This window comes from Phyllostomus hastatus, unplaced genomic scaffold, assembly GCF_019186645.2.
Source record: "Phyllostomus hastatus isolate PE091 unplaced genomic scaffold, TTU_PhHast_1.1 phas_contig_113, whole genome shotgun sequence".
Lineage (NCBI taxonomy): Eukaryota > Metazoa > Chordata > Mammalia > Chiroptera > Phyllostomidae > Phyllostomus > Phyllostomus hastatus.
The window spans coordinates 8,765,241-9,256,820 of NW_025333530.1; the positions used below are offsets into that span (position 1 = coordinate 8,765,241).

The following is a 491,580-nucleotide window of genomic DNA, read 5'->3' on the forward strand; positions in this document are numbered from 1 at the left end:
AGGGGACCAAGCAAGGGGGTGGTGCTGGGGGAGGGATATCCAGGCATAATTTATGATATCAAAGTCAGCATTTTCAATTACTTTCAACTCATCCCCCACCCCCAATTTTCTACTTGTAACTATGGAAACTCGTAATAAGTATTTATTTTGATACCCATGGGGACAGTCTGAGAAACAGAAGATAACGTATTTTTATCAGTCCCATGCTCTGCTTCCTCTTATACATGTCCCTTACCATTGGCTTACAGGGTGGTATTCATGTCTCAGAAGAGAAGTGGCCACATCATCATATCTACTGTACAACCAGAGCCCTCTCAGTGTGCATAATCCTGTCTGTATAAACTGGAGGAGGGATGTCCCTACCTGGGGGTAAAGCATCAGATGCTATGCCTCTGGAAGACCCAAGGGGATAGCGTTCCAGAATTCAGGGAGGTTTAAGATGTAGGAGAACAGCTACTCCTTTCTTATGCCCATTGAGAGAATGACCCAAGCATGATGCAATTATGCTGCAGTAGTGACCTTCATAAAGCTTAGAATCCAGGGGTCTATGCATCTGAATACCATCATACTTCTCAGAATAATATACCCCAGCTGGTATGGCATGGAGTCTCCAAGCTAAAGAATCAGCATGATGCATTTCCTTTCCTATCAACTTTACTGGATGATAACTGAATCACGACATTAATTTTATATTAAAACAGGTATACATTATGGGTGAAAATGCAAAATTCTCAAGAATTTTTATAATACCCTAAGAGATTAAAAGGAATTTTGTGTCTGTAAAAGTCAGCTTCAGACTAAAAATACCCTTTCATCTTTCACTGGGACTATTTCCCTAAAAAGTTGAGAGATTGTACCCAGTCATACTCACCTCTTTGGGGTCCAATAATGGTTATCTTTTTCCAAGCATCTGTTGAATCTATTCTTTATCATCTTGGCAAAACTAATTTTGTTCCAGTTCTGAGACAGCTTGGGTTAAAAGCCTGCCCTGAATGCAGAAGGCCAGTTCGACACCTCTGAGACCTCAAGTTCCTTTCTCCTCGCCCACAACAACCCCAGGATACTCTTACACTCACCTCACTCACACTCACCTCACCAAGGTTTCAATTCAAAGGCTGAGTTCTGAAAAGATGCTATTGCCCTTACATGTCTGAATGTCACCCACTAAATTAGAAATACCCAGTTATACTCATTTAAAGGGTCCCAGCATGGAGCCAAGAACAGAATCAATATTCATTTTCTGTCCTCTGAAAAGAAATGACAAAGGAAGTTATCCAATGGGGCAGCCTTTCAACTTGAGCAACACTGATTTATGGAATGCTTGGCTGGTGGCCCTGAATTCCCATGCCTGATTTTCTCCCCTGTGCCCTCCCTGTCTTTCTTATTTCTCACATTTCTTGCAAAGGAGACTGAGCTCTTCCTGAATATATTTCCTATAGCACTTGGACTTTTGTGGAGGCTGAGTTGAGGTTTTTAACTCTCAGGACAGAGTAAGACTACCACGTCCAAACTCTGGCTCAGGATCGAATATTGCTGAGGTAAGGTTTCATGTCTGTCCCTTGCCCACTATAGTACAGCAAGAATAAGAAAAGCCAGAAGAACCACCTTACCCTCAGTAGAAATCTTAGGCAGGGAATGGATAGGTCAAGTCTAACCTGGCTCTGGCCACACTTACTTGTGATGTAAATCCTGGATCTTCAAAGCAAAGTCCTTTTTCACTGGTTTTTGACATGGTCCCTTTTCCTTTCACTTCTTTTGTACAGAAACAGAACACTCTCCTTTTTGTCCCCAGATGAGGTACATGAAGGTATTCAGAACATGCCAACCCTAATATATGCCATTTTGGCATATTGATTATTTTAAGCTAAAGGCCCTTGAGAAACAGCAGATACAGGAAGGGCTCTGTATCTGACTTTGTCCTTTGTACCTAAAAGCACAGCATACAATTCCCATGAGAAAAGCGCCCTCCGTGTGCCAGGTCAAGAAAGACATTTTTTAAAAAGATGTTATTTATTTATTTTTAGAGAAGGGGAGGGAGGGAGAAAGAGAGGAAGAGAAACATCAATGTGTGAGAGAAACATTGATTAGTTGCCCCTTGCATGCCCCCAACTTGGGACCTGGCCTGAAACCCAGGGATATGCCCTGATTAGGAACTGAGTGACTTCCCTTCCTTGCAGTGACCTGCAAGCTAGTGCTCAATCCACTGAACCACACCAGCCAGGGAGAGAAGGACATTCTTATCACCAGAGAGTGGGAATCAACACCAAAATGGATTTGATCCAACAAGCCTACTAAAATAAACTATTTTCCGTTAGTCTCCTCCATATATTTCCTAGTCACCTTCCCACAATTTACCACCCCTATAAGCTTAGTCCACCTTTTTTTTTTTTTTTGGCCTGGTCACAACTCTATACAAATTTTTTGTCCTTTGTAAAAAGGTACATAACTCTTAAGTCCTAACCACTTCTGTGATTCTACATTTTTCCCATGATGGCTTCAGATGCTTGTAGTTATATTTAAAAAAAACGTATTTTTTTCCTGTTAATCTGTCTACATCAGCTTAATTTTCAGGCCCAGCCACAAAACCTAAAAGGGTAGAGGAAAAAGTTTTTTCTCTTCTACACATACTTGGATCCTTCTAGAACCAGGCTTAACCACTCTGATTCTCCCTGACCCTTTTTGCACCTGGGATGCTGGGAGAAGCCAACAAATACCCCTCCCTGCCTGTGGCTGGTCAGATTGATACAGGGTGCAGCCAAAAAGGAGGGGGGGGGTGCAAATAGGGATTTGGAATGGGGTCCAGAACTCAAAATGTCCAGGAAATATCAGGATGTCCTCACCCCTTCCCCCCACAAGTGTGAGTTGGGGGAAGGGACACATGGAGCAGGAACTGCAGGGCTGTTTTGTACAGCAACAGCTTTATAGCTAACCTCTGGCATGGTCATTTAACATATCTATAACCTTTAACTGGTTGCATAGATATGTTAAAGAGCTGTGGCCATGGTTTGAGCCAGAGGGATGGAAGTGACTTCTACCCAAGATGTAACTGGGGAGCAGCTCTCCCTGGTTACAGCACCTGAGTGAGAGCTTGGAGAAGATTGGCTCCATGACGTGGGGCCACACCTGCTCAGACTCACCATGGCAGCCCAGTAAACTTGGAATAATACAGGAATGCTGGCAGGTGTAACTGATTGTAGGAGGAGTCAGAAATGGGGGCACAGAGGAAGGTTGGATTGGGAATTTAAACCCATACTTGGCAGCCATGCAAGGAGAGAACCATGTGGCTTTGGCGAGAGTGGGGACCCTGCAGCTTTGGGGTGCTCCCTTTGGCCACATGGCTTAAGAAGTAGGAGAGACTTTGCCTGGAAGAAAAAGGGTGAAAAGACTTTTACTGGTAAGCCATGAGAAGGTGCCACATGACTGGATTAACTGGAGATCCTGACGGCAACACAAATGATGGTGCTGGGAGCCTGAATCACAGACCTCTACTTCTTTCCTGAGATACGGTATCCCAGCTTAGGGCAGAGGGAGAAGGAAGGATTGTGTAGGTCTGTAGGCATCCTAAAGTGTTGCGCATGGGTCACCGGCCAGCAGTGACCACGGAACGCTGTGGATGGCTCGACGATAAACACGCGAGAAAAAACAACACATGCACAGAGACAAACTAGTTTCTGTGGGGAAGTAGGGACGAGATGGCCATCCCCCCTAGTGGGGAGCGCGCTGATTTACCGCCCATACCTGCTTTTATTAGGCTCATTTTGCATAATAATTCAGGTAAAGTACAGTACTCATTAGGGGAAGTAAGGAACTATAGAAAACAAAGAACTCTGCCGGTCTATCGAGTTGGGGGTCAAAGAGCTGTAAGACTGAGGAACAAACTAACTTCCTCCTAAGACCCTTCTCATTCAACTGAGAGCATTCTAAACAAAGGAGGTTTCACAGTAATTTACATGTTCTTTCTTAGGCCTGATCACCCTGGGGAATGCGCACTTCTCAGTACCGAGCTGCACCACCCTGTCATTGTTTCAGGCTTAGGTGGAGCAAGGGAACTAGGTAACCAAGAGATAAGGAGATTTTCTTCCAGACGCTGAGAACTCAGGCTTTGTCAAAGCCGAGGAGCGAGGGTCCATCACCCCCTTTTGCTGCAGCCCCCCAAGTCCTTCTTTCGGGGGCCTCCCAAAGTGATCGTGCCTGGCTTAGGTCGTTCCCCCCGTGGGGAATCTTACCCGCCTTTGGCTAACCGACCAAGCTTTTGGGGGTTCAGTCATGAATAAAGCAGCAGAAGCAGCATTCCTGCCAGGGAGATAAGCTTTTGTCTCCTTGCTGGCTTACAGTTCCAAGGGCGTTCCCTTAGCCTTAGCTTGGCAGGGGTTTCACCCTCTGATACCAGTCAGGGCGGTTCCCAACATATCCCCCTTTTTTAGTTTTTTAAAATCAATTGTGGTTGTTAAGCCTGTGAAACCTACTTTTGCTGTTTTCGAATGCAAATCAGAAGAAAAGCAACATCTACATACATCATAAGGCAATAATAGAAATATAAAGCAGAAACTAAATTCTATGGGTTGTGAATACCTAAATTTCTAAATTCAGTGCAAGAAAACATTAAGGGAAAAACAAAAGTAATAAGTCTGATTACATTTCAATCTTTGAGAGAAATTACATAGATATCAGGAAAGGCAAATCACATGGCAGTTTGAGCATAATGCAAGCCTGACTTCTTACGAGAGGATTTCTTAACAGGTGCAGTTCTGCACACCGACTCATCACCTACTTTCTTACATGGGTGTTGAGTTTTAATTTTACCCCTGCCAGAATGGTTTCTCATACCTTCTCCCTTGTTTTCAGTTAGGACTGCTAAGGGTTCCATAAAGGTGGCTACTTGCTGGTCTCTGATACGACCCTGGGAAAACAATTTGCAAATACACCGAAGTACACAAATCAATATCACAATCAGTAAACAACCAGCAGCTCCAAAAACCCAAATTCTCAAATTAATTCCATCAAACCATGTTTTAGGATTCAGCCAATTAATATTTTCATTAAGGGCTCGAAAAATGTCCTGTTTGGTTAAACGTTGAATGTCCTGCAGCTGCTGATGTAACTCCAACTGCAATTTATCAATTTGTCCTTTTAAGTTAGTGGAGAAAGCTCCTCTCAAGCAATGTTGTATATCAGTCCAAGTATGTTGTCTGGAATTCCACTGCAGCGGTGTGACACACAGTCTGGAGAAACTAGGGTCACAGGTTAGGTGCTGATGAGTCACGAGAGTGTCCTGGCATTCGCCAATCCAGTCCAGTGCTGATTCAACTGCAGAAAGGTGGGTCAGGATCTCCTGATCTATTTGAGCCTGTTGGACTAATTCTAAAGTAGCACTGATTAAACAATAGGTGCAACCAGGTGTTAACAAACTGTCGGACTCATAAGGAGAGCAGTGCATTGTTAAATGCTATAATGCCATTTAGATTCATTCATTTTCTGGTCATATTCTGGAGATAACAGATTTGGAAAGAGTTGGAAGACACAATTAAATCATAACCACTATTAACGACTGGTCTTGTTAGATTTATGCAAAGAAACCTTGTGTCATTACTTACTCCTTTAGAATGCCAAATTCTGGAGGGATCAGGTAGGGAGAAAAATATAAAGTGTGAAGGAAAATCCTTTTCCTTCTGATATCTACCAGGCTTCTGAAAACTTTTACTTCCACAGACCTTCTGCAACATTCACAAACTCTCTATTCTTTTTCATACACTTTCTGATATACACCAAGATTGCATCTCCATGTCTTATACCTTCAATTATTAACTAACATCACATAACTTCTTTCCTAAAACTTTTACTTTTCCATTTATTTTTACAGTTTCCCATTTACATTCCTAGAGTGTGAAGTTTCAACCTTCCCTGGAATCCTCAATTTCCTTTTCAGAGCAGATACAGAGCAAAATCCATCCTTCTCTGTGGGGGTGAAGGTGGGGCCTCTGTGATCTGCTCATTCAATTTGCACACCGTTTCACTGTCAGAATCAGATTTCTCATCAACAGTCTAGCTCTGTTTTCTTTGTCCAAATGAACTCAAGAGAATCCCTGACAAGCCTCCAGATTACAAAGGTGTGTACACCAATAGATATACCACTGTTTTGCAAAGATTTCAACCTTTCACCCACTTTTTCCCAAACATCAATGTCTAACGTCCCTCTATCAGGAAATGAAGGACAATATTTTCTTATAGATTGCAAAAGCTGAACCAGATGCTTTTCTTTCACCTTATACTTTGCTTCTTTAAGAACTTGTTGTAATATACGCAGAAAAGATTTCTGCCCTTTAGATAAGTTACAACCTGTGTTTACCTTCCTTCCCCCCTTTTTTTTTAAAGAAAAAGCTTACTTTTATTTACTTTTAATTGGCCAAAATAAATCACCTGATTACTTTTTTCAAGGCAAATCATTTGTTCCCCCAAACTTGAGAATTAAATTACTATTTACTCAATTATAGGCAGTCGCGAAGAGAGAAACGACCTAGAAAAGAAAGACCTACTTCCCTGAAAATTCAACGCATCCTACGACATGCCGGAGAAAGAGTTCGGGGTCGTCGGCCCTTACCTGGGCTGTTAGCGCGCAAATCCACCCGAAGTTGATGCGTTGTCCACAGCGACGGCTCGTAGCCGCTGGTTCCAAGTGGTCTCGAACGGGGTCCCACCTCTGGTCCCGAATCGCTGCCCCACGTTGGGCGCCAGCTGTTGCGCGTGGGTCACCGGCCAGCAGTGACCACGGAACGCTGTGGATGGCTCGACGATAAACACGCGAGAAAAAACAACACATGCACAGAGACAAACTAGTTTCTGTGGGGAAGTAGGGACGAGATGGCCACCCCCCCTAGTGGGGAGCGTGCTGATTTACCGCCCATACCTGCTTTTATTAGGCTCATTTTGCATAATAATTCAGGTAAAGTACAGTACTCATTAGGGGAAGTAAGGAACTATAGAAAACAAAGAACTCTGCCGGTCTATCGAGTTGGGGTCAAAGAGCTGTAAGACTGAGGAACAAACTAACTTCCTCCTAAGACCCTTCTCATTCAACTGAGAGCATTCTAAACAAAGGAGGTTTCACAGTAATTTACATGTTCTTTCTTAGGCCTGATCACCCTGGGGAATGCGCACTTCTCAGTACCGAGCTGCACCACCCTGTCATTGTTTCAGGCTTAGGTGGAGCAAGAGAACTAGGTAACCAAGAGATAAGGAGATTTTCTTCCAGACGCTGAGAACTCAGGCTTTGTCAAAGCCGAGGAGCGAGGGTCCATCACCCCCTTTTGCTGCAGCCCCCCAAGTCCTTCTTTCGGGGGGCCTCCCAAAGTGATCGTGCCTGGCTTAGGTCGTTTCCCCCGTGGGGAATCTTACCCGCCTTTGGCTAACCGACCAAGCTTTTTGGGGGTTCAGTCATGAATAAAGCAGCAGAAGCAGCATTCCTGCCAGGGAGATAAGCTTTTGTCTCCTTGCTGGCTTACAGTTCCAAGGGCGTTCCCTTAGCCTTAGCTTGGCGGGGGTTTCAGCCTCTGATACCAGTCAGGGCGGTTCCCAACACTAAAGGACTTTGATATTTTAATGAAGATATCAGGTCACTACTTTAAGTCTATACAGCTTTAAATAAACATTTCCTTTCCTTTTCACAAATCTCTGGCATTGAGAGACGTCTTTCCTCTGGCGGCAGACAAGACAACCTAGTGGAGGGTCCTTTCAGTAATAGTATATCGTATCCCCCTTGGCCCTGTTCTGTAACAAGATGAATGCACATGAGGCCAGGCTAGTGTTCCTCCTTTCTTCTCTCCCTGTGGGCCATGGTAAGTATGATTTGTGCCCTAAAATTCAGTTCCGAGATTTGTCCTGAGCCACAGTCTCCAATCAGTTTTTGCCAGAGTTTGGCACTCTTATGCTGTTTAATAAAGTGGTACTTCTTATTGTTCTTTGTGCACACATCCCGTCTGTCAGATTCCTAGAGGAGAAAAGGTGAGTCAGACCCTGGACCCTCTCAATGATCATCCCTAACATGGAAATGTTACCACAAAGGCTACACAAAACCTCCACTCACTCCACTTTGTGTGTGCTTCACAGCAACTGTGGTGACGTCTATTTCGCTATTATTCCTACTTGTCAAATGAGGAATCTTCATTCAAAGTTACCTGATGATGATGATGATGATGAAGAAAACAGGTAACAGCTAAGCAGTGATAGAGTCAAGCATGGGCTCTGGGCCTGGGAGGAAGGATGTAGAGTGGAAAGGATATGGGTCTTGGAGCCAGGCAGACCTCTGAGTACCAGCTCCCTACCTCTCTTGACATATGTCTGATTGAGGGAGGGGATGCCCGGGAAATAGCTTGCCCTGACCTTGTCCCTCCTCTCCCACATGGCTTTTCATCCCCTCTGCTGCTGCTACTCATAGTCCCTTGCCTCCCCACAGTGCCAGCCTCATTACTCCCAAGAACCTTGCTCTCTGATTCAGAGAATAAATTTAGGATCAGCCCAAGGGAGAGGAGGTTTAAAACAAGAATACCCATCTGGTTTCCATAAAGGGATGGAACAGGGTGGGGGAGGGGAACTGCAGTGGGGACCCTTCCCTATTCCCAGTCTCCATTGTTAGGCAGACAAAGTCCTGGGTACTAGGGTGGATTGGATGTAAATTGAATTAAGTCCCCATCTGTTAGTTTATTCATTGCTGAGTTTTGTTGTTTTTTTTTTCTTGTTTCCTTTTCGGACTATGTTTCATACTTGCTAATGAGCAGATCAAATAGCATTAGGCACTGCGGGCGGGAGGCAGTTCTGCTCGAGAGGGTGGGGTTCCAATGTGCTCTCTGATACCTCTAAGAGATACCCTTCCCCCCTCACTCTCCCTTTGGATTTTTGCTGCCTCAGCCTTCCTAAAATATGCCCAAGCTGTTGATTCAAAATAGATGTTCATTTGCATGGAATTAGCATGTTGCTCATTTATTATTCAGTTCTACCCCAGTCTTACCATCCCAGGTCCCTAGTCCAGGTTATGGTAAGCAGGTATGGGCGACTGGCTGAGTGAAGAAGGGGCAGGAGGCATATACTTCAGGTTGTCTCTCAGGAAGGTGGGCTTTAGAGAGCAAATTCAGCAGCAGGTTCTGAGCTGCATGCTCAGCTGCGCTGAGGTCAGCACTGGGACAGCAGAAGTGGATAGTGAGTTACCTGTGAGGCAGGAGCGTCAGGGTTCCTCACCCAGTTTCTGTTGCCCCAGCCAACCTTTAGTCTCTCTGGGAAGTTCGGTTGAGGAGAGGAAAAGGGGAAATAAGGGCCCTGGAGCACCTATGAAAATACCACCAACAATAAGAATTATGAAAATAAGTCCACTGTTTATTGGGCTTTTGTTAGATCCAGACATTGTTTAAATTATAATTCTAACCCTAATCAAATTCCTTAAAGATAAATGATGTATTTCTAAGGACTTCCAAGTGCAAGTATCTGAAAATTGTAACTCTTAACAGGGTAAAAATAGGTGCACATGTTGGGGAAAATTATGTGGATTTATATAACTGAAAAAGAAAATCCAAATCCTAGGGTTTTAGGGGTCAGGCCCTTTGGGTGGAACAGCTCCATCGCTGCAGTCAGGATGCGATCTCTCTCCCCTTAGCTCTGCTTTTGCCTTCTTGGGTTGGGACACAACCCTCCTCATTTTCCTCAATATGTTAGCTTCCAGCAGCTCCAGACTTAAGTTTTGGAGGAAATTTAAAAACAAAAAACAACTTCTTTTTATAAAGAGCAAACTGACAGTAACCAGAGAGGAGGAGCAAGAGGGATAATGGGGGAACATAGGGGAAGGTCCATCAAGCAACATGTATAAAGGACACATGGACAAAGGGGGTGGGTTTGAGGGTGGAAGGTGGGGATGGGTGGGGCGGGGGGCTGTGGTGGGGTGAAAATGCAGACAACTGTACTTGAACAATAAAAAGAAATTTCTCTTTACAAATGATTGTAGTTCAGGCCCTAGGCCTGATTTTTGTTGGCATACATCAGGTCACAGATCACCTTGAATCAATCATTATAGTGGGAGAGATAATGCTCATTACTACCAGGTTGAGCTGGAGTCACATGCACAGCTCAGAGAGAAAGGGTGTGGCATCAATGCATGCTACTCTTGAAAATCACCAAGCCTCTGCACCAGAAGTGGGATGCTCAGGAGAAAACTGGGTTCTCGTTACAGAAGAAAAAGGAATAGATGGTACGAGGCAAAAACCAAAAGATATCCACTGTAAATATACTGCCCTTTGCAGATTAGGAAAAACATACTCAGATGGGTAATTCATTTTCCTAGCGTTATATAACTAATAAACTGCAAATTGGTATTCAAATCTAGAGTTTATCATCTCCAAAGCCACAAACTGCATGTCACCCTTCCTCTTACACTGAGTATCAGGGGAAAGGGAGATAGAAAGAGAATGGTGTTAGAGGCAAAAAAAAATGTGTACAAAAGAAAAAACTTCACTGGCATTATATATTGAGTTTCTAAAATGCTCTGATAACATGCAAATTGGTCATGGGAGAAGGAGAAACTCATTAATGCATTGGAATGGACTATCTCATGATGAAAATAATTTTATATTCTAGAATAAAAAGGGATATTAGGAAATTTGAGATCATCTGGACTGACATGAATCACCTGGCACAGTTGCTTTTCATCCCTTGCCTTACCCTTCCCTTCAACATGTACAGAAGGCCATGTGTTAGCTGGCAGTGGCAGGGTCCCTCCTCTTCGGCCTTGAAGAGGTGTGTATGTGTGTATGCATGTGATGAAAGGGCAGATATAGAGCTTCCCAGAGGAAAAAAAAAGCTAAAGGAGTTTATCAACACCAAAACATAACATTAAAGGGACTTATTTTTTAAAAAGACGATCAAAATTATGAACAATAAAATGGCAATAAATACATACCTGTCAACAGTTGAATCTAAAAAACAAACTGAGCAAACAAGGAGAAGAAAGTCAGAATCAAGGATATGGAGAGCATTTTGATGGTTGCCAGATGGGAGGGGTGTTTGGGGGATGGGTGAAGAGGTGAGGGGATTAAGAAGTACAAATAGGTAGTTACAGAATAACCATGGGGATATAAAGTACAGTATAGGAAATGGAGAAGCCAAAGAACTTATGTGCATGACCCATGGACTTGAACAAAGGTATGGGAATTGCCTGAGGGAGTGGGGATGCTGGACAGAGGGGAGCAAAGGGGGAACAACTGGGACAACTCTAATAGCACACTCAATGAAATATAATTTTAAAAAAGAAAATAGAGAATTAACTTTTATAATCTTCTGTGCCTCTGTTATTGTTTTGGCCACTGATGTCCCACAAATGCTCCTAACGCTGCTATTAACCACTGATGCCTCAGCTGAGTAATTCACGATGATGGCTGTGTTCCATCAACCCTGTCTCTTTCATATTTTCCCCATGCAGCCCACAGTGTTCTTTGATGGCAAGCAACAGAAACCTCCTCTGGCTAACTTAAGTTGAAGGGTGTGGGTAGTTATAAGTAGGCTTCAGGAAGGACAGAAAGCAGAACCACTCCAGGGATATGAGAAGTTAAAAGTAATTGGGGCACCCAGATAAGCAGCAAATTAGAATGGATTTAACCTGTTCTCCGCTCGGCAGGTCTTATTTCTCTGTATAGTTTTGTTTGCTTGGAGAAAGGGTGCTTTTTGTTTGTTCAAAGATACCTCAGTTCTCTTAGCTGTGTACCTTTTCTTAGTATCACAAAGGGCTAGCAGTGGCACTGGAAATAATAAACAATATTCACAGGTTGCTACCATCCAATGATTTCTGGCCCTGTGTAATTCTACTCATAGTTCTGATTCTAAAGAGAAATCGGCTAGATTGAGCTCCTGGCACACAGTCTCATGAAGACTTCATGGAATCAGGAGTCAGAGCAGTAGAGTGGGAAGAGGGAGAGACCCTAAAAGAAAACCAACATTCTTTACCAAAAGAAAAGGAAATCTTGCCAGGCAGGCAAAACCAATGGGTGTCCACCTCACCCGACAAGCTGATCAGGAAGCAAGTGTTCCTTACTCAATGCTGCCATGTTACCAAACCCTACAAAGAACCATGTGGACAGTGCCATCTGGAGTTGTGCAATGCAGAAGATTTCTCTGTTCCCTACATTCTTCCTGCCTTGTCAGTCTTTTAAGAAACAACTGGGCTACAGTAGATATATTCTTAATTCTTTAGCTAGAGGATCATGTAAATCTCTCAGGCCAGCATGATGAAGAAGGACCCCAACTTATGACTCTTCCTATCCTTCTTGTTACTTTTTATTACCCAAGGAAAGGAGGTTGAGGTCTTCACAAAAAGTCTGTCCCACTTGTATTCCCTCTTTCAAGCTTTCCAATCTGTATTGCATCCTTTTCTCTACCTGAAAACTGCCTCTGTCCTGAGATTCTGCTCCTTCTTTTCTTCTTGTGTCTGGCAAACTCTATTAGTTTAATAAAATGATAATTGAGATTTTTTATAGTTGTACAAATGGAAATGGTGAGTGCTCTAAATTCAGTTCCCTATTTTGAACTAGTTTCCTTACTAGTCATCTTAGAAGCAAAAGCATTAAAGTCAGTGCTATTTTCCCTCAGTCTTACCCCACGTAAGAAAAGCAGTCTTCCCTTTAATGTGTCTTTGACTTTGCTCCTAGCAGAAAAATTACCCTTGAATTATTGTACTAAGCAGCTTTTGACCTCTTGCTGAGCCTGGCTAACATTATAAGAGCCATCACATTAGCTGTGAGTGGCTGTGCCTGAGCCATCTGAGAAGGCAGATACCAGCTCCTATTAGATTTCTTTCGATTCTCAAATCTTTCTCCTGATAGAAGCAAGCAGGATAGGTCTCAGTTCATCACCACACATTTCTATTTAATTGTGGTCTACCATGCTGTTGATTCTCCCAGCTATTAACTTTGCTATTTATTCCTCTGTTTCTGCCCTTAGCTTGACCTTTAGACTTAATTCATGGCACTGCTTTTGTACCTACTTCCTTGGTACCTCTCAACAACTCATTTGCTTTCTCCTCTTCCCTCCTGATCTCCTGCTGCTGAAATTGTATTTCATCAAAATATAAAAGTCTTGTTTAGGGTGAGTCAAAATTGGGGGCCCTGGTCACTCTTGAAAAAAATGATGGTATTAGGTGGAGTGGGAGAAAAGAGCTAGTGCTAGAAGCAGAAAAGAATCATGAAAGTCAGTTTCAGTGCATTGGGCAGGCAGTACCTAACCCTTTCTAGCTAGCAGGACTCCCTGTGCAATAGAAGCCAACCCAGGACTCAATCCCACTGCAACATGGATCCAACAAGTATAGAACTGGGCAGAATAAAAAAAAAGCTGAAATACTAGGGGAAGGTGGAGACAGATAGGACAGTAAGAAGCCCCAGTATCACTGCCAGATCCAGCAATTCCTTGTCATTTCAAAGCCAGCAGATACAGAGAAGGAATTCTAGAGGTATGTTAGTGCCAGGGGATCTTTTCAGTACAACTAAGGGGTCTAGACTTGTGGTGTGAAAGAACTAGAAAAATATGAGTCAGAATAAATCAGAATGATGGGCCCAGTTATAGGACCCAGGGACTTGATTCCATCCTGAAGACAGAGGTGGACAAGGATGGTGAGAAGATGAGGGTGGGTGTGATAGCAGTGGTGGTCATGTTCTGTACACCAGCTCTTATCTCACCAAGATCTGTTTTTGGTGACTCTAAGCATACTGAATATCTCAGTTGTTCTCAAGCTAAGGATGTCCCAAGTGGTTTTCCTAGACTCTAGGCTTCACATCCAGCTGTCTCTTAGATATCTCTGCCTGGGTATTCCACACTCACATCACACTCATCGTGGTCCAAACTGAACCATGCCCCACCATCCAACCTTCTGTGTTCCCTGTTTCAGAGAATGGTATGTCATTATCCACGCAGAGTTTTCCAAGGCAGAAACTTCAGTGTTATCCCTGACTCCTCCCACTTCCTCAAGCCCCTTGCATTTAGTCAACCAATGAGACTTGTCAATTCTTCTTACTAGAAAACTATTGAGTTCATACTTATATCCATCCCTTATACTATAGCTCACTTTCAACCCACCACCACCAGTCTTGCCTAGGTCACTGCAACAGTCCCTAGCTACCATTGATCTGTCAGCTACCACTCTTGGCCTTGTTGGTCCCATCTTTCATACTATTCCTATGTTAAAAATCCCACAGTGGCCTCCACTTGCTTAGGATAAAGTCCAAGCTCAATTGTCTTGCCAATCTGACCCTCTGGGATCTACCTTTAACCAGTCTTTCAGCTTCATTTCCTACTAAGACCTGCTCCAAATTTCGTGGTCTACAAATACAAACATACTTGCAGTTTTCCCCTCATACACTTTGTTGTACCTCAACATGGAGATGTCTTTGTTCTGAGTGACCCCTTGACCTGCAATGCCCCTCCCCGACTATTTTTATGTAACATAGGCTCCTATTTTGAAGCTTGGCTCTAGTACCTCTTCCAGGAAGCCTTCCCTATCCACTACAGTTTATCCACAGATTAAAAATTAAAAAAAAGGATTTAAAAAAGAATTAAATGAAGCAACTAAAGCAAAAAATTTTCAAAAGGGATAGGTAGCTCAGTTGATTGGAGGGAGCATTGTCTCAATACACCAAGGTTTCAGGTTCATTCCCTAGCTAGGGAACACACAAGAGGCAAAGAAACAACCAACGAATGCATAAATAAGTTGAACAACAAATTTATGTCTCTCTCTCTCTCAAATAAAAATTATAAAAGAAACTATATCAAACTAAAAACTCTTTTGCACAGCAAAGGCAACAATTACCAAAATTAAAAGGTAGCCGATAGAATGGAAAAAATATTTGCAAATCTGTTAAGGGATTAATATAAAATATATAAAAACTCTATCAACTCATTAGCAAAAAAACCTGACCCAATTTAAAAATGAACAAAGGATTTGAATTGACATTTTTCCAAAGAAAACATACAATGTCCAATGAAAATGTACCCAAGGTGTTTGCCATCCCTAATTATCAAGGAATTGCAAATCAAAACCACAGTGAGATACCACCTCACACATGATGGAATGATTATCATCAAAGAGATAAGAGATAAGTGCTGGTGAGGATGTGGAGAAAAGGGAACCCTTGTGCACTATTGGTAAGAATGTAAAATTGCACAGTAACTGTGGAAAGCAGTATGGAGGGTTCTCAAGAAATTAAAAATAGAACTACCATATAATACAGCAATGCTACTTCTGGGTATATACAAAGGAAATAAAAATAGGATCTCAAAAAGATATATGTACCCCCATGCTCATTGCAGCATTTATTATTTACAATAACCAAGAAATGAAAGCTACCTAGGAGTCCATCAATGGATTATTGGATAAAGAGAGTGTAATATATATTTGTTCTGGTATTATTCAGCCATGAGAAGGACAGAAATCCTGCCATTTTTGACAACTTGGATGAATTTATGAATCTTGAGGGTATTTTACTAAATTAAATGTCAGACAGAAAAAGACAAATACTATGTGACAGCACTTATATGTAGAACCTTTATAAAGCTGAACTTGTAGAAACAGGGTAGATTGGTAGTAACTAGGATCTGGAGTTGAGGAAAATGGGGAAATATTGGTCAAAGGCCACAAACTTTCAGTTGTAAGATTAATAAGTTCTGAGGATATAATATATAGCCTGATATATAATAATACTATATTATATAGTTAAAAGTTGCAAAGATAGATCTTAAATGTTCTCACAACAAAAAATTGTAATTACATGATGAGAAGGAGGTGTTAGTTAATGCAATGGTGGTAATTATTTTGCAATATATACAGGTATCAAATCAGCATGTTGTATACCTTAAACTTACACAATGTTGGGTACCAATTATATCTCAATAAAACTGGAAAAAAGATTAAAAGATGACTCCATTTTTTCCTTGCCCCCACACATACATTTTGGTGCTCCTATTTGTGCTCTTGTAATGCACAAGATTCATTATGCTACCTTTTATTACAGTCATCTGTTTCTATTGTCTTACCACTTACTGACAATCTCCATGGGAACAAGGGTGATGCATTATACCCTTAAAACCAGACTATAGTAGACATTAAATAAAATGCAAATAAATAACTGTATAACAAATGATGACCACCTCTTTGGTTGATTTAATTTTCCTCCCAGACTTTTGAAGAGGCAGGGCTGTTCAGTGAAGACCCTCCCTTTCAAGGGAGTTTAGTGTCTGGTCAAGATCATGGGTTCTGGATTCAGGCATAGCTCAGTCATTCTGCAGCTTCCTTTTATTTACTATGGGAACTTGGGCAAGTTACTTAACCCCTTTGAGCCTCACTCTCCCTTATGTGTAAAATGAGAATCATAGAATTAATCTATCTTATGTGGTTATTGTGAGGTTCAAACAAGGTAATGTATGGTTCTGTGTCTCGTACACAGTAAGTACTCAAACAAACAAACAAACAAAAAACAAAAAACCCTTGGTTATAATCATTGCTCCTCCCTACTCCTTTCTTCTCTTCTAGCCTATGTATTCCAAAGTTGGAAGGAGGGGATATGATTAAGGTTGGTAATGAGAAACAAATTAAATCTTTTTAGTATATCTTTAAGCTGAAGTTTTTGCTTTTGTTTCAAGGAAATGTGGAAAAAGAATAAGCTTCCTTGAAGTTCTAGCTTTCTTTTTTTTCCTCCAAGAAGAGAACATCACAAAGACTGGTAGCAGCAGCTCGAGCACTGAGCCAGTAAGCTTGGACCAGAGAAATGGTGCTGCCTGCTCACTGCAGACAGAATGGCCACAGAGACAGATCTCATTAATGCTAATGGCCTTTGTGCAGCTAATTAGCAGCATATCACACTCAATATTTACCCATGTGTGCCTACAAAGTTCCAGTTTCTCCTTGGGAAGCAAGCTGTTTCTCTACCTGACTCATGGCAAGGAAAACCTCTGATGGCAGGCAACAGCTTTATCTCGCCTAGATGAGCTGGCTGGAGTAAAGCGAAGGGGGCTGTTAGCCTTGGGCCTGAGAGGGAGGCAGAGAAGGAGCTTGAGCTCATGATTCTCATTCCAATTCTGGGTGGGGTATTGGGCAGCTAGAGTCCTCACCCAAAAAGGGTGCCATTTTCATGACTCAACCAAGCAGCTGTCAGTCCCAAATGCCCTCTCCAGAATTATGAAGTCTTCTTCTTCCTTTGGAAGGAGCAGTTGGTTCTCTGAGCTCAGTGCAAGCCCCTTCCTTACCACAGAGCCTAGGGGAAGCAGTGAACCACTGAGAAAGGTCCTTCTTAGAGGACCGTCTAGTCAGAGAGCTCTTGGTGACCTGCCTACCATCCACTCAGCAATCTTTAATAGAGCTCCTAAGCTGAGCCATGCTCTGTGCCAAGGCTGGGGGACACAGAATGAATGAGACAGGGTTGGTGCCCTAGGAAGCTCACAGGAAGACTGGCCTGTAGCCCTCATAGTAGACTATAATAATAAAGGGGCACAGAGCTGAGGGTGAGGGAAGGAACACTCAGGCCAGGCCAGTGGTGTCAAAAAGGACTTTGGAGAGGAGGAATCACTAAACTGTTCCAGCACTAGGAACCCTAAACAGCAGACTCACCTCCTTTGGAGAAGTCTGGCCCCCTTGGTCCCTGTCCCCTTCCTCTGAAACAACAGATGAGAAATCTGGACAGGCATCACAGCTCTGAATCCAAACTGAACTGTCCTGGGACCATACAGAACACCAGGAGAGAGGGAACCTGAATCCACTGGCTGCCCTCATGGAGCTCAGGAGCTTTGGCTGGTCCATGCTCTAGGGCAGAACCTAAGATGAGAGGATAATCTCTTGCTGCAAAGGTGACCACAGTACCGGTGGCCTCTCATCAAATTCCAGGAGCTGCCCATCTACCCCTGACACACACAAATTCACACACCACAACCTCTTCTTACAGCTTCTTCTCACCAGAGCACCACTGAGAGGTGTGTGGGCAGAGTTTCCCAGAAGGCCCCATGGATGGGCTCCCTGCCAGCCATTGTCTTTTGAGCTAAAAGATTGCAGAGCCAGCTACAGCATCAAATAAGGACCCCAATGTTAGTCAGTCTCTTAGGTGCCAACACAGAGCTGAATCTACACAAGAGCAAAGCAGGATAAGTGAGGGGCTAGCTTGCCCTAGGGGAACATTCTCATGGAATCCTCAATAGCTAGGCTTGTGTGTGGACTTGAGTTAGACTACAAAAGAATGACTGGCCCCATGGAACTGGCCTGTAAGCAGGCAAAGAGACTGTGCGATCAGCCACAAGCTGGTATTTACTTCTGGGCTCCTGTTTCCCAGAAGCAGTTTCCACACTGTCCAACAGCCTTCCCAGATTCCTCTTCTGCCCAGGTGAGCCCCAGGGCATTGTTTCAGGACAAAACTGAACAAACACCCAAGAAGAAAACAGCCCTGGTGGCAGTACAAATTCTTCCCATATAAGCTCCAGCCCATCCCCCTGACATGTCCTGGGATGTACCCAGTTTCATGGCAACCAAACACTAACTCCCAGCCAGTCTCAGGCTGAGGATGGTTCCTTGCATATAACTGCCCCTACACATACAAGAACATACACACAGCCTCCCAGGAAACTGCTCCAGCTGCTTAGAGAGGGAAATGCACATATTTTTTTCAAATGTCAGAGCCAGGAAGAAAGTTAGAAGTCATCCTGCTTATTATCCTTTTGACAGATGGCTGGAACCATGGCCTTAGGAGAATTGCCTAAAGTTGCCTGGTGTGTTAACACCCTGGTCTCCTGACTCCCAGGGCAGTGCTATATTCCTTGATTGTCAAGCCCTGGTCTGTACCCTCAGTGAACCAGGCACCAGGTCAGAAGCTCACCCTCACGACTGATAGGAGGGCTTTCGGATCTTAGTCTCCATGTGAAGCAGCAGCAGCTGCCAACCAAGTACAAATCCCAATTCGATCACTTAGAAATTGTATGACCATGGCAGGTTATTGAACCTCTCTGGGCCTCAGTTTCATCATCTGCTAGATGGAAAACAATACAATCTCTTTCACAAACTGTTGCGCAGATTTAATGTGTTAATGTGGATTAAAGAACCTGATACAGACTAAGTGCTATATGAACCTAGGTTATTATGATGATGATGATCATGGTGTTCACTATAAACACACATTCCAGGCCCCACCCATGGAGAATCTGACTCAATGCTCCCATATTGGGAACCAGTAATCCGTATTTCAGCAAACACTCTAGTGATCTTAGTGGTATTCAGAGAATTGTCCAAGGACCATATTTGGAGAAACCCTGCTTTCAAGGTTGGGGAAGTGTGCGTTGATGCCACTCTGGTCTGTAAAAGGCCTTCAGTGACCCTGTTACCCTCCTTGTCTAAATCCCTAGATCCATATTTCTCAATGTTTGATCTTTTCCTTCCTGAGTCTTGTTACAAGACTCAGCCTTGGGTGCCCCCCACCCCAGCTGGCTGCTCCCAACCCTTAGGCTTCAGAAACAGCCTTCCAACACTGCTCCCTCCGAAGCCAACTCAAAGCAGAAGGTTGATCAGAAGTTTGAGTCAACAAAGAGCAGGTTTCAAGGACCAGGCCCAGCACAGAATGTTAGGAGGCTGAAAGGGTGTAAGGTCACCCTTTGCTCCCCTCTACCTTGCCCACTCAGGGCTGCCACTCCACAGATCTTGATTCCAGCCTGGGTGGCATTTCCATGCTGTCCCTTCATTGCCTGCCAAGAACAGAGCTGACCTCCTGATCCACTGGCTTTCTGCCCGTCTGGGCCATAGGTGGCATCCTTCTTCAGCCTCTCTCCCCTAGGACTGAGAGGCTGTGCTCAGGAGCCTAGGGAGGGAACTAAGGCATCATTCAGGAGGCTGCTAAGGCCAAGCTTGGGGAGCAGCCAGGAAGACAGGCCCCAGCCCAGACAGCCCCTCCCACCCTGTCCAGACCTCAGTGTATTCATGCAAAGATAATTCAGTTACCGGGAATGCAGGCTGAAGAGATAACCTGATTTAGAAGCTGAAACTGGCTGAGCTGGGGAGAAAGGGTAGGGTGCAGGAATCATTCTTATTAACCCAGGAAGGCAAGAAGCAGTAAACAAGAGTAAGGGGTGTTGGGTGGAGAGGTGTCAGATGGCTGTCTAGAAAGGGTAATGGCTAAGGTATTAGGTGCTGGGACATAAATCCCCCCTCACCCTCAGTCCATTCAAAAGCTCACTCACCCCTTTAATCCTCTATGAGTTCACCTTTTTTCTGGAGTATTAAGGTAGACATCATCTAGCTTATATGGTTACCTAGGGAGGAGATAAACTTAGACACCTATAAAGTGTTAGGAAAATAATCTTTTCTGAGGTTTAATTTGAGCCATTGATTACCAGCTACCCTTGGAACAAGTTATTTCAGTGTAAACTGCTATCTGTGAAAGTTAGGGGCTTGGCTGCTGTGGAATCACTGGAAATATGGGCTAAGGGGTGCTCGGGGTCAGAGTCAAAGGCTTGAGGACCATTCCCTCAACTCCCCAGTTCTTCTTCACACCTGAGAGCCAGCACCCTCTGGGCAAAGTCCAGGGAGGCCTCGTTCTCCCTCAGTCCAACTAGGGCTGGGCACCTACTTCTATATCTTTCCCACACCCTTCTTTGCCTATAGATTCCCCCTGCAGTCTCATTTTCATCCACCTACAACTCAGAAGGAAGATGCTCTGGTGGAAAGAGGACTGGATGGCCTACTGGAAAGGAAAGGGTTACTAAGGATCATGGAAAGCAGCTCCCTGAATTTATCTGTCTGTTTCTTCTGGCATAGGGAAATTTTTCTCTGCAAATAATTTCTCTTTTTTTATAACCTGTCTATTCTTTGTCAGATGATTGTAAAACATGGAAGAAACTGAGGCCTGTCCAAGAGCCACTTGTACCTTTTAGTTTGGAGGACAGAGCAGAGGCCCACCCATAGCCTAGATTGCCCATTAGAGGTCCCAGGCACAGAACGCCACTGGAAATGCTAAATCCTCTGTGGGGCCACTGTCATCCTCTCTAGGAAACAGCAGTCTCAGAGCAGACCTGGAAACTCCTACATTAACCAGGCAGATGACAGGCCAGCAATTAAGGAGTTAATGAACAGCCAGACATTCCCCCTCCCCTCTCTTCTCCCACTGGACCCAGATGAATAACCAGTCAGTAAGATGACCCCAATGGAAGAAGCCCAGAATGACCCATTCTGATCCAATGGTATTTGTACTCTTCTCAGCACAAATTAAATCACTTGGAGGGAGGGTGAGGTTGGCAAGGAAGCCTGGAGAAAAGGCTTCCACCCCTTCAGAGGCCTGGCAGATCCTTCTACCCCTGAGGCCTGAACACTACGATTGTTCTAGAAGAGTGAGTGCTCTCACCCACCTGGCCCCAGTTGGTCTAGAATCTCTGCACTTCCCCCACCCCCAAGCATTTGTTGACTTTGCAGCAAAGGTGTGACATGGCTTTCCCTAACCTGGCAAGGGGATGAGGACCACCATCACAAGTGTCTCAATCATCCTGGCAGAAATGAATTAACTAGAAGGAAGGGAAGGAAATCAGATTTGAGAGAGCAGCAGAAAAAGCAGAACCTCCCAGAGTCTGACAGGAATCAGAGACCTCCCAGCTCTCTGCTCCACTGAAGGATCCACTTAGCTGGTCTTGACTGTCTCCTCTCCCTACTATTCCCTGTCCCTGGCTCCTGCCAGGTCAGGGAGCAGTGCCTCAGGCCTCCCCAGCACTCCACAGGCTCAGCTGCTGAGGCTTTGTGCTCTTTAAAGGCCTGCAGATTTATAGCCTCAGCTGCAGCTGTCACCCTCCACCTCTGCCCTGCCCTTCCTTCCCCTCCAGCCCCTGAATCACCCTGCTGAGTCCTCTCTCCCAGGCATGCCCAGGGGTGTCTGAGGGAGGGTGGGGGCAGGCAGTGGGCAGGGAAGGGAAATCCAGCCTAATGGGATCACTCCTTCAAGCAGGAGCACCACTCTTCAAGGGTCCTGCTCATGACTTGTTGGTAGCTCAGAGGGTCCTGTCCATGAGAGAAATAGAGGGTGTCCATTTCATTACACACCGCAGTTGAGGAGGGGTCCCTGTCTTTCTAGAATGTTATGTCCTATAATAATCCTTAAGCTAAGCTTTCATTCAGGAAGCCCCACATCCCCAGATCAATTCAGCAAGTGTCCCTGATGCAGGGACAATGGGAGCAAAGTCTAATAATAAAGTCATAGAAATATCAACAGCTTGTTTGTGTGGAAAGAGGTCATAGTGGAGGTAGAAATGTGGTGTCATGAGAAAAGCTTCAGCCTTGTACTCAGAAGCCCTGGGCCCTGGCCCTTGGACCATTAACTAGGCATGGACCCCCTAGGACTGGGGCTGTGTTTCTCTTGAGCTCAGTGAAGGCTGGGATTCGCTGCTGGCTGCTGAAGTCTCTCCAAGGATGAGACAGAGAGCTTCCTTGGAAGCTGGAAGCATTGTTAAAGTAATTAGTAAAGAATAATGGGTTTAGGAAGCAGCTGAGCATGGACTAAGCAGTAAGGGAGCAGAGATGCAATTTGGGACCTGGGAGCTAGAACCAAGTCTGGGAAACACTCTATTGTTTCCCAGGCTTGGGAGCCCCAAGAGGCTCCAGGGGTTCCCCCAGCAGGCCTCATCCTGAAGCCTGCAGGACAGCAGGTCCTGGAAGAGAGCTTAGTGTGTGATGGGCCAGAGCAAATGCAGGGAGCAGGGAGCCCATCAGGAGCTTTCGTTCCTTCCCAGGAAACTTGGTCCTTGTCCCCTCAGCATCCAGTGAAGTCCTCCTGCCTGAGCTGTCCTACCCAAGTGTGTGATTCAGCTCTAACCTCCACTGGGCGTGGGGGGGGGGGCAGAGTAGAGGGGTGTCATCGAAAGAGCATGGTGGTCCCTAGATAACTGGGTGCTCCTGTGCAGGCTGTTGAAGCTCCATGAGCCCCCCAGTTGCCTCATCTGCAAAATGTCTCTAATGGTACATTGCAGGGTTGTTCTGAGTCCCTCAAATTGTCCTTATCACCAAAGAGTAGTCTTTTTGAATTATCACAATAATGTAACATTTTTTAAAAAGATTTTATTTATTTATTTCTAGAGATGGAAAGGAGGGAGAAAGAGATTGAGAGAGAGAGAGAGAGAGAGAGAGAGAGAGAGAGAGAGAGAGAAACATCAATGTGCAGTTGCTGGGGGCCATGGCCTGCAACCCAGGCATGTGCCCTGACTGGGAATCGAACCTGTGATGCTTTGGTTCGCAGCCCACACTCAATCCACTGAGCTACACCAGCCAGGGCCACAATAATGTAACATTTTATATAAATAATACAATAAGAAGAATGCACACTTCTCAGGGAAACCATCCTTCAGATGTAGAGGAAGCTCAGAGCAATGCTAAATCCCAACCCCAAATGCCCCATCCCCAAGCCCTTGCAGCTCTCTGAGTAGGGACCTCAGCCCTTCCTCTCTCAGTCAAGACCCAGGAAGCCTGAGCCTGCAGGTGAGCCCAGAAGTGGATGCAGCTGTGACAATCTGGGAAAGGCAGAGAGAGGTGGGAGCCCTAAGGGCTCTTAGGACCCATCCTATGGAAATCTGCTTAGAGTGAGGGCAAAAAGATGAATGTAAAAACCCCATCCAGAGAACTGGTATATCAGCAACACCTTAAAGGTTGGATACTCATTGTAGGTTTGAGGGAAAGGAAGTAATGTGCTAATTCAGGAGTCACAGCTATCAGCAAAATAGATGAGACTATCTTTCTCCTCATCATACAGTCAAGCCCAATTATGGCTTACATTTCTGGCTAGAGCTCCGTGAGAGAAGTCGGGCCCAGGAGGTGCAGACAGAGGTAACAGCCTCCCTGGAAGAAAAAGGGAGAGGGAGACTGACCCACGCATCTGTGCATCCAAGAAGAGGCTGCTGTGAGGGCAGCCAGTGGGCACTGGCAGAGGGAGACCTTCCCTGGGCAGCCAAGGTAGCTTAAAGTACTTCAATTGAAAGACAAATGTCCTTAACCACGTAACTGTTCTTCAGGACCAAGCAGAGAAATTGACAGTGTTGATTCATTTAGCTCAGCAGTATTCAGGTCAAAATCAATCTTGTCAAAAATCCGTCACCCACACTCAATAAGTAAGAAAAGGGAACAGGCTCCTGGGAATCAATCGCAGCCTGGCAGGGAACAGCTGAAAACAGATCTATCCTGGCCTCTGATGCAGGCTTCCATTAGTCAACGAGATGTTTCCTGAATGTACCCTGGGGACCCCTCTCAAGGTCATGGGCACCAGCCTAGCCTTTAGCAGCAGCCAGAACTGAGACAGCCTGAGGGTAGGTGCTCAGTCTACTGGTCATCTCTCCACAGCCAGGCTGGAGAAGTTGCTTAGAGCCTCAGTGAAGATTTATAGATGTGTACTTTTCACAGGATCAACACTTAGCTGACTGGCATGGCCTGGCAGAAGTCATTTCACTCATTCGTCCACTTTAGAAATCACTGTCACTTAACTCTCCTACTGTCCTCAAATCTGTGTGGCTGCCTCACAGGAATAATAGCAGCTTAGCAGTTCTCTGCTGTACAAAGGTCAGGAAAAGCAGAGTAGCCTCTGCAGTTTCCCCAACCTCAGGACCTCCCACAACACATACAGAAGGCAAGCATCACCATCTTCATTGTTCCTAGGTCAGACGTCAGCATCCTCCAAGCTGGCATCATGGCAACCCTGACTCCCCCAGGCTCAAAGACAGCATATGAGTGGGGCTGGACAACATTCCTCAAGAGACAGATGATAGAGAGTGTGGGGTCCCACATATGCCATTCACTAGCTCTGTGAGCTTGAGCCAGCTCTTAGACTTCTGTACATAAGTGGAAACCATATAGCATCTACCTCTTAGGATTGTAGAAGATTCAGAGAGCCTTTATATGTGGAGAACTGGCATACAGACAGGATGTTCTTGATAGACAAGGTCCCTTTGGTCACTGAACCTTTTCTTCCATTCTCATCTTCCTACCACAAACAACCTCTAAAAAGTGTTCAATTGATTCAGTCCTTCATTCATTTATTCACTCAACAAATATTTATTGACTATTGATTGTTTTAAAGGCTAGAGAGGGGACTCAAACTCTAATAAAATAAAATAATCATAGATAATAATAAGTTGTCCAAAGATAACAGGGGAATGAACTAAAGAGTGGCTGAATTGGCATGGGGGCTATTTAAATTTGATTCAAGGAAGGTCTCTAGGAATAGGGAATATTTGAGTTGGATCCCAAATGGCATAAAGAAGTCAGCCATGTGACGATCTGGGAGGAGGAGCTTTCAGGCAGTGAGAATGTTGAAGACGGGGGAAGCGCACAGGGAAGTGGCAAGGTGGAGAAGTCCACACCAAGACATTGCTCTTTAGAGCAAGTGACATTGTCTAATAGCGCATTTTAGCTCTTTTAAAATGCAATTTGGAGAATAAATTGCAGCAGGGCAAGAATGGAAGGAAGATAAGCAAGAAGGCCCTTATTACAAAGTTCAGGAGAGGATGATGGAGTTTTTGTCTAGGGAGGGGGCAGTAGGCATAAAAAATAGGTACTAGGATACAGAAGATATTTTTGAGGTAACAAGTGTAATTACTGCTGAATTAGATATGAAGGATGAGAGAAAGAGAGGATCCAAAGATTTCTCCAAAGTTTCTCTCTTGGGGAAATGAGATACTAATTATTGCTGTGTGGGAGACCTGGAGGAACAGTTAGAAGTGTGATTAAGAGCTCTGTGGAGCTGAATCGAGATTTGTATTAGACATTCAAGTGAAGATGTCAAGTGTATGTGGTTGGATTTGAGAGTCATTGGTGAAGGGACGTTATTTAGCATCGTGCGACTAAATAAGAGCAGCTAGGGTCAAAGCCCTCTGGCCGGAGGAGGGACAGAGGTTGGGGGTGATAAAATCCTGGAAGAGTCATCTGGAGGAATCCTCTTCCAAAAGCTCCAGTCCTTTGGGGTTATATGGCTGCCAGACAGTCACTCGAGTAAGGGTTGGGGATTTGAGGCAGAGGGGACTTGAGGAAACACCCCTGGGGGAGATGGGAGACAGTTGCCTTCTGAACCCATGTGAGGGTGCAAATTATGCTGGTGCAGCCACATCCTAGAGAAAGTCAGTGTTCTATTGTATTCAGACTTCTCTTTTCAGGAAAGGAGGAGAGGGAAAAATGGAAGGGGGAAGGTGAATCTCTTCTCTGAGTGAAATGTGACTCTGTTCCTGAGCAAACCATAGTTTCCCAAGAGTTATAGACTGAAGGTTTGCTTCCCCTCAAAACTCATATGTTGGAGTCCTAACTCCCAAAGTGACATGCTTAGTGATGTAACTCTTTTTGTGATATACTTAGGTTTAAATGAGGTTATGAGGCTGGGGCCCTCAGGATGGGATTAGCGTCCTTATAAAATGATGAAAAGAGACTGGAGCATTTGCATACTCTATTCTCTCTGCCCCACCCTGCTGCCCACCCCTCTCTTGGGCACACTGAGAAGGTGCCCATCTTCAAGCCAGAGAAAAAGTCCTCGCTAAGGACTGAATTCGCTGGTGCATTGATCATGGACCTCCCAGGCTCCAGAACTGTGAGAAATAAATGCCATTGGTCAAGTCATCAAATCTGTGGTATTTTGTTATAGCAGCTGCAGCAACCTAAAACATCCAGGCTTCTGTAGCCCACAGTGCAAGGGAGGACATGTTACCATGGATACCTGAAGGCATATTGATTTCTGGGGCTGCAAGATCACAGCCCCTTTCACCCACAGCAAGACCTTCCCTAGTTAATTTGGGAAGACCCTAGGGGACCACAAATGTGCTCATAGTCTCTTCACATTGTGCCTCTCATAACCCCTGAACCACACAAGGGGGCAACACCTTCCTTCCAGGCTCTCCTGTGCCTTTTTACCAGGACCCCATGCTCCCAAAATTGAAGCACCAGGAGACCACCTCACATCCCCACACCAGGCTGGGTCCACAGGAATTGAGAGGGTTTCCCTTTTCCCTTCTCCATTGCTGCTGCCACCAGGGGAGGGCTAACTGCTGGCCTAGCAGCTCATTAGATCCTGCCATACACTGAACCCCTTTCAGGGTCTGTCAGGTGACTGAAAATTCAAGGAGCCACATCTTGTTTACTATTGTGTCCCCAGCAGAGAGCATGGTACCTGCCCCATCCCAGACACATGACTCATAATAGAGAATTGAGAATGGACATGGATGAACAGTGAGCAGTGTGTGCATAGAAGGGGACCATTGGAGGTAAGTTGAGGGGGTGTGTGGAAATCTTTTCCTAGAGAAGAAAAACCACAGGGAAGAGAGCAGACTAAAGTATATAGCTCATTGCAAGAGACAGAGGGCAGCTTAGAGGGGCTCCAGGAAGGACTTAGGGCTCAAGGGCAGACCTTAGCCCACCCCTCCAACCCCCACACATGCACCTGCTTCTAGTATGATGAGAGAGCCAGTAAAGGGAGCTGTGAGGAAGCAGGTAATGATCTCAATTTTACAGCTGAGTGGGCTGGGACCACATCAAGGGAGTTAGTTTCTGGGACACCAAAGAAGCTTCAACTTCTCTGTCTCTCTAGTTCATCCAGTCAGGTGGTCAGGATGAGTCCATCCTGGAATCCAGGCTCCAGTGCCCACATCCCAGACACCCTCACTGCACAGCACCTGCAGCTCCTCAGGTGCACTCTGATTCCCAGCATACACCTCCAGTCCCAGCATACAGGCTCACCAACACGGCTACTTTCAAAGATACATATAATATTAATAATTACAGCTGTCTTTTGGGGGTGCTTCCTGGGGGCTAGACACAGGCTCTCTCATTTAGTCTTAATACCAATCTTGGGAGGTAGGTAATATTATTCCCATTTCACAGATGAAGAAACTGGGGGTCAGAAAGATTAATTAGTCCAATGCTTCAGAGCTTATGAGCAATAGAGCCAGGATTCCAACCAGCTGTGTCTGACTGAAAATTTCATACTCTAAACTACTTTGCTGTATTGATCCCAAGGATAAACAAATCATGTGCGACATGAAGTAGTTGGGAAGGGGTAGGGGAACCTGACCCACAATCCATTAGGCAGAGGGCAAATGGATGGTATAATCTACATGACTAAATGTGCCCCAGGTCCCACAAAGTGACAATGTCATAAAGACAATATCAGATACTGTCTCCATGCCCTTAGGAGCTTGACTAATTCTCCTTCTCCCAAGGCAGAGTCAGCTGTGCATGAGCAAGTAAATGGACATTCTTCTACTGAGACTCACAGACAGGCAAAATTATTAGAGTGTAGAACAGAACTGAAAATACAGATCCCCAAAAGTTGGAAAGGCTACCAGGTTCTAAAACTGGATTTGCAACCCCCTCTAAAAGGGAAAGCAGGCCTCCTCATTGGGCCAGGCCAGGCAAGGCCAGCCAGCCCTCGGGGTGAGAGAGTAGGGCCCCATTCCTCCAAAGTCCCTCCTTTCAACCCTGGCTTCTCCCCTCAACCCCTGGATCCCTGTGAGGTAAGTACACTCCATCATATTCCCCACAGACCTCCCAGACCAATTTTCACTGCCCTTTGTGTAGCCCACTCTGTTCAGCAAAAGGGAAGTCATTACCTCCTAACCCCACATTCTGACTGATCCTACCCAGAACTTTTCTTTTAGGCCTGGGTGTTGCCTTTCAGCTGTGGTTACTCTCCCTTCTCTGGGACACCCCTGCCTTATCTCTAGGTCATTGCTAAGGGTTGTAATGGTCTTTCTCACATGCCCATCCTAGAGCTCAGACCTCACATGAAGACATGAGGATAGGCATGTGTCCTCTAGAATCTGAGAATCAGATGAATGCTCTTAGAGCCCTAAGAAAACCTGAGCCTGGGGTGTGCTATTGGTCAGCATAGTTTGGACTACAAGTTTCAGAAAAATCTGACAAACTTACACTGGCTCAAACTAGTTCTTTTCAAACTTTAATATGCATGCAAGTCACACAGGACCTTTTTGGAATGCAATTTCTGATTTAGTAGGTCTGGAGCAAAACCTGAGATTCTGCACTTCTAGCAAGCTCTCAGGTGAGGCTGATGCTCCTGGTCCAGAACTCACATTTTGAGTAACAAGGATTTAAAGATCTAAACCTCAAGGGCATATGTTACTTATTTATAAGAAGTCAAGAGATAGTGGCTCCAGGGTTGGCTCTGCTCACTGATATCTTCACCAGGCTTTGTCTTTTCTTGACTTTGCCACCCTCATGACCACAGGATGGCTGCCAAAGCTCTCAGCATCACATCCTCACAAATCAGTGTCACCCCTAGTCCTGTGGAAACAGAAAGAATGTTCTCTGTTTCTGGCCTCCAGGAAGCATCCCCAAAATGGCAGCTGTCATTAATAATTACAAATTTTCCTTTAGCTCTCCTATTATCAGGCAATAAAATCTTTATCAGAATCCCCCCAGATGTTTACTTATATCTCATTGGCCAGAACTGGGTCCCATGCTCATCCCTGGACCAATTACTATTAACAGGGTTAAGATTTCCATGATTGGCCTAAAGTAGTTATGATTCATCCCCGGGGGCTTGGGGACATTTCTACTTAAACAAAAAACAGAACTTTTAGAAAGTAAGAAGGGAGTGGAATGACAACAAAGCAGGCAGCCAACAGCAGTGTCACAAGTAGTACAAACTATCCCATCACCCACTATCAGGCTTCTAACCCCCTTTGCCCTTCTTTGGGGGAGGGAATGAAGAAGAAACTGGCAAAACTTGCAGGAGTAAAAATAAAGATGGTTTTAGGGGGCAGAAGCAGAAAGAAGGGAAGATACAGCATCAATAACTATTAATGTGCTCATCAGAAGGGAGGGATCAGGCTTGTATGTCTTACTCACAGAGTGTTAGCAAGACTGTGTATGCATGTAAAAGCATTTGTAAATGGTGACCTGTCACAGGAATGCAAGCAGCTGTGGTGGTGGCAACAGCAATGAATACTACTCCTAGTCCTGTGGAATGTGGGGAGAAATGGAAGGAGAGAGAATGCTCTCCCTGTACCCTGTCTCCTTGCCAGGTGACCTCTGTGGCTTCGGTGGGAACTTTCCCTGTTCCTAATTCTTTCCCTCTTTGTTGATTGTAACTGTCCAACAATCAGCTGACACTGACAGCAGGGCTGGGTGGGCTTCTGCTGGAGTAGAAAGAGGCATTTGTGTAACTGAGAAACTCCTGCTCCTCAGTGGTGAGAAGTCAGGGCCAAGGATACACCATGATTTCTGCAGAAGGGCCAGGCCCCACTTTGGGTATCACCTCTGCAGCCCAGCATCTTCACAGCATGTTGTTCTTTTCCCTGGAGCTGCTCTTCCCCACATTGCTCACATTTGACTCCCTCTCAGTTTCAATGGCACCTCAGCAGAGAGGTCTCTCTTGGTCCCCAAATCTAAAGCAGCCCTTTCCTCTGTCTCCTCCCCCTCCCTTACTTGTTGCTCTCTTTAACAAAAGTTAATTTTTCTTCCTCATCATATTTGCTATAGTTCGTAATCATTTTCTGGTTTATCCCCAATTAATCTGAAACTCTGTGAGGGTAGGAACCATGTGCATTGTATTGCCACCACTTATTCAGCACAGGACCTGGCACATAGTATTCCCACAGTAAACACATGCTGAATGAATGAATGGAGGCAGTTGAAGCAACTGTTCTCTGTCCCCAGAATGAAGAATTAGAGTCAACATTTAAATAAAGCAAAGAAACTTTAGTTTAGCTACAAGGGGTAAGCTTACTCAGGAGGAAATGAATAAACAATGTGACAACATACACATTTGTCATCAGGGTGGAGAAAGAGAAGGTCTACCTCACACCAGGAAGATGGTTAGACAGCCCCTGGCAGATTCCAGTGCCCAAAGGAGACAGGACTCTGGTGTCACCCCACCCTGTCATCCATCTTGCACAGCAGTCAATACATTGCCTCTTCATTTAGGCCCTTGGATCCCTCATATTCTAGCTTCCGCTTTCATCACATTAGTTGTGGGGGATGGGAGGACAAGGGTCAGGAACTGGGATCCTGGGCTCTGAGTCCTGGCTCGCTAGGTCATATGTAGAGTTGGAAATTGACTGGAATGCTGAAACCATGACCCAGAACAGCAAACTCACCCCTTGGAAAGTCTGGAGCTTTACGGTAGGTTGTAGCTGAGGGAAACACCAGGGAAACAACTGGTTTGAAGTTCACTGAAACTGTGCTAGTGGCCACTTGAAAAACTTCTCTGTGCATCCTGCCTGATTCAAAGTGACAGGAAGAACCACCCAGGTCAGTGGGTGCAAAGGCAATTAATCAAGCAGAAAGTCTAGAGAAACACACTCAGAGTGCCCTACCTCCATCCCTGCTCATCCTGACGGGTGTGCAGGGAGGCCCTGGCAATTTCCTGTGATCCCACCTATAGCATTGTGATATTGGCCCATGCCAATAAACACTCCAGAAAATAAGGGCTGAAGGACGCGGAGAGGAGGAAGAGAGCACAATGACATAGCTTTCAGCTAGGCCAGTGTGCATGTGTTTAAGAGGAGTGGGTATACCACACTCAGGTAAGTTAAAGGAATAGTCAGAAACAAGGGTGTGAGTCAGACAGTTGCAGGTGTGACTGTAGGCTACTTTTGAAGAGGCTTGGATTCATTCATTCAATGTAAATATAAGCACCTACTCTTTGCACTGTGCTAACCATCAGATCTGAATAGTGAACAAAAGCCACACAGTCCTGCCCTCAGGGAGCTTGTAGTTTACAGTGGGAATCAGATATGAATCAAGTATTTACAAACTGAAACTATGTTAAGTGCTATAATAAGAATAGGATAATGATATGGGAATTTTTGACAGATGCCAATCAGAATAAGCTTTCTTGAAGACTTGAAAATTGAGGAGGAGCTAGGTTAAAAAAAGAAGCACATGCATTCTATGCAGCAGGAATAATATGTGCAAAGACTGAGGTGGGAAGGAACAAGAAATATGTGAGATGAATGAAGGCCAGTGTGACGACACAGAAAGAGGAAGATGATCATGAGGCTGGTCTCATTCTTGGCTAAGGAGAGTCTATGTAAGACAAAAGCAAGCAGAGCCCTCCCAGGGCCATCTGCCTATTGTATGGCAAGTTGAGGCTAGTGCAGCCGGGACAATGATTGACCGGGAACAGGGAAATCCTTGCTAGCTTACTGGGTTCCTCAGATGCACAGAGAGTCCTAGACAAACATCTTCAGGAGTTTTGGAGGGTCCCATCAAAATGTGCTGTGCTGGTCTTGTTTCCCCATACGCTCCTGGGGGTTGCAGAAAGATAAATGAGGCCACGCCACTGGCTGGCTCATAATGTAGAGGGCCAAGCTAGCTTGTTAATTCCACCTTCCATGTCTACCACTCACCTCCTTGCTCAGGAAGGGCCCAAGGAAGTCTTTCTGATGGTCTCCTGGCCCAAGTCTTTCTGATGGTCTCCTGGCCCAAGAACCAGGACACCAAAATGGCCTTGTTGAGACAAGATGGCCAGGGTGCTTGTTCAAGGTCAGACTTCATAGGGCTCTGTAGGCCATCCTATACATTTTTTTTATCTTTTTACTCTTATTCTCTCCTCTTCCCCCTACCTCTCACTTTTTTGCAGTAAAGTGTTTCATTGAAGCAAAACTTACAGGGAAGGACACAAATACTAAGTGTTCAATTGTTTTTCATAAAGTTAGCATACCTTAGCATATCAACACCTAAAGACTGCAACAATGTTCCTGGCAACATTATTTGTAATAGCCCCAAACTGGGAGAAAAACTATTCATCAACAATAGAATGAATAAATAAAGTGTAGTATATTTGCATGATGGAGTACTATCAGGAATTAAAAATGAATGAACCACAGCTCCATGTAACAACGGGAATGAGCTTTGTAAACATCCTTCTAAGTGAAGTATGCCAGACAGAAAAGGACAAATATTGCATAATTCTTATAAGAGATATCTAAGCCAGTTAGAGAAAGACAAATACCATATGATTTCACTTATACATGGAATCTAATGAAAAAAACTGACAATTGAAATAGAAACAGACTCATAGATACAGAGAACAGACTGACAGCTGTCAAAATGGGAGGAGGGTTGGGGGCTGGGTGAAAAGGGTGAAGGGATTAAGTAAGTAAATAAGTAAGCAAGTAAGTAAATATATAAATAAATAAATCTTGTAGTCACGAACAACAGTGTGGTGACTACCAGAGGGAAAGGAGGGTGGGGATAGTAGAAGGAGGTAAAGGGGAGATAAATGGTGATGCAAGGAGACTTGACTTTGAGTGGTGAACACACAATACAATATATAGATGATGTATTATAGAATTGTATACTTGAAACCTATATAATTTTATTAACCAATGTCACCCCAGTAAATTCACTGAAATTTTTAAACAAGAAATGCCTAGAGCAGGCAAATTTATAGATACAGAAAGAACTCCCTGATCTTGGCATAAACCAAATTAGAGAGGCTAGCAGAAGAGGGAAGAGATGTTATTGCTTACTTGGTACAGAGTTTCTGTTTGGGATAATAAAAAAAAATGTTGGATTTTGGAAAGAGGTGCTAGGAACAATCTTGTAGTCATTCCTTTTATTTTATTTATTTTATTTTCTGGTTATACATCTAAAATTGAAGTTCCTAAGTCATAGGTAGGCATCTATTTATCTACAGTAAATACTGCCCAAAAGTTTTCCAAAGTGGCTGTACCAATTTATACTCTCACCAACAGTACATGAGCTTACTGCACATCTATGCCAAGACACCACAATATTATTTATGTTTTATTTTAATCTTGTATGTAGAGTGATACTTTATTGTGGTTTTAATTAGTCTATTCCTGATGACCAATTGATTGGACACATTTTCATATTGGCCATTTGGATATTCTTTTGTGAGGCATAGATTCAAGCTTTTGCCCATTGGGTAAGAAGGGTGTTCCTTCCTTCCCTTTCTCTCTTTCTTTCTTTTTTCTCTTTCGTTTCCTCTCTCTTTCTTTCTTTATTCTTTCTTTCTCCCTCTGTTTCTTCTTTTACCCTTTTTTCTTTCTTGACATGCTTTAAATATTCTGTAAAATATAGCCCTGGTTGGTGTAGCTCAGTGGATTGAGCACCGGCCTGCAAACTAAAGGGTTGCTGGTTCGATTCCCAATCAGGGCACATACCTGCATTCCATGTCCCCAGTAGGGGATGCATGAGGGGCAACCACACATTGATGTTTCTCTCCCTCTTTCTCCTCCTCTTCCCCTCTTCTTTCTCAAGAAATAAATATTTTAAAAAATAAAAAGAAAACCAAAAAAATATTCTGTAAAATAATTTGTCATATGTATTCATATATGTAAAGAAGTACTTAATGTTAATAATATACTATGAATCTCTTTCTTTATGATTAGTTCTTTTTGTGAGTCTTAAGAAATTTTTTCCTACATAAGGATCATGAAGATAGTTTGCTATGTTATCTTCTAAAAGCTTTATTGGTATATATTTTTGCATTTTGGTCTATTGTCCCTTTTGTATTGTTTTCTGCCTTTAGTGTGAGATAGAAGTCAAGATTCATGTTCCCAAATACATACCCAATTGATTTAACACTGTTTATTGAACAGAACATCTTTTATGCTCTTCACAGCTAAGCACTTTGGCTATGAATCAAGGAACAATATCTGTGTAGGTTTGTTTCTAGGGTCTACATTCTATCTCATTGCTCTATTTGGTTGTCCTTGCATCAACAACATAGACCCTTAATACTTTAATTAAAGTCTTGATATCCAACCTTATTCTCCTTTAACTGTGATCTTCTTCAAGATTGTCTTAGCTATTCTTGTCTTTGCATTTCCATGTAAATTTAAAAATCAATCTGTTAATTTTCACATAAAAATATTACTGGTATTTTTATTTCAATAGCATTTATCTTGTAGGTCAATTTAAGAAAAAATTGACAGAACTATAACATTGAGTCTTTCAATACAAGAACATTTCTCCACTTAGTTTTCTTTTTCTATCAATAATGTTTTGTAGCTTTTAAAAGATTTATTGGATTTGATTTATTGTAGTTATTTGATAAATGTAATATTATTGTAATATCATGTTTCTTTAATTTTATTTCCTAATTGCTTTCTCTTAGTATGTAGAAAGGCCAAAATTTTGCTGAAATTACTTATCAATTCTAATAATTTATTTCCACATACTTTTGGATATTCTATGTAGCAATCATGTTTTGTTTTGTTTTTTTGCAAATAATGACTGTTTCCTTGCTTTCCAATCTGTACACTTTTTATTTCTTTAATAGTATTATTGCACTAGATAGTATATTCAATATAATGCTAAATAGAAACAATGATAGTGGATATTCTTGTGTTGTTACTTATCTCAGGGAGGAAGCTTTCAGTGTTTCACCATTGAGTAGTATTTTAGAAGATAACTTTTATCAGGAAAGGAAGTTTTCTTATATTACTAATTAAATTTCTGAGAGTATCTTTATCATAAACAGTTATGAAATTTGTCAAATAGTACTTTATCTGCACTTACTGAGATGATTACATGATTTTTTTCTTTATTAAATAAATACGATGAATTACATCAATCGATTTTCTAATGTTAAACTAGTCTTCAATTCCTGGAAAAAATCCCACATGGCTATGATATTATTTTTTTAATATGTTGCTGTATTAAATTGATTCATATTTTCTTTATTACAGTTGCCTCTATTTTCATGAGGGACAATAGTCTGTAATATTCCTTTCTTATAATGTCCTTGTCAAGATCTGATATAAAAGGTATGCTGGCCTCATAAAAATGTGTTGAGAAGTACCTCTTTTTATTCTATTTTCTAAAAGAGCTTAAGATTGTCATTTCCTCCCCCACCCCCCACAATTTTTTTTAAGTTACCGGTAAAGTTATTTGGGTCTAGCGTTTTCTTTGTGAAAGTTTTAAAATAAGGATTAATTTCTTTAATAGTTGAAACTATTTAGATTTTCTATTTCTTTTTATGCAAGTTTTGGTAAATTTGTTTTTTACTCTAGGAATTTGTCTTTTTTGTATAAATTTTTAAATTTATTGGCTAAAAGTAACTCATCATATTATCTTTGCAATATCTGTAGGGTTTATAGTAATGACTCCTTTTTCATTCCTGATATACTAGGTTGTCTTCCCCCTCCCCCCCATTTTCCTGATCAGTCTTGCTAAAACTTTATTAATTTTATTAGAATTTTCAAAGAAACAAAGTTTGGCTTCATTAATTTTATTTTTGTACATTTATTTTCTATTTATTGATTTATACTGTTTAGTTTTTTTCTTTAACTTTTTTGAGGATTAATTATGTTTCTTCTTTGAGCTTTATGGAAGGGATACTTAAATAATTGATGTTAAGCCTTTCTTTTCTAATAAATGCATTTAAAGTTATAAATTTATCCCTTTATAGGTTTTTTTTTTTCATTCTCACTCATGACCATGTTTACTGATTTTAGAGAGAGGGGAAGTGAGAGGGAGAGGGAGAGAAACATCAACTGGTTGCCTCTCATATGCACCCTGACAGGGGACCAAACCTGCCACCAGGTAAGTGCCTTGACCAGGAATGGAACCCACAACCCTTTGGTCTATGGGAACAATGCCCCAACCAACTGAGTCATACAGGCCAGGGCTCTCTTTAGAGTTTTAATCCTTCATGTGCTATCTACCTTGGGTGCTCTCTTATATTTCTAAGTAACCATTTTGTAATCTTGCCTAGCTTTTATACTTCTTACTGGGAGTGTTAATCTAATACATAATACTCCACCATAAACAGAAGCATTAGAATGCTATGGATGTTAAAATTCATCATCATAATGTGAAGACACTGAAATGTTTTAGGCCATCAGTGCTAGTACACAATTTTAACTTTATTAGACTCTTTTTAATGAAATATGACCACTGGAGACTTTTTAGAAGGAGAACCAAAGCTGCATTTTAGAACATTGACATTTACTGAGTAACTACTATTTTAGGAGGCAGAGTACCAGAGTGGTTATGTGGAATCAAACTGCCTACGTTTGAACATGAGCTTTGATACTTATTATCTGTGTGATCTTGGACAAATTATGTAACTTTTATGAGCTTCCTCATGTGTATAAATGGATAATAATAATATTTACTTTATAAGGTTATTGTGGGAGATTAAATGAGATAATGTCTATCACATGTGCAACAATGCCTGGAACATAGTAATAATAGCTAACTCTTATACATTTCTTAATTATTATTCATTGTATTTTAGAGATAAGAACATTGGAATTCAAAGAGGTAAAGTAACTTTCCTGACATCATATAGCTTATAAATAATATCATAAGATCTGAATACAGTTCTATGTATCATCAAACCCACTGACTTAATATGAATGAATATAAGATGAGTAGGTAGAAGGGAAAGCATAACAAAGTGGCAATACTCCAAGAACAAAGCCACAGGGACATAAATTTAAGTGGTGACTATGCAAAAGGAAAAGAAAGGAAGAGATCGGAGAAGCAGGATGAAGAAAGTAAAGAACCTGATGACTAATTGAAGATGGGATGGTAGTATAGGGAGGGACAATAAGAAGTCAGCCTGAGGGACTAGAAATTATATAATAGATAGAAGAAAGACAGACAGATCTAAGAGAGCCAAGAGGGTGAAGGAGTTTTGGAGGGCAGGTTTTACTCAGTTTCAAACATATAGAGAAGGAACCATTCAGTTGCGGATGCAGAACTGAAGCTTGGAAAGAAGGTAGAGTTGTCGAGATCATCCCCAGGGAGGAGGGAGTTAAAACTTTAACAGTGGATGTGATCCCTAAGTGAGAGAATAAAGAGATAGAAACAGAGCCCCCAGGATTGGACCTTGGGTCAAAGCCAATGTTTATTTATAGATGTTCTAGAAGTGAATAAGTAGACATGTAGATAAGGGGACTGGTGGATATAATCTACTCAGACTTTCAATAAGCCTTTGGCAAGATTCCATTTCAAAAACTATAAGAAATCAGGGCATGAAGAATATACAAGAAAGGGATTTTGTTAGAAGCAAGGAATGGGGTCAGAAACAGAAATAAAGGATTAGGATAAACGAATGGTCACTTCTCCAGGGAGATAAGCATAAAGGATCAGTGTCATATATTTGCCAGTGATCTCGATAAGGACATTTCCAGTAAAATCTCCCTGTTTGCAATGGACATTAAATTACTTCCAGAAGTAAAGAACCAAGCTGAAGAGGTTAGACTAGAGAGACCTTAGGAACCTGTGTAGCTGAGCAAAACACAACTCTTCTGGCTACTCAGTCCCTTCAGTCTTCCTCTCCTGTACCCGAGGCCTGAACTGCAAGCTCCACCCTACTTTTGGGGTCAATGCATCTGTCATCAGAGGGTCTTTAAAAAGTGTAGCCCAACCTCCTGGGTCTCAGCACCAGCTCTGCCATCTTCCTGGGACACAATGGCCACCCTGCACCCCAGCTCTGAGAATTGAGTCAACATAATCTAACAATTATTTATTAAGTTCCTGCTGTGCATTAGGTGCCATATGAATGCCAGCATGTCTTAATCCCCCTGGAGCTCTCAGTTAAGAGTCCCTGCCCTTAGTACATTACAGAACACCATTCCTAATGTGGCTGGGAACCCACCTTGTTCTTTCTAGTTGTGGAGCTAGTTAGTGCTAACCAAATATACATATGAATCTCTACTTTCCAAGAGACTCTTAAAGATGACTTGGAGCCAAGTGATTAGCTCTAGCTAATAGACTGAGCAGAAGTAAAGTTTTTTTACTTCTCAGTCAAGATGGTTAGGCATATCTTCCATCTCTCAATTCCCTTGCAAACTTGGAAAAGGATTGTCCAATCTTCACTGGACTTCATAACAAAGAAATAAAATTCAATGTGTTACTGAGCTTTGGTGGTTTTTCTGTTCTACAACCAAGTTTAGTCTATACCAACTAACACACCATTCCTTCCCAGGAGCTGGTGTCCTATCTCTAAAGATCAGCTGGTTGTTAGAACCACTGCTACCTATGGACATTGTCTGCAAATATCACCTGCTCCAAGAGCTACTGTCTTGCTTCTTTCCCACTCAGGACTCATTTTCTACATCTGTTGGACTTGTCCCCTACTGCAGGCTCCCTTGAACTGAATGCTAGATCACCCTGGGTGGCATTATTAATAGAACTTTCTGCAATAATGGAGAAAACTTATTCTGTGCTATCCAATATAGCAGCTACTAGATACATGTGGTTATTGAGGACTTGAAAAGCAGCTAGTAAAAATGAAAAACTGAATGTTCAATTTAATTTATTTAAATTTGAATAGCCACATGTGGCTGCTATTTGGATAGGACAGAAAAAGCACCCCCACAGCACTGCCCATCCCAGCGCAGTATATTCTTTTCTTGTATGTGCTCTGCCTGGCTATTGCTGATGCTCCCAAATTGAACCAACTCATGAGAGAGTGTTTTAAAAAAGTGTGTTAATATGGGCAATGTTTAGTGATAAAAATTCTAGAACACTTAAACAAATTGAAGGATTTGGAGCCAAATCTGTGGAAAGAAACTTGGATTCATCAAACATTATTTCTGAGCTCAATGTCTGTTCATTACAGCTCAGAAGATCGACAAAAATTGGATATCTGAAATCATACCAAGCATTAGTCTTCCTTCAAACTTAAACTTCTTTTAAATTTAATTTTTTCTTAAACTTTCCTTTAAAAGTAAAATTCTGTGGAAATTCAAGTATTTTTCTCCTTCGCCTAAAAATATTTGGAGGGGAGGTCTACTGAAAGGAGGCCCAGAAGGAGGAGGAAGAAGCTTTCATTTGAGGAAAAACTTAAACAATTCAAGATTCTTCATTTTATGGGTAAGGAGAGGACCTGATCAAAATTCATATAAGGAACAACCTAAACAAAGTTGACATGATGTTCTTTTACCAAATCCTGAGATAGAAGACTAAAAGGAAAGTACTAAACCGTAGCGTGTGGTTTCTGAGTTGGAAAGCAACCATATAGGTTAAGAATCATTTAATTGCTGGAGACAAAGACCCATTCAAGCTAGTTTAAGGAATGAGACTTCATATGTTAATTTCTCTGACATAAAAAAAGTAAGAAACAAGGCTTTGCCAGAACAAAAGAGACCCTAAACTGGAATCTCAGGTGTTAAAATTTATCTATCCTTTTGGGCAGAATGACCTTTGTCCCATCTTGTCTCCTCCCTGTTCTGTTCTCCGCTTTTACACATACTCTATTATGAATAGCTACTCCTTGAACAATGCGGGCATTAAGGGCACTGACCAGTGACCTTTCCATGCAGTTGAAAATTCATGTATAACTTCTGATTTCCTCAAAACTTAGTATCAGTCATTCTTCAGTGTCTTAAAGGATTGGTTCCAGGACCTGCAGATAATCCAATGAGCAGATGCTCAAGTTTCTTATATAAAATAGTGAAGAACACAGCAAGCTGTACTGCATGGTTTTCCTATAGCCCAGACTATATTCATGGTGTCAGCTTTCAGACTCCCATCCTAACTACATGCCTTCCTCCTCATCTTCCCTCATCATCTGAGTCAGTTTCTCAGTATACATATCTCAGATTCCTGGCAAAAGAATCTGATTTGCACTGCTGGAGTCAAGTGTCCACTTCTGTTTTCATCAGCTGTGGTCAGGGTAAGTAGAAGCATATCACAAATGTCTGCTCCAGGTTTGGGAGTGGGCTGTTATCTGAGAAAATGATGATTGCCTCCTTACTTTACAAAAACCAGGGGAGTTTCAGTGATTTGCCTATGATTTTAATTGCTGTGATTTTTCTTATTCCACATCCTTTGTTATTTGGGCAACAATAACAATAGTTACCATGGCCTATCATGTGCCAAGCACTGAGCTAAGCGGTTTTTTTTAAACAAGTATTTATCACATGTAATACTCTCATATATTTTAGGAGTTAGATATTCTTATTTTCTCCTCTTATAAGGAAACTGACGCTCAGTGAAGTTAATTAGATCAAGGTCAAGCTTGTAGCATGTGGAACAGCCAAGTTGGAAGTCTAATATTTCCCAGTCTAAAGCTTTTAACTTCCATGCTAGTCTGCCCTTTATGTCACATAATGGGTAATAATTGTGGAATTTTTTATTTCAAAAGATGATATACAGAAAATATGTGTACTAGGATGACTTTTTAATTACAGAATAGCCAATAGCTTAGGATTGCTAAGGGGACCCACATATCCACAAACATGAAAAGATCAAAGACCCAGTTCATCATTCCATCATTGCCTTTTATTTTTCAGCAAAGCACATAATAAGCATATGATAAATTTTTTTGAGAGGGAAAAAAAGAAAGACAGGTATTAGGGAGGAAAAGTATGCCTTCTAACAATATATCCCTTAAGGTATCTCTTTCCAGTAAATAAGATTTCTGGGCTGGGTAAAATCAATCTGGGAATCAAGTTTCCATTTAAAGGGAAACTCAAAGTAGAGTTGGGAAACAAAAACATAACGGACAACCATCAAAGTCATTAAACACTGTGGAAGTATAATAATTGAGGTTCTTAACCCAGTAGGACCCATCTAACCAATGGCAGTGATGTTATATGCTTCATGTTATAGAAAGAAGGGATAGCATGAGCAAAGACATAGACATAAGTAACAGCAGAGTCTGAGTGTAAGCTGAGGGAAGGGTGGACACAAGCAGTGCAATGTTACTGAGGATGAAATTGAGAAGAGGTCATGATGGGAGGTGAGTGTGGAGGAATTGGCAGGGGCAGATCATGAAGAACGTTTTATGCCATCTTAAGCAGCTTGGACTTTATCCAAGTGATTAAAGCAGGAGAGTAACAGGGTCAGGTTCATGTTTCAAAAATAGATCTCACTGCTCTGAGGAGGACTGATTTGAGAAGGAAGAGCCTAGGGGCACAGAAAGCTACTGGGAATCCAGACAAGAAATGATGAAGACCTGAACTGGGCCAGAAGTTCTGGGGAGAATGAAGGGAACTGTTTGAGAAATATTTAGTAGGTTAAATTGATAGGACTGGTAATTAATGGTAAATAGAGGCAAAGGAAAGGAGGTGACAACAGGATTCTGAACAATCTGACTTGGAGAGGAGAGACAGTCACTAACAAAGGTGAGGAGAGGCTTGTTTAGGGGAGGAAATGCTATGTCTACATTTTATGTATTGAGAGGCTTATGAGACTAGTGGGAGAAAATGTTTAGAAGGAAGTTCAAGGCAGAGGGTGGGCTTGAAGATATGGATTTGGGAGTTACCTGCTAGAACTTGAGCAGGAGAGATCACCACGGGGGGGTGGGGGGTGGCGGGGGGCATGGTGCATATAAATTGAGAAAGGAAAAGGATCAAGAGCTGAACTCCAGAGAAGACCAGTTTCTCAAGAAGAGGTTAAAGGAAAGGAACAAAGGAAAACAAAGGCAGAACAACCTAAGAATAAGTTACTAACAAGCAAAGGGTATGGAGTTGAGAGTTTTTCAAAGGCAGGAGAGACAAAGAGTCAAATGCAGTAGAAAGGTCCAGTGAGGTCAGGAGTAAAGTTTATTCTTTGAATCTGGCAGTTGGGAAGTCATTGGTATCATATGGAGACGCATATCCATGGATCAGTGAAGGAGTAGCAAGTTTCAATAGATTAAGAAGGTAGTGGAGGACTTTAGAGTGAAGGGAAGAGAAGACCATGATCACCCATATTAACATTCTTGGTCATGACATCTAAGTATCAAAGGGGAAGCCAAGTGGAAAGTGGATAGTTAGAAATGGTAGACATAACAGCACTAGTGGCTTTGCAGAGACACTTTCTCTAGAAGCGTGGAAATAGAAATTAGATTGCAAGGGGGAAAAGTTTGCTGGCAGTGAGTGTAGAGTTGGCTGGTAATTTGAGACAGAAAAGCATAAGAAAAATAGAATAAAAGATAAAAGGAAGTAGAAAGTAGGGTTAAGCAGAAGTATTTTCTTTGCTTATTTAAGTTTTGCTTTGCTTTCCAGTGGGCATAACCTGAACATCCTTGGCAGACATTTAGGAAGGGGAAAGTGGGAAGAAGAAATATTGTGGGGAGGGTGGTGACTGATGAAATAAGAGCTCAAAGGAGATAGGAAGAAAATGAATTATAAGCATTGCTGAGGAGACTTAGCCTGAAAAGTTGGAAGAATGGATTTTTTTAGACAATGTTTAGAAATTGAAAAAAAGAACCTGAAAGTGGTAGCTTCAGTTGTCTTAGTAAAGGAGGTGAAATCACCTCTCCCTTAGGGTAGGTGTGTGAGCTTGGAGAAATGTGAAGTTAGCAGTAATGCCAAGGGGGATACCTTAGGGAGCCATGAAGAAATGAGTAAAAGTATCTACAAAGCCAGAAGAAAACTCGCTTAAAATTAGACTGATGTTAGAAATGGAATCAAAGGCCACAGACAAGTCAACTGAAACAAGAAAGTAAGACTTAATGATTAAGAGAGATGTATCGAAATTTCTAACCAAGATTAGAAGCACAGAAAAAAATGAAAAGTGTCAAAGATGCCTTTAGAGTAACATGAAAAATTTAAAATTTCCAGAGGCAATTGACCCTCCCTTCTCATCCCAAAATGAGCTCTACTGATTGCAATTTTAGGCCATTTGGAGGAAGGGTTATGGGAATAAACAGAGTCAAGGCTTTTGCCCATCAAACGACAGTTGGTCTTAGCAGCCCCTTCTAGCCCCAAGCTGAAAGTGGTGAGTCAGCAGCTTTAATTCCCACTGCCCCCAACCTGCCAGTTGAATTCATCAGACATTATTGAGTGCCTTCAAGGTGTCAGCACTGGGCTAAATGCCCTTAGGAATGGTGTGGAGAATGAAACCAAGAGACATTCTCCTTAGCTTCACAGTATGGCTCAAGGACTACTGCTCAGCCTCTTCCCAGAGGAATCTCCAAGGTCCATTTTTAGTTATGCCCACAGCCATTCAATAAACATTAAACCTTCCCAGGACAGAATCTGTAACCTGGGAGGGGCTTTTTGTCCCCTGAGATCTGCCTTATAAGGCTAGCCTGTATAATAGTTGGCTGTCATCATTACTGGCTGCTTAAAATACCAGAAGACATATTCTATGAAGTGGATGAATCAGCTAATAATAAAGAAATGCCCATGGCAGGTGGAGAGTCTGCCAAAAATAAATCAGTGAGTGTAACCCACAGGGCAGTTATACTGAAGGCTGAGCCCCATGCCAGTCCTCTCTGGAAGCTCTCTGTGCCTGGCTTACAAGTGCTCTCACCACACAAACTACCTCTGTTATTGGCTTTTCTTGTTACCCAGAAGTTAACACAATTACTTCACATAAGAACCAATCAGATATAACAGCACATGCAAAAATACATGCAGATTTGTCAGAACTGAAATTTAATTACCATGAGAGTTTAGAATCAAAATGCCTATTGAGGATTGAGTGTTTCCATGCTAATTCTGGAGGGTTGCCTGCATCTGAGCCCCAGCTCTACCATCTCTGGCATCTCCAAATAATAGCTACAAGCTATTCCTTCCATCTTCTCTGTCCAAAACCTGCCTTTCTAAGTCCTCACCTTCTCCATGAAGCCAGTTCCTGAAGTCTAGCTCATATCAACTCTATCTGCCAACCTGCTATAAAATGTCTATACTTAGTATCTAAATCTCTAAATCAATTTAAACTTATGAAAGGCAAAAAAATTCCTTTTTATTCTCCTCCAAAGATTATGACTTAATGCTTCTCTGTGTTACTTATTCATTCAATGTTTTTTGAGCACTAACTATTCCAGGTATTGGGAATGCAACAGTCAACCAGAAAGTCCTGCCCTTAGGGAATGTAATGTGAGGGACAGGCAAATAAACACAATTTAAAAAATAAACTGCATTAGGTACCAAGACAGGGAAGTACCAGGTACTCTGGCCCATTGAGAGTAGCATCCAAGCCAGGCCTAGTCTGGGCTGAGTAGCAGATAGTGAGATAGGTTGGGGGCACTTCATATGGGTGTCCAGGCTGAGTCCTTGAAGTGAAATGGGAATTGTGTAAGTCAATATTTGTGATGGTAGTGGTGGTGGTGGTGGTAGGGGTCCTATGGGAAGAAATCTCCTTATGTTGGTCCATTCTGGGAAGCACATGTGGTTCTGTACAAGTGAAAGGCAAGGAGGAAAGTGATTAGACAAAACATAAAGGAGCTCACAGTCTGGTCTGAGAAATGAGACAGACCAGAACACAGGCAGCATGGTACAGGCAGCCTGGCCAGGCACCTAACTTAGTTTGGGGTGGGTGAGCAGTGAAGGGTTAGGGAAGGTTTCCCAGGAGGTAACATCTCAGCTAAAATGTTGGGTTGAATAGAGTTCAACCATGAAAAAGACAAGGAAGCACATTGCAGGCAAAAGGAACTGCACATTCAACACCCTAGAGACTATGTGAGCAGCAGGGGATATAATAATTATCAATATTTTTCTTTTTCTTCTGATCTCTCCAGATACATTCAGATCCTCGGCCTTTTCCTAGCTCTGCTTCATAGCCAAGCCATGGCCAGTATCTTGCTACTGGAGAGAGGAACAGAATCCAGGAAGGAGAATAAAAAGAGATTCTCTCTGGCAGGACTGTTGGACACTGGGGGTGGGGAGGAGGAGGGATACTGTGAGGCCAGACAATGTCCAGCAGCTACTGAATTTCATTTTTTGGAGAAAGGCCCCCTATATTAGTAAGACCCTTTCTTGCTAGGTAAACTATATCCTGGGTAATTAATACCAATTAACTCCCTGAAGCCCTGACCTCTATATGATGAACTTCTATGGGGAGGGACAATGATTTGTACTTAACACGATAAGTGTCTAATATTATGTTATATAGACACCTAATAAATAAGTATTGAATGACCATCTGAACTGCTGGTTCCTATAGGATGCTAGTCAAAAAAAAAAAAAAAAAGAACCGACTCCAGGATGTCTCTTCACCTGTTAATGCTTGCTTCTATCAGTCTAGCCAGGCCCCCTGGCAAGTTACAGGTGGGTGCTAAATGGTAAATCTTTGTAACTTTGCCCACTCAGACTGTAACAGGGTGCAGCCAAGAGGGGAGCCCCAAATAAAGATTTCTAATAGGATCCAGAAGAGCTTGGAGATAATTGGCTCCACACCACAGGGCCACACCTGCCCAGAATGCTGGCAGCTGTAGCCAATTGTGGGAGGAGCCGGAAACAGGGCTGCAGAAGAAGATTGGCACTGGGATTTAAACCCAGCGAGGGAGCCATTGGCATCTTTCTTTGGGACCAGAAGTCTCTTTTGGGGACCGGGCATCTCTCTTTGGGACCGCATCTCTCTTTTTGGGACCACATGGCTTTGGTGTCTTGGTTGGGACCATTCAGCTTGGGTGAGAGTCAGGACCATGAGGCTTTGGAAGTGTTTCCTTTTGCCACGTGGAGGGTGCTGGAAGGACTGTGTGCATTTGTGGGAAACTTTAGTTTGTGTTATTTCGAATGAATAATAAATTCCTTTCCTTTTCACTGAATCTCTGGCATTGAGAGATATCTTTCCTTTGGCAGTGGACATAACAAACCTGGGGGTTTCCTTTCGGGTAATAAATAGTATATTGCCCTTTGAGGCCCCCCTTGTTGCTCTGTAACAAGATCACAGAAGTCAGCTCACACAAAAATAGAGATCATTTATATGGCCTCATATTATTTTTACTTTCACCAGTATTTACTTTATTTATATTCACTTTTTCTGGTAACTTAGGATCCTTAGGATCTATTTGGAACTGTATACTTGTTTTCTTTTTTAAAATCCTCACGGGCAGACATGTTTATTGATTTTAGAAAGAAAGGAAGGGCGGGGGAGAGAAAGATAGAGAAACAGTGTGAGAGAAAAACATCAATCAGTTTTCTTCTGCACACACCCCAACCAGGGATCCAACCTGCAACCTAGTTGTGTGCCCTGACTGAGGATGGAACCTGCAATCTTTTGGTTTATGGGGAGACGCTCATCCAACTTAGCCACCTGGCCAGCATTGGAGCAATATACTTCTAATTTTTTACACAGGTATGTTTAACTGTACATGATATTTAAATATATCTAAGTTATTAAATATATATATTTTTTCATTCTCTTCATAAACATGTCAAGGACAGTAAAATGTGTAACTGCTTGCTTGACAGTGCCCTTCTCTGCATCGTGCTAATTGTTATCTAGAACAGGGGCAGGCAAAATACCCTTCCCAGGCCAAATCTGGCTGACAACCTGTTTTCATAAATAAAGGTTTTTTTTGGAACACAGCAACATCCATTCGTTTCTGTATCATCTATGGGTGCTTTCACTCTATGAAGGCAGAGGTGAGCAGTTGTGATAGAAGCTGTATAACCTGTAAAGCCCAACATGTTTACCATCTGGCCCTTCACAGAAAATGTTTGCAGACCTCTGGTATAGAGATTTAATTATGCCCCTTTTCGATCCAAAATAAAATGACCAGTTTAAAAGAATTAATAGTTAATTAAACATATTACTGTTTTACTAGTTTCTGTGCTCACCATCATTTCTAGTGTTATAGGTCTTCTCCCTGGATTCTTCTACTTCTTTAATAATTTCTGTATATGGTTGGTACATTCTTTTACTGTTTGCTTAGAAAATGATAGTTTAGCTGGCTATTAAATTTAAGATTGATGGTTCATTTTCTTTGTACTTGAAATATATTATTCCATTGTTTTCCTTCCTCTTTTACTGCTAATAGATTAACTGCTGTCAGTTTAATCATTGTTCTTGTAGAACAGGATGTTATCACTCTGATAGCCTTGAAAGTTCTCTTTATCTTCATGTTCTGTAGCTTCACTACAAATCTCAGTGTGTATTTATCTTTATTCTGCTGAGTACTCCAGATCCAGTTCCAACTAGAGGATTCATGTCTTTCTTCAATTATAGCAAAAGTCTCAGCTATTTAATTCTTCAAATACAGCTTCTCTGCCATTATCTTCATTTTTCATTTGTGAGATTTCTAACTAGTTCCCTTTCACAGCCTTCTATTCTTTTCATTTCTTCCTGTTTTGTTTTATTTTTTGTTCACTTTTAATAGAGATTATTTGCTTTTGTCTAAGATTTCTAAGCCTAGTTTTTAAAACTTTGCTAGACAGATTTACATAATTAATTTCATTTGGAGTAAATTCATGTTCTGATGGCTTATTTTGTTGGCTATTTGTATTACTACCAGATTTGTTCATATGCTTTAGAATTTTGGCTTACAGAAATATTATAATAGGATTTGTTTTGTTTTTACTATATGTTTCTTCTCTCCTTTTCTATCTAGTAATTTAGTGGTTGTCTCCACTTGATTCTATGGGGCCCAAGTGCAGAACCAGAGTTGCATAATAGTATTGCTGGTTTGGTAGTGATACTAAGGATATTGCAGATCCAGGTATAAAGTCAGTGGGTGGATGGACACAGTATCTGCTTACAAGGCCCTGTCCATTTTCCTCCCAGTCCCTGAGCCAACAGCTCCCTATTAAACAGTGTTTCTCAAGGTGTGTTCAGCATCTGTGGAAACTAGTGAAAAATGCAAATTATGCAAATTCTTACCTCAGAGCTACTGAATCAGACACTCCAGGGATGGGAAACAGTATGCTGTGTTTGAACAAGTCCTCCTGGTGGTTCTGATGCACACTCACTTCAATCAGCCCCCAGGTAATTAGCTATTGATTACTTTTTTTAGCCTCCTTATAAAGAGGGATGTTCATCCAAGTCAGGTCCATACTTCACACAGTGATCCTGATACTGTTTCTCATCTCATCTCTGTTTTCTGCCCTGAATTCAGTAGCATTCTTGTGTTTCTTCTGGTTCTGGTTCATAGAAATGTTCTTTTTGAGCCAACTGATTTCTTGTTAGCTTCCTCTTTTCAATCTCCTCCCTCTTTGAATCTAGAACCCGTGTTAAGTTTAATTTAAACATTGTTATGAGACTACCTGGTTCCCAGTTCACTTACCAATTTGTTTCTTATCCAAACTCCTTTTGTTGCGATCCCAAATCACCAGAACATAATATTCCAAGAAATATTAGGAGGTTCCTCCTCAGGTGTAAAGAACGGGCTCCTGTCCTTCTCACTCTAGTGACTGGAGGAATGTGATAATTGGCAAGAGAACATTTTACAGAGTCTCAGAAGTGATGAATACATGCAGTCCTGCTCCACATGAAATCCCCTGACTGGGAGAAGGATAGTGATAAGAAAAGGAGAGGATAAGGATAGTGGTGACAATAATAGCAGTGATAACACTGATGATAATAAGAAAGCTAACATGTGCCAGTCACTGTTCCAGGCATTTGACATGTGATATCTCATTTAAATTTTCACAAGAGCCCATGAAGCCTTTACCGTTATTATCCTTGTTTTACAGATGAGGAAATCAGCACAGAAAACTTAAGTAACTTGTCCACATTCACCTAGCTAATAAGTTGCAGGACAGGAATTTTAATGAGGCAATGTGACCGGGCAGTCAACCTATAGGGAATGGAAGAAGGAGGAATAATTTCCCCAGTCAGGGTGATCTGGGTCTAATCCTCTTCACTTTGCAGCTCTGATAATTCATAGCCATTGGATCACATTTTCATTGTTTCAGCAATTGAATTCTATCCAGGCTCTGTTTCCATCAAACAATTGCAGTGTTTCTCTGGAAAACAGGGAAGAGCATCCCCTCAGGCAAAATCAGCAGATCCTTAGGACATTTTAGGGGTGGAAATGTGCTCTGTCTTGATGAATGTCCCACAGCCACTGACTCCCTGTCCCTGAGTATTTTCAGCCTCTTTTTTCCCTTTTCTCTGTTGTGGGTCTGTTTCTGCCTAACCTTCTCTTTGACCAACTCTGTCTGTTTCGTCTCTCCTTTTTCTCTTCACCAAATTTAATTCACAATGCAATGACAACTTCCCACCTGCAGTGGATCTGTCTATTTTGAAAGGAATGTGAGTTTACAGATTTTTAAAAATTCCTTACTTTCACCAATTCTTGATTTCCTTCCCGTCAGCCAGTTCTTCCCCAGGGGAATTTTTGTCCACGTTCATGGTAAGTGTGGTGATCCAGCCACTCCCACCTAAGGGGCAGCTGTCCTGCTTACAGGGGCAGAATTTGGGGTAGGAGAACACAAAGGCCTGCATTGGGTATTGTGGTCACTAGCATCTCTGGTCTCAAAGCAGAAATTAGCTTTTTCAGCTGGGATGATTCTATCTTACATTGCCTCAAAAATTACTGTGATTTTGGTCTATAAACATCTAGGAGAATGGATTAGTTTATAAAAAGCAAAGGCCTTTGATTCCAGCATTTAGAAAAATTTCAGGCACCCATACCTGTGAGGAAGAAGGAAAGTGAAGGAAGAAGATGGCTCTCTACTTGGGCATAAGTAAATGCAGCTGATATTCACTCCCTAGATGTAACATCATCCCCTTCTTTTCCAAAGTCTAATTCATTAAAACTAATGAGGCCCCTATGCTGCCTAAGCTGAATGCTGATCAGATTCCCAACATGCACCTGCCACACAAGCTCTCAGTCTCTGTGATGGCAGTGAGGAAGGGCCCTTGTCAGCTGGAGACAGAGGCTCTGGGGCTTCTGTGGATCTGACCATGGGTTGACATGAATTGATGCTTAATTTGCACACAATTGCATGCTGTCAGATGCATGCTGAAATGAACAGACTTCCCTCACACTCATTCTGTAATGCACCTACTTCCTGCCAGGCCACATTGTCCTGTCTGCTGAGAAGCCCCTGCAAACACCTTTTCTCTAAGGAATATTTGGATGTCCAAAAGTCACCTGCACTTCCTGTCCAATCAGCAGGCACAGGGAAGTGATATTGCTAGGGGATGGTAATTCATATCTTCTCATCCTTAGAAGAGTATATATTCTCATTGTTTGGAAAGAGGACATGAAAACAGGTGCAAGGTGAGAAAATGGGGGCAGGGGCACATATTGGGCACTGCCTCATGTGACAGCTTGCCTTCATCCAGTAAATATTTATTGAGCTCCTACAATGGGCCAGGTATGTCCTAGTCACTGCAGAAATGTTGCAAATAAGACACCAGTGCCCCACTCTCTTAGAGTTTATTTTCCTGAGTGAGACAGACAACTTAAGAAGTAAATTCATGTCAAATTCAATAAATTAAGGAACTATATTCAAAGTATGTGAGGGTTGAGGGGTACATGAAGAGCAGTATTAGTTTAGGTGGTGGGGAAGGCCTCTTTGAGAGATGGTATTAGAACCAAGACCTGCAGAACAGAGGAAGAGTGTCTTAGAGCAGCAGTAAGTCCTTGGAACGGATATTCTTTTTGAAACTGAGAATAGAAAAGAGGCCACAGTGGTAACTGGGGTATAATGGCAAGTAGAAGTGTGGGCAGTAATGTAGGAGAACAGGTAGGGGTCAGAAGTCATGCAAAGGAATTGTTTACTTCTCATCTGTTCCACCTGCTAGGATGGAGATTTTATAGCCTATCTGGGCATATGCTTTCTAAATCCCTTTAGAATGTTCTTCAGGGTCTAATCTAATACCTCCCACTATAGACAAAACCTTATCTTCCTGTTCTGTGCACTTTCCATGCTGTTAGTTAGCCCAGCTTCAATCTAGTGCTTTTGAATAAATCCTAAAAATACCAGGAAAAGACTGATTCCTCGGATCCTGGGAGTGACCTCCTCAGCCCCTGGTTCCAGCTTGGAAAAAAGGAAGTAACACTTGGCAGCAGTTCTCCCACCAACTGCTCTGTTATAAAGTCTTGAGCAGTTGTTCATTTCACCAGAATTTTGATACATGTCTTGTAGAGAGAGGACCACTCAAAAGTTAAACGAGGGACCTGGATCCTCTAAAAATGGTGTCTTCCCAAATTTGTCCCCCATCAGGTCAGCTGACATCACACACCAAAACCATGAGATCCTGCCTCTTTGGCTTTGCCAGCGCCTGTCCCTTTTTCCCTCTCCTGCCCACTTCTAATGGTCTGGCCTCATCTGTGTCCATTCCAAATTCCATTACATTAGAGGTTGGGGCTTCAACACATACATTTTAAAAGACAGAGACATTGAGTCCCTAACAGTAGAAAAGCCCATATGACTGAATTCTTGCCAATGGTAACGTAAGAGAGAGTTCTAGTGGTAGACTCCCGGGAAAGTTCCCTATAAGAGGAGAGGTAGACACAGCTGTTGCATCTTTTGCCCTTTGCCTTTCTCCTTTTTCCTGCCTGGGTACAGATGAAATGTTGGAAGTCCATCATGTGTCCACTAGGCTTCTGCTATCCTGAATGAAAACAGAGAGAGTGCTGGTTACTGAAGGCATTCTGGAGGCAACATACCAGGTCTGTGCTCATTCTTAGTTCAGGAGAAAAACAAAACTCCTAGATTGTCACTGAAGGCATTTCCAAATACAAAGTTATTTGTGTACTAATTGGTTTCTGTCACTTAACTAGGACCACCTGTAGAGCAGGTCATACTGTGTTGTAGTTGTTTTTGTAGCCTTCACCTTGCCTACCATGATGCTTTGCCCACAGTATATATTTAAGAAGTGCTTGCTGAATTTTTAACAACAGGTGCTTAAGCTCAACTTTTTCATAAAAATCTCAAAAAGTATGGACTTTTTAGTGTTGCAGTTTCGATTCCCAGTCAGGGCACATGCCTGGGTTGCAGGCCACGGCCCCCAGCAACCGCACATTGATGTTTCTCTCTCTTTCTCCCTCTCTTCCCTCTCTAAAAATAAATAAATAAAATCTTTAAAAAATTTTTAAAAATGTATGGACTTTTTTATTCCAACATCTTTCACTCACAAGACTGTTGCCTATTCTTTTAACCACAGGTCTTTAGGGGTTACCATATTCTTTCTAGCTGAAAACCTGAGTTACATGTAGATACCCCTATCTTCATGAGAACCTGAACCTCAAGTTTACTATTTGTTCTCTTGTGGCATAACCTGAATGTCCTGACCTCTGCTGTTTTTAGATCCCCTGATGGTGATGAGATCTAAATAACCTCCTCTCCTCAAACTCCATTCCCTGACTTAGCCATACAGTATGCACTTCAACTCCATGGATACCAAAGTAGTACAGACAGACACTTGTCCACTTTGGCATGAGAAGGCATGGATTCCATTCTTGGCTCTGTCCCTTACTAATTTTGTGACCTTGAGCAAGTTCACTTTACCTTTGTGCCTGAATGTTCCAGGTTCTCAAACAAAGATTATGATTCATATTTATGTCAATTTGTTGTGCAGATTAAATAACTTTATCTCATTTTGAGAACCTAAGGTGTATAATAAATCCTTAATAGTGTTATTAATGTTTAATATAATTTCTATTGGTTTTAAAATACTATTTTCTCTTCCCAAATGTCTCAGCTTCTTTTCTGTAGCATTCTTGTTACAGCATCAGCCTAACAAATTTTGTTTGTCTCTTATTGTCCTCATTCTCATCTTACTTATGAAAGACTTGTTTCTTATATTGGCAAGACTATATTCAGTTTCAAGTAACAAAAGCCCTAACTACTGTAGGCTTTTTTAAAAAAAATCAGCATTTACAGTGAGATAACATGTCATACTTGACAGAATGGCTATTATTGACAAATCATCAAACAAAAAGTGTTGGTGAGGATGTGGAGAAAATGGAACCACCATGTATTGTTGGTGGTATTGTAAACTGGTGCAGCCTTTATGAAAACAGTATGGAGACCCCCCCAAAAATTAAAAATGAAACTACCATATGACCCACAAATTCCAATTTTGGGTATATAGACAAAGAAACACTAATCACTAATTGGAAAAGACATAGGCACCCTTATGTTTATTGAAGCATTATTTATGATAGTCAAGACATGGAAGCAATCTAAGTGTCTATCAACAAATGGATAAGGAAGATATGGTACATATATGCAATGGAATGTTGCCCAGCCATAAAACAGAATGAAATCTTGACATTTTAGAAAACATGGATGGACCTAAAAGGTATTACGTTATGTGAAATAAGTTAGACAAAGAAAGACAACTATCATATGATCTCACTTTAACTAGAATATAATCAACAAAAGAAAAATGCAAACAAAATATAACCAGAGACACTGAAATTAAGAACAACCCAGCAATAGCCAGAGCAAAGGAGAGAGGGGACAGTGGAGAGAAGGGTTTTCAGGAACTACTGTAAAGGACACATGGACAAAACCAAGGGTTTTTGTGGAAGCAAAGGAGGGAGGTGGTTTTGGCTGGGGTGGGGGGCGGAGTGGTGGGGAGAAAATACAGACAACTGTAATTGAACAACAATAAAGCAATTTATTTTAAAAAAGAAACTACAAAAAAAGAAAGATAACTATCATACTATTTCACTTATTTATGATTCTAAGAACAAAATAAACAAGCCAAATAGAAACAGACTCGTAGACACAGAGAACATTTTGATGGTTACCAGAGGGAAGGGGGGTATGAAGGATGGGCAAAAAAGGGGAATGGGTTAAGATGTAAAAATTGCCAGTTATAAAAACAGTCACAGGGATAAAAATTACAGTGTAGGAAATAAAGGCAACAATACTTTAATAATTATATGTGGTGTCAGATGGGTACTAGACTTATGGGGGTGATAACTTCATAAGTTATATAAATGTCTAATTACTATGTTGTACACCTGAAAGTAATATAATATTGTATGCCAATTATAATTGAAAAATAATAAATATTTTATAAATAAGTATTTGATTCACCTAATAAGATGTCTGGGGCTGATGCAGCCACTCACCAATGCCACTAGGGCCTCCAGTTATCTCAGTCTTCCTGCTCTGGCACCCATAACGTGCAGAGTCTCAGCTTCATGACAATTGCTTCAGTCACAGCATGGCTGTTGCATATCCACACCACATGTCTCAACTAACTACAGGAAGGAAGATGGAGAAGGACATTTTGGCATAGGACTTTCTGCTCAAAAAGAGGTTCTCATTTTATTCAAGAAGATGAGCTCTTTCCCAGATATCTCTCCTACATCTCATTGACTAGAACTGTGTCAAAGGGTACCATGTACAGCAAGAGAATGAGAAAAAAATGAGTATTTTTAGCTAGACATTGCCTCCTAAACCAAAAAAAAGTGTTCTGTCCATAAAAAAGACAAAAATAGAAATTAGGCAGGCGATTAGCAGTGTCTATCACAATCCTTTACTCAAATACAGTTTTAAAATTGTGAAATCACTTTACTCAGGCAATGAACCTGTCAAATGATTAGAAACACAGATTTGGGAAGGTTGTTTTTTTTTAAATAAACTTTATTTTTTAAAATACCATATTTACATAAAAATTGTAAAGATAACACCAAAGAGTTTTTTATTTCTAGCACCTAGTTTAACCTATTAGTATGATAGGTTAAACTAATCTAACCTGGGACTGTGAGTCTGGGGTGGGGAAACAACCACAGATGTAAAGTGGAATTCTTACCACATCATATCAAGAATATGAGGGTACCCCCCAAAAAACAATTATATTCTGGAGGGCAGGCCCCTTGTAGTATAGGATTCCCCTATTAGATGAGTTCTAGGAACTCATCTGTATCAGTGGACCCATTAGCATTGTTGTGAGAGGCTGAAGTAGGCTTCAGTGAATATTTTTTGAAGACTCTTTCAGAACATTTGCCCGTTCCATGAAGGATGATTTATGAGTGCATCTGCCTGCACTGTGCTGAGTGTTCAGCAGTTTTTGACAAAAAGTGTCATGATCCCTGTGCCTCACCCTCCCTAGTCACCCAATCTCACCCCAAGCAATTTTTTTTATGTTTCCCTGGATTAAAAAAGTTCTAAAAGGAAAATGTTTTGCCAATGTGGAAGGGAAGAAACAAAAGAACAGCAGAAGCACTAAAAGGCATCAAAATCAATGAGTTCAAAAACTGTTCTGAGCAGTGGGAAAAATGTCTTAATACATATATTGCATCAAATGGAGAGTACTTTGAAGATGATGAATTTAAAATGTAAGAATATGCAATTTTTTATAAATAAGTTCTGTTTTGGGGGTCCCCACCCCTGCCTCATAAATACTATCTACTTGATTTATCATTGCTGATCTTGACCTTGATCACCTGGCTAAGATAGTATCTCTCAGGATTCCCCACTCTAAAGTTTATTTTCCCCCATCCCATACTGTACTCTTTGGAAGAAAGTCACTTAGTTCAGCCCACAATTAAAGAGTGGAGAGTTATGCTCTACATCCTTGAAAGTAGAATATCTACTTAAATGATTTGCCTCTTCTTATTTGTTTGTTTGTTTAATCTATTCATTTAACCATCTATGTCCATCAGTATGGATTCATGAATGTTTATTTTATACCTTGGGAATTCTTTTTGTTGGCTTATGTGTCTTCTTAACATATCTCCATCAGTGTGTGTGTGTGTGTCACTTCTGTGCTTTTTGGTATTAGGAGGTTCTCCAGGCTCATCTTGTTTGTTTTCTGCTCTAGTCCCAGAATTGGTCCTTTCTCCAAGGAATCCTGGTTCCTTCTATTGGAAAATGGTATTAAAAACTCAGACCTGGGCACTAGACACACTCATTGTGGGCAATTTTCTTTGATTATGGACTTAAGACTTCCTCCCCTATCTCTCACATGAATAATTATTTTGCTTCCCTGCCCTCCTCCACTTTCTTCCTCATTATCTCTGCCTGTATAGAACTGAAACCAACAGAAATGCTAAATTCACAAAAATTAGGGTGGGGAAAATATAAAAATTAAAAGACATGCCTCTATAAATAATTCAGAAATGATTTGACTAAAAGATTGCTGAACTGATAGAATTCCTGAATGTGAGAGATACTGTATAGCCCAAACTCTCATCTTTCTGAGGCCCCAGGAAGTGAAGAGGTTAATCCACAGTCATGCAGCCTTGATTAGACTCTGCCTCTCCAGAATTTTCCCTGTTGCCCTCTTCCTTAAAACACTATTCTGGTAAAGTGCATGAATTCCTTCATTCCCTCAGGTAAGCTCAGGATTGGACACTGCCTTGAGGTGACTCTTTCTGGGGAGAAAGTCCGCTTAGTAAGGACAGAGCTGGATGCTGACATTCTGTAATAAATTTTCAGGGCTATGGGACAGGAAAGAGCAGAGATGTTAGACACCAACTATCAGGTGTAGAAAGCAGCTCAATTCTCGCTAGAGCAGGGAGGTGGCATCCGTGGTGCCTACAATGAGGCTCCAACACAGGTGTTTTACCTCAGGGGTTCCCCCGGGTCTCGCTACCTCTGCCACTCCTACTGGAGAAAGAACACTGATTCCGGATGTGCTGCAGTTGGGATGATGTTGTTTTTCTGATGTAACCCCTGTCAGTTTCCCTACCTCCCTTTCTCTGCCTCTTTCCCTTCCTCTTGGGAGCAATTTATGTGTCTCTGGCTCCTTGTAGATGAGGAGAGAGTGCTAATTAGCTGTCTGATTCATCCCAGGCCACCTGTCCCAGGGCACTTGGCAGTGAGACCAGACTGGGTGTGGCCCCAAACTCCCCAGCCACTGGGATCATGCAGCGTGGTGGGTGGGAAGAAATATTCTGCTCTGGGAAGGCTTGGCCGTTCCACAGCCCCCTTACCTTTACGCCAGCTGCACAGGCAATTGGAGAAAAAGTGGTCCTACAGCCTCTGGGACCTTTAATTTATTTCTTCCCTCCAAATGAAATCCATTTTCTGTGAAGACAGCATGACAGTGACAAGCTTCCCAAAGGTGCCCTACCAGTTGATGGGTTTGAGGAGTGACCCACCCTTCTTCCTTCTCACCATGCCATTTACCAACAGAACTCACACCTAACCCAAGCCTCAGGGAGAAATATCAGCAAACATCTTCAAAGAGTTGTCTGTGATGATTACATTTCCCTCACCTCCGTTTCTCCCCTCCAGCCTCCTAATGGGGCTTCAGTGCTTGCTTCTCCCATAAAACTGCCCCTGTCAAGATTCTACAACCTCACATTGCTATGCTCAGTGTCCCTCTCTGGCTCCCACAGCATCCACTCAGCAGCCCTCTCCTTTCCTGAATTGTTTTCTCCTCAGTCTCCTTTCCTGGCTTCCATTCCTTGCTGGACCTGCTTGTCTCCATCTCCAATCTCTGAAATGATTTATTTGTCCCAATGCTTTAATGCTACCTGGATGCTGGGACTCCTTGACTGCTCCTCTGTGTTCCAAATTCAAATGCCCAGCAACAGCAACATGGTGTCTCTGGAGAGCACACCCCTGGCCTGAGGTTTCTTAATACAATCCAGACCACTGTACTAATCATCATTAAACTAATTTAAACAGTATGACCAGGCTCAAAGTAGCTTTCTTCTGTTCTTTATATTGCCTTTGCTTATTTCTCACTCCTTTGATTTCCTGCCTGATTATGTAATGATTAATGATGATAATAACAGCAACTAAGAGTTTCTTATTTCTTACTCTGTGCCAGGCACTGTGCCAAACACCTTGTATGCATCATTCCATTTGACATTCATAGCAACCTGGTGAGAAAGATATTTTTATCCCCATTTTACAGCTCAAAACATTCAGGCTTAGAGAGATTGAAGTGTTTGTATAGGTCACATGATTGGAAACAGCAGAGGCAAAATTAAAATCCTGTTTTGCTTTACTCCAGAGCCCAAATTCTCAAACTCTCTCCTAATTGCCCCTTCTTATTAATACACACTACTGCACCCACAACCAGTTATGTGCCAAAGCTGCTGTTGAGGTCACTGGTGTCCCCATCAGGCCTGCCATGTCCTGAGTCTTGGTGGGTGAGTTCCAGTACATGTCTGTACATCATAGATATTAGACAGCCTAATAAAATAAATTTTGTTTCCTGACCAATTAAGTGTAATTGATACTGAAGACAAGGGGTAGAGGGCAATTACTAGAAGGATTTAGAAGGAGAAAGCCCAGGTCCCAAGGGGGTTGAGCCTTATTCATCAGAAACAGTTTATCCAGGTCTGCGGCATCAGAGCAACCAAATGTAATCAGATGTCTTTTAAGCTGAGTGAGGTGACAACCCTGAGAAGGCAGAGGACTTGGGCTAAGATGGAAATCTCATCTTCAGATCTCTTCCTTTTCTTGGGCATAATTATCTCTAATTATATATCTTAGGCATAATATATCTCTAATTGCATTTAGGCCATATTTGAAAACTCCCAATCCATAAGATATAATCATGGCACATCTCTGGGCATAGTTACCATGATTTTCAATCTGGGTTCTATGAAGCCCTGAGGTTCCATGGGCCCTTGGGGCCTAGAAAGCCCAGGCCTTCAATGGAAGCATCCCTGGTTATCTCTTATATTGGGGTTTCATATAAGATCTCATAATTAAAAATTAAGAAGATTAAAAACAAAGAAATTAAAGAATTAAAAAGAATTTTACTAATTACCATCTTTAAGACTTTCTCCTCAATAAAACAGGGATGATAGTATCTAGAGCTCTAGACTGTAGTGAAATCGTGTGTGAATGCTCCTTCATAGAAATAAGAGTGCCTATCATGAAATAAATACTAAACTCATTTCTTTGTCTCCTCCTCTATGACAATCTGCCACCCAAACAACAAAAGTGACTGAGAGTTTTAATGTATGGTGACTTCCTTTAAATAAACTATGTTCCCATGGTATCTCTCACTATCAGTCCAATTAGGTAGAAACATCTAATTTAATAATCAAAAAAACCTTTGACTGCCCCAAACAGTCATTACCAAGCTCTGCCTCTGCTCATCTCAGAGTCTGACTCTTTGAAGCATTGTTGAGGGCCTTACTAACTCTTCTCCAATGTTCTTCCAGGTGAGGAAGCAGGTCTGGAAGCTCCCCAAAGCCAGCAGCAGCACATATAGAAATAGCCCAGCAGAAGAAAAACAGTGAGGCTATTAGAGATGAATACCCTGACTGCAAGAGGACTGAAAGCTGATCTTTGTCACTGAAAGAAGAGTCAGAGCAACCAGAAAGCAGGTACAGACATAGATTACCGCTCCACGAAATTATGATCAGTAGCCTCTGTTTAAGGAGGAAGGAGAGTGTGTAATGTGTTTTTGAAAAATGTCTACTAAGAATGGTTAATATTTTTAAGAAATGAGTTTGGCTCTTGAAAGGATAGATTTCAGTTATCTGGCTAGTTTGGGTAAATCCTGGCACTGCTCAAATAAATGAGGCATTACTGTACTTAAACTCAGTTTCTAAACTTGTGGGTCTGTTTTAAGGAGTGGGATGAGTGGGAACAAGACTATTGATGGGCTTCAGTCTACAAGGAAGCTCCCTAGCAAAGCCTAGGAATTGGGGCCACCCTCTGGAACCAAGCAAGGGGAAAAGAGGGGAACAGAGACATCCAAGCTTGAAATAACAGATGGTTAGATACAGAGCAAAATGAGAATCATTAGATTTTATGTATCTTCAGTGAACAGAGATGGAGAAAAGGAACAAATGTCAAGTTACCCATTCAATGATTTTAAAAACTCTCTTCACATGGCTGCAGCTGAACAGATAATTTATCCACAGGTGTGAAATTCCCACTGAGCAAGAACTTCAGGACAATGACTCATTTATGAGAAATGCTGAGGGTGTTTGGGTCAAAATGTGTTCTCAGACATCCCAAGGAGCTGGAGGAGAAGAGTTGAACACAACACTGCCATGGAGCCTCCCACCTCAAGGTGTGGAAATCCAACAGCTTTCTCCTGGACTTCAGAGGGAGTAGTTCTGGCCTCCAAGGGTTCCAGGAAAGCTGTCACATCACATAGACAGAACACTTGTCCTTTGCTGGAGACAGTTTGGGACAGTGATTCTTCTTTGTTTAGGATCCCACCCCAGTGAAAATCCAATGAGGGCTTCTGGGATGGGAGACCCAAAGGTATGAACATATAAGATTTACATTCAGTTTTAGGAGAGTACCACTCTTCTTGAAGCTCTGGTCAAGAAAACCAGCGTCAAAGTCTTTCCAAGTGTTCTTGGCTTTTATTCTTACCCAGATCTCTTATTCCTTGCCTGCCCATGTTAAACATCCCTCCAGCCCAGCCTCCTTCCTGGGAGGCCCTGGCCACCATCCTGTGTTCCTGGACTCTCAACTGCTCGGTGGGAATCTTCCACAGTGACATCCCAAGGGACATTTCCTCACACTTCCTTGATTGGCTTCTGCAGACGCTTGTTTCCCTTATGACAAGAAATAAGCCATCCTTGAGGCACTGGTCTAAGCCCCACACACTCAGGGTCCCCAGAATCCCTAACTCACAGCAAGCTCTTCCATTTCTTCCTGCAGATAGATGATCCTCTCTCCAGCTTCAGCTCTTCCTGCCACTCCCAAACAAATCCAGGTGACTGAATCCGTGTCGAACCTCTGGCATTCAGCCCTGATCTTTTCCTCCTGTACCAGCAGGCCTCAACCTCACTAATGAGGGACATCGCAAGTAATCTATTATCAGAAGTAAATACCAACATTTGCAACTTGCTTACTTTCTCATAAGTTTAGGGACGCAGAATGGCAAAGTTTATTGCCAGCAGGCTCTTTGGAGTCGAACAGATTGTGAATTCTGGCTCCACCACTGATTGTTTTTGTGACTTCAGGCAATTTGCTTAATCATTTTAATCTCAATATACCTGTGTGTGAAATGGAATAATAATAATACCTACGTCCTAAAGGTTGTTGTCAGGATTCAGTGAAACAAGACATGCCAAATGCTTAGCTTAATGTCCAGCATACAAAAAACTAATAATAAATGTTGGCTAAAATTATTTGTATATATATGTGAAATTGTACTCAGAAATAAATTCAAGAGGTTGCTTGTAATGACTGTACCCTCTCTTCCTTTCACTCTGACACATGTTCCTGCAGTGAGGAGAGGAGAAGGTGAGATTGTTGGCTGTACAGAAAAAAATCATATATAACAGCAGCTTATTTTATATTTTTGTCACATCTACAAGTGAGTTGTCATCACTGATGTGCTAATGATATTTGTGGTGGTTACAACTTATTATAATGCCTTGTTTCCCCACAAAATAAATATAAATGTGTGTGTCTACCTGTCTTTCCCCCATGTTTTGGCGATGGTACAGTGTGTATCTCAGGCACAAGCCTCATCTGTCAAGGATGTCAGGGCAGATGGAAGCTGACACCAGTATCACCCATGTGGTCTGGGGGTCCCTGTGTAACACCTGAGCCGTAAGGTCTTAGAGATACTCAGGAGACTCAGGACTGTACAGGCAGCTCTGCCCGTCTCCTGGCAGAGTCCAACTGTCTTGTCGCTTCCCCCCTGATGAATATGGAAGAGCCTCACTCAGCCTGATTGCAGTGGGGCTTTGTTTCTCTTCACCACTCTCCTGCTCTCTGATCATATGTCACTCTTTTCATTATTATTATTCCCTCTGTGTTGACAAGTATTTAAACACTTCATAGGAGAAAAGGAAAAAGGCGTGGGGGTTGGAGGGGAATCTTTTCTTTGAATCCAGGGTGTTCATTTTTTTCAGGTTAGCAAATAAATGACTATGAGTATATAATTAAAACTAATAATTTAATTAGAGAACATTTAAATCTTTCTGGAAAAAAAATAAAAGGCAATGACGATCTCCTTCTGAGACAAACTGGGAGTACAATAAAGAACCCTGGGTGGAGGAATGGCACCCTTATAGTTCACTCTGTCCCTTCTTTCACTCCAGAGTTACTGCCAGTAGCTGGGGAACAGAGCCAGACATGGCCCCAAAGACAGCGACAGGGAGGAGAGCTCTGGGGAGCAAAGCTCTTACTCTCCGACCCCCACACTGTCTCTCAGAGCTCAGGCTTGCGCTCTCTCTCTCTCTCTTTGCTCTCTCTCTCTCTTTGCTCTCTCTCTCTCTCTTTCTCTCTCTCTTTCTCCTCTTTTCTACTCAGCTGTAACTGTCACTCAGCCTGTGCCAATCTCTCTGTCCTCTATACAATGGGATTTCAGAGAGTGTCTGTGTCATGGCAACATTTTCTGTTGGTGGTCAGGGGACAGAAGGTGCGGAGTGGCCGAAGGAGGCAAAGGGCATCAGATAAGTCATGTCCACTTCAGCAGGCTGGCCCTCTCAGGCAGGAAGTTCTCCAGCTGACCTGAAGGAGTGCCCCCCCACCCCAGAACTCTCAACTCATCCCTCATTCTGTTCACTGAACCAAGTATGTGTAGGATGCAGCGGATGCAGCAGGATGAGGATATGTGTGTTGTGCTTAATCAGGCTGGGCTGGGGCAGGGCCCAAAGCTAGGCAAGGTAGAGAGAAACCCAGTCAATCCTCTGTTCTTTCTGGAGCAATGGAAGCAAAGCTCAGGACATGCTGGTCTCTGGGGATGGACAATGGAAGTCTGGGGTGGAATGATGTCCCCCCAAAAGATACATTGGAGTCCTAATTCTCAGAACCTTGGAATGTGACCTTATTGGGAAATAAGGATGTTGCAGATAAGATAGAATTAGTTAAGATGATGTCATACTGCAGTAGGGTAGGCCCTAAATCCAACATGATTGGTGTCCTCAGAAGAAAAGAAGAAGAGACAAAGAGAAGATGACCATATAAAGATGAAGGCAGAGACTGGAGTGATTGCTGTCATAAGCCAAGGAATGCCTGGGACTAGCAGACACTGGAAGATGCAAGGAAGGAGCTTCTCCTAGAGAATTCCAAAGGAACATGATCTTTCCAACTCATTAATTTTAAAATTTAGCCTCCAAACTGTGAGAGAGTACATTTCTGCTGTTTTAAGTCACTCAGCTTGTGGTGCTTTGTATGGCATCTCTAGGAAACTAACACGTGGCTCTCAGTAGCCATCTTGACTCTTTCACTGGTAAAAGCTTAGGTTCAGTCTGGGAATGAAATCTCAAGCCAAATTCCTGGAATAAAATAAGCAAGTCTCAGAGTGATGACACAAGCTATGGTACCACAAAAAGTTCAAAAGCCAGACCCCTGCCCCACCCCCACCTTAGGGTCTCCCACTGCCCACTTTGACAGTCAGTAGAGATTCCTTATCTCTTGAGACAACCTATAAACAAGAGAGTCTACATCAGGGGATTGAAGAATAGGAGAAATTAAATCTTTCTTTCACTGTCTCCTTTTTGTTAATAATAATAGCAATACCTATCATTTATTGAAGATTATTACATACCAGGCATTCTGTCAAATACTTTATATGAAATTTTTCATGTGTGGCCAAGCTTAAATAAGCCCTGCAGCTTCTGGGGGTGTCCACATAAGAAGATGCCTTCCTTTTGCACTCACCCAGCATGTCAAGATTGAGGAAAATGAGTGAGGGGTGGTTACTTTCAAAAGCCTGACATAGGACCCTGGAATTACAACTTATATCACCACTATTTCCCTTCATATCTGTCCATTTACTCACCTTAGCTCTCCTTTTCTACAAAATAGTTTTTTTTTAAATTTTTTAGTTGGTGGTACTTTTACAAGATCATGGTAAACACACAAAAAAGCTACTTTACATGAAAAAAGGTGCAGAAAGGACTAGAAAAGTATCTAGGACCTGAAGTTATGCCAGATCAGCTTTTCAAATCCTATTTAAAAAATGATCTAAGATAAGAACTCCTCCCCAAGGACCCAAACTCAAATAAAGAGGGGAATGGGTCAGGAAGCACAGGAAAATTCCCTGTGATAAATGGCAAACCAATGTCCCCACCTTCTTCTGTTCCTACAAGAGCAGTGAGAGAAGGGGAAGAAAGGTGGAAGGAAGACAGAGAACTTTCGCACCAGTCATTGCCCTTGCTTACTACACATTGAGGTTGTCACCTGCCAAAGCCTGTCCAGTGCAAGGACAATTCAGGGAGTGAACAGAGCTAACATTTCATGGAAACTGGGCTATAAAAGTAGGCTAGCTGTTGATTTTCCAGTGCACGGAATTAAACCTCATGGAATGGCTTAGCATCCTGACAAAGCATCCACCTCCACAGTGGTGACACTTCCTCCTCCTCCTCTCAAGGGTCTGTAAGCCCAGTGCTTCCCTAGGGCTGTGATCTGGGCCAAGTCACTAAACCTTCCAGCCAAGTCTTTCCTTATCTTCAAAATGTAAAATATGAAGCAAGAAAAATGTAAATTTTATTTGGATTTTGAGGACAAATGAAATAATCCTATTCATGTAAGATCAAAACTGTATAAAGAATTATTCTGAAGTGCAAATTGTTAGCATCTACAATATGTAAACAATAATTATTATTATCACTGTAAACTCCCAAATATTTCTGGGGCTCCTGGAACAGTAAGGAACATATCTAAGCTGTGAAGGGTGGGAGAACCACTCTCTAATGGCCAGACCTTGTTGATTTGTCAGCCCAGCCAGTAACCTACATTTTCAACTTGCAGGAAAAGGAAAAGATAGGTCGAACCCCAGGAGGGAAACGAAAGGAAAATAGAAGCAAGGGAAATGGCTAGACTCTCAGCTAGGTTGTTTGATTTTATGCATTCAGTTAAAGCTGTCAAGTCCAGAGAGCAGATATATCAATAGTTGTTTTGTTTGCCCAACAGAAAGAAATTGTGTTAGACCCTTACTGACCCATAGCTAATCCCTTTCCTGGCAGGTCTAGAAAAGGTCTGTTTGCTCAGTCTGTGAGCAGTTTCTGCACCCTAAGGGACTAGACCAGAGCAAGGTCAAGGCAGCCAGCCCCCTCTCCCAATCAGAAAGTAGGCAGGAAACGCCAAAAGATAAGGAATTCATTTGGCAGGCTTGCTGCTTGGGGAGCCAATCACAGTAGCCCATTTAGATAGACAGCCAATTACACCTCTGGGCAAGACAGGGACCAGTCATCTTGCTTCCTAATCTAGGCTATTTCGTTCCTAACCTCGTGTGTCTGGGAGCTTGTTTACTACCGCTGGAGAGGAGGGTTGCTGAGAACCCCAAGCCAGCTCAACTTAAGAGAATGGCAGAAGGCTGCGGCAGAAATACTGATGCAAAACACCCAGGACAGAGCCCGACTCCAATCCATCAATACCACAAACATTTGTTTTCTGGGAACCACTCCATGCCAGGCACTAGGAATAACAGGAACATAATCCCTACAGTCCAAGACCTCAGAGTCTAATGGAGAAGACAGACATAAACAAATACAGTCCTTGCATTCGCATGGTGAGAGCTAAGCCAAAAGCAAAAGGTGCTGTGAGAGCAGGCAGCACCATTGTGTAGAGCATCAGGAAGCCCTCCAAGAGGCCTCTCAGCCCAGAAAGGACATGCACATAGGTAGCCTGAGGCCCTTCCCACACCGTATTCATATATATTTTCTTGCAAGAGCTGCCATAACAAAGTACCACAGACTGGGTGGCTTAAACAACAGAAATTTATTTTCTCATACTTCTGGATGCTAGCAGTCTGAGATCACCATGTCAGCAGGGTTAGCCTGTCTCCTTAGCTTTTGGATGCCCATCTTCTCCCTGTGTCTTCACATGGTCTTTCCTCTGTATTCATATTTTTGTTCAGTGAAAGATATGGTGTCTTCCTATAAAGACACCAATCCTATCAGATTAGGGCTCATCTTAAAACCTCATTTTACCTCTTTAAAGACTCCATCTCCAAATACAGTCACATTCTAACTGGGGGGTTAGAACTACCACACATGAATTTTGGGAGGGGCAATTCAGTTCATAACACCATCATTTTCCACTATTGTGAAGCCCCTATGTAGCCACTTTCTCCCTCAAAGTATACAGTGACCAGGGGTTTTTGCCCTCTAAATCTCCTGTATTAAATGCCTGGTTAACTCAGATTTGGACCCACTTCTGTCAAATGAAAGGGATGAGAAAGCCCACATCTGGTTCTTGAAGCAAATGCCTTATCACTTCATCTTTTCCTCAAGAAGCTGCATGTCCATTAGAATCTTGGAACAATCTCTTTCCACAGCCCCGTTCACTGGCCTCATGCCCACAATATTTGGTTTAGTCACTTTATCTGCACTAAGGGCTGGAGTTTCCTTTAAGTCTGGCAGGGAGAAAGCAGAGAAGTGTCATCCATCAAACAGGCCAGCCTGAATCTCCCGGGGCAGGGGGGCAGGTATCCTGAATCTACTGCCATGGAACCAGAGGGAGTATTCTGTGATCACTGAGACCATAAGGCAACACAGCAGGATTTGGCAAAGTCTGCTTAAAGGTGTGGGAAGCATCTGGTCTTCATTCCACTGCTCAATGTGGCAAAGCTTTATTAAGCATTCACTACATATCAGGCACTGACATTGTGCTAGGAGCCAAAGAGAGAGATGAGTGGGTCACCCTCTGGTCCTCAAGGGGCTTACAATCTCCTGGGGAAGACCGTACAGATAATCCAACACAGGACTATGTTCTAGTTATAGCCATGGGGCTCAGGGAACAGAAAATCCAGACACCTGGCCCTGCTTGGGAATTCAGAGGGATTTCCAGTTGGAGCTGATGCTTGAACAGAGTCTGGAGGGATCTGTGGGGTTGGGCAGCAGATAGAGTAGCCAGTGAGGAGGGCAGGATGGTCCAATCAGAGGGTCTAGAGGGCAAGGGGTGTGGGGGAAACATCAGGTATGCGGGATGAATCTATTGCAGGCCAGTGTTGCTGGAGACTAAAATGTGAGGAAGAGTGTCAGGAATAGGGATCAAAGAGATGGCCAGGGACCAGATTATATAGGAATATGTAAACTAGGCTAAGTGGCTATGACATTTCCTGTGAGTTTTCAAACTGTGCCTGTGGGAGCACTGGGGCTCTTTTGTGGTGTCTTGGGATAAGGAGCAAGACTGAGAGAGCAAGACTGAGCCAGCAAGACACTCATCAGAGCATTTGGCTCATACTTCTTTTATATATTGATTATTTGAAAAAATTCTAAAGCTTAAACAATCAGCAACTACTATTGTTTTAGCTAATAGGGAGCCCTTCTACAGTGTTAAGCGAGGAATGGTGTGGTAGTAGTGTGGTGTCTAAAACTGAGGGGCACCGGCCTGGAGGCCAGAGGACAGGCTAGGAGATTAATGCAACAATCTAAGAAAGGGAAACAGGAAGGAGTTATGAGATTAGAGAAGGGATTAGGAAGTGAAACTGATGGGAGTTGCTAGTTGATTTAACACATAGAGGGTGAGGGAGAGAGAAGTGTCTAGAATGAATTCTGGGTTTATGGCTTAGGTCACTGGGAAAGGGAATGAAGGAGAAGGAGCTCATTTGAGCAGGTGAGCCCATCAGCATGTCGGCCATGTGAACTCCAGTGTGCCAGTGGGACATCCAGGTGATGCAATCCAGGCAGCTATTACACTGAGTCAATATTTCTACATCCTAGTCTGAATATAGTGCCTTGCATATGGTAGATAGGTGCCAGTATATGCATATTTTTTATTTTCAGATTCACAGATAAATTCTTTAAGGTTCTCCATAGTCTCTTTTATATCTACTTCTCAATCTGATCTCCTTGTTCTTCTCAAAAGTAATGGGGTTGTACTTTAAAAATATTTGTAATTTTTTATGTTCCAGGTTGTTACATTAAAGATGTGCTGCATTTGTAATGGGGAGGGGATGCGGAATCAATATTGTTTTGAACAAGGTACCTTTGAACAGGTAAAAAAAAAAGTGTATGGACTTGGAATAGGCTGATCTGTTCTGTCCATGAAGGCTCTGCTCAGCCAGATTGGTTTCTTCATTGTCCCCCAAAACACATCTTTTTAAAGTTTCTGGAGTAGATAGGGAAATGATGGTGATATGGAATTGCTGTTTTCCACGTGGGATTCATACGAAATGCAATGAAAGGTATGATACATGACACTGTCCCTCCATCTGCTAATGCTCTTCTCCCACTCCTCCCATCTATTCGATGTGACTTAACGGTACCAGATCCCAGTTCTCATTCCACCTTTCCACTCTACTCCCTCTAGGAGGGCAAATTACAAGCTAGTTTGTTTGGAGAAAGTGTCTATGAGTTTTGTGGTGAACAAAATCATTCTTTAGAGCATCCGCTTCTTCAGGTTCCATTTCTCCAGGCTCACCATCTGGGCAGCCCAGTCCATGTGGCACGGGGCACATTTGCCCTCGTCTAGACAGAAAAGGAATGTTGACCCATGAAGTCCCACACCCCCATCACAGTGCTACATATTCTCAGGGTGCCAGGACACCTTGTTCTGGGTCAGAGGCACCTAGTTCATCAAAAAGTCCTGGACCAAGATAGCCCATCTGTCTGTCTCTGACCTGTTTGGTGTTTCTTTGTCACATCTCAGTATTACTGGGTTTTCATTGCACGCATGTGCTCAGCTTGCTTTCCTCATGCCTTATTTTTAGTCTGTCCCTTCTCCCAGATGGATTCTAATTCTCCAGCCCTGGGCAAATGCTTAGCAACAGAGCCCAGGAGCCCAGGGCCTCTTTCCAACTCTCCTAGCAGCACACTTTCTTTCATGGAGTACTATATCTTCGGTGAGTAGTAATGGCTCTGTTCCCTGAAGATAAACATGGAGGGTTACTCTCAGTTCCACAACAGTGGCTGCTGGCTCTCCCCTACTCCCACTCTCCCCTGTTAGTTTCTTCACTTTTCAGGATGTTCAGGGAACCCCAAATGACTTCAGCATAGATGGCTGCCTCTTCAGGGTCAATCAAGATTGTCAGCTCATTTTTTCCATGTGCTGTCTTACATGAGATCAATAGAGATTTTTCTCCACCCCTCTCAAATATAAAAAGATTTATATAGCCTACATGGTATACTTGTAAAATACTCATGAGGTCTGATAAATTATACATTATTTATTCTAGTACTAAAATGATATCATTTGCTTAATTAAATAGCCATATGCTGCAGTGCAAATCATTCTTGTTCATTAAAATCCAAAAACATATATGTGTATGTAGATATATATGTGTGTGTTTATGTATATAAACAACCAGCATCAGTTAGGATTAATATAATCAGATCAGTTTTTTAAAAGTGATTTTTGGAGATAGAGAAAAAAAAAAACATCAGTTCATTGCCTCCCATATGTGCCCTGACCAGGAACAGAACCCACAACCTTTTTGGTGTTCAGAAGGACACTACAACCAAATGAACCACCAAACCAGGGCTTGAGGACATAACTTTACTAAAAATGGGCTTCATGTCTCACCCTGAAGAACACCAAACATATATATCCTTCCAGACGTTCATTTGTTTAACAAATAAGAGTCAAGTTCCGATGCCATCAGACACCTTCCAGGTGCTGGGGACAATACCTGGTCCCTGTCCTCCAGGAGCACCCAGGCCAGAGTGAGAGACAGACGAGTAAACAAGAAGACAGTGTAATTCAGTGGCTGTGGTAAACCTCATTAGAGCTGCTCTAACCTAGACTCACTGGTGAAGAAGTCTATCTGGGTTGCAACCTAAAGGATCAGTAGGTCTGGGAAGTATTGCAGGTTATTCCCATTCCCATTATCTTGCATAATTTCTCCTTAGTGATTAACAGATCAAAAGTCTAGGATTATGATTTTCACTCCTTTTTTACATGAATATTTTCTGTCTCCCCTTTACCCCTGCAACTGGAAGGTAAGCTCCAATGTTTTTACCCCAATATATACATAGTGATGAGTATATAAGAAAACTTAAAAATGTATTTACTGAATGAATAAATGAATACTGACAAAACAAAGTTGAGAAAGCACAGGATATATTGTGTGAAGGTTAAGGCCACTGTGTACAAATACCTGACGTTTCACAGCTCCATCCTCCTACCCTTTACACACTTGCCCCCCTTTCCCACAGGAATTGGCATCTCCCACTGGCTAGAATAAATAAGCACATTTGCATTCTGGAACAACAGCAGCTGTGTTTCTCTATGACCTAGGGGTTAATGGCCATTGGCCTCCTGGTACTATCTGCAGTGGACTGTGAAACATGAGCAAACTCGGCCATGACTACCTGAGAGCCTCACTGTCACCCAGAGTGGCCACAGAGGCCTCCACACACACTTGCTGTTGGAGATCCCTGTCCAAGGAGGCCAGATTGTGAAAAACCTGGGTTTAAGCCCAACCCATCCCATCTTGGGCAATGTACTTAATCTCTCTAAGCCCCTTTTCCATCTTTATGACAGAAATAAAAACTTTTAAAGGTAAAGTTAGTCAATGGATGTAAATGCCTAGCATGTGTAATTATTATTATTGGATGATACCAAAGACTCTTACATTCCATCAGTCTCCCTCCCCTTGCCACAAACACATATGAGCAATTTTATCTCCATTATTTCACTTAATCCCCACAACTACCCTATGAAACAGATACTCCTACCATTATCTGCACTTACCTGATGACGCACCTGAGTGTTTTGTTTGTTTGTTTGTTTGTTTGTTCTAATCCTCATCCAAGGATATTTTTCATTGATTTTAGAGAGAGAGGAAGGGAGAGAGAGACAGAGAGAAACATTAATGTGAGAGAGAACATCGATTGGTTGCCTCCTGCATGCACCCTGACCAGGTATTGAACTTAGGTATGTGCCCTGATTGGGGATCAAACCTGCAAACTTCTGGTGCCTGGGACAATGCTCCAACCAACTGAGCCAACACCCACACTACCCCAGCCAGAATGACACACCTGAGTTTTAAAGAACTGAAGAATTTTTCCAGAGCCACAGCGTTGGCAGAGCTGGGATTCAAACCCAAGTCCATTGGACTCCAGTATCCTCACCCTCAATCACCATGTTGCACTAACTCCCCAGAGACCTGTGAGGGCTGTCCCCTGCCCTCAGTTTCTGTGTGTTCCCCATAGAGGTAGAGGCATGGACAAAAAGACAGATGTGCATGGCCAGGGGAATTTACTCCAGGGTCCAAAGGGTAACGCCAAGGGGAAGCAGAATGATGTGCAGGGGACGTAGCTAGTACCCCTGCTTTCTCCAACATCTGCTGTGTTGGTCTCTAGCACTTTCCACAGGTGGGAAGGGACATGTCAAAGCCCTGTTCACACTGGCCCAAGTGGCCAGCTAGATCTTGGCCTTTCCATCAAGCTGGACAATTCCAAGGTCCTTGTCATGATGGAGGAGACAGAAAGGAGAGTATTTTTTACCTGTTTATCTCAAGCCTAATTTACATATGCAGAAGAAACTCTTTAATGTCTATGAATTTTATTGAATGGATTGTGGCAGATTATATTTCCCCCAAATGGCCATGACAATATTATCCATCTGTAATGTTCTTTCAGAACATTGGCACTCACACCCCCAATCCAGAAGTGGAGTATATGCCTCCTCCTCTTAAACTTGGATGGGCCATTGGCTTTATCCAGGTAGGATAATTCCAGAACCCATGTTTTTATGAGACTCCTATATATGGAACTACTTATAAGCCTTTTTGACAAAGCAGAGAGCCCCTACTGTGAGGAGGAAAACCTAAGGCTGGAAGGACAGGTCAGGGCCAGATTAGGAGGGCCTTCAATGCCTTCCTTTAGTCATTTACCTGTCGCTTAGTGACACACACACACGCCAAGTATCACCTATGCTACTATTTACATAGTTATTTTAAATCAAATTTAAAGCTACTCTCCTTTTAAAACACTTAGCTTTGTTTTAAAAAATAATACCACAATAATCACAGTGTTTATGTCCTATTTATATTTACCTAATATACACAGAACAAGTACATAACTACTTCTTAAAAAATTTTGTTCACGACCCCTTATGTAATCGCCTGTGCCACCTGGGCAGCAGCATGCCCTCATAGAATCAGTGTACCTGAAAATGGAGGGCCGCCATACATTCTGAACAAAGAAAAGATCAAAGCAACATCTTTAGAAAAACTGCCCTCTTTCCTCGGTAGATATCAACAAACATATCCCCCAAATTTGGTGACAAGCTCTGCAGGAGGCGGGGTCCCAGGTGCATGTAGCCCGGAGAGCAGCATCATGTGCTTTCCTACAAGGCACAGGGAAAATAGGTTGCACCTTCCTGCAGCGGAAATTTAATTCAGTGATAAGTAATTTAAAATATTACAGTTACATCACGGCTATATTACATTCTTTAGCAAAAATTGCAGGAATGTTTAATAAAAAGACATACAAAGTCTAAGAAATTCCATCCTGGGCATGAGCAGCTCTGGTGCAGGCCCCGGCAGCAGGGCTCGTGGTGCTCGCACGTGGGAGGACCATCTGAGGAACTTTAAAAAATCGCCAAGATCCAGGCTCCACCCTAGACATTTAAATCCAAACCTCTGACAGAGCCTAGAAATTAGTACATTTAAAGGCTTCGTACGTGATTCTAACGGGAAGTCAGGATTGAAAACCATGATAGGGGTACTTCGGTGGGGAAGTACAAGGAACCTGAAAGAGAACACCAAGGGACTGGACATAGGGAGACTGATCAGGAGGTTGTTCTATAGTCTTAGGAAGAGTTCACACATTTTCAGTGTATATGGAAAATCTCTACAAAGTTATGCCTAGTGCACCTACGACAGACACATGCACAAACAATAGCAAATGCCCATGAACTGTTGAATGCACCCACTCAAACAACACCCAAGCCAGGACTTATGTGTCAAGCACATGGAACCTGCGTAAAAAATTGAGTCAATTCACAATACCTCTAGAAGATCAAGCCATGAGACCAAGAACTGGAGTCTAATTTGATTTAGGCTTGTATAGGTTAGGTCAATTTCTGACAAACCAGACCTACCAGACTTGGGGTTCTAATACTTTTCATCCATAATCAAGTCACAAAGAGAGGAAATAAAACACATTTATGACATCATCTACATTCATATTCACAGGCATGCATATTCACACTCATGCACCATTAGTCAGGTTAGATCAAATAATCCTCAGAGTCAGACACCCCAAACCACCCTAGCAGACCTGCGAGGCTTTCTGACTCCTAACTCTGGTCCCATCTCCCCAGAGCCTGAAGGCCAGGGCCCCTTCTGACTCCAAGCTGGGAGCAGGCCCTCTGTCCAGGATTGGAGGGGCATTTGGCAGGGAACAAAAAGAAATTGCAGCCCAGCTCCCAGGGCAGTTCTTGCCCTGCTTCACAGCTTTTTCTTCTTGCTCCCTAAGCCCCCAAACAAGAGGCCACTCAGAAATCACAGCTCTGGAACAAGGCAGCATTGTCCCCTGGGCCAGGCTTTCCTGAGGCTCGGGTGAGAAAAAGAGAGATGAGAGAGCTCCCTGGGTCACAAAGGTCTGCAGAGAAGCTGGCACCTGAGCAAGAACTATTTGCCAAGCAGCTGGCCAAGCTGGAGTCTTCCAACTGATGTGGAAGAGAGATTTGTCCTGCTGCCCTCCATGCTCTGAGTGCCTTTTCTGGAGCCCTAGCTTCACAGAACCAGCTTTCCATGTGACACTAACCCTAACCTACTCTGACCTTCATGGTACCTGCAGCTAGTTGGACACTAATAACTGATGAAGCAGAGAAGGGGCAGGGGTAAGAGCTACTGGGCCTCTGCCCTGAGTACCAGCTTCGTGATCCCAGAGATCACTGTCCAGAAGGAAAGAGCCCAGCCTTCCTGGTCCTGGAGACCAAGAATTGGCCTGAAGTGTAGACAAGGACTTCTCACCCTCAGATCCAGCCACCCACTCTCAGAATCTGTAGCAGTGGGTAGTGAGGAATTTCTGTGAGGATGAGTAATTAAGAGGGGGCTTCACCCTGCTCTCTTGCTTACATGTTCTGCTAAACATCAACAAAAATCCGAGGCTTTTCCCCTCAAACTTAAGCCTGGCCATAAATATCCCCCTTGAAACACACTCATTATTCTCATTTTAGTGAAAAATTTTTGGCAGTTCAACATTCTTTATTTTTTTCTAGAAGCACTCCATACTTACTCACCCCATAGCAGTTAGGAGGCTTTTGGCTGCAAGTTACAAAAAATAATGGAACTGGCTTAAAGAATGAGGAAAGCTGTTGACTCAAAGGCCCTAGAAGAGCAAGCTTCAGGGTTGGATGGTCCAGAGGCTCCAGTTCTGTGTCTCTGCCATGCCCTTGGATGTGTCCTTCTTTGTGGTGGGCTGACTTCCCTAGTGGCTGCAAAATGGCTTGGGCTGCTTCATACATCACAAGCATATGTCCAATACCCAGAAGAGAGAGTTCTTTCATATGGCAACTTTGTTCAGAACAAGAATATTTCTCTTCCAGCAAACCACATTTAGGTCCTGATGGGACCATACCTCTTTGACTAGCGATGAACTGAGGAGTGGCTTTCTGACCCCAAATGAACTAATCATAAAACTCTATCACACTGGTCACAATGATTGGTCTGTACATGAGTATACCACCTAAACCAGGCTGATTACAACCCTTCCTCAGGGATTTTCTAACTAAAGATTAAGTCAAAAGCCATCTCTCTGCCTGGTTATCATATTGTGTAGATCTTAATTTGGGCCTGCCAACCACCAGACTCTTCCTCAAGGAGAAAAGCCATCTGAAAGAATAATGTCAACAATTACAGAGATGAATCAAAAGGTAGAGAGACAGGGTCCTGCTGCCGCGCAGTTCCTGGTTCCAGTGGTGCCTAAGGCTACTTTCTCCTCCTCTCTTGCAGTATTTTGCTTGTGTCAGCAGCAGATAATCCATGCTGAAGACTTCCTCTTACCTCTCATTGCCCATTGGTTGTTAGATGAGCAATGTGGTATCCATTCTAGCAGTCAGATAATTCCCAGGATTAGCACTTAATCTGTTTGCAGATATTTCTCTCTGAGCAATGAAAGGGAGGTTTCCAAGTTAACCCCTCTGGTTGACTGATCCACTAATTTCAAAACACAGTAAAGCCGGTCATGTCCTTGCAAAGTACAAACTTGGGGTGAGGGGTGTCACATATTACCCAGAAGCCCTTTGGGGTCCAGCACATCTGAATCAGTGACATGCCAGCAATCATGAAAAGGAAAGAACTGAGGCTATACAGGAGGTTCAAGTGGCAGCCACACTGCCCAGAATACCCCTCTTCCCACCATCTTGAAGGGTGGAATTTGTCCCACAACTTGGGGCCAACTCTGGAATGCAAACAAGGCATCTGACAGCAGAGAGTCACATAGGAGGAAGTGTTTGCAACAGCCCATGTTTTTTCCTGCTTTGTTTCTACTCATTTAATCGATAAACATTTAGGACTATCTGTGTACCTTTAATATTTTACTTTCATTTTTGTATTTTTCTGTGCCATTCTTTCTCCCTCCTTCTTGTTTTTTCCACTTTTTCCTAAATCATGGTTAATCTATGGCTCTCTTTTTGTCTCTCTCTCAGTTCCTTGCTTGTTCTTCTCTTGATAAATTTCCCCGTGTACTTAATGTTGTAGTCCAACTTACTTTATAAAATACTCTGACCAAGAGCCCTAAAACTTACACTTGAACATGGAAGAAAACAAACAAAACAGAAAAGATGAAGAAACATGATATTATTATCGGAAGCAGACTTCCTGTGAGCTGGAAAACCATATAATCAGACCTGTGGATAGAAAGTTGCCTCTGATGACTGGAGTCATCCCATTTACCCTCTCTCTCACCCACTGCATCTGACCAGGCATCAGACTCTGTCATGTCTAAACTCTAAACATGGCTCACATGTATGGTCTCTTCTCCAATTCCATATAATCACCTTTATTTAGGTCCAAATGATTGCCTCCCGTCTGTTAATTACAGCAATAGCTACTTCACTGATTTTCTTCTTCAGGTCTTCTTGTCTCCACCCAGATTGTCCTTTAAATAGGACAGGGTTATGTTGCTGAAACACAGATCTGATTATATCATTATTAAGATTGTTCAATTGCTTCCCTCCTCTTCAGAATAAAGTTCAGACTCTTCAGCATTGAATTCTCATTCCCTTACATGCCGTGTCCTGCCTATCACTCTTCTCTATGCACTTAGACTTCAGCACTTTCTTAAATGAACCTTCTCTCATCTATACATGCTTCTGTTGATGGTCTTCCACCTTCCTGGCATTTTTCCTTCCACCAACCATCACTTTCTTGTCCTACAGCTCAGTCCACACACTTGCTGAAGTCCTTATCTGCCTAGCCCTTGGAAAAATGAATATTTGCTGAGTGAGTGAATGAATAAATGATTTAAAATACTTCTCTAAGATTTGGTTCTATCATTACTGTCCCTAGAAAGACATCCCATCTTACCTTGGTAGAGTTAGTATCATTCCCCACTTTGCTTCCATAGTAACCTCTGTGTCCTTTGTTGTAGATGGTTTCAAACTCTTTTTAATTTACTTTATTTACACCTCTTTCTCTGCCATAGACTGTGAGATCCTTGAAGACTGGGATAGTGACTTGGTTTTCCGTGGAGCCCAAAGGCAGACAAAGAATAGGCCCTAAATAAATCTTTGTTGAAATAAAATGAGATGAACCAAGCTAGTGCGTGAAGACATCCTACAATGGAACTTTCCACAGACTATTTCATTCAGCTCAAATGCATGGCTTTGGAGTGGAAGTATGTGTGAAATGGCAGGAAGTCAAGTATACATGCTTCTGTTGATGGTCTTCCACCTTCCTGGCATTTTTCCTTCCACCAACCATCACTTTCTTGTCCTACAGCTCAGTCCACACACTTGCTGAAGTCCTTATCTGCCTAGCCCTTGGAAAAATGAATATTTGTTGAGTGAGGGCTGAGCTGGCCGTTCTTTCAGAGAGAGGAAAGGATAAAAAGGCTCCCACTTTGTTATTCTTAATAATGTATCAGCAGCAATCAGGGCTTAACAGCAATAGTTATAGCAGGTCCTCTTGTGTTCTGTGTGCAAACTGGAGACAGTGAGCAAATACAACAGTGGACACCAATGTAGTTCTTCTGTTTCCTATTGAACAGAGCCAGCAAGCAGTCCACTGATGTTAATTGCATGGGAGCAGGAGGAAGGTGTCTTCCTAGTATCCAGACAAAGGTGAAATAGTGCCATAAGAACAGTCTGAACTAAAAGCTTGAGTGTCAATATTTATACCCTTTCCAGGAAAAGCAACAGGCACATGAAGAGACAGCAAAAGCAGTTCTGTGTCAACCAAGGAAGATAACCCAGGTAAGCCAAGAAGCACACAACCTTTTAGCAGCAAAATTCTGTGCTCTGCTGATGCTCAAAAATATCTGACTTGCAAATGCTTATTTAAATAATATTAAAGGACTTAAATTTTACAGAAGAGGCTGGCGATGGGAGACCCAACTCCTACTCAGAGAAAGGGACAAATGCTGGTTGTCTTGTTTGCTCTTAAACCTCTCTTGGTTGAAGTTACCAAGAAGGTATACGCCAGCTCTGCTTAGAACCAACAAATCCATCATCACTTACTTGTCACCTCTCAGCAAGTAATGTCAAGTAGATGAGCCAAATCCTGGAACCAGTGACACCTCCAGAGGAACTGGTGACATCAGTGGGGTGGGAGGAGATTGGAATGGGACACTTTACAGAATCTGGTGGCCTCAAGAAAATGGCAGTTGTGAAAAGGTTGAGTTCTGAATGTGGCACATGAAACATTCTCATATTTTCTAGAATCATTTTGGAGTCATGTACCAGAGATATTTTCATCTAGGAGTATGTCTTTGAAGTCAGAGCATTTTAAACCTTAACTAAGCAGTTCTCATTTCTTGCATACACTTCCTTTGGACCCACTATCCACTGAATGGGTAATATAGTAGTTATCCATGGGGACAATTATTAGTTTGTTTTCTTCTTTAAAGCTTGGCCATAATGTTCTCAGTCATTTTTAGAGTCCACCCATACAATGAACAGATGGGCCATGTGAGGAATGAGAGAGAGATCATGAGACTGCATGGAGCTGCAAGTGAGGCTTGGTACAGGGAAAGTGGAGGAAAGTTAAAGGGTCCACAGCAGAGGCCTCTGCTGCACTTTGCTAGACCAAAGTTTTTTTTTTTACCAGTAGACCAATCAGTCCATATGTCAACAAACTGGGAATCTCAAATAACCATTTTAATACAGAGTTTACTAAAAGGGTATAAATCAACAAGTTAGAAGGCTTATATTGGGGATCACTAAGAAAAGCACATTTCAGAATATAATTAGTAATTCATCTTTATTTGCACATTTAATGTATACAATTTGATGAGTGTGGATATGTGCCTACTTGTAAAATCATCACCACAATCAAGGTAATAAATACATCTATCACCTTCCTGAGTTTCCCTGTGCCCCTTTAGTATTTGATTTAATTTTGGTTTGTGGTATGCTTAAAATGAGATCTACCTTCTTAACACATCTTCTTTTTATTTTCCTTTTTAATTGAATTTATTGGGGTAACACTGGTTAACAAGCTTATATAGGTTTCAAGAGCACAATTCCACAGCACAGCATCTGTACATTGTATTGTGTGTTTCCCATACCCAAGTCAAATTTCAGTCCATGACCATGTATCTCTCCTCTACCTTTCTCCACCTCAGCTCCCACCTTGGTGATCACCATACTATTGCCATGCCTATGAATTCTTCCCCTTTTCTTTTATTTTTTGCTCAAAGACACCCAGCCCCTCCCCACAGCTGTCAGCCTGCTCTCTATTTATGAGTATGTCTCTTTTTTGCTTGTTAGTTCAGTTTGTTCATTAGATTCTACATATGAGTGAAATCATATGGTATTTGTCTTTCTCTGGCTGGCTCAGTCACTTAGCTTAATGTTCTCCAGGTCCATGCAGACTGCCACAAATGGTAATATTTCCTTCTTTTTTACATTTGAGTAGTTAACAAATTTTTTAAGCTCACTACACAGTATTGTTATCTATAGGCACTATGTTGTGTGGTAGAGCTCTAGAACTTAGTTTGCATGATTGAAATTTATACCCAATGAACAAGTCCCCACTGCCCCCTCCCCCAGCTCCTGGCAAACAACATTCTGACCTCTGCTTCTGTGAGTATGACTGTTTTAGATTCTGCATATAAGTGGAATATGGCAGTATTTTTCCTTCTCTGACTGGCTTATTTCATTGTCTTCCAGGTCCATCCATGTTGTCATATATGACAGGATTTCATTCATTTTAAACACTGAATAGTATTCCATGTATGCATACACTACACTTTCTTTATCCATTCATCTGCTGATGGATATTTAACTTGTTTCCATATCTTGGCTATACTATTGTGAATAATCAGACAAGTGGATAATATCCAAAATATATTTAAAAATTCCTACAACACAATAGCAAAAATAATAATAATAACTTGATTTAAAAATGGCTCTTGAATTGACATTTCTCAAAAAATACATACAAAGGAACTACAGGTACACGAAAAGATGCTCAGCATTAGAGAAATTCAAACCAAAACCACAGTGAGATATCACCTCACATCCAATAGAACGACTATTATTTTTTTAAAAAGTAAGTATTGGCAATGATGTGAAGAAATTGAAATATGTGTACACTTTTGGTGGAAATTTAAAATGGCACAGGTGCTAAAGTAAAACTTTTCCCAAATAAATTAATATGGAATTACTACATACAGCAACCCTACCTCAAGAGAACTGAAATCAGGATCACTGCAGCATTATTCATAGTAGCCTTTCTTGGATTTCTATAACTACAATTGAGGAAGATCTTTTTCCTAGTGTACAGTCAAGAAAATGTGAATTGCCAAGGGGGGTAGATTTGAAAATACGAAAGATTGAATCAGAAGATACAAAGACTCCTTTCTTAACCTGAGAAAAGCTGGTTTTCATTTTTTGAGGTGAAAGTGGGACACACAAAGTATTCCAATAGCTGGTGGCACATTTGTGCTAAATATTTTAGATCTTTGGGTCCAGGCTTTTAAAAGTGGTGACCCCAAGCTCCTCTCAGCACCCAGTACTGTATTGAATGTTTTTTAAAGAAACATCAGCACATGCAGCACTCCCACTGGAAGTGGCAACCTGCTAATCACTGCTGCAATGAGGCTGTCTCTTGACCAGGGCAGACCTATCAATATCAGTGATCAATATGATGATTATGGTCAATAAAACCGATGAGTATTGTTTAATAGTCATTTGCCCTTATGACTCTTGGTTGGGCTGACTTCCACTTTATGTGAGTGGGGAGACAGGACTCCCTACAAAGAACGCTGAAGGAAGTCTTAGGCCTGACCTCTGGGCCCTTTTTACAGCAGTGGGTATGCACATTCCTGATGAGGCCCACAGTGTATGGTCTAGACAAAAGAGATGTGAGTCATGACAAAATGCACTAAGGAAACACTGGGTTTTCTAGCATGGTTAGAGTTGCTATCTGTGGTAGATTAACTGCAAAAATGGATCCAATTATTCCCTTTCCAGAGTTTATGCCCTTGGCAACATGACTTTGTAGCTCTTCCCATGAAGAAGTGAAGTCTATTTCCCACCCTTGAATCTGACTTGTTTTGGCCCATTAAGTGTGGCAGAAGTGACATTGTCAGTTCTGAGCCTTGGTATCAAGAAGCCTATCATGCTTTCATTTGCTTTCTTGAAACTTTGACACCCTTGTGAATAAATCTAGATTAGCCTGCTGGAGGATGAGAGAGCTTGTAAAGAAAAGCCCACTAGTCTCAGCCAACGCCATTCTGAATCAAGCAAGAGTCAGCCAACTCTCAAGCCTGGGAGAGAGAGCAGCCAAGATCACCAAAGCTGTCAATCTGACCCATAGATGACTCCCAGCACACTAATGAGCCCAGCTGAGACCCAAAGAACCCCCAGCTGATACATACACTCATGAGCTACATAATACTCACTCATTTAAGCAATTGAGTTTTGGGGTTGTTTGTTATATACAGCAGTGGCTAACTGAGACATGCTTTTTAAAAATGCCAAAACCAGATAAAGGACTCCATGAAGGTACCTGCTGCACTTTCCTTAAATCTCAGCAAAGCACACTGTTAAAGGGAAGTACCTTGGATTCTACATCACATTAATCCAGTTAGATATTGTAACTGCTCTCATAAGAAAAGAAAAGCTGTGCATTCATTGCCTATGGTCTCTATGTTTGCCTGTCCCTTGACATATGTATTTCTTTTGGAAATTGGAGATGTCAGTTCTGCAGTGTCTCACAAATGTGCTCACCTCAAACCTCTTTAAATGAACCTAGTTGGTTCTCACTAATGCACTAGGAATGTCTGCAAAGCTGTAACAGGCATCTATCTACATTACTTTCTCTAAGATGTCCTCCCTGAGTTGTGTCATTTTGTGTATCCCAAGTTTCATCCACTACCACAGTACTTGTCCACCCTGTTAGCACAATGTGTTCACTTCTCACACTTTCCCAGTGGACTGGAGGCAACAGGAGGACAGAGATCATGCGTGCTCTGGTTATGATTGAATCTTCAATCTGTTGTGCTCAGCAAACATCTGTTGAGTGAATGAATGAACAGATGACTTTTGTTCTCATTTTGCCTCCAATTGTGGCTTTCATTCTGCTCTTCTTTTCATAATTCTTTCTGTCACTTCGTATCTTGAGTCCTGTTTTATATATAGACCCTTAGATGTAAGAACCTAAGTAATATTCTGTCTTCTCTTTGTAGAAAGACAAAAAAATACATTATATTATAAAATAATTTCTGTCAAAATTGGCCAGCTTAAAATACTAAAATTTTGTTCCATAAAAGAGTAAGCTCCAGTCACTGGATATATGAGGTGACATTGGACATCCCTATACTGTGACTTGCACATGGCATGTTCTCAACTCACACTAGGTAGCAGAAATCTACAGTAGAGCAACTGAGCTCTAACCTATCTACTACTCAGTGCTCAGTGCTGCACTAGGTGCTGCTGAGAAGATACAAGATGTAACACAAAGAGGCAAAGTCAACATCAAGCCAGGAACCAGTGTGAAATCCCTGCCACATTCACTGTTAGTTAGTAGTTAGTGATTGGGCAAGCTATGGTGTGAAACAATTTCTATCCTAAACACAGTCTGTTGACTTCAAAATCCATCCCAACTGCATTGTGGAATATCTAGACAAATTCTCACAACATTATCTGATTTCATTAGCTTTCATCTCTGTAAAATAGGGATGAAGTTTCTAGCTGCCTTAGGTATCTGAGAAGGCAAAATTCAAATTCCCTGACATAACAAGAAACGGACTTTGTTTTATGCAACAACACAAAGCCTGCTCCTGCACAGTCATGGTGTGGTATCCCCGAGAGGGTTCTCTAGGTGTGTTTATTCAACTTTATTTGCTTATCTGTGGCTCAGTTTTCATGGGTTTTACTTGCTTTTTGTCTGAGATACACCTAAATGAAAAGTAGCAAACCACTTGGAAGGTTTACAAGATGCTCAAGTAATGGGAATTAGAAGCCATTATCTCTTGTGGAGGCAGCAACTACTTGTCTGAATTGAATTGATTTTGGTGATACATATTATAATGGAATACATTACTAATGAAGTGCTGAATTACTGGAAACATCCCATTTACTTATTAAACACTTGGTTAATTAGACTGGGGACAATAAAGGGTTGAAGCATATTTTAATACCTCTTCTGAGGCCAGGTCAGAAAAGAAGAGTCGTGTGAATCCAACAGGATCCTCTCAGAAACAGGCTTCAAACTACCTGTGAGAAACACTCCAGGGAGGAGCTTCCGACCTTCCAGGTTCAACACAGAACTTGGATGCATTTTAGACAGATACCCTTCTCTGTCTAAAATAGGTGGTTACTGGCCAATAATACAAAGTCAGGGCCTGTTTGTTTTTAATGAAAATGAAAAGTACAGCTGGTAATAAAAGAAAATGAAGTTGGGATAAAATATGGGCTCTAGGAAGATGTTTAACAATGTTTATTTTGAAAACTCCTGCTTTTTAGAGTATGACACAGCTGACAGTCAAGGATGTTTTAGACTTCTCTATTCTCCCCATTTTCTCCACTTTGTAACTTGATTTTGATAGCTGGCTTCCTGTCCTGTTACTGTGTCCTGGCCCATCTCTTGGTAATCAGCCTTTGCTTTTGGTTTCTTAGACATGGACTGTGACTTCATCTGGCTAGGCTACTATCTTTTCTTCAGGGGTCAACTTTCTACCTCTTAAATTCCAGCTTATAATAGGAGTCTGCAATGAATAATTTTATAGGCCACAGGATGCCCAAATATCTGGTTCAATGTTATTTCTGGGTGTGTCTGTGAAGGTGTTTCTGGAAGAGATTAGCATTTGAATTGGTGAACTGAGTAAAGCAAATGGCTCTCCCTAGTGTGGGTGGGCATCATCCAGTCCACCGAGGACCTACACAGAACCGAAGGACAGAGGAAGGTTGAATTCCCTCTCTGACTGTTTGATCTGTACAACAACCTTCTCCTGCCCTTGGTGCTCCTGGTTCTCATGCTTACAGACTGGGACTGGAATCTATACCATTTGGCTCTCCAAATCTCAGGCCTTCTGAATATACCACTTGCTTTTCTGGAACTCCAACTTTCAAATGGCACACATAGTAGGACTTCTCAGCTTCCATAATTGAGTGAGCCAATACCTGATAATAAAACTTTTATTGATATGGATATAGACATGGATACAGATATAGATGTGCTATTGGTTCAATTTTCCTGGAGAACTCACTAATACAGAGCTCTATGTCTCCTGATAAGTATATCCAAAGCCACCACAGACACTGACAACCCAGAGTGCACATTACACTGGTCAGTGCAGATTCCCTCCAGGTGCCAGGTTTTGTCTGGCAGATTATATCCTCTTTAATAACAGTGTTTGGGTCTGTCTACTGCCCTATATCCACCCAAACCCCTGACCTACCCCACCAGAGAGTTAAATTTCAGGCCTCACCCATTGTGTGGCAAAGTAACAATGGTCCAGAGTCAGACAATCAGAGTTCCAGCCCCAAACCTGTCACTGACTCTGTAACTAGGGAAATCCACTTCCCCTTCCTGAACCTCAGTTTTCTCACTCATTTTCTAATTGTATTTATCTACTGTGCATCAGAAATTCAAAATATCAAAAAGCAAAGTCCTTGAACTCTTAGCTGGAGAGTTTTGTAAGTAAACAATTATAAAATTGTAGGATAAGTGCAAAGACATGGTCAAACTATTATGAAAATACTGAGAATGAGCAATTAAAGTGTCTGAGGGAGACGTAGGAAAAGTCTGCAGAGGAGGAGATGTTTGAACAATCTTCAGGGATATGTTGGTACTTAATAGAGAGTCAAGAGCCTTCAAGGTAGAAGTGATAATATATGCAAAGGTGAGGGGGTGAGAATTGCATGAAAGATACCAGAAACTGAAAATGACTTGGAATGACTATGAGAAGGTACAAGTGGCTGGCAATGAGTTCAGAATATAGAGAAGTGATAAATAATGTTGGGTCTTTCAGTTGAGGCTGAGGAGGTTGCATGTTATTCAAGAGAGGGGAAAGTTGTCAGATCAGATCAGTGTATATAGCATAGCTCTGACCCACATATGAAGAATGGGTGAGAGGAGTAGGAAGTAGAAGCAGGGAGGTCAATGAGCAGGCTGTTGCAATAGGGCAGGTATAAGGTCTAAGGGCAGATCTAAGATATAGAAGGAAGCAGCAGTGCAGGAGGCAGAGTCAAAGATTCATAGAATAAAGAAGTGGAAGAACTTGGTGATTAATTAGATATGGGGTGGTTGGGAGAAGCAGAAGTCAGGTCACCACAAAGGATTCTGATTTGGATACACAGATAGAGGTACAAGGATTATGAGGGAAAGATTGACTTTTGTTTTGGACCAGTCATGTTTGAGGTGTCTAAGAGGCAGCCAGGTGAAGATGCCATGGCAATAAAACACCACGCTGAAGCTAGGAAGTCTGAGTTAGTGACATACCCTTGAGAGGCATCTGTAGAGATGATGGTGATATCGCAGGACTGATGAGATCAGAATGCACAGAAAAGGAAAGGTCCAGGCAAAAGCTGCATTTAAAGACCTAGTGAACAAACCAGCTAGACACTGAACAGGAGCTGTCCAGAAAGTGGGAGAAGCAGAAAAATGGGGCACCAGAGCCAGCAGGACAGAATTTACCAAAGGAGCTACAAGCAGCATCCAAGGGGGAAAATGTGAGTACTACATGGGAGAGCATTCATTGTTTTTAGCAACTGGGGGGTTATTGGTGACTTTGTGATGCGTGGTTTCCAGATGTGATATATACAAGATGGATCACAGAAAGATGAGGGAGAAGGAGAGGGAATGTAAGATGCTTTTTGACATATTTGGCAATGAAGGGAAAGTAAAAGCTGAGGAGGAGACTGCAGAACAAAGTGGTAGGAGACTTTTTACTTCAAGTGGAAGAGATTAAGCCTGTGTACAATAAGGAAATTGGACAAAAGTATCTTCAAGGTTCCTTCTAACTCTGTCCTTTGATTCTAAGGACTCCACTTAAGAACAGAGCGAAACAGTCTCCTGCTGCTGGAGGACTTCCAGTACAATGTGAAATATGAACTGGAAAAGTTACTTGACATGGATCCTACCTACCTTCTTCTCTGTCCCTTCCCCAACCTAGGGCATTCTGATGAGCTCTGAGCACAAGTGGCACTTTGGGAGCACTCATCAGGCTCTGAAGTCATATATATAGGCCACCCAGAATTTGCAAGTTACATTTCCATCCCATCAGCCCCCCTTCCAGCATTTTACAAACCGAGGTTTCCCGGATCTCAGAGTCATCCAGAGGATTGCTTGGTCCTGAAAGCAAGAGAAATCATGTCCAGAGCCAAATGAGAAGCAAGCAGGGAAAGAGTATGGGTGAGAGAGGGAACAAGAGACAGTTCATGCAGAGCTCATTTCCCTCTCTCAGGAGTTTCCACCAGATCTTACATTAGTCATCTCTGTGGCTTTTTTCTCCCTGCTTGATTTAATATTCTCAAGGGAAAACAGAATTGAACATGAGCAACACAAGACTTAAGCACTCAATCTATTCTAATCCTTGAGCAACATATTTCTGAAATAATTTTTCGAAAGCATTTAGACTTTCAGGAGGAAGAATGTTATCATCAGTGAATTACTATTTATTGAGGCTTTAATAAATGTTTGTTTTTTTGCTGGCAGGCTGCTTTTTGTAGTCCATTAATGTGAAGATTATCTTTGGAAGAAGAAACGCACCAGGTCTGGTTTTCAGCCGGGGAAGAAACACAAGGAAAAACTTCCACATGATGGATTTTAATCTCACCTGCCGAGCTGGTTTTTGCTACTTAATGATATATTTTGGAAATGGATGTGACACCAAAGGTCATCTGTAAATAAAGCTCAGAGCCACAGGAATGAAAATCACAAATTAGATTCACTTGCTACACTGGGTCGCAGGAAATTTCCAATGTTCATTCAATTTGTGATACAAAGAAGCAAGCAGTGATTCTAGAACCTGCCATCTGGGGAGGAGAGCTGGAGGAGGGCTCAGTCCCTTTTGTGTTTTCCCTGGGTGGTCATGTGAAGAAAGTTGGCTGAGAGTTTTTTCTTTATTATTGTTGCTGATGACACAATCGCTACATTATACTGGAGTCTTTTGAAAAGCCTGTGTACAGCTCAGTTGCCTGATTCCCATTGTGCTTGATGGAACGCCGTGGAGCCGTGGAGAACATGGGACTCTCTCCAGTGGCATGGGTGGGAGAGGGGTGGCTGTCTTCCGAATTTTCAGAGAAGATGCCAACATCTGCACAGGCAACACAGAATTCCCAGGAGCCTTATTGTTTTAATGCAAACAATCAACCTCTTGAAAACTCAGCTTCTGAAATCATATGATGATCATGAGCTGGGAAATAGTGACCTGGGAATTTTGTCTTCCTATATGTTTCTGGTGCCGTAAAAAGGAAGGTGAGGATGTTAGGCCCACGATAGAGCTCCCATTAGTCTAAAACTTGATGTTATGGACAGAGAACCTAGGCTTCCAACTCAAAAAGTTCTAAATTTAAATCTTGCCCAAGACACTGACTAGCTGTGTTATAATCTCCCTGGCCCAGTTTGCCTACTATGAAATGGGGTATAGTAAGGCATATCTCACAGGGAAGCAAAAAAGATGACATAAAACAATTCAAATGAATTTTCATTAAAAGGTATTTGCTGAGCACCTAGATGTGCACCAGGCCCAGCTCCTGATACATAGGCTACAGCAGGGAGCCACACTGGCACACAGAGACAACACATGCCAAGTGCCCAGTACAGTGCCCATCACCTCCAATCAGATTAACATCTTGCTTCTAGAAAGTAACAAATAAATTCGTTATACCCCCAAATTAGATTCAACCATCAAAATTTATCAAAAGCACTACAGCTATAAAAATGTACCAAGCTTGCAACACCTTACAGGGGTCTCTAATATTTTCTCCTCATTTGGGACTGACAGTCACCAGGATGCACTGCCCTGGGCTGAAGGATGGGCTGCACTGTTAGAGCCTGTGGCTTGCAGGCAGTGCCACCCCTAGGGCTTAATGAGTCCACGTGTTTAGGACTTCACTGTTAAGGTAGCTAAGCATTGTTAACAACGATGGAGTAATTCACAATGGAAGTTATCCTCCAAAGGGAAAAGGTAGCCTCAGCATCTGCTCATACCAATATAGCAGTCAGGCTGCAACTTATCTTTTTCCTCAGTACCGCTGAGTCACAAACCTGGGATTGGTCCCTCATGTTACACACACACACACACACACACACACACACACACACACACACACACACACACGAGACTCATTGTATTTATGTCCCAAGCATTGTGCTGGATCCCAGGGATACAACAATGCCACAAACACCGTTCCTCACCCTTGATGACTTTTTGACCCAGAATGGGAGTTGGCCAACTTTGTAAAGGTCCAGGTAGGAAATGTTTTAGGCTTGTGAGTCCCAGTCTCTGTTTCAGTTACCCAACTGCACCACACAGTGAGAAAAGCAAAACAAAACAAAACAAAACAAACACAGCCATAGATAATGTGTACATAGTTGCACATGGCTGTCTTCCAATAAAACTTTCTTCACAAAACCAGGCAGCAGGACAGATCTGGCCCTAGTTTGTTGATCCCTGATCTAGAGGTATTCACTGACAGACAACTAGGTGATGCCAACTAGAAAAATGCTATGATAAGCAGGAGACAAGCACTTAACCTCACCTGGGGAATTCATATTTAAGAGCTTATATCTGCAACCAAGGGTAGACATTTCTAATTTCTTTGCTCTTTTGAAAGAGCAGACCCTCTAAGACCACTACTTCCCAGCTCAGGAGGCTACTGCAAAAGTCCAGGGAGGAGATAAAAACCTGAACTTGAGCAATGATTTTAGAGATGGAACAGAGGTAGTGAGTAAAATAGACATGACATGGTGAGAGAATATGGGGAAAGAGGGCAATAAAGGGTATTAAGGATGAATAAGATGTATTTGACTTGGATAGTTGGGCAATTATTCACCTAGATAGGGAATTCAGGAGGAGCAGGATTTTGAAGTCAGAAGATAGGGGTTTTTTTTTTTTTTGCTTGTGGGAAGCTGAAGTAGTACACCCAACAGGTATGTCCAACAGGTGGTTAAATATACCTGAGCCCTGAGGCTCTTCCCCGAACTATCCATAGAAATAAATACCTGACTAATCTCCCTGTGCCCTGTCTTGTCCCTCTGAAGTTCGTCCCTTATTCAGATGTCACAATATTCTACCTCAAATGCCAATCTGACCGTGTAATTCCCCAGCTAAATACTCTTCAATGGTTTTCCATCTTCTATAAGATAAAGTTTCAATTCCTTAGCTTGACCTGGGAAGCTGACCAAACCTGGCCCCTGCCAACATCTCCAGCCTTATCTGAGAACACTCCCTGCCTCCCCAAGTTCCTCGAGGAACAGTCAGGACCGTGCCTAGGCTAGGGAGTTGATGATCCAATGCACATAAGGAATGTTAAGGGGGGTTGGGACTTGTGATGTGGGCACAAGAATTAGAGATGTTTATCCTTCCTGGTGGCAGGAACAGGGTCTTAGGTTCAGCCCAGGAGTCATCAGCAAGATTCCAAACCTCAGCCTGGCAGTTCTTTAAACTGGTTTTCACAGTCAGGGCCCCTCATCAACATGCTCTGAATCTTCATCTTTTCCAGAATTTGCCACAGAAAGGAGAGCACCTCCCAGACTGAGGTTTCAGACCTGGTGTATTCCTGGCCCCATGGAAATAAAACCAGTTCCCCCTCCCACAAACTCTAGGGATCCCAGTAAACCAAATGGCCTAGTATTCACATCACTACTCCTGAAAGGAAAGAGATAGATTTTGCTTGACTGGGGAACAGAAGCTGGCAGTTTAGTGCTGAAGTTAAGATCCATCAGACCGCCTTTCAGAATAAGATTGGCTGTGTGGCTCCTAGAATTCAGAACTGATTTTTAGGTTGTCAAAGCTAAGTAGGGGAGAAGCACCACCTCCAAAATTATGGGCCAAAACACCAAAACAAAAGTTTTGGGAGAAGCTTTAATAAAAAGGATATTCTCTGACAACAGACTTGTTTCTAGTTGACTAGACACAGAGTTTGGGGGAAAAAGCTTCCAGTAGCCAGTGGGATATTTCAGACTTTATTGTGCAAACCAGGAGAATTTGCCTTCTTACCTGGTGGGTTGAGTTACCAACAGTATGTGAGAAAGTGTGATTTGAGACCATCTTTTACAGTTCAACAAACTGCAAATCTTTCCCTTCAGGTGTAATGATTTTGAAAAACCTTGGCTCTTCCCATTTGATCAACTTAAGTGACTTTTAGTAATGAGAGAGGTGACCTCCTCTGAAGAAAAGCAGCCAGCTTTTCCTCAGTCGGCTTTGAAAGGTGCCATTTGCCCCAGGGGAAACATGTCTGAACCAAAACATCCAGTCTGCCTGCACTCCCAGGCCCAGTTTTGTCCATCTGTGACAGATGTGACCCGCTGCCCCCAAACACTGCTGTCTCAAGCAAGGCATGGCATTTGTTGAGCCTGATTTCTCTGCAGACATGAAGATTTTAGAGTTCATGTTCCAGCATTCCTTAAGGCAGTTAATAAACACTTTTAAATGTCTCTAGCTTGCCAGAACAGACACATATCAAGGGGTGATAATAGCCTTTAATGCACAATGGTAGCTAACAGCCTTAAAGCTGGTGAGCAAACAGTGGAATTGAACACATAGGCAATGGCCTTCACACCTGATCTAAATGGAGTTCTGCTCCCTGACCATATATATCCCTTTATTTCTTCAGCTGTCTTTTCCTGTGCTCTTGTGAATGTGTAGGAAATTTCAGGCAGCAGCAGCACTTTTGCTGCGGTGTATTACTAGTGCCTTTGCCTGGATCGTTAATTATCGTTGATAGTGAAAACATGGGCTTGGACAATTGGTAAAAAGTAATTATTTACCATCTGTTTTAGACTCTCATGTGTAATTACTTAACAGTGGAAGTAATTACAAAGTAAAGGTAATGAAAGCAGACAAGTGAATGGCAGACATTATTAGAAAGATTTCATCCTTAAAACAATTAGTGATTCTCTTTCTTTCTTTCTTCCTTCCTTCCTTCCTTCCTTCCTTCCTTCCTTCCTTCCTTCCTTCCTCTCTCGCTCTATCTCTCTTCCTCCCTCCCTCCATCCCTCCCTCCCTTCTTTCCTTCTTCTTTCCTTTTAAAAAATATAGCTAAAGTGCACTAATCATCCATTTTTTCTGTGGACTTCCTCTTCTAGGCTGATGTAGCAACTCATCATGTTCACCTCTGTTCAGGCATGTATCATATTACATCATAATAATTACTTTACATGACGCAACTAGTTCTCCTGCACATTCCGTTTACAGATATATTTCCCAATTGAGTTGTAAAGCAAAGCAAAGGGTGCCCACCATGCAACAGACACATAATAATTTTTTAAAATATTTTATTTATTTTTAGAAAGAGGGGAAGGGATGAAGACAGGGAGGGAAACATTGATGTGTGAGAGAAACATCAATGTATGGTTGCCTCTTACACATCCCCCAGTGGAGACCTGGCCTGCAACCCAGGCATGTGCCCTGACTGGGAATCAAACCAGCGACCTCTTCGTTGACAGGCCAGAACTCAATACACTGAGCCACACCAGCCAGGGCAATACTTTTCTTGAATGAGTCATGTACAGCTGTCCTTCTCCAAATCAACCTATCTAAACTCCAAATTATTCATCAATATAAAATATACTTTTGTATTTACCATAAGTTTTGATGGGAAATTATATATGTATTTCCAGAAGGAAAGACCCTTGTCCTTGGCTCCTCGTGAGCCAGAGCACCTGCATGCATTTCCTGCCAGTATTTAGACAACTTCACTGTAAACAGAAGGCCAAGATTCAAGGTTCCAGGCACCAGACTAGTTCTGAGGCTACTGTAAATAGGTTTCCTTACAAACCTCATTTCCCCTCATTTGTGTTATAAGGGGATGGATATATGTATATGTATTACATATATGCATATATACATATATATATGTATTACATATATATATATTACATATATACAGACACACACACACACACATATATATATATAGAGAGAGAGAGCCCTTCTCTAAAACATAACCATTCATTTATACATTCAGTGATTATTTATTATCTATTATATGCCAAGTACTGTGAGAAGTGCTGATAAACACATACTCCATTTTCAGTGATTCAGTCTACTAAGGGAAACATCTTTCTAAAATATTTGTAAGTTATGATATAAAAGTTTGGATTCTAATGCATACATAAGGTACTAGGAGTATACAGAGAAGGAGGCTGGTTCGGACTAACTGTATACTAAGCAAACGGAGCTACAAAGTGTATTGTTGGTGGCCAGAGCTGGACTTGGGGGCCAAGGCTGTAATCGGTGGATTATCTGTTTGTAAAATGAACATGTCAGAGTTGTTGGAAATCACCATACATGAGACCAAATTGTAGAGACACAATTTCTTTTTTTTTCTTTTTCTATTTTTTTTATTTTAATCATTGTTCAAGTACAGTCTTCTCCCTTTTATTCCCAATCCAGCCCACCCACCCAACCCTCCCCACTTCCCTCCCATTACCACCCTCCCTCTAGTTTTTCTCCATGTGTCCTTTAAATTTGTTCCTGTAAACCCTTCCCAATGTCCCCTGAAATTCCCTCTTCTCTCCCCTGTGGTCACTGTCAGCCTGTCCTCTATTTCAGTGTCTTTGGTTATATTTTGCTTGTTTCTTTGTTTTGTTGTTTAGGTTCCTGTTAAAGGTGAGATCATACGGTATTTGTCTTTCACTGCCTGGCTTGTTTCGCTTAGCATAATGCTTTCCAACTCCATCCATGCTGTCACAAAGGGTAGGAGCTCCTTCTTTCTTTCTGCTGCATAGAATTCCATTGTGTAAATGTGCCATAGTTTTTGGATCCATTCATTTACTGATGGGCATCTTGGTTGCTTCCAGCACCTAGCTATTGTAAATTGTGCTGCTATGAACATCGCGGTGCAAAGGTTCTTTTGTATTGGTGTTTTAGTGTTCTTAGGATAGAGTCCCAGCAGTGGAATTGCAGGGTCAAAAGGCAGATCCATTTTTTGTTTTCTGAGGAAGTTCCATACTGCTTTCCATAGTGGTTGTACCATTCTTCAGGCCCACCAACAGTGCACTAGGGTCCCCTTTTCTCCACAACCTCTCCAACACTTGTTGTTTGTTGCTTTGTTTATGATGGCCATTCTGACTGGTGTAAAGTAGTATCTCATTGTGATTTTAATTTGCATCTCTCTGATAGCTAGCGATATTGAACATCGTTTCATGTGAGACACAGTTTCAGGGCAAGTTCTATGACGAGAAGTCCAGGTTACGATAGCATAGATGAGTTGGGAGTACTTCTGGAAAATGTGTCCATACCTCTTTCAGAATGTCCAGTAATAATAAGAGTAGCCTCTAAGCACTACTGAGAGAAGGTGCCAGAAAAGTATGGTTTGCAGAACATCTTGAGCCACTGCAGCTTTCTTTCTCACTTCTCCTCTACCTTCCCCTCCTTAAAGAGGTACTCATGATTGGAGTCCAAGAACATACCTTAACCTGTGTACCCAGTTTCTCTAATTTTCCTAACAATCCAAGTCAAGAAAAGCATTGCAACTTACAACCCCTCTTTTGTGGTCCTGGCAAGCCTTTCTTTAGAAGGTGTGTTTTATTCCCTCTTAAGTTTAGCATGCCATGTTTTCCTTTGCCTATTAAAGGATGAGAATAGAGATGATGTACACTTTCCCTCCCCAGAGTCAGCTGCCAAGTTTCTCTGGCTGACTTGACCTCCCCATAGAACACTTCATTGCCAGTCTGGTCTTCATGGGGAGAATGTAAGAGAGTATGTATTTGTTTTCATTCTCTCGTCTTCTAGTGAAGTACCTGGGAAGTGACCAGGAAAAAAGAAAGTGAAATGCACATACAAGCAGGTCCAAAGTAGTGTTGATTTTATAAAATTTTAATGCTATGCTCAACTGAGAGGACAAATTGTGTTTTGTATTTAAATGTTCTCTGTTTAACTGAACCTCCAATCCAACTAGGTCTTTTGTAGTGGTGGTCTACAACAAGAAATGTAAACAAACTGCTCCTTGCATGTTTGTCACTACAGAAAACAACACAGACTCTTTCACCAAATTCAAGACTGCCTCCTTTTAAAGAACGTTTCTTTATTACACCTTTCTCTGTGTTTCTCTGTGTTATACAGGGGTGGGAAAAAGTAGGTTCACATTTGCAATACAAATAAATAATACAATACTTAATAAGTAATACAAGAATAAACTGGTTTTTGTATTCAAAATTGTAAACTTACTTCTGCCCATGCCTGTATTTAAGACTTTATGCTTAACAGTTTGAGCTAGTATTGTCAAGAGAAAAACTATGCTTTGTCCCCACCTTACATTTGGGACATGATTTCTGCAGATAAATAATTTGCAATGCAGCTTCTATTACTAAGACAGTTTTTTACACATCTGTTTTAAGTTTCATTAATGCTACAACAAATGAAACCATCAACCATACTGCTCATCTATATTAACTTAACCTATAAGAAAAATGTATAATGACTCTAGACAGTTAGGCTGATTACTGTGTCAGGGAGTCTGCTGTTTTACTTATGGATCTGTAAAGGCTGCCAAAGCACAAATCACTGTGCTGGCAAATGGTGATCCAATTTACTATTTAAGTCAAGAGCAAGTACCATCACCTAATCCACAGCATAGCAGTTCAGAAACCATTAAGTACTAATTTAACTTAATCTTAAGTACCCAACTGATGGCAAATAAGTGAATTGAATGGGAAGCACCAGTGAGAGAAAGGCAAAGAAAGTGGTCGATGGGACTTTCCAAACTTCTTTAAAAGGAGGCAATCTCAACAGCACAGCCAATGAGATTGTGCTGTTTTCTGTAGTGATGAAAAATAGAGGAACACTTTATTTAGATTTCTCATATGAAACCACTATTACAAAAGACCTAGATGGATGGGAAGTTCAGTTGGGTTATATTGTAAAAAAAAGGTAAAGGGTTGAACAAGCATTGAATTCTCAATTTAGTGCAAGCTTGACCCACTATCCTTCCTATCCCTCACAGCAATGATGCCCCTGAGATGCTATGCAGATCATTTCCTTTGTATGCATGTTCTAATAGTAATAATAATAATATGTTTGTATTAGGAAGGCCCCATTCCTTAATTTGGTTTCCCTTCTAATCAAAGTGTGCACATGTGTAGGAGTTGGCTAAAGTTATGGAGTGATCCAGTGTGGGCTTAAGGTATATATTGGGTTGGCCAAAAAGTTAGATCAGGTTTTTTTTTTTCTATAAGCTGGCTCTAGTAGCACGTGGTTGCCTTTAACTTCATTTGAAACAATTTTGTTAGATTGTATTGTGACAGCTGTCATGTCAGCATGCATTTAAAAAAACTTTTCAAAATTAGTGGGTTTTTTGTAACCATTTTAATATTGAAGATGGAAGAAAATATGCAACATTTCTAGCATATTATCCTTTATTATTTCAAGAAAAGTAAAAATGCAACTGAAGTGCAAAAAAAGATTTGTGCAGTGTAAGGGGAAGGTGCTGTGACTGATCAAAAATATGAAAAGTGAATTGTAAAGTTTCGTGCTAGAGATTTCTTGCTGATGCTTCAAGGTCAGGTAGACCAGTTGAAGTGGACAGCAATCAAATCGAGATATTAACTGAGAACAATTAACGTTATACCACATGGGAGATAGCTGACATACCCAAATATCCAAATCAAATGTTGAAAATCATTGGCACCAGCTTGGTTATGTTAATTGCTTTGATGTTTGGGTTCTACATAAGTTAAGCAAAAAACACTTCCTTGACCATATTTCTTCAGGGGATTTTCTACTTAAATGTAGTATAAATGTTCTGCTTTAAAAACAAATTGTAATGGGCAATGCAAAGTAGATTTTACAATAATGTGAAATTGAAGAGATCATCTGGCATGCAAAATGAACCACCACCAACCACACCAAAGGCCAGTCTTCATCCAAACAAGGTGATGTTGTGTATATGGTGTGACTGAAAGGGAGTTCTCTATTATGAGCTCCTTCTGAAGAACCAAATAACTAATTCCAACAAACACTGCTCCCAATTAGACCAACTGAAAGCAGCACTCCACAAAAAGCATCTGGAAGTAGTCAACAAAAAATACATAAACTTCCATAAGGATAATGCAAGACCACATGTTTCTTTGATGACCAGGCAAAAACTGTTAGAACTTGGCCAAGAAGTTGTGATTCATTCACCATATTCACAAGACATTGCACCTTTGGATTTTTGTTTATTTCAAAATTCTTTTAGTGGGAAAAATTTCAATTTCCTGGAAGACTGTAAAAGGAACCTGGAATGGTTCTTTCCTCAAAAAGATAAAAAATTTTGGGAAGATGGAATTGTGAAGTTGCCTGAAAGATAGGAGAAGGGACTAAAACAAAAATGGTAAATATATTTTCAACAAAACTATTGATGAAAATGAAAAATGCATCTTTTATTTTTACTTTAAAACCAAATGGACTTTTTGCCAATCCAATAGTTCTGCAGCAAATATCTCAAGCCCACCCACTTCATTGGTTCCTTTTCCTTCAGTTCCCTTGAATAGTGCCTTTCATGATTCTTCCTATCTGTAAGATAGGAAGAATCTGTAACATAATCTGTAACATCCTGAATGTCTTTGTCTGTGGCATTTGCCACTCACTGATGTCCTGCACACTCTTTTATCTTAGAGCAACTTATAAGGTCCTTTTGTGATTGGGGTATGGAAAAAAGTCATAATTGGAATTTTTGCCTTTGCTATTCTGGTTATGATGCATAGAATGTTAATGTCGGAGGTTTAGGGGGATGTGGTAGGATATGAGCAGTAACCCTGGCTGTGAGTATCAGGAGAACCTTGCTCTAGATGGGGTTTAAGTATTGGCCTGCCATAGTTATGTGCTATGATATATTGAGAAGGGAATCTACTCTAACCTGGCCTGGAAGGTTGCGGTTGGGAAATGTTTCAGTAGAATTTAAAAAAAGTGATAGTTGGGCAAATAAGAAGCATATAGAGTAGATGAGTATCCAGAGATAAAGGTGATGGCATCGAGAAGTGTGGAAAGAGCATGACAGGCAGGGAGTACTGAAATCTAAAGTTCAGGTAAGAAATGGCAAGCATTGAGCTTGGCAGAGTAGAAGGTTTGTACAGGGCCTTGAGTGTCATGGTGAGGAGACTGTACCTTCTTTATTAGGTGATGGGGAATGCTGAATGGCTTATGTATGGGAGTGACAGGGACAAGACTGGTTTTACTATGTGAAGGACAGACCCAGAGGAATGACAAACGGAAAGACTTATTTGATAGTCTAGCTAGAGGGATAATGAAAGCCCAAACTAAGGCTGCAGGGCTGGGATAGAGAGAAAAGAGAATCATAAATCCTTAAGGAGGGCTGGGATTCACAAGTGGCCAGGAGAAAAGGTACTTGGGACAGGCAGAGGACATGGTCACACCCTTTTATAACAGGTCACTGAAAAGACAGAGCTGAGATTCTAGGGCCAGGTTGGTCAGAAATGAAGAAGACCTGAAACACATGCAGAAGACCCTCTGCACCCAGCCAGCACTGCTTCTGCCCACTGCTGCCCCAAGATTGAGTTGGTTTGGGATTGAGAGGTCCTAATAGTTGGTCAGGCAGTGAGGTCAGTAGGTCTGGTAGTAAAAAATGAGGGAGGTCAGTGGAAGGAGAATCAGATTGGAGCTACAAATCAGGAATGTTGCTATAGATGTCCTGTCACTTCTACAGCCCCATTGCTCTGAGACAGAATCCTGCAAAATAGCCCCCATGCACTGCACCTTGTCAACCTCCTCCTCTAACCAAAGGACACAGGTTAGGGTTCACACACCCTAACATCCCACCAGTATCCTGTGCAAAGGGGGATGGAGAGTTCACATTGTAGCACCAGCAAGTAGTCCAAACCTGATTTTTCCAGAGACAAAAAGGACTTGACTACTGTTTCCCCAATGTACTGGGATTGTTCTTTTGTTCTTTCATTTACTAAACATTCATTGTAGCCTATGATATGACCAACACTGTGCCATCAGCATTAAGGGGTGGGAAGCAGGGGTGCCACAAAGAAGACTGGGCTATGCATCCTATTTTTATGGAAATTACAGTCTAGTGGGAGAGATAAGGTATGCATGGAATTAGCAGAAAACAAGTGTTCGGGTCCACCTGAGAGACAGTATTATAGACTTTCTGAGGTAGAAGCATTGCCTACTGTGGGCATTGATTGCAAAGGTCCAATGGGAAAAGTGACACTGAACTGGGCCTTGATTAGTAGGCAAATGGCCGTCCAGGTGGAATAAAAGGTCTCAAAGTCTCAGATACATGAAAGTTCAGGAAACATTGAACAGATTGGCTTATTTACTATGCAGTGTACAAAAGGAAGCTGTGAAAAACATCCCAAATAGTTGGCCCAGAGGACCACCAATGTCAGGCCAAAGTTTGCACCTGATTCTGTCAGCTGCAGAAAGCCATGGATCATTTTGAGAAAGAGAATTTCAGAAGGTATCCTAAATAAACTTTTTTTCTCATGATGTAGCACCAAATCATAGGAAATGTCCCACTCCTTAATGTCTCCCTGCCATTGTAAATGCCGATGCTCCCTTTAAGCTTGCAGAAATCCAGTTCTGCTCTGAATGCAGTGAGCTCTTGTCTGACTTAAGTTTTTCCTTTTTCCTTTCATATAAATGTCTATTGTGCCTAGTTGATACGTCTAAAAGGACACAGGCCCAGCATGTGCCAAGGCCAAGACATATTTGGGGACATAGAGCAACAAGCAGAATTAAATATTTATCTCATTCATATTCAGAGTAATAAAATAAATGTCTCCCCCGGAGACAAACTGCATACTGGAGAAATGTTAATGATACCTTCCTATCTTAGAACATATTCTGTAGTCTTGAAATAGAGTCCCCTAAAGGTGACAGTGATCCTATGAGAAGGGAAAAGGAAAAGGACATGGGATGAGATTCCTAATACCTGATTTAAAAGCTCCAGCTGTCATTGGGGTAAGAAGCAACCACCAGAATCAGGCCATGGCTCTTGAAACAGATGTGAGGATGATGAGGGAGGCTGAATATCCTGGATCAAGGAAGAAAACAAGAAAATTATGCTTTCCTTCTTAGATTCCTCTTTTACTTTATTGCATGAGAATTGTTCACTCAGCATTTAGATTCTTTTATCTCTGTTGATGTTATTTAAGCCTCTATTTTTGTCCAAATTTCTTTTATTTACTCTATCCTTTCTCTTTAGTTAGTCTTCATACTTGTAAATTAGATGCTGCAGGTCTTAGTGGTTTGTAAGTACAAAAGAAGTCCCATTAACCCTAATAGTTTAAGACTTCCTGTTCACATGAGTAAGAATCCTGAGTTCTTCACATATTTCTAAGCATTGCCATGGGCACATCATGAACCTCTCTGTCAACCTCCTCAGACACCATGTGATGCTCAGCCCACTATTACTACTCTCTGCACAGGCAGTAGTTTAGGGAACATATACCATTGCAAAGGCAAATCAGACTTTTCCTATGAATGAAAAGAGCCAGGCCAAGTAAGCTGCCTTTAAATGATTCCCAAGCCTCTAGTCTGCAAGGTCCCAGAGACCCACAGGGTAGCACGACAAAGCAGAAACCGTAGCCTTCTATGGCTACATGCCTCCCTCTTCACTGGATCTGAAATGGCATTGCTTATGCCCAAGTCACACAATTTTCTTTCAGCTTCTATCTCTCATGCCTTATTCCAAAAGATAAAATAGGGGATAGATGTCCTCCTAGCCCATCGCCTGCATTGTTGCCTGTCTGCCATCTCACCATTTATATCCTAGCTTAGAAATCATTGAACATCAACACATGAAAAGTTACAAATAATACAACCACACACATACACACACACCATCTTCTTCCTCCATATACCAAAATATGAATGCTCTCATACCTATCAGCTCATGCAGATAATCTAGAACCACAAACCTTCTAGCTCCACAAACAGCCAACTTTAAATTTCATGTGGGGCTATTCTAGCCCCCCTCATTTCCCCTGCTACATGTTAAATAAATCCTTTCCCACCTTGTCATCTTGCAAATTTTACATAATCATTTATAGCCTAAAACCAGTTTTCACAATTGGCACTCCTTTGGTATCAACTGTTGAAATGTGTTTGCCAAAATACTGCCTCATACAAGGCTCCAATTTGTTGTTGAATTGCTGCTCTTTGTCGTGAAAGGACAGTTTACCATTTTGAGCCAAAAGTGAATGTATAAGGGTTTATATAGTATAAATAGCAATTCATAAAGTAGCATTTTAAGATGATTTTTATATGTATGCTGTTAGAACAATATTTGCCCCCTGTAGCATGATGTATTTGAAAAGGGATGATCTTTGGTGTCAGAAGACAGGTTTGAATCCCGACTTTGCCATGTACTGTTAGTGAGAATTTAATTTCTCTGAGTCTCAGTTGTAAAATACAGCTAATAAAATATTGTCACTAGGATTCAATTAGGTAACATGCGTAAGGCTCTTAGTTAAAGGAATTCATTAAGTGGCAGCTACCATTATTTATATTATTATTAAAATACATCACATTACCTAAGGCTGTGGAGGAAAAACATTTCTAAACATTCAGGATAAAGCAGGAATGGTATATGCATGACACATATGATACCTCTCTACTTCCACATGCAGAACAGACCTCATTAATCAGTAACCATGCTTTTTCCCAGTGAGGCTGAACTTGGCCTCAGAATCCTCAATACAGTGTTAGAAGCAAATACTACTGCTATTTGTTTAGTAAATAAAAGCACAGGATGGTCAGTTACATGTGAATTCCAGGAAAAAATAAATAATTTTATTATATGTATGTCTCATGTAATATTTGGAACATACACTAACAAATGCTGAAAATTATTAGCAACTTTATGTGGTTTGCATGCTTAAAATTGACTTGCCATCCCTAGCTTCTATATTAATCATGACTTTGGTTTATTAAATGATTAAAACTCAATTATAACTAGTTTCAGAGATAAACATAATTTATTAGCATTCATAGCTAGAAATTGCAGGGTGGGTCTAGCATCAGGCATGGTAGGATTCAAGAGTTCAATCAACATGTGAGGTCTCTGTCCCCCTCCCACTCTCAGGCCTGCTTCTCTGTTGGCTTCTTCCTGTAGCCCAGCCTTCCCCACCTGACAGGAAGACTACTCAGTAGCAGATATATTTATTCCCAGCTTAACAACCAGAGAATTTCTTCCCCCATCTTCTGTTTATCAATCCAGGCAATTCTGGCTGGCCTAACATAGGTCTTGTGCTCACTTCTATAACTGTTGCCATACAGATGGGCATGATCATGGGTCATGGGTCATAGACAGGATCATGGGTCTCTGCTTGCAGGTGGAGGTTAGATTAAGGTGCCTTATTGGATAGACCACCAGATCATCCAGCATGGAAGAAGTACTATTCCCAAAACAAGCAGGGTGCTGGGCAGAAAAAAAAACAACAACTGGTGTTAATTTCCATTCTGAATTGTCTGTTTCAATAGATTTAGAGAAAGACTTCAATATATAAGAATGTCAGAATCTGTGATAGTTAAATATTAGTAAACCCAAGGTATGAGTGCGCCTTGGAAGGTAAAAATAGTGACCTGATACAGCAAATGTTTTATTGCAGAAAGATGGAGGGAGAAAAAGAGAGTGTTTTGGTGAATGACTGATAAGCACAGTAAAAATTTCTGGTAAATACTCCTTAGGGGAGCATTTTTGACTTAGCATTGGTTTTCAAACAGTTTTGAAACATTGAAAAAACCCATGTTTTTCTCCTGCCTTTGAAGCACCTGTCTGTCAGAACTCAAAGGGCTGACTATAAGAGGTGCATAAAGAGTTATTGTCTTCCCAATGTGTGTGGCTATATAGCATGGAGAATAAGAACAAGAGCCATGCAATGAGACTGTCAGGGTTTGAATTCTATCTCCAGTGCCTGATGGATAATGAACTTGGACAAATTACCTAATAAGCCAGGTCTAGAACTCCTGCACTCAGGTGATTGGCCCTTGAGATAGGTCCATCCCCAGGACAGGCTGGGATGCCTTGGGCAAAGAGGTCCATAAGCCAAAGAAAGTCTCTATGGACTGAAGCTTAGGCAGGGCCTTAGGTAATACAGAGTAAAAGACCAGCCACTTATAAAGTAAGCTCACCCTTATCCCCATCTCCACCACTGTGTGGGATCCCAGGATTCTGTGGAACACCTTCTATATTCACTGTCTATAACAAAATATCTCTAGGAAGGATTATCCAAAATGCTATGGGAAACAGAAAAGAAGTGAGGGGAAGGGTAAGTTTTGAGGGGCTTGAAGACATGTTCACCAAAAAAAACATGACTTCTAAGTGTGATTCTGAAGAATAACTATGAGTCCACCAGACAGAATAGAGAGGCAATAGCCCAAGCAGTCACAGAGACATGAATATGCGTGATGATGTCTCCCAACTTCTTTTGACTCTCAGATCTCACAGGCTATATCCCAAAAGCCTCTCCTGTTCTGTTTTGAAAGGAAAAACCATGTAAATAATTTTAGGTGCTGATTTTTTAAAACAATTAAGAATTGAAATAGACACCATTGTCTCTTTCAATGACATAAATCTCCTGGAAACACTTGGGAGCTCCTGGAACCTGGTGTGTTTGGACAGTGTGAGAAAGGTGAGTAGAGAACACTAATGATCAGTGGGAGGTGGCAGAGGGAAACCTAGAAGAACAGAAGGGACCTGGTCTGCAATGCCTCATGTGCTGTGGAAGGCATGTAAACTTTATATCATAAATAAAGGGAAATCAAGGAAGGTTTTCAACTAGCGGTTTGATAAAATGTGATACCGTTAAATGGTAAGTTACTTCAACAATAATAATCACTACAGCTATGGTAGGTAGCTTCTAAATGTCTCCTAAAGATGATTACCTCTTGATGTCTACATTTTTGTATGACCCCTTCCCCTTGAATGTGGCCTAGACTCTAATGGCTTACTTCTAATAAATAGAATATGACACAAATGATGGGATGCCACTTCAGAAATTAGGTGTAAAAAACATTGTGTCCTCTGTGTTGCTGGCTGGCTCTCTGTTGCCCTCTTGCTTGCTCATTTGATGGGAGCCAGCTGCCATGTTTGAGTGCCTCATGAAGAAATTTCCATGTCAAGGAACTAAGGGAGACCTCCAGTCAGCAGCCAGGAATACTCTGAGGCCTTTAGTCCAGCAGGCCACAGGAATCAGACCCTCACCAACAACCACATGAGTGACCTTGGCAGCTTAGAAAGTTTGACTCCTCTCTCAGACAAGACTTCAGATGAGACTGTAGTATGGCCAAGACCTTGAGTACAGCCTTCTCAGAGACCTGAGGTAGAGGTACATAGCTTAGTTGTATCCAGATTAATTTGGGGTAACTTGTCTCATACCATATATAACTAATGCAATAGCTCGCATTTATTTAGCTCATAACTCCTACCAGGCATGTTGTTAGCATTGTGTCTGCATTAACAATCTATCCAATCTTCAGGGGGTACTTTTTGAGGTAGGATCTTGATCCTGTTTTTCAGATAAGCATACTGAGGCTTAGCTAGGTTAAGAAACTCTTCCAAGGTCACAAAGGTACTAAGTGGCTGAGATAGGATTCTAATTTTAATCTTTCTTATCCCAGGATGTTAATTCTGAACCACTACACTACACTATATATTGTCCTGAATACAGCAGAGTGCTGTAGAAGTAGGAGGGGTAGGAGGGAGCAGTGGGGAGAGGGAGACATGGGCTTCTAGAAAGCCTTCATTAAGCCTACAGAAAATTGGAGGAGAGTAATTAGAAGCTGATAATTTTATTTCACCTTTAAAGACTATTAAACACAACATACTGTAATGGAATTAGTGACCTTATTAAAACATTTACTCACACAGTATTACTTGATGAAATTATGAATTAATAAATCTTTTTATACCTCCAAATGATTCAACAAACCATTCATCTGAGAGCGAATCTTCTGGTTACACAGACTCTCTGGTTCATTTCAGGAGGTACTAAGAGTCTTTTAAAAGCCAATCAGACTTGAGGAAGGAAGAGATCTTCTTAAGACCCCTGGTTCCCTGTAATGGAGAAGAACACTGCCAGATGCCCCTCATGCCAGCCCCATCTACCCACTTATTCCCTGGCCCACCCTTCATCTATTCATCTGACAGAGTGTTGGAAATGCCCTCCTTAGCCAAAATACCTGGACAGTTATCTGGGGAGAATGGTAGGTTAGGTAAAAGTTCAGAAATGGAAGTGGACAGGAGCAAAGGAAAATTGTCTACCTCCAGTTTTGCTGGTGCAATGTGAAACCTTTCATGGAAGAACTGAAGGCTTGGAGGTGTCAGAGGGAGATGTCAAATCACATGAGGCAGGTACAGATATTCAGGAGAATAAGGAAGGAACTGGGCATGTCCAAGATGGCACCTTGAGCCCACAGATAGCTTCTTTCTCAGTAAAGATTATACTGGCTTTTCTCAGCTCTCCTGCTCAAATCCATTCAAAATCTTTCTCCCATCATCCATACTTTTTCATCCTTCAGTTTAAGATTTTTCTTTCCCCTTAACCATCTCCAACAAAATGGCTGATAGAAAGTTTCCCACATACATCCTAGAATTAACCTTGCATTGTAAATAGAACGTATAAGGAACTTTTGACTGAGTAGGATAACTAGAGAGAGGGAGGTGTTATTAAAATAAAACTAGTCAAAGTGTGGTACAAAATGTATGAGAATGTACATTTTTAGTTAAAATTATTTCTAACATTTAAAAGCACATTTGTCATCCTACAGAAGTCATCTAAGTGTATAAACATAATATAATACTTTAGGAACACAGAACATGACACAAATTGCTTGAGTAAAAAGTGGCTAAAAGTTTAACATCTGTTACAATAATTACTTGTGGTTACCTTTTGCTTAGCTGAATTCTTCATTTTATGTCCCTAATATAAAACTAAAGCCAGGTTGGACAGAGGTATATGCGCTCTTCATACTCCCCCTCCATCCTCTCTTATTTAAAGCTTACACCATCACACCACTACCTCACACAGGAATCAACAACCTACTGTGAGCTGGCTGCACACCTGCTTCAAGTCAGACAGTGTAATGAGACCATTACATACATATTTTTTTCACTTAGTTTTCACAATCACTCTAAGAAGTTTCCTGCATTTCATAGAGGAGAAAACTGAGGCTGGGTAAGATTAAGTAATTTACCCAACTAGGCAGTAATGAATAAGTAAATTCAGGCAACCAGACTGTCATCACACTCAACCCTAGTGTGACTGCCTGTCCTGGAGATGTACTTACCTTTCCTCTCCAGGGTGCATTTTGTTCTCTGAGTTGTTACCAGAGAGATGGAACTACACACAGTGGGCTACAATGTCAGGGACAGCTCATTCACCATTGTCTGCACAAAACCTAACTCTGTACCTGGTACTAGGTAAACTACAATAAATATCCATTGCATTAAATTTCAAACAATTGGATTTATCTTAATTCTTCATAAATACTCTGGCAAATTTCCACTTTATAAATCATAACCTGTAAATACATTAATCCCACCCTAAACAGCACAAAAGTAAATGGCCAGGTAAAGGCATACTGGTCTTTGGTCCTGTTTTAGCCTGAGTACCCCTACAGCAGGTAGTCCATTCTGATAAGCAATCCAAGGAAACAGGAGTGGGGAATGGAAAGAGAGAAGCATCAGAGGAAGGAAAGCTGAGTCAAGGATGAGTCTTCAAGTTGGATCACCACTGTGGACCATGGGGCTCTATCCCATAAGGATTCTGGGGAACCAGGAGGAATGTGTCTCAGACTTGTCCATGTGAAAGTCAGATGAAAATGTACTGGTTTTCATCACCCATTGCTCAGGAGCTTCCTCTGGGGTATTGATGACTTCCAGCCTGCACAGGTGTCCCAAGTCAGAGAAGCCTGAGTAGGAAGTCATAGGTATGTGTAGAACTCAATGTGAGGCTCAGACAGACCATACCTAGGCTGTCACAGGAAGTGTCCAATATAGGCCCCACCTAGGCATAAAGTCTACAGAAAATACCACAGGTGCTGGGGCTGAAGGGAAAGCAGAGGTACTGGTTAAAATGCCAGGGGACAGAGAGGTCTAGCCTAACCCTATTTCAGAGGCAATTGGAAAGAGCATTTCCTCACTCCCATATCAACAGATTAGAGGTCCATTCAGATTGCAAGCTTCCTTTTAAAAGATAGAAAGCTGTACTTGAACAACAATTAAAATAAAAAATCATAAAAAATTAAAAAATAAAATAAAATAAATCCATCAGCATCTAAATAAATAAATAAATAAATGCAAATAGCTAAGAGGGCCAAGGTTAATTTTACTGGTCATCCAAACCTATTGTGAATGCTTAAATTGCTTAAAACCCCATGAAGATATGACAAGAAGCACTAGTTTAGGTGGAAAATCATGGGAAGGAATAAATAAAGGTAATGGATAACTGCCATACCTGGTAAATGTGAAGTAGGGTAGTTGGTAGGTTGAAACCTTGGCCATACCAGCTGAAGTGTGTGTAAATGCATCAGCATGACCAGAAGCAGTGACACTGAATATACAACTACTAACTAGTACTTAGTACTACATTAGTACTAAGCCTGCTTTTCTTGAGGTCTCTTATAAGAAATATAAAAATACACTCACAAAAGAAGTGGCAGATGACACTCTCCTTATAACTTTAGAAAAGTTTTAGCATTCTCAACCTTGTTTACAATGAGGACTTTTGTTTCCTTAGGAAGCATTGAGCTATGCCCAGTTATCAAAAAAATTACCTCATGTTTTAGCCACTTGGTTGTTCAAAGTGTAGGTGTATTATGGGGTGGAGGTGGTTTTACCAGAAATGTAGGCTCTCAGTTCTTGAGTTCAGCAAAGAAAGAATTCAGAGACAAGAACTCTAGTGCAAGAGCAAGTTTATTTAACATGTAAAGCAAAAGTACACTTAAAGGTAAAGTTCGAGCAGGCTGCTCAGAGAGCTGCCTTGGCCTTTTAGAAAGAAAGTCACAGAGGCAGTAGTGAGCCAACAGGTCTGAGAGGACTCAGGGGAAAACCTACAGGCAAAAGAAGGGCCCTTGGAGACAGGTTCAGGGGGTTAACCTGGGACAAGATGCCACTGTCCATTGCTCCCCAGTTTGCAAGTCTTTGGGGGCCTTAGAGATTAGGAGAAAAAAAATAAAGATATATGCCTGAAGAAAGAAGGCATGGGTGTGCTCTAGAGAGAGCACACACACTGGGTTTCCTGTCTTAAGGGTTTTTATCTGTTTTCTAAAGGTAGGAATTTTAGGGGATGGATCAGGGGAGGATCTTTATAGAATATTCGTCAGCTTTCTAGTTGTGTCCTTTAATATGCTGATTCATCAAAATGAGTCTATAGGATCAGGTTGTAGTCTATACTGATTTATCAGTAAGGGATCAGGGATCATTGCATCTGGTCCTGAGGTGGGCCTTGGCATCACTTTATCTAGGTGTTCTGTTTTTCTCGGCCTTGAGATGAAACACAACTGAGGCTTAGATAGTATCTCTAGTTTGACCAAAACTCTGTCTCTGTGGTTAACAGACCTCAGGCTTTGTTCCTAAGATGCTTTATCTGATGCTGATCAGAACCTCATTGTCTTGAGGGCTTTGATACTTAAGGGAGTGGTCCTGCAAGAGAGAAGAAGGCAGGTGAGTCAGGGTGCTAGATGAAGCCAGTTTGAATCAGCTATCTCCATTTCCCCATTCTACTTGCCAAGACATTTTCCTAGCTTCTTACTATCCTGCCTCAGTGGGACAACAGGGTCCCTGGCTTATGCTTATCAGAAAGGATTCTGCTGGAAGAGCTGTAATCACTAGACGTATTGGTGTGGAAAACAATGAGATCCCTCCACTAATAATAATTGCAATAATAGTGTTAGCTTTTTCAACAGAAGCCCAACAGAAAAGCAAACTCTACTAGAACTTGTGTTCTAAGTACTTTATATATGTTAACTAATTATGAACGACATATTAACCTTATCTTTATTTTACAAATGAGGAAACTGAGACACAGAACTAAAAAGGAACTTGTGCAAGGTAACACAGCTTGTAAATGAATAGCAGAGCCAATAGGCTCCAGAGGCTGGTTCTTAAGTGTCCTCACCGTGGGCATACTCAGTGAGACCTGTGCAACTCCTTTATGGCTAGGAAAAGTCCAGGCCTTGGAGGCAAACACCTGTGAGCACACCTGTGCTATGGGGTGGGACTAGGGTGAAGCCAACAGCATGTTGGGAATTCATGTTTTTCAACAGAAGGCCAACAGAAGAGAAACACTACATCATATTCACTTAGAAAAGTAGGAATGTGAGCCATGTAAAGACTTGACTCTTCTTGTCAGCCTAATATGAGTGGGTTTATGTGCAGGTGTGTTCAAACATTTCCCTCCATGTGTGTAGGTACCCTGATTCAAATCATGGGCATCATCTATTTGATCTACTAAAGTGCCTCTTTAATGGTGTCTCTGGTTTTACTCTTACTCCCTCCTGTCCATATTTTCCACCACAGATAACATGAGCTGTTAAAAAGTGTCAACTAGGGCATATCACCCCTTTGCTCAAAATAGTTTAGTGAAAGCCCTGGCTAGCATAGCTCAGTGGATTGAGCGCAGGCTGTGAACTAAAGTATCGCAGATTCAGTTCCCAGTCAGGGCACATGCCTGGGTAGCTGGCCAGATCCCCAGTGGGGGCCACATGAGAGGCAACCACATTGATGTTTCTCTCTCTCTCTCTCTTTCTCCCTCCCTTCCCGTCTCTAAAAATAAATAAGTAAAATTTAAAAAAATAGTTTAGTGATCTCCCATTGCACTATCAATAAAATCTGAACCTCTTACCATGGCCTACTGAGACCTTGCATAATTAAGTTCCTTATTTTCTCTCCAAGTCCATCCCATGCCCCTTTCCCTATTTCTCCTGATGAGATGATCACACTGGCTGCATTTCAGAACAGCCCTTTGCCTACCTTGAGGCCTTTCTGCCAGCTGCTCCCATGGACTGGGACACTACTCCCAGCACTCAGCCTGGCTAGCTATCTCCCTTGTTGCTTTTTTTTGTTTTGTTTTGTTTTTTGGTTTTTTTCTTAACCTTAGTTGCAGATCTGAGTCAATCACACTCTGAAATTCTTAACACATCATCATAATTAGACAATTCAGGCGCTTTGCTCATTCCATTAAAAATTATTTTCTTCTTCTTCCCTTACCTTTCCTCTCATTTCCCTCACCCATAGAGGGGATTGAGATTGGTTCTAATTTATCTTTGTTAAGTATACTGTCATGTTATAGTATGTTTTCAGTGTGCATATAAGGCATTGTTCTTTGAGTCTAGTTTTATTTTCTGCCTTTTTTACTCAACATTACTTTTAGAGCATTCCATATTTCTGTTCATCCTGTCCATTGATTCCTGTTGTTTGTTCTGTGGTAACCCAGAGTGATCAGTAATCATTCATCCTTGTGATGAAGCCCTCTAATTGCTTCTGTCACAAACATTATCACAATAAACATTCTATAACACATTTTCTCATAGACCTGAGACTATCTCTGGCATTTATATTTAGGAGTGACTGCTGGATCCCAGGTATACCCATAGTCAACTTCAGTAAATTCTGCTGGTTTGCTTCCCAGAGGGTAATGCCATTTTATACTCTTTTCGTGGGCCTCAGAGAATCTTTGGCCAAACTTCAAACATAATCCTGCTTCCTTTTATTCAATGTGTCAACTCCTTGTTTCCTTCATAAAATGTGCCACACTTTTTGTATCTGCTTTATTTGTCTATTTACTGTACTTTGATTATCTCTCCCTTTAGAATGTAAGCTCCTTTGAGGCCAGGAGCTGTGCCAACTTTATTCTCCACCATAATCTCCAAAACTAAGCAGTACCTGGCACATAATAAATACTCAATAAATATTTGATGAATGAATGAATAAACAAATATGTTTTGGCAGGTAAATCATGGTTAAAATATGCGTTGAGAATCTCATTACTAAGAGTACCACAGCACTGGATGATTGTGCTAATAGTTCCTAAAGTCATGAAAGGCTTTCAAGTCAGGGGCAACAACATCTGGGAAAGACAAGAGCTTCCAGCACTCTATACTTAGATAGCAGAGTTGAGGTTAAATGTATTTAAAAGCTATGCAAAGGGCTACAAATGGGGAGTGTGGTCCAAGCTTGTCCATAGGACTAAGAAAGCTTTTTCTCACATTTCTCTCTATGAAGCTGTCCTTTTCTGTTTCCCATGACAGCTGCAATCCTCTCCATTATGATTAATTCTATTCCCCCTTTCCATATTTTAGCTTTGAACTCGCTCTCCATCACTTAGAATCTTCAAGTTCACCTAAAGTGGATATTTTCCCTTTGGTTCCTGTCCATCTGCTGTAGGAGCAGTTTTTCTTATGCAGGGAACTTGGATCTAATAGGGGTTTAGCAGTCATTGTGCAGAAGAAGAGCATCTAATTGGGATATTCATGTCATTTTCTTAAAGGCCACCCTCCTTGTCCAAATCACTGCAGTTTCCTGGACTATTTCTGAAACTCATTTTAATGGCATGATACTACTTGGGTCACAATTCTCCATGCTGTGTTCTCCCCTGGAAAGAAATCGGCATCATCCCCTTCCCTGCTTTCCAGTCCTGTGATTTATTTATCAGTTTGTTTTATTAGTTATTTGGGAGCCATGTCTGCTGCAGCTGTCTTGTGTAAAGTCCCTGAATGGGCCCAAAATGCTGTTACACCCTTGAGTTCATTTCTTTAGCAGAAGAGCAATTAAGCCTACATGAAACAATTAAGCTTTTTCTGATTTTGGGGACAGCTGACTCACTTTGAATTATACTTAAATACCTCAGGTTTTAGGAAGATCAAATAAAGAATGTTTTCTGAATGGGTTCAAAATCAACTTCTGTTTGCTTGAAGATTTACCAGTGGTTCATCAATGGCCAATAAGTTCTGAACTAAATTTAAGTATCCCTTCAATGACTTTGAAAGCCCAAGGCCCTCACTAGATTAGGGAGGAAAGTCAGGAGTCCATTAGTTCTTTATTGCCCCTGCTGCCACAATAGAGCTTGTCGTTAATGAATTTCAAATAGCAGTTACAAAAAGAAACACAAGCTGAGCCCAGGCTTTTCTGTTTCTGTCAATTTTTCCATTTCCCAGGAGAAGCCTAAGTTTATTTTCCAAACCCTAAGGTATCACATAGATTGCCCAAAGAAATGGTGCTCCTAAAAATGATTTCACTTCTGATCTTTTTCACATGTGTCTATAGAGGTGCCTGGGTCTGTGACTGTGATTCCTGAAAACCTAACATCTGGTGCAAGGAACTGTTTTAACAATCTCACCATGGCCATGCTCAGACCTTGCCATTTAAAAAAAATTATGTCACCGCTCTATTCCAGTTTCAGAATGTCAGTAAATAAAAATAAAGGTGGAAATGATGAAATAGCTGAAACAAATTGTGTGCCTGATATGTACCAGGTTCTGTGCTAAGTTCACATTATCTTGTTTAATAGTCTAAACTTCCCTGGGGTGACTTAGCTGAAACTGGGAGACCCTATGTAAGTTGCTCACTGCCATGGCTAGTAAGTGTCAGCCTGCATGGAGATGAAGTCTGATTCCAAAGCCAGCTCTCTTAAGTAAAACAGCCCTTGTCCTAAAGAGCAATTAGAAAGTGGCATCCTTTATAAGCCCTCACAAATTAGAGCAAGTTTTCTTCATATACACTATTGTCCTTGGGTTTTTAAAGGAATTTACCTTGAGACATGGGAATGGCAGCCATAGTTTATGAAAAAAGTCAACAAATAACCAAGTGAGAGTTGTTCTTTGCTTGAAGTGTGTTTTTAAAATTTCTTAAACTCACAGTGGCCAGAAAATGTATAAAGAGTTAAGAATATTGAATCATCTGGAAGTAATAATTTTTATATGATATGGAATTCAGGGATGAATTTAGTACATAAAGTTATCTCCCATTTACAAAGGCAGATTTAAGGAAATAATTGTTTACTGACTGGGAAGCAAAGGAAAAATAAAATGTCTATTCCCATTGCTGCTATGTTCCAACTACATGGCTAATTTGTCCTTGAAAGGAAGAAGTGTAAATTGAGGGATTTAAGGATATAAAAACCTCATTGCATAATAGTTGGGTCATTTTTTTTTCATCTACTCAAAACTGTTGCTTAACCACCTACTATGTATTATACCCTGAATATAATTTAGTGAAAAACACAGAAATGGTTCCTGACTTGAAGATCTTTTGATTATACCTGGTATAATTTCACTATCATAAAACTTAGGTATGCAAACATGACATTTTATTTCTTTATAATTTAGTTCTCAAGTTCTAATATATTTTTGGCGGCAAAAATCAATCTTGCCAATTCAAGATAAAACTCACTCCCAGCTGGATTAAAATAACCTCTCTTTTGGATGAAGAATTGGTTTGCATTTTCCTCCCTCCCCTTGCCCCTTCCCTTAGAAAGTAGTCTAAGCCCAGGGGACTCAGGGTAAAATGGCATCTCATTCACAGTTGTCTGTTGTCCACATTGGCCTTCACTGGGTTGAATTTCACCTTATTTCACCTTCATCCTTGAGTTCTAGACTTCCCTCCTGATGTCCATGTTTTCACAATGGCCTTTGGACCCAGGGCATAACCACTTTGAGTCATCTTCATCTCAATTCCAGATCCCTTTAGTTAGCATGCTTTCTCTCAGCATTCCTCTCCCCCATGGTGAACCTGAGAACTCTTCTGTCTGCTTTTGCCATCTTCCTGAGAGTTACTGTGATTTTCAAGGCTTTTCCTAGGCCTATCTATCTATATTCCTCATTGCTGCCTTTCTATAAGACTCTCTACAAGGCTTTGTTTCCCTGAGTTATGCCTGGGAAAGCAAGAAGTAGGTCTCCTCTGCAATGGGATCCCCACACAATGACTGAAGCATGGATCACTTACCCCAGAGGGGCAGAGAGTAGGCAAAGGACCCCTTCTTGTCTTAATTTCCTCTCCTATTCTCCAAGTTTCTTCTCTTCAGTCCAGAAAAGACTTTTAATTTCCTCTTGAGCAGTAAGAAAAACCAGCTCTTAAATCACCATAAATTCTTTCAAAAATATTGTCTGTGTCATAAATTCTATGTGCTACTTTCCTTAGGAATTAACTTTTTGATTTTCAATAATTGTTTCTTAAATTAATCCATCAAACTTTGTCAAACTAAAAAATCTCTTCTCAAAAGATCGGTTAAAATAAAAAACAAACCACAAAGTGGTAGAAGATAGTCATAATACTTATATCTGATCAAGGACTTGACTTCAGAATATACTTAAAAAACTCCTACAATTCAAAAATAGACAAACAATTCTATCTTTTAACATGACCAAAAGTCTTGAACAGCAACTTCATAAAGGAAGTTCTATGAATGAACAATACACACATGAAAAGTTGCTAAACCCCATTTGTCATGAGGGAAATATAGATTAAAATCATCATGAGATACCACTTCACATTCATTAGAATGGTAAAGCCTCAAGTACTGGCAACACCAAGTGAAGTAGGGATCTGAAGCACCTAGAACTCTCATACACTGATGATAGGGTTGTAAAATGATGCAACTACTTTGGAAAATAATTTGTGAATTAGTTATAAAATTCAACATACATCTGCTCTAAGACCCATCAATTGCTAGATATTCACATAAGATAAATGAAAATAAGTGTCTATAAAATTTTTTATATAAGAATGTTCAAAACTGTTTTATTCATAAGAGCTAAAAACTGGCAGGTCCAGGTATCCATCAACAGAGGAATAGATAAATTGTGAAATATTCATAAATGAAATACTGCTTAACAATAAAAAAAGAACAAACTGCTCATGCATGCAACAACATGGCCAAAACTCAAAGACACTATGTTGAATGAAAGTAGCCAGACAATAAAGTATAATTCCATATATATAAAGTCCTAGAACATATAAACTATACTATTATGATAGATGAAAATTGGAAGAGTGCTCGCCTCTTCTTGTAAGGGATTGAAAGAGTCTTGACTAGAAAGAGTCACAAGGGAGTGAAAGAAATGTTCTCCCTGTTAAACGCAGTGGTGGTTACTCAGGTCTACAAATTTATAAAAGTTATAAATCTATACATTTTGCTGGATGAAAATTCTGTGTCAATTTAAAAAAAGAGAAAAATACACCCCCTTTTTTTTCAATCAGAGCTTAACTCTTGCAAATCAAAACGTCGACTTTCAAAGCTATTGGCTTTTGCTCTGATTTTTAAAATCAAACATTGAGAAAATCAGTTGATTTTTTTGTTCAAGACTGCACATGCCCTCTGTTGAAGGCAGTTGATATGAAAAGCTATTCCTGGAGGGGGAATAATCCTGCTGGAGTTAGGTGTACATGGGAGCATGGAGGTGGCTGGGACTGAAAGTGTCTTAACTATTGTAGCTCTGCAATGAAACTTGACATCAAGTAATGTAAGCCTCCACCCTTTACTTTTAGCCTGTTTCTATCTTCATATTTAAAGTAGACAAAGTATGGTTGCTGCTTTTTCATTCAATTTGATCATTTCTGCCTTCTAACTGTAATATTTTGATCATTCAAAAACAATGTGTTTTTAAAAAATATATTTGGGTTTAAATCTACCATTTTGATATTTATTTTTCAGTTGCCTCCTATGTTTTTTCTCCCTTTTGTCTCTTTCCCTCCCTTTTAAGAAGTTGAATATTTTTATGATTATATTTGATCTCTATTATTGGTTTATTAGTTATAACTTTTTGTGTATTATTGTAGTGGTTGCTTTAAAAGTTAGAGTATACATCTTTAACTTAGTAATATCTACCCCCAAAGTGATATTATACCATTTAATGTGCAATGTAAAACCTTACATCTGTATTCTTCTACTTTTCTCCTTTTTGCTTACATGCTTTTTCTGTCATGCATTTTATATTATATGTTATAATCTTCATAATACATTTTTATTATTTTTGTTTTAAATTGTAAATTGCTTCTTAAGACATGTAAAAATAAGAAAAGTGTGTTTTTTATATACATAAGTTACCATTCCTGGAGTCTACATTCCTTTGTGTAAATGCGGATTTCTTCCAGTACCATTTCCTTCTTCTTGAAGGACATCCTTTAACATGCTTTTGTAGGGCATGACTAGTGGTCATAAGTTCTTTCAGAAAATGGCTTGATTTTGTCTTCATTTTGGAAAGACATTTTCACTAGGTATAGAACTCTGGACTAGTAGATTTCTTTTTCTTTCAGCACTTTAAAGCTTTTGCTTCACTATCTTTTGGCTTGCCTTGTTCTGACTAGAAATCTGTTCTCCTTCTTATCATGGCCCTCTTTATGTAACGCATCTTTTAATTTGTGTACTTGTAACCTATTCTCTTTATCACTGGTTTTGAGAAATTTCATTGTGCTGTGCCTTACTGATATTCCCTTCACAATTTTTGTGCTTAGAGTTCATTGGGATTCTTGGATCTGCGTGGGTTTATAATTTTCACCAAATTTGAAAAGCATTTGCTATTATTTAGAAAGATATTTTTGGGTGGCGGTGGTGGCTCTGGAAGCTCTGGACTGAGTGCAAGTCAAAGAATCACCATGATTCTTCAGAGGCTCTTCAGGTTCTCCTCAGCCATTCAGTCTGCAGTCTCAGTCTATCTGAGGAGGAATATTGGTGTAACAGCAGTGGCATTTAAGGAACTTGACCCTGTACAGAAACTCTTCGTGGACAAGATTAGAGAATACAAAACTAAGCAACAATCATCTGGAGGGCCCATTGACACTGGCCCAGAGTACCAGCAGGACTTGGAGTGGGAGCTGTTTAAGCTTAAGCAGATGTTTGGTAGAGCAGACATGAATGCATTCCCTGACTTCAAATTTGAGGATCCCAAATCTGAAGTCATTGATAAACCCCCGTCCTGAAGAAATGTAAAATTTATCTGGTAATTTTCACTCGATAAGTTGTGCAAGTGATAAGTACTGGAATAAACATACATTTCAACAGCTGTTGGATGTTCTTTAATTCTGATCCCAAATAAATTATTTGATGATGTTGGGTATAAAAAGAAAGATATTTTTGGTGCCTCTATGGTGCCTCAAATTATATGTATGTTTGGCTGTTTGAAGTTGTCCCACACAGCTCACTGCTGCTCTGCTAATTATTTTTAGCATTTTTTCTCTCTTTGTTTAATTTTGGATAGTTTCTATTGCTGTGTCTTTATGTTTTCTGATCTTTTCTTTAGCAATACTTAACTGTTGTTAATCCTTCCACCTCATACCAGTGCCTTTTTCATCTTAGACATTATGATGTCACCACTAGAAAACCAGTTTGGGCCTGTTCATATCTTTCACATCTCTACTTCACTATTTAATTTTTCTTATAGCTTCTTGACTATATGGGATATATATAGTAACTCTTAATGTATTTGTGTATGAATTCTATTATTGTGTTGTTTCTGGGTCAGTTTAACTAGTTGACTTTTCATCTCATTGTGAGCTCATATTTCCTGAATTTTTTGCATGCTTATTAATTTTCAATTGAATGATAGACATTGTGAATTTTGGGGGTAATAATGGTGATGGAAAAAAAACACAATAAAAGATTAAATTAAAAAAACAAAAATCATAAAAAATTTATTTTATTGGATACTGGATATTTTTGTATTCCTACTGCTATTCTTAAGCTTTGTTCTGAGATGCAGCAAATTTACTTGGAAATATTTTGATTCTTTCATTTCTTGTTCTTGAGCTTTGTTAAGTGAGGCCAGAATAGCATTTTGTCCAGGACTAATTTTGCTCTACTTCTGAGGCAAAATGCTGAGTGTACTATCAATGCCTGCTTAATGCCCCATTAATTGTAAGGTTTTCCACTCTGGCTACTGTGGGGGAAATAACATCTATTCCTGGCCCTCTGTGATCTCCAATAATGATTCCCTATACTCTTTCTGTGGTGCTTTTCCCAGCCTCAAACAATTTCCTTACATGCATGAACTCATTAGTATTTGGCTGAAGGCTAGATGGGACCCTCTACAGATCACCAGAGGTGTCTGCCATATGCTTTCTCCCATAATTTGTCCTAGAATTCTCACTCCTTTGGTCTCTTGGACTTCCAGTTCTGTCTCCTCAACTCTGGGAGTCCCTGCACCTTGATACAGAAAGCAGTGAAGTAGTGAGACAGAGCATCACAGGGCCCCTCTCTTTCATTTCCTGCCTCTCAGAGATCACTATCCTTAGTTGCTTGATGCTCAGTGTCTTAAAAGTAACTTTCATATATGTTGTTCAGTTTTAAATTGTTTTAGCCGGGAGGGTAAGTCTAGTCACTGTTATTGCATCTTGGATGAAAGGATCCCAATTTATGTTAAAGACTGTTTTGCTATATGAAGAATAGACTAGAAGGCAAGTTATTTCTCTGAACATCAGGTTTATTTTTTAGTCACTACAATACAGGCAATATAGGTAAAGCCTACAACAGTGTTATAGTGAAAACTGAATGAGATAATAAATGTGGTAAATAAAGAAGATTAATTGCATACTTTTTCCATGGTATAAATAGGATAATTTCAGGAATATCCTTTCCATATCACCAAGTTTAAATACTCAATAAGTGTGTGTTGTTGAAAATTCAATTCCTTGTAAGAGGGCAAAATGATCTATCCAACAATAACATCAAGATGTCAAGTCAAATAAAATTGGTAAAAAAAAAACCAATATGAGTGTGTGTGTGTGTGTGTGTGTGTGTGTGTGTGTATCCTCAGTAAATTATTGCAAGAGAGGCCCACCAGAGATGGGGAGTCACCAGAATTGTGGAAGGACAGGGATAAAACTGAGAGGAATCTTTTACAAAGGTTTACTTGTAAGCTTGAGAGGAATCTGTAGGGCAGTCTAGCCATCGTCGGCCACCTATGGGGAAACATGAGCAGAAATACTGCTGTTTATTATTTCAGAGCACACAGAGGTCTCCAGAACAAAACTTCTCTAAAAGGAGTACATTTAATGACACAGCTTTCTATTGTCACAACAAGGGGAAGTACAAAAAGAGAAATTGTCCGAATTTTAAAGTCAGAATGAATCTTAATTTTTATAGTTCTTATATATATGAACACGCATGAATCCTCTTCTTTTATATATATAAGCATGATTCTCACTGCTCCTGTCCTTCCCCAAAAGTGATGGAAATAAAACCCCCTTCATGTCCAGCTACACTGCCGAAAACATGTGCTCTGGTCTCAGTCTGTATCATTTCCAATGTTTGCCATCTCGAGCCAACTCTAAGATAAGCAGTTATTATTTTAACACTTTATCACATAATTTCCAAGAGGCTTCCCTTTGCTATTTATGTTGGAAAGTTGTTTCTGCCTAAAATTATATTTACTCTAAGCAGCGTTTGTGGTCAGAGACCTTACTGAGCCAACATCACTTACTCTATGCTTTCACATACATGAGAGCTCATTTTGGATACATTTTTGTTTTTTAAACAAAAAAGGATGACTAGCAAATCCCACAATGAGGTAAGTCCCCAGCTCAGTTCCTCATATATTTACTAGCTGCTTTTTGGCTGCTGGAATATTTATCATGATAAGCAAAACCTTAATCAAATCAGCAAAGGTTTTCAATTGCAGTGTTCAAGTTTCATCATTCTGAATTCATGCTGACTGTCTCCAGCAGAGCTGATATTTGGATGCAATGAACAAGAGGAGGGAATAAAATCCTTTTTTCAGTGAAAGAGAAAGTTACAAATAATGACAAGTTTTTGTAGCTTTAGAATTAAACAGCTTAGTAGATTAAAAAAATGAGCATATTGTTGTCTTTCTAACCAAAGTGATCTAATTCCCAGAACCAACCCCACTCCCTGCCATATTTTCTATTTCAATCCTCACTTTGTTCTTGAAACAGCAATAATGATTTAGAGTGACATGTTGTTGCTATGGAAGCTTATTTTTCTCCACTTTAGTCTATTGAAGACTTGTGAGCTCTTAAATGTCTTTGCATGAGTTATTACGCAAACGCACTGATGCACTGATGGCCTGGGCAGCTGTTCAAACCCAAACTCAAACGGAGGATGGTTACAGGGAGAGTCAAAGGTTGGGGTTAGACTGTGCAGCACATAAAGTAAAAACCAGGCAAATGATGCAGTCACAGCCTGTAACTTTATCTTGGAGGATTTTGATGATTTGAGCATTACCCCTGTGATTAAGGATAGGTTTAGCCTCAGCATTTACAGTTGTTCATTGTTTACTCATGTATAGCACTCTGAGTTATTTCTCTTGCCCGATTTTCATAGGGAGGGTGGGGAGTGGTATGCATTGATGCAGATCCATCCTGTTATGACCTGGCAATCCACATCTTTACATCTAAAGGAATGATTCAGCTCAGTTGCCATGATACCTCAGTGTTTGTCACCTGGATTGCAATCTCTATGAGGATAAGGACACAGTTTTACTCATTGCTGACTATCTCGCTCTCTAAATGGGGACTTAATGTATAATAGGTGACCAATAAATATTTGCTTGAATGTCTTAATAGGTTCACAGAAACTTGCTCTTGGAAGGGAGCTAAGCACTGCTAATTCTCCTCCCTACCCACTTCTCATGCCTCTCCTGCAAAATGATACAATTGATCTTATATTTTCTGGAACCACTACAGCCATGAGAGCCACACTGCTTAGAAGGCCATCCATTCCAATTATGGAGGTCTTCCACTGTTCAAAAGTTTCCTCTTACAGAGAATCGCAATCTGTCTCCATGTGTCTTCCCTCCTTAATTCCTGTTCTTCCTTCTAGAGGAACATTCTATTTTTCCTGAAGGTGTTTCAGATAGCAGGAGATGGTCTCACAATTCCCTGTGGAGCACAGATGATGTGGAACAGAGTATGAATGGCTAAATGGGTGTAACCCATAAAACCAGGAAGGAACTCTTCTATTAAAGGACAGCTGATTTTTAGGATGCTGTTCAGACCTACTAGTTTTAAAGACTGCATGATATTAATGAAGTAATTATAATTCATTATATTTTAAAAAGTTACTGGACCTTAGGGGGTAAAAAAAATCTCCATTTAAATCTAGCTTGACACAAATCTTTAAGGAACCCACATTCTCAAGGAACTATAAGTTAATTTTTGATCAGATAAAGACCTTGGAATTAAAATTGTAATTAATTAACTGTATAGCTCATTTTAAATTGAGTACCTACTCTGTGCCATCACTTAACTTTCCTATATTGTATTAAGGTTATATTATTAACCACTAAGATTTATTAAGTGCTAATGCTCTGCAAATGTTATTGCATTGAATTCTCATAAGAAATCCATGAAGAAAGTCCATTATTATCTTCATTTTATATAGAAGGAAAGTTTGCTTCAGTAAGGATGAGTAATTAATCCAAGGTCATCAGCAGTAATGTCACAGGCTTCAAACTCAGGTCTAACACCAAGATGTTCTTAACCTCCAGGTCATATATTTCTAATGATTAAATTCTTGTGTGTGGGGGGGGGTGGGAGATAGGTTTGTCTTTGTATACCTCACAGTGCCTTATACACTGGTGCTCAATACATATGTGTCAAATAAATGAACACATTTGGTGATGGTAGACCATGGGTCAAAGCACAATCCACAGTGTGACATTTTGCACCTCAGATTTCATCTCTGAAAAGTGAGCATTGGGTTGCAGGATCTCTCGACTTCCTCCCAGTCTTAAGCATAAATCCTGCCAGTCCAGGAATGCTGCTGAATTAGAGTTTAATGACACAGACAATTGGGAAGAACATGGCATGAGGAGCAACATAAGCTTAACACAACATTCCTTTAAACAGAATGTTCCCTCTGCCCAAAATACCCTTTCCCCTCTTGCTCACTTGGCAAATGTCCAAAGGTCAGCTCAACCAGCTGATCTTTGCACCTGTGAACCTGAGGCTCCCCTCTGTGAACCTGAGGATCCCCTTGGGCCCTCCCTCAACACCCCACCCTCACACACACACACACACACACACACACACACACACACACTCAATCTCCCCTCTTCATAGCCCCCAAATACACTGTGTGTGATTTGTGATTATTTGATTGTGGGTCTGTTTCTCCATCTTACCCCCTAGACTGTGAGTTCTTTATAAATAGAAAGTGCCTTCTATTCACCCCTAAGCCCCTTCACAGAACCTTCAATAAATATTTTTGAGAGGCTGAATGAATTAGCAGGCCATGTGTAGGGGGAGCGAAAGGGGAACAATCTGACCTTAATAGAGAATTCATGCCAGAAAAAAAAAAAAAACAGTGAGAAATGAAGCTAGTAAGAGATGGGGAAGCTGGAATTCCAGAAAGGGGAGTTGAGGCTTGGTGCCCCAGGCAATGCCCTGGATCGTTCTCAGTAGGAAGTGACAGTGAAAAGAATTCACTGAGTAAAGGTAATGAACTTTCTTTCTTAGTATGCTCTTAATAAATCCACATCTCATTTATTATATCTGACACACATAAAAACAGAATAATCTGATTTAAAGATGTCTTATTTTATTTTAATTGAATAACTTTTTAATAAGTTACTAACACAGTAAATAAATATCTTAGGATAAACTAAGTCTGAATAAGTCTAAACAGTTGTTTGTAGCATATATATAGTGTCTAGCTCAGTGCCTGGCATATATTAAGTGCTCAATTATTATTTGTTGCATGTCAAGTTGACATTGCACCATGTTTGCATTCATTCTGGTTATTTGCACGAATGGAGTATAACAGCCTAACAGCCATTCCCAGATCTAAACACAGTGATTATTTTTTAAAATTAAAAGATTAAAACATTAATTAAGTGTAATTAATTAAAGATTGAAAGACCTTTAGTGTTTGTGTTTGGAATACAGAATAGACATATTTATATCAATGTGTTTGTCTTTTTAATTCTCTGAGATGTAAAATAATATTGAAATAAATTAATATCAGGACACATATCAAATGACTACAGTAGATGGCAGCTCAGAAATGCATTCATCACCAGTCAGACAACCTGTGCTCAGTATAAGCAACTGAATGGGTGACACTTCTTTAAAAGCCAAGTAAGCCCCTTTACTCTGCTGCATCTTAGAGAAGCTGGTACTGGAAAACAGTCAGTTCAACTCCATTGATGGGAATGGCTTGGCCACGTTTACCAGGTGGGCCACATTACCAGGTAATTGCATCATTTTGCAATCTTGGGATTTCAACTCACAAGCAATTTCAGAATGCAAAACTTTCTCCCTAGCTTGAAAGAGCAGAAAGATGTATGTGTGTATGCATGCATTTCAAAATGAGGATGGCCTAGGAGAGCTCTTCTGTGATATTTGGGATCTGATTTTATGTAACTAAGTTCTTCCGTGACTAAGACTGATGCTATTAGACAAATGTTATGTGATGCTGCCTCATATAGTGCATAATGATCTTATTTGGACCACCATGAGTCAACATGTATGCCTAGGAAAGGGTGAGATTTAGCTTGAGTCCTATGTCCTTATATGGATTTCCATAATTGTGCAGCTCTGCTGATGGCTTATGTATATCTGTATGTGTGTGTTGGGGGTGGGCATTATGCAGTACTCCAAAGCTTGGCTTTCTGATGCATATTTATCATTTTAAAATTTACAGCTAATTGTTAGGATATTATTTCAGAAACAAATGCAAATCAACCCCAGTTACTAGAGCTCTCATTTATGGGGAAAGTGCAAAGGAAAGAGCGTAAGAGAGGTGGCAGGCTCTTTCTTTGTACTCAGAAACCTTGTCATGATATAAGTTTGAGCTAGCAATTGGAAATTATATAACAGGACTGTGAGCCAATTCCTAGTATTAAAATCCTAAAAGAGTTCATGATATCAGGGTCTCATTTCTTGTGTGTATTCTATAGGTGCTTCTAAATTTGGTAGGTATGTCTGAATTGTGTCAAAAGGATCCCATTCTTTACTGATGGGTGTGTATATTTCAAGGATAAGTTTTCTTTATTCCTGATTTTGATCTTCCATTGGTAAAGGCTCCTAACTCTCTGGATTTACATTTCCCTGCCCCTAGCCACTTTTAAGGTAGTTAATCTTCTCACTGGTTTTGAGTATAGTGCTGTGAAAAAGAATCTGGGCTTTGGAGCCTGTGGCAGTTATTAGGATGTTCATGAAGTGTTTCTCATTCTCCTTCTAGGATATTTTCACCTCTTTACCCCCTTGAAGGCAGGGATGTCCATATGACTTGTTTTGTCCAAGGAAATGAAAGTGTAAGTGAGGTGGCTACTTCCAGGTGGCCTTCATGTGATTTGCCTCACCATTCTTCCCCTACCCCTTCAGCTCTGGTAATCATGGAGATGGAGCCACCTTCAGATGTAGTTCCTAAGTGAGGACAACATAGAAGAGAATCCTGAACTTACCTAACATAACCTTTGTTGTTTTTAAGCCACTAAGACTTGGTGGTTGGCTGTTATTCTTACAGAACCTAACTTATTCTGACTAATACAGGGCTGGACAGGCCTGGACTCAGGTCCTTGAACAAATTATAGAATTGCTCCCACCACCTCAGAGAGTCATATGAGGATTAAATAAAAGTATGTGAGCTAAGTGGTTGGCCCATAAAATGTACATAACAATGTTTATTCCTTCTTCTTCCTAGAGCTGGTATCTTATTTAGCACCTTTGTGCCTAGAATAAGCCCTGGAATATAGAAGGTGTTTGAATAAATGAAAGAATACATAGAAATATTTAGGTGTACTTAGAAAGTGATTTATTTAAAAAATCCTTTAGCAATCTTTTTTTTCTGCACATTTTCCTATATCAGGTTTTCCAAGGCATAGTGAGCCAAAGAGACAGGCCAGATGAGGAGGAAAGGGCACAGTTCTGAGATTTTAACTCTGGCTGAGCTGGTTGCTAGCCCAAGTTACCCTGAATTGAATGGGACAATTTACAGCATCCTGAGCAGAGGTGGCAATGGCTCTACTGACCTCTGCATCATCCAGACCTCTTTTGAAGTACTGAGCTCTGCTCTGAGAAACATATTTGAGAGGGGCATTGACAAACTGGAATGCATGCAAGTGGCAGGTGACAGGGACAAGAAAAGAAGGCTGGTCAAGATGTTGAGAAGTCAGGAGGCTACTGTTTTTATTGCTGCAAATTCCCTCCTGCTGTTTGCTGTAAGGTTAACTGAACATAGAAACTGTTGGTGTTCTCAGTACTTTAGTGGACAAAGCGAGTAAAAATGTTGCCATTTGATAAACCAGAGTCTGTCATGTGACCCAGAGACATAGCACATGGTGTTTTTAATAACAGCATAACTTTTCCTTTCACTTGCTTAGAAATCACAGGGGGAAAGCAACCTGAAATTATTTAGCAAACAGAAAGATTATAAATCAGAAATATAGAATTTTGTCACGCCATTTCATCATAAGCAGCATTAGCAAAGGCAAGAGGGAGCAGACTTTAAAAAGGCAAAAGAGAAGCCCACCAGGGAAAGACAGGTGGGAGCCAGGGACCAGGACAAACCTAGTCCTGAAGACATCTGGGGCTGCTATTCCAGGGCGCAGAGGAGGAACTGAGATACCAAAGGAAGCCACTGTGGAGGTGGGCTTGGTGCCACAGTGCCTGAGCTTCATAGACAAAAACAGAGTGCAGCTGATGAGAAAACAGAATCTTCTCAATTATTCAAGAATAGAAGGACCAGAACAATGAAAGACTGATTTCAGAGGCTGGCCCAAGCCATTAAGACCAAAGGTGTAAGACATCTTAAGATGAAATTTGACTTTCATCTTAGTTAGACCTGCTATTATCTCCACTGTATACTTTGTTCCCTGAGTAACTGTCACATGGTAGAAAGGTCACGTTTCCCTCATTAAAGATAAGTGATCAAGGAACAAGTTATTCATGACATTTACTCATTAATTCCACCACAAACATTAAGCACTTATTTTGTGCCAAGAAACAAGCTAGGCATCAGTAATATAGGAATGAGAATTAAAGTCTCTGCTCTAAAGGATATCACAGGCTAGTGGGAGAGATGAATTCAGAAATAAGCAATTAGACTGCAATGTGTGTTCAGTGATAGAGGTAGGCCCAGAGGATTCTGGAAGCATCTGGGTGGAACACCTAGCTCAGGGGAAGGGCATGAGGAGAAAGAGGTGGGAAGGTCAAAGATGAGATGACCTCATAAAGTGATTCTAGAGGAAGAGCAAAAGTCAGCCAGGCAAACAGTAGGAGCCCAGGCAGGGTGGTGGTATGTTTGATTACTCAGGCCCACAAGGGGGCATAGAAAGAGGCAAGAAGTGAGATTGGGGAGGGGCCTTGATGGGGCTTGGTCTTCATTCTGAGGGAAATGGGGAGCCATTAAAGGTTTTTCTGTGGGGAAGTGACCCCTTTGGCTTTTAACAAATATTCTTTGTATGCAACTGGCTCTGGAGGTTGGGGAGGTATATTTGAAGGGGGAGAGTAGAAGCAAGAAGATCAGTTGGGAGGCTGTGGCTGCAGTCCATGTGAGATAGGACAAGCCCTGAACTGCAGTCATGGGAGCTGGGTAAGGATCCTGGGCCAATGTCCCAGAATGAAGTCAGCCTAGAGGACTTTCTTGGTTTATTTATTGATCCCATTCTTTCAACAAACATTTAGAGTGACAATTATGTTGGAGCAGGGGCTGAGGGTAGGGGACATGGGGGGGATAAGGTAGAGGGGGCACTGCTCAGACTGGAGGTCTGGTGTTTGTTGTATCTCTCCTCTGCTCAGAGAGTCATTAAATTAATTCTTCCTTTTGATTGTTCCTTTGCTGATGCAAGGATAGAGGTGGTTGGGGGAAGCCTCCTTTCCTGGAACAAGCCTGGCTCACTCCATAGTTCTGCTGATGTAACAGGGAATTTATCTTTCAGAGACAGTGTCTAGAATAAGTGTTGTGTCTCCTCAGAGTTCCCAGGATCTCTGAGGCTCTGTGGAACTCTTGGTGCCCAAGGGGTGGAGGATAGTCTTCAGAAGATGTGCATGGGTGATCATTTAGACCCATACCAACTTCAAATTCAGAGTTCTCTGGGATTCTGTAAACTAGTGTAGAACTGGCACCACCCTATTATTTGGCATGGTGTTTCTTCAGGATTGTCCCAGAGCATTCTCAAGGGAGATATAATGCAGTGGCTGTGTCAAAGGGAAACAATTTAGTTCTTCTTGCAAAGAAGTGGTGGTGGTGGTGAGATGAATGCCTTCACCATAGTGAATGCTTATTTTTTTCTTCATCTTTTTCTTAACTCTCCTCTTACTCCCCAAGGTGCTTTTGCATAGGAGAAAAGGTGCTATAAATGGGCACAGGCTCTGAGGATGGGCCTTTCTCTGGCCCCAATGATATAGATAAGACTGGAGGAACCTAAATTCAGTGTTAGCTCTGCCTACCTGGCTCCATTCCTTGGTGCTGGAGTGGATGCCTCATGGTGTTTTGGTATGTGACCAAGAACAGCAGTACAACCACAAAACACACAGAGGAACCAGGGGTGAGAAAGTTGACCAGGATTAAACTGGAGAAGTAATGATAGTAGGGGGAGAAAGGGAAATAATTTTCTGTCTTACCCTAAGTCATGATACAACCAAATCTTCTGGAGCACTAGTTATCTACAACTACTATGGCAGTTATTCATGGAGGAAATGGTATCCTAGCATATACTTTATAATAAGACCAACTTCTACTTGTGAATAGCTAATCATTGATGCTATACATCTGTGCCCTGATCAGTTCCAAAATGTCATTCTATTATTACAGAAACTCAAGGACGGAATGAGTAGGAGCCTATTATTATTGCTACAGCTAACATTTATTGGGCACTCACTCTGAGCTCAGAGAGTGTGAACTTGTTCTTGTCAAGGTTACTAATGAGCGTCATATTCCCAAATCTGATGGACACTCTTCTCTGTCATATTTTTCTTGGCCTCCAAGCTGCATTCATTGCAAGGACAGATCCTTCCTAGCTACAAGTATCTTTTCTCCTGGTCTGGAGACTCTACTCTCTCCTAGATGGCCCCTCCACCTCTCTAGAACCTCATCTCACTATTTCTGCTTATTCTACTTTTTCTGCTTTGAACTCATAAAGTTCTTGTTTTACAGGATATGGACCTGGGCCTTCCTTCCTCTTTTCTTTCTCCACATTTTTTGCTGAGTGATCTCATCCTTTCCCATGGCTTTAGATATCAATCACACCAATGACTCTGAAATTAATATCTCCTGGTAAGATCTCTCTCTAGTGACTTCCATATTCACATCTGACCACCAACTTGACATCTCCACTTGGATGTCTCACAGGTAGATGTTACTAATCCAGAGTTGAACTCTTAATTTCTCCCCTTCTTCCAATGAATCTTGATGGCATATACTGTATCTTAACTTCTCTCTCCTTTCAACATCTAGCAGCAAGTTTGGTCAATTTTATCTCCACTTCTCTCCATTTACTCTTCCCTGGATTTTTGCAGTGGTTTCAAACTGGCCTCCCTACATCCACTCCTGCCTCCCTATAAGCCACTCTCCACACAGCAGCCCGAGTGGTCATTAAAACATGGAAAACAACTCATGTCACTTTGCTGCTGAAAGTCCCTCAGGGACTCTCTTTGAAGTTTGAATGAAATATAAACTCTTTTTGTGTTTCTTTAAGAGGGGGAGAGAGAGAGAGAGAGAGAGAGAGAGAGAGAGAGAGAGAGAGAGAGAGAGAGAGAGAGAGAGAGAGAGAGATTGATTGGTTGCCTCCCATATGTGTCCTGACCTGGGATCAAACCCACAGCCTATGTATTTGCATATTCTTGGAATGCACCCTCACATGGTTTTGCAAAGTTGGGTATTTCTCCTTCTTAGGTTGCAACTTACCTATCACCTTCTCAGGGAAGCCTTTCTTAATCTAAACTAGATCTCTACTATCATTCTTTATCAAAGAATCCTCTTTGCTTTTTCATGACTCTAATTATAGTTTATAATTATTTTAGTGTCTTTAATTATTTGTCTTCCTGACAAGCCTGTAAACACATGTGTTCATTTACTTTTTTTATTCTTCATGACCAGCATTACTAGGTGTGAAGTAATTTGTCCAAATCCACAGAGTCTACAGATGAAGAGACTAGGATCTGAACTTGGATTGTCAAGGTCCAAGACATGAGCACTGACCCACTTCACTTCATTGTTGCTGGGGTTTGTAGGAGGGTGTGTAAGAGGGAGAAAGGGAGTTATCATGTCTTGAATATTAGCACAGTCTCACTTTGTGATTTATAAGACCTTGACATGAAGATCTTGGCTCCTTTCTCCAGTCTGTTAAATCACTAGTTTCAGAGGGTTTTTTTTTTCCAAAGACAAAACAGAGAGTTAGGCAGGCTGGGGTTTGAGTTCATTTCAGAGCCAAGTAAGCATTTAAACCCATATTTTCTTTGCTAGCTCACTGTAACCTTCCAAAGCTAGTCATACATTTTATGGACTGATTTTTGTGATTTGATACTGCTTTATCTTTCCATATGTACACTGAAAAAATAGATCCCACAAATTGGCAATTTCTGGTGGTTCCCTGTGACTGAGTTTCTCATAGATCTGGAATAGATGTCTAAAACGTATGCATCTCCGAGTTGTCAGCATGCCTCTAGTACTAGCCCAAATAACAACTTTGGGAAGATTAGAAGACAGCACCCCTCAATCTCTACCAAAACCCGATGACTATTTGTTGTTGCTGTTGTTGTTGCAGAAATAGAAAATCCCATCCTAAAATTCATATAAAATGTCAGGGGATCCTAAATAGCCAAAATAATCCAGAAAAAGAAAACAGTTGGGGATCTCACACTTTCAGATTTAAAAATGTACTGCAAAGCTATGATAATCAAAACAATGTGGTATTGGTATAAAGATAGACTAAGACCAATATATTAGAATAGAAAGTCCAGAAATAATCACTTATATATATGGACAAATGATTTTGGACAAGGATGCCAAGTCCATTTAATGGGGAAAAGGCAGTTTTTTCAAGAAATATTCCAGGAAACTAGATAAGAAAGAAAGAAAGAAAGAAAGAAAGAAAGAAAGAAAGAAAGAAAAGAAAAGAAAGAGGGAGAAATTGAACCATTGCCTTATCTTTATACAAAAATTAACTTAGAATAGATAAAAAACCTAAATGTAAAAGTTAAAGCTATACAACTCTAAGAAGAAAACATAGGGGGAAAGCTTCATGACATTGGCTTTGGCAATGATTTCATGGGTATGACACTAAAAGCAGGAGCAACAAAAGGAAAAATAGACAAGTTGGCTTTCATCAAAATTAAAAACTTGTGTATCAAAGGATGCTATCAAGAGAGTGAAAAAGCAACCCATGGAATGGGAGAAAACATTTGTAAATTACATAGCTGATGACAAATTGTTAACCAGAATATATAAAGAATTCCTACAATTTAAGAAAAGCAACAACAAAACAAATAACCTGATTGAAAATAGACAAAGAACTTGAATACACATTTCTGCAAAGAAGATATATAAGTGGACAAAAAGCATATGAAAAGATGCTCAGCATCACTACACATTAGAAAAAATGCAAAGCACAAGAAGATACTGCTTTACACACATTTGAATGGCTATTATCAAAAAGAATAAAATAAGAGAGAGAGAGAGAGAGAGAGAGAGAGAGAGAGAGAGAGAGCAAGCGCAGAAAAGAACTGTTGGCCAGAATGTGGAGAAACTAAAATACATGTGCGACACTGGTGGGAATATGAAATGATGCAGCCACTGTGTAAAATGGTATGGCAATTCCACAAAAAATTAAATGTAAAATTATCATACCATCCAGCAATTCTACTTTGGGGTATATACCCAAAAGAAGTGAAAGCAGAGGCTCAAAGAGATACTGGTGCACCCATATTCATAGCAGCATTATACACAATAGCCAAAAGATGGAAGGAACCCAAATGACCACTGATGAGTGAATGGATAAACAAAATGTGGTATATATGTGCAATGGAAAATTCGACATATGCTACAACTTAGAAGAAACTTGAAAACATTGTGTGAAGTGAAATAAGTACATCACAAAAGGACAAATGTATATTTCTTCTTGTATGATGTAATGAGTATTCAAGTTCATAGAAAAATGCAGAAAACTGTACTTGAACAACAATTAAAATTTAAAAGTTTAAAAAATTTAAAAATTTTTAAAATAAAAAAAGAAAAGGAAAGTAGAACAGTGGTAACCAGGAGCTATGGGAGGAGATGGAGTGGGGAGTTATTGTTTAATGGGTACAGAGATGGGGAAGATGAAAAAGCTCTGGAGATAAATAGTGGTGATAGTTGCATAACTATATGAACATGTTTAATGCCACAGAAGTGCACACTTAAAAATGCTACATTTTGTTATGTATATATATTTAACACAATAAAAAAGAAAAAAATAACTAAGAAACTGTATTTTTATTTACAGCTAAAACTGTGTAATGGATGCTGTGCAAAGCTGCCCAGATGCCACACTCAGAACTGGGGTCATACTCTCCCAGATGCTGTGATGCTCTCAGCTATTAGTTTCTGCAAAGTGCCCTTGGCTATCGAGGTCAGGTTCCATTCCCAGGACTGCTTAAATCCAATGACTCTTCAATGTGAGGACATTGTGACCAGTTTCACAGCTTCCAAGGGGCTAATGGAGGTTTTGTTGTACCTGCATTGCAGCTCAACATCACCTTCTTTCCAAACTTTATTTTTTAAGGGTTTTTTTTTAGTAAGTGCTTTCAACCATTGAAAACCCCCTTAAAACCCACTTCCTTAAAAACCCTCTGAAAAATAAAAGAAAGAATTAAGGAAAGCAAGGAAAGAAGGAAGAGAGGGAGGGATGGAGGGAGGGAGGGAGGAAGGATAAAAAAAAGCATTCCTTTCTCGATTCTTTACTTCCGCCTGCCAGAAAAACTGTCATAACAAATTATATACATATATGATGAAAGGGACTTGAAAGGCACCCCTTCAAGCTGTGTAGTGCACAACCTGCATAAAGAAGCAGTAGTTCTTAGTTGACCCTGTCTCATTCTTCTGCTTTGGAGATCCCCAGCACCATTCAGCAGGGTTGGTTGATGAGTGTCCACCTATCTTTAACCAGTATCTGAGCCAGCCTTGAACAGGAAGAGCAGTATGTCAGTTTCCTCAGCCCCACAATGCAGTAGACCTCAGCAGTCATTTCTGGTGTCAATGAGATCTGGGATGTGAGAGGCTAGGAGGGAGCTCTGAGGACTCCCTAGAGTCTTTCACTCTTTAGCTCTGTGGTCTTGACATTGCCTTCTGGTCCTACCACTTTCATGGATCATGCTCAGCTCTTTGGGCAGATCTCTGCATCCCTGTCTCTCCTAATCCCAGGTCATTGTCTCTTGCTTTAACTTAAGCTTCTGTGTTTTCCTGAATGCATTTTGATTGAGTCAAATGTGAAATAAAGTTCCTGGGATATCTGTGAGTTCTGGGATCAGGCCTTGTGTCTCCTTTTCAACACCAACAGGAAAGAAACCCTAAGTGGGGGGAAATATCAGTGAGCGTACTTTTGACTATGTTCATTTTTCAAGTAGTCTAAATTAGACCATAAGGTTGTAGGGAGTTTACTGATATAATTTACTTTACAGTCTAATAATAAAACCCTCATATTAAAAGAGAAGAGAAAAAGAAAACCTTGCAAGCCTCCTTGCCCTTCAAGCTTGCCTTTCTGTCCTTGTCATTATCACACTACTCTGAACTGACCTCACTGCCTCTCAAAAAAGTGGTGTAACCCTCTTTTTCTCTTCCCTGGCCAAGCTACTCCTTTGTTCCTGTGACTGTGATGTTTTCCTTCCACCAGTCCATGGAAGGCTGCTCTCTCAGAGGCCACTAATGGCTTTTCGACACTCAATTCCAAGAAAGTTGAAAATCATCATTTTATTTGACCATTTCAAAACTTTCTTCTTCTTTAGATTTGGTCATTATAATGTTTCATTTCTCTTTCTATCTCTTTGACTGTATTTTCACTATTGCTCTGGCAATTCCTTTGGCCCAAAGCTTAAATAATGATGTTCTCTGGAGTCCCCTCTACTGACTGTCTGTCCTACGCACATCTTCACTTGGATGTCCCTCAAACATCTCAAAATTAGTATGAAGAGAGAGAGAGAGATGAAATTCAGTTGTGCTGAAGTGAGAGAGGATTTCCACACCTGCCTACATTGAAAAGCCAAAAATAGAGATATTTGTGGAGAAAAATAGTGAGAAATTTTTTAGGTTTGGAGAGGAAAGTGTGTTTCTCACTCTTGGTAAAAATTAGAAATAGGTTAGAAAAACAAAGTTACAAATATTTTGGATATCCCAACCTTCCCTTTTCTCCTTTCCTCAGTCCTGTTGTGTATGTTTTTTCTGGCTATTAACACCTCTTCTTTAGGAAAGAATCTAATACTTATTCACATAAGTTTTAAAGCTTATTATGATAATTTTACACATCAGCAGAAGCTTATATCTGAAGCCAGTAATACTTAAATACATTGAAAAAAATCTGTATAATCCAGTGTACCCAGTACAGGGCTAAACAAAACATAGTAGTATTCAATAAATGTTTATTGAAAGATGTTTAAAAAGCATTAATTGTATTATGAAACTCTGGAAACAATCTTAAATATCCAACAATGGGAGACCATAACCATTGATATAAAAATATTATATATCTATGAAAAGATTTCAAAAACCTTTTTAATGGCCTTGGGGAAATGCTTATAATGAAATGTCAGGGAAATAAATAGGATTCAAATTGCTACTATACTGTCAATTACAAAAAAAATCATACACATATACAAAATACAGAAAATCTATGGGTATCTCTGGAATCTGTGGGATTTGGAATCTTCTTTCTATTTCTCTGTATTTATCATTTATAATTGATAAATGTGATAAGTATTACAAAAGTAAATATTATGAAAGATTGATTTATCAGGAGATATACTCTTCACGGGTTGCGCAGTTGGAAGTCTACAGTGTACTAGTGTGACCTGCTGGACTTGGACAGGCGGTCCCAGCCTCTGCAGTAATGGACAGTAACGGAGGCTGACTGGCAGGACAGCAGAATGTGTGTGTGGTTTTTTTTAAAGATTTTATTTATTTATTTTTAGAGAGGGAAGGGAGGGAGGGAGAGAGAGAGAGAGAGAGAGAGAGAGAGAGAGAGAAACATGCTGGGGGTTATGGCCTGCAACCCAGGAATGTACCCTGGCTGGGAATCGAACCTGGGACACTTTGGTTCCCAACCCGCACTCAATCCACTGAGCTACGCCAGCCAGGAATAGAATGTGTGTTTTTAAAGAGAGGTACAGCAGTGGAGAGCCTGTCCTTTAAAGAAAAAGTGAGTACATGGTAATGTTGATGCAATGGTGCCTGGAAGGTGGGCACCCTTCTCTAGGGAGGCTTCACTCTGCTAGGCTGTTAGGCTCAGCCTGAAGAACAATTTGAGCTGGGGCTTCTCCCTCACCTGTTGTTCTTTAAACACTCAAGCCTTGCTCAAGTGTTCAAACATGTTTATATTTTCACTCTGCTTCTCCACTCATTCTCTTCTGTTCAAAATACAGCTGTAAGATTCACTGAAACCCTTTGTGTTGGTATCTTGGTGATATTCTATGTTAATATTTTTAAGAACTGAGGTTGTGTGCCTTGTAGGAAAATAACATCATGCCTATACCATAAAACCTACACAAAAGGTTTGGTGATCTTCATGAAGAGACCACAGATTTCAACATTTACAAACAAACATTTTCCTTCCTTTATTTCTGGAAATTCCTTCTAAATATCTGTGTTTTCTTCTAATGTAAGTTGCTTCCCACCTCTTTCCCCTGAGCTCTGTTGCCTCTCTGTGGGAGAGCAAACTTCGTAGCTAGTACAAACAAGCAAACAAAACCTAAACAAAACGTTGCAACAGCAATACCTATCCCTCTCCTAATTTCTAATTTTGTGTACTTACAAACAAAATTAAGTCCTTTGCTTGTGTTTCAAGGATCTTTGGATCTGAGAGATTCGACAACTTCGAAAAATCTAACAAAACATACAGGTTTGTTTTTATTAGTTGCTAGTTATTAAAATATCCAACCTTCTGATTAAGGAAGGCTGGATGACAGGAGAGACTGCGGAGGCGTAGGGGAGAACTGTGGAAAAAAATCCCAGTTCTGCTCATAAGACTGCGTATGAAAGAGCCCGCTTCCTTCTGCAGGTTGCTCCAGGCCGCGTTTTGCAGGCGGCCGCATCTGCCTCCCCTGTCTCTTACCTCCTTGATGTTCGGCACTATTTGTGGCCAGCGTGGTGGAAGGACACAGTGAGGTTCTCACCCCCGCCCTCCGCCCCCCGCTCCCATCCCCGGTTCCATCAAAGCGAACCCAGGCCAGCGCAAGGATCTTCGAGTTGCGAGTGTGCTGAGGCTGGGACTGTCACTCATTCTCCGCTCAGCGCGTGAACGCAGCTCGGCAGCGGCTGGCAGGAAACAATTCTGCAAAAATAATCATACTCAGCCTGGCAATTGTCTGCCCCTAGGTCTGTTCCTCTAACGCCGTCCATACTCGCTATAAGGTGGGGCACAGAATTTACCGCGGCAAGAACATCCCTCCCAGCCAGCAGATTACAATGCTGCAAACTAAGGATCTCATCTGGACTTTGTTTTTCCTGGGAACTGCAGGTACATTTAAAAAATTCTTCTTCTCAATTTGATTTGCTAATTGCCTTCTTCTCCCTACTACCCCCCTTAGGAACACTGATATTTCGGTGGTTTTACGGAGAATGCTAAGGGTGATCATTTTTCGTGGAGCTGAGGAAGGAGCGCGTCGCCCTAGCCGTCCGGATCCCGCACCCTCCAGGGCTGCCTCCCGGTGCAACGAGCTTCCAGCGCCCAGCCAGCGCGCCCGCCCTTCCCACTTAGTGTGCCCGGGAACTGTGATCGGAGCCGCCTGCTCTCAGAGACGCTAGTGGCTGTGCAGTGATGGGTAGCGCTACTTCCCCGAAGGCGGGCGGCGCGGATGGCGAGGCTCGGAGGTGCCGCCGCACAGGCTCAGATTCTGCTGGGTAGGGGCTTGTCAGCTCTGGCTCCGGGAAGAGTGAACAATAAAGCCGGAGTAGCCACCCCGGTCGTTATTTCCCCAGGTCTAATAAAGTGGGGCTCGCCGCCGTTGCCGCCCCCTGCCAGGGGTCGAATAACGGTTTGCAAAATGGGGCGACATGGGCAGAATCTCAGGACTGTGTGGCCGTTGTTGCACCCCCGTCGATGTGACGTTAGTTTTTCATTTGCCAAATTGCTGGTTAGTTGCAAAGCCTGCTTTCGGCCTGGATCTCGAAGGGATGGGAGGGTCCTGCGCCGCGTTTTGACAGGAGGAAGTGCGGAGGGGCGGAGGGCGAGGAGGGCGTGATCCAGGCTGTCTAGTGTGTGCGCGCGTGTGCCTTCACACGCACCCAGAGCCCTGGGTTGCACGATGAGAGAGAAGAATGGCAGGTAGACCCCCGAAACGCTTCGCCTCAGTCTCCTTTCTCTGGACGAGGTTCCCGATCTTGCAAAGTGCGAACAATAGGGAGCTGGGAGGAAGACAGTAGTGATGCTGCCATGGGTGGCGGGGGCTGGGCTGCCGCCTAGCGAACCTCCAAGGCCGGCAGAAAGATTCTTTTCGTTTTGGGTGTTTCCATCCCTGCCTCCCGGAAAGATTCTTACGTGCGTGCCCACCCTCCCCTCCAGCTGCTTCTCCTTCCCCACCCCAGGATTTGCGCTTAGGCACTGATGGACGGGAAGAGGGAAGAAAAGGAACCGGGACCGCAGAGAGCTGGGGTGGGGTGGGCGGACGTTCTCAGAGGGGGGCGTGTGCTAGGAAATACCCTAAGAAAGCCGGGCTGAGGGAGCAGTCTGTCGCAGTCGCCGCTGCCAGGTGTCACTGAAACTGCCTTGAGTTGGCTGAGCCTGGCTTGGGGAGCTCGCGGGGCGGGCATGGGAGCACCCAGCACACCCCCTCCCCAGGAGGCAGGGAGCAGCGCTCGGCCACCGCCTCCAGCCTACTCCGTTGCCTCCCATGGCGGCCAATCAGAGCGAGGCTGCCTGGGCGGGAAGCCGAGAGAGGCTTTTATTGCGGCGCGGGTGGTGGCCAGGAGCTACCAGGACAGTCTCCCGGTGTTCCAGCCTAACGGTCTCGCTCATCTCCCGCTCCAGGAACCCCGCCCTGCGGCCGGTCCCCCGCCCACCTCCCTCGCAGTTTCCAAGGAAATAAAATGGAGTCTAGGTGGTCTCCGGGAGGTGCTAGCTCACTCCCGCCTCTTTCACGCCAAATTGGAGCAGCCCTCCCGCCCTCGCCATCACACAAATTTGCGCCCGCGTCGACCTGGCGGGAGCCAGTAGCCTTGGAGCGCAAGGTAGCAGGGCGCACAGACGCGCGTGCGCTGACTGGCTTGCCCCGAGCTGGGGCGATGCTGGGGGCGGGGCGGGGTGGGCGGGAGCGAGAAGGCCCCAGCAGGAGGCCGCCCCCAGCAGGAGGCCAACCTCGGTGTGCTTACCGCAAGGTCCTCAGAGCCACCTGACTGAGGGTTGCTCAAGGAATGCCCTTTCCCTAGTGCCCACAGGTCTCCGCGGCACGACCTGTGGAAAGGGCGGGGGAGGGGTGTTTCTGAGACCTCCTCCCTTATAGGTGGTGACGAGACAGTGGAGCCCTAATCTTTGATAGGCCCTCGGGGGCTCACTTAGCGGTTCTTTCCGTCATGGCGATGGGTGTAACCCTCAGTGTTTGGATCCCCAGTGAGTTGCTGGGGTGCACGCCCAGGGAATCCCAGATGAGGATGTTCTCTGCTGCTGAGGCAAGGGTGACATTTTGACCCATGGTCCCTGAGAGGAAAGTGTCCTCATTCCTGACCTTAGACCCAAGATGATAGGACGAAGGCAGACCAGGAAACACATAAAAGGTTGCTTGAGAAAAGAAAGAAGTTGAGTGGTTTTCCAAATAGAAATACTTATTTCTACCACAGTTAAAACAAAAATGGAAGAATTCCAGTCAAAGGGTCAGTAGGAAAATAAAAACAGTACACACACACACACACACACACAGATTTGGCTTCAAATGTTGTATCATCTTCAGGGACAAGGTGGCTCAGCCTCTCTCCACTTGGTGTATTTGACAATTTAGATATAATGTGTGCTAACTTCATATAGCAAACGAATTAGCTCTGCTGCCCTGCTTGTTTTGGTGTTTTCTGTTCTTCTAGGAATAAAGAGAAAGGCTGTGGAATTAACTGCATTTCTGAATGTTTTGTGGAAAAATTATTTGATTGAATGATCTGGAATGGCTGTTAAGTCATATTTCTTTGATAAATTTACAATCCTCTGCCAATTTAACTTGCAAGAGTCAAGGAGTGGATAGGACAGGTTTTTAAACAAAGAGCACCTGTGCTACTTTTTAAAGATAGCTAGTGCATAAGTGTATAAGAGGGGACCCCCCCAAAACTGGAATTTATTTATACTAAAGTATGTATTTATTCTTACATGTTTAAATTTCAGTCACCTTCACAGTACTCTCCATTTGATATAATACACCTATCAAGATGCTTTTTTCCACCACTCAGAACAGTTTTGAACTTGTCAATTTTGATGGCTTTTAGAGCTTCTGCCGTTTTTTGTTTCACCTCTTCCATGCTGGCAAAACATTTCCCTCTGAGGACTTTTTCATCCAGAGAAACAAAAAAAAGTTGCTCTGGGAGAGATCAGGAGAATAGGGAGGTTAGGGCACAGGGGTCATGCCATTTTTGGTCAAACACTGCTGAACACTCAGCGTGTTGTGGGCAGGTATGCTGGTAAATTACCCATCATGGAATGGACAAATGGATTGAAAGAGTCTTCAAAAAAACTTCACTTAAATTGAATGCAGCCTCTCACAACAACACCAGCTGTTGCACCGATACAGATGGGTTCCTAGAACACTCACTTAGCTGGGGAAGCTTGTACTATTAGGGGCTCACCCTACAGAAGATAATTCTGTTTTGGGGGGTCCCCCTCATATATAGAATATATATAATACCCCTCACTAAACAAATAAAGACATGTTTCAGCAAAGTTTGCAGTGAGCACAATTATGGTGAGCTGTATTTTTTGTTGGTTTTCATTTTAAGATCAGAAATGTGTCTTTCTGAACAAAATTTAACAGAATGTGGTGAAGCCATATTTAAGAATGTGGAAAGCCTTTCACAACTCTATCCAAAAACCAAAAAATTAATTTTCTTTCAGTAAATAGTCAGGATATATTAAAATACTGAAAATAACTTACAGCATATAGAATTCAGAAGAGTTAAACAAAAACAATGATTCAGACATTGTGGAAGTGTGGCCTCTCGTTCATTTGATAGTTTTTGAGTTACTCTTTCCACTACTATTTTCTAAAGATCTACCAAGTGGGCTAAGTTTTCATTAGCCTAAAACTTATATAGTTTTTTTAAGTCAAGTTTTAAAAAAGTTCTCTTCATTTTTTCTCAGTAGATTGAACCTGTTGACTTCTTTCCAGATATCTTTACCCAGGATCTATCTTTTCAAAACAATAATGTTAGAATAGCAGAAAATAGCAGGGCATTTCCTTGTTCAGCAAAGGAGGTTCATCCAAGGTTCTATGTCAATTAATTGAACTAAAAATTTCTTGCCTTAACTGGTGACTGTTTCTTGACCTTGGTATTTCAAGAATTAAAGTAGTAATTGTTTGGAGAAAATGTATGGTGTGGGTGTGCTCTTCACAAGGGCTCTCTTTGGATGCTTACCCAAAGCAACAGCAAGAGGGAGAGATTAGTTACATGGAACTCCCCCAATTCTAAGAGTTTTGCATAATGCTTCTGTTTGGAATACATTAAACCTCAGATAGGTAACATGTAATTTAATGTAAGTAATCTGTATTATATATTTCTGTCACAGGAAACAATGTCTTAATTGCCTTTCAAAATAAATAGCACCATTTTGTCATTCAGAAGGTAGTCGTTAGACACAACAGATGTTTTTGTTCACTGCAGAACTCAGTTTCTTAAATTACAGCATCTTGTAAACTTGACACTGCTTAAAATATGGATTTTGGAATTTTTGATCCAACCACTTAATTTTTAAGGTGACAAAGCCTCTATTTAATATTAGTTTGATGAATTCCCCGTATTTACATCTTCAATGTTAAAGAATTGTGGCTGCTCTCTGGACTGACAGTGACTTCAATGCCACTGGCTGACCTTCAAAGATATTTTACCAACAGTCCTTCCCGTCTTAGTGTAAAGTAAGTGACTGACTACCTGTTTCTAAGAACAGTTAGAACTTTCTCTGCCAATATTGGGTTTGTGGTGATTGAGGGCAGAACCGATTGCCAGGGGAGGGAGAGAAAGGGACCGACCACACCTGCCACCATCAGTCTTATGGGAGCAGCCAGACTGGGAGACAGAGACAAAGGCATTTGAAAAAGGCTCTCCTGTACTATTTACATATTGAGTTTTTAAGTACACAAATATTTACTTGTGTCATAATAAATATTTTAATGTAGATTACATAATTGATAATTTTTTTTAGTTTAGTAATCTAACAAATACATAGGCTAACAGTTGTCTGGAACTTTAAAAGAAATGGCAGCAAATTACAAATGGTATTTTACTAATTTTAAAAATGGGTAACAAATTAGACAGAATTAAAAACAAATCAACTGGCTAAATAATAATAATAATAATAGTAATAATAATAATGGCTATTTGAGCTTTGGATAAAAGAAAGACTAAGGTTAAGTTCCTGTAGTTAAAAAGGAAGATATGAGTAAATTTACAAGAGAATTTTATACATTTCTTAAAGTACTCAGCAAGTTTCTGAGTAATATTGTAAGAGATAGCCTCTTGGGAAGAGAAATGCCCAAGGATCTCTCTGACTGCTAATGGTTGGGCCTCTGTGAAGTCCAGAGTTTTTAATATGAGGAGACAAGGAAGTGAAACTACTACTGATAATACGGGTAGATGTACTTACTACTGTAGGTCAATAAAATTCAGAAGTCAATCTGAAGGTCACAGGTATGTCACCTCCAGCCCTGTTTGTTATTAACTCCTGGTGCCAAACCTCAAAACCATTTGCTGATGTAAAGGGATGTAAATTATTTGGTGTCGCCACTGATGCCATTATGCCCTTTCATTTCACCATGTTGAGTGCTGTCTCTCAGTTGAAGATACTCATTAGGAGACTGCCTTTTGATGTTGGTCTGGCTGCCAAATGGCTGCCTTTCAGGCAGTTTCAGTACATTACTCTTTAAACACTATTAACCATGTCTACATACAGACACTGAGTTAGGAGTTTTTGGTTAGGATGACACTCTTTCCTCTTCCTGCATTATTAGTTTAACTTTCGAGCAATCAGAGACTCAAAGAGGACTACACGAAAATATAAGCCATTTGGTCTATCTTGTGTCTGTGTGTTTTTGGAAATAAGGGTTTACTACACCAACTATAATGCATTCTTTTCCTCCCAAATATATGTAAATATGCTTTCCTTTGAATTCAAAGTTTGTGTCATTCAAGTGACTTGAAAGACTTCTATATAAGTTGTATTCTACTACATAATCTCACTAGCACTTTTTGATTTGTAACTGTAAACACTGGCAACATCTGACCTATTTTCTGTTCTGTGTCACTCCGGAGAAAACATGTTAAAAGGCCTTTGGTATCTGACTACCTCACCATTTAGGAATATGCCTAGTAATGTCACACTGTTTGAGATTGTTACATTAGGTAACATAATCAACTCTTATTAAACAGTTGAGCAAATATGTTTATTGAGTGCCGGCTTTTTATCATCAGCTCTGTGGGGAATTACAAAGGACTGAGATGACATTATTTCTGCTGTAAGGGAACCTAGAAGTAGTATAGCACAGAGACTAAGAGTGGCCAACAACCCTAGGTTGAAAGTTCAGCCACGCATATCCTTTATTAGCTCTCTGAAATTAAGCAGGTCATTTAATCATTTAACTTCTCTAAGTTTCAGTTTCTTCTTCTGTGAAATGGGAACATTAGCAATACCTACTTGTTAGAGTTGTTGTGATTATTTTAGAGAACACAGGACTTTGGTGCGTTCAGGCTGTGTTTATTAACAAAAAAGAGGGATGTATATGGATTTAGAAAAAAGTAATTATTTAGACAGTGCTTTCATTTTAGAAGGATTTAAAATGGATGTTATGGGAACATGACCTCTTCAATGATTAGGACTAAATTTAAAAAAATTGTTGTTAAATATGCCCATAGAGAGAAAAGTGGCCTTAGTATAAGGTTGAAAGCCTTTAATTAGCACAGGGGTAGATCTAGGTTTCATGCAGCCTCAAGGGTATACAATTTTGAAAGCCCTCTTTAAGGAAAATTTTAAAACAACACATTTGTTTTTTTCAAAATTTAGAAAACATGTGAACATAAGAACTCATTGTCGGATCCCATCTCCCCAGAGACTTGAAAGGAGCCTGTGCCATGGAGGGCCCAGCCCACACCTGCCCTGTGTTAGCAACTTTGTGTTGGTCTGCTTGGATCCACTTGCTTGAGAATACAAGGGTCAGGCTTGTTACACATGCACCTCATAAAGGCTATTGTGTAGTGTATTGATGATTAGAATCATGTATCAAAATCAAAGTTTTGAAAATGAGGAGCTATTTGACCTTTATTTTACAGAAAATCTTAAGTGAGATCTGAGGAGGTGATTTAGCATTTCTCACTGCTGATATTCCTGTAAATTGCTAACTGGAATAAAACAAAGTAATTGCTCTTATTATTCAAATGTGTCAGATGTAAGTACCCTATTGACGGGATAGGAAGTATTTTTACCAACTAAAGGTGTATGATATTGGAGAAGAGATGGAAGATTTCATTTTAGCTACCTAAGAGGAGATAAACTGGATGTATAATACCAATAATTATAATAATCACTATATAATTTTCAGAGTTTTTGATATGCATTATATCGTTTAGTCTCCATGTTGTTTATTCATTGAATATTTATTGAGTACTGAGTGCTGGGTGTTGGGAATATGGTGGTAAATTAAACATGCATCACCCCTGCTTTCATGGAGCTTCCAATCAAATAGTGTAGAGGAATATAGACATTAAACAATTAACACACATATATTTATAATTACATATTCTCATCAAAACTGGGGAAAGGAAGAGGGTACTATGAGAGATTACCAGGGAAAATTCACTTGTGCCTGGGTGGCTAAGGAGGTGAGGAGGAAACATTTGAAGAACCCTGTGAAATGTGAAGAGCCATGGTCTTCTCATTGACTACTTAATTTCAACAAACATTGAATCACAGCAAACATTCTGAATTCCTTCATTCAGCAAACCTTCCTGAAATCTGGAGAAGGTCAGATACTTTCAGGAATTCTGCTGGGTTTCACCAGTAAGATGTCCCTCTGTCTCTGAAGTGTACCATCTAGTGTGGAAGGGAGATATACTGTACTTACAAATAGAGACATGAATACATGCCATTGGAGCACAAGGAAGGAAGCTATTTACTCTGCTTGGGACTCCCCCAAGCTGAGTGTCGGGCATGACTTTGCCTTCACTAGATGGAGCAGGAAGAAGGGATGATTCAGGCAGAGGTAACACATTGAGTTATGAATATATATGATCCTTTTGGGGAACAGTGTGAGGGCCAGAGATTAGGAGAAAAAATTCTCCAAGTCCAGATTATGAGAGATCTGGAAATAGAAACTGTGTGTGAGAAAGGTTAAGTGACTTACATAGGTGAAGTTGAGGCTATAACTTATTAATATAAGTTTTATTAATATAACTTGGCTGCAATTCCTCCTTTTCTAGAGGTAGTATGATTTGAATACATAAAGCATCAGAATACATGGTAAGCAAATGTGAGTATGCTTGGCTTTTGAACTGAGTCCAACCAAAGTGAGTGGGGAGTGCGAGGTGCAGGGGCAATATCAAGAGCTATGGAGTCTGACAGGACTGGCTTGAGCACACTAACTGTAACTGATATTCTGCAAGTTACTGCACTTCTGAGCCTGCATCCCAGTCTGCAATATGGAGATAATGACATTCCCTTATGGGTTTTGGCAAGCTTAAATATAATCACATATGTAAAACAGGTAACAGGTAATAGGTTCTCAACATGTCCTTTTTAAAAGTTCATCTTGAATAGAGATTAATTTCTGAAATGTTTATTAAACAGTTGTACTGTGAATATGACATGCACAGTTCTGTGCTGGAGGCTAACGGGGGAAAATGAAGTTAAGACTCCTATACTGGTCTTTCGGAGGCACTCAGAGGGTTGGGGAGAAAACACGTACTTAGTTCAGAAAGTTAGGACATCATGAGAGGTACTATATGAATAAGTACCTAAAAGAAGGAGGCAGGTATTAATTGTGAAAATTGTTTAGAAAGGCAGAAATCATCTTGGTTGGATTTAATGTCTGAGAAAAGGTGTGGAAGAGCTGGTGCTTGATTTGGACCTCAGGGTCATGCAATAGGGAGAGGAAGGACCTATTTCTCTGCAGGAAGAGATGAGTCTAGCTGGGTAACAGATGAGTCAATTGGTATTGACAAGCAGTGAAAGCAGACTGGATATTGAGGCAGGTCTTATTAAAATCTGAAATGCTAGACAAAGGCAAAGGGTGTGGCTGTAAATGTTAGAGAAATCACTTTTTCAAAATATTTACAAGTATGGTGAGTGATAGTAATTGAACATCTGCTATACTAGGCTCTGTGTATGATGCCAGCCATGAATTAGCAGGGAGATAAGCAGGAGCAAGTTAGTAGAGATTACTGCAGTACTTGAAGGGAATTTTGTTTTTTATGTAGCAGCCACAATGCTGGCTGGACAAAGTAGTAGGTGAGTTAAAGGATGTTCATTACATTATCTAAGATGGACTAGATGACAGAGAACCCAGAGACTGGGAGATAAGGGAACAAATTAAAACTAGCTCGGAAGCCAGGGAAGTCCAATGATAGTCTCTTGCTTTATGTGGTAGGAAGACTTGTATGTATGTAGGGCAAGGGTACTGTTGGGCCTAGATTAAAAAGATTTGAGTTCAAGATTTGGCTCTGCTACTAACTAGCCAAGTGAATTTATATAAGGTACTTAATGTCTTTTTGATCTGTAATTTCCTCATTTGAATCTGAGAATCAAATAAAATAATATATGTGAGATGGATTGCAAACCAAAATACTTCACAGCTATACCTTTTATTAGTAGGCACATAGTTAAAAAGACTTATGAAGTCAAATTTTCTGAAGCAGAGGAGCTTGCTAAAGAAATTTAACTGTGATGTTTTATAAAGCAGATAATCTTAGAAAGATACACTTATAATGGCTTTGGATAAGGATATAAAAGGCACAGAGCTGACATGTTAGAGATGACAAATCAGCCAGCAGAATTAGTTGCTTGGTCCAAAGTGGACTGAGAGAGAAAACATTTTAAGTTACCAACTCAAAGGAATGAAATAATCGTGGTACTGTCAGTATGATGGGGGAACTGAGAAAAGGGGTTACCTTGGATGAAAGATGGATAACTTCAGTTTTATACACAGTAGGTTTTACAAAAACTTTGGGTATTCTAGTATCTTAACTTGAAAGTCAATATATTTTAGCTGTGAGTAGTGAAATCTATTTAGTTGGCTTTAGCCAGCATTAAAAAGGAGAAAGGAAAAAAGGAAGAAAAAATGGATAGAATGGAATAGAAAAGAGTATGTCTTATGTAGTAAGGGTGAGTATTGTCTTGTGAAACTTTTCTTGACCAGGTTGTGATGGAAAACATGTACCTTATTATGGCTCCAATCAAAAGAATTTGAAAACTAACGTCCTAGATGGAGGAATATAGGACTAGAGAGAGGGTAAAACAATTTGCAGTGCAGAGAAGGTACAGGATAGAAATTTAATGGGTTTTGTGGGAGAGGGAGAAGCAATGATAGCAAAAACGGTTACTGAACATCTATGCAATTTGTTAGCTGCAGGGTGTGCTGTAAACCAAAAAAACAAACTAAAAAATACAATACCTTGACCTCAGAGATTCACTGTCTACCGGAGAATGAAAAGATAACTGGAACACCTGGTAGCATCTAGAGCCAAATGTGTACCTAAGATTTCAGAGGTAGGATAAGGATTATCTGGGCACCAGGAGCAGCTGGAGAATTCTTCCCAAAGTGAGAGCTGAGGAAGCTTGTAGGAAGGATTGAGCTCTGCACAGAAGGGTGGATGAGGCAGTTTATGTTACATGTTTGGGAGGAGGCAGGAGGGAACTCAGCTAAAGAGGCCAAGACTGAGAGGCAGTAGTAGGCTATATTTTTATCCTCTTTCCATTCAGAGAAAACACCATGAATTACAATCAGTACATCGTGGAGTCTTTATCACACCCAGAAGTATTTATGGTGTAGTATTTATGTAGCAGCTGGAATGGTATCTTGTCCATAATTCAGAAGGTGATAGTGAACAAAAGGAGGAAACCAGAGCCTAGTGACGTGAACACCTAGGTTAAAGAAGGATAATAATGTTAAATTAAAAAAAGTTGGAAACAAATGTTATTTATAAGTATAATCCAAATTTTGTTTTAAAAAATCTTTTTCACTGTTTGAGATGGAAAGAAGATGATTTTTATATTGTCTCACTTTTCTAATGAGCATCTATTGCCTTTGTTCAGATTTTAAAACAAATAGTGCAATCAAAAAAGGGTAGCAATATTTAAGGTGGTTAGGAGTATAAGAAAATGAGACTCAAGTAGAAATTGGATTTATTTCAGAGGAGAGTGGTGATCAGAGGAGAGAGGAGAGTCTTGTCAATTGGTTAGTGGAATTCAAGTTGTTAGAGTCAAAGATTGGGGAAGAGTCAAAGACTGGGGAAGAACTGATATCCAGGAGACTTGACCTGGGAAGGGAAGTGTTAGGCTGAAGGAAGGCTTCAGGGCATATGTAACTATACCATCGGAGAAAGGGGAAAGGTGAGTTGCAAACCTTGCAAAGGACAATGGGATGGATTCATGTGAGGAAATGAACGTTGAAGGTTTTCCCCCAGTGATTTCATTTATCATGTAAGAAGATAATTTTTAGGCACAGTTTTGTCTTCTTGTGTTGTTGCCCATGATATTCATACCTTGATTTCTGTGCCTTTTAAAAATCTTTCTGACTGTGGATGGCAAAATCTGATGTTTGTCCTGCCTGTCACATGTTGGGTGCATTGTTTTTATCAGATTGACAAAGGAGTGGAAATGGTTGTGATTGACTGCTTTTCTAATGATTTGTTTTTATTCATATTTCAACTGTAAGTGTACATTCTGTCTATAGATGCGGCTACCAATCGCCAGTTAAGCTACAGTTACTAGGTGAGAATTGGATTCAGGGTACAATATGGTAACCTTAAAGAACTGCTGTCATGGACATGAGAAGATGTAAATCCAATACAAGCTCTTTGATTTGAGTTTTAATCACAAATTATCTTACTTTCTTGGTTTAGTATCTCCTTTCGAGTTGCCGAGGCCTTGGGTACTACAGGGGGCTCCCCGTAGACTTCATCACATTTGCATTTTGAAAGGTGGCTCTTCTCTTTTCAGTGACCTAAAGCCAGTTAATTAATCTCCCCAACGCTCAGTTTATTTATCTTTGAAACAAAGGGAATAACATCCGCCTAATAGGATTATTAGTTTGGAGGAAATGAGGCAATTTGTACAACTGTCTGGCACATACTAAGGTCAGTAACATTTTGCCATTTTCCTCTTTTTCTTTTAAAGTTCACAATGAAGAGATGTATAATTAGTATTGCTTTTAAGTATTGATTATAATTAGAATAGCATTTTTTCCACTTATTTTTTATTTTCTGAGAGTTCAGGATCACCGTGAATTGTAACTGAGTTAGAAACGCCATGATTGCTTAGCTGTTTTACCTCCTATGAAAGCAAAGTCTAATAGATCTTGATTAGAAGAAAAGTAGAACTTAAAAAAATTGGTTTATATAAATTTTACTTTCTATTATATAGGGTTAATATTAAACCTGTCAATTTGTGGACCTGTCAATTTACAGTCCACAAAGGTGGTACCATAAAATTTAGTATATTTAAATGATGATTGCTGCTGCTGATCATATTGGTGACACTTCATCAATCTGAAAGACATTTATCTGGCAACCTTTATTCTTTGGAACATAAGGAATGAAGCATTAAGGGAAAGAGGCCTCTGGATAGCCAAAATGGATATCCCAAAGTCCAGGCACTGAAATGTATATCCTTGACTCATAGGTAAGCCCTTAACCCTTTATTCAGAAAGAGTCCATATATTCTTAACTTCCTAGCTTCTACCACATTTATCAAGACTCCTAGATTTAGGTTAGAATCAAGGAAACATGACTGCTAGGTATAGGTATACCGATAGTAAGAAGATGTAGTAACTTGAGTGGGTGGGAAACTTATGAAAAGCAGACTCAGGACCATACAAAGCATGTCAGTCTTAGCCATTTAGTATTGCCAAAGGAATGACTGTAACATGCTACAGTATAAATAATGGGTGTTCATAATTAAACCTTATTTGGAGCAACCAACTATGGCCTATTTAAGCAACAGGCAACCATTATGTGGATTCATTTATTGAACATGTATTTTTTATGTTCAGCTCTGTGCTAGGCACTGAAGGAGGTATGACATCAAGGAGTCATTGGAAAAATAAAACAAACATAAACACCCATACCATTAGCTTCACCAATAGCAAGTATGAATGAAAGGTGTAATAGAATTAGTGTCAGTCATCCGGAAAATTCACTCATGGGACATCCTAACACCCAAGGAGTCAGGACAAAGGAGACTTCGTATTTCATTCTTATAGAGTGATTTTGTTGCATATACCTTCTCAGCTTGGTTTGAAGTCCATAGCTATTTAGTTATCATTAAGAGAAGGTAGTCAGCCAATTTCTCTCTTGTCTGATAAGTTATAGTGAGTATATTTTGAGATTAAAGATCCTAACAGTTCAAGCAATTGGAATTAATTGGTTGTCATCCCTCCCTTTTTTCTTGAATTTAATTTTTATTTTTAGTAAAAAAAGCCTGCATTGTTTAAAAACTTAGTTCTATGAATTGTTACAAAACACATTAGTCTCCTGCACCAACCCTTTGGTATTCCATCATACCCCTCTTACCCACCCCACTTTTGATTTTGACCCCCACAAGCAACACCTTCTCTACATTTGAGCTCTTTCTGTTTTTAACAGTACTTTCACTTTATTGTATATATCTCCATTATTTATACTTTCTTAAATTTTTTAGGTTTAAATACTTTTTATTGACTTTTTCCTATAGAGGTTTAGTATTCTTTTTCCTGTGGAGGTTCAGAGTACACACTGCTCATCCTCTCCTACTTTCTTTACCTCAGACTCTTAGTATTTAATGTTTGCAGTTATGACCATACAAATGTTATTCACAGCTGAGCTTTAAACAATTCTGTGATTTTATTCTCTTTCTTTTTGGCTTTCCTAGATTTTACAATGGCCTTTGTTTTCCCGTGTTAGCTTTCTACATTTTTATCACTAATTGTGAACTTCTCAGACTAAAGTATAAAACCACTCATGATATGTTCGAACATGGTTATTTTATTTCTCCCCCTGGGGACATATGTCCTAGATTTTATTCTCCTCCTTCAGTCTAGCTGTTGGATTTCTAAGTTTGTAGCAGTTAATTTATATCAGCTTGGTATATAATTCTCTAAATTGGAGAGCTTTTAACTTAAGAATTTTGGAGATGTTAGTCTTTGTTTTTTAGCTTTTAGTGTCATAGTTGTAAAATCCAGTACATTCTCATTCCTGATATTTTCTGTAAAACTTGTTTATTTTTCCTCCAGAAAACTTTAGAACCGCCCCCCCACCTTGTCTACAGTGTTCCAAAATTTCACAATGATATGCTTTGACATAGGTCAGTTTTAATTTATTGGAGTGGGTTCTCAGTGGACCATTTTAGCTTGAAAATTCATGTCTTTCTATGCTGGGAAATGTTCCTGTAGTATTTATTTGATATTTTCATTTCTCTTGGTTTTTCTTCATGGAGCTCTCATTCAGAAGCTGAATTGATTATCTAATTTTTCTTACCTTCTTTACACTACTATTAATTTTTTTGTGTCTCCCAGTCACCCCCTTTACTCTATGGGAGGTTTTCTCAGCTTTTTACCAGTGTTTCTATTGAATTTTTTGTTTTGCTAATGTAATTTTAGTATCCAAGTGCTGTTTTAAAAAAACATTTTATTCATTTTTTAGAGAGGGGAGGGGAGAGAGAAAGAAAGGGAGAGAAATATCAATGTGTGGTTGTCTCTCACGAGGCCCCCACTGGGGACCTGGCCTGCAACCGAGGCATCTGCCCTGACTGGGAATCGAACCAGCGACCTTTTGATTTGTAGCCCGCACACAATCCACTGAGCTATGCCAGCCAGGCTCTAAAATACTTTTTTGTTGCTTGAATGTGTCTTTGATAACATACTCTTCTTATTTTGTGATGCAACATCTTGTATATTGCTGAGTATTTTAGAAAATTTTCCTTGCTTCCTTTGTCATCTCTTTGCACTCTTAATTTTTCTTTATTGTTACTATTTTCTCTGTGTTTCATAATGCTTCATTTAATTTCTCTAATTTTAATGACCTTTGACTCTATTACTAATTAGGAGCAAGCTGAAAAGCTGTGTGTGGGTGGGCTTCACTGCAGGCTGATTATGTAGAGATCTGGCCTTTGGGTCAGGATGTCCCCTCTATTCATTAGTACCAACATTTTCTCTTGGACTGCTCCATTGAAGAGAACCCAACATTTTTCAGCTTATAGGGTCTAAGTTTGACTGCTTTGTTCTGTAAGTTGAGTTGGAGCAATGATTTGAGTGGTATTTTACTCAGTACCCAAGATTTCATTTAATCCTATTCTCGGTTGGCACTTCTGCCCTCGGTTATGCCTGGTATCCCCAAGAACCAAGTCCCTGTGATTTAACCTCTCCAGTTAGTAAAAGTGAGGGATGGGAGATGAGCTACATGGCCTCCGCCCTCTTGTTGCATACAGTGTGTGCCTGTGGGTGTGTGTGTTGTGTTGAAGGTAGTGGTCTGAGGCGGCGATAGGGGTTGGCATGAGAAGGATTGTTAGTTTTAATTTTGGAGCAAACTGTGAGAACCCGCTGATGACTGGTCTCTTTCAGGGTTCTTAATTGCTACCAGCCAAAGCTGATTTTTGGGATCTTTTATCTCACGTGTTTTAGTATGGAATTTTTGAGATTGCAAGAATCCTGCAGAGTTCTTAAAGGAAAAGTAAATGTTCCAGGGGTTCATCAAAGGCAAAGACCTAAGAAGATGGATGTGAAGGCATCTGCAAGGAAATTGACAATTGAGGCCAGCGTCAGTTTTGAAGAACTGTTTCTGAACAAAGTTGTGCTCGGAAGATTCCAGAGTGGCCACCTTTCCTGAATATGAAGACTTGGGCTTCTCAGTGACACTGGGATTAGGATAAGAGCAGTTTCTTGAGCATATTTGCAAACGGCTGTGTCCGTGCCTTATTGGGTGGCAGGAACATTTACTAGGAGCATTCAATTAACTATTTATGGACTAACTCCTGTGTCCCATGATGTGGGTCTAGGAGCTTGAGATACAAGATAGATATATTAAATAGCTTTCTAAAAAAAATCTATCTAGGCTATTTTCTAAATTGTTTTGATTACATTTGTAATACTACTGTGGAATGATACCAAACATAACCTTGAAATGTCAGAAAAAGATAACTAAATTTATTTATGGCTTTCTCAGATTTTTCCTTTTTGTGTATCTAAGTTAAAGTCCTTCATGCATGTTTAAAATTTTAAATTTTCATTAAAGGAAACCATCTGTCATAATGAAGCAAAAAAGAGACATTGTGTGATATTTCAATAAGAGATTGAAAATGAGTCTGTTAACTGCCCTCAATTACTAGTTGAGGTTATTTTGAGCTAAATTGGCTTTGGAATTAGAATTTGAATTACCGGTCAGACTCAATTAAGAGAACTGGTCATGCAGGCAGTTCATTCTCCTTCCTTCTCATAAAAAGAATATTTTTATTATTTATACTTTTTATAGCCATGTTAGATATAGGCATTATTTTTTAGAAGATAAAAATTTTACACCTTAATTGATTTAAGTATTAAGGGTTGTTTTGTATTTACATAAGAAACTTAAATAATTGTTTATTATTTAGTTTTCTAGAGATATTTACAACAGATCCTTTTGAAGTCACTGGGAGGTAAATCAGTACATTCTTCTGAGTGATATTTTGGCTTCCTGGTGCAATATTAAGAAAATAACTATCATGAACAGCTTTACACAGTTAAATTCTTTTATTTAAATGCCATAACAATGAATGTATAGTGGTGGATTTTTTAAGAAGACATAAATTACAAGTATGTATAATTATTTTAATAATTTATGTGTACATTTCTAAATACTAAACTTTTGTGATAAATGGGTTTAAAATTATATACTTTTAAAACTAAACATGAGAGGTTAAAATGATGAATTCCATTGTTAATTTAGTCTTCATTTTCATTTGTTTATAGATTAGAACAAGTAAATTTATTCCTTTTCTTTTTCAATGAAAATTTTATTAATTTAGAATTTAAAAGTACAAAGGAAGAAAACAATTTAAAACTACACTGAATTTGTTGGTGTTAAATATGAAGTAGGTTATGTATTTGATGCTATTTGGAGAATCCAGGTGTGGAAATGACTTACACTAATTGGATACTAGAATTTCACAAGGAAACAAAATATCTTGACTGATTTACTGATGTCCCTGAAATGATCCTAATGTGTTCAATATCTTAAAGCAAGACTGATAGGCCATGGGTATCATAATCTACTTCTCATTGGCTGATAGTCATATATTCTGGGATTTGGGACTGTTGGTGAAAAGATGAGCTTGATTTAGGCCATAAACAATATTTACCTACAAATATACATATTTTAAATCTTTTGACTGAAATTGAACTTGAAGTCAGAAGTTTCATCCATATCTAACATCTTACAACTACAGAGGTTTTAAAAAAGAATATAAAAATAAAATTCAAATTTTGATTTTTAGTACATTGATTAAACAATCCATATCTGGAGCAAAACATTGGAGTTGTTGATTTTTTTTTTTTGCTTAAGACATTAGGTAGAAATATCAAGTAGTTATATGACTGGAGTCACTTTGTGAAACTTTGTGGGTGAAGGTAGTAAAAAATGATGAGATAAGTGAAATTTTTATTGTGGAAGAGTTAACATCATATATGGCAGGTTGCCATTTTCTTAGCTACTTTGGTAAAAATCACCAAGGAAACATGATTAGAAATGCTTCCTAAATTATTTTATTGAGATTAAATGTGCATATGTATGTAATCTGTTGTGCAAAGGGTCTATTTGCTTTGTAGCATGTGTTTTATTGAACAAATTTGATTTCCTATCAAAATATAGCTTTATGATCTCACCTATAAGTGGGACCTACTCAACAAAACAAACAAGCAAGCAAAATATAACCAGAGACAATAAAAGAAAGAACAAACTGACAGTAACCAGAGGAGAGGTGGGAGGGGATAATGGTGGGGGCAAGAGTTGTCAAGGAACATGTATAAAGCACCCATGGACAAAGCCAAAGGATGTAGGATCTTGGGTGGGAGGTAGGGGACAAGGGGGATGGGTGGAGGGAAAATGAAGACAACTGTACCTGAGCAACAATTAAAGAAAAACATAGCTTTATATTGAATTTAACATTAATTTAGAAAAGTCACAAGTTCTATAAAGATACATATAAATTAGATGGATTACCATTACAATGTAATTTCTTGGTCTTATTTTGAATTTATAATAGATTTTTAAAATTGTAAGTTTTCCAGAGGTATTTGCTGGACAGATCACTTGCTATTTATAAATGAAGTGTAATTTCTTAAAAAGAAAATATAGCTTCAATGTTTTTTCATACAACCAAGTTTCCTAGTTTTTGGGAAAAATTAATATATTGAAATCAATAGTTGGCTTTGCTTTAAATATGACACAAAGGGTTTAAAAGTCTAAATTGTCATTATTTACAAAATACTGGCAAATTAGAGCTAAAGCACTTGGTGTTTTTGTGTAATCTTATGTTTAAAAATAAACAGTGCAAATAATTGTAGAAACCTCTGGGTTTAGAAAAGCTTGTTGGTGGTTCTTCACATCCTACTAAAAAAGCAGGCTGTCTGTGCATATTAATCACTCTGTGAAAGGAAGCTTGCCTTATTTGCATTGTGCATGCACTAAGAAGTCCAATAGTGCGCCTGAGAAAAAAATGGGGGGATTGTAATTGTTGTTCTCAAAAGGGTTTTTATTCCATTCAAGTGGAAAAGCTGAATACTGGAGAATTAGTGCAGTGTTTTGTGGAAGAAGAGTCCCTTTGGCTCCTGCATTCCATGCGGTGTAGTCCCAGTGTGTTAGGGTCCTGAATGTTGGGGTGGAAAGGACAACGCCTCATCTTCCTAGGATGCAGCCTATGTTCCTGCAGATCTCTATAATTTTGTAAGCACCTCTCCTTGGTTTGTGTTGAGGAAGAGTTAAATTGAAATCCTGGCAATATATGCAATATTGAAAATGTTAGGAAAATTAAACATGAATCCCAAAATCTGAATCTTAGTTTATGTTTTGGGTGCCAAGATGGGGACACACAAATAAAATTAAGTGAATTATGTATCAGTATTTATTGAGAAAATATGTGATTTAGTTAATACCTTGCAGATATAATTTGCCTGCTAAATTTATTTTAAATGATATATTGAAGTTATCTTTTATGATGACATCTTTTGTATTATATTTGTCGTATTGATTGAATACAAACATTGAGAATAAAACAGCAGAAAAGTACTTACTGTTAGTGAGGGTTTGTTTTAGTAAGATCTTGTAAGATGAGCTAGTTTTAATACCTTTCTTTCCTACCATGGTAAAACACATCTCCTTCACACAGCCTTTTCCCTATCTGGTTCTTGCTAATTCTAGCTGGCACCAGCCACATGAACCAGTATAGTTTCCAAAACCTCAATATGCACATTAGTTATTTTGAAGGTCTGTTATTTTGGACTGGTCTGATATCCTTTACATGTTTTTAATACCTTTAAAAACTTCTGCACACTATATAACATTACCAATTAGACTTGGAATTTTACAAGGGAGGGAATGTTCCATTTTCTTTGTACACATATTTTGATAAAATTATTATGTGTAATCATGGAGATGCATGTTTTATGTGTACTGTTTGTGTACAGATAGTCAAGTGATTTTGTTAAATGTTAGAAGGTAGTTAACTGATTTAAAAAAAACAACACTTGGCTTTGGTATATTTTAACTATCTGTGTAACTACTTTTCATTGCCCTCTTTACGATTGTATGGATTTGGTTATTTGACAGTTAAACATAGATCCTCTGATAATATCACTTATATTTTATTTGAATTGCTTTCGGCAGTATTCATGTAGTATGTTGTGTTTAACTTGGGCCTATGCAGAGCATTCCATAGACTTTTACTGTATATTCGGGTTGCTGTTTTAAAGAAAAAAGTGGCCAAGATATAGTTTTAAAAGGTAGGGCCACAAAAATTAAACTAGTAGAGGAAAAAAACCACACACCATAGTTTCTACCATTCAAAAAAAAGACCCTAGATCAATTTAATAGTCAATTTTCTTCCAAAATACACATATTACTAATATGCTTCTCTATGATTTTGTTATAGAAGTAATTTTAGAGTTTATAGTTAATAATTTAAATTTGAACCTTTTAATAAAAAATACAAAATGCATTACACATTTTCAGGATTACATAGATTTCATAAGTATGAAAAATTATTTACCAACATAAACAGCTGGTGTCAAAAACCACATGATCATGTCAATAGAGGAAGAAAAAGCATTTGCTAAAATGCAACATCTGTTCATGATAAAACACTCAACAAAATAGGAATATAAAGGACTTCCTCTTCCTCGATCTGACAAAGGTTATGTATGAAAAACCCAGAGCTAACATATACAAATGGCTACTAAGCACAGGAAAAAATGCTCCACATCATTTGCTCCCAGGGAAATGTAAATTAAAACTGTGGTGAGATACCACTTCACACCCACTAGAATGGCTATAACAAAAAAGATAACAAGTGTTAGCAATGATGTGAAGGAATTGAAACCCTCACACACTGCTGGTGGGAATGTAAAATGGTACAGCTCCTTTGGAAAACACTGGCAAATGTTAAATAGAGTTACCTTATGAATCAGCAATTTCACTCCTCCAAGTATGAAAACATATGTCTACCAAAAACATACATCAAGAACTTGTACTTGAATGTTCACTGCAGCATTATTAATAATAGTCAAAAATAGAAACAACCCAAATGTCCATTAACTGATGAATGGATAAACTGTGGTATATCCATACAATGAAATATTATTCAAAAATAAAAAGGATGAAGTACTGATATATACTACATCATGGATAAGCCTTGAAAGCATTATACTAAATGAAAGAAGTCAGTCATAAATGACCATGTGTTGTATGATTCCATTTATATGAAATATCGAGAATCCATAGAAACAGAAGTTACCTTACTGGTTGCCTAGGGCTAGGAGGGTAGAGTGAAATGCGAACTGATGGCTAATAGGTGAGTTTTTTTCAGGGTGATGAAATGTTTTAAAATTAATGGTGGTGATGGTCATTTAAATCAATCAATGATTTAATTATGTGGCATGTGAACTATATTTTAGCAAAGCTGATACACACACACAGCCATAATGAGGAGTTGGGAAAGGGCATGAGGGGCCAGACCATGGATGATCTTGCTAGCTGGGCCAAGGCTTTTGTACGTTTCTTAGAGGTTGGTATACCTGTGGGACATGGGGAAGCAGCATATCAGGGGTTTGATGTAGGCGTGAGATTTTTATATTTATCAAAAGGGGCATAGGTGCCACTGAAAAAGCTAAATGTAGAATTGCTGTATGACCAGCAGTTCCACAACTAAGCATATACACAAAAGAATTGAAAAAAGGAACTCAAACAGATATTTGTACACTGATGTTCATTACATCATTATTCACAATAGCCAAAAGGTGGAGACAACCCAACTGTCCATCAACAGATGAATGGATAAATAAAATATGGTATACATGTACAGTGGAAGATTAGCTATAAAAAAGAATGAAGTTCTGATGTATGCTACAACATGAATGAGCCTTGAAAAACATTATACTAAGTGAAAGAGTCAGACACAAAATGACAAATATTGTATGATTCCATTTTTATGATATTTCTAGAATAGGCAAATTCATAAGGACAGACTAATTCCTGTCCTTGACAGGAAGTAGATTAAAGAGGTTGGGCATGGAAGAAGTTATTGCCTAATAGGTACAGAGTGTCCATTTGGAGTGATGAAAAATTTTGGAACTAGATGGTAGTGATAGTTGCCCAACATTGTGAACATTAAAGCAACAAATTTTATGTTATATATTTGCTGCAATTACAGAAAAGGAAAGGAAAAGCTGCAGGTGCTAACAAAGGCAGCCTTGAGAAGCCCTTGAAGGAGTAAAGCCTGGTGGCTGCATGGAGGTTCGCCCAGAGGCTGGGGGCTGGTGGCTAGTACATGGTACATATGCAGGCAATGAAAGCTGGAAGGAAAGCACTAGCAGAGGGGCTGGAGGGGAGGAGGCAGATTCAGTTTTTCAGAGCATATAGGCATTGGTGGATTGGACTGCACAGTCCTTGTGCTTCATTTGGGTAAGGAGCATAAGGAAGAGAATAATTCATTAGAAATAAACACAAATGCTACAGTAACATCTAAGAAAGGCACCCAACGCATTCACAGGGGCAGGGAAGGCTTTCTGGAGTCATGAAATTATGCTGAGTCCTGAAGCATGAGAATGACATAGGGAGGCACAGGGGAGGTGGGGGGAAGTGCCCAGTAGAGGAAATGGGAGGGCGAGGTGGCGAGGGAAGGCCTGGAACACTGTGGAAGCAGAGCTGCAGCAGGAAGTTTCGTGTGACTGAGAGTGGGTTTGGGGTATTAAGATGGGTGAGCGGCATCATATTTTATTCTCAAGGTAATGAGCTAGGATTAAGTAAAGGAAAGGTAACATGATTTGTTTTAAAAAAAATACTTAGATATTCTTCAAACCTATTTTATGTAAAAAAAATCCCCAAACCCCTCACCCCCATTTCACACACACACACAAAAGGAATAACAGTCACTGATTAATATAACAACCACAGTATCTACACTGGAGAAACTATATAGTCCACTTCTATTTTTACTCAACCTCATTAATTCATTTATTCAGTTACCATTCAACAAATCTGAGTCTTATTTTATTCAAAGCTTTCTCCTATAAGAGAAAAATAATTACAATGGCTACCATTAGTTTTGCACTTCCTTAAGTACCAGACTACACTCTTCGCATATATTTTTCATCAGTCATTCCAGAAAACACATGTGAAAGAAGTATTATTACCTTCTGTCACGCATAAAGAAGTCTGCTCTCTGTCTCAGTGCATGGGCACCTTCTGCACATCTTCTACACAATATCTAGACAAGTTTCCTGTTTCCTATGGGTGATTGGCCAATCAGCCACTCTTGATCATTCTACCTCTATAATATCTCTGTGATCCATATATTCACCTCTGTCCCACAGCTATTGTCTAACTTGTTAGGTCACCATCGTCCCTCGTGGATCAGTGACAGACTCCCCCAGCCCACATCCCAGCTTTCAGCTCTGCCCCCATCTGATGTGGGCCATCTCTAGACACTACTTATGTTCCCACCACCACTCTCTCCACACTGTCAGCAGATGACCTTTCCCCTTATATGACAGAGGAAATAGAAACCTTCAGATGAGAATTCTGTCATTGAACCTACAAATACACCAGTACCCACACCCTTCTTTGCTTCTTCATGTGACAGTGGCTGAAGTGAATCTGGTTCTGTCCAAGGCTAATTTAAGAAGGGATGCACCACATCCTTTCCACCTCCCAAGAGTTTTTTTCTTCCAATTATTCCCTCCACTGGCTCCTTTTCTCTATCATTTAAACATTATCACATGTTTGTCAACTTAAAGCTCTACCTCTTGGCCTCTTCAGTGACCAAAACATTTCTTTTTCTCTCCATACAGTCTGGCTTTAAGCCATACTATCTCTCTAAGGCTGTTCTGGTCAAAGTCATTAATGACCTTCTCATTGCTAAATTCAAGAGAGATGCTTTTCAGTCCTTGTCTTACCTACTTATCAATAGACGTGACCCTGTTAAGGTCTGTCTTTGGCTTCCATAGCTCCATATTCTCCCGACTTTCCTCGTAGCACCTGGATGCACCCTCTTGGTCTCCTTTTTCTTGGGTCTTCTTTCTCTGCCCATCTCTTAAACATTAGTGTCCCCAGGGCTCTCCTCAGCCTTCTTCTCATATCCCTTACACTTTCTCTGGATATTCTCATGTACTCTCTAGTTTCAGTTATCATCTTTACACTGTACATCAGAATCACCTGGAAGGCTGGTTAAAACACAGATTATTGGGATCCACCCCCCAGAGTATCTAATTCTGTAGGTCTGGACTGGGCCCCAGAATTTACATTTCTAACATGTTCGCAGGGGCCCAGAGGCTGCTGACCTGGGCACCATAGTGACTACATTGGAACCATGTTATACATGACTACAGTATAACTTAAATGATCTGATGAAGTGACCTTTCCCACCTAGGCCTCAGAAACAATAGCTGCATACTGCTGTTCACTTTAAAATAAAAAGGGCTTTCAAAGTAAGAGGCAACAAGCATTTATTTGAGATCAAAAGAATAGCTATTCAGGAAGCACTGGTTCAGGCAGAAGCCCAAGTACTGTTCCAGTTAGAAGACAAAGGCAAGGGGTGTTTATGAGAAAGGACAGAACAATGACATCACTAGAAGGAGGCATTTCTGTTGGTGCAGATAACATAACATAGTGATGTTAATGCTGAACAATGTTTTTAATTTTCATTCCAGTAGTCATAATAACTGCTTTCCTGTTATCTTTGCAAACAGTTCTTTGGGGCACAACATTGTTTTAGGCCCAGTCCAAAGGTTATTTTGCCCAGTTTTAACATTCCAAAGGTTTGAGGCTTAAGACCTGCAAGGCAGTTCATCTGGGGAGGCAGATCCAGCTCCATTTTAAAGTGGCTCTATTTAGGAGTAGCCTGAGGAAGTAGCGGGGGTGCTGGGTGAGGGGCAAAGTGGGAAAAATCAGGACAACTGTAATAACATAATCAATAAAATATAATTTAAAAAATAAAGTGAGTCCGTTTGGCATATATTATTATTATTTTTGTCCCTGCTTTCAGGATAAAATCTCAACTCCCTAATGTAGCTTACAAGATCCTTCATAATCAGATTTCTGTTCTTTGTTCCACCCTCAATCCTCACCAGTCCTCACCCCTCACCTTCAACCTCAGCTCTCATAAGCTGTGTGCAGCTTACCCCCATTCCTTGACTCTGGGTTGTCACCTCTGCAGGCAGTCTTCACTTTCTCTTTCCCTAGGAAATTCTTACTTAGTTCTTTGGTTTTCTCAGTCAGTCATTTCTTCTAGCAAAGTGTTCTCTGACCGGTGCACTCTAGACTAGGTGCTGCCTCTTCCATGTGCTTCCACAGCTCCCCTGTGCCTGTGCCCCTGCTATCATAGAAGACTAAGTAGGGTGTTCCTATAAAATCTATGAAGTGAAGAAACAGTTACCTTGGGACACATCTTGTTGATGATGCATAAAATAAACTGAGATAAAGCCAGGTGCTCACAGACATAGTTCAAAGCTAAGGTGTCTTTATGCTGAGTTGCTGAGTGTAGTTTCCAGGGAAGGATCTCTGTGGTGCCACTCTTGCTGCTCAGGGTGTGTGCTGTGCTGCATCTGTAGTGGCTCCCTGTAAAACAATGCCAAATGCTATTTTAGCTTTTTGCCTTTTCTATTAAAAGCAAAGATCATTTTCAGAGTAGGGAAAGCAGGTACTAACATAGGTCTTAGGTAAAAGTGAAGTCACATAAAATGAATTTCGAAAAGCAGGGTACACCTGTACTCCTCCTAGCATATTTATACAGTATTTATCAACTGAACAACAGTTGCATGTTTGCATAATTGTTAGTCTCATTCATAAATCTGTCTTGTGAAGGCAGGTATCACTCATGTCTTTGTCATCATTGCATTGCTCAGAGTAGCATTATATCCTACACATAGTAAGTGTTCAATAAATGTTTGTTGAATGAAGGGATGAAGAAAATTGGTATTCAACTGTCTTAAAAGAGTAAATTGGATCAACTGCTATTCAGCCCAGGACATAAGAGTCAGGTGATAATCATTTAAAAGACATTATCAGTTTTAATAGAAAACAATTATAGTAAACATAATTTACTCATGTTTACTTATTAACAAAGTACTTCTAAAGTTCGTAAAGAAGTTTGAGTAGGTTCATATGAAGTTCTAAATTAGTAATAATAGTAATTAGTTCTAAATTAAATAATACACTATTATTTAATATTAATTAAAATAGCATTTGCAATATTTTAAGTTAGATGATATTTCATAGATTTATTAATATTTTGCTCATTCAAAAGAAAATTAGATTACTCATTTATTCACCATTCTAGGAAATAGGGATCAAATGTGAGCCTCAAAGAACTCATAGTTTGATGGAGAAAGATCATCCATTTTTAATCTCTTTCTTAATTTTAACTGGTAAGGTATCAATCTGAAAATAAAGATGTTCATCGTGGTTATCGACACTGTGGTGTGAGAACTCTGCTTTCTCAGTCATGTAAGACCCTAACTGCACCAGGCGTTTGATCCCTTGTAGCCATGAAGGTTAACCTTAATCCTAGTAAATCCTAGTTCTCGTTAATGTTTATCCTTCATTCTTGTCAGCTTTGAGGTTGTGTGTAATACATCCTCATGAGAATAGTTGAAAGAATATTATTTGGATATGTTTGAAGGAACTATCCAATATGAATGTACTAGGATTACCCTTGGCACAAAGAAAAAACCTTGCATCTGAAAACATGTGTGTCTGTTTTCTAGGAGAGGGGAAATATTCATGTCTTCTATTTATGTCTTCTTGGACTGGGGTATATTTCGCTTTCTTTTTGTGGAACTGTTATTCAGGACAGCTGAAAATAGAGGAGAAACACCCCTCCCCCAGCGAACACACACACACCTAAGAGCTTCAGGGTGGTACTCTAGAACTATCTTATGCTGCATCAATTGTCAATCCCCTACCCCGCCTGCCCCCGCTACTTTGATAAAATTTATCATACATTCTTTGTGTATAGAGAAAAATGGAATGATATGCTTTCCAGGATTTTATAATCTTTCATTCATGAATTGAAGAAGAAAGGTGTTCATTTGTTTTTAGTCCCATTAATCATAAAGCAGCCCAGAGTACATAGTGTGGCATTTTAAAACCAGGCTGAGATGGATTTAAGATGGATTTCCTGGCATGTGATACCTCCTCAATGATCTTGAATAAAATATTAATTAGAGAATGCTGTGGTGATTAATATGAAAATGGTTAAATAATTCTCAGATGACATTTGTTGTGTTTGGCAAATACTGGATTGCTTTTCTAGAACATTGGTAGGGAGCTCTGATAGGATAGCTCTCTAGCTAAAAGAAAAAGAAATCTTTATTAGTGGGCTTGCACTAGCTGGAACTGCTCTAGGTAGCCTGCGGATTCTCTTCTAGGATGCTTTGTGAAGAGCTGCATTTGCCTCTGTCATTCCATATTCTTTTAGAGGACCCATGTGAGATAGTTAACCTTGAGGGAATTAAGGAATGTGAAGGTTCTCAGAAAGTTCATCTAATATAGATTGTTTCTTTCAAGCAAAATATATAAACAGCTCAGATAAGAATTTTGCCTCTAAAAGTAGGATATCTTAGACCTAAAGATGAAGGTTAAAGATTGAAGGTTACTTGAATTGTAATGAAATGAGTTGACTCCCATTAGATAGCTCTCAAGTTTTAAAATGAGTTTAATATTTATTAAAGAAAACAAGTTTTGATGTGCTTTTTCAGATACACTTATTTTATGACATAGACTGCACTCAGCCTATAAAAAGATTCTTTTGTCCAAAAGGTTTGTAACTTATTTTTATTGGAAACCAGAATGCATTTTTCTGTAAGATGTTTGAACACGAGGTAGCTCTTCATATCTTCTGTGGTACCTAGCAAAATGTCTCGCAAATAGGTGCCCAATAAGCTCCTAATAGACTCAGTTTCATTCTAAGTCTGTTTTATGTAGACTCAATGATTTCTGCATTCTGCATGTATTTATGCCTTTGACAAAGGTAAAATTGAAAGGATTTAAAGATTTAAATAGATGTTACTGAACTGAATTATGGAAAGCATTCCAGCTGGGAATGTGTGTTTCAGTGGTTTGGTGGCAGTGAGTAAACAAGAACGGATGGTCTTGAAGGTTAAACTGTAGGTGGCCTTGTCATCAGATGGGGATGTATGATGAGAGTGTGTTTTAGAGAGATGGATGTATTGCCCTTCTCCTGGAAGTTGGGGGAGATTACAGTGGAGAAGGGAGAGGCTGCATGAAATGATCAGAGGTTGAATTTGAGTTTTGATTGTGAGAATTAAAGGAAGAGATTATTCAAGAGATATGACAAAGGGAAGATTAATTAAGTTTGTGCCAGATTTGGATATAGACCAGAGGGTAGAGTGGCCATGATTGAGACTCAGGGTATGGCGACAGGAAGAATGAATGGCACCAATAACAGAAATAAGGATGAAGAAGAGGGGCACTTTTAAATTTTTTCTAAGGTGATAGTTTAGCTTGGGGTAAGTGACCTTGAGGTTGAAATGGGCTGACTAGGAACAAAAGCCAAGTAGACAGCTGGAAATGTTATCCTAGTGTTCTTATGAGAGATCTGGTTAGAGACATAAATGATGTGCCATCATTTCTAGATGGGTCTCAGAGAGCTGAGCACATTTAGAGTGAGAAGCAGAGAGGACCAAGGAAAGAGCTGAGCCAAACACTCATGCTCTGGACATGGGTAGTCTTTTTTTTTTTTTAAACTTTATTTTTAGATCAGAGTTGACATTTTTACATTATTTTTTATTAGTTTCAGGTGTAAGTATAGTGGTTAGACAGTTATATAATCTATGAAGTGATCCTCCTGATCACTCATCTGGCACCACACATAGTTATTACAATGTTATTGACTATATTCTCTATGCTGTGCTTTACATTCCCCATGATTATTTTGTGACTACCAATTTGTACTTCCTAATCCCTTCACCTTTTTCCACCTACCCTCCCCAGCCCTGACCTTTTTGCAACCACCAGTGTGTTTCCCTCCATCTGTGAGCCTATTTCATATTGTTTGTTGATTTATTGATGATAGCCATTCTGGCAGGTATGAGATATCTCATTGTGGTTTTAATTTGCATTTCTCTGATGATTAGTGACATTGAGCATCTTTTCATATGTCTATTTGCCATCTGTGTGTGCTCTTTGGAGAAGTGCCTGTTCAGGTCCTCTGCTGGACATGAACAATTTTTATATGTACTGCTTAGTAAAAATGGTTGCTGAGTCATTTAAGCAAATTGCTATTTTGTATATTTCCAAAAAATTTAATCCACAGAACTGCCATTTTTATATCATGTTCCTTCCTGCCTTGCTTGAATTCTTATTTCTATTTTACCCATTCACTTTGACTCCATTTAATGAAGAAAGTTTGTTTAAGAACTATATCCATTTCTTGTTGGGATTTTTATCTTTTAGTGCTAGTGATGAATAATGTAGCTCAATAAGTGAGAGATTATTTTGCTTTAATTGATTTCAGATCCCCTTGCACTAATGAAATTATCTTCCAGGACACTGGGAGAACTTGTAAATAAGATTCTTGGAGAATTACAAAAATGACTTTTAGAAATCATGAAAATTAGCAAAAAATCTGACTTCCTTTTTCAAATGGGAAGAGGATGTGGATTCTATATACTATCTTAGACTGGTGAATTTAATGTCTACCTAAGACAAGTTTTGAGAATATTTTAAGAACTAAGAATTAAGCAGATCCTCTGTGAGCCCAGAGAGGGTCAGCATCTCTTGTAGGTTTGCTATGAACAAGCAATGTCAAACCTCAGTTCTTTCTTTGTCAGGACTGATAGACTGAAGATGAAATGTGCATTGATTTATACTGACAGTCATGTGGGGAATACAAGCAAGTAACTAGTCAAAGGGCTACGTCCATCATCAGCTTGGAGGGAATTCCCAGATTGGATTGAATTTATAGGACTTTCCTCTATATTCTTATTCAAATTTTTAATCAGTGTTTTAGATGGAAAATGCTGTTTAGGTGGCACAGACCAGGACTGAAAGCTGAATGATGATTACTAGGATAAAGATCAAATATCTCAAGAGTCTGGATCAAAAACCTAAGTCTGACATGATGAAATTTAAGAGGAATTAAAAAAAATCACATATGGATCTTAAATGGTATTTCATAATTCTCTTCTCTCCATCTCTATCCTCTTTTCACAACTTTTAGAGAGTTCATTATCCTATTCTCTGCCCCAGACCACTTGTTAAAATGCACTGTTCTTGTTAACCAGCCACATTGTCCCTCTGCACTGTGAGGTTAACATAGCACATGGTGCTGGAGTAGAAGCTGAGACACCTCACTCTTAATTTTGGCCACAATATGAGTATTTTTAAAGTTTATATTTGTACAAAAATATTTTGCTAATAATTTTAGATATATTTTAAAGTATCAAGTAGCAATTTTTCATCATTGTAATTCACAATACATAGTCTGTACAAGTTGACAAAGTTTCACTTTCTTTTAATTATAAGTAATGTACTGGCTTACATCTGTTTGTTCCATTTATAAAAGTTTTAACAGTTTTAACGGGAGAAGTATTGATTTTAGTTAACTTTTCTTAAGCCTGTAATATAGTAAGTGTGTTTCTGTATTATCTTAATGTTACAGAATCTTTTACTGGAAATTGTTTTGTTATGAAATCCTCTTGGAAGGAGTAGAATGGGAGCCATGGAGAAATTGGAGAAGGGAATTGTAGGAGATGACACATCATTTGTATTCTTATGTTATGACCTCTTCCTCCTAGAAGCATCTTTTCTTAAGCCTTTTTTCTCCATGAGAAGTTTTGTTTGTTCTTATGCATTTCTTTTTTTAATGAAAGTTGATACATACAAACAGTTTAAAGTTTTGTGCAGGTGGATGTGTAATGAAAAGCACTGGTTTCCAGATTACTAACCCCCATCTATAGGAGGAACTACTTTTATATCTTTTTTTTTTTGCTTGTTTTCCTGAAAGACAGGAGGTGAAGATGTGAGAGTCTGTTCTCTCTCTCTCTTTTTAAATTGTTCAAATACAGTTGTCTCCACTTCCCTGACACCACTTTCCACTGCCTCACCCACCCCCACCTCCCACCCTCAATCCTGCCCCACTTTGGCTTTGTCCATGGGCCCTTTATACATGTTCTTTGACGACCCTTCTTCTTTCCCCAGTTATCCTCCCCTCCCCTATGGTTATTGTTGATTTGTTCTTTATTTCAATATCTCTGGTTATATTTTGCTTACTTGTTTGTATTGTTGATTAGGTTCCAATTATAGGTGAGATCATATGGTATTTGTCTTTCACTGCCACATCTTTTAACTCTTTTTTTGATGTGGTTGCCTCTATATGACTAAATAATATATTTTTATGTTTTAAATGTTAACACATTTAATTGAAAAGGTAATTCATTTGACATGGTTTAGAAATGAAAAGTATAAAAATATATATAGTGATAAACCTTCTCACTTTTGGTCCTGTATCTTGGAACAGTGATTTTCAACTGGTGTGCTGCAAGAATTTTTAAAAGTGCAATGCACTGACCTCTTCTCCCTTAGTTTGTCAGATAAAAATGACAACAAAACTTCCAGCCAAGAGGGAGGTATAGATAGATACACTGTGCCCCCTCACACAACCTAAAGAAGGACAACAACAAATTTAAAAATAAAGAACAACCAGAATGGACAGACAATTAAACTGTATGGAAGGCTGACAACCAAGGAGTTAAAGAAACATTCATCCAGACTAGTAGGAGGGGCAGAGATGGGCAGCCAGGGCAGAGCGGACATGTGGCAAGGCAGTGGGTACAAGACTGGGTGGTCCCATATTAGTGTATGGATAAAACAGGAGGAACAACTGAGAAGTGAGACAGATTACACAACCGAGGGCTCTAGCACCAGGAAATAAAGCCTCAATACCTCTGACTGAAAAAACCTGTGGGAGTTGAGGTGGCAGGAGAAACTCCCAGCCTCAAGGAGACTTTGTTGGAGAGACTCACAGTGTCCTAGAAGATACACAAACGCCCCCTACCCGGGAATCAGCACCAGAAGGGCACAATATGCTTGTTGGTAGCAGTAGGAGTGACTGAAAGCCAACAGAGAGCTGAGCAAGCATCAGTGTTCCCTCTGGGACCCCTCCCCCACATACAGTGCCACAAGGCAGTGATGTGGGTTGCCCGGCCCTGATGAATACCTAAGGCTCTGCTCCTTATTACTTAACAGGTGCACCTAGACAAAAAAACTGGCCCAAATGAAAGAACAGGTCAAAGTTTCAGAAAACATACAACTAAGCAATGAAGAGATAGCCAACCTATCAGATGCAGAGTTCAAAACACTGGTAATCAGGATGCTTATAGAACTGATTGAGTATGATTGCAAAATAGAGGGAGAAGAGAAGGCTATGAAAAGTGAAATAAAGAAAAATGTACAGGGAACTAACAGTGATGTGAAGGAAATGAGGACTCAAATCAACAGTTTGGGCCAGAAGGAAGAAGTAAACATTCAACTAGAATAGAATGAAGAAATAAGAATTCAAAAAATGAGGAGAGGCTTAGGAACCTCCAGGACAACCTTAAATGTTCCAACATCCAAATCATAGGGGTGCCAGAAGGAGAAGAAGAGCAAGAAATTGAAAACTTATTTGAAAAAATAATGAAGGAGAACTTCCCCAATTTGGCAAAGGAAATAGACTTCCAGGAAGTCCAAGGAGCTCAGAGAGTCCCAAAGAAGTTGGACCCAAGGAAGCACACACCAAGGCACATCATAATTACATTAGCCAAGAATAAAGATAAGAGGAGAATCCTGAGAGCAGCAAGAAGAAAGGAGGCAGTTACCTACAAAGGAGTGTCCATAAGACTACTGGTGATTTCTCAAAAGAAACCTTTCAGGCAAGAAGGGGCTGGAAAGAAGTATTCAAAGTGATGAAAGGCAAAGACCTATATCTAAGATGGCTCTGCTCCTTACTAAGAAAAAGAAGATCAAAACTATGAACAGTAAAATGACAACAAACTCACAACTATCAACAATTGAACCTAAAAACAAAACAAAACAAAAATGACTAAGCAAACAACTAGAACAGGAACAGAATCACAGAAATGGAGATCACATGGAGGGTTATCAGTGGGAAGGGAAAGGGGAGAGAATGTGGGGAAAGGTACAGGGAACAAGTAGCATAAATGGTAGGTACAGAATAGACAGGGGGAGGTTAAGTATAGTATAGGAAATGTCAAAGCCAAATAACTTGTATGTAGGACCCGTTAACATGAACTAAAGTGAGGGGGGAATGAGGGTGGGAGGCAGTGTGCAGGGTGGAGGGGAATGGAGGGGGTAATATGGGAAAACTGTAATAGCATAATCAATAAAATATATTATAAAAAAATGACAACACCTAGTGTTGCAGGTTTGATTCCCAGTCAGGCCACATGCCTGGGTTGCAGGCCACGGCCCCCAGCAACCGCACATTGATGTTTCTCTCTCTCTCTCTCTCCCCCTCACTTCCCTCTCTAAAAAATAAATAAATAAAATCTTAAAAAAAAATGACAACAGCCAACACAACAGTAGCCATTTGGTGTTAATAAATCAAAATTGTATTTATTTTTTGTCTGATCATTAAAATATATTTTTTTCATTGTGCTGAATAATTTTAGTAATAGTTTATGTGTGTTAAGATGAAAAAAGTTGAAAATAATTGTCTTAGAATCTCCACAGTGAGAAAAATGAGTTAACTCTTGTCTCTTCTAGAAAATTTTGCATATTGGTATATTAGAAAATACAAAATTATACCTCTTCTTTTTATATAAATTTATACTGTCATTACTTGATTAATCAATGTTAGTCATTTATTGACTTCCTGCTATGGTAAAAGAAGTGACGTGCCTGTCATAAGCCCACTTCACCTAACTCCCATCTTCAGATGTAGGTCCATCACTATTTTTAAATCCTCATTGGTTAATTTTTTTTATTTTATTTTAACTGTTGTTCAAGTACAGTTTTCTGTCCTTTACAACCATCCCAGCCTACCCACCCAACCCTCCCCACCTGCCTCCCATTTCTAGCCCCCCTACTTTTTGTCCATGTGTCCTTTATATTTGTTCCTGTAAACTTTTCCCATTTTCCCCTGAAATTCCCTCCCCTCTCCCTTCTGGTCACTGTCAGCCTGTTCTCTATTTCATTGTCTTTGGTTACATTTTGTTTGTTTGTTTGTTTGTTTGTTTCCTTGTTTAGGTTCGTGTTAAAGGTGAGATCATATGGTATTTGTCTTTCACTGCCTGGCTTATTTGGCTTAGCATAATGCTTTCCAGTTCTATCCATGCTGTTGCAAAGGGTAGGAGCTCCTTTTTTCATTCTGCTGCATAGAATTCCATTGTGTAAATGTACCATAGTTTTTTGATCCATTCATTTACTGATGGGCACCTAGGTTGCTTGCAATACTTGGCTATTGTAAATTGTGCTGCTATGAACATTGGGATGCATAGGTTCTTTTGGACTGGTGTTTCAGGGTTCTTAGGATATAATCCTAGCAGTGGAATTGCTGGGTCAAAAGGCAGATCCACTTTTAGTTTTCTGAGAAAAGTCCATACTGTTTTCCATAGTGGTTGTACCAGTCTGCAATCCCACCAACAGTGCGCTAGGGTTCCTTTTTCTCCACAACCTCTCCAACACTTGCTGTTTGCTGATTTGTTTATGATGGCCATTCTGACCTGTGTGAAGTGGTATCTCATTGTGATTTTAATTTGTATCTCTCTGATAGCTAGTGATACTGAGCATCTTTTCATGGGTCTCTGGATCCTCTGTATGTCCTTGGAGAAGTATCTGTTCAAGTTCATTGCCCATTTTTTAATTGGGTTGCTTGTCTTCTTAGCGTGGAATCATGTGAATTCTTTATATATTTTGGAGGTTAAACCCTTGTCTGTGGTATCATTGGGAAATATGTTTTCCCATATGGTTGGTTCTCTTTTTATTTTAATACTGTTTTCTTTAGCTGTGCAGAAGCTTTTTATTTTGATGAGATCCCATTTGTTTATTCTTTCCTTTATGTCCCTTGCTGTAGGGGATATATCAGTAAAAATGTTACTGCGTGAGATATCTGAGATTTTCCTGCCTATGTTCTCCTCTAGGACTTTAATGGTATCATGGCCTATATTTAAATCTTTTATCCACCTTGAATTTATTTTTGTGTATGGTGTAAGTTGGTGCTGGAGTTTCATTTTTTTGCATGTAGCTATCCAGTTCTCCAACCCCATTTATTGAAGAGGCTATTTTTACTCCATTTCATGTTGCTGCCCCCTTTGTCAAATATTAATTGACTGTAGAGACTTGGGTTTATTTCTGGCACTCTGTTGTGTTCCATTGGTCCATGTGCCTGTTTTTATGCCAGTACCAGGCTGTTTTGATTACTGTGGCCTTGTAATACAGTTTGGTATCAGGTATTGTGATCCCTCCTACTTTGCTCACCTTTCTCAAAATTGCAACCAGCTATTCAGGGTCATTTATGGTTCCATATAAGTTTTTGAAGTGTTTGTTCTATGTCTGTGAAATATGCCGTTGGTACTTTAATAGGTATTGCATTGAATGTGTAAATTGCTTTGGGTAGTATGGACATTTTGATGATGTTAATTCTTCCAATCCATGAACATGGTATATGTTTCCATTTGTTGGTGTCTTCCTTGATTTCTTTCTTCAGTGTTATGTAGTTTTCTGAATATAGGTCTTTTACCTCTTTGGTTAGGTTTATTCCTACGTATTTTATTTTTCTTTTTGCTATATCGATTGGGATTTTTTTCTTGATTTCTGCTTCTGCTGTTTCATTGTTGGTGTACAAAAATGCCTTTGATTTCTGAATATTGACTTTGTATCCCACTGTTTTGCCAAATTCATTTATTAGGTCAAGCAGTTTTTTGGCTGAGTCTATAGGATTTTCTATGCACACTATCATGTCATCTGCAAACAGTGACAGTTTTGTTTCCTCCTTTCTGATTTAGATGCTTTCTATTGCCAGTACCGGGCTGGTACTGGCTGATCGCTGTGGCTAAAACTTTCAATACTATATTGAATAGAAGTGGTGAAAATGGACAACCTTTTCTTGTTCCTGATCTTAGTGGAAAAGATTTTAGTTTTTGCCCATTGAGTGTGATGTTGGCTGTAGGTCTCTCGTACATGGCCTTTATTATGTTGAGGAATGCTTCCTCTATTCCCACTTTGCTGAGTGTTTTTATCATAAATGGGTGCTGTACCTTATCAAATGCTTATTCCACATCTATTGCTATGATCATGTGATTTTTGTCTTTGCTTATGTGATGTATTACATTTACTGATTTGTGAATATTGTACCATCTTGCATCCCTGGGATGAATCCCCCTTGGTGATGGTGTATGATATTTTTAATGTATTGTTGGATGTGGTTTGCCAATATTTTGTTGAGGATTTTAGCTATATTCATCAGCAATATTGGCCTGAAGTTTTCTTTCTTTCTTGTGTTTTTATCTCGATCTGGAATTGGGATGATGCTGGCTTCATAAAAAGAGTTTGGGAGTCTTCTATCACTTTGGATTTTTTGGAATAGTCTGTGAAGGATAGGGGTTACCTCTTCCTTAAATACTTTATAGAATTCTCCTGTGAAACCATCTGGTACAGGGCTTTTGTGTTCGGAGTTTTTTTATTACTACTTCAATTTACCCTACTGTTATTGGTCTGTTCATGCTTTCTGCTTCTTCTTCATTGAGTTTTGGAAGATTATATTTTTGTAGAAATTTGTCCATTTCACCTAGGTTTTCAAATTTTTTGGCATAGAGTTCTTCATAGTAATTTCTTACAGCCCTTTGTATTTCTGTGGTATCCATTGTAATCTCTCCTCTTTCATTTCTGATTGTGTTTATTTGGGTCTTCTCTCTTTTTTCTTGATGAGCCTGCTTAAAGGCTTATTGATTTTGTTTATGTTTTCAAAGAACCAGCTCCTGGATTCATTGATCCTTACAATTGTGCTTTTTGTCTCTATATCATTTAATTCTGCTCTGACCTTGGTTATTTCCTTCCTTCTACTTGCTCTGGGCTGTCTTTGTTGTTGTTCCTCAAGTTCTTGTAGGCATAGGGTTAGGTTGTTTGTTTGAAATATTTCTATCTTTTTTAGGTACGGCTGTATTGCTATGAACTTCCCTCTCAGGACTGCCTTCACTGTGTCTCATAGGTTTTGGGTTGTTGTGAGTTCACTTTCATTTGTTTCCAGAAACTTTTTGATGTCCTCCTTAATTTCATTCTTGACCCATTCATTGTTTAATAGCATGCTATTTATTCTCCATGAGTTTGAGTCTTTTGGATTTTTTTCCATGGGGTTGGTTTCTAGTTTCAGTCCCTTGTGGTCCGAGAAAATGCTTGGTATGATTTCAGTTTTCTGGAATTTGTTGAGGCTTTTTTTGTGTCCTATCATGTGGTCTATCTTTGAAAATGTTCCATGTGAATTTGAAAAAGATGTGTATTTAGCTTGTTTGGGATGAAGGGCTCTATATATATCAGTTAAATCCATTTCATGTAGGGCATTGTTCACTGCCACAATATCTTTGTTGATATTTTGTTTGGAAGATCTGTCCATTTTTGACAGAATCAAAAATGGGGTGTTAAAATCCCCTAATATAATTGTGTTGCTGCAATATCTTTCCTGAAGTCCTCTAAGATTTTCTTTATGTATTTGGGTGCTCCTATGTTGGGTGCATATATATTTACAATGTTTATGTCTTCTTGGTGGATTCTTCCTTTGAGTATTATGAAGTGACCTTTTGGGTCTCTCTTTTTGGCCCTTTTTTTGAAGACTATTTTGTCTGATATGAGTATTGCTACCCCAGCTTTTTTTTCCTGTCCGTTTGCTTGGAAAATTTGTTTCCAGTCCTTCACTTTCAGTCTGTATAGGTTTTTTTGTCCTGAGGTGGGTCTCTTGTAGGCAAGATATGTGTGGGTCATGCTTTCTTATCCATTCAGCTATTCTATGTCTTTTGATTGGAGCATTTAATCCATTTACATTTAAGGTTATTACTGATAGGTACTTACTTGTTGCCATTTATGTACCTGTGTTCTTTTTTATCTCTCTTTTCCTTCCTTTCCTTAAAGCAGTCCCTTTAGCATGTCTTGCAGAGCAGGTTTGGTGGAGGTGTATTCTTTTAGACTTCTTTTGTCTGGGAAGCTCCTTATTTGGCCTTTTGTCTTGACTGAGAGCTTTGCTGGGTAAAGTAGCCTTGGTTGTAGGCCTCTGGTTCTCATTACTTGGAATATTTCTTGCCATTCTCTTCTGGCTTGGAGTGTTTCCATTGAGAAGTCAGCTGTTAGCCTTATTGGGGCTCCCTTGTATGTTACTTCCTGTTTTTCCCTTGCTGCCTTTAATATTTTCTCTTTGTCTTGAAATTTTGCCATTTTAATTATGATGTGTCTTGAGGTGGGCCTCTTTGGGTTCCTCTTGATTGGGACTCTCTGTGTTTCCTGGATATGTGTGACTTTTTCTCTCATCAAATTAGGGAAGTTTTCCATCATTACCTTTTCAAATAGGCTTTTTATCCCTTGCTCTTCTTCTTCTCCTTCTGGTATCCCTATTATATGGATACTATTACATTTCATATTGTCTTGCATTTCTCTTAATCCTTCTTCATTCTTTCTGAGCCTCTTTTCCTTTTCTTGCTCTTTCTGAGTGTTTTTTTTCTGACCTTGTCCTCCAATTCACTGATCCGATCTTCTGCTTCATTGATCCTGCTTTTCATTCCTTCTACTGTGTTCTTCAGTTCAGAAATTGTATTCTTCATTTCCTCTTGGCCCTTGTTGATAGTTTCTATTTCCTTTTTCATGTTGCTGTAGTTTGCAGTGAGTTTGTTGTAGTTTCCCTGTAGTTTCTGGTAGTTCATTGTGAGCTCATTGAGCTTCCTGATAATTATTTCTTTGAACTCAATATCTGATAGTTGAGTTGACTCTGTTTCATTTAGCATTCTTTCTGAGGCTTCTTCCTTTCCCTTCATTTGGGGATTGTTTGTCTTCTCATTGTTGGTGAGACTGTTCTTGTTACCCTCAGCTTTTTAAATTGATCTGTTCTGGCTTCCTGGGCTTATGGTGTGAACTTCTGTGGTAGAATATCTGTGAGATTTGGTGGTGCAGTCTCCCTGATTTCCTAATCTTACTGGTCTTGGACTGTTATTTAAATTGGCTCTGTGTTTGTCTTTGCATTTTGATTGTTGTTGGGTCTTTCTCTGGTGGATCCTTACCACCAGCCGGTTAACTGAGGTTCATTCTGTCCACCACCTTTCGTATTTTGTTTTGCTGGTGAGGGCAGGTTGTGTTGAGGCTGGTTCTTCCATGTGTACAAGGTTTTGAGGATTCTCTCTTGCTCTTGTTCAGTTGTTTGTTCTGGGTAATTTCTCCACTGTTTAGTTGTATTTCCAGATAGGTCCTGGATTGAGGTTAGTGTGGCTTCCACTCCCTCCTTCACCTTCTTTTGTTGTTACCTCTTGGGTGGTTCCTTTGTTGTTGGGTTTCCTCTTCCAGCAGGTGTCCTGGTGTTTCACTGCTTCCACCTACTCTTTTCTGTGATCAGTTGGAGGGGTTAGGCAAAATGGTTTAAGACAGCAAGAGAGTATTCTATGATGTTTATAGTAGCAGCCGGTAGAGAAGGGGTAGGAGTTTTTTGGCTATGTATAGTGTTAACTGTGATTTTCTACCCATCTAGCCTCTTTTTAGAAAGGATGGAAAGAAAATAAGACTCTTGTTGGGGAGGGAAGGATTGCGAGTTGGATCTAGAAAGCAGTGAGGTTGTGGGAAGTCAGATTATGAGGTAAGGTGAGAGTATAGGATAGTAAATAAGTGTAGTGTGCAAGAGAATAGAGTTAACCACTGCAGTAATAGAGTTCAGGAAACCGTGAAGTAGTCTAAGATCTGCGAGGGGTGTTGTATAGTATTTACAATTGTATGGAACAGCTGTTATTTACAATAATATTAATGAGCAACAATCATATGACAGAATCTATGTGATCTGGGTAACAAGCATAGGGAGTATAGGACCTTGAGTGGTGTGCTAATGGAACACAAGTGAAGTGAAAGACAGTAAATTAGCAATACACTGTGAATAAGATAACAGGGGAAACCTGTCAAACAATACAATATAACAGCCAAACAAAGAAGACTAAACAGAAAGGAAAGGAATACAAAAATACTATTAAAATAAAAGATGTAGGAATAATGAAAAAAATAATAATACAAATATGCAATAACTTGCATGTTCTCTGTAATAGCAAAGTGAAATTTGTCTCACTGTCTCAGCTGTTGGGATTCCCCCTCTTTGGGTCCTACTCTGGCCTTTTCACAGTTCCAGGTTTTTTTGTCTCACTTGTGTGTATTTAAAAAGAAAAAATAAAGCAGAAGAAGGAAGGAAGAAAAGATAAAATTGGAAAGAAAGGAAGAAGGATAAAACAAGAAAGAAAGAGAAGCAAAAGGAATTGAAAGATAAAAAAACAATAAAAATTAAAAAATAAAAAATTACTTAAAACTAAACAGAACAAAACAAAACAAAACAACCTCTTGCTGGTTTCAAACTGTCCAAACTGGTTTTTCTGGTCTTGCTGGCTGCAGCAGGCTGAGGGGCAATTGGTATAGCTTCTCTCCCTTCCTGTTCAGCACTCAAGAGTACTCTCCCCAGAGCTAGCCTGGTGCTTCTCTGCAGGGCCTTGGTTGTGGGATCTGGGCTTTCCTCAGAGCGCGCACTCTGGGCCTTCCGCAAAGCCCTCTCTCCCCAGGTTGTGGGCCCATATGCTTGGCCAGGCCACCTCTGGTCGCATGTCTTCGGGTACACACTCTTCCCAGGCCTACGCATGGGTGCTCACAGTCCCTGTGTGTTTGCCACTTAGTCGTTATTCCCCTCTCCGTGACTTCAAGCAACCAGGTTTCTCCTGGTGCTGTGCAAACCTTATTTGGCTGGGGAGGGAGCAGTTGACCCAGCTTTATTCCAAGGATGCTGTGGCAGACCTGGCGAGTGCCAGACCTGGGCTAGGCCTGCCCTGGTCCCCGCACTGGTCCCTGGGACCTTATTGCCCTGAACTGCTCTCCTTACCATCTAGTTTCTCAATGTTCGTTACAATTTTTGGTCTCCTATTTTCATATATGCTGGGGTACTGTTGGCTGTCTGCTCTGTTTCTCTGTAGAGCAGTTAGGTTTTTCTCCTGTGTGTAGTGGGATGTGGAATCTGCTCCCTCCTACCTTGCTGCCATCTTCCTCCCTCCGAGCCCTCATTGGTTAAGTTCTTAACTTTAAGCTGTCAGCTGCCTTTGCTTTTTGTGCTGTCAGCTCTAGATGGGGATTAGTAACACCTCTACACTTTCTTCAGCTTTTCCCTTCTACTTTCTTCTCCCAACCTTTAACATATGCCTTTTTTCCATTTGTATTATCAGTGTGGATAACATTTACCTTTTTTCTTTACTCATAACTAAGCCTTCAGTGATTTCTTTATAGCATACATTTTAAAAGTTGAAAATCAGTGAAAAGTTTTTACATTATGATGACAAAGTAAATCTTGTTCACTGAGGAGCTAAGTGGAATATTATGATTACATTTATTTTCCTATAAGGATTTCTTAAAGTTTCTATTCTTTTCGGTTTGCTTTTGCTCTTATTGCCTTGTCAGATTTACCCAGTGGCTCCAGGTTCCAAGTTTGGTCTCATGTGTGTGGAATCTTTGTTGTGAATGGGAGTCTTGATTCCTCCATCTGCCTGCTGCTGCCCTCTAGGTTGATTGACCCTGGACTGGCTACACAGCTGTCATCTCAGGGTGACCCTTTCATTGCTCTTTTTGGCTGAACCCAGTTGTTGGAATTTAATGACTTTTTTCTTTCTTGTTTACCATCTAGTTTTGAGCAAATTTTCAAATAATTTCCTAAGAAAGGATGAATGAAAGGTAAATGTTTTTTTTTGCATGATTAGTTCATGCATGCATTTCTAATGTCTTTACTCTGCCCACACATCTAAGGATGTCTTTATCACTGTCTGATTGATTATAAGGTTGAGTAGACATGACTTGTGGCTGAAAATAACTTCCCCATTGGAACCAGAGGCATTTCTCATTGCCTTTTAGCCATTATGATTCTAATGAGAAGCCTAATACCAATCTGACTTTTCATTTTTTTGTAGGTGATTTCATTTTTCTCTCTGGAAACTATCAGGATGTTCTCTTCCTCCTTGGTATTCTGAACATTATAACACAAATGTATTTAAGCATAGGTCTTCAAGTTTTATTTCCCTTGTGACTTGGTGTGTCATTGAAATGAAAAACTTATATCTTTCTTTTGGGGGAAATTCTCTTCTATTCACTGGAGGGGAGAAGGCAGTCAGTCTGTAACTCTAAATTAGTCCCCATGGTGGTCAGCCCTGTATCTCATTGTCTTTCTCCAGAGTGCCTGCTGTTCTGCCTGGAGTCTGTTTGGGTGTCTGAAGGGCAGGTCAGCTCCTTCCTGAACTGTAGGCTTATCCTGGACCACTTTTGCTCTGCTTCTTTGGGCACCTGCTTTGGTAGGGATCTATTTTAATGCTTGTTTGTTGAGGTTCCCCTTCCTGTGCTCTGATCTTAAGCTTTCATGTGCCTTTATCCTTTTATTATGAGGAATATTTTAATATCCCTTTATTATAGTGGAAACTTGAGTGGGATGAGAAATGAACTTGTGTGTTCTGTCATCCCAAGGTAGATCTCAAGTGTGATAGGGCTGTCCTGTAGCCCAGCCACAGTCCCTGAAGTTATGGACCTTGTCTTATTTGTCTTTTTCTATATCTTAGAGCTGGGCACATGGTCAACAGAGAATAAAGGTCTGTTGAATTATAAAAGGTGTGAAAATTGAACTGTTGTATTTAGGAATGATAAAGTAACCTCTTTATGGTCAATGTTGGTCATACCTTTAATAGAATAAATACTAATGTGTGCCCCTCACCCACCATCACTGGAATCCATAGCATTAAAGAGATGTGTGAAGAATGAGGTTTTACAGTGAATCGGATACCCACCACCTAACTTCGGATTGTTGGCTTTAGTGATTTTACTTTCCATATCATAGCTGTCTGAGAAGTATCTCCTCTAAGTGTGTGTACTGATTTTAATTACCTACTTTTTCTTTGCAATTAGAAAGCTGTTAGAACCTGACACTCCATTTTAATGTAAGCTTAGCTGAATTTTAACTAATGTAAGGATCCTGTGGTGGCATAAACTAATGTTAACAACAGCAATTTATATCCTGTAAAGGGCTATACACATTTGAGTTTTTGTTGGTATTATAGTGTGCAAACTGCCAGAATTGTTTTTTAAACTGTGCTCTTCTGAGCAGGGATTAAGGCACTAATTAGCATGCTACTGTCATCTAATTTTGTACTTTAAATGGATAAGGAATGATTTTGTAACATGTAATTGTGAACCTTAAGTAGCAGTAGTAGAGATGGAGCAAGTCTGCAAAGTGTATGATTATTTTCAGATTTGTTTGACTAGTGTAGACATAGCTTCAGGGAAATACTGAAGTGTAGAAGACTGAAGCCTGCTGTGAAGATCTTTGGGGATATCTCAAATATAAATGTAATATGGTCGTGGTGGTGAAAACCCACTGATCCCTATCTGGTTCTGTTTGGCTAGTTCTGCTGAAGTTATCAGTCAGCCCTGCCTGCCTGGGTGAGAATGTGGAGGAGCCTGACCATCAGGAGGGTCCAGACACTGAGTTGCCATTGAATGTGAGAACCAGGCTTCCTTTGTGCAAGTCAAGGCTCTAGGTGCCATTTGTCCTTGAGAAACCATCTTCTCCTCCTAGTCCATATTTTGATTTTTTAAAAGAGCTATTATTCATAATCAATTTTGTGGAAAAAAAGGAATGTAATTAATTGAAATCTCTCTTTATAACTTTAAATCTACTTCTAATTTGTATCTCTGTACCCTTGTACAAGTTCATAGTTGTAAGCAGTGTGCATATGATGCTCTACTTTTCCAAGTGAACATTACTTTATATATACTTCACATAACTGTGTGCTTACATATGTGCTAGCTTTTTAATGTTACAATAACATTTAACATGAGAGCTACAAGTGTACAATATTGTATTATTGACAACAGACACATTGCTGTACACCAGATCTCTAGAATTTATTCATCTTGCATAACTGAGACTTCATACATACTGTTTTTAACAAAGGTACAACCATAACATTGATGTACCATAATATACTTAATCTTTCATTGTTATGAATTGGTTTCTTTCTAATTGTTCATTATAAACAGTATCGATATAGGCATCTTCATAAAGAAGAGTCTTGCTTTCAGATTATTTTCTTAGACTATTATGCTAAGTGAAATAAGCCAGTCAGCGAAAGACAAATATCACATGATCTCACTTATAAGTGAAATCTAATGTACAAAATAAACTATGGGCAAAATAGAACCGGAGGCACAGAACCATGGAACAGACTGACAGTTGTAAGAGGTGAGGTGGGGACTGGATGAGAGAACATAAAGGGACTAGTCAAAAAACATGTCTGCCATGACCCATGGACTTGAACAACTGTGTGGGGATTGACTATGGGATTGAGGGGCAGGCTGGGTGGCAGGAGCAAAGAGGGAAAGTTAGGACAACTGTAGTAGGATAAACATAAAATATTAAAAATATATATCTTCAAAGTGGGATTATCAGGTTTAATGTTGTATACCTCTTATATATGTGGACATTTTGGTCTCCAGAAAGACAGGACTGTGCAGGTGTGTTATATCACACTTCTTTATTAGGGAGGCTGGCCATTCTCTGCTCTCCTGACTATTTGCTTTTACATACGGAAAGGAGAACCCATAATTCTCTACCTTTTACTGAATCTGTTCATTGTATGGCAGACATTTGAATGTGGGAGATTAGTCTCTTTATCTCTTAAAAATTTGCTTATATTTAGGGTGTACAGTACACCTTGATGATCTGATATGAGTACATTGTGAAATAATTACCACAATCAAACTAATTAACATATCTATCATCTCATCAGTTTACCTTTTTAAACTTTTTTGGTGGTGAAAATACTTAGGGTCTACCTTCTTCGCAATTTTTAATTATACAACAACATTTTAAGCCCTGCTCCTTACACAGTGCTTTCTTAGAGAGTAGATTCCTACAACTAAGTTGCAGACCTTGCTGACTAGAGTAACAGAGGTCAAGTTTTTAACCACAAATCCTATGGTAAGGTATTTTATCAGCATGATTTCCAATCATAACAGCCAGCTGAGAGCCATAGCTCTAGAAAACAAAACACAGGACAGGTTCCTGCAGGGGAGAGGGCCCAGGAGGCTTGGGTCTGATATCAGAGAGGTGTCCTCAGCAAGGCTGAACTAGGCACTTTTCATACTGTTTCCTGAGCTGCCTCCTGTTTATGCAAAGGTTAATCAGAATAAAAGGGAAATTACCATATTGAGCTGTGGGTGTGAACCCTGACTGGGCCATGGAAACTACTATTTTGAGGAAATAACTATTCATATTAAAAGGCTACTTTATTTCCACCAAAGTCAAATATAAATACTGATAATTAAAATGAAGTTATCCTTATTAATTGCATAGTATATTAATTCATCATAAAAATAGATTTATAGATATTTCCATGTCTTAGTTTTTAAGGAGTAGATTTTCAAAAGAGAGGTTAATGAAGCCATGTAAAATTGTTAGATGAAGAAATGTTTTGGCATTCTTAGATAACATTACTGTTGGAACATTGCTCATTATTTTAAATTTCCTTCCATAAAGATCCAGCTGATACAGCCTTCAGTATTCAGGGCTAGGAAAAAGTTATTTTTTCCTGAAAATAAGATTTGTTTTATGAGATACTAAGATATATAAACATATATACGCCCCTTTATCTATACCCTCCCCCCTTCTCACACTCTTCCTTTCTTTGTGGCTGGAAGATAAATGGCAAGTAAATGAGTTAGTCAAAAGGTAGTTGAAACATAAAAGAATTATTTAGAGCTGCTCATTCTCAAAATATCTCTCATAAGAATTATAATTAAATTAAGTAATAAAGAAGCTATTCCATCAAAGATTATTTTCAAGTCTAAAGCAGTATATTTTGGTTGTAGCTAATTGGGGTTTCAATTTTAAATAGCTGTGGATATTTGGTTTTGTTCTTATGAAGACTTAAAAATGATTGTTTTTCTAGAGAAACTTTTTGCTTTTTCTGGATCCTTTCCAGTGTTTAACGAAGAGGTGGTTTGGCCTGCCCTAACCTTAGCTTGCATGTCAGAGAAGAAAGTGGAAGTTTGGGTGCTCAGCAGAGAGTAGAGCTAGGGTTAGATTTCATCAAGTCTTTGAGTCATTAAATGTTAGGGTTGGAAGTGCTCCATGAGGAGCTTGAGGCTTAGAGAGAAGTGTTTCTATCAAAGTACACAGCTTATTAGTGGCACATCTAGAACTTGTTCCATCTGATCAAACATTTAGGCCCTTTTCATAGTGCTATGTGATGCTTTCATCATAAAAGAGGTTGAAATTGCAGGGTAAGTTCTACTGAATAGCCTTGGCTATTTGGCACAGGCCCTCGGGACATGAGGTGGTGTCCTACTAAGAGCTCTGTAGACATTTAGACTCCTTTGAGGATGGATAGGAGAGAAACGGGATTTCTACTCAGTTCATCTGATTTTTCTGTTCTTTTATTATTGACCCTTTGGTTCCCAGGCCAGCACTCAATCCACTGAACCACTTTTTTATTATTGATTTAATAACATAAATATTTAACCTTTATATTATACTCATAAGTTGTGGTGACCCACCCTGGCTGGCATAGCTTAGTGGATTGACTGTGGGCTGCGAACCAAAGTGTCACAGGTTCGATTCCCAGTCAGGGCATATGCCTGGGTTGCAGGCCATGACCCCCAGCAACTGCACATTGATGTTTCTCTCTCTCTCTGTCTTCCTTCCCTCTCTAAAAATAAATAAATAAAATCTTTAAGAAAAAAAAGAAAATGTTTCTCTCACACATCAATGTTTCTCTCTCTGTCACTCTAGCTCCATCCACTTTCTAAAAAACTGAATAAATAAAATATTTTTAAAAAATAAGTTGTGGTGAACCATACTTAGGAGAAAAACCAACCCAGATACAAATGCAGTACTGTAGTTGATCTCTAATCTTCTAAATATTTGCTTTACCTCCCTCCTAACCCCAGCTCTGGCCCACCTGACCCACTTGTCAATCACTGCTCTTTGGAATACAGGTATTTACCACTTTCCAACACCTCTCTACACTTTTATTTTCCTCCCAGCATAACTTACTATGTTTTAGCCAAAAGCTCAAAATGAGTGCCTATTCTTGCAGTCAATTCTGAATGCTTTTTATGCACATATAACATGTACCCAGGTCTCCACTTTCTCATCTAAGACTTCACTTTTTGAGGAATGATCCCACATTAGTTAAAAGATATTTGAATTTTTGGAGTCTGCCAAGGAAAGTAACACATTTGAAAAACTAAGCTAAACAGTTTTCTCCACTTCAACAACATATAACATCATTATTTCATTACTGATGGACAGAATCAGAAATAAAAACAAAAATAAACTCCCTCCATTTCAATTCCAGTTGAACTACAGACTAGATCCTCTACCCTCCAGTGTCTCCTTCAAAGGGTATATTTGGAGTAAACCATCACATTGGTATGAAGCAGTTACTCAAAACTGGGGCAGGGATTAAAACTATATATAATGTGATTAATTGGTCTCTTCCTGATATTTTATGGAATATGTACTGATTATGTTATAATTGTATCAAGAAGGGCCTATTAAAAGGCCTTAAATCCTCTAACTGAAAAATGTACTGCTGCAATTAAAACTTAGGGTTTCCTTAAGAGCCCTGAAACACCAATCCAAAAGAACCTATGCACCCCAATGTTCATAGCAGCACAATTACAATAGCCAAGTGCTGGAAGCAACCTAAGTTCCCATTAGCAAGTGAGTGGATCAAAAAACTATGGTACATTTACCATAAAAACTATGGTACATGAATGGAATTCTATGCAGCAGAGAGAAAGAAGGAGCTCCTACCCTTTGTGACAGCATGGATGGAACTGGAAAGCATTATGCTAAGCAAAATAAGCCAGGCAGTGAGGGACAAATACCATAGGATCTCACCTTTAACTGGAACACAGTCAACAAAAAAAAAGCAAACAAAATATAACCAGAGTCATTGAAATTAAGAACAATCTAACAATAGCCAGAGGGGAGTGGGGAAGGGACAGTGGGGAGAAGGGTTTTCAGAAACTACTATAATGAACACATGGACAAAACCAAAGGGGAGAGTGGAAGCAAGGAAGGGAGGTGGGTTTGGAGGGAGTGAGGGGACAGGTGGGGAGAAAATCTGGACAACTGTAATTGAACAACAATAAAATAATTTAAATTTAAATAATTAATTAAAAATAAAACTTAGGGTTTCTTTATTTTGTAGCTGTGCCAATGGCTCATATTGGTCATTTTTATTGCATATTGTTCAAAAGAAAGAAAATGTCACCAAAAGCACGTGAAGTTAAAAAAATGGATCATGTTTTGTGGAATATTTACAATATATGTTATATACTGCTAGAAAATGTGGGGGGAGACTAAAGTATCATTCTTTCTTATTTCCTTTTTCTCTTTAATTCTCTGAGTATTCACTTTTTAATTGTTTAGACTCTGAGTCTGCCTTTATTTTATGATTTGCAGGAGAGTTTTTTAAACAGAAATATTCAAAGAAAGTAGAGAATTCAGTTAAGCCCAATTAAAAGGAAACCAGGTCCCATATGGCTATTGTCTGATTCATTATAAATTACAGCTTTAGACTTTAGAAAATTGTGTTATAAATCATGATGTCATTTCCAGGTAATCACATTCGGGCCATGTTTCCCTGGAGAGCACGTGCCCAGCATGAGCAGCTGTGTCGCTGTCAGACTGTAGGAGAGGCTCGAATGGGTCAGAATTGTAGTATGAAGTGTATGTTCACCATGCACTTTCTGCCTTTGTCATTATTGTTCACTATAATAAGTAAAGTTCATTTGAATTAAAACACCAGAACCTGAACAAAGAAAGCTTATTTAAATTAAAACACAATTTGTCACTGTGGCAGTGGTTACCTTGGTACACTTTCTATTATAAACTAAATTCAAATTACTGAAGATCCAGCTAAATAAGAAACCTTGTTACAGAGTTTGGACACTGTAGGTTGATTTAGCATGCTAGTCTACCACTAAGTAAATAGCTGTGTGACCTAATTTTTTACTTTACTTTTTAAACTCAGCATCACTATCTGTACATTAATTAATTCATTTATTCATTCAGCAAATACACACTGAATCTCTACTAAATGCCAGGTACTTTGCTAGGTGTTGGGATTAAAGTGGTGAGTAATAAAGAAACAGTCCTTGATCTCCTGGAGCTTATGGTTGACTGGGCAAGCCAGGCATTAAACAGGTAATCACACAAATGATTCAGCTGCTATTGTGGTCAGCCCTGAGAATGGAAAGACATACAGAGCTATGTAGTGAAATGGGAGAATGCTGTGTCCTTTTTCAAATTCTGGCCCATGAGAAGCACAGCAAACAGTGGGAGTGCTTGTTGGAAGTATTGATGTTATGATGATGTCATCCCAAATGAAAACATCATCAAGTGAGGACACACAGTGCAGATAACTTGCTGTGGGTTGTATGAGGAATTATGGTGACTTCACGTTGAGGAGGTTTAAGGCATAACTGGGTGAATTAAAATACAGCCTTCCTAAGGTATAGTTGTCATCTTCTAGGTGTTAAAATGGTGTTCCCTTGATGGATCTTTGAGTGTTGCAGTGTTAACACTGTTCCCTAAAGGTTGATGGGGCAAAATTGCTGCAGGAAGGCTGTGTTCTAGTGGTTACCTTTTAAAACTGCTTTTATTTTAAACTCTTAGGTGTTGGGGGCCAGCCCTACAGAATTCCATATAGATATAGATATAGATATAGATATAGATACACACACAGACATACACATATACACATATATATTTTATATATACATATACATACATGTGTATCCATGTGTACCTAAAGGTCTGCAACATAACGTTGGAAAGAAGGCTGCCCTAGATTCTAAAAAAGAAATTATCTGAAAGGCCACATAGAGGTGAGAGAATTTGTGAGTCCTCAGTTCCCTTTCACAATGGCTGTTGTGTGTGTGTGTGTGTGTGTGTGTGCCTGCATACTTTTGGTCTGGCAGGTTGACAAGGTGAACAGTACCATAGATGTTGTCCTCGGTCTGTAGTGATAACCCTGTTATGGTGGTGTGTACCCTGCACAGACCCCGGACAGCAAGCACGGAGACTCTTGGCTGGTGAATAGCAGTGTTTCCTAGACCATAGACATTACCCTGGGAATGTTTGCCCCAGTGCAAGAAAGAATGGGACTTAAGAGGACTGAATTCTCTGCTCTAATGACATGGAATGGCGAGTGTAGAATTCAGTCATGTTTCTCTTACTAGTAATAGTCATGTTAGTGGGTGCTTTAGTGTGTGCTAGTAACTGAGCTAGGTGATATACATCTAGAATCTCATGTAACTCCTGACACAGGCCTGTGAGGTAGGTCTAGTTAATGTCCATTTAATAGGTGGGAACAATCCAACGTCACATATTCAGCTAATAGTACCGCTAGACCCTGAACTAGGACATGTCTGATTGTGAAGCCTGCTCTCTTTTTTTTTTAAGATTTTATTTATTTACTTTTAGAGAGGGAAGGGATGGAGATAGAAAGAGAGAGAAACATCAATGTGCAGTTGCTGGGGGTCATGGCCTGCAACCTAGGCATGTACCCTTACTGGGAATCAAACCTGCAATACTTTGGTTCGCAGCTCGTGCTCAATCCACTGAGCTACGCCAGCCAGGGCTTGAAGGCTTGAAGCCTGCTCTCTTAACTGGACATTCTGTCCTCCCTATTAATTTTCTAGTTGTAGAAGCTGCACAGATACCCACTCACTTTTCTCATTTGCTGTCAGAACCCCAAGGTTGGCATGGTGCCCAGCTCTGGGCTAGGTGTATTGGTACCTCTTCAGTTGCAAGCGACAGAAACATAACTCAAACTGCTATAAACATGAAACAGACTCTATTGGCTCATGTAACTAAGAATCTGGTGGTGAGGTATAGTTCTTCACGCATGGCTGATGTAGGTGGACAGATGATGTCATCAAGACTCCCTCCCATCCTTCAGCCATGCTTCCCTCTGGGTTGGCTTCATTTCTAGAAGCCTCTGTCTATGGGGAGACAATTAAAGCAGCAGCAGCTCTAGACTACAGTGCCCAGAAATCAGAGGTTGTCTCCTTCTAACTGTCCTAACAATGGCCCCGGGGGTGGCTCTCATTAACTTGGTTTGGGTCTAAGCCCATTTCTGAAACAATTACTAGGCTAGGAAGATGGCATCCTTCACCCTGCAGCTGAGAGTTGGAGGCAGGGAGCCAACCCTGAACCCCATGAACTAATAATGGAGAGCCGTCATTTTCTCAGAGATACTGGGCAGGCAGAAACCTATGTGCATTGAAAAAGGTATTCAATAAATATTTGAATAAATTAATGAATGAAAGAAAGGATTTACCTGTTCTATTCAAGGGAAACTTTAGAGAATACATAATAAGTATCTCAAAATTAGATGTCACACAAATTGGGGCACACATCAAGCCTGCAGTACACTTTTATTTGATAAACATAGGAACAAGTGAATAACTGTGTAAGGGAAGACATAATCTGTATATTATAGAGGGAAATAGTTAAATGCTCTTTTTTTGAGTAATGAGTGTCTGAATGGCTTCCATCAGTCATTTTTGTTTTACTTTCCTCTAAGCCCCACAGATACTGGGGTAAATATTGGGAGAATGGAGGAAGGAAAGGTACGTGACAAGGGAATTGTGTTTTCCAAGCTGCCTTCCGACTGAATCTCCCAGGGCAGAGGGGAGTAAATGCAGATGAGAGCTCCTGAGAGGGGAGAGTCAAATGGAGTTTCTCTGAAGTCTTCTGTTTTGTCTTAAGGGTTTATGTACATTTTGGATTATACTTTATGATATTATATGATTCTTTTAATAATAAATTAATATTTAAAGTTAATCACCATTGAGAAAACAAAACTAAACAAAAGCCATGTTTCCTGCTGGTCCTAGTTAAACAGAAAGATGCTATTTAATTGAATCTCACCAATTTTGAAAATTGGGTTGAACTGAGGAGAGCTGATATTAGTTCAATGGTCCAGGCCTTTCCTTTGGTTTGGTTTCTGATACAAGATCCACATCAATAGAAGTTTCATAATCACTTAAAAGAAAAGCTTAAAATATTGATGAAGAGGGATGGGTAGATGCAGTGTTGAGGACACATCTCTTCTTGTTAAAGAAGTGAGTCATTATTCAAAAAGTCTCTGGTCCACTGATAGTGTTTCTTCCTCCCTCCTTGCCTCCTTTCTTAGGGAAATAGTCAAAGGACTTCCAGTATCAAGAGCTCACCGAGCCCTGGCTGGTGTAGCTCAGTGGATTGAGCATGGACCTGTGATCCAAAGGGTTGCGGGTTCGATTCCCAGTCAGGGCACGTGACTGGGTTGTAGGCCAGGTCACTAGTTGGGGACATGTGAAGGGCAACCACACATTGATGTTTCTCTCCCTCTTTTTCTCCTTCCCTTTCCTTCTCTATAAATAAAAAAATAAAAATAAATAAATAAATAAATAAATAAAATCTTTAAAAAAGAGCTCACTGAAAATTATATTTTAAATTTCATTATTAATGTTTTCATTTTCATCATATGTAAACAAACTAAATATCCCAAATAGTTCTTAGTCCTCATGATGATTGGTTTTCAAACTTTCAAACTTTATTTTTAATGCAGCTATCTTGTCTTGTGTGACAAAAACATTCAGCTTTGTTTGTGTTCTTTTTTTTTGGTTGAATTGTTGCTTCATTGTAAGTCTGTTAAAGTAGCCAAATCTGTGAACCACTGTATCATTAAGGTAAAGAGTGAATTCATCATCTATCCAGATTCTATTTAATGAATATGTTTTTTCCCTATGAGGAAAAATAGGAATTAAACCTTGCATTAAAAAGTTCTGACTAATGTCTCCTTGCTAAGCCAACATAAACGCCATTTACCTGTGTATTACAGATTTACTGTACACAAGAAGTATTCCATTTATAATACACATGCATTCAAAATAATTTTAGCTGTATCTTTGAACATGCTGAGCTAATCGGGTGTCAGACTTATTGAGGAGTATCCCCGGTGAGTGCTGCAGAGACTAGTATTTATGAAAAGTTTTCCTTTTCATAAATTTATCCAGATTTGCTTACATATCGATATGTCAGTGTCAGCCTAGCTAAAAATTCATACATCTTATTTAAGGTTTCATCACCAGATGGTTTTACCTCAAGAATTTTGAGGATAAATGTCTTCAGAGACATCTTCATTGTAAGGACACCAAAGAGGCAGTGAGATAAACAATCACTGTGCGCTTTCTTCCAACTATCAGAAAAACAATGAGATGAATTTTAATATCTAACCAGCTATTTTTAAATTCTGTATTTTTATTTTCTACTGTTTTTGCTTATGTTCTTCCTGTCTTTTCTGTGTGTACTTACACACACACACACACACACACACACACACACACACTTTTTGATGATTGGAGAATTCTAGGTTGAAAAATTTTACCTGCAATTTTGAAAGCGTCATTCTTTGTTCTTAGGCTTCTAGTATTGATGTTAACAAGTCCATTCTGATTCCTTCTCTTCTGTGTGTGCTCAGTTTTCCATTTGAGAGGATTTTAAGATCTTATTTCTATTCCCAGTATTCTGAAATTCTATAATTCCATGGCTTGCTATGGGATCTTTGCATTTATTGTGTTGCAATCTTATTGAGACCCTCTATAGTCTAAAACTCAAGACACTCAATTCTATGAAATTCTGTTATACTAATTCTTGAATATTTTCCTCTCTCTCCTCTCTGTCTCTTTCTGTCTTCTGTATACATCTCCATTCCCCCTTGTATCTTTTTCTCTGCTTAGCATTAGTTTCTCCTGGGTTTAGCCTCACATCTTCTGTGTATTACAGGAGAAGTGGTTGCTTCACTGAAATGTTGGAATGGGAACCTGGAAGCCTAACTGCTTATTCTATAGATTTTTATCTTGAATATAGAAGTTAGGTATGTCTTTCAAAACCATGAAAGCATGACCTTTAACAGTGCCATTCAACAATGAAGCCTTTTTTTAAGTTGTTTTTTTTTTCACCAAAAACAGTTTTGACCATATCTCCAGTCTAGAACTTCAACAGATTTTCTTTTAATATGTGAGATTTTTCTTCTAAAGAGATTCTATAACCAATCTTGAAAGAAGCTGTGAGCAATCTTTTTATTTATTTGCTTGATGGGACTTTATATTAAATTGCTCCTAGTCAATACATGGTTTCAGGAAACTTTGGCAATTTTCCTTCTGACTTTGCATGATTGGTTTATAGTATGTCATTCTAAGATGAATGGCTCCATGTACTTCTTGCATATGTTTTCATATGCAGGAGTTACCAATGTGTAAGCCTCATTTGTATCTTCCAAAATAAAACCTGTATTTTAAATAAACAGTCCATGAACCATTTTACATTCCCACCAGCAATGCACAAGGGTTCCAGCTGCTCCATGTCCTTGACAATACTTGTTATTTTCTGTATTTTTGGTTATAGCGATCCTGGTAGGTGTAATTATATCTTGTGTGGTGTTGATTTGTATTTCCATCATGACTGATGATGTTAAACACCTTTTCTTATGCTTATTGGCCATTTGTATATCTTCTTTGGAGAAATGTTAAGTCCTTTTTTATCATTTAAAAAGAAAAAAAGGAAGGGAATAGGGAAGGGAGGAAGGAAGGAAGGAAAGAAGGAGGGAAGGAAGGAAGGAAGGAAGGCTATTGCTGTATTGCCGTTCATTATGGAGTCATGAATTGTGAATGGAGGAGAATGCTGTCACTATCCAATCATTGTCGTGACCCTTGGGGACAGTGAATTCCATGTCTGTCTCACTCCTCAATACTTCCAGGTGGTTATTAATTTTAACCACATGTCTTGCACATTTACATGGCTTTTAAATCTCTATTTCTCATTTTTTGTTTTGAACACACTGTTGGCATTCTTAATTACAATTATAATTTGTAAATCATTGTATTTAAATAAGTAAATAAGTAATTATGACCAAAGAAGAAACATCACGATTTTTATTACTTTTGTGCTGTGGTGAATTGGATTTGAAAGTAGTTAGTTGTATGCTTGTAAAGAGAATTTTCTATCAACTGCAAATGTGGCAGAAACTTGAACCAGTGGTTTTCTATGCAATCAAAAGTGAAACAAACAAAAGCCGATGAAAAACTTCATAAGGTGATAAGACAAATATAATTTTCAAATTGGCCTTATGGAGCTCCAGAAAGTTCTGCGGTACCACAGATCCTAGCCATGGAGCAGCACTGGCTTTGGTTTCTTACATAATATAACCTCACTAAGTGAAGTGCTGTCTTCACCCTGTGGTGACTCTAGCTGTGATAAAGGGTGCTATGCTTTGCAATTTCTTACAACTTTTATGAAAAACCAAAAAGACCCCAAACAAATTAGCTGCTATGATAGAAGGGATTCTGCTTATCTTGCTGAGCATGACAGATATTTTTAAGAGTACATAAATTCAAAGTCTGATCCTCACTCCTTTAATTATTGAGTAGGAAGCATTGCATTAATCAAGGCAACTTTCCAAATAATTTTAATACTTTAGGATTGGGCCTGGGATTTAGGGAAGAATAAAGCAGAATTTATGGCATTGAGGGAAGCATTTATGGAGCCTAGTGTATGCCAGATGTTGTACCAAGCATGTATTCTTTGAATATAACCTGAGGCTGGAATGATCATTTCCTTTTACACAGCAGGACTTTGAGGGAGTCACAGAGACACTTTACAATTGTCTGAACTCCAGAGCTGGAAAGTGGTAGACTTGTGAGGGGAACCCAGGGCAGTTTGGTTATGAGGCACTTTCCCTCCTAATAAACAGTTCCCCATGGGCATTGATGCCTCCTTCCCCCTCTAGGTGCAGGGCTTTCTTAAAAACCATTTGAGTGGATATCATTAAGTAAAAATCTATGCAGTAAGGCCTAGGTTTGGGTAAAGGTATCTGGAAGTAATCTATAGGTCTTATCAGGTGGTGGCAAATGAAGGGAGCAGGAGAGTATAAGACCTGTCTGTATTCTCAACTTACAATCAAATATTCTAGAGGCATAGTGTAATCGTTAGGAACATATCTGCCTAAATGAAACAGAGCAAATAAAGTCATAGACTCTTAAAGCTTAGAAGCCCTTCCTGCTAATCTGGGATACTTCTTTTAATTAGCCCAGGAAATCCAGGCTAAGGGACTTGCACAAGGTCACAAAACTGCCACATTTTATTGATTAAAAGATGCACAAGTTTTCACTTTAACAATTCTGATGTCATTAACAATTGCTTGAGTAGGTACATTCATGATGAAACAACCAATCACCAGTTGCCCATAGCTGCGGCCTTCTGAATCATCTGAATAGTTTCTGTGGAGGAATGTTTAAGCTTAACTCAAAACTTAAGGCAGATTTGTTGCTGTCATTTTGAATGTGACAACCACACAGCACACATGCTCACTCAATGGTGTCTACCACTGACTAGTACAGTGAAGTCATCATTGTTCACACATGCACATTCCAGTCCACTCTCCCTGGCTACCAGGTTACATCGATGTCATGCAAACTGTTCTTAAAAATGGTTGAACATTTTTGGACAAACCTCATATGATAAAAAAATCTGTATATTAAAGAACTCCTTTAATAGATACAAAATGAAACTTTGAAGTGATAAGGCATTGTGTCATAATTTAATTGACAGTTTTTATCTTAGTTCATAAAATAATGGTGCATCTTATAATACATGGAGATTGAGAGTTAATGAATTATGGTACTTAGGCATTGCTAAAAGTCCCTCTTCTTCATAGTCTGATTTCATTATGCTCTCATCACCTTGGATTTTGAATGTAAAGAATGACATCTTAAAATGGAGAATCAGTACATTTATCATTGAAGTTAGGCTATCATAGCACGATGTTCTGATACTGGCTTTATATGTAATCACAGATATGGAGTAAGTTTTATATATATGGCTATTTCTTCTAGTTCCCCTTAGTATAAACAGAGAGGATTTCTCCAGAGCACACCTCAGGAAAAGCAGTTTTGTAGGCATTGAAGTAATGGCTATGATGGATTTAACCAGGACGGTTTCACAGCAGGATTAATGACTCACTTCAACCATTGAACACTTTTATCAGTTCACATGTCAAACTTTATTTCCTGCAAAACCCTCCCCATAAATTAGTTGCAGAATGTATCCCTAAATGAGTTGCTGGTTGTAAGCTATTTAACATTGGAGAACTACTTTCCAAAATTATGATTTTGATTTTAGAATATTCAGATTGAAGCCATCCTTTCTGAAGTAGTTCCACTGAGACACCAGTTGTCTGTTCAACTAGTGAAGCTAAAAACATATCTGCCCTGACTGGTATGGCTCAGTTGGTTGGGTATCATCCCACAAAGCAAAAAGTTGCCAGTTTAATTCCCAATCAGAGCTCATGCCTGGTTGAGGTTCAGTCCCCAGGTGGGGCGCATGCAAAAGGCAGCCAGCGATGTTTTTCTCTCCCTCTCTTTCTCCCTTTCTTCCTCCCTGTCTAAAAATAAATAAATAAAATCTTTATAAAAAAGGAAAAATAAATGAAAACATTTCAGCTAATGATTACTTATTTCTGTTTTCTATAGTGATTTTGAATCAATTAAGTCAAAAGTTAGGAAGAAAGGGAACCATCTTAGTTTTACACACTGGAATATTCTTTGATCCTTTGGGAGATCATTTTTACTGATTGTCCTTAAACTATGATACTGTTCTACAGACTCTATAAACAGCAATATCTGGAAGTCAGTATGGACCCCCCTGAGCCTGAAGCATGGTGGAGTCCTGTCCACAAGCTGCAGACTCTCATGTTGTCCTGATAGATTACTCCTGGGGTGATTTAGGGGTGTCACAGTGGGAGAGTACAGTAACCTGTTCTAAAAGCTGAGCTGTGGCCTCAGGTTCATGAAGAACCTGAGTTATGGTGACACACCGAGCCTTGAACTTTATAAAACAGGAAATGGGAAACAATGTTTGGCATGTCAGTCAACTCAATGTTTTTTTTTTTCTTTTTAAAATTGGATAGACTCATGCTGGACTACACCCATAGAATTATTAACACATTGGCAAACATTTTACTTTCTCAGTTGGACTAGACCTTGAAAAAAGTGGTGGCAGGAAGTGTTCATTGGGCTTATTTAATTAGAGAATGTAAACAATTGTATGTGAGAGTAAGCATACTTAGACATCTGATGAGGATAGGAGTCTTAACAAATATGTCACTGAATGTGAATTAGTGTTTACTCCACTGTGGGACTCATCACTAGATTTTAGTCAAAAAGAAGTCAAAAAGAAGTTTTTCATAGGCCATGTATTCAGGTTTCAAGCATCCAAGAGCAGAGTCCTAGAAATGCTTTGAAATTGTAGAAGGTGAGAAGATTAATACCAGGTTGGAAGACTCAGTTATCTGTAATCATTTTAGAAGGGCTGGAGTGATGCTTATTTTTGTGTATCTATGAAAAGGGGGCCCACTGAGGTAGGAATAAAGTAAGCAAAAGCAGAAGGGGAACAAGATGACTTATCTTTAAGCACAATAAGCTCTTATTTACTCACAGAGCCTGTATAAGCAGAGGCCTATGTTCAACATAAGCAGAAGCCTATGTTCAGGTTAAGAAGATGTGAAAACTTTCTTTGACTTAAAAAATTAAGCCACATTTGGAGCCAAAATTGAATCATTAATTCAGTTTAGAAAGGAAAAAGAAAACCACCTAATATCTATTTTTATGTTTTCTGAAAATATGGAACTGTAATAAAACTAGGATGTCAAAGCACTCTCAGATTTGATCCTGAGCTAAATTAGTTTTCTATTTGATTCATGTCTCTGGTTGTGATATGCTAATTATGACCCTTCTTATATATTTATTATAGCAGGATCTCATCTGAGGAATTTATTATGAATTGGTTTAAGAAAATAACTCTTTATACTTGAAAGAATTAAACTGCATTTTCTCAGAAATATTCTATAATTCAGACTTGCCCACTTTAGTCAGATGGACTTTCAATAATGTAAATATGAATTAGTGAGGCTTGATTCTAATTGCTTCATTTTCTTTATTGTGATAAATAACAGGATCATATAGCTTTTCAATACAATAGCTGATAAAAAAACCACCTTGAATATTATTTATGAGTCATATTTTATTCTCTGGAGTCTATTTTCCTAATGAGTAAACATCAGCTGTATACCTGCAGAATAATTGTTCTTATGGAAATAATTACTAGTTTGTAATTACTGACTTTTCTGAGATGGAAAGATCCTCTCTTTATTACTTCCTTGCACTATACCCAAGTCAATCAGAAAAAGTCAGCTGGTGAGAGTAATGAGTTTAATTGTAAAATAAATTGCTGAACATATTAATTTACTTGGTATACATATTGAGTGCATAGTACTGCTTTAAGGGGATTTTGGTAGGATCATGACTGATGCAGGCATATGAAAAGTTGAATGACAATAAAGTCAAGCTATTTTTAAGTGTCAAATGAACCCTTGAGCCAGTAACTATTAAACTCAGGATTCCAGAAGAGAAAGAAATAAGTTGATCGAGAGTGGGTAAAGGATTCACAGTGGGAGCAAGCCTTAATTTGGGCTAGGATTTTTTAAGTTAGGGGTAGAATTTTTAAGAGAGTGAGGAGGAGGGTGGGTAAACACAGAGATTGGCAGCAGTGGTGCCATGCCTAGAGGTCTTTCCTTGACTTCTAGCTTCTGGTGCTTCCTGGTAATCCTTGCCACTCTTTAGCTTGCAGCGGTGTCACTGCAGACTCTGCCCTCACATGGCCTTTCCCTGTGTGCCTGTGTCTTCACGGTCATTAGGTTTTGGCCCCACCCTAGTCCAGCATAACCTCATCTGAATTTAACTGACTGCATCTGCAGAGATCCTATTTCCAAATAAGCTCATGTTCTGAGGTTTCAGGTGGATATGAATTTGGAGGGAAACTTCCCCAACAATTCATACTACATATGCAAATTTACCAGTTTTTAAGAGATAGGAGCTGAGGCATTTCACAGTAAAGGATTATGATATCTGACACATATTCTTAAACTTTCACCTCTGGACTTTGTCATGTCTGAAGCGTTGCATGAAACAGTCAAGTCTGTATTGCTGCGAGTCTGAAGGCACAGCCAATATTGAGAATGGCAGAGCTGAGACATGGGTTATGTTAATGTTATGTTATAACCAGTCCTGAAATCTATACTACCTCCATTCTCTTTATGGGATATTTGTTTTAATGGCTTAAGCAGGTTTGAATCAGGATTTTATATTTCTTGCAGGTGAAAACATTCTGCCTCAATTGATCCACTATTGTAAGACTCTGTTATATTTGCCAGGTTAATGTCAATATACTTCATTGATTTGAAACAAAGAAAAAAAACCCCACTTTCATACTTTATCTATATTTATAAATGTAGCTTAAAATTTTATCAGAATTCCAAGGCAATGTTTCAAATTAAATGCATAGCATTTTACCCAAGATTTTGGTGCATAATAGCTGGTCTCATTGTCCCTTTGAATGTCCCAGATTAAACTATACTTCTTAGAGACAAATAAAAGTATAGATTTTTCCTCATGATTTTTTTCTGAAAATAAAACCACTCAGCAAGAAATGTGCAAACTTGTGTATTTATACTATTGCATATAAATATTATACTGTGCAGGCCTGGGAAACATAGTGAAAATGTTTTGTTTTTCAGTTGATAATACTTTTAGACTATACAATACAGTGTACTTGGCATTTCCTGAAAGAAATAAAATAGACCTGTGCAAAGTAGATGATGCAGCCCTTTGGATGAGAGATGTCTAGCTCAGGACAGGCCATTAGATGGAATAGCAAGCTTTCCAAGCAGGTGGCTCTGCTTCATCATGTCCTCCAGAGGTTTAAGGACTTGCTTGTGCGCAGAGCCTTGGTCTAATGGTGAGAGAGCCAGCTTGTAAAGTTATGCCCGTGGGGCTCATTGCTGTCTGCCCAGCCCCACACCTGACATGGAACAAAACAGGCACGCAGCTCCTGCACTTACTGAAGATGAATGAATGCTGTTCTAAAGGAGGGACCTTTATTGAATGGTGTGATGTTGTGCAGAAAGAATGCCGTAATGAAACACAAAATTCAACGTTACAAAAGTAGGGAACAGAAGTTGTTTGGGGTTCATTTCCTAATGTCTCCTTTACTATGAAATGTGTTGAAGAATAAGTTATAGTAGTGAGAGCCTGAGTCTCCATACCATTGAGTAGACCAGCTTGATTCTGAGACTCTTGGTGGCAAGAACAGAAATGCATTCAGGTAAGCACATAATGAGGCATTAAGTGACACATAAACACCTGGAAATCTGAGAGTGGAACTGAGGGCTGAGTCTCCCAAAATTGGGAGCTTGAGGGTTTATTCTCAATCCTGAGCTGCTGGTCTGGGGTCTGGTGTTGCTGGACTTTCACTGGAAGGAAGACGGCAACTGTACATGACCAAGCAACCCTCTGTCTGGGTGCACTGCCAGCTGGCTTCCTGCCTTCTATTCCCACTTTCACCACCTTTGGTCTCCACCACCTCCTAATTTCTCGTTTCTCTTCATGTTCTCCATTCATTTCTGGTTCACTCTGGCCCCTCTGGCCCTGCTCTCTCTCATCCTTACAGTTTTTCTTCTTGTACTCCATCCTCTCACTCTTTCAGTATTTTCTGTTAAGATCTATAAAGAGACAGGCTTATGACCCCATGTCCCAGGCCATGTCATTGCACTGCCCATCTAGGCTCCAAGCAGTGCAGTCGGGTAGAACAGAATGTGGTCACCTAAGGCTACTTCCTCAGGAAGAGCTGTGGCCATGGAAGACACAATGATTGGTGTATCTAGATATTGTAAACTGTTTTTGTTGTGACCCTCTGGCGTCATGGACACTTTAAGACAGATGGCTTAGGTCACTCCTAATTTAATAGCTCTGGACAGGTGATCAGAATCAAGCATTACACTTAAACTCTTAATGTTGGAGTTGGTTCCTCTGTCTTAGGGCATTTGTCTTCAAAGGAGGTTATAGAGAAGAACATTTTTCTTTGAGACAAAGGCTGCAGTATGAGAGAGCTGAAGTTCAACAGCCTGAGGTTATCAGGTGTTGAGCAGACTTCCAGTGAGAACAGCCAGACCAGTGTGATGGTGCTGTACCAAGTTTTAAATATTTGATTTAAATTGATTAGAAACTGATAACAGTTTTAATTAGAGGAACTCAAGGACATGTCTATAAATGGTTCAATTTATTAAGCCTACTGGTGGATCTGTTTAGGAGGTTGAGTTCATGCAAACAGTAACGATAAACATTGGACACTGAGCCAGAAACTTTCACATGTCATCCTATCTACTTATCAGGACAACTTTGGGGGTGGCAATTAGACTCATTACTTCTCATTTACTGGAAGCAATTAGGCCTTAGAGAGGCAAAGCAACTTTCCTGGGGCCGCAAAGGTAGGGGCTCAGTTGCAAATATGAATGGGGATCTCTGGTTTTGGACACTAGGATGTTTTCTTTCAGTGCCACACCCACTGCCACCTTCCCCAACCCAAGCAACTTTCACTGAGTACTGACGATTTGCCCTCTAGCCCTCAGGGTTCTATACAGATGTTTAAAGCAGGAACTCATATCACGGTGCAGAACTTGTTGGAAGAGCACCCAATGGGAGAGGAGACACTTGGGGGAAGACACCAGAGCTTTTTAGAGTGTGCTAATTGCTTGTTGTGTAACTGTCCCCTGAGAGCCTTTGCTGAGGTCCCTCAGGTAACAAACAATACCCAGCTAGAACTGGGAGATGATGAGCGGGATCATTATCTTTGTTCTAACTGTTGTGGAGGGTATGTGCTTGTCCGCCCTGGGAGAAGGGGCCAGGCAACCCTTCAACTTTCTGAATCACTTGGAGGAATACAAAGATGTGAAATAGGTCAGAGAGAAGACAGGAGATATGTGTGAGAGTGAGCACTTCCAAATTATAAATTATTTTGACACATACCAGGCAAATAACCAGTACCCAGATGAATCTGCTTCATTGCTGCTTATTTTCCAGTGATGAGTATTTGTGGGGAGAGGGTGCTTCCAATTAACTATTGTGTTAAAGGGAATCAGTTAGGTCTAAGAACAGACCTAGTGTGGTTATGTCACAGTTTGGAACATTTGTCCTTCTTCGGTTCAAAGCTTATCAGCTGGTTTCAATGATCATGGGTTTGAAGTACCATTTGTGATCTTTCTTCTAGCTTGAGCAGCTTGCATGGAGGTAGAAAAATCACTCCACCTTCTCTCAGAGGACTTGGGAGAGATTCTTCTCTTAACTAAAGCTTGAGAGAGTTTGATGTTAGGTACCTGACAGCTGGGGGGGGAGTAATGATAATAATATGTAATGAACTGGAATAGAAATTTAATTGTGTTTAAATAGATACAGAACTTTTTAAAAGCAGACATAAAGTTATTATGCTTTCCAAATCTCTACAATTTATTTCCCAAGATCCCCATTCTGTTTAACCTTTCAATAAGAACAAGTGGAAATAGTATCTACTACCATAAGCCCTGGAAAAGGCGATGGTTTGTATTCCCTTGGTGTCACAGCAAGGGAGTAATTTTTTTAGCTGGTGAGTCATTCCCAGGGCTTTGGTGACTTCATCAATGGATCTGATGCATAAACAAAAACATCCTTCACTTGTGTCTAAAAAACTAAAAGATGATTATTGGACCTTTTGCTCATAGTAAAATCAGCCATGAGGAGTGTGTGTGTGTGTGTGTGTGTGTGTGTGCACACATGCACAGAATTTGAAGACACCTTCATACATTAATGTGATCTAACCAGAAGCTTTGCACCTGAAAAGGAGAAGGAATATACCCAAAGTATATGCAAGACTTCTTTGTTCTAACTGTTCTGGAGGGTGTGTGCTTGTCCGCCCTGGGAGAAGGAGTCAGGCAACCCTTCAACTTTCTGAATCACTTGGAGGAATACAAAGATTCCACCCCCTTTTATTTTATAACAATGAGGTAGTCTGTGTGTTGTATCTGTATCAGATATTTTATCATATTGTGCCAATATCCCTATTTGTCTCAATAAATTAAAAATTTATCAATATCATAAAATTTGAAAAAACAGCTGTCTTGGCATATCTAATGCAAGGATTCTTTACATCAAGTAGATATAATTTATAGAAGTCAAAAAAGAGAAATCAAGTAAACCAAAACATTCCTTATGTGCCCATGAGCTGCCATCTGTACCAATAATATTTGGAATAAATTTCCACTGGATAAAGTATATAAGTTGAGATATTCCTGAAGTTTAGATATTCTATCACATGCTGTCCCATTGGCCTGTGATTTAGCTGAGCTTATGGATAGGGTAAAAGTCCCTGTCTTTCTCTCCCTCCCCATTTTTTGGGGACTTCATTAAAAACTTTTTAATTGTAGTAAAATGCCATGTAACATAAAATTTACCACCTTAATATGTGTACAGCTCAGTAGTGTTCAATATATTAACATTATTGTGCAGTAACCATGCCATTCTCTTATTTTTACATTAAATTTTTTTCTTGGTTAGAAAAAAGTGAGGAATGAAAGGAGATTTTTTTGGAAGGAACTTGCATGTTCATGAGATCTTATTCCTCAACAGTGGAACCAGTAGGGCTTGTAGATGAGTCTGTTCAGGCAGCTGTTCCCTGGGGACCATGTCATTGGTCATGCCTGTCTGCTGTGCTCAGAGTGGGCAACAGTGATTCTCCTTCCAATGGTTCCCAAGTAGGAGTCTTGGGTGTGGTCACTTAGATTAGCCAGATCGTTCACCTCATTTTAGCCATGTAGACCTCAGGCACGTCCATTTAATATACTAAAGCAGCCACTGCATAATGTACTTGAAATGCTTGGCTCTGTCACTGAGTGATCATATACATGGTGGGCCCAGATTCAATCCGCCATTTAAAATACTGCTTTAGTTGTGCTCAGTTTTTACTCTTTTAAAAAACGTTATTTAAAACAGTCATAGTCTTAAATGCTTTATCCTGAGTGACCTGTCTTAATAGAATCATTATAAAATGATTGCTAAGTGGTCTAGTTATGTTGGGGTATTATTTTTGGTAGGAGATTTTTGCTACAGAAATTACTACTTCTGTAATTTCTGTACTTTTGTGAGGTTGGACTCTTTATAAGGAACAGAGGAAAGTGTTACTACAGATTTATATAATGAACAAAGGTGGGAGAATACATTTATGATTTCCAGCTAGTGTTTCACCCCATTCTGTGTTCTGGCCATAAGATGAGAGAGGAACTCTTCTGTTTGGAATTCCCAGAATGAAGCATGGAATTTTGTCAGGCTTAGGGAAAGGAAACACCTGAAGTGTCATTCACCTGACACTGTCAGTCATCACTCCCTTGGACTGTTTGGTGAGTTGTGTTTCCTCTACCTGTAACCAACCTACCAAGCACAAACCCTAGGCCAGTTGTGTCCATAAATCACATGGTATTTAGGGGATCCACTCCACCTTCAGCGGTCATCTGAGGAGTTCTTAATTCTGATGTTTGCCTGATTTCAATAGCTCAGGATCAATTCTTATACAGATGCTGTCGCTGTTTTGAAGACTTACTTAATTCCACTTTTTTCTTGTTAACTAGACATTGTCTCTTGAATAGTTCCTATTTTTCTGTCCCTTCTTGGTTTTCTCTGCTGGCTCATTTTCTCTATTCATCCCTTAAATGTTGTTCTGTCTTAGCCATTTTGTCTTCTTTTACACTCTCCTTGGGCTAGCTCTGCCATGCTAAAGGTGTTAAATAGCACTAATAACTTCTAAAAATATCTGTCTATCTATCTATCCATCCATCCATCCATCCTTGGACAGATATCCTTTCCTGAGTTCTATGCCCCATGTATTCAGCTACCTCTTGAATGTAACAATTTATAGTCCCATGAATTCTTTTTTTCTTTTGTATTTTTTCTATTACCATTTATCCCTCTTATATCTCCTTCCACCTCCACTCACCACCCTCTCCCCCACAATAGCCACACTGTTGTCCATGCCCATGAGTCCCACTTTTTTGCTCGTTCCCTCCACCCCAACCCCTCACCCAGAGCCATCAGTTTGCTCTCTATCAATGAGTCTGTAAACTTTCATATATCCACATAGAATCCATCCATTTATTTTTCTCTTTCTTTTTCTGAACAAAAGTGAATACACTGAGTTCTTGTCTTCTCTGGTCTCTGTGAAGGAAGAATCCTAGAAACCATCTTTATTATTCTCCTTATATTTGGTTGTTATTATTGACTCAGGTATGTCCCCCCCAAATTCGTATGTTGAGACCCTAATGTAATTGTAATCCATAATGTAACCCTAACCCATAATATAATTGTATTTGGCTATTAGGAGAGTAATTAATGTTAAATTAGGTTATAAGGCCCAACCTCTAATCCAATAGTAGTGGTGTCTTTATAAGAAGAGCACCAGAGCACCATGTGAGGATGCAGAAAGAAGGCCATCTGCAAGCCAGGGGAAACCAAAGCTATACACACCTCGATCCTGGATGTCTGGCCTCCAGAACTGTAAGAAAATAAATTTCTATTGTTTAAGACACCCAGTCTATGGTATTTTGTTATGGCAGCCTGAGCAGACTAAGACAATCATCATTACTGATGTTCCTCCTAATATTTCAGGAATTGCATAATAACATGATATGACATCATTTGCCTCATATTTTACTTTCCACCGCTGCCTGATTATAAAGAGGCTGGTTTCTGCAATAGCCTTCAAGGGCACCATCAATTTCCCAAGGGCCCTCTAAATCCTGTGAGAATGAGATCATTCTCTTTGGAAAGCAACCAGCCTGTCATCATCCTAGTCAATTTTAACCCCTTCAGTTGTTAGCTAGACTCACACTTGTCAACAGTTTTGCTGTGATTTGAGCAGTTTCTTAGCAGTGTTTTCATTGCCTTTATGAAATACTAAATCTTTGTAAGATTTGTGATTATTTTCACTGAATTTGCATTACATCTTTATATCTATCCATTGGACGACCAGGAAAAGACTGATTATGACACTGAGCTGATGGGAGGGAGAGAAAGAAGCATTAGGCAGGGTTGTTCCAGTTGGAGTATTCCTACCAGTACTCAGTTCATCAGTGAATGTGTGCAAATGCAGCTTATGCTTTCCCACCCACCTTTTTAACTGTAGGGACTCGGGTATTCAGATACACAAATAGCAAAGGACATGGAGACCTGTGGAGATAGTTACATAAAGTAGAGCGCAACTTAGTTTGCTCCCAGGGGAAGGTATAGAGATATATTTCTGCTATAAAACAACCCATATATATGTATGTACGTACATATGTATGTATGTATGTATTTTTATTTATTTTCAATTATAGTTGACATACTATTACATTACTTTCAGGTATACGCCATAGCGATCAGACATTTATACACCTTATTAAATGATCATCCCAAAACAGCCTTTAGGATTTTTTAAGTATTTTTATATCCATCATTTTATTGGATTGGTGATTTCATGTCAGGTAGTTGGTGATGAATTGTTGTTTATTATTTTCCTAGTCAATGGCTCCTACGAGTCAGTAACTACTAATTTACAGGATAAGAAATTAGTAGTAGTAATAGCCATAATGGTAATATAATTCCACACTTACCATGGGCCAAATACTATGTTAAGTGCCTTACTCATGTTTGAGTGTATGAATTGACTGTACGAATCAAACCATTACTCCCAAGGATCATGAGTTAGCATGCTGTGTCCATCCAAATGCACAGAGCACTCTGTGGAGTATGCAGTGAATGGCATCAGTTGTTAGGATGGCCTTGTGGAAATGTCTGGTCAGGAATCTAGGAAGTTGACCATGAATAGAGAAGACATTATATAAATCACCTAGGGACATGATTGGAAGGCTTATTCTAATAAGAAACAGAACTAAGCTATGATAACATCCTTTGGCTATACCTTTGGGGTTAAGTCATATAATCATTGGTACAAGAAATTTGTCTTAAGAGATAAATTGGAGTATGTTTTCATCTTGCCTAAACCTCAGAAACAAGCAGCTTTAGGAATTTCTATGAATTTTTTCATGCTTAAGAATGTGAGAGAAATATTTTGTTTATACAGTATATCAGTTAAATCCCTGAAGAATATCCCCTTTATACAAAATGCAACTAATAATGTCATGGTGATTTTATAATTATCATGTCACTAAATAAATTGTCAGCTTATGCAGGTTCACAAATTGCCACTTTGCATGGCTATAGTATTACAAGGAATTTTTGTGCTTTTCAAAACTTACTGTAGACTATTTGGCTCTGCTTGACTAGCCTTCAGGATAATAATACCATTAATGAGACTGCAGTAAACTTCAGAAATAGCAAAGGTAGAGAATTAAACCAAGCTACAGATGTAGCCATGGCTATTGCTGTGCAGTCCTGATAATGTGTTGAAGCACAACTAGCTTATCACTGAAGTGCTAAGAGTGATCTGCAAAAATATTTGGTAATAAGAATGATATAATCAGTCCAATAGAATTAACAGAAACATGTAACAAGTCTGGTATTAGTCTACCAACCTAAAACTTGAGTTTAAAACATGCATTGATCCTAAATATATTGGAAGGAGTTACTCTAAGTCAACAGACCTCTGATTTAGTTACTTCACTTAAGATACTGTGATTTTGGACTATAAGACACACTTGTTTTTCCCCAAATTTGGGAGGAATAATGGTTGTTAATGCTGCTGTTGAGTTCTGTTTACATTTACATTGGTGAAATATTATGTTATTTATGTCATGAAATATTTTACCACATTTTTTCCTTCAAAATTTTTTTCTTATTTTCCTCCTCTAAAACCTAGGTGCATCTTATGATCCAAAAACTATGGTAATGCTCTCAATGCAAACACATTGTCTTGGGACAGTGAGTCTAATTCTTTGGTTCATAGTGTAGAGAGCCAGACATGTGCAGTTCTCAGAGGCAAATACCTTGCTGGCTTATGAGGCTGGTGAAAAGGGTAGAACATTTTGGAACACCATCATAGTCTGTACCTTTCTTGTTCCCATTCTTGGGCAAGATGAATTCTCCTGGGATTGCTAGATGATCTCCAGCATTATTCTGAGATAATGTTATACTTGCCCCTTAGACTTGTGGAATGAAGGAATTTAGCTAATGTCTTCATATAAATCTGCCAGATTGAATTTAGAGACCCTGTTTTTTACAACTGGGAATAAATGGTTTTGAGAATAGAATTTGGTAGAGAGAATCCCAAGAAAGCACAAGTGGAATGTTATATCAGTTAGGGTTAGGTTTGGCTACACATGGCCTAAAGCTTAAAATAACAATAGTTTCAATGAGATAATTAATTTTTTAGATGAAAGAAATCCAGAGGTAGATGGTCCAGGGTTGGTATGATGGCTTCACCATGTTATCCGGACCAGGATACTATTTCAGCCCTGATTACTAGGCTCCCACCTCATGGCCCAACATGGCTTCTAAAGCTTCAGTCATCACAGATCTGTAGTTGGAAAAAGGAAGTGACAAAAAAGACAATCTCCCTCCCCCTTAGGAGGCTTTTTGAAAGTTGCATATCTGTTTGGCTGAAACTTGGTTACCTGACCACATCCAATGCGGGGACTCATAGCTGAATGGCAGTGTACCTCACCAAAAGTTCAGTTCTTATTGCTGTAGAAGAGACAGAAGAACACAGGAAGAAGAGTAGCAGACTCGGGCACAACTGCTAGATTCTTCACTATTCATACAAAAGTCAGAGCTGTAAGAACTTTAATAGAAGGCAGCACCATAAATATGGGCTATCTTTCTCACCCTGGAGGAAAAAAGAAAATTTGTGAATAAACTCTTATTAGAAAACAAATGTTTGGTAATAGATTGAAATTGAACATGAAACATTGATTCCGTTTTAGCAGGCTGACATTTCTTATGTAAGAAGAGAGGAGAGATGTGGCCCAGGAACAGAGAAGCGGAAATGATTAAATGCCAACTCCGTGACTTTTATAGCAGTTCATTCAGCTGCCTACCCACAAAGCACTTCCCAAGGAAGTTACAGCCAAGAATTCACTTGGCCAGGCTTGTCCATTTTTCATTCATTTCAATGACCATCTCCAGAAAAAAACATCCTGAAAGAAGAAAACCCATTGAAGGACTTGGGGCATATGAACAGAAGAATTTTTCTTTAATAGAAAAGGAAAAAGGACTAACTTAAAATCACCTACATTTCATTAGGAATTTTAGGGCTCTGTTTTCCGTGTGTGTGTCTGTGTGTGCATATCTGAAAAATACAAGTATGTACATATGTATTCAAGATCCAGTTAATAATTTTACAGAATTTCAGAGACTTCATCTCCATTCTTGTTTTAATGATTTTGAATAAAAACAGGAAAGAGGAGGAAATTCTTTTAAAATACCCTTGCCAAAAACATGAAAAGGCTTTAAGCATTCACTAAACTGCGTATTTTCCCTGGTTGGGGGTCAGTAAACTCAATTTAATTCATGGGGCAAAATTTTGGTATGATCTTCTTCAAAAAACATGTTGTAAACCTGAAACAGATTTGCTTTTTTTTTTTTTTAACACTTCTTGGAGATACCTTCTAGTCTACAGTACTTTTTTAGGTATTTAGATAGAGTCCACTCCAGTTTCTCCTCACTGCAAGTACCTTTATCACCTCAAGGGGCTGCCTTGGGGCATCCATTTACTCAGCTTCTGATAGGTGAGTGGGACCTCAGAGCATGCCCATTGGGTAGGAATTGCTGTGCCTTGGAGAATCTCCTCCCCAAAGGCCTCTAGTCTCTTGTAGATGTGGGAGGGAGGTGATGGGTGTGGATAATCCAAAGACAAGTTTAGGTACTTCTTAATAGGTTCTGAGGGAATGTGTCTTTAAGGCTAGGCTGATTTTTCACCTGCTGTCTTTAGCTGAAACTTAGAGCCACCAGGCAAATTCCCATTCTCTAACCAGTTTACATGAAACAAGGGCTATATCTTTGATATATTTGACTCTGTGGCTTACAGTTTTACTCATTTTTGTGATCTCGTCCTAATTAACTGTTTGTTTTAGTTTGTGATTGTGGGAGGATTTATTTGTTTACCTCTATTCTAAAAGTCTAGTGTAATCCAGAAAAAGGGGTAAGTATCAGCCAATGTGTTGAGAGCTTTTATATCTAATAAGTATCTAGCAGAAGATTTTCTAGACCCCACTAAGTGCTAACAAATTATTTGCAAAGATGATATAAGAATAAATGTTTACCTCATTATTAAGTTTACATTTTCATTAGTAAAATGGATTATGATATTTTAGATTTAGGATACAGTAAAAAAAAATTGGCCAACTGAAGCCTGGAGTCATTTACCACTTGTGTGTGAGGCCTACCAGAGATCATTTGAAATCACTCCACTCAATTTTTTTGCCTAAAAATGCAGGCCATGATGACAGTTGTCTTAGATATCTTCACCAGCTGCTTTTAAAAACAGTAAATAAACTCCTGTAAGTGGTAGGTGCTTTCAAAAACCGTACATGATTATTTTAAATGCTGAACTTTCCTGCACCTTGTGTCCGTTTGCCAGGTATGGACAGTTAGGGAAAGCTGTCTGAACCAGTGTGGATGGAATTTAGAATCTTAGTGGAAGTCAATGACCAGCATCTTCCAGATTCTCCCCTCAGAGGTTTCAGGAATGCTGCAGTTGGTTAATAATGGTTTTGTCATAAAACATTTGACCATTTAGTATGTGAACCACTGAAACAGAATAATTTGCTTAACTAACAGAGTAATTTAGATATTTCCCTAATCATTTTTGTGAGAGTCTTGGTAAATACCTAAAGCATATATAGAATTGTGAAGACTTTAGGAGACAGAATACATGGAAACACATTCTTATTTGTACCTTGGGTTATAGTTTTGTTAAGTCATGAGATATAACTGGGGAACAACTATAAAAACAGCTATATTTACTCATCCCTTTCATCCTTCATTCACATATTATTTGCTTAAATCCTACTTATGTGCCATGCACCCTTATAGGTGCTGAGGTTCACTGGTAACTTGTGAGTTAAGACCCTGCTATCATAGAACTGTCACTCTGATAGGAGGAGACAAACCATGAAAGCATAAATAAATGTGAGTGAGTGAGTGAATGAGTGAATGATTGAGATGTTTCACATAGTAAGAAGTCCTATGAAGAAAATAAAGTGGAACAATGCTAAAGAGAGTAAGTGGGTAGAAAGGGGGTGGTTGAAGAAAGTTCCCTCTGACATTGGAAATGAGAAATGAATGATACAAAGGAGCTAGCAGTGAGAGAGAGGAGGAGAGTTGCAAACATGTAAGTAACAGTAAAAGAAACAAGCAGAGGTTGGCTGCTTTAGAGAAACTTTTTTGAGCTATTATGTGGCTGTGCCGGCACTATGCATCTTGATATAGTTTGCATGTAATTTTAAAGTAGGTTACTATCACCAGCTAATGCTTATTGAACTGTCAGCAAATATTTATGGAGAGCCTGCTATGCTCAAGAACACTTATTAAGTACAGAGCACTGAATTATGAGTTACAAGGATTTTCAAAAGATAGGATTGTATAGTTTAAGGGAAATATTTCAAAAGAATTACAAATTAATTTGAAAAACTTCAGGGCTTTCTTAGAGAAGCACTGCACATTCCAGATATAGCGTATAAAGGCAAAAGATTAACCCGGATGGGCCATTATTTTCTTTGTCATTACTCAAGCAATAAGAGTTGCAGAGATGGGCAGGGGCTCATGCCTAGGACTTAATGTGAAACTATAGTGGACTTCAAGACAGTAACTTAGTTGTTAAGATTTTTTGATGGCTAATTTACTTCCTCAGGATTGTGTGCTTTTTGAGGAGACAATGTTTCTGTTATACCTAGAGAGTGTCTTTTCTTGAGTGCCTTCTGGAGATGCAGGAGGAGCAGATGCAGAAGGGGACACATTGCCACAGACTTCCTCTTGTGGCCGTGGCACTTTGAGCAGGCAGATGCACAATAATCAATGTTATTTTGGGAAAATTAGGAACAAATAAACATTGCATAAAGTTTAACAGTGACAATAAAGGTGTTGGACACTGAAAAATGTCCCTATATGGTTAAATATTTTGCATGGAGGAAGCACAGGCTCCAGAACCAGCCATACACATGGTGAGATGGATAGCTTACCATCTTGGTGCCTGAATTTATTCATCTTTAAGATCACCATAATAATGATGATAGCTATCATTAAGTGCATGCTAGACAAGACATTTAACATACATTATAGCCATGCTAAGTTGGAAGTGTTCAATCTGTTTTATAGCTGGAAAACCAGGATCAGAGTGAGTATGCACATTTGAGTATGTAGCCAACCTAGGCTCACACCCAGTTCCCTTGGGCTCCAGGGTCTTCTACCCTCACTAAAGTTTTCCTCTCAGTCTTATTCTGAAAATTAGCAACAGTCTATGTAAAATGCTGCTCAGCAGGCTGGCAGAAGGGCTATGCAGTAGCTGCCAGCAATCCTAGTAGTGGCAATGATGGTGAGGTGTAGGGTGAGTTGTCAAGAGTGAAAGTTTTGAGTAGACATCTGTAAAACACCAACAAAACTGTTGCAAAAAGCCAGAGATTTGTTGCCAGCAGACAAACTGGGAATGCTTTGATAAGATCAAAGAGGCAGGTTTACCATGGAGAAATTGTGTTGGCCTAGAGTTTATATGAGATGCCAGAGGAGAGAGGTACAGGGCCATTGTCAATCCTTTTGCCAGGGCAGTGTGTCAACAGATGTTTATTAACTAGTATTTATTAAGTGTCAATGTGTAGCAAGCCATGTGACAGGTGATGGGCACACAGGATACTGTCTGGTCTCAGCATCAAAGTGGTGCTTTCAGTGTGGTGGGGTGGGTCCTGGGGCCGGGAGCACAGGACGGTGGCAGTGGCGGGAAGGGTGCTTTTCCAGTCCCCAGGGGTTATTGACAGCACCCCAGTGGAGACTCATTCCCCAGATCTAGCTTGGATGCTTTTGACAGCTTTCAAACGTTAAAACTACCTTTACGTTAGTAATCTGGGCTATCATTGGAGATATCAAAATAATATACTTCAATTAGATTTTAAGTTATTTGAGAGCACAAGCTATATGTCTCCTAACTGTTGTTAGCAGAAAACTTTTTTTAAAGATTTAAAATTTTGGACTGTATTGTTCTCCCATTTTCCTTTTTGTTGATGGTTCTAAATGAGCTTGCTCCTTTCCAGTTTTATTCTAATATAAAGGACTATTTTAACTAAAAAATATTTTTCTAGAAAGGACTTTCTTAATCTTGCATTTTCCCCACAGTTATTGCCCACGTGGGAAGTGAGACTCCAGTTGGAGATGTGGGAGCAGGCATGTTGGGAGGTGTGTTCCGAGACTGCTTTCTTCTCCTACAGCCAAGGGCCGGGCTCAACTATTTGATATGGCAAAATTTAATTTTCTGAACAATTAATTTTAAAAATTGACATCTTCCACTGTTGCCTCAAGAAATAAAAATCAAATTACAAAATGTGTGTTTGTTTCCAAATGGAGAAATCTGGAATGTTAAAGAGTACATAAAGCTAAAGTACAGCATAGAAAATACAGTCTTTAATATTGTAATAACTATGCCAGGTGCCCGGTGGGCACTGTAAATATCAGAGGAACACTTTGTAAAGTATACGATTGGCTAACCACTATGTTGTACCCTTGAAACTAATTAAAAAATAATATTGAATGTAGTTTGTAATTTAAAATTTAAAAACATTTAAAAGAGTACATATCACTGAGACCACACGTAGGTGGAAAGGACTAAAGGTAACTAAATAGTAGCAGCATTATAGAAATTTGAAATATTAGCCTCTTGCCAGTGGACACCAATATCACACAACTGAGATGCTTTGCAAGTGAAGTTGCATTCCAGTCTGGTGAGTTCCTGTGCACAGATGAAAACTGCACCTCGATGTTAGATTAGTTTTGGTCTTCATCTTGACCTTTAAACACTGTCTCCTGGATTTCAGTTCTCAGAATCATTGTCCTCTTAACCACCAGGAACCTGCTGAATGATAAATTGTTGGTGTAGATAAGTTGTTGGCCCGAAAATTGATTTCAAACAACTTCTTTTAGCATTTAATAACTGTGGTGAATTTTTACCTGAATTTGTAAGAACACTCTTATCTCAAACTGTCAAAACTGGGAAGTCATCACATTAGACACCTCCAAATAACCAAAGACCCGGATCATATGACTTCAGTGAGCTAACTTTTCTAAGAATGATTTGAGTTTCTTTAATAAGATTTTATTTAAATTTAAGGTAAATTAAATCAGAATTTTCATATTGCCAGTGTTGGTGCTAATGTAACTTAATAGACTGCCTGTCAGGTTTTGATTCATACAGATCACAGTAGGAAGCTCCTTCCAGTATTGGATCAGAGGACAAGAATCACACTGGGGTGAAGGCAGTATCTTACAGTGGAGGGTGCACCATTCATTTCTAAATTGACTGGAGATGTGCATTTGATTAAATTCATGAATTTAATGATTCTAGGAAAGTGATTTCTGGGGTAAAGAAAGAATCTATATACTAACTTGAATTCCTTATCAAATCATGTTTACATTTCTCAGTTACTTTGCATTACAGCATTATAAAGTTATCTAATATATAAAATTGTGTATATGCACACCTTGAACAAGTTAGTATCAGAACCTTTGTGCAATATGAGAGTAATTTTTCCTGTTATTTGGGCAATTGCATCAACTGACCATATTGTTTTTTCTGTATAAATGTCAGCATAACAACTACTCAGATTATTTACTTTACATCTTTTATTACATTACCTTTTACTCTCAGCAACATAATTAGTTCTTTTAGCTATAATCTAAAAGTATTGCTAAGAGTTCAGAAAATGAAATATCTTAAATATTTCTTGCAAACACATTTCTTCAATGTTAGGACGTGATCTATTAATCCTAGCAGGCTGTTATGAGCAAAACTGAAAATTAACTTGGCTAACACTGCTCCTTTTGCAAAGAAATTGTGAAAGTAATCTTTTCTGTGAGTAATGTGAATTGCAAAAGTCAGTATTTTTCAGATACTTAGAATCACATTTGCTGGAAGCAACCTAGGTGCCCATCAGTAAATGAGTGGATTAAAAAACTGTGGTACATTTACACAATGGAATACTATGCAGCAGGAAGAAAGAAGGGGCCCCTACCCTTTACAACAGCATGGATGAAGCTGGAGAGCATTGTGCTAAGTGAAATAAGCCATTTTGGTGGCTTATTTATATTTGTATTTGAAATACAAATACCATATGATCTCACCTATAAGTGGAACCTAATTAACAAAACAAACAAGCAGGCAAAATATAACCAGAGACACTGAAATTAAGAATAAACTGACAGTAACCAGAGGGGAGGGGAGAGGGAAATAATGGTGGAAAGAAGGGAAAGGGTCATCAATGAACATGTATAAAGCCCATGGACAAGCCAAGGGGAGATAAGATTGAAGGTGGGAGGTGGGGGTGGGTGGGATGGGGGGAGGGTGGTGGTGGGAAAATGGAGATGACTGTATTCAAACATTAATAAAAATGATTAAAAAGAACAAAAGAAAACAAACTTCAGTGGTAGTGATTGAGGTGATGATACTTTCAGTGGCTGGCAACATCATAGGTGACCATAATAACAAGACAGGTTGGGGGGAGTCAAGATGGCGGCTTTACTCTAGGCAGAGTGTTTCTTGGCTTCTGTGAAGAGGAGGGAAACTCGTGGTTTGGTGGAGAAACAGAGCAAGTGGACTAGGTTACCGAATCACTTTTGAAAGCAGGACATCAAAAATTATTGCGATCATTGAAAAACCAGACGGTAAGGAGACTGCTTCAGGACAAAAGGGACCCAGGGATCAGCGCAGGGCCTAGGGGTGTGCAGTCCCCAGGCCCGGTGCTCCTGGGTCTACCTCAGGGCTCCAGGGAGAGGGGAGTCCCTGCTCCCTCCCCTGAATACAGGGGTTGAGCAACTCCAGGGGAGAACTTGTTGCTTGAAGGCACAGATTGGCCAGTTGGACTGGGAAAAAATCGCCCAGGGACTATGAACACCCACCCAGAGACCTGGGAGAAGTGAGGGCCTCCAGCCGGCATGACCAGGGGCGGCCTGGAAGAGTTCCTGCACCCCTAGCCCGGTGGAAGTGCAGATCGGTGGAAAACCCAGAACCAGGAAGGACTCGGGAGTTCTCAGGTCTCCGGAGTCTGCAGTTCTGATCTGTGGAAGCGCTTGCCCCATTGGGAATCCTGACTCGTGTGCTGTGAACCCAGAAGGTTCGAGGCGCTTAGGGCGTTCCTAGATCCCGAATCTCAAAAGTTTGGTGGAGGGGTGTGCCCTTTTACGATTCCCAGGGAGGGCACAGTGAATCCCAAAACGTCGCAGGTGCCTCCTGAGATCATAGAGCTGGAACCCTGCAGGGACCCCGGAGTCCAGAAGAATGTGGCAGTGGGTTCCGGAGAGGGAGTGTGCTCGGGAGCGACCAGGGTTCCTGAAAGACTTGCTGAGATCTGGCTGGGAAGAGAGAGAAGCATTTCAAAGGTCCCTCAGCCAGCTGAAGCCAGACCAGAAAAACTGCTCTGGCCAGTTAGAAACAACAAGTTTTTTTATTTTGTTTGGTTTGGTTTGGTTTAGATTAGTTTTTGTGGCTGTTGTTGGTTGATTGATTTTATCTTGGGTTTTAAGTGACATTTTATTTTTCAATTCTTATTATTTTTATATCTCGCAATCCCTTATGTTTCTCTTCCATTCAACCTATTATTATTCTTTCCACTCCAAATTTATCTCTCCTGCACTCCATCTTCTGCTTTTCTTTTCTTTTTTTCAATCTTGCAAGTTACTGTAAATTTGTATTATCTTTTTTTCACTTTTCCGACATTTTTTATTTTTATAATATTTTGGTATTCTTTTTCTTTCTGTATAATCTTCTTTGCTTGTCTGGTTATACTGTCATTTGATAGGTTCCCCCTGGTATCTCAGTCACAGTGTGTTGATAATTTACTATCCTTCATCTGTGTTCCATTAATACACCTCTCAAGGTTCTATACTCTTTATTCTTGTTATCTAGATCTCATCAATTCTTCCACAAGACTGTCACTTTACTATTACTGTTAATAAGACCTAACCCATACAATTGTAAATACTACTCAATACCCCTACCTGATCTCAGCCCATTTTGCAATTTTCTGAACTATACTATTGTGGGGGTTGTCTCTATTATTTTACACACTACTCCTATATACTAATCTTTAATCCAACCCTACCTTAGAATCTGACCTACCACAGCCCTACAGCTTTCTAGATCCAACTAGCAATCCTCTCATCCCTAATAAGAGTCTTATCCTCTTTCCATTCTTTCTAAAATGTGGATAGTGGGGTGGAGGATCATGGTTAACACTATAAGGAGCCAAAGGATAACCCATCTCTTCTCTACTGGCTGCTAATGTAAATATCATAGTACACTGTCTTGCTGTCTTAAACCATTTCACCTTACTCCTCCAACTGATCACAAAAAAAGAGTAGGGGAAGCTGTGAACATCAGGATACATAAAGGAGATTGCACCATTGAATCTCACAGGTGTTCTACCACAGAAGTTTACACCATAATTACAGGGAACCAGAACAGATCAATTTAAAAAACAGAGGCTAACAAGAAGAAACCCAAGAACAATAAGAAAACAAAGAAACAATCCCCAAATGAAGGGAAACGAGTAAGCCTCAGGAAAAAATGCTAAATGAAATAGAGGCAACTCAACTATCAGATAGTGAGTTCAAAACAATGATTACCAGGAAGTTCAATGAACTCACAATGAGCTATTAGAAATTAGAGGGAAACTACAACAATCTCACTGCAAACTATATAAACATGAAAAAGGAAATAGAAACTCTCAACAAAGGCCAAGAGGAAATGAAGAATACAATTTCTGAACTGAAGAACACAGTAGAAGGAATGAAAAGCAGGACCAATGAAGCAGAAGATCGGATTAGCAAGCTAGAGGACAAAGTAGAAAACAACATCCAGAAAGAGCAAGAAAAGGAAAAGAGGCTCAGAAAGAATGAAGAGGGATTAAGAGAAATGCAAGACAATATGAAACATAATAATATCCGTATAATAGGAATACCAGAAGTAGAAGAAGAAGAGCAAGGGATAGAAAACCTAGTTGAACAAGTAATGAAGGAAAACTTCCCTAATTTGATGAGAGAAAAAGTCACATAAATCCAGGAAACACAGAGAGTCCCAATCAAGAGGAACCCAAAGAGGCCCACCTCAAGACACATCATAATTAAAATGGCAACATTACAAGACAAAGAGAGAATCTTAAAGGCAGCAAGGGAGAAAAAGGAAGTAACATACAAGGGATCCCCAATAAGGCTAACAGTTGACTTCTCAGTGGAAACACTTCAAGCCAGAAGAGAATGGCAAGAAATACTCCAGGTAATGAGAACCAGAGATCTGCAACCAAGGCTACTTTATCCAGCAAGACTCTCAATCAAGATAGAAGGCCAAATAAGAAGCTTCCCAGACAAAAGAAGTGTAAAAGAATACACCTCGACCAAACCAGCTCTGCAAGAGATTCCAAAGGGGCTGCTTTAAGGAAGAGAAGGAAAAGAGAGACAGAGAGGGGAACACAAGTACATAAAAGACAATGGATAAGTACCTATCAATAATAACCTTAAACATAAATGGATTAAATGCGCCAATCAAAAGACATAGAATAGCTGATTGGATAAGAAAAAATGACCCACATATCTGCTGTCTACAAGAGACCCACCTCAGGATAAAAGACCTGCACAGGCTGAAAGGGAAGGGCTGGAAACAAATCTTCCAAGCAAATGGACAGGAAAAAAAAAGCCGGGGTAGCAATACTCATATCAGACAAAATAGACTTCAAAAAAAGGTCCATAAAGAGAGACCCAGAAGGTCACTTCATAATACTCAAGGGAAGAATCCACCAAGAAGACATAAATATTGTAAATATATATGCACCCAACATAGGAGCACCCAAATACATAAAGAAAATCTTAGAGGACTTCAAGAAAGATATGGACAGCAACACAATTATAGTGGGAGATTTTAACACCCCACTATCAAAAATGGACAGATCTGCCAAACAAAATATCAATAAAGATATTGTGGCATTGAACAATACCCTTGATGAAATGGACTTTACTGATATATACAGAGTCCTCCATCCCAAAGAAGCTAAATATACATTCTTTTCAAATGTACACGGGACATTTTCAAAGATAAACCACATGATAGGACACAAAACAAGCCTCAACAATTTCAAGAAAATTGAAATCATACCAAGCATTTTCTCAGACCACAAGGGACTGAAGCTAGAAACCAACCCCAAGGAAAAAAACCCAAAACACTCAAAATCATGGAGATTAAATAGCATGCTATTAAACAATGAATGGGTCAAGAATGATATTAGGGAAGAAATCAAAAGGTTTCTGGAAACAAATGAAAATGAACTCACAACAACCCAAAACTTATGGGACACAGCCAAGGCAGTCCTGAGAGGGAAGTTCATAGTGATACAGGCCCACCTAAAAAAAGTTAGAAATATTCCAAACAAACAAACAAACAACCTAACCCTACGTCTACAAGAACTCGAGGAACAACAACAAAGACAGGCCAGAGCATGCAGAAGGAAGGAAATAACCAAGATCAGAGCAGAATTAAATGACCTAGAGACTAAAAACACAATTCTAAGGATCAATGAATCCAAGAGCTGGTTCTTTGAAAAGATAAACAAAATCGACAAGTCTTTAAGTAGACTCATCAAGGAAAACAGAGAGAAGACCCAAATAAACACAATCAGAAATGAAAGAGGAGAGATTGCAATAGATACCACAGAAATACAAAAGATTGTAAGAAATAACTACAAAGAACTGTATGCCAAGAAATTTGAAAACCTAGGTGAAATGGACAAATTTCTAGAAAAATATAATCTTCCAAAACTCAATGAAAAAGAAGCAGAAAGCCTGAACAGAACAATAACAGCAAAAGAAATTGAAGCAGTAATCAAAAAATTCCCAACACACAAAAGCCCTGGACCAGATGGTTTCACAGGAGAATTCTACAAAGCATTTAAGGAAGAGCTAACCCCTCTCCTTCACAGAGTATTCCAAAAGATACAAAAAGATGGGAGCCCCCCAAACTCTTTTTATGAGGCCAACATCATCCTAATTCCAAAACCAGATAAAGACACAACAAAGAAAGAAAACTTCAGGCCAATATCACTGATGAACATTGACGCTAAAATCCTCAACAAAATACTGGCAAACCGCATCCAACAATACATTAAAAAGATCATACACCATGACCAAGTGGGATTCATTCCAGGGATACAAGGATGGTTCAATATTCGCAAGTCAGTAAATGTAATACATCACATAAACAAAAGCAAAGACAAAAACCACATGATCATATCAATTGATGCAGAAAAAGCATTCAATAAGGTACAGCACCCATTCATGATAAAAACACTTGGCAAAGTGGGAATAGAGGGAGCATTCCTCAACATAATAAAGGCCATATATGAGAGGCCTACAGCCAACATCATACTCAATGGGCAAAAACTAAAATCTTTTCCACTAAGATCAGGAACAAGGCAAGGGTGTCCATTTTCACCACTTCTATTCAATATAGTACTGGAAGTTTTAGCCACAGCAATCAGATAAGAAAAAGAAATAAAAGGCGTCGAAATCAGAAAGGAGGAAACAAAACTGTCACTGTTTGCAGATGACATGATAGTATACATAGAAAATCCTATAGACTCCACCAAAAAACTGCTTGACCTAATAAATGAATTTGGCAAAACAGTGGGATACAAAGTCAATACCAGAAATCAAAGGCATTTCTGTACACCAACAATGAAACAGCAGAAACAGAGATCAAGGAAAAAAAATCCCATTTGAAATAGCAAAAAAGAAAAAATTAAATATCTAGGAATAAACCTAACCAAAGAGGTAAAAAGACCTGTATTCAGAAAACTACACAACACTGAAGAAAGAAATCAAGGAAGACACAAACAAATGGAAACATATACCGTGTTCATGGATTAGAAGAATTAATATCATCAAAATGTCCATACTACCCAAAGCAATTTACACATTCAATGCAATACCTATTACAGTACCAATGGCATATTTCACAGACATAGAACAAACACTTCAAAAATTTATATGGAATCATAAACGACCCTGAATAGCTGCTGCAATTTTGAGAAAGAAGAGTAGGTAGGAGGGATCACAATGCCCGACCCTAAACTATACTACAAGGCCACTGTAATCAAAACAGCCTGGTACTGGCATAAAAACAGGCACATAGACCAGTGGAACAGAACAGAGAGCCCAGAAATAAACCCAAGTCTCTACGGTCAATTAATATTTGACGAAGGAGGCAGCAACATAAAGTGGAGTAAAAATAGCCTCTTCAACAAGTGGTGTTGGGAGACCTGGACAGCCACGTACAAAAAAATGAAACTTGAACTCCAACTTACACCATATACAAAAATAAATTCAAGGTGGATAAAAGACATAAATCTAAAACGTGACACCATTAAAGTCCTAGAGGAGAACGTAGGTAGGAAAATCTCAGATATTTCACGAAGAAACTTTTTTACTGACTTGTCTCCTAGAGCAAGGGACATAAAGGAAAGAATAAACAAATGGGACCTCATCAAAATTAAAAGCTTCTGCACAGCTAAAGAAAACAGTATCAAAATTAAAAGAGAACCAACTGTATGGGAAAACATATTTGCCAAGGATATCTCAGACAAGGGTTTAATCTCCAAAATATATAAAGAACTTACATGACTGCACTCTAGAAGACAAGGAATCCAAAAAAAAGTGGACAAAGGACTTGAACAGACACTTCTCCAAGGAGGACATACAGATAATCCAAAGACACATGAAACGATGTTCAATATTGCTAGCTATCAGAGAGATGCAAATTAAAACCACAATGAGATACCACTTCACACCAGACAGAATGGCCATCATAAACAAAGCAACAAACAACAAGTGTTGGAGAGGTTGTGGAGAAAAAGGGATCCCTAGTGCACTGCTGGTGGGACTGCAGACTGGTACAACCACTATGGAAAGCAGTATGGAACTTCCTCAGAAAACTAAAAATGGATCTGCCTTTTGACCCTGCAATTCCACTGCTGGGACTCTATCCTAAGAACACTAAAACACCAATACAAAAGAACCTTTGCACCACGATGTTCATAGCAGCACAATTTACAATAGCTAGATGCTGGAAGCAACCAAGATGCCCATCAGTAAATGAATGGATCAAAAAACTATGGTACATTTACACAATGGAATTCTATGCAGCAGAATGAAAAAAGGAGCTCCTACCCTTTGCAACAGCATGGATGGAGTTGGAAAACATTATGCTAAGCAAAACAAGCCAAGCAGTGAAAGACAAATACCATATGATCTAACCTTTAACAGGAACCTAAACAACAAAACAAAGAAACAAGCAAAATATAACCAAAGACACTGAAATAGAGAAAAGGCTGACTGTGCCCACAGGGGAGAGTAGAGGGAATTTCAGGGGACATTGGGAAGGGTTCATGGGAGCAAACCTAAAGGAGACATGGTCAAAAACTAGGGGGAGGGTGGTAATGGGAGGGAAGTGGGTAGGGATGGGAGGGGGGTGACCTGGGAGTAAAAAGGAGAAAACTGTATTTGAACAATGATTAAAATAAAATAAAAAAAAAGACTGGTTGAGAATTAATAACTTCAGGTGTCTTTTGGAAGTCATTTGGGGGATGTACTTCAGCAAAATAAGGATGGGAATCAAGAAAGAAGATGAAGAATTCAGGAAAAATATCTGTCTCCAGTGAGTGATGAAGGGAATCCTCAGGATAACAGCAGAGTTAGAGAGGAGCCAGTTGAGATCAGAACAAGAGGGCGCAGGGATCCTGGCAGGTGGATTCTGGAGAAAGGAGGTCTCCCATTTGTGGAATATTACATATGATTAAAGAGCTTGAAAAAGTGAACTATGATAAAAATAAATAAAACAAGGAAAAAGATAAAACTCAATTAGAGAATTCTAGAAGCTATACAAAAAAGACTACATAATAAAGGACATAAATTTTTTAAAAAATTTTATTTATTTTTAGAGAGGGAAGGGAGGGAGAAAGAGAGAGAGAGAAACATCAATGTGTGGTTGCTGGGGTTCATGGCCTGCAACCAGGCATGTACCTTGACTGGGAATCGAACCTGCAACACTTTGGTTTGCAGCCCGTGCTCAATCCACTGAGCTACATCAGCCAAGGGCATAAAGGACATTAATTTTAACCTAATACTTTGCACTACTCTGAACAATATAATTCTTATTAAGTAATCATACTAATATAAACTTTGTTCATTTTAACTAAGTTTAAACAAAACCAAGAATACAATTAGATTGAGGGGATGAGAGTAGTTTAAGAAAACAAATCTACATCTATCATAGCAGGAAGTTAAAAGATATCTGAAATTGGTAAACAAGAATGACAGGTTCAAACACAGTATTTAGAGATGTGGAAATAATCTCAGAAGAAAGTTCTTTAAAGACTCCGGGTTTGCTTCTATGGCTAGGTAATGAAATTTTGAAAGGATAGGACTGGGCACCACTGCTTTTATTTTGATTTTTTAACATATTTATTGACTTTAGAGAGAGAGGAAGGAAGGGAGAGAAAGAAAAACATAGATATGAGAGAGACATAGAAATTGGTTGCCTATCATATGTGCCCTGGCAGGGGATCGAACCTGCAACCTAGACATGTGCCCTGACTGGGAACTGAACACCCAAGCTTTTGGTGTACAGGATGGTGCTCCAACTGATTGAGCCATACCGGCCAGGGCCACTGCTTTCAAATATATACGATCGTCTGCTGATTTTTAACCACATGGCATGTATTAATTTACTGGAGTATTTTATTAAAAATTATGCTGCAATTCAAAATGTTAGGTAAATTGAGATTGTAAGGCTGGTGGAAAAAAACTTTGCTGGTCTTATTAAGGATGCTTGATTTCTGGTACAGGACCTGTTGTTTTCAGAAGGACTGGAATATGGTGGGGAAAGTGTAGTCTTGGGACCAAAGAGACTGGTGTTGAGTTCTTTCTGTGACCCTTATTGGCTGTGTCTGTGTCTCACGGCAATATTTCCATTATGTACATATCTACTGTGTACCTGAGTGGTTAGTGTTCTCATGTTTACCTGACATGTGGGGGCATGGAGGCTCAGAAGATATGTGGCCTTGAAAAAGTTATTTAAACTTTCTGCACCTCAGTTTTTTACACTGATATGAGTGGAACCTGTCTGTGGGGTTGCTGTGACAATGAGAGATATCCTCTATCGATGTTCCCTAGTATAATGCCTGGATTTACACACCCAACAAGGGTTTGGCTATTGTTAAACTGTGGTTTCACAGTTTTAGCCATGCTACTGACTATGCATTTGACTTAGTTTCTCTCATCTCTAAAAGTAAACAAAAATTCTAAGCTTTTAAATTGTCCAGTATTGGAGTATGCTTTAGGAATGGGTATACACTGGAAGTTCTCTCAAGTCTATGAGGATAGGATTTAGCGCTGTAAGAAGTATGGGAGACCATCATCCATAGATACCATCTCAAATATAGTCCTTCTAGAATTAGGATGCTGTCTTTTGTTGATGGTTGATACTTTGATACTGAATAATTAATGAATAACTATGATAACTATGATATTTTATTCTTTTGTTTAGTTTTGATGAGATTATCAATCTCACTGGAAAGCAAGATGGGACTGTAGATATTTGGTAAGGAAAGTATACATATCAGCTGTACATTAGACATATCACTTGGTTTACAGATCATCGTAAGTTTTCAGAAAATTCCTTTGTCCTTTGGTATACAAAATAGTACTTGATTTCTTGCAGTATATTTTTTAGTCGTTATTGCAAAAGAGAATATTTAGCAAATCCTTTTTTTCTCTGGGAATTTGAAATATGATGGAGAATAAATTAAAAAATTTCACTGGCCCAAAGTGTAAAAGAAATTTTAAAGGAAGTAATTTATACCTCCTTGTGTATGAGGCACTTTAGCATACATTACCTCATATAATCTTCACAACAACTCTTCAGAAAACTACAGGCATAACACGGAGACATTGCAGGTTCAATTCCAGATCACTACAATAAAGCAAGTTGTAACATTTCTGTCTACAGAAGGTCCTGCCTTCAATTTGTAAAACTGCAACATCTGTGACACACAAAAAAGTGAGGTAAGATAAGACAAGTTGTGTCTGTGTTTTAGTCAATTCTCCTGATATGTGGTGGTTATAATCTGTAAAGTCTCTGGGAACACAATAGTGAGCACCAAATCATTGCTCCCAGGAGGAAATACAGGGTTAGGCTCCTCCCAACCTCTGGTCAGAATATTTTTGCCAAATGGTCAACATGTAAGCTTGTTTTATATGTATTTCTGTTTAACAACACCTTATTTAATACGTATTATTGACTTGTCAACATTGAACCTGTGGCCAACAGCACGACTAATTCGTGATGGAAGGAAGGTTCTCTAACACACAAGTTTACTCTGCCAAGCACAGCACAGCGTCCTTGTGCTTAGGAGCACTAGACAGAACTTCAGCACCACCTTAGGAGCCATGTTACACGGCAAAATCAACAAAAACAACAAACACTTGGAAAATATGCCTCTAAATAGACTGAAAAGGACACGTGTTTATAGTAGGAAAACTAGAAAGAGAAGGCTAAGTGTGGCCTTGTTCCCCCCTCAGCTGGGAACATGTGTTTCCTGAACATGTCTTTGACCCCAAAAGTGCCACAAATACTGATTTGGGGTACAACATAAGTTTTGTTGAGTGAGTGAATTGGTAAATATGGAATCTGCAAGTAATAAGGATCAACTCTTATCTTTTTATATTACAAATTGAAGCTTAAACTGAGTGAATTCCCTCATTTCTACATAAGACATAGAAGGTAGAACCAATTCCTATCCTTTTTGCACCTCCTTATTTAGGATATGCCATCTACTGAAACAACCTCTCCTGCACAGGGAGATCACAGGGACTTAACACAGGTACACAGGGAGGTGGAGTGGAGCATACTGCTCTCTCCATTCACTCAGGGATTCAGGCTCCTCTAATCTCTCGTCCTTCCCAGAATGCCCTGCATCCTGTCAACTCACCTGCAGGACCAAGGGAGGGTGGAGAGGACCAGGTGGGAGGTTTTAGGGACAAGGCCTGGATGTAATGGCCTCACTTCTCTCCACATTCTGTGGGCACCACTTCACTGCAGAGGGGGCTGGGAAATACTTTCTTCTTATGTGTCCATGCAGAAAAAGGACTAGGGTTTGCTGAACATTTGGTGTTTTTTTCTGTCATGCAAAATATAGGGGAACATAAATTGTTTTGCCATACTTATATTCTATATGCCATTTTTCTGTGTCTTTTTAAGAAGTGTTGGAGATTTACAGCCTCTGTCTGTTGGAATTCAATTGAAGAGTGAAAATTGAGTTTTGCTTTCTGTTTCCTTGTATGCCAGGGAAAATGAACTATTATTTTCTTACACTTAGCTGTGTATTTCAACAGAGTCTTTTCCAAAAATTAAAAGAGCTCTCTAAGTGAAATGGCTTGATTTAAAATTAAAATAGATACAGAAACTCATTTTTCCCCCTCAGTAAATTTTCTCCACTCAGGTTTTTGCCTCCCATAATTGAAGGCAACCATAATAACGAATTTGATTGCAAGGCTTTTACTATTACTTCTGAGGTAATTGCCAGATTGGCATACACAGTAATTTGTATGTGAGAGGTGATCAGATGTGAAAGTTTCCATTCAATCATCTCCCTGGAATTCAGACACATCACTGCTTCTGGCTTCAGAATTAGGACCAGTAATTGCAGCTCTGAGATGAACTGTGCATCTGAAATAGGCTATGTTTCATGTGTGATCAGTAACATTATCAGACTTGCTTTGGGAGGTGGAGCTGAACAGTTTTCTACCTTTCTCTGTACACTGAAGCAGTGGTAATAGTAGAAGCAGTAGTTGTTTTGAAAGTATAGTAGGAAATGTATAGATTAGGGTGGAATTGGAAGGGCCCAGGCTTCAGGATGTGTGGGTGTGGAGGCAGGATAAAGAGGGTTGAAGAATTAGGATGCAAATCCCAATTTAGAGGTTTCTCCCTTTTGTTTTCAATCCTAAATTTGATACTGAGTTAGTTCAATTTTCCATTCAAGAGAACAGGAAACAGACTTGTTTCTTTGCTCTGCAGAGACTGTGGTAACTCTCAGGAGAACGAAGAAGCTCACGTGAATTAACAGCAAACAGGCACACAGCTGAGAATCTACTCTTCCTTCAGGAACAGGGAGAAAAAATGCTGTGGCTTTTGTATATTAAACCTTGAAATTTATTTTTTAAATTCTTTAAATATTAGCTATATAAGATCCAATACACACCCAGATACGTGTCAGAATGTTAAAGTATCCCTATAGATTTGATATTTGTAGTTCCCTATTTTCCATTGTAAGTATATATATTCTTTAACCTCTCCCCATCTGACCTCGTAGTCCTTCAGTCTCTGAGTGATGGAGTTGGAAAAATGGGACTGTGTTCAATTTGTCCCTAAAATGTAATTAAGGAGACCATGGATTTTTTAAATGAATTTTGGGTTTCACCACTATAACAAGCACTTTCATTCCCCTGCCTGTCCTTAACTAGTTAAAAAGAATTTATTGAATATCCATTGTGTTCACAGCATTATAGCAAGCACTCATGGTGAACACTGAAGAAATGACTCAGACATTTAGATCAGTCCTGTGTATCGTGTAGGAATACTTATAAAGTCTCTTGACCAGCAACATTTTCATGCCTTGGGCTGGTTCTCACCATTGTTTTAGACATATTTGTTTTGATATCACTGAGCACTCATTAGAGGGAAAAAACTGCTGAGAGTTATAATCTGCTTTTGTTCAAGTTCTGAGTTGAAATTTATTCTGGTTTCTTTTATATTTGGCCTAGTTTCTTTGAGGCTTGAGCTTGAAGGCTATTCTAATTTATATGATTGATGAGCTGTCTTTTATTTTGTGCTATTGACAAAAAAGGAAAATTAACCTCAAATCTAGTCGTGTTAATAAGGCTCCAGCTTAACTCACCCACTGTCCTGGGGTCAGTTTCTTTGCTGTCTGTCTGTCCAGCTATACATCAGCTGGTGGCATATTAGCACCTGGGCAGAGAAATTCTTACTTGTCAGTGATATGTCTTGAGACAGAATAAACACTTTTTTTTCACTTTCACCTACCCTTGAGAGGCTGGAATTTGGGACATAGATGTAAAAGAAAGCCCTGAAGGTTTTGTTGTAAACTAGAGTGCTCAAGACATAGAACACACTGACGGATGAGCTGTGGGAGCCTTGGTGCTGACCATGACACTTTCCTTTATCAAGATAGGGAGCTATTTCTTTTTATTATATTACGATGTAAAGATCCAGATACATTCCAAAAACCAGATTATTTATTTGTATGTATGAATTGTTTATGAGGTTTTGTGGTTATTTCTTTTCTTCTTGCTCTTCTTTTTATTGGCTCCAGTTTCTGTAGACCTCGAAGATGTGTGATTGAGTGATGGTTCCAATCTGTTAACATCTCATGGTATAGGACAGGCCAGAAGATGAAGATAAAATATTGTTTCAATATCCCCTTTCCTTAGCTGCCAGGAGCTTTAGGGATTCACAAATAGCTTGTGGTTCATAAATATTAAATACGCCATTCATTGTTGGAAAGCATGAGTATGACTAGCCAAAGCCAGAACCCTAGTGATCATGATACCACTTGTGAAGAGAAGCTGAGGGCTGAAAAACAGTTCCTGTTCTCTCCAGACATTTAAGAATACATGGGAAATACTGTTAATAAAATACTCTTGAGTCTGTGTTAAAGAACACCCTCTTAATAACCTTGAATCAAACTCTCTAGCACTCTTACAATGAAGAAGGCAATATAATAATACATTTACCTAATGGTCAGACTCTTAATACCATATTGTTTGAGTTTGTAGAAACAAGAAAGTGAGACCCAGGGAAATATCTAAGCATGGAGTAAAGTGACTATCATAAAACCACTTTGCTTTGTGGGAAACATATGGAAACACCCTAAACCTTTCAACTAGAGCCCACGTTGTTATAATTCTATGAAAACAGTGGTTTCTACATTAATAAATTTGATTATATGTCTTTTTTTCCTAGAACACTTAGTTCTTTCAAGTTTATGTGGGCAATAGATTATAAGACGTCTCACCCTGAGATAAGACAATTGAGGAGACAGCAGAATCTCTAGAATGACATCAAGGCCTAGGATCTTTATTGAATGGGCAAGTAACTCTGAATGTCTTAATACCCTGAAGGCATTATTATGTTGTAGAGTCCAGGGTAGTGACATTTTATAATGATGACCCAAAAACACCAAGAAGATATTAAATTATGTCAGCCTACTAGGGACATGTATTGTTCTATTTTGAGAACATGCTGTTCGAATCTACTTTTTTTAAAGGCTCAGTGTTCTAGGAAGAAAGCTTAATTATTTGGTAAAGTTATGTACATGACACCCATGTCATCAAGCAGAGCTGGATAAGAGCAGCATTATATATATTTTTTAAAGTATACTTTATTGATTATGCTATTATAGTTGTCCCATTTTTTTCTCCCCTATATCCCTCTGCTCCTTGCATCCCCCTACCTTCCAGCATCCTCCCTGCACCTTCCAGCATTCCCCACCTTAGTTCATGTCCATGAGTCCTACATATAAGTTCCTTAGCTTCTCCATTTCCTATACTGTTCTTAACCTCCCCCTGTCTATTTTGTACTTAGCATTTTTGCTACTTATTCCCTGTACCTTTTCTCCCACTCTCCACCCTCCCCCTCCCCACTGATAACCCTCCATGTGATCTCCATTTCTGTGATTCTGTTCCCGTTCTAATTGTTTGCTTAATTTATTTTTGTTTTTGTTTTTAGTTTCAGTTGTTGATACTTCTGAGTTTATTGCCATTTTACTGTTCATAGTTTTGATCTTCTTTTTCTTAGATAAGTCTCTTTAACATTTCATATAATAAGGGCTTGGTGATGATGAACTCCTTTAACTTAAACTTAGCTGGGAAGCACTTTATCTGCCCTTCCATTCTAAATGATAGCTTTGCTGGATAGAGTCATCTTGGATGTAGGTCCTTGCTTTTCATGACTTTAAATACTTCTATCCAGCCCCTGCTTCTCTGTAAGGGTTCTTTTGAAAAATCAGCTGATAGTCTTATGGGAACTCTGGTAGGTAATGCTCTCCTTTTCTCTTCCAACTTTTAAGATTCTCTCCTAATCTTTAATCTTGGGTAACTTAATTATGATGTGTCTTGGTGTGTGCTTCTTTGGGTCCAACTTCTTTGGGACTCTCTGAGCTTCCTGGACTTCCTGAAAGTCTATTTCCTTCACCAGATTGGGGAAGTTTACATTCATTATTTGTTCAAATAAATTTTCAATCCCTTGCTCTTTCTCTTCTCTTCTGGCACCCCTATGTTGGATGTTGGAGCATTTAAAGTTGTCTTAGTGGTTTTTAAGCCTCTCCTCATTTTTTTGAATTCTTGTTTCTTCATTCTGTTCTAGTTGGATGTTTATTTCTTCCTTCTATTTCAAATTGTTGATGTGAGTCCTGCTTTCCTTCCCTTCATTTTTGGTTCCCTGTATATTTTTCTTCATTTCACTTCTCATAGCCTTCAGTTCTTCCTTTATTTTGCAGCTATACTCAATCATTTTTGTGAGCATCCTGATTACCAGTGTTTGTACTTTGCATTAGATAGGTTGTCTATCGCCTCATTGCTTAGTTCTTTTTCTGGAGTTTTAATCTGTTCTTTCATTTGGGCCATATTTTTTTGTCTCAGTGCACCTGTACTTTGTAAGAGGTGGAGCCTCAGATATTCACCAGGTTGGGGCAATCCTCTTAGCTGTGTTGTGGCGCTGTCTATGTGGGAGGGGTCAGAGAGGGAACGATGCTGCTTGCTCACTAGCTCACTTCTTGCCACACTTTCTGTCACTTCCCTCATTTCCCATGAGCGGATTGTGCCCTTTTAGGTGCTGATTCACAGGAGGGTGGGTTTGTGTACATTCTAGGACCCCGTGGGCCTCACCAATGAACTCTCTGTGAGACTATGAGTTTCTCCCACCTCAAAACCTCCACAGATTTTTATAGCCAAAGGTTTTGAGTCTTTAGTTTCCTGTGCTGAAACCTTGGGTTTTCAGGTCTATCTCGAACCCCAATTGTTCCTCCTGGCTTATCCATGTGCAAATGTGGGACCATCTGGTAAGCCAACTCCCGCCATGCCTGAGCAGCCTGCTTCCTTGCCTTGCTGTGCATCCTCTCTGCCCTCTTCTCTGCCTCTCCTACTGGTCTGGATGAATGTTTCTTTAACTCCTTGGTTGTTGAACTTCTATGCAGCTTGATTTTCTGTGGTTCTGGTTGTTTTTTGTTTTTAAATTGGTTGTTATCCTTCTTTAGGTTGTACGACAAAGCAAGGCATTTATACCTATACCTCCATCCTGGCTGGAACCTCAATAATGCACATGGTATATTTTTTAGAGTAAATTTAACACTGCTTCTTTCCCTTATATTTGCATATATTAGGTATATTGTATCTAAATAATTAGTACCCTGCTGTTATTTTACAATTACTGTGATCTCTTTTTTTAGTTTTTTTTTTCTCTTAACCTTTCCAAGACAGAGAAATAGCAAAAAGGGGTGGAGACTATCTCCCCATCTCCCTGGAACAAGCTTGTACCTAGAAGAGACCAAATACAACATGTAACATATTGCAGCCTAAACAGTATAACTCCATTACCTGAAAAGTCCAGGTCTCTCTGAGAGCCTGCCTGTTGATACCCACTTCTCAGGGTGACCCAGTCACCTCTATTTAGGCAGAGTTTCCAGTTTGAAATAGAGAGTCCTGTAGTCCTGTCTTCTTGGCTCCCTATCTCTGTCCCTACTGGGGCTTTTCCAAACCATTTCTATACTCCCGAAGGTCCCAGCCCTGAGCCACAATCCTGCTACTCTTAGTAAATGACCTCCCTTCTAGATTGGAAGTTTTAATCTATCTGAGATTAACTGCTTCTTGCTTTCTTATTTTCTTACCTTATATTTCTCATGTCCTTAGCACCCTTCCCCTAGTCTCAACAGAAGAATCACTCCCCTCCTTTTTTAAGGATAACTTCTGCCATGTGAGCTTCTCTCCAGCTCCTCAGTATCTGCTCCATCCACTTTCCTTCCTCTCTTGCTTTTCTGGCTCTACCTCTCTTTTTTAAAAACCTCTGTATCACTCCCATTTCATAGGCTGAACCTCTTGTCAATTCCACACCTTCCTCCTGCTGCATTTTACCTCTTTCCTCATAGAACCTCTACTCTCTCCTCCTGTTCTCTGGCCATCTACCTCTGTCCCCTCTACTTTATAGATTATCTTCTCTCCAGAGTCACTGATGACTTCCAAATCTCTCAATCATTTAACTGTTGTAGGGTTCGTCCTTCTTGCCTTTCTATCTCACGTGGTACTTCTGACCACCTTTTCCTTCTAGAGGCCTCTCTTTTTTTAGGGCTTTCCACATTTTATTACAACGCTTACTATTTTAGTTTTCATCTTACCTTGCTAAAATCTCTCTTCCCTACACTTGTCTCAAACTTCATAGAAAACTGACACTATACCAACAGGCTAAGATTTCGGTACTTTTTACATGTCTCTGATGTGCCAGGTGAACCAGCATCTAAATTCAAAATTTATAGGCTTAAATAATTTGACCAAAGCAAAGTAATTAGTAAGTAGGAGAGTATAGACTAGCATGCATGTTCTGTGCTGTTTGCGTTGGCTCACTTCTCCTGTTTGTTGGCTCTTTTCTTCCTCCAGTCCCTGGATGTGGGCATTTGCCAGTGTTTCTCAGCTCTTTTCACCACACTTTTTTGTTTAGCCCTTTCATCTGTTCTCATGATTTTATCTACATCTTAATTAATATGACTTCAAATATTATCTTTAGCTGGATCCCTCTTCCATCAACCTGTGTATCTATATTTTTATTGGGTACCTGGATGTCACACAGTGCTTCAGAATTAGCAACCACACTAAGTCTATAGAGTGCTTTGAGATTCACAACGTGCTCCCGCATATATTAGTTTATGTAATCCTTTTTGTAATTTAGGGAGGTCAGTATTATCAACCACCTTTTATAAATGAGGCAACTGAGGCTCAGAAAGGTTACAGGAGTTGCTTAAAATGGCACATGGAGAAAAGCAAGAGACCTGGGTTTGAGAATTGAGATCCCTTTGCCTTTTTGCTGCTGTAGGCTATTGGTGGCCTAGTTCAAGGCTGAAATTGCCATCGTTTCCCTCTGCTCTCACTACAAACAGTAACAATAGCAAAGAAACAAAAACAAAAACAAAAATGCAAGCCAACCTGTGCTGGCTCACACTTGTACCGCTGTGGGACTTCTTGGCCACAAGAAGGGAACCTGCCTTACTAATCTCTGAGACCGTTGCCCTGAGCAGTGTCTGTTACAATAGAAAGAGTTTATTAATAAGTGTCTGTTGCTTTCAGTTGAATTAAGCATGCAGTTCTTCTGTCACACACGCAGATCCCAAATGTTACAATTATCCTCAACTCCTTCCTGTCTCTTTTAATGTATTGTACTAGTAAGTCCTATAGAATGTTCCTCTTTCAGTGCTTCAGATACTTCTGTGCTGCTCTCTCATTCTGCTTCAAACACATACACTTGGGTTCTCATTTGCACATGTCCCTTGTAGTGTCACTGCATCCTTCTATGTGGTCTTCAGGCACCAGCCTGGGACTGTGCTAATGACAGATTGTCTCCCTAAAACACAGCTCTTATCCTGGATGCAGATATTTTTCTTGAATCATGTGGGAACTTTAGAGATTGTCTGGTCCAGACCATCCCCAAGAAAAAAAATCAGAACATGGTCTCAGACAACCAGAGTCTCCCCTGTGGATGGGAGCTCAAACCCCCACAACTCCAAGCTTCCTGGTGCCTGGTCCAGGGTTCTCCCCAGACTGCCAAATGAAGTTTGGGTCTCTTTGTCTGGCATTGAGACACTCTCCATGACCCAGTTCCAACATGCTGTTCAAATTATCTGTCACTAATCACTAAATCAGTGACCAGCCAAAATGTGCTTTTTACCATTCTTTCAACATGCCCACTGCTCTGTGGCCTCCTTTCCTTTTGGGGGGAATTATCTCTACACAGAATCTTTTTTATCACCCTTCATCTTAAGCCATCTTTTCTACACAAAGCTCCCTAGTTCTTCTCCAGTTGAAAAGGTAGGGATTTTGCAATCCATGAACACTCCTAGCACTTGGCTTTTCTGCTCTGTATTTACCTTGGACATCCTTGCATCATTCTGTGCTCATGTTATCTCCCTACCATTTATAAGCAACTTTAGAATCAGAAAGAACTGTATCTTGTTCACTGCTGCATCCCTCTCCATCCAGTAGAGTGGACAGGCCTGGCATGGGGTTTGCAGCTGTTTGATGACAGAAAGATAGTGCTGGGGAAAGTTCTAATCAGTGTGTTGGGTATATTGGACTTAATTCACCCCACAAAGAACTTTGGATCTAGCATCCATTGGATTGAAGACAATCTAATTTTTTAAAACACATGGAAATGCTTTGCTTCCCACTTTTTCTTGCCATTATTATCCCGCTACTCACTGCTTGAGAAATGAGACTGCTTCCATGAGTGGCAAAAATCAACCTGTTTCTGTCAGTCACACTCTGTGGCTTGCTCTGTGCAGCCTCAGGAGCAGCAGGTATTTGCATCCTGGGAAGTTGTGTTATATTTCACAAATAATGCGTATGTGACATGGTGAGTAGTCATCTCCAGGGCTACGAAATTCTAATTATCTATGTAAATGTTCAGTTTGTCTAATTATAATACAAAGACTTGCAAGGAAATAATATGCTTAACCAAAAAGAAAACTCACTGAATATATATAAATATAAATATAAATATATTTATATATATATTCCATATCTATTGTTGACCTTTGGGTGTTAAGTGAGGTAAATATCAAGGAAAATATGTGTGAAGTTGCAATAATAATTAATGAATTATGTAAGATAAATTGTAGGGTTCAGATTTGCTTTTGCTTTTGGCAGATATGGGCTAACATGACCTTGATTTTTTCTGGCAGTGTTTTTCCTTCTCTTACCTCTCATCTACCCTACTTATTTATATGCTGTAGTGAACTTGCAGGAGGTGAGTGCTTGCATTGTTATCTATGTCATGGGGAAAGATGAAAGGATGTAATTGGCCTTCACCAAAATTTATTGCTCCCAGCCAGTTTGATCCTAGCAACTTGAACTGTTTCTGTATGTAGCCAGTAATTGAAAATTTTCACTCATTTTCTCCAGCTATCTCAAGGACCAAATTATCCAGACAAGTTGTACAATTCAGTTACTAAGCAAACTGAAAAACAGACCAATTATCTACCATTTGCTACTAGGTCCTAGGAGTGTAGCCTAGACACAAATGTAAGCTGAATTGTGTTATTTTAGTGACAGGTCCTGGAAAGGCCTAGTTCTCAGAGCATTATTTGTTTAGGGCCTAGACTCGAGGCCACCACTGTCCAATAGAAACAAACTGTGAGCTTCATATGCATTTAAAGGTTTTCTAGTAGTAACATTAAAAAATCGAAATGGCTGAAACTAATTTTAGTACTATATCTTACTTAACCCAATATATTAAATTATTATCATTTTAAATCATGTAATGAACATTTTAAAAATTATTATGAGATTTTAACTTTTTGTTGTTGTTGCTAAATCTTTGAAATGTGCTATGTATTGTATACCTCTCAATTCTGAGTAGCCATGTTTCAAGTTTATGGCAGTCACATATGGGCTAGTGGTTGTCAGCATCTAGGCTGATTGGGATGGGATTGTCTGAGAAGAAGAAAGGTAAAGGAATAATTTTATCACCACTCTTAAATGGGAGTCAGCACACTTTTTCTATTATGGACCAAATAGTAAATCTTTACGCTTTGAGGGTCACATGGACTTGGTAGCAACTATTCAGTTCTGCCATTGGAGCACAGTAGTAGCCATATATAATACATAAACAATGGGTATGGCTGTATTCCAATAAAACTTTATTTATAAAAACAAGTGGTGAGCAGATTTGACTTGTGGGTTGTATTTTGCTTCTCCAGTTATTAAGTTTAAAACAAATTGTTCTATCATGTAAAAAATGATTTCTGTTCAGAATTGTTTCTATGTCAGATAATTTTATTTGTATTGAGAAACTAATAAATATAGCAAAATAATGGGTTCTATAGTTTATAGAACTTTTTGTTAAAACTATGGTTGATGCCCACTTTGTTATGATTTTTTGTCTATTGGTTTAGAAAATGAACAGCTTTTTATATCAGTATTGACCACAACTTTTTTTTCTTTCCCCCTGCCCTTTTTTTGGCTGGAATGACATGCGTTCCTACATGTACTATTATATTACAACAGGTAAGACCCTTTCTTTTTGAATTCTGATCTGCCTAATGTTATAAAAAGTCAATATGTAAGGTTTGTTATTAATTTAAGTGTTCAAGAAAATAGCATGAAATAGTTTCCATAAATTTGTTTTAAATTAAACTGTTTTCAGCTACAAAGAAATAATCATTGGCACAGAATGTATGGTGAGATAGATTTCAGTCAACTGTGGAGTGTCCCCTTAATTTTATAAAACATGGTTTACACTTACTACACAATTTAAAAAAAATAACTGGGTGCAACATCATTCTGTTTTATCTTACTATTCTCAAATTGAATATAAGACATTATAAATCCATACATGTCTTTATCTGTGTTCTTATATTTATGTTAGAATGTTTTTGTAAAATTTTCCCACATCAGGAATGCTGGCAGGAGATGCCCCTTTGTGCTAGGGCAGGGGGAGAGTGCATTGTAGTCTGGGAGTCAGGCAAGTAGCTGCAATGAACTGGCTGTTTGGTTGTGTAATGGTTGTGTTCAGGTTGGTGACATGCTCATTTGGGCATGACAGGAGAATATAAAGAGAGAAGTTGTAAACATCTTTAAGTCTCTTCTTATGCCATTTTATTGTGTCTTTGAAAAGATGTCTATAAAGATTTCTCCCCCCCCCCCAATTTAAAGCAATATGACTCTGAACCCCTCTGGAGATGGGTCTGCCTGGAGGGGCCTGGTCATCTGGTGATGTGGTGACGGACACTCAGTCAATTAGCTGTGGTGATGCTTGATTCAGACCTTCCCATCTGCTGTAAGCACTGTCCTCCCTCCATTCCCTCTTACAGTCACAAAAAAGGGAAAACCCTCTGAAAAAGAACTCTGTATTCCCTTTCCAGCCCCCAAATGGCCCCTTTATTCTTAATCTTTCTTCCTCCCTCTAATTTCAAGGAAAAAATTTTTTTTTCAGAAGCTGTATTTTTTACTTGTCACTTGTTTCTGCCTCCTCTAATTTCCTCTGGGACATTGTTCCATCAGGTAAGCCTTTCCCTGTGGCATTTTGAATCCATTTTCCTCTAGCAGATTTTTAACTCCTGCCCTCAAATGTCATTAAATCTCCTCAGACCTGAGAGAAGCAGAGAAAACTGTCCTCCATTTTGCTTCTCTTCCTCCCCCTTTTCACCACGTGTCTTGGAAGCAACATTATCACCTCCTTTTCTTGCACAACCATAATTTCACCCTGGAACTCCATGGGCATGTGCTCCCAGGACAGACCTCATTGGCTGCATCCCAGGCTGGACTTGACCACTCAGCACCCTTGGAGAGCCTGTCATGACTGCAAAAGGTCCACCTGGGTGACACTGAGCCAGTCTCCAGCTCTGCTCCCTCACCTGTGCTCCATTCCATGCTGTGAATGCCGCCTGCTACCACTCAAATCAAATACTCCCCAATAGTACCGTCATCATCCTTTAGGTGTCTTCCTCACCAGATCCTTCTGAAGGTCTTGGTTCTGCCATGCCCAGACTTTACCATTTCCTCTGCCTCAGCCATGTGTGTTTTCTGTGGGATCATGACCACCCCTTCCCCCAGCTGGCCTCTTCTACCTGTTGCTATCAGATTAATCTCTAGAACCATAATTCTGATCCCACCACCCTCCTGTTCCAAGATCTCCCTTGACTCCTCATCATTATTGGTAACAGGTAGAAAGTGCTTAGACCAGTGCCCAACACATACTAAGTGCTCGATGGATGCCAGTTATTTTCCTCTTCCTCTTGTTTCTCCTCATCATCTATATTCTCAGTTTCTTATTTTGCCAGTTTAAAGGCTTCTGTGATGTGGGACAACTTTCATTTCTACTTTATTTTCCACTGTTCCCTTATGTGTTTGCTGTTCTTCTCTCACCAGACTTCCACCCTTATGTAATGATTACATACTTAGGTATACAGATGTCCCTCCTTATCGGTGGGCAATATGTTTCAAGACCCCTAGTGGGTGCCTGAAACCTCAGATAGTACTGAACCCTATATATATACTATGTTCTTTTCCTACATATACATATATAAACATATCTTTTCACTTAAAGGAGGCACTTTATTGCTTCTCTTTGGCATATCTGGATTTCCAGAATCACTACTCTTATGCTTTGGGGCCATTATTAGGTAAAATAACATTGACTTGAACACTGCGATACTAACAGAAATCTGATAGCTGAGATGGCTAGTAAAAGATTAATGGGCAGGGAGCATCTACAGCATGGGAAGCTGGACACAGGGACAATTCACGTTCAGGGCAGGACTTGAGATATTACATCACACTACTCTGAATAGTACTTGATTTAAAACCTATGAGTTGTTCATTTCTGGAATTTTTAACTTAATATTTTTGGACCTTGGTTGATCGGGGAAACAATCCATGGAAATAGAAACTGTAGAAAAGGGAGGACTATTGTACCAAGGACCAAGGCTAAGACAATGACCACTACACACAGTTCCTGCCCTCAGGTACCTCTCTGGCCAGTAGAGACCACAGGGGCATGGGTAGGAAGGTGGGGCACTCTGATAGATTCTACAATAGACTGAAGTACTAAGCAAGGGACCTTTAATATTTTCCTAACATTATGACTACACAGCAAAGGTAAGGACAGGACTAAGATTCTAAAGTGAGCTACCAACAGTTTGGGCCAGACCCCCCTCGCATCTTCCCCAGGCTAACCAAGAGGTAGTAGAACTGGCCCTGCTGTAATGGACCAGGAAAGCCCTGGAGAGGGACATGGGATCCTTGATACAGTTGGCCTTGCGGGGGAGTCGGGTTTCTGGTGCTGCTCCCCTTTCCTCCAGGCCACGTGCAGTGTGGTGGAGGCTCTGGGAGAACTGGTCTTCTGCTTGCAAAAGGGGAGAGTGGCATCTGATGCTGGCCTAGATATGTGCTGAGCTTCTGGACACGCAGGCCCTCCCTGGAGTGGCCAGTGGAGCAGAATGCACCAACACAGACTGGAAGACCATGGGAGAGTTTTCAGAGAGTGTGACCTGTTTACTCAAACAGTGGTAATGCTACAGAAAGGACCCGTTTGCACCCAGATATTGTTACCGAAACACTGCTCCCTCCCCCAGGGTCTTTTCTGTTCTAGGTTTGTCCTTTCCTGCTACCAGTATGAACTGTGGCTCTCAATGCCAGAGTTTGATAAAAAGGAAAGGAACTATTTATTCAAAAGTTATACAGATTTAGAGTAATGGCAGAATATCACCATTAAATCTCAAAGTCCCTTTAAAATACCCACAAACACACACATAGACCTGCCTTTCCCCCTTTGCCCAACCAGGACAGTCAGGGCTACCACATCTTAGAAAAAGAAATAGCAGTTTGTATCTGGGCTAGACTCCAGGTTCCTTCCAGTAATCTATGCTCAGCTGGGCAGGTCTCCCGCAGTCCCCAGCACCATCAGCTCTGCTGCCATGATCTCCAGTTCTTAATCCAAAACCACATGGCACCTCCTCATGGTGCCCCAGCGAGGGGCCTTTCACCCCTTTCCTTCCTGCATGGTCTCTCAATGTTGCGCATCCCTTGTGGCCGCCTGCCTTTTAGTTTAAATCCCAGCCAGGAACCTCCTCTGTAATCCCATTCCTGACCCCTCCCACAATTGGCTACACCTGCCATCGCTCTCGAATTTTCTGCCTTTCTTGGCTGCCATTGTTAGTCTGGGCAGGCTTGGCCCTGTGGCATGGAGCGAGCCATCTCCAAGCTGTTGCGCAGGTGCTGTAATGTGGAGTAGGGAGGGGGACACTGCCTCCCAGTTACATCATGGGTCAAAGTCATATCCATCTCCCTAGCTAGCCTGCTGTTAATGTGCAAAATACCATTTTTGCATATAGGTATGAAGCTAGCCCACTGATGATAGGCAAAATAACTCTCAATCCCTGTGCTGCTGCTTTTCTCAGCCCCCATGCTAGGCTTTTTTGGGCCCTGAGGCCTCTTAGCTGACACCCCATTGCAGAAACCCACTGAACAGAGAGACTGGTGCCTGATGCTCTTTTGGAGATTTTGAGTGCAGGGAGCTTGCTAGAGAACCCTGAAGTGTGGGAAGGATCGTACATGGAAAGCAAATGAGGGTGCCCTCTCCTCCTTGACTCCCTGTAGTCCCAGGAGCATGCACAAGACATTTTCCTGGTATAAAACTTGACTTGTAGAACCTAGTAACAAAATGCTTTTTTGAGCTTTTTCCCATTTTTATTTCTAGGGACAAGCAGAACAGAGTGGTAAATTTTTGAGCTAAAATGTTTCTAGTTTTAGTGCATCCTTTAACTATACATAAAATAAAGCTGCATGTGCTTACATGAGACAAGATCACAATATGTTTATATTGTAAGCAGTTTCCTAAGAAAAAGTACTTGGGAAGGCAGTTCCTTTTCTCCTCCCAGGGAGCACACTGACCTTAGACAGCTCCTCCTGCTGCACTAGCTTTCTCTGGCAGAGAGAGAAAATGGCCATGGTTCAGGGAACAGGCGATGACTGGGCCATGAGATCCTCTCCCAAGAACATCACAGTGGGTCACAACCAGGCTTCAGCAACTCTGCAGGTGAGACAGCACCTAGTGGGAAAGTCCTAGTGAAGAGAGGAAGGAAGTGCACTCAGACACCTCGGAGCCCTGGGAGAGGCAATTCCCTTCCCACTTTCCCCTCTAATACAGCTCCCCTCTTGGGAGCCATATTCATAGGCTCCCCAAAGGATCAAGGCGTTGTGACTAGAGTGTAAGGTAATAGAACACACTGGAGCATTCCTCTGAGCTCCTAAAATGCCATCATGCATTATTTATACCTCTTGATACAAAAATATATTGTAAATGAATTTAAATGAGAGATAATATTTCTTCTTTTCCCTTGATGATAGATTCAGATGGGATACATTCCTTTATTTTATTTTATCCTGTCTGCTAAAACAGGCCAGCATGTTATAGAAATAAGCCTTTCTCTTTGAGGCAAGTGAAGTGGCTCAACTCAAGGAAATTTTTCTTTGAATAGAAGTTGCGTTGTTTTTTTTTTTTAAAAAAAACTGGCTTTTAAATTGTGTTACGTTATCTACTGATCAGCTTTGGAGATCTTAGAAGTTCTATTATTATTTAAAGCTCTACAGTAAAATAGAGCTACAAAGCTATAGGTGCATTGTGGCGGGGGGGGAGGGAATTATGGCATGTTTCTGCAGACTTATTCCCTCACTTCTCATGGCACTAGGAGAACATAATGGGACAGAGAGCACAGTTTCATGATTTATCAGAAGAGTGTTCATTGTCTATACTAATTTGATGGCTATTAAAGAACCAGATATAAAATCTTTAGACAGAGTAATCACGTTATTGAGTGCTCAGAAGGTGTCAGGTGCTGTTGAAACATTTTACATATTGGATTTACTTAAATCCAGTCCCAGGGGAGTGATATTACTATCACCCGTTTTGTAGTGGAAGCAAGGGAAGAACATCCAGGTCAAATAGCTTACGTAGGAGCAAAGAGCTGGGAAGAGAGGAGGGCAGGCTTTGAATCCAGGAAGACAGGGCCGGAGTCCACACTAAATTGTTATGCTGTTCACCCCCACCCCACCCCAGCTTGTGCTGCCATGACCAGAACACCGTTGGCCCCAAGGCCCACAGAACCTGTAATCCCACTTCATGTTTACATACAACTCTCAGTCGCCTTAAATTGGAACTTGGCTTTTACAGCTATAAGTTAACAGGAGCTGACTCTTTTCAATAGGAGGGCCTAAGATAACTGGCTGAGAAGTTATGTATTTCCGATCTTCAGTGTTTTATGTTAGCTAGATAGCAGGTGGTAGACAGACAGACAGAGGCAGGTAAATAGATAGACAAACGGACTGAGGATAGTTCACAGGCCTGGACAGATGCTGGTAAAAGTCCTCTTTTAAGCCTTGTGTTTGTTAGGCTGTCATGTGACTAATGCAGATTGCAGCTGCGTACTCATATCCGTGAATTTATACTCCTGCTACTTTTACTGGAACACATGGATTCCTGCAAGGCTCATGGTACAGGAAGTAACTTTTTCACTTGGCCACGTTTTTCTGAATAATAATAGACAAACAAAATGAATCCTATTTTCCCACTAGATTCTGTTATTTACTTAATTGAATATTTATTTTCTTGAGGATATTCTTATCAATATAATAAAATCACTATGAAGAGTAAAATCACATTTAAAATAACACTTAAAATCTTTTTAAGTAACTTAAGATTATAACCCCAGATAAAGCAATACAGAAAAGAAATTTTCAAATATTAATGTGGTGGGTTTCACTGAGGAAACTACAGAGGAACATGATCTCTATGTCCCAGGCTGGAGGTGGAAATTCAGCTGTCAGTACAGTCACAGAACTATCTCTCTGTCTCACTTGCTCAGTGATGGTGAAATTATTCTGCACTGTTCCTGGCAGACATCCCTGTAAGTCAACTCTATGTCCTCTGCCCCATTTCCCATGTGTACCAATGCTCATGGTTGCTGTCCTCAAGGTGGCAGCTTGCTGCAAGGGCAGCTGCTACTGCAGTGAACCTCTCTGGGCTTCAGGTTCCATGTCTGAAAATGGGTGTGATCATGGTGTATACTTCAGAGGATTGCTATCAGACAGCATGACAATTCCGACCTCTGCTTTTCCCAAGAGAAAGAGAAAACATTGTGCTCTAAAGTATGGGGTGGAACAAAAGTAGGTTTACAGTTACTTTTATAGTAAATAATACAGTGACAAATAACTGATGGCTTTGATATTCTTGATAATATAAGAATAAACTATGTGTTTTGCATACTCACAACTGTGAATCTACTTTTGCCCCACCCTGTATTAAGGAGGGAAAAACATTGCTTGTTTGGATTAACATTGTCTTCTGCTTCAAAATATTCTTTTAAACAGAAACATTGAAAACTTTTAAAACAGTGGGTATTTAGGTGGTTAAAAGTGATTTAAAATATTTCACTTTACAACATTACCTAAGCAGTTTTTGTGCATCCCTTTATAGATTAGATTTGCCCTCTAGTAATACCCTTCGGTCTGCCACTTGATCAGTAAACCTTGCAGTGGTCACCAGGAAGTGGACTGTGCCTGTGATTAAATTGCGGAAGAGTGAGGACTCCCTTTTCAAAACTCACCCATCCAGTTAGATACTGATTGAAGTATCATGAGACCTGTGGTTTCTCTGATTCCCTGGTTTACTGCTGCTTTTGCAAAACTGGTGAAGGACTTTGCTCTGAGCCTTAGTATTCTCACCTGTTAAATGACCATGGGCTGGTGTTAAAAGGCAATAGCTTTGGGCTGTTCTGCCCATGCCCCCTCTGTGGCTCTGCCACTTACCAGGTGAATGACCTCAGAAAGTTGTTTTTCTAAGATTCAGGTGTCCCCATGGGTGATTAAATGGGATAATATAAACCTTCTGTCACTAAGAAAGTGCTTGCTAAACCTCATTCTCAAATCTGGTCCTTCTTAACTCTTACTTGCTCCGTGTAGGGCCTTAGAATCCAGAACTGATTACCTGGCCAGGCTCAGTGTCTAGGGGGTAGGCAGAAGAGTAGTTCACTGGCTTTATAGCAACCAACTTGTTGCTGCTCAGTTTGATTCCCAGTCATTCAAGACCCCTTCAGCAGATATTTACTGAGCCTTTCTTGTGATGGATGGGGCAGGCTGGGTCCTGCTCTGGCATTGCACTCAGCTTAGACCTTTTGTGAACAGACCTCGCAGTGTCAGACCTGCTGTTGTGCTCAGGATCAGAGAAGGGCTGCTTAGTGGGTACAGGGTTTTCTTTGGGGGCATCAACCAGTAGTTGTTGGTACTAGTTCAATGCCAAGAGGAATCCCCAATTTGGGGTGCTGTGAAGAAAGAAACTTTATTTAGTGCAAACAGCTCCATTGCGATATAGCACAGCTGTGAGAATAGCATGGCTGTGGAACAGCTCGATAGTATTACAGCATAGTTATGAAATAGTATGGCTATGAAATAGCATGGCTGTGAGGTGGCCCTTGGGCAAGATCCCTCTCCAGCTAGGCAGCTCCGCTTCCCTTTGCTCTGCTCCACTTCCCTTTGCTCTACTCCACTCCACCTGCCCTGCTCCCCTCTGGTCCAGCATTATGTGCATGTTTCTGGTCTTTTGGTGTCTCAGCTCCAGCTGGGGAAATGCAATCTTCAGTCTTTGGTGGAAAGGGAAAGTTGGCTGTTCAAGCCTGAGGGGAGCTAACTTATACTGAGAGAAATCCCCACCTTGATTGGCCCGTTCTCATGACGCCAAATCCTCATTGTTTGATTGGTGCAAAAAGCACTGTCCTGATTGGTTGGAGCGGGTCTCCTCTGATTGGTTGGTTTAAATGCTACTGAGGATATAGCTGCACAGTTCCAATGGGATGGGAAGGATTGAGTCCTACTGGTTGAAATACTATCACAGGAACTCTTTTATAAGGGTGGGCTTGAATGGCAGAAACACAGTGAAGGCATGTGGCTCCTGTGATAGACCCCTCTTTAGCAACAGCTGCTAGGCTCTGTTTATAAATTTGAGCCCAATTAGCCATAAGGAGCCCTTCTCAACAGGTACAATTATTCTTAGGGCCAACAGGGATAATGCAAATGTTTTAGACCTTGATATAGATGGTGACTGTACAATATTGTACTAAATGCCACTGAATCATACACTTTAAATGGTTAATTTTATGTTGTGTGAATTTTGTCTCATTATGAAAAAGAGAGAGAGAGAGATCCTATGGTCAGCTAGCTCCTGGACCTGATTCTTACTGACCTTAGACAATTTCTTCTCTGAAAATCCCTTCCCTTTACTGGGAAGTTTCTTTGAAACTCATGGGTCAGGGCCGGTCAGTAGCCTAAATAATGCTATTTCAGATATCTCATAGAGTGCTTTTTTTATGTGTAACAAGTTAATAATTAACCAAATCTCCTAGTAATGCCTAGAGTTTTAGAAATTCCACTCTTTCATGCAGGGTAATGACCCTTTTTCCAAATGCTCTTTGGAGGGCTCCCAGGGAAGGGAACAGAAGACTAAAAGTGCTGTAGGTGAACTTGGCCTCAGTTTTGGTTTCCCTGGGCTGTCCTGCCACAGATAGTGCAAGCCTGCTGTTAAAGCTCTGAGAGACATAATGGAAAAAAGCAGGAGATCTGATGGAGGGCCACCCATGTGGTGACAGTACTCCTTTCCCTGTACTCCCCTGAGCTGGAACTAAGGCAGTAATGATCACTTTCCATAAAACTGAAGAGCTGTGTCTGTGCTGCTGACAAGGAATGTTTGAGGGCTATTCCAGGGTTCCTGTTGAAGTCAGTGTTAGAGAACACCTGGTTGAATTAGTTATCTTAATGGGAAACAAACTCACCATTCTCATGGAAGATCTGCTGGATTCAGACATTTGGCCTGAATTGGAAACAGTCTGAGACAGACATTTTGTCTCCTTGTGGCTGACATGGATGTCTCAGATTCAGTCAGGTCTGTGGAGTTGTTCCGTTTCTGTTCACTGTTGGGTGAAGAGAGAGTGAGTGAGAGATACAGGAAATGAGTGAGAGAGGAAATGAGTTTACATGAGGCTGACTAGGATTTACTTTCATAGAATTCAAATAGTAAATAGGTGAATGCTTCTATAACTTAATGGTAGTAAATAAATCATAATCTGAAATAATAGCATTTAAGTGCTCATGAAATGTAGACCACAAATAATCCAAAACTACTTAGGTCCTGACCCAAGTTTTTAACTCCTTTTTTTTTCTAAATAGTAATAGATATTTTTTGTAGGAGTTTTAAGAAATTCCACACTTTCCCTTTATCTCCTCCCAAAAGTGTGGTCAGATGGTTAACTCGCCCTGATGCTATTCTTTTGTCCAGAGCAGGGCTTCTTTTAAACCTGAGGTGATGGCTCTAGGACAGCTCCTTTAGCACTGGTTCACCTCTGCCCATGGTGAAAAATTTTATGTCTCAAATACACACAAAATTAGTTATATTATTAAATATTTCTTAGGTATATCCAGATATTAAAAATAATTTTGTGAGACACAGATTTCGCAAAATATTACCTGTCATGTAGGCCTGATATATTTTGTTATCCTATTTTATCTTCTTATGCTGTCATTTTCTGTCCCATGTCACACAATTTCACGTCACAATGTACAGTACAAAACATGCTGGCTTTGAGGAATACAGGAGTCAGGTTTTGGGTCTCTCTGAATTTCTGAACCAATGTGCAAAATTTCTGTTTATTATGTGCATTTTTCTGGGCATTCGTCAAATTTTTTAAAGGTGGTATTAGTGACTCAGAAAAGCTGAAGAACTGCTCTAGAGGGCCTTCAGTTTTGTAATAGATCAAAGGTTAGTTTGATGTTTATAATTAATTTAATCACAACTGTAATTTAGAGGTAGCATTAATGTGAATAACAAGGTAAGGAGTTCGTTTCTGTCACCGTGGCAGTTTCTTCTTCCTCGCCCAGCCCCCTACGCTGCAGAATCACTCGTGTTACATGAAAGGCTGGGCTGCGTTACTTTCAGGTCCCTTCTAATTGTAACTTTAAACAAATACTCTATCTTTTATTATTTAGAAGTACTATATGTTTATTGTCAGAAATGTACAAACTCAAACAAAAGAGGAAAATTAAAATTACCCACTAAACAACCACCTTAAAAAATGAACATTTTGGTGTCTATCCTGTGAGTCTTTTTTCTATGTATGAATGTACCAGGTATGTGTTTTATAAACCATAGTTTTTATGTTACTGTAAAAAAAATTTATAATTTGCTTTACTCACTATAGCATCATTTCTCTATGTTATATATTTTCTACTGTATTTTTCTTATGTTTGGAGATAACCTGTAGAATACTTAATTGGCTAATTTACGTAACCAGTTTTTAGCATTGGACATTAGTGTACTTCCAATTTTTTACCCTGTCACAACATTAAAATGAACATCCTTGCAGCTTTCTACACTCACTTCATATTCTTAATACAAATTCCTACAAATGGAATAGCTAGGTGCGACAATATAAATATTTTTATGCATATTCCATAGCAATACATATTACAGATTGCCGTCTTAAAAGGCCAGTTGCAATGTAGACTCAGGGCCAAGTTTGCCAGCTCCCTTACACATCCCTAGTTTTCCAGGTGCCATGTCCATGTGGCTCAGAGAGCCGCACTGCTATGGAGCATCTCTGTGCACCTTCTGGCCAGAAGGTCTATTTAGTTTCCCTTCACAGAGGAGTGCCAATTCAATAACATGGGAATTTCTTTGGTGATGAGATCGGTATGGGTAGTAAGTTGTTTATCTGGCAGTAATCGAATCAAATCCGTAGCTGAATTGGATCTGCTGGTGACACCTACCTAAGGGGATTGCTGCAAGTCCAGTCAATAAAGCAATCTCAACTATAGGAAAACCCAAACTCCCTGTTTAGAGAATAAATAGACAAAGGATTTTTCCTTTGAAACGTTGTTAATTAAAATGGAGTTCGAAGTACACTTGAGCTGTGGGAAACAGATTTGGTATTTCTCAGAAGTCATCTTTTATGAAATGTGACTTGAATTTCCATCTTATGCCAGACCTGGACAGAAGCCTTGCAGAAGCCCCTCTTTCCTCCCCCAGAGTAGCTGTATTTGCATGTGGTTCTGAGTAAAGGAGGAGGCTTGGAGTAGCTAAGCTGGAAAAAACCATAGTATGTTATTGAAAGGAAATTTAATTAGCATGATTTATCTTGGTCTTATGATAGAAGCAGCCTGTTTCCTCACAATTAAGTGAAGGAATAGTTTTCTACTGGTTTGATTTAGGGAAATTTTTGTGAAATCTGAATTTATGAAAAAAATGTTTCCAAACTTTTCCCAGTGTGAATATTAGTGGTAATGACCCAGACCTTCCTAGCCTGTCCTGCTTGTATGATGACAATGAAGGCCATACCAATAGTGATACTATCAGTGACTCTCATCCCCACCCATATACCATGTGGCCACACACATAGCCAATTCCCCTCAGGTACCTGGTAGGGGAGGGGAGGCCCTTGGGGGATGTCTTCTCTTGTGTGTTTGCTCTGAGCCCCTGCGCATGCCCTTTGAGTCCAACTCTGTACCTCTGCCTTGGCTTCTGGCACCTTCTGCCCTGGGTGTCACCTCTGCACTTCCAACCACAGTAAAGATCAGTGCTCAGATAATACTTGATGACTTGGGTTGATTGCATCCTCAAGGGCACCAAATATTCTGTGTTCCTTGGAGCCTACATTTCAGTAAGGTCACATTGTTATGTGCAAAGGAGAGTTTGCTCCTTTCTTAGGTTCATTGCCATACCTTGCCTCAGGAATATCAGAGTAGAGTGCTTATGCCCTCATGTCACGGAGAAAGCCCCTCACCCAAAAGGTTTGGTGAGCCCCTCACCAAAGGTTCTTTGGTTTTTCCATGTTAGCCTTCTGTTCTCTGGGGATGGATCTGTGCGCCTCTTCCCTGTCCTATTCAGAATCACTCCACCCCTGCAACCCAAGGTCAAGTTGGTGAGCCTTGCTGTCTCCTGCCTTCAGATAAATCCAGTTGCTGGAAATGCCTCAACTTCTCCTGCACAGATATCTGATGGACTCCCCCTCTTGTAATTTCGCCAGATATGCTCAGAGATACCTGAGCCTGGATTCAGGCTACCAGTCTATGAAATAGGCAACTTACAGGTTGGGAAACAGGGGGGAAAGTTGAGGCCCAGAGAATGAAACAGCCCACCCAGCTAGTAAGTGATGATTTGTTCTGATCCTAGAACCCTTGTCCCAGGCTCTTTTAAAAAAATTCTGATACTTAGCTTGAGTCCAGTGTCAGCCAGTTGAGTGCCAGGGCTGGTAGGTCTGTGGGCTTACTATAAAAGTGCCATCCTCAGCATTTCAGTCTCACCTGAGGTGTTAGCCATGCCCTTTACAACTAGGTTCTGTCCTTGAGGAAGGGTTCTTTTCCAGTTGAATCCTTGGGGTACTATTGAATTTCACTGGGTAAACCCTGAAAATCTAATTGTAGATAATGGTTACACCTTACAAATTACATAGAGGCTTAAACGTTTGCTGGAAAATCCCCTCCTTCTTCTGTTAACACACAACTAAAGAGAGACCTGAAAGGTTATTTTCACTGTGGAGAATTTGACCTCTTTTGCTTTTTGGGGACCAGGCTGGCCCCCAAGTCTTTTCAGATGATTGCTAATAGCTTTATGTTGTGGTGGAAAGTCAGAAGCTTTTTTATTCTCTTCCCTCACTCATAATGTTTCTGGAATGGCATCTGGGGCCTTCTCTGTGCTGCTGTGTTAACCTCGTCAGAGGGAGCATGCAACCATTCATGGGGAAACATAACATTTGCAAAAAGGATCAAAGCCCTTTGAAAGGAGAGTATAGGGAGGCCTTCAGATGGAGTGCTGCCTTGCCATGACTGCTGTGTCACTGGCCACAGTGACACAGGAAGGACAGGTCCAGTCATCATGTAGTCGCAGGCTCCTGTGTGTCTTACAGATGTGGCGCAGCCCACAGATACACATGTAAAAGTTGCTGACATACCAGACACATTCTTTATGTTTGGAAATGATTTAATATAATACCCTGACTTGCCTTATTTTCATGAATTTCTGTTTCTCAGAGGAAAATTTGAACATTTCTCACTTTTCTAATTTCAATTTTTATGAGGTTGACATTTTCCCTAGTGTATTGTTGCCTATAAATTATCAAAATATAGTAAGTGATTCTAGCTGATCTGAAGAGCCAGTTACAAAAATAATGATGTAGAAGGGAATGCAGAAGTAGAAAATGGTCAATGTTTTAAATTTGGTATTCGCCCCCAAACCCTGAGCTACACTTTAAAGAAATTTTGTATTAAGTGTAGAATTCTCTAGTAACTTAAAAGCCATTTCTATAAAGAAAAAATATCATTTGAGATTGTGCAGTGAATTTCATACATAAACATACTCCTTTTTAACACCCTTAACATATTCTTGCTGTTCTCAGTTCTGTCCTTGCTGTTTTAGCTACACAATCTTTCTGATGACTTCTCTCAAAACCATATTTTTGAGTGGTGGACAGACTCTAAGATGATCCCTGTAATTCCCACCCCATCATGTTCATTCATACCCTGGTGTAAGCCCCTCATGGATTGTGGGACCTGTGAGGAGTCAATATAATACAGCAGAGGCCTTATCTGATTACATTAGGTAGGTTGTAATATCTGTTCTTCTAAGAGACTCTCTCCCTTTCTGGCTATTTTGGAAAGGTCCATGTAGCATGACCTGAGAATAATTTCCAGCTGTCACCCCAGTAAGACCCTCCAGCTGTCTACAAGAAAGTGAATGCTCCCAACAGCCACATTAACTTGAAAGAGCATCCTTGCCCAGTTCAGCCTCAGGTGAGACCACGGCTCTGATCAACATTTTAATGGCAGCTTTTTGAGACCCAGGGGCAGAAGAGTCAGCCAAACTGTGCTTGGGTTGCTGGCCCACAGAATTTCTAAGACTTTAAGTGTATGTTGCTTTAAGCCACTAAGTTTGTCGTGATATTGTTATACAGCAATGGATAACTAATACATTTTGATACAGATTTATTTTCTGAGTTTTACATTCATATAATCTTGAATCATCTGTTTGAAAGTTTCTTGAGCATCTACTACAATGCCAGGTGTTAGGTGCTAGAGAAACGAAGAATGAATAAATCATAGTCTCTTTAAACTATATTAATAATCAGTATTATATAAGGTGCTAGAGATATAGTGATAGAAGACATCCGAGTCTCTTACAGGAACACAGAAGCAGGGAGACTAACCTACAGTTGGTGAAAGATGATGGGCAATGTCAGGAGTGACTTTCTGGCAGGAGGGACACCTGCACTGTATGTAATGGTGACTGGAGAAAACCAGGTGGATTGTGGGAGAGGATTGAGAGGTGGTGAGCACCCAGCCAGAGAGGAACAACATTAACAAAAGCATGGACGTAAGAAACAGCATGAGCTCTGGCTGGTATAGCTCAGTGGATTGAGCACGTGCGTGTGAACCAAAGGGTCACTGGTTCGTGTTCCCAGTCAGGGCACGTGCCTGGGGTTGTGGGCCAGGTCTCCAGTGAGGGGTATGTGAGAGACAGCCACACACTGTTTCTCTCCCTCTGTTTCTCCTCCCCTTCCCCTCTCTCTAAAAATAAATAAATAAAATCTTTTTAAAAAGAAAGAAAGAAACAGCATGAGTTCTGGGAGCTACAAGCAGTAGAGTGAGAAAGTAAGGAGTGAAATATTATACTAAAGGAGTGGGCAAGGATGGAATGATAAAGGATGTAGTACTCAATGTTAAGGAACTTGGGTTTTATCCTCTAGGCAGAGTGGGCCATTGAAGAAGTGAAATGAGGACGTTTGTGTTTTTGAAGGAGAATCCAATATGTTGAATTTAAGTGCCTATGGGATATCCAAGGTGAAGATAGGCAGTTGATCATATTGTTCATTAAATTGTAAGACTTCCTATCCCACACCTAGTTTTATGGCTCTTGAAGTACAGAGCATGTGGGAGAATGTGTGGATTTACTTGGACAGAGCTGTAGGGGACTGAGGTCCTCAGAGAGGAGCCTGGGTGCCAGTAAGGGCTGGATGTGGAGAGAGTATTCTATAAAGTCCAGCACTGAGGGTGGTAGTTTCCAATGAGAAGGACTTCCAGAAGACATCATACAAAGGGTTGTGGGAGAGGGATGGGTATTAGAAGGGGCCCTGAGAACACCATGGAATGAGGGAGTCTTGACTGAGGTAGAACATCTTCTTTGTGCAGAAGCTACACCACGAAGCACTGGCCTCTGTGTGTGTTTCCATCCTTACAGCATCTTTGAGGAGATTGAGGAAGATCAGTTCAGCTATGGAATTGGGCAATTTGAAACTTGCTACTTTTAGATTCAGACTTTGAGTTGCTTTTCATTCTTGTGTTGTTTTGAGCAGAGGGTGCAGAACTGCTTCCTCTTGGCCTTTAAAGGAATTAGTAAGAGTGGAGTGCAGTCACCAGACCATTTCTGCGCCTTTACACCTCTCATGCTGATCCCAGCTTACCTGCAACTTGTTTTGTAGCCAGCTCAGTCTTGAGGATGCTCCATGGCCCCTGTCTCCAACACTGCTGGGAGCAAAGCAGACTCACCTGACAAAGACGTAGTAATTTGGGAAAAGTCATTCACCTCTAGAGGTTCAGATAAATTAGAAACATGGCTCTTGTGAATTAGAATCTACTACATGTGTTATTGGGCATTTTTTTTCCTGGTCTTGGAGCCTTAGTTTTCCACTTACTTCATTGTTATTGTACATTCATGCTCTGATCACGCAGCATGGAACCGCAGCTAGCAGTGAGTGACCACTTCTAATGTGGCAGCTGGTTTTCCCAAGGCAGAAAGTGGAAACTTCCAGGGCCTCACCTGTAACTGGCACAGTGTCCCTTTAGCCATTTTCTGTTGGCCGAGGTGCCACGTGGCCCCCCTCTTGACAGCCAGGCCACATTGCACAAGAGCAGAGGTGGGGGAGATATTGTTGCTGCTATCTTTGTAGAATATGCTCTGCCACAGCCAGTGCCTCCTTTCCATTAAATGGAGAAAAACCTTGGTTTTAGGGATAATGTATATACAGTGCTTGGCACAACAAGTGCTTAAGGAATGGTACATTGTTGCTAATCTAGTGGAAACAAAGGGTGGACAAATATGATTAGCCAGGACCTTGTCCCCCACCAGAATCCCATAAGGAGTGGTATACTTTACTTAGAACATAGAATAGATGAATAAGAACATATTACAGAAGGTTGAATCATGAATGAGAAATTCTCAAAATAGTTGGATTGAAGTAGAAAACTAATATTTTTAAGATTAAATGTTTCCTGACTTTAAAGTATTTGTCTCTAGGTTTTGTAGATCTTGGTTGCTTCACTTAAAAAGACAAATCAGAAGCCTTTTCAGACAAGATATTTAATGTGATTGTGATGCATGCCCTTTCTGGTCGATGCAGCACGTATTATGATGATGTACTGGCCAATTCCAGGGAATAAGCAAGAAGCAGCATCTCTTTATGGCATTATGAGCTGAATCGGGTATTTATAGTTCTTGCATGAAATGTGCACAAAGACCTAATCCAGGTCCTTAGGAAAGTATGTGTATATTTCTTTTAAATAGTTTATGTCTTTGTGTAGTTCAGCTTATCAAGAATTCTAGTTTACATAAGTTGGTTTAGAAATATTCTCCCTTCCATGAGCCCATAAACATAGTTTAAATTATTCATGGTTGATATAAATGATTGATAAAGACTGTGTGTTTTATATGCAAAAAGAACTACGAGAGACTCCTGTTTCCCATTGCTCCCCAACCAAAAAGTGAATCTCAAGTTTTAAGCTGCAATTTTTTATTTTTTTAATTCCTAAATTTAAATTTAAGTATTTAGGAAGATTGTGTTTATATATGTTTTGCATTTTATTTCCTCAATGTCCCTCAATATTTTCCCTGGACATGCAGTTTTAATTGTCATCACTAGTCACTCTGATTTTTTTCTAGAATTGTAGAAGATTCTAGGTATGGATCAAGATGTTTAAAATAAATGAAAAAATACATAAAAATGGTGGTTAAGCAACTGACCAGTACTAGCAGAAAAGTCATGTAGAACTCCTTGTAAGTTCATGGTCTCACTCTAGGTATATTTTACTTCCAATACTTTGTCCCTCACCCCAACCTGTGTTTTACCTGTAATCTCAAGAGTAAGTGAATATGGAAGTACATACTCCAAATAAAACGGGAGATCTCAGATGATGGAAGCAAGCCTTTCTGGTCGAGACCTGGGCGATGGGACTGACATTCACAGAAGCAGGAGAAGACCTGCCTTGAAAGTCCCCATTCCCCACTGCCCTTCATGGAATGCACATCTTGTCCCTTTGGGTATAAAATAAATGGACTGCAACAAAGGTAATTCTTCTGCTTCTAATTAGTGCAGCTTGTCTTGAACTTAAATTTGGCAATGGTGATTAGTATTGATCATGGCAACGACAGAAATGGCCTGATGGGCTGTGCTGTTGTCTGGTCTGACCGCTGCCACTAGGAAGCTTACACAGGTGCTCGTGTTCGACATTGAGCGTGTACGGTCCAAATGGTTTTCACTGGGTCAATTTACTTGGTAAGAGTAGAGTCCATCTCGATGATTTGGTTTGTGAGTGCCTCACCTATTGCAGTCACAGGCAGCAGGGATGCTGTGAGGCTTCAGCCCGAGGAGGAGCATCCTACCTCCTAGCCCTCATCTACCAAGAGGTCAGGAGACAAGGTGAGCACATGTATGCATTTGTTCACATCGCTGATTTTTTATTGTAATAAAATATAAAGAATATGACATTTACCATTAATGGCATTGACTGCATTGGTGGTGGTGTGCAACTATCACTTCTGTGTAAATCCAGAACATTTTCATCACCCCAAAATGACCCCATACCCATTAAATGGTCACTCCCATTCTTTGCTCCTCCAGCCCCTGGCTGCGATCTGTCTCTGTGGAGTGCCTATTTCTGACATTTCATATGAATGGAGTCATATGATATGTGGCCTTCTGTGTCTGGCTTCTTTCACTTACCATAATGTTTTCAGCACAAGTGGTTTTTACTGAATGACTATGATGTGCTGGGCATTGGATATACAGTAACAGACAAAACCAGCAGGTTCCAGGTCCTCATGATTTTCATGCTAGATTGGTAGAATCATACCAAAAACTAAGTAAATAAACAAAATTACCTTAAGCCATACTAAGTGCCATACAGAAAACAAAGGAGGATCTGGGGAAAAAAATAATGGAAGGGTTTGCTACTCAAAAAAAAAAAGAAAGAAAGAAAAAAAGAAAAATCAAGAAAGACCTCTCCAAGGAGATGACGCCTAAGTAGAAAATTGAAAGTTTAGAAGGAAAAATGGGAGGGAGGACATTTCAGAGAGAGGGACTAGTATACAGAGAGGCCCAGGGGTGGGAGTGAACTTGCAGCATCTGATAGAAGGCAAAGATGACAGAGCAGCCTGAGGTCTAGAGAGGCAGCTGGGCTCTGGATTTACTCTGAAATTAATGGGATGCCAGTGAATCATTTTCCACAGAGAAGGAACTTGAGCTGACTTACCTGGTGCTAAGTGGAGTATAAGGGCAGGACTTTGCAGTCAGGGGCTGTTCCCAGGGGCATGCGAGGGCAAACAGTCCTTGAGATTCATAGCCATGGCTTAGTACACAGATGTGCGCTGCCTGTTGTTAATGCAGAGACAGCTTTCCGAATTTTCTAATTTAGACTTGACTCTCTGCCTGTGACAGCTTTCTGAATTCTCTGGTTTAGATTCGATGCCATGCCCATGGACAATTTTTTTTTCTTAGAAGTCTTCATTTTCAGCATGAAATCTGAACTTGACATTCAACTCACTAGCACAGACCTTCTCTGAGTCTTCCTCTGTCTCCTCTGGAGACCTCTCAGCATTACTAATCTAAGTTATACTAAGCTTTTCAAATAAATTGCATCATTACAAGATGCCCCTTTTACATGGTGCTCTGTAGGTACCCAGTGGACCTGCGTAACTAACGTGACTTAGATGGTGGTTCACACATTCTGCTCAGTTTCCAGATACCACTCACATCTTATGTATCATAATCTTGCTTTGGTACAACTTCAGTCCATTCATATGATCTATGCTAAATAAGCATGATGCTTTAGTCCATTTTGACCCTATTAGGCTCAAAATTATAGCCCTATTAGGCTATAGAAAAAATACAAAATCAGACTTAGTTTAAGTGAACATTTATTAAGCATCATCAGCATTAACTTGCAGTCAGTTCTCAGAAATCATACTGTATGTGTGACTAATATCTTATTTGGCTCTTCATGTAGAAATAATGCCAATATATATAGTATAGTCATAGATCTTCTCATAAAAGGTAGAAGACATTTTGATCATGTTATTCCAGATGTATGTGGACAGGTATTTCAGGTATGCAGAGGTTCTAATCATCTGTAGGAACTGAAATTACTTTCCATGGGATCCCTGACTACCTTCTACTAAATGGCAGGCCTGGCCAACACTCTGCTGGAGTGAGGAGATGTGGAAATTGTGGTCCTTGACTCAGTGTTCTCTCTCCCTTGCTGTGACACTTGTGTTTAACCATTAACACTCCCTGAAATGGGCTGTGACAGAGCACATTAGGAAATCATTTTCTTAGTGTCTTTGGACAGAAATAACATAACTAGTAATGTTGTTTCTGGCTTAATCTTTCAAAATTGTGGTAAAATAATACATCTAAACTGATGCTTATTTTTAAGTCAGAAGGTAAAAATGAATTACGATCAAACATAAAGAAGTCTAAAATTAAAATTACACAATTATATCTTTGCTCTTGAACATGTTCCCATATTTTATTTTATCTTTAATTTGTTAAATGATTACCGTGTGTTAGGTTCTCTCTAAATATTTGCACACATCATCTCATTTAATTCTCCACTAATCCTTTGCAGTTGGTGTTATTACTATCTCCATTTTATAGGTGAGGAGACTGAGGCTTACCTTCTACTGCCAGATGTATCTGAACCCCTTCTTGATCCCATTCAAAGAATTTTAGATCAGCAGACTCTCATTGATCACTCAGTGCTAGGTACCATGGAACATTTAAGGTGTAAATGACAAGTGTCTTCTAAGGTATTTTAAATTAATAAAAAACTTAAAGGTGTTGAATTTTTCTGGAGATCAAAAATACATTATGATTAATTTAATATATATAAAGATAGCTGCATACAGAAATACTTATGTATATGTACATAGTTTGTAAACACACATATATTTCCTTGTTCTGTCAGCTAAGAGGGCTTAAAAGAAATGACATTTCAGTAGCAACAGCATGTTTAGTGCCCAGATCTTAGTTTCTAATATGATCCTTCAGTGAAAGAACCAGGGTTTCTTGGAGAAATGGTTGATTTTAGGACTGAGACAGGAAATATACATCCTATTGTGCTAGAAAGTAAAGGACTCAAAAAGAAAGAAAGACAAAAAGAAGCCACGTTGATGAGGTTAGGACAAAGGAAGGCACACAGGAGACAAATGACAGAGCTCCTAATGACCAGAACTGGAACAACTTGAGCAACCAAATAAAGTAGTATTGGATTATAACCCAGAGTACAAAATAAATATCCATGAAGTCATACTGATGCAAGTAAATGATTGAATAAATTAATATATGTGGAAAAGAGACAGTTTGCTTGAGGAACCCCAAATAAATTATGTAGATGCTCCACTCTAAAGGGCAGAGAGCACACCTCCCTTCTCCTGATGTGTGGGTTGCACGTGATGACTCCTTTCCGACTGTGTGGGATGGGGAGAGAAAAGGGTGACTTGATGGTGGAAAAGCCTGGTAAGCTGTCATCAATCCTGTATGTAGCCTTGAGATGCATCACTGATGAGAACAGCACTTTACCTCTGTGGTCTTCCTCCTAAACCCATAGCTCCAGTCCGACCATGAGAAAAGCATCAGACCAATTCCAAAGAGGGGGCAGTCCGATCAGTACATCTCAAAACTGTCAAGGTCATGCAAAATCAAGAAAGTCTGAGAAATTGCCACAGGTCTGAGGAACATAAGGAGATATGCCACCTAAATGTAATGTGGTTTCCTAGATGGGATCCTGGAACAAAAACAAGGACAAAAAGGACATTAGATAAAAAGAAATCTGAATGGAAGACAGATTTTATTTAATGATACTGTATTACTATTGATTCATTAATTGTAACAATACTAGTACCATACTAAGGTAAGTATGGTACTAAGGTAATTACTATTGATTCATTAATTGTAACAATACTTAGTACCATACTAAGGTAAGATGCTAATAATTAGAAAACTTGGTGCAGGTTGATAGGGTGTATGAGAACTCTGATCATTTTCTCAACCTAAAACTGCTTTTAAAAAATTAAGTCTGTAAATAAGAAAATACATGAGCATGTTAATGTGAGGTATGAGAGAGGTCATTTGGTTGGTCTCATCCCTTTTCATAACACATCTATACCATTTATTCTGTGGGTGTGAAATGTAGGTGTGAACATATTTAACTAGAGATTATCAGACAAGTAATTTTAGTAAAGGGAAGTCATATAAAAACTCCTTTGAACCCATCTAAGTTTAGAAGATGAACAGTTTAGGGGGAAAATATGTAGACAAGAAGTAATTTTGTTACTTAATTTTAATCTTGTAAAAGTCCACATAGAGTTAATGTTATTTCTATACAGAAATATATTTGTTTTCTGTAATAGTTGTTTTTAGTGGATCTTAAAATACTTTTTTGTCTTTTTATTTTGCTTCACTAATTCCATAAGTCTTTCCCTATCACATTATATTAATTTATCCATATTGCATCCATGTGGAAAATAGGAGAAAGAGGCAAAGACCACATGTATTGCTAGTGTAACTCAGGATCAAAGCCAGATTGCAGACTTCTCAATTCTTGACTCCTGTGCTTTGCCCATCATGAACATATTGACGTATTTCAAATTGCATGCTCTTTTTTTATTTTTTTTTATTTTTATAGAGAGGGGAAGGGAGATAGAGAGGAAGAGAAACATCAATATGTGAGAAACATCAATCAGCCACCTTCTATAGGTGCCCCAACCAGGGACCCAACTTGCAACCCAGGCATGTGTCCCTTCTGGGAATGAAACAGGTGACCCTTTGGTTTGGAGGATGATGCCCAACCAACTGGGCCACACCAGCAGGGGGAAAATTACACACTCCTGTAATCAGTCTTTCCCTTACAGCTCTAACCTCCATTTTCCTGGAGCATTTGGGAAGGCCAGTATTTACTTTGAGGATGATGAATGTGAAGCCCTTTTTGATTCTGTTTCCTTCTAGGAAGAGTTAATCTGTGAGAGAACGTGCAGCATCCTGCACGTTTTTTGTGACAGCCCATCATGGAGTCTGTTGCTTTATCTCCATGTGCTGCTTTCCTTCCACCAGGCTGTGAGCTCCTTGAAGGAAAATGTTGTCTTTCCTTTTTAGTGTAAAGTCTGACATAGTAGGTGGTCAATAAATGGAATTTGAATGAATAATAGGAATACAGTGGCACTGACAAGTTAATTGTTCGTAACAAGGATGCTTGCTCTCAGCCCTATTACCATTAGGTCTCCCAAACTAATCTGCTTTATTGTAAGCCCTGGGTTTCTTGTAAGGATGTGAGTGTCCTAGAAAGGAAGGAAGTGTGGCAAGACTGGAAAATAACACAAACAGGCACTTTTGTGACCTCAAACTTTGAAAACCATCGCAGCAATTGAGCAGTCTTTACCACCTCTGCCCCTTTGGCAAATGTCTTCTTGAATTGGTTTTGTGATTTGTGGAATTGAATCAAGGGCATTGGTGTGTAGTTCCATGATTGGGAAATACTTTTGATTTGACTCATGAATATTGTCACTGTCATTGTGTCACCTGGCATTTGAGATTGTGACACAATTGCTTCACTAGTTCTATCACTTGTAATGTGAGAATATGAACATAGTGATTAGCCCCTTTCTCCTTTCTGGCCTCAGTGAGTTCATAATCCCTTTGCTTATCATGTAAAGTCACGTTGTATTCTGCACAACATGTGCCCCTGACATGTTACAGATGGCTCCTGGAATCGAGAAAGCTTGGGAAATGTCACATTAAGAGGCCTTCTTTACTGGGAGAGGTGTGAGAGTCCTTATAATGTTAATGCAGACTGTAATCTCAGAAAAAGGCATTAGTTTACCAAGTTTCCAAAACTTGCATGATCGTGGACTTGAACACAGGGCAACGGCAGTTAATGACTTTGGCTTTAGAGTCCTAGTCCTCTGGACCATGGAACTTGGGAAGGTACTGTATTTAAGCTGTAGTTTCCTTAAAGGTGGATACACTGATAATAGATGCCTACAGGGTTATTATGAAAATTAAATAAAATAATTTTGTATACAATACTTGGCACTATCCTGGGCACATGGGATATCCTTAGTAAATGGTACCTAATGATAATAGCATTAATATTTTGGAGAACCCTAGAGTTCTGAAAAACACTTTTGGAAATGCTGATCTATAATTGTATTGCTCACTTATTTCATCCAGTTTCACAGATGAGTCCCAGAATAAATTCCTGTGATTTATTCCAGTGCCCAGTATTTTAATATGTCACAGTCTTTTATCCCTTGTATAAATGTCAGTTCCTCAGAAGTACAGAAGAAGACCATTCACTTATTGTGAGAGATGCAAACATTCTACCAAAGGGTCTCATTTCTTCACCTGGCTGTTGTGTGGCTGCTTTAGGAACCTGACCACTGAAAGATAAGGGGATTTAACACTTTGAGCCTAAAAGTAGTTTTTTCTCTATTCAGTTGTATTGTTATGGCCATCAGACATTATCTAGTACCCTTTAGATTTTCAGAATACTGTGCATTTCTGTTCTGTCAAGAAAGCATAGTATACAACTTGGCGATGGAGATGTGGAGGTATCCGGCTTCACTCAGTGGTTGCATCAAATTTATATGTGATTAATGTTTGTACTGTATTGGCAGATGCCCTGGCACATGGTACTTCATCTGTATTCATTAATTCATTTATTGATTCTCAAATGTTTAATAATTCCCTCCTGTGTTCTGGGTATGCGGAAGGCAAAGATGAACAAGAAGCGGCCCCTGTCTCTAAAGCCTTGTGGAGGCAGTCCTGAACTCAAATAACCCCAATGCAATGGAAGCAGGTGTCTTGAGGAAGGACAGCGAGGTCTTTAGGGAAAAGATAGCATTCAAAGTCAAGCAGAAAAATCTTCAGGAAAGTAGAAATTTTCTATGCAGCTATTAAAGAAAAAGAAGTTTTGGACCTTAAAGTTGCTCAGTATGATGTGAGTGACAGTGGGCAGAGGAAAAGGGCAAGTTTGGAGTGGGGGATATGCAACTAGAAATGTAAGGCAAGAGCAGACTGTGATGAAGCCTCTATGACAGGTCAAGGAGTTTTGCAGAATTTTCAGCTGTGCCCTGATAATTAGATTTCTCTTAAGGCAGATAACTGGAAGCAGCATGGAAAAGGACCCAGAAAGAACCAAAGTGGATTCAGGGAGACTACTTGAAGGAGATGTGTCATCCAGGACTAGGCTGGGTGCAGGATGAGGTCTATTTCTGTTTACAATAAAGGGACATGCAATGTTTTTTTTTTATAATTTTTTTAAAGATTTTATTTATTTATTTTTAGAGAGGGAAGGGGGGGGAAAGAGAGGAATAGAGAAAGAGAGAGAGAGAGAGACATCAATGTGTTGTTGCTGGGGGTTCTGGCCTGCAGCCCAGGAATGTACCCTGGCTGGGAATCGAACCTGGGACACTTTGGTTCCCAGCCCGCGCTCAATCCACTGAGCTACGCCAGCCAGGGCTGCAATGGTTTTAAAATGTCAAGGAACATTGTTCTAGGCAGATACACAGGGATTTACAAGGCCTTGGAGATGGAGAAATCAGAATTAACATGATGTGGTGACAGTCTGTTAGTGGTATTATTTCGGTGGGAAGGAGAGATAAGGGACATCACAATGACTTCAGGTTTCTGGCTGTGATGACTGGAGGAACAGTGAAGCCACTGACCAAGACAGGGCATGCAGTGGCCAGAGAGGGAAGCAGTGTTTCTGTTGGGAAGGAGGTCTGTTGTATCTGAAGTGCCTGAGGTACTCAGGAGGATTTGTGCAGCTGAAAAAACTGCAGCGTGGATCCAGCATTCCCAACAGCTCTGAGTCAGAGACGTGGGTACAGGGTTCATCGGTCTGTCTGGGGAGAGGGGAAGTCATAAGAGAAGGAGATATGGCTCTGGCTGAATATGAGTGAGCCCAGGAGAGGACCTCAGCCAAGTGAGCAAAGTGCCAGTGGTATTGCCTCTCTCTCAGGAGTGTCCCGATTCACATGATAAAAGGTGTGACTATGCTTGGTGGAATGAAGGGAAGGCAACCTCAGCATTTGCAGGGAGAAACAGAGACTGAGATTAGCCAGGTTAAAGGAAAGAGAAAAAAGAGTGATATCATAGCAAGAGAAGTAAAACTGTCCCCCTTATTCATGGGGGTACATTCCAAGACCCCCAGTGGATGTCAGAAAGCTCAAATAGTACCAAATCCTATGTGTACACTGTTTTTTCCTATACATGCACACCCATGATAAAGTTTAATTTATAAGTTAGGCACATAAGAAATTAACAATAGTAATAATAGAAGATACAATTATAGCATATTCTGTAGTAAAAGTTATGTGAATGTGGTATCAAAATACCATATTGTACATTGCTCACCCTTCCTGTGATGAGGTGATAAAATGCCTAGTCCTGAATCTGTGTGACCATCCCTCCCTTGCAGTTAATGGCTCACTGTCACTCATTCTAGGGGATCTCTTGCTGAAGACTTCATATAGGCTCAGTGCTTTATGGTGCAGTGCATTGCTATCAATCAGAACACATTTTCTGTTCATCTGTTTGCCTTCCACCCACAAACTGAATGCCTTTTCCATCTTGACTAAGCACTTATCATGCACTGTGGACATGACTTTTGCAGTTGGAGGTAAGACAGCAAAATTAGCATTAATTTATCTTCACAATTTCACGAATAGAAAATTCATTCTTACCACAGGTCTTATCAACCTAAGCATAGAATGTTTTTTTCTTCCCTTATTAAGTCAAAAGCATTCACCTTTTTACTGAAAGGAAGTACTCTAGGGCTTCTCTTTGGCATAACTGAATAATCAGTACCAGCATCACTCTTGGACTTTGGAGCCATTATTTAGTAAAATAAGGGTTACATGAACACAAAAACTGTTGTTACTATTGCAACAGTCAATCTGACAACTGAGACGGCTAAGTGCCTTGCAGGTGTGGAACATCTGCAGCTTGGAGATGCTGGACAAAGCAGTGATTCACATCCCGGGTGGGAGGGAGCAGGACTCGAGGTTTCATCATGCCACTCACAGCAGCATGAAATTTAACCTTTATGAACTGTTTATTGAATTATATTTGGAATTTTTCCTTTAATATTTTTGGACTACAATTGACTGAGGGTTAACTGAAACTGCAGAAAGTAGAACTGTGAATAGGATGGACTACTATGGTAAAGAAAGAAGCTATTGTAGATTGCAGCACAATTTGGGATTAAATGAAAGATGAAGAAACTATTCCTTGAAGAAGTTTGCCTGGAAGAAGAAAAATGCACAGGTAGCCAGAAAAGAGCATGGGCTGAAGGAGAGCTGCTATTTCTTACTTCCCCGTCCCCATTTTAAAATCATTTTTATTTATCAATTACAGTTGACACACATTATATTAGTTTCAGGTGTGACACCCCAGTGACTAGACATTACATAACTTACTGAGTGATCATCCTAATAAATTTCACACCCATCTGAAATTATATGTAGTTATCGGAATGTTATTGACTATATTCCCTATGCTGTACTTTACATCCCTGTGGTAGTTGTATTCTGTAACTACTAATTTGTATTTAATCTCTTTACCTTTTTTATCCATCCCCTCAAAGCCCCTCCCATTTGGCAACTGCCAAAATGTTTTCTGTATCTGATTCTGTTTCTGTTCTGTTCTGATCATTTATTTATTTTGATTTTTATATTCCATTGTTCATAGATATGTATTTATTGCCATTTTATTGTTCATATTTTTAATGTTTTTTTTCTTTTTCTTCTTACAGAAGACCCTCTAACATTTCTTACATTACCAGTTTGGTGGTGATGGACTCCTTTAGCTTTTTCTTGTCTTGGAAGCTCTTTATCTGCCCTTCAATTCTAAATGATAGCTTTGCTGAGTAGTCTTGGTTGTAGGACCTTGCTTTTCATCACTTTGAACATTTCTTGCAAATCCCTTCTGACTTGCCAAATTTCTGTTGAGAAATCAGCTGACAATATTATGGGAGCTTCCTTGTAGGTAACTAACGGCTTTTCTCTTGCTGCTTTTAAGATTCTCTGTTTGTCTTTAACCTTTTGCATTTTTATTATGATTTGTCTTGGGGTGGGCCTTTTTGGGTTCATCTTGCTTGTGACTCTGCACTTTCTGGACTTGTATGTCTATTTCATTCACCAAGTTAGGGAAGTTTCTGTCATTATTTTTTCAAATAGGTTTTCAATTTCTTGCTCTTTCTTTTTTCCTTCTGGCACACTCATAGTGTGAACATTGATACACTTGAAGTTGTCCCAGAGGCTCCTTATACTATCCTCATTGTTTTTATTCTTTTTTCTTTTTGTTGTTCTGATTGGGTACTTTTTGCTTCATTATATTCCAAATTACTGACTTGATTGTTGGCTTCATCTACTCTACTGTTGATTTTCTGTAAATTATTCTTCATTCCAGTTTATGTATCCTTGATTTCTGACTGGTCCTTTTTCATACTGTTGAGGTTCTCACTAAGTTCATTAAGCATCCTTATAACCAGTGTTTTGAATTCTACATCTAGTAAGTTGCTTGTCTCCATTTTGTTTAGTTCATTTTCTGGTGTTTTGCTCTGTCTTTTGGGACATGTTTCTTTTCCTGCTCATTTTGGCAGCCTCCCTGTGTTTTTTTCTATGTATTAGGTAGAGCTACTATGACTTTTCAGGCTTGGTAGAGTGGCATAATGTTATAGTAGGTGTTTTATAGCGTCCTGTGGCACAGCCTTTCTGATCACCCAAGCTGGGCACTAGGGTTGAGCCACCACCCTCCTCCATGTAGGCTGTGTATACTCTCCCCCTTGTAGTTGAGCCTTGATTGCTGTTGATATGTCAATAGGAGGGATTTATCCAGGCCAATCTGCTGCAAGGACTGGCTGTAACCACTGACCACTGACAACTGACCCACAACCTCTGACTACTGTGAAGGATTAACTGTGTAGGCGTAAACCCACACAGCAGGACTTACTTCAGTGGGGCTCTGGTGCCCCTCTGAGTCTGCCCCTTGAGTGTTTCGCTTGTGGAGGTGTTTTGGTAGCAGTGCTTTGACATGGTCTGAAGCAGTTCACTGGGTGTGCTGGCGCTGGGGCCTCCCAGGAGGTGCAGGCCAAGATCAGCCAATGCCTATGTTTTGTCCAGGGTCACTAGGCATGAGCTACAAAGTGATCTGCAGGTGGTTGCTACTTGTGCTGGGCTTGAAGGAGCCCAGGAGAGGCCAGGCTGTGAACCAAGGCCAGCTGCTGCTAGTTCCAGGCCTGGGGGCCACTTAGTGGGAGACATTGAGCTCACTGTACCAGGTACTGCTTATTTGAAAGAATTTAGGAAAACTTGAAGCATGCACTAAGGTAGGGTATTCTAATGGAAAAGCCAATGTAAAAGGCTTGTGTTGGCCTGAAAGTTGTGTGTGGTAGGGTCTCGGAGTCACCAGGGTAGGATGAACAGTGTGAGCCATGTTGATGGAGACTCAGATATCTTGCCCCTCTCTCTACTCTGTAGGGGGAGGGCTCATTGAAGAAACAATGGCTTCTGCCAGAACTTGTGTCTGAGAGAAAGCTGCCCTCTCGAGTCTCTCAAGTCTGTCTCTCCCAGACTATTCAGTGCATTCCATATGTGCCTGGTGCCTTTCAAGACACTTCACCAGCACAGGAGTTCAGACTCCTGCACAGGTCCTTTTGAGGAACTGCCTGGGACTCCAGAAGCCCTCTATTTCCTTCCAGAAATTATGGTGACTTTTTTACAGCCAGAAATTATGGTGACTTCTCTTCCTGACACTGAAACTTTGGGCTGGGTGGCCTGGTGTGGGATTGAGATCCTAGCCTCTCAGGGGGGACCTTGCAGTTGAAATATTCCTCCTGATTTTTATCTATCACACGTGGGTGTAGGACCAGTCTGCTCCCCATCTCTACCTCTGCAACCAGTGTCAACGTGACTTTTTTAATTCCTTAGTTGTGGGACTTCCATTCAGCCAGATTTCAGGTGGTTCTGAATGATGGTTGTTCTGAAGTCTAGCTGTAAGTTTGATATGGTTGTGGGAGGAGGCAAGCACAGTGTTACCTTAGTTGCCATGTTGACTGGAAGACCAAGAGCTGTTGTTTCTTTAAGTAAGAAGAGCATTGTAGTGCACTGAGCAAATCAGGCAGTGGACTAGGAAAGGTTAGAGAAGAGGAAAGAGGAATATTGATGGCACAGGATTCCAGAGGGAGATGGAGGAGCACAAGGGTACAAGTAGGAGAAATAAGCCTAAAGTAAAGGTATGGACAGCTTTTCTTTGTAACTGGAGAAATTGTAGGACGGACTGTTAGGAATACAAAGAAACTTGGAGGTAGTTGGGAAGAGGGCCTGAAAGCTGATAAAATTTATACCTCAGTCACCTCTAATTAAAGGAAGAGATGGCGTGATTTGCTGTTGAAGAGGAGAGAAAAGGGAGGAGCTGTGTGCTTGAGAAGGTGGTAAAAGTTTGGAAAAATGTGAGAGCGAGCTACTGGATGCCTCCCTCTTAAGAATATTTTTGAGTGTACTATAACCCAAATTTGTCACGGAAACTACACATTTATAGCCAGTGCTGTCTGAATAGTTTATTTTTCTCCTGTAGCACTTGGCAAGACCTATGCCAGAGGGGCATTTGCAGAGGGCTGGATTGAACCTGTTCTGGGAATGTTCAGGCTGCACATGGTGCAGGATAAGAGGGCTGAGGGCTAAGATTGAGGTGACTGAGCCCTAAGTCGGAGAAAGTGAAGTCAAAGAGGCTGATTGATTAGAGAAAAGGGACTGAGAGAGATGTACTCTCAACACACAGCAGGAATTGGTATGACTGGGACAGGAGAAAGGAAAAGAGAAGGAATGATATGATTGCAGTTGGATATCATAGTATGTGAATTTAAGGTTATGGAAGTGAAACAAGTTCCAGGTGTAACAAAGCCCAGGATGTAGCCATAGGAATGTGTTTGTTTAATGAGTAACATTATATTCCCTGGGATTTTTCACTTGAGCAACCTTTCTAAGTATTACATTGGGATTTGTTACTTCTGATAAGAATTGTACTGACACGTGGATCCTTTTGAGTGGCCTAAATATAATACTTCGCTGGCAATAAGAAAACTACAAGACTCAGCTTGTGTTTGTAACTCTTACTAAGTTAAAAAAATTGACAGTGGCAAGTTTTTCAGTAAATTTATATTGATAATTGGTAATTACCACTAAGAATGATAACTAATAATTGGTAATTAGTAACTTTTTCCAGAAGCTGTCACTAGCTTGGTTGAACTTTTTGTTTTGACCAATGGTTGCATTGATTTTGTTGAAGTGTATTACTTAAGACTAAAATGGAAGAATCAGTCATAGGTCATCATTTTGGGAAGGCAAAGGGCTTGGCCATATATACAAATTTTTAAAAAATCAATGTAATGTTAGTCTCAGATAAATGTATTATAGTTGAATTCAATAAGAGTTTATTTTTCATTGCTTATTCATTCCTGTTGCAAGGTCAACATACAGGACAGTGAAGACAGAGCATCTTACAGAGACTTTGTCATGGTGTTTGGGGTGAATTGACCTTTAAAAAGCCTGATCTGCACCTATTTTGTTAAATTATTATGTTTAATCACATAGATTTTTCATGCAATATCAAACAGGAAGACAACATTTTGGGATCACCTTATTTGGTGCACACTTTTGTGGTACTTTAAATACAATCTGTATCTTGATTTACATGTTTGCTGACTCAACATGCATACTTCAGACAGTTCCCAAATTAGTTCTATGTGCTGGACTCATATTTCTGGATTATCTTACTAAAATAGACTTTCCTCCATGGATTCCAGACCAATAATCATGATTTCTAAGTATTCCCCATTGCTTCTTGCCTTGTTTTTATACTATTTTTTTCCTCCAGCAGAGTATAAATACATCTCTATAGAAAGGAAAAAGGGCTTCTTTTTTTTTTCTCAAAAACAGCTCTCTTACACAGGGTCTAAGTAAAAAGATGCATTCACCAAACTAAAGGGGGTAAGAAAGAGGGAACTGTGTGTAGAGAAGTTATCTTTAAAAATCTAGCTTAGAAAACACTCCCATGTTGCACAAATCCCAGGCGTGCCCCTGTGCAGGTGTACCTCCCTTTCCACCTCTCCGGCAGCCCGCCGCCGTCCTAGTGCTCCCGGTGTTTTTCACATAACATCAGACTTGGTGGATGGTGTTCCTCAAGTTGTTACTTGTAAGGTTATTTTATGTTGATTTTGTTATTTTAAAAGTTTTGCTAACTTTTTAATGCCCTGGGGCCATATGGAAGCACCTTATTCCAATCTAAGCTAATGAGAAAAAGAACCTTTTACAAAACATGTAAATGTGTACTGCGAGTTTTAGAGTGCCCGCGCAGGATGGTAGTGGTGGGAGTTTGTGTGTGTCAGAAGTGAGGAACACACCTGCCATTCTTTTCTGCTGATCAACTAATTTGCAACACCAGTGGAAAGGAAGTTACAAAAGGAAATCTGAAACACTCACCTGTAATTTGCATTTTGAAAATGTTCTTCTAAAGTATCTACATCTGATATTTATGAGACTTCCTGTGGCACTGCCTAGCTGTTTTCTGAGTGGGAGCTGATTTCTGCTGTAAATAGTGGATGTTAGTGTTTGGAATGTAATTTGGAAGGTGAAACATGCCAGTACAGAGGTAGTGAGTATTTTACAAGGGAGTACTTTGACTCAGGTAAATATTTGACAAATGCTTTTTGATGTTGCTGTTGTGTCCTTTTCTCTAGATTCCTTTAGAACTTTGCAGTTTCAGAGTCCTTATCCTTCCTGAATACGGAGGGCATGACATGAAACTCTTGAAGTGCAGGGATCACAAATTTGGAGTAATCAAGGTTGCCACGCCATGCAGGCCCAGCATGGAGGGACTCTAGGAGACAAGACTCACACCCATTGAGATGTGAACAGATCCCTGGATTTGTGTGGCATGCTAGCCCTGGATGTGGTGTCAGGGTGCAGCTGGAAACAAACATGTCTTCAAATTACCCTCCGCAGTGACATATACTTAAAGTAACTGACTTCTTTCTGAATTGTTTCCTACAATAAAAACTGTGGGTGCCACTATGATAAGGAAAACAGTATAGGACAGGCTTGTCCCATAGAACTTTCTGCAGTGAGAGAACTATTTATATGTGTGCTGGCACCCTCCTCCTTAGTCACATGCCTTAGGCCTCTTTGGGACTCAGCTGTTGATTTCCTTGGTGAGGGGAGAAGGGAAGGTTGAGGTAAGTGGTTCTTGAGTCTCTAGTGAGGAGTCTTTAGAGTAAGGCTCTCAGCTTCCCTTGGCTACCTCTACAGATAAGAGATTGAATAGGGCCAAATTGGGAGAACTTTATAAGGTCCTAGGTGGATCTCTGTCAAGTTGACGTGGATTAAAGGAGATGTCATGGGGTACTGATAAGGAAAACTTTACCTGGCATCAAATATGTGCACTGGTCAGATGATCTGGAATAAATCATTTAATTTCTCAGAAACTAAGTTTCTTCTATATATAAGGGGAGGAATAATAACTGTTCTGCCTGCTTGTGTAATTGTTAGGAGTCACAAATGAAATAATATAAATTGCAAAAATGCTATTTAAATGCTTCTCATTATTATTGGACAATGGTCTATACTTATAAGTATTTCCTTATGTCCATTCTCTCTGACTCTTCATCAAGCAAAAAGGAAGACAAAAAAATTTTAAAAAGATTTAACATACTAAAGGAAATGTCTAGAACAAATCAAAGGTTCCCAGTCCTCTTTCCATCTGGCTTGTATCTCATCAGGCTGGGGCTCTGGCAGGCACGGGACTGATGCAGCATCGTCATATTCAGTGTCCCTGCTCAGAAAGCTACTGCAGAGGGACTCCTTGAGGGGGAGGTCCTGGCTGCAGGAGGAGGGGCCGTTCCCTGAATTCACTGACCAGGGAACAGTCAGCAGTCTGCAGTGTCAGCTCTCCTCTTATCCACATGTGAAAACACATGTGCCCATCCTTCCCTGGGTTCTAGTTTGTGCTCCGCAAGTTGTGAAAATTGCTTGTTCATTTTCCCACTCAGTTCCTTCAGAGTACAGCCATGACCCCTGCAGGCCTGTGGTAACCTACCCCTCAGTTGACCTTAGCAGAGAAAATGACAGAGGAAGGAGCAAAGGAAATAGTTTCTCCATTTCTACACAGGCAAATGGGTGTTTACTAGATGTAGACATTAAAAATCAAATCGTTAAGTGAATATTTTTTCTTGGAATCATCAGTCCCAAGCCATGTCTCCTAATACTAGCCTGCTTGGAGTGCTGTCTGATCTAACCTATTTCCTCTGTGTAAATGCAAAGTAAAGTGAAACATATTACATTTTCTCCCCTACAAAAAGATAGCAAATTTGTTTCTAGTATTTCAAAGAATTCTCTTTATCTGGATTAAAATCAATAAGTTTCATTACCTTTTGCTGCATCAGGTTCAGTTAAATGTATTTTTCTTTGGATCAATATCCTGGATTATGTATGAAGGAGACTGAAATGTTGGCATTGAATTACCATTGAGCAGCAAAGAGTAGAAAAGTTTTCTATTCTGCTACAAAAATAGTTCATTCTGACTGTGACTCTGACTACTCTTAAGTATCTGACCTCAAAGTATTTTAACATTTCATTATTATGCACGTTTCAACATAGGATCTTGACTCATGAATGCGTAACTCCTACTCATTCATTCAAAAAACACGTTGAGCATCTCTTATGCCAGGTACTAGGGATCTGTTAGACGAGTCCCTTCTTTCTAGAAGCCTGAGATTTAGTGAAAAAGGGCAGACTTATAAACAAACTATGACAAGGTAGTGTGATTAGCACTGTGGTAAAGGTATGAAAAGACTGATATCATGTGTAGAGGAAGAAATTGCTAGTTTTCCTAGGGAGTCTGCTGGCCAAGGTTTCATCAGGGAGCTGGTATTTGATCTGGATGTAAAAACATGACTGGGCAAAAAAGGGAGGAAGAAGTCTAAGAAGTTCTTCTCTGTGTAGGGCTTAGGTGAGCACTTTGCTTCTCCTAGGCACACTCTAAGTGTTTAACTCAACCACACACTTGTTCTCTGAGTGTGATATGCCTGCCCCCAGACATCTGCCTGTAGCCTCAGCCCACATATTCACACATGCCTGTCACTGAGCCAGTTTTTTCCTGTTTTCTGACCATAACAGTTTTTTCCTGTTATGCTTACATGCAGATGGATGCCATGCTCTCCCACGAGCAAAGTTTGTTTGTTGAATCCACCTTTTTTTCTCTCATCCAGCCAAGCTCAATGCTTTGCACATAGTAGGTGCTCAGGAAGTATTTGAATGGATAAACACAGGTGCTTATTATAGAAGTCTGTAGTGGTTTTCTAGGAGTGTCATAATGAGTACCACAAACTTGAAGACTTAAAACAACTGAAATGTATTCTCTCACTGCTGTTCTGAAAGCCAGCAGTCTAAAATCAAGGTGTCAGCAGGGTTTCAGTCGCTCTCACGACTCCAGCTGAGAATCCCTCCTTGTGTCTTTCTGCTTGTGCTGACTCCAGGAGTTCTTTACCTCGGGGCTGCATCGCTCCAGTCCCTGCCTCTGTCTTCACATGGCTCCCGTTTGTCTGTGTCTCAAGTCTTCCTCTGCTTTTCTTGTAAGGACATCTGTTGTTAGATTTAGAACTGACCCTAAATTTGGATGATCTCATCTAAAGAACATTAATTTCACCAGAAAAGACCCTTTTTCCAGATAAGTTTTTATTCACAGGTTCTGGGGGTCAGAACATGTACATATCTTTGGGGGGGTCACTATTCTGTCCATGCCAGGGTCCTCTCCAGGGTCTAGGACTGAATAGTGCATCACAACTGCAGAAACCTGTGGTCAGATAACTGTTTTCATTGTGACGTTGGGATAGGAGTGGAGGGAAGTGGAGAGCGATTTGTAAACATGTTTCATTGTACTTCATTGTTTCTTATTCATTGCATCTTGAGGAATAGTCTTCTGGAAGAGCATTTCAATGAGTTGTGTAGACCACACAATGTGGTCTGCCTGCAGCTCCTTTGACACATGCAGCCATGCTCTAGACCACAATAGCTCTCTCCTCACCACAGCCAATGAGCGGGGTTGGCAACCTGTCCCAGTAGCAAGCAACTCTTGGCTGCCCAGTGTTGACAAGTTGATGTGGTCCACTGATATTTCTCTTGTAGCAATATGCATGTTGAAACTCAGGAGACTGTTAGTTGGCAGTGCACTCTGCAACTGAAAGGTACTGGAGAGTTCTGCCCAGCTTCTTTGGCTGCTGGGCCATATGCCAGCTGGAGTTGTGAGGATGCCAGTCAGCAGGGAGACTGACGCAGCAACAAGGAGATTGAAGCAGAGGCATCGTGAGAGAGCATGGCCCTGTGGCCTCTGAGAAAGACTAGCCTCTGATCCCAACCACATTCCAGGTGGCATGAGGCTGTGATTTTGAGCTGCTGATTCTTAAACTTCCATGAAAAATATACCTACATAACATTTGTGTGTTAATAACCTCATGTGTTCAGCATTTTACATGTCTTATTTGATCCTTGTATAATAACTGTCGAGACTGAGGCAACAGAGGTTAAATGACTTGCCTAAAGTGAGTCAACTAACTCGTAAGTGGTAGAGAAAGGCATCAGATCCCACGACCAACCCCAGGGAGTTGGTTCTCACTTCTCCACAGCCGGTTCCTTCAGTGCCTGTGTTTCTAGCTTGACTTCCATAAGCTTCCTGATTTTTCCTCCCAAGGAAACTAACTGAGTGTCTTTTTTCGTGTGTCCCACACACAGATGCTGAACTGATTAGACAAATAAATACTAAATTTTAAAGACTCTGCCAAGTTTTTTTATTTACTCTCTATCTGATTAATGGGAAAATTAAGGTAAACCATGGAACTCTATAGTTTTGTGAAATATTTTTCAGAATATGTTTATGTTTTACAGTAAAATCAGTTAAAATTGTTTAAAATTGAACAAGCCTGGGTTGAAGAATGTCAGGCCATAGTACTCTATTGCCTTCAACTAAACCAGCCGGATCACCAGTCTGTTTCACGGTGGTGGCCTTCCCACACAGGGAAGACATGGCCGCTGTATTGTAAAAAAAACTGATTTAAGATTGACATGTTAGAAAGATGAACTCTTGCTTCAGATTACTTTTTCTTCTGCAGGAATAGTCTTCATTCTTTAGGAGACTTTATGCACAAAGGTATCTTTTAAAGGCTTAAAGTCCTGATAAGATTGCATTATATGTATAATTTAGGCACAATGTTTTTAAGGGTAATACCAGAGACTCAGATTCCAAAATTCCACAGAGAATAGTCTCAGATATCTGATTCTGTTTCTGGAATAGATTTGGGGTTGAATAGGCGTGTAGAATTACAGGTTATCATTTTTTTCTATCATCCATTTATGTAATAATGAAAAGGAAGGCTGGCAGAAGATGATATACCCTATTGAGTTAGTAATATACAGTGTGATTTTCAAGTGCCCACTACAGAAATGTGCTTTACCTGATAATTTGAAATAGGTCTTTCAAGTAAGCATATATGCTTTCCTAAAGCCTGAAATGTCCTTGAAGAAAAACTGTTTCCTGATAAAAATTTAGGTTTGCAAAGTAAGAATACAAAATACAAAAATAGTATTCCATATAAATCACATATGGGTTGTCAAATCAGACAGATAGAACCCTGAAAATTACAAATTACTAAGTGGTATGAAAAGACTTCTTTTTTTAACCTAAAAAAAAACCTGTTTTTCTTAACTGAAAAAAAAGACCTGTCAATCAAGTTTGATGTGAGTGGTATTCATATGCAGCATTGCTTTTGTATATAAGAGCAAGCATCTGTCCAATTGAGCATCTAATTGGTAATCATGGATTATTAAGTTAATTGTTTGAATGGAGGCTATAACTGATACCATTTCTAAAGCTTTAGATCATATAACAGTATTTTTATAGGGACGAGTGGAAGAGACATGGCTGGGACTGTAAATTGCCAAAACATTGGATCACATAGATGGAATCCTAAGTAGAGTTGTATTAGTGCTGGCTCTGTTTTCTTAGCTCTTTGAAGGGTCCCTAAGTGCCAAGTCATTGTGTATTTAGTTGCCAAGGTAAACATATGTCATTAAGGGAACCGAGTACAGTGGCTTCTGCTGTGCTGTTTTTTCATTTTGTTTTGGCGTATTACTTGGATCCAGAACAATATGATTAGCATTTGAGTGAATATAAGCATGATACATGTGGTTTTTACCAAAATCAGTTACTCTCTTGCGATTATAATTTCTTATATTTGTTTAGTTTTTACATTTTACAAATTACTTTCATATATGCTATTTCATTTAATTATCTCAACACTAAAAGGTAGTGAGTTCTCTTACAGAAGCCAATCAGGGGTTAGGAATATCCCTGATAAAGACTGGGGGTGCCTGGAAGAGGAGAGGTCACTCTGTTTCCAATTGCGTGACTGTTCACTGGCCTGTCTCTAGTGTTACCAATTCCAGATTTATAGAGAGATGGCGGGATGGGTGGGGGGCTGTCTGTGGGGATAAGAGGTCTAAGATAGCCTCCAACATTGATCACCCAGGTCTCAGTTTCCAGGAAGTATAAAGACTAGAGGCCACCTGTGCTTGCAAGTCCAGGAGTGGGACTTAAACCATAGATGGTCAGAGCTCGTCTTGCTGGGACATCTGCAGCATGGTGGGCAACAAGGCACCACTTTTAAACAATGCTGCTAGGGGTCTTCCAGGAGGTACACCTCCATTTCACAAGGCACCCAAAACCCTTTTTTAACAAAAGAAAATATCATGTAAGGATTTATTTTGCTTGTTTTGAATGAACTAAATATGATAAACTGTAATAGAAGCTTTACTCTGCCTTCTTGCAGTTATACTCAATTTACACATGATTTGTATGTCATATACATGTATATATATTTTTACTCCATGTGCTGATGAATAGAACTCCACTGTATTGTCTTTTAATTTGTATGCTCACTAGCCTTTTTAGATTATAAGCACATCAAAAGTTGCTATTGTCTTCTCTTTCTTTCCATCACCCACCTGGTTATTTCAGTCCTGGATGATAGGCTTGGCCTTCAGCATGAAAAGGGTCAGTTGTAATTGATCGTTGAGAAGTGGTAGTTGAAAGAGAACACAGACTGAAGCCATACCCATATACCCTTAAGGCTATTTAGTATTTAAATTGGAAAAGCCCTGGTTATGCATTTTTTAATATACCCATAGACTTGAATATGTATCTCCTGAGATGCAGATTTAATTTTGAGAAAATATTTTAAACAATAATTTAATATGAAGCCATGGTAGTCTTATTGTGAAACCACAGGCTTAGTGGAAATTTTTGTTGTGTTACCATAGATACCAAAATCTAATTTGATTAATCTTGTGAATAGTTGTTAACTGTAATCTGATATTGACTGTTACTTTTCATCAGCTGGAAGTAGTCTGCTAATTGAGCTGGAGCCAAGCCAAAGAAATCTTTCAAAGGAGTAGTTTTATATACAGCAGTTTTAATAAGCAATTCACTGAAACCTTTTATAAAGCAACAAAGGCAAGAAGGGTCTGGACATGGTGAGCATGCCTGACGCATCATACAAATGAACGCGAGACAATGCTGGATCATGTCGGTCACTCAAAGCTGGTTTGGCAAGGTCAAGTAAGAATAGCTTAATTTATTCAGCAACCATGAGCCTCCTTATTTGCTTAACAACTCTGTCAAAGGCAACACCCTACCTCCCTGGAGCTCAATAAATGAGCAAGGTGCCTTTTGTGCCGTCGAGTTATGCCCATCTGTAGTCATGTAAGGAGGACATTTCCTGCTGCTTGGTTTTTCAGTCCCAATTAATGTTACATCACATATCTTTACTCAGAAGAGAGGTTTCTCAAAGAGACAATGATATCTGCTTGTCATCACCAAGGAGCAGTGTAGATAGATGGATGATCCCAAAACAGTGAGTGTATTTTTTTTCTTGAGAAAATGAAGCGTGGGGCAAATGGTTAGGTCAATGACTTGAACTTGTCCTTAACCATCCTTTGCTACTGGCTAAGTAGTGTAATCTGTTTCATTTGTTGAGATTTTCTTGCATGCCATATACTGCTAAGCACTTTACATCCATTATATAATTTCATTTTTATAACATACTCTATCATAAATGGTTGATGATAAAGAGACTGCATTTCAGAGACTTTCCTAACATGGTCGGTATGAGGCTGTGCAAATTGAAAGTCCTGGATGTTAGTCTTTACAGTTGAAAGGAATGAATGGGAGGTGAATATGACACTTTTTGCAGAAGGAAGTCTACAAAGGTTGCATCATTGGCCTGAAGTCATTGGTTCACCACACTTCCAGAAGAATTTCCAGTGGGTTATTGAATTTAAATGAATCATCATTTACTTGTCTACAGTGTTGCATGTAAAGGAAATACTGTGTGGAAAGCATTTGACACATATTGGGTGCTTAACATGTAGTAGTTATTATCACTGGAGTTGCTTTTCTGGGCATTTGGCTTGATTTTGCCTAGCCCTGTGCTTCTCAAACTTACTGAGCTTATGAGTCTTCCAGCAATCTGTTACAATGCAGATTCCACAAGTCCAGAGTGGGGCATGATGGCCGGTGTTTCTAAGATGCTTCCAGGCAGTGTGGTCAGGGTGGTTGGAGTACCAAGGGCCTCATCTACATCCATTTCTTGAGGTCAATGCAATGGATTTCAGGCATTTTAATAGAAAGTAGGAAAAGCTGGAGATGGGGTAGAGATGCAAAGAAATGTTCCCAGGCAAAGAAATACACCTCTACAAGGACAATGAAAGTAATTGGAAAAAGTTGCCCTTAAGTGTAGACAGGTCATTATGGAAAGATCTTGATTGGAAAACCCAAAAGACAAATTTTGTGACTCCCATATTGCTCTTTTTCCACAGGGCCCCATGAGGGTGGAATAAGCCAGGGTTGCATGGGTGCACGATTTAAGGAGGTGCTCACTTGCAGGTATCCACTCTGGACATGCACCACCCTGAGAGAAAGCACCTCCTTAAATTTTGGGTCCTGGGCACCTCATGCCAGCCCTGCTCTTCATGTATGTGGTACCTAGAGTTGTCAAGTGGGAAAGGACCTTAATGACCATCAGCCTCCTATTTTACAAATGTAGGAAATGAGCCCCAGGTTAAGTAGTTTGTTCATTGAAGTTAATAGTGTAACAGTATCTTATAAATTCTAAAATGTACATTTCCCCCCACATTTCAGCATCTCTGAAATCAGAATTGTCTTATAATGGCTTTTGACCACTGTGTCATAGTTTGATTGCCAAGTTTTTTTTATTTCTTAGTGGCATCATCATCATCATCTCCACAGTGTGTCATAAAATTAATGGGTTCTTAAACGTAATACCATGAAATGCAGTAGTAGAGAACTGGGTCTCCTAACTCCTTTGTGCCTCTTGGTTGGGCTATGTACCTTGTGATGTGGTTCTCTTGATGTCAGTGGGGTTGTCTTAATGCTCTTACAGGCAGCCTGGGCTAGTGGTTAAGAGCTTGGGCTATAGAACCTACCAGCTATGTAACTTCTGTCAACTCACCTTACTGCTCTGTAACATGAGGTGACAAAAGTGTTAACTGCCTGGTAGTGTCCTTGTGAGAGTGCAGTGAATAAATCCATGCAAACCAGTTGGAAGAGTCACAGCACATAGTTATTGCTCAATAAGCATGCTGTTGCTATTGATAGCAGTCTCACTGACTGAGTCAACCTGGAGCTCTGACGGCGTCTGCACCGATGTTTGTACTGAGAGTCCTGTTCAGCCAACAGAATTCAGTGATTAAATATGTAAGTCCAACTACCCAGGGAAACTATAGAATTTCCATCCATAAAGATTATTGAAAGTGTAAATTGACCAAGATTTGTCTTGACTGATGCAGGTGTCTTGAGCTATCTGCAAACAGGTAAAATCTATGACAGCTCAGTGGTTTCCTGTTAGCTGAAACCCATTGTCCAATTAGTAATCATCCCCAAATGCCAGGGAGCTCTGACTGGAATGCATTTGTTACCTTCCTTCACTTTGCCTCCAGTTCTGCAATTATCATGATTACCCGATGCCATCATCTTGAATGTAATGGATGTGGACATTATCGTTCTTCACACTTATTTTTAAGATTTCCCTCCATTTTTCCTTTCTCCTCTTATATAGATCATTGTATATAACTAGATGAATTGGGAATCTGAGTTAAACCTTTTCTAAACCTTCTCTCTTCACCCAGCAGGAAATAGTTTCTCCTACTGAACTCCCAGAGTGTGTTGTAGCTGTCCTGTAACGTTTATCACAGGCTGCATTGCATTAGTTTACATGTTTACTTGCTTGGTCTCCTGCTTGGTCATGAGAACCCTCGGAGAAGGGACCTTGGCTTACTCATTTTTGTTATCCTGCAGTGCTCAGCATAACACTTTATGGTTCTTAGCAGAAATTTATTGAATGGATATCTTTTGGGTTGTTGAATAGAGCTGGGATAGATTTATTTTACCCAGTTCACAAATACCGTATAGATAATAGGTAATTTGAGGTTAGGCCAGTCCCCCCAATTATCTCCCTTCTGAAAGCTGGGAAAGCTATTCTCTCACAGTGTAATAAATTCTATCTAACTTCTATAAGCTGTGTTACATTTTAGTAATAGGAGTAATGGCATGCTTGTTAAATGATAATAGACGGAAATAGAAAAAGCTGTTTCTAACACCAGGTTTCATATATGAAGCCTGTCATTGCACTGACACTCTTATCAGTGAGGAAATCTGTTTTGTCGGTGGTGGGGTTATGGAAGGCTAAAAAAGAGGCTGAGCCCTGGAAGAGAAGTTGCGGAGATGCATGGCTGTTGCGGTAAACGAGAAGTAGCAGGAAGTGCTGGGCTCTTGGCTCTGGCAGTCTGATCTCACCAATATTGGTTGTGTCAAACTAGACATTTTTAATCAATATTTTGTGATGAATTCTCTCAAAGTTCCCTCTGACTTCCTGCTAATCTCAGGTAACACTTATTGTGCTTATAATTGATCCTTATTCTTGAATATACATTTCATTGATCAGGTGACAAACTGGGAAAGACAGAGTAATCCAGTTCTTAAGATTAAACAGTTATTTCTATTTGAAATGAATCACAACTCAGATTCTCAGGAATCTGCCCTGCTTCTGACATCTTCAAGGAAGACAGTGTTACCACTTCATCACTGGGCACTTCTTATCTCATTCCCATCGGAAAATGTGAGCCACGCTTTTGGTTCAGGGTGATACTTTACATCAATTTAAGGTGAAAGGGGCTGTTTATAACTTGGGAAGTTGGGAAGAGGTGTGAATGGAGTAGTAGATTGAGAAAGCTAGACCAATTTCCAGCTTCTTTAGGTAGAGTCTTCATTCGGTAGCTTAAAAAATAAAGTTGGGGGTGTCGAATTCTCAGACTGTAAGTCATAATCCCAATACAATGAAAGAAAAATTATGGTATCTAATTTTTAAATTAGTATCTAACAGCTTCCCTAAATGAATAGCTAAACAGCTTCCCTTCAGTTTTCATGGGTAAATACAAGTAAATTAGTTAAGTCAACTTTACAGTAATATAGGTGTCTAAATAGTTAAAATTTATCAAACTTGCAGATTAGCCCAAGCTTACAGACATATTTTTTGACTGAGACCTTAGAATGTATTTTTCTAAGACTTAGACAAATACAAATTTTAACCAGAAAGAAAGCATATAGTTGTGTTTCAGTCATTCTTTCTTGAGGTGGTTGTTTTTCTCAAGTGGATCAACCACGTGTGTCACCAGTGGTGCATATGAGAAGCAGAGAGAATCATTTTTTGGGATCCTTTTCAACTGCACTGGGCAAGTCACGAGTGTAGCTCCTGCTTCCTGCTCTTTCTCTTTTGACGTCACTGTGTTCTGAGCTAACAACAAAAAGACTAAAAAGCTGAAGAGCCTGAAGTACACTCCACAGGCGATGTGCGCTGACTGTTTTTTTGCTGTTTTAGATTAAACTGAATTTCGGCATCCATAATTCTGTCTCCTTTTATTCATAGTCATTACAGATCTTAGCAGTTTGTTGTTCAGCCTCATTTTTGTCAGTCCCTTTATAAAGTTATCCACATATTAGTGACTGCAGCAATGTCCTGCCTGAGAGGATGAAGCTGATTTGAGGGTGAAAAACTCCCTATTCATAGGAGACGCTGACCTTGACAATCCAGAAGGATGAGTATGAGGCATGAATAACTCTATTTGTTCTTCCTGATCACTCGCAGGGCTTCATGGCATAGTTTGCTTTGTTAACATCATAAAATAGATTTGTCTAAAAAGGTCTGCATACACTCTTTTGGCCTTTTAAAGAAAGCAGATTTACTCCTGATTTAAAAAGCTCAGTCTCTCCACCTGCCATTGACTTGTGGCATTATGGAGGTCAAAGGGCATGGCCTATTCTTAACTGCTGACAGTACAGTGTATCCTCAGCATGACTGTCACCAGCCAGGTGGCACTTCCATCCAGTCTGCTTTCCGATGCCATCACCACCACCATCTACCACGTTTGAAAAGGAAACTTAAATTACATTAACAAGTGGTAACTTTGTTCCCAGGTGGTGACCAATCATTTTAGCAAAACGAATTGTTCTGGAAGGGCACTATATACTGAAGAATCAGAGTCTAGTGTCAGTCTTGGGTGTCTGTTCTTTTGAAGTTGCTTCATCAGAAACGAGCAGATAGACATAAGGAGAGAAGCATACAACAAGCTTTAGACATAAACACTCAGCATATTGAAATTCTGTCTTTAATTTCAAATTGTAGCAAAATTAATAAATCTCAAGGGAATACTATTTATTCCTCAATCAATAGTAGGCAGATTAGAAGACAGAAATTAGAGAAAGAATGAGAGCTAATCAACTGAATTTTATCATCTTTGTAGCAGTTGGAGGACATTATTAATTTTTTTTTTGCTTTGGGCTAACACAGCTATAACTGGGACCAAAATATATTAAAAATGTAAAATTAGCAAAGCACTTGAGAAATCAGAATGTCCCATATCCATGCATTTCGTTAAACCCCACACTTGCCTTAAAAATAGATAAGACTTTAGGTTTTTCCCTTGAAAATTGGAAAAAAATAGAGTTGATTTGGGTTTCTTTTTTAATCAGTGCATAAAAGCTATTAATTAGTATTAAATTTACTAACTAGGCAATTATGGCTCAAAGTAGTGATATGCAGAGAAATACTGAGCCACTTGCCTCTCTGTCCTGACTTTGGAGTGGCATAGAATTCAACAGTCTGCAGAAAAAGCCTGATGGAAAAGTTTAGGGAAAGAAAAAAGAATGTATAAAAAAACAAACAAACAAACAAGCAATGGGGGAGGAGTATCAGAAAGTGGGGCAATAGAGATATATAATAATGATAATCATAAAATGAAGAAAGTGTATTTTTCTAAAGGGAGATTATACTGCTTCCTGTTTTAATTAACTGAACAAAGTAAAAGCATAACCAAAGATTCTGATGCATTTTTCACCACTTGAGAGTTTTTGTCTCTAAGGCTTTATTATAGTACAGGAGAAAGAATTGATTTTTCAGTATATCCAACTTAATAATATTCAGAGTGAAAAACTAGATACATTAGATTAATACAAAGAACATCTTCCAAATTTGTGGGGTTTGTGTGCATTAAATGGAGGTTTTTTAGCTGTCTATAAATTGTGGTATTTCCAATTGTTTGTTTCATAATCTCAGCAAGTAGTTATGAGAAAATAATTTTTAATTGTTCTCTATAACCTCATTAATATTACATTATAGCTGAAAGTTGAAAGGCTCTGATTGGAGAAAACACTGTTGGTGTATGTTTTACTTAACATTCATGATGACTTTGCCTTGCATGGATTATTTCTTAGAATATTACTGACCCATATTAATGAGATCAAGACTAATACATCTTCTATAAAGGAGAAGTTTTGCATCACTAAACAATAAAACAAGATGACATAGTTTGTGAAAAAAGATTTAGAACTCCATATCACATTATTTTACTTTCTGCAGCATAATTTGTAGCAAAATGCAATGAGTGAACTCTTGAAAATTGAAAAAAATAGAGTTGACTTGGGTTTCTTTTTTATATCAGTCGATAAAAGCTATTAATTAGAATTAAACTTGTTACACAAGCAATTATGGTTGAAGATAGTGATATGCTAAGAAATACTGAGCCACTTGACTCCCTGTGTTGACTTTGGACATAAAGACTGAGGAAGTAATGATTGGTGCTGAATGTTGAGTTGTTTCCCCCACTCTTCTTCCTAATACAAATGCAGTGTTCAGTTGCCACAATGTTGAATACCAGGGGGAGTCTGCATGTTTTATTTGTGAATTATATCCACAAAGCCTAAAAATAAACTCTGTAGCTCCAGTACACTAGAAAGAAAGTAGAAAAAGGAAGATTAAAATTGATTTGAATTAAAATGGAAAGAGATAATGAGAATTTTTATAGGAACTTAAATTATACCTAAAATATGACTCCCAAAAAGCTAGCACTTCTAGACATATTTTGGCTCATATTCCTTGACTGTGTTTCATTCATTCAACAAATGCCCATTAAATACCTAGTGTGAATCAGGTATTGTGTTAGGCACTTGGGATGCATCAGTAAACAAACAGTTTATTCTCTCAGACCCACAATCTAGTGGAGATTGCAATGGACAATAGACAATAAACATAATAAATTAAGAAGTTATATAGGAAGTTAGACAAGGATAATAGTTAAGGGAAACAAAAGCATAGAACAGAATAAGAGAGATATGGAGTGTGTGTGGGTAGTTGTCACAGATTTGATTTCCTAGAAGATCCAATCCATATAATGGATCCCACCCCACATACAAACTCTATGTAGAATTAGTCTATTTTAAGATGGAAGCTAACTGCTTATATCTCAGAAAGGTTAAGGAACTGCCCCGGATCAAACAGTTGGTAAAAGAAAGCTGCTTCCCTTGAACATTTTTATCATACTGCATTACTCAGTGGGGCTCACTGCTCCCGTTTCAGTTTTTGTTTGTTTGTTTCTTTTTGCCAGGCATATTTTTGGCCCTGTAGGCTGATTTTGGGATGGTGTGCTGCAGGTGTTTTATTGAATTCATGCTTTTATAGGTCATTCAAGGTTCCAGTGCCAGAACATAGTTCGTTGCTGTAGTTACATCCTCGGGAATAGCAGCATATGATAAACTGGAAATTAGACATGCATGAGAGGATAAGAAGGCTGAGATCAAAATGTGAAGATGAAGAAAGTAGGTTAGAGGGCAGAGCTATATCAGAGGTTATGGGAGATAATCACTTAACAAGAAAATTGCGTCTAAGGTTGGTACTGAGGGCAGTAAATAAATCATGAATCATAATGGAAGTAAAGTAACATGAATAGTTAGTGCTGCTGGTTCTTTAGGACTCACATGCAATATCTTATTCAAACTTTGAATCCCATAAAATAAGTTTTATTCTCCCCATTTAATGGGTAAGCAAACTAAAGTTTTAAAAGTTTAGGTGGCTTGCCTGACTAACAGTTACAAAGATGGGATGAGAATTCTCTGGCTGCAGATCCTTCTTTGTAGTAAAACATGGAGTGTGAAGATTAAAAGGGAAAGAAACAAAGGTGGTACTCTAAAGCAGGCACTTGTATTATTATGATTTTACTTTATGAGTGGGGAAACTAAGATGTGGGGAAGTTAAACTGATTTGCCCAAAGATACACTGCTACCTAGTTGTATAATCAGAATTCATATCCAGGCAGAACTGAGTCAGTCCTCAAATAAAATTGCACGAATATAAAAGTCTGTTTATGGTCTTTAAATTCTAAAGATAATTTATTACCTGTTGGAGGATTTGGAGGGTCAGGAAAGTCTGACCATTTCCTTCCTAACCTGCCTATTTATTAGTTTAGGGCTATGAAATCAAAATAGTATGGTCTTGGTGGAAAAATGCTTTTGTCTTTAATTTCTTCTTAGTTTTAAATTTTTTTATTACCATATAGTTGACATACAGTATTATCTTAGTTTCAGGTGTACAACATAGTGATGTGACATCTGTATTTCTTACAGTGTGATCACTATAGTAGGCCTAGCAACCATCTGTCACCACTCATAGTTATTATGAGACTATTGACTATTTTTCATATGCTGTACATTACATCCTCGAGATTCTTTTTAAATAACTGGAGCTTGGACCTTATTCCCCTTCACCTGTTTCATCCATCTTCCTGTCCCTCCCCTCTAGCAGCATCAGTTTGTTCTCTGTGTCCATGCCTATGTTTCTGTTTTGTTTTATTTGTTCCTTTGTTTTGTTTTTTTAGACTCCACGTGCAAGTGAAGTCATACAGCAGACAAATAGGTGATTCTACTTGCTACTGGAAGAACAGAGTGAGGCTGCGTAACATCTCTGGTGACTTTCACTGGAGAGCACCTCTTTGCTCAGTGGGAGGGGCTGGCAGGGGCCCATGACCACACTTTCCCAGCTGTGGTCCTCGGACGAGGTGCTCACAACATGCCAGCACTGAAATGTTCAATGCTACAATACTAAAACTTTCAATACTAAAACACTAAATGCCAAAACCAAATCACAGCAACCTTCATTTGCAGAAAATGCCTATATGGATAAAATTTTATTGACTAAATATTTTCCCATTTTAAATTTCTGAGCCTGTGGAGCCTAGCTAGTTATTGAGTGACAGCAGAAAGGAAAAGAACATGAAATATTTAGAAAGTACCTGGTTCACTACAGTGCTCTTTTTGTAGACAGCTTTCTCTCCCATCCATAACATAGAACACTGTTATTGGTGTTCCCTGAGAGGGCCCTAACTCCCAGATGGAGCAGGATATTTGAGGGAAAACAGGTCACATGCCTCTCTTTCCAGCATCTAGTTTAGCACAGAGAAGGCCCACTTTGGGGAAGCTTGTTTCAGAGAAAAATGGAAAAATGGTCAAGCGGGCTTCAGAGACCCTTAGCTATTTCATTGTACCAAGTGAAATGGGAGAAAATTTTTCTCATTTTGTTCTTGAATGTAGTTTACGTCCCAGCCTTCCTCCCTCCCCCAGCCCATAACTGTCACACAGCTTTGTACTGAAGGGTCTGCAGATTTATGGTCTTATGGAGAACAGCTGGATAGAGATTCTTTATTCTTAAGCCTTTGGAAGTCTTCCCTTTGAAAGTTTAAAAAGCCCAATCTCTTTTCTCTAGGTAGGAACAATAGGAGCAGCCTTTTATGGAAGTGAGGCAAGCTCACTCAGTATCTACCAACACAATCAGGTACTCAAAAATCATTCCATTCTAACTGAAGAGCTCATTTCACATCCTTTTACTTAAAAGCAAATAAGCAGATAGATTGGAACAAAAAGACGATTGTAAAGGGCCTTCTGCAGACCAGTGGAAGCACTCAGGAGGGTCTCCCCACCCCAATGAGCCATGAAGTCATTACATTCTCCAACGGTCCTCCATCCCTCTACAGCCTCCCTGACTAATGGGAAGCTTCTGTGGGCTGTGCTTCTCTGCAGGAGACCCCAAGTCCCCACCCGATGCACAAACACACCTGCAAGCTGCTGTAGTTGCTGCTGCCTCTGTGAGGTTTAAGAATAGATAAGACAGTCAATAGCAGATAGTTCTCTCATGCTGCTTCAAACACAGGGAGAAAAACAGAGTCCTTTTTGCAGTCAAAACAACAACTACAAAAGCAAAGAGGGATGGTGGGAGAATGTGGAGGAGAGACCAACCCTACAGCTGTGGACCGACCATTTGGTCTATAGTTAGTGGTAGACCAATTGGGTAACTTGAAAATAAATTTAAATAAGAAAAAGGAAAAAAATGGTTACATGGATTTGGATGTGTGGTTAAGAAAAAAATACTTCACCTGGCTAGCGTAGCTCAGTGGATTGAGCGCGGGCTGCGAACCAAAGTGTCGCAGGTTCAATTCCCAATCAGAGTACATGCCTGGGCTGCAGGCCATGACCCCCAGCAACCACACATTGATGTTTCTCTCTCTATCTCTATCTCCCTCCCTTCCCTCTCTAAAAATAAATAAATTAAATCTTAAAAAAAATACTTCTATTGTTTGGCACCATTTTGATCAGAGATAGAAGTCAGACTGTATGTTTGTTAAAGTCATTGTAGATATAATGGCTATTGTGTCATGGTATCTCTTGCTTCTGGGTGCTCTATAATCCTCCACACACCAGGCTATTTAGTCTTAAATGCCTGAACTAAATAGTTCCCCCGATCTTCCTTGTTACAAAGTGGAGAGGTTTTTCACTGGTTGTGTTTTTCAATCTTACTGCACATAGGAGAGACCAGGGCTTTCATACTGCTCTGCCACCCCAATGCCTCCTCTGGAAACAGGTTCTCTGATACTCACATTGGGGTGACATTCCCAAAGTGTTTCACAAACAGGCCCTGGGATTCCCTGGGCGGCTCTTTTTAGTCCTGCTAGCTCCACCATGCCTGTGGCTGATAGGCTAGCAGCAGCTGTGGCCTAGTCTTTTCTAAATCATGTTGACAAGAACATCTCTGGCACACTTTCTAAATAAAGAGAGGTAGTACAAGGAAATCTTTAATATTAAATTATATTTCTTTCACATGCAGAAAGCCATAGGTATCTTTTTATATGAGTATTTTTATATAAAAATCAAAATAATATCTGGTTTAGAATTACTAAATAAGCTTTTTAAAAAATAATTGAAATACATTTTCTCTTTCTGTTCTTTGAGCTGCAAGTTCACTTACAATAAATGGAAACTTCGAGATTTTCCATTAAGATTTCCTAGTAACCTTGAGCACAGAAAGGGACTAAACTTTGATGTTTAGCTGAGGTCTTGTCAAAAGCCCAATAATTTTGTAAGGAGAAGGTGATTGAAGAGGAACAGTATAGCTGATGCATCATACATTCATAGCTGCTAAATGCTCATGATGGGTTTGTGCATGTCGGTGATTCCCAACTCCCCTCCCCAAGCAGAGCTATCACTACATTCCCAGTATTTTTCTCTTTGTACCATTCTATGATTTAGCATTTACCATAATTGCAGTAATACAATTTTGTGTATGTGTGTATATCTTACACACAGACTGACCATCAAGGATCAGGTATCTTATCCAGTTTACCTAGTTCTCAGCCCTGGAGGATACTCAGTCAATGCTGAGCAGTGAATGGTTACACAGTAAAAAGTGACTGTTTGGATGTGGTTCTGTTAATATGGGGAGCCCACCACATCCAGGCCAACTCATTGGAAAGACATGGCTACTTCCCTGAAGCCCTAAAACATATCAGGGAAACTGAATCTCACAATGAAATGAGAATCTCCAAATCCCTACTCAGAAAACTGGAAATAGTACAACTGATAGTAATAGCTAATGTTTTTTGAGTTCTTCATTGAATCCTGACAACAATCTTCTGAAGCAGCCTTTGCTAAATCCTATTTTACAGATGAAAAAACAGTCTTAGTGAGGTTAGCCCTAAGCAGAGGACCATTTTGCTTAGCCTGTGGAAGTATGTGCTTTAGAGCTAAACTGTCTAGGTTTACAATCCATGCCTTGCCATTTACAGAGTATGTGAGTCTGAGCAGTACCGTAATCTGTCTGTGCCTCAGGTTCCTTATCTGTAGAATGGGTAATAATACCTGTTGTTGTTGTTTTTAAATGTTGTAAGGGTTAAATAAAGTAATTTAAATGAAGTATGTAGGGACATGCCTAGGAACAGATTAAATATTCAATATTTTTATTATACTTAATTACTGCTCTGAGATTCATAGGAATTCAAATGCCCACATGTCAGGCTCTGAAGAGGCAGATGGTTTTGGGAGGTCTGTAATTAGCTTTGGCAAGGCCAGGGCTGACTTTAGGAAGTACAGTGGGGCAACAACAGAGTGGAAGGTGGCCTGACCTGGGGATAGCTGTTGAGAGAAGTGGACGCTTATAGGGTCCTGAGCAGAGTCTTGGACAACAGGATACTGTGATGAGTGAATTCGAGATACCTCTCTGAAATAGTCAATAAAATGCATCATCATTTAGAAGTGGTGATAAAGGGGCAGGGTGGAATTGATGACAGCAGGCGATTTCTCTTCTAGGGAAATGGTGGCGGCACCCTTACTTAAGACATGGAATAAGGAGGGGTAACTGCTAGAGATGGGTATTGTCCCTGCTTGGTGAATAGGCACACAGGAGTGTGCATTGTATTCAGGTGAAGGTGTACAGTAGGTAATTAGAAATGCCAACTGTAGCTCAGCTCAGTGGTTGGGGCTAGGGCTAAGGGTGCATTTCCAGATAGTCATTGAAGACATGGGTGCAGATGAGAATAACCCAAGAGATGAAGGAGAGTGAGAAGAGATGAGGGCCTAGGAGGGACCCTGAAGGTTAAGTGCAGTCAGCTGAACCAGAATGTCAGGGAATGGAATGTGAGAGTGGAACAGTTTTGAAGGGGAGAGTATAGTTAAGGGTTTTTGTTTGTTTGTTTGTTTCTTGATGGGTTTTGTTTTGGGGAGAAATAAAACCCATTTTTTATCAAGAAAAGTTAAAACATACTCAAAAGTAGAATAACACCATGAATGCCCATATACCCATTACCTAGATTCAATGGTTACCAAACATTTACCCTGCCCACTGTATCTGCCCTCATTATTGCCTGAAGTCCTTTAAAGCAAATCTCAGAGATCTCATAATTTCACTCCTACATACTTTAGTAGGGATCACAGCTGCCACACCCCTGTCACGCCACACATTAACAGTGTTCCTTGGTCTCATCTAATATCTGGTCCTTATTTGCATTCCTCCGTCCCACAACTGTCTTTTACAGCTCCCTGTTGTTTTTTTTTAAGTCAAGGGCCAAACAAGGATCACATGTGACTTTTGGTTGTTATGTCTCATTCTCTCTTTCACTCTAGAGCAAAACCTCCTTTTTATCTTACATGCCATTGATTTGTTGAGCTGTTCACAACTGTCCAATAGGAAGTATGTCTTTCTGAATTTGTCCCTTTGATTCTTTATAGTATTATCTAACTTTGAAGAATGATTATAAGGTTGATGGGCAATGGGGGTGAGGGTGGGGTTGAGTAAGTCTGAGAATTGAGTAAGGAACCAGAGAAAGGGAGAGATTGTATCAGTTCTGGACAGAGGGAAAGGCTGGGGAAGCTCTCAGGGTTCTGTCCGCTTCAAATTTCTTTCAGAGTGTACCCTATTCCCTGTCATGCTGCTTCTTTCTTGCCATTTGTTAAACCCCTGCCCTGTACTAAGTGCAGTGCTTTACAAATAGTATATTTACTGTTTTAATGGCGGGTCCTTCAAGGTAGAGGACTTTTTGTCTCCATTTTACATGGGATCAAATTGAGCTTGATGAATTAAGAAGTGTGCAGATCACAGTTAGGAAGCATGAGCATCGAATTCTAGGATGGCTCACTGCAAGTCCAAATCCCAGGTTCTTTCTACTCTTCCTATCTGCAAACCACAGAGCACACTGTATATCACTCTAATGTTCTCTTATCTAATGTTGTCTTCTGCTTTAGTGGGTTCAGTATACTTTACTGAACAGCTTCTATACTTGACTGAACATCTACAGTATGCTAGGAACCTGCACGGATATTAACTGATCTGAGGGCAGGTTCTGTCTTTCTTATTGTGTTCTGTCCAGGACTTAACTTAGAGATGAAACAGAAGGTAGAAATTCAGTAAATATTTGTTGAGTTCAACTGAAGTGAATACAGTCAACTGGTTAATATAAAGAGTGATCATCATATTAGGAGTCAGCAAATATGTTCTTCTGTTAGCTGGGTGATCTGGTTACCTGTCAGGTGACTGACAATTTCATTAGAATTATTAGCATATCAATTATTCATTTGTAGAAATTGGCTAAAGAATGAACTGGACTTGTTTTTATTCTTTGTCCTTCGGCTAGCTGCGGTACTTTTTAGAGCACATTTTAGATAGTTATTAGTGAAAACAATCTAGTATTTCCTTAAATGACAGGAGGCATTTATGTTAAAGTAAACTTACTTGTGTACAATGGTAGGGCAAAGGTATATCTTCATATTGGGAGACAAAGGAGGCAACTCCATAGAATATAACAGAATTTATTACAGGGTAATTTACTAGAAGATGGGGTCAGAGTGGAAGAGACAATCAGCAATTCTGTGCAGATTATTCTCTGCAACCAGACCACCATTACAGTACTTATTTTATTTTTATAGTATAACTCAGTTCCTAATGATTGACAAGACAAAGGGACAAAGAAGGCGGTGGTGCTAAGGGCCATACCTCCTGGTGAACTTGTGATAGATAATTGCTTATACCTAAACTGTTACCAGTTTGATATTTATCTTGTGTGTCATGCAGTGCCAGCTGTTGCTAACAAAAATATTCATGGCTACACTTTAAGGAACACAGATAATCAAGAGCTAGAAAATTTTGATATGCTTGTAAGGACAGTAAAGTTGGTCAAAGGTCACAGCATGAAAACTTTAATCCAGGGCCTAGAGATGGAGTTGGTTTGTTCACATCTATATTGATGGACATTTATTTTGGCATAAACACCAAAAAACACTATCATCCAGTTGCAGTTAAGTCAAACTTGTGTAAGCTTCTATATTAAGTGTATAAGTAAACTATGGAGAGAGTTTATTTACCTCCTGTTTCAGAGAGAGTGGGGCTTTCCACGTATCCAAATATTTCAGATAGCTGAACCTTATCCTACCATGTGTCAAGGCTTTTTATTTTATTTATTTTATTTATTTTTTAAACTTTATGTTATTGGTTATGCTATTACAATTGTCCCATTTTTTTCTCCCCTTTATCTTTCTCTTCCCTGACCCCCTTCCCTCCAGCATTCCCCCCACTTAGTTCATGTCCATGGGTCATACATATAAGTTCTCTGGCTTCTCCTATACTCTTCTTAACCTCTCCTTGTCTGTGTGCCTACCATTTATGCTTCTTAATCCCTATACCTTTTCTCCCCATTGTCCCCCTTCCCCTCTCTACTGATAACCCCTCCATGTGATCTCCATTTCTGTGGTTCTGTTCCTGTTCTAGTTGTTTGCTTAGTTTGTTTTTGTTTTAGGTGTGGTTGTTAATAATTGTGAGTTTGCTGTCATTTTAATACACATGTTTTCTATCTTCTTTTTCTTAGATTAAGTCCCTTTAACATTTCATAAAATAAGGTGATGATGAACTCCTTTAACTTGATCTTATCTGAGAAGCACTTTATGAGCCCTTCCATTCTAAATGATAGCTTTGCTGGATAGAGCAATCTTGAATGTAGGTCCTTGCCTTTCATGACTTGGAATACTTCTTTCCAGCCCCTTCTTGCCTGTAAGGTTTCTTTTGAGAAATCAGCTGATAGTCTTATGGGAACTCCTTTGTAGGTAGCTGTCTACTTTTCTCTTGCTGCTTTTAAGATTCTCTCCTTATCTTTAATCTTGACTAATTTAATTATGCTGTGTCTTGGTGTGTTTCTCCTTGGATTCATCTTCTTTGGGAAACTCTGAGCTTCCTGGACTTGTATGTCTATTTCCTTTGCCAGATTGGGGAAGTTTACCTTCATTATTTTTTCAAATAAGTTTTCAATTCTTGCTCTTCCTTTTCTCCTCCTGGCACCTGTATGATTCAGATGTTGGAATGTTTAAAGTTGTCCCAGAGGTTCGTAAGCCTCTCCTCATTTTTTTTAATTCTTATTTCTTCATTTTGTTCTGGTTGGATGATTATTTCTTCCTTCTGTTCCAGATAGTTTATTTGAGCCCTGGTTTCCTTCTTTTCACTGTTGATTCCCTGTATATTTTCCTTTATTTCACTTTTCATAGCTTTCACTTCTTCCTTTATTTTGCAGCTGTACTCAATCATTTCTGTAAGCATCCTGATTACCAGTGTTTTGAACTCTGATTCTGATAGGTTGGCTATCTCCTTGTCATTTAGTTGTTTTTATGGGGTTTTGATCGATTCTTTCATTTGGGCCATATTCCTTTGTCTTGGTGTACCTGTTATGTTGTAAGGGGTGAAGCCTTAGGTGTTTGCCAGGGTGGGGCAACCCATGTTGCTGCATGGTGGTACTGTCTGTTGGGGAGGGGTCAGAGGGAACAATGTCTCTTGCTTGGCTCTTGCCCCACTTTCAGTAACTTCCCTCACTTTCCACAAATGGATTGTGCCCTCTCAGGTGCTGATTCCCAGGTGGGTGGACTTGTGTATGTTCTAGGATCCTGTGGGCCCCTACAGCAGACTCTCCTATGAGACTGGGAGTTTCTCCCTCTGCTGCATCTCCCACAGGTTTTTGTAGTTAGACATTTTGAGGCTTTAGTGTCCTGCACTGGAATCTGGGTCTGTGCAGTCTGTCTCTTTCCCAAGTTGTTCCTTCCAGCTTATCTGCACTTGAATGTTTCATATCCTGGTGTGCCAGCCACTGCCTCACCCACCCCAGTGCGCCAGCTACTACCTTGTCACACATCCTCACTGTCCTGGCCTGTCCCTGCCCCTCCTACCAGTCTGGATGAATGGTTCTTTAACTCTTTGGTTGTCAGACTTCCATACAGCTCAATTTCCTGTCAGTTCTGGTTGTTTTCTGTTTTTAAATTGGTTGTTATCCTTCTTTTAGTTGTGCAAGGAACTGAAGTTTATCTACCTATGCCTCCATCTTGGCTGAAAGTCTAAGGCTTTTGATTTTAAACATAACTGATGAAAATATTTCTTTAAAAAAATGAGTGCAAATTTTCTGAAATCCATACAATGTCATAAAATTCATAACAAAGGATTTACAAAACAAATTTCACTTAATAAACACTGGGCCTGTAAGAAGTGCCAGATATTGTTCTAAGTTCCAAGGATGCAGCAGTGAACGAAACAAGACAGCTGGTTTCATAGAGCTTTATTTTAGTGTAAGGAATATGTAATCAACAAGTAAACAAAGAAATGAAAAAGATCATCTCAGATATAGTGATTAGGGCTGTGAAGAAACTTCAGTAGGACACTGAGATACAGAACAATTTGCAGCAGTGAGAGTAGGGGAGGGAGGCCTGTACAATTAGGGTGGTCAGATGGGGTTTCCTCGAGGATCTCAGACCAGAGTAATGATAGTCATTTGAAGAACTGAATTAGAGCAAAGGGCCTGAGATGAGAGGGAACATAGTGTGTTCCAATTTGAGTTAATTTGTTGGGACTGAAGGGCTCATGGTAATTTCAAGGATATAAATTAGGCAAGCAATTAGACTTGGGAATCCTAAGTATGGGATCATGATGATGACATTGGAGATGAAGATTAGATAGTCAACAGGTTTCTGAAGATAATGAAAATCATTGAACAGGACCATTGTTTAGGAAAACCATTATGCAAGTTTCTTCCCTTCCCCAACATATGGGCCATAACATAAGCAAATCCCTGTGGACATATTTCCAAGCACATTACAAGTATTAATTCATTTAATATTCAAAATAACACTAGAAGGTAGGCATTATTATTTCCTTTCCATTTTTTTCTGATGAGAAAACTGAGGCCCAGAGATATTAATTTTCCCCAAATCACATTTATTTAGTGGAGCTTAGAGGCAAAACTAAGTAATTGATTGTGGAGTTCATGATCGTTTCTTTTCTTTTTTCTTTTTATTCTCACCCAAGGACATTTGTTTCATCACTTTAAGGGGGGAGAAAGAGAGAGAGAGAGAGAGAGAGAGAGAGAGGCATAGGTTGGCCGACTTCTTAACAAACCCCTACCGGGGATCAAACCTGCAACCTGGGTATGAGCCCTGGCTGGGAATCAAACCCACAACCTTTTGGTCCATGGGACAATGCTCCAACCAACTGAGCCACACTGGCCAGGGCTAGAATCCATGGTCTTAACTACTATATTATGCTACCTCAGGTGGTGTCCAATAAGAGAGGGTACACAAGACCTTAGAGAAATCTGAAAGAAGAGTACTAGAAACCATAACAGGAACATGGGAGGTTGTTGAGTAAAGTAATAAATCCATTGTCTGTTATCAATTGGGTGGGCACCCCAATTTAATTTGTTTCTCTTGAGTTCATTACTGCATGGGTGTAGATAACTATTGCCTTGTCACATTCACCATATGCTTTCCTATAACAGAAACTAAATTAATTCTGTTTATAATAACCTCTTCAGCTGACTAACAAAGCAATCTGAATGAACAAACAAACCAGAAAGGCCAAAAGTAGTTAAAAAAGATGAGCAGCAGAAGAAACAAATGGCCACCAAACCCACATCAGCAAAGAGTAAAAGCACTAGGTCCTCTAGCTGGTTATAGGACCTTGCTTCAAGTGATTTTTAAAGTAGTCCTCCCTTATCCACGGGGAATAAGACTCTCAGTGGATGCCTGAAACTTCAAATACTGAACCCTATATATGAGGTGGGCAAAAGTAGGCATACAGTTCTTTGTATGGAAAATAATATAATGATTAATAAATAATAATACAAGAATAGACTGCATTTTGCATACTCACACTGTAAACCTACTTTTGCCCACTCTTTTATACATTTTTTTATATATACATATCATAAATTGGGCACAGTAAAAGATTAACAATAATAAGTAATAATACAGTAAAAACACTTTATGGCTTCTCTTTGGCATATCTGAATTGCCAATATCATTACTCGTGTGCTTTGGAGCCACTGCTAAACAAAATAAGGGCTACCTGAACAGAGGCACTGTGATATCATGACAGTCAGTCTGATAACTGAGATGGCTACTAAGTGGCTGATACTCAGGCAAGTATACAGCGTGGAGATTCTGAATGAAGGGAAGATTTTTATCTAGGCAGGATGGAGTGGGATAGTGCTACTCAAAAATACTGCACAATTTAAAATTTATGAATTGTTTGTTTCTGAAATTTTCCATTTACTGTTTTCAGAACACAGTCGACTATGGGTAACGTTTATGGGAACAAAACCAAGGATAAGGGGGATCCACTATATTTTTGGAGAACTAAGACTTTGAAATGTTGTCCATGCAAACAGCCCACCTTCTCTTCAACCAGAGCCTGCCACTCTCAATTTTGAGATCAGTAGAAGTTACCTAGCAGTGCCCCTCTTCTGTCATTTCAGTCTCTAAACTCATCCTGGGAGGTTGCACTGGTCTTTCACATGGCTTCCAGGTGAAAAAAGGGAATGTGTCAAAAGAGATCATGTCTTATTTTTCTGTCTCATTCTCCTTGTCCCATGAAGGAGCCTGATTGGGAGAATCCAGCTCAGGTTGTCCCTGCAGGAGTAAGACCACACTTTCTTGGGAGATATAAGAAAAAATTTACCACGTTTGCCTTTGACCTGGAAACAGCTCAATGTAATTGCCATCACTCCACCTCGGCACAGTTACCTACTTCCAGAGCATTCTTTGGTGACTCTTCCAGAGTTCTTTTGGTCTCTACTGTCATGGCAGTGCCAGGAAGTTTTAATAGTTATTTTTATAGCTTTAACATGAAATGTGAAAGAGCCTGCAGATCCTTCCACAATGGCTTGAATTCTCACATTAGTTGTTAGCACTGCTAAAGGTATGACCTTGTTTTTAATGGTGTTATTTTCCTTTGTTAGTTTCATACTCTCCTTCTTGCTTCTCTATAATCTGCTCTAAATTATGGTTGCACTGTGTTGTTTCTTAATTATAAATCCTAGTGTCTCACACTTTCTCTTGTTTCCTCTTCACCCCTTTCTTTCTAATTATTTATTTTCTCCACTTTGCCTGCCTGCATTGAATGAACCATTTATTTTCTGTTTATCAAAAACAGTAAAATTCTTTGGAAGAAAATGTGATTAAAACTTTAGGAATAATTAAATAGTAACAGTTTATACCATTGAGTACTTACAATATATCAGTCACTTTAGTACATTAACTTATTTCATTCTCTTAATCTATGCTTTGAGATTACTTTTCTCATTGGAAAACTGAGGCCCAGAGGGTTATATAACGTAATAAATTTTGATTTGCTGTTTTTCAGGATATGCCTCCTAAATAATTTGTATTATTTTATAACAAAAATAAGCTGATTTCCAAACATTGGGGATTCCACATTAGCCTGTTTACATGGTGTTCAGTTAGTCTTTTATACAAATTGATTAAGAACAGTAGTGTGTTTGCTTTTATTTTTATCTAAGTATAGATTAGTACCTCATAAAAATGAAGGGAAATGTGGTTATTTTCTAATTCTGCAAATTCATTATTTGTTCAGAATTTTGTAATAACTTCTGCTCTTGTATAATGTTCGAGATAATAATTGCATTTTTTAGTTATGTGAAAAAGTTTCTTAGTCATATTATTCCTCTGTTTTTAAATTTTCAAGATTTTTTATTGAAATATAGATTAGAAATGTGATAGGGATTGTATGAAAAAAAAGTTGGGAGTTATAATCCAATTTTTGAGGGCACGTCAGGGCACACCTGTTTTTACACACAACACACATGTGGTATAAGAAGCATGGTTGAACTACAACTACAAAGGAAGTGGGCTGTTTCAGTCCTTGTGAACCTTGAAATCAAATTTGCTGCAGACATTGAGATGTGAGATCTGGGTGCCTTTAGTAAGCATCTTTCTAGCCCAAATACCAGTTTGTGAGAACCTCAGCTGACATGGAGAAGATATTAATTCTAGCCACTGTCTGACTGGAAGCCACCAATGGGATTACTGGCTCGTGGGCTTCCCATAGGTTCTCTAGCCATCTGTGCATCTCTGCAACTTGGTATTTACTTATTTACTTTGAATAATTAATAAAATTAAAAAGAATTGAAGAGTTTTTTATTGTTATTCTATTACAGTTGTCCCAATTTCTCCCCCTTTGCTCTCCTCCTCCCAGCCCACCCACCCCACTCCCACAGACAGTCCCCACACTGCTGTCCATTTCCATGTGTCATTCATACATGCTCTTTGACTAGTCCCTTCCCCTTCTTTCCACCCATATCCCCCACACCCCTCCCCTCTGGCTGCTGTCAGTCTGCTCTATGTGAGGAGTTTTGATGCAAACAAATTTCTATTAAAAGTCAGAAGACCATCAATTCTACTACTGAGTATAAATGAGCCACTAAAAACAAACTACAGCCTAGCAACTTCGTGGAGATGGTGAAGAGTACAGCAAACATTTTTGGAGCAAGATTTAAGACAACATCAACTATTAAAAGTTTTTAATTCCCAATCTAGAATTTGAAAGTATTTAAAATCTTATATTTTGGTTATTTCCTTTATTCCTTCATAGGAACCAAAACGTATCTGCTTGCTTATTATACACAAAATAAACTGGGTGATGTGTAGATTATGAAATTTGGTTACAGACATATTTTTACATGTGACTTTTGAATTAGGCAAAAGACACAGTGTCTTGCATTCTTTTTAGAGCACAGGATAGAGTTAAGGAAATGTGAGTACATAGGGAGTGGTTGATTAATACATCCAATTAATGAAACTTTGACATTATAACACTTTGGCTATTGTCAGTGAGCTTGCAGGCTTCCAATTTCTATTCATTAGTTATTCCATTTCCCTAGTTGCTTCTCTCCTCCGCCTGCACACAAAGGCAACATTATTAAAGGGTGGATTAAGAATGGCGTCCACATTGATAAGAAGTAGTTATCTAGTGTTTCTGCATGTGGTTTTTACTTGAAAAAACTTTCAGGCTAAATGGAGTGAAGAAGATTTGAAATGTAAATGGATTCTTTGTCCCTTTTGTAGATAATTGTACTAAATGCTAATCTGTGGGAAACTAATGTGTTCTTGTGTTCACTGATAAGCTGTGTGGCTTGAAACAAATTTATAAGAAGAGACAAGTCATTTGTTGGCAAAAATTCCCATCCCAGTAAACTTGGTATGGCTGATATTTTTTGTGCTCCTGTGGAACAGAAATCCCATGAGTTTCCTCTCTTTGCAAATGCACCTCCTTCCCACCCACCCACCCAGTGACAATGGGTGGTTTACAACCTGCTTCAGCTGCATTAAACAAGGGGTCTGCACACTTTTTTTTTAATATAAAGGACTTGAAAGTAATTCATTTGGGCTTTGCCGACTATCTGATCTCTGCCATGACTACTCACTTCTGCCTTTGTAGCCTGAAAATAACCCTACACAATATGTAAATGAGTGAGTAGGGATGTGTTCTAATAAAACTTTCTCTATAGACACTGAAATTAGATTTTTATGTAGTTTTTATATGTCATGAAATATTTTTTACTTTCTTCCAATAACTTATGTGATTTTTTACAATAATTTAATTTTATTGTAGCTTGAAAGCCTTATAAATGAAGGCCATGAGCAGATGTGGCTCAGGAACCAATTTTTCTGACCCCTGAGTTAGACCCTTCTTGGGTTGTCCTGTGTGCCTCTATTTCCCCTTCTGATCTTTTTCTTTTCAGTTGTCTAAACTCAAGCCCAGTACTTTACCCAGTGTCTTTTGGTGGTGGGTTCTGTGACTGTGTGGAGGCCCCATTAGATTTTTGTTTGCTTGTTTGTTTTGTTTTGTTTTGTTTGTTTCCCAGTGGAGGGTGGGCAGAGAGCTGGGTGAACCTCTTTTGTTTGCAGGAGTGAGGAGAAGACAACAGTGATTTATACTATTTTACTTAAAGAGTTAATAGTTTAGACACATAAAATCCAGTGTTGTTTCTGTGCCTTTTTTTTTAATTACAAGAAGTTCACATGCTGTAATTTTGCTAATGGGAATAACCACAATGATGTGTGTATGTGAACAAGCATATTGCATTAGAAATTGGCTATGTGTGATTTTTGTATTACTTAAACAAAGAAATACGGTTCCAATTGTGAAAAGACACAGGGGTTGACTGTGGTATTATTGGGCCATGGCTGCCTTTCAGCTTGGTTGAAGTCCTTTCTAATGAGAACAAAGCTGGAGTGGGGGGGATTGCTCACTGTCTGCAGGCTCGAGTTAGCAAACCTCTGGTAATTTGAAGGTTGCAAAACACTTCTTTGTGCTACATAGAGTCATAATTACTGATCTTTTCAACTTCTGGTTTTGGAATCAATGAAGTTTTGTGCACTTGAGTCTAATATTATTTTACTTGAGGGTGAAGAAGTTAATGTATAACCTCTTTGGCTAGTACTTGAAATACTTGGAAAATGCTCTTGATTTTTAATTAACATAAAAACAAAAAGTACATTTTAACTGTGGTCCTTTTCTAGGAGTGATATTTTCATAAAATAGGTTGAGTTATTTTATTAACCTATCTGTTTACTTGAATGAGCTCTTTTCATTTAGATGAGTGTCACAGTGGAAGGGAACGGATAATACAAATCTGATTTGCCTATTGACCTGCTTCAGTCATTAGTGAGAATGCATTTTTGAGGTCATTTTAATCCTCATTAGCATCTGTTGCAAAAGAATGTCATCAGGGTTTGGTTTCAAGCATCCCTCTCTACTTCACAATCCAGGAAATGAGGGTGGGTTTTGAGGGTTGTGGGTGGAGTGGGCAAGTGTTGCTCACCCTCTGCCCTGTGCAATTGAGGTTGGAGGGCCTGTGACCTCAGTGGCAGTGTAGGGGATGCCTGGAGAGGTGTCCCTGCTGTTGCTGCCCTGCAGGCAGAGGAGGGGTCAGGGCAGGGGATTCCCAGGCCGGCTTACTCAGGCTGCACCTACCTATCCTGATCTCTCACAGTGCTTACTACTAAAACCCTTCCACTCACTGACATAAAATAACTTACATTTCTTTCTTTGCCAAAGATTGAGATTTTTGTTAAGAATGAGATGCTTGACATATATCCGTGCAAAAAACTTGTATGCAATATTCACAGCAGCATTACTCACAGTAGCCAAAAAGTGAAAACCAAATGTTCATCAACTAATGAATGGATTAAGAGATCTATATTCACACAGAAAAATTGTTTGGCCATTAAAAGGAATAAAGTACTGATATACTATAAAGTACAGATATCCTATGTTGTAACAAGAATAAATCTTGAAAACATTATTCTAAATGAAAGAAGCCAGATACAAAACTACATATTGTATGATTCCATTTATATGAAATATCCATAATAGGCAAATCTATATAGGCAGGAAACCGATTGGAGCTTGTTATGGACTGGGGAGAGAGACTAGGGAGTGACTGCTAGTGGGTAATGTTTTGGAGGTGATTAAAATGTTCTAAAATTTGTTACTCGTGATGGTCACACAATTCTGTGAATATACTAAAAACCACTGAACTTTAAAAGGCTGAATTATTTGGTATGTATTGGATTATATCTCAATAAAATGTATGAAAATCATGCACTTGAAAAATAGAAAATTTGTTAATATAGCTTTACCATCACTAAAAACTAACTAGTTTTTTCAGAGTTATACAGTTAGTATAACTTTAACAAAAATCTGATAGTTTTATTTATTTATTTATATTTATTTGGCTGTTTGGCTCAGTCTTTGTCATTGGGGGAAAGAGATTATCTGAAAAAAACCAGTCTTGTCCTATGGATGACAAATTGAGTATTATTTTTTATATTGTGACTTCATTTGTTTTTAAATATCATCAGTTCCCATTTCATCAGGGGAGCTAAACCATTCAAATGGGAAAGAAAACATTTATTCAGAGATCTAGATTACTCCCACCTTCCCTCATTACAACAAACATCTTAGCTCTGAAAGCTCTGAATACATGGCATCGTGGTCAAAATATGATCAACAAATTCTGTGGTTGGTACATTGGCTTTTCAGGAGCCAAGAGTTTGTGTCACAAAGCAGGCAGTTCCGTGTGACATCCCACACATGAAGGCTCCTGTACTTAATGGATAGGAAGGAAGGAGTTGACTTGTCTCCCAACTTGGTTTTCTCTTCTTTCTTTTTTTTAAAAATGACAGCTGAAGATAAAATATCCTTTAATCCAAATATTGTCATCTGGTATATCTGCCTTCAGAAAGACAAAATAAAGATCAGGTGGTCTGCGTTTCTAAAGCATTACTTAGCCAAAATACAAAAGGACACTGTGGTTTAAAATAAACTGAGCCATGGCTCCTGGAATGGGAAGAATGCTCTGTAGGCCCACTGAGGGGATTATCATCGCAGAAGCAGCAGTTGTTTGTGGCAGGAGAAATTATTCAGAAGACTGCTACTTCTGCAATTCTGGGGCTCTCCAGCTGCATAGATTGGCACTGATAATACTCCAGACACTAGCCCATCTGTTTCTAAAAAAGTCCAAAGAGAAATGTAAAAATGGCAGTCAGAGAAGAGGCAGTTGTGTGCTAAGGACTAAGATATACAATCAACAGTTTTTTGTGCTTTCTCCCAGAGTCTCTTAAGTAATGGCATTAAAATCATAATTCTGTTAGTTTGTTTCTCACAATGATTTGTTTGTTAAAATATTTGCAATATTCAGTTCAGCTTGATGAATTATTTAATGATGAGGATGATTGTATCCTGAAAACAATCTGGATGAACCTGACCTTTTGAGTTCAGTTGTATAGAACACAGAAATGCTTAGGGTCAGGGGAGTGTGGTTATATGATATAGTTGAAAAAACCTGGGTTTTAAAGTTAGACATCTGGTTTTGGTTCCAGCTCCACCTCTTACTAACCTCATAACCAAGAAACTTAACCTCTCTGTATGAACATCAATAATCCTCAAGGGGCTTAAAATACAAGTTTGATCAGGTGGCAAAAATTCAGTGGAATAATATGGGCAAAGCTCCAAGCTTTTTGAGTAAGTACTTAATAAATGCTTTTGAAATTTAACTTTAAGAAGGAAAAGATCACTTGTAGAAACATTATATCCCTCATGTTGACCAAATGGCATACACTTATGGGGTTCCTCTGGAGTAATCCAAGGAACATAACCCAATGGAAGACTGCAAGTGAGCTACAACTTTCGTGTTATGTAACCTGTGTTATCCTTTTCTCAGAGTATTAATTCCTAGGTAAAATTCAGAATTTTCTGGAAATCCTATGATCACTGGGAGATAAGTTCTCCCAAATTCTTTAGCAGTTGGAACATAGGTTGTGTTTAAGGAATTGACCTCTTTTCTTTCTGCTGCATAGTATTCCACTGTGTGAATGTACCACAGTTTTTTGATCCACAGAAACATAGAACAGACTGAGAGAAGCCAGAGGGGAGTGGGGAAGAGATAAGGGTAGAAAGAAGGGGAAGGGACTAGTTAAAGAACATGGGTGAATGACCCACGGACATGGACAACGGTGTGAGGATTGACTGTGGGATTGGGGGGTGGGCTGAGCAGACAAGGGCAAGGGGAGAAAAATTGTCACAACTATAACAGAATAACAATAAAAATAAAAAAATAAACTTAAAAAATAAAGGAAAATGAATTGACCAACAATGTCCATAAATCACCAAATTTTAATATTGGACTAAAGATTAACCTACAGGAAGTAAGCTCTGACTTGAGAAATGTTTTCTGCTTCATGGACTCTAGGATGTGCATAATTTTCAACATAAGCCTCAATATTGTCATCTGGAGAATGGGCCAACTGGGAATTTGCCTTGTTCTGAGGACTGGGTGAGCAAAGGCAGGCAGTCAATGAAGGTCACTGAAATACTTGTCTTGAAGCAGGATGCTGAAGGATGCCACATGTTTGTTCCCCTAACTTCAAAATTTTTGACACTTTCAAAAAGAAGAGAGATGCCAAATTGGAATGAATATTGTTCAAAGCTCTCTGACTTTTGAGGTAATTCTTTATTAGAGATTGGGAGGAAGTTATCCCTCCAGCATGGTACTTGATTTGGGAAAAGGAGGGACATGCCTACTCTCTTTCTTGACTCATCTCTCATGCAGGTCATTTAAATGATTAAAACTAGAAGCTACCTGTGATGAGTGTACTAGTATCTGGAAAAAAATTCTTTGTTAACCTGAAAGCATATGGAAGGCAAATCATTTCTTCATTCTCTCATAAATTTCAACCTAAGTACTCTCCACTATTGGAGTGTAATTTCCTCTTAAACCATCAACACTCAAATTCTTTTTCTTTTACTGGAGTTGGGCCCAGAGGTTATGGACTATCCAATGTGTCCACTAAATTATTAACAATACTTTAAGAAAAACCAGTATTGTCAGGAATTGGAAATTAGAATATTACCAAGGCCATATTCCCAAGTCATTATTTCTGGACTATTCAGCTATTGGTCTCTTGTGAGAATAAAAATTGATGATTGTATTAAAATAGAATAACATATTAATTCATTTCATTCTGAAAAATTATATTGATCCTCTATTTTGTACTAGGCACTGGTACACTAGTGCACTAGTACACTAGTCTGGTGCACTAGTGCACCGTACCAGACACTGGGGGAGGAGGACAAACATTCATTTTCCATGGGCCCTACTCTCAAGGAGCCTTTTGTTTTATCATGGCAAGAAGACGTGTATATGAATAATGAATCCAGCCAAAAGGAGAGGGGTGTTTCTGGTCAAGGGAAACTGGGAAAATCTTCATGGAGAAGTGGCACTTGAGCTGCACCTTAAATGATAGGGAAGATATGGAGATGGTAAGAGTTTCTCATCAAAGGAATTATCTCCTGTTGTTAAGCAAGTATCTGATAGAGTGGGCTTGGATCTTTCTTGGCCTGTGATATTTCTCAGTAATGTATGTTCTGTGAATATTTTATGTATATACATACACACATATGTACACATACTTATATGTAAACATATACACATAGAGACATACACATATGAATGCATGTATATGAACTTAACTATAATGAGGTCATAATTGTTTTTGGCCAAAATGCATAAAGCTAATAGTTCTGCTTTTAGTGTGTGTGTATCATGCATGTATTTGGCCAAAGACAGCAGATACACTTTTAATTCAATTGCCATTTATTATGAAAAGCCTGGGATAGTTCATGAATTATGAATTTATCCTGAGGATGAGAATTAAATGAGGCACTGTACTTCAATCAAAACATTTGGGAGCTTCCCAGTAGAGACAAACTCTCTTACTTCCTGGCATGTCTTACAGTTTTGGGAAGATAAAGGTGAATCATGTTGTTTTTTAAGAAGGTGTTCTCACCCCAGAGTCTGTGACAATCAAAAAACGTGGAGAGATGAACATCTGCAGTTGCTTGGTCTTGTTTTGCACTGATCTGAAACGTCATGTTCTTGTTTAGAATGTTAGCTTTATCATTGGGTACCCTCCTTCCCCCTAAATTTATGCCATGGAGCTGTGTGAAAGAAAGGTTAGAGGGAGTGTGGGCCCTTCATATGGGCAGAGGAAGGATTAGACAAGTGCAAAGGAACATTTTCACTAATGGATCACTGGGTTCTAAATAGTAAGAAAATACGGATTAAAGTTGTATGCGTGGCTGGTGTTAACCATTAACACTACATTTTTCAAGATGCCTTAAATAATGAGCCATCACTTTTGAAATTCTAAGAAGACCACATGTGTTTGAATTTTCTCAGAAAGCATAACAAAGTGATGAGAACTTTGTTTTTGAAGAATCAGAAGTTTTAAATTTTCTAAAGTGAAACATGTAGAATTTAGTTTTAGGATTTAAAGTGTGAGCCTGTGACCCGGCCCCATCCTTCTGCCTCTGCTTGCCATTCCTGCCCTCATGGCTCTTCTCTTGGGCCTACAATGTCCTTTCCCATGAGAACACTATCCAAAGTCTTCATAATGATAGTAATAGTGATAAAGGTGATAAATCAATTATAAACGTAATTTCAGTGCTAAAGTTTTCACAAGCACCAGCAGCCTACGTGCATAATCTCATCTAATCCTTAAAACAACTTTATGAGAATTATTGGGATCCCTATTTTAAAAATGGGGACATTGTAACTAAAAGGTGATAAATAACCTACCCAAAGCCACACAACTAGTAGGTAGCACAACTAGGCTTTTGTCTAGCCCTCACTGATTCTCTGTTGCATCTCAAAGTTAACTCTTTGGTGAAATAATTCCATGATTTAATATCTCACCCAACATTAATTCTCATATGTGCTCTTGTGGCTTTATCCACTTACCACAAGGCGAATCACAATTAATTAGTCTTTACTTTCTTTTTTAAATTGGAAAAGCAATTATGCTTTTAATGAAAAAATAGAAAATATAGGAAGGCAAGATAAGAATAAAGAAATTATCACCTATAATCCCATATTCTAGAAAAATCAATGTTAATCAAAAGACTACTTACTGTATGATATTTGTGTGATATTCTGCAATAGGCAGTATGATAAAGGAAAGAAAGGGGGTCATTGATGTCTGGGGCCTGGGGTGGGGAGAGGGGTGGACACAGTGGACACATGGGGACTCTCTGGAATGATGGATATGTTGTATATCTTGATTGGGGTGGTGGTTATATGATTGCATGCATTTGTCAAAACTCATGGAGCTCTATACAAAAAAAATGAATTTTGCTGTATGTAAATTACTCATCAGTAAATGTGACTGAAAATATAATCCATCACTAACACATTTTATATCCTTCCACCCATTTTCTTATGCATACTCATTATAAAAATTTGTTTTATAAATAGATTATACTCCATGTCTTATAACCTATTTTTATATCATTTCAAAAAATATATCAAAAACATCCTATATAATCAATGTTTTTCTATCATTAAAAATGAACATGATTATTTGAATAGACTTATTACTTGGTTCTGTCTGAGTTTTTTATAGATCTTGTTTTTAAGCCTTACTCTGAATGTATGCTATGCAAAAAAGAAATTCTTTCTCCCAGAACACAGTTGCTCTGACTGAAAAATAGTAAAACTGGTAAATTAGGTAGAAATTCTCTTTGAGGACCTTCTGTCTATTGTTAGACTGCTAGTTATTAGGTAGCTGGAAACTTCAGTACATTTACCTTGACCTTGAATTGGAGGTAGAGCAAAGGCAGGACCCACCTGTGCGAGTGAGCAGAGGTGATAAGCAGTTTTTACCCTATGGGAGTGGGGTACAGGTCAATCTTTCATAGCCTGAATTTTTAAGAACAAACATCTGTTTCTCGTGTTTGCAGTTGCACGTATTTACTCTACTTGAACTTACTTTTGGGGGAGTATAATGGATGTTATTTTTTTTAAAGGTATAATAAATATTTTCCTTCTGACTGCAAAATGTAGATAGCCAAAAATAAAATTGATTCCTTTCCTCATGAATTCAAATAGACATATTACTGCTATTTCAAAAATGACATCAGCTAGATCACTTTGCAGGCTGATGACATTTTTCGTGCCAGAGAGAACACTTGATTTACCATTGTCATGAAGTCACAGTGCCTTCTTCTTTTCCATTCACGCTGCACACTTGAAGTGTTATGGTATTTAACATTTCCCATGGTGAAAAATAAGGAATATTTGATAAGGCTCATTATTTACCATTATGTAAAGAAAAATCTCTCTGCAGACTTTGGGATAACCTCTTTGTGGGTCTTGTGTAGTGTGACCTGCCTTCTCTGCCCACATCCCCCCATACCCCACCAAAGTTAACACACTTTTCCAACTCTTATGGATTTTTTAAAGTACATGTTTGTTTTATGAAAGCCTTTCTGCCTAGAGGAGTAGCAGCCACCTTCTTCATATACAGGATCCCCCAACTTGATTAGCTGCAAGTTATGTATCTTTCTGTATCTAAAATTGCTATCCACTGATCTAGTAGTAACTTATAGAAAGGGTCTAGGATTCTGGTTTTCTTCTTCTTCATTTTTTTCAAATAGATAATTAGTGAGTCCCTGTTGACCACTTGGGATAGACTGTATCAGGTACACTGGGCAATGTAAGGAAATAATCTGTATCTTGACCTGTAGAAACCTATCATTGTTCATTTGAATTTGTTAATTTTTTTCTTGAATTACATATACTTTTCTGTTTGCTCTGATCATTATCTTAAAACAAACCCAAAATAGTATTAGAGTCATTCCCTGCAATGCTCTGTTTTGTGACTGCTTAGAAGTCACATTTCATCAATAGACTCCCAAAAACATCCTAAAATGAATATCTGTGGACTGGCAGGTTCCCCCTAGAGTTTGATAGCTTGGAACTATTTAGGAAGTGGAGAGTGGCTTTTGTTATTACTTGCTCTTTTCAGCGGCCATGGAAGGATGATTTACTTTCTAAAGCTTCCTTAGGTCAATGAAACAAGTCTTAAACTGCTTTGATGAGAGTCTTTTTCTTTTTTGTAATCATGATACATCTTCTCTTGGATTATTTTTCTTTTTAAATGGTATAGGGCTTTGAAACTGACCTCATAATCTCCATGATCTATGGATGGTGACCCATGAGGTGAGCTGGTCACCTGCTGGGTCCTTCGAAGTCCCCCAGCATATCGCTGTCCACTGCAGAGCTTTCTCATCTATGCTGAGAGACTTAGAAAGGATGAACAGTCTGCTTTTAAGCCAGCTCTATACTTTGATGCCCAGTGCTTCAAACTGTTAACATTTTTAGGTTTAAGTTTGTCTGGAGAGGAAAGTAGAGACCTTGAATATTAAACTTTGGTTCCCATTTATGCAATTCAGTGGTGGTTTTGTGAGGAATTATTTGTTCTAGGTGGAATCGTAGCCCAGTGTTTGGAATGAAGTCATCATAGGCACTTGTGCCAGGCCAAAAACAACCCCTATAACTGATCCTTTCCCTGGAGTCAGAGACACAAATAGAACTATTTCAGGGCACTGCAGTAGGGAATTTCAGAGTGGCTTGGCTGTGCTGATTCTCCTTTTTTCTCTTAAGATGAGTTCACTGTGCCAAGGCTAACTCCACATTAGTAACCAGGAGACAGATGCAGCTGGTAGGGTGGTCCCCCTACCTAACAGGCCCCACACATTTAAGCAGCAGGGAAAAGAAGGTCTGTTTTAGCATTATCTAGTCATTGCATGTATTTACGTGGACCCCAAGATTTATTCTTCTTTCCTGGTTTTGATTTTAATTCTTTGTTGATGTGCTTGGGGACTTTCTGAACTTCCTCTTCACTCCTGTGGTTTTGCACTGTATCCCCTGCTCCCTCTGGTGGAAGACCTGACCCCACAGTGCTCCAAGAGTACTTCTCTTCCTTGACCCAGAAGTTTCCAGCTCAGAAGTGCCCTCAGCTTGCTGAACTTTCCATTTTAAATTCATAGTCATTTAGTCAGTCAGGACCAGGTATTCTTGACAATTGAAAGCTGGTGAATCAATAAGGAACTAAACAAAGTCCCTGCCTCATGGAACTTACATTTTAGTGGTGCACTGAAGTTTTCTGTTTATAATGCAGGAATCAAGAAACTTAAATTAAGACAACTTCCCCTATCTTCATTAAGGAAAAAAAAGAAAAGATGAGAAAATCTTACTCAATTTTTGGGAAATTGAACCCAATACACTGTCTCCTTTTTGTATTAGGGAATTCAGAAATTCAGAAAAAATAATGTCTTAGTCTGTTCAGGCTCTTAAAAGAAAATGTGATAGAGTGGGTAGCTATTTAGTTCTCATAGTTCTTGAAGCTCAGAATTCCAAATCATGGTATATGCCTGGGGAGGGCCCACTTCCTCTTTGACAGCTGTCCTCTCACACATGGGAAGGGGTGAGCAAGAGCTCCAGGGTCTCTTGTAGGCACTAATCCTGATCATGAAGGCTTCACAGTCATGACCTAATTGCTGGCCAAAGACCCTGATTCCTAATATCATCACATGGGGGATTAAGATTTCAACATGTGAATTTTTAGGGGACACAAACATTCAAACATTCAGACCATAGCAGATAGCTATAAAGCTTAGATTATTTTCAAAATATATAAAAATACCCTGGCTGGATACCTAGCTCAGTTGGTTAGAGCATTGTCTGATGTGCCAAAGTTGCAGGTTCAATCCCCAGTCAGGGCACATACGAGAATCAACCAATGAGTCCATAAATAAGTATAACAACAAAATCTGTCTGTCTGTCTCTCTCCTCCCTTCCTTCTCCCTCTGAAATCAATAAATTAAAAAATTTAAAAATAAAAGACATAAAAATAAGTGGATGCCTTGAGAGGAGGCCTCTGTGCAGCCAGTGCCCCACGGCCAGTATCAGCCTGGGAAAGAAGTGGTTGGGACAGGGCTGCCAAAGGTCCACTGTGTATGTTTTTCGAGTTTCTGAGTTGCCACTATCAAGGCATTTTGTTTGTGCTCTCACCACCCAAATTAAGTACAAAGGAAGTGTAAAAATGTTATTTTAATCCAGATGTCCAGTACAAAACTTATGAAAGAGCTTGAAAATAAGTACTGTGCAAATAAAACTTTTTTATTATAATATAATTGATGAAAAACCAAAAATTGGGCCAATATATTTTGCCTCAACATTCCTGGTAAGATTCAAAATATGCCATCAAATGCTTACCAAATGTGAGCTGTCTTATTCCCAATTCTGTGTTAACAGAAGGCCTACCACAGACTTTAGTTTTGTAATTTTGGAGTTTATAGTTTCAGAGAATCAAGAGAGAAAATACCCCACCCCACTCCACTGTCAAAATGCCAGGATGTCAGATTCTGTAATGGACACAGTGACCAGAAAGTCAGGACTAGTGGATCCTACCATTAGTTAGCTAAAAAAATTGTTCTAAAAACAAGACCAGAAGAACAGAGAAAATGCAGCAATGAGATTCCTGACTCTTGGGAATCTTCCTTCCACTTTGTGAGTTCTCTAAAGAAGGCTTTATTTGCATATATTAATTGAGAAACAGTTTTTATCTATTTTTAACTTTTTCAGGAACCTCCATACTCTTTTCCAGGGTGGCTCCACCAGCTTGCATTTCCATGAACACTGCATGAAGGTTCCCTTTCTCCAACCCTTGTCAGGACTTGTTTCTTGTCTGTGTGATAGTAGCCATCCCAACAGGTGTTAGGTGATATCTCACTGTGGTTTTGAGTCACATTTTCCTAATACTTAGCTATGGTGAAATCTTTTTGTGTACCTGTGGCCATTTGTGTATCTTCTTTGAAAACATGTCTATTCAGATCCTTGACCCATTTCTTAATTGGGTTATTTGTTTTTGCGCTTTTGTGTTGTATGAGTTCCTTGTATAATTTGGATATTAACTCCTTATTAGATTTGTAGTTTAACAATATATTCTTCTATTCCATAATTTGCCTTTCATTTTACTGATGGTTTCCTTTGCTATAATATAGAAGCATTTTAGTTTCATATAATTATGTGAGATGATAGGTGTATTAATTTGATTGTGGTAATCATTTCACAATGTATACATATATTAAATCACCGTGTTATATATTTCTTAAAAATCATGTTATACAACCTAAATATATGCAGTTTTTATACATCAATAAAGCTGGGGGGGACATTTAAAATTTTTTAAAATAATAATAAAAACAAATAATGATAATAAAAACCTGGCTAAGCTTAGACTCAGAGATTCTGCCCTGATACACAGTGGATGAAGAGCTGAGTGGAGGAAACCAATGAGGAAGAGTATAGCTTAAGGACATGTTACCCAAAGAAGAACCCCTATGGAGATCTCTCTCTAATTCTGGTAAAATACATATATATAATGTAAAAAATACCATCTTAACCATATTTTAGTGTACAGTTCAGTATATAGACCTCTTTTAGAGAGGATATATGCTGTTAAGAGAAAGAAAAATCTTCCCCCTCTCATAAGTTTAAACTGACTTCTCTAATTCTCAGGTAGCCATGGGTCTGGAACAAATACAAAAATCGAGGTTTAAAGTGACAAACTGGAAGGAGACAGCTTGTGAAAACATTCACAGGGATAATATAATAAATATCTTCTTCTGTGTAGTTAGGATCAGATCATCTCCTTTCCCTTCTAGGTGGTGAGTCTTGAAAGTAACTCACATTCTTTGTAGCACACTCAGCAGAATGCCTTAATCGAAGGTATTTAAAAATTATTTATCACTCAAGTGCTACATTTTTTGGTACATAAGCTTTTGTTCGTTCAGTGCTACTGCACTGAAACTTTAGTGCTTTGTGCCTCTTTTATGGACGGGGAGAAAATGGTGACAGACTGACAGCACCAGGGCCTTTCCTCCCAGGAACCTCCACAGCCCTGCAGAGCCACCAACAAGCAGAAGTGACAGCACAGCAGGTGTGGTGGACTTTAAACCAGAGCCAGGCAAGGTCAGCTGGCACATATTTTCAAGTGAGTCCAAAGAAATCCTTCCACCTGCATCAAACGATTGGAATCATGTTAGGCTTGGAGTTAAACTTAACTGACTTAGGGAGAGAAAAGCAGATTTTCAACCTGCTTTGAACTCTGGTTCAACCTGTCAGGCATTCATCTGCTCATTTCAGAGAGCAAGACCAGTCAATAAAGATAGGATTCAAGAGACGCCAGCGAAGCTGAGCCCAGACAAGGCTGGCGAAGAGTGTGGCACTTCATACCACTTCTGCTCTCTATCCTTTTGGCAATGTGTGGTGAAATTCTTCATTCAGGGTCCCATGTGCTTCCCAGCCTTTTGGAAAAGGTACCACTGTGTTTTGGCAAAGGAGCCAAAAAACAAATAAAAAATCTAGTATTATGACTGAAACCTTTTTAACAATGAAAGATTTCATGGAAAAATATTTATAAAACTATGCCTCTTTATGAATATAGAAGATTATATTTTTTGTGTTTAGTGAATTCAAGGGGACACTCCCTATAAAATAAATTCTATATTTTCTGCTTCAAATCATTTTCAGAATGAGTGGAGAGTACATAAATTATATGTTTCTCTTTGCAAATTGGCCTTCAACATTTCATATGCCAAGAAAATGTTACAAAACTAGGGTAGCATTAAGCATTAGTATCTTTTTCCTAATGGTCTCTAAACACAGTTGTCTTTTTAAAAAAAATTTCATGTCATCTGCATAAACCATTTGGGGGCTAGCAAAAACTGAGGGAGTAAGCTAATATGCTAGAGACAAAACCCAAGATGTATTTTCCATTCGCTTCTAAATCATTCTCAATTTGGAGTCCTTTCCACTAGGAGGGATCTTCAGTGTTCTGGAAACCTAATTTAGATGCATTGATGCCCTGCCCTCAAGTAAGTTACACTATTATTAAGAACAAAGCCCTTCACTCCCTGCATCATTCTGCTCAAGGGACACAAGACACCTGTCCTCTCAACTCTTGCCTTCTCTTCTCCCTCAGTTCCCCCAACCCAGACCATCTACTTCTCCTATAAAAAGGTCATATTGGTTTTGCTTTGAAACTGTTACTGAGCAGACCGAAACCCATTCATGAAGCCTTGGTGTATGACCCAACAATTAATGCTGGTAGAAAAAGTCTTTATTTACAATATTCCAACCTTGGGAGAGCTTAGAGCATCTCAGCTTGGAGCTCTTCTTTCCCATGAGACCCAGCACTTCCCATGCTCCCCACCAAGCTACTAGCCAAAAACATCCCCCAAAGTTCCTGTGTCCTTATCTGTGTAGGATCTAGAATACATGCCCATCAGCCTCTGCATAATAGTCCAGAAAAGCACATACCATGTTACTCTGGATCATAGTGAAACTCAGGAAAGGCACAGGTTTAAAAGTCCAGGTAAAATCGAGGTGCAGCAAGAAGCCCTTGCAGCTTCAGAGTCAGCTAGAGCAGGCACGATCACAGCAGCAGCATCTCCTTTCTTATTAGTCCAGACCGCATGGCCTCCTTCCTCACTATAAACTGCACAGCTGCTTGCTTACTTCTCTCTTCTCGCTGCTATCTTTCAAGCCACATGGTCAACTCCCCTTCTCCTTCCCAAGTCAAGGGGTGGGGGGGAGGGAGAGAGAGAGAGAGAGAGAGAGAGAGAGAGGGAGAGAGGATGCACATGGATGGCTGCCACACTTAGTTTAAATCCTGGCCTGGGGCTTCCGGCTCAACCACATTTCCGACTCCTCCCACAATGAGCTACACTTTGCCAATTTCCCATATCTTTTGCCTTTCTCTGGCTACCATTACCAGTGCAGGCAGGCATGGGCAGTGATACAGGGCAAACTGCCTTCAAGCTCTCCTGCAGCACTGCAAGCCCCTGCTATATCACAAGTTAAAGTCACACCCATCTTCCTGGCCCCAGGTGGCAGGCACAGCTATTTAACATAACTGTGAAGCTAGCTAAGTTGCCATAGTAATGCAAAATAACTCTTAATGGCCATCCTCCACTTCTCCATCCCCCAAGCCAGGTTAGTGGGGGTGGTTTTCTAGACTCTCAGACACTCTGAGTTCTGAACCCCATTACAAAATCAACCAAAAAGACTGCAGAAGTTTTGGTGACAATGTCACAGGTGGGCACAGGTAACCAGGTTCTTGGTGATCGGGACAAAGAATTGAACCAAACACCAAGAGTTTATATCAGAGAACATGGGAGCAGGCCAGCTCCAAGCAGAGATCGACCTCATGGGCTGGGGGGACTCTATTCTTATAGGGCAGATCCTTCCTGGCTAGTTTTGGTGGGCTTTACTGCGCATGTACAAGTAGTTGTATTACTTTAAAGCTTCTGTGTATGTGGTCTCCCATGATCCTCCCCGATTGGCCACCAGGGAAGAGGGCCCCACAATGCTACTGAATTGATCCCCGTTTCTCCTGGGGTCCCCTGTACTAGGTTCACCTTCCCCTTCGCCAGAGAATTATAGCTCTCCATGTTAGAGATTGGTGAAAAGGAAAGGAATTATGTATTCAAGTTATACAGACTTAAGAGTAATGACTTAATGTCTTCATCAAAATCCCAAAGTCCCTTAAAACACCCACAAACACACATAGTCCTTCCTTCCCCCCTTTGCCCAGTCTTGGGTACCGTATCTCAGGAAAAGAAATAGAAGTCTGTGGCTCAGGCAGCCCCCGGTTCTTCCCAGTAATCTGTGCTCGGCTGAGAGGCCTCCCTCGGTTCCCAGCACCATCAGCTGTGTCACCGGGATCTCTGCTAAAGCTGCCTGGTGGTTCTCTGCTAAAGCTACATGGTGATTCTTCTCATGGCTTCTTGTGGGGGGAGGGTGGTCGGGGGTCCCCACTCTGCTAAAAGTGCTTGGTTCTCCTCACTGCCACAGCCTCATGGCTCCCTTTCTTCAATGGCTGCCAAGTCTAGGTTTAAATCCCCGCTCCAACCTTCCTCTGCAGCCCCATTTACGACTCCTCCTACAATCGGCTACACTTGCCAGTACTCCCATATCCTTCCAGCTTTACTGGGCTGCCATTTGTGAGTCTGAGCAGGGGTGGCCCCATGTCGTAGAGCCAATCATCTCCAAGCTCTCATGCAGGCACTGTAACTAGGGGAGTTGCCTCCTAGTTACATCTTGGGGGGAAGTTCCTTCCATCCCCCTGGCTCAGAGCATGGCCACAGCTATTTAACATATCTGTGCAACCAGTTAAAGGTTATAGATCTGTTAAATGACCATACCAGAGGTTAGCTGCAAAGGTTAGTTGCTATGCAAAACAGCTCTCAATGGCCCTGCTCCATGTGTCCCTTCCCCAACTCACACCTGTGGTGGAGGGCGAGGACATCCTATATATCCTTCTAATATTTCCTGGACACTTTGAGTTCTGGACCCCATTACAAATCCTTCTTTTGGGGACCCCCTGGCTGCACCCTCCTACAACAATGCAGAAATTTTTCTCTGGGATTATAGACTTCCAGGGATAATGAAACATTAATTTCCTCAGAAATTTTGTCCACCTGTATTGAGGGAAAATCAAATTTGTATAACAATTTAAGTGGGCAAAAGCAACCTAAATCCTGGTAAATTTCACACCAGTTGTAAGTGTGTGAGACTTCTTAGCTTTTATAATTGGAATAGAATGTGAATAAACTGACCTATGAAAGTCAGGTAGTTATGGATCTCCTATTGTCACAGCAAACAACTTGACACTATAAATTTTGGAGGTGGTGGAAGAAGAAGGTTGACAAATTTTTAAATACACAAAATATTATAAACAAGTATCTGAGGTCAGTTTCTTAGATAAATGATTAATTGCAACAATTATAGCTTTTGTTCAGCTGTTGTTTGAGCTCTGATGGATAGATGAAAAACCTAAATGAGCTCATGTAATTAACAAGTATACCTATTGGAGGTCTCAGAAAAGCCCACTCCCTCTGCTGGGAGAGATTTTCTTGGGTGCAGGGAGAAGTTGGAGACCCCCAGTGTCCTGGTCAGTACTGTAAACCATGCCTTGTTTACAGTCCTCACTGTGTTGGGGGGAGAACTGGGCCTGCTCCAGTCTGTGGCTGATCGGAGGGAAGGTTGGGCTCTGAGTCAAGGACTATGGCAAGGGCTGGGCTCGAAAGAGAAAAGACAGACAGACAGATAGGCAGACAGAAGTGGAGCAATAGCATAAGGAAACAGTGGCAGATAATACATGATATTATTGAAATGATTTGGAGAAGGGAGAGTGACATTTCAATATCACATGTAAACTTGTCTCTGAACTTGGAGAATTTAACAGCACAAAAATAATTCAGTAAATTTAGTAAGAGAAAGGAGTTTGGTGAAACACAAATCCATATTACAAGTGACAAGCCATGTTTTATAATGCATATATGACCTTTTTTTCTTTTTCTTTTCTTTTTCAGTATCAGGTAGAAAGTTATATATCCTGTAAGTTTAATGGAGGAAGTAAATTCTGAAGTGTGCTTAAAGACTGGGTCATGAAATCAAGTTAGTGGGTCAACCCAGTTTATTTTTCAAAATGCATTAAAAGAAAAAAAAACAGGAAAACTGTGTATATGAAAGTTAAGTACTATGCTGTGAGACTTGTTTCAGTTATAGCTATGTATATGCTTTGGGGAGGAAAAAGAAAAAGTGGCAGAAAAAGAGGCGGAAGGACTCCATATCAGGGTTACCTGTGAATAGTCAGTTCGGAATAAATGTATGATTGAGTGGATCAGGTAAAAGGCAAGGAGGGAAGGTTTACATTACTGATTGGTTCCCAAAGAAGATTAAATTTATTTCGTCTCTACTTATCACCTAAAATCAAGTAAATACACTGATCTTAGGTATACATTCTTCTCATTCTTCTTATAATGTATTCTTTAATTTGTTTTTTTAAATAAGTACTTTACCATTTTAGTGAAATATTTCAGGAAACTTTTGTTCACATTTTATTATTTTAAATTATTATTAGTGATTTCTAAGGAGTCCACGTAGAGAAAAACCAAACATGTGAAGGCAGGTACCTGTTCTCATGTTTAGAAATTAGATGGATCTGTCATACGTCATGCTGATTGTACAGCTTTGAGCCTCTCTGAGGTAATAAAGGCATGTGTGGACCTGTTTTCTTTCCAGTGGTGTTCATTTTGGGGGTAGGTTCAGCTTGTCAGTGTGTGTTGAGGATGGAATTGTGATGGAAGGTGCTCTGGACTTGGCTGGAGTCAGGAGTTCAAATTCTCCTAGAGTGGGATATAAAGAGAAATATATTAAAAATCAAGTCATGCCATTCCCCTGCTTAAAGCCTTTTAATGACTTCTTAGTACCCTTTAGAACTAAGCCCCAGTCCTTCAGAAGCATCTTTCCAGCCCCAGTCCCTGGACTCTGCAATCTTGCCCTGTGTCACTCTCTTCCCTTTTGCTGGGTCCATCACACACACACTCTTCTCGAGTTCCTAGAAAACCCATGCTCTTTTCTGCCTCAGAACTTCTGTTCTTGATGTTCCCTCCCCTGAAATTCTTTCCAGGCTCTTTGCACAGCTGGCTCCTTTAAAAACCATTTCCTTTGAGACGACTCCTGTGACCACCCTTGTCATGCAGGCCTCCTGCGTATTCTCTCACAGCATACTCTGTGTAACACATCTCTTCATCTCTGATTATTTTATGTATTTGTTCTTTATGTCTTTACTGTCTGTCTCCCCTTCTGGAATGTAAGCGGATTGTCTAGGTAAAGGATGAACCCGAGTGCCTGGCCTCATTCCGGACCTATGTAGGTATGTAGTAAAAGGTTTAGGTAAATGAGAAGTTGAACTCAGGACTGAAGCACTGAACTTGTGAATCTATGGAAGCAAAAGGAATCTATAAAGAAAGAACCCAGAGACTTGACTAGAGTGTTCATTTGAAACATAAAAAACAAAAAGAGCCATTAAAACAGAGAGGAAAAAGAAAAGGAAAAACAGATTTATATTTAAAATAAGTCAAGAATAACAAAAGTTTAAAATATCAAAATCTAATGTTTACAGAATACAGACAATAGAAAATCAATTTAATGTAGCTCTTTAAAAAATTCTTTTTTAATTTATATTACTTTATTGTTGTTCCATTATAATTGTCTGTATTTTCTCCCCACCCCTCCAAACCTACCTCACTCCCTTACTTCCACCCTCCCCCTTGGTTTTGTCTATGTGTCCTTTATAGTAGTTCCTGAAAACCCTTCTCCCCTCTGTTCCCTCCCCCCTCCCCTCTGGCTATTGTTAGATTGTTCTTAATTTCAATGACTCTGGTTATATTTTGTTTGCTTTTTTATTTTGTTGATTATGTTCCAGTTAAAGGTGATCATATGGTATTTGTCCCTCAGCACCTGGCTTATTTCACTTAGCATAATGCTCTCCAGTTCCATCCATGCTGTCACAAAGGGTATCACCTCCTTTCTCTCTGCTGCATAGAATTCCATTGTGTAACTGTACCATAGTTTTTTGATCCACTCATTTCCTGATGGGCACTTAGGTTGCTTCCAATACTTGGCTATTGTAAATTGTGCTGCTATGAACATTGGTGTGTGTAGGTTCTTTTGGATTTGTGTTTCGGCATTCTTAGGGTATAATCCCAGCAGTGGAATTGCTGGGTCAAAAGGCAGTTCCATTTTTAGTTTTCTGAGGAAATTCCATACTGTTTTCTACACTGGCTGCACCAGTCTGCATTCCCACCAACAGCGCACTAGGGTTCCCTTTTTTCTGCATCCTCTCCAACACTTGTATGTTGATTTATGTTGGCCAGTCTGACTGGTGTGAGGTAATATTTCATTGTGGTTTTAATTTGCATCTCTCTGATGGCTAGTGATGCTGAGCATCTTTTCATGTGTCTCTGGGCCCTCTGTATGTCCTCCTTGGAGAAGTGCCTGTTCAAGTCTTTTGCCCATTTTTTAATTGGGCTTTTTGTCTTCCTGGAGTAAAGTCATGTGAGTTCTTTATATATTTTGGAGATCAAACCCTTGTCCAAGGTATCATTGGCAAATATCTTTTCCCAAGTACTTGGTTTCCTTTTCTTTTTGAAGGAAATGTAAAATGTTCAAATCATCTCCTCCAAATTAAAATTAAGAGAAGAACATTAAAACATTGGGAAAAATGCTAAGACATCTCTTAATGGTCAGTTTTAAAAGAAGGAAAATGGGAAGGGAAGGAAGAGTTGGAAGATAAATAGGAAAGGGGGGATGGGGAAGGATAGAAAAGGAGACAGGGTGACAGGCAGAAAGGGAAAGAAGATTCTCTGAAGACTCTGGTCATTTATGGGGCTGGAGAGAATTATTCTTGCCCTGTGAAATCCTAATCAGTTGATTACCCAGAGTTCGGGGCTCTGGACATGCCCCGCAGGAAGGAAACTGCTTTCAAATCTGCAGAGCTTCAGTGCAGAACAAAAGCTACTGCTAGCCATGGACCAGGTGAAATCAAGCCAGCAGTCAGACTTGGCCAAGAGGACAGAGGTTCCAAACAGTGTTTCTAAGCCACGGATGCTTGTGATCCGGAGGCCCTCCCATGGTCATCTGCATAGTGAAATGGAAAATGGCACCACTCACAGTGAGTTGTCTGTTTTTCTTAGAATGGCTGGCAGTTGCTCTAGGAGCCATACCATTATGGTGTTTTCACATGCGGGAAATTTGCTTTGTTAAGACTAATACAGGTTCTAACCTTGGTGGAAGAAGTGATATTTAATGTCACATAAAACCAAAATGAATTATTCTCTAGGGAGTTGTCTGGTTGGCATTTCTTTCCTATTTTTCTTCCTTCCTAGGCTAGTGCAATGCTATTAAAAATTCTGTTAGCTAAATGTCAATGGGTTCAGCATGCCTGCTCTCTGTGCCACACATTGAAATTTTCCTATAAAATACTACTGTAATGTATTGGAGATAAACAATTTTATTAATGTCAACCCCATAGATTTACATACAATCCAGTACCCTGTCTGGAGTTACATTTACCGGGGTCAGTTTATTATTATTATTCTCAATTCATGATGACAATATATTTAGTTGGAACACAGAAAAAGGATAGTAGATTTGCTGCTTAAACTAAATCTCTGGAGGATGAAGATTTGCATGTAGTACACTGGCTGCTGGGCTTAATTAGGCCACACAGTTTCCATAAAAAATTCAATCTAGAGTGTTCTCTTATTGTCTGAAAAGAATTAGCCAGCCTTGACAGTGTCAGGTTGGAAAACTTACCAGTTTATTAAGAAAAGGCATTTTACGGAAACCACACTAAAGAATTTGAGCTCTGTTGGCACTTTTGTTTCTCTGATGAAGAATGTGTAGTGTTCACTCTGGTTTGCTCTGAGGAGCTGTGCTGAGCCATTGCACCCTGAAGGCTGACATTATCCACAGGCAGTGTTAGGAGTGAACTCATTTTGGTCATTTGGAAGATTTCAAGGTAGAAATGTCCTTATCTTTTTTAGCACTCAGCCAATTAAATGTAACTACCATCATCTATACCACTCTCCTTGTAAATAGCCAAGAATTGAGGCCGTGGTGGACAACATTTAGCATTCCTCAGGATAATAATCTGCCATTAAATAATACTGTAAGCCAGGGTCATCAGGAACACCAGAGCCTCTTGTGACATTAGTGTGGGCATGCTTTGTACTGACTCACTAGTTAGGCCAATTTTATTAACCTGAGGAGATAAAGTTTGGCCCAGACACAACTGCACCTTGGGCGGAATCAATGAGGGAAGTAAACACCAATTTCACAAGAAAGAGACACTGCACTCCAGAAAGGGGCCTTTGAGAAAAATGGCAATGATACACTTCAGGAAGGAGAATAGGGGATAGAATTTGCTGTGGAATTCAGAGTCCTGATTCTGAAGACCCCAGAATCTCCTTGTCATTTTCAGGCTTCATGAGTCTGAAGCTCACTAAATCTCTCCAACATGACTTTTTGTAGTCATTGGTGGGGAACAGAATCCTTCCTGGGAAGGAAGAGTCAAATCAGAAACTAGGCAGGGAGAAAAAAAAGGGGAGGGGAAATGGAAAGAGGACGTTTGAGGTGCCTTTTCAAAGATTTTGAGTTGTTTATGAATGTGGACCTATTTACTGTGCAAGTGTGTCTTTCTAAAAGGATCTGTTTAGAAAACAAGGTAGTGCTTGACTTGGTATAATTTAAAGCAGATTTTAAATTTTTATCTTTCTAGTATTTTTGCTGACCCTGAGTGCCCCTTAAGCATCTCTCTAAACTGATAGTTTCCTGCCAGGTGTCACCAGCTTGCCTTCACACCCCATCCCCCAGGAGAGCCTTCCCAGAATTACTGGGCCCAAATACCACCAGCACTACAATCCCGTCTCAGCTTGTGAAATCCCAAGGTGATGTCCCCTAACAGTAATTTCTGATTTCTGTACACACATACATTTCATTATTCATCATTTCTCCCTTCAGCCTTTTTTCCCTCCTCTTAGGTAACTCCTCAGTCTCTGGATACTTTTGCAGAAAGCAGTGCTTTACCTGAAAGCAAAACTTTCAAAAACAAATTATTTACTCTTTGAAAGCTGTTGAAAGTGGTTTATTGGCTGGCCTGAACTCAGTAGAGTTTCAGTGGTTTTACTTTTCTCTGCTCTCTGTTGTTGACTGTGCTGTGCTAAATCTCCTTCCCCACTAGCAGCAGGAAGGCAGGGAACTTCTCTGTTTTGTTCATTGGTGTTATTGTCACTCAAGTGCCCAAAGTAGTATCTGGCACATAGTAGAACCTCAGAAAAAATTGATGAAATTAAAAATCTTTGATGGAATCCCAGTTGTTTTCATTAATTAAAAGTAAATGCAGGATCATCTAGTGTAAAGCACCAGTCCCATGTCCCTTGTAAGTCTCATTTTTTCCCTTCCCATGTACCACTTGCCCTCTTTGGGCTTAAGGGACTGGGGGTGGAGGAAGGGAGGACCCAGTCTTGCCACTTTCCTCTCTCTTTCACACCTTGGAGAAAGGCAGAGGAATGTGCTCTAGCTCTGGGGTACCCTTACCCCTCCCCTTGTCTGATTCTCTATCTCTTGCCTTATGTCAGTGTGGGAAGGAAAGACAAGTGCCTCCCACATCACTGGTCATGGTTGCATTCCTCTCTCTGTAGGTGTGGCTCTGTTCCCTTACCTCTTGATTACATCAAACTTGCAGCAGAGACTTCTGCTTCGGGGTGATGACTGTGGCCCTTTGCCTTGCATTGGGTTTGAGCAAACAGAATTGTTTGTGGGTTCCCCTGGCCCCAGCAGCTTGTAGCACCTTGGTCTAGAAACTGTTTGAGTCAGACAGCCTTAGACAACTTCCTTGGACCCATCTGGACAGATTGCAGGATTCTGGGTCACCAAGCTCTGGGAGCAGTGCTTCAAATGGCCCCAGCCATCCTTCAAAATTAAAATGTACATTGAAATCATTTGTGAAATCTGTGAAGCCAGCTTTTGTCTCCCATTAGAGTCTGAACTTAGATCTTTGAGTTGTTTCTCCCTTAAGCTATTCTTAACAAGTAATAATAACAGTAAATAGTTGCTGCTTATTTAGTGCCTACTATGTGACAGGCCCATACTGTGTGCTTTCCAAATTAGCTCTAATCTTTAGACCACTCTTACAAGAAAAGGCTCCATGAGCTCCGCTCAAGGGCAGACAGCTCATCCAAGTGGTGAGGCTGTGATCTAAACCCAGGTATGTCCTGACTCAAGGGCTCTTTCCACCCAGGGTGGAGCTGTAGATGGGGCGAGCATTGTCTCACGTGGTCATGAAACTAATCCAGGTGTGTCTCTAGCCATATTCTCCTTATGATTATCACTCTACTCATATTGGTTAGTCTTTAGGTAACACAAAAAGATCTAATATATCATTACAGCTCATTTTTCTCATAATTGGGATTGAATGGAGTTGACAAATGACCGAGTTTCTCATGTCTCCCTGACATTCTTATGTAGTTTTGAAATGCGTTTTAGATTAAAATTTCTCTCATAAAAGGCAACACTGTTTCTTTTCACTAAGAATCTCTTCAACTACCCAGCCCCCACTGCAAACACACATGCAAATTTGCCCACAATACAGGTAACAAATAGGCAAAATCCCAGTAGAAAGCTTTATCTGCAATTCTTGCAGGTGACACCTCAGCAGACCTGTCAGAGTTATAAGTATCCTAGGACAGCGACCACATTTCTGGGCTGCTGTGCCGGGCACAGCTTACTCTGGACCAACCAGGCAGATCTGGGCACAAGGAACACTGCCAGGCTGAACCTCTGCTAGAGGAGGAAACCTTCCTCCTGTGTGCTTCTGGGCCTCCCTCCTGCCTCCCACAGTGATGTCCCTGTGCTAAATGCTAGATGCCTGCTACATATTCCTACCAGTCTTAACCTCAAAGCAGGTGGTGATTTTTGCAGGTTGTATGAACTTCATGTTGTATCTATTCCATTACCTCTTGTGTATTAGAACTGCGGTTCCCAAACCTGAGTCCCAGACCTGAGCAAGAGCTGGTTACATGCATGTTCCAGGGCTCCACCCCAGCATCTCCAGGAAAGGGGTTTAGGAATCATTTATACGAAAAGCTCTTTGTCTAGGTAATCCTATTGCTACCTAAGTATAATTCTAACACCTTAGAATAATGAATGGAATTTGAAATAAACCTTGGCCAAGTAGGGCTATAGCAAAACTGCTGTGTCCACCTGTGTGTGCCATAAGTAGCCATAAGGTATATATGTAAAGAATCATTTTATCCCTTTTTCTCCAGGAGCCATTTAAATTGGGGCTTGGATCTACTGGTCTGATTGCTCATGTAAAATGAAGGAACTAAAGATAATAATATAAGTGTATGAATGCTATTTCTTTTTAGTTAAGATCTGTCTTTTAGGGATAGCATTTTCAAATCTCCATTGCTTTAGCAAAATTGGTAACGGTTAATTAGTTATGTGAAGATAGAAAATAAAACATATTAAGAGTTGTAAGACATTGAAATATTGTAATTCAACCTTTACCCAACAGAAAAGTAATTGTAATAATAAAAAGCTAAGTGATTAGTGCCCAGTAAAAAAAAAAAACAAATAAACATGATCATCAGTGTCCCATGAGCAGTGTCATATGAGGAGAGAGAAAGATTTAGCAGTTCCCAATTTAAAGATGGGTTGCATTTCAACAGGTCAGTTGTTTTATTGTTTAACTTTGCCCTTAGCTGCAAAGTAACTCCATCTTTGTGCTGGGTGCCTGTACCACAGAGCACTAGGCAGAGATGACTTCAGTGGGGGAAGTGGTACTTACACACCGGGAGTGGCTGAGTGGTTATTTGGCCCATGTACTCCCTGTGGCATGCCCACCCAAGTGCCTGGCACTGAGGTGTGGTCTCTCTGTCACTGGGATGGTCTTGTGTTTTCCCTCGGCTGTTGTATGTTCTATTACTTAATCCATGCACCACTTGCCCCAGACTGGGTGACCATGCTTTCCTTAAAACAGCATCTAATAGTCATGGCATTGCCCATATATTCAGTAACTCCTCATAGCACAGGTTCTGTGTGCAGCAGCAAAAGGCCTAACAGAAGATTTGGGAACCTGGCAGACTTAACTTCATGTCACAGGTCCATCACTCATTAGCTCTGTGTGTTGGACAAGCAACTTCAGATCTCCACACCTCAATTTGGTCTTCAGGGAAATGGGAATGAAAGCACCCAGGAGTTATCAACCAGAGAATATGGTTTATGAAGGTCTTCCGCATGGGGATTCTCCTGTAGGAGCTTTTGACACAAGAGTCAGTAATAAACAACCCCTTCTGGAAGAGGGCTCACTGTCTAGTGAGGGAGACATTTGTGTGAAAGGAAAAGTCCCAATACCAGGGGATATATCCTATGACGAAAAGTGACAAAGACCTCTACTCTTTCAGTTCCCACAGCAGTGCCCTTTATCTAGTGCCCCCTTCAGAGAACATGCCTTCCTCTTTGGCCTTCTTAATTCTTAGAGGCAATTTGCTCACCTCTCTGCTGCCTAGCCTCACAGGCTAAAAAACTAGCTTTGCGTTCTGTGTTTTATTAAAGCCTCCCTCTTGCAAGGTTAAAATGGCTTCCAGAGAGGAAGGAAGGAGTGGCTGGAAATACAGGTAGGAACAGTGCCACATTTGTGTGGATGTGGGGTTTGGAGATGTGGCATTTGTAGCTGGGAGTAGTCTGCAATTATTGCCACCAAGCGACCAGTGATTGGAGAGTTAATCAAGTCATACATTCTGTGTGTGCGTGTGCATAGTACATCCACGCTCCCAGCATTCTCCAGTACCCACGCATACACAAGTTATTCAGTACTACAGCACGGCGAAGAGTGCATGCAGCAGGAAGTAGGGCAGAATCATCACACCATCCTCTGCCTGGGAGCCCCGAGGTGTGAGGAGGCCCCTTGTTAGTCAGAATCGCAGAGCGGCGCCCTACCGCCCAGTTTCCCCTTTCAGTTCTGCTGGGTGTAGGGGCTCTCACTTCCTGACAAATAACATATTTTTGTCTAAAAAATAAGATATTTTTAATAAAAATCAATGCTTAGCTTGGTATCTTAGGGCCAAGTTTTGCTTTTGAAAAGTAAACTGTTGTTCAGCAGATTGGTTTCTGCATGATTCTCCACGTGAGTGGGACCAGCTCCATCCAGATCCGTTGGCTTCATCTTCACTATAATTAAATTGGTTTTGGTTTGTTTTTTTGGACACACTGTAGACAGGGATCTATGTGTTTTTATGTCAGTGACAGTGACTGGGACACATGAGCATCTGTCATTGGCGCTCAGTCACAGCTGTGTGATGAGCACAGGAAGTCAGCAAAGCCACGTCCTGTTCATTTCATCAAAGTGATGATGTGCAACCTGATTCTGGAGTAACTCCTTAAAACCACTTTTTCCTCCAGGTATGCCTGAGGAACACAAGATGTAAAATAAATACCTGGTGTTCAGATTGCTAAGAGAGAGGAAGGAATTTGAGTTTCAAGATCCCTTGTGAGCCTGCATAATATGGTGGGCACCCTGAGTAAAGAGGATGTGTCCAGTGGCAAGGGCGAGCAGGCTCAGTCATTCCACCACTGTGGTCCTCTTCAGTGCCTTGCTAGCTGAGTAAATAGCCCAGTGAGTCAGCATAACGCTCTTGCAGCTACAGGGTTTGTTATCTTAGTATGTGCATTTTATGCAGAGCATACTTTCTTACCTTTTTTATGTTCTTACCACATTTTTAATGGTACTAATAGTTCTAGTGGTCCTTGGGACATGTGGGTGACTAAGGGCCACCTTCATGGTTACACGATTATTAATTTAAATAATAAAATAACCATGTGAAACACAGGTGCTGCCCACTACATCTTCTAAACCAGCATCTTGTGTCTGACACTGAGATCCTTATCAACATATTGCCTCACTCTGTATTTTCATTGGTGAGCAGGCTTTGTTGGCTGTGGTTATTCTTATCATAGAGTGGAGAAGCTGGCATGTTTTGTGTGAAGCTAACGAGAAATTTTAAGAACATGGTGATTGTTTGTTGTTAATTTCTGTATTTAGAAAGTTAGAGTCATTTTCATTCATTTGACAAATATATATTATGCATTTACTATGCCTAGCACTGTGTGAAGCACTTGGTATAATAGCTAACAAAACGGAGAAAATCCCTGCCTTCATGAGGCATAGTAAACACATTAAAGCCAATGTTTATTAGACAGTATGTTACAAAGTGATATATCTTATCAGAAAATAAATCAAACAGGGGAATTGGAATTGGGAGTTCCAGGGAATAGTGGCACTGGTAAATTAAATGGGTTTAAAAAACACATTGGATACCAGTAGTAGGCTGAATTCTGCCTGATGGCTGGGCTGTAGGTATCTTTGTGACATAATTTATACTGTTGCCTTGTTATTTTATTTGACCTCTCATGCTTTCGTCCTGCTTCTGTTGGTAGTTTGTAAGCACCTTGGAGACAGGAATTGCAAACTCTAAGTAAGTCCTGGTTTACCCTACAGCACCAACTCTGGTGTCATACACATTACAGATGCTTCATCCATATATTTAGAGAACTGATATATGCCCATCAGCAAGACTGAGTGTGACTGTGAGTGTGGCTGTTTCAGCCTGTCTGGAGTATGTTAGGGAGGTGTGTTGTGCATGTATTTTCCTTACAGTGGGATGGTGATATCACTACACTCCTTTGCTGACCAGTTCCTAGCAGTTGTCCCCTTGAAGCACAGAGTGGACTATGAGAAAACTGTCAGAGAGCTGTTTTCTCCCCTCTGGAACTTTGCTTGCTTAATGTAGCAACTCCGAGAGGGATGGTCAGTAAAGGCCTGACCTAAACCAGCTGGGAGTGGTCATCTCTCTCCTCATATTTAGCTCTGAAGAGCTTCACAACTTGTGGTCTGATCCCAGATACTGCAATTGCTGGCAGGAAATTCTTTTTTGTGTGTGTTCTAAGTTAATGTAAGTCTATTTTTCTTTTTTGAGGTAGGCTGTGGTGGAGACAAGTAGCCCAGTTGACGTTGCTGGTAGTGAACCTTGTCAGGGTCTGTCAGGAGCCCTGCTGGGGGTGCTGTTAGCGTTCAGGGGGACACAAAGCCACCTGCCCCATCACCAGAGAAGGTCAGCTGTGCTGCGCTGCTCGTTGGGCTTCAGAGTGTTTTCTTCAAGCTGCCTTTCACTCAGAGATTCATTGATTGTGAGGAAGAACATGTTCAGAATAGCTTCAGGAAAAAAAGAAAGAGGGACATTTGTTGTGAGAAGCATCTAATAGTAGCCAAGATCTGATGTCTAGTCCCTCACAGGGTCCTGGCATTGGTATATTGCTTAAGGTCATGTGGACCTCTGTGACAAGGAAACTGTGGCCCCTGGTGGCTCAGCACAGTGCAAGCTTGTTTCTCATGGACGTACACTTCAGTAGCTGGGTGGGTGGGCTGTGCTCCACCATCATTCAGGGCTCCAGGGTGACGGGGCTCCACCTGGATGTCACTGTGGACAGGGGAAGGGAGAGTGGAGGTTGAGCAGGCAGTGTTGTGGGCCACTCATGGAAGGGGCATATGTCACTTCCACCCATGGTTCACTGGCCAGGACCCAGCCATGTGCCCCAGCTTCCTTCACAGGAGCCCAGAAAATTCAGTTTAGCTGAATGCCCAAGAGGAAAGGGAAGGGGGTGTGAGGACAGGTGGTAATCTCTGCCACCACCAGGGACTCCAAATCTGTCCAAAACCAGGTAAACGTCCTTTGCCTTTACAGAGAACTGTGTGTCCTTCTATGCTAGATTCTGTTTGGATGAGAAAGGGATGGATGATGTGTGTGTGTGTATGTGTGTGTGTGAGGAGACACACATATTCTCCATCCTCCTGTGAGCCCCACAGTCCTGCTGTGTGGACATGGCTTCAGCTCAATGGGACATCTATCGGTCTGGTATTTGGTGAGCCCATCACTGCCCCTTGCCCTTTGCAGTGGTGAAAGTCAGCTGGGTTGTGAGCATATTCTGTGCAGGGCTCACCTCATACAGCTAACAACAGGCACAGATATCATGCCTGTAGGATATGTAAGGAAAGGCAGTGTTCCCAAGAGACTCTGACCTAAATTTTGAGCCACATGTGAGAATTTGCCTTTTAACAAGAAAAAGATGAAGAAAAGGCAGGTTTCCCAATTACATCTGTTCAGTTGTCTCAGCATTAGGTAGTTTGTGTTTCTTAATTTTACCTCAAGGGCAAGGGAGCTTCACTTTCTCTCCTTTTATAGTATCTACAATGTGGTTTCTTCCCAATGCAGCAGTTGGCAAACTCCCTTCCTGAGCTGAGCAACACAGCTTCAAGGAGAATGCAGATGAGTCTGGGATCAGGCATGTTAGGAAGTGCTTGTGTGTGTGTGGCTTTAGGAACTTCTGAGGAGTTACTCCCAGTGTCCACTCTCCCTAATCAGTGTTTGTTGTAGCACAGATGTTCAGGGATGAGAGAGACAGTCGGCCCAACCCACCCCACAGAGGGTGGCCCTACGCCTACTGGAACCAGGGAACAGTGGCCACTTCCCACACTAGAGGCCTCTCATACAGGTCACATCTCAGAAATGTTGGGGAATACAGAAGGGTTGGTGCCAGTGTGTTGAATATAGGTTTGGGGAGCAGAGTTCTTTTCTTGAGCTCAGGAGAAAGTGTAGCAAGGAGAGAAATTGGTGCCCAGGTAGCCCCGTTGCTCTGCATGGGTGAAGGAACAATTATATCTCATGTGTTTTCAGTCACAGAATCATCAGCAAGAAAAGAGAAGCTGAGGGAATAAGTCCTCAGTTGATGCCCAAGAGCCTTCTCTTTGTCCTTTGTGCCAGAAGCAATGGATTTCTAATTATGATGGAAGGAGAAGTTGCTGTTTTGAAGCATGTTTTAAATATTTCTGTGTTGTGTTATTGCTGTGCTATTCATGTGTTTCTTAGCAGCGTACTTTGTCCTTCTTTCCAAGGACATGAACTAACAGTTTTCTCTTTTTTCTTTATTGCCATGCTTCCAACCTGGTGATGCTCTGCTGTTGTGTCCTGTTGCAATGAAAAAAACAAAAAGGTAAGGACTGCAAATGATGTTAATTTGCTGAAGCAGCACCAAGTTATATGATAAACAAAAAGAGTTGAATTTTGATCACTGAGAAATTTTTTTTGCTTTAAAAAGAGAAAAAGTGATTGTGTGCCCTTCAATTCTGCTATCAATGTTTTCCTGATTTATTTCCTGTATCCCTGGGCCTGTTGTTGAACAGGGCACAGGTGTGTGGGTCAGCAGTTGTTGGGGGGCTGGGTCTTTGTGAGTTTTTGTCAGTGGTTCCCAAACATAGGATCAATTCATAAACATTTCGCTGGGTAGCTTTATAAAGACTGAAGTATTATGTAAAAAGGAGGTGAGAGGAGTGTTAAAACTGCTCTATCTTCACACTGTGAAGGAAGATTAATCCAACCAAAAATGAGTCCAGTTTGGGGTTTTATTAAACTTGTGGCATGACAAGGGAGAGACCATCTGGATTCCCTGCCAAACAGAAAAGCTTCGAGTTTTGTAACTGCCAGACATACACCCACCATGTATTTTTTTTTCTTGCATTCTTTATTATGGTAAAAAACACATAACATAACATTTACCATCTTAATCATTTTTTAATCCTCACCCTAGGATATATTTATTGACTTTAGAAAGAGAGAAACATCGATGTGAGAGAGAAACATTGATTGGTTGCCTCCTGTACATGCCCCAACCGGGGACTGAAAATTCCCCATATATGCCCTGACAGGGGATTGAACCTGTAACCTTTTTGGTGAATGGGATGATGCTCCAACTAACTGAGCCAACTGGCCAGGGCCCATATTAATCATTTTTAAGTATCTAGTTCAGTTGTATTCAGTATGTTCACTGTGTTGTGCTGCTAATCTCCAGAACTTTATCATCTTGCAAAAATGAAACTTCTATGCCCATTAAACAACAGCTTTCCTTTCCTCCTTCTCTACCCCCTGATAACCACCAGGGGTTATCTGTTTCTGATTCTCATATCAGTGAAATTATAGTATTTTCACTGGGTATTTAGATACCTCATATCAGTGAAATTACAGTATTTGTCTTTTTGTGATTTGCTGATTTCACTTAAACATAAATTCCTCAAGGTTCATCTATACAGTAGTATCTGACAGGACTTCTTCCTTTTTTAAGGCTGACTAATATTCACTGTATGTATATATCACATTTTGTTTAGCCATTTATTCTTTTGATGGACACATGGATTTTTTTCACCTCTTTGCTATTGTGAATAGCACTGCCATGAACGTGGGTGTCCACATATCCCAACATATCGTTTGATTGGATGAATTCTACTAGTATGTATATTCATTCCCAGAGTGAATTCTTAATTGTGCCCTGTATTATTAAATATCCAACATAGCCAAGGCCTCCAGCATTAGTGGCTCCTCAGGCTGAACATTCATCTTGAGGCTTAGAAGCTGACAGGTATTTATCTCCTGCCCCATAATCCATCACTACCTATTCTCGCTGACTGCCCTTCCCTACGCATAAGGGGCAGAAGGCTAGGGAAGCACATGTCCCTATTACCCTCACACTGGATTGATTGTCCTTTGTCACATACAGTTTTGCAAGTGTTTCCCAGGTAATGTATATCATTTCATGTAAATGATGGGAGCTGAGGATTAGCTGTGAAATCAGACCTTGTTGCCTCGTGATGTGGAAGAAGCTCATCCTAACGCAGTAATCCATACAGAGAGAGAAGAGCTCTGTGTGGATCTGAAGGGGCAGACGGTTTCTGTCTCTTCCTCCCAGTTCCCTCTGTTGGAGCAGACAATGAGGATTTTACCTGAGCTTGTTTTCTGTAGGGCTGTGGGCATGAGACCTTACACATATGGGCCGGAGTTTCTGATGACAAAAAGGGACTGTTTTCTAAGAGTTCTCTTGAGTTGTTCATAAGTGTGTGAACAAAGTGGAAAGGGTGGATGCTAACAAGGTCAGTTGGTAGAGTGATTTTCATGATGTTGTGGGGTTTAACTACAATGCCAGGTGTCCTGCAGGAGCAGCATGTAGAGGTAGAGGTGACTCACCTATGGATGTGCGAGTTGAGAAAAAAGTAACCATTTTCAGATTGTTAAAAAACAGATATTCTCTGTAAGAAAATATCAAGAATATGCTTCAAGCAATATTATGTAATGTGATTTTCATGACTTGTAGCCATTTCATTATTTGAGAAGACACATGAATGGGTATACTTAAATAGCAATATTAGCAGTTTTGAGAGTGTATCCTAGACTTGGTTCTTGAGGCAGAAAACAAGCTTGGGCATGAGACGTCGAGAGTGGGTATGAGAAGTTTGGTGTGTTGAATTCACGTGAGTCTCTAGAACAATCAGAAACTCTGGCTTCATAAATTGCTGATTTGATGCACCAGCTGCTGATACATATCCTGAGCAGGCAGAGAGCCTGCCTGTAGGCCTCCTAATCCAGGTCTGAGTCTTTGAGAACAGTTCAGGAACTATTTTTCTTACTAAAATATTCTGTGTGTGTATTCCTCTGTGCTCTGTGGGGGAAGTTGAGGAACATGTTGGACTATGCCAAGGGCCTTGCAGCAAATCTGCTAGGCCATGGAGGCAAGACTTGAATACTCTCACATCATTTTAATGATCAACATGTTTGATAGGAATCCCAGGGCCAACTATTCCTTGATGATCAGTAATGAGATTATTTGAAAGCAGGTTTTCCTGTATGTTATATTAGTTTGTACAGTACCTCTTTTTTGGTCAAAAATTAATAAAATCAATAGAATAGAGTCAATATCCCTTATGGTTTAATTTACCTATACATTAATTTGGAAGTAAGGTAAAGATTACTAAGAGTTCTCTTGAGTTGCTCATAAGTGCTCATTTAGTGCAGTTTAAATTGAAATTTAAACAGTCATATGTAGTGATGGAAAAGGGACTGATGAGAAAGGACAGTTTTAGACATTAGATTATTTTAGGCATGAAATCACTGCAGATATATGCAGGTAGCAATTCACAGCAGTCTTGCTTGGGAACTGAGTTTAGGTTTCAGCTAGAGACAAGATCTGGACATTATTTGTATTAGGAATCATACATGACCTATGAGAGGGGAAAAGGAATAGGCATGTGGGGTTGGGTAATATCTCTTGGAGAAAATGCACAGGGAGCAGCTAGAGAACAGGAAGCAGAGGAGAAGACTGGAAGGAGGAGTCAGAGCAAGCAAAGGAAAGGCACAGTGATGCTTTTTAGACCACCCCAACGCAATTAAATCTGAATTTCTATAGGTGGGACACAGGCAGGACATTATATTTTTTTAAATCTTCAAAAACAATCCTTATATTCAGCATTGAGAACCACTGATCAAGAGGGAAGGAAAGAGAAATGCTAATGAATTTGTCAAGGAGCAGGTGCTTGGTAAATTTTCAGTGTTATTTTCAACAGAATAGTGAAACTAGAAGGAGGCCAGACTGAGGAGGGTTAAGGGAATGAACACACAGCCTACCTCCAGTGAGGAGCACCCGAGTCCAGGAATTTGGCAGGAAATGGGAGGTGAGAGATTGAGGAATGAGAGGAATAATAGCAGGGTCAAATAAAGGGTTTTGTTTTTATTTTTAAAAATAATAAGTTATCAGAAAAGCTACTCAACAAGGGAGAGAATAAGTGCAGCAGAGAGTGCATTAAGAGTAGGCTGGGCATGACTTGAAGTCTGGGGAAAGGAGCTGAGAGGGGCCTTTTCTGTAGTGAAGAGTGGAGGGGAGATGTGGGGCCAGGGTGACCACACACGGGTGGCCCGGCCTTCTCTGTGGTGCAGGCAGTGAGGCTCTCCAGCAAGACCTGAGCTGGCGACTGAGGAGAAGCGAAGTTTAAGCAGAACAGAAACAGGCTGGACTATTTCCTGTGGGGTCTGGGTCAGGGAGACCGTGAGACATGGAGGAAGTGGTTGATAAGCAGCCTTGACACCTCTCGAGTTGGCTGTGCTTGAATCTGTCATTGGTTGTGTTTGCAAGGATTTGTCTGCTGTCTTGGTCATCTGTCCCAGGCGTTGGACTAGGCAGAATGGGTGGTGGAGATCGTCATGAGCTGACTTGAGTTTAGAAAAGCATCAAGGCTATGTGGGAGCCTGGGCTGCCAGCTAGAGCACTTTATAAATCATTAACCCCAAATCTTGGAATAAATAAGGGAGGCCAAAACAGACCAAAAAAGGAAAACAGAGCCTAGGAAGTTGAGTGACCAAAAGACTCTGTGGAAGTGGTCAGACTGGGCACATGGACTCCAGCACGCAGAGACCTGGAGAGAGGATGCCAGGGGGAAGGAAGGCCGAGCTGATGCTGACCAGGCAGAAGACCCTCCCTGCCAGCTCCGAGAGGATGAGAAAGTGGGGCATGTACTCTGAGTTTCCAGTTTCAATTAAGTCCATGAAGAGGAGGAAAGATTGAAACAGATACTGGATAAAAAGTGGCTTAGTTGTCTTAAAGCAAGGCAACAGAAGGAGGTGGTTGATTCAAATAAACCTCTTCCTTTAAGAAAAAAGGGTGTGTTTGAGGAGGTGGGATGGAGAGATAGCTGTGGTGATGTTTTCTTTCTCCTTTAAGAGCAGGAAATCAAAGAACATTAGTAAAATGTAGAAACAGCTTAAATAACATGAATATTTTATGTTCACTGTGTTATCTAGAAACCCAGCTGTTTGCTGACCATTAAGGAAGACAGTTATAGACTGGTAGTAAGTTATTTAAAATGGAAGCTCTGAGAAATATTTGTTGAAAGATGTTTCTTGGCTTAAATTTTCCATTATGCTTTTGGTCTTTTCAGAAAGAAGAAAATAACATTATGTACAAACGCCATTAATTACTCATTAATCTGACATTTTGATGGCATTAAGCAACAAATTTGAGACTCAACATTGTGATTGTTTCTAAGAAGTATGACATCTCCAAAAATGTGAAACTTACATTTCAAAATTACTCCCTTCAAAGACTTATTGGGGCAAAACTCATTATTAGAGCCTTCTGTACCTTAAAAGCTTTAAATGAAACTGCAATTTACAGAATTCATTACTGTGCACAACTAATTAGAACTTTAAAGGAAATCACAGTAGGGAATTAGACATTTTAAAGAGCATTTCCTTGAGTTGAAATGTTCTTCAGAATAAAGGTTGTTTTGCAGCAAATGAGGCACTTGAATTTTATATACATATATAGACACACTCTGAGTAGCATTTTTGACCAGCCATGTTTGAAAATTATTGTCTCCCCATTTAGACAAAAGGAAAAGAAACAAAGGCAACAAGGGAGAAACAAGGCATAAATGCAAATTAGATGGCCACAGTGTCCTCAACAGCCAAACAAAAACACAGACATATCTAATTAGTTTCAAAAGCCAGCTTTATCCTAGGGGGGAAAAATTCTGGCCTAAGAAAGCAACAGTGAGAGCCGCGTGTGTCCCAGGTGTGTGGGTGATTACAGCAGAGAGCAGAAAAAGCCACTGCTGCTCAGCTCAGCTGCCTCTGTGCTACACAAATGTGTTTACAGAAAGAATATAAAATCGACCATAGATAGCTCCCTCCCTTTCCCCAAATTGATTAATTTCTCGACATGCTGGCAGATTTTTACATGGACTGGGAATGGGTTCGAGGGATGAATGTATAAATCAACAGCAGGTGGGAAGCTGAATCTGGCCCAGCTGCTGTTCCATGTTTCCTATTCTTTCAGTTATCTCAGTCCGGCATCTGTCATCGAGCAGGACACGTAGGCTTCTGTCATCCCCAGCCTGGGGAGGCTGTAGGGCTGCCTGTGTCTCCTGACAGCCCCACACCCCAGAATAGCAAACAGCAGGAATGACGGCCACGTTACTATTAGCAGGAACTGAGAGGGCATTGAACTGGATATTTTTTATACCACATCTGATACTTCTCTTCATATCAAAATAGACACCTGCATTCCATTCCACCTTGATTTGAATACTGCGTTTATCTGGGCTCTTTTACAATACTTCCTTACTTGATCATAAAACTCTTATATTTGAATGTTCTTTTTTTGTATTTTAATATTGATGATGATACATACTGATAAAAAATGACCCACTTTCTTGCCCTTTAGATTAAGTCTTGAAGGAACAATGTATTTTCCATACATTCTAGAAAACGCTGTAGAATTTAATGATCCAGCAGACCCACATTTTCCGCATTTCCTGACATCACAGAGTTTCAGATTTGAGCATAACCTTTAGAGGTAATCTTGACTCTTTCAATGTAGGAATCCTTCCCACCCAGCTGCTGTCGTGAGGTGGATGAGGTTTCTTCTGATATCGAGGCGAATGGCAGATGCCTCTCTCAGAGAGCGTCTCTCCACTTGGGGCATTGTTCCAGTAATGCTTAGCCTATCTTTCTTGGATAATAGTGAGGGTTGATGTTTTTCCAAGGCTTTCTTGAAAGAGCAGCCAGACTGTCATTTTCCTTAGGGGGTTGTGTGGACAGATTTTATCTTCAAAGTCAAATCACAATTTCTTGTGTCACTTAAAAATGTCCTACAGAAAATATTGACTGGTTATTGCTGGTAGACATAAAATTAGATCTTCCTTTGATGTGTATTTTAAAAGAGATGAGCAAAATTATTTTAAGTTTAGCTATAGCATGAGAGAGTATGTTCTCTGAGTGTACTTCAGAGTGTTATCACTGAACTAGTTAGCTCATGTGTGTTTTTTATATTCGTAATCTGGGTAGTGACTTCCTCCACCATCTGCTTTCATTAGAAGGTTTCTTTAACAATCTAATTTCTAATAAGCTGAAATGGTTTAAGGAATTATTCTTTATTGTCCTGTCAAGTTATGGGAAACATCAAATATTGACCCAAAGCTGTCACCAGTTTGATGTGTGGCCAGGATTACTATCTCTTCAGGCACACATATTTTCATGGCCCTTAATTTCCTCAACAAATTAAAATATCACTAGCACAGATCTCTGAGCCTTAATTAGTTTTTCTTCCTTAAACCTTAGTTGAAGTATTTTGTGGTTTATTATATGACATTCATTTTTATATTTATTTGCAGTCTTTGGTAGACAGATAAGACAAAGTATTAGTGTATACAAATTCCTGGCAGAATTGACTTCAGTAATCTCTATACATTTTCAGTAAAAAACAAAAAAAAAAATTAAAAAGAAAATTCCAAATTATTTGGAAAAAAACAAAGTTAATCTGAACAGAGACTCACCCACAGAAATGATGAGTGTTCAGTTAAAAACTTGTAAAGAGGCTCAGGGATCTATGCTAGTGATATTTTCATTTGTCAAGGAAAGGTTATATGCAAATATAAAATTATAGCACCTTACAGTTGGAAATTCCTGGGAAATAAAACCTGTGCAGCCTCTTCATGCATATATGAAGTAAAGAGACTTTCCCTACCATGATAACAGGCATTTCCTGGACACAAATTAGATGCCAGGCAGTGTCTGAGTTGTTGGAATGCCATATTGAAAAGGACAGAGAAAACAAAACAGTTCCTACTGTCACGGTGTCACATTTGAGTGGACTTACTATCTTGTATAGTAAACTAAGCTATTTAAAGTCTGTTCCTCATATTATCCAGATCCCGCCTGTGTGTGTCTTCACAGACTCAGAATTCCAAGTTAGGACCACCTTAGAGGTTTTCTAGTCCAGCTTACTACAAATGCCTGAAGCCTTTCTGTGGAGGTTTATATGTTTCTGGTAAAATTGAACAGTCTTCCACTTAAGGGCCAACAGAATATAGTGAGGCTGTTTATTCTCTGTTTCTAGACACGAGAGTTCCCCGAAGGGAGGCTGCCTGAGATTTGGTTTGGTCTTTTGTTAGCCATGATACACTGTTCCTGGACATACAGTTGATGGTCATCTGCAAACCTTAGCAGGCCTCTTGAACAGTAATAGCTTTGGAGCTAAGTCTCCCACATCCTGTACTTGTATATTGGATTTTTTGACCCAAAATGTAGGACTTTGTTTTTGCATTCATCTCATTTCTATTTCATTCTGGCTAAAATTGGCCCATGTTCTGACTTATTTTAAAATTTAAGAATCTTGATTATTTTCTCTAAACATTTTAATTATTTCTCCTATAAATAACTTTTGAGTATTTATTTTCAACATGTATTTATTATTTCATAAATTATGTACCTGTGTCATTAGCTAATATCTCAAGCCATAATATATACTTAGGACAAAGTTCAAATAGTGAATCAAATTCATATTTCAGATCAATTTGAAGATTTCAGATTTTTTATTGATTCCTAATCTGATCTCATTAGATCATTGTTGTTTTCATCTCAGATGGCTGGGACAGTGCCCATACTGGGAACTGTAAGACTGTTCATGCTGCCATTTTCTTGTTGTTCTCTTGTGCTTTCTTTGTTAGTATTATCTTCAGTCCACATTTCCTTTTTTAAAAGCCAGCTGTCCATTTTGGTAAGATTGGTTTAGTTAAAATGAGATAATGTAATCCATAAATCCACTTAACAGAACTCAGTCAAAGGCCTGTGTGTGGCAATACAGTGAAAGAAAACCAAAAAGCAAGAGAGAACCTTCAACTGCCCGTTACTGTAGAAGCACTCAGACTTCTTGTACACTTTACATGGCATGCCATCCTCTCAGTGATGGGCCAGGTGGCAATATCACCATCAGTCATTTAAAGTAATAGTGAAGTTCAACTTTCATTTTTTAGTTTATAAATAGAGAGAAATAGCTCTAATATTCTCTTCCCACACTTTTTTTAATCCTCACCCAAGGGTATGTTTTTTATTGATTTTTTTTAGAGAGAAATATTGATCGACTGCCTCCTGAATGCACCCCAACCAGGGGTTCAACTCACAACCTAGGTATGTGCCCTGACCAGGGACTGGCCCTGCAGCCTTTTGGTGTATGGGACAGTGCTCTAACCAACTGAGCCACCTGGCTAGGGTATATATTCCTGGGGTACATTAACCCTGCTTTAAGTGATCTTCTCTCTAGTATATCAGTTATCTCTATAAAATTTTTGTCATCCGTAATTTGGATTGTTCATCTGTAGGTATTTATCCCAGTCTTGTATGACAGTGGATTGAAAAAAAGATAAATTATTCTTGGGAGACTGAAAGCCTCTTTCTAGGTTGACATTGTTTCATTCATCAACTCTCTTAAGGTATAGTTTTTAAACTAAATATGAATAAACCTAATTGCATTAACTACCTGCCCCTTATTGTTCTGCATTGACTAAAAAATGATCATAAGACACATAGTCAAGTGCTTCGATTCCAGATACCCCTGTGGTACCAATTACTTGCACTCTACTCAGTGACAGGCTCATCAGTAAGCTCTTTACAAATGTTGTTTCATTTGATTCTAATGTGCATTTTATTCCTAGCTTACAAATTAGGAACCTGAGGCACAGAAGAGGTAACTTGGGGCACCACTAATCATGACATGACCAGGCTTTTTGACATTAGTCTATGTCACTGGAAACATACACTTGAGTGACTACCACCTAAGTCTCTATGGTGAACAACAGATGGCTTCAAAGGGTGCAAAAGCACGGGGCTTAAACTGTTGTGTTCTCTAAGCACATAACACTTTACCTCCTTTTGAAAACTGGGACATTTGCACATCTGCAGTGCTCCTCTTTCTTTTGCTCCAGTGCCTCAGAGCCAGATGTCCACACTTGCGCACCCATGCTCCTTGAGCAACCCAGATGTAAGCTGCCAGGGCTAGGAAGCAAGCTTGTGTAAAGTAGCTGGGTCCCCTCTTACTGTATCTTCACCTGCCTTTGCTTCATCCCCTTTCACTGTGTTTATCTTTGCTGGTTGGGAATCATTCTAAGAAAGTGCTGTTTTCTCTGTCATCTATAATTGGCCCACCACCTGCCCCAAATAGTGGTTCTCTGTGTTTTAGGACACTGTGATATATATAAACTAAGTAACTTTGAGTAATTTGTCTGAAGTGATATTTTAGTGATTTCTAATTTTTATTGTAAATTTCAAAAGAACCAAAACAATTGATAAGTAATAGAATGGTTACCTATATACTACTTAAATTCAAATGAACATTTGGCATATTTGCTTTATCTCTTTTTTCTGGACTATTTATGTAAAGAGTTACAGACACCATGATATTTAGCTCCCAAATACTTCGTTATTGTACCTCTTAGCAATAAGGATGTTATCCCTAAAATGAGGTCATTCTGGGACATAATGGCTGTGCCACTTTCATACATAAGAAAAGTAACATCAATTCTCTAGTATCACTTAATACCCAGGGCAATTATCCCACTGAAATGCACTATGTTTTTTGCCCAAACTAGGATTCAGTAAGTGTCATACATCATATTTGATCTTTATATCTCATTGATAGTTTACAGTTCAGACATTCTGTTGTGAAGAGCAGGGGAATAAAAGATCTGGATAATTTTCAAAAAGTATTTCAGTCCCATTTTACATGAATGATGGCTTTTCAGATTAAGTAGACTATTGATCTAGATTGTTCCAGTGGTTTTTCACTTAGTAGTAAATGGTGCCGGATATATTAAAGTTGTAAAATATAGAAATCTCTAAAGTGTTCATGCAAACCACATCTTAACAGAGGCTGTTTGTCATCTGTAAATGGACATGGAACACTTAGTACTTTGATGCTACATGTGTGAAACCATCTCATAAGCAATTAGTGCATCAAGGGTTTTGGCTCAGCACTGATAATGCATTATAATAGATTGAAATTAAATATGATTTAAGTGAAAGGAAAATGGTGCCAGCTAAGTAAATAATTGATTATGGTAATCACCCTCCACCACCCTAGTTAAGCCTGGCAAGTTAAATTGCAAGGCTGGAATTGAAAGCTTGGTAGAAGCTCCTCTCCACATTTCAATCCTAATAAAAATTTATGAAAGAAGAGAGAAAGTCAGAAACTATTCAGAGGAAGTGCACGTCCCTTTTCATGTCACTTTTGCAGCAGGACGCCGTGTGTGTGAGTTGCGCTGTGGAAGTCATGGGAAGACAGTGGAGGTGCAGGAATAGCTATCACAGAAAACATTAAAAGAGGACATTATGTTGGTTGGAAATCCACAAATTTAGAAAGCAAGTGACAGCACATCTTTTTGTTTGTTTTGTTCTAAATTATGATGAGATAAGTAGGGACAGTATGACTGTAACAAGTCAGCTTAGCATAGCAAAACTGACTACCATGTGTCCTGGTCCCTGAGTGACTGCCACTGGACTCCTGGATGACCATCCAAGCCTTTCATCTACAGATGAGGGAGGAATTGGAGACCTGAACAACTAGTGGGCTTGGATGAAGGAACTCTGAAGTGCCTTCCAGCTCTTCAAGTCTAATATGGTAACAGCTAGAAATCTCTATTGAGTAGTGCTATCCTGCTTCCCTTGTGAAATTATATTGATCAGTTTTGTCATGTTGACCCTACAGCATTATAGCCTCTTCAATGGATGTGCTGCATTTTTATTAAGTGTATGTGATTTAGTTCTACTTTTAAAAATTAGTACTCTCCCACTAACACTTTAAGAGCCAAAATGTTTTATTAATCAGAATAGCCTGTTCTGGGTCCATGTAGAGTAAGACAAATTTTATTACAACTAAAATATTTATGTATTTAAAAAAGGTAGAACCACTAATACACTTAAAAGCCCTTAATTCACAGCAATTTAGCAACCTAGGAGAAAAAGAGCTGACCCCACTCATTACCCAGGGCAATGTTGTGTTGAATTTTAGTTATAAAGATGGGTTCATATTTTATTTTCCAGGTTGGTAGATTATGCCCTGCATAGCCTTTAACAAGTTTCTTAGAATTTTTAAGCTGTGTTTTCTCCATAACATAGGAATTGTATCCCTGTCAAAGAGTGGTGAGGGTGAAAAGAAATCGTGTATGCAAAGTGCTGACTGAGTAATGGGGATTAGGAGAATGATTGTAGATGTTGTAGTGTCATTGTAGCATCACCAAATCCTTGGCAGTTTCCTTCCAACCAATGCAGATGACTAAGAAACAAAACTTGTTACATACTGTCATCACCTTAAATGTCTCACAACTTGGATTGACTTTGTAACACTTCCCTAACACATAACCTAAGAAAGGTAGACACCTTCTCTTAGTTCATTATCAACATATGAATATTCAAAACAAAGCTACATAAACTTTCTGTCTAGAAAAGATTGACACCTATCCATTAACTCTTTCAATTGTACTGGCTACAGGAATACCAACATTAGCTGCCTTATCTTCAACATTAACACAAACAAAGAATCCACAGAACAGACTTTTGTTATGAATGTAATTATTTCTTTATATTTAAATCTAGGCTAGATCAAAGCATATTTCACAAAGTAATGAAAGCCACAAAGAGAAAAAAGCTGATAAAATTCAGGAATTATGCTCAACACTAGCATTACAACACAATCACAGAATTTTATGAAGTTTTAAGTGATTTAGCATTTCTTTCCACAACAGTTGTGAGAAAAAGTCTGAATCTTCAACTCAAGTTTTCACTTAGAAACTTGAAAATATCCTTAACTATCTTACTGAAGACAGCTCCAACAATGATAATAGTGAGAAATGTGAACATTATTATTCTCTCTTGTTGGTTCCTTCCTCTTCTTTTTAAAGACCTATTGTCTTCATAGCTTTACAATTGGAAAAGTTTAGCTGTTAATATTTTCCTGGTCCATGTAAAGAAATGTGTCAATTTTTTGCTTCATGTGTATGTTAATAGAAGTCAGAATGGCATTACCCTGTGTGACAAGGAGCATAGAATCCAAACCCCGTGCCCCTCCCCACCCTCCTCATTTTCACACCCACCTGTAGAATCAGTGGTAAGAGTCTGTGGTAATTTAGGCACACCTAAGGGAAATGAGGAGGCCCACAACTGCCTGGAGGCAGTTTCTCCCACACCAGCTTCTGGATTTGTTAGGACACAAACATTAACAAAGACTATAACTCTGGTGATGTTACTTTTTTATTTGGAAAATGTCAGTGTTCTGCTTTTAATCAAAATTGCTCATAATCAGGCTTAATGATACCATAAAGGCATTAGTTTACTCTGCCCCAGGTGAATGAAAATATTTGCTGTGAAAAATAGGTTATTAGTTTTATAGCCCTACCTATTTCAGTGCCTTTATCAAGAATATGAGAAGAGATATTAAATCTCAATTTTTAATAAAATTATTGACATCATTGGGAAAGCTTTATAACATTTGACATTTGCATTCAGTGTTAGGGGAGAAAGGAGAAAGTAAATTCATTTGGTACTTATTTCTAGGTTGAAGTGTGACAAGTTACTTTAAACATAAAATATGTGTACTGCCTTTGAATGCAATGAGCAGAATGGGTAGTTCGTTCTGAAAATGAACATGAATTTTAGAGCAAAATGGGTAATGTGGTAATGATAATAATGTAATTTGATTGTTAAATGAACCAGATTGCCACATAGACACCCTTAAAATTGATATAAAATGATGTTTGGACCCCAAAACACAGCTTGCTGGTAAAAATACAGATCATGTAATGGAAATTAACTTCTAATCAATAGTGTGCTCTCAGTATCATTTTTGCTGCTAGAAATTAAAACACTCTCAGAAAAACAGCTTTGAAGATAGGCTTCCTTACAGAGAATATCTGTCCATTTTCCACTAAAGTTTGCTTCTAGTTGTTAATGATACTGAGATTTGGAGACAGGGCTGTGATGGAGTTGATGGCAGTTTGGCTGGGCACTGGTGGGTCTGGGACTGGAGAAGGCCCAGTAAGGGTGAGGGCTTGGTGGGACGGAGGACAGACCATCTGCACCTCTGTTACTACCTTACAGCTCAAGGATCAGTTTAATCTTTATACAATCAACACAGAAAAGTTGCTAACACAATGTGAGGTCTGTGTCATTAGGTAAAAACCATGCTTATTATTATCAGCTCTCCAAAATCATTTGTCACTAGCCTTTAAAGAGTACTCCTCTTTCAAAATAGGGGGCCCTTTTTCCTGAAGAATTATCTCAATCAACAAGTTCCCTGGTTGGGCCATCAGATTGCTACCAAATTCTCTTGAAAAATGCCAGTTTCTGTCATAATGCACTTGCATTTTCAGGAAAAGCCCTGCAAAACTTGTACCAAGGCCAGCTGAAATATTAATTTTATCTGTTCTTCTAAATCACGTACAACATAGACTGCCTGAATTATTTTTTCTTGCTTTACTAAAGATGATGTCAGCTTATTTACCCCAGCAGGGTTCTTAATGTAGATGTTAAACTATGTGATAGATTTTTTAATGAATTTTTAATTACTATCTGTTATTCTGAGTTCATTGCAATCAGCAGCCATCTTGCTTGAGGATAAAAAAAAAAACAAACAAACCAACTAGATCATGGAAGGAGAAAAGGCCTGAAAAAAAAAGGATTTTACAGGAATGGGTACAGAAGCCCATTGTCAGCAGCAGCTGCTGAACACCCTCCCCAAGCACAGGCCCAACTGCCAGAGGGTTCCGCAGGCTTTGAGTTTTCCACTGATGGTTCCTCCTCTTTAATGAGGTCACCTCTCAGCACAGTGGGTGGGATGACTCTGCTAATGGGAGACTCAGAAATGCAGGCTGAAATTGCTGTCTTTGTTTCCAGATAGCTTCCATAGTTTCTAAACAGCCCAAGGAGATAGAAATGAGGACAACTCCTCTATAAATATGTAACAGAGCTAGATAGGACAGGAGCAGAGATGGCATGGATGGGAATGACACTGGCCAGGAGTTCTCATGATGATATTTGTGCAACATTTAAAGCTATGTCATTTAGAGTTTCATATAGTCAGGGTAAGTCACGTTATCCACATTATGCCAATGAAAAACTCATGGGTCAGAGGGTTTAAGTTACCTGTTCCGTGGCCACCACTCTAGGCTATGTCATCTAATGCAGCGATTTTCAATGGGAGTGTACTGCAAGAATTTGTAAAGCATGCAATACCGGATTATTTAGTCAGGGGCACTGACCGCTTTTCCATTCGATTGTCAAATTAAAAAAATGACAATAGCCAACACAACAATAGTAGTCCAATCTGAATGAATCAAAATTATACCTATTTTTGGTCATATCAGCAAAAAATATAAGGTATTTTTGGTGTGCCCTAGAATTTTAGTAATTAGTAATTAGTTAATATGTGCCATGAGATGAAAATCACTGATCTAATCTACAAAATGGAAATAATACCATCATCATGCATATGTCACTGTCAAAATTTTGTCCATGAAACTGCTTTGAAATGGATAAATCCTCTACAAATGTAATGCCTAATAATGATTAGTCCTCAAATACATATTTCTGTAAGTACCACATAGACAATGGAAGCAAACAAACATCTTCCCAACCCTCCTTTCAACCTCCTTTCAACCCTCCACTTCTCTTTCGGAATCTGAGAAGAGAGCCTGAGTTAAGAACCACAGAGCCCTGGGTGTGGTTCTGTCTGCAGCCACACTTCTTGCTCTTCACAGCCCTGGATCACTCTGCCCATGTCGCCAGGACAACACACAGCCGCACTGCTCCTGGCTGGCCAGATAAAGAGCCTGAACCAGCACTGCCCTGATTATTTTTTGTTGGTTTGTTTGGCTTTTGTTTGGGGATTGTTTTGTTTTTAATCAGTGCATACTCTGCATCTTATTTGGATTTTCTATTATCTTAATTCATGAATATTTCTCGGATATGAATTGTAAACCAACAATTCCCCTTTCCCCAGATATTTCTTCTTAGAGAGTCAGAATGTAGAATACCAAGCAAGATTCTGCTTGAATTTCAGCCCAAAGTTGAAGTGGGCATTCATTCAAATGAAAACATTTGCCGGAGGTTGGTCAGGAGTCAGAGGCTCTGACCAAAAGCTTTTGTGCATCTTCCCATCTCCAATTTACTTAATGAATAACCTGTCTGTATGTATATATTTATCAGGCACCATTATAGATGCTTTCAATCATGCTCCCTCGATCCTTACAGCAGCTGTGGGTAAAGGGCATCATTGTTCCCTTTGCAGAGGGGACAATGAAAACCTTGCAGAGTCTCAGAAAAGGAGCTTTGCCCCAATGCAAAGGCTCTTTCACTACTGTCTTGTTTCACTAGTTGGTCTGCTTACTCCACTTAGAGGGGTCAGGAGTAAACAGAAGTCAGTGGATGACTGTCTCACCTTCCCCTCCTCACAATTTTGACTAAATTTCAGCATTCTAGCTCCTCTCTAAAAGAATCATGCAATAACCAAATCGGGGCATCACTTTCTGGTCTTCTGGAATGGACTACTGAGGAACTTCTAAAGGGAAAAAGCCTGTGTTCTCTCCTGATTGAGAATTCAGAGTCATTTTGGGTGCCTGGACCACTTTGGATGGGAGCCAGTGTCTTGGCTGGACTCTGTATGTATGGACCATGCCAGTATAAGAGCTCTCCCTCAAGATGGGGGTGCACATCCCCACAGAAAGTTTGGTCAGGTTTATGCCTTTCTGACTTGATGGGGATGGGTACACACCATTGAGCAGAAAAGGGACACAATAAAAGCTACAGGATTACCTCATTTTAGTGCACCACACTTTATTGCACTTTACATGTGTTATGTTTTGTTGTAAATTGAAGGCAAGACCCTCAACCAACAAAAAGATTTTAACTCACTTTATTGCAAAACTCACTTTATTACAGTGGTCTGGAACTAAACCCTCACTGTTTCCAAGGTATGCTTCAAAAAGGATTCAAAAAGGATTAATCTGAATGTCATACACAAAATAGATTTCGAGGAGATTGGACACAGAGAAACCAAGTAGGAAACCATTATAAGAATCTTGGTAAAGGAGGATAATGTCTGGTTGAGAATGGGGGCAGAGGAGATGGAATAGCATGGAGAAATGGAAGAGTTAGATGAGGGGACAATTAGAAGGACTGGCAACTGTGTTGAGGAGGTAGGTCTAAAATCTGCAAGATTCTATAATTGGGTGGCTGTAACTAAAAGTGCTCTAGATATCCATAACCTCTATCTCTCTGTCCTTCTCTAAGTAAAAGTGCTTTTCTTTAAGTATTAACACAGGAGGTAAACTTATTTTTACACTAACTTTTTAGTTAGTGCTTCACTTAATTACCCATATTGTTACCATATTGTTTTCTGCCATGTCTTAAATATATTTTATTGATTATGCTAACACAATGATCACAAATTTGTTCTCCCCTTTATCCCCACTCTGCCCTGTGTCCCCCACCCTCCAGCATTCACCCTCCTTAGTTCATGTCCATGGGTTATACATATAAGTTCTTTGGCTTCCCTGTCTCCTATGCTATTCTTAACCTGCCCCCATCTATGTTATGCCTAACAATTATATTTCTTATTCCCTGTACCCCCCCACCAATTTTTACCCTCCCCTTCCCTACTGAAAACCCTCCATGAGATCTCCATTTCTCTGGTTCTTTCCTGTTCTAGTTGTTTGTTTAGTTTTAGTTCTTGTTTTTTAAGTTCGGTTGTTGATAGTTATGGGTTCCTTGTCAATTTACTTTTCATTGTTTTTGATCTTGTATTTCTTAGATAAGTCCCTTCAACATTTCATATAATAAGGACTTGGTGATAATAAACTCCTTTAACTTGACCTTATCTGGGAAGCACTTTCTCTGTCCTTCCATTCTAAAAGATAGCTTTGCTGGATAGAGTCATCTTGGGTGTAGGTCCTTGCCTTTCATGACTTAGAATACTTCTTTCCAGCACCTTCTTGCCTGTAAGGTTTCTTTTGAGATATTAGCTGATAGTCTAATGGGAACTCCTTTGTACATAACTGTCTCCTTTTCTCTTGCTGCTTTTAAGATTCTCTCCTTATCTTTAATCTTGGGTAACTTAATGATGATGTGCCTTGGTATGTTCCTTCTTGAGCCCAATATCTTTGCAACTCTTTGGGTTTCCTGGACTTCCTAGCAGTCTATTTCCTCCACCAGATTGGGGAAGTTCTCCTTCATTATTTTTTCAAATAAGTTTTCAATTTCTTGCTCTTCTTCTTCTCCTTCTGGCACCTCTATGATTTAGATGTTGGAATGTTTAAAGTTGTCCCAGAGTTTCCTAAGCCTCTCCTCATTTTTTTTTGAATTCTTATTTCTTCCTTCTGTTCTGGATGAATGTTTATTTCTTCCTTTTCTTCCAAATCTTTGATTTGAGTCCTGGTTTCCTTCCCTTCACTGTTGGTTTTCTGTATATTTTGCTTTTTTCACTTTGTATAGCCTTCATTTCTTTCTTCATTTTGTGACCAAACTCAATCAGTTCTGTGAGCATCCTGATTACCAGTGTTGTAACTCTGCATCAGATAGGTTGTCTATCTCCTTGTCACTTAGTTCTTTTTCTGGAGTTTTGATCTCTTCTTCTATTTGGGCCATATTTCTTCATCTCAGTGCACTTGTTATGTTGTAAGGGGGTGGAGCCTTAGGTGTTTTCCAGGGTGGGGCAACCCACATTGCTGCTTTGTGGTGCTGTACGTGGGGGAAGAGTCAGAAAGGGAAAAATTCTGCTTGCTCATTCTGCTCTAGCCCCACATTCCAATGAACTCTCCTGTGAGACTGGGAGTTTCTCCCAACATTGCAATCCCCACAGTATTTTACAGCTAGAAATTTTGAGTCTTTAGTTTCCCATTCAGCCAGCCCCGCCGCTCCTATGCAATCCAACACCTTGCTGTTTGTCATCTCTGCTCAGCTGCCCATCTCCACCCCCTCCTACCACTCTAGATGAATGTTTCTTTAACTCCTTGGTTGCTGGAGTTCCATGCAGTTTGATTTTCTGGCACTTCTAGTTGTTTATTGTTTTTAAATTGGTTGTTATCCTTCTTTTTGTGCAAGGAAGTGAAGCATTTCTACCTACGCCTCCATCTTGGCTGGAACCCTCACTTCTTGTTTTCTGCTACTTTTCATGACAGATGGATTAGCTAAACTTTGTTTTCCAGCCAGAGAACTAACTAAATTACTATTTATAATGAAGTTTCTATGGAAAATAAATTATAAATTTCAAACAGCCTTGCAAATAGAAATCCAAACAGAGTTACATACTTTTTTATTGCTATTTATTTGAAAAACATATTCCGGTAGTAGATGTGGAATTGACTCAGAATAAAGGTAAAGTTGAGAAGCACATGGGAGTCATTTGCATAAAAGTAAGAATTTAAAAGAATGGGAATGAATGAAAGTGGGCATGGGAAAAATTGAGGCCACCACGTGTGAGATTTGTTCAGCTAGTTTACTACTGAAAGGAAAAACAATACAAGATTTGATGCTTCATTTAAAATAAAAAATGTGAAGCTTGAATCAACTTTACTGTGGTATAAATTAATTTTAAAAACATGAAAATAAATCACTATTTTAGAAAGAGACATTTTATTTTTAATTAAATTAAATTTATTGAGGTGACACTGGTGAATATATAATTATTTAGCATGCAATTCTATAATACATCATCTGTACATTGCACGGTATGCTCAACACCTGAAATCTAGTTTGTTTCTGTCACCTGTATTTGGCTCCCTTTATTCTCTTCATCCTCCTCCCCACACCCTTCTCCTCTGGTAACCACCATTCTGTTGTCTGTATCTATGAGTTCGCTTGTTTTATTTGTTCATTTGTCACTTTCTGTTTAACATCTCACATGTGACTAAAATCATATGGTTCTTGTTGTTGTTCATCTGACTTATTTCATTCAACATGATACTCTTAAGATCAATCCACATTGTCTCAAACGGCAGTATATCATCCTTTCATATGGCCGAGTGGTATTCTATCGTGTGTATGTACACATCATCTTTATCCAATCATCTATCAAAGGACATTTAGGTTGTTTCAATGTCCTGGCTACCATGAATAATGCCACAATGAACATAGGGGGACATACATCTTTACAAATAAATGTTTTCAGGTTTTTCAGGTAGATACCCCAAAGATGGATTGCTGGGTTACATGAAGGCTCTATTCTTAATTTCTTGGGCAACCTCCATGCTGTTTTCCATACTGGCTGTACCAGTGTACATTCTTATCAGTAGTGTATGAGATTTTCTTTTTCTCGTCATCTGACTCAATACTTGTTACTTCTTGTCTTAGTTTTTAAAATTTTGTTTTCAGTTATAGTTGACATTCAATATTGTATTAGTTTCCATTGTACAACATAGTTCTTAGACATTTATATAACTTAAAAGTAATCTCTCCATTAGTCTAGTACCTATTTGGTTCTTGTCTTGTTAATAAAAACCATTTGAACAAGTGTGATGATGTATCTCATTGTGGTTTTGATTTGCATTTCCCTTATAGTTGAGCATCTTTTCATATATCTGTTCACCATTTGAATGTCTTCTTGGGAAAAGTGTCTGTTCAGGCCCTCTGCCCATTTTTTGAAAATTGGATTGTTTGGGGGGTTTTTGTTGTTGAATTGTATGATTACTTTATATATGAGTATTTTTTGGATATTAGCTTTTTATTAAAGTTATTGTTTGCAACTATCTTCTCCCATTCAGTTGGTTGCATTTTTGTTGTGTTGAAGTTTCTTTTGCTGTGCAGAAGCAGATTCAATTCCAAGTGAGGGCGCATACCTAAGTTGCCATTTTTACCCCCCTTTGAGGCATGTATGGGGAAGCAATGGATCAATGTTTCTCTCTCTCTCTCACTCTCTCTTTCTTTCTCTCTAAAGAAATCAATAAACATATCCTCGAGTGAGGATTAAACAAGAAAAAGATTAGCAACAGGATCATAAAACATCTAGCCCAGTGTCTGGTTCATAGTGCATAAAATTTTACACATATATCTTATTCCCAGGATGCAATGAGCGCACCACTAGGTTCCATGAGCCCACCAGCCAAGGGCCTTAGTGGGCTCAGCAGCTGCCCTGGGAAGGATAGAAAATGGATGTTAAAAAGCAACTCTGGACCATAAGAATCCTCAGCAGGACTGCAGGGTCAGGGAGTGGGAAGTAAGGAAACAAAGTAGATGCACTGAGTATTTGATCACCCCTAATTTGGGCAAAACACTCCTGCAACATGCTTCCTTCTAGGGAGTGTATACACTAGAACTGGGTCATCCAAGCGTAGATTTGGAGTAGGTTCAAGAGAAGGATAAGATATGGTCAGATGCAGCCAAACATTTAAGATTCTTTTTTCTCAACTCATGATTTATTTTATTATATTTTAATGAGCTATAGCAAAGCACCCCTCTCTTGAATCTGGAGACAGCAAATTTGCTATCTGAGCTTTAGGGTCAGAGTTCAGGTGTTACTCTCTGACATACCCCATGTGGGGGGTGATGACATTAAGGCTCTGCTGTGGCAAAGAAAATCTAGGTGTAAAAGCTGCAGAAATCTCATGCACTGGCTGCATTTCCATCCCACTGCATTCGTACATTTCTGCTTCAGGCATTGTGGTTTCCATTTCTTTTTGAACAAGTGGAAATGACAACTGCCACATATCCCTTTGGCATCTTCTCTTCTCCAAGTTAACATATGAAACAAATTAGTGTAATATGTTGTAAAAATATTCATGTATGCTCAAAAATGCCTATTCCCAACATGGTCTTCAGAGCACTTTGTCTTGGCAGGCAAGCATGACCTTTACCTGCTTTTGCTGTTTATGTACCAGGGCCATCTGTAACCAGTTGGTTTTGCTTTCACTCATGTTCTATGTGACATTGTCTCTTTGTTATAGAAACATGGAGCATTTTTAATTGTCATTTATTCATTCAACCAAAAAATGTATTGAACACCCATTGCTACTAGGTACCAAACCTAAAAAGATAAAAAAAATTTTTGATCCCTCCTTCAAGGAACTTACAATATAGCAAGAAAGCAGGCAAGTGAACAAAGAATTGACACATCATGTGACATAGCCTATATAGAAACCATGATGTTCAAGTAGGAGCTTGAAAAGGGGTTTTAAGGATCTGGGAAGAATTTGTTGTAGAGACTGGATTTTGTAGTATGTCTTGGAATTCACAAGAAGACTTCAATAAAGAAAGGTGTTCCTCCTGGGAAAGAAAGAAAGCATGTGCAGAGGGAGTAGTGATCTGAGCCAGCATGATGGGCTGGAAGAAACTGCAACAACCAGTATGCCTGGGGAGTGACTGGAGACACAGACAAAATAAGCCTGTCAGGGTCTTTATATCCCACACGAGGAACTTCTGCTTTGTTACTTCATTACCTTAGCTAGCCAGCCATTGCAGTGTTAAGAAATAAAGTAATGTTGTAATACATGAACTTTACTGTGATAACTCCGATATAAGTGAGAAGAATGATTTATAGAGGGTCAAGCCAGAAGCAAGGAAACCAGACAGATTTAGATTCAATCACCTGGAGTCTAGGTCAGCTCTATAAGAGCCTAAACTAGAGCAGTGTAGTGACTTAGAGGAAAGGATAGATGGAAGAGGTGTTTAGGGACAAGAAACTTACTAGTAATGTGTGTGTGTGTGTGTGTGTGTGTGTGTGTGTGTGTGTGGTGGGTGTGATGGAGAAGATGTTTCCCAGGACCCTGGCTTGGATATCTGGGTAGATGGTGACACCATGGATATGAGTAAAAGACCTGGTTTGGGAGAGATAATGAGTTGGCTTTGGTTGTAGGTAGACATTCAGGTGAAAATTCAAAGTGGATGGTTGTCTGTATAAACCTGGGGCTAAGAAGAAATGCCTGGGCAAGAGAGGAATACAGTGGGGATGATCTGAGAGAAGAGTGGAAAAAGCATGGCTTTGTCACCAGGTCTGAGTTTGAGTACTGAATATAACACTGTGCTAGTTATGTGACGTTGAGCAAGTTGTTTCACCATGTTGGGTTTTCCTTGTCTCAAATATTGAATGGGGATAAGGCAAAATACCTGAAAGCATTACTTACTTATTTATTTCATCATTGATTCAACAAATATCTATTGAGAGTGTGCTTGGACCTGGGAATATGAATGAGAAGAAAACAGCCATTCATGCTCTTCATTAACTGTCAGTCTTTCTTTAATTATGGGGATAAAGGAGGGAAGTTGAAGTTCGTGCCTAGTGGTCTCACTTTTCTTTGTAGAGGAGATAAGGCATACATTCAGGTATGGGGCACAGTTGTAGCTCATAAGGAAAATCATATTGTTTTAAACTGGCCACTACAGGAATGAAAGAATGAAGAAAGTTGACCCAGAGAAAGATTGCTGAATGATGCTGAGGACCCAATGAAGACTAGAGGTCATATGTTACAGACAACTAGAAGGGATTCCCCCCAGCCATCCCCATTACCTCTGTACTGGATCATATCAGCGCTTGGGGTAGGCTCTGCAGCTGTGGTGTAACAAAAGGCAGATATGAAAGCAAAGGATGCTAGCAGGACAGTGAGGGACTGAACTGCAGGGTTTGACTAAATAGGAAAAAAAGTGGAGCCAAGTAGAAGCCAGAGTGAGTGACACTTGATAGCTCAGTAAGATAAAAAAGCATAGGGGATACTGAGGATATAGAGGGACTGGAGGAACAGAAAATGGCCATGAGAGAGTTGTGTATTGGAATTATGATTTTCTAAAGAAAAGCAATCTTAGAATGTGACCTAGATAAAGAGTTGCTTAAAGAGAATGGAGGTGATGGTCACAGGATGTCAAGAACCTAAAGGCTGTTTTTCGACCCACACTAATAAATGGGAATTTCTGCAAGAGCACTGTGATCTTTAATTGCCAAATTAAATGTCCTTTGCTTCATTCTCAAAATCCTTGACTTCTTTTAGCATTCTTTACTGTTGGCCACCTCCTTCCACATACTCTCTCCTTATGGGATGTCTGGTACGTGCACTCTGGCTTCTCCTCTCAGCCCTCCAGTGGCTCCTCCTCTCAGCTATAAGCTTGCTAATGGAGACTTTCTTTTAAGACTCCCTTGAGCTGTATTTACCATCACCAGCAGAGTCACTTCCTAGCAAAGGTATACATGAACAATTGGTGGAGGGAAAGAAAGGAGGCAAGAAGATCCATTACAAAACTGGTTCTGAAGTTTGGGCAAGTGACACATGGGCCTCAAATTGGAAAGTGGCAGTGGAAAAAGGGAGAAGAGATGATGTGGAAGGTGTTTCAGAGCTATGATAAAGGTCAACAGGACTTGAAAACTGGGAGAAACATGTATACAAGAATAAAAGATGGTTGAATTGTTGAGGCTACTGAGAAATATATATTAACAGAAAGAGGAAATGTGGTAGTTAGGGAGAAGGGAGATAATAAGTTTTGTGTGGAGCATATTTGTTTAAGGTGCTAGCTCTCCATTCAGGTGAGATATATAAAGCATAGATGGAAATGGAAAATGATGCTTTAGAAAGAGAGAGGCATAAGCACTAGAAATACATATTTGACTGATTACTCAGTCAATTGTGCAGATGATTCACTAAAGGTAAGGAAGATCCCACCAATTGAGAGCAAGTAGGAAGAGAGGAAGACCAACTTGAGAACCTTAAGAACACCTGTGTTAAGGGGATGAGGGGGAAAAACTTTTTGAAATAGAAGCTTACCATAATGTGAGCAGGAGAGAGCAAAGACAGTGAAAGCAAAAAAGAAAGCATTATCATGAGGTCTAGGGAACACTTTGGAGAGGAAAGAACAGAGTGTGTGTGCCTCAGTGGAAGGAGAAAATAAGGAAGAGAGAAAGAATACAAGCAAGAGGCTGCTTATTGGATTAAGTGGGGCCAAAGAGTATAGCCTGGAATCCTCAGTCTTCTGAGAATAAGAGAGGATGGAAGAGAATGAGGAACATGGACAAAGAGGCAGATATTGAGGTAAAGAAACATGCAGCCTGGTGTTCTTTAGGGTTCTTGATAAGAGAGAAGCACTCCTCTCCAAGAGAATAGGAGGAGTAAATGCTGGGAGAATGGGAAACAGCATCAGTCAGATATGGAGGAAGTAGGATGACCATATGTCCTTGTTTACCCAGGATAGCTATGATTTGTGCCTGTTGTTCTGGCATGATTATTTGAATTATATTCCCTTTTAGCTTTTAATGGGTTCAGTTGGGAAGATGTATTGTGAGGTTACCCTAGAGAGAAGTAATGAAGACCTAAAGACAAAGGAGGATCCCCTAACCCAAAAAAACAAATGAAACACCACAAAATAAGACCCAGTTGCTTACTTTGCTTAAAAAACCTGAAGCATGTAGCACTTTAATTTGCACTTTGGGGTCCTACAGAGCAATGCTTGGCTCAAAAGACTAAGGCCCCTAAAGCTTTTGAAACTTAGTTAATTAAACTTGATTGCTGAGCAGATGCCCACACCCAAATTGAAAACGTTCCAAGCTTTAGTTTCACATCAAACAAACCAAATAAATGACAGTTTTATGGTCATATTGGTTATATTTGGAGCCATTGCCAGTGCAGTCTTCCACCCCGTTTTCTCCTGCTTTCTTGATACATAATACTCTTACTAGCAAGGCACCCGGTAGCATTGTGTTGTTTGGAAGTCAGCTTTTTTTTTTTTAACCACTGTCTGGATCAGTGATTTTCAACCAGTGTGCTGCAAGAGTTTTAAAACATGCAATACCTGACTATTTAGCTGGGGGCACTGACCTCTTTTCCCTTAGATTGTCAAATAAAAAAAATGACAACAGCCAACACAATAGCTGTCCAGTGTGAATGAATCAAAATAGTACCTATGTTTTGTCAGATTAGAAAAAAATAAAACATTTTTTGGTGTGCTACAGAATTTTGGTAATTAGTGTATGTGTGCCATGAGATGAAAAGCTTGAAAATGAGTAGTCTAGACTTATCATCCCTTAATCTTTGGTCTCAGGCTTCCTTACACTCCTAAAAATTATTATATTCCCTAAAGCTCTTTTATTTATAAAGGCTATATATGACTCCATATTTATGGTAATAAAAATAAAATTGGAAAAAATTAAATATTTACTTAACTCATTTAAAAATGGTTATAAATAATATGTTTTACAAACGATTACAAATTTTTAAGCAAAAAAAATTGAGAACAGAAGCACTGTTTTACATTTTGCAAATCTCTCTGATATCTGTCTTAATAAAAGACAGCTGAACTCTCATATCTGCTTCTGCATTCAATCTATTGCAATAGATTCTTATTGCAATTAATAGATTCAAATTCTTATTGTAGAGTATGAAGAAAATTCAGCCTCACACAGATAAATAGAGAGTGTTTTAGTAGACTTCTAAGATAATGGTGAATATTCTTTAACACTATACCAAAACCTAACAGATGGCATTAGTTGTGATATAGAATTTGAAATCATAAATATTAGATTTCTGCATTGTATTGTATTAAAATCCATTGGTTTGCCAAGTATTTTACTTACTCATGCATGATTTTGTTGTGTCTAATTGGACATTTAGAATATATTGGTCCACTGAGTTATACAGACTCTCCAAATATTGACACATTTCACTATTAAAGTTTAAAAATCGTATGTGTTGATGTCACAAGGATTTCATCAGAAAAATCTTTAAGTATTGTAGAGCTGTTAAACTCATGTTGGTGGATACACCTTTTCTCATTTTAACTGGAAAGCTTGAATTTTATTGTTGGCTACAACTACTGCCAAGTATTTTATTTAAAATGACAGGTTCTGAGAAAATGCCTTTTCAATACCCAAATCTAAATGACCTTAGTTTGCCTGTCAATAGTTATTTCAAGTAAAAATGATGACCCATGAAAAATGGAACTAGTTGAGCCTACAGCTCAGTTGCTCAAATGTTTTTCCTTAAGCTCCCATCCTACTCATTACACACAGGAAGTGCTTTCTACCCTCTTCCCATCTTGTCACACAGAGTATTAAGATGTGGAGTGTTATTCCATTCTTTTCTCTCTTGTCCCTATCTTTATCCCTACTAGGATAAGGCAGTCTGTTCCTAAAGTACATTATCTAGGTTGCTGTTTAAAAGGATCTCTTTAAGTTATGGTTCTACTATCCAAACTATGCAGTCCTCTAGGGGCTACAGTGAGACTTCTTATTCCTTTTCAATACTTAGTGCATACATTGTACATAGCTGTTGAGTGAACGTTGGATGAATGAAGTTGATAGAGCCTCTCCTATTCTTTGGTTTAATTAGGGTCATTTAGGGCATATTTTTGAGAAGTTGCCTTACTAGGTCAAGCAACATCAAAACAATAAACACCCTAATGGCTTTATCCAAGACAACAAGTTTGTATTTGAAGTATGTTTCTTCAAAAACAAATAGGAATATACTATTCCTAATAATAGTTACATGGGAAGACCTACATCACTAATTGAAAACTAAAACTCATCATCTCTTAATGTGAAATGGGATTTTTTTTAGGTAAAGCATAGGCCTCTGTGATATACACAGTGATATACTTAGTCTTTCTAAATTACATATATATGTATACATATATATGCATGTATATATGTGTGTATAATATGTATGTATATATAATATATGTACATATATGCATATATATGTATGTATACATACATATATATGCACCTGTGGGAGCCACATAAAATTAAGTCTTTATTATAATCAATGGTTTATTGCAACTTATTTGTAAAGTGTAACAAGATAACTTTTATTTATTGAGTTTATTGGGGTGGTATTGGTTAATAAAATGATATAGGTTTCCCGTGTACAATTCTATAATACATCATCTGTGTGTTGTATTGTCTGTTCACCACCTCAGGGCAAGTCTTCCATCACCATTTATTTATCCCCCATATACCCTCTTCTACCTTTCCCAACCCCTCTTTTCCTCTGGTCTGTTGTCTGTGTCTATGAGTTTTTTTCTTAATCCTTTTACCTTTTTTGTCAAGGACCCCAAACACCATCCCGTCTAACAGCTGACAGTCTGTTCTCTGTATCTGTGAGTCTGTTTCTCTTTTGTTTGTTAGTTTATTTTATTCATTAGATTTCACATAAGAGTGAATAATATGGGACTTATCTTACTCTCACTACTTTATTTCACTTAGCATAATACTCTCCAGGTCCATTCATGCTGTCACAAAGGGTAAGATTTCCTTCTTTTTTGTGACTGAGCAGTATTCCATTGTGTAATATACCACGATTTTGTCTAATCTACTCATCTAGTGATGGGCACTGAACTGCTTCCAAATCATAACTATTGTGAATTATGTTTCCGTGAACATAAAGGTGCATGTATTCTTTTGAATTAGTGTTTTGGATTTCTTACGATATATTTCCAGAGTGGAACCACTGGGTCATAAGGCAGTTCAATTTTTAATTTTTTGAGTTAACTCCATACTGCTTTCCACAGTGGTTGCACCAGTCTGCATTCCCACCAATAATGTATGAGGGTTCCCTTTTCTCCATATTCTCGCCAACACTTGTTTATTGATTTGTTGATGACAGCTGTACTGACAGGTGCGAGTTGACTCATTTTGCTTTTATTTTGCTCTGCTCTGATGATTAGTGATGTTGAGCATCTTTTCATATGTCTATTGGCCATCTGTATGTCCTCTTTGGAAAATTTTTCTATTCAGGTCCCTTGCCCAGTTTTTAATTGGATTGTTGACTGGGGTTTTGGGTTTTGGGTTTTGTTTTTTTTTTTTTGGTGTTGAGTTTTATAAGTTCTTGATAAATTGTGGATATATCTTATCAGATGTATTATTGGCAAATATGTTCTCCCATTCATTGGGTTGTCTTTTCACTTTGTCAGTGGTTTCCTTTGGTGTGCAAAAACTTCTCAGGTAGTCCCATTTATTTTTTCTTTTGTTTCCCTTGCCTGAGGAGAAATATCAAAAAAATATTGCTAAATGTCTGAGATTTTGCTCCATATGTTTTCTTCTAGGATTTTTATGATTCCAAGTATGACATTTAAGTCCTTAATCCATTTTAAGTTTATTCTTGCATATAGTGTAAGAAGGTGGTCTAGTTTAATTTTTTGCATGTATCTGTCCAATGTAACCGATACCATTTATTGAATAGGCCATCTTTACTCTATTATATGCTCTTGTCTCCTGTGTCAAATATTAATTGAGTATAAAGGCATGGGTTTGTTTTTAGGCTATCTATTCTGTTATTTTGATCCATGTCTGTTTTTATTCCACTACCATGATGTTTTGATTGCTGTGGTCTTGTACTATAGTTTGAGATCAGGTAGCATAATTCCTCTAGCTTTGTTCTTCTTTCTCAAGATTACTGTGGCTTTTCAAGAATATCTGTTCTAGTTCTGTGAAATACCCCTTGGTATCTTGATAGGAATTGCATTGAATATATAGATTGTTTTGGGTAGTATGGACAATTATGTTCATGCTTTCTATCCATGAACACAGTATATGTCTCCACTTACTTGTATCTTCTTCAGTGTCTTATAATTTTCTGAGTACAGGTCTTTTACATACTTGGTTAAATTTATTCCTATGTATCTTATTTCATTGTTGTAGTAGTAAATGGGATCATTTTTAAAATTTCTCTTTCTGGTAGTTTATTACTAATGAATAAAAATGCTGCTGATTTCTGAATATTAATTTTGTATCCTGCTACTTTACTGAGTTTACTTATTATTTATAGTATTTTTTTGACGGAGTCACTAGGGTTCTCTACATACAGTATCATGTCCTCTGTGAATAATAACAGCTTTACTTTCTCCTTTCTGATTTGGATGCCTTTTGTTTCTTCTTTTTGTTTGATTATGGTGGCTAGAACTTCCACTACTGCTATACTTAATACAAGTGGTAAAAGCAGACATTCCTACTTTATTCCTATTCTTAAGGGAAACACTTTTAGGTTTTGCCCATTGAGTATGATGATGGCTGTGGGTTTTTTATATACAGCCTTTATTATTTTGAGGTATGTTCCCTTTATTTCTACTTTGTTGAGAGTTTTTATCATAAATGGGTGCTGGATTTTATCAAATGTTTTTTCTGTATCTATTGATATGGTCATGTGGTTTTTATTCTTTATTTTGTTTAGGTGGTATATCACATCTATTGATTTGTAGATATTGTACCAACTTTGTATCCTTTGAATAAATCCCATTCGATCATGGTGTATGATCATTTTAATGTATTCCTGGATCCAGTTTGCTAATATTTTGTTTAGGATTTTAGCCCCCATGTTCATCAGGGATGTTGGCCTATACTTTTCTTTATTTGTAGTGCCTTTATCTGGTTTTGGAATTAGGATAATGCTGGCCTTGCAAAATGAGCTTGGGAGTCTTCTCTCCTCTTGAATTTTTGGACTAGTTTGAGAAGGAGAGGTGTTAGTTCGTCTTTGAATGTTTGGTAAAATTCACCTGTGAAGTCAGTCATCCAGCCCAGGATATTTGTTGAGAGGTTTTGTTTTGTTTAAATTACTGCCTCAATTTCATTAGTTGTAATTGGTCTATTGTGATTGGCCTATTCTGATTTTCTTATTCTTCCTGGTTCAGTTTTGGAAGATTTGTATGTTCTAGTAATTTATCTATTTCATCCAGATCATCCTATTTGTTGGCATATAGTTGTTTGTAATATCTTCTTACAACCTTTTGTATTTCTTTGCTGTCAGTATTTACTTCTACTTTATTTCTGATTTTATTTATTTAGGTTCTCCCTCTTTTTTCTTGGTTATTTTTGTTACAGGTTTGTCAGTATTGTTTTTCTTTTTAAAGAACCAGCACTTGGTTTCACTGATCTTTTATATTACATTTTGGCCTCAATTTCATTTACTTCTGCCCTGATATTTGTTATTTCCTTCCTTATGCTCACTTTGGGTTTTGCTTGTAGTTATTGTTCTAGTCCCTTTAAGTGTAGAGTTAGACTGTTTCTTTGAGGTTTTTCTCATTTCTTGAGATAGGCCTGTAATGCTATAAATTTCCCTCTTAGGACAGTGTTCTCTGTGTCCCATAGATCTTGGGTTGTTATATTTTTGTTTTCATCTTTCAAGGTATCTTTTTAAAAATATTTTTTATTAAAATGTAGTTAATATATAGTATTATATTAGTTCCAGGTTTACAACATAGTTATTCAACATTTATTTATTTTAAATAGTGATCACCACAAGTCTAGTACCCATCTGACACCATACAAGTTATTATTGACTATGTTCCCAGTACCATACTTTACATTTATGTTGATTTCTTCCTTTACCTCATTGTTAACTCACTAATTGTTTAGTAACATGTTATTTAGTGTTCATGTCTTTGTGAGTTTTTCAGTTTTTTTCTTGTGATTGATTTCTAGTTTCACACCATTATGGTCAGAGAAGATGCTTGATATGATTTCAGTTTTCTTAAATTTATTGAGTCTTGTTTTGTGTCCTATTATGTTGTCTATCCCAGAAAATGTTCCATGTGCACTTGAAAAGAATGTACATTCTGCTGCTTTGGGGAAAAATGCTCTGAAGATATCAATTAAATCCATTTGATCTAGTGTGTCATTTACAGCCTCTGTTTCCTTATTGATTTTCCATCTAGAAGATCTATCCCTTGATGTCAATGGGGTGTTAAAATTCCCTACTATGACTATATTACTGTTAACCTCTCCCTTTATGTCCATCAAGATTTGCTTTATATATTTAGGTGCACCTATGTTGGTTACATAAAAATTTACAGGAGTTGTATTCTCTTGTGGATTGTTCCCTTTATCATGTAGTGTCCTTCCTTGTCTCTTACTATAACCTTTGTTTTATTTTGTCAGATATAAGTATTGCTATCCCAGCTCTTTTAAAATTTTCATTTCCATGAAGTATCTTTCTCCATTCATTTACTTATAGTCTATGTGTGTATTTCATTCTGAAGTGGGTCTTTTATAGACAGCATAAATATGGGTCTTGTTCTCTTATTCATTCAGCTATCCTACATCTTTTGATTGGAGCACATAAGCCATTTAGACTGAGTGATTGTTGATAGGTATGTATTTTTGCCATTTTATTCTTGTAACTATATTCTTTTGTTATTTTTTTCCTTCTTTTTAAAGAAGGCCCTTTAACATTTCTTGTGTAATACTGTCTTGGTGGTAACAAACTCCTTTAGCTTTTTCTTGTATGGGAAGCTCTTTATGTATCCTTTAATTTTAAATGATAGCTTTGCTGGGTAAAGGAGTCTTGATTGTACATCCTTGATTTTCATCATGTTGAATATTTCATGCCAGCCCCTTCTGACCTTATATATTTCTGTTGAAAAATTTGCTGACAGTCTAATGGGAGCTTCCTTGTAGGTAACTAACTGTCTTCCCTGGCTGCTTAAGATTCTCTATTTGTCTGTAAGCTTTGCCACTTTAATTATGATATGTCTTGGTGTTGCCTCTTTGGATTCATCCTATTATAACTCCCTGTGCTTCCTAGAATGCTGCGTTTTTTTCCTTTGCCAGATTAGGGGATTTTTCAGTCATTATTTCTTCAAATAGGTTCTCAATCCCTTCCTCTCTTTTTTTCTCCTTCAGGTACCACTATGATGTTGATATTGTTATGCTTCATGTTGCCACAAAGGTCCCTTAAACTATCGTTATTGTTTAAAAATTCTATTTTTTTTTGCTGCTGATTCAGTTTCTCTTTCTACCTTGTTTTCCAAATAACTGATTTTATCTCCTGCTTCTTCTTACGTACTGTTGATTCCTTCTAATATATTCTTCCTTTCAGATATTCTTCATTTTTGACTGGTTCTTTTTATTTTTCTATATCCTTTTTCATACTGTTGAGTTCTCACTAAATTCCTTGTAGTTCTCACTAATGTCCTGAGCATCTTCATAACCATTTTTCTGAACTCTGTATCAGATAAATTGCTTGCCTCTGTTTAACTCTTTTTCTGGAGATTACTCCAGTTCCTGTATTTTGGGAATGTTTCCCTGTCTCCTCATGTTGGCTGCCTCTTTGTGTTTGTTGCTGTATATTAGGTAGATTTTCTATGACTCCCAGTCTTGGTTGGTGTGGTGGCCTTATCTAGTAGATGTTCCTTGGGCCCCAGTGGTGCAATCTCCTTGATCACCTGAGCTGGACACTCTAGGGATGATCCTTGTGTGGGTTTTGTGAGCCCTTTTATTTAAATTGAGTGTTTACATATTTAGATGCTCCTGTGTTGGGTGAATAAGTGTTACTAGGGTTATATCCTCTTGTTGCATTGTCCCCTTTATCATTATATAGTATCCCTCTGTGTTTCTTACTGCAGCCTTGGTTTTAAAGTCTAGTTTGTTGGATGTAAGTATTGCTACCCTAGCTCTTTTCCCCTTTCCATTTGCATGAAATAACTTTTTCCATTCCTTTAATTTAATCTGTGCTTATCTTTCAATCTGTGGTGGGTGTCTTAGAGATAGCATATATATTTATGAGGCTTGTTTTCTTATCCATTCAGCTACTCTATGTCTTTTGGTTGGAGCATTTAAGCCATTTACATTTAAGGTGATTATTGGTAGATACATATTTATTGCCATTTCATTTTTAAACTATTTCCCCTGTTTTTCTTTTTGTTGTTTTTTCTTCTCCTCCTCCTTCTTTTCTTCCTCCTCCATTATTATTATTATTATTATTATTATTATTATTATTATTATTATTATTCTTTCTCCTTTTCTTCTTCTTCTGGCAAGCCCTTTAACATTTCTGGCAGTACTGGTTTAGTATTAACACACTGCTTTAGATTTTTCTTCTCCGGGAAGCTCTTTAGTTCTCCTTCAATTAAAATATAGCATTGCTGGGTAAAAGGCCTTGGTTGTATGTCCTTGCTTTTCATTACCTTGAATATTTCATGCCATTCCCTTCTGGCCTGAGATGTTTCTTTTGAAAAATCAGATGATAGTCTAATTGGTACTCCCTTGTAGGTAACTCCCTGTTTTATCTCTTACAGCTTTTAAGATTCTCTCCTTGTCTTCAAGCTTTGCCATTTTAATTATGATGTGTCTTGGTGTAGGCCTCTTTGGGTCCCTCTTGTTTGGGACTCTTTGGCTTCCTGGACTTGTGTGTCTTTTTCTTTCACTAGACTAGGGAAGGTTTTGGTCATTATTTCTTCAGATAGGTTCTTGATTCCTTGCTCACTCTCTTCTCCTTCCTGTATTCCCATGATGCAGATGTTGTTATGCTTCATGTTGTCCTAAAGGTTTCTTAAACTCTCCTCATTCTTTTTCATTCTTTTTGCTGCTATTTGGGTGTTTTTTCTACCTTGTCTTCCAAATCACTGATTCAGTTCTCTGCTTTGTCTAACCTACTATTTATTCTTTCCAGGGTATGATTTATTTCAGGTATTGTATTCTTTATTTCTGACTGGTCCTTTCTTATTGTTTTTATGCCCTTTTCATGCTGTTGAGTATCTTTATAATTATTACCCTAACTCTGTATCTGATAAATTCCTTGCCTTCCTTTCATTTAGTTCTTCTTCTGGAGGATTCTCTTATTCTTTCCTTTGGGATCTGTGTCTTTGTTTTCCAAATTTGACTGCCTCTTTGTGTTTGTTTCTATGTATTAGTGCAGACCTATGTGAGATGAGGCCTCTAACTGGCCCTGGGCAACCAGTTCAGAGCTATCAGTGATCCATAGCTTGTGGTTCCCTCTGCCAAGCCTGTTTGTGTGCAGAAAGAACCAGGCTTCACACCAAGGTTGGCTTTTATCAGTTCAGGCCAGGGGCAGCATCTGCTAAAGGCTCAGAGCTCCCAGAGATCTACCTTAGTTGTTAAACTTAGTGGTTATCACTGAGATAACCTCCAGCTGTACTCTTCACAGGGTGGGGCAGAGTAATTCCTAAGGGCATGGCTATTGCTTCCCCTCAGGTTGATACCACTCAGAGAGGAGTGCTCTGATGGAGAAAGATGGGCTCTGCAGTATGGGGAATGACTCAGCACAGGGATTCTGGTGGCAGTTCCTTTAGTTCTCTCCCCAGAACCACCAGCCCCAGACTTTCCTCATGTGTATCTTAGTCCACTCTGTCTTTCCTCCGCCAGAGCCCAGGGTAGTGGCTGCAAACAGAATTTTGTGCATTGGTCCTTTAAGAGGTCTCTGTGTCTCTAGCTATCTCTTCCTGGTGGACAGAAATCCTACTGCTTTTCACAGCTGATGTTATCTAGGTTCCTTTCCAGGCTCTGGTACTATAGAATGGGGAGCCCAGCTTGGGGTTTAGACCCCACGCTTCTCAGGGAGAACTCCCCAGCCTCTGAAATATCCCTCCAGCACTTCAGCTGCCACCCATGGGAGCCCAGCCAGTCCTCTCATGCCTCTGAATTCCTTACCAGTGTCGTTGTGATGATGTGGTTATCCACATCATCCTGTCCGTGGTTATAAGGCTTCTCTCCAGCTAGTGTTCAGTTGGTTAATTCAGGATGATTACTGTAGAATTTAGTTATAATTCCCCTTTGGTCCTGGAAAGAGATTTGTGGCAGCTTCCTCTTACTCCTCTGCCACGTTGGATTTGTTAAATTGAGTCTTGATTGCTATTGGCCCATCCACATGTGAGGATAACTGTCGGTCTAGCTGACTGTGAGGTTCAACCCCAACCACAGTGTGTGAGTTGGTGTGGAGGCGCTGACACACACAGTGGAATTTCCTCAGCAGATTCTGGTGCAGACTGATATCTCCCTTTGTATATGTCATTGTGAAGCTAATTGGATTCTGCTTTGATATTGTCTAAAACTTGCCAGTGGGTATGTTGGTTTCAGGGCCTCATGGGAGGGACTCTAGCGTAGACCATTGTCAGATACTGCCTGTGACTGGCCCTGGGCAACCTATTTAGAACTACAACATGATCCAAAGTTTGTGGCTGCCTCTGCTGGGTCTGGGTGTGTGGGGAAAGGATCAAGTTGCACACCACTGCTGGCCTTTATCAGCACCAGTCCCAGGTGCATGTCTGCAAAAGTCCCATGGCACCCCATGGTTGGCCTCTGCCTGCCTCCACCTAACCTGTTAGTCTCAGCCACTGAAAGAGCCCATGGTGGTACTCAAGTTACATGAGGTATGTTCTCAATCAGTTACCAGGTAGGGGAATATGATGTTCACCAGATTGATACAGGTTCAGTCTCAGTGCCAGTGCTGGGCCAGACCCACTCAGCAAATGTCCCAGAATATATACCAAGCCTAGCTGCCACCTGCTGAGTGCTTGCACACCTTTCTGGTGGCATGAAATGTCAGAGGTCATCAGGGTGAGGCCAGCAGAGTTTATAAGACCCAAAGAGACCAAAATTTGGCAGTGTGAAGGGAGAGCTCTACACTGATCATGTGAGCAAAGGAAAAATGTCCTTATCTTAGAGCCACACCACTCAATCTGTCCTAGATTTTTCTGCCCAGAGCCTGACCTCTGCAGGACAGGCTGTGGGGAGTTGGGAGGGTGGGGCTAGTGAATCTCCCATAAGGAAGATGTGTCAGTTAGGCTTAGAGGACAATGAGGGGAATGGCCCCTACCCCAGGGCACACGACTCAGTTCGTCCGGGATTCTGCCCAGCCTCTGGCAGGGTAGAGCCACCAGAAGTCATAAGGGTGGGACTGCCATGAGCCTGGAAAGTGAAGCTAGCAGATGTCTTGTGGGAGGGAGGCACCAGTCAGGTGCCTCACACCTCAGCCACTGACATCCCCTGAGTCTGCCTGGACCTTTGTACCCCAACCCAGGCAGCTCAGTCCTCAGCAGAGCACAAGCTCCACAAGGTATTGTTGCAGGGAGTCCAGAAGGTAAAACTATTGCTTTATGGAGGAGGGCAGTGCTCTACCCAAGAAAGATGGCATCTCTATAAGAAAAGAACTCAGCTCATAGTTCCTAATGGCTATCCCTTCAGCTTTCTCTCTAGAGCCACAAACTGCAATCTCTCTTCATGCCACTCAAGTCTGCTCTGTCCTTCCTCTGCCAGAGCCCAGGGTGAGTGGCTGTGAACAAGATTTTGTGCATTACCCTTTTAAGAGGGTACCTGTGTCTCTAGCAGACTCCTGTCTCCCTGGATGATGAAAAACCCATTAGTTTCACAGCTAGATGTTAGGTGGGTACCTCTTCCCTGATCTGGTGCTCTGGTCTGGGGACCTGGCTTGGGGTTGAGACTCCCCATTTCTCAGGGGGAAAACCTGCAGCTGAGATGTCCCTGAGGTTGCCACCCATGGGAGTGGGTCTAGACCTTTTTGCATCTCCACCTTTCTACCACTTTCAATGGCTTCTTTTGTGGTTATTCAGGTTGATTGTTGAAAATAACTTTTTAAAGCTTGCATTAGTATGTTCTCTCAAATTTGATGGTCAGGAATATTGCAGTTTATAATTAGAAGTTATAATTTATATTTCATATATTTAAAATTGATATATTTGAATTAAATTTTTATGTAATTTAATAGTTCACTTATCATGTGTAGGCATAAATTAGAAATAAAATAATACTTGATAATTGGAAAATATTCAATGCAGAAATGTTTACAGTAGCACTTGTCTGTTTTCAACTCCCCCACCCACTGCCATTCCCCTGAACATCTACACATACCTGGGTGAAATGTCCTAGATGCTATGAAGGAATGAGAAAAGTCTTCAGTGTGACCTTCACAATTACGAATTTAACTGTCCTTTCAGACTATACATGTAAACACACATTATGGAGAGTTATTTTTAAAAGAAAACTGAGTTCAATCTTTTGGCAACCCGATTTATAAAGTACTTTTCAGTGTCCCCTAACAGTAATAAGTTGTTACTTATCACTGCGTGTGGCTCCCTCCTCCCCACTACACCTGAAATCTGCTCCATTTGGACCTGTTGGTCTCAGACCAAGCCATGAGTTCCCGATGCCTGGAGAGGCCGGCGGGCAAGAAGGCTCTCGTGTGCAGCTGATGTTATTTCTATCAACCCTCGAGGTCACACATGGGGGCAGACCCTGCTGAGTTCCCTCAGGCAGTCTTTGAACAGCAAATTTAGGAATGCAGCCTTGGACAATCTCTCACCACATTGGAGTTGACAGTATGAATGTAGTCATGGAGCTAAATGGCATTTCAGAGAATGAGGTTATACCTCCTTTTTAGTCCTGCTGACTCCAAGTTACCAGTTGCCCCAGTTTCCATGGGACTGTTCCAATTGCAAGACATGAAGTTCAAGGGCCCCCTTAATGTTGCCCGATTTTCTGGCACTGATACAATATCCCAAATCTTGTACAGTGGGAGTAAACTTGCAAACTGTACAGTTTTGCAGAAATTATGAAAGAATCAAATACAACTGGTCTTACTGATCTTCAGTGAAGAGAAACTCCAGAGCATTTCTTCCCCTGAACCGGGTTTATTTTCTGCCAAAAGCAGCCAATGCAAAGCCTCAACTGCACTTGGCATTTGGCATTTTGTTGTTGTTGTTGTTGGAAGCTGCTTGTGAGATTGTGCCAGTGGCTACTTTAGGTGTTCATCACAAGCACTTAAAATGATTGCTTTTGCAGTTGCAGATGGCTGAACCAGCTCCAAACAAAGAGGGTCATGGAGGGTTCTGCTTATATAGTGTGGTTTCTGGAAGGAATTCACTGCAGATCGTACAATGAAGCACACTGGACTCTGCTGACCCAGGGAATTTTTACAAGGTTAAATCAGCTATAAATTCTGTCTGGGCCTTGTCTGTTTTTGTGATAATTGCTCTAAAAGCTTTATTGAGAGTTTAGATTAAACTGTATATTCTTATCCACTGAGACATGCAACTCCCATGTCCTACGTACGCATGTGGGTAAACTCCATTGCTGAATAAATACATAGGAGTCGACATGTGTGTTCTGCCTTCACTTCCATCTCACAGAGAAGAGAGTTGAGGGACAAAATCATTGAATTACACTTGATTTTAGTGTACACAGACAGCCCATGTTAGAAAATGAAAATCTATACTACTATTGAGAAAAGAGACCAGGGAATCAAAACTGCCTTCAATAGACAATTATTTTCATCTTATAAAATGAAAGTTATGTACTACATGGGGTTTCTTTGTAAATTTTTAAAAGATTAATTCAAACTATCTTATTTCTTGCCTTAGAATGTTCATTCCTTCCTCATTATCTTTGCATGGCATTTTTAAGTTGGTAGACGTCATGCTTTGGGGTGAGAATTCCTTGTTTTTGTTGCTGTTATATATAAACCCTGTGCCACCAAAAGAGACCCAATAAGAAGCTACTGAAGTGTGTTCCTCCTGCCAAATGTGTGGTTGTTGAGTACCAAAAATACCTGGGCTTCCTGATCTTGGTTCTGTTATTGTGCCTGTACAGCTCACTTCAGAGACTGATCAATCTTGCAATTAGGTTAAAGCTCTTTAAAAAAAAAAGATTTAGTGCATTTATCACAGATAAACACAAAAAATCCATCTCCTTATTGAGTGTGATCAGTTATGTTAGACTACTAGAGAAAGTCACCACATTTCCTGTTAAACATGAGGGTACAGTTAAAGAAACTCTTATTATTTGATTTTTTCCTCTCCTCCCTTGCCCATCATTCAGCAGAAACTGGAGTCTTTGGTTTTAGGTGGATTTGGCAGAACAGAGGGAGAGGAAGGTGGAGAAGCAGGCCAGTGGTTGGGCTCCACACAGTAGTAACCAGGTTTTTGCAGTCCGCTATGCCAGGAAGCAGCTGGTCCTACTTGTCCATCCCCTGAACTGATCTTTTCCCTGAAACCTTGGCTTGGATTGTTTCCTGCAAACAATATGAAATCTGCACGTGTGCCAGGTAAACTGCTGTTCAAGATATTTTTAGAATTCAAGGGTGTTATGCTAGGAAGTCAGGATCATTCAAGTAAAACAACAAGCAGTTGTGGGGTTTTATTTCAGTATAATCCGTAATTTTGAGTTGTAGTTCCACAGGGAGGAGGAACAGGCTGAGACAGTTATGGAGGCAGTTGCTAAAAAAATGGGTGCACATTCCTGCTGTAATTTAGTCTTTGCAAGCAGAGCTAAAAATATCAAAACAAGATAGCAACCCCTTTGTCTGCTGGGTTTGCAGTCATTTGAAGCATATCTCTGGTAGTGTCATTTATTTGTTAAAAAACAAAAATCCCTGCCCAGGCTTGATTCCTGTGCACTGCAGCGCAGGAGCAGAGGCATGTACATAATAGGCAGCTGGCTGCTCACTTGGAAGCAGGAGACTGGTGCTTGCTCTTATCAACAGAGATTGCTTTCGCAGTCCCCACCCTGGCCTAATAACTACTACTGATGCTGAAAATGGAAGAATCCATTTTCCTTTTAAAATTAAAAAAAAAAAAGAAGTGAGCCCATGACATCGCTCTCCTTGAACAAATAACACTGAAAAAAATTTGTTCTAACGGCTTTTCAAAATAAAAGTGAATTGCTGTGCAGGAATAGCCGTAATGTGATGGGGAAAGAAAAAATGAATGTGAGACTGTCCAAATGTTTGTCTCCACCAGAAATGATATTGGATTCTGCCCTGTTTGTTCTTCCTTTGTTGTTACAGTCACAGAACATATTCTCTGCAGACAGCATGCAAGGCCGTGGCAACAGAGACAGTCTCATTAATGATTCAACACGCCACCCTAGTGGCCACTCGAGCACACAGTCCACATGTAGATTTGAAATGAATGTTCAGCTCATTGCCTTGACTCTCAGGGAAAGCCACTTCTAACCCTGCTGCATGGGAAAATCACTTGGGAACATGAATGATTTCTAATGCTTCCCATCCCTATACACTCGGACACCTCTGGCCAGGGGTAGGGCCAGGCATCAGTGTTTTCCAAGCTGTGTGGTTCTTATATGCCTCCAGGGTGGAGAGCCACTGCTTTGGGAGAACTTGTGTGCAGCTTCAACCTGTAACCTCACACCCCGGCCCACCTTCTGCTTCTGGAGAGAAGGCTTCTTGCCTCCCAGAAGAAAAGCAGAAGAGATCCCTGGGGATGGAAGCCACCAATGTAATTTTCTTAGTGTGTGGCATATCTTTTTTTCCTATGAAATAAATACCACAAAAGTCCTGGAAGAGTCTTAAAAAAAAAAACACTCATGCAGCTATTTCACATCAGTATTGGCTCAGCAGCCTGATCAGCCACTCAGACTTAATGCTTTTGTTTCTACTGGGACCTTTTTCTCTCCCCTACAAGGATAAGATGTCACATTTTTTTACTTCTGTAGGTTTCTCTGTTGCACTGGTCCTCAAAACCAGGAAGTTCAGAGCTGGGTCTGAGGTTCTGCTCCTGGAAACTGTCAAGAGCATTAGGAAAGTAACCTGTCAGAGACAAGGCATCTCTCCTGCAAGAGGCAGCATTCTGAAAGGAAGGAAGGAAGGAAGGAAGGATGTGTCCAGTCCCAACCCAGGGAGGCCAGTGAGTAGTGCCCTTTGCTGGCTGGGACAGAAAGTCATTTATGAGCATTCCTCTTGTGGGCCACAGGCTGCATCAGAGTAGAAATATATAGAGTAAAGCAAAGATTTTGCTAGCTAGATTTAAGGAAGAAAATGTCAAGGTTCAGTTGTCCTAAAGTCATAAGTTCCATTAATATGCTAGGCATTGTGCCAAGTGCTGGGGATAGGAAGCTGCAAAAGAAAACAGACCTTAACCACCTAGACAGTGGTCAAGCAGATAGTAAGGGAAAAATGTTTGAAAGATTTCTCCAAAGGGACTTGCTGGGTGATACGGGAAGAGACACCTGTAGGACCCTCCCACTGGCACGTTCGTAGATGGTCATTAAATAAGATCCTAGAGCACAGGTGGCAAACAGAAGGCCTGCAGGCTGAATCCAGCCCTCCACCTTGTGTTATCTGGCCTGGCACCTTGTTTCTACCCAACGGCAGTGCTGAGCTCCTTGCCCCTAGTTAAGGAGTAGTTACATTTATACAGCCCTAAAATTACATTTGGCATTTTGAAAGCAACCGCAAGGCTGATGTGGCCCCCAGTGAAAATGAGTTTGACACTCCTATTCTAGACCTTCCCACTGCACCCTAGGGCCATAGACCAGATGCCTCTGGTGGGTCAGATTTGCACTGCGAATTAATGGTGGAGAAGGGCACCCAATGCATACTCATCAGCAACAAGAGCCAAGTGAGAAGTGTCTCTGAGGGGAAGGGGCCCCACCTTCACACCACTAAGAACTTTCCTTCCACATGAAGAGGATCTGACTGACAATGCGATATATTGAAATAACTGAATCACTAAGTAAACAAGAACATTTTCATGGAAAAGCGTAAGACATTTAGAGGTGGTGTCAGTGAGTTTAACAATCTAGTCGGCTTGGTGGATTTATGTAGGAAAATTGAGTCAGAAAGATTAAATACAGTTATACTAGAGGAGGTCTAGAATTCACAGGGTTTTTATTGTTTTGTTTTATTTTTGTTTATTTCCTTCTTTGTTTACTTATTTTCTGCAGGCAGTGGGGATAATAGGTAGCTGTTGGGTGCAGAGACCATGTAGTTTCTCACAAAGATCAAGGCCACCGGCATATGTAACACAGGGCGAGTGAAAAGAAACCAGACCCAGGAAGACCAGCTAGGCGGCTATTGAAACTGTCCACACCTAAGCTTATTAAGACCTGAAATTGGACATTTATTTCCTTATAATTTAAAGTACTCTTTCATTTATCCATGGTCAGCAAATAAGTGCAAATCATAGTAATTTTTTGGCTGTTGCTTGCTGTATTTTTTCTTACCCACCCTAGAATTTATACATTTGAACTTTCACAAAATAGCTGCCAATGTGGTAAATTGGCTGTGTTATTTCCTTTAAATGTAAACAGAGAAGCTAGATTTTTTAATTTCACCATGATGCTGTAGTAGGGGAAGAGAGCAGAAAGCAAGGGGAAAGCCTGAATCAATAGAAAATAAACAGAATTAGATATTAAAGCAAAATGACAAACAGCAATTTATACTTTTACCTTGTTTTTAAAAAGAAAAAAGAAAAGAAGAGGAAAATTGTGCACAGCCAGTTCTGTGCACTTAGATGAATTCAGGTAAGGCCCATGGCTTTCAGACCTGCCGGTTCAGAGACATGATTTCTAAGGGCCTTTTCAGAGCTAAGATCCAGAATCTCAGATGTGATCTCTGGGCTCCCATTAGACCCATTTAGTTCATTTTGATTCAGCCACAGGCCTTCTGCCTATCTTATAAGCAGTAAAGACTGAGAAGTACTAAGAATTACCACTTTTCAGACCTGTAGTTAATTTTAGAAACAGCTTTCCAGGCAATGAAGTTTAAACCTCTGAGACGTCCGGTCAGAGCTGGGATCTGTGTAGCCTTTGTCCCTCTTCTGACTGGACTGTTATCTATTTGGAATATTTCCCTACATCCTCACAAGCCTGTCACCCACCACTGAGTGAACAGGAGGTGTCTGGTTTTGCGCTGGTGGAGGGGTGTGCCAGCTGTCTGGATTCCTCCCTGGGCACTCAGCTCCAGTGCAGAGAAAACCATCATCAGCTACTGGCTTCTTGCCTGATCCCCTTCTTCTGTTGCTCCTAAGTAGCAAGACTGACTCAGTTCCATGCCTTTTTAAAGTACCCGCCTTCTCCCTGGGAGAAGTAATAATGATCAGGAAAAATAGCAAAAAAACAGAAGCAGGGGGAGGGGAGGAGTACAGGGCCTGGACCACAACAGCCTGGTCCTAGCCTTCCAAGGCCTTGCAGTCTGTTGCTAGGGGCAAGATATGTGAAAGGAATTTGCAGATGAAAGACCCTGGAAGACCATACAAACACAGCAATAAATAAAGAGCCCACCAGTGGGTACTGTGTATCTCTGCACCAGTGAGCCAGCCAAAGCACTGCCTGATCAGCTACAAATCCAGTGGGATAGCGGTATGACCTTGGGTGGGTCATTTTAACCTTTCTCAACCTGTTTCCTCACCTGTAAAGCAGGTATGTTTTTCCTTAAGTGAGGATTGTTTTAAGGGTGATGTGATATATAGTGCATATGATAGGTTATGTCCAAATACAGGAACAATGTACATATCAATAGAGGTTATTATTATGACTGTACTTTGCTATATGGTGATTGAAAAAAGACTTTACTAGGTAATGAGGGAGCTTTTCGCATCCTCAGAGTTGGGGCAGATGACATGTCCTGGAAGGAAATCTGGAGCTCTGCCCCCAGCCAATGCAGTCATCACCAGGAAAACAATTGGCTCCATTCTGCTCACTATATACAAACTTCACAATTCAAATCTGCAGATAGGCACAGGGGAGAAAAAGTAAATATAATCATTTGAAGTACTTTCTAATAATATACAAATTCAGATTTCAAATTTTAAAAAGTGGCTTTTTACAGGATTTACTCGTTCGTTAACTCCTTCATTCAGTCAAACAAATTTGATTTCTGGCTCTTTGGAATTTGCATTTAAAGAGGGCTGTGGTATTGACTGACGAAGACATAGAACATGCTAACCACACAGTCTTGATCCTTCTGTAATCTGCGGAACTGCCCAGTAACGCAGACTATCAGTGTAAAGAAGCCAGAACCCTGAGTTTTTCTTGTTAACCATGTTAATCACTGGCCTAGATTTGCCTCACTCCTAGAAAGTACTTCTGCTCAAATATTTTACATATATTACATATACATGTATTGCATATATTTACATATATAAAATATATATAATGTGTGTGTGTGTGTGTGTGTATTTCCGAGCTCCTTTACTTACAATCTTGGGAAACGTGGTGTTTTTAAATGGTATATGAGCACCATTATAGAGTCCTGTGTCCTGGGGTGCCACACGAGGGGCACCACCTTCTAAGGTCTGCTCCCCCAAACCCACTGATATACACAGGGTTGGTGGCTCAGGCCACTTCCACACAGGCCTCCCTGAAAGGATGGTCTGCTTTATCAGGGCAGTTACCCCCACTATTTCACAGTGGTAAAATGATATTTTAATTTTTAAAAACAGTTTTGCCAAATGCTTATTTAATATTCAGCAGTTACTCAAAAGCCACAATTCCAAACTTTGCAGCTGGAGCCAGGCCCCTGGGGGCATGAGAGCTGAGTTAGTGGAGTATAGGAGTCTGCAGGCAGCTCCCTGCAGAGGAGGCTGGGTGCTCTCTAGCATGGAGCAGGTGGGTGGTCCATGCAAGCTCAGCATGTAAGGAGCAGCTTCTGCCCAGAGTTCATACAACTCGAGCTCAAAGTATGAGTGGAGCTTAATCCTTGACACTTTGCCAGGTTTATAAGCAGACTTTTCTAGAACTGATCTAGTGTGACAAGTTTGTTGTGGTTTCATAATATAGCATGATAGCTTGTGTGTGTGTGTGTGTGTGTGTGTGTGTGTGTGTGTGTGTTATCCAACAGCTTGTTTTTCTTCATTTTTTGAAACATTGAATCAGATCGTGAGGCACCTGTTATATAACTCCTTTGAAAACTGTGTAGATAAGTAAGGTTGTGACTGGACCATGAGACCAGAATTTCACAGTATATATTTTCCCCACTCTAAAAAGAAATGAAATTGAATAAAGAATTGTTTAAAATTGAATTATACAAGAAAAGCTTCTCCCAAGTTAAACTGGCTAATCAAGTTCATTCAAATCCATCCTAAGGACTTTCTTTGGAAAATGTTGCATTGTGTGAAGGTGCTATATACATAAGCCATCAGTCTGCATCTTGTGGTCTGGTTTCTATTTGTACTGGGTCTCGTGTTCTTTTGCCCAGTTTACTTCTATTGCTTATGTAAACACAGGTTTAACATTCCAACTCACAACTGCCGTTCTGAGAGAGATGCTGGATTCCCTATTGCGGCAAAGCCTCCCTGCCACGGCATCATAACTACCTCATCTCTGACGCATAACAGTGGTTGCCCCCTTATCTATGGTTTCACTTTTCGCAGTTTGCCTGTGTTCTGCCATGGTCCAAAAACATTAAATGGAACATTCCAGAAATAAACTATTGTAAAGTTTTAAACTGTTTACAATTCTGAGTAACGTGATAGAATCTTGAGCTGTCCCACTCTGTCCTGCCTGGAATGAGAATCATCCCTCTGTCCAAGGGGCATGTGGAGTGGACACGCCACCCACCATTGGTCACTTAACAGCCATCGCAGTTGTCAGATTAGTTGTCTCCGAGTCAGTGATTATGTTCTACTAACCCTTATTAATAATGCTATTAATAACTTTTATTACAGCATATTGTTGTAATTATTCTATTTTATTATTAGTTGTTTATCTTTTACTGTACTTAATTTATAAATTACTCTTTATCATAGGTACATACGTATAGAAAAAACATGCTATGCATAGGGTTCAGTATTAGCTGAGGTTTCAGGCATCCACCACTGGACTTAGAATGTAACCCCTAAGGACAGGTGGGGGAACATGCCTTTGAAAAAGGTAGGCAACATGCATTCCCCAGGATTGATTTACACCCTGTGTCACTTAAGCATTTGTAATTATAGTTAGTTGCAGTGTTGATATCCGTTACCTAGTAATTAATGTACTTTCTCCCACTTCTGTTTGAGATGTGTTATTAACTTCTCAGATCTTTCCTGATGCTCCTGGTTTAGTCTTACACAGTGGGAAGAAACCCTGTTTCTCACCAAAAATTGCAGAGCAATTTGATCCAATTTCTTTTGTTGAAATGCTGAGTTAATGATATTTAACCATGGATGATAGTAAATTTGCACTAACAGCATTTTTCATCAATGGGAATGTTTACATGGTGTGAGGTGGAGAGTCATGAACCCATGTATGTCGGGGGAGGCCAGGGAACCCATCCCACATGAATGTGTTAGCTATGTAACTTGGCATAAGCTTTTTAATGCAGTTATTGTGGAATACTAAAAAGGCCTTTACTGCATGAACCTGGAGGCAGATGTAAATGTGCTTGTGTGCCTATTACAAAGGAGAGCTAAGATTACCTCTCTTATTTAAAATGTTTGTTTCAATTTTTGGCTCTTGACCATCTCCATATTGCTTTGTAGAAAGAACAACCAGCTTGGGAAACTCAGGGCAAAATTGACTTAGTTGGTACCAACCATATAACAAAAACAGAAACTGGGGACAATTGATTATGTGCTTTATTGGGCAACTAGATGGACCCATTTAGCCACATTATGATAGTAGCAGATCATTTCAACTTGCCCTTATTGGTGGAACAATTAGAGTTGAACTCTCCCCAGTGAAAAATCAGCAGTGCAGATTGGTTCCACATTAATAATACAGAGAAAAGCTGTTTGTTTGGGAAAAGTTGGAATTTGCCTTTTCCTGTCCTATGGCAGCTCCTCAAAAAAGGTTGCTTTCAGTTTTACCTCACATAGGAGAACAGGTGATATGCATTTGCACTTGTCATAAGTTCCCCAGTTTTTGTTTGGACTCTTATAGAAGATGACTGCCGTTTGCCCAAAGTCACTTCATGACTGTGAAGATGTTGGTCCTGGTCATTTAACATTGCCACTTCAGAGTAGGGAGCAGAATCTTTTTCACAACCTTGTGTCATTAGTTTATTTGATTGATTGCTTATCTTTTTTTATTCACTGAGTATTTATTGGTGAATAAAATTAGGAATTTTATTAAGAATTTATTAAAGGCAGGTAAACTCAAAATAAGGCAAAAAGCTATTTATAACTGTATATGTCAAGACATCTTCAAATATCTTTGTATATAAGCTTAATGTTTTATATTTTCAGTACTGTGTCCCCCTGCGGGGAAAGACTGTGCAGGCTGGTAAGATGGAAAATGCAGGCTTTAGTCAAAAATTACTTTCAAAGTAAGTGCTAACACACACTATCTGTGTGTTCTAGAGTAAAAATCTTAGTTTATGGTGTCTAGTTACATCATCTATAAAATGGGGGAATGATGCTTGCCTCATCTACCTGTTGTGAAGATTGAGTTATAACCATTGGCTAGCTCTAATTCAGCCCTTAGTAAACATTAGTTTAATCTGCTCCCCTCTTCAGGTATGCACCTTTCATGGCACTTATACGATACCACTGCTGTATCCCTAGAGAAATGCACTGAACACTTACGACTGATACAGTTGTAGAAGCTCAGGAAGGCATTCCAGAGCTTTAGGTAGTACCTGCCAAAGCAAACTCTAAATCCAACTCAGTATGTCTGCTGGAAGATTTTATGATAAGAGAATCTCATTCATTTAAGAAAAATATATTAAGTACCCACATTGTGCTGGCCACTAGGGATATAAGCGTGCCCTCACGGAGCCCACAGACAAGCATGCAAGGCTGTAGACAAGGTATATGTGCGAATAGGGGGAAATGTAGTGCTGTGGAAGTCTGTAACAGGCATTCCAAAAGCATGTGTCAGTTAAGAGTGGGATAATCAAGGAAATCTCACTAAACTAGAATAATAATAATAGCCATGGCTACCATTTATTGAGTGCTTGCAGTGCTCACTCAGCTCTCAGAAGCATTTTACAAAATTAGGCTCTCTTACTCTACACAATGTGTTGGTGAAGAACGTTCTGTTTTGTCCCCATTTTATTGATGGAAAAGCTGAGAAAGAAACATTTTTTAATGACATACCTAGTGAATGAGGCCTGAGATCTAATATGTAAAGAGAAACTTTAAGTAGTTGAAAGAGTAATTCTGGGAAGAAAGGGGGCAAAGCCTTCCAGGCAGAGGGAGTGTCAAGGACAAAGGCCTGGAGACAGAGAGCACAAAAAGAGAAACTGAATGTTTGTGGTGTGGCAGGAACTAAGAGTGGGACTGGGGAAAAGAGAAGAAGTAAACCCACAGAGGGAGCAAAGCCCAGATGCTCAAGAACTGCGTAGACCGGGCAAAGACATTCTCATGTGTATCTCCAGGGCCATGGGAAACCAGTGAAGGATTCCAGTGTCAGAAGCTACTTGTGGTGCAGAGGAGACATTCTGGCTGGAATGTAGGGAAAAGGTGGTGGGAGGAATGGAGCCTGGTTTTAAGGAGAACAATTAGGATTTTATGGTGTCGGTTTTTGAGAGAGATGATGATGTGCCAGGCTAGGGTAGCAGCAGAAAGGGTGAGAGAAGTGGATGGGGTGGTAGACTACCATTTTAGGTAGTTGAGTCAACAGCCCATGGTGATTAACTGAATGAAGAAGTTGAATGAGAAAGTAGTCATAAATATCCCACAGATTTTTGTACTAAGAAACCAGGTGAATAGAATTTTCATTTTTATAGAAAAGGGAATGCCAGAGAAAGGACTGATTAAATGGAAATATATTGAGTATAGTTGTGTAATTGCACAATTATTGGTGGAACATCCAAAGCTGCTTTTAAATGGGGTGTTTCAGAACACCCCATGTGAATTTATCTGAAGGGTTCAAGTATCTCATGAAAAATCAGTGTGAAGAATCATTCCCTCCATAAGGGAAATTTCATTATTGTAGACACTTTCTTCAGATTATTATGGCTGTATATTATAGAGAAATTCTTAGACTTCTTGAAGAAAAAGTGCCAGTTAAAAGTTATTGTTGGTATCCTGGACCTGATTCTAATGTGAAGAAAAATAGATGCCCTGATGTTAATGGGAAAAATGGAAGCATCTGACCAAGAAGTGTACTACTCAGTCACTGAACCCCGTTCATATCTGATTTCATGTGCTAGGACTGCAATTACAAAGTACCACAGCCTGGGTAGCTTAAACAAATAATCATTTCTTTCCTTACAGTTCAGGAGGCTGGAAGTCCAAGATCAAGGTGTTGGCTGAGTTGCTTCCTTCTAAGGGTGGTGAAAGAAGGCTGTGTTCCAGGATGTCTGCACCTGGATTATAAATGCCTCTTTCTCGTGTCTTCATGTTGTCTTTCCCCTGTCCGTGCCTCACAGTTCTGAAGGTCTGAGGCCTGGGTACAGCATGGTCCAGCAGTTCTCAGCCTAGTTTTCACAAGACTGAAATCAGGACGTTGGCATGGATGTTTCCTTAGGGGGGCTCTAGGGGTGAATTCTTTTCCAAGCTCATTAAGATTGTTGACTGAGTCTGGGTGCTTGTGCTCACAGGACTGAGGTCCCAGTGTCCTTGCTGGTTGTCAGCTGGTGTTGGATCCTGGAGACTGACAGCACCCCTCTTCCATGGGGCCCCTCACCACAGTGGTTCCAGGTCTTTTCCTCTGTGGACTTCCCCTGACTTCCCCTTTCACTGAACCCCTCTTCTTCCCTGATTGATTGCTTTCCAAGAGGCAAAACATAACATGTCTAGAGCTTTTCTCTGATTTCCAGGTGTCTACATTTTTATGTCCCCACTCCTTTACCTCTTTTGTAGATCAAAAGCTATTTTTTTTCTAGAAAATTATATTTACATCTCTTGGTGTTTCGCAAAGCATCTGAATATTTGCCATCACGTTGGGAACTCTTAGCAGCCTGCAACTGGGGAAGGCGGATGCTAGCATTGTGCACTCAGGGAGCAGGAGGCTGAGGTCAGGAAGATGAAATCGACACTCTATATGGCCACCTGAGGAAGAGGGGACCAGACATCATACCAGGTCCATAGCCTCTGAACCCCAACCTCTTCCCAGTGAGGCTCACAGTAGTTTACTTCAGAGTTTGTTTTTGTCAAAGGACTTCTCCTTATTAAAATTCTGGCCACTCTTTTAAGATAGGACTGCAGTTCTTTGCCAGGTTCATCCTCTCTGATGTTCTGTGACGGAAGTGTGCAGTAGATGTGTGACAATGAGAGAGCAAAAAAGCACAGGAAAATTGGAAGGGAGAGGGGGCAGGTTATGCCCTTCTTAGTTTACATCTAGGACACATCTAAACCCACTAATTGTAATGCATGTTTGTTCCACAGAGATACTTCTGCAAGTGATCATTGAAATCAATGTCTGATACTTGTTTAACCTTAAAGGATGAAATATAAGAAATGCACTAGCCAGATGTTAAGAGGATATAAAAATATACAACCTTATGTTCTAACTATTTGAAAAAATATCCAAGGATCAAAAAATAATGTGAAAAATCATTTTGAGGAATTAATCTTGGTGAGGCGGGGCGGGGGGGCAAGGGGGAAGGGAGATAAGGTGATTTTTATACTTTGTTTTGCTTTGTTTTACCTTTTCATTTTTGGTCTGCTTCTTTGAGTTTTATTTTTATGTCTCCCTGTCCCATTTGCTTATAGAAGAGAGAGACCAAAAACTAAGGGCAAATGAAGGCATTTTTCTTTCATAGTATATTGAATAGACAGTGAAAAACATGAATCAAAGCTCTCTTGGGTGGAAAAAAACATTGTTTGTCTTCCAACAATGCTAAAAGCTAACTGCATTAAAATAATTATTTATACTGTAAATAAGGGCCAGGAAATCTGAGCTGATGTTGGTGTTACATTGCGATTGTGTTTAGGAAATCTGCAGTAGTATAATTAAAAGTAAAATACACTGACTTGATTTTCAGATGTCTTGCTTTCTCTAGGAAGTGCAGGGTTCAAGAGAGAAGTGGCAGAGGGAGAAAGAGGGTGAATTAAGGAGTGCTGATTGCCCTTTGTGCCATAAGATGCTACACTTGCTTTATTTATGTTATTACATGTAATCCCCATTACAAAGCTGTCAGGTAGATGTCAGCTCTGTTTTACAGAGGAGGAAACAATGTTCAGAGAGGTTAAACAATTTTCCCAAAGCACAGTCTCTTAAGCAGCTGAGTCAGAATTTGAACCCAGGTCTCTCCAGCTGCAAAGACCATGCTCTGTCTCCCCCACACACACTGTTTCCCAAAGGGCAGTGTGGGAAGGCATGTTGCTTGTAATGCATCATCAAAAAGGGATAACTTACTACCCTCCTGGAGGTAATAGTAAATTGGACTGAACAATCACTTTTGTCCAACTAGTAATTCATCCTTTTTGTTGTGTGTTGAATTGCATACCCCCCAAAGTTTGTATGTTGGGGTCCCCTAAGTACCCCAGATGATCTTCAGAAATAGGGTCAGAAATAGGCTCATTGTAGATGTAATTAGCCCAGTTAAAATGAGATCATACTGCAATACGTTGGACCCCTAATCCAATATGACTGGTGTCCTTTAAAAGGGGGAAATTTGGAGGCAGACATGCGTACAAGGAGAATCCCATATGCTGCCACAAGCCAAGGAACTACCAAAAACAAGCAGAGAGGCCTGGAACAGACTTCCCTGGCACCTTCAAAGGTATCCTGGCCCACTGACATCTTGATCTTGGACTTCTAGACTCCAGGACTATGAGACAAGGAATTTCTGTTGTTTAAACCACCCAGTTTGTTTCAGCAGTGCTAGCTAACTAACTCAGTACATCTCAACTCATTTCTGTTAGGTTCCTAGTCCTGTCCCTGTCAGCCCAGGCTGGGCTATTGGAGCTTCTTCCTGGCTGTCTTCACAGACTTGTGGAAGATTCTAGCAGCTATCATCAAAGCCATTTTATCTCACATACTACACAAAGCTCATCCCCTCTGCATTTCAAATAAATGTCCTCACCTGTGTACCCAGCAACCCCTCCTCCCACAGCAACCTTTCCTCACTGTGCTCTGGAATTACTATTTTCTCTGCTACAAAGGGTTCTGTAAGTAAGTGGTCTTTGGCAGGCTGTCAGGATATTATAGCTTGAGGATTGATCTTAGTGTGTTCTTTTGTCTGGGTCTTTTATTTTGCCTTATATTGTTTATTCACAGATTTTAGAAGATTGCACATTTTGTTTAATTATGTTGCAGACAGACTGGGAGTTTAGCTGTTACAATCTGTGGGAGAGGGGTTGATAGCAAAAATTATATGGAGTTTAAATTGTGTTCGGTGAAGGAAGTGGAAATGAATAAAGCAGTTTTACCATGAGAAGTAGGTATTTTGCCTTGGATCTTGGAGTGGATTATTTTTCCTTCGTAGTTGGAAATGTTCTAAGCACTGCATTGTCTATTTTGTTTGCCTTTTACAAGTCTGTTGTTATAAAAAAGGAAATTTGTATCTGTATTTGCAAATTTGAGCCTGGCAGCTGTGTTTTTGAAGGCTTAATCTGGGATCGAACTGAGATGCAAATGATGTCGAATACTTTTCCCTTAATGTTGTCAAGTTTTACTTCTGAAAAATACTGCTCATGGCAGCTCCAGCCTCTACGCAGGGTCTATTGAGTTTTAGATTTTTAAGTATTCGGCAGTTTTAAAAAGTTAACTTGGAAAAGCAATGGCTTATGAAGTGGCAGCTTCCCTTCATTGCTCATGCACAAGGGCCATCAGCTGGACAGACTTCCTTCCCTGCTCTTATTATTGCATTAGCCATGCTTTTGATTAGTTGGAGGGGAAAATCCCTCACAAAACCACAAAGCTTTTTGTCTCAGGTGTCTGTCAAAATGTGAATGATTTAATTTGAATGAAATTTTAATTAGAAAAATTCTGCCAAGATCCAGCCCTGATTTGAATATTTATAAACATGGTAAGAATCTCCTTAAACCTGGGGTCTGATTTGAATTGCTTCCCTGGACCTCAGCACCAGCAGAAGAGCAAGAAGATGCTACGTGATAGTGCAAATTGACTACTCAGTGACCTGGAAGGGGAATCAGCCACATGCTCAGCCCCCACTGTTTTAATAGTGGTGATTTGTCCAGATGCATTTTTCAGGCTTGTGAGCACTTAGTGATGGGGGTTGAAAATGTATGACTGATATTAGCCCCTTACTTGGAACATATATGTTTTAGGGACAGCATGATATGCTGGAAAAACCATGGGGAAAAGAAATAAAATCTCCATCTTCAGGTTCATTCTGTTCTCCGAGGTTTGTGTTCTCTCATTTAAACCTCCAGAGCCTCAGTTCCTTTATCTCTAGAATAGGGGACAACAGGACGTGCAGACCCATGGAAGGAATCTGCCAGTCCTGGGCCAGTACTGCAGGGCTGCTTTTGGGTAATGGATTCAGTGGGTTATGAGTAGAGATGGTGCACTTGGAGAGGTGCAGAAGGTCAGTCTTGAACTTGGATGTTTGCTGCCTCTGGCCAGCTGAATGCCAGAAGCCACTTTTCCTAAATCATCCTGTATGCCCAATGAATGTGCTTGATATTTTTTTTAAAAAAGTCAGTGGGTGTTTAGTGTAAATGCTATGTGCCTTGTGCAACAGAATAATAGGCTTTAACAGACAATGAGTTCTTATAATGGTCTGCTTTGATCCAGGAGGCCAGAAACTAAAAGTCCCAAATACATATATATGAATATAAATATTATATCTCTTTCTGAAGATTCCCTGGTAACCCTACCCTTTTTAACATAGTAAGAACAACTGAACAGACCCTGCCAGGGAGATTTTGTCCCCCTGCAGGGGGAATCTTCACAGCCCACTCAGCACTTCCTGACTGATTGCAGTGTTTCACACTGACTGAGGTTTTTCTTTCAGAGCTAAGACTCCGTTTCCTCATCAAACACCAGGCATTTCTGAACCACCTCAATTTCATTTAGTAATGTTTATGCAAAGGAGCACAAGTGGTACAGAAAGCTTCTTCACATTTAAAAATACATGTGTGGGGTTGTAGTGAAAATAGAAGAAAAGAAACCAAAAAAGACAACATCTGTGGTGGTGATTTGTTCTAGCAAAAGCTGTCAACAGGTAGAGCTGTGACACGGGGGGGTCTTCTGTGCACAGGAGCTGGTCTCCCTGCACACTGGTCCCCCAGCTAATGCTGCCGCCTATCTGGTCCTCCTGAGCCCAGAGGTATGGAAGTCCCAGCTCAACTCCTCTAACTACCCTTGGCTGCCACAGATTTTAAAGATATTACAAATTGTGAAATGTGAAAGTTTTCCCCTTCAGCTTAGTGTTTTTTCCACTCACATTTGGAAAGCCATAGAGAAACCAGAACTTATTGATATTTTCACTGAGGTAAAGAAATAGCAATTAGGGAAAGAAATGGTTATGAAAAGGAAGCAACATGAAAGATGGATTAGGGTAGGTAGGATCCCAGCAAGAAAACCCCCTCTGTGGATCCCATCCAGGGTGGGATCACAGTGTTACGTTCACATTTACTTTTACTCTAAGCCGACCTGCAACTATGTCTCCATCCTCAGGGGCAGAACCTTTGCATCTACTGCTGAAGACTGTGTGTTCATGTGTGTGTGTGGTGTCTGTACATCACTTGGGCTCCTAAAGGCCTCTCTTTGCATCCCCTACAAAATAGAAATCTCCACAGGTGTCTTGGCAACTGAGATTGCTGGGTGATGTCATGCCTTTGGGAGAGATCTCTATTTCTTAGATTGACTGAAGCCTTTGAATACTAACTTAGATGTACTATGTTAACAATCTGGAGACATTTTACAGTTGTTGCCAAAAGGTTGACTGGGGTCTCTAATGCAACACCAGGAGTTGATGGAAGCTTAATAGAGTTTACCAGTTATACTGATTTGTGAATGACAGCACCACAGTAACCTTTGGCCCAAGAGATGGAGGCTATGTGTACTGTTTGAATGAAGGTGGCAAGGAGTAGAATGTGAGTCATGCATTTTATAACAATTTGGAAAGCACTGGAATTGTGTACATCAACCCTAGTTGGGAAACTTCATCCTGCTGGTCACATGTATGTCATTGATTTATTCATCTCTATTCACTTTGTAGAGACTCTTTTGATCTAGGAGTTTTGCATGTCACCCCCATTTCTCAATAAGTGATGTAATATATTTCAATATACCACATGTGCAATTTGGTTTTAGACCTCGGCCAGGCATAAGCTTCTGGAGAATTAGCCTAGACCCCAGCATGTAGGGTTAGGTTCTTTCTAGTAAGACAGTTATTTCACTGAAAAGGATACCTTCTTGACCTTTCCTCTTTGTCTTCTTATGGAGAAATAATAAAATGTCTTTGTTTTTTTGTTTTTCATACCATGTTTATAAATACATATATAAAAACAAGACAGAGGGAAAGAAGGAAAAGACAAGAATAATGAAAATGAGCATGCTATTTAAATAACTTAGGGGCAATGCAGAAGTTGGTAGAAGAGAAAATGATGAGTGAGTGGGGAAAAAAGATGATAAGAATGTGGGTGCTTGGTCAAACAACTACTGGGTGTGTTTTTCATAAAATACATGTCTTAGTAGAACAGGGTATAATCATCAGAGACTCTAATGACAAGGGCACAAAGCTGGGAATCCAGATATCACAGTGGGCTCTTTCAAGTCCCCTCATCAGCATGTGTGTTGCCTCAGCTGTGTGCCAAGAACAGTGCTGATCCCGGACCTGCAGAGATCAAAAACCGGGCTGCCCCTTGAGAGGCCTGTAGGTTTAGGAGGGAAGATCAGTAGCCTTTTAAAAACAATGGCATGTGGTGAACATTCTTTATGTTACTCTAAATTGGATTCTGCTTTGATTTTGATGAAGAGTTAGTATAAGGAAGTGGCCCAAGGTCAGAAAGGATATTAGATGTCCTATAGCTCACCAAAGTTGTTTCATCCCCAGCTGATTGAATTGTTATATTTTACCAGACATGAGGTGAAGCCCTGTCTAACCACCATTCAACACTCTGACATCTTGAAAAACTATCTGATCTGTTCCAAGGTCACACCCCCCACCCAACCTCTGAGAACACCCACTGATCTGGGAAGGATAAACACCAACATTCCATGTTTTCAAGAGAAGTGTTACGGGTTTTTGCGAAGATTACTTTTCTGAGTTATATCTTAAGATTTGAGACATCTATAAACTGCCCCATTTTTTGTTTTTTGTATGTTTAATTTACATGGTTTTTCCCTATGGTCACTGGGGTGGGGCCAGATTTAACTTAACAGATTCCTAAAGACAGCTACAACAAATGCTTTCCAAATGTTTTCACTGTACCATTAAAAAAAACACCATATTGTTTCCAGTCTGTGGAGGAAAGTTTGTTCATCCACCTCTTTTGAGGGCTGTGTCCTCAATGAAAAATTAACATGTAAAAGGGTCACCAGGAATGATGAACATGGCTTTGAGTTTATAGTTGTACCTCATCTTCTTCAAACTTCTCAAAAGATGTTCTTGTCTGACAGTGTGGTAGGGGGTCATTGGCAACATCACAAAATGTTATCTCAGGCATATCCTGGGATGTCTTTTCCCAGCTGCTGAAAGTTTATAGATTGCATATTTAAACATATCCATGGTGACATGTTTGTAGCACTGGTGTTTATCTCACTCATGGGTGAAGTAGCCCTGGGTCTAAACTGCTGCCCGTGTTAGGTGGCTTGGAGGCAACTCTTCAGACCTCTTTCTTCCCCACAACCACCTTACATGGCTTGAAGTTCTTACCAGGAAGTAAGAAGGTTGCATTGTCTTCAAAAAGCCATAGTGAAAAGTCATAGTGAAAAGGGAGAAGAACCCTCATGTTTTTCTTATAGTTTGTAACCAGACACAAGCCTGAGAGAAGCAGGTAGAGTACAGGTCAGCCCTGTGGTGGGGATGAAGGGAGCTGGTGCCAGCGGGTGGATTAGGCTGTTGGGGAAATGCCGAGCCACCATGGGCAGCCTCAGATTTGAAAGGAGTCCGGGAGCACCTGAGGTGAGACTGTCCTATGTCTCTCTTTCTGCTTTTTCTCTCTGACCCTCTGCTTGTTACCTTCGAATTCTTCCTACCATGGGCCTCCCCTCACTCCCTCGAATAGGATGCCTGCAGCAACAGAGAAAAAAGAATCTGTTAGATGGGAGTGGGTGGGAGGAATTCTATTTTAGAAATGTAACTATGTAAATGGATAATTGAGCTCTAAAAAGAAGTACCTTAAATACTGTGTGGGATTTCAAATCCAAGAAACAAGCATGAGAATGACAGTACAAATGAAATAAATGCAAATATAGGCCTTCACTTACAAATTCTTCTTCATCCCATTTTCTTTGTGTCTGTGTCTTGCACAGGAAAGATGAAAGAGGAAAGAGAGAAAGAGAACCTGGGAACAGAGCCTGGGAGACAGGAAAAGTGCAGCCAAATGGAGAGAAGGGCATAGAAGAAGAGTAAAATAATTTGGGATAGAAGATGCTCATGTCATACCACATACCTAGCGAATTGATGTATTGACTTAATAGGTCTACAGGACTCATCTCCCAACACCAAGACTAGCTTTTTGCCCTTAGAAACTATTTGGAGTTGCAGTATACAACCAACCCTTTAAAAACACAGGGTTGAACTGCACAGATCCACTTACAAATCCACTTATGTGGATTTTTTTCAATAAATGTACAGCTGGTCCTTCATATCCCCAGTTTCACATCTGTGGACTCAACCAAAACAGTATTTTCAAATCTGCATTTGGGAATATGTGGATGCCAAGGACCAATAGTATGTATCGCTCTACACCATTGTATATAAGGAACTTGAGCATCTGCAGGTTTTGGTATGTGCAGGGGCCCTAGAATCAATCCCCTGTGAATACTAAGGGATGACTGTAGTTATGTTTTGGGAAATCAAAAGTCATATGCAGCCCTGGCCAGGTTGTTCAGTTGAAGTGTTGTCCCATATGCCAAAAGGTTGTGGGTTCAATCCCCAGTTGGGGGTATGTACTGGAGGTTACCCATCTTTCCTCCCTTCTCTTTCTCTTTCTCTTCCTCTTCCTCTTTCTCTTTCTCTTTCTCTTCCTCTTCCTCTTTCTCTTTCTCTCTTTCTTTTTTTCCCTTTCCCTTTCCCTTTCTCTAGCATGAATGAATCTCTCTCTCAAATCAATGACTATATCCTCAGATGAAGATTTTAAAAAGTTATATGTGGACTTTCAACTTCATGTTTCATTATCAGGATGATAAAACTTAGAGGAATAAGCCAACTGCCTGGACCTGTAACTGGGTATCAAGGCTGGGTCTGCCTCATATCTGTGGAGCTCTGATGAAGGTCCTTCATCCTGGGCATCCAATTAGAAAACTAATATCCTGCTTTTCTGCAAGTTTCTAAGGAACAGTGGTTTGTGGCAGATGCAGGATAACAAAGCAAGCTACCTCCTGCGATCAGGGGAAAGACTTCAGTAAAAAAAGAAAGAAGGCTACTTTCTTCCTGAGTGAAAGGTATGTTGCACTGTGGCTGACATCAGGACTGAAAATGTTTGCTGGGTTTCTGAAGACTGAAGAACCTGAGGGCAGAGTCTGGAGAGTGATTACTGCTTGGAGGATTACAGGAAAATCTTAGTGTTCCGGGGTGTTCAACCTCTGAGGAGCAGAAGTGCATTTAGTCTGATTTACATCAGCTCACTTATCTGCTAATGCTGGGCTCAAAGAAGTACACTCATGATGACCCACTCTTTGTAGCCCAGGGTCAGGGCTTGAATTTCAGGCAAGACAGTAGTATGCTGAGGCTACTCCACTGGTTTTCTGATTGTATGTATCTCATCCAAACTCACATTCAGAAACATCATGTTGGTAGCCTGAAATTTCATGGTGGGAGTATTTACAACACAGAAATTGGCAAGTGCTACAAATTCAGGCTTCCACACTACCAAGAGCCATTTGCCAACATGCCACCAGGCAAGAGGTAAATGTGATGAAAGTGCATCATATATTTTTAAATTATATGTAATAACCCACTTTATTAGTTTTAAAGCCTAGTGTTGTTTTCTATGAGAGTGTATGTTTATGTGTTTACCCACTAACTCAATTTCTAAATAACAAATTCACCATCCTTTAGCTATGAATAAAGGAAAAACACATTTTCATTTTCAAGGTTTGTTTAAGAATTTTACAACAAGTTGCAGGAAATCACGTCTGCTCAGCTAAGCAATTTGGTGTCTGTTGATAGCCAAACAGCCTGGAAAATTATCTTTGCCTCAGCTCACCCACTGTGCAAGGAAATGATGCTGACAAGCTGGCTGCTTCCAAAGGCCTATTGTGTGGGGCTCAGTGGCACAGTGGCAAAGGAGAGGCAGGTATATGATTTAGCCATCTTTTGCTCTGTCTGCTTTGCTTAATAAGAACATTGCCAGACCATCTTTGTGTGGCTTTTCTATCTACACTTGGGTCATTTCTTCTCTCCAACCCCTTAGGGGATATGACAGAGTGTAGATAATCACTTATAAGAGCCACATGGAAATTGCTAGAAATATGAAGATGTCTGAAACCTCCTGAGCATGAAATGCTGAGATTTCCTTTGCTTCTGAATCGTGTCTTTTAAAATATGGAGACACATGGCTTTTCTGACAATGTATCTTAAAGCAGCATCTGAGAAAACAGGAGATAGTAGATAGGGAGGAATCCAATTCATTCATATTCTGGAGTCAAAGAATATTCACACTGGATCTTTATGATCTGATAAACAGAGAAATCGAGGACCTCAAGGTTGTGACTTCCCTGAGGTCAGCACACAAACAGGACCCCAAGTCCCTGGGCAGCAGCAACATCAGCTACCAGGGCCACTCCTGTCCTCTCACTCCCACCATGTGTGGGCATTGACTGTGGCAGGGCTGTGCTGAACGTCTCCGTGCTTCTCACTTTGCCCAATGTACATGGAACATCTGCTGGGCACAGGTACAGCCAAGCACTTGGAGGAAGGAGAGACCAGGAAAACACTACCCTGTCCTGAAAAGGCTTATAGTCTCACCTTGCAGGTAAGAAATACCCTAATAGAAATAGTACATTAAGCACTTTACAGTTGAAAGGCAGGAGAAAGCATATTTGGTTGAGGCATATGGCTATCCTCGATTCCTTCTTTGGAAAGCATTAGCTAGAGGAAGAAAATAAACCTTTAGATGTAAGAGCTGTAGGGTAGAGTTTTCCTTAGCATAAGATTTTTCTTGGTATACAAGAATTACAAGGCATTCTCTGGAATGAACTTTCAGAAAGTCTAGTGTCTGGGCGCTACAAGCACGCTTAAGGAAAACACCGGATCTGTGAGGAGTGTGGGCATGACGTGTGAATGCTCATTGCAGGGGACAGACTTCCTGCAGCGTTAAGTTTGTTTTCTTCTCTTTACCCCTAAGAATAAACAGCAAGGACCTGTACTCAGAGTAGAAAAAGTAGAACAAATCTGTCTCTCATTTGAAGCCTCAGTGCATTATTGCAAGCATTATGGTGTAAGAGCAAGTAAATGGACCTGGGAGCAGAACAACCCAGAGTTCTCAGATCCCAGCCCCCAGCTGCTAGCTGTGTAATTTTGGGCAACTTACTTCACCTTTCTAAGCCTCAGCCACCTCATCTGTAAAATGGGGAAATGGTAGCGCCCTGTGGAGGGTGGATGTGAGGTTCAATCACGCAATCAGCAAGTGTGTAGGGACAGTGGCAGGTCTCAGAAATGACATTTGTATAACATGTGGCTCAGAGTTAAACACTTGTTGATGTGAGTGTTGTATCTAGCCATTCACAGTGCACTTTTCTCTTTATTTCTTGGTTCAGTTTCAAACTAGAATACAAATATCCCTGATTCAGAATAGCAATGCAATTCTTCTATGGGGGCTTGTCATTTTCTCAATTTTACTAATACTATAAAGATGAGTTCCTACAGCCTAGGCTGGGAGAGTCCACTTGGAGATTGTGAGAGCTGGGTGAGCATGTGTGGTGTGGGAGAGCCTGTGCAGGCTCTTGGGCACTGCCAGCCTCATGTCCACCCTGCCCACTCTCCTGCTGCCCAAGTTGGCATGGCATCCTGAGCTCTGTCTGGTGGGATTTAGACTGTCTGACCTTGGCAGGCACAGGTTCTGAGGCCCAAGGACCTGCTTGGATGTGAGTATTCTTACCATGATATGGCCAGAGTTTTCTTATGAAGGGGTTTACCTTGTGGTTTTAATCCAGATGGCTTTCCTTCTTGCCAGAAATGGGACTGAGTCTTAGAAGCAACCAAGGTCATTCTAAGGTCCTTGGCTGGTCCAGCCTGTTTCTCTCATGATTTCATTACAGTGACAAATAGCCACCTGGGATTAGACTGAAGGACTCCACTCCATTTCTGAAGTTCTAGCCCCCAGAGCTTAAAAATATTTTGAAGAAGAGCACTTAGCCACATTTGATTCAAAATGTGTTTCTTGAAATAGGCCCCAGGGGTACATCCAAGAATATGCATGTCTAAGAAGCTTACTACTGCATAAACCCAAGAAAAAGAAGAAAAAGACAAATGGAGACAGCAGTTTCTTTTTAGCTTCTCGGTTTCCTTATAGTCTTTACTGTATTGATGTTACTTAGCAACTTACTGTCCTGAGAATTATTCATATCTTTTCCCTTAAGTTCGTAGGGTTTGCCCAACACTTGAAGTAACATCAGGTTCTTTGTACCCCAAAGAAAGTAAAAGCCTTGATTGAAGACTAGTCAGTCTTGGTCTCTGTTTCTCCAGCTCACTCTTCTACCTGATGATATGTTCTGGTACAATAGAAACTGTATTAGAGGAACACACCAGGCTTAGCTTACAGAGTTCTCAGTGTTAGTTGGGCAAGAGGTGTGGAAAGTGGCTCTGCTCATTCTGTTCCCCCATCAGCCACCTACTCGGCTAGCCCTGGTGTTCTCTCTTATGGGCTCTCACATGGTGTAATTATCATCTATCTGGTACTCACTATTATGGTTATTAATACTAATGATGATTACCATGTGTAGAGTGCCTACTATGTATTAGGCATGTCATGTGTCCTTCACTTGATCTTCACCATCACTCTATGGTGCAGATAATATTGCCATGTTTTACAGAGGAGGAACCAGAAATGACTGAGCAGTAGCAGCAGGAGCTTTGCATAGAAGCATATCCCCAGCCTTGTGGGTGGCAGCATTGTATGTCAGGTGGCCTGTCTGGTGTGGACTGAAACTTCATCCAGGAGTATAGTCCAGGGACCAACACCCCACTTTGGGAGGGGCTGGCAAGAGATCAGTACCTCCTAGGCACTCCAGGACTCCAGGTGGCAACACTGGCTTTAGACATCCTGTCTAGGTGGGGCAGGCTTCTGATGAGCTGCCAGGGTCAGTGAGGATTGGCTCAGGAACTAAGTGGGTTTGTGCCTGCATGTTGAAGCCTCCCCACCCCACTCAACAGCACTGAAACAAGCCAGCCTTGGCAAGAAGATGGGAAGAGTGGAACCCCCTTGGTAAATTGCCAACTTGGCCTCAGTCATAAGACTAAGAGGTGGAATAGACCTTAACACTCAGTCTAACCCCTTCCTTTCCAAATGAATAAATAGACCTGGCAAGACCTGCTAGTGTTTTAGGGGAAAGGCTAAAACAAAAACCCTGTTTCTTTTCATCTGCTTTTCCCACTTTGTCACCCTCTGCCTCTACTTTAAAAAAAAAACACCCTGACCCATGGACATTTTTTTCATCGCTTTTAGAGAGAGAGAAGAAGGGGGAGAGGAAGGGAAGGGAGACAAACATTGATGTGAGAAAGAAACATTGATTAGTTGTCTCCTGTATTCACCCAGACCAGAGATTGAACCCACAACCCAGCTGTGTGCCCTGACTGGGGATCAAACCCACAACCTTTCAGTTATGGAACAGTGCTCCAACCAAATGACCCACACCATCCAGGGCTCTACTTTTATCCAAATTTTACAGCTGGGTCACCAGTGCCACAGCACAAGTGAGGCAATTAGAAACCCGAATGTGGATCTCCTGGCACAAGGGGACAGCCATCCTCTTTCCACTGGACCTCATGACATCACTCACAGGGACTGACCCAGGCATTTTCACTGAAAACAGCTTTAAAATGCATTTTTAACCAAGCAGGTTAAGAAACAATATTCACCTCAGGAGATAAAACATAAATGAAATGAAAAGTTGCTGTCAGGAAACAGAGAGCATTTATTGGATCCTTTTGAGTATAAAACCAAGCATGATGTGCTTTGAAATTACAGAAAAGACCTGACCTTGCTCTTAGGTAACTTATAGTCTAGCTGCTTGGTGTGATTCTCTTATTCTATCTTTCCCTCTATTATGTGAGTCATTTCTTAAATAGTGTTATCAATTTCTAATTTTAAGACCAAGAAATGTTCAGCTACAAGTTATTTAAGCAGCCAGCAGTTGGTGTTGGGAGCACTCCTGTGCTCAGTTGCACAGGCCATTTGAATAGCAAATGAGGTCCCCATGTGATACACAGGATGCCCTTTTTGGTCCTGTGCTCAGTGTACTCAGGAGAGCGATCTGTGGTGACAGACTTCTGGGTAATTATTTTTATTTGCTTGGTATTTAAAATAGAGGAAACACAAGCGTTTATAGGGAAATGCATTTATACACTTTCTTTCATATTTCCTATGTGTAGGCCATTTGTAGGGAGTATATAGGACCACACTGAGTGGTCAGAAAGATCTATAACTTCTGTGGAAAAGACATCTGTGTTTGTGCAGTGGTTATGAATTCCCACATTCAGGGAAGAGCTAATGAATTGCCAAAGGGCTTTTTCTTGTAAAGTGAGGCATATGTTGTAGGGAGGGGGGGAAATCAATGAACTAACATGGAGATATTACGAGTGAATAATAATCTTTTACATATAAGAGGAGCATTTGTCCTTGGGACTCTGCAACTTTGAAAGCAAGATGAATTTAGCTAGGAATTGTTGGAAACAATGGGAAGTTTTCTTTTACCAGGTTTAGCAGGAGATTGAGAGGCCTGGTTAATGTTCCTGTAGAGGTTTGAAATGCATCAATATAAAAGAATAAAGGTAAGAACTAGGTAGTTCCTTATACCATTGACCAGAAAGCTTTCTAGGCTCAAAGATTCCATTTAGCCCTGGGTATCTTTTTTAACTGCTATTTTGAAGAACAATAACAGTAATTCATGTTATTTTGTGATTTATCACTAAGTCAGAATTTCTAAAGACTTTTTATTTCAGAACACCAAAGTCACATTTTAGGAAAATAGTATCTAGTGCCTCATGCATCCCTTTACTTTTCTTTTCCCTTCCAGTTAACAAGGATGTACAGCACCCAGAATAGATTTCTCACACTTAGTGACCAGCACATTCATCAGGGGAACTTTAAATGTGAGTTATAGGGAGAACATTTCAGGCTGACCTGCTTAGTAAAGCAAGAGAAAACTTGCTGAACTGATCAACTGAGACCTCCCATCTGCATGCGAGTTGTGAGTTGTCATCTGGGGCTAGGTGGACCAAGGATGTCAAGCTGCCTGTTAAGGGTATAGCACCTAGTTGTAACTTCCTGTTTTTTAGTATTATATCCATTCTGGCTGCAGGACATACAGCTTTTAGAAAAACACAATGTTTACATGTCTGAGGGTTTTGAGTGTAAGGTCATACCTCTTAAAGTATTAGTGTAACAAACTTGAAAACAAATGCATAAAATAGGAGTTTCTGCAGAGCTGCATCACATTGCTTAATGTGATAAATGGCAAAGCAGCAGGCAACATAAGAAAGATTGCAAATAGCAAAATCTTAAGGCAGGGGATTGAAGAGTTTAGATGAGTTTCATATTGTCTGCAATTCATCATTTATTTCAAGTAGGCCAGTGATCCATCACTTGGCTGCATATCAGAATCATCTGAGGAACATTTTTAAATTAGAATCACAGGGCCCCACTGCAGAGGTACTGAATTAGAATCTTCAGGGGTGCAGCAAGGTTATCAGGGTTTCATAATCTGTCCAGGTAATTCTTAAGCAGGTAGTCTGATACTATTTCAGGGCCTGAACATGTGCATTGCATGCATTTGGGAACCATTAGACTGGTGTGAACCTTAGATAAAATAGTCAAAAAAGGATCTTCAGGTTAATTCAGCATACTTTATGCAAAGCACTGTACTGAGCATTGAGGATGCAAAGGCACAGCCCTTACTGAATTCAGTCATTCAAACAGATGTTAACACGTTACATTCTAGTATGGTGGTACTGTGATAGAAGGCCAAGTTCATGACTAAGGAGTCATGGAGGAGGGAGTGGCCTTTGTACTTCTTTACCTCCAGATCCCTTCCTGTTATGGCTTTTGTGGCCTTAGAAGATCTTGGGGCCAGATTTGGACAGCTAAAACCAGGCAATAGCCCCAGGTCAGCCCTTCAGTGGTCCTGGTTGATTTTCCACAAAAGAAAGAACCCAAAGTGTCACTTTAAAGGCTATTTGGGAACACCCTATACTCCGTTCAGTCTAGTCTTTGCCAACCCTCTGCACAGATAGTCTAGGTCTTGTGGAAGTTCCTAGGATTAGCCTCTGAGTCTACAGCACATAATCACAGTGGTGATTTCTAGAAGACTGTGAGGAAGGGACAGAATTAGTATATAGGGCAGCTTCTTTCTGAAGCTCTTTTGAGGGCATCAATCATACCACACTAATATGTAATCCAGTTACTTCATCTCTTTGCTTTACCCTAATGGCACTTGCCTTCTATACTATACTTCCTGATGCTCTTTCTTGACCTATTCTCAACTTCGCAGGTTTGCCTTTTGCAGCTAGTATCTGAGAGAGTTCCACACAAAAAAGAGGCCTTGTCTCTGAGCTACACGGAGGCCTTTCACTAAGAGGCAAGAGTAAGTCAAACTCTGTTTTGACTCCAGCCCTCTTGACATCAGGTTTTAGTCTCTTGGTCATTCTCTCTTATAATGTTACAAAAGGATCTTGGTCCAAGATAAGGGCCAACCTGAGATTTGAGCTCATTTTAGTCGTTTAATAGGCTTGCCCCCAAAAGAAAAAAGACAGGACATAGTTAATAAAAAGTCTTTGATGTGGTAGTTGTTTGTTTTGTTGTCCGGCTTTATAACATACCTTGCAGTTTGTGAAAAGCTTGGGTTTTATGATCACCTCACCTCACTAGGAAGCAGATACATAACAGTCCAGTGACATTTGATGCTACCATTGTGTGGATTTGGTGTGTGTGTGTGTGTGTGTGTGTGTGTGTGTGTGTAACATCCATGTCTGCTATTCAGAATGTGTCATCTTGCCTGAATGAACTCGATGAGAAATCCTATGTGAATTATAAATCTATGTGTAGACCTCATGAAGGAAAAGAGGAAGAGAGAGTAATGGCTTACAGCTCCACAGAGCAGGATGAAATGCAGAAACAGAGTTGTGTTGACCCAGGGGAGGATATGGACCACTGCTGGGTTTATGTCCTCATTTTTCTCTAGCCATTTACTCTGGCAATTCTGACCATTTAGTAGGTTTGGTTGTCAGCTTGTCACTGTTTAATAGCCTTCTATAAGATACGGGCATCTTTAAAGCTCACGTAGTGATGCTGACAGCTATGACTTATTTATAGAAATAAAAGAAGCTTGCCTTGTAACAAAATAGGGCATAGTTTATGAATGGGTAGGGGTTATTCATACATATCAGTCCTTTTTTTAATTTTGGTCCAAGTTTGTTGCTGTTGTTTTTGAATGTGTTGTTGTTCTGTCTGTCTGTCTCTCTGTCTGTCTGTCTGTCTGTCTTATGGAAGTATTCAGAAGGCCAGCCTTGAGGCCAGCCTTGAGGCCGTGGCGGGGTAGGATGGGGAGAGAGGGGACTGAAAGGGAATAAGGGCAGGGCCTCTATCAAACAAAAGACAGGTCTGTTGGAGAGATTCCAGTCCACGTGAAATGAGTGGCACATTCTGTCACCATCCATGCTTGAAGGAGACCTGCTGAGTTACCCAGAGGATGACATGGGCATGCTGATGGCAGACATATACATTACTGCTTCCAAGGCAGCAGCGACGGTGGCACTGGTAGTATGCATCATTAAAGCAGTGTAACACACAGTTTTTTATGGCATTTCTTATGTAGGGAGGAGAAAACTGAAAGTTAAAGGCAACAAAAAAACCAGCATTATCATTGTGTGTGAATGCCACTCATTTAAATATGTTCGGATGGAGTGAACTTCCAGTCAAGATAGAGGTATAGGTAAATACGGCTCACCCCCTCACACAACCACAGCAAAATTACAACTAAAACAGAACAGCCATCACTCAGAACCATCAAAACCAAGCTGAATGAAGTCTGACAACTAAGGAATTAAAGAAACCATATTCATCCATACTGGTAGGTGGGATGGAGGAGTGGAGACGTAAAGACACAGAACTGGCTATTCCCAAACCCATGTGTGGTGGGTATAAAATGCAGGGATATCTCAGGAGCAAGGGATCCCAGCCCCACACCAGACCACCCAGCCCAGGGTTCCAGTACCAAGAAGATAAGTCCCTGTAACTTCTGGCTATAAAAACCAGTGGGGATTGGGTCAGCAGAAGAAACTGTGAGACTTTCAGTCCTCTCCTCCTAAAGGGCCTCACACCACACATGGACTTACTGAAACTCACTCTCTCTGGGCTCTAGCACCAGGACAGCAGCTGGAAGGGCACCTGTGGTATATGGGAAAGAACTGAAGTGTCTGACATCAGGTGAGAGTTAGGAGACAGTTTCCTCCCCGACAGAACTGCAGACAGTGGCCACCATACCTTTTCTGAGTCCTCCCAATACAGAGCCACCATGCAGTGGCACCATATCTGAATCTTAGTCAAACTAGCTCACAAAGTAAGCCCTGCCCAGATAATTACCTAAGGATCTGCCCTATCCAACTTATGGGCCCACCCAAGGTGGTAACAGTGGCTTTTTCATATGAAGGGCTGGGCTAGGGCTAGGGCCAGGCTTCAAACGTTCCTAAATCCACTCAAACAAGCAACAGCTGAGCCCAGCCCCAGTCCTTCTTGCTGAGAGGCCTCAGTCCTGGAACTAGCAGCAGCCATCTGCAGATTGCTTTATAGCTATGTCAAGGGGGCCTGGACAGAACACAGGTGGAGGCCTACACCACTCAGGAAACCCCAGAGCATGGCCTACACCACTCAGGAAACCCCAGAGCATGTATACCCAGGGGACAGTTACAAACCACACTGAGCACCACCCAACTACCTCCACAAGCCACAGAGGGAGGTAGTTGCTGGCCAGGGGTCACAGCCAGTCCTACTAACTGTCTGGACTGGGTAAATCCCTTCATTGACCTGCTGGTAGAAATCAAGACTCATCTACAAGAGTAAGGAGTACTCAGCCCACATGGAGGGCACACCTGGAGTACCCAGTTTGGGAGAGAGGGGAGGCTGTGCCACTGGACCCTACAGTATACCTACTATATTAGGCCATTCTACCAAGACATGGAATCCAAGCAGCTCTACCTAATATATAGAAACAAACACAGAGAGGCTGCCAAAATGAGAAGACAAAGAAATATGGCCCAAATGAAAGAGCAGAACAAAACTCCAGAAAAACAAATAAACTAAATGGAGATAAGCAGTCTATCAGACCCAGAATTCAAAACATTGGTAATAAGGATATTCAAGGAACTTGGTGGTTACTTCAACAGCATAAAGAAGACCCAGGCAGAAATGAAGGATATACCAACTTAAAGAACAATTTACAGGTAATTAACAGCAGAGTGGATAAAGTAAAGAATCAAATCAATGATTTGGAACATAAGGAAGAAAAAGATATCCAATCAGTACAGCAAGAAGAAAAAGAGAATCCAAAAAATAAAGGATAGTGAAAAGAGCCTCTGAGACAACTTCAAACATTCCAACATTCACATTATAGGGGTGACAGAAGGAGAAGAGAAAAAGCAAGAAATTGGAAACCTATTTGAAAAAATAATAAAAGAAAACTTCCCTAATTTGGTGAAGGAAATAGACATACAAGTCCAGGAAGCACAGAGAGTTCCAAACAAGATGGATGTAAAGAGGACCACACCAAGACCTACCATAATTAAAATGCCAAAGATTAAAGATAATGAGACAATCTTAAAAGTAGCCAAAGAAAAACAGATAAATAGCTACAAAGGAGTTCCCATAAGACTATCAGCTGATTTCTCAAAACAAACTTTGCATGCTAGAAGGGATTAGCAAGAAATATTCCAAGTCATGAAAAGCAGGGACCTGCCACCAAGATTGCTCTATCCAGCAAAGCTATCATTTAGAATCAAAGGGCAGATAAAGTGCTTCCCAGGTAAGAAACACTAAAGGAGTTCGTCACCATTAAGCAATTATTATGCAAAATGTTAAAGGGACCTATTTAAGAAAAACATCAAAACTATGAACATTGAGATGGCAATAAATATATAACTATCAACAAGTGAATCTGAAAAACAAACTAAACAAACAAGCTGAACAGAAACAGAATCATAGATACAGAGAACATTGGGATGGTGGCCAGTGCAGAGAAGGTCTGGAGGAATGGGGGAAAAAATGCAGGTATTAAGAAGTAGACATTTTTTGCTATAGAATAGGCGGGGGGATATTAAGAGCAAGTATAGGAAATGGATTTGCCAAAGAACTTATATGCATGACCCACAGACATGAGCAAAGGAGGAGGGATCACTGGCTGGAGGGGGGTTGTGGGGTGGCTTGGGGCAAAGGGGGGAAATTGGGACAATTGTAATAGCATAATCAATTAAATAAATACATATATGCATACATATGTTCAGGTGGCCACTAGTCTTAGGGCTCCTCATTTTGCAGCTATCAGTCCATTTTGTAATAGATACTAGTTATTTCACTCCCAAGTTTAGCTACATTGAGGCTGATTTTATGTTTAAAGAAGGAAGTTTCAGTGACCAGTAACCCAAGTTCTTTTTCAGGAATTCAATTTTGCCTGGTCAATGCAACTTGGTAAGTTTTAAAAATTCGAAAGTTAGTTCCCAGAGGGGAATTCACTGTGCAGGAAGACTAGGTGAGGAAGGGGAGGGAGGGAGAGAGAGACAGAGAGAGGCCAACCTAAGTCCCTTATTTAGACTTAGTGCTGGAACTTCCAGACAGGATCACAGTGGACACTGGAAACTCACATTGCCAGGAAAGGGGTTGGTCTCCTGCAGTTGGGAAGAGGTTTTCCACAAACCTCCCCTAAAGAGAGAATTTGTCTCTTGACAGGTTTTTCCTTCTTATTGAGACAAGGATCCAGGAAAAAGAAAGTTTAGTTACTTTGTTGTAAAATCACTCATAACTCTAGCTTGTCAACTTGAAGGGGAAGTTAAGGAATATTGCATCTGTCTGTGAAATCCTTCCTAAAAGAAGACTCTACCACCATCAGATGAATTTGGTTTATGTCTGTTTCTTGTGACTGAGCCTCAATCTGCCCCTAACCTTTGAACTGGCTTCTTGGGATCTTACTCATTTTAGTCTTTGAACATAAGTCCATTATGATATGGTGCCATGGGGGATTCTCTTTAATGTTTCTGTCTTTGATTTCACAGACAGGGGTTCCAAGACTTTCCTGCCTATTGGATGAAGCAAAGTGAGTTTGTCAAGGACAGTTGAGTTTGGTTTGGGGGAGGCAAGAGGTCTACACAAATAATAAAAGAACGTAGTAATTGTTGCTTAAATAAAAACTCTACTACAAAAACAAAACCCAAGCAAAAACTATGAAGGCTATCATAAGGATTTCATTTTATATTTAACTTTTATGATTTATTATTAGCAGCTTTCTAGGGTTGTAGCATTATCCTGGCAAGAAAGGAGCATAACTAGCACACAGAGGGGGGTCCCAGCTATCAAGATGAGTGGGAACATTGTGTATTTGCTTGTTCTCTCCCAACCTCCCTAGTCCTACCCAGTGGACCATTTTCCCCAGTCCTCCTAAAAACCTCTACCCATATCTTTAATTCATTGTAAACCAGAAAGACTGGTAGCAGCCTAGAGTATAGTAAGAGGTCCTTGCTCGTGTTAGGCATATAAATCATAAGGTAAAAGTACCAAGAAAGAAGATGGAATGTCAATAACCAGCTTGGGGCTGAGGCGGTGCCTGTGGGGCTCTTCTGGGTCCCTGAAATCTCACTGAGAGAAGACAGAAGGAGGCTGTAAGTGTAGCCAGTGGGCTCTTAACTGAAAATCAGAATGTAATGTTATGGGTAATTCTATGGATGAATGGATCATAAGATTGACAAATGTAATAGCACAGACTCAGAGTGAGGATATACTTTGGACCATCACACAGCCACCATCTGCCACCACCTCTTCTCTTCTTCACCACCCTATCTGGGCTGTGGCTGCTCTGTTCTAAATTCCTGAGAAGCCATAGCAATAGATGTGACATTTCAGCTCTTACCCTGATTAGTGGAACCAGTGACAGCCTTCTTATTTGTTCCCTAATGCAAGAAAGCAATACAGTTATTTCCCAGAATAATGGGTATGCTATTCATGAAATTATTATTGTTTAAATATCTGGGTTTTCTTTTGTTCTGTCCCCTTTAACATTTTATATAATGTGGTACTATGTATTATCCAACAGGTCAAGCCCCATCTGGTTAGTGGTGACAGTGGCTGAGGAAGTAGGAATGGACTGTCCACCTATTAGAATGAATATGATCTCCAATGGGAATCTCTTTACCATGGACAGTCTACAGATGGCCTCATAACTGCTTTGAGTCTACAGATGACCTGCTTTTCCCTGCAGGGGAGTGAAGAGCCAGTCTTTCCTTAGGTCTTTCCAAAGAATAGTTTTAATATTAACATTTAAGAAGGGATGACATGGCTGAGCCAGAATCCAAATTGGGGGGGTCAAGTGTAACCCATAGCTGGGTAAATCCAACTCAAAGACTCTGGCCTCCAATGCTGAGCACTAGTGGCAGCAGAGAAGGGCTGCAGGTAGGCATGGAGTGAGGGGAAGGGTTAGAGAGGATTCAGTGCTGAGACGAAGGCAGGGCTATGCAGGAAGAAGAGCATGGCCTTCAGCCTATGTCCAGCCCCTGGTCTGAATCAGTATATAGTGTCTTTTTTCTATTTGTGTGTTTGTCTCTTAGATCATCCAGCACAAAATAACCCCTTTTTCATGCAGGTTGCCTTTAATCCGGACTGACTTTAAGTAATACATTCTTAAGATCAAGGACTATGGGACCAGATGTGCCTGGGTTCAAATTTTGGCTCCACCATTTACTAGCTTTGTGACCTTAGTTTCTTTATTTGTCAAATAGGATAGTAGTTGTATCTGTCTTATAAGATACACACACACACACACACACACACACGCACACACACACATCTTTGAGAATGTGAATTTTTCACTTGACAGAAACCAAATTTGACAATTCTTTGCACTGGTTGTTTGAGAGATTGCAAGCCTTTGTATCTTCAATAGCCCAGATGTGCTTAAAGCTATGAACACATATGGACATTTTTGAAAGACACGGGCAGGATATAAAAAATTCTCAGAATGAAGTTGCATGCTAGCATTCTCTAAATTCCTATTTTCTGGTTGTAAAGAATACAACATCTGCAAACAACAGTTGGACAAATATTGAAAGATATAATTCCAGCTTCTTGCCATGTTGGCAAAAGCTGTTGGGAGGAAGGAAAGTGATTCGCCTTGTGTAGAAGTACCTTTTTATGGCTGGAAGAAAAGAAGTTTGATGAGTCATTTTGTCAAGGCAAGGTTTCAGGAGAGCAAACCTAAGAAAACATTGTCAGGAACATCCTGGAAGCAGTTGGATAGTATGCAGCAATTTACTAAGAAGGCCTGGGTTAACAAGGCAAATTGATAGGTTTTATGTTTATCTGGAAAATCTTACCTGAATTCCAAACATCTGCTTGCATTCTTGCCCTGCATTTCAGTAATTCAGCTTCATGCAAAGTGCTCGCCTGCCATCAGAGTCTGCTTGGAAAGGAAACAGAAAGGGCAATCCAAGAAGGAAGCAGGGAACCTGAGCTGCTTGTGAAAAGTGACTCTGGTGTTGAAAGTACTGGGCATTTCATCAGCTTGGTCAGGACTAGTAGAGTACATGTCATTTGTCCAGCTTTCCTTGCTGCACTTAATAGAGTGAGTCTCTCCACCTGATTACTCTTGCTCTTTTGGGACAGAGGTGAGACTAGGGCAAACCAGGTGAGAAAACAGTCGGTGAAATAGCTACTAAGGATACCCCCCAAAAATGAGACATAGAGCAAGAAGAGGCCTTGGGTCAGGAGGCAGTGGGTAAGGCCAACCCTGTAGCTCCCAAACTTTGCAGTGGGACCCTAGCTTCTGCTCCTGGTATGCCTCATCTTTACAGTGAAGGGGTTGGAGACAGTGCAGCAGGTCCTTTCTAGCTCCAACCCTCTTCATTAGTAATGGCTCTATAATCCTGGCCAGGAATTGAATACAGTAGAAGAGGAAGAAGTCATGGTATAAGTAGACCACGTTTGCCATCTCTTGGCACACACACACACATCAGCTATGCACTCCCCAGTGGGAGGGGCTGTGGAACATTTCTGCTTTCACCCCTTGGGGACTGTATGAAACTAGGCTAATGCCCACTCAAAAAAGATTTCACACCTGGCCTGGAATCCACCCCTTTTGAGGCTCTATTGGGATACTTCTTTCTGCTGCTTTGGGGAAAAAGATATACAATATATATTCATCAATGTACCTCCTTCTTGTATGATTGTTCATTAAAACAAGCAAACAAATAAGCTCCTTTACATCAGAGTCCAACTGGCTCTTCTCCTGTGTCTTATCTGTGGATGTGGTGTGGAACTTGTTTGCGTCATGACCCTGCTAACTATCCCTTCTAATCATTTCTTCTGACTGCCCATTAAAGGTGCTCCATTCTTGGGCACAAAGGTGCACGAAGGGAGTGGGGATCTGTGGCACACATGAATCTATTGCTTCTGAGAAGACTAAAACAATGTGTAGACCTTTTTGCCCTATAACCAGAAGCTCAGGACACTGTACGATGTGCCATTAGTCAAGTCTTCAAGCTTTTAGGTGATTTGTGGCAATAACAATAATGGTTTGAAGCCACTAACCTCTTTCTATAAAATTGAACCATCTATCTGATCAGACCTAATGAAATGCTAATCTGACCCTGGGAACTCAGAAGGCCAGGAGAGCTGAGGCCATTATCTGCCTTGGCTCTGGGTTCTGATTTGAAGCCAGCACCATGGAACAGAGCCAGTATCCAATTATCCTGATTCCCAGCAGCTCATATAATTTATTAGCTAAGAAATAGAGCCTCCTGCTTCTGGCAAGTTGGTTTCTGCTATTTGGCTACCAGAATTCTGTAGGATAGAATATTTGGGATAATGGCCTCTGTTGTGCAGTGATGCTCAATACTTTTGCTTCCTTACTGTAACATTATAATACCAATTATAATATCATATAGCATAAAAAGCTGAAGAATCCTGAAGCCATATTCAACTTCTCCATTCCTCCCCTCATCACTCTATTTGGAAGAGTCACATTTTGAGGGGGTTAGAGAGAATTTTCACCAGGACTCCTTATTGCACCACCTTTGTAATGAAACATTGCCCACTTTTGGTCACTTCATTAACATGGGAGCCTGCTTGGTGTATGAGCCAAGCATTTCTTTCAAGCGAAGTTGGGTTAGAAATGTTTGTATACAGTCAGCAGCTTGTCTGTATGGTTTGTCTTTGTACCAGAAGCTCTTGTTTCTCCCTTCTACTGGCATACAAAACAAACCCACCATCACCATCAAGAGTCCTCTTTCCTTCCTCCTCCAGTTTAGAATTCTTCATTCACATATCGGCTGTGTGCTGACGTTCTCAACCAGGGATGACCACAGCTTTGTTTTGAGGGCTTTCTTCACTCTCCAGGCTGGCAGGCATATTGGGAAAGTCAGAGGTCGAGGGTCCTGTGGGGGCTTCACACAGAGGGTTTCCCAAGGCTTTCATTATAAGCTTATCTCAGTCGGCTTGGAAACTCTAGCTTGATTATCCCTGGGTGTTAGGTTTAGTCAAAAATTAGGTAAAATTCTCAGCATTTATGTAGATGGGGCCCTAACTAGGCTTGGAAGCCCTAAGTATGACTTCTACATGATTTTAGTTGCTGTTGTGAGCCAGCTTTAAGCAATGAGAATGCTTCCATTGGCAATTAGAATAGGTTCTGCCATCATGATGCCATTATATAGAACCTGAACCCAGAATCTGTAGGAACACACATTTTATAGTTCCTTTAAAATGACATCAGCTTTTGGATCAATGTTTGAAAGTGAAACAGTCTACTTCATTTTCTTCTTCCACCCAGCTGCTGTCAACAGTAGCTCAAGCTAGAATTGTAGGACTCACATATCCAGTATAGGTGAAACTCCCTTGTCATTCCTGATAGTGTATTTGTTTTTCTCTCCAAAAACAAGACAAATTTGCCTATGTCCAGATGCTTCTTGAAACAATAGCAATATGTCAAGTTGCCTTACTCTGTCATACATACCCACACTTACCTAGGCTCCCAATGGTTCTGTCCATCTATACACATAAATATAAATAGGCATATTTCATAGATTTGGACAAGAGGTTCCCACTATTTCATCTTCATTACAGTGTTATTAGGGATTTTGGTTGGGGGTGTGTGTGTGTGTGTAAGTTCAAAGTACTCTCATGCAGGTACTGTCACTTAAAAAAACAACTAACACAGCTTGTTTGGCACCATATGTACATTACCTTATTAAATCACCTCAGCATCCCTGCAAGGTCAGTAGGGTCATGTTCATTTACAGATGTGGAAAACAGGCTCCAAGAGTCTCCTGAGAACTCAGTTACTAAGTGTCAGAGCTGGAAATTGGACCCAGGCCTCTCTGACTCCAGATCCTGACTTCTTAGCCATGACTCATTCCTACTGTTTAATTCTCATGACAATCCAAACACAAGAACTCAGTGTTACTATAATCCCCATGAATTCACTCATCTTTCATACAATAAAGTTCTGACTGGCAGGTAAAACCAATTAATGAGGAGTGACACCAGGCCACCTGACCACCAATTGGACCATTAGGGAAGTTTACTTTATTTTAAACCATAAAGAGAAACATTTATTCCCTCAAAAATAGTAACCATATGATTTATTTGGTAAGGGTTGTTGATATAGGTTTATTAAGAATAATAACACACAACAGTGTAAAATGTTTGCTCCATGCTGGCCACTATTGTGTTTTACATATGTTAATTCATTTCATCTTTCCAACAGCCTTATGAGGAAGGTTCTGTTTCTCCCCAGTTTACAGATAAGGAAAAAGAAGCATGAGAGGTTAAATTAATTGGCCTGCCAAGATTACACTTATAACTCAATAAGTGATAGAGCTAAGATTCAAGGTCAACAGTCTGGCCTGGAGTCCTCAGCCTTCATCACTCTCTTTCATTGGTTGCTTTAGCAGTGAAGTTGCCCTTTATTTTCCTTTGAGTATTTTTGCTAATTATAAGAGCAAATTGTTTCAAGCAAGTGGGGGTGCCTAAGTTCTTACACTCCTGGCCCAAACATCTGCATTCCCCACAGCTATGTCAAATGAGACTTTAGCAATCAGTTTTACGGATGTTCAGGCTCATTTTTAGAACAATAGCTACAAAATAAAAGTTTAGCAACACTTTGATGCTTTTTCAAAAGTTCTTAACCACTACTAAATAGGTTCGAGAATATTCTCTCACCCAATGCACAGTCACTGATCAGATGAATCCTCTGTAATTCACCCATCTCTTACATTGGTGACCAGGGCACCTTCCTCAGGTGTGCCTGTGTTGGCCCTGGGCCTGCTGCACATCTGCCCTCTCTCTTCCTCAGCTGCCAGTGTCTTTATAGCCATTCAACAATAAAGTGTTTTCAATTAGCCCAAGGAGAAATCCGGGTTCATGTTCTGCTCTCAGTTCCCACCTGCACAAGCACATTAGAATCTAAAAAGAACACCAGTAAAATTAAACTGCTGCAAGAAGTTGCTGGCTCAAGTGGAATCTATGGGCTCCTTTTTGAAATCAGGATAATTTTTCCCTGTTGCTTTGCCTTGGTAAGATTCCCTCCCATTCTGATAAGTGCCTTAGCATCTTTTATGAACTGAGATGTTAATTCTCTTTTCTTGAGCAAATAAGACTCTATGTAGCTTGCTTCTGCTAGGAAGCTGGGAGTTACAAAACTTCTATCAACAGCTGAATCTGTTTGCTAATAAACAAGTTGGCTATCTTTCAAAACATAGCATCAATTTTTAAAAAAGATCTTTAAACAGAAAACATATTTTAAAACATATAAATCTCCCTCAGGGTTATTTTACTTTTTAAACCAAACAAGGAAAGGGGGGTCATTCCATTCTCAGGAGCTTCTTTCTGCCTGTTCACAAGTGACAAAATGGTGTGGGGGAGGCGACTGCACCTTTGGTCTCCATTCAGCCTGGGTTTGAATCTTGACTCCACCATTACCATTAATTTTGCCTCTGAGCCTCTACTTCCTCACCTATAAAAGGGATGTTATAATGCTCTGATTATTTGTGAGCAAAGAGGCCAGTTTTAGTTAACTGGAGTAGAAATGATGGCAACAACTTGATTGTAAGATTTCAGTACACTCTGCTCTTTCTAGCCCATAATTTGGAAAGAGAGCAAATGGTAAGTAATAGATAATAATGAGCCTATGGGGCAGCCAACAGAATGTTAGTGGTTGTGGGTATAGGGGAAAAGCTAATGCATTAGAATTAAATGACTTTTAATCTCACTTTACTACACGTTAGCTGAGTTACCCTGGGCAAGTTATTTCATTTCTCTGAGCATTAATTTCCTCTTTTGCAGAATGGAAACAATATCAGCCTTATTATATTTCAGAGCTGTTGTGAGCATCAGAGTAAATAAGGAAGTGTCTTTTATAAACCAGAGAGTGTGGAGTGGCTGCTGGAGGCCCTGGGGGATGAGTCCTTATTGATGAGCAGTGAAAACACTGAGTGGAGGGGCTCTGGGCCCCACCTCAGGTACCACCTGGGGCAAATGCCTAGGTTTGTAAGATGTATCTTTGAATGCATCTAAGATGAGGTAGATAACATACAGTGTTGATGCAAACTAGGAGATGAGATACTTTTCTGGGAGAAAAGTTTTCATAAGTTTCCTTAACAGTGAGTTATACCTGGTTAAGAAATTTTACTTAAACATGCAACTGAAGAAAGGTGCAAGTTAAGAATTTCACTGGAAACAATGAAAGAACTAATGGAGTAAGAAAGGAAGTAGAGGAATGGAGTTTATAATTTGAAGCAGGAGTTCCACTTACCATTATTAAACCTAATAATTCAAGGTTTTGCATTAGGGGAAGAGTAACTATCCATTGTGCTACATGGAAAACATCCAAGCGTAGATTTTCAGAGTCTAGGGTTCATCTGGCCCAGCTTTGACTCTGTTGTGTTGAAGGAGGAATCTCACTATCTTTTCCATGTGTGCAAAAGATCGGGAATCTTTTTAAATGGATCTCTGTTCTTTAAAAAAGGTCTGTGATGACAAATGTGTGCATGGGGTCTGGTTAAGGGGGAATCCCTTTGAAATGCTCCTTTCTCATTTCTCTCCACAGCCCAAAGATAGTTACTGGCCACAGTTGGGTATGAAAACTCTTCAGCCTTGCCATGTTCTCCCACCCCCTGAGAGTCATGTTCTGTTTGAAAAGAACTGAGTAAATGAAGGCTGTTTTTTCACTTGGAATAAGAATATCCATCTAAAGCAGTAATGGTTCTGTGAGAGTAACAGGATCCATATGTGAACTGGCTGCCAATGCTCAGCACTTGAGCCTATCTATGAACTTTGCTGGCAGAAACATGCCTCTAATTCTCAAAGAACACCCACCCCCAGTGAACCCTAGAAAGGACCATCACTTAGGTGACAGATGGCCTGGGCACAGCTACTAGGCTTCATGGGCCTCTGCACCTTGAAATGTGAGCCACAGAAGGGGTAGAACAGGTCCTGATTGGCCTTAAGATGAATGGCACTGTGCTGTAGCTTGCCCTGTGAGACCCTGGGCTCCCTAAAATACGATGGGCCCTATCAGTTCTGAGCTCACGCTGGCTTATTAGGAAATGGTGAGCTTGAGGGCCACTTGATCCTTTGGTTGGCCAGATTATTTGTTAGCCCAAATGGAGACATATTATACTATATTTGCAGAAGCGGCATTGCATAATGGGAAGAACTTAGTTGAAAGCCAGGTGGGCTGGGCTCTGAGGCCACCTTGGCCCTAACTAGAAGTGACCCTAAGGAAGTCACTTTACCTCAGTTTTCTCATCTGGAAAATGAGGAGGTGGTTCAAGATGATGGTTGAGATGCCTTCCAGCCCCATCAGTAGAGAACTGAGTGGCACCTAACTGCATCAGGGGACAAGTAATGGGAGAAGCAGCCCCAGCCAGTCATACTTCAGCCATGGATGCAGTGGCCCTCATCTGACACTGTCTTTTGTTGCTCTCAGAAAGAATTTGGTCCTGAGCCCCAAATGAGTAATAAGCAGCTAACCAAGTGAGGGAGAGACCAGTTTCCCCTTGACTACTATAATGTTTCTCCCAAACCAGTGTTTGGAGGTCTCTGGGTTCCCGTCTCTTATTCTCACCGTGGAGTGCTCAGCATCCTTTTCCTGCCTGGACCTTGTGCCTGATTCCTCCCCCTTATTCTGTCTCCTTCCCTCTTTGATTCCTGTCTCCCCCAAGCTATCTCTTTCCCTCTCCCACCTCTGCTTGGGTTTTTCCATGGTCTGCTTTGTCTGTTGATAGGGTGGTTAGGAAGGCTATAGCCCCAATAGCTGTGGTGCCCCATGACCCCCCTTCATAAGCCCCACTCAGGCTTTTTGATCCATCTGTTCTGCTGTGCACAACTGTTGCCCCTTCATCAAAGGAGCGCAGACTGAGACCTGAGCAGCTCTGCCTACAAGTCAGTCACCATGGCAACTGGCATTCTCTCTGTTCTGCTGGGAAGAGAAAATGGCTGTTTCAAAGCAGGGCTCGCTGAGTCTATATTACCCGGCCTGTTTTGTCCAGGACCCTCTTTCCTGTCAGCTTTACAAAGCTACATGCATTGAACCAAACGTCTGTTAGCCTTTAGCTCTCAGATTTACTTTACCTAAGAGGACAAGAGACCAAATGAAGTTGAATCCAAATGAATGAAAGCATATTTTTTTCTGCCCTAAAATTCTATTTTTCTAAGGAATGGTTATGTGTTCTGAGCAGATAAACAAGGAATTGAATGAACACAGAAATCTGTGAGATCTGATGCACTGTATTTTGTCTTATTGGCAGAGTGGAATGACAGAGCATGTGGATATTCAAATACAAGTTCAGTGCAAGTAGCCAAGGGGCAGGGAATTTCCACAGGGCATGGACTGCAGCATTCCAGAGGGTGTTTGACTAATTGGGTTGATGATATTCAGTGCTGGCTCCTGCTATGGAAAGAGATGTGTTGCTCCTCTAGTCATGAGGGAAGGTGAACGCATGGCATCCCTTGAGTCCAAATCCATTTGGATCATCACATGGAATCCTTCTCCATAGTATTTAGCCTGGTGGCATGGCTGGTTGGCAGGAGACCCTATGCAGTGTTCTGGAGTATCAGGCTTCCCTCTTAACACTGCCATGGGGACACTTCAGATTGATTTCCAAAAGCAACTGGTTGGGCTGATATTTCTGTGAATCTCAGAAGTGCTGCAGATTAGAGTAGGACCTCAGCCTTCTCAAGGGGTCAGAAACATGTAGTGCAGAGGTCTTTCCAGATCTCCCAGGGGACCTTGCACTGATAGAGGAGAGCAGCTCCGCAGAGAGTGGTCTGACCATGTGCACTCCTGGATTTGACACAAAGACGATGCATTCTTCAGTGGTGACCAGTTCTTAAAACTGAAACAACCATCTGTGTCCCTTTGCTCTTAAAGTGTGGGGAGACGCCACTTTTGAATGAAATCTCTTGGTTTCATTCTCAAGAATTTGAAGGTGTGTTTAAACTGGACTTTGTCTTTTTCAGTTTCTCTGCAGGTGGATATTGTACCTAGCCAAGGGGAAATCAGCGTTGGAGAGTCCAAATTCTTCTTATGCCAAGGCAAGTGCCCCAGGCCACACTGCATTTCAGGCCCCACACTCCAGCAGAGGTGTAGCCAAAGGCATTGCTTTCTGCGGGGCCAACAATGCGACTTGAGAGCCAGCAAGCTCGCAGGCCCTCTTCCTTCCTTCCTCTCTCAAAGTGAAATGTGTCATCTGGCCTTCTTGATGGTAGAAGAGCTCTAGGGATATTCCTAGGAAAGTCAGCACACGTCCCATAATATCTACGACCCCTGCTCTGTGCACAGCCAGAGTTCTGTAAATGACAATGGAGAACAGAAATGGTGCTTCCCCCCAGAACAGTGAAATCCAAGCTCAAAAACTTTCCTGAAAGAAAATTGAGTACTAGTATTTCTTTTCTGTGAGGATATATGTTCTAGGTTTCCAGGTCTATTGTGAATTCCAATATTCTGCCCCATTGCCCCAACCAGAGCTCTAGGATTTGTTGGACTTCATGTCCTTGATTTTTCTTTAGAAATTATGCCCCATTTTCACAGCTTAGATAATTACCAGGAAATGTCCTGTGGAGGGTAAGACTTCAAATCACACTTCAAATTCTCTGTGACATGACTAGGATTTGGAACATGGAAGAAACAGGAAAGAACTAAGTTTGATATAAACTGAGACATTTATCAAGCAACTTTTATTAGGGAGGGGCCTTGAAATGCTATCATGATTTGGGTTGGATAAAGTGGCCTGTGGCCGCTGGATGTGTTCACCCAGCTTTGCCTTCATTACAGCAATTTAAGTGATCTGGAGATACAGCTATGGAGCCCACAGCACATCTTGCAAATAGCGATATTTATTAAAAACATGATGGGCCCTGAAAGGAAGACGGCTTCGTTTCCATACTAAACATCTGTGCAGGGCTGGGTGCTATGGGCCAGGGAAGACACCATGCAGAGAGGCAGGACAAAGCCACATCACCGGACCCAAGAGCCCTTGTTCCATCTCAGTGTCTGAGGCAGCTAAGCAGCAGCATCTGCCCCTCCAAGGTGCCTGGGGAAATGACACATGGGTGATTCTGGTTACCTTCTTCACAGCATTTAAGGAGATGAATTTCTCAGTCTGTGGCAGAGAGTGCTGGAATGACAGTCATGCCAGTCTGTGTAGGCAGATGTACAAATTAAATGATGTGAAGTCTGTACTCCTAGACTAGCCAGTGTCTCATCTTCCACTTAGGAACCCATACTCTAAGCCTTTGAACATAATAAGCTAATCAGTTGGCTCAAACCAGCTAAGCACTTGAGCTCAAATCCTAGATATATTAATCCCCTTTGCCCCCACCCATCCCCATTCTGTGAGGCTGTTCATTCCTAACTGAGTGCTTGGTACACATTAGGTCCTCAACAAATATCTCTTCTTTTCCCTCACTAAGGATAGGACCACCATGAGAAATACTGGCACAAGTGGTTGTTGAGTTTTTTCCATATACTGTAAGTGGCGTTATGTATGTAACCAACACAGAAGCCAGAGTCACACTCTAAGGTCACCCCTCCCTGATCATCCAGCCCAATGATCTCTTGTTCAATAGCTTTTACTGAGTACCCACTGTCACCCTGGTGGGGACTTTGTCATTTTAACTTCTGTGCTTTGAAAATAATCTCTTCCTCTTTAGTGGCAGGGGATGCCAAAGATAAAGACATCTCCTGGTTCTCCCCCAACGGAGAAAAACTCACCCCAAACCAGCAGCGGATCTCAGTGGTATGGAATGACGACTCTTCTTCCACCCTCACCATCTATAATGCTGATATTGACGATGCCGGCATTTACAAGTGTGTGGTCACTGGCGAGGATGGCAGTGAGTCAGAGGCCACAGTCAATGTGAAGATCTTCCGTAAGAGCCTCCTCCTTCTCCTTCTATATCCCTGTCCCCTCTCTTGGCAAGGAAGACACGTGGGCAGCAGACAGAGTGGGATGGCAATAGAGGAACAGCTGAGAGCTTGACAGGGCTTCTTTCTTTCTTTCTTCACCCTAAGTCTTTTCTGAATTGAGCTAAGAGCTCCAGTATACTGTTAAATGATCCTTGGCCAACTCAACTCACAACCTGGGTCCATGCTGGTCAAAGCAACTTCCCACTGGCCCCCATTCTCCAAATTTAAACTACACAGTTTCCAGAAAGCTTTTATGGGTACCCCTATCCCTTCCTCAAGTGTTGACTGACCATTGTCCAATTCAGGGTCCCCCCTTATTTCACTCTCCCCTGATGGTAATGGAGTCCAAAGGCTCAGTGGGGAGTGGACAATAGGTATTATTTGAACACTCTGTGCCACTCAGAACAGGCAGCTCCAACTGCCACTGAAACCTGGTCTGATGATGGCATCTCATTACTTTTTTATCATGCATCTGTCTCGATGGCCAGTGGTGGGTGACAATTAATGGAACAGTATTGATTGCCACATTATTGATTGCCATTATTGTTTTTTTTTCTGTTCTATTCTTTAAAATTCTCTCTGCTGTGGGAAAGTTGGGGTTAGAGTACCAGACAGAGTGGGAGACAGAGAAAGGATTGATGACTCCTACTGTTCATTGTAGAATAGGTGTTCTACCAGTTCATTCTACCTATGCATTGTGTCTCAGTGGCACCATCCCACATAGCAAAGGACCCTGGGTAAAGACAATCCTTTTCTTCCATGAATGTTTTATACACAAATTATGATAAATTTGGAACTCAGTAAATAGATGTTAATTGCCAAACTTTGACAATATATTCCCCTACTTGTACCAGCCACTCCACCTGGCATCTTTGACAGAGTTCTGGATGGGATCCACTCTTGTACCACTATATGTATTGATTAAGAGTTGTCTGCAACTCGAACCCAGACAACATGGCTCCAGTGAAAAGGGATATTTGTGGGAAGACCAGCTGTTTTCCCTCACTCTTCTCTTGCTCATTTTCCAGAGAAGCTCATGTTCAAGAATGCACCAACCCCACAGGAGTTCAGGGAGGGGGATGATGCCGTGATCGTGTGTGATGTGGTCAGCTCCCTACCCCCAACAATCATCTGGAAACACAAAGGTCGAGATGTCATCCTGAAAAAAGATGGTGAGACCTGAATTCCCTGACAGCTGCCTTTTCTCCTGGGCCACAAAGTGCCCTAGGGTTTCTACCTCTGCAAGCCTCTGAGACATTTTAATCCAAACTCAGATTCCTAGGTCCCAGAATCACATGCAGTTCCCAGGTCCTGAATGGGTGTATGTCTGTAGTTTTTATATTCAGGCACTTGGCTTTCTCTCCAAAGAAAAAGACAGATTTACAATAAACTTTTGCTCTTGGCTCTATGTCAGAGCCAGGGACACATTTTCTTATTTCACTTTAAAGCCCCACACCGTAAGACTGAAGCTAGGAAAAAGGAAAGGCTCAGTGACCTACCTACAGATACAAGTTCTCCAACTGATCCTTGGATAAACCTACCTCTTGTCTCTTCTAGTCCGATTCATAGTCCTGTCCAACAACTACCTGCAGATTCAGAACATCAAGAAAAGTGATGAGGGCATTTACCGCTGTGAGGGCAGGATCCTGGCACGGGGGGAGATCAACTTCAAGGACATTCAGGTCATTGTGAATGGTGAGGAGATCTGTTCTTCCTACTCTCTACGTCCCTGCAACCTTGGTCCCCAAAAATCATTCTCTTTAACCTCCTCTTTGGTCTATAAAATATAGACCCATCAATCTCAGTTGAATGCCCCCTACCTCCTATTGCCTCTAGCTTTGTTCCTTTTCTTTTTTTTCTTTTTTTTTTTTTGTAAATATACTTGCCTTTTGGGTCTCCCTCCACTATGACAACTTTTAGTGTAAACCTTGAATGTCCTTCATTGTCTTGAAACACTAGAAACTTTCTCTGTGCTTAATAATGAATTCTCATTCATCTTTCATTGTCCTTGATGTTACTCTAATTCTGAAGTTAGTCCCCTGGTTCAATGTTCAAAGAAAATACTATAATCAATTCAGGCTTTGGAATAGTCAGAATCATGGTCCATGGATTTATTAATCTTAATTTGCAATGTCAAATAAACACATCTGTGGAATCGATCTGACATTTACAGGATGTTTACTGGAAATTATAATGTCAGTACTGAGAAAATAAGTAAATCATGGTCATATTGTTTTGGCTATTGATACATGTTTTTGCCAAACTCTCCCCCTCTCATTCCTTTAGTAAAACAGTTTGTGCACAGGGTTGTTTATGACATCCCCAGAGAAATGTCACTCTTTGGTGAACTGGTGCATTTCAAATTGGTGTTAACCATTTAATCACCAGGATCAGGGCTTTCAATTTTTTCCAGTATAAAGAGTCTTCTTTTGAATATTAAGTTCAGCCAACCATGGTAGTTGTAAGTTGAGTATGCATTGATTGAGAAAATATGTAATGATAAATAGCTACTCTAAACTGACTACCATTTTAAAATGGATAAAATGCATTAATATAGTTTCTGAAGCTATATTACTGAAAAACAATATTATTATATGGGGTGGGCAACAGTACGTTAATAATAGTGATAATAAATGCAATAATTAATAAATAATATTATAAGAATAAACCGTTTTGCATACTCATACCACCTATAAACCTACTTCTGCCCAACTCTGTATATTATCATAAAACACTAATGCATATTTACTCAGTCTACAACAATTATTTAGTACCTGCACGAATTTAGATCCCTTACACTAACTCTGTAGCTGCCAGGACTCTTGACCCCCAGTCTATGACCCCTTGATATAGGGTTCCCTAGAAGTACTTCTTCTTGCCAGGCCACTGAGTTTTCACAACATCCCTGACAGTCCTTCTATCCTTCAGTACCACCCACCGTCAAGGCCAGGCAAAGCATAGTGAATGCCACCGCCAACCTCGGCCAGTCCGTCACCCTGGTGTGCGATGCTGAAGGCTTCCCGGAGCCCACCATGAGCTGGACAAAGTAAGACACTGGCTCCTGCCTTTTATCAGGGACTAGCAGAGAAGGGGGCAGCATAGGGCCTGCTCCATGCTGGCATTGCAATGGAATGGGAATAGACTGCCTGGAAATGTTATCAACTCCAGGTGCAGAATGGATGGTTCTCCTGTACTGTGCATCAGATTCCTTCATCTTCAGTTTGTGGGGCAGAGGGATATGGCCTTGGAGGCCCTCTTTGCTATGTCTGTGGGTGCAGTGTGCAGCCCTGGGACAGAATCAGAGGTTTGGATGGAGGAATCAAAGGTATACGTGGAAATACAATTTGGTGTCCTAACTTTCTGTGAAGACTGAGTCTTTCCCATGGACTCAGACTGCATTTTATGGAGACTAACTAAAAAATAAACATCTTATCTCTGTGGTCAAAATCATGGTACTTTGCATTCTGCACCCTATAGGGATGGGGAACAGATAGAGAATGAGGAAGATGAGAAGTACTTCTTCAGTGACGACAGTTCGGAGCTGACTATCAGGAAGGTGGATAAGAATGACGAGGCTGAGTATGTGTGCATCGCCGAGAACAAGGCTGGAGAGCAAGATGCATCCATCCACCTCAAAGTCTTTGGTAAGGACAGTGGGGGTCAAGGTCTCTAAATTCCTCTTACCCTACATATTCAATCCATCAGCTAGAGCCAGTCCACTCTACCTCAGAATCTATCCCAAATGCTGCCAATTTTTGGCAGCTCTACCATCTGTGCCCCAGTTCAAGCCACTGTCCTGCCCCCATGCTCAATGGCACAGCCTCTCAGCTGGTCTTCCTGCCTCCCATAGGTTCCCTTCAACCCTTCCTACTCACAGTAGCCAGAATGACCTTAAATGCCACTCCTATGTTTAAAGTCCTCCCATGGCCCTGGCCAGATGACTTAGTTGGTTGGAGTGTCATCCCATACGCTAAAAAGTCACAGGTTCAATTCCTGGTCAGGGCACATACCTAGGCTTTGAGTTCAATCCCCAGTCAAGGCTCATATAGGAGGCAATTGATCAGTGTTTCTCATTCCCCCTTCCTTTCTCTAAAAATCGATAAACATGTCCTTGGGTAAGCATTGTAAATAAATAAATAAATCCTCCCATGACTTCCTATTGCAACCAGGATAAAATCTAGAACCCCTACCATGGCCCACATCACTAAACCCAAGCTAGCCCACCTTCTTTCCTGACCTCATCTTCCTTCCACTTTGTTATACATTTAAAACTCTCCAACCCCTCAGGCCTCCTTTCCACCCCTCAGACACACCAAGCTTGTTCCCTGCCTCAGGAACATTGCACTTGATGTTTCTCTCACATGGAATATTACACCCCCAGATCTGCTCCCTCAGCTGGCTTCTTCTCTCAGATCTCAACTCTACCACCTTCTTCATGAATCCTCTCTGCACTGCCCTGCCTAATGCAGGTGAGAGGTGCCCTATCACCACCAACCCCCCTACCTCCACTAATCTCTTCCATTAATCTTACTGCATCATCTTCATTGCACTTTTCAATACCTGAACTGACTTCACTTACATATTTGTTTTGGGGATTGTCTCTCACCTCCACTAAGAGCATAGACTCCAAGATGGCAGCGTGCTGGCTGTCACATACATTGCCTTATCTCTGCCCCTCCAAACACTGTCAGACTCATCATGGGTCCTTGGTAAATATTAGTGACCAGTGCCTCTGTTTCCCTTTGCTTCCTTCCCTGGCCTATGTGAAACAGTGCCATAGGAGTCATGAAAAGGGCCCCCACAGCTCTGTTCACTTTGTCTTTATAAACTCAGTTAACTTTCATTCATTTAGAATTGAAATGCATTTTGATCTGATCTTGGAAAAAGAATTTGTGATGGAGAAATAGTTAACCTAGTGTCTCTCAACTCTCTCTGCTGATCTTTTCAAAAACCATAGATAAACTGGTCCACTGTAGACAGTGCTACCAGAACAGATGTCAGAGAGGCGGCTCTGGTGCGTGAGACTTCCAGGCTGTTACAGTGTTTGCCTGGGGACCTGCTCAGGACCTGCTTGTCCAGCCTGATCAGGAGAACTGATCTGTTTGTAAACACAGACCTTTGAAAATCAAGCATTTATATGTAATTGGACTTGCTAATCACGGGTGAATCTGATTTATTCAGTAATAACAATTGGGTTTATAAACAGTGTATCAGTGTGCCTCAGATTAACTTAGTATATAACTGAAGTATATACTTGAAGGTGAAAACTAAACTTCTTGGAAAATATTCTTGATAGTCTTTTGTCTAATTCTGACTGGTCTTCCTCAGTCACACTAATTGTAAATTGTTTTTATATTATAGAGAAAGACACACGGATTTGTTAATTTATTTCTTCATTTAACAAATAAGTATTTATTGATCACCATCATTGCTAGACAGAGGGATTACAGAGATAAGTAAGATATGGCTCTTTGACCCTGAGATGCACAACAAAGAGACAAATATATAAGCATATAAATTCTTGATATAATATTTAGATAGTTTCAGTCAGTAACATTTGAATGCCTGGTATGGGCTCAGCCATTGCCAAAGTTACAAGGATGAAAAACAAGCACTCTGTTCTCATCAGTGGGTTCACAGACTAAAGCAGATGGTCAACACTGAGATTTTTATCCTTTATAACGACTTCACGATAACCACATGCATAGGGTTTTGTAGGAAAGGGCCTCTAGTCCTGCATGATGGAAGTTAGAGAAGCCCTTGCCAATGATGTGCTAGTAAACAAACAGGAGTTTCCCAGAAGAGGAAGGATGGGTGAGCATTTCAGGCCACACATGCACAGGCTTCTTGTGGACAGGGACCTGTGTCTGCTCTACTCACAGATGTACCCCTGGCACCTAGAGCAGTGCCTGCCATGGAATTGATAGTAGTATTTGAATAAATGAGGGAATAGCAATTAGTTTTGTATGAATTAAGCATAATGCATATGGCAGGGAGATCATCCTAGAAATGTATAACCATAACTTGTCTTTAGGAAATTCTTTTAGATATTAGCCCTATAAAATAATAATCATGCCGAGCAGAAGTGAGCACTTATAGTGTGCCAAGCACTATGTGAAGTACTACTCATAAATTAGCTCTTTTAATCCTCAATACAACCCTGTGAGGTAGATTTAATTGTTATCCCCATTTTACAAATGAGGAAACTGAGCACAGAGAGATTCAAACCCACCCTTCATCCAAGATTCAAGCCCAAGCTTTTAAGTCCAGTCCCTCAGCTATCAATGGTAGTTGCTACCCCACGAAACCCAATTTAATACATATTATATCTAAATTACATACGGGCACTGCCGGTGTGGATCAGTGGGTTGGGCATCATCCTGAAAACTGATAGGTTGCTGGTTCGATTCCCAGACCAGGCATAAGCCTGGGTTGCAGGTTTTGTCTCCCATCAGGGTGCATATGAGAGGCAACTGATCAATATTTCTCTCTCACATTGATGATTCTCTCCCTCTCTTTCTCCCTCCCTTTCCCTCTCTCTAAAAATAAAAATGAATACAAAATTTTAAATTACATATGGAGTGACTGGTCATAGTGAAATTAGTGTGCTCTTCCTTCACCATGTGGGTAACTTGGTTTCTCTACAGAAGTACACTCAGCTCCAACCTGACTGTCAAGAACAGACCTTGGCTTCTTTTCCAGCCTCTCTGGTGGACACAGCTGCACTAGGAAGGAACCATGTGGGGCCATGCTGGAGTGAAGGGAGTGAGGGAAGTCAGGGAAGTAGGTGATGAGGTAGGGAAAGTGAGACATAGGAACCATGGCAAGGCAGGCTTTGTCTTCCCACCCACCTACCTCACTATGCATCCCATCTTGAACCTCTCTCTCTCCCTCCCCTACCTCTGGCTCTACTACCACAGTTTCTTTCCCAAGACTGCAGCTGGGAGAATGTACACTAGGCAGCTCAGTAGAGCAAAGCCAAGTGAGGTGGCCAGACTCCTACAGACACAGGTAAGGAAACCATAGATTGTTAGAGACCATGTCTAATCCAGACCCTCCATAATGAGAATCCTCCTCTGTAATGTCTGTAACCTGCTACCATTTAGACTCTCCTTTCCCTCTCCATTCATGTTCCTGACCTCCTTTCTATCCACCTCCTTTGGTCTTCCCACTTGGTTAGGAGATTGGTACTAGGGCCAGGGAACAAGGTGGGGAGGGGCCAGCCACTTAGGGCTTCATCTTTCTTCTACACTTTCTCTCCTTCTCCTTCCCCTCTGGTATGCCATCTGAGACTAGCACTTGGGGGAGAAATACAGCAGATTCCCCTATCCCCGTGGCAGCAGAGTCAGCAGCAGTGAGATAGAGGAGCAAAGAAACCTGTAGTTTAGATAATAAACAAGCTCTGAGAACTCCTGTGGCTTTAAGAAGGGATGGCAATTAGTGTGTTAGGGGCATATTTAAATTAGGGTCTGCCATAATTGCACCTAACTGACATCATTTTTTCCTAAGAAAGGGAAACGTTTTAGCATGCACTGCCCTAGTTATCAGCCAAATGTTCTTTTTACTAAGTAGTTGCATCCTTTAAATTTGGTAGTGAATTTCCATTGCTCCTCTCCCTATGGGCCTTTCTGAAGAAGTATTTTTGTCTCCACAGATTCTTATTATGCTCATATGAATGCTCTTAAGGTCTCACACTGCAGAGAGCTTAGGCAAGTTCACCAAGAGGCAGAAGCCTGGCTTAGCTGATCCCTAAGGACCAAAGCAGCCCTTGTGAGTTACAGCAAAGGACAAACGGGGCTGAAGGAAGGTGTACCTGGTCATGCCCAACCTCTCAGTTCACAGAAGCAGGACTCCACAGCCTTTCATGGACTAGGCTTGCAGAAACCTGGATTGAGGTGAAAGTAGATAAAGCTGGCCCTCAGTGGCAGGACAGAGCTGTGGACACATTGGAAGAGGAGAGCAGGCATGCTCACAGGAGGGTCTGTGGGGAGAGGGGCAATGGATCAATCTAAGGCAACAGGCCCCATGTGGCAGGTAGAGAATAGAACAGGGATCCAGTGAAGGGCTCACAATAGAGGTTAATTAAGATAGTGCATTACCATCCATAGATAAAACCTGGACACATTCCTCTAGATGCTGGTACACAGAGGGAAGTAACCCTGGGTCTGTCCCTGTTTGCCTTTGCCCCAGCATAATTATTCAGAGCTCTTCTTTTCACTCTCAAGTGTGCTCCAATTTGAACAATAACTTACATTGCTATTCTATTTCCAAGGCCATATTCTAAGCCTTCAGTTTGTTCTGATAATAGCCTCGTTTCTGAAGTACAGAGAGGTTAACCAGTGAGAGGCTTACCTTCCTTCCAACAGCCCTCTGTAGACCATACAAAATTAGTCATTGTTAATAATGTTTTAATAAGAATATAGTTTTCCTTTTTCTAGAGACTTGTACAGTGCACCCATTATAACCATTTGCAAAATGGAGCCTCCAAGATCAAATACTATGAATAGACACTAACTTGTCCTCTGTCTTCTGCCAACCCTTTGCTGCCGGGACAAGTACTATGGATCAGGTCGCAGCATCTGACTAGGTTTCAAGAGCCCAGGGTCCCTATAAATCCCTCTAACCCGCACCCAAAAACTGTTCAGTTTTAGTGAATTCAGTTATTTGGATGATTTTTTTAACTTCTCAATCTGTGATTTTAGCAGGATAGAAATCCAGCTTTTCCTTTTTACCTGTCTAAAACCTCCTTTACAACATTTAACCCTTACTTCATTCAATATGAGTTATAGGCTTTTTCAAAGTCCTATTTATCAAAGCCTTCCTAAAGGAAAACCTTGCTCATGAGGACTCCATCAATCCCAATTTGAGATCATTTGGCCACCTTGCACTGAGATGTGTTGATGTGCTAACTGGCAAATAAAGAGTTTGCTAAGCTGGCTATTAGTGCACAATTAACTTTAGAAGAATATTTGAACTATGTGGTAGTTTTATTTTTTTTTCCTTTTTTCCCCCCTAGATGCCTACTTGTCTATGTGGTAGCTTTGTATAGAAGCAGATATTTTCTACAGAAAATGCACAACTCTATCATTATTCTCTGTGTATTAAAGCAGAATCAAGGGTTTCAATTTGGAAGATGTATATAGGCAGTAGTTTATTAGTCTACTTGGGGTTACTGTATGAATTTGAATGTAAAGGAAGTGCAATTCTTTAAAAAATTATCCATAATTCTCATTTTTTATTTATTTATTGTTTATCTAGCCTGGTCTTTTTCTCTATCAGTGAAATAAGTTACATTTGTACAGTGTTATCTTTTCCCACCTATGGAAGGTTTAGCAATTTCAGAGTATAATTGTTTTAAATTGGGAAAATTCAATTTTCTCTAATGTTTTAGCATTTAACTAAGCTTTGAATGCTTGCACTTTCTTGCATTACCCAAAACATTTGGAAAATGAACTCATCTCATCTTCTTCCCATCCCAGCCCCATCCACAACCCCAACTCACTTGCCCATTTCCTTACTTGAGTTAACACTAACACAACTTTTCCAGTCATTATGAATCTCAGTCATTTGGCTCCTTCTCATGCCTTCTTTGTTTCTTGCCCTCTGCTTACTTGCCACTGCCCATAAAACCCCTCTTGCATCTCTCTCAAAGCTGTCCTCTCCCCTGGCTGGCGTAGCTCAGTGGATTGAGCACGGGCTATGAACCAAAGTGTCACAGGTTCGATTCCCAGTCAGGGTACATGCCTGGGTTGCAGGCCATGACCCCCAGCAACCACACACTGATGTTTCTCTCTCTCTTTCTTTCTCCTTCCCTCTCAAAAAAAAAAAAAGAATAAATAAATTTTTTTAAAAAGCTGTCCTCTATGTTCCCCCCAAGACAGCCTTGATCGGGATGATGTTACAGCACATTGGGACACTGCCAGAACTTCCAAACTGGTTTTCCCACCTTGAGGTTTTCTCCTTGCTAAATTACCTTGAATTTTTTCTAGATTAACCTTCTTGTAAGACAAGTGATCACTTCATCCCTCTGATCAAACACTGTCAGTGGGCCTCCAGCTGCTACAGAATACAATTCAAGCACAAGCTTTAACTGGGACCAAGACTCTCTGTGCCAGGATCCAACCTTGTTTCCCTCTGCTTTGATGCACATGCATGGCTCTCTTCCCAACCCTCTCTTCACATAGTGCTGCTTCATTGCTTTTATTCAAGCAGTTTTCTACCTTTGCAATGACTCTATCTCCATCCCAAAGTTTCACTGACTGAAAATCTCATGATCTAGCCCAAAAGCTGTGTCCCCCCTTAGACTCCAAACAGAGGAGAGCTCTTCCTCTGCTCCATGCCTCATGTACCCATTGCCCTTACTTAGCAATCTTACTATAGAGGATGTTGTTTTTATTACTGTCACCTGGGTATTGTCATATGCCTGCTTCACGGTAAACTCCTTGGGGCTTCACCACCTAGAATACAGCCTTATACTTAGGAAGTGGATAACCTTTGTTGCATGGGTACATGTTACCATTTAAACCTGGAAAGCTAAAAATATTAGGTAAACATTACAGGAATGTTTTTTGCCTTTTCAGCAAAACCTAAAATCACATATGTAGAAAACCAGACTGCCATGGAATTGGAGGAACAGGTCACTCTTACCTGTGAAGCCTCGGGCGACCCTATTCCCTCTATCACCTGGAGAACTTCCACCCGAAACATCAGCAGCGAAGAAAAGGTATAATGTCGCCCAAGAGTTTCAGGGCCATGGAACGCAGACTCAAACAGACTGAGTCTTCCCCATGCCCAGTTCTCTTTGGTGAGCCAGAAGGTGGGACAAGGTCACTGGAGGCTGAAAGCAGGTTCTGTAGCTTTCCTCCTCCAGCTTGCCTGGATGCAGCCTGCTCAGCATCCTCTGGCAATGGAAGGGGTATTTGCAGGGGTGTGATGCTGGTGGGTATGGTCAAAGTAGACTCTAGTTCTGGGGAGGAAGAGGACAGTGAGTTTCAAACACAAGGTTATGAGGCTGTGAGGAACAAGGCAAAACAAAGGTCCTGGTGCTCCAGGTGATTTCATCCTCATCTCAGGGCACCCAAGGAAATGTCTCCTGGAAATCATAGGGTCAGAATAAGCCTATCAGTTCTTTCCCTTGTGCTTTGTATACTCATGCTATACATGCACTGTCTGCACAAAAGCTTGGTTGCCTTTGTGTCTGCCTGTATTCTCAATCACACTTGTATATCATTTTGATCTAAAGGCAAAAATAGTTAGCAGTTTCCACATGACAATGGTTGTACTGGGCTCTACAATATATTCACTGAGAAAGTAAGAACAATGTAGCAACCTTTCTGACAAATTTAAGTGACTGGGAAGATTTAACTTTAAAAGATGTAGACTTACAGACCACGGGAAAGCTGTCTTTTTAACTGACAATATATAATAATTGAGACAACCATCATGCAACTTTTGCTATTGAGTGGGCCAAAAGCAGAAGGAGGAATAAGGCTGGTTTTAAAATGACTGAAACCATCTTATGGCACGTCTACAATCTCATCTCATATGTCCTGTAGTAATGGGCTTCATTTCAGTTGGCCAAAGCTTTGTCACCTATTCAGAAGTAATGACCTAAGATTAAAAGGACATTTATAATGGATTGCTTATTGACCAGAATGTCAGAAATGATAGATCTTCACTCTTCTGCCTACCTAAAGGAGATCCCTAGAGAGGGTAAACTCAAGTTAAGCCAAAAAGGGATAGCGTGAGAACCTAGAGCCAGATTTGGGATCTGCATTTGAGGAACTGACTTCTGTCCCACTAATAGAAAGAAAAACCAAATAAAAAAGAACAGAAATTACTGTTCCAAAAGAAATATTTTTGCAAATTTTACCTCCAGAGTTGAATTCAACTCAACAAAAACTCAACTGAGGAACTGCTAAGTATTTTTGAAACTCATATATGCTGCTTGGTATTGTACTGGATTAAGAAATATGGTGTTTACTTGGGTACTTTCTTTATCAACATTGGAATTAAACCCTCAGCTCAGATTTCAGTTCCATTGTGTGTGCTACGTGGATTGAATGTACAGTACATTTCAGGGCTTAAACCACAGGGCCACTGCTTGACAGATTTTTCTATGTCACACTTGAGAGCAGATTTGTGCAGAATGACCCAGGGTATATCTTTGACCTCAGTGAAGGACATAAAAAATATCTATCCCAGATGAATGATGCTTTTAAATCCTGTATGTTTTCTAGGAATAACTCAACTGCTAAGCTAGACCAGAAGGGTTATTAAAATTTGTGCCTACCTCAGGTCTTTTAATGGACTGGCACCTGTGGCTTGTATCTGTGAATTCCTTTTTATAGAATGAGAACAAATAACCAGACACTAATACACACTCATACTTACTAAATATTGAGACAAAAGGTGTTCAGCAGAGACTGCTTCGAGCCAAGTAGACTTCGTATAATTCACTTAACAGTGTAGACCATTTGTCTCAATCTGAGATAATTATTTAAGCCCAAGCACATAGGTTTTATTGTGGTTTCTTTTACAAAATACTGCTTTCATATTTACTTGAAGTGGCAATACTGGAACATGAGTGAATCAATGTTAGAACAAGCCCTCTAAGTCAGCCAGCATTGTGATACCAGATTAACATGTCTGCCTAAATGAAACCTGTATAGAAAAGTTACCATTTCTATTAATTTTATATTGACATCAAAGAGGCATGATGTCCATCTTATACATGGATAACTAATAATTAAGAAAACAAAGGTGGTCTTTTTGTGGGCTGTCAGACTCCAGATAATAAATTTCACTTTTGCTTTGGTAGCTGTTCCTTATGTGCAACTCCATCTGAAGTTGAATGATATGAAATTAGGTATCAAATGAATTGATACCTAGAGTCAGTGAATTGTAGGAGTAGAAGAAAACAATTTTTCCTTTTCAAATCAGGGTGATACACTAAACAGGTAACAGTTGAATAGACCGTTGTATCAAACTGCCAAGCTAAAGAAGGCTCCTGAGAATTAGATCACATAAGATGCCAGAATCATAGGAGGCTGGAAGGAAGCCACCCTTTGAGGTTGCTTAGTCTTACCTAGCCCCTGCCTGCAAGTGACGGTGTCGGTCCTCTGCGAGGCAGTTGGCCAACGCTGACAATCGGGAAGGTCTGCTTCCTTGCCCCTTCTGCTTGTCAGTGTTCCTGCCTCTGCCAGTCAGCCTTTGTATGAGGGCCTGCAAAGTAGCTGCTCAATTTTTTTAGTCAGTTTGTTCTTGTGTACCTTACCAGTTGTCCTGTAATAGATAGCTTTGGTTCACCTGTGCTGCATTAAAATGTTGTGTTGCCCAGGGCCACTGATATAGACTTCCCTGGGGCTATTGCTCCCCTGATCTAGACACCATAATGCAGTTAGAGCTGCACTGGCCCTTCAGCACTTTCCTCATCCTGCTGCCTCACATTGAGCTTGTGGTCAGCTAAAATGTCCAGGTCTTTTTACATAAACTGCATGTAAGCCACATATCTCTTATCCCATTCTTACGCAATTGCTTATCCAGTCATGCAAAATTTTATATTTATTTCTGTTAAAAATTGTATTTGGTTGGTTGCAACCCAGTGTTCCTCAATGTGGTCATTACAAAAATTTGGGAAGATTATTCCTTTACTGGAACTGTCCCTTGTACATTGTAAGATATTTAGCACCCTAAGCCCATCCCCCTAAATACCAGTAGCCACCTCTAATCATTGTGATTACCAAAATTCCACATGTAAAAACACTGTCTGGCTTGAGAACAGTCATTTGAGTCTGCTCTCTGGCCAGTCAAGAATGCCTTTCATTAGAACTGTTCTTTAGAGGTCTCTGGGTCCAGGGAATTTCAATCCACATGCCCCCCACCTATTTTATTTATATATATTGAAAGTAATAAGGTCTAGCAGCCCATGGAGACCCCAGCCTGAGCATGACACCCAATGGCAGACAGTGGAGTGGTCTTCCCCGTGCACCTAGGAAGTATTGTATTAGTTATTGCTCCAACCTTAGGTGAACACATATTTGAAATATCTTGTCCAGGTCACTGGTAAAAGTGCTGACTGGGACAGGGTCAAGTACAGAGCCCTTAGAATGACAGCAGGGCTTCCTCTGGGTTAGTGGCTAAGAAGGTAGAGCACCGAATGCCCCAGTGCACACTCATGATTTTAATGACTTCTGTGAAAGGCTCAATGGTTTCTTCAATAAAGTTATTTCCAATATAAGCTACTTAGAACAGCCTGGTCCTTTGCTTCACTGAGAGGAGAAGAGGCTTTCAACCATAGACACATAGTGAATTTCTAATGGAATATTTATGTGTTTCTTCCTTAAAAAAAGAAGGGAAAAAAAAGCAAAACCCAGAACAGTGAGCCTGCATGTCGTACCCTGTCTTTGGTCATGTCTCTAGGTTTAGTCCAATCACTTGTTAGAGATTGGTCATCGTCAATCTGCTGAGCTTCAGCTAGCTGAGTTGGTTTCACTACACAGCTGATGACAGCTAGGTTCAGTTCAGGCCATTATGGCCATTAGGGTAGATCATTTGTCTGAAAGTTAATTCATTTCTTAGTGGTCACTATTATGTTGACAAAAAACAAAACATGTTTAAATGTCGCAATGGGTCAGTGTGATCGATGTGTATGGAGGTCACCGTGACAATGAAGGTACAAAGAAAGTGTGTGCATCCACACCATTTCATTACTCTTTCTGCCCACACTCATTTTAACTGTTGCCAGGCACTTCAGTAAGTGGCACTAAATTCCAGATACTATTTACATATTGAATGAAACTTCCAAGTGATAATTTGCATCATCTGTCTCTGGCAGAACAAATTCACTGTGTGCTTGTTTGAACATGCCTTTGAAATGACTGGTAAAGGAAAGCATATGAAGCCTCAATGTTTAAGGAAAAGGAGAGGGGCCAAGAGTTGAGATCAAAAGAGAGAAACAGAAAAAGTGAAAAGCATTTTGTGAACCTTGAATTTTGAGCAGACCAAGTAGCCCACAAATAAAAGACCTTTTGAAATTCTGAATTATCTGCAAACTGAAGCTTTTTATCACCAGGAAGAATTGCTCATTCAATATAAACCAGGTGCTCACTTTTAAAGATGGAAAAGGTGCCTGCGTCGAGCAATCAGAGGCTCACTTACCCTCTGGGTAAGTGAGCAAATGTCTAACAGGGAATACTTTAGAATAAGTGAAGGGATGTTTCACTTTAATTTATATACATATTCCTCCAGACTTGTAAGATAATAAAAACCTGGAGCTAACAATTTTTGGAATAGTACTAATCATATTCTAATTTGGTTTTTGTGGGTATTTGCATATCAGGTTGACTTAATGTAGGCCACACACCTTCACCAAATTGTTAGGGGCAAGGCACATCTGATCGTTCCGCCATGCACAGGTGGGAGGTCAAGCAACTAGAAACATTGTGTTACTAGCAACTACTTATTCTAAAAGCCACAAGATCATAAGGATTTGGGAGAAGACACAAGTAGAATCAGATCTGAAACACAAACAACTCCATATGCTGTAGCCCCTAAATATATATATATATTTGATTCATGCAGCCCTGGCATGTGACAGACAAGCTTCTAAATGATGTGGAATTGGAAACCACATTCAACTTGTTGGCCCACTGTTACTATGCATGTTCCTCTGTCCCCACTTTCTTCATCATTCCAACATCATGTGACATAATCCCACATTTCCACCCTCATGTCTCTCACAAGAGCTCCTTGCATTTGGTGGACTCTTACTGAATGTTTGCTAACTCATTTTCATTTCCTGGATTGCACTGCTGTGTCTCTAGCATCTTTTCTATATTTTTTCCATCTCAACACAGGGACAATCAGGCAGTCATGCCATCTAATAGAAAGAACAATGCAGGGTATGATATTTCTGACTCCCCACATGAAAACACAAAAACTATAAACAGAGTAGATTCCCAAGTGCCAGATAAATAAAGAAAAATCTAGATGTGGGTAGGAAAAGACCCATCCTCTGTCCCTGAGTTGGCTCACTTTGTGGAGAATGCCATGCTTGATGAAGATGGTGCATGCTCCAGCCTGCGTGCCACGTGGGCCTTGCTCTGCCTCGCAGGGCTGGCTGGGGCCCCACCACAGCATTCAGAGTCTGGTTTCCTCAAAGCTTCTTGACCCATGCTCTTAGGACCCCATTCCTCTCATTCCTAATGTACCTCTATGCTCTTTTTCTTGTTGTTCCTTTTTTATAATTATTAAAGTTTGATCTTTGATAGTATGCATGCAGAGTTATGAAATGCATGAGCACAAAATGGCATTAGTTTATTTGTGATAAGCTGTCGATAAAATCCAAAGGAGGCAACATACTCTATAAGTATCTCTAGATCATGTGGTTAGAACAAGTAGTGTCACCAAATACTATGAAGAATATCCAGGACATGTTGGAATAGGAGCAGTATATAATATATCTGCTGGTGTCCATATGTCTGACTACCAAAGATTAGGCAAGGCTTTACCTTTGAGTTATACATCTTCATGTGCATAAGGTGGGGTGGGGGGAAGCTGAACATAAGTTAAGTCCTAAACCAAATTGGGCAATAGACACACCACTGAAAGTGAGTCTTGGAAAAATTCTGAGTTAAAAAGAAGCTGCATGTGCACGGAATGCCGTGTGATACATCAATTCTCTGAAGCAACATGTTGTAAAATTTTACTGCTTTCTTGTTGTGTTTTATATCTTGTTCTCTCCAGGCTTCGTGGACTCGACCAGAGAAGCAAGAGGTATAGCTTACCTGACCACTAGCCAGTCTTTAGTTTTGAAAGCATTACAGTTTAACTCATCATTATAGTTAATAACCAGACATGCTAAACCAATTAGTAATTTAGTTAGATTAAAGAATAAGTCAATAGTGGTAGATGTTACTTAGCAATAGTGTCATTTTAGGATGAGCAAGCAAGCTGTGTTGGGAGTGGATGAACAAATCCTTGTTATTTTCTAAAATTGGATCTTATTCTCTTGATGGTGCTGGTAAAGTCACATCCAGGTAATTATAGAAATAAATCTCCCCAATTCTCAGGCCAGTTGTTTTGAAATGGTGAAAGTTTTTGACTCCCACCTGGTTGACGCAGCTTTGGGTCAAAAAGTCACAGGGTTAGTGATCTGAAATCCCACTCAGTCCTTTCTTTTCCAGCTCAACTCATCTTGTTGCTCACGTATTTTATAATGATTGGTCTTGGTAAAGTACCACATCCCACTTTATCTCGAAGCAATGCAAATGATCTCCGGTTGGTTTTCCCAGGTTGTTAAATGTTATCTATGCTACTTTTGTAGAGCATTAAATTTATGAGATTAGAATGATTTAGCACAAATAGTTTCATGTTTTTAAAAGGTCAATAGCCTTTAGCCTTTGAAATTTCTCTGACTCGCTGCTTCATTTTGGGGACTTAGTTTGAAAAGTAAAGCTAAATATTAACCTTTAGATTTTAATTGTTACACTTCCAAGGTACTATTTTTTACCTGATTTGTGTGATTAAGTAACAGATGGTGAAACAAAAACCAGTATAGTTTAGACAAGGTTCAAGGATCTAACTGATAAATACTTTTAAAAAAATAGCTTTTGTCTCTTCTCCAGATGGAACTTTGACATTGTAATGCTATAAATGTAGACTCCAGCAAGCAATCCTGTAGGTTGTATTATAATTAGGTAAATCTATCCTCTTAGTCTTTTTCGAAATGGTAATTATTCAAAACACATAACTCATGTGTTCAGGTCATGGCTATAAATATTTAATGCTGTTTAATATTTAAAAGTTGAGCTGTCCCCAGGCACTGATATTAATTTTTGCACATGAACACACTGCCATCATCAAATCTAGTTCATTATAAGCTGTCTTCTCATTAGACCATCCTCCATGTCATAGGGACTGTAGTTCAGTGCACATCCTCACTGAGATGCTTCCTTCCTATGGCACAGGAATCGCTTAGTGCTGTTACAGGCTGGGTGTTTTATTGCTTTAAAGTCATGGACCCAATGGGATCGGGGAAGGGAGAGAAGGGTTAGTTAGTCAGATAATTCCTGAGCAGCTATAGGGCTCCTTCTGCCTGGCCTTGTACATCTTCCCCCTGTCATTCTGCTTAGGCCTGGATGAAGGAGGAGCTGAGATTTATCAGGGAGCATTAAGATGACATTAAAAGAATTATTATCATAAGTAGAAATAATGGGCTGACTCCCATTAAGCAGACACCACACTCTGGTTTTTCCAGAAGTGTCCTTATCTTCACATCTCACTCTGGACATAATTGACTTTCAAATGAGTGCCGCCCGTGGGGCCCAGAAGCTTCATTCCCTCCTATTTGTCTCATTCAGAGAGGAAGACCTTAAGTCCAGATGAATGAATTATCAACATGACTTTTGGTCTGGACTGCTTGCAAGTGGCACACCCTGACTTCGTCCCAGTGCCAGAGTAAAAGTTTCAGAGGGAGGTAGTTCAGGCACCCTGGAGTACATCCATGCCCCTAAGAGGGAAAACTGGGCATCTGGCAAATAATCCCATCATCAATCCTGTCATGAGACACTGCAAAATAAAGAATTCTTTATAGTGGGCTGCCTGCTGGTCTGTTGGCATCATTAAATGAGAAAAATTTCCAGAAAGAGAAATTTAGGAAAGAGACCAGATAAAAGGGGAGAAAAAGGTATAGCTGTAGGTACAACCATTTCCTGAAATAGCTGTGAAATGTAATGGGGCTTAAATGGCTGAAATGGATTAGATCTGTCAGTGACAGTGCAGTAACTTGTTTGATAGATCTGCTGAGACTACTGACAAGGCCAGTGGTGCCTTGCTTTTGAGTTTCCCAAACTAGCTGCTCTATGACATTGCAGTTCTGGGTTTTGGGCTTTCAAACCAGCATATCAAAATAATCTAAAGTCAGGTGTTCCTTCATTCTTTAAAGGCCCAAGCTCATTGGGTAACAGATGCCATACATAGGCAGACTACTCACCTGCCTCTCTCTGCAGAATATTATATGCTGGAGATAAGAGTGTGCCCCAGCCTATGAAGAATAAAACTCCTTTAGATTACCAGCTCTCTGGAGGATCTGAACTTGGGCCACATGCCCAGTAAAAGGGTTCCTGGACCAGCAACCATTTTACTTAGAGTGTCAAGGGGGAAAACCCTTTGGAAATATTCTAGTACCCATTGCCCAGGAATCATATGCTTATGTCCTTTCTGACCAATCACTGTAATTCCAGACACTTGGAAAGATAATTATAATATTGAGGACTAGAAAATGGTGGTGACTGTGGTGCCAAGGATCCCAGACCTACCTGGAACTCTCTGTAGCCCATCCCTGGAGACAGGACCCAGTTAACCGTATTTCCAGCTCAGCAGCCCCTGACTTCTGTCTGAATTATTGGGCTTTCTAAAAAAATAAAATAATTTTACTTTAAGCATCCAGGAAAGTGAGGCACCTGAACAAATACAGGTTTCTTATATAATTTCTTACATTTCGACACATTTGGATTTCCCAGGATGTGTGCATGCACCATGGGACTGGCAGACAGGCAGACTGCTAGAAGGGAAGGAGGGGAGTACAGATTTCCCGAATCTCACAAGGCAGGGCTGCTTCTGCTAAAATACCTGCTGGTCAGGGCTTTGCTTCCATTTTGGACATGCCAAACAAAAATCGTCTTGAGAGACCTTAATTGTCCCTGATCCAAACCATCTTGGTGAACAGCTAGGCAGCTTGACATAAACTGAGCCCCAGTTTCTGCTTTGGATATACCCCGGTTCCCATGGTGCTCTCTGCAACCTCCCCCACTATTCGGTACCTCAAGTTAAACTTAGATATTGGCAGAGAGGGGAGAGAGGGTGTGAGGCTGGTCACACACAAGTGATGGCCTGGTTTCCTAGCCCCTGTCCTGCCTTGGGCTTTGACACTCTTTGTTCCCTTTTGGCAGACTCTGGATGGGCACATGGTGGTGCGCAGCCATGCCCGCGTGTCGTCCCTGACCCTGAAGAGTATCCAGTACACAGACGCTGGAGAATACATCTGCACTGCCAGCAACACTATCGGCCAGGACTCCCAGTCCATGTACCTCGAAGTACAGTGTGAGAAATAACTGCGGGGAGACCCGGGTGGGTAGGGGCCATGGAGAGTCTGCATGGAAACGGGAAAAGAGCAGCTAGGACCCAACCCGCACCTAGCGAGTTGGGCAGTTGGCCCTAGGTGATTTCAGAGCTGTATCCCCAAATCACCTCCTCACACCATCTCCAGGCTTCTTATAAGCCTGCATGCCCTCTGTGTTCCCATGTAACTCACAGGATTGCCAGAACAGCCCCAACCTCTACTGCACCCCGGAACTAGCTCTACTTCGGGGCACACCCACCTCCCTGTGCCAGGAGACAGGATATGTAGGGCTCCACAATAGTGGCAGTCTTCCCAACAGTCATTGCTGTTCATTGCAGATGCCCCCAAGCTGCAGGGCCCCGTGGCTGTGTACACTTGGGAGGGGAACCAGGTGAACATCACCTGCGAGGTATTTGCCTACCCCAGTGCCACAATCTCATGGTTCCGAGATGGTCAGCTGCTGCCCAGCTCCAACTACAGCAACATCAAGATCTACAACACACCCTCTGCCAGCTACTTGGAGGTGAGTGGGGTAGTGGCAAGGGACAGGGTGGAAAAGGCACAGTTAGACCATAGATAGGCTCCTGTATGCAGCTAAAGACCCTCTTGCTTCTCTGTCCTGAGCTGGGAGCCACTGGCCAGAGAAGAAACTGAGCTTTGGCCCAGCCCCCTTTCTCTCCCTGAGCAACCTCAGGGCCTGGAAGGTAGAGTGTGACTCTTTCCTGAGCCCCTTCTCTGTTCTTCTCTCTAGCTTAAGGCTGGGCTGGAACTCATGATTCCTGCTTTACTGGTTCTATTCTTTACTAATTTAATCTAATAAACAAGGCTCTGAGGCTGTGGCCATCCCAAGGGACATGTAACCAAGAACTCCTTCTTTCTAAAGGTGACCCCAGATTCTGAAAATGATTTTGGAAACTACAACTGCACTGCAGTGAACCGCATTGGACAGGAGTCTTTGGAATTTATCCTTGTCCAAGCAGGTAAGCACCCCTTACGGCTGCACCACCCTTCAAACCCTTGCCATCCCATTTTATGTCCTTTTTTGATGCCAGGAGAGTGAGAAGAAGAAAGAGCCAAGGTCAGCCAAGCAAGAGGCCAGGAAGCAGGACCAACGGAGGCTTGAAGTTGTGGGCACAGGGCACATGGGGAGAAAATCATATAGTGAGGTGGGCTGGGAGGATAGGATGAAGGTGACAGGATTTCAAGACTGAGCATAAGTAAGAGAGATGTGCTTTGTGATTGCAAGCTGTGTCCTGCCTGAAGCTTACCTGGGTCTCCATGTGTTCTTCCCACAGATACCCCATCTTCACCATCTATTGACCAGGTGGAGCCATACTCTAGCACAGCACAGGTGCAGTTTGATGAACCGGAGGCCACAGGCGGGGTGCCCATCCTCAAATACAAGGCTGAGTGGAGAGCAGTGGGGGAGGAGATGTGGCACTTCAAGTGGTATGATGCCAAGGAAGGTGGGTTGGGAAGAGTCTTTGCTTCTTTAGAGTGATGAGTCACTCAGTGTTGAGCACACATTCACCCAATGTTCATCAGATCCTGGCACCCTGACTGTCCATTTGGGTAGGGTAGCACACCCCTCTCACCCACTGGGGGTGGCCAGATGCCATCATGTGCCATCTCGTTCATGCTGCAACACTATCACCATCCCCTCAGAATCAGGGCATGGTCGCAACTCATGTAGATGTGTTGGCCCTCTGCCCCCTGGTACTTCAGAGCCTGGTTCCCATGACTCTGCCCAGATGGAGGAGGCCATCTCAACCACATGCCAAGCAGAGGCCCTGCTTAGCTGCTGAGCACAACCAGATGTGTGCAGTGCACCTGGCTCTGCGTATGTGAGTGACACGTGCTACGGGTTCCCTGCTGTATCCCGGCGGTCCTGCCTGAGTACATTCAGGGACCGTCATGTAATTATAATATTAAAATATTAACCAGATAAGCAGAGCCAGCAAGACACGTCTGCTCTTAAATCAATCCTGTGCCACATTTCCAATTAAAGATTTTAAAAATGACCCTTAGATGTCTTCAATCTGAAGACTCTGAGCCCAGACCATTTTTCCCAGGGGAGTGAGTATATTTATGTCTCACTCCCCTTGTGGGGTTAGATTGAAATAACTTAGTGAAGTATGTTTTGTTTCTGTAGAAGTTTTTAGTCCTGGCTCCAGTGGTGGTCACCAGGGTGGAATTGGGAGTGGGCTATGACATGGGGTCATAGCCAGTCAGAGGCATCTTCCAACCCAGTTTCACTGAGAATTCATTCCTCCAGAGAAGCTCCCATCTCTCCTTGGGCTTTGGTGAGGTGTCAGGAGGTTCTAAGAGGAATTTCTATGTCATCAGGACTACAGCCTTCCTAACTTTCCTCTGAAACCTCATACCAGCCTTGTGGCAGGTTGATCCCATGAAATATGTGTAACATAAAATGTACCACTTTAACCATTTTTAAGTATACAGTTCAAAGGCATCAAGTATGTTCACATAGGTATGCAACCATCACCACAGTCCATCTGCAGAATCCTTTGGTGTCATCCCAAACTCCGTACCCATTAAACACTAACTCCTTGCTCCCTACTCCTCCAGCTCCTGACAGCCACCATTCCACTTTCTGTCTCTATGTAGCTGACTATTCTGGGTGCTTCGTATAAGTAGAGTAATACAGTATTTATCCTTTTGTGTCTGGCTCATTTCACTTAGCATTATGTCTTCAAGGTTCACCCATGTCATAAGAATTACCTCCCTTTTTAAAGCTGAATAATATCCCATTGTGTGTACACACCACATTTTGTTTCCCCATTCATCTCTCCATGGACACTTGGGTTGTGTCCACTTTTAGCTCCTATAAACAATGCTGCTGTGATATAGGTGTACAAACATCTATTCCAGGTCTTTGCTTTTAATTCTTTTGTGTATATATCTAGAAGTGGAATTGCTGGATGAAATGATAATTCTGTGTTTAATTTTTTGATGACCCACCATACTGATTTCCACAGCAGCTACACCATTTTACCAATGGGCTTTTTATGCTTTGTGATCCTTCCCATATTCCCACAACAGCCAGCATGGAGGGTATTGTCACCATCGTGGGCCTGAAGCCTGAGACGACATACACAGTACGACTGGCAGCCCTCAATGGCAAGGGTCTGGGCGAGATCAGCGCAGCCTCCGAGTTCAAGACTCAGCCAGTCCGTAAGTAAAGCCAGCTGCCCTGCTTCCCCCCATACCCTCTTATCCTGGGGGCAGTAGGGAACCCCAAACTGTCCCACCATTGTTTAGATGACAGCTTTTTGTCTTTCAGGTCCCTGTGCTCAAGGTGGTCCGACCTCTTAGTTCTGTGGCCCTTAGATGACTGATACTAAATCCCTTTAACCTCTTTCTTGAGGGCTTGGTGACTGTCATAGTAGCTGGTCCAGTTTGTTAGAATAATAGCCCAGGGGGAAACCACTGACACGTTATTAAAGGGAGGGGAGAAACACAGCAGTGTGCTGTGGAGGGATTTGGGGGGGTTGTTTTTGACACAGGTCACAAAGGCCCAAAGCACCTTATGGCTTGAAGGAAGAGGGTGAAAGCAGTGACAGTTCACATAATTAGTTGTGGGACTGTGATGCAGCAGAGATATTAAATGATAGGAGAGTGGAGAGTGCTGTAGGATGCAGGAGCAGAAGCAAAGTCTTAACAATGCAAAAGGGAAAAGGATGCCAAGGCCTGTGATTTTTCTGCTCCCCCTCCCTTCCCACACCAGGAGCACACCTGGGGGTCTCCCTCCCTCACATCATCTTTCAAGAGTGGCTTCTTCCTGATTCCATTCAGGGATGCAGTTCTGTTTTCCGCCATCATTCCCACTCTCGTTTAAGTGTGCCCACCATTTTGCCCTTCCTTTCCCACACACTGCCAGACTCTGGGTGCACTCTGCCCTGGAACGTCCCTCCCCAGAACTGACTCACTGCCCCTGGAGGATCTGAAGTCCATCTGGCTGAAGAAGATGCTGTAGAACTCAACTGCTTGCATGGTCACCGAGCTCCCTGGGCCTCTCTGATTCCTGGTGTTAAAAAGCAAACCAGGGAACCCTTTGCTTCCTTCTCTTTGAAGCCAGAGAGATCCCCTTACTTCTTCCCAGAAGTAGAAAGCCTGTCTTATCTTCCTTCTACAGGAATTGCTTCTTTCTGGATTGGAAGTAATTTGGTAATTTGAGTTTCGAGTGCCATGTGTTCTGCAGATACTAGCCATTTCTTTTACATTTTATTTTTTTTCTTGGGTCTGTCTCTTGTCTTTTCTTTTCGTCTGTGTTCCATCCATGGGAAATGCAGATATCCCTCTTCCACGTAAGTGCCTCTTCATACCTCATTACCTGTTTCTGTAGTGTTAACATCTGCTAGTCCTAGCTCTTCATTTTAGTCCAGTTCCTTTTTGTCCCCTAGAGGCTGAAGTAGATGCTACTCTCCGGACTTAACCATACTGACTGTAGTCTAGTTGTGCTCCTGTTAAAGAGGCTAACCCTGGTCATGTTTTAGAGCATGCGACTTTTGTGTCTTTTGAAATTGTGTTTATTTATTAATTTCTGTGTGACATTTATCCTGTGGCAACAATGTTGTTTGCCAAGTCAAGCATGGTGGCATCTGCTAATGGTCTCTTAATAACATGCTATGGTACCACCTCACCTTTAGCCAGGATGCCAGAGAAGTGACCATGTGGTCACCAGGCTTCTATTCAAAATCCTGTCACAGGAAAAAAAGAACTTAAAAGGATTTCCACATTTGCTTTTAGGAGATGAAAGAATTGAATTTTGGTGCCTTCCATTTCTGTCTTTCAGGGTGGTGGGAGCTGGAGGGCAAAAGGAGGGTTGGTGGGAAAGGCAGCAGCTGCAATTGTAAAGAATCAATAAGATTTGGTTCCAGGCCATGGGGATGTCCTGCAGGCAGCTTCTGGGGAGTCAAACTCCCAGTTCCAGTCAGATTTATTCTTTAGTGTAAGGTACTTACAAACCTGCCATTTCCATGTTTGGGAAAACTAACCAGCTACTTAGTAAGTAGAAACATAGAGAGGGGTGATTCTCCTGGGGAAGAACCCCCTAATTGTGTAAGCTGTACCCAGCAAACATAGGGAGCAAGAGTGACAGGAAGCTGGCCACTGTTCTGGGAATGGAGCTGTGGTCCCATCTCCCCCACCTGCACAGATGCCTCCAAGCTTCACTTCCACTGAGGCATGGCTCCTTCGTCCTAGGCTGAGCTCAGAACTGTGGAAGGAAGTGTTACCCAGAAAGACTTGGAAGCAAAGGTATTCAGAAAGCTGTACACTCTTTCCATAAAAAGTTCCTAGTTCCTGAAAGACACTCAGCGAAGCTTATCTTTTAAAAATTTATTCAGAAATGTTGCAGCAACAGCAGAAACTAAGTAGCTTGGTGTAGGCGTTCTGAGGTTTTGAGCAAGTGTTAAATTAACTATCTCAGCAGAGTTGGCTCCTGAATAAACCAGTTCTGGAAGGAGACAGAATGGGGAGTGGAGCTGACAGGTAGGATTGACTGACAGCTATCTGCTCTGGCTGACAGCTCTTCCTTGTCTGAGTGCAGAAGGAGAAGCTCTGGGTGTGACAGCACCTTCTTCCTGGGTTCTGAAGCTGGTTCTTAGCCTGAGTCTTCCTGCCTGCTCTTCTAAATGGTATCAGTACATGAACGTGGGCTTATTGTGGTGAGGCCTCCTTTGAGTTTCCAACCAGTAACTTCGGTTTGAGAATTGAATCAGAGTCACTGGGTCTTGAACTTTAAAAGGCTATAAGTTGATTTCTTCATTCATTACCAGCTTAGCCCTTGTAAAGGTGAGAATTTCTATAGCTGTTGCTGTTTTAAAAGTCAGTGCTTAGTTTGTTTGTTTTTTTTTAAAGGAAACCTCTAGACCTTGTTGTTTTTTGTCTCATAGTATGAAAATAGGCAACTAAACAAGATTCCAAGAAACCCTTTGGAAAATGGTGGGATCAGCTCTCCATTCCAACTAGATCATGAGTATGCGGTAGCAGGCATTAGTAGTGGCATGAAAAGTCAGTTTTCTCAATCTACTACTACTATCTATCCTATTAATAAGTGGATCCTACTCCCTAACCACTCTTATCACCACTCAAGAATACATTTGACTGGTTCTCCCCTCATGACCCCTTACAATAATATGATTTATCTCCACTCTAGCAGAAACCAATCGAGCCCCCTTCGACCTAACAGAAGGAGAATCAGAACTAGTATCCGGGTTCAACGTGCCTGATTTTAATAAAATCAAGCTTTAAAGAATTTCAAAAAGCAAACTTCCTTTAGATAAGGAGAACCGTGGCATAGCCTTTGAGATGAGTGTGCCTTCTTCAAGAACTTGAGCATGCTAAGAGGGGGTACACACATGGAAATAGGCGGGAACATCATACTCTCACTAAAGTTGTTGTTATGGCCTGTCCCTACACTCTCATAGCCTTCCTAGAGCTGCTGAAGTGGGAACCTAGCCCAAAGGGCATCATGCTGACCCTAGACCTGCCCTGAAAGGGATATAGTTGGAAGGGAGATACCAGTAAGCTTACTGCTTACTACTTACTAAGCAGTAAGTAGCTTACTTACTATTGGACCCATTTACTGCTACTAGGAAGTGAAGGAGAGTTTTAGGAATGACCTTTTCTGGGTTTTCCCTCCCGTTACTGGGAAAGCACATAGGTTGTCTGAACTCAGGTGAACAAAATCATCCCTCGGCAGTTACAGTCACTATGTGCTTACTCGGGGCTCCAGAACCAGTGGCATGGGTCTCTGTCACTGGCTCATCTCACCCGCTGACAATGAATCCCCTCCTGTAATTTTGGGGTACAGATGCACAGGGCACCCATGACACTGGAGTTAGGCCCTGGGTGCACCCTCACCCCAAGGGAGAGAAGGTACAGGATCAATGGGAGCTAACATACTGGACACGGAGCCATCGCTGCCAGACTCCTGGGTTGGAGGTGTTGGATGAGAGCCAGTGCATTTCTCACTAGCCCTTCATTTGAAGTCCACTGAGATGCCTCAATAATGGGGTTGCTGTCTCAGTTCCATAAGAGACTTCTCCACATTTGAAGGCATGAATATGTCAAAGCAGGGATGAGCAGATGAAATTAGCCAAAGCCACAAATACCTCCAGGACTCCTGCTTCTGAGTTGCCAGATTAGAAAGCATGGCTCCTCTTTTTGGAGGTTCCTGTGTGCACTTCATAAATGTGTGTGTAAAGGAAATGAGGAAGCTGTAACTTTAAACAAATATAACTCAACCTGGGAAAATTCCTCTGTCATGTGTGTTTTTAAGACAAATATCTTCATGCTGTTAAGACACTCTTAGGTAGAAAGCAGATCTCTGATTGTATCAGGAGGGGCTGCTTCCCTGTAAGAGGAGCAAGGTCCTGAAGAGATGATGTCATAATTTGTCATGAATCTACTCCTCATGATTGAGCCACACACCTGCAGAATTCCATTGCCCGAATATTACCTCTTAATTGCTTCTGTACCATGAAGCAAAGCAAATGATTCCTTTCAGGGCATAAAGATTATATATGAATGAGTCTCTGCTTTTAAGAGGCATCTTGAGAGTTTTGTTTTCACATTTTGCCCCCTAGATGGCACATTGCAAGTATAAGTTAAATGCATTGTAATTTATTGTGGTTAAAGCACATAAACCTCTATCCCTTTGCCAAAACAATATGGGCAATTATGCAAACAACTCGAGCCAAATAAAAGAGAAAGAGATACACTTTTACCCAAATTAACCAGACCATCAAATCATGGTGAGTTAGTACCTCTCTTGCTCTGATTCCAGTCACATTGTACTTGCATGGTTTAATGAGGTGCCTCATCTGGAAGGTAAAAGGAAGACAAAGCATGAGTGTTGAGGCAATGATGAAGATACAGTGATGTTTTTCTAAATTTTCATCCAGCTCTCAAAGGGACTTTGTTTTGTGATTGTGGATGGGGATATTTGCCAACGGAAAGCTCAAGGGCTATCCAGAATGTCCTGGATGCACCACTTTTACCCATTTTCCATGCATAAAGTTGGTTAGACTTACTTGTTTAGTGAGAATGACACAATTTATTTGCATCGCTCTTCATACACAAAACAGCATCCACAGAATCATGTTATGTAGGGTTTTGGAGGGGGGCAGCAGTGGTTTTCTCTCATCCAGATGCCAAACAATCATGAACCTCACCCATAGTAAACATTAATAAGTAGGACCATCCTTTTCATTTTATTTAGATACTGAAATTAGGGAGTGAGACATATGTGTTTTTGCTACAAATATGTACCATTAATGTAAATACATGGCAATATACAAACACATATGGAAATATCTAATATGAAAAACCAAAGCTGCCTTCTCCTTTACTTGTTCACCTTAAGCTGAGATCTAGGTTCCCTTTCTTCCTGTACCTCTGATGCTCTGGAGACAGCTGTTCCTGCTGAATTGGATATTTGTTTTTGAGCAGGGTCAAAGGCCTCCGCAGCTGTTCCTGGCCCAATCCCTTACCTGAACCTCAGGCTTGGTAGGCACAGATTTATGGCTTGAAGTCAGACAGCTCTACTCTCTGCTGGTCCTCCAGCCACCTGTTCTCATGCACGGTGTGCTTACCCATTTTAACTCACTTCAACTTCTTGTACTGACATCCCAGGGTTGGCTCTTCTGATTTTTCATGCAGTATCGGTATACCTTGATGATCTTTTATCTCTTTTTTTTCTCACCTTCATTTTTCTTTCCTCAGCAGCTCCTGCTAGCTTTTCCACCCTTGTTCCATTGCCTCATCCAGATAGTGAGTATCATTTTCTTCATCCATCTCTCTGCAGGTTGCTTTCCACCAGCCACAGTGGGTCTGTCTAATGTTATCTCCTTCACCAGGTGATAACTCAACTCTGTTGGCAGAAAGCAGTGCCAGGTTGTAGAGGAGCAAATGAGGAGAGAAATAGGCAGAGAGCATCTCAGATTCATTGGAGGCAGCACTCCCCCAAAGAGGAAGCAAGCAAAAAGCATGGTTCTGGACAGGAATTTTTGCAGACAGGCTCCCGAGGCTGTTGCTGCCCACCCCCAAGGCTAGGATTCTTAGTGAGCCAGACCAAAGCTGATATTTGGAGAAGCCAAAGGAATTTGCCCAGAAAAAAATCTCTATTCTGCAGGGCCATAAGAAATGCTTTGGGGTGTTGTGTTTTCATTCTCATTTTAATTGGCACAGTTGGATTCAAACATTGAAATTAGAAAGCGAAGCCTATGGCTTTTGCTTTTTTCATAAACGCATACATTTCTTGTAAATATTTGTGGGAAAATAAACAGTGTCTGCTTGCAGATGTGCCTGGCAGTAGGCGCCTTGGGAAATTATTTAACCCTTCACGAGTGAGCTTTCTTTTTCTCCTCTGTAAAATAGAATAAGCACTTGCCCTCTCCCTGTCTGCCCTCTCACAAAAACCCAGCACACATCATAGTGTTCTTCAAGCTGTGTTTGCCTACCTGGGAGCTGCCCACTATGCCCTACAGTGATGCCACCTGGTCACTCCCAGTCTTTGCCATCCTGACTGAGCCTCGCTCAGTCACAATCTTACTTCATTTGACTGCCCTGTCCTTTTGTTCCCCTGTCTCCTCTGGAGTAGAAAGAGCTCCAGGCCAGCCATGGAGTTCTGAACCTGTCTTTCTGGGGGGAAAGGGAAAAGTGAGACAGCAGCTATGTGAGTCCCAGGGTCTCATGCCAACTTGTACCCAAAGCAGCAGACAGGCTGCAGGCAAGGCTATCCTGCCTGGCTGGCTATGTTCTCCTTAGTACATTCGAAGTCCCTGCACTTTGGGCACAGCCACAAGAGGTGACTGAAGACACAAGCTCAGGAGCCTCCTCTTGCATCTGTTTGACTCAGAAATGGGCCCACCATCCCATGTGGTGCTTTCCAAGCTGTCTCAACTGTAGCAACAGGGGTTTAGACTTGGGAGCCAAAAAGAACTCTGGGTTCAAATCCCAGCTCTGCTCCCTCTGCATACAGCTCCATGATCTTGAATGAGTTACTCAACCTCAAATGAAGGATAGAGTCTACCTACCTTACAGGTATTTGTGAAAACTAAAGATCAGGTATAAAAAATGCAAAACACAGTGCCTGGTATGTAATGGATGGAATTCATGGTAAGAATAAATGAGGGTTATGTTATTTCTAAATGTGACAGTAATTTGCAAAATCTCCGATAACCTCTTTAAAATATTTATATTCAAATTGATAAATCAGGGAAGAAAGGAGTAAGAGAATATTTCCTTCACCATCTCTGTCTTTCCTTAAAAACGATGTCTTAAATATATATATACACACACACATTTATGAATTTATCTCCATTCCCTCCTTCACCTTTCTGTGCCCTTTCTGTTCTTCATGTTTCCATAGCAACCTGGCCTCTTTCTGCCCTTACAACCACAGAACCATCTAGTGAGTACAGAGCTGAGCTGCCTCTGGCCAGATTGCTGCATGTTGCAGATCTAACTTGTGGGTCACAGCACCGCCCGTGGTTTTTGTTGTATTAAAGCAACAGTTGTGAATGCATGGTGGCTCCTCACCTAGTGTGGTTTTCTAAGCATGCTGTGTGCGTGACCAAGAGAGCACACCCAGGATCACTCAAAGAACTGGGTGACTATTTAAAGAATACTCTGTGCATGAGGATACTTTCCCAGATTTACCCTCAAGTTAAAATTTAGAAAAGGGAAATGCTGATGAGACAAAAGAACAGCATCTCTTCCCAGCTTTTATTGTCCCTCCCCCCTGAAATGCATGCACATACACCCACACACAGACAGTCATATAGAAGTAGCTAAAAGACACACAACGAGGGAAGGAATAGGAGAAAATGGCTATTTGGGGAAAGGTAGAGGCTGAAGCAAAGAAGGAAGGAATGGCTGCATCCTGACAGCCTGCCCTTCTTTGTCTTGCACAGTCAAGGAGCTGTGTACACAGATCACAAGTGGGAAGGAGGCACCTCCATCCCCTTGCAGGCCTCCTCAGTGCAAGAAAAATCATGGCCCAAAAGCATAACAAGGCTTGCTGGAGTTTGTGTGCGGAGAATCCAGATGAAAGTTCTGGAATTCATCTCCTGATGATAGAGTCAGGGCCAGACTGTATCATCTTCTCCATCATGGAAAACATTACACTTCATCACAACCATAACATGCTCCAAAGCTAGTCTTTATAATGCTCTAATGAAGTGAGCTTGTGGTTTAGGCTTCAAATCCCCTGATAAAACAGCTGGAGCTGTGTGTGTGTGTGTGTGTGTGTGTGTGTGTGTTTGTGTGTGTGTGTGTGTGTCCTCTGCTGTGTGAGAGTTTTAGATTTTATAATATTTTTGAGTGCACTGAAAAAATGGCATGCATCCCACTGGGCAAGACAGGTCAGAGTGCACGGGCAGACAACAGGTATGCACAGTACAGCCCCCACTCTCTGGGCCAGAGTTTCCAATACAAAGTCGAACAGAGAGGAAAAGAGTGTCCTGGTTCTGTGTGTTGCATGAAATGGTTCTCTTTTCTACTGCAACACACAGATAAGGGTCTGCTTTCTTGGTGTTTTTTCCATGTGTGCTGTAATGAATTTTAATTCCTGATGTTTCTGAGGTTTCATTTTGCCAGCAGAGCAGAGTGAGTGACAATGAACTGTGCTCACATGGTTTTAATTCAGATGATGGGTTTTTTGCATTTGGAAAAGGAATGCAACTAACAGCACCATTTCTCCTCCTAACAACGATGTCCCTGTCCTTTCTAGCCCAGGTGCAGCGCCTGTGCCTGGCACAGCAGGAGAAGGCTGCATAATGCATTTGCACAACTCACGTCACATCTAAGGTGTCTCACCATAGTGGCCTTCTCTGGAAGTAAAATACAATCTTGGATCCAGATTTTTCCTTAAGGAAGAATAAGGTGTTTGTCCCCAACATAGATTTAATTTGTAAACATCAGGCATTTCTGCCCACAGATAAAGTGCTTAGTAGTGACATCCAAAGAGAAGAAAGTCTGAATCTTTTATTTTGAACCACTTGACTACTGACCCAAATTGTAGGTCCCAGTGGATAGTGAGATAAAGGAAATACAGTCACAATTGGACAGCAGCCTGTTTTTAGCATGAACGTATTCCTCACTAGTGAGGCAAAATGTAGCACAGGTGAATTGCAGTGGAACTAATAGCACAGCAGTTAGAAGCATACAAAAATCCATCAATCAGCAGTCAGTCAGTGTGCTTGAAAATAAATGTCTCCTATTTTCACAAGTGTGTGTGTGTTGATCTATTTGTAATTACAAATGCATGAAGGTATTCTAAATAAAGTCTAAGGATGAACTTCTCAGTTGTATAAATTCCTGCAGGGCACCGGTGGTTGGAATGTGCCAGAACCTGTGCGTCGTCAGACAATAAGAAGCACACGTGACCTCACTGCACAGTGGCAAGGGGATCTGTAGCTTGGTTGAAGCACTTCTTTTGAATTACTTTTAAACAGTGGTGTTCTTTGGGCAGAGGGGTATCTCCACTTCCCTTCTTTGCCCTTCTTCTCTCAGCTTCAATTGGCAGTAGCCAAATCTTCCCTTGGCCTATGAAAGTTGAGGTGGGAAACCCAAAATGCCTCTGACAAAGCAAGGTCATCCATGTCATATTTAAGTAACAAATTGGGATGTAAACACAACATAAGACAAAAAGGAATGTTGACAAATCCCAACAAGAAAACTATTTTTTTATTGTAAACATCAAAACATGTCTTAGCAATGCAGTCACAATTCTAAAGACATAACTGTACCCACAAATGCCCAAGCATTTATTTAATCAAACTCTTAGCCCCTTTGGTCAGAGGTTTAGTTTCTCTTGTTCACCACTGACAGAGCTTTTGTCTCAGCCACCAAAAGGAAACCTATTCCCTTTCTGCACCAACCTCTTCCTTTATGTGTCTCAACCCAGCACCTCCTCCAGACCTCTGGGATAGCATCAGTAGATGAGTAGGGAAGTGAGAAAAGATCCTCAGGGCCACCTTCTCTGGCTTGTATTCACCGAGTCTCATTCAGCCTGTGCCCCCTCTCCTCGTTGCACCAAAGGAAAGACGAAATGACTTTTCTTCATGTGATGTCATATCCTGTTCTTACAGAGCACACAGTCTGCGCCTTAGAGATCATGGGACTCTCCCCTCATGACCCATGTTGTTTCATTACCCTTGTTTCCCAAGGATGCTGAGATACTTCTGGAATCTGAATAATAACTTGCTTTTTTCTTTTCCTTCAACAGTCTCCTGGATGGACTTTGACTTCTGGGTCCTGACAAAAACACCTCCCTATTTTAAAACAAGTTCTCATGCTCCCTGATGTGTTATTAATATGCAGTGTTTTAGCTGTATCTAATGCTTCTTGGTGTTAACCAAATGCTCTTTATGATTTATTATCCTCCTATTCCTGGGCGGTTTTACTGTCTTCCCAATGTTTTCTATATATGCTGCTAATTTAATTTGATTTCTCCTTTTATTTAGTCTGTGATTTTGTTGTTGATTTTTCTCCCTGCCCATTGTTTACATCAGTTTTTAATTTTTTTGTATTTTCCATGTGACCTTCTCCACTTTCCTTTCAACCAATCATGTGCGTGCGTATCATGTGACTTTGTCATGTGGCTTGCATGGTGCTGATGATGTCGTCCACGCTGGTGAACAGAAGGTAAAACTCTTTGTTCTGATAAGTGAAATAAATCTGGGACCACAACCTGGCACCTAGGGCCCACTCATTTCTTCCTGTCTTGGATTTCCTAAGCCAAGCCATTTGGGAGAGTTCCTCTTGTTCTCAAGTCATGTGCAGAATTCATTATTCTTTGCGGCCTTAACATGACACTTTGATACCATGACAGCCTTTGGTTTAATATTTTGCTTTAAGAAATGTGGCCATGCAAATTGCTACCAACAGTAAAACCACTTAGCCACAGCACAGTTTGCAAACTTGAATTTTTACCAGGTAATTCATGAAAATTATTTCCCAGAAAAGAGTTTTGTAAACTAGCTTTATAACATTGTTGTTTAACTGTATCCGGCAGTTCTAAAAACCACCATCGCTCTAAAATGTGTTGTATTTCCATGAAAATGTGAAAATGTATCTGTTCACGGCATCAAAGCACAACAGTGAGAAATGTTTCAATTGCACAGGTCATATTTGGTCAAAACCAATGAGAGTGCTTCATTAAATTCATGCTGGTTGAGGATTTTCTGAAATGAGGGACTTAAGAATTTTGAATTAGAGCAGTTTGGCTATGATTTCTGAGGTGTCACTTTTCAAGAGTGACCCCCTCCCGGGCAGGGGAGGAAATCAAATGTCACCTGGTAATTACCATGACAGGAGATCTCCCTGTCACCAAGAAGCACGTGATTGACCCTTGCAGCAAAGGAGATAAAATTATAGCCTAATTAAGTGCCTAGCAGTCACAAAATAATTAGTTAATATTTTGACTGTCACAACCTTTTGAAAATATTCCATGCTTACCATAAAGAGAAAAGGAAGCCTGTACTCACAGCTTTCTCCAATAAAAGCAAACACCTATTCAAAACCTGCCCTGGGAGTCATATGCGTTCTGTTCTCTTCTAACTGAAAATTTTTACTTCAAATTACAACCTGAGACACACACAGGCTGCATTGATCACAACAGCAAAACTAACACCAATAACCGCCCAGTGTGCCCCTGCATGCAAGGGGTCCCCCATTTGACCTCACTTCTCTGAAAACTGATTGGGCGACATCCACAGGAACAAAACCACTGACTGCTTGTCTCGCATGTTCTTTGTTCCCGGTCTGTCCTTCCGTTGCGTGCTCCCCACATGTGTGAGCCTGTGCGTGTTCCCTCCTGTTCACCCTCCACACTGACCACCTCTGAGGACTCTGGCACTCTAGGTATGGCCACTGTGTCCCGATTTAGTCCCATTTACACCCAGACTCCTAGAAAGAGGTCTTGATCAGAACTGTCCTTATTTCCAAAAAGGAGATATTTGATATTTACATTGTATGAAATTAAGAATGTACCCAAAGCAGGAAGATAGCTCATCATATATTTGACCTACTTTTAAAGGTATCCTAATCTGTGAGTCTTAGGGCAGTGAATGTTGGAAGCCTATGCTTTTCTTAACACAGATGCCACCCCAGATGCTGTGGTGACTGCTCAGAGGCTGATGTGCTGAGACAAAGCCTGGACCTTCCCCTAAAATCTTAAGTGTAAGGAGATGTTGGGCTGAAACCCATTAGTTTCTCTTTTAAAAACAAGTTTGGTCATTTCTGTGTGATGCCATAATTCAGAATGAAACAAAGCACAGTGTTGACAAGGTAGAAACTAATTCATAACTCTGAGGAGAAGTCTCTGCCAGGCTCTTTAAGCAAAAGAAGATATGTTTGAAGATGTTTCCTGCAGTTGCCCTGGGAACACACCTTAGCAGAGGTCTTAGCTGTCAGTAAAAAATGTTGCCAGTACTAAAAGTTCACTGAGAACCTGCAGGACTCCAAAGCATGATTACCCCTCACCAAACCACATCCCTGGCTGTGACAGACCCTCTTTTGCCAGTTTCAAAGGGACAGGCGGAAGACTGTTGTTCAGATGAGCGGCAAGCAGCAGGAAATGGTTTTTAATAATAAAAACTTAAGGGAATGGAGAAATCAGAGTAAATAAAATTTACGGGGGAAAGAAAGAAAGCTTAGATAAAGGCAAATATTTTCTCCCTTCTCTGGGTATTAGTAAGGGTTTAAGGCTAGTGGGACCTAAATGAGGAAGGTTTAATTGAGTGGGCAGTCTTTCTCCTGGCGGTGGGTTGCACACCCAACAACTGATGAAATCCAATGTTCCCTGTTCACCACGCCTCCCCAAAAACTGCATGGGGTGCACTTAACATGTGCTGGATGATCCATGACCCTAGGTTCCCAACCAAAGTGTTCACTGAGCCCAGCAGCACTGAGTTAGAAGGCAGGTGACAACCGGTGTGGCACCATGCCCCAGAGTCACTTGGCCTCCAAGCCTCCAGAGCTTTGCACGTAGGGCTCATGACAGGGAAACTTTGGCACCTGTCCAGAGAGCCCAGGTGTGGGTTTGCTGTGGCGCGCTACCATGTCCCTGATATGCAGAAGTTCATTTCTACTACAGCATGTGTAACTGCAGTGCCTGCTTCCTCCACTGACTCTATCAGTGGCTGAGGAATCTGTAAATGGGACCCCCTCCCCAACCAGCACGTGTGTGATGAGGAGCCCTGCACCCCTCAGTCAGTGTGCTGCATGTTGGAGCATGGACCCCTCCCCACTCGTCATAATGATCTTTTTTTTATTTAGCTACTGACACTGACTTGTACTAGGACATGCTGAATCTGATGAACTAAACTCTTAACACCCACTCTTCCTTCTCAGATTGAAACATCACTAACCACCCCTTCCACTCCCTCCTTTATTTTTTACAGCTGTGTGTCTGGATTGCCCCGGTCTCTGGCAGATCGACATAGACTTTTCACCAGGGGTCTGCCCTCCTTGCCTTTATTCTTAATGATTGCCTGCATGGGTGGTTACCAGGGTAGAGCATTAGCATAAGGCGCCTGAACAGCAAGGCAATGACACGTATCAGCCCAAATCCTCTAGGCAGGGTCCAAGCTATGGAAAGTGCCCACATTCCCAGGGTTTATTAGCATGAGGTGCCCACGCCCCCCGGGAGGCTCATCCTTAATAAGTCATCTAATGTCCATAAGATAGTGTTGAGTGTGTGCACACAGCCCCACCCCCTGTGGCCTGGGAAGCGGGGGCCAAGCTAATTGTTGGTGATAGCAGTTACTTCTATCAGAACTTTCTCAGCCTGGATGAGCCCTATAACCACAGGCCATACTCATGGTTGGATTTTCTTTCTCCGATGATGAAACAAAGATAATTGATCAATTAATCTGTTGGTGTTTTTATGACAACCGTGAGAAGGGAACTGGTATTTTTGTGGTCTGGTCCATCAGAGTTCATTTGTTATTGGTTAATTTGTGTTTGGTGCCGCCATTCTGCTCCCCACCCCTCCCCCAGCACACATGCTCACATCCATAACTCCTGAGAAAACTAGGCTGGAAGGGATTGGTGAACTAGTTACCTCCATGAGCTTGGCCACAGAGAGCTAAGCATCCTTTCTCTGCAAAAGCTGGCACTGGCCCTGCCCACAGCCACTCATTCTGTACCCTAGTCTTCCCTGAAGCCAGACACCCAGACAGCAGAGAGTCAGGTTACACTAGCACAAGAAGACCCTTAACAATGAAGAGAAAAGAGCTCAGAAGAGTTATTGGTTGAGTGTACTTGACTCCTAAGACTTGACTTGGGGAAGCAATGCTTAAGACAATTGATTCCCATGTGTGCACTGTCAGCTGCTCTTTGGGACTGTCAGAAAGTTCCCCTAGAATAGGCAGGTGGGTGTGAAAAGGGGCATCAGAAGAGTTGGAGAGTCCAAGAGCATAGGGAGCATAGATCACACTAGGTTCCCTTGTTTGACATCTAGGGCAAAGTGCCGGTTCCGGAAGGTTAGTGGTCTAATAACTCTAAATTCTAATCCCATACATAATTTGCTGATACCCTGAGGACAAGTCAAACTTCTAACCTCTTGATGTAATTATAAATGTTCCTGAATTGGGAAAATCAAATTTGCTTCATATTTGAACAGCTAAATCATACATTTTGGACTTTTTAAAACAATAAAAGACTATACACAAGTTTCAAATCACTTGTAAGAAATAATGAACAAGAGGGAATAGGAGTTAGAATAAACAAAAGGAACAGTAATTTTAATGCCAGACAATCCTATTTGATAGAAAGAGAAAAAGATTCTAATGCAGCCCCTACATCCATCATCGATTTATTCCCAGATGCCCCAAACTGGAAGAGAGAGCAAAGTGGATGAAGGCAGATCTAGGTTGGCCCATCCTTTCTCCCGAGAGCCTGGTGGCACCTTAGGGTTTCACTCAGAAGATACAACTCCTGGTACTTGAGCTTGTTTCAGTAAGAAGTAGTTACTGTTTTCCTGCTAAAATTCACAAATGCCCTGGGATTGCTCCAGTTTCTGTTGTGGAATTCAGATACCCAGCAGTAGTTTTCTGACCTGAGAACTTCTGCTGATGAGGGGAAGGACATGAAACAGACTCCAATTTTAGGGCATAGTAACACAATAATTACAAAGAAGAACCACGCATTTCTGCATGGCCAGGGATACACACTTCAAGTACAGTTTCTAAGGGGAATTCAGAGGACCTGCCTGTAATATTTCTGACTATATGTAGTCTCTATGCTACATTCTTTTTTTCTTGCATACATGATTCACATCCTTCTAGAAAATACCAGAACTGCTTAATATTTCATATTTGTTATTGGCAATGTTTATTTTTAAGGTACTGCTGTTGTAATTTTTACATAAAATATTTAGGGGAAAATATGACTGATGGCTGAAGCTGAACTCAGAGGGTGTGATTAACCCCAGGGGTTTTCCTGGGGCAACCTGCCTATTGCTGCTGAATTGCAAATCAGCATTTACAAATAATTACAATATTGGTTTTGCTGCAATTACCCATAATGATTTCAGTCAGAGCAGCCATCTCAGAACAGAGTGCACACTGGGGCCCTCGGAATAGCCTCCTCTGCGGGTGTGCGCTGGATGGCACCGAGCCTCCTGAATGCCGCAGCCCCCCATACCCGTCCTCATCGGGCATGACTGGAGACTCCTCGTTGCAGAGAGCTCAGGAGATAGTTTCTTTACTCCTTATCTAATCTTTAAAAAATGGCTGGCAGTAAACATTTGAAGATGCATAAGACAATTGATTAAATAAATATTTTTTCCGTGTCTTTATGTGCTTACTTAAGTTACATAGCCACAAAGTTGGTCAGAATCCCTATGAGTTAGTTGACTATGTGCTTCCTTTAGAAATATTGTCATAGGAAGTGTTATGTTTCTTTTTATACAAGGGCCCCTACCCAGTTTTAAAAATTGATTTTCGCCCTGGCTGGCATAGCTCAGTGGATTGAGCACGGGCTGCGAACCAGGCATCGCAGGTTCAGTTCCCAGTCAGGGCACATGCCTAGGTTGCAGGCCATGGCCCCCAGCAACCACACATTGATGTTTCTCTCTCTCTCTCTCTCTCTCTCTCTGTCTCTCTCTCTCTCTCTCTCCCCCCCTTCCCTCTCTAAAAATAAAATAAAATTTTTTAAAAAAATTGATTTTAACTCAGTTTTTTCATTTGGCAAACAAAACCTTGTCTTATTGACCTTTAAAACTCCAAAACCGAATAGCCTACCTAGTACCTAGTAGGTACTCAATATGCAGTTGTTGAATAATTCATATTTAAATCACTCTGAATGACATGCCTGAATAATATGATATAAAAACTCTAAATTGTGTAAGAAAGTAATAGATATCAGAGTAACATCGTTGTCACTCAAATAAAATGATAGCAAATTAGAGTATTCTAACTTTGGTCAATGTTACAACTATGTTCTAACTGTGGTATTGTTTCTAGTGGTTTCTCTGGAATCACAGAGATTCCAGAAAAATCATGTATTCATGTATTTGTAGAGACTTGGGGTCCCTTTCCAAAAATAAGACTTTTTGTGATAACTAAGCTTCTTAAAACAATTTTGTTTAATAAAAGGACAACTCTGTGCCTTAGACACATAAAATTGTTGGTTTTGGAGTTCATTTCCCTAAAAGGGCATGAGTGTTATATATTTTGTGTTCTTTTACAGTGTTATAAAAATAGCTATGGCGATCCTGATAGTCCATCCTGGGGCAGTGACCAGTTCAAGGCAACAGATGCCCTAGGCTCCACTGTGGCTCCCTTAGCATTCAGGGTAAAGCGATCTTCACAAGTATCAGAGAAAGCGCCTCTTCCAAATCTATGCTCCCCTGAAGCAGGTTCCCGTGTTAGGCAGTGTTCACTCAGCCAGGAACCCACACTGCTCAATCCGAGAGGAAATAGTGAGGACGGTGCCAGCACAGCAGCACCGTTTGATTAATCCCTGTTTCTCTTCCAGGGCAGGAAAGGCTGGGGAAGGGCTAGTCCTTGGCTCGTGCATGTGTCGCAAGGACCACTCCTTCCCTCCTTCCCTCCTTCTTAAGGCAAATAGATCATTCATCACAATGTCAGTGCTGGGATCTGAAATTGTGATGGTGAGTGTCCATCCCCATTCAGGCTCAGGTCCCCAACCACCCTGGTCTGCCTGGGCCTAGGACATGGTATGCTCACACCTGGAAGGTCCCAGCTAACCAGGGTGAGTTGGTCACCCTAATTCAGTCAGAGAATAGAATCTGTAAAGTTCTACTGCTTCTCCTATCTCCATTTGTTCAGCATTGATGAGTTATGCAGACCTGGCCTACTCTGAAACTCCATTTGGTGTTTCTCCTTAGCACTGGACATTTATGGTGATATAAGACCTAACTGAGTTATTGTCTGACATTTAAACAGTCCAAAAGAGTTTGAAAAGTGCACATGCCTTGGCACTATGAACCAAATTTCTAAATATCTTCCAGTTGGACCAGTGGCTACATAGTGGCATAAAAACAAGGCAAGTCTTTGCCTGAAGCCCTTTTATCTTTTTATTCTTGGTTTTTCTTTTGCCTTAATTACTGGTTACAGGAAAAAAAAAACAACGTTGAGGTTATGCATCTTCACTGTTGTTGCGTTTATTTGTGCTCATTACTGCTACTTCTCAAGCCTAAATGTGCACACTGATTACCATGGGATCTTGTTAAGGTAAGAGTCTGCATTTCTAACAGGCTCCCAGGTGATGCACTGGCTGTGGACCCAGGCTGAGTGTCAGGGCTCTCCATTAGCTTTCTCTCTGGTTTTTCTCTGTCTTAAAGGAAGAGCAGGACACAGGGCCATTTTGAGGTTCCCACAGTAGCTGACGAGGAGAGTAGGCTGCACTGGCCCTGCCAGCTGCCTTCTCATAAGTGCCCAAAGGTACACTTTTGTCTAAAACCTAATGACAAGTCTTTTCTGGCTGTTGTCACATGTCTGTGATTCTGTGTTCCAGAGTATGAGCCAGGACAACCCACCTAGCAAGTGATGGTTAATAGGTTCTCCTGAATGTTCTATCTGAGGCCACAAAATCAATTCACAGATGGCTCCCACAGGAAGTACAGGGCTCCCAAGTGCATTAAATCTTCATTGTAACTTTTTTGTATCAGATGTTTTCTCACCCCATTGCTTCCTGCATATACTAATGAAATAGCTTCTCTAAAAATAAATCGGCTTCTTACTCTGAAGAGCCATCCCAGCCCTAGTAGTCTGACACATACAAGCTCATCTTCCCTCTCAATCTTGGACTCAGAGCACCACAAGCTAAGCACATACCGCCAGGAAAGGGAAACAGCAACTTTTTCTGCTGGGAAATGCTGAAGACACTTTTTCTCTCCCTCTCCTCACTAAGAAAAAGACTTTAATGATTGTTACCTTAATACAAGGTGTCAGGGATCATCTCTTAGTCTGTTGAGCCCTAAGTGCAGGGTGCTTATAAGAAGCTTGCCTGTGGCAAATTGTGCTTTATTTAATTACAGCCAGAAACTAAAATTATTTTTAATGAACCTAAGTTTTACCGCTTAGATATCCAGGGGAGAAACTGGATATCTAAGTTTCCTGTGCTTTGAAAGATTATTGTATGCATGTAAGTTTTCTTCTTAACTGCTTCCATTTTCCCATATTTCAGGCTATTTCTCAAAATATCAAGTTTATAAAAGTTAAATCTTCAGTTGTAAGAGCAGAGCAACTCAAAGAAAATGCAAGCACCAGTGAGAGACAGGAGAAAAAGCAGCCTATTTCTAGAATGGTGAAAGGAGTACACTTCCAGGGAGGGTGTTTCCCCAAACATTCCCAAAATGTGTTAAGTTTAGGCTCAGTTTGAGGCATGTGACCAGGACCCAGAGTTTTCTACTTACTGCTTTTTAACCATTTGAATTTCTGAGGTAGCAAAAGACTCCAGCCCCACTCCATCACTACATCCCACTCTGATGGACTGGATTCTCATTTTGTGGAGGAAAATGTCATTTGAATGAACTGGCTGTTTCAGGGGAACCCAGTGCTCCTAAGCTCGAAGGGCAGATGGGAGAGGATGGCAACTCCATTAAGGTGAACCTGATCAAGCAGGACGACGGTGGCTCCCCCATCAGGCACTACCTGGTCAAGTACCGAACGGTGAGTGCCTCCTTCCCCCATGGTCACCCCTGCCTCTGCACCCCCAACGCCCACCTTGTTGGGGCAACAACACACAAAGCCCAGGCCTCGGGCAGGGGTGGGGGTGCTGTCACTCTGTGCCTTGGGCCTTGGTCAGGGTTTTAAATCTCCACACTAATGCACAGCTTTTAGTTCACGACCACACTGGGTCCATTTAAAAACCTCTGCCGGCTTCTTTTTGGCCGGAACTGCCATCTTCCAGTAATTCGCCAAAATGACTAACACAAAGGGAAAGAGGAGAGGTACCCGTTACATGTTCTCTAGGCCTTTTAGAAAACATAGACTTCTTTCTTTGGCTACATACATGCGGATCTACAAGAAAGGTGACATTGTAGATATCAAGGGAATGGGCACTGTTCAGAAAGGAATGCCCCACAAATGTTACCATGGCAAAACTGGAAGAGTCTACAATGTCATCCAGCATGCAGTGGGCATTGCTGTAAACAAACAAGTTAAGGGCAAGATTCTTGCCAAGAGAATTAATGTACGAATTGAGCATTTTAAGCACTCGAAGAGTCGAGATAGCTTCCCAAAACGTGTGAAGGAAAATGATCAGAAAAAGAGGAAGCCAAAGAGAAAGGTACCTGGGTTCAGCTGAAGTGTCAGCCTGCTCCACCCAGAGAAGCACACTTTGTGAGAGACAATGGAAAGGGGCCTGAGCTGTTGGAACCCATTCCCTATGAATTCATAGCATGATAAGTGTGGAAAAAAATAAAAGACTTCTATACTGAAAAAAAAAACAAAAAACCCTCTGCTGACAAACTCATGCCATGACTGATTTTTCTGCTTTTTGAACTCTCGTAGAAAGTTATTTTGCCATTACCGAGCACTTTTTGCAAATAACATACTGATACCTAATAATCGCTACCTTACAGGCAAGGTACTATGATTACAAGCATTTTCTCTCCACAACACTCCTATGAAGGAGGTCTTTGCCACTTTACAAAGGAAGGAAGGGCCTTATGGCAGCCAGTAAGTGCCTGATCTCACACAGCTGGGCCAGCCGGGGGTGGGGGTGGGAATCCAGGTCTGTCTGATTGAAGAGACTGGCTTGTTCCCTCACCTGCTCTTTACCCCCACCTGAGCTGTTCTAATCTTGCTAACAATGAACTTGGCCCTAAGCCTTTTCTTCCTGATTGGCTCACCACCCATTTAAGATTGCTATCCTTACACCTTTTATCCCCAACCCCCAACTGAAAATTACACTCTCCCTTTTTGTTTTTAGAATGATACTTGACCATGGCCAACCACAACCAATTGCTGAGAGATTTAGAGGCAGTGTCTGAGCACTGGAAATAGTCTATGGCTAGGGTATTTTGCCAGTAGGAAACAATGAACCACAGAGCAGTTGTCTTTCTTCAAACAACCCCCTAGAAAGGCATTTTCCAGGAAGTTGACTCATTCCCCCTATGCCTTTTGATCAGCCCCTGTTGAAGTGAAATGTGAGCCCTTACCTTGTTAGGCTTACAGAAAGTCAGCACAGTACCGATCCCTGTAGGCCACGCTTCTCAGCTGGTGGACAGACCTGTCAATCTGCTCAGCCCTTTCCCACGTAATTGCAGAGCCAGGAGAGAGCTGACATGGGAGGAAGAGCCGCAGCTGACCTCCCTTAGGCCCAGCCCAGAGGCAGCTGTGCCCAAGAGGCTTCCTCACTGTGGAGTAGAAGCCAGGACTGGAAGTGGGCAGCACAGTAGGGTGGGATGCCTCTGCCTGTTGTCACATTGATGTGGCCGGGACAGACAGGGGATCCAGTTCCAGCTTCACCACTTACCAGCGTGTGACCCAAATGTATCACCCAATCTTCCAAAATCTCCATTTCTCCTTTTGTAAAATGGGAACCAAATAGCTTATCAGGTTGTTATAAAGATTAGTTATAAAACATGCCAAGAACCTGAAATGTGCCTGACACTTGGATACTGCACAGTAAACATAGTAATTACTGCTAAGACACTAGCTAGGGCTAGAAATACCTCCCGTAAGTGGCCACTTCAGATGTCAGTTTCCAGAAGAGTCACTGCCAAGTAGGTCTGAGTTAGAAAGATAAGTGAGGTAAACACTGAGATATGTTAGATTTCAACAACCTTGAACTTCCTCTCTCTTCCACTTCAAAAACTCAATGTTTGCCAAATATTATTATTACTATATATTAATATGTATTATATAACATAAGATTGCTTTGTTAAATACTTGCTTTATATTCTGGTTGTCTCTTTTGTAATGATGTTTGTCAAGGAAAAAGCTTTTCAGAGAAATTGGAAAAAGACAGCTAAATTTCTTTGTTTTAAATTGAAAAGGAACCACATGGTGGCATATTCACAAGCTAATGTACAGTATAGTCCCCTTCCTGGCTACACACTGAAGAAGCCAGCATTCCCCACCAACATCTCCCCACAGTGCTCATGGCCATGACATGGCCATGCCACCTGCCTAAAGGCAGGTCTTTCTTTGGCTGATACAAATCATTTTGCCTGGAAAGACAGCTTTGCTCTAAGACAACTCTTCCTCCAGCCTCAGCCATGGACTACACCACATTCTGGGTGACACTGATGGCATGTTCTGCTCTTCCAAGGAGAAGCCCATCATTTAGTAAAAACATTGATCAAAACTTTTTGTGTGCCCAGCCTACACCTCTCCAAAGACTGAAAGGGTCTGAGTGAGCAACTGTGAAACCATCTGAAGACTTCTCAGGAATTCTGCCAACTTCCTTCCACACTGTTGTGTTAGGAGGTGGTCACCTACAGATGGCTTGATGAACTCCCACTCAGAACATGCTCATTGGTGAATGTGTGGGATATAACTGGACAGAGTATTTGGTGAGAAAAAGGGGCACCTATAACTCCAGCTGCAAATTTTTCCCCGTGCAGTTCTCTGCTAAGCTGAATGTACCTTTCTTGTGGGCACTCTAAGTGCCCCAATGTTGGACCTGACAGCAAAATTTACACCTGAGACCTCCAGCTGCAGTTGTAGAGACTAAATTACATTGCATGGAATAGAAAAATCTAATTCAGTTCAACAGATGTTTGTTGAGCTCCCTGCTATGAAAAGGACAGATCCCTGCTTTGGAGGCCACATGCACTTGGCCCCAAACAAGACTGTCTCCCACTTTCCTGTCATCAGGCTTAGTAGGGGCCTGACAAAACCCTTGCAGGCTTGTTGTCAGCTATAATGAGAAAATGTGTGGAAAGCCTTTAATACAGTGCCTGACACATAATAGGTGCTTGATAAATGGTAGTTTTTATTTTTAATAAAACTGGAATCTATGCAGGGTTTCTGTGTCCCGGAGGTGAGTCACACACCTGAGTGTGAGTAACATTCTGAAATCAAACAAGCAACATGTTTGCTTTATTACTTTTCTAGGATGTACTGATACATATGGGCTCGGTATTCCAGAGTGTAGTTTGGGGAATGGGCAAGGCTGGTGCTTGAGTCCCTGCATGCCCTGAAGGTGATGGGGCATGGAAGGGTTGGCCCCATGTCTCACCAGGATCTGCCACTGTTTGTATTTGCAAACATGTAAGGTTAACCCCCTGACCTGCATCATCCTTAGGGCTTTTCAGGCTGGTAAAGAATAAATACCATGTCTTATCATTGGTTTTTATTTTTATTATTTTGCACCAATAGTTACTGACTCCCTTAAGTTCTTCCTGTTGGCTAGTCTTACCAGCATTTTTATCTAAAGTTTCCTTGTGTCTTGTGTCCTTCCTGCCGGTTTTTCCTAGCTTTCCTCTGAATGGAAACCAGAGATCAGGCTCCCATCTGGCAGCGACCACATCATGCTCAAGTCCCTGGACTGGAATGCTGAGTATGAGGTCTACGTGGTGGCGGAGAACCAGCAAGGGAAGTCCAAGGCTGCTCACTTTGTGTTCAGAACCTCGGCCCAGCCCACAGCCATCCCAGGTATGAGTGCCTGGCTTTCTGTGAGTTTCCCGCTTTGAATTAATGCACAAGTGCTGCACCTCCTAATGTGCCTGAACAACCCCTGAAAACTCGCTTGCTTACAGCCATCCTCATGATTGGTTGCCCATGCAAAGCTTAGTTTTGCTTTGTACTTATCTGTGCAGTGGGTTGAGATGTACTGGACTTGCAGGAAGGCTTGGCCAAGCATCCTGGGAAAAGGTCCTGTGTCATTTGGCCTTGAAGGACTGATGCTAAGCTAGTCCTTGAGACCTTCAAATGGGAAAAATCCCAGCTCCAGCCAAGCCTTGGAAGCTGGTTAAGTAAGCTTCCTTTTTGAGACCTTATCTGCCATCGAACTTTTCATGCAAGGACCATATAACTGTTTTTGAGCACTTTCTATCTGATGCTTGCTTACCTGCACAACCATGGTCCAAATCTCTTCTCTTTGGGGATCCCAAGAGAAGGAAGACATGGTGCCTAGTTAGTTAAAAATCTTACCTGCCTGGGTCTCTCAATTGACACAAAGGTTAAATTGAACCACTTGAAACAGAACAAGTGGAAAAAGTAGATACTGGAAAATCCCATCCCTGAAAGACAATCCAGTCTGCTAGAGATCATAATGGGAGCAGGTCTCCTAGGAGAAGCAGGTCCATCTCAGGGATGCAGGACCAATTCAAGTGCAGGAATAAAGTGAGAGTTCTGCTTTCTGGCTCAGCTACCTTGCCAGGTCGCTGATGGCAGGTCACCTCATTGATCAAATCTGCCACAGCAAACAGGGCTCTCCAGCACCACTCTTGCTTTGCCAGACCAGCCAAATGCCCTCCACTAGCAGGAGAGGTGGACACAGGCCATATAGCTGCAGCCTGTTGGAGGGGTGCCATAACCTCTGCCATCTTCCAGTGTGGTAGGAAGAGGCTCTGATCTCCCGGTGGTCTGGGTTTGGCCCCCACCTGCCTGTCCTGTTAGGTGTTCCCCTGGGCTTTCAGCTCAGCTGTCACTATTGTTCCTCCCAGTGGAAGAGAGACCAGAAAGGATGAGGGCTGTCTGCAACAGGGCTGTCTGTGTGAAAGTGGGTTATTCAAGCAGCAATAAAATGAGATTAGTGTGTGATTCCCAATGGTTGGTCGTGCGTGAATGTGTGTGTCAGATGGACATGTGGAGCCTCCAGAAGTTGGCGGGTGGGTCTAAAGCCACATATCAGAGCGTCGATTGGTCCTGCCCTCTGCATTGTCAAGGAGACCCCTTAGCACATGCAGGATGAGCGTGTCACTGCTGGCACAGCTGAGATGGTGAATGTCGAAGGTGAGGCAGTGGGTATGGCTACAGAAATGTTCTCACGACTGCATAATGGGATGCCCAATGGAGGTGGGCACACCAGCCTCTGCCCTTTCTTTCTTGGCCTTCTTTGGTCAGTTTTTTTCTTGAAATCTACAGTCTGGTGTGAGTGTTCAGATCACTTCGGCCTCTGTGGGACACTGAGGAGCTGGGGAAGTAAGAGGCCTGAGTAACCCCTTTGCAGCGAGACAGATTCCCAATGGCATTTGTTTCCAGAGGTGAGATCCCCATCAGCAGGCGGCCTGGACCTGCTGTGTTCACATGCTGGGTTTGGAGGAGTTGGGAGTGTGTGTGTCAGGTACAGAAATCCTGGGAAGACCTTGTGCTCCAGAGTCCTGCCCTCTGGAAATGTCAGAGTCCTTCTAGTTAATCATCAGGAGGCCCATTAACCCAGAGAGGGTTTGAGGGGCTGCCTACCGCACTCAGGGCTCTCCTACAAAGGTCTGAGAGGAGGTGGCTCTGCACTGGGTTGGACTTAGCCAGCCATTGCATTTGGACCTGAGGCTGAAACCTCTGAATTTTATAAGAGGTGCATTCATATGGTCAGCAGGGTGGTAGAAGGTGAGGGGCCCAGAACTAGATTCTCTTTAATAGCACTGTGGGTGGGGGATTGGGCAACAGGAAAAAGAGTTCAATTTATGGTTGTAAAGGTAGCCCCTTCTCCTTATGCACAGTTTGCTATACATGCTGCAGTGATCAAATGCATCTCTGCCGCTACGTGTAAAAAGCTCTCGGGACTAGAAGGCCGGGGGTAGGCTCATTGACTGTATCTAAGAGACCTCACCTTAGTCAAAGTGTAACACTCTCCTAATCAGACTTTTGTATTTTACTATGGAGGCATCTGTTCTCTCACTTTAATTTCATTTGCTCGCTGACCCCTAACCCCTAAATTCACCCTGCTGTGCTGCTTCTGGCCTTGCTGAGCTTCGATCCAGCCTGATGGTAATAATACCGCACTGAACTCTTCTCTAATCTTTGTCAGTTTAATTTACTAAGTTGAATTAACCTTTGATTCTTGCATTTTCTGTATTTGACCTAATTTTTTTCTTTTTATCTATTTTTTTCTCTGTTTCTGTCTCTACCTTCTCTTTTCTCCTCCCCCTCCCCTTCCTGTGTCTGTCGTCACACACATCACCTTGGACGTCACTGGGACATACCCACTGCCACCTTTGTTTTTAAACAACCACATTCTCTTTGGGGACCCATTGCTTGACACCTGCAGCGACTTTGGGAGGCTCCTCTGCATCCTACACTTTTGTCTCATTGCTTTTCTCTGCAGTGACTCTTCTTTTGCTCTGTTAGGAACCTAAGAACACACATTACATTTTCTGAAAAGCCCAGTTCCTATGAGAATAGTCAGTGTCCCCTTTGGAAGAACAGCCACGACACCACGCACTCTACGTGGAAGAGGAAGGTTTGGCAATTGGAGAAGCCGGACCTCCAGACATTTTACCATTTATGTCTATTTTTATGCCACTTCATAAGGAATCACACACATATACACACATACTTTTAGTGGCAGTACAAAATATTTGGGAGCTCTTTTCTTTAAACAGTATATTTTTAAAGCATTATGGTAGGTTTACAAAGACATTTTTGAACATCTGCTATTTACTGCATTTTTTTTATCTTACCTGAAAATGAAGTAGCAGAGGAAGATTTCTGAGTACACCTAAAGCTTGCATAAGTTTGTTAAAATACCCACTTGCCCCCCTTCTAACCCCATGCTCCTCTGCCTCTCAAAACATAGTTGGCTTTGCTTGTACTTCAGTGCCCATAGTAAGGGAGCCAGACCACTGTGAAAATTTTGATGACACAATGGCAAATTAAGTCAACCAGTCGCCCATGCAGCAGAAGAAATTCGATTTGTTGGGTGTTTACTGGGGTTGATCAAACATTCTGGGAGGTGCTGTGGTCCTGGTAGTATAACCAGCACCCTATGTTGGCTCTGTGAACAGAGCGACCCTTTAATGTGTCCAACACTGGTCAGCTTTGCAAGCTTGTGTCTCCCAGACCAGGTGGTAGCTGCCACACAGCTGCAGATCAGCACAGAGCCTCATGTCTTGGGGCTTGTGGTTCAACAGTGACCCCCGCTATCACATGAGTCAATCCCCCTGGTTGCAAGCATCCACTGTGAGCCAGACATGACCGTGCACCCTCCCCATACATGTTCACAGGACAGAAGGGAGGGACAGGCCACTCCCAGACTGCCTGGCCTGAACTGTTAATAAACTGGGACTCAGTCAGCCTGTCATGATTCCCAAATGCACCAAACCCCCCGCTTGTCAGTGGCTTTAGTGACATTTCTAAATCTGGTGAAAGCCAGCTGCACCTCTGTTGATGGGGAGTATACCTCCCCACGTGCCCAGGAGGGCAAGTGGAGGGTGTTTGCAAAAGTCCCACACAGAGACTCAGGGTGAGTCTGCTGCGTAACATCCGTGTGTGCTTGGGAATGGAATTTCTACTGGACAAAAAGTCCGTCCCTCCATTGTGGTCACATATCATTCTACATATCTCATCTCTGAGCACCTCCACAGAAGTCTGATTTTTGTTCTTTTTGGTCTCTTTAATTTTTAGTTCTATTGCTATTTCTTAATGTTCAGAGATGAGGGTTTCCCTTTGGGAATCTAAGTGATCCCATGGTTTCTGGGGCAGAGCTGCCCGAGTCCCTCGTGCTCACAGTTTAGAGACTCAGATGTGGACTGCAGAGGCCAAGTGCTGCCCAGCAGCTCAGGCAGGGTAGTGCCTCTGCCCGGCCTCCACTGCCTCCAGCCCCAACTTGGTCCTCTCGCTCTGGGGTCCCTGCCTCCTCACACCAGGCTGCAGAAGCAGCGGGGTTCTTAGGCCCGAGGCAGAGCACTGAGCAGAGGCAGGTGGTGCCTCCAGGCCTGCGGCGGGAATCCCAGGTCCGTTAGCAAGAGCTGGAGAGAGGGTAAGGGGGGAAGAGATCAGTCCTCCTGCAGGTGACCTGTCACTGTCCTTCTGGCTCCCAGCATGCTCTTGATATCATCTTGGGCAGGAGTCATCCAGGAGCACCCACCTCAGGGGTTTGCCCCACCCACAGGTGAGGGACAGCATCAGTGTTTTTGAAGGAACTCCTTGGAGATTTTGCCCAAATTAGGGGAGGCCTGACATAGCCCTGTCTCCTCAGTATACCCCAGGCCAGGCCAGCCTCAGCTGAAGCAACTCTGAGGTCATTGCAGCGACCACATTCAGACAAGCCCACTGTCTGTGCTGAAATGCCCTTCCAGACATAGTATGAGGACACACACACTCCCAACGGACACTGAGTTTTCAGTCATGCCTGTGGCCCCTGCCCCACCAGGAATCCCTAAAATAGCAACCCCCAGAAAGCCCCACAGGAGTGCGCACTCGCTGCCTGTCCACCCTGCCGCTGCCCCTGTGTCCCGCGCTGCCCAGCCTCCATGCGCCACAGGGTGTCTCTGCTTATTTTGGGAATATTTATACGGCGGGATTGGATCACGTTTTTCTACTAATAAGAATGCTAACATTGTTGTGTAGATAATCAGCGAGGCCTTTATGAAGTTTACACCTTTGCATTATTAAAGAAAATAACAGTTCATGTGCACTCTCCAGTGTGTCTGATTTTATTTGATAGTTATCTGTCCTACAAAATGTCAAAAGTCCTTTCCCTCCACCTCACATTTACCTGGATAACTTTGATTACCCAAGAGGGCCATTGAAATTGTACCCCAGATCTGAAGCCTGCTGAGTGGTGCTCTGGCAAAGGCAATGCTTTCCTTTCCTAATGAGGAACAAAGCGTTTTTCTCAGCTGTCCTAGCAGCTGTTGTGGGTCACTGCCTCTTTGGACTTTCCTAGTCCCCAGCAGACAGGGGAAGGGGAAAATGCCTTTGTAGAACCAGGAAGTGGTCACTTTGGGGCCAGGGGCACACTCTAGGCCACCAAATATACAACAAATCTGTAGCAAGACCTCCCAGTTAAGAGGTCTCTTTAAAACTCCGTAACAGAGGCTGCACAGTGACCTTGTGATCAAGAGAATCTGAGAGAAAGTTCTCATTCACCAGCCCTGCTCTGTTTATAATCACACTTAGGTGGACATTTCCCAAAAGCCCCCAACACCAGCTTTCTAGTTAGCAGATTTCTGGCCAGAACAAGCAGACGTTTCAGAGGTTTGTGTATGAACCAGCACCCAGCTCCTCCGTCCTGGGAGTCATAGGCCTGAGGGGGCACTTCTGCTGTGCTGAGCTCCCGTGGCACAGTGACTCAGGAGCACCAGGCATCTGTCAATGTGAGACCTGGATTCTCCTTTGAGGCACTTGAAAAAGTAAGCATGTGCAAGTCTCAGTCTTGGGTCAAGGCAGTTCCCAATTCAGTGACAACTTGTCCGACATCAAAAACAACAGGAGATGGACAGCCCTGGCTTCAGACCATCCCTGCTCTGGTCAGCTCTGACCCCAGAGGTCAGGGCGGCACTGCTGTTAAGAAGTACTGTTTGCATGCAGGTGTGCGGGCGAGTCTGTCAAAGGAGGTCAGGAGGAAGAGCATGCAAAGATAGACCCCAGAAGGCTTTGTCTTTTTCCTTTTATAAAGCGTCACATACAGTGCAGGAGATGACCTTTGTCCTTCTAATGTATCTGCACTAAACAAATCTGTAACAACCACCAAGAGATGATGAATGTGGTTTTGACTTGAATACCTTACCATCTGTATCCTGGTGTTCCCCCTATTTACACTTCCTTTTACGAAGGCTACACACATTCTTTTTTGAGGAACACTTAACTTCCTCTAGAAGTCTTGGCTCTGAGTGGTGAACTGGATGGTTCCTTTTCCTTTGGGGATAGTCTTTGTCTTCTCTTCGTCCATTCAGTCCATCAGTAGGTCAAGGCTACCAGGTGGTACTCCACAGCTCATCCTTGGGTGGTGAGTCATAGGAACAGCTGCTACTCATTGTAATGCAGGGACAGAGAGCTGGAAACAGTGGTCCTTCAACTCTAGGGTGCATTAGGGTCACCTGGGTGCTCCATCAAATCCTGATGCATGAGCCTCTCTCCAGATATCCTGATCTATGGAATTGGGAAGTCCCAGAACCTAAATTTTTAACAAAGCACTCTAGGAATTCTCCTGTAGGTAGAAAAACATTACACTGAGGTTTATTTTTCCTATAAAAATAAAATCGAATGAGAATCAATGAATAAAGATGGGACCTTTTGAAGATTTTAGTTCTCCAGGAGGAAGTCCTTCTCGGTCTACACTCTGGAGGAGACTGGCACAGGGGACCGTGTAGCATGTACTGGGCACCGTAGGACATCGCTGTGCAATGACAGGCTCATATGGTTGAAGAAGACTCGAAGACATTCGCTATTCTGGGCCCCACCTGGTGCAGGAACCTCATCCAGAGCACTGCAGTCTGCCCACCAAGGGGTGTGCAGCCTCTGCTTGAGCACCTCCAGCACCAGGGAGCTCGCCTGCCTGGGCAGATCATGCCATGTTTGAATGCCTCTGTTTGCTTGTTCTTTCTCATGTGGAGCTGAAATCCGCTCCTCACCCCACAGTTTTCATCCACTGATGAAACCAAATAAGACCACTCTTCCTTCTCACAACACATATATAAATATCTGGTGATAGCATTTCCCCTCCTGGCTAAACACCCTTTCATTTATAAATGTTCTTTTGAACATCTCCTATATGTCTGGTGTTCCTAAATGCTGAGGAGACAACAGACAGACAGGGTACCTACTAGGACATTCTAGAGGGCACATGTAAATGAACAGAAAATAGTAAATAGAGGTAAGAAGAGAATAAAACAGGTAATGTGACAGATTTAGAGTAGAAGTGCCTGAGTAGATAAGAGATGGGAGTGGGTGACTTTTAAGCTGAGGTTTATAGGACAAAGAGCTACCCAGGGGATGACAGAGACAGAGCGTTTCAGGTTAGGGATCAGAAGGGCCTGAGGCAGGAACAGCCCAGTATGTTCAGCAGGTAAAGCAAAGACTCAGCCATTTGGACCACAGAGAAGGTGTGGGTAAGTGCCAAGAATTACAGTGGTGGGAAGAGGGGGAGAGTCCACAGTATGTGTAGGGCCTTTAGGCCAGAAGAACAGATTTTATATCAAATGAAACAGGAGATTGCTGCCCTGCTTTTTGCTTCTTGCCACAGTCAGAGTCACCTTCCTGGCCCCCCTGGCCCTCCCCTGAATGTGCAGCTGGTTTGGGCTGTCTGAAGCAGAGCAGCCCTCCCGCGGCATCTGCTGAGTCCAGAACACAAGCTAGACGCCTCTGTTGATTTGTTTTCACCCAGAGGGCAGCTTTCTGGTAGATTTTTTCCTCTTAGGGATACAATTAGTCCCCTAATCCATACATACATTTAAACCTCAGAATGTAGAGTGAGTGCCATTGAGTCCAAAAATACATACCCCCCCCCCAAACACACACACACACAAGAGTACTGTGATTTCTCCTTCGAAGCAGGCACTCAGTACCTATGGGGCACTGGTATTGGGAGACTGCAGTGGTTTGCAGCCCTGTGTCAGGGGTGGAGAGAAAGCCCAAAGCTGATTAACTTCTTCCCTATTCAGGGATTCTGCACATCAGGAAGGCTTGCATTTCTTTGCTTTTGGGGCGGAAAGTGTGAGAAATGGGGAAATAGAATGGATGGCTTTGTTCTGGTTTAGTACCTGCTAGGGATAAAACCCACTCTAGCTGACAGTAGGGACCAGGGGCCAGTTTTCTGCTCTCAAAGCCCAGAGACAGAGTAGCTGAAGCTGGGTCCTCAGAGCACAGAGCCCTTTGCAGCCTTGGGGCCTTTCCAGGGGACAGGCTGGGACCTCCAGTGCAGGTTTGGAAGGGCCCAGGGACAGACCTGAAGAGGAGAGGCCAGGAAGCAAGACCAAGGTCCCATAGGGTCCAAACATATTTGAGAGCCTGGGGGTCTCCAGTTGAGTCCCATCTGTGCTCTAGGTGGAGTGAGTGCTCATGTCTGTCATGCTACGCTTGTCGCCCATACCAGGAAGTGAAACTTGAAACAAGGAGCAGTGGGGAGACAGGGCCCAGGGACACACGCTGCATGATAGAAAGAAGAATGTGTGGCCCGTCTGTGACATCTGTTACCTCGGGTTACATGTTCTGTTATCTGGTGTGCATGTGCTGGAAGGCCACGGGGCCTGGCCTGGTTCTTAGCAAAGGCATAGTGAGACCCAGGTATGGCCGCAGGGCCTGCCTCCCATCAACAGACCTGAGTGATTCCCAGTCCTGAGGACACCAAAAGCTTCAGACAAGGTCTGGTGGTGGGGTGGAGATGTCCGTTCTGGAATTTTCTTCTTCCAGAAGAAAAGCAAAGCAAAAGTGCCCCCATTCCAGTGTGGGATCGCTATTTCCACATGGGTTTAGGGATGGAGCTCTGCATGGGTTCTTCTGCCTGCAGCACAAGCATTTGTCTCCCACACACTGGTGGGAGTCCCCTGTAGGTCAGAGGGTCCACCTGGAGCAAATGGCATCAGTCACTGGAGGCAGCTGAAGGGAGCTGAGCCTGGGGTCCTCCTGTGATACCATCAGTAGCCAGGGCCCTGGGGGATTTTAAGTGGACAGCAAGGGGCTAAGACACAGAGGCTTAGTCATTCACAGTGTAGCCAGTCAGGCCGGGGGTGCTGGGAGCCGCTCGGATGGGAGAATGTGTGTCCCTCTTTGGTGCGTATTTGTCCTGAGTCCCTGAAGGTGAGTATCACAGGATGAGTCTGCTGGTTTTCCCAAAGTCTGATCCAAACATGCCTGAGCTCCCAGATGGTGAGTATTCCTAGACCTTTCACCTAACCCACAAAAACTGGGGAGGCCTCCATATCTCCAAAGTAAATGGCTTCTGGATGCAGTGCAAATGGATAAACCATGAAGCCATATTTACCCCACGTCAGGTCCTCTGGAGCTGTTGCTAAAGAGGGGAGTGGACGTGGGGTAGCACATTGGGACTCCTGTTGTGCCTGACATCATCACACGCCCAAAGGAAGCCTGGGGAACCCTCTGCCACCTCATTTGGGACCGTGTCTCTGACTGCTACGCAGGAGCCACAGCCAGGCCTGAAAGCAGTGAGCACTGCATACCCGCCTGCTCCCAGGGCTCACGGGGATACAGCTAAGGGTAGTCCTCGGGGAGGCTCACAAGTTCAGAGCAGAGACGGAGACCCATCTCCCAGTCCCCACTCTCCTCCTGACAAGGTTGCCATACCTTCCTCTTGAAGACATAAAGAGACTCTTTTGTCTCAACACATATAATACCAGAGAAGGTATCACTCTGAACACAAATGCCATAGCTTTGTCCTGTGGGCCCTACCCAACCCTCACAGGCTATTGCTCTGCAGGGTCCAGTGGTCAGCATGTCAGCTCAGCGTGCTAACCACCAGCCATCCCTCTTTCTCCCTCCCACTCAAGCCAATGGCAGTCCCACCGCAGGTCTGAGCACCGGGGCCATCGTGGGCATCCTCATTGTCATCTTTGTCCTGCTCCTGGTGGTTGTCGACATCACCTGCTACTTTCTGAACAAGTGTGGCCTGCTCATGTGTATCGCCGTCAACCTGTGTGGAAAGGCCGGGCCTGGAGCCAAGGGCAAGGACATGGAGGAGGGCAAAGCCGCCTTCTCGTGAGTGCAGACCTGCCCCAGCCAGGGCCCCTTAGCTGAGCTACCTCAGTAGTTCCTCCACTTGGGAACCCCAAGGGAAAACAAGCATTAGAGAAATGTTTCTCAAAGGTCTTTGAGGGGATCCCTGTTTTAAAAGCAGACTCTTGGGCTCAACTCCAACTACTATATTAGAATTTCATGGAAGTTTGAAAATCCCTACCTAAGTCAAAATGAGGGCATTTTTGGAGCTAAGGCTGGGGAGGTGCGGGGTTGAGTGGAGGGGCCAGCATTTGAGAAGCACACTTGCTTGCTCTCATTCATTCAACCATTCATAAGTCACTCAATAAATATTTGTTGAGAAACTACTAGGGGCAAGGCGCTATTCCCAGACACTAGGATACAGCGATGAACAAAACAGATAAACATTTCTGTCCTCCTGAGCTGGCAATCCAGATGCTGTCCCCTCCAGGATCTCTGGAGAAATGGATCCTGAGCCAGGTAGCAAGAGCCTTTGTAGACCGTCACTGGGCTGAGCTGGCTCAAGGTGAGAAGGGGCAGAACGGGGGAAGAAGTGTTTAGCACTACCATGTGCCAGGCAGAATATGTGCATATACACACACATACTGGTACATATACGTGCATATGCTTGCATGTGTATAAATACAAACTATTTTAGCATTTATCTGTGCCAGGCACTGTGCTAAACACTTTACATACATTATTTCAGTTAATGTTCCTAATTGTTAAGTGAGGTACATCCTGTTATTTGGCCCATTTTACAGATGAGAAAATGAAGACAAGGGAAAGCAAATCAGACACTCAAGGTCACACAGCAAGCAAGAGTGGGGACTTGGGGCGAGGCACTTGAGCCTGGCTCTGAAGGCCACCTGCCCACTGTGGGCCAGGCCTAGGTGCCTGAACTATAGATTGCTTCCCTGGGAGCCCTCCCCTCCCCCAGCTCCCCGGGATTGAACCAGCCGAACTCTCTCTGCAGGAAAGATGAGTCAAAGGAGCCCATCGTGGAAGTGCGAACGGAGGAGGAGCGGACCCCAAACCACGACGGAGGGAAGCACACAGAACCCAATGAGACCACGCCACTCACAGAGCCCGAGTATGTGGTGGGAAGGGGCTCATGCCTCTGTGGCTACCTCTCACCTGCCCACACCTCCCATGCTTCTCGCCCACAGCTCCCAGCCTAGCACTGCAGGCCAGAGTTCTGGGACCTTGGCTGAGAAATGCCAGGCTCCAGTCTTTCCCTAGACAGAAGGAATTCTTGGTTGTATTAGGGAAGTTGTGGGTGTTTCTTGCATAAATGGGATCCCTAAGCCCTGTTACCACACATATCTGGAGATGGCTTAAGGGGGCGAAACTTCACTGAGAGAGACTGAGCTTTGAGAAGTTTAGCAAATTCTGTTTAGGACTTCCAAGAATCCAGAAATGTCATCTGCATTCTTCCCAGAAGAGTAAGGGAACCTGGGGACCTGGTAAAGCTCTCTGGCCCTCCTATGCTCAGAAGCCTCAGGGACCCTCAGTCAGAAATGACATCTGGCTGTGGTTGTACTGACTGCCTGGCTATCATGGGTACTACGGGTTTGAAGCCAATGGAGTTTAATAGAAGCACAAAATCTATGGCTGGAGAACCCATGGTTCTTAGGGGCCATATGGAATACTCGTCTTCTGCCTTACTCCCGACTTTCCCAGCCTTACTCCCGACTTTCCCCATGGAGCACAGCGGGACAGCCCAGCCGATTCCTTGGGGACTTAGGTCTCCTGCAGTGGTGCACACTGAACTGAAGGCTGCCTCTCCTCAAGTCGAGATGCAGGCAGGAATCAGAACAGCCCTGGCAGGGAGTCCTGTGCAGAGAAGTGGAGGGAGTCATCAGGGAGAAAGGGCCAGCAGGTCCCCTTTAGACGACTGCCGAGTTCTCTGTCGTTTCCTGTGTCCTCTTCTGCCCGCCTGGGCGTGTGCTTCCTCTCACGTCCTCGTTTTTTTGTGGGCCTGTGTCCATGCCTGTGCGTCACTGCATGCCTTGCCCACGGCCCCTCCTTGGCTTCAGCCCTTCCCCCACTGCTTCTCTGTCTTGTCTCAGCTTCATTGTCTATTCTCTTCTACTTCCTGTCCTCCCCACAGGCTGCCTGCTGACACCACAGCCACTGTCGAGGACATGCTGCCTTCTGTCACCACCGTCACCGCTAACTCTGACACTATCACCGAAACCTTTGCCACTGCTCAGAACAGCCCCACCAGTGAGACCACAACCCTGACTTCCAGCATTGCCCCTCCAATCACAGCCACACCTGACTCAAATTCTGTGCCTGCCAGCCAGGCCACCCCTTCCAAGGGGCCCGGTGTCGCCACCTCCTCCCCATCCCCAGCTTCAGCTCCCAAGGTGGCCCCCCTTGTTGACCTGAGTGATACCCCAACCTCAGCTCCTGCGGCCAGCAATTTGTCATCTAGTGTCCTGGCTAACCAGGGGGCTGTGCTCAGCCCGAGTGCCCCTGCCAGTGCTGGGGAGGCCTCCAAGGCCCCTCCAGTGAGTAAGCCAGCCCCTGCTCCAGCCCCCACCTCAGCTGGAGCAGCCAGTCCCCTAGCAGCAGCAGCTGCCCCTGCCACAGAAGGCCCCCAGGTCAAGCAGGAGACTCCCAGCACCAAAGGCCCGGACCCCGAGCCCACCCAGCCTGGCGCTGTGAAGAGCCCGATTGAGGCAGCCACGGTCCCCACTAGCCCGAAGAGTGAGGCTGCCTCCGTCAGCGCCACAAACGCTGCCCAGGGCGAGGACTTTAAAATGGACGAAGGGAACTTCAAGACCCCAGATATTGACCTTGCAAAGGATGTTTTTGCAGCCCTGGGCTCTCCTGCTCCCGCCGCTGGGGCCAGTGGACAAGCCCCTGAGCTTGCTCCTTCCACTGCAGACATCTCTGTTCCGCCTGCACCAGCAAAGACCGAGTACGGCCTCTCTTTGTCTGCTCTCGTCGGGTTGTGTCCGTGGTGGTGTGCATTTGTGCTGTGCTGTGTCCTCCTTGTTAGATGTGTCCACCGCCTAACCCAGGGCTTCTCTAAGGCGACTGTCAACCAAAGGGCTGGGATAAGGCAGAGAAAACAGACATGCACAGCAGGCCCCTGCAAGCAGCCTCCTGCTCACTAATTAGGCCATGCTAATTATGTTTCATCCTCATCGTCCTAGCAGTGGCGTCTGTTTTCCCTCGGGAACCCTTGCAGTCAGGGCACTGATGAGCATAATTTGGGAAGTGAGCTAAGGAGACCAAGGTGCCCTTATTGGCCACCCTGCAGCCCACAGGCAGTCAGTGTGTTATTCAGGGCCAGGCTGTGCCCTCACAAGAACAGCCCTGTTCTGCAGGAAGCAGAGAGGCTGCTCTGCATGGGGAGAAAATGCAGTCCAGAGGCACCCTGCACACTCCTACCCAGATGCCCGCACACACACACACACACACACACACACACACACACACACCTTGCTTCTCCTGCCCTTGAGTGGCTGGGAGGTCTCAGAACTCCCAAGTATCAAATGACTGGTCCTCAAGTTCAAGGGAAGGTCCTTAAGCTTACAGTTTTTTTTTAATGTGATGCCAAAATGCAGTGGCACTATTTGTGGCTTGGGTCTGAGCCTGCCCTATGTATCCTTAGATCAGACTCTGGCTCCTGGAACTGAGGCAGAGTCAGAGAGAGGTTTATATAGATGCTCCTGAAGCTAATGCCAGGTGAGCTATGGTACTGTGAGCAAGAGCTACAAGGGGCCCCTCACCAGGTGCTTTGATCTCAGGAAGGAAAAGGACTCTGATAGCCTTGCCCACTTGACCCATGACCCCTACTCACTTCCCCTGTAGCTTGAAGCCTACTCTGGCCTCTCTCCAGACTCCCAGGAACAAAGAGCATTTTCTCACCCTGCTCAGGCAAGCCACAAAGGTATCACCACGAAATACCTACCACAGGGTAGGGTGGGTGGAGCAGGTTGGGGTGCAGACATGCAAGAGCCGGTGGTTTGCTGAAGGGCCCCCTGGAAACAGTGCTAGGGAGCCCAGCCCAGCCCACCTCCTGTATACCAGGCTGAGCTACTGGTAGTGCAGCCCATCAGGGGAAGGAAAGTCTGCTTCTGCTACCCCCTTCCACCACCCCAGATAAAGATCTAGGCTCTGGCATCACATTTGGGCTAGAACGGGAAAGGTCTCATCCCTCCAATTTAGTGTCTCTCAACTTTGCCTGCATGTTAGAATCACTTGGGCACTTTTAAAGTCACCCATCCAGACCAGTTCTGGGGTATGGGCCAACATCAGTGGTTCTTAGAGCTCCTAGGTAATTGTGACAAGCAGCCAAGGCTGGAGGCCACTGCTCTAACTGGAGCCCCTCCAGAGGAGCTGGTCAAAGGGCAAGTTCCCCCAGACGTGGTCTCAGCACTCTTTTCCCAATTCTCTGCAGGAAGCGCCCTGTAGAAGCAAAGTCGGAGTGCCAGGAGACAGAAACGAAGCCAGCGCCAGCCGAAGTCAAGACCGTCCCCAACGACGCCACACAGACAAAGGAGAGCGAGAGCAAAGCATGATGGGTGACGAGGGACGAGCAAAGATCAAAATAAAAAGTGACACAACAGCTTCACCAGAGCATTTCCAATATCACACACGCGTGCGTGCGCGCGCGCGCGCGCGCGCGCACACACACACACACACACACACACACACATCTCATTCCTCTAGTGTCTTTTGCCTTTAAAAAGGAAAACTAAGCAGATAAACATAGGATCTCCTTTTTGTAGGTTTATAGAAAGGGTTCCTTTGTTGCACACTCACTTGTAAGAAAATGAGACAAAGAGATTAAACCCACAGCCAAACTAGGACACTCCGTTCCCTGAAACCATTTAAAAATCAAACAAAAGGACCCCAAATTAAGAATCTAGGAAGCTCAGAAAAAAATCTAGGTTTAGGAAGACTACACTTGGTGTTGCCCAGTTGGCACAGACCAGTTTCAGAGAAACACTTCCAGGCACTAAGACTAACCGAATGAACAAAGTCCAAGTTTATTTTTATACTTTCAGTCGAGTTTGAACTCTGCAAAACCTCACAAATAAGTTATAATTTCTGTTCACTTTGTATTTGTTCGGTATGCAAAGTGTGTCACCCTTTCTAGCTGAATTCAGTTCCCACGTAGACTCCTGTTTTGTAGGCCAAATGCCAAATCGCAGCTTCTGGGGGTAGATCTCAATTTGCAGTATTCAGATTTCTTTTTTCTTTCCTTTTCTTTTTGTTCTTTTTTTTCCTTTCTGCCAACTTTGCTTTCCAGTGTTTACAAGTTGACAAATGTTTAACTTCAATTGTGTTTAAATGTCCATGTAAAATAGCTGCCTTTTTTTTTTTTTAAAGTTACAAGCACCGCCCAGAGGTGGGCAGGACCGGCACAGGCTTGCTCTGGCACAGGACGGCTTCACACAGTATAATTGTTTACAGTGGCGCGCCCCCTCTTCTGATTTGAAATTTTTGCCTGAGTCCAACTCAGGTGAAAATCCATCTCGTTCTGGAATGGTTTTGCTTTTTGGTTCTTGGGGTTTTTTGGTGTTTCCTTAGGGGTTAGGCCACTTTCTGATTAGCCACCACCTGCCTGTACCTGTGACAAAGGATCTGCTCCCGGGCTTCCTGTCCTTCCTGTTGAAGGATTCCTTAGGCTTTGTTGAATGAAGCAGAGAAGATTGTATAGTTGGGGCTGGTCTTGGTGAACACACGTTTTTACCCCAAACATCCCCTTCTTATAGAAAGCCAAATAAAATATATACATACAACTTCTTTTTGAGCCCAGAATCTAGATTTGAGCGGAAGAGCATGTGTGCTTCAGGGAATTAGTGTCTTTTTTTGGAAATCTGTTGAAGTAAAGTAACATCGGCCTTCTGTTCACTTAGGCAACGTCTGTAGAAACAAAAGAGAAAAAAAGCCAACCTGTTGTCTGGAGTCATAACACGACTTTCCTGGATTGGAAACAAAGTGGGGGAAAAATACAGAAACTTTAAGGGGGATGGGAGGGGGGAGAAGGGAAAAGCCAGCCCTTTGTATAGAAATTTTGCTTTTTTTTTCTCATTCTACTTTAGAACTGCAAGCTTGTGCACTGTGGATGCGTGAATATATTAGTGTGAAACGTGTTTTTGTCATAGTATTGAAATAAAACTTCAACATAGTTTGGTTGTGGAAGGTATAGCAGATAGTTCAGAAAAAATATTCAGGAAACAAAAATTACTCAAAAGGAATTGAAGCCTTGAAACAATGAAAATGAATAAAAATGATTATGATGATGAAGATGATGCTAAGTAAACAGAAATCAGGGCTCAGCATGTGCTCCTTTCTGAAGGTACAAACAGCAAGAGGTGAGGGTGGCAATACTGCCCCTGAGTCCAACCTGCGGGCCACACTCCCCAAGTTCTGACACTTCTGCAATCTGATCAGTGGCAATATGCTAGATTATAATTCCAAACTGTGAAAAATAATGGTCTTGTCATTTGCTAAATGTGGGGTTATTTTGCATTTTCTCATCTCCTGGGGATGGAAATGGAGGATCCCAGTCCACACTGCTCTAGCCCCTGTGACCCTAGGGCTTGCACAAAGTCTACAGTTCGGATGCAGAGACCCTCAGGAACAAGAACCTGAAGACAGTCCATAGAGCACACAGCAGAACGGGAGCTCCAGGGTGTCCGACGGGAGGATCCAGCAGGGAGTGGTGGGCTCTTCCTCTCACCAGGTTGTCAGTGGTATCAGTCCTTCATCTTGTGATGTTAATGGCTTTGAGTACCTAGGCCAAGCCCACACTATACCTCATGGAGACTGTGCATTTCCTTTAGAGCGGTTGTGGTTAGGCAAACAAACTGATTTTTGTTCTAATACTTAGGAAGAGAAAGAGGTATAGTCAACCTCAGATAACCTGGCCCAGGACAGTAGACTGCCCCCCTCCACCCAGAAGCCTGACTCCACCATTACTGGAACCCAAGACTTCCCACCTTTTGGTCAGCCTCTCTCCCATCATATATAGATTTGTCTCTGCATGCGTGAGCTTTCCTTTCCTTAAACAAATAAAATAAGACAGAGCAATGCTTTCTCTAAAATCAAAGAGGGAGTCACTTTATTTTCAAGATATTCTTTTATGTTAAGAGATAAAAGCTTATAGTTTTTCTCTTTTAATTTTTTTGAAGGGGGGATCAATTCTACCAGTTTCCAATGTCTATGTGTCTATATGTGTATGCGCCATACATATGTATTCACATAACACCGGCATGGCCAAGTTCTGCTGGAGGGGCACTCAAGTGCCACACATGGGTCTCCTCACACTGACGGGCGTAGTGTACATAGTGCAGCTTTTGAAGTGGGACTCTATTTTCACACTTTTTTATGGAGCCTTCCAAGTCCCAGGTTTTCACTCTAGGCTGTCTGTCTGGATGGTGGTTTCAGACCTCCATTAACATCCCTACCCAGCATTCCCAACTTTGGGGGCCTTCTCTCTTGTTATAAACTTTTTACCAAGTGAAACATCGAGACCACCTTTGTTTCCATTCTCACTGGTGTAAATACTGAGTACTAACTGAGAATTTTGACTTTGCATTCTGTCAGAATACTTGTGTTCAATAAAAATTGAAAGAAAAAATAGCTGTTATGGTCAAACTGGAATTTATTTCGATTCATTGAAAGTCTGTCACCTGAATCAAATGTGGAAATGCCTGCATTTTTTTCTTGACCTGTGAACAAGGTTGGTTAAACCCAGTGCCTTGGGTTAATATTGCCTGAATGATGTTTTCTAATTTTTCTCTCAGGTTGATAGAGGACCAGATATCAGATTTAAAAAGATTTAATGGAAATCCTGAATCTGCCACTTCCTGGGAAGAATTACGTAATCTCCCCGATACTCAGTTTCCTCTTTTGACAAACTGGAACTATCAAGCTAATTGAGTTGAGGTACTGGTTACTGATTGAAGCAATGTATCTGAAAGCCAGTGTAGAACTTTCCTGGCACATAGTAGGTCCTGAACAAATGAGAGTTAATGATATTGGCATCCCAGGTGTGTAACAGCGTCCTACCCAATTATAATCACAATCTGCACCTGAGCTCCAAGGTCCAACACGGAGGCAGACGCATGAGGCTTATTCTGGACTATGTGATGCCTCTCCCTATCACACACCCCACAGTGAGGGTGTGAACAGATGGCCTTAGAGCCTTAACTGAGCCACCCTGGAGTCAAAGACTAAGCTAGTCAGAGTGAAAAAAAACTTGGCCTCAGCTCAAAATTCTCTAATGTATGCTTCTGTCCAGCTGTCTTTAGGAAGAAGCAATGGATAGAGTTGGAACTATCTATTAAACTATGAATTGAGAGTTCTTGGAAGAGACCTGGCCACAAGGACGAGGGCAAGGTGTGTGAGACTCCTAGGGACCAAAATGTAAGGAGGGCTCCTCTCAGGGCCCACCCTGTACCTGCACAAATCTGAGTGACAACTTTTGTGTCCCATGTGCCTCACCCTACTCGTGGCCTGGGCAGGAGAGCCTTCTACTGTGGTGGTGTCTGCATTCATTCCAGGACTGGTCCTTTCACTGGCCCCAGGGCCCTTTCTAATCAGTGCACAGAGCCATATTCATGTATGTGATTTCCTGTGCCACATAATTCCAGCTGCATGGTGGGTCTGGAGGAGGTGACAAAAACACATTGGTTATCAAGATTTGGAGAAATCATTCAATGATAACTTTCTTCATTAATCCATGAAGACTTGCTTCCAGGGTCTTCCACTTTCAGGCTAGTTTCCTCTCAGATTCCCTCAGTAAGTATTTGTTGAGAATCTTGAAGGTGCCCAGGATATCGCAGCAAACAAAACAACTCTCTCTCATGGAACATTCATTCAAGTGTGGGGGCGGGGGGGCAGACAACAAGTACCTCAGTGCTATGTTGTGATGGTCACGGTCACTAAGCCTTTTCACCAATACCCCAGTTTTACTTTTTCTCCTTCCAGGCACATGATAGGATCATACTTCTTGCACCATTTAAAGTAGGTGTGCATGGCCATGTGACCTGCTTTGGTCAATGGAATGTGAGCAGTGCAGAGCAAGTCACTTCCAGGAGAGCCTTTGACAGCCAGTGTGTCTTACTATGACCTTCTTCCCCAACACAGCAATCAGCAGTGCTGCAGTGGGTGGGAGTGCCATCAGCGGTGCCCACACTGAGGGGTGTGAGCAGAGGACTCATGAGGGACGTGGAGGTTGCATGTGGGATACACCCAGTGGTGCTTTGATAAATGTTTGACAGCCAGCTCTCCAAAGGGGATGTATACATATATGGGGGGTGTGTACGTGTGTGTATGTATTTATCATAAACTTCACTGATATAAAGAATATAATTTACAAATAATAAACTATATAGTACTCTCCCCTGGCTGGTGTGGCTCAGTGGTTGAGTGCCAGCCTGAGAATCAAAGGGTCACTGGTTGGATTCCCAGTCAGGGCACATGCCTGGGTTGTGGACCAGGCCCCCAGTGGGGGGGGGGGTGCATGAGAGGCAACCATACATTGATGTTTCTCTCCCTCTCTGTCTCCCTCCCTTCCCCTCTCTAAAAAATAAATAAATAAAATCTTTAAAGTATATATATAGTACTCTGTTTTGAAATTCCATATATTTAATTGAAACTCACAGAATGTTCTGGTTCATTTTTGCTAAAGTCTTGCATCTGTAATTGACATATGGTGACAGTTGATAAATCAGTGCAGCTCCAACATAGATGGTGGCTAACATGTTCATTTGTGTTAACTAGTAAGATGAAAGTGGAACAGTGAAGATGTATGCGTCAGAATGTCACTCACTCATCAATGGCGTGAGCCACATCTGCTGAGTCATACACGTTTTTGAATTCTAGAACACTGCCTCAATTTTTGTGCTATTCATAGTGCAATGGCTACAGTCATGGCACACTTTTAAATTAAGGCTGCATCATAAATATTTTCTCTATTACTTTCTTAAGTCTAGATAAACACACACCAAAAAAGTCAAACCCTGAGTTGCAGCGTTTACTGGTTTCAGTGGTAAGTAAACATTCTCATCATGGCTGACTTCTCCATGCCGCCAGTGGGGAAGTTGGGTGGAAGAACACAGTAGCACGTCATTGTACAGTATTCCCACCATCCAGATGAAAGAGACATAAATAGCTTCAAGCACAGAGGTAATAAAAATGTGTAGTAATAACAAACATTCATAAATAGTAAAATGTAGTAAAATAATAAGTGATATATTTTGAGTACTTACTGCCTTCATTTTTAATATAATTTCAAATTTATCAATGATAAATTTATGTAATTTAACTTTTAATAATGACTAACAAGTGGCTCAAAAATTTCCTAGCAATTTAACAATTGGCTCTCTAGAGCCAGTAAAGCTGACTCCAGCACACCATTAGATAAGCCTTTATGGTATAAGCCCCTTCACCTTAGAGTCTGTTACCAAAGAATTATTGAACTTATCATGGCTAAATCAGGGAGAGATAAGTGCTCCGAATAGCAATAAATCCAGGTGAATGTGAGGTCAGAGTATTCCTCTCTGAAAGGGTGACGTTTAAGCAGTGACCTCAGAGAAGTGAGGGCCTGAACCATGTAAATATCTGAATGAAGATGTCTCAGGCAGGAAAACAGCAGGTGCTGAAGTGGGGCCTTGCTTGGTGTGTTTAAGGATGAGCAAGCAGGCCTGTTTGGCTGGGGCAGAAAGCAAGGAATGGGGTAGGACAGAGGCATAAGAGGCAGGAGATGTGTCAGAGGTATCCAAGAGCTAGATCCCTTGGGGTCTGTAGACTGTCATTAGAATTTCAGCCTTTTCTTCACGTAAGATGGAAAGCCAAGGGAAAATTTCAAGCAGAAGCCTGACATGACTTGATTTTTAAAATAATCACTCTAACCTTCTTTCTCTTCACTGAGGCCACAGAGAAGCCTCCCCAGCAGACACAGAGATGCAGATTTTTGTGAGACCCTGACTGGCTATACCATCAGCCTTCAAGTTGATCCCAGTGGCACCCCTGAGAATGTCAAAGCTAAAGTCCAAGACAAGGAGGTCATTCAGCCTGCCCCACAGCATCTGATTTTTGCAGGCAAACAGCTGGAGGATGGCTGCACTCTCTGACTATAATGTCCAGAAAGGGTCCACCCTGCACTGGGTGCTTCACTTGTGGGGTTATATCATTGAGCCCTCCCCCCTCCAGCTCAGCCGGAAGTACAACTACGACAAGATAATCTGCCCCAAGTGTTCCGTCTGCCCTCCGGTGCTGTTGAAGGTTGCAAGAAGTGCCGCCACACCAACAACCTGTGCCCCAGGAGGGTTAAAGAGGGCACCTCCACTGCAGTCTCCTTCCTGAACTGGGTGGCCCTGGGGTCTCAGTACAGTTTCCCTTTTTTTGATGGGAGAAGTTAAAAAATCACTCTGGCTGCTAATTGGAGAACAGACCACAGGAGGGCAAGAGAGGAAGTTAGAGGACCAGTTAGACAGCAGTAGAACAGAGAAGATGGTAGACTTGCAGCAAGCTGGTTCCAGAGGAGGAAGGGCAATGGCCAGATTCTGGCTCTCTAATGAAGGTAAAGCCAGCAAAACTGGCAGTGGGTTGGATGTGGTTTGAGAGAGGCATCAAGGATGACGTCCAGATTTGGGACCTGCGCAATTGAAAGGGTGAAGCTTCCATTTACTTTCTAAAAGGAGTGGAGGGGAAGCAGATTTGGTGGTTGCAGAGTTTGACTCTGGACAATTTAAGTCTGACATACCTGTAAACACCCTGCTGGAGATTTGAACAGGCTGAAAGCTCAAGGACTCCAGTCTGGAGACATGTAGGCACTGTCGGCATAGAGCTTGTGTTTAAGCCCCTGGCATTTGATGATATCAGCAAAGAAATGAATAGGATGAAGAAGAGGAGAGAAGAAGCAAGGGTCCCAGAAAAAAAAATTGTAGGCAGCTCTATGTCAAGGGAAAAGCTGAATGACCCTTTCTCTGGCACTTACAAAAGTGGCATTTAGACAGGGGAGGGACAGGCCTGCACCAACGAGGCGAAAGACCATCTGATTCCGTTGGATTCCAGGCTGTCACTCACAGTCACAAGCAGAACCCTGGCCACTCCTCTCACTTGTGAAGTCCTTGGCTTTTGGTTCATGGTCTTCCTTTCCCCCAAGTTCCACCATCACCCTGGGTGACTTCAGTGCTTTATGTAGAAACCCCTTCAAAACACAGGTCCCTCAGCTTGTCGTCCTTTTCTCCAGTGACCTCCCCCTTCTCTCCAGTTAAGCCACCTTATGCCTTGACCAACCCTCAGATCTTTTCATCACCCCAGCCGCTCCATCTGAACCAGATTTTCAGATTCCCCACTCTCCAACTCTCTCTTTGACCTACCCAGTCCTCTCTCTCAGCTACTCCCAATATATCCATTCTCTGTCCTTACAGAGGCCTCTGTGTATTGGCTCCCTGATTTTCCTGTTCACCGTATCGTCCCTTCACTTCCCTACATATCCAGCTTTGATGCTCTGGTCCAGCATGTTAATGACTCACTCATCAACATTAAAAGCTCCCTGGTCTTGATGTCCTCACATTGTATCTGATCTTGTAAAACACTAGCCCTGGAAAATCATGTTTGCCATCACTTTGTTCACACCTGGACAGCTGGGGCGCTGTCCTAGAAAAACCACATAAGCAGATGCATTAGTGCCGAGAGATAATTCTCAACTAGGCTCTGACACTAGCACTGCCTGACAATCCTACTAATATTTCTCACCACTCCTTCATATTCTCCTCTGTGTCTTCCCTTTCCCCCAAACTAACCCCTGCCTTGGCCATCATTTCCATCTCAGCCAGTGACTGGTCTTGCTTCCTTCTTCTAAAGGAAGGAACACCCTCAACTGCCCATCCCAAACCCACAACCCCCAGCATCCACATCATCCCTTCCTCCTTTGCTCCTGCACATGGAAAGCAGCATCTCCCCTTTCCCTGGGCACTGACCTTTCTCTTCTGCTTTCATCGGGTCTTTTTCATCCATTCAATATCCATTCAACAGCACTGACTGAGCACTAGCCAACACCAGTGACTTTTCCAGGTGGTGGGGAAACAAAGACCCCACGTTCATGGAGCTTGCGCTCTAAATAAAGATACATAGTAAGTGCATGATGATAAATGCTATAAGAAACATGCAGTGAGGCAAGGAGGCTAGCAGGCTATGAAGGAGGAACTTCTATTCTACATGGAGCAATTGGGTATGTCCTCTCTGAAGAGGTGGTATTTAAGCAGGGACCTACAAACCTGAGGGATCACTTGTTCCAAGTACTCAGAGCCTTTCTATACTTGAAAGCTTCTGTGGTAAGACACTAGAGCAAATATGAAATGAAAATTTTTTTTTGTAATATTGAATGTAATTTTTTTTCTAGCTGCCATTTCATGGAATGGTAGAAATGTAATTTCCTGTTAATTAAGGTCCTCCCAACCCTCTCCATACTGCTAAGGAGTCCTCTAAGTTCCTTTCTGAGTCTATCACACATCACTCTGCTTTCACACACCATGTGCCAGAAAGGGTGAAAAACTGTATTTCCTTAGCAATGCTATGTTCTTTCTCACCTCTGGGTCCCCACATAACCAGCATGTCTTTCTCTCTCTGGAACACTCTTCAGCACCCCCCAGTGTCCATACCAATCCTTGACTCTTACTTCATCCTCAGGTCTCAGCTTAAATATCACCTTTCCTGACACCTGATCCAGGTTGCATATTCCCTTGTTCTATGGTCTACCCAGGACCAGTATACAGCTGGCATTCGCAGGTACAGTTGTATTGGGTTGTTAAAATATTGACATGCTTCTTCACTGTTGTAAGTAGCTGTTTTCACCCTACCCACTCCCTGCCCCCCCCCACACACACACAGAGGCTTCTTCAAATGGCCACAAGAGCCTGCAACTCACGTCATAGCATCTAACCCAGAAGAGGGTCTCCAGGGTTCTATTCTGCTGCTATAACTGATGTCCATGGTATGCAGTCTGTAAAACATTTTGAACTAGTTATATCCTAAGACCCCACACTCTTTGATTTCTAATTTGATGTTTCTCTTTCTCACTGAACCCTAAACTCCTCCAGGGAAGCTTCAGTGTCTGTCTTATTCACCGCTCTATTCCCTCACCTCGTACAGCACCTGTCACAAGGTAGGAACTTGATATTTGCTAGCTGTATGCATGACTGAGTGAATAAACACGTGAATGAAGTGATAATATATATGCACACCAGCCATGGTTACCTGCCATGTTCATCTTCATCTTTGTAGTCTATGTGTGTAAGTGCAAATAGAGTCTATACCTGATCAAGGAAGATGCCTTTGAACTTGAATCACATAGCACTGCTCACTGCCCAGATTCTTGATCAACTCCACACTGGGAACTGGTGTGGGGTCCAGTCCCAGGGCTCACTGGTGCTTGGAGAAGGTGTGCTCTGCTTGCCCCAGCCCTTGATCATGGGTCACCACACCCCCTCCTTCTTCTAGCTGTTGAAAATGTCCAGCCAACGATCAGCTCTTCTGTGATGGAGCAGGCTGAGAAATCTTGGGCTAGGAGACCTGGAATAGCAGGAACATTGCTACTGGACTCATCCCTTGCCTGTTACTCAAAACCATGCTTTCAGGTAGACAAGGCAGACCAAGCAAAACCAGGGATTTTCCTTCTTTGGAGCTCTATCCAGCGGGGGAAACCTGTGTTTAGGAGCCTGGAAAGAGCAAACAAGAGACAGAAGAACAGGAGAGTATGAGCTGTGAAGGGTCTGCCAATCCCCAAGTCTAGGTGTCCTGGCTTGGCCTTCCAGGCAACAGCACTGTGCTGCTTGCTGTTCCTGAGCAGGTGAGCCCAGGAACTCTTGAGCTGTCAACCCCAGCTCAGAAAAAAAGTAACCCACAGGGGCCTGTCTGTTTGGGTGCTTCCTGCCATGATAGCCATCAACAGCCCATTGGAAACACAGGGATGAGCAGGAAGAACAAAGTTGCGAAACTAATAGAGGATGAATCTTTCCAAGGGAGCCACAGTTTAAAACCCAAGGGTCCAGCCCACAAGTCCTCCCATACTCTCTGTCCAGGAGGAAGGACAGTGAGTGGGTCTTTCAAGACAAGGAGGTCTCTCACAAGCAACCACAACCACACCACAAGGCCCAGGCCGGGAAGTCAGCAGCATCACCAGTCCTCAGCCACACTCGGCCAAACTCTCCATCATCCCCTACACCAGGCTTTTGAGTCTCCTGAGACACTTGTTTTAACTGCACATTCTTGAATTCCAACTGCACAGTTACTGAGACTGAAAATCTGGGGCAGCAGATGGTCCCTAGATTGCATTCACAGAACACTGGCAGGGGTTGCTGGGGGCATCTTGTCCAGCCCTGTCCAGCTAAGAGTTGGTGAAACACTCCTTCAGGAGGCTCTTCAGTGCCACAGGGACAGGCAGGAAGTTTTATAGACTCAACTTAGTGTCTGGATGTCAGCAAGACACTTCCCCAGGCTCAGCACAGTTCACCACACACGTTGGAAAGCAAAGTTAGCATCCCAAATAAGTCCAGCTGTTTGTGGCCAGGAGCGGCTGAGATGATGTAATGTCAGAAGGACAGATGTAAGCTCCTATAAGCAATCTGAAAGTCCAATGACTGGAGCGCATGCTGTTGGCAATGGGTCTTAGCAACAGATCATATTTTTTAAAAAAAGAAAAGAGAAAGAAAAAAGAACATGGCTTTTTAATTGACTGTAAAGTCAGTATGAGAGGTGATGCAGTGTAGACATTCAAAAATACTTGTGTACTGACATTGATGGTTCTTTTTTTTAATTTTACTTTCTTATTACATTAACCCCCTTTTATAGATGAGTAAACTGAGGGACAGGGAGGTGTCCTAACTTACCCAAAGTCACAGCCAGTTAGAAGCAGGGCCAGAATTTGAAGCCAGTCATAAGGCACTCACAGCAAGCCACTACTCTGCCCTGTTCTGGGCAAACCCCAGTGTAGTACTGTGTCACACCCAAGAAAACGGCATGTCCAGGGCAGAACCACTGGAAGATGAAAGAGCTCAAGGTCAGGTCTGGGGAGGAGTGTGGGAAGGAGGTATGCATGTTTCACTTGGGGAAGAAACCCTGCAAACAGAGTGGGAGGGCAGTGGGGCAGAATCTGGGAAACTTCAAATGGCTGCATTACACTCCTGAGGGCTCATGTAGACCAACATTGTAGGAAAACCAGCTTTACACACAGGAAGGAACACTACTATTTCAGAGCAGCCCTAAGAGCAGGCAGTTGAGTCTCTAAGTGGAGGCAAGGCAGCCAGCCGCTCCTCAGGCACAGGGAGAGGAGTAGATGCAGTAGATGCATAGGTGATTCTGTCCAGAATCTAGCTGCCTTTGATAGCCATGGCTCTGCACTCCCACAGAGGGCTTGGGCACTGGATGTGGAGGAAGCACATTGTCAACTGAATCACAGCCATCGTTCAAATTTACCTTCTAGGTGCAGCAGAGGGGCTGGGGCCAGAGAGCAAGTACCACCTGGGATGCTGAGAAGGGGTTCTAGGACAGAGGGGAGACTTGCCAAAGACAATTTCACCTGCCATTTTGCCAGGACTTGCCCCCACCCTGGAGATGCTACAAGCCCAATCACACCCCAAGCAAAAGATTGCAACATGTTCATTTACTCACTTATTCAGAATGTATTAAGGTCAAATATTTATTTAGCACCTACTATACGGCAGGCACTATGTTGGGTAATGGGGGCACAGTGACAAATGTAACAGGTAATGTCCCTGTCCTGATGCATAGAGCCTGGCACATGGGAAGGATTACAGACTCCAAAGAGGAAGCTATGAATCTTGCATTGGACTCTGGCATGTCCAAGCTCTGTGACCATGGCAAAGTGCTCAACCTCCCCGAGAATGTTTGTCTCATTTATAAAATGAGAATTCCTGTTTCATAGAATGGTTTGAAACTTACTAGTACATGGCATGTGATAAAATGGCCTTAGTACTTACATTAGTCAGGGTTCTTAGCATGCAGCTGAAGCTAATTCTTGTTGATTAAACCAAAACAGGATTTTACTACCTGGATTTTGGGTAGTTCACACAATCATGACAGGTCTGGAGAACAAGGCTTAAGGCCAAGCTACCAAAAGCAATGACCATAACAGCGCTGCAGAACTGGCCTGAGAAGAAAGCCACTTCTGCCCACTTTGCCCCCAGCAATGCCATGTGAGGGTCAGGCACTTGACCTTCCAACTGCTACTACATACTCACCCCAACCCACCTCCAAAAGGAAGTCAATGCCTCTGACACTATCTTTGCCAGAAAAATGGGTTCTGAGCAGACCTCGCTCCTAGTCAGAAGAATTTTGGTCTCAGCTATGCCTGGTAGTAGCTGCAAAGAAGCCTGGGGAATGGGGTTCTCAAGCCTCCACTTTGGGGATGTAGGATTCAGAAGCTGGAACTTCCTTTAATACTCAACAAATGGTAGTCAGGCAGAACATGAAAAATGTCCATGGGAGTCCCTTGCCCAGGCTATTCACCAAATACACACCCAGCCTCTTTCCAGTTGTGCAAACTCCTAGTCCAGATGGCCCACACTCGCCAAAGCCTCCCCACCCCCACCATGCAACCCTGACACATCACCGAAGTTCTTCAAATACATCTACCCGAATGCGGGTCCCTATCCCCAGCATAAGGCCAAGTCTCAGGCCGGAGATTTGAGGAGGGGTGGGGACCCCAAGGCTTCCAGGAAAGCCTACTTGAAAAGGCTCCCCACACTGGGACCCGAATGAGAGGGTGCAGAGTGGGCTAAGCCTGCCACCAAGTGGCTGTTATGAGAACCACAGGAGGACCAGGTCTTCCCTCCAACCCTGCTGCCCACACAGCCCTGGCTTTTCCCAGGGCCTGGGAAAAGAGCACTTCTTTTCTCTGCTCAAGAATTAGGTTGTCGACTTCCAGCCAAGATGGAGGCATACGTAGACACTCTGTGCCTCCTTGCACAACCAAAAGAAAGACAACAACAAATTTAAACACAAAAACAACCAGAACTGACAGAAAATCAAACTGTATGGAAGTCCAACAACCAAGGAGTTAAAGAAGAAACATTCATCCAAACTGGTAGGAGGGGCTGAGACGGGCAGCCGGGTGGAGATGAGCAGCCAGGTGGAGAGGACTCGCAGCAAGGCAGTGGCTGATGGACCCAGTGAGGCTGCAGATTCTGGAGCAGGGCAGGCAAGGCTGCAGTTGGCCAGCAAGACGGTAGCTGGTGGATTTGGCGAGGCGGTGGCTGGTGGACCGGGTCCCACATTCACATACAGATAAACCAGGAGGAACAACTGGAGAGCAATACAAACCGAGCAACCCAGGGCTTCAGCGCAAGGAAATAAAGCCTCAAACCTCTGATTGAAAACACCTGTGGAGGTTGAGACAGCAGTGGGAGAAACTCCCAGCCTCACAGGAGAGTTTGTTGGAGAGACACACAAGATCCTAGAACGTACACAAGCCCACCCACCTGGGAATCAGCACCAGAAGGGCCCACTCTGTTAGTAAGTAGCAAGGGAAGTGAACTGAAACCTAGCAGAGAGTGAAGCAAAGGCCATTGTTCTATATTGGACCCCTTCCCCACATACAGCATCACAACCCAGCAACTGGGTTGACCCACCCTGCTGAACACCTAAGGCTCCATCCGTTACTATGTAACAGGTGCGCTGAGACAAAAAAAAATGGCCCAAATGAAAGAACAAATCAAAGCTCCAGAAAAAATACAACTAAGCAACAAAGAGGTAGCCAACCTATCAGAGGCACAGTTCAAAACATTGGTAATCAGGATACTCACAGAACTGGTTGAATATGGCTGCAAATTAGATGAAAAAATGAAGGCTACGCTAAGTGAAATAAAGGAAAATGTACAGGGAACCAACAGTAAAGGGAAGGAAACTGGGACTGAAAATCAATGGTGTGGACCAGAGGAAGAAAGAAACATTCAACCAGAAAAGAATGAAGAAACAAGAATTCAAAAAAATGAGGAGAGGCTTAGGAACCTCCAGGACATCTTTAAACATTCCAACATCTGAATTATAGGGGTGCCAGAAGGAGAAGAGGAAGAGCCACAAGTGGAAACGTTATTTGAACAAATAATAAAGGAGAACCTCCTCAATCTGGCAAAGGAAATAGACTTCCAGGAGGTCCAGGAAGCTCAGAGAGCCCCAAAGAAGCTGAACCCAAGGAGGAACACACCAAGGCACATCATAATTACATTAGCCAAGGTAAAAATGAAGGAGTGAATCCTAGAAGCAGCAAGAGATAAGGAGACAGTAACCTACAAAGGAGTTCCCATCAGACTGTCAGCTGATTTCTCAAAAGAGACCTTACAGGCAAGGAGGGGCTGGAAGGAAGTATTCCAAGTCATGAAAGGCAAGGACCTACATCCAAGATTGCTCTATCCAGCAAAGCTTTCATTTAGAATGGAAGGGCAGGTAAAGTGTTTCTCAGATAAGGTCAAGTTAAAGGAGTTCATCATCACCAAGCCCTTATTTTATGAAAGGTTAAAAGGACTTATCTAAGAAAAAGAAGATAAAGAACAAGTACAGTAAAATGACAGCAAACTCACAATTATTAACAACCACACCTAAAACAAAAAACATAAAGAAACTAAGAAAACAACTAGAACAGGAACAGAACCACAGAAATGGAGATTACATGGAGGGTTAGCAACAGGGAAGTGGAAGGAGGAGAGAGGGGGAAAAGGTACAGAGAATAAGTAGCATAGATGGTAGGTAGAAAATAGACAGGGGGAGGGTAAGAATAGTATGGGAAATGTAGAAGCTAAAGAACTTATAAGTATGACACATGGACATGAACTAAAGGGGGGATATGGGTGGGAGAGGGTGTGCAGAGTGGAGGGCAGTGGAGGGGGAAAAATGGGGCAGCTGTAATAGCATAATCAATGAAAGAAAGAAGAAAGAAAGATAGAAAGATAGAAAGAAAGAAAGAAAGAAAGAGTCACTGAGATTTAAATCAATGCACAAAATCAGAAAAACTCAGCAGCATTGGAGGCCCCTGGATCCATCCATGCCTGAGAAAGACCTGCACTTTCCAGTTTCATGAACTGATGTATTTCCCTTTATGTAAGCCTATTTTGATGATTTTTTTACTTGACACCAAACGAATTCTGTTCATTTATATTTAATAAAACAAATTAACATGTGAAAGTAGGTTGTTGTAAGGAACAAATCCAAAAATAGGGAATTGTTAAACTCAAGGTGGTGGATAACAGTCATTCAACACCTGTGGCACTCCCTGTTCTAGACACTGGCTACAAAGTGGACTCCAGGACAGACACAACTCAGCTCTCCCATGCTAAGTTCCCAGTGGGGAATGCCACATTAAGCAAATTCAACAATAGCCACTAGAATTAAATGCCACAAAGAGAATTAAAACCAGTGATGTGATAGAGTATAACCAGGTGGCTACTTTAGGTTGGATGGTCGAGGAATGGTGTAAAGGAAATGCACTCCATCAGCTTGGTTATATTGGGAACTACATTTCCCAGAATCCCCTTCTAGTTAGAATTGGCCAAAAGAAGTTGTATGAGATTTGAAGGCAGAAATGATGCAGTACTGGTCTTTTACTTTCTTAAGGGCTTTTGGCAGTCACATGCAGAGATGGACTCAGTGAATTCGAACATGTCTTTGCTGTCCTCCACTCAAGTCTGGCTGACCGTCAGTATCCCTCTAATCAATCACAGCCTCAGGCCCACTGCCATACCCTTGGCTGCAGAATACACAGAGGTGGTAGCAGTCCCCATGGACCTTGCCTCCAGAGTCTTCTTCACAGCTCCACTGAAATGGTGGCTTATATTAGGGAAAGAGTAGTGGCAATGGAAAGGGACCAGGTTCAAGATTTGTTCTGGAAGTGGTCTCGGTAGGAATCGCTGATGGTTGGTTGGAGGGTTTAAAAGAAAGAGGTGAATAAGAACAACTCTTAGGCTTTTGCCTCAAGCAAGAAGGTAGATATTTGGGGCCATTTTTTGAGCTGGAAAGAAACATATTTAGGGTTGAAAACAAGAGTCCTGTTTTAGACATTGTGATAGACTGAAAAAAATAACTACATCATCTTATTAGATTGAAAACAATGGGCTTCCAATCAAGGTGGCTGCATAGGTAAATGCAGCATTTGCATCCTCCCCCAACTACATAAAATTACAACTACAGAACAACCACCATTGAAAACTGCCTGAAATGTAGTTGAATAGACCTCCTATGAAAAAGCTGCATCGAGACTGGTAGGAGGGGTGGAGATGCAGAACCTGCTAGTCCCATACCCACATATAAAAAAAGGGAGCAGTATCTCAGCTGTGGAGGTCCCCCCTGAGGAGCAAGGGGTCACAGCCCCACATCAGGCCCCCCAGTTCAGAGTTCTAGTACTGGGAAGAGAAGTCCCTATAACTTCTGGCTATTAAAATCTATGGGAATTCCATCCTGTTGAGACGAAGAGCTGCTAGAGCACTCTGAGATCCAATGCTGGGGCAGCAGCTCAAAAGGTGCCAGGCTCATACTAGGAGGAACTGAGTTATCTGGCATTGCAGTGAGGGCTGGAGGGGCAGCTGGTAGAGACCATTGTTCTTTTCAAACCTCCACCCCCCACCCAACTCCCCCCCACCACAGAGCCAGCAGGTGGGTGCTATACCTGAGTCTTCATCAACCCACTAACACCATTCTCCCTGCACTAGAGATTCCCTGAGACCCCACCCCACCCAATTTTCAAACCTACCCAAGCCATTTACAGTAGCATTTCCATGCGAATGGCCTGTCTTGGCTCATGCTTCAGACTTCCCTAAAACCTCTCAAACAAGCAGCATTTGGCATTGGAATGCCTCTTACCTCTTGCCCCAGGTCTAGCACTAGTGGCACTCAGCCTTGATTCACAGTTTAGCCTCTCCTGGGCACTGGTAACTAGTGGTCATCTGCAGATCTCTCTGTAATTCATGTCAAGTGGCCCTGGGAATGGCACGGGTGGTAACTGATCTTGGCCTGCCCCTCCTGGGAGGTCACAGAGCCAGCACCACCAGGTGGACAGCCTCAGATGATGCTAAAGCACCTCCATGAGTGACATACTCAAGGGGAAGACTTGGTGGCCATAATAATCCTGCTGAAGCAAGTCCCATTCCATAGGGTTAGCAAGGCTGCACCACTGGGCCCTATAGGAAAACTACTGTGTAAGGCCATTGACCAAGACTGGAAGACATAGCAGCTCTACCTAATGCATAGAAACACACACAGGGAAGCTGCCAAAATGAGGAGACAAAAAAAATGTCCCAAATGAAAGAAAAAAACAAAACAAAACTCCAGAAAAAGAACTAAGCAAAATGGAGTTCAAAACACTGGCTCTAAAGACATTCCATAAACTTAGGGGAAGAGTAGATGAACTTAATGAGAACTTCAACAAAGAGATAGGAAACATAAAAATGGAAATGGAACACATAAGAAAGAGCCAGCCAGAAATGAAGAATACATTAACTGAAATGAAGAATACATTATAGGGAATCTACAGTAGAGTAGATAAAGCAGAGGATAAAATTGGCCATTTGGAAAATGAAGCAGAAAACACCTAACCACAACAACAAAAAGAAAAAAACACATGTAAAAAATGAGAGTAATTTAAGGAGTTCCTAGGACAACTTCAAGGACACCAACATTCACATCATGGGGATGTTGGAAGGAGAAGAGAGAGAGAGCAAAGAATTGGAAACCTATTTGAAAAAAATAATGATGAAAAAGTTCCCTAATCTGGTGAAGGAAAAAGACACTCGAGTCCAGGAAGCACAGACGGTCCCAAATGAAATGAACCCAAAGGGGTCTATACCAAGATACATCATGATTAAAATGTCAAAGGTAAGGCAAAGAGAAAAAATTTAAAGCAGCAAGAAAAAAGCAGTTAATTACCTACAAGGGAACTTCCATAAGACTGTCAGCTGATTTCTCAACAGAAACTTTGCAGGCCAGAGGGATTGGCATGAAATAATTCAAAGTGATGAAAAGCAAAGCAAGGGCTCACAACCAAAATTACTCCACACAGCAAAGTTACCATTTAGAATAAAAAAAACAGATAAAGAACTTCTCAGACAAGAAGCTAAAGGAGTTCATCACTACTGAATCAGTATTACAAGAAATGTTAAAGGGTCTTCTTTAAGAAGAAGAAAAAAAGATTAAAAATATTAATAATAAAATGGGCCCTAGCTGCTGTGGCTCAGTGGATTGAGCACTGGCTTGTGAACTGAAAGGTTGCTGGTTTGGTTCCTGGTCAGGGCACATGCCTGGGTTGTTGACCAGGTACCCAGCAAGGGGCATGTGAGAGACAACCAATCAATGTTTCTCTCACACATCAATGTTTCTCCCCCTCTCTTTCTCCCTTTCTTCCCCTCTTTCTAAACATGAATAAATAGCATCTTTCAAAATAATAGTAATAATAAAATGGAAATAAATACACACCTATCAACAATTACTTTAATGCAAATGAATTAAATGCTTCAATCAAAAGACATACGGGGGCTGAATGAATAACAGACAAGCCCCTTACATCTGGTATCTACAAGAGACCCACCTCAGATGGGAAGACACACACTGACTAAAAGTAAATGGATATGAAAAAGATATTTCATGAAAATGGAAACAAACAAACAAAAAAAGCTGGAGTAGCAATGCTTATTCCAGACAAGCTAGATTTTAAAACAAAGGCTATAACAACAGACAAAAAAAGCAACCAGCTATTCCATTACTGGACATTTATCCAAAGAAACTCAAGATACTAAATCAAAAAGATATATGCACCCAAATGTTCATTGCAGCATTATTTATAATAGCCAAGGTATAGAAGCAACCTAAGTGTGCATCAACAGATGAATGGATAAAGATGTGGTGCATATATATAATGGAAAATGCCTCAGCCGAAAAAAAGAATGAAATCTTGCTATCTACAACATAAATGTACCTAGAGGGTATTATGCTAAATGAAATAAGTCAGGGAAAGACGAATGCTATATGATTACATTTATGTGTGGAACCTAAAAGTCAAAATAAATGAATAAGCATAACAGAAACAAACTCATAGATACAAAGAACATTTTGACAGTTGCCAGATAGGAAGGAGTAGGAATCTGGGTGAAAAGGGTGAAGGGATTAAGTACAAACTGATAGTTACAGAACAGTCACAGGGATATGAAGCACAGCAAAGGGAATATGAGGCCTGTCCAGAAAAAGTTCAGCCATTGTTAATATAATGAGAACAGTTTGCATGACATCAATGTGACCTGCCAGCCAAGGAGAGTGGACTGGAATGCACACGTGTGAACAATGACAACTTCACTGTACTAGTCACACTGCGCTATCACAGTGGGGGGTGTCTAGACACCATTGAGTGAGCATGTCTACTGTGTGGCCATCACATTCAAAATGACTGAGTGAGTAAAGCAATGAATCTGCATCAAATTTTGCATTAAGCTTGAACATGCCTCTGTGAAAACCATTTGGATGATTCAGTAGGCCACAGCTATGGGCAACCAGTGGCTGGCAGCTTCATCATGACAATGCGTCCACTCACTCATCATGTCTCATGAAGAGTTTTTTGGTGAAACATCAAATCGCCTGGGTGACTCAGCCCCCCTACAGCCCAGATTTGGTGCTCTATGACTTCTGGATTTTCCTAAAACTGAAATCACCTTTGAAAGGGAAGAGATTTCAGACCATCAATGAGATTCAGAAAAACATGACATATGATGGGGCAGCTGATGGCATCTGGGAGAACTGTGTGAGGTCTCAAGGTGCCCACTTTGAAGGGGACTGAGGATCATTGTCCTGTGTACAATATTTTTTATATCTTGTATCTTCTTCAATAAATATCTCTATTTCTCATATAACATGGCTGTATACCTTCTGGACAGGTCTTGTATATTCAAGAATATTCTAATAACTATGTATGGTGCCAGGTGGGTGCAAGATCTATTGGAGTGATGACTTCGTAAGTTATGTAAATGTCTAATTGCTCAGTTAGACACCTGAAACTAATATAATATTGTACATCAACCATGATCATTACTGTAAAATTACATGAAAGCTGCAAATACAGTACAAAGAACTTCCTTTTTATTGAACCATTTGAAGATAAGTTTCTGACCTGCTGCCCCAGTATCTGTAAATATTTTACTATTTACCACAGTTAAGGACATTCCCTCCCCTACCTAGCTGCAATAAAAATCAAGAAATTAATGTTGATACAATGCTATTATTTAATTTATAGTCCTTATTCAGATTTCTCTAGTTGTTTCACTAATGACCTTTAAAGCAAAATAATTTGTGTGTGTCCACTGTTCATTTTGTTTCATGACTGTGGTCTTCATCTGGATGATCCGTCCTTTAGTGTTTATCATGATCTTGACATTTTTGAAGAAGGCCATTTATTTTGTAGAATGTCTCTTGATTTTCATTTGTCTGAAATTTTCTCACAGTTAAATTTTGCCAATGCCTCTGATGGCAATATCACAGAGGTAGTATTGGGTTTTTCTCGTGGAATCTGTAAGGCAGCTCATGATTTCCATTCTCCTATATCTGACGACATTCACTTTGACACTTGATTCAGGTGGTGCCTGCCAAGCTTGTCCACTGTAAGGTTCCTCTTACCCTCCTTTGTACTTAATAAGCATATGTTCATCATTGTAGTACCTCTGAACTTTAAATATATGTAAATATCCCATGCCCCATCAAACTTTCAAGGGGTTCGTTTCTTTATTTGTATTAGTGGAGACAATTGGGTCTTTAAAATTTTTTTCAATGGATTGTTACTGTCATTTATTTGATGCTCATATTGTTCCTTGTCTGGCCATTCAGCAGGAGTCCATGCAAGCTGTATCTTTTCTATATGACCCGTCATTTTTTTGAGTACTTCGTTGCTTTCTAGCACAAAAACATGTGCCAGGCTCACCTTATACTTTCTTTACCTCAGTATCAGAAGTAACCATTTCTATGAGTCCCCAGTTCCAAAATCTGGAGGCAAGAGGTGCTGCTGATCTCAGGCCTTCTCAGTAGACACACACACATGCACTGGCACACCCACCCACACACATACCTTCCTCTCCCTTCTTCAACCCCAACTCACTATTTCAGGCCACGTCCCATGTGGACACCCCTCTGCATCCTGCTTGGAATTCAGCACAACTCTCCTGTAGAGACATCCTCCTCCTCATACCAGGCCACTCCCCACCATACCCTCTTCACTCTGCACAAGTTCTGACACCATGTGCTGGCTCCTCTTTCTGCCAGAATGCCCTTTCACCTCCCCCAGAGCACAAGCTCTGCCACCCCACACCTTGCTCACCCAGTGCTTACTCACTGCTTCTGACTGCCTTTTCCCCAGAATGCATTTCCCTTACCCTACTTTGGCTCAGAAACACTTTTGGGCCACTGCAGATGGACTCCCTCTAAAGGCTTTAGCAATGAGTTGTTCAGAAAGGGTAAAAGCCCTGTTCAAGTTTTAAGGGAGTTGTTTTACTAGAGAAATTTCAAGACTAGAAAAAACAAAGGCCTGTAATTGCTGAAGCCCCTGGCTAATTCTAGATCCCCCACCCCATACCCACCCTGCCCCCACTGCAGTGAAAGCAAATGAGCTATGAATGTAGTACACAGACCCCAGGGAGGAAAAGCTGTCTGATGCTGTTCTTAAATGAGTTCAAGGAGCAGAGTATAAGAGATAGCTTTCAGAGAGTGTGGCTGGGGATGGCCGGATTGGCTGGTCAAGGATCGCAATCCATTTTCCAGGCAGGGGCAACTTCACATTCCCAAACTACAGGATGGGCTATGTTGTGTAAACCAGTGACCACAGAGGGTTCACATTTTAACAGTGAGGATTTTCCATTGCAGTTATCCAACTTTCTCACCATTGCTACATGCTGGGAATACAGACCTCATTATATTTACCCTTTGGCTACCAGTTGTGGAGCCATGAGGACCCATACCTGGACATTGGCCTAGGAAGCACATGTCACTCAGAGATCCCAGACTTGGAGTATTACATCCAAGAGTAGATGGCTTTGGACTGCCTCCCTTTGGGCAGAGTGAGTGCATTTTTAGTGATATAGAGGGGAGCATTTTTTAAATTATTTCTTGGGAAAATAGTGTATAGAGTGTTAGGTAGCCAAGCAATAAACTCTAGTGGAGTTGTTTTTTCTTGCTCAGCCTGTCTTTCCTTCCTTATGATAATAGCACCCTGGTTTTCCTTTGGGACAACCTACCCTTCCTCATTTTCAGTCCATAGGGGTTGGGTAGGGCTGACCCCAGCTGTGGGGATGGTCATGAAAGCACACCTGGCCAGTCAGCATATCCTATTACAGGCCATAATTATTTATACATGGAAAAATTACCCAAGTAAGCCAAAGAAAATCAATTCTGAAACTTTTCTGGAATGCATAGAAAAGAAAGGCTCCCTTTCCATTCAGGTTGCAAGGCTAAGAGGATGCTAGGTCTCTGGAACTTGTATGATGGGAAGAACATGACTGAGAATAAGCCAGCAGAGAAAAACAGGGCCAAAATGGGAACATACCTGAGCTCTGATTATAACATCTGAGACCAAGAATCTGATTATGACCTAAACTCAAAGGAATCCCACAAGATTTGCAGCCAGGGGAGCAACAGGCAACAGCAGCCTGTCCCAGGCTTGCCCCCTGAACCTGTCTCCAATGGCCTTTTCCCCTGACTCTCTAGTGAGCCCATGGCAGCCCCACCTTGGCTCACTTCTTTCCTGTAATGTTTCTAGAGAGCCAAAGCAGCCCTGCCTACTCTCTTCCCGATTGCTTCTCCTGTCCTAAGCCTTTCCTTGTTTCGCTGTCCCCAGCTTTAGTAAATGTACTCTCAAACTCAACTGGGGGAAAAATGGATTTCTGATTTTTTCACTAAAGGTTCACTAATACAAATTTCCTTGAGGAGCATTTTTCATCATATTTTACAGATGAGGAAGCTGAGACTCACAGAAGTTAAGTAACTTGCCTAAGGTCACATATATGGTATGATTGTTAGTCTTATGTTTCAACTTAGCCAGGCCCTAGTATTGGTACTTAACCTATTT

General features: G+C 40.9%; 2 protein-coding genes and 1 pseudogene across 14 annotated transcripts; all 3 read left to right on the plus strand.

Moving 5' to 3' along the window:
- The first annotated feature begins 115,683 nt into the window (after window positions 1–115,683).
- On the plus strand, window positions 115,684–116,007 carry LOC123819767 (ATP synthase-coupling factor 6, mitochondrial-like). The gene has a single exon (XM_045840319.1). The coding sequence runs from the start codon at window positions 115,684–115,686 to the stop codon at window positions 116,005–116,007; it is 324 nt and encodes a 107-aa protein (XP_045696275.1).
- Window positions 116,008–134,341: 18,334 nt separating this feature from the next.
- Window positions 134,342–471,113, plus strand: NCAM1 (neural cell adhesion molecule 1). 13 transcript variants are annotated; one of them, XM_045837643.1, is made up of 24 exons: window positions 134,342–134,687; window positions 405,386–405,460; window positions 407,078–407,296; window positions 408,362–408,505; window positions 408,891–409,028; window positions 410,262–410,379; window positions 410,811–410,977; window positions 417,914–418,056; window positions 424,080–424,109; window positions 427,286–427,436; window positions 427,794–427,978; window positions 428,339–428,435; window positions 428,751–428,921; window positions 430,516–430,647; window positions 431,766–431,780; window positions 436,204–436,251; window positions 437,852–437,893; window positions 441,127–441,129; window positions 449,503–449,627; window positions 453,386–453,563; window positions 463,298–463,505; window positions 464,479–464,595; window positions 465,616–466,431; window positions 467,920–471,113. In XM_045837643.1, the coding sequence occupies exons 1-24, from the start codon at window positions 134,636–134,638 to the stop codon at window positions 468,038–468,040; spliced, it is 3,495 nt and encodes a 1,164-aa protein (XP_045693599.1). In that variant the 5' UTR covers window positions 134,342–134,635; the 3' UTR covers window positions 468,041–471,113. The 13 variants fall into 13 exon arrangements, with proteins under 13 accessions (XP_045693599.1, XP_045693641.1, XP_045693609.1 ...); XM_045837685.1 differs by lacking the exon at window positions 465,616–466,431; XM_045837653.1 differs by lacking the exons at window positions 436,204–436,251; window positions 437,852–437,893; window positions 441,127–441,129 and adding an exon at window positions 434,353–434,355.
- LOC123817938 lies at window positions 449,858–450,362 on the plus strand (annotated as a pseudogene).
- Window positions 471,114–491,580: the final 20,467 nt, after the last annotated feature.

Coding starts and splice junctions, on each gene's coding strand:
- NCAM1 (XM_045837643.1), top strand. CDS start 134,636: ATGCTGCAAACTAAGGATCTCATCTGGACTTTGTTTTTCCTGGGAACT. Junction 410,978..417,913: donor CATCCACCTCAAAGTCTTTG/GTAAGGACAGTG, acceptor TTGCCTTTTCAG/CAAAACCTAAAATCACATAT. Junction 449,628..453,385: donor ACCTGGTCAAGTACCGAACG/GTGAGTGCCTCC, acceptor GGTTTTTCCTAG/CTTTCCTCTGAATGGAAACC.
- LOC123819767 (XM_045840319.1), top strand. CDS start 115,684: ATGATTCTTCAGAGGCTCTTCAGGTTCTCCTCAGCCATTCAGTCTGCA.